The sequence below is a fragment of the Lissotriton helveticus genome, chromosome 2_1 (genome assembly GCF_964261635.1).
Source record: "Lissotriton helveticus chromosome 2_1, aLisHel1.1, whole genome shotgun sequence".
In the NCBI taxonomy this organism is placed as follows: Eukaryota; Metazoa; Chordata; class Amphibia; order Caudata; family Salamandridae; genus Lissotriton; species Lissotriton helveticus.
Window position 1 is genome coordinate 155,624,498 of NC_136059.1, and position 576,716 is coordinate 156,201,213.

The 576,716-nt window shown below is 45.7% G+C and overlaps 2 protein-coding genes across 9 annotated transcripts in view; both read right to left on the reverse strand.

The window, feature by feature from the left end:
• Positions 1–58,519: 58,519 nt before the first annotated feature.
• On the reverse strand, positions 58,520–456,152 carry RUSC2 (RUN and SH3 domain containing 2). Of its 7 annotated transcripts, none has more exons than XM_078674652.1 (12): positions 455,997–456,152; positions 210,892–212,956; positions 170,410–171,219; positions 167,944–168,147; positions 143,868–144,011; positions 141,474–141,550; positions 123,728–123,902; positions 120,445–120,550; positions 119,098–119,144; positions 116,655–117,603; positions 68,726–68,899; positions 58,520–60,591 (listed from the first exon to the last, which is right to left on the reverse strand). In XM_078674652.1, exons 2-12 carry the CDS (start codon positions 212,846–212,848, stop codon positions 60,420–60,422), a joined length of 4,815 nt encoding a protein of 1,604 aa, XP_078530778.1. In that variant the 5' UTR covers positions 212,849–212,956; positions 455,997–456,152; the 3' UTR covers positions 58,520–60,419. The 7 variants fall into 7 exon arrangements, with proteins under 7 accessions (XP_078530778.1, XP_078530777.1, XP_078530780.1 ...); XM_078674651.1 differs by lacking the exon at positions 455,997–456,152 and adding an exon at positions 315,799–315,985; XM_078674654.1 differs by lacking the exon at positions 455,997–456,152 and adding an exon at positions 315,819–315,984.
• Positions 456,153–537,073: 80,921 nt separating this feature from the next.
• The window catches only part of LOC144817820 (phospholipid-transporting ATPase ID-like), an 892,949-nt gene continuing 853,306 nt past the window's right edge, over positions 537,074–576,716 (reverse strand). For both annotated transcript variants that reach the window (XM_078674658.1, XM_078674659.1), the window contains exons 22-28: positions 575,726–575,909; positions 572,262–572,485; positions 555,600–555,683; positions 550,881–551,126; positions 549,473–549,611; positions 545,678–545,808; positions 537,074–538,905 (exon numbers count right to left, since the gene is read on the reverse strand). In XM_078674658.1, coding sequence (XP_078530784.1) covers positions 538,684–538,905; positions 545,678–545,808; positions 549,473–549,611; positions 550,881–551,126; positions 555,600–555,683; positions 572,262–572,485; positions 575,726–575,909 — 1,230 coding nt within the window. In that variant the 3' untranslated portion in view covers positions 537,074–538,683. The remainder of the gene's footprint in view (positions 538,906–545,677; positions 545,809–549,472; positions 549,612–550,880; positions 551,127–555,599; positions 555,684–572,261; positions 572,486–575,725; positions 575,910–576,716) is intronic.

Consider the following 576,716-nt stretch of genomic DNA (forward strand, 5'->3'; position numbering starts at 1 on the left):
CCCCTTCGAATGGGGCGGAGTATCAGGGATGCTGAAAGTGACTGTCCGCGATGATGCCCCCGTGGATTGCCTCCTGGGGAACGATCTCGAAAGCTCTCCCTGGGCAGCAGTCGAACGGAGAGAGCACCTGGGGATGCTGGGCCTCCCCGAATGGGTCTGTGCCACGACCCGGTCCATGACCGCCCGTGCCGTCCCCAGTCCAGAAGAACCCGAGTGGCCGGAGCCTCCTCCCGCGATTGTCCCAGAGGAGGCCACCCCAGAAGCAAGTCCCCCGGCCCAAACCAAAGAAGGACCCGGTCGGCTCCCGGACCTCCCCGACCTGGCCCAGTGGCGTCAAGAGGGGGGTCCCACCCAGGAACAATTCCAACAAGAACAAATAACCTGTCCCTCCCTCGAGGGACTCCGGCAGCAAGCCCTTGCCCAGAGCGCAGGGGACACCTCGGGGGCCCACTGGATCTACTGGGACAATGACCTGCTCTACAGTGAGCAAAGGATTGCAGAACTGGGGGCCAGTCGGGTGCTGGTGGTGCCCCTCCGCTTCAGAGATTTTCTCTTGAACTTAGCCCACGATATACCCCTTGCCGGACACCTGGGACAGGACAAAACGTACGACCGCCTGGTGACCCACTTTTACTGGCCCCGAATGCGAAAAGATGTCACCAACCACTGCAAGGCCTGCCCCACCTGCCAGGCCAGCGGAAAAAGTGGCCGAAAACCAAAGCACCCTTGCAGCCTTTTCCCGTCGTCACCACCCCGTTCAAACGGGTGGGAATAGACATTGTGGGGCCCCTGGACCCCCGAACCGCCCAAGGACACCGGTTCATCCTGGTCCTGGTGGACCACGCCACCCGCTATCCCGAGGCTATCCCTCTTTGAACCGTGACGGCGCCTGTGGTAGGCCGAGCCCTGATGGGGATCTTCTCCCGGGTGGGCTTTCCCCGGGAGGTCGTCAGCGACAGGGGCACGAACTTCATCTCGAAATACATGAAGTCTCTCTGGCAACAGTGCGGGGTCACCTACAAATTCACGACCCCCTATCACCCGCAAGGAAATGGATTGGTCGAGCGGTTTAACCGCACTCTCAAAGGAATGATCATGGGCCTAGAAGAGCCCCTCCATCGCCAGTGGGACGTGCTACTCCCGTGCCTCCTGTTCGCCTACCGAGAGGTCCCTCAAAAATCCCTAGGCTTCAGCCCATTTGAACTCCTGTACGGGCACCCCGTCCGGGGTCCCCTCAGCCTAGTCAAAGAAGGTTGGGAGAGGCCCCCCCAGAAAACTCCCCCGGATGTATACAAATACCTCTTAGCCCTTCGCAACCAGACCCGGCGATTCAGGGAGATCGCCAAAGTCAACCTTGAAGCCAGTCAGGAAGACATGAAGAAATGGTATGATCAGCACGCCTCCTCCCTCGAGTTCGAGCCGGGACAACAGGTCTGGGTGATGTCCCCGGTTGAACCCTGTGCCCTACAGGACAAATGGTCCGGACCCTTCAAGGTGATCGAACGCAAGGGGCCCGTCACCTACTTAATCGACATGGAAACCTCCCGGAACCCCCTACGGGTCCTCCACGCCAACAGACTCAAGCCCCATTTTGTACGCTCAGAACTCAGTCTCCTGATGGCTACCGATAATGGGACGGAAGAAGACTCCGAGCCCCTTCCGGACCTGCTGAGGACCCTCGAGCAGGATGGCTCCGTGGAAGGGGTCAGACTTTCCGAGGCCTTGTCCCCGGAGCAACGCCAAGACTGTCAAGCTCTCCTGACACGATTCGCATCCTTGTTCTCTCTCACCCCTGGGGTCACCCCCTGGTGCCTTCACGATGTGGACACCGGGGACAGCCCCCCTATTCGCCACAGGGCGTACCGCGTACCAGATCGGGTGTGCGCCTGCATCCAGACCGAGGTGTCCAAGATGCTGACACTGGGAGTGATCGAACCCTCGGACAGCCCCTGGGCCAGCCCCGTCGTCCTGGTCCCCAAGGGCGCCGCCCCGGGCGTTGCCCCTGAGCTGTGGACTACCGGGGACTGAATGCCGTTACCAGGACCGACGCTCACCCTATCCCCCGGGCAGATGAGCTAATTGACCGTATGGGGGCCGCCCGCTACCTAAGCATCTTCGATTTAACAGCGGGCTACTGGCAAATCGGCCTCACCCCCAGGGCCCAAGAACGATCCGCCTTCTCTACCCCGGACGGTCACTACCACTTCAGGGTGATGCCATTCGGCATGAAAAACGCTCCGGCAACATTTCAACGACTCGTGAACCAGGTACTGGCGGGCCTCGAAGGATTCAGCGCCGCCTACCTGGACGACATAGCTGGATACAGTCACCACTGGACCGACCACCTCCGCCACCTGCGGGAAGTTCTACACGCCCTCCAGCAGGCCGGGCTCACCCTCAAGGCCAGCAAATGTCAGGTGGGCCAAGGGTCCGTGACCTACCTAGGACACCAAGTGGGAAGCGGTCTGGTGGCCCCCCTCCAGCTCAAGATCGCTGCCATACAGGCCTGGCAACCCCCTACGACCCAAACCGAGGTCCGGGCCTTCCTGGGGCTCACCGGGTACTACCGGCGGTTCGTGAAGGACTATGGCAGCATCGTGGGGCCCCTCACGGAGCTCACATCCAAGAAGAGCCCCAAAATGATCAACTGGACTCCGGACTGCCAATCGGCCTTCGAGAAACTGAAGGCCGCCATGTGCACTGCCCCCGTGCTCCAGGCTCCCGACTACGGCCGGGAATTCATCGTGCAGACGGACGCCTCCGATCATGGCGTGGGGGCCGTCCTCTCCCAACTCAACACCGAGGGAGTCGATCAGCCAGTGGCATTCATCAGCCGACGCCTGCTGGCCCAGGAACAGCGCTGGAGCACCATCGAGAGGGAGGCCTTCGCCGTAGTGTGGGCCCTCAAGAAGCTCCGGCCCTACCTCTTCGGCACCCCCTTTCGGGTGCAGACAGACCACCGACCCCTGCAATGGTTGATGCAGATGCGGGGGGAGAACCCGAAACTGTTGCGCTGGTCCATCTCCTTACAGGGAATGGACTTCACTGTGGAGCATCGTCCAGGCCAGAACGACGCCAACGCAGACGGCCTGTCACGCTTTTTCCGCCTCGGCGAGGAGAGTCCCCAAGAGGATGGCTGACTCTCCCTGCCTTCAGCTGGGGGGGACGCATGTTGGACAGGCCTCGTAGCCGGGCCGTCACCCCCTACGCACAACAGGGCCCGGACCCCGGCTCTCCCTGAATCCCCAGCAAGAGCCACCCCGGCAACCCCCCGAGGTAATCCCCAACACGTCCACACCGGGACTCCAGCTCCTGAACCCTCCCGTACCGGCTGGCCGGGTCCCCGTCAGCCCCATGGCCGGCCCGGCAGCCATCTTTGGACACTCCAACACGAGGCCACGTGGCCTCGACTCGACCCCAACCCGGGGCCTGGCCCGGCCCCGACATCGAGGCACCAACCTCCACACAGGAGGTAAAGAGACCACTTGGCAGGTCAATGAAAGAAGAAGGCGTCAACGGCTCTCCTCCGCCGGGTGTCGATCACCCCCGGCCTCCCTGGGCGCTGGCTCCAACCCCCTGCTGGGTGTCGGGACCCCCTCATTCCGGACCTCCCGACCTCAAGGCGCGAGGGTCCGGACATCAAAGGGAACCAGACCTATAACTGGGAAAGCCCCAGACCAGGAGGGCAGTTGTATCCTGGAGTCGAGAGACACCGAGAAGAACTCATCCTGGGCGAACTGCTGGCGCTGCCGCAACCCTGCTCTGTGACCCCCTCGTCTTGGCCTGCTGGCGCTGCCTCGGCCCTCTGCAACGTGAACCATCATCTTGGCCTGCTGGCGCTGCCGCGGCCCTCTGCAACGTGAACCATCATCTTGGCCTGCTGGCGCTGCCGCGGCCCTCTGCAACGTGAACCATCATCTTGGCCTGCTGGCGCTGCCGCGGCCCTCTGCACCGTGAGCCATCATCTCGGCCTGCTGGCGCTGCCGCGGCCCTCTGCAATGTGAACCATCATCTTGGCCTGCTGGCGCGGCCGCGGCCCTCTGCAACGTGAACCACCATCTCGGCCTGCTGGCGCTGCCGCGGCCCTCTGTAACTTGAACCATCATCTTGGCCTGCCGGCGCTGCCGCGGCCCTACGCCAATTGAACCATCGCCTCGGCCTGCTGGCGCTGCCGCGGCCCGACCCCGCAGACTCCTAAGCTCGAGGATTGTGAGCTTCCCTCCTGCCACCTCCTGTACCGATCCGGTACCAAGACTGTCCCGCTACCCCCTTTTCCTACAGAGACTAGAATTGAGAGGACCCTCGAGTCCTGAATCTCCTGTACCACTAATAACCTTGCCGCAAGAACCCTATATAAAGAGTGTTGATCTCATCCTTGTGTGGTGTCTATCTGTGGGGAGGGAAGTGACTTGTCTGTACGATCGCCGGAGACGGCCCTCATCGGAGGCCTCTCCCCCAGTATTCGGCCGACCCTCTTGGTCCCCGTCTAACAGGAAGCGTACTTTCAAGACCTAGAAATACATAGACACTGGAGCAAACAGGAGGCTCAATTACACATCAACTTATTGGAGCTAAAAATGGTGTTCTTGGGCCTCCAAGACTTTCTCCCCAGGATTCACAATTATCCAGTACTAGTCAAGACAGACAGTTCAACAACGGTGTTTTACCTAATAAAACAGGGGGGAACAAGATCGAAGGCCCTATCAGCGCAAGCTCAAGAAATCTGGAACTGGCTTTTAATGCACAATATCTCTCTGCAAGTTCAACATGTTTCCGGAATACACAACAGTTCACTAAGCAGATCAACAAGTTTTTGTCACGAATGGGAACTGAATCAGGATCAACTCATTTGAATATTTTGCCTATAGGGCATCCCGTTTCTGGACCTGTTTGCTAATCAAAACAACAAAAAGTGCAAACAGTTTGCAAGCAGATTCCCTCAGACAGGATCTTGGGGGGATGCTCTTCAGCTACGCTGGACAGAGATGTTCGGATATGCATCTCCCCATTCCTGCTGATCCCAAAGGTGCTCAGGAAAATGAGATGGGAAAGAGTCACTTAATTCTGATAGACCCGGCATGGCCGAGACAATTCTGGTTCTCAGAGCTTCTTCACTTATCAGTGATTCCCAAAGTGCAGTTTCCTCTAATCCAGGATTTGAATTCCATGAACAGGGGGCAAATTCTTCATCCCCAGTTGGCCTCGCTGAACTTGTTGGCATGGAACCTCATGAGCACGAATTTCAGTCCTTAAAGATTAATGAAGAATGCTGCGATATCCTCTCCCACTCGGGTGCAATTTCCACAAATAAAACCTATGTGGCGAAGAGGAAAAGGTTTTGCCAATGGTGTTTGACACAATCTCTTCTTCCCTTGCACTCTTCTCCGGAGCAGGTTCTTCCTTATCTATTACATCTAGCCAATGCAGGCATTTCTCATGCATCAGTCAAAGTGCATCTTGCTGCCATTTCAAGATATCTCAGGAAACCAAATCATCCATCTCTTTGGTCACAGAGAGTGATAAAGGAATTCTTGAAAGGATTGTTCAGGGTTTTCCCTCCAGTTCGACCTCCATCAGGTCCATGGCAGCTTAACACGGTCTTGGCGCAACTAATGAAACCACCTATTCACAAAGCTGAGTTACAGTTTGTAACTTGGAAAGTAGCTCTTCTCCTGGCCCTGACATCAGTGAGGCTCAGGCTTTCTCCATCACAGAGCCTTTCCTCTCTGTGCGTGTGAAGGTGTGGACATGCATTTGGGTGTTTTTGTATTAGAGCATGTGATTCTATGTGTGCTTGTGTTTGTGCGAGCAGATGTTTCTGTATGTGGGCTTATGTCTGTGCATGTGATGGTGTGTGCATGTACTTGAGTGTCTTTGTATTAGAGCATGGGATTGTATGTGTGCTTGTGCGTGTAGATGTTTCTGTATGCGTGCTTGTATGCGCCTTCTGTTCGCATATGAGAGTATGTGTGCACATTTTTGTGTGCTTGCATGTCTGTGCGTGTGATGGTGTGTGTGTGTGTGCATGTATTTGTGTGCACGTCCTTGGGTATTTTTGTTCTGGAGCATGTGATTGTATGTGGGCCTGTGTTTTTGATAGTTTCTGTATGTGTGCTTGTGTGTGTGTGCATGTCTGCGTGTATGAGAGTGTGAGCGCATTTGTGTGCTTGTGAGTTTGAGTTTGAGTTTAAGGTATTTGTAGAGCGCTCATACACCTAGCGGTTTCTTGGCGCTATATGACTACTGCTACTCAGGGAGCGGGAAAATATGGGGATGTGACAATTTAAGAGGGGAAGGCTTGGGTAAAGAGAAAGGTTTTGAGGCCTTTACGGAACAGGGGGTACTGGGAACAGGTTCTCAAATGGAGTGGGAGAGAATTCCAGAATGCTGGGGCCGTGGTAGAGAATTTGGAGCCTCCCCACTTCTTCCGTTTGAAGCGGGGGACCACCAGAAGATGGTGAGAGGAAGAACGAAGTTCTCTCGATGGAATGTAATCATGGATAACTGTGTTAATGAAAGATGGGGCAGTGCCGGTCCGGGCTTTAAAGATGGTGCAGCCAAGCTTGAATAAGGCGCGCTGCCGGACAGGAAGCCAGTGAAGGGAAGCGAGGAGGGGAGTAACATGGTGTGACTTTGATAGGTTAAAGACCAGCCGGGCGGCTTGGTTTTGGACCAGTTGGAGGCGCCTCATAAGGTATGCCGGCATGCCGTGATAGAGGGCATTGCCATAATCTAGGCGAGATGTTACCATGGCCAGAAGTATTAGTTGAAGCGCAGATGAGGAGAAAAATCGTGAAACTTTACGTATTGTCCTAAGGGAGAGGAAGGCTGAGGATATGACGGCACTGACTTGAGAGTGTAGGGAAAGTTGATTATTGATTTTGAACCCAAGAGTTTTGACGGAAGGGACGGGAGTGGGTGGGGAGCCCAAGGAAGGGGGCCAGAAAGAGGAGGACCAGGGACTGGAGCAACCACCTGTCAACAACAATTCCGTTTTATCGGGATTGAGTCTCAGGTGGTTGAAGTTCATCCAGTCCTGGATAAAAGTCATGATGGACTGAAAATTAGATATTGACTCGGGGGAGGAAGAGAGAAAAGATAAGCTGGAGATCGTCTGCGTAATTGTACACAGAGACCTCCAGCTGCTGTAGAGCGAAAATAAGAGGGGCAATGTAAAGGTTGAATAGGAGAGGAGACAAAGAGGATCCTTGGGGGACCCCGCACTGGATAGGCCGAGAGTCAGCTGAGTACTCACCCAGGCGAACAGCCTGAGTGCGACCACTCAGGAAGGAGGATAGCCATAGCAGGGCTGTCCCTCCGATTCCCGCCGCCTCGACACGTGACAGTAAGATGGTGTGGTCCACCGTGTCGAATGCGGCGGAAAGATCAAGGAGGAGGGGCTGACTAGTATCCATTGCTTCTCGGAGATTGTCCAGGACAGATATAATTACTGCCTCAGTAGAATGAGCGAGGCGGAATCCAGCCTTCCTCGGCGCCAGGACGCTATTTCTCTCCACAAACTCACTCAAGGTTCTGACAACATGACGTTCCAGTACCTTCGACAAAAAAGGCAGAAGAGAGATGGGGCGGTAGTTGGCTGGATCTGAAAGGTCCGCCCCAGGTTTTTTTAATATTGGAACGATCACTGCCGATTTGAGCGTTGGAGTAACAATACCCTGGGACAGCGAGCTGTTAAGAAACGTAAGGGGCGTTGAGGGGCAGTGTGTGTAAATCTGTTTCAAAATATAAGCAGGGCAGGGATCCAACGGGGAGCCGGACTTAACCAACGGGAGGATGGAAGAAAATGAGTCGGTCGTGAGGGAGGGGATCGAATCAAGACGTGCTGTAACTGGAGGATAACGAGGGTCAGTGAAAGCCGGGGAAGGGGGGGGGATCTTGGCTTTGATCGTGCTGATTTTATCGAGAAAAAAGGAATTGAGGGAATCACAAAGTGATTGTGATGGGGAGGGTTTGAGTGAGGCTCTATCGGAATAAGCGAGATCTTGAACGATGTGGAATATTTCTCTTGGCCGGTTCTCCGCATGCTGGATTTTAAATGAAAAATAAGTCTTTTTGGTTTCCAGAATAGATTTCTTGTATTGTGCTAGGAGGGCGGTATAGCGAATTTTAGAAGCAGGACAGTAGTTCCGCCTCCACTGGCGTTCCGCTTGGCGGAGATTAAGTTTTTGGGTCTTCAAATCATCAGAGAACCATCGATTAGCATCTTTGGGGCGTTTGGACGAGATGCGCTTTAAAGGGGCGATGGTGTCGCAGCCCGCCCGCAGCCAGCTGCTAATAGCTTCCGCTTGTCCACAGGAAGGCAGCCCGGAGAGGTCGGGGCTGGATAGGAGGAGTGTAGATGATAAGGCCTCGACGTCAACACTGTTCTATGATCATGCCCAGACGTTTTTCGCGGGAGTAAACTTAGGGCATGAGAGCAGAGATAGAGAAAAAGTGATCAGAGAATGATCTGACCAAAGACAAGGAGAAATAGAAAGTGAGGTGACCGGGCAGTCTCGATGCCAAATTTGGTCAAGGATATGTCCCTGCCTGTGCGTAGGGGCATGGACAACTGAAGTGAAATTGAGCGACTGAAGGGAGTCTGAGAACTCTTTGGAAGTTGCACATTCCGCAGAGTCAGAGGGCCAAAAGTTAAAGTCTCCCAAGACTATGATGGAAGAGTGGTTGACTGCCAGGTTCGCCATTAGGTCTTGGAAGTTAGGGAGAAACGTTTGAGGGGAGGCCGGGGGGCGGTAAATAAGGACGCACGTGAGTGGGGGAGTCAGAGAAAGTGAGCGGGCAACTAAACAGTCTGATGCTCCCAGGGAAGGGAAGACTAGAGGTTGAAACGTGAATTCTTTATGGGCAATCAGGGCAACCCCTCCGCCAGGCCGGCCGGAGGAGCGGTCGGCTCGAATGGCGTAGTAAGATGGGGGAGAATTGCCAACAGGGAGGGGGGAGAGCTGTCTGAGAACCAAGTCTCGGTGAGGAATAGCAGGTCAGGTTTGTGAGATTTGAGTAGGGTGAAGAGGTCGAGCGATGTTTGACTGCCGATCTAGTGTTGAGATACATAGTAGTTACAACTGTGGGGGGGGGCTGGTTAGAGGCAGAGATGGAGGGTGGCTAGTCGAAGGCAAGGAAACCGGATTGGTGTGAAGTGGGTTATGGGAAGTCAATAGGCCAAGACTAGTGATTCGAGCTGTGGTGTCCGAAGGTAATGGCCACTTGCCCTGAAGATCGATCAGTTGCGAGCGGGAATATTGGGTAGGAGAGGCAGAGTGACTGGCCTCTGGCCACGGTCGGCCGCGGACGGGCGCAGACGGGCTTGCCTTAGGCGCGTAAACGGCACGCCCGCTGCGCTCGTCCGCTGCGCTTCCGGGGAGGCACATTTTTAAGGGAGGATGAGTCGGTGGGCGTGGCCTCCAAGGGGGCGTGGCCTAAGGATCGAGCGTGGAGCTGAAACAGCGTCCCACGCCTGCAGGTAGCGAGTGAATTAGCCCGTGAGCAGAGCCAAGTGACTGGGGGTAAGTGAAGTTAAAAGTCAGAGACAACAAAGCAATTTAGACAATTTTTTAAAAGTGTGCAGTCTCCCGGCTTTCCGCCTCAGGAGCAGCGTGTAGGCAAGTGAAGGCGCTCGTATTCAGCGTCTCCCTTAAGCTGATGGTCGGTGGGTGTGGCCTCCAAGGGGGCGTGGCCTAAGGATCGAGCGTGGCGCTGAAACAGCGTCCCACGCCTGCAGGTAGCGAGTGAATTAGCCCGTGAGCAGAGCCAAGTGACTGGGGGTAAGTGAAGTTAAAAGTCAGAGACAACAAAGCAATTTAGACAATTTTTTAAAAGTGTGCAGTCTCCCGGCTTTCCGCCTCAGGAGCAGCGTGTAGGCAAGTGAAGTGAAGTGAAGGCTTGTGCATGTCTGTGCATGTGACGATGTTTGCGTGTGCATGTATTTGGGTGTTTTTGTATTAGTGCATGTGATTTTATGTGTGCTTGTGTTCTTGGATGTTTTCTGTCTATGTGCTTGTGTGTGTGCGTCAGTGCGCATATGAGAGTGTTTGCTCACAGTTGTGTGTGCTTGTGCATGTCTGTGTGTGTGATGGTGTGTGCACGCTGGATTTGTTATTCTATGTCGGCCGCTGTCCTGGATATTGACTTTAGCTGCCATATGCCTGACCTTAGGATGGCCACCAGTGTACCAGTATACAGTACAGTCCCCTGCTTGACCCCATGATGGCTACCATAGTTGGCCCCCTACACGTTTTACTTCACTGGGACAACAATTGGACATTGACCAGACCTTGAACCTATCCCCTAACATCAGGAATTGGAACCTGCGGAACTTACTCCAGACTGTGGAGACCTAGCGATTTGGTTGCTGCCCGGTGGAGCTACAATATAGCTAAAGAGGAGATGGGTTGTGGACTCCCCCCCCTGCCGTCACCTACCCAGCCGGACCTTGGGCAGATTTTCCCCTCGTCTCTACATCCTATCTTCCTCCTACCCCTTTACCCCATCCCCTTACCCTTCCTTGCTCCATTCACTTTGTCCCCTATGTTCTATAAATGCTTTTCTTGATGCTTATGTAACTTTTAACTGATGTAAATTGCAACATTATTGTTCCTCATGTAAGGCACTCTGATTCCTTCGGGTGTAGCCAGCGCTATATAATAACTCATTAATTAAATGTGTTCCCATTTAGTACTCTTTCTCTCTTTGTCTACCTCCCTAGCTCCTATACCCTTTCCCCGGAATCTCTCATCTTGCTTGCAAGTCTGCCTAGCCCCCTGTCCCTTGTGCCCTTTGACTAAGCACTCCTTCTCCCCTTGTTGGGGAAAGATCCAATATTTATACTCTGGAGTCTCAGCGAACCCGCTGAGAGAGTCCACTGCAGCAAGGGAGCTACTCACAGCTGAGGTATGGTATGGCGCCCCTTGCCAAAGCACTCCCTCTCCCCTTTTTGGGGAAGGATCCAGTATGTAGGCCTTGGAGTCTCAGAGACCCCTCTGAGAGAGTCCACTGCGTAGAGGGAGCCTCCCGCAACTGAGATAGGGAAGTGATACCATTTCCCCTGGGATCACAGCTTGCTAGACTTTGGACGTTGCTTTGCCTCATCTTTCGGTTTGTGTCCCCATCGCCCTTCCCCTCCTCTTTCCATGCGGTGTCCTTCACCCTCCCTTCCTCTTTCCTGCCTTCATTACCTGTCTACTTCCCCAGCTCCTTCCTCCTCCCCTGAATCTTTTCCCCTGCCTTTTCCCCTTTTGTATTTGTGCTTATTTTTTATCTCTACCTTACAAGTAACTACGTTGCCATGCTCTAATAACTGTGTATGTAACAACGTAACCTGTAACTATGATCTGTTGCTCATGTAAAGCACTCTGATACCTCCGGGTCTAGCCAGCACATTATAAAACCTTTAAAATAAATAAAATAAATAAATAAAGGTGATATTACGAACAAACTCTAAATTCATTCCGAAAGTCCCTTCGGATTTTCACCTCAATGAGCCTATTTTCCTACCCACTTATTTAAAAGACCCATCGTCTGCAGCAGAAAACTCTTCATACACATTGGATGTCAAAAGGTGTTTAAAATGTTATATTGGTAGGACAGAGTCCTTTAGAAAGACAAGTCAGTTGTTAATAGCGTTTGCTGGTCCCAGGAGTGATTTGGCTTTGTCAAGGACTAGCATATCCAGATGGATAACCTCAGCCATTACTTTGTGTCACAAGAATGCCCGAAGTCCTTTACGCTCGAAGGTTCGAGCTCACTCAACCAGAAAAGGGTGTCTTCAACTGCATTGTTTGCGGGAGTATCGCTTCCGGATATTTGCAGAGCGGCAACGTGGAAGAATGTCCACACTTTTACCAAGCACTACTCTTTGGACAGAGCTTGGAGGGCAGATTCAGCAGTGTCACCTGTTTCATTAAGGTATTTACCTTACAATTTTTCTAAAATAGCTCTTTTTTTCTTGTTAAATATATTTTTCTTAAATGTTACATTGAATAGTTTTCACTATATGTCATTGGTTTTTATGTAATATATTGCTTTAAAATGCATGCTGATCCAGACAATCTGTTCTATCTTCTAGGGCAGTGGTTCCCAAACTTTTGACTCCTGAGGACCCCCAGTGAGTCATCACTGGAAACCGGGGACCCCCAAGCAAATTTCAAATATTAAAACAGTAATTCGAAAAAAATCTCGAATCTAGGGTATATATTTTAATCTCTCAAACAGGAAGCAGAGCCTGAGAAAAAAAGGGTGCTATCCTGGAAACGCTTCCTTGTGAGAGTACTGCTTTCTATTCTGACACAAGAATGTGAATCTCTGAAAGATTCAATACTGGAGAAAAAACAACTTACTTACCTGTACATTATGGTTCTCCAGTAATGATATCTTTCAGAGATTCACATGCGACCCCCCCCCGCCTCCCCGTTTCTCAGTTAGACCTTTTTTTTTTTATCTCTGATTACTTCCTTGGCTCACACTATGGGCTGGAAATCTGAGGTATGATGGCTCTGCTGGGGAGTGTGATCTTGTATTTAGCAGATTTCGCCCTACGTCTATAATAAAGTGTTGCTGCATTCAAAATAGTAAACCACACTGACTTTCCGTCCGAGTTTCACTAATATTATCAGGTCTACCGAGGTCAATATCTTACTCCACAGAGTCCCCTCTGCACCAGGCTACCTTTGCGCACTTAGCAGGCAGCACACATCTGCAGTCTTACATGAGCACAAGTGCACAGCCAATGCTCCTTGCCCTTGATGTGTTGCAGCAGCCTTATCTCAAAAGGAAGACACTCACTAAACATGTGAAGTCCATTTACCTTGTGTGGGTGAGTCACCAGTTGTGAGGCTCACCCACTGTAAAAAGTACAAAACTAGGTGGTCCACAAGCAAATAATCAAGGCGGAGTAAATGGACATAACCAGTTGTATTATCTATATATACAGATATAGATAGATAAATGCATCCTTCTCCTGAGTATAGAGGAAATTATCAGTTATGAAGTAAAAACAAGGTATAGGTTCATAGATCAGTTTTAAAAAAAGCAGCTCTTTCTTTGTGGTTAAGGAAAGAGTAGGTGAGGTAAGGGATAAGGAAGAGATATAACGGGGATCAGAATAGAGAGAAAAGAAACCAGAACCAAAAGACAAAGATATAATAGTACAAAACTAAAGAAACTAAAACCAGCTTTGTCCCCACTAACCGTAACCCTCCCCCTGCCCAATTAGGCACATAGGAGGCAGTGGAGGCATCGCAATGCCGCCAAAGGGAGCCTATTACTTTCATGTTAATATTTATAAAACTAGATTAAATCATATGTGGAGTATCAGCCTAAGTTTGAAATTTATAGGATATATATTTAATACTTAATATTAACCACAACAGCTGAAGATAAACATCTGCTTGAGATCTGGCCCAGAGGCTGCGACTACTGAGACCAAGCACCCACCCATTCTCAGTCTGAAATGCCGCACCTGCCGAAGATGAGCCTCTACAATGCAGGCCTTTCGTGCTAATCCCGGTGAGCTGCTGTTTGCAGAGTGAATCTGTCCCAATAGTCCGGCATTATCAAAGTTGGTGCTGCAAGAAGAGGTTCACAGAATGCGTCCATCAACATCACGAGAGCTACATCTTTACCAAGCATGTAAAACAGGACCTTGCCATGAAAAGACTGATGGGCAGAGGAAATCTGCTGTTAAGAATCATAGAAGTTGCCTCTGTGCACTTGTAGTTGCACAAAATGTTTAACTGATTAACACATTAGCCAGTCAATCAATGATTATGCACATTGTTAATATGAGGGACCGCAGACATTAGGAAAACTCTTAGAGCTGGGAGAGGTTGTAGTCTGGGTGTAGCGCTTGACTGAGGTTCATGGATGTAAAATATTGGATTATTATTTGGGGTACGTGACTAACCACCTCAAAGAATGATCACAACCATCGTCTGGGTGAACCCTCAAAAGTCACTAACAAAAGCTGAGCTTATCCCCCCTGGCAGCCATGGCATAGAGCAGACGGGCTTAACTTAGGGCAATGTGTAAGGTATTTATGTAGCACCAAAACAGTAATAGGATTAAAATGAGGAACATCAAAAGTCCCAACCAACATCAGAAAAATAGTGTAACATTTAATAAACTAAATGGCAAACATCCAATAAGGAAAACTGAAGATATTAACTTTTAAAGTTTTAAGTAGAAATAGTGCCAAAAAACAAAAAAGTGACAATGATAGTCAATGGTCATGGTAGACTGGGACCTAGACAGAATTTGGGGTTAACCGGGATGGGGCTCAGGTTGGTTACACCAACCAGATTCGTCCTGGTCAAAGAATTTGCTTTCTGACTTAGGGCCCTGTTAGAAGGTGGTTCTGACCATCTGAGCCGCCCGGATTGTTTGCTTTTTGAACACCTATTTGTTGAGCTTTTACTGTGGGAGCATCTCATAAGTTGGGACTCACCCACGGTGAACTCATGATGAAAGGGACTGCATGTTAATTTTACAAGAGACCCCTTGGCATGATTAGGCCACTGCGCGGAAGCCAGAGCAAGGGGCACCGGGCTGGTTACATGCAGACACGTGTGTACATGCGTGTGCACAAGTGTGAGGGCTACACAGGGGAGATTCCTAGTGTGCTCAGCCCAGGGGGAACTGCTACAAATTGAATGGTGTGGCAGGACTTATGCAGAACTCGGTGGTGACATAGAATAGGCTTTCTGCAATAGGAAGAAAGATTTGAGGGAAAGTCAGTGTTCTCAACTGTTTTTGCTCCATTATTCTCCTATGAGTATGGGGAGCACATAAGCTATTTTTACTTTCCTAGGGCCTACAAATTCCAGACACGCACCAAAGTCCACTGTAACTTATGTGAGAAGAAGTATTATGCAGAGTCCAAAGTCATAGTTGTATTCCTTTTGGGTCATCCAGAAATGTCATATTTCTCTGAGTCAGTTCAAAACCAGGGCCTGGCTGGGGCTGCCCCTGCAAGGCTGAATTAATGACCTTCCTTCTCAAGATGTAGCATCAGAGGCCCAGCCCTGCCCAACAAGCATTCCAAGGGTGAAGGCCTCCACTCCAAGAAGAGACGATGGGTGGAGCTATAGGTTCATCCATCAGCAGCTAACACCTGGTGCCAGACACCAAGCTGCTCTGGAGAGAAGGCAGCGAGGGGGGAAGGGGCTCTCAGAGACCATGTGGCATGAGACCCAGGAGGACGCCATTTTGAACAAACCCAGAGGCCTGGGCAGGAAAGAGGGAGCAGGGGCAGAAAGGTGATGTGTCGCTGTGTGATAGGGCAAACAGAGACTTCCTGCCACCACCTCCCCATTCTTTAAAAAGAGTCTTCACAGGAAGAGGAGCTCTCTCTGGGGTGTGGTCTGCTGAGGACGACTGGTGCTGGAGCCTGGCACCATGGGCAGCTGGAAGGAAGACCCTCCAGACAGGCCCAGGACCCTGACTTGAGCCACAAGGGAGACCAGGACAAGTGAGCAGAAGCTTGGGCCTCTGCGCAAGGAGAAGAAGGGCGAAGGGGAAGAGCCAGGCGAAAGGCTGGCGCAGGGAGCCATCGAACACAGCTTCCTGCTGAATCCACCCTCTGTGAGACCAAGAGGGCAATATAAAGTGCTCCCAGTGGCTGGGGAGCGCCACCAGGAGCAAGAAGAGGCGAAAATGGTGCTGATCGGTACCCTGGGGGCTGAGATATGCCCCCCAGAAGGTAGGCGACCTATGACCTCTACTGGGACCGACGACGAAGCGCATGGGATTCTGCCGCTGGTTGGAGATGTGCCCCCGGGTCGGGTAAGTTCCCGGGAGCTACCCCCACAAGAAGAAAAGCCGGGGCACGCGAGGGGTGCCGGGAGCCCACCCTGGCCCCCGACGAGAACGGAGACGAGAATGGAGACCGGGGAACGCCGTCGTTCCCCCCCGGGGAATGGAGAGAGGGGCTAAGGATCCACACTCCGGGCCCTGAATCGACGAAGTGATAGGACATCCGTTACGGAGCAGAAAAAATAAAAGCACAGTCCCAACAACTAGGAACAGGACAAGTGTTAAACCTCTAAAAATGCTTCCAAATGCTTCCAAGCATGGAGTGTAAGAATGATGGAAACTCTCAGAAGACCGTCTGGATGGTACTAACCAACCCAGGGTCAATTGTTTTATGTTTAAATTTGTTTTTTACTGTTGTATCAAGAAGCACATAAACCCGATTGTACGTTGTGCCATGACAGTGCCAGAATACATTCCTACAAAGGTCATAACTTAGCGGCCTCCCCTAGAGAGGAACCCCAATGGTAATCACTCGGTTGGAGCAGTCATGCACAGCAATCTCAGGTATCGTGGACAGGTTAGCTCTGTGAATTCATGGGAGCGTGAGAAATGGCTGCCACATCTCCCTGTAAGGGTCCCCTTGTTACGTGAGTAATAAAGTGAGCATCACTATCCCCAAAAGGTGCTACATTCGGTGTTACCAGTTGTGCCGAGACAGCACTCTGTGGGGGATATTCTCAAGAACCTGTGATAATTATTGCAAAATTAGCGTAGAAAATTAGCTTAGCGCAACTCTGCACATCGCAGTCTATCACGGGAAAATAACGCAGTGTTAACTTTGTATTCACAACACAGCGGTACCATGTGATAGTCTCACGATAATTCGTCAAACGTTAACTTCCTTGTCCAGCCCAGGACAGAACCACGCCCAGAGCCCCGGGTTCATAATTCACACCCTTACGCTGGACTGGCATATGCCAGGTCAGCCCACTCCACTTATGCCTACAGGGGGGACAACAACACTACATGTCCCAGGTCTTCCCTGTACTGATCTGCTGAACACAGGTCTACTTGTCAGCATGCCACAGCCACTCCCTCACGGCTGGTTTACACCCACACCACACCCATTCAGCACACGCGTCACAGGACATGTGACCCTGCCAATAAAAAACGCTGGGCGCACTTGCTGGACACAATTTCCACTCTCTATCTGGGTGTATCTGTGTGCTTATTATTTATTTTGTTGTTGTAATACTTTATTCGATAGATTTATCATAAAAGTAGGTACATGTCCTATCTATTACAACAGTAAAATACATAAGCTAAAATGCGACAGCTAAAAACATTAAAAAAGCTTATTTACAATAAAAAATACAAGGTAGTTTTAAGATACATCGATGAATATAAGCAATTCAATTTCAACAGCTTGACCATGCTCAGCTAGCAGATTTATTTTTTAAAATAGTAGAATGTATAGACCATGCCCTACCCAGGAACTTTGCAACCCCACAGATCAGGGGCAGAGATGATGTATCAGATGTGAGAATACGTAGGGCCGTCTTACATTGTCTTACTCCGAGCTCTTTAGAGACTGATTCTAGCCATTTTCTTCTAACATCCCTATATGCTTTACAGGCAAACAGAAAATGAGGTAGGGACTCGCTAGGGCAAGACCAGCCCGGACAGGTAGTTAGCTCTAACCCAGACCTCTTCCATCTCTCTGTAAAATCATTTAATGGGAGTGTCCCATATCTCATTTTTGAAAAGAGAGATCTGTCTTTTGGTGCTTGTGTAAAGTCCAAGAAACGTTCCAACTTCCTGATGGGCTTATGCTCTAAAAATGTATTAGTTGGGGCCCCCACTCAGTACTATGTAATTCCTCTCCCTGGACCCACTCCCAGTAGATTTGTTTTATATTTCCTTTGGGAGGGGGTGTTTGGGCCTGCCAAGCATCTTCCAGACCCAGGTCTATGAGCAGCTTCCTTAGATTATTCAACCACTTGATTTTCTTAGAGCTGTTCAATTTAATTAATTCGTCCAACACTAAAGCATAGTTCGCCAGTTCGGGAGTCCTCCTTAGGCGCACCCAGAACAATAATAGACAAAGATGAACTATGTCCTTAATTGAACATTTTCCCAGATCATGGAAGAGGGGTTTTAAGTGTGTTGAAAGAGGGCGGGACACCAGATCCCTCATAAACTTGTTCTCTGCTTTAACCAATTCCGTGGTATTTTCAAACCCCCACATTTCTGAACCATACACTGCGGAGGCTAAGGCTTTCCCTTCGTATTCCACGAGAGCCGGGGATATAGGTTTGCTAATTGAGATTTGTTGATTTCTCAGAATTGCCCCTGATGCTCTTTTAAGATTAAGGAGCATTTTGGGCACATGAGAGTCCCACTTCATTCGATTATTCACCCTGATACCTAGGTAGTCAAACAACTCCTTACCTCTAGTGGAGATCCATCTAGGGTGATATTAATCCTCCTTGGTTTTCTTGATGTTGACAATACCATCAGCTTGGTTTTAGAGGTATTAATAAGCAAACCCCGGGAATCACAAAAAAGTTTAAAACTATCCAGCAGTTTCTGTAGCCCCATAGGGGTTTTAGCCATCAGCAGGGTATCATCTGTGAAAAGGAGGGTGGTTGTTTTCTCTCCCGCCAGGAACGGGGCATCGGCTGGGCTCTCTCTCAAATGGGCTACCAACCCATTTATAAAAAGCGAGAACAAAGTCGGTGCCATCACACAGCCCTGGTGGACCCCCCTGTTCACAGGAACCCTGCTGGTCAGTTGTCCTTGGCTCCCCCATCTGATTTTTGCAAAATTCTCCTCATGGAGCTTTTTAACAAACTCAAGAAGATGATGTGGGAAACCCATGTCATTTAGAACCTGCCATAGCCTTGCACGGGGCACCAAGTCGAAGGCGGTTTTCAGGTCAATGAAGGCCAGGTATAAACTTCCTTTCTCAATGGTAACAGTTTTCCAGTACACCGCAAAGAATCTGAAAACCTGGTCCAACATACCCACCCTTTCCCTGAAACCCGCCTGGAAGTGTGTCAGAATATTCCCCTCATCTAGCCAAGACCCTATTCTAGAGACAATAACCCTGCCCACTACTTTTTGAACCGGGTCAATCAAACTAATCGGCCTGTAGTTTGCAGGGTCCTCCCTGGCGCCTTTCTTGAATATGGTTACAACCTCAGCTCCCTTCCACGACTCAGGGACCGGGTGTCCCTGTGCAATTAGGTTCATGAGAAGGGTGATGAAGTTGGCCCATAAAGGGGGATCATGTAGAAATAAATCACTGGGGAGGCCGTCCGGCCCTGCTGCCTTTCCCGGGGTTACACTCTTTATGGCCAATTCAACCTCAATGATGGTAAAGGGATCAGATGGCTCAGTGGTATCTTGAGACATCTCTCTCGGTGGCCCTTGACTTTGGTCTTGTTCCATCTCGCCAGAATATAGTTTGGAAAAATGTAAGAACCATTGCTGGTCCGTTATGTGGTTTGGGACGGGTTCTTCTCCCCTTCTGTTGAGTTTGTTTATTAACTCCCAGAATAGGGTAGAATGTTTTAGCTGGACAGCTACTTTAAGCTGTTGCCAGTGGTCCTCCTCCCACTCCCGTTTTGCCAGATACACCGTATTACTATATTCCTTTCTAGCGTTCCTAATTGCCAAGGGATCTTTACTATGCAGTGCGAGGGTTATAGACTTTCTTTTATCCCTACACCTGGCCATGTACCACAAGTTACCACACTTGGGGATATTGTTCTTATTACTTCTAGATACCTTTGTGGTAAAGGAGCCTAGTTTCTCTACCAGATTGCTATATAGGTCTCTTAGGCCAGGTCCCTGCGTAGTATCTTGAGGCAGATTAAGTACGATCAGTTCCCTGCTCATCGCTAATACTAGTTCTTTAATACCAGACAGCGTTTCTACCTGACAAACCACCTTCTGCCATTTTAATCTGCGGTTACAGTTGGAAGGGACAACCTCTTTTGTTTTCAGTATCGGGGGTTTAGATACTTCTCCCGAATTTCCCCACATAATTTTAATGCATAGGGGATTATGATCGCTGTCTTGCGACGGGATCACCTCCATGTCTATTAAGCTCCCCCAAAATGGGGTATTAAGCTGAATGTAATCAATACGTGAGGCACTGCTAGGCCTATTAAAAGACATTGACCCATTGGGATCCGAGGTCGTTCTCCCATTCAATGCTCGCAGATTGTATTCTATGGCTAGAGCATTGATTTGAACCACCCTTGGTGACCATTTCCCAATTAACGGCAAATTTAACGAAGGAATTCCCATTCTTGCATCTTCCTCGCTCCCCCCCATTAGATCATCTTCCATCAGTGGCTCATATATACAATTGAAGTCACCACCCACGATGATATTGGCCAAAGGTGGGACACCTGCTAATGCAGTTTCTAAAGCTGCTATGGTGTCTGAGCTTTGTCCCCCTGGGGTGCCTCTAGCATAAATGTTAAACAGTTCCACCGATATGTTATTGTGAGGACTTCTTACAGATAGGTGCATAATGTCACTTGAACCTGAGTTATGAATAGTGATATCACAATTTAATGACACACTAATCCATATTTGTAAGCCTCCAGATGGTCGCCCTTTCCCCGAGTTAATTGCCGGAATATAGAAAGTGGAGTACCCAGACTTGTGCAATGGTGTCGTGCTCCAAGTCTCCTGAAACATGCAGATCTCATACTGGCTGATGAACTCATTCCATTCCAGGATAGCCAGTTTCTTTTGGAGACCTGCTATGTTCCAGGAGAACAGGGAGACCACACCGCTGTTTCCTTCCTCACCGGCGGGGGAAGCCCGAGGGACCAAGTCCATTAGATTATAGTTGACCGGGCCCGAGGCCACTCTTGAATCGGGGGGCCAATACACAAGCTCACAATGGTCAACACTACCCAATCTAGGGCCTTCCGGGCTCACATTAGTCGGGGTTGCCATAGTAGCTGGGATCAGTTTTTCCGTATTGACAGCAACAAGTGTGGCGACTGCATGTACAGAGGGCATTTCCTTATCTAGTCAGTCTATTTTATTCAGGTCAGAATCATCCTGTATCCGGTCTCTAGAGCACAGCGGGAAATATCTAATTTGGATGTTAGAATGGTTAGGTGAGCAGGATCGATATTCCAGGGCAACTAAGTTATCTGCCATCGCCCCGCTACACAACTTTATTTCAATACAGTCTGTGTGGGAGCTAAACAAGGACAGTCTTTCAACACTGATCATATCCTCCCTGATAATTTATCTGCAGCCCCTCACATGTCGTATCCAGTGAATTGCTTTATTATGTATGGCTTCACTGCTTATTATTTATGCATGAGGGCCTAGGGCACTGCCACTTCACATTCCCCAGTACCGGAGGTGACATGATGGCGTCCGCACCACGAGACTCAAACATAAGGGGTCCATGACTTGCGAAGCACAAACTTGGTGGCACCGGATACACTGCAGCCGGCACAGGCACACCGCCACGGGACGGTGACTTTCGATGCACTGAGGTAGGGGCACCTTAAGTGCTGAGCAGGTGTGCAGCCTGGGATGATGCCCCTCCTGGCGGTCTGGACTGGCGTGGATTAGCGTGAGCCCTGCTGGATCGCAGTGTAGGCCTGAGCCAGCTGACCCCAGAATACATGAAATGATCCAAGAATTATTGGATTATTCTTGCCTACTTCTTTTAACATTGGCAGAGTGGGTAGCGACAGAATAAAGTTACATTCAGCACCCCCTCATCCAATTTTAATTCACATACACTTAGTTTTTCTTTACTACTTTTGCACTACGATATCAGTCCCCCTCCTCTTTTACAACATCATCTCCGTCTGAGACAAGAGACCACGTTAATCTAATTGATCATGAGAGGGTATCTTGTCACCAGACCCCTCCATGTGAAATAGAATAGATAACATCAGTAGTGGTCTCAACAGGAACCCAAATGATGAAGGGCGGTTCCGTGTGGTGACTGATGGGAATCCTCACATGATCACTGAATAGGCTCCCTGTGAGGGTGGCCCTTACATCATTGGTATGTTGATGAAGGTAGTCGTGGTTAGTCCTCTCTAGATATATACATAGCGCTCCCTGTCTTGGTACTTTAGACCCTCTGATATTCTATTCTGTTTAGTGCTGGCCTACCGCCAAATGGCGTGGCCTCGTGGGTCACAGAGTTAGTGGCACCTAAAGGGGTGAGCGGGTGTGCAGCCTGGGATGATGCCGTGTGCAGTGATATGATCTCTGCCATAGCGAAATCAAGACCCAGAATCAAGTGTGTGACCTGGTGGCCAGCGGAGCGGGGCTGCATGATGTGGAGGGTGCCATGTTCGTGGGCCCCAGGCTTAGGGCTTGCATCAGCATGTGGTGGGCCCTGTTGGAGACACACCGGTGGCAGATGGTAAGCAGTGAGGCCTGGGTGCGCAGGGGCAGGCAGTCACTGCTGGGCAGCGGGAGGGGCTGGGGTGCAGCAGTCTGGGTGTGCAGGGGCGGACAAGCAATGATGACATGTGAAATGGTATGTACTCTGCCATTCATTAATCTGGACTTTGTTTCAGATGAGGGACCTGGTGAACTGCAGTGTATACTGGCACGTGGTTGGAGACACACCGGTGCCAGCAGGTGAGCAGTGAGGCCTGGGTGCACAGTGTCGGCAATCTCTCTCCCTATCCCTCTCTTCTTTTCACTGTGTGTCTCTCTCTCTTTCTTTCTCCCTCTTTTTCCGTCTTTCTCTCTTTCTATCTCTCTCTTTCCGTCTTTCTCTCTCTCTTTCTCTCTCTCTCTCTTTCTCTCTCTCTTTCTCTCTCTCTCTTTCGCTCTCTCTGTCCTTTGATGAGCGCATGTCACACCTTCTTATCTGGATTTTTGTCTTTCAGGCTGTGACCTACAAATTGTCCTGAGGAGACTCCCCATGAGTCTTCAAAATTGTTGTTTTGAGTTTGTTGAATAAGATGTTTCTTTTAGTAATTCGAAGATGACTGAGTGATTCTCCTTTTTGTGACAACATACGCATGTTACTTGTTGTAATTGTGCAACATCAGGCGAATTGTTTTGTTCATGATTTCGCGAAGTTGATGTAACATATCTTTGTCTGGGGAGGGGGGCCCTGGGGGTGGTGGCGGAGGGTGTTGTGACCCTCTTGGGGCTCCGAACTGCATGATCAGTAGCTCTATGGCATCTGTTGTTCCTTAGGTGTGGCTCAGGCTGGGCTCCCTTTTCTGGTGCAGGTTGTTGTCCGACTTTACACCAGGTCAGAGCAGGTGTTTATTTCCTGCTGCTAACGTGCCTTATCGCCTGTTTTGGCTTCTTTATCGCCAATCTGGCTGGTCATTGGGAATTTTGTAGAGTGGTGTTTTCGCTGCTTTTTGCATGGGAAAACCTCCTACTCTGCATCTCATTAGCCATAGTTGCTGGGCTCTCTGTGGAGATGTTTTTTGCGGCTGATATCGCAGGTAAACCGGTGATATGGGCTGTTGGCACCAGCATGTGAATGGGGCGATAAATGTATCGCCACTTTGGCTGTGATAAAGTGCTGATAACTCGGCGATAAATCCTTGAGAATATGCCCCTGTCTGTCCCCATAGGGCTAAAAAAGATTGATGTGCGGCCCCCAATGCGAAGGCTATGTGTTGGCCCCTCTTGGATTCATGTGGGTATGAAAGTGGGTTGTAAAGACCCAGCATGACATAAGAGGGGAATCTTGGTAGTTGGGTACTGAAGTGGGTGTCGATGTCAGATAAGATCTCATTCCAGAACCACGTAAGTTTAGGTCATTCCCACAAAATGTGCGCCAGCGTCTCGGGAGAGTCACAATGCCTCCAGCATCTGTCACTATGCGTTGGACTCCCTTTATGCGAATGGACTGGATTTAAATACCAGTATGTGGCAATTTTTGTCGCTGTCTACGCTGGAAACGTTAGAGGCTGTGTGATGTGCTGGAAACTAGACATCCTATCATTCACCGGGGACAGTCGTCTGCCCAGTTCCAGATCCCACCAGAGTTGTGCAGGTGATTTTGACTCAGACTCTCCGTCCGTAGCATCCCATACAATTCGGTAATAAGGCGTGTGTCCGAGTCCTTGCTAACGAGCCACCTCTCAAATTTTGTCTGGGTCGATTGTGCCACCTCCTTCATTGCCGGCTGCATCACCAGTGTCTTATCTGAGATCGCAACCTCAGCACACAAGGCCTCAAATGGGATGGGACCCTCCTCAAGAATAAATGACCTCTAGACCAACATCCCATTCTCTGCCAAACATTGAAAAAAGCACAGTCAAGGCCTGGAGTGAAGTCTCTGTTCTCCACCACTGGGGTGCGGGCAGAGAGAAATGATGTGAAGCCCCTTTGAGTCACCACTGTATCCCAGACCTTCCCAGTGGGGGCAGTGATCATAGACAGGTTGAAATTCGATGGGCGGTAAATGCAGGCCAGAAAGAGAATCTTCCATAAAGCTATTCCGGCTAGAGCTCTGTCCATGAATACCGAAACCTTTTCAGACTCAGGCGGTACCACTCAACCAAATACCTGAGCTGCGAGGCCTTGGAATAATGTACTAGTCATGGGACTGCCAGGCCGCCAACTACGCTTGTGCTTCATCCGGGATCACTTACCTGCCCACACAAAGTGCTGTAAAGCGCCCTATAGGGTCTAAAGCATCCCTAATGGAGGCTGTAGGGGGAGTGTCTGGAATGTGCCCAAAATCTTATGCAGGATCATCCTTTCGAGAGCGGCGATCCTTCCCATCCATGAGAGGGGATACAGCTGCCATTGTGCCAGGTCAGCCTTCACCTTCCCAATCAGGTCTCGGTAGCTAAGAGTTACCACTCCAGAAATAGTCGGGCTAGTGGATACCCAGATAAGAGATGAATCTTGAAGCCCACTGGATCGATTGGGTCTCTAGGATTATCCAGGGAACAAGAACATTGTCTGCATAGAGTGTAATAAGCTGCTACTTTGCCCTGAAGTACACTCCTGTAACCTTCGGTTTGTCCCTTACCCTCTGGGCAAACAACTCCATATGGAGCGCAAATAGCAAGGGGAATAGTGGCCACCCCTGCTGCATGGCCCGTTGGATGGGAAAGTAGTCTGAGCTTCTACCATTAACTCTAACTGAAGCTCTCGGCACCCCCTAGCCACCAAGCACCCATTCTCGGAACCGTTCTCCCAGGTCAAGGTGTATCAACGTCTCGGCCAACGAAGGCCAATGAAAGTGGTCAAACGCTTTCTCTGCGTCGATAGAGAACAGCATAACCTCACGTTGGTAACGGGTAGCTTTGTCTGTAAGGTGCAAATCCATTTGGTGTCCACTAGCCCAGGCATAAGGGTGCGAGGTGGCCTTATGCCTGTGAACAGGTTTTCATCAACATTTAAGAGGGATATGGGTTGATAGAACCCGCATCGTCTCTTGCCTTTGCCAGGTTTCACTAAGACTATCAATTAATCCAATTGGGAAGGAGCGTAAAAGTGATACAATGAGTATACAATAACGTCTATTCGCAATAACACTTCTCCCAAAGCGTCTTGTGTATTTTCCAATGCTCTTTTTATTCTTATTGACTCAAAAATTCTCAAAAGGTCACAGTACAATTCAACAGCCAACGCGTTTCGTCCCGTGTTGGGACGTCCTCAGGGCTGTGAAAGAAAGTACAAACAAAAAATCAGCAACATGTTCTTCTATAAACAAAATACATAAGCCAGCCAATATACATCCATCTTTTGATATGATGAGCACCGTGAGCACACTGTGAAATCACTTCCATAAGAAATGTACACATTGCTAAACATAACCACTTTTAGATGCAACAAAATAACACTGCCTAATGAACATTCTAAGCCTCCAAAGGGCTGGATGTAACCTTCCAGTTACAGTATTCATCTCTATTGTTGGATCCCATTGAGCTTCATATTCTTCATAACTTTTCTCACACTACAAAACCTCAACATTGCACAATGGCTCACCTTAAATAACTTTTGTTCCAATCAATATGTAAACTGGAAAAAATCCTATCCTTTCGTGGTATTCCGAAGGCGACCCAAAAACATGAGCTTTGTTTAAAATCTATAACATAGAAATAGATAACACATCAGTAGAATAAAGTGCTGACCAGGATGTCCCTGCTTCCTCCCGGTCTTATACTTATTAACCAACCCTCATGTCCCACTGGCATAGTAGTCCCCCAGGGTAATTCAGCCTCCCTTGTTGATCATTACCTGTGTTCCACTCAGTAAGTTCTCCTTGCTATTCTCTTCTTATTGATGTCAATTTGCAACCTCAAAGACCGCCTGATGCTCTCTGAATAACGAGCTGTACCAAAAACATACACATGACCATATTATTTTCGTGATCTCCTCCTATGTTACTAAATCTTACTCCTCTACAATGGTCTATGACTTACCTAATATAATCTCCTGATATTCATCTTCATATTTTCCAAATAGTTGCATCAAAGCCATCCATCTGATATTTCTTGAATAAAGCGCTGTTCCTAAACACATAAATGACCATATTGTGTCAATTAACATGTGCCCCCCAAAGTCTGACCTAGCTTTCTCAAATCCCCACAATCCCAAAAAAACAGCTTGCAGGGCTTCTCACCTTCTTTCAAAATATTTTTCTTGAATAGCGGACTCCTTTCTGGTTCCCCTCATAACATAATACTTCGTATGTCTCCTCTTCCTTGATAAGCACTGTACAAAAATCAGACACCAGGACACTAGGTTACTCCACCGGATACCAACAAATCTACATCTCCTAGCTCTGTTCTATCCATATTCGGCTCTCACCTCTCATTTACTTGACCGTCGCCTCTATCATCATCCGTGCACAAACCCGATTCAGTTTGTACTAACACCATGTAGGGCCGTGCTTTTATACCTTGCAACTTCAATCACCAAACACCAATAAACCCCCTTGTTCGTCTCAAATTCCAGACACCTGAGTGCCTATTCGGAGTCCCTCCGTGGTCCGCAACTAATACAACTCATAGTTAACATTCACTCATTTCGCGCCACTGCGTCCTGCCTTCTGATTCGTTAATAACAGAAAACAAGCCCTCCTATTGGTTCTACTTCAGCCAATGCCCACTGTGGTTTGCTAATCGAGGGCAGTGTATATCTCCATTCCCTTCCTACCGAAACCGAGTACTACAATGTATTGTCTCATCAAAACTACCAGTACCAAACATTGTTGTTAGCCGGAGTCATTCTTAACACGCTACCTATGTATTATATTACACAAACAGCGTCTCTCATCATTTCCTCATTCCGAAAATAAACCCAGACTCCGCATGCAAGTATCGAATACAACGCTCATATTGACACCTCTGATTGGCTCACACCCATAATCCGACCATCTCATTTGTTCTTACTCAGCCAATATCAGCGTCCTACGTTACCGATCCAGAACCACATCGCATGCGTGTTCGAAAAGAGTTACAGCACTACGTAAGGGTTAGATCACTCCTATCTTAATGCGTATATTACCAAAGTCTCGTTTATTTATGACATAGCTGATTAGCACACATACCCGAACTCCCAATGCATTCAGGAACGCATATTCCGTTCCTGAATTTTATCCAAACTCTTCTTATAGACTAGTCACCGAAAATAAGCTTTCCCATTGGCCAGGCCTCCTCCAATCCCTGCCATTGTTTATCATGCACGATGCATCAACAACACCGTTCTCTTCATCCATTTACCAAGCTCTCAATTGCCGAACTTGCAAAAAATGAGCCTTCTACGTCACAATAAATATGATATGTCAAAAATACGTCTCTAATGACCCGTCCATAGACAAACATATTTCACTTTAGATCAGTATTTATATACAGCCGAACCACGTCTATAATAACTCCTCTATAGGCAACTAGGCTTCAACTGCCAATAAATACTTCACAATCAACTATTCTCTCCTACCACACTCGTGCTTCATAATCAGCTATTCTCTCCAACCAAGTACGTCAATGCATTGCATACCGACCCGGTCACAGTTCATTCTGATACTCGGGCCATGTCGTACACATCGGATCTTTCTTACCCTTATTTTCTTGATTGGTATCACCCTAAATTTGTCTTGTTAACCCAACATAAGCACTGCCCTCAAAAGGAACCATATTCATTACATCAAGCTTCATGTATATACTGCACAATGCCCTACACAGGGCTAAATTCTAAGATACAAACTATGAAGCTCTATCATGACCCAATGGTCGATATATACTAGAAGAGGTTAATCCAAAAAGTAATGTAATTCTGAATCCTTGTTGAGCCCATGTTTTACCGATCTGCATTTGCTGATCCACCTAGCCTCAATTTATCTGATTTTTTGATCCCAGTCTCCCCCCCTTACATTTTGAGGCACCTTCTGAATTCCATGGAATTTGAAAATTTTTCTCATTTTGTGCTCATTCTCCATATGTACATATAATGGTGCTTCAATGTCTCCATTAATTACCGCACGCCTGTGCTCCTGAATCCTGACTTTTAACGGTCTTTTGGTACTACCAATATATAGTTTAGTACAATCACAAATAATCACGTAAACAACACCTGTACTGTTGCAGTTAATAAACTCATTAATCTGATACTGCTTGTTGCCATTATATACAAAGTTCTTGGTTCTGTTGATGCCTAACCCACACACATTACATGACCCACAAACGTAAAAACCTTCCGGGGGAGGTGGTAACCAATTCCCAGTACATGGGCCCTCAACTTGAATATAATTACTGGATATTTTGTCCTTAATGGTTTTGCATTTTTTAGACGTCACCCTAGGTTTCTCACCTATCAATCCCACCAAACCAGGAACACCCTTCAATAAGTTCCAGTTTTTGTTCAAATCCTTTCTGATCAATTCTCCCTCAGAACAATACGTTGTTATGAAAGATATTTTCCTCTCTTTATCCTTTTGATTTTTCTGCACTAATGTCGATTCTCTGCTGATACTCGATACCCTTTTCCTTGCCTTGGTGAGATGTTTTCTAGGGTAACCTCTCTGGCTCAGCCTCTCCTGTAAATTTTCTAACTCTTCTGTGCAGTCACCGTCCCGACTGCAATATAGTCGCACCCGGACCATTTCACCGTACGGGATCCCTGAGATCACTGAAGCCGGGTGAAAGCTATCTACCCGCAGTATCGAATTGGTGGCTGTTGTTTTTCTAAACAGCTTACTTATTATCCTGTCGCCCTCTACTACTAATGTCACATCAAGAAACTCTATCTGTTTGGCGCTACAACTCACGGTTAATTTCACATTGAAATCATTTGAATTCAAATAATTCAAATATTTGTTAAGTTCCAAAGACGATCCCCTCCAAATTATTAGGATGTCGTCTATGAACCTGGCCCAAAAAAGGACCACGGCTGTCCAATCCGTAGCATTTCGACCCCAGGCATGCTCCCTCTCATACCAACCCATGAAAAGGTTGGCATAAGAGGGAGCAAACCTGGATCCCATCGCCGTCCCTCTTACCTGGTGATACCAGGTGTCCTCAAATAGAAAAAAATTGTTCATCAGAATCAATTCGCTCATGTCAACTAACATCTTGGAGTGGTGTCTTAAACTTGCACTCCTGCTACCTAGAAAATGGAATAGTGCTTCTTGACCCTTGTCGTTATTGATGCACGTATACAACTCCACTACATCCATTGTCACCAATACCATTCCGTCCTCCCATTTGAAGTCCTGTAGTTTATTTAGGACATCAGTAGTATCCCGTATATACGAGGGCAAGTTTACCACTAGTGGTTTTAAAAAACCATCTACGAACTCCGATAAATGTTCTGTGATACTCCCTATACTGGAGACTATAGGTCTGCCAAGGGGATTTGTTTTGCTCTTGTGTATTTTTGGTAATGTGTATAAAACCGGAAAAGTGGGATGAATTACATTTAAATACTTGTATTCCATATTGTCTAACAACCCCTCTTCCTTCCAGGTTTACAGCCTCTCCGAGATGCATCTAGATACTTCTTTCATAGGGTTGGAACTCATTTTGACATAACAGTCTTGATTGCTCAATTGTCCTCTGATTTCCTCAATATAATTCGTTTTATTCATTATGACAATGTTCCCCCCTTTATCGGCCTCCCGAATTACTATAGAAGTATCTCTCCTGAGCTCTTGTATTGCTACCTTTTCCGAGTGGGATAGATTCCTTTTGTTGTATTGAGATTTGCTATAAGCCGTGTCCTCTATCTTATGACATTCATCTAATGTCCTCTGTGCATATATATCTATGGTTGCAAACTGATTTCCCTGAGGGAAGAATTTGGATTTCGACCTTAGTCCACTAGTGCATGTATAATCGGTATCTATGTTACATAAACTGGCTACATCATCAATATCTAAATCAAAGTCACCAGATATCGACATCAATAAATGAATATTTTTCAACATAGCTGTAGTTATCTCTGAATTTTTATTTTGCAATTTCTTTTGTACACTACCATCCAGCATGGAGAAAAAACTCTTCAGTTTTAAATTGCGAGTAAACTTAAATAAATCAATTTACAAATTTATAAAATCACATTCATTGGTAGGACAATATGACAACCCTTTTTTCAGAACGGATAATTCATGCACATTGAGTACCCTGTCCGACAAATGAATCACTTCCAATTCACCCTTTGCAGCCATATCATGATTTATTTCTTGTTCTTGTCCTGACTTCTTGTTCCCATTCTTGTATTTGCGGTTTTTCCTCCCCTTCTATGTCTCCTGGAATCTTTCTCCGACCGTTCCTTATCCTTTTCAACTCCTCGCAAAAAGAAGAACTTTTAATGGGTGCACCCCCTGTTGCCAAAGCTGTCGTTTCCTCAATAGACGATATGCTGGAACTCCTATAGTTCGTGGTGCTACTTAGGTCATCTACTGGTACTATCCCACCCGACTGTTGTATCTTTGGTTTGGGTAATTCATCGTAACCACGGGCAAAAGTAAATATTCTCCCTTGGGCATAATCACGTTCATCCCGTTTTAACTTGCTTAATTTCTTCTCTTTTATAAGGTCTCGCTGCGAAAAGCGAGCGAAAGCGCGCTCTCGCTGAGAGACTATAGCTGTCAGTTCAGTCGACAAAAGCCGACAACGTGTGGAGACAAAAGCTGGCCACGCGCACCACGCCCAGCATTCAAACAGCATGGCAGAGTCGGATTACGACGCGCGCCTTAGGATTTGGTCGCACGCGTGAGCTTCTTAAGTTTCGTTTTCCTTTTCACCTCGGAGACCCGGGGAGTTGGGGACGAGCATTGGCGCCCGCGGAGGAACCAGGACGAGCAGCAACGGAGGCGGCGGAAGCGCTGGAGGAAGGGGTAATGTTTCTTAATCTTATCTGCTCCTGCCCACCCTGGAGCCTGGACGTGTCCTCTGCAGGTTTGAGCCGCTCTCCCCGTGGCCTCTGGCGGCGGGCCAGGGATCGGGGGTGGGGCGGGGGCTGCTGAGAGGAATCAGTGTTTGTCGGCCTAATAGAAGTTAAGCACCGGGACTGAGGTGCGCACTGTGTGAACCGGCATAATAAAAGAAAATCAATAAACATGAGAGCTGCGGAGGGGGGGATGGGGCAGCCCGCCCCTGCCATCACGTGCCACTCGGCGGCCTGGCATGGTGGGAAGAGGCCCGGGCCGGGGTGGGGCGTGCGCACTTGAGACCAGGCGGCCTGGTTAATATGTAAGCGTCTGCCAGACCTATGCTGCATAACGGCTAAAAAGGCTGCTTGTGACGTATTAGGTTTTAGGTTTACCGGAGCAAAGAAAAAAAATGCATTCAAATATTCCATTGTACGTTTGCTTTCCGGACTACACAGGTCTGTGAAAGGAGCACATCTGTCGAAGCCACTACCTGTGTGGTCCCGAAAGCCACCCCACAGCCCCCCTTCTGTTTTATTCCATTAAATGTTTTTATAACCTACAATCTTATGGGTTTATAAAAAAGCCGGCTCGTATCTTGACAAATATAGCCCTTGCAGCCTAAAATTCCTGGCGGGAATGCTCAGCCTTTCATTCTTCCAAGCTGGACAAATTGTATATTGGATGACCACACTGGGTGACTTTATGTGAATAAGAAAAAACGATGGTGTTACTATAGGAAAGATCTTTAGATATTCGAGAGGACCTTTCCTGCATTTTAGCTGAATGCTTTCAAATGTCACGTCCCAGTGCTGCATACACGTCGAGACCAACTGGATTTGTTGACTAACAACTTTAACAACAACAAGCACTGGCATAGTAAATGGGTTTCACAATTGTAGCCCATTGACTTTTCCAAAGCGTTTATGTGATGCTGCCCAGCATCTGTAAAATACAATGCGCTGATGCTATGCAGCAGCTGGCAAAAAAACAGAAAACACATGACAAAACACATGTTAGAACTCTCTCCTGAGGCGGAAGCCAGGAGATCTTATGCTGCAACTTTTAACTGTCATTATTCTGTGTTTTTAAACTTGTTCAGGAAAAAACTCAAAACTTGGTTGTTCTGAACTTAACCTCCCCTTCCCAAACTGAGAGTTCTGCAACTATAGCACCGAGACACCCTTGGGTATTTGCGCGCTCTAAAGATCGCTCAAATAAATAAATAAATAAATGACCCGACAAGTATGCGTTATGACGCATCTGGTGCTGCATCATTCAGTAGGCAGGTGCATGCATGTGACGTGCATGCTTCATCAAATTGGAAAAAGGAGAACCTCGGCAAGGTTAATCACATAAATAACAGGCAACCCAATCACCCTGCGACTAAATAATTTACTTTGACTCATCTCAATATGTTTACAAAATTCGATATTTATTGATCAGTAAACATTTGAATCATCATTTTTCTTTTTTCATTCATCGATATATGATATTTTTATATATAAATCAATCAATATTTAAAATTATTTTTCATTTTTTACATGAGAAAAAAACTTTTTGGGGGGACAAAACATACAGAGAGTGAGCTTTAAGACAAAAACAATCAGTGAGTGAACATATAAGACAATTTTATGAACAGTGAATAACTATTTATACAATCTTAAAAATGCATTGATAGCAATTCGAAGCCATGATCAGGAACTGACCGCGTATTTTTAACCTACGTGTGTTTTTGCATAGCCTTCATCAGGTATCCGTCTCTGTAAGTCACAACTGTGTAAGCAGGTCGATTATTAGATATGGAGGGTATCTCTTAAGACTCTTTTAATAGAGCAGACTGAGTCTAGAACTAAATATTCTCTCTGTGTCCAATACAAATTTGGCTTTTCTTTTAGTAAAAAAAAAATTAAAGTAGTGAGTGCTCTTAGAAAAGAAATATTTGTGGTGCAATGTTAGACTCACACAGATTGTGTATGACCAAAGATCAACAATGACATTTTAAATTATCTGTAATATAGTTGCTGTTTGTTCATCATCACGTTCTTTGTACTCCAGTCTGTCAAGATGAGCCTACCTCAGAGTTAGATGCAATAAATACCAACTCCAAAATTATTGGATGGTTGGCAATCAAATGGCTCGTAATGGAGCCCCTTTATCAAGGAAATAAACCCAGTCCCTCCAATTACGCAGCTTATGTTGTATTATTTCTTTTGCTGGCTGATGTCCTGGGTATGGAAAAAATAACCAGCGAAACTGCCTTTCATCACAGATTATGCGAACAGATAATTAATACTCTGCAGGCAGGCGGCTGCATCTCACTGATAGCAGAGCACACATTTTACCCTGTTGTTTTTTCCTGAGCTGGGGGGGAAATGGTAGCATGATTTAGGCTGCATTACGTCGCAGCATTTGTATTGCGTTCCATACCCCTGGCATATTCTGAGGCGCTTTTGGTGGTTGACCATCTGCCAAAGTTAAGATTGCTGATGTTCTCTGTCCTGAAAGATGGCTGCTCTAATCAAGGTTAAATTAATCTCTCAAAAACCTCATTGTGTTTTCAAAAGTACTAGCGAACTAGCACTTCATTACAGTTCTTTTTCATGCATAGGTTTTTGGAAGAATCAGTGACATCTGTTTTCAATATTTATAGAATTTTACAATAGATCTTTCATACTAAACATCTGAGCAGTTGGGATGTTTCCCTTTGTGTGTGGTCATTGGAGAATAATACGGTTTCTGCAGACCTTTGGCATAAATTAATTATATTCCTTTTTTAAAAAAGCAGGTTCGATGTTCTGGCTATAAGACGCTATAGTAGAACGTTATTAGGTCATCAAAACAAGTTTCAAAAGGGCTACCTGGTGCCTATGCACAGCTAAAGGCTCCTCCCTCATCAGCTACTTCCAGCTCCTGGCACCTTAGTCTTTGTCTTCTTTCTTCTCATCTTGACATTCTTCACAAGGCTTGTAGTTTGTACCATCTGAAACTTCCTTTGGTCCTCCTCCTTGGGTTCGCAAGTTTTTGTTCTTCCATCGTGCTTATGGCATTAGTGGGCAGTTTCAAATGATACCACTTGTATCAGCTGCCATTTTCTGAAATAAACACACTTTGTTTGTGCCTTCTGTGAGTGCAAGCTTAGCAGTGGCGGCTGGTGACATTTGAAAGTGGTAGGGCGTAAAGGAAGGGTCTGAATTTTGTTGTGTCGCAAGCGAGCCTGATTGACTAAAGGGGAACTGCGGGGCCCTCACACCAAGGAAATTTGAAGGACAACCAAAAAAACAAAACATAGCATTGTATAACAAAACAGCATAGCATAACAAAACACAACAAAACATAGCAGAACAAAACATAGCATAACATAACAAAGCATAACATAACATAAAACAAAGCAAAGCATAACAAAACATAGCAAAACACAACAAAACAGCATACATAACAAAACATAGCATTGCAAAGCATAGCAAAACATAGCATAGCATAACAAAACACAACAAAACATAGCATAGCATAACAAAACACAACATAGCATAGCATAACAAAACAAAGCTTAGCATAGAATAACAAAACATAGCATAACAAAGCATAGCATAGCATAACAAAACATAACATAACAAAACATAGCATAGCAAAACAAAGCATAGCATAATAAAGCGCAACAAAACATAGCATAGCATAGCAAAACATAGCATAGCATAACAAAGCATAGCATAGCATAGCAAAACACAACAAAACATAGCATAGCATAACAAAACACAACAAAACATAGCATAGCATAACAAAACAAAGCATAGGATAGCAAATCTAAATATAGCATAGCATAACAAAACAAAGCATAGGACAGCATAACAAAACATAGCATAGCATAACAAAACATAGCATAAAATAACAAAACATAGCATAATAAAACACAACAACACATAGCATAACAAAACAGAGCAAAACAGAACAAAATATAGCATAGCTTAACAAAACACAACAAAACATAGCATAGCAAAACTAAACATATAATAGCATAGCAAAACATAGCATATCAAACACAACAAAACATAGCATACATAGCATAACAATACATAGCATAGCAAAACAAAGCATAGCATAATAAAACACAATAAAACATAGCATAGCATAACAAAACATAGCATAGCATAACAAAGCATAGCATAACAAAACATAGCATAGCATAACAAAACACAGCATAGCATAGTATAACAAATCAAAGCATAGGATGGCAAAACATGGCATAGCATAACAAAATAAAACCTAGGATAGCAAAACAAAACATAGCATAGCATGCAGCATCACTCCGCACCACCACAGCATCACTTAGGGGCACCACAACATCACTAAGCGCTACCACAACATCACTGAACGCCACAGCATCACTCGTTCGCCATCACATCACTCAGCGCCACCACAGCATCAATCTGGGCAACCATTCAACAACACCTGGTTCAAATATGTTCTCTCAATGTTTCAAGCTTTAATACAAATGTAACAAAAAGATGTTAATATTTCACTTCTGTTCTTGGATTTTCGTCACAATAAAATACACTGAACATAATCTTCACAAAAGTTATTTACAAAACTTAAAGCTATTCCCATTATAAATTACAATAACTTTTATTTAAGTATTAATTATTGAAAAAAAATTCAAAGCCATTGTTATTTGTAATATCAATACATGTAAGTCACATAAACACAACACATATTGCATTACAAATGCTATAGGTGTCACATTCGCGAAAGTTATAACTATTGGCATTGTAAATGACAAAGCTATTAATTTAGCTATTTTCAAAAACAAAACATAAATAAAAAATCTGTCATTTACAATACCAATAGTTAAAACTTTCCTAATGCGAGACCTATTGCATTGTAAATGCTTGTTTGTAATTGGTGACGGTTCATTACCTCTTTCAATATCACATTGTTTTTCTCTATTAAATCAGGTAAATTCATATCCTGAATCTCCTTTTCCAAATCCGAAATCTGCTGTCTCAACTGCTCTACTTTCCTATCCGCATTTTTTAAGTATGTTCATCATATTAAATGATGATGCATACAAGTTTTCTTGCCATTCTTTGAGATGGTCATCCTCCAAGTCGTCAAAAGTGGGAAATATCAAAATACGTAGGCCCCTGGGAATCCTCTTTTGGCCCATATAATTAAGACTAGTATGGAGGCCTCTGTCACTGAGGGGGAGCGCACCCGAGCTTGTGATGGAGTTAAAAACCCTGGTGAGGAGAGGGGCCACGGATGAGCAGAAGACTTTATAGAAAGTCACAGGGAAGCCATCCGGGCCAGACGACCTTCAGCTTCGAGATCGCTGAGATGACCTCTTCTATCTTGATCGGGCTATCTAAGCTCGCTGCCTGCTCGGCCGTTAAGCAAGTCACCCTAGCGCATCACAGATAAACTGGGATATTGGGGAGGGATCCTGCGCTGAATAAAGGTCTCTATAAAAGGTTGTCACCCTCGCGCTACCGCTTCTCTCCCTCAACCAGGACCTCCTATTCCATCAACAAGGCGTCAACTGCGGTGGCCTGGGATTGACCCTTGAGTTTGTTTGCTAGCAATCTCTCACATTTCCCCCCCCTCATAGAAGGAATGTTTGAGACGTAGGATCAAATACTCTGCGCTGTCCAGATCTAACTCAGCTAGCTGTTTTCTGGCCTACTCCAGCTGACGCCACACTCTTGGAGCCCCAGTTCGATTATGTATACGCTCAAGCTTCCGTACCTGCTGTTGTAGTTGTGTGCGCTTGTCCCGCCTCAATTTATTATCCGCTGCGGAAATGGAAATTAATTCCCCCCTTATTACCGCTTTCCTTGCATCCCTTACTTTAGAGAATGGTGCATCTGGGTATCATTGACCCAGAATCCAACCTAAGTCCAGCAGAAGAGCCAATTGTTTTTAAAAAGTGTGCTACCCCTGCAGTACTAGACATGTTAAAAATGAGGTGCACAAGCTCCCCAAAATGGCATGGGAAATTAGTGAGGAGTAGCAAATGTGTCTCAGAAGAGGACCTTGCAACTTTAAGATGAACCGTCTTCCTTGAAGATGTTAAGGTCACACCTTTAATCTTCAAGGAAGACAGTTGATGTTAAGGCCACACCTGTCAAGGAGGAACATGGCGGCCGCCAGCTAAACGGCCGCGGTCGCGCTCACCTCTACGATGGTAGAATGATGATCTGAAGACTGACGTGGTGGATTTTTGTTTCTCCCTGATGCGATGTGGCTGATTTCCCTCTTTCTGCTCACGGTTTCATGTCTTTCTAAATTTTTGGAAGATTATGCGGGAGATCGCCAGTGGTTGTGGCGCCAGTAAGGAGCTGGTTTCACCCGGCGAGTGCGGCGAGTGCAGCGACAGGAGATGAGAGGAGGCAGCACGGCTCCAGAGACACTGGGACGCTGCCTGCTTCTGGTTTCAATACGTCGTGGGAACAGGAAGCTCAGGAGCCGTGTACGCCGAGCCTGTTTCTGGGGCAAGTTTGCCGAGACTGAGTAATGTGCTTCAGAGGCAAGTGGTGCCAGAGGTCAGTGTGTCTATTTCGGAGCGGGTGAGCTTGCCGGCGAAGATTTCAGTTACAGGATTCTTCATTGGTGAGGCCCCAAGAGGACCAATCCTCCCTGCATATGGGCGCTGGGAGGCTGGCAACTTTCCTTCCTGCTGTATGGAGGTGGGGGAGGGGAGCCTGAAGAGCAAAGGGTGGTTGAGGAGGTAAAAGGGCGTCTTTCTCCCCCAAAAAGAGGTCGCTACACTCTTAGGGCCAGGGCAGCTTACTCGGTACAGAACTCCGATATTATTCAACCCATAGTGACCCCCAAAAAATCCCCCACATCTTGGAGACCAACATTAGGGGTCAACAGAAGAAGCAGAGCATTACGACTGGGGAAGTGGAGATAAAAGTAAGGGAGGCCCCAAAAAGTAGAGGAAAAGGTAGGGGGAAGAAATGGATTTCTTTAAAAGCTAAAATAACTCCCTCTCTAAAAACCTACCAAAGAGTCATGTCCTCCACAGCAAGCATGAGTAACGCGGCTGAAATAAACACGCAAGAAGAGCGTGAAGAAGGGATCCCTAAATCTAAGATTAAATCTAAATCTAAGACACCAGATGGCAACAGTGAACCCCCTCCTCTTTTGACTCCGTTCCAGCAATGAAAGCAGAGGTGGACTAAACAACCCAGTGTAAATCTATCTTTGACCTCGCCTTAATCCCAACATCACCCTCACCCAGAGGTTACGTTGTCCAAAAGATTCAAGACCTTAGAGGTTCAGGACTCGCATATTCAGCATAACCCCCCTTTTGACTCTCATGGCCCACAAGAAAGGTTGAATGAAACATTAATCTCTGGGGAAACTTCTTCTGGTGGTATAATTATGACCACCGAAACTGGGGAAGCTGAGCCGGAGAACCCCGGAAACACTGGATCAGCGGCACATTCTTTGTCTGACATCCTGATTGCAAAGAAGGGGGAAATGATAAGTGGTTTTAAGGTTTCAGAGATGAATCAGGCAGAACTGGTGAGTAGATTTTCCGTTTCTGAAGCAAACCAGGCGGCAATTAAATCTTCCAGTGAGGTGCTGGCCCAGAAACTGGAGGAGGTGGCAGCAAGAACAAAACAAATTGAGGCAGAGATTCCAATAATCAAGAAGGCAATAAGCACTGCCACAACAGATATGGCAAAGTTGGTAACTCAGAATAAGGCATTAAGAGACGATCTAGAAAGGCTGGAGAATCACTACTGGAAAAACAACTTGAGACTTTTGAACATTTCAGAGAATCTTGAAGGGACGGATCTCAAGGGATTTATTATTCTGTTTTTACAGGGGACAGTCCTTAAAAGTTTTCCGGACATAAATCTGGCACAGGAGATCCAAGGGGCCCACCGAGATCCATTTAGGAAGAAGCCTGGCCAACATAAGCCCAGGAAGATCTTGGTCAATTTTTTCTCCTACGCGGTCAAAGAGCAAATATTGTCGGCAGGCTTTAAGGAAGGCTCAGTCTCCTTTTCACTAACAGGGCAAGAGCCAATTGCCTTTCAGATAAGATCCGATATATCCCACACAACAGCTACCAGGCAATGGGAGCTGGGGAGTAGGTTAGAGGAGTTAAAAAGCTTAGGAGTTAAGTCCAAGCTGAAGTTTCCAGCTCAGTTACGAGCTATGTTTAACAACCAAATTCATCACTTTTGCACAACCGAAGAGGTGGATGAGTTCATGGCAAAAATCAGAGGAGGGAAATCTGGGAAATGATTATGAGAAGGTGTTATTATGAGGGTATGGCAATAGCATATATAGCTTTTCACCACGGAGGCTAAGATCGTTCATTCATCTCTTTCTTATGTAAAATCTTTTTCTATTTTGAAGTGGGCGTGACTAAATAGGCTATTTGAAGGGAGGGTTCCTCATGGGATTGTAGGGGCACAGGAGGGTGGGTCAGTGGGTAGGGGGCACTGGGTGGGGAGCAAAGGGATAAAACAAAAAGACACTCATCTCACTTCAGGAGTTTAACATATGGGCCGACGGCTCTGGGTCAGGGATCTTTAACTGAATGGCAGGAGTAGTAGCTCAGCACAGTAAGAATAGCTTTATCTCCTGGAATGTCAACGGACTGAGATGCCAAAGGAGACAGAGATTGATAATGAAATATCTAGAGCTCTCTGAGGCACAGGTATGCATCTTACAAGAAACACCCTTAACCGCTGAGGAATCTAAAAAATTGTTTTCCAAAATGCCCTGGGTTGAGAGTTTTTGTTCTTCTAGTCAAACAATAAATAATCGTGGAGTTGCAATTTTGATAAAGCGGGGGTTAGCGTGTTCTATAAAATCAACTCAGACAGACCAAACTGTGAGGTGGGTCGTCGCGCTTTTGGACCTAGAGGGCACGGATCTAATCTGCACTTCTTTTTATGGCCCAAATGTGGATGACTCGTCATATATCTCTAAACTTTATTCAAAGCTAATTTTGGAGGATCCTCCAATGATTGTGGGGTGTGGACTTTAATGTCCTCCTAAATCTCCTCAGAGATAGGTCAAAATCAAGGCCATTATATAGGGCACCTCGTATCCGGCGTGCAATGAAGAACCTGATACACGACCTAGACTTGGTAGATGTTTGGAGGGGCACGATGGGAGAGGCAGCTGAGTTTACGTTTTATAGTAAAAGATATCATAATTTTTCCAGGATTGATTATATATTAGTGAGCAGAGAACTCCTGACTAAAACGTCTGCCATTTCTATTCTCCCAAGCCACCTTTCTGACCATGCCCCGTCTTGTTTTCATACAAAAGAATAACAAATCCCACTCAGACTAGATGGACACTCAACAGGGGAAAGTTGATTGACCCCGATATCATTCAGGGCATCAAAGCATCCTCCCTAGAGTTTTTTTTTTTAGATCAACATAGGCTCAACGACTATGGAAGTTGTCTGGGACGCCTTTAAGGCTAATCTTAGGAGTTGGCTACATGGCCTAATATGCTCTAAAAATCAAGCTGAAGGCCGGGAGTTAAAATGGACAGAGGATAAAATCAAGAAGTTAGAAACTGAACTTCTCTTGGTAATAGGAGGGCCACCTGAAAGGATGGGTAAAGTACAGGAGGATCTTGAGCTAGCTAGGCAAGATTTTAGAGGGAAGCTAGACAAGAAATGTAAGGCCCAATGGCTAAATAGGAATATGGAGAAGTATGAGTATGGTGAGAAGTCCAGTGCCTTGCTAGCATGGAAAGCTATAACTGACTGCACTAAAAACAACATTAGCGAGTTAGTTATAAACAACAGTGGTGATAAATCCACGGATATAGAGGACATAAAGAACTGCCTGCTCTCCCTTTTCACAGATCTCTATAAGGAGAACTTGAGCCCCTCAAAACATCAAATACGGACATGGCTGAGCACTAAATCTTTATCTTCCCTAACGCAGGCTGTTAAAGACCTTCTGGACTCTCCGATCTCGTTGGAGGAGATAAAAAATAAGGTTATCTAAAAATAAGAAAGCATCTGGTTTGGATGCCCTCCCAAACGAGTTTTATAAACTTCTGACGAATGAGGTTACCCCAGCATTGGGGACTTTATTTCAGTCAATCTATAACCCAACAGGGCAAATCCCCAGTTCATGGAGAGAAGCAACCATTGTCCTAATAACCAAACCTGGGAAGGACCCTCTGAGAGCAGACTCTTATCGTCCGATCTCCCTGCTGAATTCCGACTATAAAATCTTTATGGGCATATTAGCAGGGAGATTAGCTAAATTGGCCCCACGATTGGTCAATTCTGACAAAAAGGGGTTTATTAATGGACGTTACATCCAGGAACAGACGCAGCTACTCATTGGCAACATAGATCTGGCCACAGTAAGAGCAGAACCCTTGGCGGTCATCGCTCTAGATGCCGCCAAGGCGTTCAATAGGGTCTGCTGGTCCCATCTCTGCGAGGTACTGGAAGTAATGGGCTTCGGCCCCATGTTTATTCACACCTTAAGACAATGCTACCAGGGAGCCTCAGCAAAAATCCTGATTAATGGGTCGTTTGCTTCCAGTTTTGAAATTCAGAGGGGAACCAGGCAGGGGTGCCCTATTTCCCCCCTGTTGTTTGATTTATACATAGAGCCGTTGGCCCAGGCTATAAGGTTAGATGAACTAATCCTGTCCTTCAAATCTCAGCAGTATTCATCAAAAATAGCATTATATGCCGATGATATTATCCTCTATACCAGCGATCCAGTAGTAACAATGCCAAGGGTTGAGAACCTCCAGGGGAAGTTTGGTTCAATTTCTGGGTATCTAGCCAACTCCTCCAAGACGGCGGTAATGTGCTGGAATACGGAGCAGTGGAGGGGGCAGATCAGTACAGAGTTTAAATATCTGTGCATCACCATAGTTAGAGAGCTGGATAACATTGCCCTTTTGAATTTGAAAAAAGTCACTAATGAATTAGACCGTCTGTTTGCAAGGTGGAAGATTCTCCCCCTAACTATATATATGGTAAGGTAAACTTAGTAAAATGACTATCCTCCCCAAGTTGACTTATATCTTCAACGCTGTCCCCCTGATGTCTCCCCAACAGGGTATTTTGAAAAAATAGGGTAAGATCGGGAGTTTTGTATGGGGAGACAAAGAACTGAGGTTGTCATGGAAGAAATTGAGGTGGAGGTTGGTCAAAGGCAGGTTAGCCCTCCCAGATATCAGCTGGTATCTGGTAGCATTTCAATTCAAAATCACCCGGATGCTTTTGACAAACCCTGTGGCTTCAGCGTGGGGGCTACTGCTTAGTGAGCTGGCAAAGAAAGAAGAGGGGGCAGTGCAGAAGGGTTTCTCTATAAATTTGGGTCACCTAAATTTTTTAAAAGAGTGCGCCTGAAGGTCCTGGAAAACGCATTAATAATCTGGTTGAAAGTAAGGAGTAGGTGTGGGATAGGTTACTATTCAGACCACGCCCCTGTCTGGGACTCTCCGGGGACTCCTCTCTGTCTCAAAGACGGATTGGCTGTTCCTATTAGGAGAACTGGGGTCTCTACTTGGTCAGATTTGGGGGATGCAAAATGGTATCCATTTGTGGGAAATATTGAGAGCCAGGATAGGCCCTGGCATATCTAAATTTAGTTTCTACAACTGATATCCTGGCTTGAGCCGGAGAGTGGGGGTATAAGGGGAGATTGGGATACAGAGCTTCTTTTTACATCGGCCCAACTGCTAAAGAAAGAAGTTTTGATTTGGTATAGAAAGCTGGTTGAAGCAGACGATAAGGACATCCCAACACAGGCTTCTGCGTGGAATCAATCCCCCTTTGAATCTGTAATAGGGGATCCTTTAGAACCTTCCTTAAAACTTCTTTATAAATGTACAACATCTGCTAGTTTAAAGAAGAATCATTTTTTTGTGACTAATCGTATTTAATATACCCCAGCTAAAATAGAAAAATTTGCCCCAAAGCCGAGCCAAAATGTCACAGATGTATGGCCCCTAAAGCTAATGACATTCATATTTTCTTTGAGTGCCCAGAGCTGGGATCGTTTTAGAAAGGGATTGGGGACTGTCTGTGAAGGATTTTTGATATGAACAGTGTGGTCAATGGGTCTTTAGTTTTTTTTGCGGATGATTGTTCTTCAACAAATAGAGGATTATTATTATGCCTTATCTTGCTGAGGCGCAGAGAAATATGTGTGAAATGGAAAGACCCAAGCCCCCCAAGAACGGAAGATTGGCTTAAATCATCATTTGCGATGGCTCGCTTTTATTTTTCTGGCTCCAGCAGCTCTTTAACCAGCCTCTGGCAACCCCTATGGGCTGAGATTGTTTGGGTAACTAAGCGCGAAGGTACCCAGTCCTATGATTACACCTTAACTCCAGTGTAAGGAGTTGGTCGGGAGACCTAAGCAAGTGCAGTTGGCCGGAGGGAGCCCAGGTCCATAATAACGGCTGTAACACTCTGCAATATGCTTATAGGTGAGATGAGGACTAAAAAAAAACTTTTTAAAAAAAGGCCACACCTTTCAAGAACAATAAGGCTTTTAGTCTGCTTAAAGCTTCTATGTACACATTTGTAAGCCTTATTGGAGGCCAAAGCATCGCATCCCTAACTATGTGGGCCCATGGAAACAGTGCTTGGGTACAACAGGTCACAACCGCAGAGACTGTTCCCAGAAAGGCAATGCCCGGTTTCATACCACAGCAGCCTTGATCATTCAGCATCAAGTAACTCCCATTTCAGAGTAATCTGAAAGCTGGACGGATCACAGCAGCTGGAGAACCCTTCAAATAACATGGCAAGTTTGCGTTATGTGCATTACATGCACAATGACTTGAAACTTTCCTGCAAACAAAGGACTGTCCCAATGCACTCACAAAGTCACTCCTGCTGAGAAAAATCTCAGTCTTGCTATTCCGACATCGGAATTTGAAAGATAAGATCCAAGACTCATATAAATACCCCTCTCCTCGTGCTTCGTGTCTGCCCACTTGATGATGTTGTAAGCAGTATTGGAAATGAAATTTTGAAATTAGCAGAGAAATAAACCTGTGGATTATCCAATCTGCGAAGGTATTTCTTCAACAGTGAATGGTAATTTCTATATATATAACATGGTGTATGTTCCGTCCTTTTTTTCCATGACATTCTGTTGTTTTAGGGCTGATACCTAAGGGAGAGCAATCACCCCAATAAAAGACGCAAGTTGCGATTAACAAGATGTTTTCACAAGCAGTTGAACGCACAGCGGAGAGAAAAGCCAAAACAGGTTGTGGAAATGTATGTTGACAGGATACTGGTAACAGTTAAAGTGAGCGCTTGGAGACAGTGTGGAGAAGTTGGAGACACCAATCTCTCCAGAGAAAATTAGAGTAGCTTGAGAAGGAATGGAGAGGGGCAAAATGGCAGGAACGGACGCGCTGTCCACAAAATTTTATCTGGCTTACTAGTATTTGCTTGCACCCCACCTGTGAAAATTGTTTGCAGCAGCAAAAAACTCAGGCACACTGTCGCCCTCAACAGGAGAGGCCCTTATTGTCTCCTTGCCAAAGCCATGCCATGCTAGAGAGGGCATCTTAGAGGTCATTGTCCCTCTTAAACACAGGTCATAAAATACATAGAGTGTTGGTGAATAGTCTCCTCCTATCAGTGGACTCCTTGATTCATTTGGCTCCAGCAGGATCATACCAGGTCACATTAATTAAAAAAATATGAGGAGACTGTTAATGGAGGAGGCGTCCTTCAGCATTAGAGCGGGTGCTGTGGTCCTCACTGTCACCCTGAAAAAAGCTTTCAACGCAATAATAATAATAATAATGTCATTTATAAAGCGCCTGGCTACACCCACTGGTGTGTCCTCGCGCTAAGAAGCAGTTACTGCGTGGGTCAAAAGGGAGGACAGGACTATAACTGGTAAAGCCAGGTTTTCAGGCCTCTACGAAAGATGGACTCAGATTACTCTGCACGCAGCAGAGGTGGGGGTGTGTTCCAATTTTCAGCTGCCAGATAGCCAAATGATTGTGCTCCCATCCTTGCCCTTTTAATCTTCGGTATTTTGAGCAGGTGAGCTCCTGTCGATCTTAGCTGCTGAATGGGGTTAAGGGGCCAAGAGATCATGCAGGTAACTGGGACCTTTCCCCTGAATACTCCGGTGACAGAGACACAAGGTTTGAAAAGAATAATTTTTCCAACTAACAGCCAGTGAAGGGAGTCTAGGGCTTTTGTCACTGAGGCACGCCTAGGAAGATTGAGAACTAGGTGTGCCGCCGCATTCTGAATGCATTGAAGGCGTTGCAGGCTACATTTTGATGCTCTAAGTATAAGACATTCCCATTGTCCAGATGCAAGGTCACCAGGGTGTGGACTATAGTTATCTTTGCCGATATGGCAAGAATGACTAAGGTTTTCCTTAGCATTTTGAGGGTGCCAAAGCATCTCCCTGCCACCTTCCTAGTGTGGGAATTGAAGGATAGTTTTGGATCGAGCCACACTTCAATATTTTTTACCTCTGTTTTAGGTGTGGGACAGGCCCCAGCCTCTGGGGCCACCAGGCTGAGCACCAGATGATGGGAGATTTCCCAATAACCATAATCTCTGTCTTACTACCATTCAGCTTTAGCCAGTTATGCGACATCCATGAGGCCAGGTCATTGAGACAGGAGGAAAACAGCATCACTGATTCACTTCATTTGTGCTAGGGTCACTACAAGCTGGGTGTCATCCGCGTATGACACCATGGTGATCTTGTATTCATCCATAAACTGCCAACGGGCCGATATAAAGATTAAAAAGAGTGGGGCTCAAAATAGAGCCCTGCGGAACCCCTTGGAGAAGTGGTAAAGTTCTACATCGGTAAGGGTGTTGTGCAACCTGGAAAATATGGTCCTGAAAGAAGGACCACATCCACTTTAGTGCTACTCCATCCAATCCGCACACCCGGAAACGTTGAAGTAGAGGTTTGTGGGATACCGTGTCGAAGGAGGCACTTAGGCCCAACAGGACCAGGGCAGCCATCTGACCGGCATCTATCCGTCTTCGTAGAGACTCTGTTGCAAAAAGGAGTGCTGACTCAGTTGAAGATGAGGCTCTAAAACCTGATTGTGTAAGGTGTTGAAGATTGTGTAGATTGATGTGAGCTACTAATTGTTTATTCACAACCTTCTCTGTGATTTTAGAGATGTAGGGACGCAGATTTTCCAACAGCCCTGGGTTAGCTGAGGGCTTGTTCTTTAAGGGTAGGACAATCGCATGCTTCCACATCCTAGGGTCCTCCCTACATTTTAAAAGATGAGTTAATTAGTTGCTGCACAAAGGGTAGTATCAATTCTATGCCCTCCCTTATTGTGCTAGGTGCAGCTGGATCAGAAGGGGAGCCACATTTAATACTTAAGGCCACCTCCTTGAGCTCTGTCACGGGGGGGGGGTTGGAATTCCCAAAGATCCCCAGCTCAAAAGGTTCTCATGCTGTGCGGTAGGGCCATTCCGGGCTTCCTCAGAGAAGGTATTGCATAGATTTGATATTTTCAGTAGGAAGAAATCGGCAATCTGATTGCACCGCTCCTCAGAGCCGGTAGGAGGGGTCAGTGTCCTCTCTAGAGATGAGATCTCTTTAAGAGTAACATAGAGTTCCTTAGATGAATTTTCTGCCGTTTCTGTTTTCTCCTTAAGGTACATTGTGTGCCTCTTTTTTAGCAGAGAATGGTACTTTTTTTGTGCTGCCTCACAAGCCTCCTTGGATTCTTTAGAAAAGACGCCCCAGGTGCTAACAGCCTTGTTTAACGATTCTCGGCTCTTCATTATACCAAGGAGCTGATTTAGACCCTCTCTTGGGAATCTTTGTGGTCCAAGGTGCTACCTCACCAAGTGCTTCAAAGATCCACTTCTCTACTGAAGAATTGGCCATGCTAATGTTGTTACTTAGTAGAGGGGGATTTTTCTGAAGTGCACATGAAGAACTCTCACAATGAAACCTGGCCCATTTCCTACGTGGAAAAGCAGAGCAAGATATTTGCGAGGGTTGGGGTTTAATTAGAGGAATATGGAAGACTATGAGATGGGGGTTGGTGGTACAACCAACAGCCCCGGATGATTCGAGAAGATGGGGTCAAGCAAATGGCCCACACAATGTGTCAGCACCAAAGACTTGAGTTCTAATTCTAAGGTAGCCAGCTCTTTGCGTAAGGCTTGAGCCTCGATCTTCAGGTGATCCTCCATATGTAAATTTAAGTCACCCAGAACCATAAAGTTAATAATAAGCTGGAGATTTTTACAGCTGGTTTTAAACACACGGAGGTATTATCCCCATACCATAGTCCGAACTGGTTGGCTGATATCAACCACGTGTAACATCTAGAGAGGGAGGCATAAGGTCTTAGCACTACCCCAGGTTTACGTGATTAAGTAAAACCTTAGGCAGTGTCAAAATCCATGGATATTGCATGGGAAAACACATGGCAACGCCCATGGAATGTCTCCTTGGCACAGAGTAAGGCAACGCAGCTACTTGTGCTGCTTTGTCTTACTCCATATCTATGAGGGATCTCTCTTGGTGTACATCATCAGTTTCACAGATTTTGGTCTCTCGAGGAAGTACAGAATTCCTGGAGGAAACTGAATGCAGTTTTTGGCTCTGTTAGCAGTTGATCACCTGATAGCTAGGAAGGCCGTTTTGGTTTAAACGGATAATATGGGATCAAAGTCCTACATCAACAAGCAAAGGGAACCAAGTTGCATGCATTGAACATGATCACTCAGGACATTTTTCCTTTAGCTCAGACGTCTCTGATCTTTCTTACAGCTGTTTTCATCCAGGGGGTATCCAACATGGAGGCTCATGTTCTCAGAAGGGAGATTCCTTGCATGATACTGCTCGCTGGAGAGCAAAATGGCTAAACAAGAAATGAATAACTTGGAATTATATATTATTGGAATGTGTTTGACCATTTTATGGGACAATCTGTATAGAATTGAACTGCAATGTATGTATGCATGGATCTGTTAGACAAGTAGCGTAACATTATCAACAAAATATTCTAAAAGCGATAAAATAGATTAGAAACAAAGAATGGAAATCACAATTAAATCACCTGCAGAGAAAAGACAAGACCATTGCTCCGAGCCTAGGAAAGGTGGGAATCTGTCTAGTGCTCTAAAGATTAAGCTACGCCTGACCCCTGGAGTGAGAATATGCCCTGATGTGCACTTTGACACTCTACAGTCAAGGGTAGAAATAAGGTTTTAGCCCTCAGATTTCTGTTTTCTTCATCAAAGATCAGATCTATCACCTCTATCAAATGGGAAACATTGTTTACAACGCATCTGAAACATCGCATGCCATTACAACGCAAGTTGTTACAACGACGCATTGTTACATTGCATGCCATTACAAGGCCAGTCATTACGACTTGCTGTAGGGGGCAAAAGTTGCACACACTTAAATTGGAATAGTAAATTTTACTATTCCAAACTCCATTGCCCCCCCTACAGCAAGTCATAGCAACAACTTGCGTTTTAATGGCATGCGATGTAACAACGCTTTGTAGTAACGGCTTGCGTTGTAATGGCATACGTAGAAAATAGATCCGTTGTAGAGTGCTATTCCTATCAAACACTGTAGGAGACTCGACATACATGTGCGTGGATGACAGCCATGTTAAGCACCATGCTGGGATTGTTTCATTAAGTGTGAGGACAGATTGATTTTCAATGTTCGTGTTAATGCACACATGAAAACTCAGACTCTCATTCATTTACTCTTTTTTTTTCTCTAAAAAATATTAAAATTGCAATTTTGTCTTCTGTGCAGCAATAAACTCGCTCTGGGGAAAATGTTGGTGGGGCCAGAGGGTGGGGGGATGACCTAAGTAACATTTGGAGCTAGGTGGCTTTGCCTCATCAGCCTCATGTAATAAAGACAATCACAAATAAGAAATACACACATATATACATACAAAGAGGGGCTTTGGGTCAGCCCTCTTCATTAATTAGTTAAATCAACTGTCATTAAAATTGTGCGTCTACCCACCACAGCAGACAGCTTGGGGCAGTGGGCCAGCCCGCTTTAGTCACTGTGTGGCATATATATAAAGAAGTGACAGAGTGTGGCGTCCGCCACTTTGGAAATGCAGGGCTCCACCGTATTTACACAAATACGGTGCAGCCCTGTGTTTCCCCTAGGCTGGCGCTAAATTTAGCTGCCTTTCACCAACGCAGTCTCCCTTGCACAATTGTGCAAAGGTGCCTGCGTTGTAGGGAATGATGTTCATGTGAAGGAAGGTGTCCCTTCTGGCACATAAACAAACTTAAGTGGTAATTTGTAACTTCTATGTGTGCTGCTTTTTGAGCACACAAAGAAGCTGCAACTCGTCATTTTTAAAATGATTGTTTATGTACAGGAAGTGATACCTTCCTTCATAAAAACAATCATGCATGACATTTTGCTGTGTTTATGTGTGCTGCACCATGCAGCATACATGAAAATGGCAAAAGCCAGGAGAAATAATGCATTTATCCTCGTTGCGTCCGTTTAAGACCAGGTTTTTCCTAGTTTTAATTTTGGCGCTGCCCTATATTTACACCACTCTTGTAAATATAGGGCAGCGTCAAAATCAATGTGTGTTGCAGCAAGACACCCACCGCAACACCCAATGCCCAGCCTTTTCACGCTAAGTAGCGTGAAAGGGTGCCTTTTTTACAAGGCCAAAAACAACCAAATGCCAATACTGAGCCACAATTCACAACTTAGCGCAGTGCATTGAAATAAAACAATGTCACCCTATACCACTTTTTCTGTATGACTTAATCAAAGTTTATTGAATAAAATCACATCTATACTTTAGAAAAACACAATTACACACATTAAAATCTTAGAACACCACCAAAAACTCCCTTTTCCCTCCAGGTCTTTTGGATTTGTCCTTCCTCAGTATTTGGGTACTCAGAAATTGCGCAATCAATTCCCATTCATTCCTATGGGCCTCTAGTCTCATAGAAATGAATGGGAAGCCATTCCTTATTTGCAACTCGTAATTTGCGAGTCGCAAATAAGGAATGCGTAGGATTTGCAATTTTATTTGCGAATCCAACATACATTGCATTTTGCGAGTCCATAATAACGACTAGGTAAAATTCACTATTAGGGACTCACAAAAAACAATGTTAAGACATCTGGCCTTATATTGCCTATTTTAATTATTTTAATGATTTTATTCTTTGTATTTTGTTTCTCCCTTTTAATCGAATTTTGTCTTAGCTACCAGCAGTTCTCACCTGCACGGGAGCCTGCTTCATGGGAATGGGTCTGCTGGACCCAAGTTTGTCTATTTGTTTTCTCCTCCCAGTTTTTCGAACCGGAAGCGTTTCATTGGGCCTCCAAAGCCTGGCCATGCCCCCTTGTTGCCAGCCCTTCCAAAGAACCTTGCAGCGCGTTAGTACACAGCAAAAGCGCAGATGGCGCACCAAAGGCAAGCCCATCTGAACCTGTCCGTCGCCAGACTGCGTCCTATGCCAGGACCCGTGGCTGTTTTTCCATTTCTGAATACTCAGCGGAAGCCCTTCTTGAATTGGGCAGTTACGGTAAGCATGCTTCCTGCAATATCCATGATTTTAATAGTAAACCAGGCAGCTACCAATGTTCGATATGTAACTTTGTTTTTAACAGAGACATTTCTTCCCTGTTAGGACAAAACACCCTTGAGCCTCTTACTGCTGTGTAAGCTGAGCTGAAAGTCACTCCGCAGGTGGTTTCATGTGCACTTTTAAACACCTGGCCCTTAATTGAGAATAAGTATGGATTTGCTGATTTTCTGGAATAGCATGCACTAGACGCTATATTTGTCAAAGTGACTTGGGCTGATACAGCTTCAGTACCTGATCTCAAAATTGCCAACCCTGAGGGCTTTAATATTGAAAGAGTTGACCAACAAGATAGGAGGGGCGGTGGAATTGCGATAGTTTATCGCAAACATATTAAGGCCACTTTACAGCCTATCACCCAGTTTAATTGTGAAGCGCTCATGTTCAAATCCTTTTGATTTATCATCGACCTGGCCCTACTGGCAAATTTATTCAAACTGTGCAGGACTTCATGGACTCTTGTTTTGATCTCCTCAACTTGAACATTATGGGTGATTTTGGTTTTCACTTGTAGCTATTGGTTATATAGATACGGAACATCTTTGGACAACCTCAGAAGCTTTGTTTTTATTCACGCCATAAATTGACCACCCACCAGGCCAATAATATTCTAGATTAAGTCTGGAAGAAGTCCTGCCTCAAGTATGGACAATGTAAGAGCAGGGGAAACCCAATAAACCCTTGGAGGATTGGGCAAATTAGACAGTCACAGGTAAAGATGCCTACAAGGGACTTTGTTTCAGGAAGATTCTGTGATTATTTATTGTAGAATTACTCTGCGGGTGAGTCTAATTAGGACACAGACCCAATTGTCATTCGACAAAAAACAATACATGACTATACAAAGCACAAAACATGGGGATATCTTTTTAAATACAAAAATATTTATATATATGAATCAAGTATAGGGGTCCTTCCTCATATGCAATATCTACTGTCCTGAAGAGGGTCTGACGGACTGACGCCATTTAAGACCGAAACGTCGACTTCATCATCTATTTCCAAAATACTTATGCATTCAAGTGACCATTATTCTCATTAGGAGATATGTCATTGTTGACTTCATTGGAATAGATGTTTTTTCATGAATTGTAGGATAAATTTGTTCATCTGTACTCCTTTTTAACTTGAGTCATATATATAAATATTTTTGTATTTTCAACAAAAGATATCCCCATGTTTTGTGCTTTGTATATTCATTTATTGTTTTTTTTTTATGACAATTGGGTCTGTGTTCTAATTAGACTCACCGGCAGAGTAATTCTAGAATAAATAATCACAGAATCTTCCTGAAACAAAGTTATATCTTTGCCCAATTTTAGTAATGGCAGCACTTGTAATCCCGAATAATCCTTCTGGAACAAATTAGCTGAGTTTTTTCAGGCCAAAGTCATTCTTATCTTTCAGGATTTCACCCTCAAAATTAACACTTCTTCTGTCGATAGGCATATTGTACTGTTAGACCTGGCACCTTGGCGTGGGTCTCCCTTCCACTTATTTTGATACTGTGCCTCATGTGTTTTGATGGTGTTAGCTGCTCAGAGCACTGTGCCACTGCCAATCAGTGCCACAGTGCAAGTGCTACCTGTATAAAATGTATGTATTGATTGGATTCCATGATTGTCTTATTTGGTTTACTGTCAGACCCCAGTAAAGTGCACCAGGAGTGCCCGGGGCTTGTAATCTAAATGCTGCTAGTGGGCCTACAGCACTGGTTGTGCCACCCACAGAAGCAGCCTTGTAAAATATGTCTAAGGTCTGCCATTGCAGAACCTGCGTGCAGTCTGGTACTGGCATGCTGACTGGCAAGTGCACCCACTTGCCAGTCCCCAAACCTTCCCTTTACTTCATGTGAGTCACCTCAAGGGCAGGGTGCAATGTAAGCATAAGGTAGGACAAGCCCTGTGTGTGTGGCATGTCCTAATAGTGAATTACAGCCATTTTCGTTTTTCACTATTGCAAGGCTACCTGTTCTCATAGGCCAGAATGGGCTGTTGGAATTGTTACATCCTATGATCCCAACAGACTCAGGGAACACGGTAGAATGTCAGGTTTAGTATGCCTGAACTCAGAATAATAAAATACATCTTTTAGTAAAGTTTATTTTAATATTTTGTGTTTGCAAACACCACTTTTAGAAAGTTGGTGTTTGCTTGCCTAACCATTTCAGCCCGCCTCTGCGATGATGTGTATCTACTGTCTGGTTTCTGTGAGTGACAGGGCTGGGGAATTCCAGGAGACAGGATGGGCAGCCAGGTGGTGAATAGGAAGATTACATCCAAGATTGGTGGGAGGAGTGCCCCTTGACTCTGAATAGGGCTGTGCTCTGCCACCACTATGCTGGCTCCACCTCCTGTGGAGCATCTGATGTCTCTGCCCTGCACCCTGAAAGAAGAAGTCAGCCTCATGTCAACAAAGTGTTCAAGAACTGGACTGAACTAGGCAAAGGCCCCCTGGCCTCAAAGAACAAAAGAATCATGGTATAAATATTAGGACCCTGCTCCCAAGAAATTAGATCCTGCTGAACCAAGAAGAACCTCTGCCCGACGAGAAGGAACTGGGAAAGCTGCAAGGAGGAGTACTGTCCCTGACCTGGGGGATTGGCCTGCAGTGGTTGCCTTGCTGCGAGAGGAGAGGAAAAGACTGGAAAAGACTTTTATCAAATTGTGCTTCTGAAAGATCTCCAAGGGCTTGTGAGTGAGCTTGCCCCTTGAACGGAGTCAAAGAACTATTGGACTCCTCCTGTCTTCATAGAGCTGCTGGACTTTGCCAAGATTTGCCCTGCCGCTGGAGCCGCGATCTGAGTGTGACTCATAACCCCTGTCCACTGCAAAGCCGTGTCCGTGGCCACACCGCACCATGTGACTCCGCTCTGTACGAGCCGTAGCTCGCACCATCCACAGAAGGGCCGCTCGCACCCCGCTTCATCCTCCCCCCTTTGAGCCGCACTGACTCGCCGCACTCCTGCCGCTGGACTCCGGGATCTGAGCGCCCCGCAAGGCTGAGTATGGCCCATATGCTCGCAGCGTACTGGCCGCCTTGTACCACGTTATTGAGACCCCGCCGGCAGCCCCGCACTTGAAGAGTACGGCCCGTACGTTCACCACATACCATCGCCTTGTGCCGCACTGCTTCACATCGGAAAGGCATCCCCGCTCTGAAGGCACGGCTCGCACGCTGCAACAGGAAGTAAACGCGACCATACCAGGACCGTCCGCCTCGCCCCCGTGGCCCCCGCTCTACGCCTCGCAGAGGACACCGCACCGAGCGGGGCTCGCATCGAGGAGGGGCCAACAACGCTCCTGGCCCGCCTTTTCCTTTCGCCCGCATCGTCCGAGCCGGACTCGACGAACTTAAAGATACTGTGCCAACGACTTGCACCCCAGGGGTGTACGCCTCGGACCGGAGTGTCCGCAGCGCTGTTTCACCCTACCAGACTCTTTTTCCAACGCTGTGCAAGTCGAGCCAAGTGCGTGAAGCTCACAGAACCAAAAGATACGCATTTTTAAAGAACTCTTAAATTGCTAGCAGTATTGTGGCCTAATTTTAAACGTGATTTGGTCTTGTGCTAAGCCTTACATAAAGATACTTATTTTTATACAGAAATTGGTGTAGTGTCCATGTGTGGCGTTGTCACTGAGCTACTGTATGTGTTCACAAATGCTTAACCCATAACGCTCTGAGATAAGCCTGGTCTGCTCGCGCCACACTGCCTAGATGGTGAGCAGGGGTTATTTTAGAGGGTAATCCCCTTATCCTGACTAGAGGAGAGGGTCCCTGCTTGTCACAAGTCCTTACCTGTGCCAACCAGAGACCCCCAAATCTAACATGTACCTTCCACTGTTGCAGAAACTCAGGATCCTAATAATAGTCCTGATCAAAATAGTTTGGACAAATTCACTCTTCTCTCCATGGAGAAAGTGGTTGAACTCAAACTCCTCAAAGTCTGGGCTGCCTCTGACCCTGGTCCTTCCCATGCTTTACACGAGGTCGATGGTACACTCAGTGTCTGTTTATCTTACAGAACTACTAAATCAAATTTTGACTGTAGGACAGTTCCCAGCACTCTGCAAAAAAAAACTCAATACTCCCACTGATAACAAAAGCCCTCGTTAGACCCACAGGATGTGGAAAGTTACCAGCCTACATCCCTTCTCCCTATACCTGCTTAGTTATGCTGCTATGTAATGGGGTTTTTGTAGAGCACACGGCTACTCCAAGGAGTGTCCCGGCGCTATCTTGACCCCTAGTCAGAACATATGAAAGGCTAACAGCAAAACATCTCTTCTGCTGTTTGAAGAGTCAGGTTTTTAAGATTCGCCTAAAGCTAAGGAGGTCTTGTTATTGTCTAAGAGAGAGTGGCAGTCTGTTCCATAGTTTCGCGGCTGCCACCTGAAAGGAGCGTCCTCCCTTGCGTGCACGACAGAACTTTGGCACGATTGTCAGTTGCTGGGTTGATGACCGCAGGGTTCTGGACGGTTTGTAGGGCTGAATTGTATTCCTGATGTAAGGGGCCCCAATGTTATTAAGGGCCTTAAAAGTTAGCACCAGGGCTTTAAAGCTGACCCTTTTTTTCACTGAAAGTCAGTGCAGGGACTTTAGGTGAGGGGTCATATGTGACCTTGGTTCGACCATAGGCACGGCCCTTGCCACCGCATTTTGAACTACCTAGAGGCGGTTCAGTAAGTAATCCGTAAAGCCCAGATACAGTACGTTTACATAGTCCAGCCTTGACGTGATCAATGCCTGGACCACAGTTTTCCTATGTGAGATAGGGAGCAGGGGGAGGAAATTCTTCATCATTTTTAATAACCCAAAACAGGTGCCAGCCACAGATGGGACCTGGGACTTCATCGACATGTCAGAGTCTATTTTCATCCCTAGATTTTTTACAGTGGACACTGGGTTTACTGGGGAGACAAATTTTGTGGCCACCCTTGACGCCGTTCGTCGCCTGGAGTATGTCCGAAGAAAATGATTTCAGACTTGTCTGAATTACATAGTAATTGATTATGCCTGAACCAGGCAAACACTTTAATCAAACATGCGTTGATATCATTTCCTTTGAGTGCCTCATCCTTCTCACAAGTAAAGAACAACTGAGTTATCATCGGCGTAAGATATCCTTTTTGCCCCATGTTGTTCTGCTAGAGGAGCAAGAGGGGCCACGTATATATTAAACAGGGTTGGACTTAAAACAGAACCCATTTAGGTTTTGGGAATGGAATGGAATGGAATGGAATGGAATTGGATTTATAGAGCGCATGGCTGCCCTTGAGCGTCCCAGCGCTAAAAAACAGATTAATAACAGAGCGGATGAGGAAGAAAGTTTAGGGAACTTTGGGAAAAAGGAAAGTTTTAAGTAGTTTTCTGAACTTAATGTATGAAGGTTCTGTTCGTAGGACCCTGGGCAGGGCATTCCACTTTTTCGCTGCATTCAGAGAAAAGCGACGACCTCCCGTGCGGGCCTTCCTTACTCTGGGAGTGACGGCCAGGTTTTCTCCATCGGATCGAAGGGCGCGAGCGGCTTTGTAAGGACAGATCAATCCCCTGAGGGCTGGAGGGCCATTACCTTGGAGGGATTTGTAGGCAATACATAGTGCCTTGAAGGAAATTCGCTCCTGGATTGGGAGCCAATGCAAGGCTCTAAGCAGGGGTTTAGCTGAGACCCATCTAGGGGCTCCCATAAGGAGCCTTGCTGCGGCATTCTGGACCCGCTGTCCCAGGAAGGGCTATGAATGTGGAAATCCTATCTTTTTTAGACTCAAACCATCTTCTTGACTCCGCGCCGTATGGTTTCAGAGCTAAACACTGTACAGAGTCAGCCTTATTGGCAGCTTCGGAGGAAATAAAAAGGGTGGTCGACAAGGGTCAACCACTCACATATTTGTTAACCAGCTCAAGACGATTGTCTTCAGTGATGTAGCACTGATTCTGCTGACCTCGTTTTTGTGTGGTATGGAGCAGGTGGTGGCTCTTGGAGACTTCTTCTTTGATCTTTTTTTCCCAACCGTGTAGGGCGCCTCAGGGGTCCTCGCTTAGCTCTACACTTTTTAATATCTATGTGGTTGATTTGTAAAATATTAAGTGCCAGGGCTCTGACCAGGAGGCAACTGCAGCTTGCACCACCCATCGCCCTTGTCATGCCTTCCAAAACAAATACTAACCATCTCTCTCGCATGTAAATGTGACAGTTCATATTATTCCAGGTCCCCAAAGCTAAAGGAATGGCTGGAGAGGCAGGTATTAGCAATTTTAATGTAGTCCTAAACTACATTAAGTCCTAAACTACCGTTGTTCTGCTCATCTCAAAATTAGATGAGCAGCGCCACCATGTGGTGGGCTGTTCTAAGTCTGGTGTTGACAATTAGGTGCCGGTGCCGAGCACCGGAAACCAAATAAGTGCCTGTGCTGAGCACCGGAAAGCACCGGCTCAAATTAAGCACTTATGTCAACCCCCTAGCCAATCTTATCCGTAGCTATGAGTTTGCAGTATCCGCCTACGCAGACAACATACAAATTGACAAGTGTGGAAGGGAACCTTCCTCTAAACTCTAAATCAGGTCCATTTGAGAGTGAATCTTTTAAGGCTGCCTGTTTTGCATTTTCCCTGTTTTCTACAGATAAATACAGACAATAAACATTTATTTTCCTGTCTGTATTTAAGTGTAGATGAATACAGAAATTATTTGGTTTTGTTAGTGATCCCAAATGCTCTCAGTTATGACTGCCAGGACAATAGCTGTGCAGATTGACAGGTTAGGGGGTTAAAAAAATGCAGCATTGTGGCTTAGACAGCAGTAGACATGCACACGGTTGAAATGAAAATGTGCATATTTTCTTAGAAGTGTGTTGATTTATCATCTGTGGGTGTTCGTATTATTGAAACCTATCAGGCAATCAAATAAGAGTGTACATTTATAGTATAAATAGACGTGGAATTCTTCTAGTTTTAGCTTCATTTTTTTTTAGCAAAAACGACATAAATATAGACAAATACAGATAAAAATAATTTAAAAATTCATACAAATGGAAATGTCAAAAAATAAAGCACCCTAAAACTGGGAGTCCTTCATATAAGTAAATACTGTTGAAAAGAAGAGCATGTGATACAGATGGATGGAATTCAATACAGACGTCTGTACCCAAAAGAGTAAGAAGTAACATTGACATCAGTTCTGTACAGATGTTTAGGATCTTGAATTACAGGCCCAGCTCTCCCGTGCTGCTGCACCGCTCTGCTTCCTCCAATTTTTCGGAGTGCTTTCTCTTGCTTTTCCTTGTTTTTTACTGCTTTTTTCTTCCTTTCCACCTATTTTTCTGAATGCTTTCTCCTAGTTCTCCCTCGTTTTTTACTGCTTTCTCCTTCCTTTCCCCAATTTTTCTGGGTGCTTTCTCCTGCTTCTGCTCATTTTTCACTCCTTTTCCTTCCTTTCTTCCCATCTTTCTCCTGCTTTTGCCTCGTTTCTTTTACTGTTTTATCCTTCCTTTCCGTCATTTGCTTTTGCCTCGTTTTTTCTGCTTTTACTTTCCTTTCCCAAATTTTTCTGAGTGCTTTTTCCTCGTTTTTTTACTGCTTTCTCCTTCCTCTCCCTTGTTTTTCTGAGTACTTTCTCGTGCATTTGCCTAATTTATTACTGCTGAAAAATAAATCCTGACTGATTGAGTACAGTACAGATGAAAAGTGATTTTAGGCTCTGGAGAATAAAACAAATGTTAGGGAAACAAAGGTGACACCAATAACGAGCCTAAAGGCAGAAGGCAACAGGAAACACATGAATATTGATGAGCACCTTTTTTATTAATATGCATAATAAATAGACAAATAAATACTAGCAACACACACAGATAATGGGTAAAGTACAAACTGGATTAGGCGCCGCATCTGTGACAGCGGTATGTACAAGCAGGAGGTATACTTTATAATACTAGAAGTCCCTTTTCAAAGTACGATATTCTGGAGGCTAGGCAGGCAGCATGGGGCGGGAAAAGAATGAGGGTGCGGGAAGGAGAGTAGAAATAGAGAGAGGACTAGGCTGGAGACAGAGGAGCATAGAAATAAACATGTACATAGGAAGGGCAAGGGCACATGAAAGGGTCTACTAGACACTACCGCTCTCCTGTGTCACTAATACTGCCCGTTGGAGTGATGCGCAAATGAGAATGTGAAAGAAGGCACCCAATGACCCTTGATTCACTAAACAGTGCAAAAAAGCAAGAACCTGTCCATTTCATGGTATATTCCATGTCCACGCACCATTGTCTGTCCTGCCCCTCTACGGTACATCTACAAACAGTTTAATTTCAACAGCCTTCCCAATCCATGTGGCTGGTGGCCAACAACACACAGAACATATCGCATCCAGAACAGTCAACAAAATGCTGGGCTCCTGATATATAAGGTCACAAAAATGCATTAAAAATGAATTGCTGATTAGCTTTTTTTATCTAAAAACCACTGTGAATGTCTCTGCTATGCAAAGGATGTCAACTGTGTATCATTGCAAATCAAACATCCACACATCTTTGCTTCTTTCCCTTAAAAAAATATAATAAACAATATCAAAATAAAGTCAATATCACTCAACCTTTCATCGCTGTACTAAAAAAAACTCATCGTATTTGAAAAGAATTGGAAAAAGATTCGGAAAAGGACAAAAGAATTAGGTCCTCAGAATGTGTGCGGCTGTTCTGTGCTGTGAACAACCTTACAAGATACAGACAAGCGCCAAACAAAACTCCTGCATGAGCATTCACCTCCAAGCATTCCTATGCAGAGCTCTTGCACCCAAGTACCTTTGTCAATTTCTGCCACTCACTCCTTCAGAAGGGTGAAATCCATTAACCTAACACAACTGTCGTGTATTCTGGAATACACCACTTCATCTCGACGACTGCCTGCGGCTTGCTGACAGCAATTAAGTGCAATTTGTGATCATTGGACAAAGCCAATCAGAAGGGAGAGGTCATATATGTTTGCCTTTATATCAAAGACCATACACTTGCATCATTGCAAGCTTGTTGCTTCACTCTTTGGACTTTCGAATTGTGGGGCCATGTCCTGCATGTCCGTCTTTGACAGGATAGTGTGGCGGAAAGTGCAAGTGGCCACTTCCGGAACACTGAATGTAGGGAAATGTTGCCTTCTTTCCCATTCCTGAACTGCACCACCTGAGCCACATGCAGATTAGGCTAATGGTTGTTCAAATGACAAGACGTAGTATTCTTAATATCTAGTTGGGGAAAGGTTAGCCACATACATACACTGGTCTACAGTAGTGTAGGTGTGAGGATTCTCTGATCCTGCTACAGTTTGTACGTAAGGTCCATGACATGTGGGTGGCGGTGGCGGTGGTAGCCGAGCTGTACACTTAAAAGCACAGGCAGTCCCCCTGGCACACGGCTGCATGCATGGCGAATTCTGGCAACACAACACCTGTGGATGCACAAAGAGCACGAGGCACGCTTGTTTTTAACTACATGGCCCTTTTTGCAGCAAGGTAAAAATATATAACCAACCACCTAAGGTTATTGGGCTTCTTTCAGTCATGATTGAGGGAGGAAACGGTCGACAGGCGTGTGTTCATTCACTTGCTTGGAGTGTCACTGCCTGCAAGGGTTCCCATAAAGCATCCGAAAGTGCAGTTTGTAGTTAGCGTCCAGTCCTAATCAATTGTCCTAGTCATCGAGGTGGGAGACATACATCCACGGTACTCGTCCACTCTCCGAACCTAAGCCACAGTGCAGCCATTCCGGGTCCACCTTGGAGTACACCTGCAGAACATCCCCCTTCTTGAAGCTTAGTTGTCCTGGTTCAGTAGCAATGTGATGGCAAAGTGCTTTAACAATTCTGCAGAAGGAAGGGAGAAAAAGAAGTGCATGTTAGATCCAGCAACCATAGGGAAGAGTAGAAGCACACTAAGTTAACTTTTACAGCATGACCCTCAGACCTCTGAAAATCACATAGAAACATAGACAATAATATCCCTTTTGTTATTCTTTCTGGCCAGGCACTAGCACCTAGACATAACACAGAAAGGCAGATGTTGTTTATGTGCACACATGTCTTGCCATATAGATGAGCACAGGAGCCAAAAACACACACATAGAACGAATGTTCAGGGACAAGAGCACAGCGTCTGCTGAGATGTAGAACGTCCATCTGTGTATGTTAAGGTACGGGGTCGGACAGTAATCCCAGAGATCTTTTATATATTTTCAATTAGCTTTAGTAGCAAGGGTGTTAAGGCCACTCTGTCCTATAACATGACAGGGCTTTTCATGGTATAGGGTTTATTAACCATGCTAACAGTATTTTTGGTATGCATTTGTTTTCTAATTGTGGCACATTTCAGAGCACAATAGTTTAAATAAATATTCGAAACTTCCTTGTGTCTCCTGGTTATTTCATTGTGAACAAGTATGAGTGAGAGAGTGAAAGGGTGTGTCCTTTTACCACGATCCCTGAGAGGGTCAAGAGTGTTGTGTTCTGGGCTGCAAATTCACTTGTTTCTCTGGAAAGGTTAGGAGGGCAAGTGAGGCACTATAGCTAGTCAGACTCAGACTCATAGATACTGAGGTGGCATGGTGACTCCGTCCCTACATACTGATATTCTATAGTCCCAAGCATAGTTCTGTTCCTGAGTAGAATCCCTGCAGCAAGATATACCATCATTAGGTCAAAAGTGCCTTCTTCTGATAACAGAAAGAAATACCATTAGCATCTTACCATATGCAGAAAGTGGAAAGTCACCCAGACAAAAAAAACTTGCCACAAGCCTTTCGCACATCATGGAGTGCCATCATAACAGCATGATCAAGAGAGATCTTTGAGCTATAGCAAGAGTTTTACTACAGTGTAAAAATACAACTTGTTTGCAACATTCATCACATTTTCCTGATTCTAGAAGATAATTCCAAGTGCCTGTCTATTCTTAGCATACAGGGAGAGCAATAAGGAAAGCTACACATAGTATTTGAATGTACCAACCTCATCTTCTCAAATAAGACATAGCATTTACTTTCCAGAAGACGTTGTGGAGTCAAGTGGCTACAAAATACTGGATATGTCTTCTCTTATTTCAGATTAAACTCATTTTAGTAAGTGATTCAGTGTGACATTATTTATAAAGCACCAACTATGGTCTCAGCCATATCATTTCACTCAATCACCCACTCAGAACAAGAAGAAAACCTATGTCACAGAGGTATTTTAACTAGAGCAAGAGAAAGCTCTTCTTTAAAAATAAACTCCTAAAATATCTTGTGACATTATAGAGTCGGCAGTGAAATTGGTTCCTGCATGCTCTCTGTTTTCACTTCTCTGACTCTGATTTTTGGAGAACGAGTCAGATTTGCATCTGTTGAGGGATAAAACTGTTGCCAGCTAATTTTGGATCTGTGATGTTAGGGGAGTTTGGCAGTGTGTTAGTGAGCAGTGTGACCCAGGAATGGCAAGTTCCTACCATGGCTTGATGAGGGTCTTTGTCTTTGAAGCATGGTCAGTACTTCAGTTAAGGTGATAGATTGAGAAGAGATATAGTTTGTATCCAGAGAGTTTCTGGCTGTACAGGTAGGAATGGTAACCAGCTGTTGAAGGTTCAAAGCTTCAAGGATAGCTAAAAGGTATCACAAATGTGGTATCTGGGTTCACCAAATCTGGTGTGATATGGAACCACACTGTTCTTATGCATACTGTAAGGCAGTGCCTTTTTTTGTATGATCAACCCAGGTTTTTCGACTGATGTTGCAGGTTTTTCGACTATGAGAGTACACTGAGGTCTGCTAACCAGACCTCAGTGCACTGACCCTAAAATGTATGTTTGATTGTCTATACCCAATTGGAGATGGCTAACCTGTGTGTAAGTCCCTTGCAAATTGTACTCTGGTATAACACTTAGGTGTTAGTTAGAGGGGGCAGCCCAGGGCTTGAAGCACTGATTGTGCAACCCTCGAGGTCACCCAAGTAAAACCAGTCCCCCAGTCTGCCACTGCAGACTGTTAGAGCAGTCGTGCACTGCTAGCCCAACTTTGCAATTGAAAGCAATGACAAAGCCACCACTTCCTGTGGACTGGTGCGTAAGTCACCTCTCTGGCAGGCCTACCAAGTCCTAAAGGGAGGGTGCAACATATGACACAGGCTAAAAATGCATTTTACATGTCCTCACAGTAAATCACATGAGATGACCATTTTTACTGTGGATGGACTTGCCCCATTTGCATCTCAAGCCAAGATTAATGTAACTTGTTGCAGTGTGCAGCTTTAGCAAAGCTGACACTTTGTTGCCTTTAAAACTCCTTTGCCTTCCTGATCACACATGGAGCCGACTTCACAAGCCAGCTTTCTGCCCTCCTGGAGAGATGTGCCAACGAATCTAAGGAAGGAGCACAATGAGGGATTGCCAGCCAGGAAGGTATCACCTCCCTCCTGCAGGAAGCCACTTAGGTGAAGCTGTCTTTGAAGAGCAGATGTGGGACACAAGGGGGAGGGTTGCCCCATTGTTGAGGTAGACAGGCTAGCACAGGGAGCAGAGAGGGGAATCCAGTTGCCAAACCGTTTTCCCACAAGACGGGTAGCCCTGAGGAAGCAATACCCCGGGGTGGGATAGTGAGGTCTGTACACCAGTAGACGGGTCTCGCCATCTTGGGAGTGGGCAGCCAGAATGGTGCATCCTGTGATAGCCAGATGCAACACTCTACAGGAATTGGTCGCCAGGTGGGAGGAAATATGTTTGCTCATTGGCTACCAACCGCATCCTGCCCTAAGGGCCCTTTCCGAATATTAAGAGGGCACTCCTGGCACCCAGGCCTCAGATTTCGCCCAACTCAGAAGAAGGACCGAATGGCATAGCCCTGCTGCACCGCGCAACCAGCAAAGAGAAGCTGCACCGATGAGGACTGTACCTGCTGCACCTGGTGGCTAGCAAAGAAAGGGACTGTGCCCAATGTGTCCTGTGCAAGGAGAAGACATCTCCAGAACCCAGTCAAGCCATGAGAATCCAAGGGCCACCTGATGGCCTCCTGTTTGCAGCATAGGGACATAACAGCTAAAGAAGCCTACAAGGGCAAGTTGGTAACCCAAAGTCTTCAAACCGCTACCACCGCCCCTGTGCAGCACGGAGGACCAAAACCTGACGCATAGAGTTGCACCCTAGTTCGTTGAGCCTGGCAGTGCTGTCAGAGAGTTGCTGGGACCCTCCTCAATCAGACCCATACTCTACGATGGTTTAAGGGTGCGGTACAGTCTGTCAGAAACTTTAAGTGAATGAGCCGGAGTCTGTAATTGGGTGACACAGCCGTAGTCTGACAGTAGCAATATAGCCACTGTGCTTCTGTGAATGGGGATTGCAGTCCAGCTCCTGTGCCGAATGAGCCAACGGGGCACATGCCGGTGCCTTTTACTGCATTGTGGCGTACATTTGGTTGACCAATTTCTTGGGGAAGGGGTTCGTTAAGAGGTGTTTCAGTACATGCAGTGTAGGAGGTGGTGCAGGGAATGTATTTTGTACCATGCGGCATGTAGCACAAACTAGATGGTAGAGGAGGGCAATCAGGGCAGAAGGGTTGGGCGCTCATCATCCTCAAAAGAGAGCAGGTATTGATCATCTGGGTAGATGTTTTCCAAGGTAAAGAGACCATGCTGATGGACTCTCCCTCTAGTGCCCTCAAGCATGCTATTGCGTGCAAGCGTTATAGTGGGAGCAAATATACAAGACAACATGGTGCATCGCCACAAGCCATCCCACGCCTAGCGAATGTATGCCACTGTGTCAACCTCTGCGCTTCTGTGATTGTAAGGCTGTGTTGGAAATTGGATTGTTGGTAGGGGCAAATGTAGGTCTGCCACTGGCAATAAGGCTACTAACACAGTATAGGGCTCAGAATAGGTGTTAGAAAATTATTCCTATGCTCAACCCTTGGTAACGTGGCTACGAGCAGACAGGCCTAACTTCAAAGACAGGTATGTAAAGCATTTAAAAACACCAATTCAGTATATAATTAAGACGCAACGTAAAATAAAAATCCAACACCTATTTATAAAAACAGGTAATATTGTCATCTTTTAAATGACACCAAAATGAAAAAAACCATTGTAGGGAACCATAGATATACATTTTCAAAGATTAGTCACTTTCTAGTGCTTAGAAGCCAACAGTGCCCCTTTCAGTCATTTCGTTTTCTCTGACAGGGACACACCTTTAGAAATTGTTCTGGAGAATTTCTCACCACTCCGAATCACCCTTCTCCAGCAGGCTGGTTCCAGTTAGTACTCCTTCCTGAAGTTCTGCTTGTGGGTCCCAAAGTATCCAACACACAATCCAAGGTTCTGGAATCTCCAAGAGGGTCCTTGAAAGTGTGAAACTTCAATTTCACAATCCACTTCAACAAAACCCTTACAAATCCACTGGTACTCTAGGCTGGTAATTCTTTGGGGATGTCCAGGTGAGCTCTGTTAACCTGTAGCTTGCAGGGAATCCACTCTTTGGTTCTTTTACAGCAAAGTAGTCCAAAGGGCGGTAGATTCAGATGGTGGAGTCTTCAGAGGGCAGGCCTTAGAAATTGCACTTCAAAATTATCAGCATGGCAACATCTTGCTTTCTTAAGTTTCAAGCAGCAGATCTGAGAGGCTCTGCCCCTCTCAGATACTTATTCCCAGTTCTCTGGATCACGCAGGAGGCCACTGCTGACCAATGGAAGCAGGCCAATTCCCCAAACATATGACCTCATCCTGCAGAGTGTGGCATTATGTTGTCCCAGAGTGCACCAGATCTTCCAAATTCATAATGGCTGATTTTCCAGCAGAGAGTCAAGAGCTGGCTAAACACACCCTCAAGAATGGCTTATTTCCATAGCTTCCCTAATCCTAGGTCTGGTTGGGGTCAAAAGTGTGGCGTGGAAACTGATACTGTGGCCGTCCCTCTGCCTTTGAAGACCATGGTTTACGACTCCTCCCCCTGCTCTGGTATTCCTGTGTAGCAGCACACTACCCTCCCAGCAGAGCTGGTTAACCCTAGGGGCTCTGTATCACCTCTTCAAGGCAGCCTGGCTGAACCACTTAACTCTGACCAATCAGGGCAGACCACTGGAAGGCTAAATTTGGACTTACAAACAAGAAAGTCTTATAACTTCTTGTATGTACACTTTAGGAGAAATTCAACACTATGATATTGTTGGATTTATTTATACCATTCTGGGAAGTCTTTGAATGGTATTTTTAGCATGTTTCTACCCAAGAGTTATTAGTTACAAACCTCTTGTCATGTTAACCTATGTGGCCTGGGATTTGCAATGGGGAAAATGACTTGGGCTTTTTTTCCAGCACCAGGGCTCATAAAAACATATTTTATAAGTACTTCACGGATTTCTACAGGACCTCCACCCCATGTCCAACTAGGGGAGACTTTAGGGGTTCTGAATCTGTAGAAATATTGCAGATACTCCCTCCACAGTGCTCCTAGCATCAAAGTCGATTTTTAGCAGCACTTTACCACAATGTGGGGAGTGAAATGTGAAATTTCACTTAACCCAGGGCATATAAAACTCACTCATTTTATAAGGGTGTACCATCTGACCCCCATCCCTTGGACACCTAGTGTATATAGGGTGGTCATTCCCACGTAAGTAAACTTTGTAGAAGTGATGCAGTAAAATCTACGAGATATCACTGCGCCACTTCTAGGGTGAAAATGCGTCAATATCTTACGCTTGCCTCACAGCAGGCGTAAGACTGACGCAGGACTTTCACATGGGGCTTGCCCCATGTGAAAGGACACATTGCTGGAGTTGCGTCACTTTTGTGACACACTCCAGCAATGTGTCACTTTTGCGCCTACAGATACGTCATAAATACTGACGTATTTGTAACTCCTTGCGACATGATGAGTCATACAGTAAATATGACGCATCCATCATGTCGCAAGGAGGGCGCACTGAGGAGTGACACATCGCTGCTTTCACGCAGCGGTGCGTCACTTCTCATAAATGAGGCCCTATGTAATTGTCGTGAGCACAGCACAACTGCCAGACAGTTCACTTTACAAAATCCTCTAACTTTTAAGGTCAGAAAAATAAAAGTAAAAGTCACTCTCCAGGATAACTAAGCAGTGATTTGGCAAAAGACACAGCCTCACATTTGACATTGGTCTTTAAACACACAGCAAATGTGACAAAATGAAAACAAGATTTAAAGACACCTTTATTGCTCATTCACTTTATGACTGAGCAGATAACCTGTTATTTACCAGCTCACTATACAAGCTGGCCCTAAAAATAGCTCGACCTGATAAAATGTACCTCGCCATAGCGAGTGAGCGAGTAGATTTATTGAGTCCTGAAGAGGTATGGGAATTTGGGTAGGACCATCATTTTAGCAATGGATATCCTCCTCGCCATGAAAAGGGGTAGCCGGGACAAGACCAGAACTCACTCTTCAAGCCAGGCCTTAGCCCTTCCATAGTTCGTCATCCAGAGTTCATCCATGTCTTGGCAGAGCCAGATACACAGATAGCAAACTGGGGCATTGGCTCACTGAAGGGGGTAGGCAGACTTGAATGGTTGTGTAACGGAAGTGAGTTCACAGCATCTTCAGCATCCTTCATCCCTTGCATCAGGACCGCTCCATAGGAATGCCTTGCAATGAGGATAAAGTGCCTTGATAGGTTGAAGAACAGCTCCTCCTGTGAAGGTAACTGTTCTTGAGGACCTTAGTGGTCTCCTGACTAGCTCCCTGAAGGAGTCGGTCACCCTAAGTACTTCTAACATCTGCAGTGGCACTTACCTAAGTTTTCTTTGAAAAAGTTCATGTCTCCAATCATAGACTTTACCAAGACTTGTTCCCAGTTGAGTAAGAATGCACTAATTTATTATTACTTGTAAAATCTATACCTCCGGAACCCTCCAGTGGATCTTTTTTTTCTGATGTCTAAATTCTTACAAAAATACAACCTATTTTTATAAATTGGTGTCGGATTTCTTGAGTGTTGTATCGATTTCTTCGATTATTGTTGGTGCTGTTAAAATGCTTAATACTTGTTCCACCGTGTAAGCCTTGCTACTTAGTGCCACAGCTAACCAGGATTGTGCTGAGGGTTTGACAAACGAAAACCAAGAGTCCTAAAGGGTAAGTGTATTACACAGTGCAGTTGAACACAACCACACCATAAAATACACCCCATTTCCTCACACATACATGAACTTGTTTGTGGCTAGCATGACATAAATATCTATTGCCTTCTCCAAACTGACAGGGAAAGGACAGAGTTTTAGATTGTTTGTGATGCTGCAGTCTGTAAGCCATAAGAGAAACGTCCTATATCCTCAATACTCAACACAGTATGGGGTAACTCTGTGTTACTCAGAACCCAGGTTATTTATAACCAGTAGGTAAAATGGTGGTTCTTTCGGCAAATTTCTCCCTTATTGCACTTTCCGGGGAGTCCATATCAACAAGTCCTGTTCTTTGCCTAAATGCAATATCTGCCAGGTGTACACACACACACACATGCACACACACACACGGAGACACCCTACGACGCAAAACCAATAGCCATGACTACTCTGTATATATTTATGCCTTTGCAAAATATTTAGTCCAACATGTGAACCTAGGACTCACCTAAACTGATGGGTAATTAGTTAAGGTGTGCGGTCTGATACTGGTTCCAACAGATGCTTGCTTCACGTGCATTTTATTCTCTTATGGCCTTATTGTCTGTGTTTCTAGGTTGATGATAGTAGTTATCGCTGCCCCTCATTTGATCACGTAAAATTCTACACCCACTTCAATTTTTGCAAAATATCCTGATTTTTTGTTTTCAAAATCTGGTCACCCTACCCTAGGGCCCCGGTGCTACATCCCCTGCTACACAAATGATAGCTACGTCCCTGTATTACCATAAAAATAATACATTTTATAGGAGAAAAAACAAATATCTAACCAATCGAAGGGAAAGAACAAACCTTTGAAGGTAGTCGGTGCAGCTTACCGAGGAGGACTCTCGAGGCGCTCGATGCCCTGGGACGATGACTGTTCCGGGAGCAGAAGTTTGCCTCTTTCCTCCACAGCGGAGGCAGTGGTGTCTCTCCATATTCCGGCACCTACAGACTGCGCCATGAACTGGAGCACAGAGCTGTCAATGCTTAGCCAGTTTGAGGGTAACCTGAAAGAAATATGCAAGCGTTCAGGAACTGTCAGCAGTTTTAAGGAAACAAGTTACCTTCAAAACATATGCCTATTTTTAGCATTATTTTTAAGGCTAAATATACCCACAAACTAAACAAGCATTGGCAAAGCCAAAAGTTATGGCTTTATAAAACTGAGGCGATGGTTAAAAGTATTTATATTTGTAATTATTTGCAGAAGGTGAGAAAAAACTATATATATTACCATCTTTATCCATAGGATTGCAACTAATTATTACACTTTTTAATTAACACTTGTATATACAGTTAATACAATACTGTACATCCAACTCAGCAGGCATGTGTACTTAGAACAAGCATTAAACTCCTTTTTAATTTTAAAATGCACAACAGAGGATAATGTTAATTCTCACAGGCACAAATAAAAGGTACAATTGGCTTTGAAAAGCTGTAGCCTGAAGACATTGGTTAGAGACACAAAGATGGCTAAAAAAAACTACTTTTTTTAGTTCGTCATTAATTCACATTCCCTCTGTAAACCTTTCCAAAATGGTAGTTCATTGGGGCACCACATGTAAGCAAGATCGCTCACCTAGCATTCTGGGATACGGTTAGGCTCTTTTAGAACCACAGATCAAATTATGGCGGTCCTGTACAGCACAGTCACGGTATATGATGTCCTACGCCATTTCCACTCTCCACACTGTGTGGGGGAACTTAATATAGCAGCAACATTGGCATGGCTGATGCACTAATTTCACATGGTGTTTTGTGAACTAGGCGAATGGGTTTGGAAACGCCACGCTGACAGGAGTGTCACCCATGTGCAGCCAAACTAAGTGAGTGGGCAATCCACTTTCCATTCTGAACAGGCGTTGTTTAAACTCCTTTATGTTACCGTGTGTTTTTGTTCCTTCTGTTTTGTTGAGTGACACACAGCACAACAAAGTTTCTTTAGGGGACGGCATTTGCTAATTCCCCACATATTACATCACTCATGACATCTTCTATGGCATCACTGATAATATCAGCACAACATTTGCCATAAAATATTACTGAGACAAATGTGCATGGCGATGGTGTGAGTTATAGGTACCTTAGGGCACAAATTATAGGTACTTGAAATAACTAACTACAACTGCTGAATTTCTATGGTCTTGTGCGTATAAAATGTGAACCTAATTATAACAGCCCTGTACAAAAAACAAGAACCATTTAGACACTTATATACCCATTTATTCTTTCATCAACCTTGACATATACATATATAAAACATATTTCATTTTCAGAAAAACACACATTCACTGGATGATGTTATCAGTGATGTCATTTGAGATATCATCAGTGATGTCATGAGTGATGTCACTGACCATGTCATGAGTGATGTGATATGTGACGTCATCAGCAGTGCATTGCGGGTGCGCGAGTTATAGTTAGCTGAACTAATAATAGGGGAATAGTTTTGTACGAGTGAATTGTCCAACTAACTATGACGTCCTTGAAACCTTTGCTTTTTTTAGTGAATTTCTAAGGTTTTTTAAATACTAACTCCTAACTATAACGTGCCTTAAATCTATGGTTTTTTCAGTAAATGTTAATGGTTTTTTAAATGCTAATTTGTTAACTATAACGTGCCTGAAACCTATTTTTTTCAGTTAATTTTTAAGGTGTTTTAAAGGCTAGTTTCTAACTATGCTTACAGAGGTAGGACATTTGAAGAAAGAAGAAAAAACACACAGAAAAAAGAAAAAGAAATGCCGAAAGGAGCAACAGAAGTCCTCAAAGATGAAGAAAAGTGCAGGAAGAAGGAAGACATGCAGAAACAAACAGAGGAGCAGAAAGAGGCCTTGTAGCAAAATCATCCTGTGCCCTCAACTTTTTCTGATGGGTACTGGTGGTAACTGACTCTGACTAACCAGTCCTAGAGCCAGTGCTATGCTAAAAGACACTTAGAATACAGTTAAAATACCTACATACACTAGGGAACACTGTGCGTTGGGGTACCCCTGTTATTAGCATGACCATCTCTGTAAGCTCCTAGTATATAATAGGGCAGGGGGATTAAAACTACCTCTTAAAACCCGCCGCAGGGCGCTTTTGCACACTGGTGAAGGGAGGGGGGGCTGAGCTGACGTGTGCAAACACGCCTTGTGGCCGTTTTAATTGGGTGGATAAAGTCCCCTTGAATCCTGAGTGTCCCTTGGGTACAACTACCCCACCAGGTATCTCCAGTTAGCGCCACAGAGCTGATTGCAGAGGGTTCTCCATAGGGTCAATGGTTAAAATGTTGTTATAGTTAAGACCTTAACTTATGTTAAAAACAACCCCCAAAACTCAAAGAAAAACCCCAATGGTTAAAGTGGATTTATATTCTGTACTGGACGGAAACATAGGGTAATGTTAACTAAAACCAAAAAACCTGATTTAGGCCAGCTGTAGTTTAGTGAACAAACTATAACTTGCGCCCAATCATGTATTGCTTATGAGTTCACATATTACATAACTCATAACATGTTCCTAAGTGTGTCTCGCAGTAAAACACAATTGTTTCACTACTCGCCAAAAGCTATGATCTTCCTGGATTACACAAAGCTAGTCCAGCAACAGCAGAAATCCTACATGAATCTAAGCTAAAGTTGTTCCTCAGTGGTAAAGCACAATTATTTGATATGCAGGAGAATGGGTGGGACTGGGTGGAGGAGAGGCCGGTCCGGGCAGCAGGAACCATAGACAGGAATGTAAATGTAAATGTAGTATACTTGTAAAGCGCACAGCTGCCCCAGCAACGGGGCGTCCCGGCGCTGTATAACTCTGGGGAACCCGTCCTGGCTTTCCCTGTGGGATGGTCCCTTGCTGGGAGTCCCCAAGGTGGAGCCAGGCATCCCCGGAATTGGTGGGGCCGTTGTGGAGATTAGGCAAGCTAATGCCCAGAGTTGCCGAGTGGAACCCCTGATTAGAGTAAGCACCGAAGCGAGAATTATCGAGTCCGCTGACCAAGGTCCACGACCCTGCCGCGTCGGGAATTGAACCCTGGTCCCAGGCTGACTTCTGCTCTCAGGCCTGCCGCCTCTAGCCAGTGAGCCACACTACTCCAGGAAGAACGAAGCAGCACTCCTGCGGGGCCAAAGAAGAATAGAAGTCGCAGAAGGCACTGCCATCTGACTCTGAGGGTGAGAGGGGCACTACAGGCCAAGAACATCCTTCAGCGATGAGCATGTAAATAGCACCAGCAGTTAAAGCTAGGGATTTGTGGCTTACTTGCTTTCCATTCACCCTTTACCCCTTACTGAACAGCCTGGTTCAGCTGTTCTCTTCCTTTCCTTACAATGACTTTGTAGGGCGAAGGCCTCTGTCCCCACTTCACGTTTCACATTATTCTGGCGCCTTTTGTCCTTCTACTTTGACTTGATGCATGGGAGGTGGAGGGTGGGTGCATGGGCCTCCATTCCTAATTAATGGACACTGGAGTTCTAACCAACCAACACCACTAAGCTTCAAATGCAGGCTTACCATGAGCTACTTATGGAAACTGTGCTTGTCTATATTGACTCTTTTAAGTGTTTGCGATAACGTTTGTTTGTTTACTTTACTTTTGTTGGGTTGTACTCACTCCTATCTAGAAGGATGTTCTGCTTGGGTGACACATACTTCTGGGTGATGGTGATGAGGAATTGCTTGGTATGCAAATGTTTTTTCCAATCTTGGGAGAAATATCACAACATCGTAATCTTGGTTTGTTCTGACCAATGTCACACGTAGATTGCTAGGCAGAGCCAAGCACACACACCTGCTCAGTGTCAGGACACCCTCGCAGTTGGCTTAGGAGCTAGGTTGGTCCACCTCGAATTTGGGGAACCGGGTTCGAGTCTCGGCAATGATGTTGAACACTTAATCTCCCTCTGCCTAACAAAAGTGAATGTGTCCTCATGTAAGGCAACTGGTGCTATGTAAAGCGCTCTGATACCCGATACCGGGTCAAGTTTGAGCTATATAAAACTCCGTAAAAAAAAGGTGATAGTGCACGTTACAAACGCACATAACATTGTTCTGATGAGGAATACAGGTACTGCATTTTATCATGACACAGAAATGGCATCGATGAGAGGAGGAGCAGTTTGATAAATGGCATTCCGCAGATGTGCTGTTATTACACAAGAAACACCTTCTAGGTACCAATTGCAGTTTCATGGAGGTCTATGGATACACTCAGGAATTTCACTCTGGATTCACTAAGGGTGTCAAGGGCCTAGTTATTGGAGAGGCCGCCGCACACCCCCGAAGGGGGGGGGGGAGGCTCAGGGGCTGGCGCCATAACCTGCGCCGTGCCCCCCCCCAGTGGGAAACTGGTTCTGGGCGCTTTAAAGCACCCAGAAGACAAGGGGAGATCTGCAATTCGCGCCACCCCGCCAAAAGACGGAGAGTGCCAGTGGCGCCAAAAGGGCAGCCAATGGGCAGGGAGCACTACGTTCAAACCCACCAATCAGGGGATTCCACCGGAGCGCCAAGGTGAGAAGATGGCGAATATACGTCGCCGCTCGCCCAGGTAGCTCTCAACTTCGTCGAGGAGCAGGGAGAGCGGGGCACCTGACGAACTTCTGCAGACCCACACCTAAGGAGCAGCAGTGGCGCAGGGCTGGATGGTGGCAAGGGCATTTGCGGAAATTGGTACAATGGTTGGCTAAGGAAACACACCGGCGGGCGGTGTGTAGGAGGAGGGCCACTCACTTTTGGATGCCGCACGGCAGGGTGAGGTGGCCGCACCAAGGAGGGGAGTAGCAAGAGGAGACGGCACTCGCGGCCCAGACCCGGCCGGACAGCAGGGCGCAAAAGGTAGCGAGCTGGGGGCCTAACTCCAGAGAGAAAAGCTACCCTCCACTACACGCAGAAGGCGTGGGTGACCAACCAATGGTGATCCCGGAAAGAACCAACAAAGAGGACCACCAAGGACTGACAAGAGGAGCTGGTTTGTTGGGATGCCATTTACGAACTGTTGTGTAACACAAAAGTACCGGCCCAGAGTCGGCCCAAGATGTTTTTATGTTTTCTGACATGTATGACTTATGACCAACATTCGGCAGTTCGCAAATGACAAATGCATAACCAGCATGTGTTTATTATTAATAAATCTGCGGCCAACAACGACCACAATATGGACACGCATTGTTGACTATCTTTTACTGTAAGGAGGGTAGGCGGGCGGGGGTGTCAGGGAGATGTTCCCACGGAATGGGAACGGTGCGAGGGTTATTCTACTTTGCAAACCCGTTCCACTTGTGCTGTCCTGGGTGCAGACAGACAGTCTAGGGTAACATGCCCTAGTAACTGTGAGAGGGAGAAAGACTAAACAAAATTACAGTCAGATCTGCAGAGGTTAAAATTCTTTCCCTCAATCAGAATTTTACTAATACACGAAAGGCTGCGTTACTTCATCATTCTGACTCCGACAGTAGTGCTGAATACATGAAACCAATAATAAACCAGGTAACCTGCTTTGCTAGCTGGCTAACCGTGAGGTATCCTCCAAGGTGATCGCCATAACTTGGGAGTCAAAAGCCCTTAAAATCTGCACATCATCTGGCAGTGGCGACATGGGAAATGAACCTGCAGTAACGGGAAGCTGCGCTCCAGGGCTTGGCGGCCGACAGGGTGACGGGCGCCCCAAGACAAGCTGGCGTGGCAGTGACGGGCCTGCTCGGCAGGGGGGAGACGAGCTCTGCAGTGGCGCTAGGCGGTGCCTGTGATCGGCGCATTGGAGGCGGATCACACTGATTGAGAGTGTGACCGGAAAGCAATTGGATTCTGACGGAGGTTGTCCAGACTCCGCCACTGCGATCCTGCAGCGCCCTGCTGCCTGCCTCTTGGTAAGGCCTGTAGAGCGGCCAGGGGGACGTGGCGAGGAGACTCTAGTGAGCACTGCAGGCCCAGACTCTGCATTGCTGCTGCGACCAGGATCGCGGTGAGAGAGTAAGACTCGGCGAGAGGACGGTGTAGTGCCCCCCCTCCCCTTGTGCGTGGTTTGGGCTAAAAACGGGCTCCTATTGGCACCGCTGGCATGAGGACTGCCTGGCCTAGGCAGTAGGGCGTCACCCGCCTGCACACGGAGACAATCTTGTGCGGCTGGCGGCCCGAAGAATAGACTGATCAGACCTGCCCATGCATGTAGCAGGCCACACTGAAGGGGGACACCAGCTTAAGTTATGGAAGGCCTTACATTGACTGTGGTGAAGGGGGCTCTGGGCCCCAGGTTGAGCCAGCCCATAAGGAGACCCATTTGGTTGGTGCGTCTGGAGGAGGGCCTATTCCCCTTTTCCTATCTCATTCCTCCTGGGCATGGGCCACAAGCAGCGACCGAGACAGGTGTGCAGTGATCGTGGGAGGCGGACACACAGTGGGAACTAAGAGCAGACAGCCAGCTCGCCCTGCCCACGAGCAGAGATAGAAGAAGGAGGTGATTACCCGGGGTGCCAGACGACCGATCAAAGGATTAGACCGACTGCGGAAAGGTGTCACAAAGATACCGGGCACCCCCCTTGTACCCGGACTCCCCCCCGGGTCCTGGATCCTGCCATGATGAAGCCAAAGTGGGCTCCAACAGTACAGTCCAATAAACTGGACAAATATGCGATTCCGAGGCAGCTACTGTCGGAGGAGGGGGCGACTGGAGGACAGGAGGAGTCACCTGAACATCTCTTGGGGCAATCATGGCCGCCATTCAGGTTCTGGGGGCGACTTGGATGCCAAAATTGACAAAGTCACGATTGAGATGAATCTCATGCGGGCCGGCATGCATAAGACCTTGGAAAGAGTCACCACAGCCGAGACCAACATCACGAAACTTCAATTCACCACACGTAAACTGGAGGAATGGGTTCAACAACTGGTTCGCCAGCATAAACAGATGGACCTGAAGTTGGAGCACCAAGAAGGGAGGGCCCCCAGGAACAACAATAGGTTGGTGAGGGTTCCGGAGCGGGCGGAAGGCCCAAGTGTGGACCTCTTACTTGAGGATATTATACTAAACCACCTCAAGGCCAAGAGACTGTCTACCTTCTTCACCGTTGAGAGGGCCCACAAAGCCCTGGTCCCCCCGCCGAAGCCTGAGGCGCCTCCCAGAACAAATATTGCCAAGACCCTGGACTATAGGGACCAAGATGCTATTTTTCAAGCAGCCAGGGTGTGTGGAGATCTTCCCTATGAGAATTCGGTCCAGAGATTTTTTCCGGATTTCACTCTGAAAGTGCAACAGGAACTATGTACTTTTGATGGAGTGAAACGCGCCCTCCGAGAGAGAGGAATAAAGTACATGATGCTCTTTCCTGCAAAACTCAGAGTGATCGACAGTGGTAAGTCCTGGTACTTCACAGCTCCATCGAAAGTGCAGGACTGGCTAAAAGAGGGGCACTCCCCGAGACTTCCCTCGTCTTGGGGGTTTTAATGTTCATATGGACAAACAGGATATCCCAGACACTGTCTCTTTGTTGGAATCTATGGTTGCGCTTAACCTTGTCCCATATGTGCTTGCCCCCATGCATGATAAGGGCCACACCCTTGACATAATATTCTCCAAAAGCAAAATTCAGACGGAGGTTCCTCTGCCTCTACTAAGGACAGATCACTACTTGGTAGGCTTTAGGCTACCGAAATTAATGAAGCGCCCGCTGACCCAGACCAAGCGGCCGTCTTTTACATTTAGGTCTTTTCATAGGATTAGCCCGGCAGGCCTCAAATACGAACTAGACCAACACCATCTCACGCCGAGTGGCAATATAGAGTGTGATGCTGAGGCCCTAGAAAGGTGAGTCACGCAAGGTACCTGGGCTCTTGCCCCCCTGATCTCTCGGGCTCCTAAAGTTACTAGATGCTCTGCTCCCTGGTTTAATGATACCTTGCGACAGTGTAAAAGGGATTGTAAACGTCAGGAAAGAGTGTGGAGGAAAGATTTTAATGAGGAAAATAAAAGAAATTATAAAAAAGACCTTAAGAGACTACCACAAAAGGATACAGGAAGTTAAGAAGAGCTTCTTCGCATCGAAAATTGAGTCTGCAGCAGCATCCCAGTTGATTGAACGTTGGCTGAGGTGTGGTCCCGGGACTGGAGAGTGGAGGTGGACTGTGACAGAGCAGACTGGGGGAATGGCGGAGTGGAGGTGGAAGAGGTGGCCTGCTTAGTGCCCCGGAGGGACCGGAAGAGCTTGGTGTGCCAGTGCTGGGTGTGGCGCCCATCGTGAGGAGACCTCGCGGGCCCATCGGTGCCCCTGTCAATATCGGACCATAGAGTGGTGTGAGCGCTGGCGGTCTGTAAGCACTTGAGCTAGCATAGACATGAAGAGTCGGGGTGGTGCGAGTCTGGAATGGAGGGGTAGTGAAGACTCCGGTGGCGGGAGCTCCCAGCGCACCGAGAGTGTGGGGGTGCAGCCCTTGGTGTTAGGTTAGTCGCAAAATTCAAGTTTAGGCTCCTGGGACGCTCAAGCATTAGGAACCACAGCGAGGAGAGTGCGCCAAGTCTACGGGTCAGTCGTATCTGGGACGCGCTATGTCCACCTCCAGGGGACGTAAGGACAAGACCTTGAAAGATCTGTTTACTAAGGCGCAGCCGACTTCGCAGTCCAGCTACATGGCTGCTAACGTTATCCATCCCGCCCCCGACCGAGAGGGTGGGCCGGAACCCATCACCAAATCTTTTTTTGAATCCTTGTTCACCACCCTGCGGGAGGATATCCACGCCCTGAAGCAGGAGTTCGCAGGGGAGATCAAAGAGGTTTGCAGGGATGTAGACAGTATTGGGGAACGAGTGGCGGACCTAGAAGGCAAAAGCGATGGGGAGGACACAGAAATAGCGGCTCTGCAGCAGGAGATTATACGGATCCATGACCAACAAGTCGACCTACAGACGCACCTGTAGGATCTGGAGAACCGCTCCCGACGCAACAACGTGAGGATCCGGGGAGTAAAGCTGTCTGAGTACTCAAAGGACTTGTTTCTTTTTGCTTGGGAACTCTTCAACGATGTTCTAGGGTGACCTCTGGATGCGGAGCTCCGCCTGGACAGGGCGCACCGGGTGGGCCCCCCACGTTCTGCCTCGGCCCCACCCCCAGATATTTTAGTGTGTGTACAGGACTACCGCACCAATGAGGAGATCCTTCAAAAGGCCAGCCAGATGCACCCCCTTTCCTTTAGAGATCAATCCCCAGTTCTGTTTCAGGACTTGTCTGCTCTCACCCGGCAGAAGCGCAGACTCTTTAAGCCGGTCACGTCCTTCCTGCCACAACGCAAAATCTCCTACAGCTGGGGTCACCCGTTCCGCCTTGTGTTCAAGATGGACAATAAGCTCTATCAGCTGCACTCTCTGTCCGAGGCCTGCCGTTTGCTGGGCATCGATCCACCACCCGCAGACAGCGACTCAGCCAGCCAGAATGACAATTCTAGGCCTCAATGGCGCCAGCAGAGGCAACGTCGCCCAGTGAAAAAACCTCTTGCGGCAGGGATTGTGGAGGGCCAGCGTGCCGCAGTGGAAGCGGTCGCATCGGATTTAGCCACGCCCCAGCCTGGCTGACTTTTCAAACTCTTTAAGGCCTACAGTATTCTTGTTCATGGCCTCGGGCTGTTGGCGGGAGGGGGTGCTTTGGAAGTTGACTTTGCACCTGTGTTGTTGTATTACCAATCATCTGAGGATGAAGGACAATATGTTTGAACATGTTCTCTCTTTAGTTTTTTTTTTTTTGGGGGTGGGGCGGGTGGGGGGTGGAAGTGTAAGGTTCTTTGTCCACCGGTTGCCTACGATTCAGTTAGGGGCTAGAGCATGGTACCCAGGAGGGGAAGTCCCATGTAGGGCTCTTAGACCTGCTCCTGATTGCATGCTTCGCTGGATGCTTACATATGATATAGGGTAGATGCCGGTCACAGAGCTTAAAATACTCACACTAAATGTGAGGGGCTTAAATAATCCGGTTAAACGCAGGGCTGTACTACTATGTTTAGAACAATCTCACACTGATATTTGCCTCCTACAGGAGACACATCTCCTGCAACAGGACTGCCACCGCCTCCGGTCTCGGAAGTTTCCCCTTCAGTTTTTTTCTTCTAGCTCCACCAAGACGGCGGGGGTTGCTATACTTGTGTCTCACAGCTTTAAGGGTAAAGTCTTGCACAAAGCAGCAGAAATTAAGGGTAGACTGCTGGCCTACAGGTTCTCTTTAGGCTCTATTACGTTTACTGCTGGCTCCATCTATACACCTAATGAGGGTCAAGAGAGGTTCTTTCACACTGAGCTCACGGAAGTCACTACCACACCAGACCGTCACATTGTGCTGGAGGGGGGACCTGAACTTAGTTTTCAATAACATTTTAGACAGATCGTGTCAACGCACCACCCAAGCTGGAGCCCTCTCTGCGGAGGGCCTATCTCGTTTAAGCGAGTTAGGTTTCAGGGACCTATGGCGCAGTTTTCACCCCAAGAGAGGGAATACTTTTATTATTCTAATGCGCATAAAACGTATGCTTGTCTAGATTACCTGCTTGCGTCCTCGCCTACACATGCATTAGGTACTAAAGTGGAGATTGGAGTTGCCTCTTTTTCTGATCAGGCCCCGGTGACTGCGGTCCTTTCCCTCCCCCCGACTCAGCGCGCGCAGCGGACATGGCGCCTTAGGGAGACGTTACTGCATCGCAGGGAAGTGGTAGCATGAGTTCAGTGCACCATCACAGACTTTCTTTCACACAACAGTAACACAGATACCACACTTGCGACGCAATGGGCAGCATTGAAAGCCGTCGTCAGGAGTGAGTTCAAAGCGATTTCTGCTACAGACAATGCTGAAAGGCAGCGTAAGCGAGACAACCTCGCCCAGCAAGTCAGGGAACTGGAACAAATGCACCAAAGAACGGGGCGCCTAGGGTGTGGAGTCAGCTGAAGGCGATTAGGCAGCAGCTAGCGGCTCTCGACCAAGATAGGGCAGAGTTTGCCGCTTTGCGGTTACGCCAAGCATACTACACCGGAGGGGATAGATGTGGGCGGTTATTGGCACACAAGTTACGGGAAACCAGACTGCAGCAGTCAGTGCGAGATATCTGGTCGGAGGAAGTCATTGCTGCCATCTCTTTCTTTGTTGTCCTTCTTTGCAAAGACAATAGAGAAATATGTTCACTCGGTGATTTGCGGCTTTGTTGAAGCAAACAATCTTCTTCACCCGAGTCAGTCAGGTTTTAGACAGAACCTTAGTACAGAGACGGCTTTACTTGAGGTCTCCAAATCTATCAAAGAGACCCTTGATAAAGGAGGTAAAGCGGTTCTTATTATTTTAGACCTCTCTGCGGCTTTCAACACCGTGCCTCGCGGTCACCTCATGCAGAGATTATGGGAGTGCAGACTTGGAGGCACAGTGTTAAAGTGGTTTTCCTCCTTTTTGGAGGATAGAAAACAAGAGGTCTGGTCGCTCCCGTTTGCAGCCAGTGTTCCGTCTTTGAAGGTTGGTGTGCCACAAGGTTCCATTTTAAGCCCAGTACTCTTTAATCTGTACATGGCTCCCCTGGCCACCTTGGCAGAAGCTGGTGAGGCAAAGATTATATCTTACGCTGACGACACTCAGTTGTTGTTTACATGTAAGAAGGGGAAGGATTTTAATGGGGAGAAGATAAATCAATGGCTTAGAGAAGTCTTTGCCTGGTTCAGACATAACCATCTCAAATGCTACCCAGAAAAGTCTGAAATTACCTTCTTTGGCACCCCTCCTGTGGACGCCTGGAATCAATGGTGTCCAATTGGCATGTCTCCTTCCCAGTCAGCGGTTAAAACTGTTAAAAACCTAGGAGTGAAAATGGATGATGCCCTATCCATGAAATCTCAAGTCCAGTCGGTGGCAGGCACGTGTTTTGGTCTCCTGTAAATTCTCCGAAGATTTCTCTTCCTGTTGCCGACATCTCACAGAAAGACGTCGCTCAAGCCCTTATTACCTCCAGATTGGTCAACGTCCTTTATTTGGGCCTGCCAGAGTTCTTATTGAATAGACTTCAAGTCGTACTAAATGCGGCTGCCAGGGCAGTCTTGAGACTCGGGCCTAGAGACCGGATCTCTCACCATCCTAAGAATCTGCATTGGCTACCTGTCCGATGCAGAATTCTCTTCAAAGCATTAGTCCTGGCTTTCAAGGCTCTGCATGGCATGGGGGCTCATTACATCCGCAGGAGAGTTTCACACTATGTTCCTAGCAGATCCCTCAGATCAGCACACCAGCATCTAATGGTCGTTCCTAATTTTCTAAGAACCCACCGTGGCGGCCACTCCTTTCAAGTGCAAGTGGCTCGAATAAGGAACAAACTGCACTTAGGCAGGCCACGAATTTACTAGTTTTCAGGAAACAACTGCAAACCTGAGTAGCTGTGCGCTTTATAAGCCCTTTTTAACATAACATAACATAACTAGCAACATGAAGGGGGTCGGAGAGGAGATCGCAGCAGACAACAGGGGTCTCCAGGTCAGCGTGAAGGCACGGACAACAGCGACTACCGATCCAGGAGTTTGCGTTAGTTGAGCTCAACTGTCGGCATGAAGGAACAGGGGAAGTAACTTGTTTGGTCTCACAGTTGAATGGGTTGTGGAATTCCCAGATGATGCGTACCATGCCCGAGAAAATGTCAGGGGCGAGAATTATATCACTTGGTAAGGCGGGTGGGATTACATGTTACCACACCACGTTAGACCACTGAACTTGATCGTGCACTGCAATGAACTTTGCTGGACTAGGGCTGAGTCATGGCCTCTTGGGGACTACGAGATGTGACACTCGGCAGCCCCTACACTATTTAACTGTTTATTGGGTGGTAGGCGCTCTGCTAGTTGGGGATAAGGGTAGTTTTAGACCTACGATGCAGGGTAGCAGGGAAGGGGTGTACTGTTAACGGGGTTTTCAATTACAAAGGTTTGCTGTGCTTGCTTCAGAATTTTACTACAACTCCTAACCACCTGGGTCTTAGGACTGAAGGTTCTATCCTGATACATAGGGGCGGGGGTGGCTGGCTGAAGGGGGGGAAGGTAGGGTGGGAACTGGACATGTGTTACTCCCAGATGGCCTCGCAGCACACTAAGAAAATAAAGGTGTTATCATGGAATGTGAACGGTCTGGGAGACAAAATGGACCATGGTGTTACAGTACCTTCGTAGACACTCCCCAGATGTGGTACTCCTGTAGGAGACACATCCGAAAGGCAATAAATATCTAGCACTCAGTTGGTTCGGATACAAACTTGTGACACATGCAGGGTTTACGACTAGTTCTAAGGGGACCGCGATATCACTCAAGAATTCGGTGCCACTGGTGACAGCTCACACATGGTGCGACCACTTGGCACGGTATGTGGCGCTGTCGGGGACATGGGAGGGCCACACCCTAAACATATGCTCAGTGTATATCCCTCCGAGAATGCACGGGGTAACATTCCTAGAGCTCAGCAAGCTACTACTTGACATGCCATTGGGTACTCTCTTGGGTGGGGCGATGTCGCCAGAATTAGACGGAGATACACATTTTCACAGAGCCGGGGGGATCGCAGCCGGTACATGCTTTCGCGAATGCAATGGGGGTGGTAGATTTGTGGAGATTGCACAATCCCGCTGTAAGATACTATCCCCCTTTTTCAGTGGTGCATGGCAGTGGGTCACGCTTAGATTATATTTTCACTCACCCCACCGCGGCTGGGCTTTTTCAGGCTGGATGTCACAGGGCCCAGTGAGGGACTGGGCTCTACCTCCATGTTTAGACCCCTACTTATTCAAAGATCAGGAGTTCAGGGAGCGGTTCGAGGAATGTACTGACCAATATTTTAAAGAAAACTCTGGACTGTGCAGTCTAACTGCATATTATGGGAGGCATATAAGGCGGTGGCCATGGACTTTGTACAAGCGACAGCAGGGGCTAAACTTAAAGAAAAACAAGCGCAATGTGACAGTCTGGAACAGGAGATTGCAGCACTCGAATCAGCCTTGGGACTGGATCAGGGGGATGATGCCGGACGCAAACACACAGTTAGGCTCAAACACAAAGAACTTGGAGATTTAGAGGAAAATGTAGCTCGTAGATATGAAGTAGCAACGCAAAGACGTATCTATGACTTGGGTGATAAGGCAAATAAACCTATTGCATGGTTGGAAAGGAGGGACAGAAGCCGAAAGTATGCAGACAAAATATCGAAATTTAAATATCGATATACACTAATATCGATGTTTAAATATCGAAGGGACATAGTATAGAAGGTAAGTAATATCCATAGATTTTAATATCGATATTAGTAATATCGATGTTTTAAATATCGATGTTAGTAATATCGATGTTAATAATTTCGATCATACTAATATCGATTTTTATATTATTTTTTTGTATATTATTATGTGTTTATTATGTTTTTAATTTATTTTTATGTAATTTAATTAATTTTTGTATTTTAGTACTGTAGCGGGTTGTGGGTTTATAGGGGAATAGGGTGGGAAGTAATTTTATTATATTATATTCATTATTAATTATTAGGAATTATAAATTAATTTTAATTAATTGGTAATTGATAACTATGTTCTGTAGCGGGTTGTGGGTTAATAGGGGAGTAGGGTGGGAAGTAATTTAATTATACTAAAGGAATTATAAATTGATTTTAATTAATTGGTAATTAATTTTAATTAACTGGTAATTAAATTATATTAATTGATTAATTGATAATTATGTTTTGTAGCGGGTTGTGGGTTTATAGGGGAATAGGGTGGGAAGTAATTTAATTATACTAAATTAATTAATAATTAGTAGGAATTATAAATTGATTTTAATTGATTGGTAATTAATTTTAATTAATTAGTAATTAATGTATATTAATTGATTAATTGATAATTATGTTTTGTAGCGAGTTGTGGGTTTATAAGGGAATAGGGTGGGAAGTAATTTAATTATACTAAATAATTATTAATTAGTAGGAATTATAAATTGATTTTAATTAATTGGTAATTAATTTTATTTAATTGGTAATTAATTTTTATTAATTGATAAATATGTTCTGTAGCGGGTTGTGGGTTTATAGGAGAATAGGGTGGGAAGTAATTTAAATGTAATTAAGTGATAATGTTTTTTAATTAATTATTTTGTTAATTATATAATTGTTAATTATTAATTGGTAATTAAATATTATTAAATGGTATTTTTTATTAATTTTTTTAGGTAATTATTTATTGCTAATCATGTTTTTAATAATTATGTATTGGTATTTGTAAATGGTTTATATTTATTTAATTGTAACGTTTTTTATTATTTAAACATTTTTTATTTATTTATAAGTATGTTATTTTTACTTCTACGCTATCCAACACTTTCCCAACTGTTGCACTCTTTGGAGTGGGAATAGTAATTTTTACCCCTACGCTATCCAACACTTTCCCTACTGTTGCACTCTCTGGAGTGGGAATAGTGATTTTTACCCCTACGCTATCCAACACTTTCCCTACTGTATCACTCTCTGGAGTTGGAATAGTAATTTTTACCCCTACGCTATCCAACACTTTCCCTACTGTTGCACTCTCTGGAGTGGGAATAGTAATTGTTACCCCTACGCTATCCAACACTTTCCCTACTGTTGCATTCTCTGGAGTTGGAATAGTAATTGTTACCCTTATGCTATCCAACACTTTCCCTATTGTTGCACTCTCTGGAGTTGGAATAGTAATTGTTATCCCTACGCTATCCAACACTTTCCCTACTGTTGCACTCTCTGGAGTTGGAATAGTAATTGTTACCCCTACGCTATCCAACACTTTCCCTACTGTTGCACTCTCTGGAGTTGGAATAGTAATTGTTACCCCTACGCTATCCAACACCTTCCCTACTGTTGCAGTCTTTGGAGTGGGAATAGTAATTTTTACCCCTACGCTATCCAACATTTACTTACTTTTTTAAATTTGTTTTACATTTTAATTAATTGTTATTTATATTATTTTATGTATATAAATTTATGTGTAATTTATTATATTTTCATTTATTTATAAGTTATTAAAATATTTTTAGAGTTATTATTAATGAAGAATATACTATGTATTATATCTTTATTAGTTGTTTTTATTACAAAATGTATTAATTTTAAATATTATAATATATTTTTAACTATGTTTATTACATTTATAAGTATTATTTTATTAATATTACATATTGTTTTATAAAAAAACGATATTTTTTTTTAAACGATATTTTTGACATCTATATTTTTTTCCGATATTTTTGTACTTACTTTGTTAGAGATAGTATGTCGATATTGTTGTAATCGATATTTTTGTTGCGATATTTTTGTATGTAGATATTTTTGTATTCGATATTTTGTCATAGATTCAAGTGGGTCTCTGAGATATGGACCTCCGAGGGTACGAAGAGAGGGGTGGGCACAGATATTGAGGAGCGTTTGCTAAGTATTATGAAGGGATCTACCAGACACAGACGGACAGATGGGAAGAGGACTGCAAAGAGGTTTTGAAAGATATGGGGCCGATTCTGATCCTGGATTTTTATTTTCCATACAAATAGGATTTGTATTTTTTTCCATACAAATTGTAAAAGTCCCTTCCAACCCGTGTAGTACGATTCGTACGGGAAATATACATACAGATCGGCCCGATCCTTACAAATCGGATCGGGAAAAGCTGTATGACACGGACTTGTAAAAAAGACCATACAATTTGTAAAAAGGCTGTCCAACCCGTCAAGTACGATTCGTACCGGGTTATCAGCATACGATTTGTATGGAAAATGGCCTGTGTATGGGGAATGACTCGTACCAGGCAATGAAGCGAACCCCTATACGTCTCATACCCTGGTATGACTCGTTCTGGGGGTATGACTCATACCGGGGTACGGGTCGTTTAGGGGTATGAGGCGTACAGGGGTCCCCCCACATGCGAGGCGTGTGTATGTGCGTACCCCAACATCGCGCATGTACGCACCGTACGTACGCGATTTTGGGGTACATACGCGATTTTGGGGTACGGTGCGTATGTACGCGATTTTGGGGTACGGTGTGTACGTACGCGATTTTGGGGTACATACGCGATATTGGGGTGCATATGTGATTTTGGGGTCCGGTGCATACGTACGCGATTTTGGGGTACATACGCGATTTTGGGGTACATACGCAATTTTGGGGTACGATGCGTGGGTACGCGATTTTGGGGTACGGTGCGTACGTACGCGATTTTGGGGTACATAGGCGATTTTGGGGTACGTACGCGATTTTGGGGTACGGTGCATACGTACGCGATTTTGGGGAACGGTGCTTTTACGGTGCGTATATGACCAGTACCCCTTCATCGCATATGTACGCACCGTACCCCACATTCCGTGTCATCCATACGCACCGTACATACGCACCGTACCCCTTATTCATGGGGTATACGACACATACATGAGGGGGTCTGTCTCGTACTGTTTTCGGGGCGTACAAGGTTTTTCCGGCACTTTTTGGCTCTTGTAAAAAAAGAGCCGGACGGAGTGCCGTTTGTACAAATCGTACTTGCCGGGTTGTAAACTGCTACCGGGAATACATGGGAACGTTGCGTACAGAGCAATCCGAATCAGAATCACTTGTATATACGAGTTGTATGGTCTTTTTTACAATTTGTATGGAGTGCGTCTATTTGTACGGATTGTACTTCCTAGGTTGTAGGGGCCTCCTTACAAGTACGAGTTGTATGGGGCAAACGCTCCATACCACGATTTGTACAGCGTTTTTCCAGGATCGGAATCGACCCCTATAGTGTTGCCGACACTTAGGGTAGAGGAGCACGAGGCGGCAGATTCAGACTTCCCCATAGAAGAAATTGAAGGAGCCACAAGGGATTTGCAATCGGGGAAGGCAGCAGGTCCAAACGGCTTCCCGGCGGAGTTATACAAAGGTGTGGCAGGGTAACTTGTGCCTCACATGTTTCGTGTGTTCCAAGAGGCAAAGGTAGAGGGCCAACTGCCGCCAGATCTAAAAACAGCTACTATAGTTGTAATTCCCAAAAAAGAAAAACCGCAAGATCTCTGTAGTTCTTATAGATCTATCTCCCTATTAAATTTCAAGGCTAAGGTCTTGGCCAAGAAGATAGCGACTAGATTGTCCCCGATGATACAATCGCTGATACATCCGACCAGTTCGGTTTTATGCCTCACAGAAGCACCAGGCTGAATCTCCGCAGTTTATACGGTGTATTACACATGGAACAGAAACGACCAGACAAACCTGCAGCACTCTTTTCCCTTGATGCCCATATGGCATTCGATAGTTTCGAGTGGCCCTATTTGTTTGCGGTCTTAGCCAAGCTTGGGTTTGTTTCGAGTTTTCGAGCCTGGATTCCCCGATGGCACGTGTCAGGGTTAATGGGACAGTGTTCAGAGTTTTTAAATTGCATAGGGCCATGCGGCAAGGCTGCCCGCTCTCGCCGGTGCTCTTTGCGCTGGCACTTGAGCTGCTGGCCTCATGGGTAAGAGGAGATCCAGTGGTGAGAGGCATTGATGTGGGGGGGCGGGAGAGCGTATCTCCCTCTACGCGGATTATATCCTGCTAAACGCCCACCGGCCTAGACAGGCATTCCATCGGCTCATCCACATACTACAGTCTTTTGGTCAATACTACGGGTATCAAATAAACTGGGATAAGTCCTTGGTATTCACTCTGGCGGGTGAGCTTCCGACTCTGACGTTGGAGTGCAAAGAGCTGGTTCACAGAGAGTGCTTTAAATATCTGGGCATCTGGACTACCAAAATGGAGGAGGAGTTTATGCAGTTAAATGTATATGTGCAGTTGGAACGGCTGAAAGGGGATGTGGCCCATTGGCGACACCTGCCGATCTCTCTCATGGGAAGAGCGGTCTTATTTAAAATGATGGCTCTCCCGCTCCTAATGTACGCAATACAGAATACCCTAATCCAGATCCCAGAAGCTTTCTTCCATGCAGTTAAATCAGAACAGTGAACGTTGATATTATGGGGGAGGCAGTCCAAGAATCGCCCTGAAGAAACTACAGAAGGGGGTATATGAAGGGGGACTGGCGGAGCCTGACATCAGAAAATATTTTTGGGCAGCACAGCTGGTTAACATCAATAGATGGGGGGCGCTAGAGGGCGCACTGCGGGATGGCTGGCGTGTGAGTCAGCTCCGCCGGACGGGTGCGGGAAAAACGACCTTTCTACCCCCAAACCTGATCTAAAAAAGGACGGCGACTAGAAATATGGCAATCGGAAGGTGGAGGCCATAAACTGCAGGAACTACAACTCTGCAAAAGCGACCTAGGAGGATAAAAACTGTGAAAATACAGGTGGAGGCGAGAGGCGATTCAAAATGGCGGCGCCTGATGTACGGAGCCGCCGGTCTTCCAGGCGATGACCACCCTCAACTAAATCACGGACTGCAGGACTGCTGCCCCAGTACAGAGGAGCCACATCGCCAATAAGGTCAGCACTCAGCAGGCTGGGCGCTACTAAAAACTAAGACAGAGCTGCAGAAGAGGTTGCGTTCCAAATCGCGCAAAATGGCGGCGGCGGTGGAACGCAAGGACATCGAAGCCAACACAAGGTACTGCGGGCACTCCGATGTCACGGGGCTGCATCTAGGCGGAAGGTAAAGACACGCGAGCGGGTGCAGAAGCTGGGCTGGAGCAGCGGAGCGTGGAGAGAGACTGGTGGTGGGCTTGACTGCGAGGCGCTTCACTTGGCGGGCGGCTGCGCGCCATTACGGGAGAGGCACCGTACGACTTGCGATGTGGAAGACGTGAGCACAATACTACGGCCATACAGAGAACACAGGGGCGATGGTACTAACGATTATGACTCGGCTGGGGGCCTGAAAGACTGAATGACAGCGCCGAGGAGCGCAAGCAAACAAACGATCCCTCATGCACCATAGACAGCTTGGATCTGGGCTGCCCACCCCTCATAAGCGCTCCATAGCTGAACACTACTAGGAGCTAACAGTCCCAGGATCTGAACCTGACCACATCCTGCTGTCGCACGCCACACAGCGCCTGGCGTGGTATGAGACGGAATGAGTGGGGCAACACTGCGCAAGTTAAAAGAATACCCGAAAAGAGACTGAAAAAGTGCTGGGCAGAAATGTGGGTGCGTGGATGGTCTAATGCATAGCACTACTTCGCAGTGGGCGGCAAGAACACTTCAGCGTCGTAATCGGTCTACTGCGGGTACCACGGTCATCACAAGCCCAGGAACACAACGTAGTAGCCCTTTGACGAGTCCCAGCGTGATGGGGAAACCCGACAAACAACAGACTAAACTGCCCTTCGAAACTAGGAAGCAAGCAAAAAATACCGCGACAACTTCGGAAGTGGAAGGTGAACAAGATTTGGGTGACGGTGCCGGCATGGAATCAGTACTGCGGGCCATCCAACAAAGCTAGCAGGAGACGAACAATAAACTGGATAATGTCATGCTGCGAGTGGACACCATGACAGCGAAACTAGAAAACCACGATGAGCGACTGGTGGAGGCTGAACAAAGGATCTCTACAGTTGAGGATGAGTCTAGGAACACAACGAAAACATGCGGGAACATTGAAAAGACACTGGAGGGCCTACGAGCGAAGGTGGAGGACCAAGAAGCGAGGTCTCGCAGAAATAACGTACGTATTTCGGGCCTGCTGGAGTCAACAAACACAGGCAAGATGGAGACCTACGTAGAGGCAATGCTGAAGGACATATTTGATGCAGGGAGCTTCTCGGAGGTTTTCCTCGTCGAACGTGCGCACCGCTCACTGGCGCCAATCCCGAAACCGGGAGCCGCACCTCGAATGATTATTGCCCGCATGTTAAACTACAGGGACAGAGACACAGTTCTGAGACTTGCTAGGGAGAAGGGTACAGTCGCGTATCAAGGCAACACCCTGGAATTCTATCCGGACCACACCATGGCGGTGCAGATGGCGCGAAAAGAATTCACCACAGTGAAAAAGAAACTCCGGGAGATGGGAATTGAATATGCGATGCTGTACCCTGCAAAACTAAAAATCACTAATGCGGGCAAACCTGTGATTCTCCCGACGGTACAGGCTGTGCAGGACTACATCAAGAAACTTGGAAAGCGCCGCAAGGAACGGGAAAGAGAAGACAGGATGAGTGATAACGACTGAGGAACTCAACGGCTGAGACATACAAGGCTGGCTGGATCTCCGGAAGCCCAGTGGCTTCTGCTACTACACCCCCCTTTTAAAGAGAGTAAGTGACGATACCACGGGAAGCGGATGTCTGCGGATGATGTCGCAGGCAGTGTACAGAAGACTGGACTTCATTGAGGGTAATGAGCGACTAACCGACAGAGCCACGATGAGTGTGAACATTAGTACTGAACAGTGAGTACACTAGCACTCCTCGGTGCTAGGCAAATGTGGTAAACTCTTAGGGAGGTTTCCTCGGGGTACATATGCAGCAATCTAATGGAAATGAGCCTCTAGACTAATGCACTGTGATAGTAAATGCATGGGTGGGCCCCCATGGGAGATCCGTTGTGAACTACATACCAATATCCCAAACATGGCGAAGATGTTAATGTAAGAAAGGTTCTGTTGACATGCATAAGAAGAGATGGGAAGGGGAAGGAAAGGAATTCATGACTACGATGATGAACTGAGCACCCGTCCACATCCACCATGTGGATGGAGACGTGTGCACCTGGCGACACCCCCAAGCGGGTGTACCCCAATTCAAGTTCTGGTACTGATTTGATGTTACTAGGGGGATGGCTTTGGCAAAGTTTGGGCGCTGAAGTGGGAGGAGGGGGGAAAGGGATGTTGGGAAATGTTCAAGTAGATGCACTGTGTCTGAGAGGCATTGCAACCTCTTTCACTACCAGATATGCTGTTGTTCTGATTGCACTCATCACCAGAGAATTTATACGCTCGTGTGCACTTGGGCACAATGCTGGTAAATTAGCTGCTGTGGAAGGTCCCGGCAGAGACAATCAACAACCAGACCTAGCGTCATGACACGACATGATACACTAAACTTCATCACATGGAACATTAGGGGCCTAGGCAACCCAAAGAAGATAAGGCAAATGTTTGCGTTCTTTGACAGGTCACACGTAGATGTTGCCTTCCTACAAGAAACGCACCTGGCACCCACGGGTACGTCAACACTGGGTACTAGATGGGCGGAATCAATCACTAGCTCAAACTACTCGACATACTCAAGAGGGGTTAGCATACTGATAAAGAAAGGGACACACTTCCAGATTTCAGACACACATAAAGATACAGAGGGCAGATACGTTGTGGTGGTAGGTAAAGTACGACAACATCAGGTTACTTTAGTAAACGTATATGGCCCTAACATAGACGACCCTAAGTTCTCTGAGACTCTATGGCACACTCTTGCAGACATACAGGCTGAGAATATAATCTGGGGAGAAGACTTTAATGTCACGTTAACGGAAGGGCTAGACAGAGCACTACACACGATGGAACCCCATATGAAAGCGAGGGCGATGTTACTTGACGCGATGAACAACTTACACCTGGGCGACATGTGGAGGATATTACACCCGGGGGAACAAATGGCGACACACATCAATGCGGCTCATGGCAGTTGGTCCAGGCTGGACTACTGGCTAGGCACACAAGATATAATATCATGGGTTGTAAATATCAAGCACCTCCCCAGGACACTTTCAGATCATAGCCCCGTGCTCTTGGAGATGCGAATCCCTCGCTATGTACCACCACCGTTCACGTGGCGTTTTAATGCACAAGCCTTACGTGACCCATTGTATGTTGATACCATCCAGAAAGCAATATCAGACTATTTTGAACTAAATTCCCCCACGACGGAAGACCCGTGCCTGCTATGGGAAGCTTTCAAAGCCACAATAAGGGGAGTATGCATAAGCACGACCTCAGGCATTTTAAAAAGACATACGCCAACAATTAAAGACACGTGAAGAGGCAATACAAGAGTTGGAAAAGCGATACACACAAACCGGAGACACCGCCTTGTTGGGTGACATACAGGCGCTACTGACAGAACACCGCAAATTTGCAGAGGACGAGCTAAAATATATTTTCAAACGTACAACTGCAAGGAGGTATGGAGAGGGAGGTCGACCGGGAAGGGCCCTGGCTGAAAAGATATGTACAGGCAGAGCACCACAACACGTCACAGCAATTAAAACTAAGGCGGGCACACTCACACACGACATCAAGAGCATAATGGGAGAGTTCATGGGCACATATGGGGCGTTATATGAGGCAAGACCATTAATACCGCAAGAAGAAATGTTGGCCTATATGGCGGATGTGGAGCTGGCGTGGTTGGCGGATGGACATAGGGAATACCTAGCTCGCCCCGTTACAGTTCAGGAAGTTGTCGACACCATTAGACGTCTGCCGAACGAAAAAGCTCCGGGACCAGACGGTTTCGTGATCGAGTTTTATAAAACGTTTGCGGACATGCTTGCTCCACATCTGGTAAAACTGTACGAGATGGCACACGAAGCGCAAACATTGCCGTCTTTGATGAGGGAAGCGCTAATCGTTGCACTATTAAAACCAGGCAAGGATCAGGAACAATGTGATTCCTATCGCCCTCTTTCGCTCATAAATGTAGACACTAAAATAATAGCGAGCATATTAGCTGACAGATTGAAACCTCTAATGCCGCTGGTGATCAGGCCCGACCAACCGGTTTTATATCGGAAAGATCAACCACACATAACACCCGCACAATGTTTGCCCTGGCGCACTACCTGGCACCTGAAGTAAAGGCAGTGGCAGTTTTGTTAGACGCGGCCAAAGCGTTTGATACGATTGACTGGCCTTTTCTACACGCAGTACTTATACGAATGGGTTTTCCGCCACTATTTATTGGGTGGATAACGATGTTATACACGAACTTAACTGCACGCATTAGGATAAATGAACATCTTTCGGACCCAATAGCAATATGTCGTGGTACCAGGCAAGGGTGTCCACTATCACCTATGCTGTTTGCCCTCATACTTGAACCACTGGCTTGCAAAATCAGACAACACCACCACTACTCAGCCATACAACTCCCAACACGACCCATACACATATCATTATACGCAGACGATATGGTGCTGTATGTTAAAAACCCGGAACAACATCTTAACCCATTGTTGCGAGAGTATATTAAATTCGGTCAGTACTCAGGGCTACAAATCAACTGGTCCAAGTCCCTTATTTTGTCCTTAACAGACGGTACTCATCCAACGGCCCTGGAATATCCTCTAGAATGGCAAGATGAGCCGACCAGGTATTTGGGAATATGGTTCCACAGGGACCCGGAATTGGTTATCCGTACTAACTACGGGAGAGCTATATCCTCATTGGAGGACAAGATCAAGCGGTGGATTAAGCTGCCGTTGTCCCTGGCTGATAGACTCGCCATTGTGAAAATGGTACTGCTCCCCAAGTTCCTGTACTTGTTCAACAACATTCCTATCAAGCCCCCAGCAGAGGTGTTCCGTAACATCAAAACCCTCATACTGAACCTAATTTGGGCAGGGAAACAAGCCAGGCTAGACTTACAAACGATGACACTACCATATGCTAGGGGTGGCTTCAAGGTCCCAGATATCTACCTCTATTACCTCTGCGCTCAAGCGCAGTTTGCGCATTACTGGTACCACGAAATACCTTTCCTGACGGATGTAGCGGTGGAAAAGGGAGACGCAGACCCAATCCCGCTGACGAGTATATTGCCACATAAGAGAGTAAGGTTACATGACCATGACATCAACCCGGTTAATACCACAACCGAGGCGTGGAGACTATTGGGCAAGGTAGCGCGAAGCATGCCACTCTACGCTCCTGCACTCCCACTAGCCCATCATCCGGCCCTATCAGTTACACAGGAGCAAGTTGGAATGGACTTACTGAAACACGCTGGCATAGACAGATTGGGCGATTTATATAGGGATGGAACATTTCTAACTCTTGACAAACTCGATTATATCAGAAACCCAACACTGCTGTTTAGTTTCAATTACTATAGGTTGCAAAGGGCGATGAGAGAATACTTTCCCACATTCCCAGACGAACCACAGACGCTAGCCCCTTTACAGCTGGTACTTACCACACCTACGGCCTCTCATTTAGTATCTAGGTTGTACAATAGCGCGCAAACAGACATTGGAGGGAACACTGAGAGGGCAAGGGAAAAATGGAGCAAGGCATTAGATGATACACTTTCGGAAGAGGAATGGGAAATCACCTGACTACTGACGGGTTTACTGACACCTAATGGCAACCTAAGACTTATCCACTATAAATATCTTCACCAAATGTATCACACGCCGCACAGACTACACAGGTATGGATTAAGGGACAACTCCAATTGTATAAGATGTGGACAAGAAAATGCAGACTTTATGCATTTAGCATGGCACTGTAGCCCGGTGGGGCAATACTGGGAACAAGTGATAAAGGCCATTAATGACATACTGGGAGCAACTTTGCAGTGTACGGCCAAGATTTGTTTGCTAGGAATAGTACCGCAGCTACGAGTGCAGAGGCGTAAACTGTGTGTAATAGCACTCTTAATGGCAAAACGGAGAGTACATTGGAGCAGTAAATTGAGGCCCAAGATGAAAAACTGGTTGGAGGATTTAACGTACTGTTGTGATACACTTGCCACATTCGAAGAAGACTTGCCAGCAGGTTCACGCCCCAGAGACTACTGGGCTCCTTTTAGACAATACTTGTTAACAAATACATCAGACCGAGACGTTTCTGAAGAGCTGAGGTGAATCCAGCCGCATGACGATGAGTATAGTTATATGTAGTGTAATGGGGGAGGGAGAATGCTGTGACACAGTGCTTTTTTAGGGGGTTTCTTAATTTGTTTATCTAGTTTACTGTGGTTCCAAATAAAATATATAAAAAAGTAAGAACAAGAACGTAAATGGTCAAGATTGCAGCATTGTCTAGTTTCATACATGTCTGATATTTCACGAAACGCCGCCGGACCTACGGTTGTCGGCTGATGGGCCGTGTATGAAGAACGACAAGCTTAATGATTCAAAACAATGTGTAGCCGGCCTCATAAGGTTGTAGGCGATGAAAATGTACTTTACCTCTGTGACAATGTGAAATAAATATCTTACACCAAAAAAAAAAAAAAAAAAAAAACCATCAATAGATGGGTCTTTTCGCCGACTGAGGAACCAGCATTCCGGGTCGATCGACTCGCCATGGGTAAGGGTAGTTACTTATCTGTCCTTTACCAGAAAAGGAGGGGTGATCCATCCCTCCCGACCCATACACAGACAGTGATTACGGCATGGCGGAAGGTGACTAAAATGACTGGGTGGGGGCCAGGCTTACTGAGCAAACACCACTTTGGGAGGGCGATTTACTCAGTGAGGTAGGGCGCCTGAAGGGCTTCCATAGATGCAGCGACATAGGCATAGATGGGTGCACAGACATAATATCGACTCCAAAATATCGTTTGAACAGAATATCGAGTTTTAAATATCGTTTGGAGAAAATATCGACAGGACAGAATATCGACAGCCAAAATATCGTTTTTAAGGTAAGTGAAGTAATATCGACTGTAAATAATATCGAAAGTAAAAAATATCGTTTTTTATATAATATGTAATTATTTATAGTGTTTTATGTTATAATATGTGTGAAAAGTGTCATTTTATGTTATAATTATTTTTAATTAATGATTTTTTAAAAATTATTGTGTAATTTTATTCTGTAGCGGGTTGTGGGTTTATAGGGGAATAGGGTGGGAAGTAATTTAATTATAATTAATTAAATATGTAAATTTATTAATTGGTAGTAATAATTAATTAATTGGTAATTAAATATTATATGTTAATTATTTAAAATTTAATTGGTAATTAATTTAATTTAATTTATTAATTGCTAATTATGTAAATTAAAATAATGTATTTCCTGTAGCGGGTTGTGGGTTTATAGGGGAATAGGGTGGGAAGTAATTTAATTATTATTTATTAAATATGTAAATGTATTAATTGGTAGTAATATTTAATTAATTGGTAATTAAATAATATTTGTTAATTAATTAAAATGTAATTGGTAATTAATTTAATTTAATTGATTAATTGCTAATTATGTTAAATTAAAGGGGTATTTTTAGGGTTCAGGGTCAGTTTTTAGTTTTTGGGTAAAGGGGTATTTTTAGGGTTCAGGGTCAGTTTTTAGTTTTTGGGTAAAGGGGTATTTTTAGGGTTCAGGGTCAGTTTTTAGTTTTTGGGTAAAGGGGTATTTTAAGGGTTCAGGGTCAGTTTTTAGTTTTTGGGTAAAGGGGTATTTTTAGGGTTCAGGGTCAGTTTTTAGTTTTTGGGTAAAGGGGTATTTTTAGGGTTCAGGGTCAGTTTTTAGTTTTTGGGTAAAGGGGTATTTTTAGGGTTCAGGGTCAGTTTTGGGTTTTTGGGTAAAGGTGTATTTTTAGGGTTCAGGGTCAGTTTTTAGTTTTTGGGTAAAGGGGTATTTTTAGGGTTCAGGGTCAGTTTTTAGTTTTTGGGTAAAGGGGTATTTTTAGGGTTCAGGGTCAGTTTTGGGTTTTTGGGTAAAGGTTTTTTTTAGGGTTCAGGGTCAGTTTTGGGGTACAGGGGTACAGGGGTACAGTGTAAAAATAAAGTAAAATTAAATTTACATTAATTTAATTTAATGAAATTAAATTAAATTAAATATTTAAATAATTTTAAATAATTTAAATTAAAAAAAATTATTATATACTTACCAATACTTACGTTGTAATGGTAGTGCGTTGTAAAAGTTGCGTTGTAACGTCATATATCCACTGTTGCACTCTTTGCAGTGGGAATAGTAATTTTTACTCTTTTGTATTTGTACGTTAATAATATTGACTATTATTTAATTAAATTTTGTTACTATATATATATATGTTTTAAGAAATATGATTAAAAAAATATTATTTTTTTACTTTCATTAATTATTTAATTATTAAAAGTTATTTTAAGTATTGTTAATTATATTTTAGTAATTAATTTTTTATATTAATGTAATTAAACATTGTTTTTATTAAAGTCGATATTTTTTACAACTATATTTTTGTTAACGATATTTTGTACTCGATATTTTTGTACTTACCTGTTTGTACATACAAACTCGATATTTTGGTTGTAGATATTTTTTCGGCGATATTTTGGGTAGTCGATATTTTGGTAGTCGATATTATTTCAGTGATCCGCATAGATGTCTAGGGAGATGTTTGGAAGAGGGGGAAAATGCATGCATTTGATAGCCTACGAACAGAGTTTCCAATGGGAACGACTGAACACTTTAGATACCTACAATTGAGACACGCACTCCATTGCTACTTGAAAGAAGGAGATCCGTTACCGGAATACACACCATTTGAGGAGCTTGGGATCCCTACGGGCGGCCTGGGAATCGGATGTGGGTCTCCTCGAGGATGATGATTGTGGAGAGGCCCTGCAGAGCCCCAGAGAAATAGCTGTGAGAGCAAGATTCAGGCTGATTCAACTCCGCATTTTACACAGGTCGTACACCTCTAGGACCGTACAGTATCGCATGGGCCAATGTGTATCGGTGCAGTGTGCTAGGGGTTGTGGAGAGACCGGAACATTCTTCCATATACTATGTGCCTGCCCCAAAATCCAAAGATTCTGGAAGGGTTTGGTTCGGGTGATGACTATGGTGGTGGGGGACAAGGTCCCGGTAGAGGCGAGATGGCATATCCTTGGGGTGACAGGCAAGATAGTCTGGCCCAAATGGGCCACTACCTGGTCGGCCTTGGCTGGAGTGGTGGCAAAACGAAGCATCGCCCGAGCATGGGGTACCAGTGAAGCCCCAATGGTGGAGTCCTGGAAAAAGGACTTGGACTGGTGCCAACGGGTTGAGCAGGCAGTATATCAGAGCAGGGAATATACACGCAAATGGGAAAAGATATGGGGGGACTGGGCGAAATATAGGAAGGGTTAGTTCAGAGCACGAAAGGGGTTCCAGAGCCTTCATGGAACATATGGAGTGGGTGTATCATACGCTAGATGGGTTGGGAAAGCGGGCCACTGGGAGGCTAAAACTATGGATATGGCTTTGTAACTGTGTATGCCAAACCATGTACTATATATACTGCAGTGTTTTCTCTGAAGCATGTGATTATTGGTTAATAAAAAAAAAAAATTTTAAATGCAATTACCACTGTGTTTGCAGATACCTATGGGTGTCTCTAGGTAGTATTTTGCCAGTGGAGATCAAAGCCTCCAGTACACTACTTTGTAACTACCTGAAAGGTCTCCCTCTTGAACTCGTTAAGAAATTGGCCTCTTTTTATACCTCTTACTTTCTAAAGGTGCTTAGTGCAGCTTTGCAGAAAGCAATCTCCATTGAGTTAACATTTGATTCCCCCAAATCATTCCAGCTCCTACCACACAATCTCTCTCCTTAATATGAAGCAAATAATCTAGCCAAAGTACTGGTGAACAGAGTGGCTGCACGCAGGGTGGCACTGGTTGCAGGAACTGGCCTATGGCCTACTTCCCCCTCCCAAAAATACGGCCCCCCTCCCCAAGTCTAATAAGTCCCTAGAGACCCCATCTTCCGGGGCTGAGTACATAAATTATGGGAGTAGGATGGGAGACCTCCCTCCTGGAGACTAATGAGCCCCGGGGACCCCAGTGTGTGGGTCCGAAATGTATAATAAAAGGGGAGAGGGCCCACCTCCCCAACCCTTAAAAAGGCCCAGGTACCCCCTCTCTAAGGTATGTAACAGTAATTAAAGGGAGGAGGGCCGCATAGACCCCCCTCGATGAGCCTTTAAAGGCCACAGGGACCACATCTCCCAGGGCTGGCACAGTTACTGTATCCTGGGGGGGCTCACCCCGGAGATACAGTGGTTTCATTGCCCGCACATATGCAGGCAGAGAAACATATCTTTTCTCCCGCCTGGAAGGAGCATTTTTAAATCTCCCACCAGATGGAAACAAATGTGTCTTCTCGGCCTACAGCAGTGTGGGCAGGGAAGTCAAGTCTGCTACCAGCCGTTGGGATATTAAAACATGCTCCCACCGTCTGTGAGCAGACTTCTGTTCTATTTCCCTAACTACACTCCTGCAGGCAAGGAAATAGAACAAATATTGCTTCCGTCCCCGAGAAGCAAGCACAAAACACTTGGTCCCTCTGGGTGGAGCAATTCCAGCATCTGTACCATGAGGGGAGCCGGTTGCGGCAGAGGGGACCCTGGGGCTCCCCACGTCGCCCCCAACTTGTGGTTTGTGGGCGCCCTGTGTGGGCAACAGGGCAGCCACTGGTGGTATTGGGGATGGGGTCCCTGGGCTTGAGGAGGGGGACGGCATGTCCCACTCCCTGTATTTAAGCATTTTGGCCACAGAGAATGGGGTCCTGGGACCAAATAAAGCTCGGGGAGGAGGGCTCCTTGTCTAAATAAGATACATCCCGGGGGCCTAATGAGGCTTGGGGGAGTGGCGTTTTGGCCACAGGGCTTAGCTGCAGGCCAGGCCCTGTGACCAATGCACATGACCAAAGGCCCTACATAGGTGGGGTTGGCTGCCTGTGAGGGGGTTGGTTTCAGGCCTGGCCACAGGTCAGGCCCTGAGGTCAACCTCTTGCCATGCATGGCAAAAGGCCATGCACAGCATGGGGTTTGCAACCTGCAGGGGGTTGGAAGCAGAGCTGGGCCACTGCTAATCACCCCACATAATACATCACTCATGACATCTTCTATGACATCATTGATAATATCACTGCAACATTTGCAATCAAATTATTGATGAGAAATCTGTGCCGGGTGAGAGTTATAGTTGGTTTGGGCACGAGTTATACATACTAGAGCTAACTATAACTAGTCATATTTCTGTGTTTTTTTACTTTTAAAACATTACCTTTTTTGGATCTAGAGGCTGGCACCTGCGCGCTATGGTTCTCCCAGGGAACGCCAATGCAGGACTAAAGGGCAAAAGCGCTGTGCAGCTTTGCCCCAAGTTATGATATTTAGCAAAGAAAGAGACCACGAAGAACCCTAAGGGGCTCGTTTTCGGCATGGGGTAAACCATGGGCAAGGGACCAAGGTCACACTGGATACCAGGGAGAGTAGTATGTTTTCTCATTCTTCTTCTTCGCAGGAAAGAGTGTGTGGTCGCTTCAAACATTTCAACCAAGTGTGGGAAACCATTACACAGGATCCATGGGTTTTAAGAAACCATCCAAGGTTTCAGATAAACTTTCTGAGAAACCCCCCTTTTTGAGTACTCTACTCCTAGGGGTTGGTTTTGAATGCATATAAATAAAAAGTAGTACACAAGGAGGAGGAAGAATCTTTTTCAATTTCTGAGGGTGTGGAAATAGCTCAAAGAAGTCTAGAGGGCAAATGTACTGGTAAAAGAAAGCATCTAGAATCCAGTGCTGAAAGAAGAGCAGTCCCAGTTTGCTCGCGGAGAGTGGGTGTTCATAGCAACACCAATGATGGACAGGATATCCCTGCAGATGGTGTACACAATAATGATTTGGATAAGTACATGTTTGATTTGAATTATAAAGATGATTTGGAGGAACATTTTGGAAGTGAGAATAGCTGGAGCAAAGGAGAAAAGATTGTGGTTAATCCGTTTGGTCAAAAGTTGTTTAACCATAAAGAAATACGTCATCCTAGACGATCCGACTTGTAGTGGAATATATTGATATATTGATTGCCACTGGATAAGGAGGCCCATGGAAAAGAATGCAAGTCATGTAAAGAGGGCTAGATGTTCGCACCCTGTGATCGGGGATAAAGATTCGATGATTCTGAATCTGGATCAGGAGTTAATTACATATATGTTTAAGGGAGGAAGACATCCAAAGAAAGGACTAGAACAATCTTTAAAGCAATGTGAGGACAAGCTCCCTGGATACATTAGGCCCCCTTGGAAGAATGTTTGACATGGTAGAAGAGGCATGGATTTGGATAATAATTTGTGCCAGAGAGTACTTTGCTTCTTAGGCAATGGAAATGCGGGGCTGATTGCCAAAGGCGCAAGGCAGTTTTGCTTTGAATAAATCCAAAACGTGGAGATTTTGCGTGTAAAGAGTCTAATGAAGATCCCAAAGGATTGCTTTTTGGTGAAGGGTTAGTCAAGGCCTTGGGGAAGTATATGCATACCTTTAGTGCTTTAGACAAAGCACAGTTTAATATGAGCAAGGTGTTTGGTGGGGCAAGTTATTTTTATGGCAGGGCTGGGAGGAGAGGACAACCTCCCAGCCGTAGCTTCTATAGGACCCAGAGTTTTAACAGCGGATTCTTCAGAGAATCCCAGAGTAAATACAGATTCTAAAACAGGAAGGGGGTGAGACCTAGAGCGGCAAGAGGTTGAGGGCAATCAACTGCACCAGTTTCAGGTGAGTACGGGTATAAGGATCTGTACTGGTTTTATCCGAGGAGAGGTAGATGGAAGGTTGAGACATTTTGTAGAAACATGGAAAGGGATAACAATTGATCCTTGGGTGTTGGAGGATGTTACGTGTTACGTAATAGAGTTCAATTCTATCCCTGTACAAAGACAGGAACCAAGAGAGTTGTGTTTCAACAAAGAGAAACAAAACATGGTGATGGAAGAGTTAGAGGGTATGCTTCAGAAAGAGCTATTATAAAAGTAGAGAAAAATCAGAATGGTTTTGTAAGTATGTTATTTCTAGTAGAGAAGAAAGACAAGGGATGGAGACCTGTGATCAATTTGAGAGATCTAAACTACTATGTAACATACAGAAATGTCAAGATGGAGGGCATGCATCTGTTGACAGATGTTTTACAGGACTCAGATTGATTGGTAAAGTTGGATCTGAAAAATGCATACTTTACAATTCCCATGTCAGAGAGGAGTCAGAGATACCTTCAATTCAGGTGCAAAGGTCATGTATACCAGTTTGTTTGTCTACCATTCGGGTTTCACGAAGGTGATGAGATCGGTTGTTGGGGTTTTCTGATGAATCTGGAAAAATCAGTTTTGGAGCCTTCTCAGTCTTTGGAGTTTTTAGGTCCTTCCTTCCGATGTGTGGTTTAAGGACAGACACATCTAGGTTTGCCATAAGGGACACACATTGACAAAAGTATGACTACAGGGGTCCTTTTGCCTTTCTTCCATGGGGCATAGAAAACCCATCATTAGGGTATTGGAAAGTGAGATCAGTCAAGTAGACACAGGTCACTCTGGTTTGGAGGCAAAGCACATTGTCTCATTAGGATTCTGTATGCCCGTCCTGATGAAAGTCACGGACTCAATTGAGCCACAAGGCTGAAACATGTTGACGGTAACAGTGTTGATGGAGTACTAATTCCCTTATCTCCACAATTAATTTTAATCACCAAGTGTCATGTCTAGCGAATAAACTGTTTTAGGATGCCACATTGGTTTTTAACACACTTATTTATCACAGATCCATTCTTAATTAGAAGTGCCTTCCTCACTCCAGGTGTAGTTCCGCTATCCATCAAACGGAGGTTTTGGAGAGCGAGGATTGTCCTATGATGAAGCATGACACCTAGTGGTGTGTGAAGACAATCCGTTAAATTTTTTTGTATGCCCAACAGTTGTACTGCGAAGCGTTGGGAGTGATACGTCACATATCTCTATAAATTGCTAATTTCTCGGAGAGCTGATTTTGTGTACATGTGTTGTGTTGGGAGGCCAGCTCACCCTTAGAACCCCAGAGACTCTAGTTCCCTACCCGCTGTACCTCCCGGGGGAGTGTGTTTATATGGGGCTATTTGCCAGCTGCTGGGGGATCATGCTCTGGTCGATGCTTGGGCGCAAGGCTCAAACACCCAGATCCGGGTTATACATATTTCTCCCATCTGCAATATGTTCAACTAGACTATTTTTTTTGTTTAATCTCAGCAGCTTTAGTTGGTAATTGAGGTATTAAAAGGACTCCCAAGGGTCTTTGCAGATCATAACCCAATGATTCTAGAGATTGCAGATATAAGGGTAGGTAAGGACACCACAATATTGGACTTTTGATAGGAAACTACTCCAGAATACCATTTATTTGGAACACATGAGGGGAATGATAGCTGAGTTCATAGCAATAAACAGAAACAGTGTTCCTAAGGAGGTAGTGTGGGACTCGTTAAAGGCAGGAATTAGAGGGGAGTCCATTAGTTTTGGATTTCATAACCTGAGACAGCAAGCTAATGAAATCAGTGGACTCTGTCAAGCGCTCTCTGAAATCAAAGTGCAACACATAAGATTGATCACAGAGAAACAGGACAACCATGAACTCCACCAAAAAATTATTGTAGTTAAAGCCAGGATAAATTCCTAAAGTGGCAGGTCTCTCGCTGAAAAATTTCAGACTTAGAACTGAAACTTATGAATATGGGGAGAGTATGGGAAGGCTATTGGCCCTTCACACACAGCAGATGGAATCGAATAGGAATATCGAAGCTGTACTGGAAAGGGAGGTAGCCTGCGTTAGTACACCGGTTGCTATTGCTAAACTATTTAAGGACTGGTATCTAGAACTTTGCCAAAAGGATGCCGCTCCCTCAATAGATCAGATGCAATTCTTTCTTGATGATGGTCTAATATCGAGGCTGGGAACAGAAGATAGTGAATCCCTAGATAGCACTATAACTACTGTTGAAATTAAAACTGCACTATTTTCACAGGCAAAGTGACCGGGCTGGATAAAATCCTCATTGAATTCTACAGAACTTTTTCCTTGGAATTAGCTAAAGATATGACTGAGATCTTTCTGGGAGTGCAGCGGGGTAGGGTTCAACCAGCTTCATGGGGCTACATTATTATTGTGTTCTTCCTGAAGAAGGGAATAACCCCTATGAAAACTAGCTCTTGTAGACCAATTTAGGTAGTTATTGCAACGTCAAGCTATGTTCAAAGATCTTGGCAGCACGCCTGAGCAGGGGCATAGCCAAGTTGGTGCCCCCTTGGCAGCATGAGTTTATTAACGGGCGGGGTGCGACAGACCACATAAGAAGAACCTTTCTCCTGTTGGAAAAATTTTCAGTAGAACCAAAAAGTTGTGAGGAGCACAGCTATGGTGCATTAGGAGCACACATGTTTTGTAAACAGGTACACCCAATAGCTGCATCCAGGCTAAGCAAAAATAGGTTGAAAAGTATAATGGTAGTTACATGCCACTGTCTAAACTGTAAAACAAACGAGCACACTCATTGGATGAGGTCATCAGGCATGTCATCAGGGATGTCATCACAAATTTCATTTGAGATGTTATTAGTGATGTCGTAGGTGTTTTAAACAAAAACTAATCTTTTCATTACACCTAACTATATCGTTACTTTAACATTTATTTATTGAGTTTTTAAAAAATATATATATTTTTGGAGTGTATATATATATATGGTACAATGACTGAAGAATGTATCCTGTCTGTGTACATCATTTAGGTGATAGGTGTCCATAGTAGGGTGTGGAGAGGGACTGGCCTCTGTGCTGAGACCTCTGTCTTGATTGGCAGGTGCCTGTAGTAGGGTGTAGGGCGGGACTTCCCTCTCTGCTGAGAGCTCTGTCACAGATGATGGGTATGCGTAGTAGGGCATGCGGAGGGACTAGACTCTCCACTGAGACACCTCACTTGGATGATATGTGTGCATAGTAGGGTGTGGGGAGGTACGGTCTCTCCCCTGAGACCTCTCTCTCTTGACGGGTATGTGTAGTAGGGTGAGAGCAGATACTAACCTCAGCTGAGACCTCTTTGGGCTGACAGGTGTGCGTAGTAGGGTGTGTGAAGGGACTGGCCTCTCCTTTCAGACCTCTCTCTCAGATGATGGGTGTGTGTCCATAATAGGGTGTGGGAGGGACTTGGCTCTCTTTTCAGACCTTGCTTTCTGATGATGTGTGTGCATAGTAGGGTATGTGGATGGACTGGCCTCTCCTTTCAGATCTCTCTTTCAAACAACATGTAATGTAATGTAAAATAATGTAAAGGTGTTTTTATATAGCGCGGCTATCACTCCAGGGAGCATCTTGGCGCAGAGAAAGCCAGACTGATGAAAGCGCTGGTTCAACTTCTCATCGAGGTGGACCCGACATTTCAGATTAGGCCTTTGCACTGTGTGTCAGGCAGGCTATAAATCCAGGTCTTTAGTGATTTCCTGAATACTGATTCAGAGGTGGTTTGACGAAGAGGCGGGGGAAGGTGATTCCAAGCCTTTGACACTAAGACTGCCAGAGCTTTCCCTCCCTATGTGATCAATCTAAAGGTGGGAATGGTCAGCAGATTTGCGTTTGAGGATCTCAAATTGCAGGATGGAAGATACCGCTTAAAGCTCCTTTGAAGATATTTGGGCCATCGTGAGTGAAAGGCCCTGAAAGTGATCAATAGGACCTTAAACAGCACCCGCTTATGGATCGGTAGCCAGTGGAGGGCGTCCATCGCCGCTGTAGCCGATGATTTCCTGGGCCATCTCAACACCAGTCTGGCAGCTGCATGCTGGACCATCTGCTGCTTATGCATAACTACTTTGTTCGTTCCTGCATATAGACTATTGCAGTAGTCCAGCCGAGATGTTATAAGGGCAACTGCCACCATTCCTGGCTACCCTCCCCCCCGCCAATCCTGGCGGCGGGGGTAGCATTCCACCCTTCTAGAGGGAAAAGACATGTAGCTTACTGCTTTATCCGGTTAAAGTTAAACAGAGCCTCAGCATCACAAAATGGATGCTGCTGCCACAGACACGAGTCTGACCTCCTGCTGCTAGACGAAACTCCGGCAGGGGAGGCCTGGACAATTGGTATCCTGTCCAGGGAGGTGCTGGCACCTCCCCAGACAGGGGTTTTGTGTATTGGGGCAGGGAGGGCGGCATTCACTGAATGCATCTAGAGTCTGCATGGGGCACACAAGGTGCTCATGCATAGCCCGGTTTAAACCCGTTGCTGGGACACTCCAGCCCCAGCTCTGGCGCGAAACTGGACAAAGGGAAAGGGGTGTAACCACCCTCTTCTCAGGTCCACCCAAAGGAGGGACCTAGTCAGGTAATCCAGCCCCCTTTCTTAGTATAAGTATAGTAGCTGTGTCCCTGGGACTTTAGATTATCCTGGACGAATCTTTGAAAGACATATCTCGGACCTTCAACATCCCATTCTGACTAGAAGACATCTCCCTTGTGGACAAGGAGTGACCACCCTGTGCAAACAGGCACCAACAGCAACTTCGCCGGTCTGCAGTTTTAAGGCTTCTGTCAGAACCCGAAGTCTCTGCGACTCAAGAACTGGACTTCCAGACTTCTCTGATCCCGATCCACATCCACAGCAAAGCTGAGACTCGTGGCGGATACGAGAGAGGTGGGACCGGACATCTTGGACATCAGGCATTTTGCTACCTGCACTCCTTTCCTGAAGCCTCAGTAAGTTGTGCATTGGGGTACGAAAAGCCCCAGCCCCGAGCACCATTTGCACCGAAGCCCAGGCCCCCATACTCTGCAAGAGTCCCGTGGGCACCGCCATTGCATTTGAGCTCGACGCATCTTCCCAGTTCCTTGCCCGTTGGCTAGTGAGCCCCCTGAAGACGCCATCTTGAATTTACTTTGTTTTCCTGGTTGCTCCAGACTTGCTCCAGCTTCCCTGAAAAGGAGAGGCGCCACAGACCTTGCTGGTCTGCAACAGAGTCAATCTCGATATCCTGCGTGGGTTGCGGTTGCCAAGGCTTGTTTGGTCCAATCCGGATACCGACACTGCAGTCATCTAGATCCATCGTGGGACAGCTCGAAACCGGCACCTGGTCATTGTCGACGCCTCCTGGACCTCGTGGCTGAAGAGACAAACTCACCTTCAAGCATCCAACATCGCCTGGTTCCTTCCTGGTACCTTCCTGGTCACTGGCTAGTGACCCAGACTCTGTCCCCTCTGCTTTAGGGTTCTTCACATCACCGATCCACCCTTGGATCCACCCAACACTTTTCCTCTGGTCGCCTGCAGCACTTCTTTGCAGCTCTCCATAGAAAATGACGACGAAACCCAACGCGAAAAGACACCTATGCACCCGGCTTCCCTGGGTGAGGTAACACGAGTACTCCGGTGCTCCCGGGGGTCTTGACTCTCGAAGTGTCCTAGTTTAAAAGGGTTCCATCCTAGTCCACCCGGAAGTGTCCTTAAATTGCATAGTTGTAACTCATTTGTTTCCCATAGAAAGTCAATGGTAACCTGCATCTGTGTTTAGACACTGCACGCATCTCCCGTGGGCCTCCTACTTCGTAACCTTTGGTTGTTTAGTGTAGCCCCAGCGATTTCCCAGGCCCCAGGCCTGCTTTCTAACTCTCACGTGGTACTTATACCACTTTCTTAGTATATGGTTTGTGAGGCCCGTAGGGCATGACGTATACTGTGCAACTTATCGTATATTAACTGTGTGACTTGTATTGTATTTTGACCTCTGACCTCATAAAGAGTGCAGAGGGGTTGTGTTTAGATTAAATACATATATATTTGATATATACCTTGTGTGGTGTCCTTTCATTTGGTATTCAAGCGATTATATATGATAAAACAACTTGCTTAACTCCCCTACTGAAGTCTTAGCCTGAAGACTGCTAGTTCAGCACTACCACTAGGATAGCTTTCTATAAGGTTGACTTTACAACCACCATCAATAAGGGTTGATTAGACTGGTGCAAGGTGCCCACTAGAACTTGTGGACATCATATGCTAGGCTAACTTCTGACATTGGTGTGCAGCGGTTGGGATAAGAGCTTTCAATTTGTTTTACCAAATAATCTTGAGATATCATCTGAAAGATCTTATCAAGGTACCTGTAGATACATATAAATCAAGTCTTATATATACATAAGTTCTACTGAACTTAGTAGTTGTATGTGATAAGGGCTTAGCACACCCTGACTACAACTCCTAGAGAGGTTCTCGTAGGAAACAAAATAGTGTAGGTAGGTGCACACACCACACCTCACTAGAAATGTCCTTGGAAGTAGGGTCTAGTGGGCCCCTGCCAGAAGACAACACAAGGTTGCCTTCTAAATATGACACATTTACTTTTCAAGAGCTGAGAAGTTTGTGTTCAGTCAGAAGACTGAGACAAGGACAGAGTCCAACCTTTAACCACCTGGTAGATATCTTAGTGGCTCATAATGTAGAGAATGCATCAGACCCAGGTAACCAAGGTAGTAGAGAGGGGGGCATCCCTCCACAGAAGAGAATACTGGGGAAGATCCAGTGGTCTCTGATGATGAAGTGGATTCTGACCAGGATGAGGATGATGAACCTGACCTGGGCAACACAGGACTATCTGGAGGTGGAGAGGGCCATGGTAGGCCCCCCTCTAACCTTCCCTATAGGCCTAACAGTGGAAACAGAAGGCGCAGATCACTGTCCAGTGGTTCTGATCATTCTGATTCCCCTCAGAGAAAAGAGCATAAAGCTAGGATGAGAGAGGCCAAGCTTAGGATCAAGAGGCAAGAAGTTGCCCTTGCAAAAGAGACCCTAGCTCTTGAGAGAGAGAAGAAATTGTGTGGGCTAGAAACCACTGGTGGCAGCATAATTCCTAGAGATAGAGAAAGGTCTCATGACCATAGAAACCTAAACAAGATTGTCCCTCCCTATCAGATTGGGGATGACATCCACAAATGGATAACTGCTCTGGGAAGGGCCTGCAAAGTACAGAAGGTCCCCAGGGAGCAGCAATCTTGTGGCTCTCCTTTTCAGATAAAGGCAGAGATAAGCTCCTAACAGTTAATGAACAGGATGCTGACAACTACAATGTCCTGAAGAGTGCTCTGACAGATGGGTTTGGCTTAACCCCTGAACAGTATAGGTTGCTGTTCAGAGACACCCAGAAGACACAGACTCAGGACTGGACTGATTTTGTAGATTGTGCTACTAAGGCTCTGGAGGGCTGGTTACTGGGCAGCAAAGTACAATACTATACAAGATTGTATAATTTGATTATGAGGGAGCAGATCCTTAATAATTGTCAAAACCAGCTTCTACATCAGCACCTGGTGGACTCTGATCTGACCTCTCCCCATGAATTGGGAAAGAAGGCAGACAAATGGGTCAGAACCAGGGTGAGGCCTAGAAATCAGGGTGGGGACCAGAAGAAAGATTCTACCAAACCTCAAGAGAAAGGTGGGGATAAATCTAAGGACAAATCCACTACAGGGCCCCAAAAATCCTCTGAGGGGGGTGGGTCCCAAACTCCTTCCTCTAATGTTAAGAAACCTTATTGCCATATATGTAAGCAACCTGGCCACTGGAGAACTGACAGCAGTTGCCCAAAAGCCAACAATAAGGAAAATATTAAAATATTCCTCCAAGTAATACTCCAACACCTCCTGTTACTACTAGTAGTAATCCCCCAGGTGGTGGGAGTGCCCCCAAACATTTCGCTGGGTATACTTGGGGAACTCGGGTGGACTCTGGCCTAACCAGGTCCCCTACCACAGCAACTCTAGTCTGTGATGGTGGCATGGGGGTTTGCCAACTTCACTGCTTGTCCCAATACATTGGGCAAGTACAGACAGGAGCCCCATATCAATGACCAAACAGCTGTGGCTTATAGGGACACGGGGGCTAGTATCACCATGGTGACTGAGGATCTAGTACCCCCAGAACAACTGCTACCTGGGTTTAGCTACCAGGTGGTCAATATTGATGGAGTGAAGACAGATCATGCCATGGCAGTATTCAATCTCAGCTGGGGAGGAGTCACCGGCCCAAAGAGAGTGGCAGTGTCTACACACTTGCCTGTAGATTGCTTCATGGGCAATGATCTAGATATCTCAGCCTGGGCTGAGGTAGAGAAACAGGCCCATTCCAAAATGATAGGCCTTCCTGAAAAGGTTAGTAGGGCTGTGATGGTCAGAGCCCAAACCCAAACAGATGTTTGTGTTGTGAAGCCTGAAACTATGGATCACTCCACACAGACAGAGAGCATTGGGGAGGAAGAAAAGTATCCCTCCCACCAGACTTTAGGTGAAGATCAGCCTCCTCAGGGAACTGACCCTACCCCTTGTGAAGAAACTGCCCCAGAGGTAGTCAGGCCTGGCCAGGCAGAGCCCCTGATGTCAGTGGACCTTCCAAGATGGTACCCAATCTGGAGCAGGTAGCCTGCCCCTTTCTCTCCTGCCTCAACCAGCCCAGGGCTGTCGAGGTCAGGGAGGTCAATGGACCCCAAAGGGCCCCCTGTCCAGAGGAACTCCCCCCCCACCAGCAGATTAGGGGTACCCAGTCTAGTAGCCCTAGCCAAGCGAAAATTCCTCAACACTCTGAGGGATCTTCCTTACCCTTGTGTAAGAACCTCACCCAGATGAACTCTGTTGGACACAGGCAAACCTGGGACTCTGTGGTCCCAACCCTGACCTGTCCCTCCAGTGATCCAACCAAAGGGACCCAACCTCCAGCTATAGGTAGCCAAAGGTTGACCCTGAGAGCACAGTGCAACTCATTCATGGAAAGAAAGGCATACATGGTGGATAGTGATTGGAGGAAGCTGAGCCCAACCTTAGTGGAGCCTCACTTCAGTACTCCATCCCAGCACCAGCTTTTTACTTTGCCAAAACACCCCATAGGAAGTAAATCCTAATGGTGGAGACCCTCTGGTACTCTTAGGGTGAGGGATTGCTTAGTGGACCATAAGACAGGGGGTAACCATGCTAGTGCAGGTACTTCCTTATATGGCCACTTAGTCAATATAGGCTTACCTGGTCAAGGTTAGCCTTATCTCCTTTCGTTTGGGGGGGTGGGGGTTGTGTAGGAACCCCCACTTTTTTCCTGGTGTTTTGCTGGTTTTCGACTTAGTTGGCCTGGGACCCTGCTATTCAGGGCCCCAGTCTATCTGCTTTCCATATAAAATGGACTCTATGTACTTTAGGTACATACCAGAATGGTTACTGGGTCACCCTTGTGAGCCCCTGTATAATGTACCATAGGTACCCAGGGCATAGGTGTATCCCAGGCCTACCAGGGGCTGCAGCATGTATTATGCCACCCTTGGCTGGCCTTCCAAACTGACACCACAGGTCTGTTCACACAGCCTGGGTAAGGTAGTGTAATCACCCCTTACTTATAGTATACCTATATCTACCTTTACATATAGACACATATACACCAATAAGCCACTCCTATGGTAGGCCTCGACAATCCTGGAGGCAGAGTGCTTGGTTTTATGTGAGAGGGTACCCTAGCATGAGCTGAGCTCCTCTGCAGCTTTCGGAACCATCTCCTTATAGCTGTTCTATGATATAGCCATACCATATACTCTTAAGTGCATTATAATGCTCGCGGTTAATGCTAACTTTGGTTTGGTTTTATCAAAACATGTTGTGTAAGGTGTCAAACACTTTGGAATACTACCACCCCGCTAATTCTGGTGGTGGGGGTAGCATTCCACCCTTCTAGAGGGAAAAGACACATAGCTTACTGCTTTATCCGGTTAAAGTTAAACAGAGCCTCAGCATCACAAAATGGATGCTGCTGCCACAGACATGAGTCTGACCTCCTGCTGCTGGATGAAACTCCAGCAGGGGAGGCCTGGACAATGGGTTTCCTGTCCAGGGAGGTGCTGGCACCTCCCCAGACAGGGGTTTTGTGTATTGGGGCAGGGAGGGCTGCATTCAGTGAATGCATCTAGACACTGCCTGGGGCACACAAGGTGCTCCATGCATAGCCCGGTTCAAACCAGTTGCTGGGGCACTCCAGCCCCAGCTCTGGCTCGAAACTGGACAAAGGGAAAGGGGTGTAACCACCCCCTTCTCAGGTCCACCCATAGGAGGGACCTAGTCAGGTAATCCAGACCCCTTTCTTAGTATAAGTATAGGAGCTGTGTCCGTGGGACTTTACATTATCCTGGACGAATCTTTGAAAGAGATATCTTGGACCTTTGACATTCCATTCTGACTGGAAGATGGAAGACATCTCCCTTGTGGTCAAGGAGTGACCACCCTGTGCAAACAGGCACCAACAGTAACTTCGCCGGTCTGCAGTTTCAAGGCACCCGTCGGAACCCGAAGACTCTGTGACTCAAGAACTGGACTTTCAGGCTTCTCTGACTCCGATCCACAGCAAAGCTGAGACCCGTGGCGGACACGAGAGACGTGGGACCGGACATCTTGGACATCCTGCATTTTGCTACCTGCACTCCTTTCCTGAAGCCTCAGTAAGTTGTGCATTGGGGTACGAGAAGCCCCAGCCCGAGCACCATTTGCACCGAAGCCCAGGCCCCGAACACACTGCGAGTGTCCCGTGGGCCCCACCTTTGCATTTGAGCTCGACGCGTCTTCCCGGTTTCTTGCCCGTTGGCTACTGAGCCCCCTGAAGATGCCATCTTGAATTTACTTTGCTTTCCTGGTTGACAAACTCACCTTCTTCACCTTCAAGCACCCGACATTGCCTGGTTCCTTCCTGGTACCTTCCTGGTCACTGGCTAGTGACCCAGACTCTGTCCCCTCTGCTTTCAGGTTCTTCACATCACCGATCCACCCTTGAATCCACCCGGACACTTTTCCTCTGGTCGCCTGCAGCACTTCTTTGCAGCCCTCCATAAGAAACGACGACGAAACCCGACACAAAAAGACACCTATGCACCCGGCTTCCCTGGGTGAGGTGCTCCCGGGGGTCTTGACTCTCGAAGTGTCCTAGTTTAAAAGGGTTCCATCCTAGTCCATCCGGAAGTGTCCCTAAATTGCATGGTTGTAACTGATTTGTTTCCCATAGAAAGCCAATGGTAACCCGCGTCTGTGTTTAGACACTGCACGCGTCTCCCGTGGGCCTCCTACTTCCTAACCTTTGGTTGTTTAGTGTAGCCCCAGCGATTCCCCAGGCCTGCTTTCTAACTCTCACGTGGTACTTATACCACTTTCTTAGTGTATGGTTTGTGAGGCCCCTAGGGCATAACGTATACTGTGTAACTTATCGTATATTAACTGTGTGACTCATATTGTATTTTGACCTCTGACCTCATAAAGAGTGCAGAGGGGTTGTGTTTAGATTAAATGCATATATATTTGATATATACCTTGTGTGGTGTCCTTTCATTTGGTATTCAAGGGATTATATATGGTAAAACAACTTGCTTAACTCGCCTACTGAAGTCTTAGCCTGAAGACTGCTGGTTCATGCTACCACTAGGATAGCTTTCTATAAGGTTGACTTTACAACCACCATCAACAAGGGTCGATTAGACTGGTGCAAGGTGCCCACTAGAACTAGTGGACATCATATGCCAGGCTAACTTCTCATATTTTTAGAGATAAATCTTTAATGCATACTGACATCTTAATGGTTGGCCCTGCTGGAGTACAGCAGTACTGTCTGAGAGTTCTTTTTCCATCTGCCCCTTTGGTACCACAGGATCCATAGCAGTCCTGCAATACTAAGAAATCTAATTGGCTGTCCGCAACATGTAAATGTAAATGTAAATGTAGTTGAGCTTATATAGCGCACAGCTACCCGCAGTGGGTTTCCCGGCGCTTGCTTAGGGAACCCTTCCTGGTATTCCCCTGTGAGATAGCAGGGTATCCACAAGGTGAAAGTCAGGCATCCAGCCGCGAGGGGCCGTTGTGGAGATTAAGCAAGCTATTGCCCAGAGTCGCAGAGTGTGAACCCGTGAGTCGAGGAGGCACCGGGGCGAGAATTATCGAGTCCGTGGAATTTTTAGCCCAAGACCCCGCCGAGGCGGGGAATTGAACCCTGGTCCAGGACCGATCTCAGCTTCCGGGTCTGCTGCCTCTAACCCCTGAGCCACACTTCTCCACATAGCCACACTTCTCCACATCAACAGAAATGTTTCATCTGCCATTTTTGAACACGCGGGCCCAGTTCTTTAATTTAAAAAAAATGAAGTTACAGAGAGGCAGGCCTGTTTCCTCTAACTCTTGTGTGGGGAGGGGAGGCCTGGAGTGGACCCCCTAACCAGTGCTTAATTTGTAAAACAAATAAGTGCCAGGGACCTCGTCAGAAGGCCACTGCTGCCTGCACCACCCACTGTTGACGCCAGTGCAGTCAATGCTAGTACAAACACAACTATTAACTATCATGCTCCTACAAGTGTGACAATTCAGACTATTCCAAGCCCCCAAGGTTATAGGAATGGCTTTGGCTGCATGGATTAGTTGTTTCTAATGTATATTGAGATAATAAACAACTGTTGTTGTGTTCAGCTCCAAATTACACAAACAACGCTGCCATGTGGCAGGTTGTTGTAAGTGCTGGTGTTGACGGTTAAGTGCCAGTATGATCACCGGAAACCACCAGCTCAAATTAAGCACTGCCCTCACCCCCAGGTAAAAAAATTATTCGTTTTCAAGCGGGGAATCACGGTCTAAGCAACTAAGTGTACCACCCATGTGGTCCACCGGGAGTACCATGGGACTGTGCAAGCATTAAAAAGTGAAGCATTGACTATCCTTTGCCACTCTAGAGAGACGGTTATGTGGCAATACCGTGGGAGAACTGTAATCCTGCAAAATAAAAAAAGTAAAATGTGGGATGGGTGTCCTTTGGAGGTTGCGTACCCATGAAGTGTGGACCAGCAACTGGTGTTGGCCATCCGCAGGTAGTTGGGGCAGGGCCCTGCAGTCAGTGTCCCGCCTGGTATGGAAGAGGCCTGCACGGTTGCAAATGGATGCTCATATAGAGTTTGGTGGGACTTTGTCCATTTGCAGATCAGGGTTAGCTACTAACAGGGGTAGCAATCATTCCCTCGCGGGAGGCCACCCCCCACCGTGGATGGCCATCGGCTGTGTGCAGCATGGAATTGGCTGCAGTGCTTGGCCTGCAGCCAGGCCCTGCACCCAACTGCCCATATCCGGCCAACTCACCACAGACACCCACAGTCCCTTTTTAAAAAAAAAAATCCGATCCTGCAAGACTCTTGCGGGAGCCAGCATTTCCCTTGTGCCCCAGTAAGACTCTTTCGGAAGCACAGGGGGTCGGGCTGGATCATGGTACTACCCAAAAATGTTTTTCCTTATTTTAGACCCAGGTTGGGGGACCATTTGGGTCCCCTCCCCACCACAAGGTGATGTGGTTTGGTACTCCTTATCTATCTGTTTTTTTCCATTTGCAGGACACAGGGACTGAGTCACCACATCCTGAAATGGCAGCTGCAATATTTCTGTTCATGCTGCGTCTAGCCAATCAGAATGCGAGCTCCTGTGTGATTTGCAGGAGTTTCTCGCCTCTGGCTAATCAGATTGCTTTATTGTTTCAAATTGCTTGCCCCCCACAACTCTTTGCAAGAGTTCTGCAAACCCAACTGTCAAGATATCTATAAATTTTGAACCTTAATTTCTCAACAAATAGTCAATAGATTTACATTAAATCACAAAAAGCACGCTATGTGGATAAAGATCTAGCTTTCTGATAATTTGGTGTCATTCTGTTCAGGGTTTTGGCTGTAGTGGTGTCTAAAATTTCTTCTGGAATCATGGATCACCCCAAAACTTTCAAGGAAGGAACCAAGGTGGATGAACTTTTTGGGGGGACAGTGTCATGAAGGTTCGTCAAACGGCGCCAAAGTTATTATGTAACCCAAAAAATCAATTTGCTATGGTATCTAGAAGCTATTTGTTCAAGATGTGTCTGAAAGTTAATCCTTTTTTTATCTCCCTATAAAACATAAAGTTACAAATAGAGATGTTGTTTTCTTCTGTCTTGCTATCCGGTGGCAGCTGCCACAATGAGGTGGTGGGCGGGTGGAGGGGGTGGAGGGGAGCGTGGTAGGGGGAGCATGCACAGTGGGGGTTAATAATAAAAAATAAACACTTACCTAAAGCTGCCGACCCCCTCCCACGTTGCGCCTAGTCCTTCCTTGTCCCAGCAAGCACTGGGACAGCATCACGGACTCACTTTGCAATCCCTGTGTTGCTCTCCTACAATAAGAGCTGTGCGGGGATTGGCCTGAGCGGGCTGGAAAGATATTCCGCTTAGGCCAGCTAGTCTGTGGGGGCTTCTTCAGCCCAGCTGTTCAAAGCAGCTGGGCTGGAGAAACCTAAGTGTGCATGTGTGTTTTGGTCGGCCTGAGGCGGCCGGCCAAACACATCTGCACACTTTGGAAGTGCACATAGCACTCCTCCTCCCCATGCCCTGACCCGTCCCTCCCTGCCCAAGGTGGCCAGAGTCGGCAAATGAAAAATAAATGATGCTTGAACATTGTTTTATTTTTTATTTGATGGCTCTGAGCCAGGCAATGAGGCAACGCTCCTCCGCCATTAAGGAGGAGCCGCCGCTGTTGCTATCCTATTCTGCCTCCACCTCCTAAGGAACACAAAGTAGCAACAGAATAGTGGCCCATTTAGAATTCCCATCTACCGCTTTCCATCACGGAATATATATATGGACCTGTGTCTGGAAGGCTTTCTGTAAGTAGGTACTTTATAAATGAACAAGCAAAATCAGCTTTGCTAGGTGCATTTTTAAATGCTTTGTTTTACATGTAAAACATGTCTGGGCAGTAACTGTTTGCTCAACTGTTCAGGAAAAACCCAAGGCAGACATTGCCAAATCCCGTCTTGGAGGTAGAAGTTCCGATTACCAGCTTAAGAACTCATTTATTAGTGGGGGGGTGACACCCCAAACATCCCCATTGAAAATACACCCCTCACTGTAGCCCAGAATCTGACAGCAATCCTATTTCCCACCATTACTGATGATAAATGTGCATGAAAACATCCACAAACTTGAGTATTTTTGCACAGAGTTTACAACACCCTTCTTAGAACACGTACAGTGAGATGTTACCTTTCACCCAGGTTTGTGGTATATAAATCACATACATGTACAAAAACTTTCTCCATGTGTTCGCTCCTACCTGTTCGTCTGCCGAGCTTCTCCCTGCTGTTTTCTGGAGCCAAAGAGCCTGCCCCACTTCATGGCCTGACTCCCTTCAGGCTGTACTGAGTTGTCCTTTGCCTCTTCCACCTCTTGCTTGGGCACAGGTGGTTCTGTTTTCTGCTGCACCATTGTCTCCTTAGCTCCATTCCCATTTATCTCATTCAAAACGGACTCCGGAGGGCTTCCCATCCATGAAGGCCTGGTCTTCCCTTGTGTCTCCTGTTTACTGTCTTTTGAAACCGCTTTAGCAGACTCCACACACACTCCAGGTCTCCCCCTTTCTTCCATGACACCTTCAATTGTGGGACAAGCTTCTGCTCCATCTACAACACCTTCACGAGGAGGGGGCCCTTTCTTGACTTCTGCTTCCTTGGCCACTGCTGCAGCCTTCTTCTTCTTCTCATAGCGCACAAACTTGGGGCCGCTCGCTGAACCTTCTATATACACCTGTGAGCTCTGCATTAGCTGGTACCACCAGCCCGCCTGCTTGTCCTTCTTCACCTCCAGGGTGCTTTCGTTTACCTTCTTCTGCTCCTGTTCCTTTTCGCTCTCACTTATCGAGGCCCCCACTCCCTTCACCCTTTCGTCCATCACCTTTACCATGTCCACACGCCCTGAGATGCTGTCCTCCTGGTCCATCTTCACACTGTCTGCACCGTCGCTGTCCTCCACGCTGCCGCGGGTTCTCATCAGCTGCAGGGTGGAGTGGACCGAGTGCTGCAGGTCCTGCTTCACGCGGAGCATCTCCTTCTTGTGCTGCTGCTCGCGGCCCATCTGGAAGAGGTGGTGCTCAAAGAGGAGGTCCAGGTTGAAGGGCAGAAGTGACAAAGGTTGGAGCAGGAGTAGCACCTCCTCGAAGAAGACCTGGCAGATGCTGTGGGATAAGGACATGAAGCCCACTGGCTGGAAGTGGGCCACAATGATTTCTGTAGGAGAGACAGGGCAGGAAAACACAGAGCTTCAGAACCCTTGGCAACAACACCACAGAAGCATGCTCAGCAGAAGCATTCGATGAAGTATTAGAACATCAAAGTGCAGTTTGTAGGCTTACTTTGGCATTTAGATGATATTTTTCTGCCACTTTTAATATTTTTCAGAATTTGATTCCTTTCCTACTTTTTTTCTTTTGTTTTTTCAAGTCAAAATAAGCAATTAATGGCTTACACATCATATGAATGCTAACAAAACCTCGCGGGCTTGGGGCAATTTCTTAGCCACATGAAACAATAGAAACACTACACTCCATTCTGTGACTATGATCAAAAAAATATCACAAACACAAAAGTAAAACCAGAATCTGTAAATAAAAATGATGATGTATCTTTAGTCGCCAAACAATCTGTCACAAGTGAAGAACTACTACAGAGCAACAGGGAGTGCGCAAGCACTCCGCTGCAGTCCACTGGCAGAGGAAAGGTTAGCCTAGTGTTGGGCGAAGCGAAGGAGCAGAAAAGAGCCCAACACTCTGAGAATTGATGCCTGATGCCAAAGTAGGGACACTGATGAGGTGCAGGGGGGCTGAGCTTCCTCAATCAAGACACATTTCACTTTGTGCAGTCTCTAAATTTAGAAGAAACAGGTTCAGGTGTCCACCACCTAAAGAGGCATTTGCTTCAGACGGCCATTAGATGAACTACTTTGAAGCCTACAGTAAGAGGGCATCAGGGATAATTGAGGAAAAGCATGAGGTGATTGAACATACACAAGAAAGGTCTTAAATAGTATATTTTGTCTCCAAACAAATCACTATAATTCCTCAAAACTGCTTTGTGTGATATCCTGTGTTCTTTAGTACAACTTCTTTTTAAGGAGGATACAAGTTAAATTGTTCTAAAGGTTGATCAAAACCACAGGGCAGTATGGGGCACCCTTTCTGCATCTCTGTAGTTGTGTTGGACAACATTTATGAGGCCTTTCGTGTATGGAGCACCGTTTGAGATTCTTCAAATCATTCTGGGAAAGGGGTACAGACATCTTTATGTTTTATTGTACAGAGCTACTTTGATACATGGTCGAGGAGCTTCAGTGTAGCATGAGATAGCATTTGAGCACTTTTATATCATTAAGTAAGAGCATTTGAGAAGAATCTGTACATTAGCTCACCATCCCAACTGTATCGTGAGCCGCATTTGAGAAGCCTCAATGCATCTTGGAATAGTACTGATGAAGCCACAATGTACTCTGGGCGCCATTTTTGAAAACCTAAGGTATTCTGTGATAGGCTCAGTTGGGGACTATATTTGTTTTAAAATTAGATAAAACAAAAGGTCAGACCCAAGTTAAAGGACATCCTTCCTAGGAGTCTGTGCCCTGTACATTATCAAAGAATCTATGTGGCACTCCTTAGCAATCTGGTTGTGCTGCGTGGATGATGGGCAGTTCTCACATTCAGACATGCGAGGTGTTCTTTGCTTGCTTACCTTCGTGGCTGTATAGGTGGTTGAACCAGAACTCCAGAGAGCGGATACTACAGGAGAAAAAGCAGGAGAGCAGGATTAGCACTGGCAACAAGTCATTATTCACTCTATCTCTTGCCAAGTCATTCACCCTGAGACTCTCTTCTCATTGTACAATTGTTGAGGGAGAAAGCAGCCGCCAGATGTGATCAGAACACTACATACAGACAACTTTGCTTCGTACCACTAACATGCAGTGTGAGTACACTGGAGATTCATCTAACCATGGGAGAACGTCCCTCCACCTTCTAAAAAAATAAGCACACATTCTGGGGTCTCCTGTCTCTAACCCCTTTAGTCATCTGTATCAAGGCCATTCCAGAGCCCTTGGGACCTGCCCAGCACAACGCTTACTTTTGTCTGCATTGGGGGAGTGTGACAGTCCCAGCATTAATGGAGCACTCAGCACTTCTGAAACTCATCTCAGTGCAAAGGTGGTCCTCTGCACATCCCTTGACCTCAGGAGTGCCATTTTCATGTTTCACAGCCAGAGATTGCGCATCAAGCCTTTCAAAATTGCTACTACAATTCCTAAATCCAATTTAAATAAGGTAAGAGGCAGATCTTTCAGAGTTCAGAGGCGAGGTCACTTGCTTTACATTTTGATGAAAATTGATCATCTTTCTCTGGATTGGATCACTTTTCTGGTGCTGTGCTTACCCACTGAAGCCTCCTGGCATTCTTGTTTATAGCGCCAGGATTCCTATCGGATGAAGGACACATCATGATAACATATGAACATAGTGCTGACTACTCTGTAGTATGTAACCAGAAACAATAAATATTGTCTGTTACAATGAGACGATAATTGTATACATATTGTTGAATGAAATTCATTCCACAAGGACATTGACAGAGCAGCCCAGACCCTTTCCATAGCAGAGATTCTATCAGTGAAAAGGTTGTGAATGGACTTAGTATGGAGTTGACGTGGTTTCTTTTTTCCTCTTATAATTTCCCAACACTGACTTTACCACTGTTTTTTAATAGCATGGTTACCCCTAAATATATCAGAGTCCCCCTTCTGTAGAATTGTTTATTATGTCATACATCGATGCCAAGCCTGTCTTCCCATTATACGCCTTTCTTCATTTGTTCACTACAACAACATAGCCTAATAAGCTTGAGATGTACGAAGTGTTGCTGCTACTGTGATATGGCCTGCATTGCACGCTCATCATATATTTATATATCCATCTTGCCAGGCCCCTTGTGAAAAAAGACTATGAAAACAAACTACTACCCATGCCAACAACCAGGTGAAAGATGCAACCCACGGTGGCCCAGAGACCATGAGCAAGAGCCACTTACTTGAGAAGGCCAAAGATGAATGCGTTGAATCGCATGGTGTGATTCGTCAGCTCCGAGTACTGGCTGATCTTGCTGAACAGGCTGTGCAGTACCTTGGTGGAAGGACCTGCGGAAGGAATGCAAACATGAAAAAATCTGTTTTGTTATGGACGTCACAGTCAAGGAGAGCGATATCTACACCAAACTATTGAAGCGCAGACCATCGTGCACTGAGATCTTGTGTACAAAAACAAATTCAACTTCTCAAAATCAAATGATACATTTGAGAGATAGTATTAGGATCATTTACCCATGGCCAGGTCCTCGAATAACTTGATGCTGGTAACATATTGCTCTCTGGCTTCTGGACCATCAAATAACTGCATGGCAGCGCCTCCTACACTATGCGGCCAGACTCAAGGGATTGAAGAATTCTGACCCAAGTGCAACCATTTTGAATGGGGCCATAGGTACTAGTTACAAGTTGCAAAATACTGGTTGCAATGGTAAGACATTTAGGAACCGACCTGGGTACTAATAGTGGGACGGAATCCGACATACCTCACGTATATTTATCTGGGAGATCACAAGGTCCAACAAACTATGATTGGAGGTCGTCGCAAGAGTGGTGGCCTGTTGAGGTCAGCAAACCATCATGTCTGTCATTGCTTTTTCACAAAACCAATCTGTTTTTTTTTTAATGCAGCCTGTGTTCCTTTAAGGAAATGGGACTTTGATTAAAAATAAAAGATTATCACCTGGACTACTGCCGCTTATTAACCAAACAGTTTATTTACCATTCACAATGGAAAAGGAGTCCCCATGGCACCCATTTCCATTTAGTGGACTCCTTTGAGCTGTTGGTAAGAAATCAATGTTTGCGACCGGATTTTTGTTGCAAAATACTTCTACATTAAATACCGATTTCGTATTTGGAAGGGACGCCCACATCAAGCCCTTCTAGATACCAAATCAGTATCTCATTTTATGAGTCGGAAAATCTTTTCCGACTCATAAACTGGAACTAGTAAATATTAAAAAGTATTGTAACTGTGGCAAACACTGAATTGGAGTGTTTGTGACCGTTAAAATGCTTAGTACATCAGGCCCTTGATTCGAAACCTGCTGTGTCACCGACAAGGCAGTTAGCACCACACCATCACTTCATCTGGAGACAAAAAAAAAGGATATCTCTGGTGTCTAACACAGAGTCTAAATATTGTTTACTAAGAAATCTCCCTGTTAGATGGTGTATTTGTCAACATTTGTTTTGCTGCTGTAGTATGATGTCTCCTTGACTCAGGCTTCTGAGAAAATGCACTTGACAAGGCTACAAAACAACTGATCCATCATCTCAGAGGAAGTAATGTAATGTCCTAGTGCAGTGGGGTGCTTTCAATGCACTCTAACTGAGTGGAACATATACAAGGAACTGGCTTCTATGGAGTGTGAATTATTAAGTCTATTTCTTAAAGATAACACAAATGGCTTCTGCCAAATTCCTTTAACTTCCTACTGTGAACGCTATCTTCATTTGCAATCAGTGCACGCTTTCTGTTGCTGCGTGGCACTGGCAGGAATAAGCTAACTGACAAGCTGCGATAATACCAATATGATGGCCTAAATTTCATCTCACAAAAATAAATATAGTTTCTTACATACTGTCTACAATAATATTACCCCATTGGAGTTAATATTTTAAATATACACTCAATGGAGAGATATTTTTACAAACATTTTTAGGCCACAATGTTTATGTCTAATGATATTTTGTTATTGATATTGTAGCACACAGCTGACAATCCATCCAACCTTTGGGCAGTGGTGAAGATTAGGAGGGACAACTCTCTGAAAGGCAGGAGTATTTTCTCGTAAGCATCTCCACATGTGCAAGGCTCAGCTCAGGCATGTACTGGCCCTTCCGCTAGAGAGTGTCTGAATCATACAAGCAGTGCAAAGGGTTTACGTTACGTTAATACACCAAGTCCATCCCACTGATTTTGGAGCGCCAGTAAGGGCCAGTCACTGAAGCTACTCAGATAGATACCCCTCTACAACAAGCCTCTTGGTGCAAAAGCCTGTCTTCCTCAATCAGCAGCACAAACCCAGTAAATAATCTGACCTTGATAGACACTGAGGAGCACACAACAAGCACTGGGTCACAAGGAGAAACGCAAAGTTGGAGCGTGATGGCTAGAGTGTACAAGTGAACTCTCACCTGCCCACATTCACCAAACCTTCCCTTAATGTCACGTTCAACAACTGTGCTGCTGATCTCTAACTAGTTCTGTAATTTCTGGATGATCGTTAGAAGAAGTCTAACAATCGAGGTGTGAGCCTTAGATTATAAGAAGTTAGTGTTACAAAAGAGCACTTGAGCGTAGATGGATAAATCCTATTCTTGTGTACTACCATGTCTCGACTCTCCCTTTCACAGGAAACTGCTATGAATTATTTATGTGGCATGCATCTGTGCATATCCTTGGAAGCCTCTGTGGATTGAGCATCGAAGAAGCTTCCTTGGAAGATTCTTCGATAATCTCTTCTTATCTCCACAGCAACAGACAGCAGTAGAACTGATGACTTGACACCTTTTGTGATGGTCAAAGCGTTACAGCGGTTGGGTTAACTTAAAGCAGTATTCGCCAGCGAAGATGGAAGTCCCACCTGTGCCAATCTTGTGTAGTCACCGTTCGCACCTTTCAAAAAGGGACTCATCTATAGTCATGCAGAGGTGTCTGGGAGGCAATGCAAGCACATTCAATCACGCACAACTGGAAATTACAGCACTTACATTACCCACCTCTATAGCACTCACTTTATCGCAGTAAAAAAGATCAGTGGTTGAATCAAGCAATCGCAATGTGAGTCTATAACCTTTAGTTACACTAACGTGTCTTAATGTATTATTTTTTCTTACCTATGTGAATGGGGGAATCAGTAAGTAAGGTTATAGATTTCTTTGTTTAACATGGCTTAATAATTTACAGGTGGGTAAAAAGTCAAATTCACAGGCACTGCTTGATTGAGATATTAGCTAATAATTCCATTAGCAGATGTAGCATACGGATGTAAACCCTATACCAAGCACCAACCATCTTCGACATCGAAAAGTCAGTAAATCCAACCTAACAGGCTCTAATCAGGCGCCAAGGTCCCTAGACTGGCCCCAATATATAGCATTCTTCCCAAATCCCAAATCTTATCTTGCAGTGTCTACAGAGTTGACTTCCAACGAACAACTGATGATCTCTTTCCTTGCTGCAGAGCCAAAACCACACACGAAAGGCACTTGCGTACATACCTAGCTGCGTGGAAGCTTCGACCACACTCCATGGTGTGTTCCTCCTTTGCCCGATGATCACGTCCAGCACATATGCCTTCAGCCCATCATTCAGGATGTTTCGGATCGCGGGACACAGGTACTTCAGGATCAGGTGTCCCACGTTGGGGCTCACAGAGCTGTTTCCCAGCTTTGACTGCCAAAGGTAATCACACAAAAAACAGGACGTGAAATCCCCTCGTAAGAAACAAATAAGTCACAAAGGCATAAAGAGGCAAACACCACTGGAGCAGTGAATTTAGCAAAATTGTTCAAGATGAAGTATATGAGGATTAACACAAGAAGAAAGGAAATTAAAAAAGAGCTAATGAAGTAATGTGGTGTTAAACAAAAGTTGGGACAGCACCCTCCAAGAGAAGTTACCACGTTTAACAACTTCGCTTCATGAACAAGTCTTTCCTCCCAGAAGTATTTTTTTGCAATAATCTCTCTGGAAAAGGAAGTTCTTTGCAGCACTTTTCTTCTGTAAAACTTAAATGTATCTATTTATTTATCTACTTCTTTTTTCAGATTGATCTATAGCATGGACATGATCCAATAGAAAGTTAGATTGCTGCCCATTACAAGGGATATCTGATACAATCATAGAAATGACAGCAGTCCAGACAGAAGGAAGAGCATGTGTATGACAAAGTAGAGGCAGATTAGGAGTGAAGGGCACTAAAGAGTTTAATTTGCGTATGGCAATGTCTGATGCCCAAGTGTTGTGCTGGTAGATGGATTACAGAGAGTAACCACAAGTATATGGTCATTGTGACTTAATATGATTCAGATCCAAAACTCGGTTTTAGTGAAAGATTTCTCCCCCAATTTTATTTCTCAATTATGAAAGGTAACGTTCACAAAGAACAGACAGCGTAAAAAACAATTCTTGCAAAATTTAAAAAAACATCATATTAATTGCAAGGTAAAACCTTCGCATCTTTGCTCATGCCTTTTGGACTTCATAAAAACTCATGGCTCAAATGGGTTTTAACATAGTCTGCATCCATCCTCTCAGTGACTTTTGCTGTCTGATGAGTATCCTTCCTCACCAGACCCCTCTGCGGAGTGACTAGATGGTAAATTCAATCTCATATTCCATGTATGAACGACATCATCTTTTCTACAGAGTGATACTGAGGACTATTTTACTAGCTCCTTGGGCAGTCGGTAGTTACTGGACAGTACGCATGGTGGACCTGTCATTTACCATGAGCTCCAAGGCTAAGTGCACTGCCAGTGTTCCTCCAGGAGGCGGTACGAGGATATAAGTGCTTGCAAGCGATTGGATCTGGGCTAGAGCCTAAGGTTTGTCGTATGTTGGTACCAAACATCATGGCTCTATATCTTGAGAATGGTTGGTCGCCTTTGGCATTTTCTGATGGCAGAAGCAGACACAGAGCATAGCACACCTGTTCGCTAGTTAGAACTGGCCAACTGGGATTTAGAGTTAGGTTCTCACAGCAACATGAAAATGTGATATTGTCAGAACCCTAAGGGCTGCTGCGGTGGTACAACAGAGGCACAATCAAGGAAACCGGCCTTAGCCAACCTGAGGGCCAGGAAGAGTTGGAAAAACCTTTTGCTTGTGAAGTAGAGGAGTCTTGCTGCTTGTGAAGTAGGTGAGCTTTGCTGCTTGTGAGGTAGGTGAGCTTTGCTGCTAGTGAAGTAGGTGAGCCTTGCTGCTTGTGAAGTGGGTGAGCCTTGCTGCTTGTGAAGTGGGTGAGCCTTGCTGCCTGTGAAGTGGTGAGCCTTGCTGCTTGTGAGGTGGGTGAGCCTTGCTGCTTGTGAAGTGGGTGAGCCTTGCTGCCTGTGAAGTGGTGAGCCTTGCTGCTTGTGAGGTGGGTGAGCCTTGCTGTTTGTGAAGTAGGTGAGCCTTGCTGCTTGTGAAATGGGTGAGCCTTGCTGCTTGTGAGGTGGGTGAGCCTTGCTGCCTGTGAAGTGGTGAGCCTTGCTGCTTGTGAGGTGGGTGAGCCTTTCTGCCTGTGAAGTGCCTGTGAGGTGGGTGAGCCTTGCTGCCTGTGTGGTGGCTGAGCCTTGCTGCTTGTGAGGTGGGTGAGCCTTGCTGCCTGTGAAGTGGTGAGCCTTGCTGCTTGTGAGGTGGGTGAGCCTTTCTGCCTGTGAAGTGCCTGTGAGGTGTAGAACCTTGCTGCCTGTGTGGTGGCTGAGCCTTGCTGCCTGTGAGGTGGGTGAGCCTTGCTGCCTGTGAGGTGGGTGAGCCTTGCTGCCTGTGAAGTGGGTGAGCCTTGCTGCCTGTGAAGTGGGTGAGCCTTGCTGCCTGTGAGGTGGGTGAGCCTTTCTGCCTGTGCAGTGGGTGAGCCTTGCTGCTTGTGAGGTGGGTAAGCCTTGCTGCTTGTGAAGTGGGTGAGCCTTGCTGCTTGTGAAGTGGGTGAGCCTTGCTGCTTGTGAAGTGGGTGAGCCTTGCTGCCACCTTTAACAGTGTTTTTAAAGGGTCAGCACTTTTAAGCGAACCCACCAGCAAGGGACTGCCCAGGTCAAACTGCAATCCCCAGCATTAGGATTGCTGTTGTCAACTGGCCCCGGCAAAGTAAATGTTTCTATTTAAGAGAGTGGAAGAAAGCAGTTGATGATTTGGCCGCCTGACTGAAGTGTGGAATAGCTGCCAGAGTATTACGCCGGGCAGATCCCAATGACTTGACGTGCTGAGAAAGTGAAGGAGAAGCCATTAACACCACTTTCATTAATGTGTTTCTCAAGCATGTTAGAGTGCTTTACAATGTGTCACAGTGATTAATTAACATAATATTTGCCAACCACTAAATCTATCCCATTGCTCATTTTCCATTGTTAGACAGCTGGAAATATTTCAAATAATTCAATACCTACACCATTATCTCCCACTTTTATTGAGCACTATTAAATTAGGGCACAGCTTACTATTATTTTGCGTTTGGGCTGTGTCACTTTTGTGGCGCAGCCCTAGCAAAATGATGTTTGTCATTTACTGAGCCACACAAATCGCCTTTGCTTAGTTTAGTAAATAAAAAGTAACACAACACAACGAATAGCGCTGGCGTGAGTTACTCTACGTTGGGTAGGCGTGACATGAATGGAGCATGGGTGTTCCGGTGTATTGTGACGCAACCCCATATTTACAGACTTGTAAACCTGGACTTGTGCTAAAATAGTGTGCGTAACCGACAGAAGTGTAACGAGGAGACATATCTTTATTGCTCCTTGTTGCTTTCTCTTTCCATGTGTGCTGCATTCTACGGCACAGACAGAAATATGAATATGCCTCAGGGGATTGTTTTTGTGCAGGAAGGTGTTCCTTCCTGCATAAAAACAATTCTGCCCTTAACGCAGGTGGTGCAAGGGTGCCTGCGTTGGCGCTAGGCAGCACACAGTAAGTTTGCCCGCCCAAGGAGAGACCAAAAATGCTCCATATCTTTGTAAATGGGAAACCTTTGTGTCTCTCTTTCATGCACGCAGCACAGCGAGTTCCTTTGTTGCGTGTGATAATGGCAAACGTGCCCGCAGATGTGTATGTAGAGCGTGCTCGGAAGCATCATTACAGCGGCGTGAAGAATAAAACCTGCTAAAAGCGGCGTGAAGCATCGGCGCCTGGCTTGTCTTCATCTCTGCTTTCTTTCATCCATTTTCTGGCCTTCTGCAGCCCGCTGGCAGCCGGTGCCTCATTACTGATGGAAGTGGCCTCTCATCCTTGCGCATGCGCCGAACCTTCCCTTTCCACGAAGCTTATTTATAGAATCCGCGCGCTCCTCTCCAGTGCTCCCTCCCGAGGGTCGACGCGCGAGCCGCGGGTCTGGCTATCACAGCTCGGCAAAGGCAGGCCCGATCCCATCGCTGTCGTAACCCCGACTGAAGTATAAACAATATACACCCACGAGGATTAAAGCTGAGGCCTTTCACTCCACCTCCCTCGCCCTTCCAGCCTCTAACCTTCCCTTTGATAGACACCGCTCACCGAGAGTCTCTTCCAGCGGATTCATTGTATTTTGATGAATTGAGAACATGAAGTTAGATGTTTTGTTCTCATGCTAAATTGGATTTTATCTGAGGGATTCTTTCGAAGGAACTTTTTTGTGTGCAAAAAGCATAACAATACTCCTGGCCCTGCATGGCGTTACAGGACTTCCAAGAAGCAACACTGGCTTTACGCCATGTTTACACCATGAAAATAGGAATATTGCTCAGTGGGACATGGGATGCTGCCAGGCAGGGGTCTCCCTTATAACTACTACTTTATTTGTACTGAACACACTGCATAATGTACTTGCTTCTCGGTGCTCTTCCCAGAAGTGACACATGTGTCAGAATAGTGAGGCCACAGGTTGCACGTAGCTTGTTGCGTCTGACAATCTATCTGGGTTACATGCCTGCATCTTGTCAAGCAGGGCCATTTACAGGTATGTGGTGGCATCGGTTTGTTAAGAGTTGTACAATGAGATCATTAACAGAACACGATGAACTGGGCTCAAATGACAGCCTCGGTGGTTCATGCTGTACATAACATAACGTGTATTTGTAAAGCACACGCTCGCCCAAGGGTAACTTGGTGCTGAATAACAGTTGTTTATTTTTACCCAACTCAATGGTACTCATTTTATCGACCTCAGAAGGATGAAAGGCTGAGTAAACCCACCAGGATTTGAACCTGTCACCCTGAGGTCCAACACAGGCCCCTACAGTGAACACATTAGTCCTCTAAGCCACCAGTCTTGGCTTGGATATGTCCTTGGACAAGCATTGGTGGAGCGCACAATGGTTGGGTTGACAGCCTATTTCAAGGAAAGGATTTAACCAGCTGAGAATTCTACCATCGAGCTGATTAAGGTTTTTAAAGAAATATCTTCCCTAACATCTACTGCAGTGCCTATTGCTGGATCTGAGGAATCCTGCAATCGAGTTGCTGAGTACTTTGCAGTTAAGGTGGAGAAGATGTATTCTTCTTTTCCTGACTCTGCTCGTGATGGCAAGGGAGTGGAGGGGGAATCTGTGAATGTTTTGGAAGTACAGTGTCTTCACGAATTTTTTGTGCCCGCCCCTGACACTCCTAAACAGATAGCCACCAGTATTAAATCATGGTCACCAAGGGACCCTGCTACCCCTAGGGTGCTTAGAGGGAGTATTGACATACTCGAGCCTATTATGAGATATCTTCTGGAGCTGTCTTTTAGCTCAGGAGTGGTCCCTAAAATATGGAAGGAGACAGTGTTGCTCCCTCTACAACAGAAACCTCACATTAGTATTGATCAGCTTGACAACTTGCGCCCCATCTCCCTGCTCCCTTTTTTTGCTACGGTTGCGGAGAAGATTGCGAATACACAACTTACAGCACATATCTGTAAAAACAACCTTCTCCATCCTTCTCAGTCTAGCTTCCGGGCCCCTTCATTCCCACCGAATCTGCCCTGCTGTACTCGACCGAGACCATTCGGAAGTATGTGGACGAAGGGCAGACAGCGACCTTAATTCTTTTAGACTTAAGTGTCGCTTTCGACACTGTTGCCCATCACACCCTGCTGCAGGACCTAGAGAGAGGTGGTGTAGCAGGTGGGGCCTTGAAGTGGATGCAATCCTCTTTATCTGAGCGCAGCTTTCAAGTCATGCAGGGTACTTATTACTCCAGGAACAAAAAGCTGACACAGGGAGTGCCGCAGGGCTCCACCCTGAGCCCGACATTGTTCAAGCTTTATGTCGCCCCCCTGGCTAAAATCTCGGATAAATTTGGGATCAATGCCCTGTCCTACGCTGATGACACCCAGCTGGTGGTCTCCCTCACCCAAGCTCGGGCTGGTGCTGCCTCCAACTTTGTGTCCTGCCTTCAAGAACTGGCTGTGTGGATGGCAAATAATTGCCTGAAGTTGAATGGTAGCAAGACCGAGGAGCTGGTGATAGGGAAGGCCCCATCAGTGTGGTCATCGGCATGGTGGCCCCAGACTATGGGCCCTATTCCTACACCTTGAGAACAAGCTAAGAACCTTGGGCTATGGGTGGACAATAAGCTGTCTTTTGACTACCATACCAGGAGGGTGGCAGGCGCTTGTTTTGGTATCTTACGGGGTTTATGGAAAACCCTAGATGCCCTCCCCACTGCATCAAGGAAGATCATGGTGCACGCTTTGGTGACTTCTCGCCTGGACTACGGCAACCTCCTGTATCTGGGTGCAACTACTAAATGCATGCAGAGATTGCGGTACATCCAGAATGCAGCAGCGAGACTGGTTCTTATGCTTCCTAACAGAGCCTCAGCAACAAGGACTTTGGCCTCCCTACACTGGCTTCCTATTAGGGAGAGAGTAAAGTTTAAAGCCCTGTGAGTTAGTCACCGGATTTTACAAAGGAAGGGGCCCGCATATTTGCATGACTTTCTAACTCCCTATGTACCGATTAGACTGCTAAGATCCAGTGGGAAAGGAAAGGTGTACGTTCCCAACATTAAGAGAGCCAGGATGGGTGGCCGCTCTTTTCGATATCTGGCGGCTCAGCTGTGGAACACACTTCCTCAGAGTCTCCGGCTGGAGGGCTCTGAGTTCATTTTTCAGAAAGGTTTGAAGACCCATTTGTTTCCTGCGGTATAACTTGATCTTGTGCTAGGCCCCTGGTGTCGCTGTTTTTTTAGCTGATACCTCAGCGCAGGTACACACTGATTCTAGTGTAACCAGGCACTTTACAAATGCAATTATTATTATTATTTTGGGACCATTATGAGATTTGCTAGGGCAGACTTTAGCGGGCTGTAGGGCTGACAGATTTAAAAGTTTTCTTGAAGAAGTATGAGAGAAGAGGCTTTTGTGGATTGCGTGTTAAGCTTGTCTGGCCTGGGTGGATGGAGGCATGGGTGTAGCTCGCGGGAGGGGGAGTTGAGGGTGTTACACCCCCCAAAAATGTGTTCTGTATTAAATAGTTGCCCAAAAAAGTGCTTTGAGTTGGGTAAAGTGAAGTGTCTGTCACATTTTACCTAGGATTTGTACATGCCCACACTGACAAAAACACAGACTCTCCCTCGTCTATGCTTTGAAGGCCTTAAAAAATGTTGATTAGTTTGAAAAAGATTGCGTTTTAAGTACACCTAACAATCCCCACTCACACTCTTTTCACTCCCCGCTAAACCCACCTCATGTCCCGCTTCTCATATAATCTGTTTTAAGTTTAACAAGATGTTCCAATGTGATTGTTGTGAAATCTGAAGCTCACCCCCCTCATCAGACTGATGAAGCCACGCCCCTGGATGGAGGTTTCTCAAATGGTTGGTAAGAGAGTTTTAGAATCAATTTGTGCCAACCTCCAGCCTTTTAGGCTATTTGGAATCATGTTAATTTGGTTCATAGGTGGAATGACTGAAAGGATGTTCCAGACTTGATAGGACCAGTTCACACTATTCATCCTATGTGAGTGTTGAGGCTGCAGTCTACATCCCAAATTACTAGTGGACTCCTTTGCAAGTTACCAATAACATTGGCTTTACAGGAAGGAGAACCGGGTTCTGAGGTACGGGGCTCCGGGGGGCCCGTAAGTGTGGTAAGTCCTCGCCCCTTATTCTCTGCACAACACCAGTCGGAGAGGGAACTCAGGCGCAGCTAATCTCCTAGACCTAAACAAGTTCCTGATTTACAGACATTTCAAGATGGAGGGCATCCATCTTCTCAGGGATTTACTACTAGTAAAAGATTGGTTAGTCAAACTAGACCTGAAAGATGCCTACTTTACTATCCCCATGGCCAAGGTCCATCAACCCTTCCTTCAGTTCCTTTGGAAAAATCACTTATACCAATTTCAAGCACTTCCCTTCGGTCTCTCATCCGTTATGAGGGCTGTCCTATCTTATCTAAGATTAAGAGGTGTTCGTCTAATCATTTACCTCAACAACATCCTTATTATGTCTCAAGATCATCATCAACTAGTTCAAGATCTGAACTTCACTATGAATCTTCTGGAAATCTGGGATTCATCATAAACAAAGAAAAGTCTTCTTTGATTCCCACAATGTCCATGGAGTTTTTGGGATTCAGGGTAGACACAAAACGTTGTCTTCTCCTCCTCCCCTCAAAGAAAATTTCAAAAATAAAAAAGGAAATAAGATATGTTTTGAAACATCAAGACCTTTCCCTAAGGGAAATTGCCAGACTCCTAGGTCTTCTATTGTCTTCCATCCAGGCCATTTTTCCTGGACCTCTCAATTATCGGGCTCTTCAGAGAATCAAAGCAAGAGCCCTGAGATCCGGAATGTTGTATGGAGACAGGATTTGTTTGGATCTAGAAACCCCCTCAGAATTGAATTGGTGGCTAAACAATCTAGAAGCGTGGAATGGCAAGGCAATCTTTGGCCCAAAACCAGAGTTTGTTTTGGAACTGATGCGAGCCTTCATGGCTGGGGAGCTTGTTTGCTCAATCAAAACACTGGTGGTTTGTGGTTTCGGGAGGAATCTCTTCACCACATAAACTTCCTAGAATTGACCGCCGGGCTCTATGCTATTATGAGTTTCAAACACTCCCATCAGGAGAGGTCCGTCGTTCTGAAAATGGACAATATGTCAGCCGTGGCTTTTATCAAGCGTCTGGGCGGGACAAAGTTTGAGGATTTATCGAACCTAGCCAAGAAGCTTTGGATGTTTTGTCTGGAGCACAATATATCCCTCAAAGCGGAATATCTTACGGGAGAAGCGAACTACTCTGCGGATTGGAACTCGAGGATCCTCATGGATTACAGCAATTGGAAACTAAATGTTTCCGTATTCAACACCCTGAACGAGATCTGGGTCATCTAGACGTGGATTTGTTCGCAAGCAGATTGATATTCCAAATCGAGACGTACTTCAGCTGGATGCCCGACCCGGATGCTCTGGCAGTCAATGCCTTCCTGCAATCTTGGAAAGAGATCCGGGGATATGCCTTCCCTCCCTTTGCCATGATTCAGCGGGTCGTGCAGAAAGTGAGAAGAACAATTTTGTCTCATTTTGATAACTCCTTTATGGACTTCTCAGGCTTGGTTCCCGACCATTGTAGAACTGACATGCAGTCTCCCCTTCTTAATTCCTTCCCTGGGAGATCTTCTCACCGACTTAGACGGTCTAATTCACCCCCTTATTCTGAACGGGAGTTTATCCCTTCTGGCCTGGAAAGTGTCAGGAGATCTAATGAAATCTCAGGCCTTTCGGAGACGGCTTCAATCCTTCTCAGGGAATCTTGGGCACCTGGCACACACTACAGATACAATAATATCTGGAAAGTATTGGTAATTTGGTCCTTGGAAAGGAACCTTGATTCCTTGGAGGCCCCTATTGTTAACATAGTCAACTTCCTGGTTGAACAATTTGAGAGGGGACTTAGTTATAGATCTATTAATTGCTATAGATCTGCTATTTCTGCCGGTCATACCCTCATCAACGGTAAGACTATTGGTAAAAAATGTATTATCTGTAGAGTCATGAAAAGTATCCACCTGAGGAGACCTCCTAAAGCCAGATATGAGACTCTTTGGGATGTCAAACTTGTTCTTGACCTTTTCAATAATTGGCCTTCTAATTCGCTTCTTAATAGAAAGAACCGTTCTATTAAATTAGCCACTCTTTTGTGCCTAATCTCTTGCAGAAGAGCTTCTGACATCAGAGCTCTAGAAATTTCAAGACGTTCTTACAATATGTTTGGTGTTAAATTTGATATTTTTAAGAGAACTAAAACTATGTCTGACTCATCTTTTATCCTTGTTTCGACCTTTGTCCTAAACTCTGCGTTGTGGAGTGTATGAAGGAATACGATCGGAATGGGGCTCCAAGCAGATAAGTTGACTTTACATTTCTTACAACGCAGCCTTCTGTGTCCTCTCTGCCTACCCAGCATATTGTGAATTTACAGGGCGTAAAAATCAGAGAGGCTGGGAGAGTCTGTGGGGCTTCTAAGACACTAGGAGGCAAAGTGGCAAAAAAGGGCAGGAAGAGAGGGGTAGGGAAAGAGGCTGGTGTGCAAGAGCCTAAAACTCAGGAGAAGGCACATACGGACCAAACCTATCCAACTTTAGGCGCTGAAGGAGATAGGGGTGAGAGCTCCCCATATCGGGAATATAAAGGGAAGGTCTTCAGAAAAATCGAGAAAAAGGGCGTTCCAACAGATGCTAAAATTAGAATAACCCCATCATTGAGATCCTATTTCAAAGTGCTGCCGCAAGTGCTGGAGGTGGGGAAACAGAGGGGGTTGCTGAGGGGGCAGAGATAGGAGTCTGATCCATTAATGTTAACAAAATGTCTGTGCCTTTGGATATGGATCTAAGTCTTTCCCTGCCTTTACTACTATCCCCCTCTTCAGCTTCCGAGTTGGTCCCTGCGGTAGATCTTTCGCTCAGCTCAGATTTTCCTTCAGGGTCTCTCCCAGACCCCTCTGAGCCAGACATGCAGGAAATGGAGTCACAAGAAAAACTGGTTAATTCAGTGAAAGAGGCTGTAATCTTGTGCCATTAGCTGGGAACCTAGAGGAGCCAGTAAAGGTCAGAGTAGAGCCCGACACAGGGGCAGAGAGAACATCAGAGGTCAGTAGTGACACATCGGGGCCTTTGATAGCCTCAAGAGTCTCTGGTCCCTTGGGAGGATCGCTGGAATCTCTCTTCTTTGCCATGGCCACGGATATTACAAAAGGGTTTTCAGTCTCAGAATCAAATCAAGGGGAAATTCGACTATTCTGCGAATCACTGGAGAAAAAATTGGACAGTTCAAGTTCAAGAACGGTGGCCTTAGAAAATGTGGTTGAAGTCCTAAAAGATGGTCTGGGAGAGGTTAGAACAGATATCTCCTTGCTTAAAAAAGAGGAAGCCGCTCTATGAGAAGGAGAGGAATTGTTGGAAAATAATTCCAGGCGCAATAACTTGCGGCTCTTGAACATACCCGAAGGGAAAGAGGGTGAAGACCTTAAATCTTTTATTGTCTCCCTCATTAAAGACACAATACAAATTGAAGCTTCGGAAGAGGAGTTAAGGAGAGATATCCAGAGAATTCATCGGGATCCTTTTAGAAAACATCCAAATCGGACAGAGCCCAGGAAGATCTTGATCAATTTTTTTACTTTCTCCCTCAAAGAGAAGATTTTAACAGCAGCCCTTAACCTGAAATCTCTAAAACCTAGAGACTCTTCTTTTTTCTTTGAAATTAGATCGGACCTCTCACGCACTCCTTTGGATAGACAGTGGGAGTTGGGGAAAAGAATGGACGATTTTAGGAAGCTGGGAGCAACGGTCCAATTGAAATTCCCAGCGCAATTAAAGATCATGTTTAACAATAAAATGTATTTTGCTAAAACAGTGCAGAAAGTGGATGAGCTCATAGAGAACCTAAAAATGTAATTAACCATCCCAGTTTTTTGTACACATACTTTATCAAATAGATTATGCCTTCCTTACTATATAATTTGGCATGTAGTCGGTGGTAGAAGTAGATAGTGATAGCCTTAAAGTAAGTATAATAATTTTTGGAGCAGTTAGGGCTTGCTTGCAGGCAGAATCTGGACAAGTCCAGGTAAATGGGGGTAGGGTTCTCCAGGGAGGGGTGGGAGGGAGTTTGGGCAGGGGGTTGAGAGCACGGATGTGGGAGCAGTGGGGAAAAAATAAAAAATAAAAATTGCCTCTTACTTTAGCTGAAGTTCAAGTTTTAGTGATTTTTGGTTTGGTACCGGCGTACTGTAGGCTGGGGTAAATTGAAATCCCAGTGTTTCTATCCGCCATGAAAACATTGCATTGTCTATGTCCTGGAATGTGAATGGCCTACGAGTTAAAAGCAGGAGGGAGAAAATCCTACAGTATTTACGAGACTCACCCGCACAAGTATTTATTCTACAAGAAACCCACCAGTTGAGAAAAGAAATGAATGATATCTGTGGGAAGCTCAGGTGGGTGGAACATTGTGCCTGCTCATGTCAGACTGCCAATGAAAGAGGTGTAGCTATTTTAGTAAAAAAACAAGCACATGCTACACTACAAGAAGTAAGAACAGATTCAAGTGGCAGATGGGTGATAACTAAGATTTCTGTAGAGAATGTCCCTATTACAATTGTAGGTTACTATAGCCCCAATCAGGATGATCCTTCAACTTTAAAGACCATGTTTTTTAATCTTTTGGAATTCCCTGATTCAACCATCTTGGCAGGGGATTTCAATATAGTTTTAAGTCCACAATTGGATTAAACATCAAAAAGTAGAGCTACAGTTTCTTCTAAATCTAGGAGCTTCTTAAAAGCGATGATGAAACAACATGCTATTTGTGATATATGGAGAGAGCGATCTGGCACACAGTTGGGCGTATCTTTCTATAACAAAAAATACAGACATAAATCACAAATAGACTACATACGAATTAGTAACGATCTAAGGGGTAAAACAAAGAATATTGGATATTTGACCCCCCACTGTCAGACCATGCAGCGGTCTGGATTGACCTCGATTTAGTAGGTTGTGAACAACAGAGGGTGTGGTCTTTTGACCGCTCACTCCTCTTAGACGATACTGTAACTGGTTATTTGATCCAGGAGGTAAAAGCCTTTTTGGAAATTAATATAGGATCAGCAGACATCATGACTGTATACGCCCTGAAATCTTTTATGAGGGAGCTGATTACGAATAAAACTGTTCATAAGAACAGACAATACAGGCAGGAAATTGCATCTGTGGAACATCAAATGAAGGAGCTGGAGGATAGAATTAAGCATTTAACCGATGAAGAGCAAGAATTAAGAGAGGCGCTAGGAGTAGAATTAGATTCAATAAAAGCCTTTTGGGAAAATATATTTCAAACAAGAATCTCTAATAGGTGGGAGTCGAGCAAGCTCGCCCACTTCGAATATGGTGAGCGGGCCGGCAGGCTACTCGCTTGGAAGGCCAAAACGGAGAGAGTCAGGAATCGCATCAAAGAAATAGAGGACGTACATAGTAACTCATTAATAAGTAGGGCGGAGGAGATGGGAGAAATCTTTCATGCTTATTTTGAGGAATTGTATAAGGATAACAGTGATACTGACAGTCTAACCATACAAGACTGGTTACATCCGATCCAGTTACCTTCTCTTACTACAATTCATCAGGAAAACCTGGAGGCAGAAATAACGCATCAAGAAGTCCGGAAGGCTCCTTTAGATTGTAAAAAGGTTAAAGCTGCCGGGCCAGATGGCCTCCCTGTGGAAATTTATAAAAAATTAGATGAAATAATTATTCCCTTCATGGTGATGTTTAACAAACATTTGGAAGAGGGAGCTCAACCACCTGTCACATGGGGGGAAGCAAATATTACCCTAATTTTAAAACCAGGTAAACCCCCTACAAAATGTGGGTTGTATAGACCAATATCTTTGTTGAATTCAGATGATAAGGTTTTCTCCAAGATATTGGCAGACAGACTCGGGGCATGGTTGGCGAGCTTCTGCATACAGATCAAAAGGGCTTTGTAAAGGGTAGGAATCTCTTTGATCTGACTCATGATTTTATTGGTGCGATAGATTTTGTTTCCACTTTTTCTCTTCCAATAGCGGCCATGACATTGGATGCAACTAAAGCATTCGATAGGGTGGATTGGAAATACCTTATAGTGGTTTTGGAGAAGCTGAACCTGGGGCCAAAAGTTTGCCGTACCATCCCCCTTATATACAGAGAGCCCTCAGCTAGGCTGGTGGTAAACGGCAGAACAACTAGACCATTTAAAATCAAAAGGGGAACCAGACAGGGATGCCCCCTCTCCCCTCTCCTCTTCGACCTATATATAGAGCCGTTTGCCCAGTGTCTTAGGGAAGAGCCAACTATTACACCTTTTAAGAGCGGCTCATGGGAAAGGAAGGTAGCCCTGTATGCCCGCGACATTCTTATTCTTTCGTCGGATCTGGAATCCTCTTTTCCTCGGTGATTGAGTTAGCGAGAGATTTTGGCCGGGTTTCTGGCTATGATGTTAATGCGGATAAAACCAAGCTTATGTCATGGAACCTACCGGGATGCCGATACCAAACCAAAAAAGAGCTGTGTTACTTGGGGATTAAAATTTTCCCAGAAATAGATAAAATAGCAAAAGTCAATCTTACCAATATTTTGAAGGACTGTCAAGAACTCATGAAATCCTGGGTTCACCTCCCATTGTCTATCTTGGGTAGAGTAAATCTCATAAAAATGACAATTTTGCCAAAGGTAACTGTTCTATTTAACACCATCCCTTTGAATTTCGAGAAAGCACTGTTAGATAAATTCCAACAATCTAATAATTCTTTTGTTTGGGCTTCCAAAGCTGTTAGAATATCATGGAGGAAGGGAGAAAGGTGGCCTGGCACTCCCTGATATTCAATACTATGCTTGGGCCTTCCAGCTAACACACTCCAGAATGCTGCTAAAATCACCTGACTCTTCAGGGAGAGGTAAAATGTTTTTAGCCACGTTGGAAGAATTGGGGTTCATGAAGGCTTTTTTGTTTGAGTATGGGGACAACACATTTTTCGAAAAAGTCAGACTGAAAGTTCTAAGTGGCACAGCTTAAATATGGGCTAGGATCAAAAAACTAACAGGTCTTGAATATTACTCAAGGCTGGCTCCTATGTGGAACTCCCAGTTGTCTAAAAGATCAGCTGGCAGTTCCTCTCAAAACAGCGGGGCTACTGGTATGGGGGGATCTTGCAGTTTATGGATCTCTCTTACCATGTGCCACGTTAAATGATAAGTTGGAGGGGGGCATATCAAAGTTCAAGTACTTACAGTTATTAGGTTGGTCTCAGAATTTAAAGAGCTCGTTAGGCCGGGGGAATCCCCTCGAAGAACATCTGGTTAACAAGCTTGTAGGGAAGAAAGAGATTTATTTTTTCTATTGGGCTATTGAAGAGGCTATTGATGGCGAGTTCAAGCTAGCCGAGGAGTTATGGGTGGGTGCCATTCCGGAGATAGACTAGGAGGATCTGTGGAAGACCTCTGTGGAAGACCTCTTATAATATTCTCTTCTCAGTCGTGAAGCCAGCCTGGCTGAGGAGGAATCATTATTTCACGACACACAGAGCTTACTTTTCCCCGAAAAGGCTTTCCAAAATTTCTAAAGGCCCACCTGCAAGGTGTAAAAAAATTAATTTGGAAAGTGTCCCGGATGTGCATATGTTCTGGGCTTGCCTGTCTCTTTTGAAATTCTGGAGAGAAGTTGGAGACTGTTTAACTGCTATTTTGGGATTTGTGATACACATTTCCCTTAAACTTATCATTTTTGGCATATCTAGTGACTTCTCTGGCCCGATAGAGATTTTCTATTTTTTGCTATGCTGTTGGCCAGACGGGAAATATGTAACAGATGGGTCGAGACAAAACCTCCAACACAGTCAGAGTGGTTATCCTCGCTATATAAAACCTCTAAAATAGATCTGGCCCGACTGAAGAACTCTAAGAAGCGTGTCATTTGGAACAGCTTGCTAAATTGGACTTCGGTCTGAGTAGGTTTTTTTTTGTTGGCCTATGATTAAGCTTCAGTGGAACTCTCAGACTGTGCTGGAGAGAGCGGTAACCTTTCAGGCTTCGGCTTGTCTAGCCACCGGCTTCAGTCTTAAATCCTGAAGAGAGTGCAACCAACCTCTCCTTAATAACGGGAGGGCAGCAACTGGAGGGAAGTAGTTTTTTTTGCTACTGGTAGGCGTGGGACGAAGGGCGGAAACGATCATCGCACAGCCTACTTCTCTTGTTTGAGTAGCAGTGGCAGCCTTCTGATCTTCTGTTAGCTGAGGTTTTGAGGCGAATGAGGAAAAAAGAATTGAAAAAAACCCCAAAACATTGGCTTTAGAGGGAGCTGTTCTCTGAAGGGTGAAAGGGGAAACTCTTTTACTTGATTGAGTAGGTGGGGCTGTCTCTGGACCTAACTTGTCTTTGAATCTTTTACATGTAAAGCTGTTTTGGCACATACAGGACTCAATGTCTTTGAGGGCTTTTGATCCCACACAGAACTAGGCTTTATTGCTATGACACATAGATACATTCATTTTAATATTTGTTTATGCTGTGGGTGTTGGGAGCATGATTGGGAATGGGTAGGTTTTGTGGTCAGCACACAGGACTTGGGTTGGAGGGAAGGTGTTGTCTTGTCTTTTAAGTCATCTTTGAAGAAAGTTTCGGAACACTGACATTGGACTGGGCTTGTAAGACTGAAGCTATTGACTATGTCCAGGAATTATATGCCCAAGAGAACTGAGTAATCTACTGATCAAAATGTGAAGTATACTGCTGGTATAGCCACTAGGAGGTGGCTAATGGGCACATTTTAGTCAACAAGGTGGGGAAAACATGATCAAGAATGGCATTAACCAGACCAAGGGATGGTTTCATAGGTGTTTCTTGAGAGAAGGTGAGATAAGGGTGTTTTGTGTATCATGTTTACCCCTTGGCTTCACCTCATTTATCTGTTGGGTAGTCCAGGATTCATGCAACATTAAGGCAATACTTAACTGTTGTCTTGGGCACCCCTATCATAGGACTCCAGTTGTAACTGAGGGACTTAAAAATGACTGTGCTGCTTGCGAAGCGGCAAAGCATCGCCATGCCTATACTGGCCTACTTTTCTTTGTCAGAATGTCTGGTTAAGGTTGGCCACAGAAGTTCATTTGTAGGGTATTTTATTGACTCTTCATGAGAAGCTTAGAAGTTAAAATATGAGCATTCATTTTGCTCTGGTTAGAGTGATTTCAGATCTGCAACTTGTGCTTTTTCCCCGCACCATTTTGGCCATGCCAAGCCTGGTTTAAATTGTTTGGTCAAACCCACCACATACCAGGTTTGGGCACCTTGGAATGGGCAGAAACATGTGCATTTAATATTGTATCGTCCAGTGAGAAGTCTAAAGGGCGGAACAGTGTGTTAATACTGCACCTGAAAGATACTGTACCCAGTGGTTACACAATCTGTGGCTGCCGTACAAGTAGAATGGTCTAGTTTCACAGTGAAATCAGGATCTCAAGCACCCTTGGACCTACACCTACCATTAAACAAACTCAGCGCACCGCAATCTATCTGCAGACGTAGGGATGACGGCCCAGCCTTAGATTGTTGCTCTTTTACTAATGCATATTTTTTACTCCCAGGCCTCCTTCACTGGGAAAAGTGATTCTTCCATTTGTTGGGTAACCTGTGCCTCTTTGTCCCTATGTTAACACCATTCATCTCAGTAAAGTAAAGTCCACATTTGTAAAGCGCACAATCACCCGTAAGGGTCTCTAGGCGCTGGGGGCCGTCGGGAAGATTAAGCGAGCTATTGCCCAGAGTCACATGGTGCTGGGCTAACCTGCCGCCGGAGCCGGGGATCGAACCGTGGTCCCCAGATTCCAGCGATAGTCGCCCTGGCCGCGGCGCCACACCTCTTCCCGCTCATAACTGCTTTAGGAGAGAACGGACATACATGGCAACATTTGCACTAGAGAGTTGAGCACCAAAATCTCAGAAAACAATAAAAATGCAGTCCTTTTAAAGTACCTCAGTTGTTCAGGCAGGCTAGAAACAATCACTAGAAGCACAGGGGCTATTTGATGGAGTGTTAATCTTACAGCCTCCAGCAAATACCAGCTATCAGCAAACACCAGTAATCAGCAGCGATGCTGACTGCTCATGTAAAGTATGCATTACCCATAGGAAGCAGAGTGAATTGAAAATATTTCATTACATTGGAGCAAAGAAGCTGCATTCTTTTTTATGTTGCTTGTCTGTCACATAGCACTCAAGAATACACATACAAATGTCATCAATGATCCATCTATGAAGTCCATACATTACCTTCACCCCAGGATCTCGACTCGTTCCGAAGTGTGCGACTATCAGGTCCACAGCGGTGTTAATGGCTTTCACCAGACCTGAAGAATAAACAGACTTTTTAGTATTTCAAAAGAACTGGAACAAATTGTCTCTAAAACATGGCTCTTAACCTGTGGTCTGGGAAACTCCGAGGTCCGCAATGCCTACTCAGGAGCTCCCTGACTTCTTAGAAAATGTAATAATATTAACAGATTAATAAGGTATAAATAATTATTAAAGCAAAGTGTAAAACTGAATATTTTTAAATGTTCTGTAAATCTGAAGAAATTTAAAATTGGAGGTTAAAATTAAGTTGATATCCTCTTATTTGTTCGTGGAACAAGGGGAAATGTCTCAAACAGAATATAGTATGGACAACGATGGGAGGCCTCAATTGAAGTTAGAAAAGTTCCAAACTTCTCATTATAACTAAAGATTTAATTTGTTTTATATTTGTTTGTGAATTAAGTAACATATTTCCACATTTGTGTATTTCTTTGATGAATGATTGCGTCTGTATGTTTGTGTATTGTTTTGCAGTTCAAGAAATCATCGAAATTGCTTAGGACCGGGTCCTCAGATTTTAATAGTGATTCAAAGTGGGTTCCCGGATTCCAATAATGATTCAGGGGGTTTACCGGAGCCCGGTAGTCATTAAGATGGGGGTCCCCAGCAGTCAATACGTAAAAACCACTGCTCTATAACGGATATATGATGGAACCCCGCATGCACTTTACTCCGCAGTCATTTACTCCGACTGCGACGTTACCACGCATTCCTTTACCACACGAGTTGTTACAACGACTTGCCTTGGTGGGGTGCTGGACATTGGGATAGTATACATTTCTATTTCACTCAATTCAGTATATCAGTAGGGAAGGTGTTGAACTTAAAATCCAACACCAGTCCAACAACATGCACTCTAAAGCAAGTTGTTGTAACGACTTGCATGGTAAAGGAACGCAGGTAACGTCGCAGTCGGGTAGTGACTGCAGAGTAAAGGCAGGTTGGGTTCTGCCTACTGGGTGAAGGATATTTCCTCTCTAAAACACATCTTGGGATTCTTTGGTACAGCAGTAGTAAGGGCACTTGGATACATGGTTCCCAGGTGGGGCCGAACCCTCTCTCCCTTCTTTTCAGGGGTTCTGCATGGATATGCACTTAACCCTCTCCAAACCTCCATTTATATTACTCTCTGTCCTTCAACAATAAGCTTGTCACTTTTGTGTTTGTAATTCTCAGATTCTTGCATCTTTCTCTTTCTTGTGTTTCTTCAATGAAGTTATTTCTGTCTGTCTTTGGTTGAAACCCTCACTCTTTTAGTTTTTACCTTAGTACCAGCTACAGCCAAAATCCTCCTCTTTCCTGCTCCTTACTTTCATGCTCTTCCTGCATGGTTCTCTCATTTCCACTCACCGCTCCCTCACTATGTGCCCCCTCTCATCGCAGGAGCCCGTTTTTCCTTCTCTAGCCTGACTACTTACTTTAATCGCACCTGTCAACCCAGCGCTGAGACATTCACAAAGCTTCTCTTTTATTGACACCCAAGCATGCAATATCCTGATCTCCCTGCTCATCCTCAAGCAACCTACTCTACCTTTCTCTTTAAACCCATTACTCAGTATGTAAGGTTTTTTTAATTTATATATTAATAAATGGTATCAAATGGTTGGCGTTGGGAGCATGTGGGTTCTACCACCTCCAATGATAGTTTCTAATATCTTAATCAAATCATAATGTTTCTGATTAACCAAGATTTCTCCGTGAATATGTCACTTATATCTGAATTTTGACCTCACTGAGAAATCTTTATGCATCGATAAAAATCATCAAAACAGAGGGAGAGACAGGGAGAAAGGTCACTCAGTGTTCCACGACCAGCCAGAGGAAATAGCCTCTTGATGGACAAACACAATCACAGATCATAGGTGAAGGAGGGCACTTCTACAGACCCGAAAAAATGCAGCCCCTTAAAATAATCATCCGTTTTGTTTAAAATCTATTATATTGTACATGAATGAATGAGTTTTCTGATTTCAAAGATGTTATCAATAGACGCACACCATCTTCTGGTCTATGAGCTTTATCATAACTCTGTTTACAGGAAGCGTTGAATGATTAGATTGTAAACATCAAATTCTACTTTTAAAGATCATTTAGGCATGCTTCATTATGTGGGTGCATAGTTTATGTATCTTTCAGCATATTAATGCTATATATTTGATTAACTAATGTGCACCTTATACGTGCATTGCTCAATTTCAGTCTAATTTGGTGATCTCAAAGAAACAGTTAGGGAAATGCTGCTGTGTACATCCGACCTTTTTTGGGGTGAGGGGGGTTCATTATTTGAACAGGGTAAACATACAACTTTACCTTTCTTCTGTAACAAGTCGATGGAGACTGATTCTGTGGTGCTGTCGGGCGACAGGCAGAACTCAGCAGGAGGCTTCTCTGCCACTGAGAAGTAATCTGGGAAGAAGTCACTGTAGTTAATCTGGAGTTGTCTCACAGAGTGCCCTGTGGGAGCCAGTAAGAAGCAGACATCAGGAGGGAGCATTATCCTTTCAGGTATCAGGACAGCTTTGCTGAAGATTATCATCAATTGATGTGCATGACACAAAAGGATAATTAATGCAACTGACAACATGTGTGGGTCAATGAATGCAGTGAAACAAAAATGAATTCATTAACAATCATCATGAGACAGTGTGTGCTGTGAGGTTGTAGTTATAAGGCATGGCTTTCACTGATTTGTATTCCATGACAGCTAAAAAAAAAACCTCTAAAATTTCTAAACACTACTCGAAAAATTCTTTGGTCCATCTAATGTTATATAAAATCATCAAACAGAAATATGATTTAATTGCCTTTCGATTACCATTCACAACTGTAAGCAGGGTGTTTTAGAATGGTGTCAGGAATTATGATTTGAGATTGTTATATATAATACCCAACATAGCTTATTCTTCAGTAAGCAGATCAGTCTCATAGGCTGGAAACTATGCATGGATATTTTTTTGCTTGGGATTATGTAAAGAAAGCAGAATTGTGTAGTCCACAGTGGGCAACCTCAAGAGATAACTGTGTTCAATGAAAAATTGCAAAGTATGGTTCCTGGAAAGTATTCCTGGAAATTACAGAAATTAGTCCATTATTGATATGACTAAAATTAGGTGAGGATGGTGATGTCTTGGGCAAATTCATAATGGAGAGAGATAAATGATTTGATCATTGAGTTGTGTAAGGTTAGTTGATCATTATAGATGCCTGGAGTTAATTGATAATGGTGATGGCGAAGGGCAGTTAATAAAGGAGATGGATATGACTAACGTTAGGTGATGACAAAGATAACTAAAACAAATTGATTAAGGAGATGTCTAAGGATAATTGATCACGAAGATAGCTAAAGTTAGGTGAAGGTACAGATGGCTAAATGTAGTTCATTGCGATCATGAAAATGACTAAAGTTAGTTGGCAAAGAAGATGTCTAATGTTAGGTGACTATTAATCGTAAAACCACTAAGGTCATGAAGATAAGTAACCGCAGGCGGCACAATTATACTTGATGCCGGTGTAACCAGCAGCTAGACTATACCAAGGAGTATAAATATCTGAGTATTTTATTTAACGATATAGAAATGATTCTTCCACATATACAAAGGAATTAAGATGGAAAAGTAGTTCTTTACTCACTGCCTTTTAACTCTTAAAAGATCTGTGGTCGGCATAAGTCTTTAACCTTTGTTAAAGGTTATCACTTTCAAATTGTTTCAAACGCTAGCATATGGCAGTGAAGCACTCCGGGGAGGGATGTAGCTTTTCTTGATATAGTCAATTCAAAAATCCATAGGCATCTCTTTCGCTTACCAGTCAACGCCTCCCCAGACCAAATTAGTTTAGAATTTGGGCTGGCAAATCAGTCAATTGGAAGGATGGGGGCTTATCTTAAATCGTGGCACTAACTAAGAGCATCGTCTGATGACACATTAAGCAAAACCTTATGGTTAGAGTTTTCCAGAAATTAAAGTTCTCCTGCTCGGCTTTATCTAGAACCTGCGATTACCACTCTTGGAGTATGAAAACTATAGGATCTTAACATTGCACCTGCAGTCTTTAAATAAAAAAACTATAAATCGCCTAACAAGGAAGTAATCAGCAATTAAGGATAAAGATTTACTATCAAAAGGTCACATGGCTTGATGACTTTAAATGACTATAAAACCCTCAAACTACAGAGCTATTTATCTGAAGTCTGGATCCAGCACTTGAAGAAGAAATGTATGGGGTTCCGTTTTGGTCATCTACCTGCACAGCTGCACACTTTACTCTGGCTTCGGAATGAGGTCACAAATTCCTGCCTTCTATGTGGGACAGGAGTCGAAGGCTTGATCAACCTTTTATGTATTTGCCCTAAACTTTTAATTGAAAGGAGGGGTATCCTAGGAATGCCTTTTAAAATCCAGGACATACGATCATGCAGACTAGCACGTTTAGCCTGCATCAAATCCCTGTGCACACTGTTAAACTGTAAATTTACCACAGTTTATTTATGAAAGTGGGCCTTAAACCTAATGTGAAGGGGGAATCCCCCTTCCCAGGACCTAATAGTTAAGGAAGTACCTCCCTCTGTCTAATGAAATTGCATTTCACTCTGTGGCCAGAATATCAGTCTGACTGTTCAATATACTCATTTATCTTTACAGATATCTTAAAGGCAAAAATCTTTGCTGGTATCTTTTTAGTTTGTAATGTTTTTATAATTTGGAGTCTGAGGAATTGATATATTGTTTAATATTTTACAGATTCTGTCTGACTAATCAATATACTTTTCCATATTTGACAGATATCTGAAAGGAAAAATTTTTTTTTTTTTTTTTTAAATATCTTCATTTGGTTTTTCTCAACAATTACCCACTCCCCAACCCCACCCACTCCCTCCACATATTTGTATATGCTCATGATATCCACATTTCATCATTTTCATAAACAGTTTACAAATTAATGTTCACCTTACCCAAAGGATGCATACAATGAAATAATCTTCCTCATGAATCATAAGAGATTACTTTGGGTTTTACACCAATCCATTAGAGGGGTCCAAATTCTCAACCCCTGTTTGCGCTCTTTCATGCCTTTCCTTTCACTTACCTGAAGGCAGCACTGGGACGCCGCCACCGCTGAGAGTCATTGGGAGCCAAAACAAGAAAGCAGAACCCACGCCGCCACCGGCCGAGAGTCAGCTGTACCATCTTTCGCGCCGCCGCTCCGGGACCACAACTCCCGGCAGGCTTTGCGGCGGCGCGCACCGCTGACGACGCGCCCGCACCAGGAGGTGCACAAAAGCGGCGCAGAGGCCCGCTTCGCGGGACGCCGGGCAAAGGGCGGGCCCTCTACGACCCTCTGAGGCCAGAAGAGGCTGGGCTGGGCCACCCCCCTTACTCCACATTCACAACTGAGCAGGTAAACATTCATTGCTGTACTGCTCTCTTCCAATTCTAAGTGAGTGGGCTCCTGCAAGAACTAAACACAATTATACTCCTTTTCTAGTGCCACGTATACCACCCTGACTCGAGGTAGCATGAGGAAGGGACCAAAAACTGTTAGGATGCCTACCCTTCGATCGAACAACAAACATAAGGAGGCTACCCCTCAACCTGTCCCCACTCTTACAGCAATTGATATCATGCTGCAACAGACTATAGGGGCTGTATCCACTGCTATAGCCAACACAGAAAGGAGGATATCCTTACCTCCCATAACACTTGTGCACGACTCGCAGGATGCAGTAGATGATCCTTTGGTAACAACTCTAGACGTCAACGATGAGTCAGATCTTAGTCTTGGGGTTACTGCCTCCTTTGCCGAGCTCCCGTGTGCTCAGCCCCACACTGAGGTAATAGGGGATTTAGAAAACATCCAGTCAGATTTAAGTCCTGCACGGGTTTGCGGAATGGTGAACTCAAGTAACACAGTCTCTGAAAAAGCTAGTGCACTCAGTGCACACAAGAAGAAGAAAAAGGCCAAACACAACACGTTAAACCACAACTTAGTGGCCCCAATCACTAATTCCTCACCAGGCATACCTTGCTGGGTAGCAAACATGGTAGCTGACCTCAAAGCAGACCTTGAGGACACGATTATTGCCCACATTAAGCCACTCATGTCAAAAATCGACAGACTGACATCCTTAATCAACACCAAAGGGTTGGGTCCCAACAAGCAAGTGGGTAACGAGGGCACACTAACTAAAGCGGGCACACTACCTAAAGGCGGGTCTAAAGAGGGATCAAAAGGAGGAACCACCAGCAATCTACCTAAAGATAATCCAGTACACTCCAACCTGCACCCAGCTGATAAAGCTATGCAACATCCGGCCCAAACTGGGAAGAAAGCTGCTGCAGCCCTGAATGCCAATACTGCTAGTACCACTCTGCAGGCTCATCATAATTCAGGAAATGGAAATCCCCCCAATTTCTGTAGATAAAGACGGCCAAATCACAAAAAAGAGCACAAGCACTGCTACTCCCCTAACAAAAAACCAAGAGGCTAAGGCAAGACCGGCACGTTTTAAGACAATCAACCTGCCGCCTGAAGCCTCGCCCTTTGTGGTCGCACTAACAGGAGTCCCACCTATGAAGGAGGGAAAAAGGGAAACCCAAATTGAGCTAAGAAACAAATGTGCTCAATGGCTACAGCTAAATAGACCCCTACCTCCTAACATCTCTGGGGAAATTCTTGCGGTCAGAAGAGGGGAATGGATAGGCAGAAACATAAAAACTATAGCAGGGGATATCATAACCATCAATTTTAGAGATACAGCGGCAGTGAACTACATATGCAATGCACCCCCTAGTGGAATTAACACACAAATCCACCCTGTCCATCTCTCGTACTTCTATCCGTCCATACCTCAAAGACAAATCCCGAGAAATAGAATACCCATGAGCAGGAACAAGTACCCCAACATAGCTTCCAGCATTGGCGACTACCCTGGCAGGCCTCCCTTGAGTTTGATCCTTTTACTTCTCAGTTTGCACACTGGAATAGGTTCTGCGCTTTGGATGAGGTGGATTGACTCATATTTGAGGAAACTACCCTCCCACCATTGGACACGAGACAGGGGGAGGAAGGGCACATGTCGAAGGAAACTCCAATCTTGCGCCCCTACCTTGCCCCTGTAGTAGAGTCCAGCAAAATCCAGCCAACACCTTCAATTGCTCCCTCGCCGCTAGTACATTGTCTGGGCCCCCAAAATAAAAATAATTATAATGGTCATGACCCCAAGGGCTCACTGAAGATTCTTAGCTGGAACCTAGCAGGTATTCATAGGAAACTGGCCTCACCAGAGTGGAATGACCTAGTGGAGGCGCACAAAATCTGCTTGTTCCTGGAGACCTGGAGCCTAGAATCACTCCATTGAGTTGGTTATGTTACATACTTTGTGCCTGCAATAAAAGCCAAAAACGGGAAGGGTCGCCCCTCGGGGGGCCTGCTCATTTGGGTAAGCATTTCCCTTAACTGCTCTATAACACCCAAGCAGGTTAATAGCCTTGATATTCTAGGAATTTCCTTGAGAGGTTCTTGTAGGGGGATAATCCTTGCTTTGTATAATGTTTATATCAGAGGTACCAATCATGGGTCTTTGTCCCCGATAGTAACCACCCTTGAAGCAGAACTTAGAGAAAATGCTGAGGGTGCTCAAACTTTGGTTGCGGGGGATTTTAATTGTACTTATGAGCCACTCCCTATGGACGATAATATGGACCTAGGTGAGGATGACGCAAGATGGGGTATTCCAGCTTTAACCATCCCCCCGATTAAAAGATGGACCCGTAGTGCAATTCAGTTAAATGCTCTGACATTGGAGTTTGGTTTAAGAGCCACAAATGGCCGCACAATTTCAGATCATTTAGGAGCTGCTACTTTTAACAGAGTCAATCATACTTCAAGGATTGATTATATTCTGTTGGACTTTAAATTATGGGGATTAGTGCAGGATATGGTAGTCTTACCCACTGTGGAAAGCGATCATAATTCGTTCTCTTTATCTCTAATAGACCCCTGGCCCAATAATCCACCGGCAGTACCCTTTAAACAAACTCATAAAATCTCTGTCTCCTCCTGTGGAAGACGCCTGAAGTGGAACAAAATCTCTACTGATGAAACCAAACTTGCTATCATCAACGAATTACTCATGGCCTCACAAGCGGAACTGGATACTAGTAATCCGGCTTCGCTAACTGAAATAGCAACACCCATCTTTGAGGCAACACTCAGGTCCATAGGGGATGTATTCCTGAAAAAGGGCAGTACAGAGAGGAATGTGGTACTTCGGAATCCTAAGGGCAAGCACGATTGGTACACATCCACATGCAGAAAGGCAAAGTCGCTCCTGATCAAGGCTATTAGAGGCAAATCCCAAATGTTGATACAGATAGCCAGGAAAGAGCACAAGCGAACATTGGTATGTGCAAAAAAAGAGTGGGAAGAAGAGTACTGGCGCACTCTAAAAGAGGCGAGCCTAAAAAAAGATCCAAAGTGCTTTTGGGACACAATTAGAGCCAGAAACAGACCGGACAGTGACCTCATTACCTGTAACATCTCCAGCCAAGCGTGGGTTGACCACTTCTCAAAACTATATACTCGCCAACCAGGCCTTAACACTATAGATGAACCCAATGATGATCAGGGATGGGAGACGGCCTTAACTACAATCCAAATGGATTGGGTGACTCATTCAGTAGAGCCTGACTTCACAATAAAAGAAGTGGAGTATGCCATAAGCACCATCATGCCCTAAAAGGCGGCAGGTCCGGATGGCATTCCTGGAGACCTGCTGCGGTCAGACATTCTGAAATGGGGGAAATTCATTCATCACCTGCTTAGTGCCATCTGCAGGGGTGCTTCGATTCCCACATCTTGGAAAGGGGCGGAGGTTGTCCCTGTCTTTAAAAAAGGTGCTAGGGATGACCCGTCCAACTACAGACCCATAAGCCTGTTGGACATCAGCCAAAAAGTAGTTGGCAAGGTCTTATTGGTTAGAATATTGGAGTGGATTAATGATAACAATATTCTCTCTGATTGCCAGGCAGGATTCAGAGCAGGCACTGGCACAATCGAACAAGCCTTTAGATTGATGCTGGTTTACTGGAAGGTGGTGGTCATAGGCAAGGGCAGTCTTTATCTGGCCTTTATCGATTTAAAGACTGCCTTTGACCTAGTACCCAGGGAAACCCTATGGAGAGTTCTTGCGGAGATGGGGATGCCACACTACATTCTTTCGCTACTTATAAGGCTCCACGAAAACAGCTTCGCCCAGATTAGATGGGGCACAGAAGGCCAAAAAACTAGTAGTATCCCGGTCGAGAGAGGGGTCCGCCAGGGATGCGTTTTAGCTCCCACTCTTTTTTCTTTATATATCAACGGAGTGGTTGAGCACCTTCGGAAAGATCCTTCAGATGAACCATCCCTGGCGGGGGAGCGTATACCCACCCTTCTCTTTGCAGATGATACGCTTTTGATATCCAAAACCCCAATGGGCCTTCAAAAACTTCTCAATAACTTTCAGTCCTTCTGCACAGAATGGGGCCTAGTAATCAATACTGACAAAACGAAATACCTTGTTATGAATACCCCCAAAAAATCTGTATGTCCCCCGAAATTGAATGCTGTACCTTTGGGGAGGGTAGAAGTATTTGACTACCTAGGCATCCGCTTGTCGCACAATATGCAGTGGGCCCTTAACCAAGACAAAATGTTGTTAGCTCACAAGAGGGTAACAGGAGCTCTCTTGAAAGAACAGCGCTCCTGTGCATTTAGACCTATAGCTCCTGTCATTGAAATCTATACAGCAAAGGGGGTTAGCTCGGCTCTTTATGGGGCAGAACTATGGGGCTCATGTATTACCAACGAACTGCCAAGATCTGAGAGGAAGTTCTGGAGGGCCATCATGTCACTTCCCCAAGGCACTCCCATGGTTCCACTAATGCTCGATCTAGGATGCCGACCCATTGAAGATCTAGCTAAGTTCCGGCCTCTTCTGCTTTGGGCCCGTCTGTGGCGAGTCCCGGAGCTTGCCAAATATGTGCAAGGGCTTCTAGAAATAATGGCATCACCAGGATGGCATAGAATCAAATGGTTAAGAGATACGAAATCCCTCTTGTTCAACTTGGGTCTAAGCGAAGCCTGGACAAATAGATCTTCCCCCCCAAAGGCAACGCTCAAGAAGCTCTATTGGAACTGGATCCTGGCCCAACGGAGCACCAATTGCTCTCTGGGTAGATTCACGGAGGATTTCTTGAAATTTAAGGACCTACCACTTCGGGAACTCTATTTAGACATCATTGAGAAACCATTTGATAGGGCCCTTTATTTCAAATTTAGAACAGGAACTCTCCCATTGCATGCCTTTACATCCCGGTGGAAATCGCCAGCCCAAACTACAGAGTACTGCCTAGCATGCACATCTAGACCAGAGACAGTGGCGCATTTTCTGCTTGAATGCCGGGAGTATGCCCTACCGAGGAAAAAATGGCTCAAGCATCTGTGCCGCCTGTTGGGGACCAGGCGCCATGAGGAGGCACTACGCATATTAATGTCAGACTGTCGCGCCTTGTACGTTTGCACTCTTTCCAAATTTTTATCATGGGCATGGTCCATCAGAAGCAAAAGGCTAAAATCAACTGTTTAATCTTTTTTTAACTATCTATTTATGAAATGCTTCTCTTAAATGAAATCGAAACTTTTTAATATTGTCTTCAACTAAATTGTTGTATTTTCCTTCCCCTATTTTAATCAAATGAATTTATGTATTTTTATCGTGAAGCTTTTATGATAACTTTTATCGAAATAAAGCCTTTTTGACTTGACTTGAAATAGCAATTTCCAAATTAAAGATTGCTAGTAGTATGAATACTCAAAGAATGAGCTGGGAGTGCTAAGTTTTCTCAAAAAAAGTACAATCGTTTAATCACAATTGACACACAAATAAATCAATAATCAAGCAATGCTACAATAACGGAAACAATGTAATTCTTGTGTTCCAAATGACTTTAATGTAAGGCTAACGATGAACCAGAGTTCATCGAGCATAGAATATTTGGATGTGACATTAATGGCGGATGGGGAGAAAATACAAAGTAAATTGTTTAGAAAAGAGACTGCCACCAACTCTATCTTGAGGGCAGACAGTTTTCACCCAAGAGCTGTTATCACAGGTATACCATATGGAGAAATGGTCCGGGTTAGAAGAATTGTAGTTGTGAGGAAGACTACTCTATGGAATTAAACAAACTACAGGAAAGACTCAGTAGGAGAGGTTATGCCAACAAAGATTTAACACGGGCTAGAGATAAGGCATCAAAAATCAATAGAGAAACCACTTTACTTTCCAAAAGGAAAGAGGTAACTAGACATGGACCATCTTTTGTTACAACATATTGTATACAAAAAGATAAGATTAGACAAGCTTTAAGCAGAAATTGGGCCTTGCTAAAAGGTGTGCCGGGTTTGGCAAGGGAGTTGGATGACAAACCTAGACTAATTTTAAAAAAATGCCCAACAATTAGAGACAGGATTTCCACCAATTATATTCGTCCAATGATTGTACCAACACAAGACTGGCTTCCACCACAGCCTAAAGGCTTTTATGTCTGTGGTGTTTGCATAATATGTGCATAATATGTGCACATGGCATGAGTAAAAATAAAACTTTCAAATACAATGGGAATAGACAATTCCGGATCAATGAATTCATAAATTGCAATAGTATAGGAGTTGTTTATGCCATTGTATGCAGTTGTATGAAAGTATACATAGGGAGTACTAAGAGGCCCCTTAAAACTAGGATACAAGAACACAGGCGGGCGATTATTAATGATGATGTAAAATCCCCACTGTATGTACACATGGATAAGGAACATGGTTCTAATAAAAAAATTTAATTTCATGGAATACAGAAAGTTTCTTAACATGTGAGAGGTGGGGTCTGGGAATTACGAATCCGTCAGACCGAAGCACGATGGATAATCAAATGTAGAACCATGAAACAAGGTTTGAAGATTGATTCTGAGTTACATCACTTTTTGGCATAATCTGATATAATTATTGGAATTATTGGAATAAAATGAATCATATAAACAGCTGAAGTGTATGTAAAATTCAAGAAAATGAACCAGAATATGTATTTTGTTCTGTACACATACTGGGATAAACATTCAGGCAACCTGTTGTATATACTATATATACCAGATTATTTTTTCAAACTAGGTAGTACCTATCTTTTGACCCGCTAATATTTACTGGGCAGGATTACCTATTTATTTTATTAAGATCAATCTATTTGAATACAACTCATTTCATTGGATATAGTGGTACATTAGCGTTTTATTGTTCAACATTCACATGTTCTTCTATACTTTTTTTGGAATCTGGAATTAGCGTTTTATTGTTCAACATTCACATGTTCTTCTATACTTTTTTTGGAATCTGGTATACACAAATGGTAGTAAGACTATGGCCTAATAGATCGTAATATTTGGAAATATTGTTTTTGACTAAACTCTTAGACGGGCCATAATGAAAGCTGGTGCCGGGTCTAGGGGAAAAGTTGTGCGCTGAACGGAAGTTGCCGGTTATCAAACCGGATATTATTCGTGTAATTTCGGCTTGTTGATAAAGCGAACACACGCACGTATACCGGATGGTATTCTTAGGTCGGACCGGATTGGAAGCTGTCATCGGATTATAAGCTGAGTGGTGCGCTGGAACGGAAGTTGCCTTGCATAGACCGGACATAATAGAGGTACCGGACCAAGGTGGAAACTGGTAGTGTTATACAGGTGTGTCTGATTTACATTTTGCCCGGGAAGTTTAGCGGATTGGGATTGGATACTGGGCTCCTTATAGCAAGTGGGAGTCTTCTGATGCTTGCTATCGGGATTTATCGAACCCGGGCGGCGGGAGAGCAACATGAGGCTTCGAATGCGCTGGTAAGTAGATAGAAATAGGAGGAACCCTGTAAGTTAGACAGTTTTTTAGTTAGATGGCACTAATAGTGCGACGTACTTGTCCGTTTTTTCACTTTTGTAGATATTTCTTGGTGAAATGAAGTAATGAGATCGGAATTGAGGAGAAACTAATTATCCATTTTCTAGAAACCTGATTTTGGGTGAGTGATTATCAGGGTCATAATTATCCCATATAGTAGGAGTTCTACAGATGCAAGACTCCTCATGTTTTAATGCACGATGAGTTTAAATCATTGTCTGTTCACTTCATAACAGGTGTGACATTTTTGAGACGGTGATTTGAAGATTCAAAATTTAGAAATAAGGGACAGATCGAGTGGTGATTCCTATTGGCTGAGTGGCCCAAAGGTATTTTTTATCGATGTGGTTATAATATTTGGCAACAACGATGTAATTAACAATTAGAATATAATAGTATGGCACGGTTTACAGCAGCAGATATGGAAACAATGGGTTCAAAATAAAAGACAGCGAGGAATGACTTAAATAAGGGGTTTCATAAATGGAAATCTCCTAGTAATGTTATCATAGTTACTAAGATTGAGGAACATGTTGGATTCTGATTGACTGGTTCCCCCTGTCTATTGTTTAATCTAAGTATGGTATCACATTTGTAGATCATTGAAGGAACGTGACTCATGTTGGGAGTATCCTTGATCCAAGGCATAGAAATATTGCAGATATGGAAGAGTTGTAATAATAATTTTCAAGGTGAGCATGACTATTGTTAATCTTTATTGAACTTAATAAAAAAGGACAGCAGTGAATGTCTTATCAGTTAACATCCAAATTCTCTATCAGTGTTAAATTCCGAACAGGTTGCCCTCTCTATCCCAGTATGTTCAATCTCATGTAAATTAAACAAATGAACAGATGTTTTTATATGTGTAAACAGTTCCTGCGGATTCTCTTAGCAGTATAAGAAAATACTATAAGAAGGTTTTTTTGTCTAAAAATATTATTCCATTGGCACCAGGTTGGAATCAATCAATCAATCAATCACAGCACTTGTATAGCGCGCTACTCACCCGGAAGGGTCTCAAGGCGCTTGGGGGGGGGGGGGGGTCGTCGCTACTGCTCGAACAGCCAGGTCTTGAGTTGTCTCCTGAAGGCGAGGTGGTCCTGGGTCAGCCGGAGGTGGATGGGGAGGGAGTTCCATGTTTTGGCCGCCAGGTAGGAGAAGGATCTGCCTCCGGCGGTGGCTCTTCGGATGTGTGGTACGGCGGCGAGGGCGAGGCTAGCGGAACGTAGCTGGCGGGTGGGCGTGTGGAAGGTCAGGCGGTCGTTGAGGTACTTGGGGCCCAGGTTGTGGAGAGACTTGTGTGCGTGGGTGAGGAGTCTGAATGTGATCCTCTTGTTGACGGGGAGCCAGTGCAGGTTCCTCAGGTGGCTGGAGATGTGGCTGCGTCGAGGGATGTTCAGGATGAGTCGGGCGGAGGCGTTCTGGATTCATTGTAGTCTTTTCTGTAGCTTGGCTGTGGTTCCGGCGTAGAGGGTGTTTCCGTAGTCCAGCCGGCTGGTGACAAGGGCCTGGGTGACCGTCTTCCTGGTTTCGATCGGGATCCATCGGAAGATCTTGCGGAGCATGCGGAGGGTGTGAAAGCATGAGGAGGAGACGGCGTTGACTTGTCTGGTCATCGAGAGGGAGGAGTCCAGGATGAAGCCCAGGTTGCGTGCGTGGTCTGTCGGCTTGAGAGCGGCAATGGGCTGTACTAATAAAATGTAATATAATTACTTGATCTTTTTACAGAAAGAACGTCAAGATTGGTCATTTGACTTATGCATATGTATTTTGTGTTTATATTTGCAGCCCTGATGACGTCCTACCTTTAGGACGAAACGCGTCGGCTGCTGACAATACAAAGAAAGTCATTTGGAACACAAGAATTACATTGTTTCCGTAATTGTAGCATTGCTTGATTATTGATTTATTTGTGTGTCAATTGTGATTAAACGATTGTATTTTTTTTGAGAAAACTTAGCACTCCCAGCTCATTCTTTGAGTATTCATATGGTTAGTTTGGGGTTGGACGATGCCCTAGTAGCTGGTAGACGTGCACCTTAAAAATACTTACTGATAATTACCCTTTTGAGTGCACCCAAGTACACCCCACGTCGTCCCGCTAGTTTTTTGTAAAAAGATTGCTAGTAACCTCGCAAGCCCTTGCTGAAATGATGGAGCAATCGGATCCAACCACGCCGAGGTTATGCAAATCCTTAACACTGCCATAGCAATAAAAATGAATTCATACCCGAATCTTTGAGTGCTAGGATCTGAGGCCCCTAATAGGATAACTTCATTAGACAGGATTATATCTCTATTTAATACGGCGGAAAGGAATTTCTCAATCTCATGTTTTAAAAAGGTTAATCCGTCACAAGTAGAAAAAATATGTCCACAGTCGGCATTGAATATCTTACATCTAGGGCAGCATGTCCCTTTACCACACCCCCATTTGGCAATTTTATCAGGAGTGTAGTATAAGAAAAAGCAAGTTTTGTAAAACTGAGCTTGGAGTTTTGTGGACATAAGACATGTTTGAGACATTGAATAGGCATTGTTAAATTCATCCAAAATTATACCTATTTTCCCCTGCCACTTCTGAGCGGTTTTCTCCAGATCATGTGGAAACATCATATTTACAAGGGAGTATATCCCCCCAATGGTGTTTTTTTTACTTTAAATTAATGTTTCCACTAGTGCAACTTTCTCAGACGGGGCCCCACCCCCACCCTTCGTGACAGATAATCTCGGATTTGGAGGTATTTAAAAAAATCCCGCCTGTCCACCTGGAAGTTTTCCCTTAGTTCTTCAAAAGATTGAAACCCGACGGGGGAGAAGAGACACCCAATATGCGTTATTCCTGCTGCGTCCCATTTATTCATGCAGTTATCTCTAAAAATCTCTGGCAGATCAGGGTTATCCCTTAGGGGGGTGGTATAATATGATACTAGCCCAATACCCAGCATTTTTCTCATAGCTTTCCATGTTTTAAATCCACTGAATAACGTCTTAATCTTCACTTTTTTATGGTAGCTGTCGTGCAGATGTCGCCATAAATATGCGGTGCTTTTACTTCCTAAAATTAGCTGAAAGATGGAAGGCTGACTGCCCCCTGGGATCATGTCATCCCTATTATTCTGTAATAGTTCCCGACTGTAAAGCAGTACAGAAGCCCAATAATATGCTTTAAGATTTGGGAGGGCTAAACCTCCTCTTTCTTTTGTAAGGGTCAGAAATGTATAAGCCCGCTGGGGTTGCGCGTATGTCCAGATGAAACTGGAAAAGGTATGTTCCATAGATTTAAAACATTGATCGGAGAATTCTAAACATATGGCTCTAAATAAGTAAAGAATTTTAGGGAAGAAGTCCATTTTCAGGGCGTTAATCCTACCAATTAAAGAAAGATGTAAATTATCTAGCCGGCAGAGTTCCTTTTGCATAGCATCCAACATTGGCTTCACATTTAGTTTTACCAAACTCTCAAGTTTAGTTTAGATGTAATGCAGATGCCCAGGTAAGTTGCCTTATCTACCACTAGCGGATCGCACATCTCAATTTTCTTATTCAGCACAATCTGTGTTTTCCCCTGGTTGAGTGCATATCCCGATACCATTCCAAATGTTATTGCCTCCCTTGTGATAGCAGTCATAGCTAAATTCGGGTCTGCTGTCACAATTGCTATGTCGTCGGAATAAGCCAAGGTTTTGGTTGTGTGTTCCTGTGACAAAATCGGTTCTATCTCTCTGTTCCTTTCCAGTCTGCGAATAAAAGGATCAAGATATTTCGCAAAGAGTAGGGGGGAGCAAGGGCAACCCTGCCGGTCTCCTCGAGATATAATCAACTCTTTAGTAAGGCTGCCATTTACCATTAGCATAGCCCTGGGGTTAACATATAATTTTTGTAATGCCTGGATAAACCCCATTTGAATACCAACCCTGGACATGGCAGTCCACAAAAATTGCCAGGAGACCCTATCGAAGGCCTTCTCGGCCTCACGGAGAGCCAGCGCCATAGGGTCTCCTGCAACTTCCGAGTGGTCGAATAGGGTAATCACGCTTTGGATACGATTAACCGTTTATCTCCCTGGCACAAAGCTGTGCTGGTATTTGGCTATTACTTTGTGAATGATAGGGGCAATTCGGTTCGCCAGGAGTTTCGAGAAAATTTTGGAATCTGTATTAATGAGAGTGATGGGGCGGTATGAGTCTAGCTGTTCTGGAGGTTTATTTTTTTTAGGGGAAATTACTATCTTTGCCTTGGACTAGGAGTTTGGGGGCTGCCCCCCCCCCTTTGAAAATGTAAATAAATAAATCAAGTAAGATACCTTTAATCTGGTCTAAAAAAACTAAATAGAATTCCGATGGTATATTATCTAAACCGGTTGCTTTTCCTTTCGGTAAATTTTTGTAGTATTAGTATTTGAAATTTGCCATCCACCTATAAGCCCATGTGTATAGCACATGTGTTTTATCGCCTTAAACACTTTGGGTTTCCGGCCATTGTACCGCCAGTCGTCCTTACTGGACCAGTCGCTGGGGAGGTTAATATTAAAGTCCCCGCAAATCAGTAAAGGTAGAGGCCAATGTGAAAGTTCGTTAGAGATATCTTTAAAAACAGACGGGTCATCGCTATTGCTCCCATGTACAGCACAAATCGTTATCTTTTGCCCCTGTCCTTCCTGACACTCTGTGAATGCCCAGCGGCCAAAGTTATCATCTTTGCAGCGGATAAAAGTATATTCTGGGCCCTTGGCTAAAATAGCAACCCCCGGTACCCGAGCCCCTTGTGACGTCGCACAAACCAATTTATAGCCCAATGTTTTTAAAAGGTGTGTTTGAGAACCCTCTATATGGGTTTCCTGTAAACAGACAACATTAGCACCCATAGTACGTAATCCTATTGCAACATTTTGCCACTTCCTGACATCATTTAGGTCACAATTATTTTAAGGGTAACACCCTTGGTGCCCCCATCCTTTAATCTCAAGTTTCCCGAATGTTTGCTCCGGCTTTTGCAAGGACCCTTCGTCGTGCCATCACCTGATATTTTCAGCATACCAGTTTACCATGCTCCTGTTACTCTTACTTTTCCTTTTACTGATGACCAGTCCGACCTTCCACCCTTCCCCCACCCCCCACCATTATTGGAGGTTACCTGGCCGGCACCGGGCCAGGGGAGAGACATCCGTCATGCAATACCCCAGTGAGTCCGCTGAGACACCCCCCTTATGTAGTAACTACTTAAGAAACACCAAAAGAACCCAAACCAAACACCAATAGAAAGCCAGACATCCAGCACCACATAATTCGCAATATTTACACGCTGGCCTCGAAAAATGTTTCTTTTTAATGTTTATTTTGGTAAAGATTTTAATCTAATTGTGTAAAATGTTCAAGTGGATTTTACTTTGAGGAACATTTTTCATAACCATGGGTATCTAGGGCCAGATGTAGGAGCCCAAATACCGGTCGGTAACGTCCGACTTCGGCCGTTACCGACCGGTATTTACGATTTGGGATGTAGGGGCCAATTTTACCGATTCGGTAAATTTACCGATTCGGTAAAATACCGAATCGGTATTTTTACCGATTCGGTAACTTCCAGATGTAGGTGGGACTCTTCTGAGTACCAAAGGCCTTTCAGATTCGGTATTTTACCACCCAATCCAATTGGGAGTTAAAATACCGAATCCAGGTGTGCATGCACATGTGTGCATGCACACCTATGCCATGTAACAGACAGACATGCCCTTAGGGCATGTCTGTGTGCCACATGGCACACATGCCTGTATTTTGGGTGCTAGAGGGTGTCAAAGTGACACCCCCTGCACCCTTGCAGGAATCGGTATTTACCGATTCGGTAATTACCGAATCGGTATTTCCCATTGATTCCTATGGGCTTCACAGCCCATAGGAATCAATAGGAAATACCGATTCGGTATTTACCGAATCGGTAAATACCGAATATTAACGAATCGGTATTTCAATTTCTAAAAATACCTACATCTCCCACCTTCATATTTACCGATTCATAGATACCGAATCGGTAAAATTCGGTATTTATGAATCGGTATATACGAATTACCTACATCTAGCCCCTAATGTTTATGTTCGGGCTGATTCATGTCATTAGAGTTATGAAAATGGGTCATGTGCAATAAGGGAACGGTTCAATAAGGGAACTGTGCAATTTTAATCTTATATTTTGGTGGAAGATGGACTCCAAGGGGAATTATGTATAACAAGGGAAATGATCAAATGGATTTGCATTAGGACTGATCTCCCACATATACTAAAGTACTAAGGACTCTGAGGTTACCTGTTGGACAAATATACAGTCGCAAATGCCATAAGAATGAGTTTCTGAATCAAGTGGGGGAGATGATTTGAAGGTATTTGTTATTATTATATGTAATGATTTTTATTAATCAAACATTAATAAACATTCATTCATTGTGTGGCATTCCCCAAGATGTTTGTCTTCTGTTGCTGAACTTGATTTTGTTGGCAATAAGACTCTGTGCACCAGACCTCTGCTAACTAATGGTAAAGTGCGTGTGCTCTTCTTTTCAAACATGGTAAAATTGGCTTACATCTAATTGGCACATTTAATTTACTTATATGATCCTAGTATATGGTTCTACATTTACACAGGAGCAGTACATTAAATGGTATTAGTGGACTTCAGAACACATTGTGCCACCCTCTCGAGTAGCCCTTTAAAACATGTCTCAGGCCTGCCACTACAGCATAGATGTGCAATTTTAAACTGCCATTTGGACCAGGCAAAATTTTCCCAGCCCAAACCTTCCTTTTTAATACTTATAAATCTCTCCTAAGGTAGCTCTTAAAGACCCATAGGGAAAGGTGCATGGTATTGAAGTTTTATGCCATTTATAATTAATGTTTTACATGTACGGGGAGTGAAAAGCCTTCAAAGTCATTTGCCCCCGTGATAAGGCTGGCGCTCTCATAGGTTAACACTGTTACATTTAATAAGTTCTAAATTCAATTTGGGAATAGCTAGAGAAATTGGTCAAGGACTTGTGTTATTGGTAATTTTAAATCTAACTTGGGGGTAAAGTTGGTTTTATATTTTATGAAGACACTTTTAGAAAGTTGTATTTTTCTGCTAAAAGCAAACAGCCTTTTTGCCAGAGTCCAACTGTCACCTGACTGCTGATTGCTCCCCTGTGGTGAGCTGTGTATTGCTCCCAGACAGTGGGCAAGGGGCTCTAGGTGTCGGGAGGGAGTTTTACTCCTTGACAAGCTGCCCTGCCCAGCCCCTTGCTGAGCTTCAAAAGATGCCTACCCGGAAGCTCACACCTAGACCTGCCTCCCTTTTGTCTATCTAGACAGGCTGCCTCCAGACCTAGTGGGGGAGGGGCGCTACCCAGGACTGGTTTAGAGGTTGGACAAAGTATTGTAGTCTCCCCCACAACCACAGGCTGGCCCTGGTCATAAACGTTGTGTTCCTACAACTCTCTTCGAACCTCTACTGGACTTGTGGAGAATCAGAAGGACTGCTCTGCTTTCTGAAGAACCTGAAGGAAGCCAGGGCCTGCTTGCCTTGAACCCAGGACCCCAAAAGTAACTCACTATATGAGCTACAGGGATAAAACAAGCTTCTCTCTCTACAGCTGACCAGTTTCAACTGGGCCTGCTCTGAACCTTGCTGATGGCCTATGTTGTAGTGAGTACTAAACCCCACGTGGTACGCCCCAGGTACTATAACCTTGGATGGTCTCAGAGTTTACTTCTCCTTTCCTAAACTGCAAGAGCTGGGACTTAAAATCCTTTGCCAACTTTTCCCTAAAGAACTGCTAAGAGACCAGGACAGCCGTTGAATCACTGGTCATATCCAACTTGCCACTTTGCCCCAGTAAAGGAGATGTGGCTTCCAGAAAAACGTTTAAGTCCGAATGTAGAGGGCTTCACCAAAACCAATCTTGAGCTGAAGACAACCAACTACAAGGCCTTCCTAGGAATGGTCTCTGGACTTCCCTCGCTCTGAGCATTTCCACCTTTGTAGACGACTGCACCAGGACTCCGCTCTTCAGCAGCCTGCCTTCATCCAACCCCACTTTGGCTCTAGCTTGTAATGGACGACTCGTTGACAAAGACTTTTCCTCTATAAACGCTTCTAAGCCAGAAGATAAACTTTCCACCAGGACAAACCTGGTCCCTTTATCCTACCTGCAATCAATTGCTGGTGGCCTTAACTTTTGACTTTGACCTGATCTAGCACAGTCCGATACCCGTGCATGGCACATTGTCCTTTTTAGCACTAACTCTAATTAAAAGTTTCAAAATATCATCTCTCCTATTTATTGGATTTTTGTTGTTTTAGTGTAATTTTATTTATTAGATACTTTTGTGTTGTATTTTCACTTTCTTGCTCTTTGAGCACTGCATAAATATGGTACACGTTGCCTCCAAGCTAAACCGGAATGCACAGTGCCAAGCTACCAGAGTCTAAGCACAGGTTAATTTTGTGACTTTTTGTGGTTCAACCTGGCAAGATTGTGGTTGTTGCCCAAGAAGGGCTTCCGCTCCCCTCAACTAATACTCTAATTTGTTGCAGTGTCAGATTTAAAAAGCGTATACAGGTGGAACAAGAATCTTGGAATGACCTATTTTCTACCTGCTTATGGCATATATGTTTTGTTAGCTCTCAACATGCCAGTAGTGTTTTTCTATTACGTTTCAAAAAGCCCTATTTTTCATTAATGAATTTTAATTTATTGCTATTCCATTAAAATTTTAGAGTGTCTGACATCCAATGTAACCAACGAAGGGCCAGTTGTACCAAACATTCTTTCCTTGTTGTTTAGAAAAACGCATCTTTGAGGAAAATGGGGTACATAAAAAAGACTACTTTATTGAAAAACAATCACAGGCATGCTGGTCTGCTGACCCCAGCAGGGTACAATTCCTGGGAATTGCAGTGTTACGTAGTTTTTGACCTACCTCATTAATATGCACGAGGGTGGTCGAATTGTGACCCAGTACGATTCCGTATTTCTCGATCATACCTATGAGCACATAGGTGGGTTTACAAAATACCACTGGATTAACTAAATGTTGGTGTGTAAATTACAATCACTTTTAGCTAACAAAATATTCGTACATCTGGCCCAACGTCCTTAATACTTGAAGAGACTTGGACAGAAACTTTGAAGTATTTTCTAAGAGAGTTGTTATTGATAACTTGTATGTTTTGGTTCTGAATTACTTTCCAATAGGGTTCCCAATTATGAGAGTATCATTTCATTAATGCTTATGTAGAAACTGAGGAAATTTAGCTGTCATGTACCAAGAGTTTGTAATGCCTGAGTGCCATTTGAATTAATTTATAAAATCGTTCCAAAATATATTTCCTATTCATCAGAGCTGCATCAATTAATGTATTCCTGAGTCTGTAGGTAAAATGACACATGGGTTCACTATATGCATCAAAATATTAAAGCGCTAAACCTACCTTAAAGTGTACCTAGAAAGAAATAGGGCTTTAGAGGTAGGCAACTGCAGAGAAACAAGAGGCCATCTGAAGAATGTATTGGCTCATAGAGGTGTGACAGGTGTGCACCAAATTGCCAAAAAAAGCAGCTAGTATAGTTGTTGTTGCAGGTTTCAGTAGTATACTCCCTACATTTCGCAATAAAAGCATTTCAATGTTGACTGCATAAACCTAACTGTACAACACAAAGTTCTGGACTCGTCATAATCGTATGTTAGTAGGACTGTAAGCAAAGAGATAGAGATTGGAAGCAAGGAGCCAAAGTGTGCAAGACAGAGGGTCAAGATATTGAAGTGATAAGCAATTAAGTTAACACCGCACACTTAAAAACTCTCAGTTAGTTGAGGCATGCCAGCAAAGAAGCATGGATCAAATGGCTAGCGAGCAAACAAGACTTATTGTGGGCGGCAGGCTCATGAGCAAGGAAGCAAGTGTTGTTAGCAATGGAGAAGAGATGGCCACGGAAGATAGATGGAAGCAGAAGTCAAGTCATTAGTGCAGAAGGCCAAGCTAATCTGTCTAAGGACTGGGCTAATTAGTGTAAAGACAATGTTCATGTGTGAGACCATTTTTAGTGAGAAGGGTTCTTCACGGTACGATCTACCATATTAAAGACAGGGTTGAACAGGTAATGTGTTAAGTAAGCAACCTCATAGTGTAGAAGACCATCACCTTGAGAAATTTCATCCGTGAGATTTGTCACGGTGGGGAAAGTCAAGTCCATGCCCGAGATGCCTGCACTTACAGAAACTGGGCAACACTCCTCAGTGAGAATGACAATCTTCTCCAAGACGAGGAAACTGTAGTGTGCTGCTCAATGTCATCAGGGTGAGGGCCAAGGTCATTCAATAAAAGATGTAGCTCTTCAGTAAGATGCCTGAACTTAGAAGAGCAAACTCATCAACTAGGTGACCAAGCTTGAGCATTAGAAGAAACAGGTCCTCAGTCATGTGGGTGACATCATTCATTAGAAAACAAATTCATCAGTGCCACAACCTAGCCGGTTCATTTAAGGAAAAAGTGAGATGGCAAGATCAATCACTGAAATAACAATCTCATCAGTGAGCTGACTGATCTCATTCTTTAGAAGAAAAGGAATATCCGTGAGATGTCCAAAATTATTCATTAGAAGCAAAAGCTCATTGGTGGGATCGCAGAGCGCACAAATGGGAGAACATACCTAGAAATTAATTGACCTACTCATTCTTTAAGTCTTAAGTCAGCTATGTTCATTCACCAGGAGAAGAAACAGATCTGTCGAAAACACTCATGGGAGGGATTGCCCGGTTCGGTCATTTGAAAAACATGCTCCTCAGTGAGATGACTTAGCTCAATGTTTAGAAGAATACGTTCAGTTATGCGCAGAGTGCCTCAATCATTTAAAGAAAAGATTGTTCGTGAAATAGCCTAGATCATTCATTAAAAGAGCAAACTGGGTGTGCACAGTTCAGTCATGCTTAGTCAGGGAGAACAACCTCATCAACAAAATGGATTTGTCCATTTATTAGAAACTGAAGATTCTCAGAACTTGCGAATTCAACAGATCAACAAGCGAAGTGGTCAGGTGGCTTATTTCAGTTATCGGCAGACACGTTCATCAGTATAACGACCTCATTCAATCATTAAAGTATCATGGTCATCAATGAGATGCCTAACTCATTACAAGAAGAAACTTGTTAATAGGATGCCTAGCTCATCAATGATGGAATCTCCCCTATTCATAAGCAAAAACACATGATGGAGATCCCAAATCTCAGACTTTAGCAAAGGCCATCCTTATTCATGAGAACAAGCTCCTGTGTGACATGTGATGAAAAGACTTCACCAACATGATGATCTGGAAATATGATCATCGGAGAGAAGGGCAATGGCACCCTGAGGAGGATGGACACTATCTAGAACATTAACACTCTACGTTCCAAGGACACGATTGGCTAATCAAAACCTTTACTTTTGCAATAAAATGCTGATTTGATTTTTATTAATGTTTTCTATATGGTTTCATAACTTATGGTTTAACTTGTACTCTTTAGCATTCACACACATGTTATTTATTTTTGCAAGTACATCCAATGAAAGAAAAATTCCACCAATGATACACTAAATCAGAATCAGCATTTTACGGAAAATAAAGTGCTAAAAAAAAGTTGTGAATCGGTCCCTTATTTCTACCTCGACAATTACGATTAATATGGTTAAAGTCATTTTACTTTCTCTTGGTTTGTAACTTATCAAGCAATAATATGTAGACTTGGCTTTTCTCCGCTGTGAAACATTTAAAGGTGTTAGTAAAATGTAGTTGGCCAAAAATTGTCGACTATTAATTGGGTGCCCCTGGAACTTAAACAATGGCCCACTTGAAAAAATATTTCAAGCCCTGAAACATGCACAAAAATTACGTTAATGCCCAGGATCTCAATATCCAAATCAGCCAAAATTGGACCACTTAGAAACTATCTTAATGCACTATATAAACAGGTGAATATTCATGGTGTTCCACAAATTAATAATACAAAAGACGATTTCCAAGCCCAGGTTCACGTTGAAGATGGGAAAAATAATGGGTGAGCCAATCAAGTAGCTCAAATTGATTGCCCAGAGGTACATTAAGAAAGGCCACCTAATTATGTCCATAATTGAACCAACTCTGCTCATTGAAGAGATGGGGAAGATGAGTAAGAAGACCATCGTCATCGAAGCATGACCCGGATTATCAGTAAGACGAGATATCGCGGGTAAGCTTTAACAAGATTCAATTCATAGTGTTTTGGCAGATTGACTCAGCTAGCCGGGTGCGGTCTGCATTGTCTTTAAGCAGGCAAATATTGTCAGGCAGAAGGTCCAGCCCTTAAATGAAAAGGTAATGCTAATTTATTTGAAGGGTGAGATCATAGTAAGATGCTACACCTTATTAATGAAAGTGATAAATTAATCAGAACCAAAGCTGTGATCATCGTCAGAGACATGACTCACACATGAGTGAAACAGATACATTGCAGTATAGGAAGGCAAGATCACTGAAAAGATGGATAAGTCCATTAAAAGACAAGGTAATCAAGTGGAAAGGTAAGATTAAGAGTGAGCTGGCCAAGCTTACTGGGTGGTGTTATTAGCTAGTCATATTCATCTTCTCAGAGAGTGGTCATGCTGGTTTAGAGGACAGGCAAATTGTTGTAAATATAAGGGGATATGTTCTGCTATTATGGAAGGAGAAATGGAACATGCAGCTTCTGGAACCAAGTTCAACTTTTGTGTCCTCTTAATGGGCGGCCCGTTAATTCTGATGAGCCCATTAACAAGAATTAGCGGCCCAACAAAATTATAAGCAGGCAAGGTCTATGGTTGGCACACCAAGGAAAAACATATGGGAATCAGCACAGCAAATCTGATTCTTGCAGGTTATTTTCCAATTGATTTACTTACTGTTATTTTCCTATATCAAAAAATACCAGGACCATTGGCAATGTGACTTCTATCTGAGGAGATAGGGCTTGTCAATGAGGAGATGGGACTTGTTCATGAGTGGATGGCACTCATTAGGTAAGCGATCTGTTGCCTATGAGACGAGCCTGGCAGAGATGCTAGCAGGCAACATAAATGGGTGGCTTTTAGGCATGCAAATAGTATTTATTAACATAGTCATGGGATGTTATCATTATTGTGCATAGGTACATATTGTTAGCATGAGGTGTAATATCCCTGGCATAAGGTATGTCTTGAAAAATCCCAGAGGGAGCATTAGCAGCCATTTAATAGCACTAGAAGCTAGGGGGAGCACAGGCCCAAGAGCAAGCAGGCATGTAGGAATGCTTGGAAGCAAATGCAGGTTAGAAAGAAGGCAGGGAGCGCACAAGCCAACAGACACGCATAAGTTGTAAGGCAGAAAGTATTTGCCCACCGTTCAGCCGGGAGTGAATGTTAGCGGCTTGGATGCTGCCGGGGAAGTCAAAGATAAGGCTCCTCTTGTTTCCTCTAGGCTCCTGCTGCTGTTTCCTGTCCAGACTGCCCGCCAACCCTGCTAACCCCGAGACACGCTCCAGCCCCAGAGGGTTCCTCCGCCTGTACTCCCGCCATTTTAAGGCCTGCGGTGAAAGGTGGTTGGCTAGCAAATTTCAAGACAGGACAGATATCAGACAGTTGCACATGAAGAGAGGGAACACAGGAAGAGACAGAGAAAGAGAGAGAAAGGATTAATTAATGCTTAGACAGATGCACAGAGTAGAGTTAAACACATTGGAATCATTCCAATTACACCAAGTACTGTGACACTGCTTGAGAAATACTGTTTCTTGGATGCTGTGTTATTATACATATTCCTAGTCCTGTTGTTGGTACCCATTGGTGGATGCCACGGCCGAAGGCAGGGGTAGACATGTCAATGTGTCGCTTTGTGAGTCGACAAAACCACATGTTTGTGAGCTAGCTTTTAAGTACCTGTGGTGCCCCACAGGTGTGTAAAATTAACCATAATGTTGTGCCTTCATCAAACCACATGGGATTTTATTCTCAATTTGTGATCCACGCCAACACTGCCTATTCCAGTTCTTATTTCCCAGCATTCATTGATCCGCAGGATCAAACGTCAGTGGCACAAGCATAAGTCTTCACTACTTCATTCTTTTCTTCACTGTTATATTTCTTATAATCAGTATCTCAAAAGGGCTAAGGAAGGTCACTTTCTTTTATGAAACATAATTCCTTTAACTTTTATCGTGTGTTTTACATGTATGTTTTATACATCAAATGTACTAATCACTCCCACTCCTTTCGGTCCTTCTCTTTCCTATAATGTTACTGCAAAGGACTACTTTTTACGTCTTCTAAAATGACTTGATTATTCTTTCATCTCTGCTATTTATTTCTTCTCTCTCTTCCTCCAATGTTGTCCTCCTTTCCCTGTTGAGTAACTGTCATCAATAAAAAAAATCTGATTTTGCCTCATTCTTTGAATTTGTTATCTCATGGCCTGGGTTAACCCTGATTATTTTTGTCTACTTAAGCTTGTTTTGCTTCTTTTATTACTGCTTTTTTTAATATTTCAATATCTTCGGGTATCTTTTCTACTTTATTCCAATCAGACACTCTTTCCTTTAGTAAAAAACAAAAAAAACGTATTTGGGGCCTCACTTCTCTCTAATTACCAGCCTGTTTCCTTGCTACCCTGTTTATTTATTATTCTGTAAATCTTTGTCTATGTTCATCTAGCTTACTTTCTTTCAGAGTACAACGTACTCCCCCAGTCTTAACCTGGTTTCCACCCAGGCCATTCTACAGTTACAGCATTACTTGCAGTATCTAATTTCATTTTTTAGTCTTGTCATCAGATATTATCTTCTACAAAGCGTCTCTTGGGTCCTTGTGCTGCTTTTGACACAATAGATTATGTTTCTGGCTTTCCTCCTATCTGGCAGCTCCATTTTATGAATCTTAGAAAGGTGAATTTTTGACTATTTTAACTTTCCACAAAAAAAATCTCTGGTCTCTTGTAGACATCATTTTCAATTGTACAATGTGAAGAGAATCCAGTCCTTTCTCAGCTATGAAATGCCGTATTCATAGTTTTCTCTGGTCTCTTTTTAGATGGCTGTTGTTGACTGTGTGGAGGTCTTCCTCAGGATGCTTTGCTTCCCTTACAATTAGTTTACTTCTCCTTTTTTCGTACTGTATTTGGTCGTGGACTTTCTGCTCAGGTTAGTCCCTATTTATTGCAAATGTGCTGGTTACCTTTGGTTTCTTATTTTTAATTTCTTTACTTGGGTATTGTTTTTAACTGTGTTGTGGGTCTTGCTCATTTTTATCTCTGTGATTTACTTCACTATTAGTGCTGCTTCTTGCTTTAGGTCTTCTGTATTGTGGGGACCAAACCTCTGGTACGACTTGCCAGTTTCAGTGAGATTCTTTCTAGGATTGACTGTGTATTAAAAAGATGCATGAAGGGTCATCCCTTTAATCTGGCCTTACCTGGTGGATGGCCCTCTCGAGTAGTTGCTTCCTTGCTTTTATTTCCCAATGTTTCTAATGATGCTCGTTTTGCTTTTAACAGTACTATCGATAAAAGCATTGTGTAAATTCTAATTAAAAATAAATAGGCTCTGGAAGAATCTCTAACCTCGTGCAATGTAAAGTCTTCATCAGTAGCGCTTGCGACTACAGATCACTTTTTGTTATTATGAGCTACATGTGCCTTTTTGTGCTGTCATACCTTTCTAGTAAATAGACTGTGTTGCACTTTATCAATGTGATATCAATATATGCTTTCTTGATTCATCATATCTAGATGAAGAACAATTATCCCCTTACACTCAAAGATATCGAGGCTTGCTACGCGTCAAAATACTGATAAATCTAGTGAGTTCAATCATACCATGTATGTGGCGTGGCACCGTGCTGTTTTCTTCGGCTTTCTTTCCACTATCTACTTCGCTGTCCCTCGCTGGTTCAGGATGGCTGCCCTGTGTGCTCATGGCTCGTCCTACTGTTGACAACACTGGGAGTGGGCTTGAACGGGGGACATACTTTGAGCCTTGTGAGTCCCGCTCTGTTGCCGCATCCCTCTTGTCGGCCACAAGAGGCATTTGTTTTTCACAGGGGCCTTCATCTTTTCTCTGTTGAGTAGTTCGCGCGGCACCAGGAAGGGTGACCCCCCTAGCAGGAGAGGCTCTTGTAGAAAGCAGGTTTGCAGACATAGGGCACGACCGGCTTCTGGGTGGGTGGAAATCTTGTGCTCTGTCAGGTGTCGGAGAGCCAGAGGAGGAGTCCATACTCTCAAAGAACGGGACATTGTTCCGCACAGGAGAGTAGCTACCCAATGGGGATGGCCGTGTGGTTTCCGGAACTGACTTTTTGGTGTTGCACTCGCCAATGGAACTAAGACCATCCGTCGATCGCTTGGACACGGTGCACAGGGTCTGTGCGGGACCTGCTCCCGCTATAGAGTAGCCCGTTGAGGTGGCCGACGTCGATGACTGTGATTCGGAGGAGTTCTGTGTGCTGGCAGCTCGGTGGCTGGAGAGACTGTAGAGCTGGGACAGGCTGGAAGCAAAGTGGCTGTGCAGAGGGTGCACTTTGGGCATCTGCTTGAAGTGGTGCTGGAACACGAAGGGCTGAATGGGCAGCGAGGTTGGACGCTGGTCCTTGGTATAGCGGAAGACGGACTTGTTGTCTGCTACAACTCCTGTGCAAAAGAAAGACAAGAAGGCAGATATGAAAAGTAGGGGTTAAAACAACACAAAACTGTATTGTGTACAGGGAGATTAACAATGCATTGGGAGCATGTCTTACTCCTGAGTGCAAAGTGGTCATGGGTTCCAATAGAGAAAACTGTAGCCTTAAAACTTGTTCATGCCTAGCATCCCATCCACTCATGTAAAATAGTTTGTTTTTGGCGCCCCAAAATCCCGTAACATTTTCTTACAATTATTGTGTATAATTTGTATATATAGCCAGCAAGGTCAAACACTGTACTCTTAGATGAGGGTGTTTCCCTCCAAACAAACAGACAAAAGGTGATATTCATTGAAGATTTTGAGTTCATCACAATAAATATATATCACAGTAGGGAAAATTGCAAGTGTGTCCAGTGCTTCAAATGAGATAGGGCTGTTGGGAGAGGAGTCCAAAACTATATGTTTCATTGATTTTTCATGCAATAATTTGAGTATATCAAAAACAAGCAAATTCTCTACGGCAGGTTGCCAAATGGTCTGAAGAGCTCGGGGAGTCTAACGGTATATATTGTCAACATGATTCTTCCAAACATTCATTGACTCCCTTAATTTCAGCTCACTAACCTAATTAACAGTTTGAAGACCACTGTCTTTAAGCTCTGGGTGTGATCTCTAATCCTGCCTTTGACAAGGAGCGGTTTCCTGTCCCTGATGGGGATCTGAGGAATGCACCATTCAAATATAAACAGGTGAGCTGGGACCAGAAACCTAAGGCAAGAGATTCCCAAAGTCACACCACCAGGGTCATGCAAACCAGACAGCCTCCTGCACTTTATTTTAGAGACAGTAACAAGTTTATTGTACTAAACAATTTGTCATTATAAATGCAAAAAATTACATAAATATAGATACGAATCCCACAATATTTTTCTTTTAAAAACCTGTATAAGAGGTTCCGGGAATTAACTAGATCTAGTATCCTGCTGAACTTAAAGATCTGGAAATGTAATTAATACACTAATAAATATTGGAAATTATGTCGCGAAACAATAGCTTATCACTTCTTTGATTGTCCTTATAGAAAGGGGAGTTTAGATATTGGTCCCATGGGGCTAAAACAATTGATTTTGGCCATGTTTCCTGCTTTGTGACCACATAACTGCACTCTTGCCTTTAAAACTAGGGTTCCACGATCATTCAAATTTGGTGTAGTGGTATATAAAAAACATTAAATCTCAGATATTTCCTTGTCTTGGCTGCCTCCAGCTGTAAGTAAAGTACTATTGCTTGATGTTTAAGGAAGAGTTGTATACGAAATCAGATGTTTTTAGCTGACTAGCCTTTCGAGATCTTTCTCACGACAATTTGAACCCCAAACTCGAAATGGCGGCAAGCGCATTCAGATCCAGGAGGTTATGTTCTCTGATCTTGCCAATGTCTTTTGGGTTAAGGTCCATGTTGTAATATTTCTTTCGTTCTAGTTCTTTGAAAATAAACCCCTTTAATGTCATATGCCCACATTGCCCGACTGCACGACCTCAACTTCATCTCCTACGCCAATGACACCCAGCTGATCCTCTCCCTCACCAAGGATCCCCACACCGCCAAAACCAACCTCCACAAAGGAATGAAGGCCGTCGCCTAATGGATGAGGAACAGCCGACTGAAGTTGAACTCAGAAAAGACGGAGGTCCTCATCCTCGGATCCACCCCCTCGGCATGGGACGACTCCTGGTGGCAGACCACACTGGGAACAGCTCCAACACCCACTGATCACGCACGCAACCTAGGGGTCATCCTCGACTCCACCCTCTCCATGACTAAGCAGGTCAACGCTGTCTCTTCCTCCTGCTTCAACACCCTCCGCATGCACTGCAAGATCTACAAGTGGATCCCCACCGAAACGAGAAGAATGGTCCCCCAGGCCCTCGTCAGCAGCAGATTGAACTACAGAAACACCCTCTATTCAGGAGCCTCGGCCAAACTCCTGAAACGGCTGCAACGCATCCAGAACGCCTCTGCACGCCTGATCTTCGACATCCCTTACTGCAGCCACCTCACACCCCACCTGAGAAACCTGCACTGGATCCCCGTCAATAAGAGGATAACCATCAAGCTCCTCACCCACGTACACAAGGTAGTCCACAAGCCCGGACCAGCGTACCTCAACAGACGACATAGATTCTACGCCTCCACCCGTCAGCTCTGCTCTGCCGACCTCACCCTCGCCACTGTCCCCCGCATCTGAAGAGTGACCGGCGGCAGATCGTTCTCCCACCTCACCGCCAAGACCTGGAACACCCTCTCCATCCACCTACGGCAGACCCAAGACCCAAGTAGCAGCATTCCTTACCCCCAGCACCTTGAGACCCTCACGGGTGAGTAGTGAGCTTTATAAATGCCATGATTGATTGATTTATTGTTGCAGCTACATGGGAGGTAGGGAGGTAGCCAATGTTTTTATGTCCAACTCTTACCTAAGTTTGCTCTGAGTAGCAGTTTAAAAAGTACCTTATATTTTGCACATATGTTTTTCCTAGCTTGGCTATTTTTTGCTGGTAAATACAGGAAATGCGTAGAGCAACAGTGGGACAAGCTTTGTTGTTAATGCTATCACTGATTGACGAACTCCTCTTACTCAGTAGAGGCTCGCAAACCTTCTTACCGACTTTGTTGATCATAGTTGATTTTTTCTTTCTGGTAAGTGGGTGCTCTGACCAACATAACTTTGTCTCCATATTAACTCCCACATATTCATATTGATCTCTGGGTTCTAACGTTTCACTGCTGATTTGCTATACTCATTGCTTGGCTTTTTTATCTAGTGTCTTTACTTTTGTTTTTGAGTTGTTGAGAGATACATTATTCTCTAGATTATATTTATTGATCATAGATAACTGGTATTGTGATCCATTTAGTGTTAATGATAGTATGACCAGATCATCAGCGTAGGCCAGAAGGTTGTGCCTTGTTTTTTTAATTTAGGTGATAAATGTTGTTTGCAATCCAAGTAATCAGGTAAGTCATCAATGTATATCGAGAACAATAAAGGGGCTAATTGGCAGTCTTGTTTTAATCCATTCTAGGATTGCATTTTGACTGATAAAGCGTTTTTATTTGTTAATTTGATTCACAACCAAGTGTCTATATAAGATGTAATAGTGAGTCTACAATTCTCCACGTTGATTGCTTGTTCCAGAGCCATGCACTATATATGTTATCAAAGGCTGTGCTGTATTCGATGAAACACAAATTTTAAAGGACAAGGGAACCAAATGTATTAGAGAGGGACATTGGGTACACGTAACTATAAGAAACAGTGGTCTCTTTCAACTATTTCTACATAAAACAATTCAGCACAGAAATATAATAACGACTGTCGTATACCTTTATAATAAAACTAAATATTTAATTGAACATCATGAAAAACTTAGAGGGAGTGGGGCAGTGTCTACAATATTTAGGAAAAGGGAAAAACTCAGGCATAAGCAAAACAGAAATAGAGTCCCCAAAACATAATCAAATATTTCTGTGCTGAATTGTTTTATGTATAAATTGTTGTATTCGATGAAGCGAGCATAGAGGGTGTTGTTTTTATAGCTTGCCTTAGTAGCTAGAATGATGAGTGCTACAATTTCGTCCACAGTTGAGCATCTGAACCAAATCCTGTTTGGGTGAAGTGCATTGGGTTTTTCTCATCCGGCCAGCGTGTTCATCTATTGAGTACTCTCTCACTTGCCTATATAAACCATCCCCTCAAAGTCTGTAGCAGGGCCGGACAGGCTGTAGCGTCACCGGGCGTTTACCCGGTGGGTCGCCAGGGTGGGGGCCGGTTTTGGTCCCCTGAGGGGCTGTTTTTGCTGTTTTTGTCACTGTGAGCCTTTGATTTTAAATTGCAAATGTCCACAAGGCTATTACCTTGGTTGTCACCCAAATATAAAGAGCTGAACAACTCTCTCCAATTCTACAGCATTTATTTACTCGAATTTTTATTGTCACCAAGTCTTACTAAGTGATAATGTCCCCCCACTGTTTACCTAAACTGCCTTCCAAAAAACTGTACTGTCCTTAACTAACAAATGAGAGAAGCGCGTGATGCTCCCATTTTATCCCATGTTCTACCATAATATCTGATCCCATTTGGTGACATGGATGGCTGCAACCCGAGGAATGGAGAACCTCACTGTAAAGCATCCACAATGTAAGTTCTTGGTCCTTGCCTAGTCTGCACAGCTCAAGATTCTCCTTATAATTGGCCCCTTCAGCCTGTTTCTAAGAAACCATTATAAGTACATGAAAGTCATACTTCGGTGGAACCTCACTTTGAATGGCAAAGACAAGAAACATCCAAGAACATCTAGGATTCAGGAAAGTGACAGAGACTTGGCTCCTCCCCATTATAGGTTTAAAGATGGCGCCCGCCCAGGAAGCAGAACCAACCTACTAACCAGGATAGGGGAAAACAAGCAATATGCACCAATATATTTCACTTCTCTGGGTCATACTCCACACTTAAGGACAGGTGCAGGATCCCAGCTCCAGAATAAGATCACCCTTCTGGTACTCAGTCAGTCACAACACTTTCTTCAACTACATTGCCATTAAAGTATATCACATGCATAATAATAACACAACAGTCAATAAATACACGCAAAATGATCCAATTACATTTTCTACATATAAAAAAATGGTCAACATGACGACATAGAAGTCAAATTGCAGATCCAAAAGATGTTGATCAAACTAATAAAACAATAAACTGAATAACAATAATTAGTCAACCAATTAATCATAAACATCCTCAGGATTAAAACGGACTAAAATACAGACTTAAAACCAGTCTCCTCATCCTGTAGAATAAAGCCTCACATGCAAATTAGCAGTACGAAGACCCCGGGCAACCGCCTATTTAAGAGATACTCCATATCTTTTTCTCACCCTCTTATAAAACCGATCAGATCACTCAACTGCGTACTTCAGGGGAGCCCAACTGCTTTAAGTACAGCATTCTCAACGTATATGGTCTAATATCAACAATCACAGAATCGCAGCTAAAAAACGTAACTGTCAGGCTGTATAAAGTGTGCTAAATAGTAGGAAGTGAGTTGTGCTTTGTGGGGATAGATTAATACATGAGCAATGCGGGAGAAAAGGAAACCAGGCGCCATGCCGTGGAAAAACTATGAGAAAGGGCAATATATCAAGGCATAATTGAATTTAAAATGATCTGTGTTGCTGATGTTCTGTAAAAGTCAAAAGAGCCTCTAATATATGCAAGCCAGGGAATGTTGGCCATATTATCCAAGGCCAGGCAGTCTTTAAGAATTAATTTTGTGATGCCTACCTCCTGGGTCTACAAAATCATAACAGCAAAGGGTCCAGCCGTAGTGTGTCCTCTAAATAGTTCAGCCCAACTTCAGCATGACAGATGTATGTAGCTGTTTTCAGCCTTTTGCAGAATTTCCAAATTAGATTATCCCCAAACGCCTGCCCCAATAAGCCTCACTGGAACACATTTGGACTTATAGAGGAGCAACACCTGTCTGACTGGCTTATGGCCCAACTTTTGGGAAAAACAAGCGCTTCCACAGTTCTGGAACATTTCTTTAATAGTTACTGCAGCTGGCCCTGGTACTCACACTTAGACAAATCTGAAAGATCAGTTAACTTACACTTAAGTTGCAAACTAGAATGTAAACCCCCTGTTGTTCCCGTTATGATTAGCTTGAAAAACATGATTTGAAGAATTGTTTCTTGATTGTTGAGTTATTCTGCATATTCCATGTCTTACTGTTGGTATCCACTGGTGGGTGCCACTGTTGAAGGCATGTGTAGACATGTCAATGTGTCACAGGGTGAGTCAACAAAACCCTGTGTTTGTGAGCTTGGTGCTATGCCTTATCATTAACATCTGCAATTTTACTCTCACTCTGTAAATTACCCAAGCTCTGACTTACTCCATTTTTTATTGCCCTTCATTCATTGTTTCGTAGGACAGAACATCAATGGCTCAAGCGTAAGTCCCAACTATTTCTTCAGCCAGTGCTTCATTTGAGCCAGTGATTTCCGGTGCTCAACACAGGCACTTAATTGTCAACACCAACACTTATGACAGTCTGCCACATGATGGGGCTGTCTGTCTAATGTAGATGTGAGCATAACATCAGTTGTGTATTAAATCAATATGAATTAAATATTACTAAAACTAGTCGTCCAAGACATTCTTATAGCTTTTTGGCATGGAATAGTCTGTCTTGTTAGACTTGTAGGAGTGTGAAAGCTAGTAGTTGTGTTGGTACTGTCATTGGCAGCACTGGCAGTGGTAGTGGGTTGTTCAAGTTGCAGTAGCCTCCTGACAAGGACCAAGGCACTTATTTTACTTCATAAGCACTGTGGTCAGCCTTTGCCTAACTTGCACACCAAGCACAATGCCTGTGACCAAACCGTATTAATTCTAATTCATGACCTTGACATTGGCCCGCACTACTATATCACCTCTGAGCAGGGACCTGATCTCAAAAAGTCCCATGTCAAGGGTCAGCATGTCATCCAGTTCTGTTTTTCTCTGTAACTCGTGTATTTATAATGAAAGATGGAAAAAGCCAAGCATACAACCATGACTGAATAAGTTGATATGGCTTGAGATGTCTCCATACCAATACATTTCAATCAATCAATCAGTCAATTTATAAAGCGCACTACACACCCGCGAGGGTCTCAAGGCGCTGGGGGGGAAGGGTGGCTGCAGCTAGTGGTCGAAGAGCCAGGTCTGGAGTAGTCTCCTGAAGGTCTGAGAGTCTCCTGTCTGTCGTAGGAAGAGAGGGAAGGAGTTCCATGTCTTGGTGGCGCGGTGGGAGAAGGACCTATCCCCGGAGGTGGTCCTGTGGATGTGTGGGACGGCGGCCAGTGAGAGGTCGGCGGAGCGGAGTCTCCTGTTGGGTACGTAGAATGATAGTCGGTTGTGGAGGTATTCTGGGCCGGTGTTGTGGAGTGCCTTGTGTGCGTGGGTCAGGAGTTTGAAGGTGATTCTTCTGTCGACGGGGAGCCAGTGCAGGTCTTTCAGGTGGGAGGTTATGTGGTCTCGGCGGGGGACGTCGAGCATTAGGCGTGCAGAGGAGTTCTGGATTCTTTGAAGTCTGCTAATGAGCTTGGACGGGGCTCCGGCGTAGAGGGCGTTGCCGTAGTCGAGTCTGCTGCTGATGAGGGCGTGGGTGACGGCTTTTCGTGTGTCTGTAAGGATCCATCTGTAGATCTTGCGGAGCATGCGGAGGGTGTAGAAGCAGGTTGAAGAGACTGCGTTGATTTGGTTGGTCATGGTGAGTTTTGAGTCGAGGATGACTCCCAGGTTGCGTGCGTGGTTGGTTGGTGTAGGGGCGGTCCCCAGGGATGTGGGTCACCAGGAGTCGTCCCAGGCTGAGGGGTTGGGTCCGAGGATGAGGATATCCGTCTTGTCCGTGTTAAGTTTGAGACGGCTTTCTTCCATCCAGTCGGCGACTGCCTTTATACCGCGGTTGAGGTTGGCTTTGGCGGTGAGGGGGTGGTTGGTGAGGGAGAAGTCTGGCGATGCTTGCGAGTGGAGCCATGTAGATGTTGAAGAGCGTCGGGCTGATGGATGATCCTTGCGGGACACCGCAAATCGTCTTGGTGATTCCGGAGTGGAACGGGGGAAGGCGGACTCTTTGGGTTCTGTCGGAGAGGAAGGAGGTGATCCAGTCCAGGGCCTTGTCGCGGATCCCTGTGTCATAGAGGCGTGTGCGTAGTGTGTGATGGCAGACGGTGTCAAAGGCGGCAGAGAGGTCCAGGACGATGAGGGCTGCTGTCTCGCCATTGTCGAGTAGGAGTCTGATGTCGTCTGTGGCGGCGATGAGGGCGGTCTCGGTGCTGTGGTTCTTGCGGAAGCCTGACTGGGAGGGGTCGAGGATGTTGTTGTCTTCCAGGTGGCGGGTGAGCTGGGTGTTGACGATCTTTTCGATTACCTTAGCCGGGAACGGAAGTAGGGAGATGGGCCGGAAGTTCTTGAGGTCGCTCGGGCCCGCCTTGGGTTTCTTCAGTAGGGCGTTAATTTCGGCGTGTTTCCAGCTCTCAGGGAAATTTGCGGTCTTAAATGAGTGGTTGATGATGTTACACAGGTGGGGTGCGATGGAGCTGTTGGCCTTGTTGACGTTGTGGTGGGGAAGAGCGTCGGAAGGGGCGCCTGAGTGGATGGTGCTCATGGTTTTGATGGTGTCCTCGGTGGTAACGCTGGTCCATGCGATGAGGCAGCCGTGGTCGCCGAGTATCGGTGGGTCCGGTGTGGTGGGGTTGGCGGGGTTCGTCCGAGGATTGAAGCTGTTGTGGATGTCGGTGATCTTGCGGTGGAGGAAGGCAGCGAGGGCGTCGCACAGGGCTTGTGACGGTGGTATGTCGTTGGTGCAGGAGCTGGGGTTTGAGAGTTCCTTCACAATGTTGAAGAGCTCCTTGCTATTGTGTGCGTTGTTGTCAAGGCGGTCCTTGAAGGAGGCCTTCTTGGTGGTCCTGATCAGGTGGTGGTGGTTGCGGATGGCGTCTTTGAGGGCTGCGTGGCTGTCGGGCATTTTCTCGTCGTGCCAGGTGTTTTCCAGTCTCCGACAGGTGCATTTGGAGGCTAGGAGCTTGGGGTGAACCAGCTGGCTCTCTGACTGGTATCTCTGTGGGTGTGTTGTCTCATTGGGGCTAGGGTGTTGGCGCAATCGTCCATCCAGAGTCTGAGGGTGCGGGCCCCCTCCTCGGGGTCGGTGGGGTTGGTCGGGGGGTTGAGTGCGAGGTGTGTTTGTAGTAGTTCCTTGGTGATTTTGCCCCAGCGACGTCTAGGGGTCTGTGTGGTGCGGTGATGTGAGACGGGTTTCCAGAAGGTGAAGTGGACGCAGTGGTGGTCAATCCAGGTGAGTTTGGAGGCGTGGCTGAAGGCAACGTGGGGACTGGAGGAGAAGATGGCATCAAGCGTGTGGCCGGCGATGTGGGTAGGTTTCAGGACGATCTGTGTCAGTCCGAGGGTGGTGAGGTTGTCGATCAGGGTGGAGGAGTTGCTGTCGTTGTTGTTATCCAGGTGGTAGTTCAGGTCGCCGAGGAGGATGTAATCGGTGGAGATCAGTGCGTGCGTGCTGATGAAGTCGGCGATGGAGTTGCAGAATTGGGGCGGGGTCCTGGTGGTCTGTAGACGAGGGTGCCTCTTAGGGTGGTCTTGGGGTCTGTGTGGATCTGGAAGTGCATGTGTTCGGCAGTGTTGAGGGTGTCGGAGTGTTAGTAGAGATCCTGATGGTGCTCTTGTGGGTGATGACGATTCCTCCGCCGACTCCATTGGTACGGTCTCTGTGGGTGGTCTTGTATACATCGGGGATGGCCACTGCGATGTCTGGGGCGGAGGCTTCTTTCATCCAGGTCTCGGTCAGGAAGGCGATGTCTGGTGATGTGGAGTCGAGCAGGTCCCAGAGCTCGACGGCGCGTTTGCGTGCGGAGCTGGTGTTGAGCAGGATGCATCGGAGCAGGTTGGGTTCCGTCATTGCGGGTGTTTCGGTGTCTTTGCTGCAGGAAAAGCTGCAGTTCCGGCAGGTGAAGGGTCTGTGGGTGCGCTTAGGGGCGGCCTTGTGGCAGCTGGGTGTTCGTCCGTTGTTGAGTGCGATGAGGGAGTTGGCATCGTACCGGATGCGGGCTACCTGGATGGTGCGCGGTCTGGGGGTCGTGGCGCTGGGTGCGGTCCAGGCACCTACGGGCACAGACGGGCTTGCCTTGGGCGCGCCTGCTGCGCGTGGCCTCGCAGCGGCCGCCATAAATGCAGAAGTGGGGAGGAAGGCTCAGCTGGGAGGCGGGAGGGGCTGAGAGGTCGGCGAATGAGCAGCAGGGGGGGCGGAGCCGCAGGGGAGGCAGCGGCGGGAACTCAGGAGGAAGCGCGGGCGCGAGGGAGGGGGGCGGGGTACAGAAACCAAAGGGGGCTGGGGCCACGGGCACAGCAGGCAGAGGGCGGCGAACCCAAGCAGGAAACCAGGAGAAAACAGCACAGGCAAGTCAGGAGGCGAAGTCAGCGGTGGAGCTGCAGCGGGAGGGGAGCGATCTACCCGAGGGTCACGGGTCGCTCTCCTTACCTCGCAGCGGCCGCCTTAAATGCAGGAGTGGGGAGGAAAGCTCAGCTGGGAGGCGGGAGGGGCTGAGAGGTCGGCGAATGAGCAGCAGGGGGAGCGGGCCACAGGGGAGGCAGCGGCGGGAACTCAGGAGGAAGCGCGGGGCGCAAGGGAGGGGGGGCGGGGTACAGAAACGAAAGGGGGCTGGGGCCATGGGCACAGCAGGCAGAGGGCGGCGAACCCAAGCAGGAAACCAGGAGAAAACAGCACAGGCAAGTCAGGAGGCGAAGTCAGCGGTGGAGCTGCAGCGGGAGGGGAGCGACCTACCGGAGGGTTTAAATGCATATATATAACTTCAACTACAAAGTAATCCTAACAACCAACATTAAACTACCCTTGTTAAAACAATCCAACACCACCATATTCATGTCCCTAAATCTACAATGCCTAAAATAGTACCAATGGGAGACAAATATTGCATCATTTGATCAATCCCTTCCTGGCCACTGTTCTTCAATTAATTGTGCTACTGTGCTTTACTAGTTTGTTTCTTGATTTTGAATAAAGATCCATAAAGTATGGATTTCTCTCCTAAATCCCTTGAATTGCATGCGTCAGGTGACCTGTAGCACGCCTACCGAGTCCCCCATCTGATCACAACATTATCTTTTCCTGGCTTGTTGTCCAACGACGCTTAACAATTGCTAATTCCCCAAACAATTTCAATTTGCTGTATTTTATAAACGTAGGCATGCTTTACAATTTACAGTCACATTTTCGGTGTTGGAAGATTTTGAAATACTAATCAGTGTACACCAGGTGGCGCAACATAACCAAGAACCCAATGCACCGGCATTAGGCTTTCTTTTATGAAGCATCGTAATCTGGCGGTGAAATCTAAATAGGGTCAACTGTGTTAATGAAGGCTACAACTACCAGAATGCATCAATCCGTTTAATAATGCATTGTGGAGTTCTTACTTGCTTACCAGCTTGAATGACAGCAAGCATCCGATCAGAGAGACGTCCGTCCATTAAGACTCAGTGTCTCTTACATACAATTTTCAATGCACGAGGATTATTTATCACCCGGTGTGTAACATTCGGTTTTCACTGGCTGGCATGCAGTCCCACCCTGGCAATAGTCTCCACGCCACCTTCATCCTTACGTTCATTCGTAGACTTTTAAAAGCAAACTACAAGTCCCAGAATCCAGGTTGCTGTCGGCTTCCAAATGTGTCTCTGTTTACTCCTGCTGATCCCGCCCACCCGCTTGTCGTCGAAAAAACAGTGCTGCCATTTCCTCCAATCAAATCACTTGAGGGAAGATAAAGAACAGAGCCGACTGTACTAAGGCAATCGCTGATTAGACGGAATGCACGCGCTCATTGGCTGCAAGGCGCGCGACCTCTTGTCCCGCGGGACTTCCGCCAGGGGAAATAGGCTCTTCAAATAGCCGCGCTTTGCAGACAGAGCTCTGACGAAAAAAACATGGAATATCTGACGCTCCTGCTGGCTTAAAGGCCAGAGTGGGATGTCAGGTATGCAAGCAAGGGGTGAGAAGCAGGGGAGGCGCGCCCAGAGCGGGAAATGATGCTAAGGCCTCGGCACAGCTGAGGGACAGGCCGCAGCGTCACACCCTATGGGGGAGAGGGGGCTCTGACACCACCGCGCCTGGAAACCGATACCGGGGGTTTATGGTGTTCACCAGCCGTGCTATTCACGGGCGTCCTCGGACCAAATATAAATAACTGCAATGCTCAGGAGTAAAGCAGTCCCAGCCACGGGGCGTCCAGATTGGCATTTGTGTCTGGTTCCCGCTACCACGCCTTGTAGTGTTGTCGTGTTGTATTTTGTCAGTGCTTCTTGCATGACCACGTACATCATGCCACGAACATTAAGTAACGCGTATGACCAGAAGCCTTCACAACTCGAGGAAATGCATTTTTTACGTGACTTTTTAAATATAAACTGGCAACCGCGTTCCTGCCTCCGACCTAATGACCATGCTATTAGTGAACAAGAAGCAAGCCAGTTGTGTATACCTTAGATGTTGTTGGCTAGATTCTCATTACAGATGGAGTAACATTATAGCATTTGAAATCAAACACAGGGTTTTTTCCAGCGTTCATCGTGACCTCGCGTATTTGGACTGCTCTCATGTGTGATAATGGCCGAAAGCGGCTGGGTAAAAGAAGTATGTACTAAGGATCAAATCATAAGGAATTTAGCCAAGCAAAGAGGCCAGGATTGATCTCAGATTTTTTAGTTCCACACCGCAATTCAGGCATGCATGGCAACCTCTCTCTCATATTGAAGCTTCATGCTCTGTCCTTAATTCATTAAGGTTTAATTCCATCGTGGGTGAGTGTCAGAATCCGTGCCCTATTTTGAACAGTTTTACATAGCGCAAACCTCGCACAGGCATATAAGAGCCCTTCACAGCAGACACAGACTGCTTATATGTTTTAAATCTACGGCATAGGGAGATGTTCCGGTATTCACAGGATACAGAGGCTGGAATCTGAGTGTGGTGATTTGAGGTGAGGGGCGCTAGGCCCTCATGACGCAGCAAGCACACAATGAGGCAGACACGGACACAGTGGTATGAGATGGGTGAATGGGCCCCCAGCACGTGCTCTCAGTCCCTTTTTATTGGCCAGGGTCATCTGACCAATGACGCCTGGTGGTGGGTGGGTGTTAAGTGTGCTGACATCATGATGAGACACTAGACCGTGTCTTACGATAGTACATCCCTCCCAACCTTAGTTAAGAAAATTAAACTAACTAAAGTCCAACCTGTGGGAAAGAATATAGTTAACACAAAACCCATAACTCAATCACGACGACTCCCACGTAGTCTTCTCCACTGTTGGTCACGTCAAATACTGGCAATGGTGTCTCTTCTTGCCTTGACAGACTTGCAGCTTGTGGGTGGGCTGGCAGTCTCTCTCGCTCTGTTTCACGTCCTGTGAACATGTAGATGTAGGAATTGCAGGTCCCGAGTGTGTTGCTTTCCGCTGGACCGTCCTGGTCAAGATGTTTGGTCCAAAACTGGTGTCTGTCCTTGACGGGATCTTCAGCTGCAGGTTATCCCTCTCACGAATACCCCTCTCTCGTGGGTGTCCCCTCTCACTGGACGACCCGGAGGCCCTTTTCTGCCAGGCTTCCACTGGACCGGAGGACATGCCGCCTTGCCGCTCCAATGTGTTGAAGGTCTCAAGCAGCTGGTGTCCACCCCCACCCACCTCGCCGGACACACACTCGACGCCGTCTTCTCATCCAGCAAAGACATCGCCTTCAGCCATGCCACCGGACTCCACTGGACGGACCACAGCTGCGTCCACTTCACCTTCAAAAGAACGACGATCCACCACCACCAGCAACAGGTCGCTCGAAGAAGCTGGAACAAGATCACAGCCGACCAGCTCGCCGCTTCCCTGAGCCAGCACCCTCCCGCCAGCTCAGCGAACCCCAGCCAGGCCGCTGACAACCTCACGAAGTGGATCAGCAACTGTGCGGACGAACTCGCCCCACTTAGGACACCGCCCAGCAGACCCGGCAGCAAGAAGGCCCCATGGTTCACCGACGAACTCAAGAGCTCCAAGAAGAACTGCCGAGCCCTCGAGAAAGCCTGGAGAAGGGAACCAACACCGGACAACATGACCACCCTCAAGCTTGCCACCCGGAAGCACCACCAACTGATCCGCGCCACCAAGAAAACTGCATTCAAGGACCGGCTGGACAACAACGCACACAACTGCAAGGAACTCTTCAACATCGTGAAAGAGCTCTCCAACCCCAACGCCGGAAACAACGACATCACCCCATCGCAAGACCTCTGCAACTCCCTCGCCTCCTACTTCCACAACAAGATCGCGGACATACACAACAGCTTCAGCACTCAACCGACGCACGCCACGACCGAACCACCGCCCCCCACCACCACCCTCCGCGCCTGGACTCCGATCAGCACCGAAGACACCGTCCGCGGGATGAACTCCATCCACTCCGGATCTCCAACCGACCCCTGCCCTCACCACGTCTTCAACAAAGCAGACGCTGTCATCGCACCCTACCTGCGGGACATCATCAACACATCCTTCGACACCGCCACCTTCCCGGAGAGCTGGAAACACGCCGAACTCAGCGCCCTACTCAAGAAACCCACAGCGGACCCCACCGAACTCAAGAATTACCGACCCATCTCGCTCCTCCCGTTTCCAGCCAAAGTCATCGAGAAGACCGTCAACAAACAGCTGGCCGCCTTCCTCGAGACAAATGGATCCCTCGACCCCTCACAGTCTGGCTTCCGAGACAACCACAGCACCGAGACGGCCCTCATCGCTGCCACCGATGACATCCGAGCCCTGATGGACAACAGAGAAACAGCGGCCCTCATCCTCCTAGACCTCTCCGCGGCATTCGACACTGTCTGCCACCGCACCCTAGTGCAGCGCCTCAGCAACGTCGGAATCCAGGAGAAGGCACTGGAATGGATCATCTCCTTCCTCGACGGAAGAGCACAGAGAGTCCGTCTACCACCGTACAAGTCAGAGGCCACCGAAGTCATCTGCGGCGTCCCTCAAGGATCCTCGCTGAGCCCCACCCTCTTCAACATCTACATGAGCCCCCTCGCGGCCATCGCACGCCAACACAACCTCAACATCATCTCCTATGCTGACGACACCCAACTGATCCTCTCCCTGGCCAACGACCCCGCCGCGGCTAGAGCCAACCTTCACGAAGGGATGAAAGACGTAGCCGAGTGGATGACGACCAGCCGCCTGAAACTGAACTCAGACAAGACGGAAGTCCTCATCCTGGGCTCCTCGCCCTCCGCCTGGGACGACTCCTGGTGGCCCCCAGCCCTGGGCACCGCACCCAAACCGACAGACCACGCACGCAACCTGGGCTTCATCCTGGACTCCTCCCTCTCCATGACCAGACAAGTCAACGCCGTCTCCGCGTCCTGTTTTAACATCCTGCGCATGCTACGTAAGATCTTCCGGTGGATCCCCACCGAGACCAGGAAGACGGTCACCCAGGCCCTCGTCATCAGCCGTCTGGACTACGGCAACGCCCTCTACGCCGGAACCACCGCCAAGCTCCAGAAGAGACTCCAGCGGATCCAGAACGCCTCAGCCAGACTCATCCTCGACATCCCCCGACGCAGCCACATCTCCGGACATCTGAGAGACCTGCACTGGCTCCCCGTCAACAAGAGAATCACCTTCCGTCTCCTCACCCACGCACACAAGGCCATACACGACCAAGGCCCGAGCTACCTCAACAACCGCCTCATCTTCTACGCTCCCAAACGCCACCTCCGATCGACCAACCACGCCCTCGCCGCCGTCCCCCGCATCCGAAGAGCGACAACAGGAGGAAGGTCTTTCTCCTACCTGGCCGCCAAGACCTGGAACTCCCTCCCGACCGACCTGCGCCTGACCCAAGACCACCTCTCCTTCAGGAAGAAGCTCAAGACCTGGCTGTTCGAGCAGTAGCAGCACCCCCCCCCCCCCCTAAGCGCCTTGAGACCCTCCGGGTAAGTAGTGCGCTCTACAAATGTCTCTGATTGATTGATTGACATCGCTACGGTCCTCTCTCCATGTCCGAAGCTCCACCTGAAAGGGTGTTGTTGGCACTGGCTCCGTCGTGTGCCACCTTCTGTCTTCCAGGATTTCCAGCGCGAGCTTCAACAGTCCGTCTCTCGTTGTGGGATCCGCTGCCACCGGTGTCCCTGAGGCCTCTGCCCCTGGATTTCCGCGGCCCTTGTGTCCGTTCTATCCCAGAGGTGGTTGTTGCCAACAGACCAGCCTGCTCGCCTCTGTCCTTCCTGGGTGACTGTCGGGTTCGCACGTGGATGCATGCTTCCAGTGGTGTTACGTGTGTCCCGGTCGTGCGTGTGGACTGCCGTGCACCTCTCACGTTCTCCTCGGTGTTTCCCCTTCTTGTGTGTCGTAGTGTCTTGGTCCACACTCCTCCTGGTTCTACTCCATTCTCTTATCTTCCTGTCGTCGTGCTTCTCAGACCTCTTCTCCTTTCCTTCCCTTCAGTGGTGGTGGCAGACGTGCCACTCAGACCTCTTCTCTTCTCCTTTCTTCTTCTTTGGTGGTGGCAGACGTGGCACTCAGACTTTCTCTCCTTCCTTTTCGAAACGCGGTCTGGTCACCTTGCTGTCTTCCTCTTCCTGGCCAGACTTCTCCAGGCAGCGTGCACTCCGCCTGCTTCCATCCAGTCTTGTCCTGGTTCACGGACACTGTTTCTACTCGTCTGTGACTGAACCGGGCGTTGCGATCTTCTCTCTCTCCTTAGACATTGAGTGTTGACTTGTGGTTGGTGAAGTTCGTTAGTCGCTGATTGTGGACTGTGTCTTGGTGTTTGAACTTCTGGGACCTCTGGCCGGTTCACTCTGCCGATGATGGCAGGCTATCTTCTGTCCTCTTGTGGGATACTTGCTGTGTTGCGGTTTGTTGACCCTTGCTTCGGTCATCTCCTTTCGCGACCCCCGGTGAGTCGGCTTTTGGTGCGGCCATCTGGGGTGGTCGGCTTCTCCTTTGCGACCAGACGGAGTGGTCGGCTTTTGGTGCGACCATCTGGGGTGGCCGGCTTCTGGGATGCGTCACATCGTGTGACCGTTTGAATTCTTCGTGCGACCGTCTGAGGGATCGGCTTTGTGGGGCGACCATCGGGGTGGTCTTCTGCGTGAGTCCTCACGCTTTGCTGTCGTCTGTGTGGTCGCGTTTCGTTCCGGTGCTTTAGCGTTGGCGCGTTTTCGTCCGTGCACTTCCTGTGCTTCATTAAGTACAGAAAGATACGTCACCGCTCCGAGCTTCTTCGTGTTCCGGTTTCTTCCGTTACTTCACGGGGTCCTTGCCTTCGTTCTGGGATCCTGGAGCAGTGTCGGCGGTCGTCGCGCTTCCTCACTGTGTCGCACTTGCCTGGTGGGGAGTCTCGTTGTGGTTTTCCTTTCTCTTCCTGCGGTGTAGTGACAACCTGTGGCCATCAGGTGCCGCTCCGCTGTCGTTGGTCGGTCTCCGTTTGGCTTAGTGCGTCCAGTGGTCTGTGCTACTGCTCTGTCGTCCTTCTTCTGGTGCTGGGAGTTTCTTCACTCCTTGCGCCATCCTGCGCACTCTCTTGTCGGCGGCTTGGCATCTCTCTTACTGTGTGGCGTTGGTGCGCCAGTCCTGCGCAGCTGTGTATGTGGCTGGTTGCAAATTACACTAAGCGTGATGGCAAGTAGGTTGTTGCAATTTGCAGTCTCTATCTTGTAGTTAAACCTCAGGGCACTACTTTTCCCCTGAGCACGTTTGTGTGCTGTACAGTTGTCCCTGTTTCTGGGTGCGATTTCACCCTCTGGCCACTAGATGGCAGTGTTTCTTGGAAAACTCCGGTATTGCACTGAGGCAGGTCTCGTGCTCACGGCTCTCCTGGAAGGGCCTTCCCCACGGGCATCTGTCACTTTGTCCTCACTGGTGCGCTGGGGGCCGGCCTCGAAGATGCCAGGTAAGTCTTCTTTATTCTTTTTTTTTTTTTTCTTTTTTCTGGCAAGCTCCTCCCCTCTTTACTCAGTCGCCGGCAGCCTCTTTACACACATGCTGCGCGGGGCGGGGTTGGCGCTGCTGCCGAAGCTTGCATGTCCTGCTCTAGGCAGATGTCTTCTCCCTCCCTGGCAGTCTTCTTTCGCACCCCGGGCTGTGCAGGGGGGGGTGCCAACTGCGGGGCCTCCTCGTGAGCGCGGGTGGGCTCCGATTTCCCTGTGCAGTGCCCGGCAGCTCTTCACACGCTGCGGGCACTCGTTTATGCCACTTTCGCCCCGCCGCCGCAGCTTCCCTAGTGACGCGGTGGGGGCAAGAGTCGGTGCTACAGTGCGGGTGGGCTCCGCTGTTGGTGTTCAGCGCCCGGCAGCACTTCACACGCTGCGGGCGCTGCCTTTTCAGTTCGTTCACCCCGCCGCCATACCTCACACACGCTGCGCGGCAGGGAACACGGGACGCTGAAAGCAGGCCGCGGGTGGGCTCCGCTGGCCTTGCTTCATTATATGTTCATTTTTGGGCCACATCGCGTCCGGCAAGGTGCTATGACAATGCGGGTGGGCTCCGCTTATTACGCCGTCATGAGGGGGGGTCGCTCCTGGCTTGCGCGGCCCTTGCAGGCACCCCGCAGCGTCCGGGCTCACCTCAGGCCCACGAGCCTCTTCAATATCTACATCCGTGGCGGGTGGGCTCCGCTGGCTTTCCTCGGGTCCGGCCACCGGTGCAGCCGGCGCAGGTGGGCACTGCCCGGTCCGCTTCTCCAGCGCTGGGGCTCACTTTCGCCCACGCAGGTGGGCTCTGCGGTGGTCGCCTCTCAGCGCAGCCGACTCGTGTGGGCACCGGTCAGTCTGCTTATCGTCCGGCAGACGTGAGGTGCGGGGTGAGCTCCCGGTCACCTTGTGTGGCATCCAGGCCCGGGGCACGGCACACGCCCCGCGGGCCTCACTGCAGGCCAGCGCCGATCCTGTGGGGGAGGGGAGGGGGCGCGCGACGTCGCCTCTCAGCTCTCTCCTCTTCCCCCACGATGTTTTCCTTTCAGCTGACACGCATGGCATTGCGTTACCGCCTTGTCGCCATTGTGGTGATTTAAGGTGAGGGGCGCTAGGCCCTCATGACGCAGCAAGCACACAATGAGGCAGGCACGGACACAGTGGTATGAGATGGGTGAATGGGCCCCCAGCACGTGCACTCAGTCCCTTTTTATTGGCCAGGGTCATCTGACCAATGACTCCTGGTGGTGGGTGGGTGTTAAGTGTGCTGACATCATGCTGAGACACTAGACCGCGTCTTACGATAGTACAATGAGCACGGTTCCCGCTGACGCATGTCATGCAGCTTGATTGATTTGAAAAGTCAATGGGGTGACCCTGTGTCCCTCAGAACCTGGGTATGTACACAACAAATGGTTCTGTCGGGTAAAACAATTGCTTTTAAACTCGTGTGGTAATCCTAGCAGGGGCAAATCTAATGAATTTATTTTATAGACTTGAGGATGGAACACTGTTGACATGCGGTATTTGACATAAAAGTTCATTTTTACAGCAGCAGCCACTTTGTCACAACACTTCCCTTGAAAGCTCCGCTCGGGCTTGCAGTTCCAAAAGGACCTCGGGATGAGCTACAGTCAGCATCTGGCTCGAGCTTGGCCCCAGTTTCCATTGGCTCGCACCTTGCCCCTCACATGGTGCTGAAGTGCTTCGTCGTCAGGTTACTTGCCACTCCATAGGAGTGCAGTGCATGTTTTATGGCCTTCTGATGCATTTACGTTGGATTCTAGAATGTCCCTTGCATTGATTAGGCTTGTACTCTATACCCAGCCCTGCACTACTAAGAACAGAGGCTACGCACCCTGTGTATTAGTGCAGTGTTTACTTTGACAATAAATAACGAATCCAAATCCTAAATACTAAGACCTATAGACCAAAGCTACTCTTTTCCTTTCTTTGGTTGTTTGGTTCTGTGCACCCACTTCTGCTTCACCAACAAGAAGAATTCTTGAATATTCTTCTCATTTGGAATTTGTGGGTCTGTGGTAAAAACATTTATGGAATCGCCACCTGTGGAAAATCCTGTGTAGACAAATTTATCATTTCCGCCTGTAAATTAGAGGATTTCCTGCTCCACATTAGGCCATAGTGCTCGCTTCGTGAGTCCGAGTTGTCGAGTGGACAGAAAGAGGCCACGGGTGGCCACATGAGAAAATTCCACCCTGCGAGCAGTAAGGCCCATCCACTGTTTTCAGCCTTATGAAAATTTCTAACTGGTGAGAGTGGTTCCTTCTCCACAGAAGATACTATTTTTTTTCTTGGTGGTCATACAGAGGTCTCTACAGTGCCTCACAAATGGTAGCAGTGCAAGAGCAAGCACTTTATTCACTTACTCGTGGGGTTTAGACAGCTGCCTAACTTCTGGATTGTGCATACATATTTTCCTTCCAAGCCTAGGGTTAAATGCAGTAAGGGCACTTGTTTGTCTGTTACCGTGACAGCCAAAGGCTTTAGGGACTAGGTAGCTGTCAGAGGGTGAGTAACACCAGTCCCAGCACAGGAAAACTGATGACTATCGCAAGGCAGTCACCGCCATGTGCACATTATTCCAGTCACTCATCAGACACGCTGTACATGTGATACTCGCACCCCTCCAGCAGCTACAGTGTTCCATGCTCTGCCCTCTCCAGCTGACACGCTTGAACTCAAAGCGCTCCCAGCACCATCGTAGAATTATCAGTACGATATTGTCACGTTACGCACCCTTTGGGTTATAAGGTGTAGTCACTAGTTATTGGTTTCTGTTGAATGAATAGAACTACTTACTCTATTCTACACCAACCCTTAACTCTTTATCCATTTCTCATGTGGAGTGCGCTGCTCCCCACAATATTCATTTATCTTTTATCGTTTCTAGGTTAACAAGTGACTGAAGGACTTCATTTGTATGCGTTTTTTACCTTCTTCTATTTACATATTGAGTTTTCTAGTAAGTACCATGATACTTTCATGTATACTCAGTCTTTTTGTATACATTTTTAAATAAAACAAAATCTTTCGCAGAAAGAACCTGATGGTATTTGTATGCCTCTATCCGTTTGGAATGCCCATAAATGACCGTTGTGGCTTTCTCCATGGAACATTGTTGATACAATGTGTTTTTTTCCAATCACTACTCAAAGGTATCAAATGTATCATTTGACTGAGGATTAAAAGATTTATCTACTGAAAGTTTACATACGTGTCATTCTGCAATAAGGAAATGAATATATCTATGTTCCCTTTATACATAGGTCAAAACATCAATGTATTGAGGTATATAACATGAATCCTTATGAAATGTATGGCACTTAGAAGTTGTTAGGAGTGGCTAGATATTAAATTGTAAAATACTAGGACATGTATATAATGAAGTATTATGAATTTTAAATGTATATACACAAATAAGAATGTGTTTTGGTTAACAAAAAAAGATAAATCAAAATAATGAGATAAATATGTGCCCACTATAGTCTGATTTTCAATTTTCTATTTCTTTGTACGACTGACTGTCATTTATGTTTCATATTATAGTGTCAAAGACGGGTCACCTGATGAAGGCTTCCAAGCCGAAACGCGCGTAGTGCATCTACCGCTTTGCCTGCATCATGTCTCTCTTTCTTTTTTAATGTTTAACTGTGTATGTCTGTATATATTTGAAAAATTCCAAAAATAATACCAATATATCATGTAATGTACTGAAATGTGGTGAAACATTATCTATCTATAAATAAGCCAAAAACTTTATTTTTCAAAATAATAAATCCTAAAAAAATATATATTTGTGTAGTCGTTACCAGTTTTGTACATAGTGGGGTTTTAGACTGAATTGAATCGTATGACTAGTTATAGGCCTTGCCAAACCAGATTTCTCTCCCTATGTATAACTAGCAATTTTTTTATATAGGGGTCCCCTACTTTTCAAACCACGCTTGAACTCTTCGTCCAGAACCCAAGTAACACCACACCTGTGGGAGCGGTGGCAGGAGCACTCAAGGGTAGAGAACACTAACCCGAATGAGGTTTCTAACCCTGAAGATGTCTAACTCTGAAGATGTCTCTAACTCTAAGCAGATGACAAATATGTGAGGTCTCAAACCCAAAGGACGTCCCTAAGTCAAAGGGGATCTCTAACCCAAGTAAGGTCTGAACATCTCTAACCAACAGAGGGTCCCTAACTCTAAGGGGATCACCAATTCATAGGGTGTCTAACGTAAAGATTGTCTCGAAATCGAAGGGGTTGTCCAACACAAATGAGGTCTCAAACCTAAAGGTAATGTCTAACATAAGTCTTTAACCCAAAGGAGGCCTCTAACCCAAGTGAGTTCTTGCACACAAAGGAGGTCTCTAACTCAAAGGAGATCTCTGACTTGGGTATTTAACCCAAAGGAGGTCTCTTACCACAACCCAAAGGAGGTTTCTGACTCAAAGGGGCCCTCTGACTTGGATCTTTAACCCAAAGGAGGTCACTGACTCAAAAAGAATCTCTGACTTGGGTCTTCAAAAATAAAGGAGGTCTGTAATTCAAGCCCAAAGGAGTTCTTGAATACAAATGAGTTCTCTACCCTAAACTAAAATGAGGTCTTGAACACAAAGAGGGTCTCTAGCCGAAAGAGGTTCTCTAACTTAGGTCCTTAACACAAACCCAAAGGAGGTCTGTATCCAAAAGGATGTCTCTAACTCGAATGTCTTAAGCCCACACTGAAAGAAGGTCTCCTCTTGGATCGCAGCGAGGGCCATCTCTAACATTGTGAAACAACAAAATTGTATTAACTTTGATGCGAAGACTAAAAGCATCAGAGATAATCAAGCAACAGAGCCCACGTGTTTGCTAAATCAACGAAAAGCTCGGGGTTGAGAAGAATGACATTTGTCACACTTTGAACTTTGATGTCATCACACGGTTCCCTCTTGTCTCATACTGGTCCCTCTGCAGCCTGCTTTTTGCTTCAGAGGTAAGAGGGGAAACGTACAGAGTGGAGAATATAGAAATACCCCAGCAGACGAGGCACTGAGCCCGGTGGTCGTCTGTAAGGACACTGTTACACTCTCCTTTCAAGGACGGCATGGGTGGGATGATGGCCTCACACTTCAACATCCCACCAAAATCTGCAGGGCATGACAAAATGGCCTTGCACAGTTATCTTTTCGATCCTGCCAACCTACAGTATCAGGCCCTGATGAGTCAACCACTTGTTACATCTTTTGACTGAGATACCACTCTGTGGTCACTTTGTGGCAGCCAGAATCAGAGGTACCAGGGAGGGACTTTGCCCAGTATGCAAGAGGGCTCGGGTAGACCTTTGGAAAGTTAAAGTGGAAAGGTTAAAGCTCAAAGGTGTTCTACCTGAAGGGCTCATTTATTTGTTTTGTTTATTTGTAAAGCGCAGCATTCATCCCTAAGGATATCAAGGCGCCAATGGCGAGAAAGGCCAGGCTGCTGACTGGGTAAGAACAGATGAATGTTAGTCTTTGGGGAACTGATGAGTTTTTAGTTTTTTCCTGAATGATAGGTAGTTGGTTGTGAGGCGTAGATCCAGGGGGAGTTCGTTCCATTTCCTGGACACCAGATATGAGAAGGAGCGCCCTCCTGTCCTCACTTTCTTGATGCGCTTAGTTCTGGCTAATGCTTGATAGAGTGACCGAAGGCTCCTTGTGGGAATATAGAACTCAATTTTCCCCTGCAGTATTCTAGGGCCGTTTTGATGTAGTACTTTATGTGCATGACTGAGTAGTTGGAATGCTGCTCTCTGTCGCATAGGTCATTGCACTGGCTATAGGCAATTTGCCGTAAGGGAGTTAAGGCAGGGGTCTGGGTTTAGACCCTCAACCCAGTCCAAGGTAGGATTGTGGAGCCACGTAGAATTGGGTCGTTGTTTTCTTTATCTTGTACTACATTTCTGATCCGGACTCATTTTCTCTCCCCCCGACCCCTCCCGTGCTACTTAAATATATGCATACCCCCTTCGTATGACGTAATGTGAATCTTCTTTCCTCGCTTGCCTACCATGTTCATGCCTCCTTCCCCTTTCTTTTTTAGCTTTGCTATCTTCCTCTGCAGTCTATTAAAAAAAATCTTTGCCTGGTGTTCAAATATGTTCAGTCTTTGGCTCCTCTTTATTTTTGTACTAATTCTCTCTCTCGTACGATTTGTTTTGCTTTTTTTCTATTCCTGCATGTTTTTAGGCACGAAAGGGATGTGGAACCAGAATATCATATAAAAGAAATATCTTTCCTAAATTTTGTTTTACAAAAATATTAGCTGGTTGGGTGTAGAGTTAGTTTCTGTAATTTCCTCCAATGTGGTGATATTTTTGTAAGCAATATTTTGACATCCCTCATTCGTCTTTCTTGCTCTTAAATCGTGGAATTGGCTTCTCCTCATTAGAGGTACATCCACATTATGTGCATTTATGAAAGTGTTGTAAAAACATATTTTGGTTTCACTCAATTCATTTTGTATTCTGTGATTATGGATTGAAAATCCTTTGTAACTAACTCTGTTATATCACCCAGTGGTAAATTATTCAAATATAAATAACTATTTATATATACACACACTTATATATCTGTACATATATAAATAAGTAGCTTGTTAAATGTCTTGGACGTGTAGCAGCAAATAGGGTAGCTGTTTACCCTTCTCAGTGGACAAGCAAACAGTACTTTGAGAGTACTTTTGACTTCCTGCTTTTGCCTCTATCTATGGCCCCCGGGATTGAGGTAATGCAGGCCATACCAGGAGTACCAAAGCCCAAACCAGGGGTAGCAGCTGTTACACCGGTCTGCTCCTAACTGACGTCAGGGGGAGCCATCCAGTCTTAGGTGCCAGATTAATGCTTGATGGCATAGAAGAGGCTTTCAAAGCATGCCAGGGGCTCACAAGCTGCTGATGAGGGATGGGCAAGCAGCTGGCGCCCACCCTGTCTTCCTGCTTATATCGGAGCTTTAATTTACAACTTCATAGAGAAGGGACTTATAAACTATGCAGAGAAGGATGAGAGAAGCACGGTGTAGGATAAAGTGGGCATCGAGACTGTGAGGGGCAAGCTGGCACCAGCTGGCACTGGAACAGTTAGGCCAATTATTAGCAGAGCATGCTGAGCACAGGAAGGTGGAGACAGGAGAGCATCTTGGAATGGAGTGGAGGTTTTAATTTGCAGATTACCATTTCACTTTGGGCAGATGGTCATCAGGCCCCCTGGGTCTGTGAATATTAAGTGAGGTGCTTCAAACATCAACCAGCAAGTAGGGAGACATACATCGGAGGAACACCTCGCCATGACTAGCCTGTACAGACCAGGGAACTAGACCATCCCTCTTCTATCACAGGGGGAGGAAGAGTAGCTGGGTAGGGTAGAGCCACTCTGGGATACTTAATTCAGATTTTGAAAGAGTACGACTTATTTTTGGGCAATTTGTGGATAATGCACGTGAGTGGAGGTCAACAACACGTGGCATGAACGGGTAGTGACTAGTTCTAAAATGAAGTGCCCTTTTTAGATCCGACCCAGTAGGGTGTCATAATATCAGAGGAAGTTGAACTAATGTGGCTGACGGGAAGAGTGGGCACATCTATCATCCATTGAAACGGATATGTGCAACCCACTTACCCCATTTACCCCATTTACCTTATCCAATTTCGAGACCCCAGGACAACATTTAAAGCACTGTGTGGTCTTGTAAGAGATTCCCCGCCCTTCTCTGCCCCGCTGGATTTTATTTTGCCTGCCCTCCACTTCATATTGTACCTCTTCCTTCACAGTGGGCCCCGTAAGTTTTTCAGTCGACGTTGTTCCACAATCTGACCAAAACATTTCTAATTATATTTGTTTTAAAATGTTATGCAAAAAATAAGTTTCCAAAATGATTCATGAGTTCAGTGAGATATTCAACATTCAAGAAAACCAAGTAACAAATAAAATCTATAATACCCCACATAGGTAAATCATTAATAAACAAAACTGAAACTGTTAGCATATTTGATATACTTATACATTATTCAAAAACTGGCTGTTTAGAAATATAATTAAGACTTTGGGCAAATTTGCATTGTTTACAAGATTAGGTTCTGAGTGACGATGTTAAGGAGTTGAAGCAAAGGGCTTTCTCCTGACTCAAACCTTTCATTTTATTTACAGTTTAATGTAACCTGCTGCCAGAAAATGCTGTCCATAGATATACAGCTAATTGGAAAACAAAGCCATACAGCAAAGTGGAGTACCCAGAGTCGTGCACAGAGGAACTGCAGTGCACTCTAGCAGAGTATCCAATTACAATGAATAACCCAGGTGTGGGAAACTAATGCCCAATAACAGACTAAGAAGCAACAAACTCGAGACTGAAAGAGGACTGAACAAATGGAGCTAGAAAGAAGACTAGCTCTGACCACAGGGTAATCTGGCCTTCAAGAAAAAATGAGGGGGACTTTCTCATACACCTGCCAGGATAAAGAGGTTACAGCATATCACAAAATGCAGAGCTACTGTCCTTGTCCAATGGTGTGGAAAGAGAGCAACTTTAAGAGTGAGCCCTACTGCCATCCTTCATTTTGTTCTCTTTGGTAGCAGCGGATGACGGGTTAGGTACCTAACTGCTGACCTTGATCACCCGTGCAATGATTGGCTTTAAATAGATTATCACGTGTAACTGTACATTAAACAGGAAGTATGCTCGTAGTAGTTCTTTTTTTATTTTTATTTTTATTCACACAAACAGTAAAAAATTATTTTCCATAACCCCACTCCGAAGCGCCTGGATTCCCTAATTGGGATCAACGTCTATGCGGAAGCAGGGAAGAATTGCATTGCTTATTCTTTTATCAGGAATCCTAAAGAAATAAGGAAAACACCAGCATCATTGCGGCATTTGATAAAATGATCCACTGATTGACTCTTCTCCAAATACAGCCTATCCAGAAGTACAGTCGATTCCCTGAACCCATCTTAATGTGCTATCTTCAGTTTATTAAAGGGCATAGCCATGTCAGTTTCAAAGATGTTGATTCCTAAATCAGAATTGCCAATATGCTGTGATAATTCATCAGCACAAGACTTGAAAAATGTCTCGTAGCCTCAACAAATAAAGTTTTCCTTCATTACATTGATGATTAATGTCTCACAGGAACCTTAGCACACAGGATAAGCTACTGGAGTCTACACATCAAGGTCTAGGTCCTGCCCTGATAGCACGAATCAATGAGTTTTTTAGCACTAATTTGAATTAAATTACTTCAAATCTTTAAAACTGCATATTTCTGATTCCACTGATTGGATTTTTGTTGGTTTGGTCTAAAATAGGGTACTAAATTTTACTCTATTTTTCTCAGTTGGAATGAGATTTTTCTTGTGTTGTGTTTTAACCTTATTGCTGTTTGAAATGCTGCATAAATACTTTACAAATTACACAGTGAAGACTGGCTGTTTTTGTGCCAAGCTACCAGAAGGTTAAGCCCAGGTTAATTTGGAGTTGGCTTGTGACTTCATCTGAACAGGAATTGTGGTTGCTGCTTGAGTCGGGTTTCACCCCCTCAACCAGTAACTCACTTTCCTACATGTGGCATTACTTCTTAAAGGGGCTTAGCTATCAACAGTGCAGCAGGTGCAAAAGCCCTGGGACGTTCTGTTGTTTGGCGCCCACTTTATAGGTGTTTTACCATTAAACCTGGTCGCTAGTTTTCTGTCTTGCACAGGGGCTCAATGTTGCCCTTGCTGTGGCGCCAAATTCTTAATTACTGAGTTACAGGGATATCAAAAATAGTATTCCATATTTAAAACGTATAAACACGTACCTTGATGGCAGGTGATTGTATTAATGTGAAAAAGGAGCAGGGATATGTTGGGCAGAGAAAGCATGAGGTATAGTTCTCATTTGAGATTTCTATAACCAGTTTGCAGAGTGAGTATCATGTGTATTCGTTTTTCCAGCCCTACATAGGTTATATGGATTTGGGAGCACTACATTATGGTAGCAGCCCTGTACCTTTTGAGGTATACGTGAACATTACTTTATGCCTTTGGAGGGACGCATATGGGCCCTTGTGTTCAGGCACATTAAGACACAAACCATACGGAAGTGTTGTTTTCTGGCCTATCATTGGTCTCGGGTGTTAGGTCATCTGCAGATGTTAACAAGAAGTAAGGAAAGACAATGTGTTTTCTGTAGAACCACTCGGAAAACATCGTTGGAAATGGGAAGTAAGTGGCACCTGTGATTGGTGCCGACACCCGCAGTGCTATAAAGGTAGAAAGGGTGTCTAATTAATTGGTCATGCAGTTTGAACGTCCGACCAGCTAGGGTACAGAATTTTCTTAAAGCCAAATTGTTAAGCTCCCTCTCGAACATCTTTAGGGGATTTGCCTTCTAAAGACACAAAGACGTTTAAAGACATGGGCAAAGGCGGCAATTGCCCATGGCCTCCTCGTTCCCAAGGGTTTCCTGGTAAAGTGATTGGGACAATTATAATTCCCACTTAAAAATGTTGTTTATGCATGAAAAACAGATTACTTTAAATTTTTAAAAATGAAAAACATAATCTTTCTGTATCATGCCTCTCCTAACTTCACCGCGCCTAACTCACCCCCCCCCCCTTCTTTATATATGTTTCTGTCTATCTCCACATCTCAAACTAGACACAGGTACCACTGAGATGGGCAACAATAAACATGTGTTATCCACACCACGATACCCTTCACGGTGAATGTGCGCTTACAAATACACGTGAATGTGCCCCCTCTCTCTCTCTCTCCCCACCTCTTACATGGCCTCCCACCTCTGTTTGTACCGCTCTGTATGACTGTTTCTGTACCTCTGCTGCCTCTCTCTACCTTCACTCTCTACTGCACCCCTCTCTCTGAACCCATTGTTTTGAAGACGAGGCGGTATTCGCCTCGTCTTCCGCGGGAAACGGCCACTACAACGAGGTCATTTCAATGAAAACCTTAACCACGCATGCATTACAACGAATGCGTGGTTACAACGACAGCCTTTACCATGCATACGTTTACTACGAGGTACGTAGTAAAGGCATGTGTGGTAAAGGGAACAAATAAAAAAAGGGGGGTTGGGGGGGCTTCCCCCCCCCAAAAAAACACTAACCTTTAGACGGGATGAGCAGGCAATCGGCGTCGCAGAGGAAGGAAACGGCCGTTTCTTTTTTCCTACGTATGACGTCACCACGTAAAAATACGTGGAGAAGGATAAGCGTGAAAATAGCATTCTGTAGTAACGCATGCGTGGTAAAGGCATGCGTTACAACGGAGTTTGTTGTAAGAACATACAACCGTCTTCCGCTCTCAAGCTTCCCCTCTGCTTTTTTACTTTCTTCACCAGATCTGTCTTTTTATGCCTCTTCTCGTTTTGTCCTTCTCTTTACCTATCGTTTCTCTCTTTCTTTTTCTCACTACCCGGTACTCACTAGTCCACAGCAGGAACGTAAGTATCAATAGTGCAGCAGGTGCAGTGCCACCGGGCTCAGGGCTGTGAGGGGCCTTCTGTGCCATTATTCTTGCTATATTTGGTTACAATACTCTGGCTAGGGGGGCATGTTCCGTGCTTGCATGGGGGCTAGTGGCACCCTTACCATCGTCCACAGGGGCTTGTGTCCCTCTCACAGGCCCATTCGTCCTGGGTTCTGTAAGGGGTGGTTTGGTGGCGGTCAGTGTAAGCCTGGCAGGAAGGACTCCCTCAGCCACGGAAGGACATGTGTCAGCTATTAAAGTTTGTGATGCCTGGGGTCGGAACCTCAGAGTTTGCACAGGTCAATCAATCCCTTCAGCATTGGTTGCCTGTTCCGGATCCAGAAACAGTTCCTGGTTGAGAAGACAAGCCGCCCCTTAGAATGTGTCCTTTCATCCCAGGCGCGCAACACCCATTGGGCTCACCGGGCTTCAGCCCCACCCGTCGTGTGTGTCTCCGCGGCTGGCGACGTCTAGGCTGGCGACGTCTAATTGCAGCCGCATCCGAGTACTTCACAGGTCTTTAAAAGACCGTTTACTTGTAAGTGATGCTTTTGTTATGTATTCACCCCTTCTTACAGCCACTCTGGTTACGGCTGGAAGAATTAGCCGCCCCCCCCAAAAAAATTCCCCCCCAGCGAAATTTGGCTCTAGTTGCCCGCCTGTTTCATCCCATGTTATGGAGTCAGTGGAGAGGGGTCTCTCTCAGCCTTATCATGGCACGTGTCCAGGTGATGGGCTAACATGCTGTTTCATCAGCCCCGGCCTGGCACTTCACTTGTGTGGCAAAGGCTGCCGAGTGCGGTCCCTTGGCAGCTACCAGGGGGCACCTTCCGGCTGGGCCCTAAAATAGGCTGGTCTCGTAGGCTCACCCACTGCCCTTGAGGTTCCCAGTAGGGCAGGTATAAGGGCCCCAGAAGCCGTCTCCCTGCAGTCATATAATGAACTGACTCTTGAGACCGCACTCAGGCTACTCACCCAATGTAGATCTGGCGCTCCCTCTGATCCTATCCCTGCCAAAATCATGGGTGATCTGGCCCCCTCACTGGCAAGCTCCTTTCTCTCAGTCTGGAATGCCTCCCTCCATCATGGCATCTTCCCAACCATGTGGAAGGAAGCACTGGTTGTCCCCATCTTGAAAAAGCCTGATGCCGACCCTACCCAATTCTCTAACTATCGCCCCATTTCCCTCCTCCCCAAACCCGCTAAAATCTTGGAAAAGGCAGTACAACTGCAACTTACAGAGTTTCTGGAGGACAACTCTCTTTTGCACGATTCTCAGTCCGGATTCAGAGCGGGTTTCAGCACTGAGACGGCCCTATTGGAAGTAGCAGAAACTATTCGCGGGTGTGCAGATAGGGGCGAGGAGGCCATGTTGGTCCTCCTCGACCTATCTGCAGCTTTTGATACGGTCTCCCACAAAATACTCCTGGATCGTCTCAAGCAGGTCGGAATCAGCGGCATCGCTCTTACCTGGATTAAATCCTTCCTCACTGACAGAAGTCAGAGGGTGATACTGAGACCATTCAAATCAGAAGGTAAACCCCTGCTGTGCGGTGTTCCGCAGGGCTCTGCCCTCAGCCCTCTGTTTTTCAACGTCTATCTCGCTCCCTTGGCCGCCGTGGTGGAATCCTGTGGAGTCAGAGTGGTCTCATACGCTGATGATACTCAGCTAATATTCTCCTTCACTGACCACTCTGACTCCACGTTTGCCAACTTCCCCCAATGTCTAGACAACATCAATGTTTGGATGACTAATAATCACTTAAGACTTAACTCTGATAAAACAGAGGTTCTGTTTTTTAACCAGAAAAACCCTATTTCCCCTTCCCTATGGTGGCCTACAGCACTTGACCCCGCACCTATCCCAGTTCATTCTGTACGTAACCTGGGTTACCAGTTCGACGATTCACTTTCATGCAAAGCCCAAGTCAATAAGGTCACCTCTGCCTGCTTCATGAAGCTGCGCATGATTAAAAAGATACTTCCCTACCTCCCCTTGGCCGCCCGCCGTACGGTCACTCAGGCCCTCATCACCTCGCATATGGACTACGCTAACAGCCTGTACGCCGGCGCCCCTCAATATCTGATAGACCGGCTCCAGATCGTTCAGAATGCGGCGGCTAGACTGATTGGAAACATCCCCTACCACCAGTCAGTCGCCGCCTATCGCAAGGAGCTACACTGGCTCCCTATTGCAAGCCGTGTCCAGTTCAAGATCCTCACCCTCTCCTTTCGAGCAATCAACGGCCTGGGTCCTATTTATCTTCAAAAGCGAGTATCAATATCCCACTCTGTTAGATCACTGCGATCTAACCACTTACGCCTCTTGACCGCTCCTCGCTTTCGACGTGCCAGAATGGGCGGCAGAGGGTTCAGCGTAATCTCAGCTAAACTGTGGAACTGCCTCCCAATCGACCTCAGATTCTGTTCGACCGAATCCATCTTCCGTGCCAGATTAAAAACATGGCTGTTCTCCGGACTCTGATCCCTTCTTCTGTCGTCCTTTTCCCCCTTTTTCCCCTCGCGGATCTGGTTCTAGCGCCGGGACACCCCCTCGGGGGTAGCTGTGCGCTTTATAAACTACATAAATAAAATAAATAAATAAATAAATGTGTGTGCTGAAGTGCGGATTAGGACATTTTGTGGCCATCTCTCGTCTCTCTATTGAATACTATGCTTGTAGTGTCAGCGACATGCCCTTTTATCACAGTTCAGACATATGCCTGCCATCTGTTCCTCCAAGACTGGACTAGGCTCGTGTGACACGCAGAAGGTGCCCCTCCCTCCATGTCATCCTATGTGCCGTGTGTCCGTCCAGTCCTGGACTCCCCGCCCACCCATCATTACTGCTAGGTGTGTTGGTCTAGCTAGTGGATCAGAAACAAACTGACTACAGCACCCAGAATGCATTAGGTTTTCATCTAAAAGCCCATTACCAGACACACAGTGCCCATAATGACATGGAGCAAGAGGCCGCAGCAGACAGAGTCTATGCCTCAGCAGATTGAAGGGCAGGGGCTGCTTCAAGGACAGGGTGCGCTGCTGGGTTCTCAGCAGTCCACTACCCCGGAATCAGCCCTTAGCAGCACACACTTCTAGTGTAGGCACATGTAAGATGTGCTCTACAGATAATGTCTCTTATGCTGCCAACCCCTGACATATGTGGTTTTTCCTGTTAAGCTCTCCAGAGCTCCATATGACATATTTTGTACTGCAAAATATACCACGAGGCACTATTTAAAAAGACAACATCCGTGTGGGTAGAACAGGCCGGAGGCCCCACCGGGAGGGAGGGGTGGGCGTACTTGATTGGTGGCCTTTGAGGCCACTGTTGAAACATTGGCTGGGGCTCCCTCCAGCCCTCAGTCCAAGTGTGCGTTCAGGCAGAACGGTTACCATGGTGACGAGGACCCGGTGCCAACTCTTGTCAGCACTTTGGGCCTTTCCATCCTCTGCAGAACCGTCTCCAGGAAATAGAGCCAGTCCGCGTTACAAAGTGCCAGGGTCAGTTGTGCGAGTTGCTTCCATGGCCGAGTTCCCAGTTATTCGTTTCTGTGTGAAATAATCAGGCAGGGCTAGGCCTGCTGTCTTATAAAGATGTTATAACATCATAAGTCATCAGGTGCCTTTCTCGTCATGACCTTTGAACCCAGAGGTCAGAAGGCTGACCCTGGCTGGGCACTTGACCAAAACCGCTGGAGATCCTGAGAACATCGCTGCATCTCCTTGAGATTAGGTTGCACACACCAGACTTTAAAGTAAATTGTGCAGGTTTCTGCCCTACCTCCAGGAGCTGCTGCCCTCCACGTCACATCCTGCCCCCTGGGCTCTGGCCTCGACTCCCACCCATAAACTCTTCTATGCGTGATGGTCCTCTTAGAATAAATAGCTCCACGTTGAGTGCTCCGATTGTCTTTGTAGTTCAGTATGGGCCATAAATAATGAATACAGGATTATATTAAAGTTATTTCTGCAGATCAAGGTCGGCGCGCTTTGCTGGATCAGAACCAGTCTCATTAGAGGTGAGGTGTTCTAGCCAAAAGGTCAAACTGTATTTCATTCCTTGTGCAGAAGGGTCGCCCTGAATCTTTACAGCATGCTGACGAAAATGGACCTTCGAGGCCAGAGAAGGGATTCGATAGACAGCCCTGGTGCATGTCCGATTTTGCACTAACACGTGCCACATTTGGACCAACTAACAGAGACACCTTAAGGATTTTGGGGGCCCTGGGGAAAGGTATTTGGGGCTCCCTGTTCAGAGAATCTTTGAATTTATTATCCAATTTCCGCTCTTTCGTGCCCTCGTGGTCTAGGTCACTCAGTGCAGAGGCACACTAATCAAATTCTAAATGTGTTTACATCTAATATTCAGGGATAGTGATGTGTGTTTTCAATATTATAACACAGTAGCACCTCACTAATATTACTGCACCCTGAGACACCCTCCCATTTCTTATGTGTCAGGCCTGGTTCTGATCTAAAAGAAACGTTTTTTAGGGATGTTGCATGAAACATAAACACAACATTTCTCTGCAAAATGGCTGTAATTCACTGTCACACAACACCCACATTAAAAATAAATTAAAGGAAAACTGTATTTAAGACAGTCTGTTTAAGAATTATTCAAGGTCATCAGGACAAGCCTCCCCTGCAGAACAGAGAGCTATCATGTGGCCCCCTGAAAGCCTTGGGACGTGGGCCAGGGCCAGGGCCAGGGGCCCCTTTACCCATGCCTTTAAACGTCTCTGCCGACTAAGGATACAAATTGAAATGTTTGCAGGAGGTGAAAATATCGATGCACTATTGCAACAGCTTCTGTGCAATGGTGCGTTTCACGACGTTTGTGAAAAATGGCACCCATACAATTTTCTGTAATTTGGCCCCTGGTGAAAACACAAACTCTGCACCTTCGGCTCACAGCTTAGCCCCAAATAGGCGATTCTGCACTGAGCCTGTCAGCACAAGCACACAAAAGGTGACCCACAAACCCCTTCTAATGGCTAATCTTTCATTTCCGTGTAATTTTGTTCTAGATGATGTAGCTAGGCAGAATCAGGCAAGTGCATTGCAGCACAAGAGGTTGCAACCTCAAGGCCAAGAAGGTTGGACCAGAGTCAGTAACATGTCACGCGTTGCCTCTGAAAGTCGAGTTTGTCTGGGCAGAGCCAATGAAATGCAGTGCTTAATGTGTGCTGGAGCTCACAGGTAGCAGGCTCCGGGACTTATTTTTGGGGTCTGGACTTATTTTTACATCAGACTTTGCCCAGAGTGGGAGAGAAGAAGTCAGAAAAGGAAAAAAGTTAGGAAAACATTGCCAGAGGGAAAAAGCAGCGATGAAAAAGAACCTGCTAGAGTGAGGTAAAGAGACAGGAGTTGTCAGAAGGTAGGAAAAAGAGGTGTGAGGTTGAATCACATCTAGGCAGTCTTTGTACTCGGCAGCCTCGACATTCCAAGCAGCGGGCTCCGTTTTAGGTCAGGCAGCGTAGATGTCTGGGTGCAAAAGACCTATTGTCAGGTTACCAGATCTTAAAGTGGGTTATGAGCCCGCCCATTGCCTACCATTGGTTGGAATTATTGTCACTCTTACTTGCTTCTAATTCATTGGCTCGACTAGTCCATCTTGTGCATGCCCCTCTCCTTACCCATACCTTCTTTACTTGTGCTCTTCCATTACTCACTTTTAGGGAACTACTTTTTTTCCTTTTGTTTAAGCACTCTATGAGAGTTCATGTGTTTTCCAGTTGTCACCCTGTATGCTTCGCTGCCTCACACCAGTGCTTGTTTTGCTTTCAATCTCCCTCACGTTGCTCTCTCTTACCCATGTGCTTCTTCCTCCCAGCTGCATGTTGTTTTCTCTTGCCCATGTTCTTTTGTCCCCCTGCACTCCATGCTACTCTCACACCTGCATGCGTCAATTTCCCGCTGCCTTTCCGTGTTGCTTCCTCCGCCATCCGTGTTGCTTCCCCCATTAGCACCCTTTGTATTGCTTCTCCCTACCTGTTTTTGAAAAAAAAAACGTGCACGACTTTTCCTTTTTATTTACTATTATCTACTATATAAAAATGAAAAAAAGGCTCATGTGTCTATTTATACGCCCACACAGGTAGTGGCGCGTGTGCTCGTTTACAAAATGACGCAATCTCATCTTAGCACCTTTATTTTCTCTTTAACCGTGTTAAACAACATCAGGGATGCTATACAGTATCCAGTGGTCAAAGTGGGAGGGATCAGAGGGGCACAACGTGCCCATACGTTTATAATTTAAGGAATACAGTTCCCCTACTTTCTGTGAAAAGATAACCGTCCCGGGACAGTTAATTATGAGAGCTGAAATGTTTCAGCTGCAGTGTTAGGCAGGGAATCTCCTGAGTTGTGAAACCAAAGACGGGAATACAGCTAAACAAGCCTTCTTGCCAGGGTGCTTGCTTGCCTGAACGAAATGTAAATGTGTACAACGGGTCAATCTGCAAATATAGAGGGTGCTTGGAAGCTGGTATTGGCTTTAATTAATTGAATCACTTGACACTTCCTGATGACACAAATGTATTATTTTTGTTTGGTGTTGGAAAAGAGTTACCAGCTGAGCGGTGTAGGGTTTACTTTTTAAGGGGGTAACACATTAGCCCCTAACTATTCTCCCCTGCTCCAACCAGGATTCAGTTCCATGGTGTCTAGTTACTGACACAGACCTCTGCAGTGCATTAACTGAGAGAGGTTTCATAATGTACTATAGTGCATTTTCCACTGATTAACTTAACTTCCATTTGTTCAACATTTAAGCAGTATGTTCTTTTATATGTACAAACCTGAAGGTGAAAGACCGAAAAAAGTTACAGCATATTTTGTTTTTTTAACCACACCTTTGACCCTGCCCCACATTTAAACGCCACGCCCTCATTGTGCAAAGCATCACAGTTAATTTACTATTTTTAATGCACCTCGACCGCTGACAGTATCGCTAAAAACCACTGGATAAGTCGCTAGTTCCCAGAGGCGAGACCTAGTTGCTTTGCCAATGCTTGTTATCTTTGTTTTTTTATCAAGTAAGCACAACATTTACGTGTTAAATGTGTGCTTTTGAAAGTCTGTTAGATGAAACTATGAGGAATCAGTCATGCTTCAGGCTTATGCCACTTAAGGCAGGTAGAGTTGTGACGGAGTCAGTCACATCTTAGGGTTACTCCTCTGAAAGCCCAGGAGGCTGGGCTGAATCATTAACATCTTAAATGATTTCCTATCAAATGTACGTAGGGCTGGGTGGGATCAGTCCATCTCAGGGCCTTGTGAATCCGAAAGGTAGTTTCGGCTGCAACTGGGTAGATCATCTGTCAGGCCTGTACCTTTGAACAGTTGGTGTGGCTTGGCAAAATGTCTCACATTTTTGTTTTGTGCCTCTAAAAAGGCATGTTGGACTGGGCAGAGACAAGGTCATCACAGCTGGGCTAGAGGCAGTCATATTTTAGGCTTGTGTCTCTGAAAAGATGGTTCCGCAAGCAGTCACATTTCAGACTGGCAGGGCTAGAGCTGATGCAGAAGTATGTTAGATATATGTCTCTGGAAGGGTGGTGGGGCTGGGTAGAGCCAGTTACATATCAGGCATGTGTCTTTAAATGGAAAACTGTCCATCATAAGAGTCCTCCTGCGTTAACTTTGATTTTAGGAACAATTTGTGTCCCTGCTTGTCTACCCTGCTCCATTCCCTCTTCCCTGGAAGAGAAGGATCATGGGAGCCTGTGTTAAGTTCAAATTGGCGCTCAGTGAACTGGTCACGCTATCCAGTTGGAAGGCAAGTGTACTGGAAGGTTTGTTACACCAGAACATATCATACAATCTGCCCAGTAACCAATGACTTGGACACAACATGGATAACACGTTAGATTGACTTGTTGGGCATATGCCCGTAAAGGGGCTGGTAGGGATGTGCAGATCCAGTCGCATGTGTGGTGAGTGCCCCCACAGAGGAGGTCTATAAAGGAGTAAAGTAATGTACAGCCAGCTACATGTTGTCACTGGGAGGGCTGGGCAGAGAGCCCTAGAAGCGCAGGCAGCTTCAGTGACAAGTTAGGCATGGGCCTCTGAAAGGCAAAAGGGCAGGGTCAGAAACACTCACAACCCTCAAGTGATCTTTTTACATAATCAGTAGGGCTGGCTAGTAAGTAACATCTCAGGCCTGTGCCTCTGGGAGGCTGGGAGGGCTGGAGAACAGCATTCACCTGCTCAGTTTGGACACCAACGCCTGTGAGTTAGATTCACACCTCTGAAAGCCACCTCAAGATTGTGCCTGTAAAGATAGGTGGGGCTGTGCAGCTGGTGCAGGCCCATGAAAGGCAGGTAGGGCTGGGGAGAGAAACTCAAATCAAATAAAACTTAAGTCATATCTGCGTTTTGTGCCATCAAAGGGCCTGCAATGCGTTTATTTCAGATTTATAATGGTGAGATGAGGCCCTTTCAGCCACATTCCTTTCATGGCTCTTTGTAGAGATTCTGTCAGGCAGAGAATGTGCCGGTGCACTCTATTCTCTGTGTAAGAAAGGGATGTTCAAAGCAGCTGTGAAGCTTGTAGGAAAGTTGAACACTGACCTAGGAAGAAAGAGGTTCTGTACTTGAAAGCTTAAGCATTGAACCATTGTTCCATACAGAATATCCCCCAGGCCTGACTGTAGCTGCTGCGCATACTGAGAGGGGATGAGAGCGTCTGTGCTGGAGAAACACACATGAGGACCACAGAGCTCTGTTCAGCAGAGGAAGGATGGGGCAGGGGCTTCTTATTGGTTAGGTTACAATATTTATATAGAGGATATTTTTGCTCATGATATTCTGACATACAGCCATTACTGCAGCACCAATGCAGCACCAAGATGCCACATTAATGTGATGCCACATTAATGTGATGCAACATCTAAACTCCATTTCTCTTGTTATCACTGTCATGTCACTTTTGATGTCAATGTCTAGCAAATATTTTCACATTCCAAAATCCATTCCCTTGTTCGTGTTGGATCTGGAATGCATTTGTTGTGGTTGGTGCTCAACTACCATGTCAACCCTCAGCAGGAAATTGGTGAATTGTGAAGGGTTTAAAGCTAAAGCATTTGTTAACTAGAAATCAGAAACCTTAATTTCAGAAGCTGGACGGGTGGGGTGGGGAGGCTATACAGCCACAGCATAGTTCAAATGGGCCACTTTGTAATAGGCTTCCTTCAAAGCCATTGATCAATTCAACTATACATGGAGACAGAAAGTAATGTGTGTCTGTTTCTAACCAATCCCTGCAGGTAACTGCGGATGCTTGTAACTGGAGGCCAGCTATAAGAATGAACTAGTGGATGCGGAGCAGGATGCAAGCTCCCACCCAATCAGCAGTGCCTGCCAATCCGCAGTTGTTCATGAGAGGATAACACTTGGTACTGGTCTTCTGCGTTTGTGCTGCCACAAACTGCAGAACATGACCTACAGTGTGGTGCATGTGTCATGGTCCCATTGATATGCTAACGCTTTAGCTTGGAACTTGAACATTGTGCTCAAGAGAGCTGTTTTGAGAGGCAGTTGGTCTCCTATGATGCTGATACAGTAGTAATCTACAGTAAAGTCACCTCGCTCTGTGACTCTACCTGGTGGCTTGCTGAACTCGGACCTACACCCCTACTAGCAACTCATGTAAAGAACCTCAGAATATTAATCTACAACCAACTCACCATGGACAGCAGAGTGAATGCAATCTCCGTCTCCTGCTTCCACACACTCAAGATGCTCAAGAAGATCTTCAAATGGCACCCACCAACACTGGCAGAACTGGCACACAAGCCGTCATCACCTGAAAGGTGGACCATGGCAACCCACTCGGTGCTAGAACCCACGCTCTGCTGACCAGAAGACTCCAGACCATAAAAACTCAGCAGCCAAACTCGCCTTCAGTCTCCTATCTCCGCTCACATTACCTGCTAAAACCTCAAAAAAACTCTAATGGACCCCACTCCACTAACCAGCACTCTTCACACTCCTCACACACACATACGAAGCCTTACACAGCATTGGCCCCCACATACATCAACAACTACATAAACTTCCACAAACATAACAAACACCACACCACCGCTAAGCGCGACATACCCCGTGTATATATAGATCCAGACCCAGAGGTCGTGCCTTCTCCCACCTCACTCCTAAAGCCTGGAATTTCCTGCTTCTGCACGTCAGAGCCACTTCCTTAGTTATTGGATTCCATTTTCATTACAACTGTCAGATTGGTGGATTGACGTGCATGATACTTCTACTTCCGATCTGCAGGTCTTTCCCAGGATACATTTTGCACTTGCCAGTTCATATGTGCACCTCAGCTGTTACACGTTTATACATTTGGATTGGCTTGTGAAGATTTCATTTCGAAGTGCTATGCATGTTACATGCTGGGGTGAACCCACGTGACACTCTCAGGTTCACCTCATCACTCCATAGCAGCTAGCTAGAACAACACTATGCAAGTAACACTTCATACAAGCTTCATAATTTACTCTACTTCAACACCTTCTTAACCCTAAAGCATAAGAATGAATGCTTTGAGATTTACTCAGTGATCTCTCCTTACCGTCTGCTTTCGCTCTGACATCTCGGTGTATATGGCCCAGGCCGGAGCTCCCCGAATCCAGCATCTCAAGATGAAAGATATGATCAGTTCCACCAATCCCAGGGTTAGAGTCATCGCTGGATCCTGACCCATTGCTGGACCCAGTCCGTCGGCGTTCCCCAAAGCTCCCATTTGCATCCCATTCTTCACAGCTGCGGTCCAGGCAATGGATGAAAGGCATGGTGGGGAGACTCCGGCTGTGGTGCTCTCCATCATCAGCAAAGACAGGATGGTCCCTCTGAAATTCTGGGATGGGGGAGAACTCCAGAGAGGAATCCCCACTCATTCTGAGTGGAGGGCTAAAGCTAGTCTTTTTCCTGCTTTTGGCAAGTTCAGCAAATGAAGTCACTCGTCTAGTTGTAGTGCTGTGAGTGGGCACAGCTTGGCTATCGCTCAACTTAACTGGGCAACTCATCATGCGTTCTAGCGATGCCAGTCTGACTGGGGGGCTCCGGTCCAGACTGCGGTCATAGCTTCGAGATCGCTGCCTCCCAGTACCTGAATTAGGGGGTGAAACGTTGACATAGACCTGACCCTCAATTGCGTTCTCCATTTGTCCTTCTTGGGACCTTTCTCTGCAATACTCAGTATTATTTTTCTGGTTCATTTCTGGCCTCCTGAACAGGTAGTACTCAGTTGGCTGAATGGGGCTTCCTTTGGTGTGATCCTCAGAGCAGCTGGTGATGGAGGAACCTGCGGGACTGGGAGACGACTGAGAAGATAGGTCGCATGTAACTAATTTGTAATAGTTCTGTGTGGCCACCACCAGGCGAGCTTGGCTTTGGAAGCAAGATGTGACATCCGAGCTTTCAGAGGAGCATGGCACGGCATCGCACTGAAGGTGGTACGAGTTGCAGTTGGCATCAAACAAAGGCGATGATGGACGGTAGCATCTGCAAGCATTGCCTGAACCTTCTGGGTGATGCAAGTCACTTGACATTTTGGATTCAGTAGGCGAAGAGTGCAGGTCCAAATAAAAAGCCCCAGTGTCTGAATGGCTACAGAAGGACGAGTCGCAGGACAGGTTGCCAGAATTCATGTTTGACCTGGTGTGTCCGTTCATTTTATTGTAAAGTGCGCTGAAGTTCACCAGTACACCGTCTGAGCTATTGCAGGAAGAATCACTGATGTAGCCCATCTGCTGGTCTATTATTTCTGACTGGCTTGATGCACTGTAGCACCTGCAGTGTTGGAGTTCAGAGCTGGAACAGCTGCACGTCCTACTGTGCATAATCTCCTGGTTCCGCATTGACTCGTCCGAGCTGTTGTTCCAATCCTGGTCACCACAATCGAGTGAGAAGATGGAGGATCCATCATGGTGGCAGCTGTACTCATCCATCTCCATTGGGTCATGAGGGATATGGCCCTGGTTAATGTTGTTCCTCTTTAGAAGGCCATCCGCCAAGAAGTTGGCATCCTGGCCATCAACCACTCCAGACCTGCTTGGCATGTTCCAGGGTTTAGCAAGACTGCTGGACTCATGGAGATGGAAGGGTGGCAAGTTGAGGTCACTTGCCTGCAATGATGACCTGCCCACCTTGGCGTTGTGAAGATGAAATGACGTTTGGCCAACACTTTCGTTGCTGTCCCCTTCATCTTCGTCTTCACCGAGGCGGAAGGGGTTGTGTCGCCGATTAGCCACCAGACCTTTACAGTCTCTTGCTTGGTTGATTTCAGCATCTGAGGGCCCAGAGCATGGGTCAAGGGCCTGCACGAGGCTGCTGTACAAGAGTGAGTCTGTCTGCGAGAGGTGACGCTCTGGGAGAGAGGTGGTCCGGGTAATCCCCAAGTCACGCTGGCAGAAGGGGTTGGTTCTCTTGCTGGTGCTGCAGCATTTCCTGTCTGGGACTTGGCAGTGCACCAGGGGAATGTGATGGACAATCAGGGTTTCCCCAGTGAGCTTCGGTGGGCTGTCCATGGTGCCAACCACCTATTACCACATCAGCCAAGCTGGATGCTAAATGTGGTTGGCTCTGTGTGAGCACCAATGGCTGCCAGTACACATCTCATTATGGAATTTAGATATCTGCAAAGAAAAGAAAAATAGGCATTAATTAACCTAATAACCAGTGCAGGACCAAACAAAGAATATTAACAGATCATGTAAAACAACCAAGCAAGGCTAGATAAGACAGATAGTTCCATGTTTAAGGCCCACGTGGTGCTAGGCCAGATGCGAAACACCTCAGCCCAGAGCAGCTCAACCTCAAACACCACACACCGACTACTCTAATACACATACACTAAGATACTAGGAAATGCACGACTCCTACTGTTCATAACAAGGACCACCAAGACCCCAAACCCTGCAGATAACACAGACAAAGCTAGTGTGGGTATGGCAGAGTCTCACTGCATAGCACCCTCATTGACAACCCGCAAGTTACATCACACCAACACAAGCGTGGTCGAAGATTGATCACACACATACAGGAACCATCATGGAGAAAACCCAATGCATCTCATAACACACTTCACAAGCACACTCAGTCAGGGGGATCAGCAGATCCTCCACTTCCCAAAGAGACCTAACTCAGTGCTGTGGTACCACACTGCTTATTCCAGCTATTGTCCCTGAAGAAGTTTCTCCAGTACTCCACCATGAAGCAATTGCAGTAAGAGCAGCAATGAATTCCAGCCTTTGTTATGCCAGTTTTTGTTGTACAGTGTTCTGCCTAATAGGCTGCAGATGGTCCAAAACCCTACAATCAGACTAATCCATCGTCTCGGTAAAAGAAAACATGCAAGCGAGGCCAAAAAAGAGCAGCATTGGCTTCCTACTGATGCTTGAGTAACCTTTAACAAAGTCCACCTTACCCCTGGATGGAGTCTTGCGTCAACCCCAGACTACCTAGTAAGAAGGAGTACTCAACATACCACCTGTGGGTCTTGCGTCAACCTCGGACTACCTAGTAAGAAGGAGTACTCCACATACCACCTGTGGGTCTTGCATCAACCTCGGACTACCTAGTAAGAAGGAGTACTCCACATACCTCCTGTGGGTCTTGCGTCAACCCCGGACTACCTAGTAAGAAGGAGTACTCCACATACCACCTTTGGGTGCTTGTGGAGTCATTCTATAATTACATCTGCACCTCAGATTTGACATTGCCCTCAAAAATGAAACTCCGCTTTTACTTTCAAGCAGGGAATAACATGACCATACTTAAATAGCTGCTCAAGTCTCACCTGTCCGGAAGCAGATCTTCGGCGCTTCGATGCCAGACAAGGCATCAGCGTGCTATAAGTGTCACCGTCACTTTTCAAGTAAAGTCATAGCTGCAGACAATGCACTGCAGCAAAAAGCTCAGAGATGAAAAGTGATTGGTGAATGGACACCATATATAAGACAAAACATAGCACAGCTTTACTAAATCTTTTAGTTCATTCGCATCTGGAGGAAGGATGGTTGTGCTGTGCTAGATTCTGTTATTGATCAACTGAGAGCTTCTCAGTGATTTAACTTTGGCTATGCTAGGATTTGCAACGCTACACGTTGTCAGTAGCTCTTTCTTCTTCCTATATAGATCCTCTCTGACAGAATCATCTAAATGTTCTGCTTCTACCACCTCTTTCTCTTAATATGCCGTTTCTCAATCCCTCCCTCGGTACAGACTCACTTCTGTCTGTTCTGAGACCTTCTTCCTCAGGCTGTAAACTGCTTAACCCCTCCATCTACTAGATCACCTGCTTTCCCTCATCCACTGCTCCCAAAGGTGGTTCCTCATTCGCTTTCTCAGCAGGCTCTGCTTTCGCTTGCCCATTGGCATGTAAATCTTAGGGTTTATTTTAGAGAATACATGAGGCTTTCCTGAATTACCATCGCGAACGTCAGCCCAGACCACTGCCACCTGCAGATTCCGCTGCACCTCCCACTCCACTCTGTCAAGGCCCTTTTATGAGCACTAGTCATCTGCAAGTTGAGCTACTGCAAAGACTCATTCTGTTCCCCTATCAGGGCGTTTTCCAGCACTCAGAAGCAGTTCTCAAATCTTCCATCTCCACCCTGTTCAGTCATCCAAGAGCCACAGCAGTCTACCTCCTACCGACAATAAGCAGACGGTTCAGGGTACCACAGGCCCAGCAAGATGTTCATCCCTGTGGTTCTCTAGCCTTGACTTTGGCCCACGCCGGACCACAATTAAAATCTTCAAACCAACATACTTAGTGGGTTACATACTACGGATCTGCGGTGGCACTCACGTGGTGCATAGTGACACAAAGCAGTGTGCCAATTTACTTGCCATTATATGCCCGCTGGATGGTACAAAAGTGTGCAGTGCCACGTCAGCGGCTGCACAATCCTTAGCAAATATCCCCCTTAATGTGATAAATAGGGAGGTCTCTCGCTGTCTTATCAAGGGGTGTCTTGTCAGATAGAGGGAGGAGTAGCTCTATGGCATGGAAACCCTTGGCAGATTCATGGGAACCAGCAGCAGAGGAAGACAGATTATCAATACAAGCAGCAAAGGTAGCTCTTCTGACATGGGAGGGACACCCTTGATAAGAAATATACTTAGTGGGGCTTGCACAGAGGACCTATTTAAGGAAGTAAAGTCATAGACATTGACTTACTCTCTCACTCAGTACGCTACAATGGACATTTTTAGGGGAGGGGTGTAAAGGTCATTTTAAACCTCTTGCAAACATTTAAACAAAAATAGAAATCCTCCCCCAAAATAGAAATAATTTTCTGATTTCTCTAGGTGGCTGTTGTAAACAAACAACTCGTACTCAACATTGCATATCCATCGTTTATGTCCCTTGGGCCTCTGTGAGAATCAGGTAATTTCTTTCTACCATCAGACTTCTATTGAAACATCTCCGTCCTTCCCTTTGCTGGGCACCACCCGGAACACCTTCAGAACAGCCCTCAAACGCTTTCTCCTCAAAGTGAGGTCTCCAGTCATGTCTACAAGCAAGGGAGTAGCCAGGAAATTAAAACACTCCCCACTTTCAGCGAAAGCTCTTCTGGCACCAAACAAGCGTGGGATGTTTTGGCAACCTTTCCCAAAAGACCTTGCACCCCGATCCATATCCAAGCCTATTCATTAAACATATCCATCCATTCATCCATCCATCATTTCACTCAATCATCCATTCTTTCACTTATCTACCCTTTTTCATCCATCCATCCTTTTGCTCATCCATCCACCCTTTCATTCCATCCATCCATACTTTCACTCCAACTATCCATCCTTTCACTCATCCATCCACGCTCCCAATCAGCTATCCATTCCTTCACTAGTCCATCCGCCCATCGACCCATCCATCCACTCATCCATCCATCCATTTACCCTTTCACTCATCCATCCATCCTTTCACTCACTCATCCATCCACCCTTTCGCCCAGCCGCCCATACATCCACCCTTTCATCCAATTACTTCCTTTTCACTCATACATCCATCAACATATCCAATCATCCATCCTTTCACTTCGTCCATCCATCCAGCCTTTCATATCAATTCATCCAGCCATTTACCATTTCACTCTTCCATCCATTCATCCTTTCACTCACTCATCCATCCATCCTTTCTCTCATCATTCATTCATCCTTTGACTCATCCATCCATTTACCCTTTACCTCATCATCCATCCTTTCTCTCATCATCCATCCATCCATCCATCCATGCATCCACCCATCCATTCATCCTCCCTGTCACTCATCCATCCTTACACTGATTTGTCCATGCACTATCCATCTAGCCTTTCACTCTCTGGCCGGCCTACCCTTTCAGATTAATTATGAGCATTTGTCTGCTTAGTTGCAGACAGAAGAGGCCCATCTAGAAGCCCACCCCTGCTGTAGCTGCTAAAGCGAGCGGGGGGAGGGGGTGCGGGGGTTGTTTACGACGCCCCTGTCTACAAGCCCTCCTTCACTCTTTTGGGTATAACTTGAGTGCATGTTTGATGAGAACTGTGACTGCAACACCTGTACATGATCTAGCAATGATTTGGGGTGTCTGGGAAGGCAGACTTCTGTGTGCTGCTGGTTATATTAAATTAGAAATACTTGTTAGCAGCAATTGATGACTGAGTCAGATGCCTTCAGCCACCCTCCAATACCCAGCAGCTTTTATGAAGATATAGGTACAGACCACTCCGCACTCGTTCCTGAAGGGATGGCGCTTAGCAGATGAAAATACAAACTACCACTAACCGTAGGTGCATACCTTTTTCATGTCAGAACCGCCCGCTTTTGTGTCCTTTCTGGTCTCCAGCTCTACAATCACATGTTGTGCAGTGTCCTTTTCACTTTTATTAACAAGTCATAATCCACCAGCCAAACATTATTTCCAACAAGCCAGAATTTTGCTCCAACCTGTTGGAATTCTGCTACCAAAAGTCACATCTCACAGCCAGACAGACATTGGGATCTTTTGAGTTGAAATCTCCCCATTTGTTTTATCTCCACTAGCCTATTTTTTGCTGACCCGTTTTTGTTGACCAAAGGATTCGGTTATTTTATGTTGTCATGCCTTGCTGTGCTATGTATGTTACCTTATATCAGAGGTATTCAAACTGTGGGGCGCGACCCCCAGGGGGGCCGTGGAGTGATAGGAAGGGGGTTGCGCATTCCCTTCACACTTCTGCCCAGGCCCATAGCTTCAGCCCCCCTCCTCCCCCGTCGTGTGTCTCAGCCAGGGCTGCTGGAGTGCAGCTGGAGCTGCTGGGGGCTCGGCAGGGCAGTGTCTGGAGTCTTATCTCCGGCACACCCCGAGTTTTTCACAGGTCATTAAAGACCATTAGCATATTTACATACCTTTAGTAAACTGGTTACAGACACAGGCTTCGGGTTTTTTCTAGTTCCAGTACCTCCTGGGCCCCCACTCTGCCTATTTCATAAATTTGCATTTTACATTTACTGGAGTAGTGTGAGAATGCATTTCATGAAAAGTAATATAAAGTAGGTTTGCCAAAAGAAAATGCCAGCCCTGTGTTGTTTAAAGAGCCTGCAAAGACGTCCTCTTGACACTAAATAGACTTCTAAATAAAAAAATATGTATTAATTTGTTATGCGACTTTTCTGTCTTTGTTCCCTTTATCAATCATTGAGGCAGCCCTAGAACACAATTAAAAGTGCTTTCTATTTATATTTGGTGTTCTAAGTATGCACCGATAAGTGCTGAAAATACAGTTTTAGGTGACTGCTTATTTTTGAACCATCTGGGACATCAAAATAAGGAGCTGGCAACCCTAATCATAGGACTGGGTGCGGGACAGCAGTGATAGGGGAAGAGAGGGAGTACTGGGGTGGGTGCTGAGCAGTGATTAATTTGTAATAAAACATGCGTCAGGGCCCTCACCAGCAGGCCACTGCAACTTTAACCACCCACCGATTGCCTTGCTTGCCCGGCCAATGACCATACCTATGCAACTACAAACCATAACACTTGTACAAGTGTGACTATTCAGACTATTTCAAGCCTCCAAAGCTATAAGAATGGCATGGGTGTCAGGAGTTTATCATTTTTAATGTACATTGAATATTGAATTAATAAACAGCTGTTCTGCTAATCTCTAAATTACACAGATTAGACAGAGCCACCATGAGGCAGACTCTCATAGTGCCAGTGTGCACAATTAGGTGCCAGTGCCAAGCAATGGAAACCACTGCTCAAATTAGGCACTGGTGCTGAGGTAACAGGGGAGAGGGACGTTGGTTCAAGAAGGTGTGGAAGAAAAAAGGTGTGGAAGGTGAATGGGGGGACTGAACAGGTGTAAGATACAAATAGACAAAAATTTGAATGGAGAGACTTGAGGTGAATGAGTAGTGCTGAGAGGCACGGGAGGTGACGGGGCCAGAGAGGCCATGCGATAAATGCGAGCGACTGTTAGAGATGAGGGCAGTGAAAAGACAGAATGGCAGAAGGTGGTTAAAGGTGAAGTGAGAGGTTGAATGGGGAGAGTTCGGAAATTGTAAAAAGGGGTGATAGAAGTGGACTGCAAATTGAGAGAGGGATCTAGGATTAGGAGAAGACAGTGGGTGATAGGAAAGCGCCATAAGTAAACTGGTTAACTCTGCACAGACTGCCAGGGTTGTAAGGGACACCTGCTGGTTCCGGCCAGGGCCAGGTGAGCTTCTAATGTGGCAGAACGTATTCCTGTGAAGTGGAAGGCCCATCACAAAGGTTAAATAGACATCTTTCTGACGTTAATTGCTGAATTTTGGTTATAAACTAGTACTGATAGGGTGAAATCGTTTCTCAGTGTTACTGTGTGTAAAAATAATGTAGCAATGCTAACCCAAAATACGCAGCATCACATAACATTATTTACATTTTCTTCCCACACATTTTGGTCAAGCCTGTCGTGTAATTTGGTCCTCACCGCCTCATAATTCCAGTAGAATTCCGGGGAGAGGCGTGGCGCCGCGGCCAGGGCGACTGACGCTGAAATCTGGGGACCACGGTTCGATCCCCGGCTCCGGCGGCAGGTCAGCCCAGCACCATGTGACTCTGGGCAATAGTTCGCTTAATCTTCCCGACGGCCCCCAGCGCCTAGAGACCCTTACGGGTGATTGTGCGCTTTACAAATGTGGACTTTACTTTTACTTTAGCCCTGTCTACAGGTTTAGAAATTTTTGTCCGGAGGGGGGTCCTTATGTTTGAAAATGTTGAATGGGGGGTCTCGGCATCCTAAAGTTTGAAGACCTCTGCCTTATATCATCTTATATTATGTTATGTAGATTTGTAGAACGTACTGTAACCCACGAGGGTCTTGGCGCTGAGTAGGTGTGAGTCTAGGAGCTTAAAAAGCCAGATATTCAGCTTCTTGCAGAGTGTAAGAAGTGACAATGAGGCTCTTATGTTAGCATCAGGTCAATCCATGCTTTAGGAGCTATGTAGGAGAAAGCTGGACCTCCAGATCGGGTTTTCCGTATGTGTGGAATTTGTCATATGATGAGCCCAGATGAGTGGAGGTGTCTGGAAAATTTTGAAAGCACATGTGATTGTTGAGTTATACTGGGCCAACATTAAGTAGCGCATTGAAAGTGTGGGTGAGGAATTTGACCTATGCTCATTTGTGAACGGAGAGCCAGTGGTGCTCCTCATGCGTGGTATGATGTGAGTGTGGCATCGGATGTTGAGAGTGACTCTGGCCGCTGAGTGGTCAGCAGCCTTTTGGTGAGTGTTTTGTTGATCATGGCATAGAGGGGTTTCTCGAAGTCCAGCTTGCATGTGTTGAGGGAGTGTGTGAAAGTTTTCCGTGTGCTGATTGGGACCCATTTCAAAATCTTCCTCAGCATCTTCAGAGTATGGAATCATGAGAGAGTGATGGCAATGACTTAAGCGGTCATGTCGAGTTTGCTGCCGTTGATGATCCCGAGGTTCTTGGCGTGGGTGGAGGGGGCTGATATTGGTCCTAGCTCTGTTGGCCACCACATGGAGTACCACAGTGATGTGCTTCTCCCAAAGATCAAGATTTCATCCTTGTGTGTGTCAGCTTTAGACAGCTGGTCTTCAACCAGTGGGCGATTTCAGTCATGCAGGCATTGAACTCAATCTGGGTACTGGGCATCTTGCATGTGAGTGAATGAGTTTTTGTGTATTCCGCATCGCAGAGGGCATTGATATCAAGAGAGTGGATGATGCTGGCTAGAGGGATAATGTATAAATTGAAGTGGGTCGGGCACAGGGAGACCCTTGCATAACTTTGCAGAAGATGTTGCAGGAGTCCGAGGTGTACAATGCCAGTCTGACTGACGGGGTCCTTCCAGTCAGGAAGGAGCAGATCCATCGGACTACTACTCCTTAGATTCTGTTGTGGTGCAGGCGTTGAATGAGGATGAGATGGGAGACTGTGTGCTCTGGACAGGTCCGGGAGGACGAGGACCGCAGTGTCCCCCTGACCGTAGTGAAGCCCTGGCACTGATTATGTTTAGAACCCTGACCGTAGTGAAGCCCTGGCACTGATTATGTTTAGAACCCTGACTGTACTGAAGCCCTGGCACTGATTAGATTGGAGACCCTGACTGTACTGAAGCCCTGGGACTGATTACATTGAAGACGCTGACTGTAACTTGAAGAACTGAAGCCCTGTCAGTGCTTAATTTGTAAAGGAATTAGTGCCAGGGCTGTCGTCAGGAGGCCACCCCAGCATGTACCACCCATAGCTGCTGCCAATGACAGTACATACAGAACTACTAGCCATCGCACTGCTACAAATGTGACACTTCAAACTGTTTGAGGCCCTCCAGTGGCTTGGGGTCAGATATTAGTTGTTTTAATGTCTATTTAATCAAGAACAACTCTTGTTGTGCTCATCTCTAAATTACACACACAATGCCACCATGTGGCAGATGCCATAAGTACCAGGGTTGACAATTAAGTGTTGGTGCCGAGCACTGGAAACCACCGGCTCAAATTAAGCATTGCCTGGCACTGAGTACATTGAAGACTCCGACTGTACCGAAACCCTGGTACTGATTACATTGAAGGCCTGGCCTTAATTGTACTGAACCTGCATTAATGGATAATGGGTCATGAATCCTGTGTATGGACTGACAGCAGCCCTGGTACTGACCGCACTGAAGTCCACCAGGTAAATTTCTCTGTCCAAGCGTTGGTGACACTGAAGCTTGGGTAATGATTGTAGCAACGCGGGGCAGTACTTGCAGTGTAGGCGGTGACTGTACTGAAGGGGAGACACTCAGTGCACTGAAGGCCAAGGTAGGAAGCTCAGATGTTCTCAACTCTCATCTCCAGACTGAGATCCTGAAAATGGGTGCCCAAAAGTGCCCTCGTTAGACTCAGCAGTGCCCTGTGCCAGCATTGGTGGAACAGAACTACAAATCCCAGCATGCAGTGATTAAAAGGGACTGTGTACGCTGCTTATGCTTGGAAGAGCTCTGATGCAGGGTCCTATTCCAGACTCGTGATCATGAGAACGGACGCCCTGCCTGCCATGAGTTTCAGGTCTTTGCACGATGAACTGCTGCAGTCCATGTTTGCGCATTAAAGTCTAGTTTAGCCAATTATCACACCAAGACTACAAGTCCCAGAATGCAAGGACACAGGACCGAAGCAGGTAGTCACACATGGACCTGGGACTCGTGACCGGTATGGAATGGGCCTTTTTATGGCTCCCTATAGGAGGTGACGCCTCCTCCCTCGCGCACTTCGGCTCCTACCCCACCCAGCTCAAGGGTGGGTTCCCAGGTCCTGAAGTGGAAGCCGAGAGTGGCTCACAGGGGAGGGGAGGGGGGGCGGCTGTAACCACCCCTAATAAATGTATTATTTAGTAAATAGTTGAGTACAGGAGCTTTAAGTTCGGTTTGGCAAAGTGTCTATGGATATAAATATTCACTCAGACAAAAAAAACACAAACTCTGGTGTTTTGAAGGTCTTACCAGAAGGGTATTTTATAAAATACTGTGTTCTAAGTACCCCTCACAATCCGCACTCCTTTCCCTTTCCATCGGTCCCCATTCCCCCCTCCCAGCCTTACAGACAGAGGCTGGGCGGCCCCTTGTCACACATTCCTGGGCCGGGACAGAGGGCGCGCCGCGGCGCGGCTGTCCGCGGAAAGAGAGGCCGGCACGGCGCTTCCCTTCCCGGCAGCCTCCCGCGCCCCCGCTTTCACCGGATGGAGGCATGAAAGCGCGGCCTGTGCCCGACCTTGGCACGCAGCGGCCCCCGAGCACGGAGCGCGCAGTGCCCGCTGCAGGCAATGCTTGAGAACAGGACTCCGAGTCCAGAGCGCGCCGGGACAGAGGCTGCATCCGCCAATAATGGAAACATGGGGCTCGACAGAGGAGGAAAGAATCTCTCTTTCCACTCCTAAATATGTAAGGAATGTTTTCATGCATTGAACAAAAGCTCCCCTGGGCACATTAACACTGTAGTGGCGAAATATTCACGCGGCTAGGACCCGCTTAAAACTGAATATAACCGTGGATAGGAGACGCCTGTACCTTTGCAAACCTCCCCACCTCACCCCACGTCTAGCAGCTTCACCCATTGGAGATGAACATGTATGTATGCGCGTGGTGAACTTTCTTAATAATACAGCAGGTGGCGATGTGCACGCGGGTGCAATACATCGGTTATTACGCGTGGCCACAGATCAAAGTGATTCCAGTGGCCCTGCAGAGGCCACTTAGCTGCTAAGGGGCGCCTACCCGGGCACCCTGCAGAATGAGCAGGGCACAGATGGGCGGGGCCGAGCCAGCCAGGGCTTGTATAGGAAAACAAGGTGAGTTCTATCCCCGGTTTCAGCACTGCAGAGAAAACTGAATTTCGCTGATGGAGTGCTCCCTGTGTTCATAAACCGAAAGGTATTTTTCATGGCTTTTCCAGTAGCCCGCTGCTGCCCGACTGTGCCTTTGGGAATCACCAGCTATGCCAGTCCCCTCTGCTCAATCTCTTTCTGGGCTTATTTTGCAAGGGGGTGGGGGGCAATAAACTGGCACAAGACATCACTTTTGGAGTCCTGCACACATGGGAGGCTCCAGCCTGCTGAGGGTTCCACTCACCAGCATATTTGTGTGTGTGTTGGGGGGAGGGGCTCCCTGATGACTAGTTCTTGCATAAAGAGGGAGGGCGGGGAAAGAAGTGTTGTTTTCAACAGAATATGCGCCCGCTGTGCTAAGCACGGGGCACAAACCAGTTATTTTTACGCACCCGCTGTTTTGTAAACTGGGCTTCAGTTTGTGATGCTGCTGAGTTACTGATCTGTCACATACGTAGAAAGTGTCAAAGCCCCCGCCTCTTTTACATTCATAAGAACCAGCAGTCTCTGTGCAACGCCCTGCACGGGCAGTGACGTCAGCTGACAGTCACTGTGCACCACCCTGCACGGGCAGAGACGGCAGCTGGCGAGGGACAGCTGAGCTACGACTCTGCACTAGCATTCCATCCTTGTGCACACTTGTATTTTAAGCAGACTCGTGTATGGAATGGCACCGGGGCCTGCACTGGTCGTCTGGACCACCGCCTGCCCCCAGGAAGGCCACCCTGATCCCAGTGGCAGCTGTCCAGAAGAGACAGCTTCCATTCTGCGGATTGGTTTCCACTCCAAGTCGGGTGAAGGGAACCTTCCAATGGTCACACACCACTGAGACACAGCAGAGTGACTCACAAACAGGGGTGGAACGCCGCATTCATGCCTCCCTCACATCTGCCTCACAAAGCCATTTATCAAAATATTTAAGGGCCAGATGTATTAAAGGGTTTTACCCATTCTGTGTCTATGGGAAAATGTGTTCATACAAATGGCCCAAAGACTTTTCTGACTCGAAAGATGACTCCGATGTATCGAGACTGGTGCTTTTGAAATCACACAGCCGGTGAGTTCGCAAATTGCTTTCTGCGAGATTACATCACTTCTCAGACCAGGCCCGTGATTCTTAGAGGGTGAGTTTGCACATTTGGTGTGGCTCACTGGTTAGAGGTGGCAGACCCGTAAGCAGAGAAGGGCCCGGGACCAGGGTTCAATTCCCGACGCGGCAGGGTCGTGGACCAGGGTCTAAACAGACTCGATAATTCTCGCCTCGGTGCCTACTCTAACCAGGGAACACACTCGGCAACTCTGGGCATTAAGCTTGCCTCATCTCTACAACGGCCCCCCACAGACACCGGGGATACCTGGTCACCTTGGAGATACCCAGAAAGGGACCATCTCACAGGGAAAACCAGGACGGGTTCCCCAGCGGTCTTCAGCGCCAGGATACTCCTTGGAGTCGCAGTGCGCTTTACAAGTACACCCACATTTGCTTCACGAAGCAGAACTTCAAAGCTGAGCTTGTAACATTTGCAGGACAGGACTAGGAAGCAGAAAAAATATAGTAAATGCCACACTTGACTGACAGCAGGACACAATCCAGGTTCACATTTTACACAGGTGCGGAGCACGTGCTTGTAAATTAGTCGGGTGCACCATACAGATACCAGGGATTGTGCGAAGGTGAAGCTGTACACCTGCAGCCTGGCATGGGCATGGTGCCGGTCTGGCTAGGGTTCGAGTCATGACCAGACTGGCGCTCGCCCAACGGGTGCTCGCCCATCCTTGAGAGCCTTCGTGAGGATGAGGAGGGCCTGCTCCAAACCTTGGCCCCTCCAGCCTGGGCGTGGGTGAACTCTGGGCCTTTAAAGATGGAGGCGCTTCTGCCCAGGCTGCTTGGCTTGATTCCTCTTTTACTTGCTTCATCATTTTACTCACTCAACAGCATCGCTGTCTAAAGCATGTACCTTAAGGATCCCTGGGCCTTCTCTGACTTCCAGATTTTATCTACAACTCAATATAAGGTCTTCAATCCTCCACCACACTGCAGGGGGCTGTAGTACGGGGTGGGCTGCGGTTGTCTACAGGAGAGAAACACACATGGCATCAGCCAATGTGGGACAAGAACTGGGCTCCATCACAGTAAGAGGACACTTTATGAGGACAGAGAAGCAGCTCTACATCTTAAACATTACATCAACTTGAATAACCCCGTCCTCACTAATACATGGAATAAACTATCCCCCACCGCCCTTGAGCCTCCCCCCAACATGAAAGAACCCGTCAACCGCAACCATTCACCATTCCGCAGCATCCATTTCTTCTCACTCATAGCCTTCAACCCCTGACCTCAGCTGCCCCCATCCGCCCCCTGTGCCAAGGTCCCCCAGCAACGCCCAAACCCTTTCGGCTCCGAGCCCTGTGCCAGCCTACACCTGTCCCAATAAGCGACAAAGAAATCCAAGCACTGCCCCTAATTCTGGCAAAATATAACACCTAACAAAGCGACCATGAACGCTAAGCATTCCCGAAGTAACAGGGAAGCCCTACACCCCACCCGAATTCAACCATTAAATTCTGGTAAGACACCACTACAGGGGAGGGGCGAGGGAGGGGCACACCCCTTAGCGTGCCTATTGCTACCACACGCTCCTCAAAGGTCGCCTCGGAATGTCCCCAACTCTCACTTACTTTGCCCCACTTCACACGAAGGACAAGGACGGTACACAACCGTTTCTTTACCCCTCAGGAGAACCTGCGCTTCGGAGGCCCGGAGCGCCGCTTCTGCGCGCACCGTGTAAAGGCACGTCCGCCCCGCGCTGGCCTCTTCCCGCCATATTGTTCATGGCCGCCGCCGCCTTGTGCTCCAGCAGCGCCCGGACGTGAGCGGCGTGCAGAGCAGCGCGGAGCCCGGCGGGCGGCCCTCCTTTCATGGAAACCCTGTGTCTGCCTGACCTCCTCGCTGGAGGCCGCGGGAAGCACGCTGCTCCCCACGCACACTTTCCACGCACATGACCAAACATCTGCGCTCCGCACTTTTTCCACCGCTGTTCCTCTTTTCCCAGCCATGACCATGATGGAACAGGAAGGCTGCCTGGAACAGCAGGGCTGGTGTTTCTGAGCTGGGGTTTCTAAAGGGAGACTGGCATGACGAAAACGTTCTTGGAAATGTACCCATCAATGGCGCAGCAGGTGCAGTGGCACCGGGGCCTAGAGGCCGAAGGCTCTATTTTACTACCGAAGATTAGTCAGGGGAGGTCAGGTGGGGGTGGAGGGGGGTCATTTTTCTTGCTGGCACTGGGGTCCATGGCCCCCAGGACGCCAGGGTCCCGTTCCCAACTCGCCACCCTGGATGTGTTTAGATAAACAGTCCTACCCGCCACGCGATAGGACCACGAGGTGTTACTTCTCCACTGAGGGAAGGGGGCGCGGTGGCGTCCTTTCTAGAACCTCATTATTCTCTGTTTCGAGATCCCGATCAGCAAAGGCAAAGCAAAATGAGCAAGTCGGGACAGCAGGCGCTACCGCTGGTAAACGCTTGTTGACGTCAACAATCGTTCGCAGCTCATGGCTCTAGGCTCATGGCGGCCCTGGGCAGGAAGCGTAGGTAGGGGGCACCGGAAGAGGGGGTCTGGGCGGGGCGGAGCATGGAGGTCAGGGAAGAGGGGGGTTCAGGGTGTTAGGAAGTGGAACAGAGCTGGAGCCCACCAAATCCCTGCCAGGGGCCGCCACACAAATATGTATCCATCCTCAGAGTATTATTATATTAAGGAGATATATATTAGTGTGGTGGCCCCTGGGGTTTGGTGGCCCTGTGCAGGTGCACAGCTTGCACATGCCTAAGGCCGCCCCTGCAACATTTTTACTTGGTCTTTGCAACATTTCTGGCATAGACAGCAAAGCTCTGGAACACCCTCCTGGCCGGAAGAAGCAAGGGAGGCACATAACACCTTGAATCCAAAACATCACTGAAGACATGGCTACTCCACGCACTTGACAAACCACAGACATAGCATGGATTTACCAGCTTTGCAGCCACCCATGTGGGGTCAGATCTGAGAAGGAAGACCAGTGTGGGACATGGATAGGGCCTGAAGGAGAAAGTTACGGACCTGGTGGACCCAGCCAATCGGATAACTTCATCAACCTACCTCTTCCCTGCATGGTGAGCATAGATACATGTGAGCCAGGAACACCTCTCAGGGGCTCCTCAATCACAACTCCCAACGCCTCTCAAATAGGTCACCTGACTGTTATACGCTCCGCCAACCATTCTCGCAAGACCCGTTGTGACCCAAAGCAGGTGAGGCTCATAAGTAACCACGGGGGGATGTATGACGTTACAACGCACACTTTTACAACGCATACCTTTACAACGCATTTTTTACACCGCAACATCCATGACAACGCACACCTTTACAACGCATACCATTACAACGAATTCTTAAAAAATACCTTTACAACGCATTCCACTACAACGCATACTACATTTACAACGCATACCATTACAACGCATTACATTACATTGCAAATAAGGTAAGTGTTGGATAGTGTAGGGGTTAAAATTACTATTCTAACTCCAGGGGGTGCAACAGTAGGGAAAATATTGGATAGTGTAGGGGTTAAAATTACTATTCTAACTCCAGGGGGTGCAACAGTAGGGTAAGTATTGGATGGTAAGTTTTGCGTTGTAATGGTATGCGTTGTAATGACTGCGTTGTAATGGTATGCGTTGTAGTGGTGTGCGTTGTAGTGTCATGCGTTGTAATGACTGCGTTGTAAATGTATGCGTTCTAATGGATGTTGCGTTGTAAAAGTTTCGTTGTAATGGTAGTGCGTTGTAAAAGTTGCGTTGTAAACGTTGTATACCACCACGGGGCAATAATACTTAAACAAAGCAGTGACATTTACTGCGATCGACCCAGAATCAATTTTCTACAAATAATATCCTGGCGCCCTATTCAGAAAGGCAACCTTAGATTTAAGTCTGTTTACAACATTTTGGTAATCACAAAGGTAAATTACTACTCGTAACTTTACAATAAGTAACTTTACTACTATTAACTTACTTTTGTGAATACCAAAAATTAGTAAACTCAGATTTAAGTCTAAGTTTACCTTTGTGAATAGGGTCCCTAACTGTTTTGCACCTTTTAAATATGATTTGGGAAGTTTGGGTAATTACCACTCATGAAACCAGATGTCAGTTAATCAAAAGTGGCTGAGAACTGCGCACTGACTTTTTGCAAGCAGACTTTGATTTTGCAAAATTACTTATGTACTAAAATGTTGGTTCGTGAAATCACCAATTGCAAGCAGTTGCAGAACGACCTGCCTAATTAATATTTATTAGGCAAGTCGCAATTCGAGACCCCTTATGATTGTCTACAAACACAGGGATGGTAGCCTGCGATGAATAACAGACCACCGTTTCTATGTTAGTATTTCCATATGGAAAACTAATTTTTGAAAGCTTTCTGTATTCCTTAAAGAATTGATAGGCAAAGTATGATCCGGGAGCTGCATGAGACCCCCTGATCAACAGAAACACTCGGCTGCTGTTTACTGGACTCTGCACTAACAATAAAAAGATGTTAAATAAACAGGCAAGCATTTATTTAAAGGCTAAATAATGTTAAAGAAAGGAAACAACGTGGGAGCCCTGCACCACTTAACTGCAGGAATGCCTTTATTTTTAAAGACATCTTGCAGAAAAAGTGTATAATATAATAAAGCATCTTTAAAATTCAAAAAGCGTATTTAATTAACATACAGAACCATTGCACCGTAGTATATGAGATTATATCTGTGCATCATCGATAAGTATTAAATTAAAAGTGATAGTTTTCAAACATGCATTTAGAAACATTAATTCTTATCCCCACCCTGACTGTGTTATGCACAGTCTTTGGGCGGCCTGGGTTCCGATTTTACTTGAACAACATTATAGTTTATTAAATCCAACACAGGAGAAGGTTTTGTACAGCGCACAGGAAGGAGAATGAAATAAAACAGATGCCAAGGAACACACAATTTGGTAATGTGGGAAAAGAGATGAATCCCAGGTTTTTTGATTTCACATTGTACAATTCAGCCACTAGATGTATATGTTTTGCTCCCACTACTCCCACCTTACTGCTAATCCTCACCAGCGTCCCGGCTGCCACCCCGCTGGCATTAATGCGGTCCTCGGTCACATCACTGACCAAACTTTATAGCCCCTGGGAAAATGTTTGCGAGTAATCATGCCTTAAAGGAAGCAAAAAGATTTTCCATTTGATGAAACATCAGGGGCAGTAGGAAGTGAGGCTGCCACTAAAATTCCAAAAGAGAAGGGCTGTCAAGGGGGCGTCTTCCCCATTGTGAATCAGCTGTCACCTCCTTTGGTTCTGTAACTGTTCATTTTGTAGTTGCAGAACTAGTGATTTGTGGGAATCACAGGGTTTGTGATCACCAAATCTTTTTATTCAACCTGACCCTCAATACATACTGTCTACAAAAAATATATTCTTCAATCAAAAACAATAAAGGGATTTCCTGCTTCCAATTAAATGTATATCACCTGAAAGGTATCTTTTACTACTACTGATTGTGATTCTAAACTAAAGATAGCACTTCTCAGAGCTGGCAGTGCAAGATGTAATGTGCAGTTAGGAGTAGGGGTGGATTACAGGATCTTGCCTAAGTCTCCCTAATCCTAGGTATAGATGACTAGCAACCAAAGTGGAGTTGGGCGAGATCCCTTCTCTCAGGTCTGAGCGGAGGCCTTCCCGCGGTGGGACTCATTGTAAAATATGGGCACCAAATCTCAGCCAGGGTCCACTGCCAGCTCCGGCCCTGGGTGGAATAACATCCGTAGCGCTGCTGCCACACTATTAGTTCAGGACATATTGGTGATGATCCGTAAGTAGGCGTTGAAACAAGTCTTTCACTGCCAGGCAGCGGTGATAGGAGGAACACAAGGGTCAGTAGGCACTTTCAGGAATGGATCTTCCAAGCGGCAAGGTAAGGATGCAGACTTAGGGCTCCACCTAGTGGTGGTACCAGACTACTACAAAAGGCACAAACATTTACACTTTGAGTGTGAGAGGGGCACTTCAACAAGGAAAATGTTCATTTCTCCGGGGTGCTGAAAATTCTTGTAGCTTCCTTGATACCCTTTGTGCTCTGTCATGGTGGTCTTATCTGGTTAAATCAGTCATTTTGGCACTGGTAGATACCAGCAGAGTCCTTTAAGCATAAAAAGCACAGCAGGACATTCCACAAGCCCAGCTCAGGCAGTGAGCCGTGAATTATTTCTCACTGCCAATCGAACGAAGGATCTAGAAGTGTATTGGCAGACCGCATCGCATCACAGCGCCGGGCATGCCCTGACCTACATTCGTTGGCGCCGAGCTGGGATGCAGCAGGGTACAGCTCCACTGGCAGACGCTAGCGGTCCTGTCTGCGCTTGGCTTCTCAATGGCATGACTGAGTCCCTCTAGGCCTCGTCCTGTCAGTGCGGTTCCAGCTCTTCTGCACCTCAGCCAATCAGGAAGCAGTTATCAACTGAGCTGGTTTAACCGAACCACCCAAGAGTAAAATCCAGTCAGGTTTTCAGAATATCCACAATGGACATGCATGAGGCCAATTTACATATAATAAATATCATAGGAGATTATTTACATGTTTATTGATCATTCTGAAACCTCCGCCCCCCCCCCCCCCCCCCCCAGCTCAACCCTACTGCTCAGCCAGCAGATGCCTCCATTTTGTTCCTGCTGGAGGAAAGCGCTGCGATCCTTGTTTAGCACGGTCTCTGCTTTCGACCAACACGTTGCCGACCTGGGGCCAGTTACATTCTTCCCTTAACTTCTTTGTTGCTCATGACGAGACCAGCTCGTCATGAGTCACAATGGAGCTGTGCTCATGACGAGCTGCTCTCGTCATAAGGCTCCGCTCCGCCCACGCGCGATTGATTCCCCGCCTGTGCGGGCGAAATAATCAGTGGGTAGGGTCATCATGAGCACAGCTCCACTGTGACTCATGATGAGCTGGCCTCGTCACGAGCAACGCAGCGCCGCGCTCACCCCCCGTCCCCCGGCACAGTGGGGGAATTACCCCCGCAGGGAAGGGGTTAAGAACTCAGCGACATAGGCCTTGGAAGAAGGGCTAACGGGGTGCTGCAGCATCCCAAAAATAACCATGCTGGAGTTTAGAAAGTGAATGAGCAATAAAGATGTCTTTAAATTACATCTTATCATAGAGGTCAAATGTCAGGCTCTGTCTTCTGACAAACTGCTGATGATTCTTTTTACATGGAGACTGGTGTTTACTTTTCTTTCTCTGACTACAAAGAGAGAGGAATTTGAAATGTGAACTATGTAACAATATTGCTGACTGTGAAAGGACAGGCTGTAGGATGTTAATTGTTTTTCTAACACATAAAAAACTTGAACTGTGCACATATTTCAAAATATAGCAACAGCTAGGAAAGCACAAATGAAAACCTTTCTAATTCTGAAGAGAGATGGAAACAAATATTTTAATAGAATCAAAACAAATCAAAACACTATGCTTGCCGCCAGATTAATCAAACTAAAATCAGCTCGCAAAGGGCCAGATTCTGAGAACCTGGCCCTTTGCGAGCGCTATTTTTGCATTTGGGATTCATCATCCCAAATGCAAAAATCGCAATTCTAGAAATCGCTAAATTGCTAATAATTGCATTTAAGGAATCTCAATTTGAGATTCCTTAAATGCAATTCATGGATCATTTTAAAATTGCGAATTCGCAATCTGGGGCCGCTATTTACCGCGAAGTCTAACTACGTGGTAAATAGCAAAAACGTTGAAAAATGTACTAAAGTGCATTTTTCAGAGTTTCTTTTTGCGCACACATATGCCCTAAGGGCATGTGTGTGCGCAACATATATGCACACATCAATTTCGGGGTGCAACAGGGTGTCCTTTGGACACCCCTGCACCCTTGAAATCGCAATCTCAATTTGCGAATCGCTAATTGCGATTAGCAAATTGAGATTGTCTTCCCATTCATTCCTATGGGCCTCTAGGCCCATAGGAATGAATGGGTAGATATTCCTTAATTGCGACTCGCAATTTGCGAGTCGCAATTAAGGAATTATTAGAAATCGCTATTTTGTAAGCGATTTCTTGATGAATAGCATTTTGCTATTCCTTAATAGCGATTCGGTATTTTTCGCTATTAAGGAATAGCAAAATGTGTTCTTGATGAATCTGGGGGTTGGTGATTAGCAAATGATAAATATTCGCTGAAACCCGATTATTGCTTAGGGGTGTTCTTTATTACTTGGGACCAGCAAGGAAGCATAAAAGTCTGTGCGTAAGTTCTGCTTGGAAGCGTAAATGCCTGTAGATACGTTCTGCTTGGAAGCGTAAAGGCCTGTGCGTAAGTTTTCCTCCCATAGGAAATCATTTAAATGTTATGAATTGTGAAAGGGAAAATGCAAAAGAATAAACAGTGAATCAGAGAAACATCCCTCATGATCATCTGAGACCTCTCATTTCCAGAGTGTGGTGTATTATATGGAAGCAGATTTCATGGGCTGGAAGTGGGCGTTGAAATACTAATGTTTTTGTTGGTGTTCATAGACTTTCCCACAACCCATTCCCGGCCTGAAATTAGTAGGAGCTTTACTCCTGCCAGGTGGCATCAAAGAGTCTGTAACCAGCGTGGGAATGGGCAGGGACACTCCCAAAAGTGGTCCCTAATGCAAAGCACTTCTCAGCAGTTGTTATAGACTACAATGAATTCTGTTGGGTATCGCAATTACTGTGCATGAAATAATGGTGTCCAAAATATCACACCTACATCTAAAGATCAGTGTATGGTCTGAAGGAGTAGAAGGAGTGTGGGCCTATATGTGACCATAATTCAACAAGTGAGAATGTGACACAAAGTGCAAAAGTGCTTGACACAACACAATACAAATTGTTTAAAATAAAATACATGAAAGATTTAAAGAAACATCCGTCCCTTTTGTGTGAAATAGTTCAACAAACACCCTATTTCCTTATTTCGTCATCAGTCTTTTGTAGGATGGTTGACCAAGAACACGGATCAATAAAGTTCTCTTAGACTTTGTGTCACCTTCTCAATAAGTCACGTTGTTTATTATTTCTGTGTTCATTACAGCCACTTATGAAGAAATGTGTTTGCATTATTTGGGAATATGACTTTGAATATACTAAATAATTAATGTCATACCCAAAAGAACGCATTGTAGCCTATATCAATATATACCCAGGTTCTGAGGGACACAGGGCAACCCCATTATTTTTGATGCCCCTTCAGCAGTTGGGCACTACGCACAATTACGTATGCGGAAATTACTTCAAAGGAGCATAAACTGGAATGGCAGGTTTTCCAGGAGTCATCCGGGAACACTGCAACATTCACAGCTTTACCCCTTTAAAAACCCATTAACCAAATCATGTGAGTCACATACTCAACGACTCCATTTTTAGCTAATTTACCCCACTGAGCTGTGTGTTGTGAGACTTATTTTAATCACTGATTTAATAAATAAGGTTGTTGTTACTCTGGAGCGCCTACGTGCCGCATCTCTAGTGCCGGACTGCGGGGTTGGGGGCGGGAGTGGGTTTTGGTCAATGGCCAATAATGTTTAATGAAATGTCTGCATTTGTTTTGAAAATGTGTTCTGGTGAGGATTATTACCTTTTCACTTGTTCATGTTACATCTGCCCTACCATGGGTCAGCAACTGTACAATGCAAAGTCCTGATACACCCCCCCACCCCCACGCACACAGACTGACAGCAAATGCTGTGCATTCCTAGAGGTTCATGCATTCCACTGCACCATCTGCCTGCAGCTGGCAGGGGTCACAGCAGTTCAAAGAGGAGACAAGACAAGATGAAGCAGTTTCCTCTTTAAGTCTATCCTACGACAGCAATTCCTGCCTGTTGCAAGACATGTTGCTATCTTACAGTGGGCTTCGAGCTCACCCATTGCTTACCATTGTTATGTTAACAGAATTTATTAAGCGCGTGTACACCAATCGGTTTCTTGGTGCTAGAGTAAGATGGAGCTGATCACAACACGTTTTTAGGGATTTCATGTTGTTTGGGGTGTTTTATCTCAAGAGGAAAGGAGTTCCAGATGCGGGGGGCAATGACTGAGAACCGGGAGCCACCCATTCTCTTCTTTTTGAACTTAAGTACCATCAGGTAGTTCACGAGAGAGGAACGCAAAGTTCTTTTGGGGATGTAGTTCTAGATTTGAGATGTGATGAAAGCAAGACTTTTGCCGTTAAGAGTTTAAAAAACAAAGCAACCTGTTTTAAAGATAGTCCTTTGTTCCCCAGGCAGCCAGAGGAGATCTTCCAATAGGGTGTAATATGGCGGTGCCTAGGGTGTTAATATTCTGGCTGCCTGCTTCTGAACAATTAGAAGCTTACAAAGGGTATGGTTCAATGAGGCATTTAGGGAGGGCCACATAGTGGGAGGTGGAGTATTATATTCTAAAGAGACCCAGCCATTACAGCTTGAATGAGGGCCTCTGAAGTAAAACACTTCACAATTTTTCTAATTCTGCAGAGCAGTAAGAAGCAGGACTGCCTCGAGTTGGGGCTTCATTGATATAGTTCATTATCAATAAGGACCCCAAGACTTTTTACAGATTTCTGACAGCGAAACTCTCATCTCGGGAGGCCAGAATGATACATTATAGTAGTCGAGCTTACTCTTGGTAATGACAATCTGTGTGTTTGAGATGGTTGCTGTTTATCCACTCATAGATGAAGAGCATCATATTTTGGAAATGTTCCTTTGACTCAAAAGAGTTATTGATACTAAAGAGTAGTTGCATGTCATCTGCATATTTGTAGATTGTTCAGTTCATATTTATGAGGGTGTGAACTAGAAGATGTATGTAAAAGATGAAGGGAGGAGGTGAAAGGGAGCAACCTTGCTCTACTCCACAGTTTAGATAGACTTTGGGTGAATTAAACGGGATCAAGTGGACTGATTGGGATCAATCCTTTAAATAGGAAGTGACCCAGATGAGTGCTGCACCCCGCTGCTTCCACACGATCCACAAGGAGATTATGGTCGACCGTGTCAAAGGCCGATGAATGGTCTAGAACAACCAGCGGCTGGAGGGAGCCCATGTCGCATTCTCTACGCATGTCAACAATCACTGAGAGGATGACTGCTTCTGTGGAATGGGCCGGGCGGAAACCTGCCGGACAAGGATCGAGGAATTTGGACTCCTCCAAAAATGGGCAAAGGCTTTGTGCCACAGGTGCCTCTAGTACCTTTGCCAAGAGAGGTAACAGGGAGATGAGGGTCCACTGCCAGCTCCGGCCCTATGTAGAATAACATTGGTAGCACTGCAGCCGCACTATTAGTTCAGGACATATTGGTGATGATCCGTAAGTAGGCGTTGAAACAAGTCTTTCACTGCCAGGCAGCGGTGATAGGAGGAACACAAGGGTCAGTAGGCACTTTCAGGAATGGCTCTTCCAAGCGGCAAGGTAAGGATGCAGACTTAGGGCTCCACCTAGTGGTGGTACCAGACTACTACAAAAGGCACACAAATGTACACTTTAAGTGTGGGAGGGGCACTTCAACAAGGAAAATGTTCATTTCTCCGGGGTGCTGAACATTCTTGTAGCTTGCTTGGTACCCTTTGTGCTCTGTCATGGTGGTCTTATCTGGTTAAATCAGTTATTTTGGCACTGGTAGATACCAGCAGAGTCCTTCAAGTATGAAAAGCACAGCAGGACATTCCACAAGCCCAGCTCAGGCAGTGAGCCGTGAATTATTTCTCACTGCCAATCGAACGAAGGATCTAGAAGTGTATTGGCAGACCGCATCGCATCACAGCGCCGGGCATGCCCTGACCTACATTCGTTGGCGCCGAGCTGGGCCGCAGCAGTGTATAGCTCCACTGGCAGAAGCTAGCGGTCCTGTCTGCGCTTGGCTTCTCAATGGCATGACTGAGTCCCTCTAGGCCTCCTCCTGTCAGTGCGGTTCCAGCTCTTCCGCACCTCAGCCAATCAGGAAGCAGTTATCAACTGAGCTGGTTTAACCGAGCCACCCAAGAGTAAAATCCAGTCAGGTTTTCAGAATATCCACAATGGATATGCATGAGGCCAATTTACATATAATGAATATCATAGGAGATTATTTGCATGTTTATTGATCATTCTGAACCCCCCCAACACCCCAGCCCAACCCTATTGCTCAGCCAGCAGATGCCTCCATTTTGTTCCTGCTGGAGGAAAGCGCTGCGATCCTTGGATAGCGCTCTCTGTTCTTGGGACCAACGTGTTGCTGAGCTGGGGCCAGTTACATTCTTCCCTTAAGAACTCAGCGACATAGGAGCTGGAAGTAGGGATGTGGGGGTGCTGCAGCATCCCAAAAATAACCATGCTGGAGTTCAAAACGTGAATGAGCAATAAAGATGTCTTTAAATTATATCTTATCATAGAGGTCAATGTCAGGCTCTGTCTTCTGACAAACTGCTGATGATTCTTTTTACATGGAGACTGGTGTTTACCTTTCTTTCTCTGACTACAAAGAGAGAGGAATTTGAAATGTGAACTATGTAACAATCTTGCTGAGTGTGAACGGACAGGCTGTAGGATGTAAATTGTTTTTCTAACACATAAAAAAACTTGAACTGTGCACATATTTCAAAATATAGCAACAGCTAGGAAAGTATAAATGAAACATTTTCTAAATCTGAAGAGAGATGGAAACAAATATTTTAATAGAATCAAAACAACCGAAAACACTATACTTGGTGATTAGCAAATGATAAATATTCGCTGAAACCCGATTATTGCTTAGGGGTGTTCTTTATTACTTGGGACCAGCAAGGAAGCATAAAAGTCTGTGCGTAAGTTCTGCTTGGAAGCGTAAATGCCTGTAGATATGTTCTGCTTGGAAGCGTAAAGGCCTGTGCGTAAGTTTTCCTTCCATAGGAAATCATTTAAATGTTATGAATTGTGAAAGGAAAATGCAAAAGAATAAACAGTGAATCAGAGAAACACCCCTCGTGATCATCTGAGACCTCTCATTTCCAGAGTGTGGTGTATTATCAAGCCCCTTCTAAAGAAGCCTACTCTGGACCCTCAGCTTCCAGCTAGCTACAGACCCATCGCTTGTCTCCCCTTTCCAGCCAAAATTTTCGAAAAGTCTATCAACATCCAGCTTTCCAAATTCATCAATGATAACAATCTTCTTGATGATACCCAGTTTGGTTTTAGAAAGGGTCATGGGACGGAGACTGCACTATTAAAGGCCGCAGACGAAATTAGAGCTACCATGGACATGGGAGGAGCAGCAGTCCTAATACTTTTGGACCTCTCGGCTGCTTTTGACACGGTCGATCATGTCACTCTGATCGACCGTGTCTCAGCTTTTGGAATAAGAGGCAAAGCTAAAGATCTGATCGCCTCATTCCTAGCTAACCGCCCTCAGACCATCAAGATGGGCAATTTCACCTCCCACACTTTCTCCCTCCCTTGCGGTGTTCCCCAGGGCTCCTCGCTAAGCCCGACGCTGTTTAATATCTATGCGTCGGACTTGGCGAGGGTGATAAAATCTTATGGAATTGCCCTCACTACCTACGCCGATGATACCCAACTTGTATTATCGGTGCATAATAATGGAACATCCATAGCAGCCAACTTCCAGGAGGGAATGAAGGCGATAAGCTCCTGGATGTCATCAAATTGCCTCAAGCTTAACTCTGATAAAACGGAGGTGATGACATTCGGGAGCTTGCGCCCAGCATGGTCTCCTCAGTGGTGGCCACCTCAGTTGGGGCCCCCACCCCAGCCGGTGGCAAAGGTCCGCAACTTGGGAGTCCTCTTTGACAACAAGCTGACGTTTCACCACCATGCCAACGCCGCTGTCTCATCTGCTTTCTATAGCCTCAAAAAAATAAAAAAATTGCTTCCTTACCTTCCAAAATCAGCAGGAAAAACTCTCATCAGCACATTAGTGTTCTCGAGAACCGATTACTGCAATTCACTTCTCTTGAATGCGCAGGAAGGAGTTCTCAATAAATTACAAACAGTACAAAATGCTGCAGCCAGAACGCTACTGTCTATCCCTAAATTCTCATCCGTTTCCCCATATATCAGAAAACTCCACTGGCTCCCCATCAGGAGCCGAATCAAATTTAAAGCTATGTGTATAGCTTATAAGACCCTGAACAACACAGGACCACAGTTTTTAAAAGAATCTCTCCGTCCACTTGAACAACATAGGATTCTACGGTCATCTTCAGCCTCTCTGTTGAAAGTCCATCGAACAAGGAGGGTCAACTGGGGAGACAGACGATTCACTATTGCCACGGCCAAACTGTGGAACACTCTACCTCTCCACATCAAAACTGCCCCCACGCTTCTAAAATTTCGTAAAAACCTCAAGACATGGCTATTCTCCTCCTCCTAACCCCCCTGTCTCAGACATCGCTATCCTCCTCCTAACTCCCCTAACACCTCCTAGTGAGTTCTGTGAATTTAGCGCCGAGACACCCTTATGGGTATTTGTTGCGCTTTAAAAATTGCTATAAATAAATAAATAAATAAATAAATATTATATGGAAGCAGATTTCATGGGCTGGAGGTGGGCGTTGAAATACTAATGTTTTTGTTGGTGTTCATAGACTTTTCCACAACCCATTCCCGGCCTGAAATTAGTAGGAGCTTTACTTCTGCCAGGTGGTATCAGTGAATCTGTAATCAGCGTGGAAATGGGCAGGGACACTCCCAAAAGTGGTCCCTAATGCAAAGCCCTTCTCAGCAGTTGTTATAGACCACAATGAATTCTGTTGGGTATCGCAATTACTGTGCATGAAATAATGGTGTCCAAAATATCACACCTATATCTAAAGATCAGTGTATGGTCTGAAGGAGTAGAAGGAGTGTGGGCTATATTTGACCATAATTCAACTAGTGAGAAGGTGACACAAAGTGCAAAAGTGCTTGACCCAACACAATAGAAATTGTTAAAAATAAAATACATGAAACATTTAAAGAAACATCCGTCCCTTTTGTGTGAAATAGTTCAAAAACACCCTATTTCCTTATTTCGTTATCAGTCTTTTGTAGGATGGTTGAGCAAGAACACAGATCAATAAAGTTCTCGTAGACTTTGTGTCACCTTCTCACTAAGTCACTTTGTTAATTATTTCTGTGTTCATTACAGCCACTTATGAAGAAATGTGTTTGCATTATTTGGGAATATGACTTTGAATATACTAAATAATTAATGTCATACCCAAGAGAACGCATTGTAGCCTATATCAATATATACCCAGATACCCCGGTTCTGAGGGACACAGTTGCGCACTACGCATAATTACATATGGCTTCAAAGGAGCATAAACTGGAATGGCAGGTTTTCCAGGAGTCATCCGGGAACACTGCAACATTCACAGCTTTACCCCTTTAAAAAACCCATTAACCAAATCATGTGAGTCACATACTCAACGACTCCATTTTTAGCTAATTTACCCCACTGAGCTGTGTGTTGTGAGACTTATTTCCATCACTGATTTAATAAATAAGGTTGTTGTTACTCTGGAGCCCCTGCGCGCCGCATCTCTAGTGCCGGACTGCGGGGTTGGGGGCGGGAGTGGGTTTTGGTCAATGGCCAATAATGTTTAATGAAATGTCTGCATTTGTTGTGAGAATGTGTTCTGGTGAGGATTATTACCTTTTCACTTGTTCATGTTACATCTGCCCTACCATGGGTCAGTAACTGTACAATGCAAAGTCCTGATACACCCCCCCCCCACGCACAAAGACTGACAGCAAATGCTGTGCATTCCTAGAGGTTCATGCATTCCACTGCACCATCTGCCTGCAGCTGGCAGGGGTCACAGCAGTTCAAAGAGGAGACAAGACAAGATGAAGATGTTTTTAAGTCTAGCCTAAGACAGCATGCCCTGCCTGTTGCAAGACATGTTGCTATCTTACGGTGGGCTTCGAGCTCACCCATTGCTTTCCATTGTTATGTTAAGAGAATTTATTAAGCGCGTGTACACCAATCGATTTCTTGGTGCTAGAGTAAGATGGAGCTGATCACAACACGTTTTTAGGGATTTCATGTTCTTTGGGGTGTTTTATCTCAAGAGGAAAGTAGTTCTAGATGCGGGGGGCAATGACTGAGACCCGGGAGCCGCCCATTCTCTTCTTTTTGAAATTAAGTACCGTCAGGTAGTTCACGAGAGAGGAACGCAAAGTTCTTTTTGGGGATGTAGTTCTAGATTTGAGATGTGATGAAAGCAAGACTTTTGCCGTTAAGAGTTTAAAAAACAAAGCAACCTGTTTTAAAGATAGTCCTTTGTTCCCCAGGCAGCCAGAGGAGATCTTCCAATAGGGTGTAATATGGCGGTGTCTAGGGTGTTAATATTCTGGCTGCCTGCTTCTGAACAATTAGAAGCTTACAAAGGGTATGGTTCAATGAGGCATTTAGGGAGGGCCACATAGTGGGAGGTGGAGTATTATATTCTAAAGAGACCCAGCCATTACAGCTTGAATGAGGGCCTCTGAAGTAAAACACTTCACAATTTTTCTAATTCTGCAGAGCAGTAAGAAGCAGGACTGCCTCGAGTTGGGGCTTCATTGATATAGTTCATTATCAATAAGGACCCCAAGACTTTTTACAGATTTCTGATGGTTGCTGTTTATCCACTCATAGATGAAGAGCATCATATTTTGGAAATGTTCCTTTGACTCAAGAGAGTTGTCGATACTAAAGAGTAGTTGCATGTCATCTGCATAGTTGTAGATTGTACAGTTCATATTTCTGAGGGTGTGAACTAGAAGATGTATGTAAAAGATGAAGGGAGGAGGTGAAAGGGAGCAACCTTGCTCTACTCCACAGTTTAGATAGACTTTGGGTGAATTAAACGGGATCAAGTGGACTGATTGGGATCAATCCTTTAAATAGGAAGTGACCCAGATGAGTGCTGCACCCCGCTGCTTCCACACGATCCACAAGGAGATTATGGTCGACCATGTCAAAGGCCGATGAATGGTCTAGAAGAAACAGTGGCTGGAGGGAGCCCATGTCGCATTCTCTACGTATGTCAACAATCACGGAGAGGATGACTGCTTCTGTGGAATGGGCCGGGCGGAAACCTGCCAGACAGGGATCGAGGAATTTGGACTCCTCCAAAAAAGTGCAAAGGCTTTGTGCCACAGGTGCCTCTAGTACCTTTGCCAAGAAAGGTAACAGGGAGATGAGGTGATCATTTTTCGGTGCGAGTGGGTCCTCGCCCACTTTCTTCTGGAGGTGTACCACTACAGCCTCCTTAAATGTGCTAGGTACCTTACCTTGGCTGAGAGAAAGATTGAGAAGGGACAAGGTTGGGTGAGTAATGTGGGAAAATACTGTGTTTAGTCCTTTCGGGGGGCGAGTGTCATTTGGTGATGTCAATTTTACTTTGATCAGCAGATCCGCGAGGCAATCCTTGCCAATAACGGAAAAGGTGGATACGATAAGGGGGTTCCTATCTTCAAGGGTAATCTTATTAGAGAGTGATCTAGTTGGGATGCTAACTTTAATCATCTTAATTTTATCGACAAAGAAAGTGTTGAGTGTTTCGCAGAAATGATAAGAGGGGGATATAGGATGTGTGACAATCGAGATTAGAGAGTTTGGATATCATTTGGAAAATCTCCTTGGATTTGTTCGTGGGAGAGAGAATTTTATTTGCGAATAATGCGTATTTGGCTTGCAAAGTATGCATTTTATATTCTTTAAGATTTTTTTGAAGATCTCCTTCTTATTGGAGAAGTAGTTGTTCCTCCATTTGTGTTCACAGTGGCATAGTTCAAGCTGGGCTAGTTTTAAATAATCCGTGAACCATTCATGAAACACACCTACTTTTTCTATGCACTATATATAACAGGTGTTAGTATTACCCAACATAATATATTCATGGGCATCAATGCATGTAACCATTTTTTCTATTTTGTTATTTCTTTTGGTGGTGAGCAAATACCTTCCCTACCTCCTCATTGCATATAGAAGTGTTTGGGATTTTCCCCAAGCTTCTAACACTAACCAGTACTCTAACCATAAAACATTTACATGCACCTTCCCTTTCATCACCCATTACAATAAACCTAACCCAACCCCTACACATAAACTATCTTTAATCCCATCCTTCAGCCAAGCCTCACCCCTACTCCAGTCCTAATATTAACCATTTTATTACTCCAACCCTAACCATAGCACATTTCCTTGCATCTTTGTTATATCGTACCTTACTCTAACCATAATACAACGCCTATAGCTAATCTATACCAGTCCCAATCCTTTAGCCCAGTCATAACTCTTATCTGAGTCCTAACCCAAACCCATACACTGTAAATTATATCATCCGTTTTACCATACCTTGGTCTAACCCTACCCCAACTCCTACACTTAAGCTAACCCAAATCTAATACCCTACCCCCAACTCTAACTCTTACCTCTATCCTAACCCTAACCCAAATCCTGACACTAACCATATATTTTGTTACATCATCTGTCATACCATACCTTACTGTAACCCTCACCAAACTCGTATAGTAAACCTAACTCAAATCCAATCCCTTATCCCACCCCTAACTTTTACCTCAATCCTAATCCTCTGCTGATACTAACCATATATTTAAGTTACATCAACTGTCATACCATAACTTACCACAACCCTAACCGAACTCCTGTAGTTTACCTAACCCAAATCCAAGCCCTTACCCTAACCCTAACCCTAACCCATGCACCGAAAGTTTCATAATCTGTCATATTGTACTTTTCTCTAACCTTACCCCAACTTCTAAATTAAGCCAATCCAAACTCCATTCCTTACCCTACCACTAACATTTACCCCACCACTAACATTTACCTTGATGCTAACACTAATCCATACGCAATAAATAACATCATCCATCATACCATTACACTAATCCAGCTCCTAAAGTTAACGTAACCGCATAATCCTTTAACCCACCCCAAACCCTTACCTCAATCCTAAATGTAACCTTTACCCTAAGACTAACCCATACAGCATGTTACACCATCCATCATACCCTCTCTTGCTCTGACCCTAACACAAATACTATCATACCCAAAACCAAGCCCTTGGCCCACCTCGAACTTGCACCTCAATCCTTACCCAATCCCTGATCTATACCCTAACACCAACCTATATACCACAAATTACATCTCTCGTCATGCCCTATGTTACTCTAAACCAAACCCAATTCCGCGCCCTACTACTCTAGCCTCAATACTAACCCATGCTTTATGCAAACAGCAGCCTATACACCGCAAGTGTCATCACCCACCACACTATACTTTACTACATCTATCACCCCAGAACATCAGATTAACTAAACACACTGCTCAACCCAACTCTAACCCTTCTTAACACAACTGTTTTCAACTTTTTGGCCTAATGTACTTTCATGTAATTTATTTACTTTTGTGTAGGCCTGTGTGAAATTTGTATTATGACGGAGTAATCCAAATCATTTTAGTAAATCCACATTATGCAAAGTTACCGAAAATTATGCAAATACAGCTGTTCCTGTAATAATGAGTAATTTGGCACAAACATATTGCCACAGAAATACAGCAACAACAAACAGTGTGAGAAGCTGCTGGTCACTGCTGCTTGTGTTCTGTTGCATTTAGCGCTACTTTCTTAGTGTAAAATGCATCCTCTGATCTATTTTGGACGCGAGGTTGCAGTTAGAACTAAGATAATAGCGGTAAATGCTGGATTACACTCCTTGCGGAATTCCATGTAATCTCGTGTAATTTTTCTGTAATCTCACATAATTAAACTATAGCAAATTACGTGATTTATGCCACCCCTACTTTTATGCCTCGTATTTCTTTTTACTCTGCCATTTTAATTCTACGTTTTTTCCCGCAAACCAAAACATGAATGACAATGCCACTTTTAAAAAAGGAACATGTTTGTAAGGCTGAACATCCTGTGGGTGGATGTTCAACACTACACAAAGTGTTTGGAATGCATACTTGCCAACCATACTGATTCAGGCATTAAGACGCGGTCTTTAAAGCTGTGAGGCAGTATTAGAACCCACGTTTGTATTTGAATCATCCTATTTCTTTTAGAGAATCTGTGGATGTAACCTGTTAACACAAGAATATCAGTCTCAAGGCAGAGGATTACCAACACTCCCTGATATGTGCTCTATGTTTAGCACTCCATGGCTATCAGCTGCTGATGGTGTTTAGATCCCATGACTTTCAGCTGCTGATAATGTTTACAACTGCATGGCTTGCAGCTGCTGATAGTATTTATAACTGCATGGCTTTCAGCTGCTGATGGTTCTTAGAACTCCATGGCTTTCAGCTGCTGATAATGTTTACAACTGCTTGGCTTTCAGCTGCTGATAATGTTTAGACCTCCATGACTTTCAGCTGCTGATGGAGTTTAGACCTCCATGACTTTCAGCTGCTGATGGTGTTTAGAACTGCATGGCTTTCAGATGCTGATGGAGTTTAGACCTCCATGACTTTCAGCTGCTGATGGTGTTTAGAACTGCATGGCTTTGTGGAAAAATACAAACTGGGGGGGCACTACCAACCAGAATATAAGATCCTTAATTATTGCCCGGCGATGTCGCCTCTTGAACCCACAAAGAAGTTAAACTATTGAAGAGGCAGGCGCTGGAGACTGGAAGGCAGGAAACAAGGTTTTTTATTCGCTCCGGAGGAGAACACAACGAAAACGGACAGAAGGTATCGTTCTGAGGTGCTCTCTCTGCATCCCGGAGGCCTGGCCTCTTATACACGAGTTTATCTCTTTATTACATGTAACACATTCTCGTTGATACTTTGATGTACGGAAAGACATCCTCAGAATCCCCCCTTCCCAGCCCGTTCCCATGCAAGGCTACAGTGGAAGTCCCCGCCCCGTTCACAACAGGTGATGATCATTGCGCAGCTGGGTATTCCGCCGATTCACGGAGTGTGCGGGTTTCGATCGGATCTCGTGGGATGGGGGGGCTTTGATCATCTCGGGGGTCCTTTGGGGAGGGAAGCTTCCTATTGTATGGGGAGGGGCAAGAGATTGGTATCGGCAGAGCTAGGTGTCGGCCTGGGAACGGGGAAGACAAAACGGGCACACGGGGAAAAGGGGTTTGCATCAAAAGGGCCGGAGGTCATGACGGGGAAGCAGGGAGGTGTCGCGCTGGGAACAGGAGGAGGGCCTGGGGCAGAGCAGCGCCGAAGAGGGGTTTATGACTCAAGGCAGGTGCAAGCAAGGGGGGGGGTTGCCAGCGAAGTTAGGAGAGAGAGAGAGAGAGAGACGCGCTGGCTCTCGGCGAGAGCCGGGAAGCCATGGTGTCCAAAATGGCGGCTGTTTTACGCGCACAAAAGGTTTAAGGAGAGCAAGAGGGCGCCGATAATGTTGACGGTTTTCAGCCTAACTTTTAACAGTCCTCCCTTTTCAACATATCTAGCCAACTTGCTTACTCAATGTCAATTTTCATCAAATTCCTAACTTCGGTATCATATAATGCCCTCATATGTTCGCTTCCAATGTCCACAGTTTTGGGAAAAATACAACTCGCACATAAAGAACACATAGGTGGCAAACATTGAATTCCTAAGCATAGGCCACATATTACAACTACGGGAATCAGGATAATGGTGAGCAGTCTCCAGCCCCAGCTTTTGACGGTGTCCCAGAACCAACCACCAAGCGACCATTCTTCTTGCTCTTGGTGGACTTCCGAAGAGAGTCTGTGAAGATGTTCGATGGCTTTGTACACTGAGGGTGAGTTGTCCGGTATGTATGTACAACAGCTGGCCCCAATAATGCGGCATGCTCCTCCACGGTCCGCCAGAACTACATCTAGAACGAGGCGGTTCTGAAGAGCCACCAAACGGACCGCTTGGAGCTCGGCAGTGTTGTTGGCAAAGATGCCCGCTGTGATGTTCATGGTTGTCTCGACTGCCTGAGTCAAATGTCGGATGGCACGGCTGTTTGCCATCGGGCCCCAGAGGGGGACGAGTCCTTTCATAGCATCGAGGAACTGTGCTCCTGTTGAGTCGGCTTGCTCAACGTCTTTTGCTCGTTTTTGCCTGTGGTGATTCGCTGGGGCCACATAAGTTGGAGGAAGGACGAAGGAGATGTAGCAAGTGCCCCCCCAGCCTTTGGGGAGCCAGGTGTAGGCCTTCGTGCCACAGATGAAATACATGTTTGGGGATGACACAAAGGAAGGTGGATCCGTGGAGTCCAAAGTTCTGGTAAAGCGGCAAGCGCTGTGACCCACCAGCTGTGTCCCAAGTCCTTCTACACACATGTGGCCTGTGACGTTGATGACCGTCAGGGCTACAGTCAGAGTGGCAGCCGTTCGTTTCCGCAGATAGGAGAAGGTGGGTCTGGTTGGATTGTTGAACACCTGCATTTCGATTCGTTCTTTGGCCGGAATGTCCATTTGGATTGAGTCGCTGGGGGTCAGCGGGCAGAAGTGTGTCTTTGTCTTGTTTCGCCCGGCCCCATGAGAAGAATGTGCTGCAGCTCTGCTGGAGGTGGCATTTTCCGTATAGCTCTCTTGCAGGAGGATCAGCCAGGCAAGGCAGGAGCCGTGGACGGAGAAGGGTGAAGGGATGAATGGTATTGAATGTCCAGTGGCATGGGGTAGCAACCCACAGATCCAGCAGTTGGTGGCGTTGGTGGCAAGATTGTGCTGGTGAAGTAGCTGCACGAAAGAGTTGTTCCAAAACTCCTTTCGCCTCTCTCTTAGTTGAGGAGAGAGCGAAATTAGATAATGTTCCTTCATGGTGGTAGGCTGAGCAGTGGTTAGGAATGTTTCGTGAGCAGGTGTGTGTTCTTCCATAATCCAGAGCGTAGTCATGAGGAGAAAACAGAGGAGGATTACGATGAAGAGTGCAATTGTCTTTGAGCTATGGAGTCTGTCTGTTCTCGGATTTCTGTAGTGGGTATTTCCTGTTGTCTCAGTCGGCTTCTTGTTTGGCGCTTCCATCATCTTCTTATCTGGCGCTTCCATCATCTTCGTCTTCAAGGTGCTCGGTAGTGGGCAGGACCACAGACTCAGTTTTAGCTTCTCTCCAGGTAACCCTTGGTAGTTTGGGTCACCGTTCTGAGATTCTTTAACCTAGTCCGTGGCCTACTTAGCCGAAGCTCCCTCCTTTCGACGCAGGAAATACCCTTCTCGAGATGGCACAGTGGGGTCAGGATGTTTTGAAAGTTCAAGTGTCTCTGTATCAGGGTAGCAGTTCAACGATGGTCGGTCCCGGTTCAGGAGCTCTTCTTGGGTGTTGACGGTGTCTGTCGTGGCCAGGGCTGGAGAGACCTTTTTGCAGTGATGAGCGTGCAGCCAGTGTTTCTTCCCCTCCACTCGAAGTGCGGTCCGAGTGGTGATCAGCACTTGCCAGGGGCCCGTCCACCGGGGTTCCAAACTCTTTGATCGCTGAAAGTTTCGGATCAGCACGAAGTCCCCCGGCTGGATGGCGTGACCCGGACCCCTGGAAGCATCGGGGATGGCCTGCCGCACCTGCTGATGAAGGACAGACAAAGTTTCAGTCAATTTGTACAGATAATCAGACATTAGGACATCCGGAACGTCATGAATGGACGTTGGTTTCGGGGCAGACCAGACGCTCATGGGTCGACCGAAGACAACTTCATAAGGGGTTAAGTGATGTCGGGTGGGGGTAGAGCGCATCGATAGCAATGCCAATGGGAGGGCGTCTGGCCATTTCAGGCCCGTCGTAGCCACTATTTTGGCCAGTTTAAGCTTTAGTGTGGCGTTGTGTCGTTCGACCAGCCCAGCAGATTGAGGGTGGAAGACTGCGTGGAATTTCTGTTTGATACCCAGCCCATTTAGGATGAGCTGGATAACGTTGGCTACAAAGTGGGGGCCATTATCACTCCATAAAACACGACAGAGGCCATAACGGGGGAAAAACTCTTTTAACAGGACCTTTGCAGTGGCCATAGCGGTGTTGTCACGGGTCGGATATGCTTCCACCCATTTGCTAAATGCGCACACCACGACAAGTACATATTTCAGGCCTTGGCATCTGTCTAGCTGGATGTAGTCCATCTGCAGGACTTCAAATGGGTGGTTTGGGACCCCAAATCCCCCCCGGGGTACTACAGTTCCCTTCCCGGGGTTGTGTTGCAGGCATATTAAGCATTGTTGGACCAGGCGTTTGGCGGAATCTGGGATCTTGTCATTGTGCCAAACCCTGGAGACAAGTTCGATCATGGGGGCTGATCCTATGTGGGCTGGGGAGTGTGCCATGGATAATATGGGAATCAAGTATGAATCAGGTAGCAACCATCTGTTCGTGTCTTTTGTCCGCCAGCAGCCTTCATCGTCTTTCAATCCCACCCGTGCCCATTCAGTCAATTCGTGTTGTGTGCTAGCCATTTGTATGTCTCTAATTGTGTCCTTGGCGTCAGTCCAGTTTTCTGCTTGTGACCTGGTCACGTACATACGTGTTGTCGTTCTATTTTCTGCTGTCGTTCGGGCGGTGATGTCGGCTAGTGCATTTCCCTGTCCAATAATGTCTGTCACCTTCTTGTGTGCCTGGCATTTGATAACGGCAAGTTTGTTGGGGAGGAGGACAGCTTCGATTAAGGCGGAGACTAAATCCCCGTGCAGGATGGGTGTGCCGTGTGAGGTCAAGTATCCTCTCTCCCTCCAGAGGAGCCCAAAATGGTGAACCACCCCGAAGGCATACTGGCTGTCGGTGTAAATGTTCGCCGTGGTTCCTGTTGCCAGGATGCAGGCTCTCGTCAAAGCAATCAGTTCCGCTGCCTGGGCAGATCGCTGGGTGATGCGGGCTGTTTCTACTACAGTTCGAGCCGTGGTGACTGCATAGGCAGCGGAAGTGGTACCATCGGAGAGTTTGATGCAAGAACCGTCCACCCACAACTCCCCGTCGGGGTCAGGGAAAGCTGTGTCTCTGAGATCGACCCTACTCCTGGTCTGTTCGTCCGTAAGAGTCACGCAGTCATGTACGGGGTGCACATTGGGGTCGTTCTCTGGCAAGGGTAACAGAGTTGCTGGGTTCAGTGTGGTGCATCTTTTCAGGGTGATATGGGGGGCAAGCAAGGTTAGTTCGTATCCAGTCAGTCGTGCACTCGTCAGATGTTGCGTCTTGGTTTGGTTCAGGAGGGTGTCGACTGCATGGGGTACCAGTACCGTGAGGGAATTCGAGAGTACAATCCCCTCACTCTGTCGGATAGAGACTGCAGCAGCAGCTACAGCTCGAAGGCAGGCAGGCAAGGCTCTGGCGACAGGGTCAAGAGTGGCAGAGAAGTAAGCGCACGGTCGTTGCTTAGGACCGATGGCCTGGGTCAGGACAGATAAAGCGCACCCCTCCCTTTCGTGAGTGTAAAGGGAGAAGGGCTTTCTGTAATCAGGGGTACCCAGGACAGGGGCTGAGCAAAGGGCATCTCGTAGTTCTGTGAAGGAGGTTTGACACTCAGGAGTCCAAGGGAGTGGGAAAGGGACGTCTTTGTTTAGGAGAGAGAGCAGTGGTTTTACAACGAGGCTGAAGTTTGGCAACCATTGTCGGCAGAAGGAGGTGAGGCCTAATAGGGAGCGAACCTGCTTCTGGGTTTTAGGGACAGGGGTGTCTAGAATGGCCTGGATTCGATCAGGGGTGAGTTTCCTTCCATCTTTGGACAGAAGGTGGCCTAGGTAAGTGACCTGGGGTAGGCAGAATTGCAACTTCTTCTTGGAGACCTTGTGGCCATTTTCCGCAAGGAAGTGCAAGAGTTGAATGGTGGCGGTAACCGCTAGAGGGGTGGTGTCGGCTGCCAAAAGGATGTCATCGACATATTGTACCAACACCACCCCGTCGGGTAACCGGACTTGGTCTAGTTGCCTTTTGAGGGCCTGGCTGTAGATGCTAGGGCTCTCCGTGTAGCCTTGAGGGGCTCGGCAAAACCTATATGAGCGGGATTTTAGGGTAAAGCCGAAGAGATATCGGCTGTCTGGGTGGATGGGGATGGAGAAGAAAGCGTTCTTGAGGTCGATGACGGAAAAGGTGGTGGCAGTGGATGGAATCAAGGTCAGGATGGTGGTGATGTCTGAGACCACAGGGTACTGGGGTACCACCACTTTGTTGATCTCTCGGAGGTCGATGATGAAACGGTATGCTTTCTCATCTCCCTCTCCCTGCTTCTTGATAATGGGCAAGATAGGGCTGTTGCAAACGTTGCTAACCACTTCCTCTACCACTCCTGCGTCTATCAGCGACTGGATAATCATTACCAATGCCTTCTCGCCCTCTGGCGATATCCGATATTGTGGGAGTTTTGGGAGTGTTGCGTCTGGTCGGACAGTAATGTGCACTGGGTCAATTAACATACGCCCTACGTCCGAATCCGCTTTGGCCCACAGATACGGAGGCAGGGTGTCAAGCAGGGACGCGTCGACGTCGGTGATGGAAAACATGTGTCGGGGGGAACAATGTTTAAGCAGAACGGGGTTGTCGTAAAGAAACACTCGAACTCCATCTTGAGAACACCTAATCGTCGCTCGGAAGTGTTTCAGTAAGTCAAGTCCCATAATGGCGTCAGGGCTATTGGAGGAAAGCAAGAACGTGGTGTCGGTGGTGTTGTTTTCTACGTCAAAGAGAATCGGGGCAGACAAAGGGTTGGTGGAGGGCGTTCCATCGAAACCTGTCGATGTTATGAGTGAGCCAGACAAGGGTGCCCTTGGAATCAGTCGTTTAGATAACGCACTACGTGTTGCGCCAGTGTCTACCAGAAATGGAGACTTGGTACCCAGGACCTTAGCAGTGACATAAGGGCCCTGCTGGTCAACATAGAGCTCGACTGGATCCCTCCCTCGCCCTTGGCTGTCCTATGCAAAGGTGTGAGTGTCGTCATAGTCAGATTGTTGATATTGGTTCTGTCTGGGTCGATCGAACGTATTCGGTCTGCTTGATCTGTCATTAGTCGCGTCATTTGGGGGCCCTCGTTGTGTTCCCTTAGGTCTCGGTCCGTTTACTACATCCCTGGGGTCTCTGTTCCTGATCATTTCCAGGAGAACTGGGCACTGGGATTTCCAATGGCCAGTCCCTTTGCAGAAAGCGCACTGGTCATCTCTAAGGTCTGTGCGTCCACTGTAGGGAGTCAGAGTGCGGTCCTGGGGAAATGCAGTCTTAGGGACGTTTGTCTGGTAGTTTCCCCGGTATTGGTCTCGTCCTATAGTCACCCCTTGCAGTTTGGCAATCATCACCCTCTCTTTTAAGTCTTTCTTCTTTTTCTCTGTCGCCCTATCGTTTTCATTTTTCTGATGCTCATAATATTGGGCCATTTGAAGAATCGCTGTAGGTTTGGAGGCTGCCCAACTACTCTCGCTGGTCTGTAGTTTCTGGGAGATGTCCAATGATAGGCCCTTAACATAATTCTGGACAAACAGATGGTGTCCGGTTGCAGTGGTCATGTCCTGGCCGCTGTAATCGGAGAACACCGTTTCAAACCGGGAGAAGTATTCCGATACATCCTCCTGGGGTTTTTGGCGACAGGCTGTTACTATCGACCAGTCCACTTTCTTTTCTGGGATCAGGGTTTTTAATTTCTCTACAATTTTATCTGGGAGGTCTAGAATGGATTTCAATGGCTTTTGTCCTGGTCCCCGTTGTTTGTCCAAGTCATCGAGTTGTGGCCAGGTATGTCCGAACAGCTCAAGGTGGTCGACTTTCCGGATTTGCTTCCACACATCAGCTGGTAGACATAACCCGAAGAACAAGTCGATGTCAGCCAGGGTCATGATAGTTGAACCCAGGGCTGTACCCAATTCAGTATAGAAGGCAGTGGGGTTTTTACGTAGGTCGGGTAGAGATTTTCGGAATGTCAGTATCTCTTGCCGGTCCCATGGCTGGTAGACCCAGTTGTATACTACCCTTCCCTTCGCATCTTGGTTGTTTGCATCATCGTGAGTCCCTGTACCCCGAGGAGGAACCCAGTAAGGGGCAGCCTCACGTATCGGCATCATGGTGTTGGATTGCTCGGTTGGTGGTTCGGTCACTACGGGGGCCGCGGATTTAGCTCCCGGCTTTCGTTCAGTGAGGTGGCGGAAAACCTCAAGCGTACGCGTAAGGAGGTCCGACACATCACACTCGCCCTCATCCCCGATATCGACCTTCCGGTACAGAGTCCTTAGGCTCTCGGGACCTTTGTCTCGATATCGGTCCTCGTATGCATTCAAGACATGATAACACAGTCGTACGGTAAAATGTCGTCTGTGACTCCCTGTATACGAGCTGAACATATCTGTGATGTACTCTTCATCATCCTTCCTTTCTACCAGTGTCCTTGCTATTTTGTCGATCCCCGCTCGCTCATCTTTGTCTAGCCTGTTTGTTCTTGCAAGGCCAGCCCCTCGAGTCTCATGCTCGTCTAACGTTGTCGTTGATGCGGGTTTTAATACAAGGAGTTCGGCTGGCACAGAGGCCATTGGGGCCGACGCTGCGGCGGTACCTTCGTTTGTACCTGGGGGTGGCGCGTGCTGCGCCAAGGGCCGAGAAGGGGCGTATGGAGGGGGCATGTAGATGATAGGAGGACCTAACAGCAGGTCCTCATTGGCTTGTCGTTTCGAGGGCAAGTCAGGGTAGAGCATGGAGGGGGTTCTAACCGGACACTGGCTTGGCGTTTCCCTTTCTAGTTTCTGTTTAGCTTTCTCTCTTTCCTCTATCTCCCTTTTTAGTTTCTGAGCAGCTAGGTGGGCTGCTTTTTGCAGCTCTTTTTCCAACCTACTCTCAGTTTTCTTTTTACGCTGTTCAGTTTCTTTTCGCCACATGCCGAAGCTATCAAGCATAGTGGGTGTTGTCTTGTTTTTACCTAGGGCAGTTTCTAGCATTTTTATTTTATCATCATCGAAGGATCCTGTCAGGGGCCATTGACTTTCTTGACCCTGTTTTGTATATTTATGCCATAGTTTACTATAGGCAATAGCGGTCAATCCATGCTTCATGAACATGTCCTTATTAGGGGTGCCTTCCAGTGGGGCTGGATGGTCCATCTCTAATAAGCGGTCCGGGCTAAACAGGCTACCAATCAGTGGGGAGAAGACAGACATGACGGCTCGTAACGAGGGACTAAAAAGTCAGCACTGCCTATCTTATCACTAGGTGCAAAGACTAGACAGAATATTTCTATTCTACGTTGTTTGCAGGCAGTGAATACCTCATGGATCACAATAACCAAAGACCAACAAATAACAATGGGGAGAATGAGTAGGTCCGCAAAGGTCTGCGTTACCTACCTTTTTCACTATCTGCAAAAAGGGTGGTCTCTTCCCTGTTTGCAGACAGGGAATCTCCAGGAAACAATAATTTTGCGAACAACAGTTCAGTTTCAAGCAATTATAGGGTGAGGGAGAAAAAAATAAGCACGGCTGCTACCCTACCTATCCTCCACTGCTTGCAAAGAGAGAGACCTTTGTTTCTCCGTTTGCAGACAGTGAATCCCTCATGGATCAAGATAACAAAAGACCGACAAATAGCAATGGGGAGAGTGAGTAGGTCCGCAAAGATTTGCGTTACCTACCTTTTTCACTATCTGCAAAAAGGGTGGTCTCTTCCCTGTTTGCAGACAGGGAATCTCCAGGAAACAATAGTTTGTGAACAACAGCTCAGTTTCAGGTGACTATTGAGTGGGGGAGAAAAATAAGCACGGTTGTCTGCCCTACCTATCCTCCACTGCTTGCAAAGAGAGAGCCTGTTGTTTCTCCGTTTGCAGACAGTGAATCTCCAATTAAACAAAAAAGAGCAATACTAGTATTTAACAATCAAGCAATTTTTTTTCGCAATTTGTCGTGGTAACACGACCTTACCCGGACCGCATGGACAGTTTCCTGACTTCCGAATCCAGCGCCCGATCGTCCTCTCTTCTTCGTTATCCTCGCGGCACTCCTGATGGTTCCCAGTCAGGACCGTAGATCACTCGAGAGAGGTCTGTTCGGAACCAGTGAAGTTCGGATGATCGGCTGTCAGACGAGGGTCTATCGGACAGACGCGTTCCCGATCGTTGCAGTCGTTCACTTTGTCGTCAGGACCTCTCCCACTGGATCCATGGGTCGCTGATGGGCCCCACGCTTGGGACGCCAATTGTGGAAAAATACAAACTGGGGGGGCACTACCAACCAGAATATAAGATCCTTAATTATTGCCCGGCGATGTCGCCTCTTGAACCCACAAAGAAGTTAAACTATTGAAGAGGCAGGCGCTGGAGACTGGAAGGCAGGAAACAAGGTTTTTTATTCGCTCCGGAGGAGAACACAACGAAAACGGACAGAAGGTATCGTTCTGAGGTGCTCTCTCTGCATCCCGGAGGCCTGGCCTCTTATACACGAGTTTATCTCTTTATTACATGTAACACATTCTCGTTGATACTTTGATGTACGGAAAGACATCCTCAGAATCCCCCCTTCCCAGCCCGTTCCCATGCAAGGCTACAGTGGAAGTCCCCGCCCCGTTCACAACAGGTGATGATCATTGCGCAGCTGGGTATTCCGCCGATTCACGGAATGTGCGGGTTTCGATCGGATCTCGTGGGATGGGGGGGCTTTGATCATCTCGGGGGTCCTTTGGGGAGGGAAGCTTCCTATTGTATGGGGAGGGGCAAGAGATTGGTATCGGCAGAGCTAGGTGTCGGCCTGGGAACGGGGAAGACAAAACGGGCACACGGGGAAAAGGGGTTTGCATCAAAAGGGCCGGAGGTCATGACGGGGAAGCAGGGAGGTGTCGCGCTGGGAACAGGAGGAGGGCCTGGGGCAGAGCAGCGCCGAAGAGGGGTTTATGACTCAAGGCAGGTGCAAGCAAGGGGGGGGGGGTTGACAGCGAAGTTAGGAGAGAGAGAGAGAGAGAGACGCGCTGGCTCTCGGCGAGAGCCGGGAAGCCATGGTGTCCAAAATGGCGGCTGTTTTACGCGCACAAAAGGTTTAAGGAGAGCAAGAGGGCGCCGATAATGTTGACGGTTTTCAGCCTAACTTTTAACAGCTTTCAGATGCTGATGGTGTTTAGACCTCCATGACTTTCAGCTGCTGATGGTGTTTAGAACTCCTTGGCTTTTAGCTGCTGATGGTTCTTAGAACTCCATGGCAAAACAGCAATGGCCTCGGATGGGTGGTGGGAGCCTGCAGCGGTGTTGTGGGAGGGGTGAGGGAGAGGCACAGAGAGACTAAGGTGTATGAAGAAACTAAGCAGTGTTTTGGGAGGGGTAAGGGGTAGGCACTGGAGATAAAGCGATGCCATGCAAATGTTTCACAAGTAAACAGAACAGTTAATGGACCGAAGTTTAACTGCACAAGTAAACAGAACAGTTAACGTGCAAAGAGGCACTAAAAAAAGAGCTCTCTCTAAGTATAAATAGTAAGAACACATGTAAGAGGGGCAGTCCTCATGGGAAGGATACAAAATTCCAAAAGGAGGGACTACTTAGTGTATTCACCAATGAAAAAACAGCATTTCTAAAGGTCAGCAACAGGAACCAATGAAAAAGATGGCCGTTTTTTTCAAGCCCATATCATAGATACAGCATGTCTCAAAGAGTAACTGGTGTCACTTGTGGCCCTTCGCTGCCTTTCTAATCCCTCCAACACATAAAGTAGTTGGCATGCTACCACTCGCCCCACTTCCTCAATCTGCCTCTCCTCCCTTTTAACGTGCCCACGCAGATGTGCTGACGCTGACAGCCCCTTTCGAAACAGTGATTATATCTGCCCGAAAGTGCTAATTTCCAACTCATGGGCTCTCTTCGCTGGGCTGATGCAAGGGTTGCAGCGCCAAAGTGGAACGCGACTGTGTGCAGCTCCCAGCAGCCTCCGGCTCCATCTGTTTCCCAATCCTGCAGTCCCTTCCCTTATGGATAGACACCCAGGAGCCTCAGTTGCATCAGAGTTTGCAAACACTAGCAGTGTCTGAGGCGGGCACACACCTTGAGATCTCACATCCTGTGCTCCCTACAAAGCTCAGGTCATCCATGGGCGGATGAAGAGAGCTTTCCCTATGTGCTGCCATGTCTGCCTTCTGTGCAGGTCTTGGAAACACAAGACTGCATTACTGAGCTCATAGAGACATGCAAGGAATGCAGACCTGCATGGAGCTGTCATGTGCTTGTTTCTAGGGGTATCTGTTGCTGGAACTGGAGAAAGGGGGCAGCAGATTTGGTGTTTGTTTGCAGGTGTTTTCTTTACTCCATTAAAGCCTGTTACGAAGTACCCCAGGGTGTTTACCTGCATGCAGGGTTAGAAGGAGGTCTGTAGCCCTTCATCCTCATGGAAGTGAGTGAATTCTTAGTATAGTGCTTTAAAACAAAGCTGAAGCTCGTTAATCCATACCCAGGCTAATCTGTAGTCTGTACTAAAGCCAGTTTGAAGCAACAGAAAATGACCCTCCACCCCCTGCAGAATGTGATGTGTGGCCCCTGAGTTTCCTATATCTTAGAGCTATTCATTGGCCTTCAGCTGAACATGGGTGAGGGCCCCCCTTGAAGGGTTGGGTGCCCCCTAGAGATCCCCCCAGGGGCCTGAAATATACCTCTGGTTTGAAGGCGGAGGGCAAGGGGTGAATTCCAGTGGAATTCTGCAGCTCCCTCCTAGCAAAGACAAGGAAAATCCAAGACCACCTGGAATTCAGGGAGGCAGAAAAGACCTCGCATTCCCCCAAAAAAGAATTTAGGATCTACCACAGGACTGCCACAGATAATCCAACCTGTCCCACAACGCTGCTCTCCTGCTGGACCCTGTAACACCATAAAAAACATTTCAGCAACCGCAAGAATTTCTGCAACTCATCTCAAGGTGACAAACCCACTTCAACAGCTATCAACCTAAATGAAAAAACAGAACACGTCTCCCACATGGCAGAGCACATAACATGACCCGCCACTTCTCCACATTTTATTGCATTTTCATTTACACAGATTTGTAATATGCATATTGCATAACTGTTAGACCTGAAAGCCTTAGGGAGGCCTTCCCCCAACGTTTTTGCCTGCCTCCCGCCCTCAATCTTATGACCTAGTTTTTGCTGGTTTTAGGAGTCTACACACTTTACCACTGATAACCAGTGCTAAAGTGCATGTGCTCTATACCCTAAACATTGTAACATTGGCTTAACCCCAATGCAATTGGCATATTTAATTTACTTATTAAGTCCCTTGTAAAGTACACTACATGTGCACAGGGCCTGTAAATTAAATGCTACTAGTGGGCCTGCTACACTCATTGTGCCACCTACTTATAAGAAGCCCTCTAACCACGGCTCATGCCTGCCATTGCAGAGCCTGTGTGTGCAGTTTTACAGTGCCACTCTGACCTGGCAAGGTGACCCTCTTGCCAGGCTTAAACCTTCCCTTTTTATACATATGTCACCTGTAAGGTAGGCAATGTCTAACTCACAGGGCAGGGTGCCATGTATTTAAAAGGCTGGATGTACTTTTAAGTTTCACATGTCCAGGTAGCAAAAAACTCCTACATTTAGTTTTTCACTGCTGCAAGGCCTATCTCTCCCATTGAATAGTATTGGGAGTACCTTATTACATCTTTTAAGTGTAATTCACAATTGTGAATAGACTTTTCAAGTTTGATGTCACTGGACTCCTAATTTAAAATCCACATTTATAGCTAAGTTGGATTTTAGATTGCAGTTTAGGAAATGCCACTTTTAGAAAGTTAGCCATTTGCTGCCTGCTGCCTGTCTCTGTTCAGTCTGGGGTGCGTGATAGTTGGGCTTTGTGTATTCCCTCTAGACAGCCCCGCACAAAGAGATCTTAGTTGGGGCTTGATTGGCCTTCCTGGGATATAGGAGAGAGAAGCTAGGGATGGCCTCACACTTACACATGAAATGTCCAGGTCCTGTCTCCACACAAAGGGTTGCATAGCCCCCTGTAGTGAGCCTGGAGCCAGGACAGGAAGGGAGGACCTCTGTGCCCTACAACACTTTCTTTAAAGTCTCCCCACCTCAAAGGCACCACTGGGAATAAGTACTGGACCTCTGACGCCATGACATCACTTCGCTTCTGGATCTGTGATCACTCTGCCAGGAAGAAGAACTGCTGTGCTGTTGAAAGGGCTGCCACACTGTGAGACTACTACTTTGCTGGATTTTTCCTTGCTGTGCTCTTGTTTTGCTGAGCTGCACTGCAGCCTGCTGTCCTCCTGCCTGGGCGAGAAGGACTGAACCTGCATCACTTGTACCCTTGACTCTGAGGGCTTGCTGGATTGCCTCCTGTTCTAAGTCTCAGGGATATCAAAGACTTCAACTACCTGCATGTACATCTGGACTCTACAAGCTGTGAGTATGCCCTGCCAACTGGTGCCACCCCAGAAGGAAGGAGTTGATTAGGTCCATGAGAGGGTTTACATGAATGTTAACGAGGAGAAGTGAAAGAAGTAAGCCCCGGGGAACTCCACAAGCAACTGTAAATGACATGGAGGTCAACTCTCCCAAGAAAACTACTTGGAAGTGGTACTTGAGGCAAGACTTAAACTGGAGTAGAGAATGGTCAGAGACATGGGCTATTGATTGGAGCCTGTGCAGTAGGATGTTTTGGTCCACTGCATGAAGTGGATTCGACAGGTCGAGTGTGAACAACATATGGAGAGATGTCCAGAAATGTCATCCAATACTTACTGGAAGGTTGTTTCTGTCCTGTAGCTGTGGTGGACTGGGGTTGGGCACATTTTGTAACTACATTGAAGAGTTCCTGGGTACATTTGATGGAATGTTGCATGTTCCCGAGCTGAACTCTTGCATATCTTTGGGACTGGCTTCATGGTAAGTGGTCATTGAGCATTTAAGGGCAGTGATGAGTGCTGAGATGGGAGGAATCTGCACCATATGTTTACTGTTAGTAAGATAGTTTTTTGAGGAATGCTGTTGGTAAAGGTCAAGGATAGATGTTTTTCAAGTAAAGTTCTGAATGATTCTGAGGTTGTTTTTTTCTGAACGGTATAAGGAGGTGGGTGAATATATGTCTTTGGGTAATGTGAGGCGTTGGGGTTCTTGACTAAAAAGATGGTATGATGGTCTGACCAGCAGAGTGAGGCGATACACTGAGGTTCCAGATGTGATAGCCATAGTGGACAATGGCATTTAAGCAATGTCCCTTGAAGTGCATGAATGTTTCCCGCCAAGGTTTGGAGTACATCTTTACTAACCTGGAACAGCCCATGAAATCAAAGGCTGGTGATACAGTCACAACAAACATGAAACGTTTGAACGTTACAAAGATGGGACCACATGCCATGACAGCAAACAATCCTCACTATATACCAAGAGCAAACAAAAAAGCAAAATCACTCATTGAAGAATAAGTGGTCTTCACTGTACACAAGGCGAAATGCTAAAAAAGGAACGGGCAGGATTCCAACCAAAAACACAATGCTACCTTAATAGACAATCAAGAGAACAGGAACAATGGATGTTAACATTTCCTAAATGTGAATATGCATGATGCCTTGCCTATGCGAAACCCGGAGCAGCGGTATGAGCAGGCTCGAGTCAAGCAAGTTCAAGAAGAGAAGACTAGACCACAGGCTCACCCAGAATCTGGCTCTCCATGCCAACCTAGATCTGACAAGGTTCTTTCCTCCTCCACTTCTAGAAGTTACAAAAGAGGCATCTCCATGCACATCATGCACATCAAAGAACAGACCACACTGCGGCTTTTGACTTTACAGACAGAAACACTTGTTTCTTGTAAACGCGCTGCACGTTCTTCACCCTCAGCGTACCACCTACCCCTTACTCTCTGTGGTGCTCTGTTGATCAACAGCTTGGTTAGACCTTTAACGCATACATGCCCATGCGTGTATCTACATGTTTGATATTAGTAGATGAGTTCTCTTCCAGCAGAAGTCAGAGGCAAGTGGGAGCAAGTATTGGGGATATACCCGGGGAGCAGATGTGGCCTTTTGGCCGTGTGGCCTGGTGGCTGGAGCTTCCAACGCTGGAACTAGGCAACCAGGTTCAAATAACCAGCCGCGGCGCTATTGCCCAGTGATTCTGGGCAATTCACTTAATTAGCCAATGTCTAAAAAATATGTGTAAGATGTGCTGGTGCTCATGTAAAGCGCTCATAGGATGACTTGGTTAGAGTTGGTTCTAATTAAAGCCTGGGGGTTCCAGGCTTAGGGGCTCTTTTAGCAGGTCACTGGCCCCTCAACTGTGTGACTTGGTCAGCTAGGCATTGTGGATTCCTAGGGTGGAAGGCTACCTATGGAACCAGAAGTTAATATGGCCAATAATATTATTTAAATGTGTATTTGGAGAACTGTTGCATGGATACATTGTTTCCATTCTAACTTCAGTATCCTTTGGAAGTTCACAGCTTTTGAATATCTGCCTTCTTGCCCCTTGTATCTATCATGGGATGTTTAGTACAGAGGATGTTTCTCTTGATGTAAGAGTTTCTGTTGGCCTTGGCACTCATTCCTTCATACCATGAACCTCAGCCAAAACAGGAAGTAGGCGCTGCCTGGGAAAACTTTTCTAAGACGATCCAGTTCAGAGAACGCGTGATCCCAGTAGAAATGTTCATTCGCGTAAACAGTGCATTTAAACACTGCAGAGAAACGCCCTTTTACTGTCGCGGTGAGTGACGGGACTTCCAACCACAGAACAGCCAAGGCAGCCTGAAAAGCGCCACCTCTGCCAGGACACGAGGCCTAACCTACCACCCTACAGGCGTCCCTCTCTAACAGGGGTGAGAAGGGCCAAACTTCATCTGCCAGGTAAACTTCGCATTTTGTAAAGCTTGCAAAGTGTACAAAGAATGTATGTCACAGTAGAGTTTTCACCAAAAATGAAATATAGTAAAATGAAAACATAAGTTGACTGATTGAAAGGGCATTGTATGAATATATATATATATATATATATTTCACAGCTCTCTTCTTCCAAGAGAATAAGTCAGCACTCACAAAAATTCCTTTCCCAATCCTTTTATTCTGTTGTCATAACTCCAGCATTGCAAAGTAAGAACAAACGCGTTTCGCAACCAACTGTCGCTTGTTCACGGTTAATACAACAGTGTTCATGCTCCTCCTATATATATATGTGGGTGTGTGTGTGTGTGTCACAGTGAGCGCGGGACCCACATCTGGGCACACCCCTCACACATAAGGCGTCAAAAGCAGTTATGTGATCTGGAGGCCAGGTAATTTCCCTCTTCTTTTGAATATCTACAGGATGCGGCACTGCTGCCCTGCTCCCAAGCACTGGTGCACCGATAGGCTGCCTAACGCCACACACACATGCTTTCTAGCTTGGGTTTTGCACTGGAGAGGTACACTATTCTCCTTGAAGGGTACCCTTCCAATGCAAAATACTATGGGCAGGTTTATTAATCTTTCACGTAACGCAAGGCAGCAAGTCAACTGGCTGCGCTGCGTGAAACGGAGAGGGAGGAGATGCACCTTATTTACTAATATACTGTGCATTACTGCTCCCTGACTGCACTACCCCAAAATCTGCTGCCTATTGGCAACGCAGGCACCCTTGTGCCATGGTGCAAAGGTGGCTACGTTGCAGGCTACGTTGCAGGCAGGAGTGTCCCTTCCTGCACAAAAACAATCCTCTGAGGCTCTTACCTCTTTCTGAGTGTGCTGCAGAATGCGCCTCCCCTGGGGAGGCGTTGCATTGTGACGCATTCCAAGGTTTACCAGTTTTGGTAATTCTGGGAATGCGCCAAAAATCCATGAGTGGATGCGTAGGATGAAGAGTGGTTGACATGTGGGGGGGCCAACCACAGCCAGTAAATGTGCAAAAGCATGTGCATTACCACCGAGCCTCGAGATCAGTTGTGGGAGGCTGATACGGCACAGTTTAGCTGCCCTGTCACACACGTCACGACTGCGGCATGTTTCATACCGTCCACAAGTCCTACGTAATAAATAGACATAAAAGAAAGCCGTCGCGCCTGAGCCTCCCCCAGCTGACCCGACGCCAGGGTTGCCGCAGTTTCCATGTAAATGTTTGTTTCTGACTCAGGGTGCCGGCTTCTAATAGCTGCTTCTGTCATCAGCCCGGCAGCGCTGCAGTCTGCTCAGGAGGACTGGGCTTTGAGGCACTCAGTGGAAGGAATGCAGCCCTCGGCGCTAGGAAGGGCAGCCCTGAGCTGCAGTCTGCTGTCCAAGGTGCAGCTTCCGACAGAGGAGGCACTGGAAGTGATCATCCTCCTATTGGGGGCCCCGTTTTAACACCAGCACGAACTAGACACCCACAATTCTCTAGATTACCGTGCCCTGGACACTCACAGTTCTCTAAATTACTGTGCCCTAGACACCCACAATTCTCTAGATTACCGTGCCCTGGACACTCACAGTTCTCTAAATGACTGTGCCCTAGACACCCACAATTCTCTATATTACTGTGCCCTGGACACTCACATTTCACTAGTTTACAGTGCCCTGGACACTCACAGTTCTCTAAATTACTGTGCCCTAGACACCCACAATTCTCTATATTACCATGCCCTGGACACTCACATTTCACTAGATTGCTGTGCCCTGGACACTCACATTTGACTAGATTACAGTACCCTGGACACTCCTAGTTCTACAGATTACTGTGCCCTAGACACTCCTAGTTCTCCAGATTACTGTGCCCTGGACACTCACAGTTCTCTAAATTACTGTGCCCTACACACCCACAATTCTCTACATTACTGTGCCCTGGGCACTCACATTTCACAAGATTACAGTGCCCTGGACACTCCTAGTTCTCCAGATTACTGTGACCTGGACACCCAGCTTTCTAGATTATCGTGCCCTGGACACTCACATTTCACTAGATTAGAGTGCCTGGACACTCACAGTTCTCCAGGTTACTTTGCCCTGGACACTCACAGTTCTCCAGATTACTGTGCCTGGACACTCACATTTCTCTAGATTTCCGTGCCCTTGACACCAGGAGTGCTCTAGATTACCATGCCCTGGACACTCTCAGTTCTCTAGATTACAGGCCCTAGACACCCAGAGTTCTCTAAATTACTGTGCCCTGGACACTCACAGTTCTCTAGATTACCGTACCCTTGACACCCAGAGTTCTCTAGATTACTGTGCCCTGGACGCTCAAAGTTCTCTAGATTACTGTGCCTTGGACACCCAGAGTTCTCTAGATTACAGTGCCCTGGACCCTCACAATTCTCTAGATACTGTGCCCTGGACACTCACAGTTCTCTAGATTACCATGCCCCTGACACCCAGAGTTCTCTAGATTAACGTGCCCTTGACACTCAGAGTTCTCTAGATTACTGGACACTCACAGTTCTCTAGATTACTGTGCCCTGGACACTCACAGTTCTCTAAATTGCTGTGCCCTGGACACTAGTTCTCTAGATTACTGTGCCCTGGACCCTCACAATCCTCTAGATTGCTGTGCCCTGGGCACTCACAGTTCTCTACAATGCTGTGCCATGGGCACTCACAGTTTTCTAGATTGCTGTGCCCTGGGCACTCAAAGTTCTCTAGATTACTGTGCCCTGGACCCTCACAGTCCTCTAGATTGCTGTGCCCTGGACACTAGTTCTCTAGATTACTGTGCCCCGGATACCCATAGTTCTCTAGAGTACGGTTCTTTAGACAGCCACAGTTCTCTAGATTACAGTACCTAGACACCCACAATTCTCTTGATTACTGTGCTCAAAACACCCACGGTTTTACGGCTTGGGTCTCTAGATTACATGGAAATTCTCTTCCTTTGCTCTCTAGCTTGAAGCTTTAGATAACTTAAAACAGAACAGTTTCAAATGGACACACACTGTGAAATACCAGCAGTGAAACAGTAAATAAAGGACACTCCAAAAGAAATGTACAACAGCATTGACATGAGACAGGAACTTGTAAAGCTCGGAATGTAGACTGTGCTCACATCTCATATAGTGTCCTGTTGTCACATCAGAGTCTAAACACAAAGGCAACCTCAAAGTAATACATAAAAAAAAACATTGGTACAGAAGGAAACTTGCTTGTGTGTGGATGTGCCCCTTGTGAAAGAGCAAGATGCAGCCACTCAAAGTGAAGTAATCCAGTAGCTGCAGTGGGCTGACCCCTAAATAAGTATATTGTATATATAAATATATATATAAAAAATATATCTATATATATATATATTTTTTTTTTTTAAATAAACAAATCTTGGCTAACGTCAGACCTAAAATTGGCTGCATTTAGAAAAAAACTTTACTTTAACGAAAAGGCAACCAGAGACATGCTGCTCTGCTGACCCCTGTGATGGTTCCAGTTAAGGAGAGTCGCAATTTGCGACTTACCCCATGAATATTAAAGAGGTTAGTCGGGTTGCGACCCATTCCAAATCTGAATTGTCGAACTGCTCTCTTTCTACATGGGTCAGTTTGAAAACACAGAACCTTCCACGACTTTCCAAGATGTTTATCGATGATTGGCTATGGAGTGCTAGCACATTGACAGCAGGAGAGATAATACGGTCAACCAGCCCCAAGTGGGGCGTTAGGTGTCTGCAAGTGATAGAGGGAACTGAAGGACAAATGCTGGGTACCAGGCCTGGGGCTGCAAAGTAGACCCAGGCCATAGACCCGCAGAGCGGGCAGTGCCAACTTACTGAGAGAGTTTTGTGCATGAAATGGCTCCTAAAGTGGACGTTGCAACTTTAAGTACAAACAGCTCCAAACAGTGGGTTCACTGTTTTTCATATAGTAGAAGAGAGCCTTCTTTACAGTGTTTAATTTATAAAAGAAAGAGTGCCGGTGCCCAAAGCTCTGCTCAGAAGCTCTCTGTGCACCGAACACCAAGGCCCATAGTCTTAAAACCACCTCGTGTCTCTTTAATCGACTACTGGACACCCCCTGCCCCTTTGTGTTTCTCCTTCAAGCTCCTGCTTTCTTCCTCTGTGACGGTTTTGGCGGCCTTCTCTTCTTCAGTCTGTCGGATCTGTACGTTTTCTTGCTCTTCCGCTCGCAAATATCTGATGTGAGAAAATAAGTGCCAGTCCCAAAAAATAAGTGCCTGTGCACACCACCGGCAACCACCGGCTGAAATTAAGCACTGGTTCTACAGTGTCATGTCCAGGAGCCCCTGTCTCTTAGAAGGCCGTCGCTGCTCATACAGTAGATGAGAGCGTTCCACAGAGGCATGTCCAGGAGCCCGCTGCTGCTTCCCGTAGACCCGGCGCAGGCCAATCAGTTCTGCCCAAACTGCTCTCACCACATCATTGGGAAAAGTCTTAAAGTGGATAATAAATCACAATTCACTTCCAGCCTGATAATGGCTTCGATCTCTTTCAGGAGTCAACAAAATAAGCTGCAAATTGCACAGGGGAGAGTATGACAAGGCCACGAGGAGAGCCAAAAAGCCATTTCTTAAATAGATTTGTGAGGCATTTATCCAGTCAAAGCAGCTCTCTAACATTTTCAAATGATGATCCATCCCTGACGTCATTAACAATACACCCATAGCAAACGTTCGCGCTATATAAAACTCTCTCAAAAAACCTGCATCATCGCGAGAGCCTACTTTTGTGTAGTCCAAAAATGGTACAAGCCTTGGCAAAGAAAAAAGGGTTTGAGGTAAATGTGCTAAAACATGCCCATTACCACTTTAGAACGAGAGGCGTGGGAGGGAGCCAGCAGGAGCAGAAAGAAATGGATATCATTGTAAAATAGTCCCTCATGCAGTTGGAAGGATACACTCAAACAGCATTAAGTACGAGATGGCTACTCGACCGGGCTGAGCCAAGACATGATTGACAAAGTCACAAGCCAGTGGCTGAAAGAGGCAGGTCGCACACAGGCAATGGTGTAAAGAGGTGGACCCAAAGCCCACTCTATGTATGTTGTTGGCAATAGGTCAGTTTGAGAGCTGCGTCTTCAAAAACCAAGACCTAGAATCATGAATGAGCCAAAGTCCTCTTTGTGTTTTTTATGTGCGATTATTGGCATTTTAGCACAGTTTGTTTGTGGTATGAATTTGTGTCATTGTCAGCTGTTGTTGGTGCTTTTCCATGCTACTCTGAGATATCTATCACAGAACTGAATTTCGAGTCTCCTTGTGGTGATACGCTTCCCTTGTGGTAATACACTACACTTGTGGTGATGAGCTACCCTTGTGGTGCACTACCCTTGTGGTGATACGCTACCCTTGTGGTGATACTCTTCCCTTGTGGTGATAAGCTACCCTTGTGGTGATACACTACCCTTGTGGTGATACACTACCCTTGCGGTGATACACTACCCTTATGGTGATACACTACCCTTGGGGCGATACACTACCCTTGTGGTGATACACTACCCTTGTGGTGATAAGCTACCCTTGTGGTGATACACTATGCTTGTGGTGATACACTACCCTTGTGGTGATAAGCTACCCTTGTGGTGATACACTACCCTTGTGGTGATACACTACCCTTGTGGTGATAAGCTACCCTTGCGGTGATACACTACCCTTGCGGTGATACACTACCCTTGTGGTGATACACTACCCTTGTGGTGATAAGCTACCCTTGTGGTGATACACTACCCTTGTGGTGATACACTACCCTTGTGGTGATAAGCTACCCTTGTGGTGATACACTACCCTTGTGGTGATAAGCTACCCTTGTGGTGATACACTACCCTTGTGGTGATGAGCTAACCTTGTGGTGATACACTACCCTTGTGGTGATAAGCTACCCTTGTGGTGCACTAACCTTGTAGTGATACGCTTCCCTTGTGGTGATACACTTCCCTTGTGGTGATAAGCTACCCTTGTGGTGATACACTACCCTTGTGGTGATACGCTTCCCTTGTGGTGATACACTAACCTTGCGGTGATAAGCTACCCTTGTGGTGATACACTACCCTTGTGGTGATAAGCTACCCTTGTGGTGCACTAACCTTGTAGTGATACGCTTCCCTTGTGGTGATACACTTCCCTTGTGGTGATAAGCTACCCTTGTGGTGATACACTACCCTTGTGGTGATACACTACCCTTGTGGTGATACACTACCCTTGCGGTGATACACTACCCTTGTGGTGATACACTACCCTTGTGGTGATAAGCTACCCTTGCGGTGATACACTACCCTTGTGGTGATACACTACCCTTGTGGTGTTAAGCTACCCTTGCGGTGATACACTACCCTTGTGGTGATACGCTTCCCTTGTGGTGATAAGCTACCCTTGTGGTAATACACTACCCTTGTGGTGATACACTACCCTTGTGCTGATAAGCTACCCTTGTGGCGATACACTACCCTTTTGGTGATAAGCTACCCTTGCGGTGATACACTACCCTTGTGGTGATACGCTTCCCTTGTGGTGATACACTACCCTTGTGGTGATACGCTTCCCTTGTAGTGATACACTACCCTTGTGGTGATACGCTTCCCTTGTGGTGATACGCTTCCCTTGTGGTGCTACGCTTCCCTTGTGGTTAAACACTTCCTTGTCGTGATACACTACCCTTGTGGTGATAGACTACCCTTGTGGTGATACGCTTCCCTTGTGGTGATACGCTTCCCTTGTGGTGATACACTTCCTTGTCGTGATACACTACCCTTGTGGTGATAGACTACCCTTGTGGTGATACACTACCCTTGTGGTGATAAGCTACCCTTGTGGTGATACACTACCCTTGTGGTGATATGCTTCCCTTGTGGTGATACACTACCCTTGTGGTGATACACTACCCTTGCGGTGATACACTACCCTTGTGGTGATACACTACCCCTGTGGTGATAAGCTACACTACCCTTGTGGTGATACACTACCCCCGTGGTGATAAGCTACCCTTGTGGTGATACACTACCCTTGTGGTGATACACTACCCTTGTGGTGATAAGCTACCCTTGTGGTGATAAGCTACCCTTGTGGCGATACACTACCCTTGTGGTGATAAGCTTCCCTTTTGGTGATACACTTCCCTTGTGGTGATACGCTTCCCTTGTGGTGATACACTACCCTTGTGGTGATACACTATCCTTGTGGTGATACGCTTCCCTTGTGGTGATACACTACCCTTGTGGTGATACGCTTCCCATGTGGTGATACACTATCCTTGTGGTGATACGCTCCCCTTGTGGTGATACGCTTCCCTTGTGGTGATACACTACCCTTGTGGTGATACCCTTCCCTTGTGGCGATACGCTTCCATTGTGGTGATGCGCTTCAAATAAGGTGTTGTTTTCATTCGTTGAGTGGTGGGTGTCAGAGAGGTGTCATGAGAAGGCTTTACCCATTGATTATATCTCTCTTAGGTTGAGAATTTGCCAATTTCCCACCAGATGAAGAAAGTCCTCAACCGTGTATTGCAGGTACTCTGACTCACGCAAAGGGCAGTTCTGTTGACATGAACGTGCTGTCATTAAATGTGCATAGGATGTATGGTATAATGTATTTTGATAGGTTTGGTGGCATGTTATTGTGGCTAGAGTAGTGAGGAGGTAGCTGACGATGACCTACATAATGAGTTCCCCATTAACTCTGCAGGGGGTCACCGGGGCCTGAATTAACACTACTTGCCGTTATTGCCCCATAAATTAATGGGGATAGTGTGTTATTTTCCCAGAAATGGGGATTAATATGCAGACTCAGGAATACAGGACCCAATTCCACATGTTTATACTCTTTCTGGTGGAATTAACAGGCTCAGATCTGCACACATTTGCCACTTGCTTGAAGCATGCAGTAAATGTTGTGTGGGCATTTTTAGGTCTCGCCTAGGCAGAGCTTGCGCTGTCTCTTCGAGGCATGCTGTAATCAGGATATGTGGATAAAGCGCCTCCCACTTTCCGCCCATCTTTTTAATTGGCTCTTGTCCCTGTCCTTTTTAAATGGTGACTTTTCATTGGTCAATAGGCTTAGCACTCCCTCCTTAGTACCCCCCTGTCTCTTCTTGTAACCTCCCATGAGGACACAACCTGTTGCATTTGTTGTTACTCTCTAGGTTTTAATTACAGCCTCAGGACACCATTTTGATAAAAGACTTCAGGCAAGGCAAACACTTGGTCCTAAGCTAGGCTAGCAGTGGCTACTTCATTCACTAGAACATCTCACATTTATATGAGACCATCTATAAACGTCCCTTCATCAGCTCCACATAGAGTACAACTTATTCCGAAATTACCGTAATAATTCTTTTGTCACATTTCAAAGCTACTAATTGTATATATGGACATAGCTATTTGAATGTACTCATAGTACTGTTTTGCATCTAATTCATTATGAGTAGGGTAGATTTACCATATCTTCTGCAGGGTACAGTACCATATGTGACCAAAAGAGGTCTGCAGTGCTGGTGCCTTGTTCACTCGGGACCTCTAGGAGCAGTTTGCAGTACTGCACCTAGACATGCAGTGCTGGTGCCTTGCTCACTGGTGACCTCTAGGACCAGCTTGCAGTACTGCACCAAGACATGCAGTGCTGGTGCCTTGCTCACTAGGGACCTCTAGGAGCAGGTTGCAGTACTGCACCAAGACATACAGAGCTGGTGCCTTACTCACTAGGGACCTCTGGGAGCAGCTTGCAGTAATGCACTGAGACATACAATGCTGGTTCCTGGCTCACTACACAAGCATTTGCAATGCACAAGGTCTCGAATTACTGAAAGTATGAGCCATTGGCATTGCATTATTATTTGCAGTGCCAATACCTCAAACTATCAGTAATGCAAGACCTATTTCATTGCAAATTCTTGTTCATTGATCCTGTGGGTTGGGGAAAGTTATAAGGAGACCACGGTGGCAGGGAGGCAGAGTTTATTTTACTTCAGATGTGGGGAACTTTTTCTGCTCCCCCCTGCTAAAATATGAGAGTGGGCAGGAGCTGGGTGTAGCAAGTGCCCACAACACCCCATCTTCTCACAAGTCTCCTGATCCAGTGTCTACTAACCTGGGATTAGAGGTTCCAGAGTTTGAAGAACCAATAATTCGAGGCCTGGAGACACCAGAAAACTTGAAGTTACCCAGAGCAGTATCCCCCCAGGGATACTGAGGGCCCATGTATCATTTCAGTTCAGTCTTTTGATCTATGTGAAATATTTTGTCTTGTGTATTTTCCACCTTAAGTACGTGAGATAATGAGTCTGTTATGGTTTCTGTGTATCAAATTGTGGTAGGTATTGCTACTGTAAGCGAAGCTGTGAACACAGATGTGGTATATCAGTGGTGGTCGGGGGTATATGTGAGGATATGTCTGATGTATTCTGTTGAAAGTTTGTGGTTGTGTGCATTGTTGTAAGTACTGTTCGAAGCTCCATGATGAAGTACTATGAGGCGTATCGTTACTGTTGGAATTATATCTGATGTGTCCTGCTGGTCATTGACTTGGCATCAGGCAATGATGGTGCCTCTTATTTACCTTCACAACAAACAGAAACCAGGTGTGGTCAGTGAAAGGTTCTGTTGGTGGTTTTATAATTGTCTTGAGAAGTTATAAAATAACATAACAACATAGTCCTTAAAAGGCCGGAATACCACGGAGGGAAAACTTCACTAGCTAACTGAGTTGACATCATACAACTCTGACTACTAGTGGAAAACAACACTGAAGCACTCTTTAAGAAAGAGTTCCTCTTAGAGCCCTCCGCGGACCGTAGAACACAGTCACACAGTAGACGAACACAGAGATGAAGCAGGTCAGTAACTAGAGGGTGAAGATTTTCCAAATCGGGAGCTGAGGTAGGTTGGTTGTCATGACTCCTCCAGAAGAGGATACTCCCCCAACAGCACTGCTCACTGACTGCGCCTGGTTTCTATTTGTTGTGAAGACTGACTGCAGAAAGCATAAACCAGGTTGTTTGATTAACCTCCGTTTGCGAGTCCAAGTACACCTAGCCCTCCGCTGAACCTGTGTTTCATTTCGGACCCGGGGAACTGTTTTGTGATAGGACGTTTGATTAAACTCTCATTCCCTCTGGGTCTAAGAATGTCCTGTTATTACCCTGTTCTTCCTCTCTCTCTAACTTGCCCCAGGCCCTTACACCTTCAAACCTATGGACCAGAAGGAATTATTAAGGTAAGTCGAATAACTGAAAGGATTGAACTTTCTGCGCTGTACTGGACAAAGCAATTCCTTCCAACCGTAGCATTTAACATCTCAAACTTGATCAGCGCATTTACTGCAAAAGTCTTGCATATTTTGCTGAAGAACACAATCATCAAAGTCCTTTAAGGAAGCCAATGGTGGACCACGAATGCAGGCAAATTATTGGCCGACCTTCATCCTACTGTATTTCAGAAAATGATGTGATGCGGCTGCCGAAGAAACACCTGATACAAATTTTCTTTTTCTGTGTGCAACAGGGAGGCACCAGTCCCTGATGAAGAACAGAAACCACAATAGCAAAAGTCAGAGCTGAAACCCTCACAGCCTGGATGAAGTGAGACGTCTCACTATCTCAGCAGCATTCAATACTATGGACTAAGTTAATCTGCTGAAAGGGACAAAAGGGCTGACAGGGATGAACAATACTGACTTTTAATGGATCCACTCAGAAAAAAACTGAAAAATGGTGTTTGGATCTGAGGAGTGATCGTCTTGCAAGCTGCCACGCTGAGTGCCACAAGAAATCATAGTGATGAGCAAAGCTACATCTGAATCAATCCTCTTTTACCTGCTCATAGATCTCAGGCTTATGAATGTGCATTTGCTTCCCTGATCAATGCGCTGGAAAAGGGTCTCATTTTTCAGTTATTCATGGGTTGGAAAGTCCTTCTCTTCTTCAAACACAATACTGAGTGGAGCTGACCAGAAGCTTGGAGTGGGCATGCCTAGACTACTGGCACAGTGATGACACAGCGATACCGAAGAACCTCGTTAATACAATGATGATAGCTCAGAACATGGAGCCAAAAAGTGCCTGATCCTCTTAAAACGAGATCAGGTACAATTTGGCATGAAATCACTCCATTAGCTCTCAGTGGAGTCAAGAATTGAATTCAAAATTCCAGGCGCCATTCACAAGACCTATTGGTGCAAAGGCTGTGAAGACTTTTGGAAACTGACGACCATCTAGAGCACCTCCATCATCTAGATCCACCAATGAGGGTTAAAACACCAAACACACAAATGCAGCTCTCTGTGGAATCAGAGGCTGGTGGTCTGGAATTCCCTGCAGCGCCAACCCACCAGAGATGCAGGAAAATCCTGAAAACCGAACAGTTCGGGCTGATTATTGACTAGGAGCCAGTCCCAAAAAGAAGACCAACAGAGAAACATCAGATTGCGCCATCTTCACACCCGGTTGGAGTCTAACTACTGTCCTTCATCTCCATGGCATTCTGTTGTTATCCCAGCATTCTGAAATGATTTTAATGCCATGATGTAGTCTTACACACACAACTGGCCAAACAGATACATAAATACTTATTCCGGCGATGTAGGTGAAAAGGGAGAGTGTTAAAGCACAGAGTCCACTGGACATGGCTGCATTGAGACATTCACAGGAATTTGTTTAAGAGCAAATGCTGAATGGTTTTAGGGAGTGTGAGAGAGGTGAGGCCATTGAGGGATGCTGCATTTACTCAAAGGCCTTCTGAAGACAGAAATGCTACAGGTTTCCATGGGAGCTGGGATAACAGATGCTGAACTCAGAGGAAGTGAGGTGGCCAAGTGGTAAAGGGTTGAGTCCAGGATTACGAGTCCTGCATTATTTATACCCAGTTATATGAGGACAGCTTTATTGCAATTTGTCAGATGAAATAAATAAAGACAACTATGGTTTTCTATGTGAAAATGGGCTATATTATGCAGAATTTGGTGCTTGTCACACAAAGCCCACAAATATTTATTTACTGGGCATTTTTTATCTGGTAAATTTCAGTAGGTCAGATGTGCAAATATTTTTAAATGGGAATATCAGATTTGATCAAGTAACTCAAAATGTTGACACCCATGCACACATGGGGTAGGCCGGTTATTGTACCTCACCTTAATTAAAGCCATATTATTCAGCGATGAAGAATTTACTTAAATCAGGATGAAAATTAGAGTAGAGCTTTAAGGCACTGAAGCTGACCCAACCCTTAATCAAGCATACAGAATCTGATCATGAAGGGTAAGTTGAACATCGAAAGGCGGTTGAAAGTGAAACTGGCCTGTATTTCCGGCTGGATTTCGACAGGCTCAGTAAATCCGTTGGCCGATTAAAGGCCTGCCCATAATCCATATGGACAGTGTTTTTGCCACAGGGATTAGGATGTCAGTTTCTGACAGGCTTTCTATGTCATGCTTTCTGAAATGGAAAGCCAGTCATAAAGCCACATTGGGAGTCCCTAGCAGTGCCCCCTTCACCCTGTGGCCTCCGGTTGGGGGCTGAGGGTGACCTATGGTGCCCCCTGTTAATCCCTGCACCATGTGACAGGCACCCTGAGGTGCCTGCCAAGCGGTGCAGCGTTAAACAGATTCTTCCATTTATGCTATGGCCTGTTTACGGCCGCAGCACAAGCTCCCATAGACAAATGGGAGTCTGCGACCGCACCATGTGCAGTCGCATGATAATTGCGGTGTCGGGCAGATATAAGTCTGCCCGACATCGTAATTAGGGCCTTAATGTACAGCATATCCCTTTGTTTGTGAACATTTAAAATTTGAATAGATGTATGTATCTAAGTACGTGGATTGCTTTGTACTAATATGTATAATAACTAGTTTTTAAAATAAATAGATCTTCTAAAGGTCTGCTTAAGAAATATATATATTACTTATAGTTATATATATATATATATATATATATATCTTTTTTTTCTTTGCTTAACATGTTCATAGGTCACTGCATAATTTTCATACACGTTATTAGATTAGATGCTTATTGGCCCCTGTTTTCACTCATCTATCACAATATGTAAATATTATCATAAATATTTTAACAAGTGCTTTACTACCGAAATATTGTGTAAAGGACCAAATTAAATACATAAATGAGCTTCAAGTACAGCTACGCTTGAAAGTTCGAGTTTGTACAATACAACTTTAAATCTCAATATATTATCTTCCTAAGCATGTATGCCCTTTCTATGTAGTTATGTATCTTTATATATATTACTTTACTCCTACTGTAAAAGAGAAAAAAGAAAACAAAATAATACATATATACCATTTCTATGTAGTTATGTATCTATAAATGTCTTACTCTACTCTTACTTTAGAAGAGAAAACATAGATACATAAATAAAAACCTTGACTCAATGCATTACTGTCTCACCCTATACCTCTCTCAATATATGTTATGTTATGTCCTCTACCTCCACTCTCTGACTCATCCCAAACCTCCTTCTACTACTGTATTCTCCAAAATTAACCTCCTTTGCTCACCGAAAACCCCTATGGAAACTCTAGGTCTAATTCAAAGGGTAACAGGACCTACACACCGGGCCTCACCAATTTGCCCAATATAATCAATGAAGCCCCGCTTCCTATGATCTGGACTGATCATTTTCTTTTAAAATTTAGCCTTCCCAAATCCAATGTGACGACGCTCAGGAACCATAAAACAGTTTCAATTCGACCTTGGCGCAAAATGACCCCTGAGGCTTTCTTAGCTCATTTTAAACCTCTTACAGAGAAAATTAATAATGTTGAACAAATGCTAACTCAGTTAGAAACCTCCATTGTGAAAAACTCTGGATAAGATTATACCCAAAACCAATGTTAATGTAAAATCCATTGCTTCCCCCTGGTTTACCGCCGCCCTGAAAAAAGATAAGCAGACCAGTAGTATAGCAGAACGCCTGTGGAGAAAAACTAATACACCGGATAATCGTGAAAATTATAAACTTGCACACTCTATCTACGTTACAAAAATTAAATCTGCCAAAAAAAATGATCTCACCCAACGGATAAACAAAGCGGCCCACTCTAGCAAAGAGCTTTATAAAATATTAAATGAATTTGTTTCCCCCCCGGTGGAACAATCTGTGTTTATCCCTACTCAGGAATGTGTTGATTCTTTGTCTTCTCATTTTGACAATAAAATTAAATCAATCTATTCCGCCTTTCCGGAAACCAGTCAAGACCTATTGCAGTATGGTAATGATCTATTCCTTAATGCTTCCATCAATGAAGTTACGGAGACACCTTCCCTTACATAATTTGACCCCATTTCCACCATTGAAGTTTTGGAAGGTCTTAGGAAAATTAAATCCGGTTCCCCTCTTGACCTTTTTCCCCTCGCAATTGTACGGAAATAATCCCGCTATTGGCAAGCTCTCTCACTAACATCTTTAACACCTCTTTTGACCAAGCCATTATTCCCAGCAGTTAGAAGCATGCCCTGGTCAAACCCATTTTTAAAAAAGCCTTCTAGTGATCCGACTCTCCCGACAAACTATCGCCCTATCTCCTTACTCCCCTACTTTAGGAAGGTACTGGAATATCTGGTGAATAAGCACCTTACCACCTACATTGAATCACATGGGCTTCTGGACTCCTCCCAGTCGGGGTTTCGTGTCGCTCATGGCACTGAGACTGGAGATTGTTGATAGCATCAGATTAACACTAGACAGAGGTGATTCCGCAATTCTTGTCCTACTAGATCTATCTGCTGCCTTTGATACCATCTCCCACAGCATTTTGAAACATCGGCTGTGGGAGATGGGTATCAGAGGCAAGGCCCTATCCTGGTTTGAAAACTACCTTGCGGATCGCCTCATCTCCATTAAGGTTGATACCCTGGTGTCTAGCAGTCGTCCTCTCACCGTAGGAGTCCCCCAGGGGTCTATTCTCAGTCCCATGTTATTTAATTTGTACCTAACGCCGTTGGCTAATATAATAAGATCCCATGGTTTCACGACAGTGTTGTATGCTGATGACACTCAGGTGCTCATCACCTGCAATTCTGACTTTGCTGAAACCTGCTCCAGGTTTAAAAAATGCACGACGGATATCAGTATCTGGATGTGTAATAGCAAGCTTCAACTGAATTGCAGTAAAACGGAGATCATCCTGTTTGGCAAGGCAAAAGAAGTTTGGTCACATGACTGGGGGCCCCCAGAATTGGGACCATGCCCCGCTCCCAAGGAGGCTGTACGTGACCGAGGAATAACCATAGACTGCTCTCTCTCCATGAAGACCCATATTAATCAAGTATCAGGTGTATGCTATGGGATCATGCATTAACTTTGAAAAATTTTTAAATGGCTACCATTAGAAGCCAGAAAGCCATTGGTTCAGGGTCTAATCATGAGCCACTTGGACTACGGCAATGCACTGTTCGTATCAATTAACGAGAAATTATTCTCTAAGCTGCAAACACTGCAGAATGTCGCAGCGAGACTGGTGCTAGATCTTCCTCCTAGATCAGCATCTGCTCCAAGCCTCAAGAAACTACACTGGCTCCCAATTCGCCAAAGAAGCCATTTTAAAGTGTTAAGTCTGACTAATGTACAGCATATCCCTTTGTTTGTGAACATTTAAAATTTGAATAGATGTATGTATCTAAGTGCGTGGATTGCTTTGTACTAATATGTATAATAACTAGTTTTTAAAATAAATAGATCTTCTAAAGGTCTGCTTAAGAAATATATATATTACTTATAGTTATATATATATATATATATATATCTTTTTTTTCTTTGCTTAACATGTTCATAGGTCACTGCATAATTTTCATACACGTTATTAGATTAGATGCTTATTGGCCCCTGTTTTCACTCATCTATCACAATATGTAAATATTATCATAAATATTTTAACAAGTGCTTTACTACCGAAATATTGTGTAAAGGACCAAATTAAATACATAAATGAGCTTCAAGTACAGCTACGCTTGAAAGTTCGAGTTTGTACAATACAACTTTAAATCTCAATATATTATCTTCCTAAGCATGTATGCCCTTTCTATGTAGTTATGTATCTTTATATATATTACTTTACTCCTACTGTAAAAGAGAAAAAAGAAAACAAAATAATACATATATACCATTTCTATGTAGTTATGTATCTATAAATGTCTTACTCTACTCTTACTTTAGAAGAGAAAACATAGATACATAAATAAAAACCTTGACTCAATGCATTACTGTCTCACCCTATACCTCTCTCAATATATGTTATGTTATGTCCTCTACCTCCACTCTCTGACTCATCCCAAACCTCCTTCTACTACTGTATTCTCCAAAATTAACCTCCTTTGCTCACCGAAAACCCCTATGGAAACTCTAGGTCTAATTCAAAGGGTAACAGGACCTACACACCGGGCCTCACCAATTTGCCCAATATAATCAATGAAGCCCCGCTTCCTATGATCTGGACTGATTATTTTCTTTTAAAATTTAGCCTTCCCAAATCCAATGTGACGACGCTCAGGAACCATAAAACAGTTTCAATTCGACCTTGGCGCAAAATGACCCCTGAGGCTTTCTTAGCTCATTTTAAACCTCTTACAGAGAAAATTAATAATGTTGAACAAATGCTAACTCAGTTAGAAACCTCCATTGTGAAAAACTCTGGATAAGATTATACCCAAAACCAATGTTAATGTAAAATCCATTGCTTCCCCCTGGTTTACCGCCGCCCTGAAAAAAGATAAGCAGACCAGTAGTATAGCAGAACGCCTGTGGAGAAAAACTAATACACCGGATAATCGTGAAAATTATAAACTTGCACACTCTATCTACGTTACAAAAATTAAATCTGCCAAAAAAAATGATCTCACCCAACGGATAAACAAAGCGGCCCACTCTAGCAAAGAGCTTTATAAAATATTAAATGAATTTGTTTCCCCCCCGGTGGAACAATCTGTGTTTATCCCTACTCAGGAATGTGTTGATTCTTTGTCTTCTCATTTTGACAATAAAATTAAATCAATCTATTCCGCCTTTCCGGAAACCAGTCAAGACCTATTGCAGTATGGTAATGATCTATTCCTTAATGCTTCCATCAATGAAGTTACGGAGACACCTTCCCTTACATAATTTGACCCCATTTCCACCATTGAAGTTTTGGAAGGTCTTAGGAAAATTAAATCCGGTTCCCCTCTTGACCTTTTTTCCCCTCGCAATTGTACGGAAATAATCCCGCTATTGGCAAGCTCTCTCACTAACATCTTTAACACCTCTTTTGACCAAGCCATTATTCCCAGCAGTTAGAAGCATGCCCTGGTCAAACCCATTTTTAAAAAAGCCTTCTAGTGATCCGACTCTCCCGACAAACTATCGCCCTATCTCCTTACTCCCCTACTTTAGGAAGGTACTGGAATATCTGGTGAATAAGCACCTTACCACCTACATTGAATCACATGGGCTTCTGGACTCCTCCCAGTCGGGGTTTCGTGTCGCTCATGGCACTGAGACAGCTGTTATGGAGATTGTTGATAGCATCAGATTAACACTAGACAGAGGTGATTCCGCAATTCTTGTCCTACTAGATCTATCTGCTGCCTTTGATACCATCTCCCACAGCATTTTGAAACATCGGCTGTGGGAGATGGGTATCAGAGGCAAGGCCCTATCCTGGTTTGAAAACTACCTTGCGGATCGCCTCATCTCCATTAAGGTTGATACCTTGGTGTCTAGCAGTCGTCCTCTCACCGTAGGAGTCCCCCAGGGGTCGATTCTCAGTCCCATGTTATTTAATTTGTACCTAACGCCGTTGGCTAATATAATAAGATCCCATGGTTTCACGACAGTGTTGTATGCTGATGACACTCAGGTGCTCATCACCTGCAATTCTGACTTTGCTGAAACCTGCTCCAGGTTTAAAAAATGCACGACGGATATCAGTATCTGGATGTGTAATAGCAAGCTTCAACTGAATTGCAGTAAAACGGAGATCATCCTGTTTGGCAAGGCAAAAGAAGTTTGGTCACATGACTGGGGGCCCCCAGAATTGGGACCATGCCCCGCTCCCAAGGAGGCTGTACGTGACCGAGGAATAACCATAGACTGCTCTCTCTCCATGAAGACCCATATTAATCAAGTATCAGGTGTATGCTATGGGATCATGCATTAACTTTGAAAAAATTTTAAATGGCTACCATTAGAAGCCAGAAAGCCATTGGTTCAGGGTCTAATCATGAGCCACTTGGACTACGGCAATGCACTGTTCGTATCAATTAACGAGAAATTATTCTCTAAGCTGCAAACACTGCAGAATGTCGCAGCGAGACTGGTGCTAGATCTTCCTCCTAGATCAGCATCTGCTCCAAGCCTCAAGAAACTACACTGGCTCCCAATTCGCCAAAGAAGCCATTTTAAAGTGTTAAGTCTGACTCACAAACTACTCCATAGTGTCGGTCCCGTATATCTTGCAAATAAATGGATCTAGTATCGACCCATAAGATCATTAAGATCCAGCTCAAAGCTCTCCTTGTTCTGCCACGTGTAAAGACATCACGCAACGGATGTTGGTCCTTCTCCTATGTGGCTCCTCAACTCTGGAATAAATTACCCCCGCATCTATTGTTAATCACCAATCCTTCCGCAAAAACTTAAAAACCTGGCTTTTTCCAAAATAACCAGAGCGATATCAGGTCAATGCCTTCGTCAAGGTTTGTGTGTTCTTCGCTGCTAAGCGCCCTGAGACCTCACGGTGAAATGTGCGCTCTACAAGAGCATCTGACTTATGACTTATCACTTATTTTACTACTATGATCTCCCAAGCAACCCTCACTAAATGTATCCCTCGTGTATCCCAAACCTCATTTTACTCCATCTCTCCTTTTACTCATTCCAGCCCTCATCTTTCTGGTATGATCTCCCAAATAACACTTTCTAGATTCACATGTCCACTGCTCAAATTAACACATATTTCCCTACACTAACCCACCACTAATCTTCTTTGTGTTCCGGAGAAGTGGGCTACTTGCTAAAAAGTGCTTTGACGCCTCTTCAGGCATCTCATTAACATTATCTCACATCTCAAACATTTCAAAGCAATATAGCATGTGTTAAATTATGCTGGAGACTGCGCGCATCTGAAATAGGTTCTATTGATAATTTGTGCTGGCAGGAAATAGAAAAACAAAAACTGATCAACAAAAAGGCTCCTGGGGAACTCATCTAATGCAGGTAATTGAGGAATTGGGCATGCAAGAAGTTTGGATGGCGAGCATAGGAAAAGCAGCTTTTCATCCGGCAATTAAAACCACAGCCGAAAATCTGTCCCATACAACAGACAGGAACACTCACACAAAGACCCCACGCCTGGACAGTGATCAATTCATATAAAACGGGGCAGCCTCAAGAATATCTCTCAGCTCATTTCTCACTGAACATAAAAAGACAGTTCATGCTATTCTGTTCCGGCATGAGGGAAATCAAAGATCTCGCTCCTAATTAGAAATACCAAAATCAAGAATGTCGGTTGTGTAAATATAAGAAAGAAAGTTTTACACATATTCTCCGTGTGTGCCCAAAGTTTGGAACAGAAAGGGAAAAACTATTGAAAACAAAATTTTACAACATTGAAAAATCCGCACCTGCAGGCAAGCGGTAACAAGTTGGTTGGGAGGAATCTCACTCTCACTCGTCTGCAGAGGGATAACATTTTAACACTAAATTTAAAAGAAATAGATCAAATAAAGGACCAATAACATGAAAAGCACATATATAAAGATCAGTTGCATTACACACGGACCAAGAGTTTAGTGAACCGAAACTAAATGATTGATGACTGCACTTTATTAAGAAGAAACTTTGGGTTAAAGGATAATACTAGAATTAGGCATGAACAATGAACTAGGCGGAATAAACTAATCCCATATTATACACAAATCTTGAAAGAAAACAGGTCGTTTTATATCTTTTTCTGATTGTAAAGAAACATCTCTTGCTAATGTTCTGACGCATGAGAGATGTGTGAAGTATACTATGTATTTAAATGAGATATGATTTTTTCTATATTTATATATATTTTTTATAATTTTTGTAAAATAAGTGCACAAAAGGTTTTTATGATAATTGTTTTAGTGTAATGGTTTTGAAAAGACTCAACACTAAAATAAACTTGAACTTGAACTACTATGATCTCCCAAATAACACCTTTTAGACTTTTCCCTCTTCTATCCATTATCCTATTCAATCCAACTAACAGACTCATGTCCACCGCTCAAATTAACATATATTTCCCTATACTAACACGGTACTAATCCTTTTTAGATTCTGGAGTAGCGTGGTATTCGCCAAAAAGCACTTTGACGCCTCTTCAGGGATAGTAAGCGCTATATAAATACAATTACAATAAATTACCCTATTTAATGGCACTTACCCTTTGTTGATTGTCCCCTCATTGAAATTGAAATTTGTACTGGAAGATGCACCTCGCATACAAGTTTCTGACAAGGCACCACTGGGTTGCCTGTGTGCCTAGTGTCCTGAGTGACTTTTTGAGTGCAAGTGCAGAGGATGACATCATCCATGTGCGACCCTTGTTAAATCCGGCACTGTCCCAATGCGTGGACGCAGGCCAGCTGATTGTGATGCAGCCTTGCGGTTAATCTGGGCTGGGAGGTCATTAGTCCTCAGAAAAACAGATATACAATCTATTCAAGTGGTGAGCATGAGCCAGTGGGCAAGGTTTAGGGAGCAGAGGGAATAACACATCACTATGTGGCCTTTTGTAATCAGCGTTAGTGCTGAGGGTTCACCTAAACGAGCTTTAGAGAGCAGAGACCATCAAATGACTCTGACCAAAGACTCTTAATGTATTCACTTGATTAGGGTTTGGCACATCAAGCTTTCAAGCAGCAGCCATTAGATGGTCCCATTCAGAGAACAGGCAGAGTATGGAGCAGTGCAGTTGCTCCCTCATGAGAACACGTCTGTTTCTTTCTGCCTCCTTTCTTCCTTGAGCTGACATTCTCGAATTGCATTCCTTTCTGGGGTCACCGGCATCAGTTTCCTGGCCTCTGCACCAAATGGAATGGTTTGCATAATGTGGCAGGGGTGTGGCCATAAATGCTATGTGCACAAGAAGAACAACTGATGGACAAAATGCTGAACAATGTCAAACATTCGCTTCCAGCCAGAGGTCTGGGCCTAAATCTATTGCTTTTTGCTCACCACTCCACCCCATTTGGAACCAGCCACACCCAAATCAGTCTTGACCCTGCTTCCCATGGGAACAGTCAAGCCTGAACTGCCAGGCCAGGTCCTCCCTGGACCGGAAACAAACATCCTTAGACAAGTTTTGCAGTATCACCCCTCAACAGCCAGGATAGCTTGAACACAGCGGCATGACAAGCACGGGACACACTTCTGAGCATACCCATCCCACTTGGGGTGACAAATGCAAAAAGAACAATTGATGGACAGAATTCTGCACAATAGCAAACATTCACCACCAGTCAGAGATCTTGCCCAAGATCCATTAGGGCAGATTTACAAGGAACGGACACATCTGTATAGATGCATCAGTTTCCTTGTGTCAGCGCCAAATGTCCTTGCACCACCATGGATGCGCTGTATTTAGAAGACAGTGCTCCATGGGGCAAGGATTAACAGATGCTTCAGAAATACTGACACATCTGTTGGCACAAAAGTGACGCATTGCTGGAGTTGCTCATCAAAGTTTCGGAACTCCAGCAATGTGCCACAACAGATAGATGAGTCCCATACAAAAAGCCCTGCGTCATTTCTTATGCCTGGTATGAGCAGGCATAGGAATTTTGATGCAGTGAAGGCGTAGAGTGACGCAGTGAAATGTTGTAAATTTCACTGCGTCAGTTCTACATGGCCTTTTGAGTCGGAATGCCCACCCAGCGTACATTATACATGGCGCAGGTGTAGTGAGACGCATTGCTTTACAACATGACGCATCTCCTTAGATGCATCATGTTGTAAATTGGCTGCATTGTTTGTGACGCCGTTGTGTCAAAAAACGTGACGCAATGGCGGCGCAAGAACGTGCAAGGGACTTGTAAATCTGCCCCCCGCTTTTTTGGCTCACAACCCCACCCCAGTTTGGCCCCAACAATATGCAAATTAGTCTTTCTCCTACTTTTCCCTCATTTTTCACTGCTTTCTCCTTCTTTTCCCATTTTTTCTGAGAGCCTTTCCCTGATTTTGCCTAGTTTTTCACTGCTTTCTCTACAAAGCTAGCAACTCCAGCGCCTCGAGACCCTCACGGATGATTTTCCTAGCTATAAAAATCCTGTTTGATTGATTGATTATAAATATACTAAAGCATCATGTGGTAGCACACTGTCATTTACAGACAGAATTTTTCCATTGGAATGGCCACAGAATTTGCACTGACATGTAGTTTTACTGATAAAACCATACCTCACAGACAATAATATAGCTTCTAAATGATAATGTGTTCAAATGTTCTTGCATTTTGTTGTGTTAGATAGAAACCAATATCTGCAGCCTTTCCTATCCCTCTCCCTGTACCCAAGTAGAATTGTCAGATGGTTCACTTTAAAAAATGCTCTAACTTTGCAGTTAAAGAAAAACAACCAATTACCATGTTAAAAGAATCAGCAGAATTAGTCAGAAGACAAAGCCTGCATTTGATCTCTTTCTTTGAACGCACCATGAATGTGTCAAGCTAAGAAGAAAATGTAAAGGTATAGGTATTTCTCTCCACCTTCTGAATTCCAGCTTAGTTATTCTGGGGTTGTTTCAGCTCCACCTGCACTCCTACTTCCAGTACCTATGTAACGCGGACAGCCTGAGTCAAGGCGCTTTTCTATGAACCATTAACTTAAACTCATCCCTTGTGACCTTTGTGGCATGATATAAAGTGACAGTTGAGTGATCCCTACTGGTGAAAACCCAACATAAACTTTTCAGAGGTCAAAATAAGCCTCTGCTACAGCAGTGTCCGCATGCTCTGTCTCCCTGGGAGTGTGGTTGCTACTGTCTTCCTCTGCCAATAGTAGCCATGTGGTGATCAGACACGTCTTTCTGCCCAGCCAACCAGAGCACTGCTTCTCTGAAGTATCGTAAGGGACCGAAGCTGGAAAACACTTGCTATGTTGCTTCTGAGTGACCACTAAGATAGCGGGCGCTACTTTATATTATTCTTTCTATCATTGTGTTTGGCATATACGTGTACGCCTGGTACATAACTGCTGCCTGTGGACCCTACAATGTACTATGCTGACCTTGGGGACAAAAACACTTCCCAGAGGTCTAGGGGTATCTCAATCTGACCAGTACTCTCAGGATCAAGAAGTCCTAATAATTGTCTTTTGTGGTCTACCTCCTTTTAGGGTAGATGTGAATTCTAAGGAAGAATGCCCTATATGTATCCCAGAGTACAAAAAGCATTAAGAGACCAGCTGCACTACAAGCATAAAAGTTGATTGGAGTCACCAACACATACTCACAGGTGTCCTGAGCTCAACTTACGTGTTTTAGAATAGTGATGCAGGCACAACTCTGTATTAAAATATGCCTACATCAATCCACCTTTAAAGGTCTACAAATGGGGGTGGGGTCGCACACTACTCACACACCGGCGGTATCGCCCCTAAGGACTCTGGTTATTGTAGTTACGTGTTCCGCGATGCATCTTCTTTCGATTCTCTGCTATCTTCGCTGTCTTCGCCATCCCTGGACACGTGTTTCGGGGTATCACCCCTCGTCAGCAGGGATAGGCCGTGTTCTGGGGATGCCGGTGGCTGCCAAATATCTGCCAGGTTTAGTACCACTCAGGCGCGCAGGTGCGGGGTCCCAGGCTTGGCAGCCAACTGCTCTAGGGAGCTTTAACATTACAAATGGGGGTGGGGTCACACACTACTCACACACCGGCGGTATCGCCCCTAAGGACTCTGGTTATTGTAGTTACGTGTTCCGCGATGCATCTTCTTTCGATTCTCTGCTATCTTCGCCATCCCTGGACCCGTGTTTCGGGGTATCACCCCTCGTCAGCAGGGATAGGCAGTGTTCTGGGGTTGCCGGTGGCTGCCAAATATCTGCCAGGTTTAGTACCACTCAGGCGCGCAGGTGCGGGGTCCCAGGCTCGTCAGCCAACTGCTCAAGGGAGCTTTAACATTACAAATGGGGTGGGGTCGCACACTACTCACACACCGGCGGTATCCCCCCTAAGGACTCTGGTTATTGTAGTTACGTGTTCCGCGATGCATCTTCTTTCGATTCTCTGCTATCTTCGCTGTCTTCGCCATCCCTGGACACGTGTTTCGGGGTATCACCCCTCGTCAGCAAGGATAGGCCGTGTTCTGGGGTTGCCGGTGGCTGCCAAATATCTGCCAGGTTTAGTACCACTCAGGCGCGCAGGTGCGGGGTCACATGCTCGTCAGCCAACTGCTCAAGGGAGCTTTAACATTACAAATGGGGGTGGGGTCGCACACTACACACACACCGGCGGTATCGCCACTAAGGACTCTGGTTATTGTAGTTACGTGTTCCGCGATGCATCTTCTTTCGATTCTCTAATATCTTCGCTGTCTTCGCCATCCCTGAACACGTGTTTCGGGGTATCACCCCTCGTCAGCAGGGATAGGCCGTGTTCTGGGGTTGCCGGTGGCTGCCAAATATCTGCCAGGTTTAGTACCACTCAGGCGCGCAGGTGCGGGGTCCCAGGCTCGTCAGCCAACTGCTCAAGGGAGCTTTAACATTACAAATGGGGGTGGGGTCGCACACTACTCACACACCGGGGGTATCACCCCTAAGGACTCTGGTTATTGTAGTTACGTGTTCCGTGATGCATCTTCTTTCGATTCTCTGCTATCTTCGCTGTCTTCACCATCCCTGGACACGTGTTTCGGGGTATCACGCCTCGTCAGCAGGGATAGGCCGTGTTCTGGGGTTGCCGGTGGCTGCCAAATATCTGCCAGGTTTAGTACCACTCAGGCGCGCAGGTGCGGGGTCCCAGGCTCGTCAGCCAACTGCTCATGGGAGCTTTAACATTACACATGGGGGTGGGGTCGCACACTACTCACACACCGGCGGTATCGCCCCTAAGGACTCTGGTTATTGTAGTTACGTGTTCTACGATGCATCTTCTTTCGATTCTCTGCTATCTTCGCTGTCTTCGCCATCCCTGGACACGTGTTTCGGGGTATCACCCCTCGTCAGCAGGGATAGGCCGTGTTCTGGGGTTGCCAGTGGCTGCCAAATATCTGCCAGGTTTAGTACCACTCAGGCGCGCAGGTGCGGGGTCCCAGGCTCGTCAACCAACTGCTCAAGGGAGCTTTAACATTACAAATGGGGGTGGGGTCGCACACTACTCACACACCGGCGGTATCGCCCCTAAGGACTCTGGTTATTGTAGTTATGTGTTCCGCGATACATCTTCTTTCGATTCTCTGCTATCTTCGCTGTCTTCGCCATCCCTGGACACGTGTTTCGGGGTATCACCCCTTGTCAGCAGGGATAGGCCGTGTTCTGGGGTTGCCGGTGGCTGCCAAATATCTGCCAGGTTTAGTACCACTCAGGCGCGCAGGTGCGGGGTCCCAGGCTCGTCAGCCCACATGCTCAAGGGAGCTTTAACATTACAAATGGGGGTGGGGTCGCACACTACTCACACACCGGCGGTATCGCCACTAAGGACTCTGGTTATTGTAGTTACTTGTTCCGCGATGCATCTTCTTTCGATTCTCTAGTATCTTTTCTGTCTTTGCCATCCCTGGACACGTGTTACGGGGTATCACCCCTCGTCAGCAGGGATAGGCCGTGTTCTGGGGTTGCCGGTGGCTGCCAAATATCTGCCATGTTTAGTACCACTCAGGCGCGCAGGTGCGGGGTCCCAGGCTCGTCAGCCAACTGCTCAAGGGAGCTTTAACATTACAAATGGGGGTGGGGTCGCACACTACTCACACACCGGCGGTGTCGCCCCTAAGGACTCTGGTTATTGTAGTTACGTGTTCCGCGATGCATCTTCTTTCGATTCTCTGCTATCTTTGCCATCCCTGGACACATGTTTCGGGGTATCACCCCTCGTCAGCAGGGATAGGCCGTGTTCTGGGGTTGCCGGTGGCTGCCAAATATCTGCAGGGTTTAGTACCACTCAGGCGTGCAGGTGCGGGGTCCCAGGCTCGTCAGCCAACTGCTCAAGGGAGCTTTAACATTACAAATGGGGGTGGGTCGCACACTACTCACACACCGGCGGTATCGCCCCTAAGGACTCTGGTTATTGTAGTTACGTGTTCCGCGATGCATCTTCTTTCGATTCTCTGCTATCTTCGCTGTCTTCGCCATCCTTGGACACGTGTTTCGGGGTATCATCCCTCGTCCGCAGGGATAGGCCGTGTTCTGTGGTTGCCGGTGGCTGCCAAATATCTGCCAGGTTTAGTACCACTCAGGCGCGCAGGTGCGGGGTCCCAGGCTCGTCAGCCAACTGCTCAAGGGAGCTTTAACATTACAAATGGGGGTGGGGTCGCACACTACTCACACACCGGCGGTATCGCCCCTAAGGACTCTGGTTATTGTAGTTACATGTTCCGCGATGCATCTTCTTTCGATTCTCCGCTATCTTCGCTGTCTTCGCCATCCCTGGACACGTGTTTCGGGGTATCACCCCTCGTCAGCAGGGATAGGCCGTGTTCTGGGGTTGCCGGTGGCTGCCAAATATCTGCCAGGTTTAGTACCACTCAGGCGCGCAGGTGCGGGGTCCCAGGCTCGTCAGCCAACTGCTCAAGGGAGCTTTAAACTTACAAATGGGGGTGGGGGTCGCACACTACTCACACACCGGCGGTATCGCCCCTAAGGACTCTGGTTATTGTAGTTACGTGTTCCGCGATGCATCTTCTTTCGATTCTCTGCTATCTTCGCTGTCTTCGCCATCCCTGGACACGTGTTTCGGGGTATCACCCCTCGTCAGCAGGGATAGGCCTCGTTCTGGGGTTGCCGGTGGCTGCCAAATATCTGCCAGGTTTAGTACCACTCAGGCGCGCAGGTGCGGGTCCCAGGCTTGTCAGCCAACTGCTAAAGGGAGCTTTAACATTACAAATGGGGGTGGGGTCGCACACTACTCACACACCGGCGGTATCGCCACTAAGGACTCTGGTTATTGTAGTTACTTGTTCCGCGATGCATCTTCTTTCGATTCTCTAGTATCTTCGCTGTCTTTGCCATCCCTGGACACGTGTTACGGGGTATCACCCCTCGTCAGCAGGGATAGGCCGTGTTCTGGGGTTGCCGGTGGCTGCCAAATATCTGCCATGTTTAGTACCACTCAGGCGCGCAGGTGCGGGGTCCCAGGCTCGTCAGCCAACTGCTCAAGGGAGCTTTAACATTACAAATGGGGGTGGGGTCGCACACTACTCACACACCGGCGGTGTCGCCCCTAAGGACTCTGGTTATTGTAGTTACGTGTTCCGCGATGCATCTTCTTTCGATTCTCTGCTATCTTTGCCATCCCTGGACACATGTTTCGGGGGATCACCCCTCGTCAGCAGGGATAGGCCGTGTTCTGGGGTTGCCGGTGGCTGCCAAATATCTGCCAGGTTTAATACCACTCAGGCGCGCAGGTGCGGGGTCCCAGGCTCGTCAGCCAACTGCTCAAGGGAGCTTTAACATTACAAATGGGGGTGGGTCGCACACTACTCACACACCGGCGGTATCGCCCCTAAGGACTCTGGTTATTATAGTTACGTGTTCCGCGATGCATCTTCTTTCGATTCTCTGCTATCTTCGCTGTCTTCGCCATCCTTGGACACATGTTTCGGGGTATCATCCCTCGTCCGCAGGGATAGGCCGTGTTCTGTGGTTGCCGGTGGCTGCCAAATATCTGCCAGGTTTAGTACCACTCAGGCGCGCAGGTGCGGGGTCCCAGGCTCGTCAGCCAACTGCTCAAGGGAGCTTTAACATTACAAATGGGGGTGGGGTCGCACACTACTCACACACCGGCGGTATCGCCCCTAAGGACTCTGGTTATTGTAGTTACATGTTCCGCGATGCATCTTCTTTCGATTCTCCGCTATCTTCGCTGTCTTCGCCATCCCTGGACACGTGTTTCGGGGTATCACCCCTCGTCAGCAGGGATAGGCCGTGTTCTGGGGTTGCCGGTGGCTGCCAAATATCTGCCAGGTTTAGTACCACTCAGGCGCGCAGGTGCGGGGTCCCAGGCTCGTCAGCCAACTGCTCAAGGGAGCTTTAAACTTACAAATGGGGGTGGGGGTCGCACACTACTCACACACCGGCGGTATCGCCCCTAAGGACTCTGGTTATTGTAGTTACGTGTTCCACGATGCATCTTCTTTCGATTCTTTGCTATCTTCGCTGTCTTCGCCATCCCTGGACACGTGTTTCGGGGTATCACCCCTCGTCAGCAGGGATAGGCCTCGTTCTGGGGTTGCCGGTGGCTGCCAAATATCTGCCAGGTTTAGTACCACTCAGGCGCGCAGGTGCGGGTCCCAGGCTTGTCAGCCAACTGCTAAAGGGAGCTTTAACATTACAAATGGGGGTGGGGTCGCACACTACTCACACACCGGTGGTATCGCCCCTAAGGACTCTGGTTATTGTAGTTACGTGTTCCGCGATGCATCTTCTTTCGATTCTCTGCTATCTTCGCTGTCTTCGCCATCCCTGGACACGTGTTTCGGGGTATCACCCCTCGTCAGCAGGGATAGGCCGTGTTCTGGGGTTGCCGGTGGCTGCCAAATATCTGCCAGGTTTAGTACCACTCAGGCGTGCAGGTGCGGGGTCCCAGGCTCGTCAGCCAACTGCTCAAGGGAGCTTTAACATTACAAATGGGGGTGGGTCGCACACTACTCACACACCGGCGGTATCGCCCCTAAGGACTCTGGTTATTGTAGTTACGTGTTCCGCGATGCATCTTCTTTCGATTCTCTGCTATCTTCGCTGTCTTCGCCATCCTTGGACACGTGTTTCGGGGTATCATCCCTCGTCCGCAGGGATAGGCCGTGTTCTGTGGTTGCCGGTGGCTGCCAAATATCTGACAGGTTTAGTACCACTCAGGCGCGCAGGTGCGGGGTCCCAGGCTCGTCAGCCAACTGCTCAAGGGAGCTTTAACATTACAAATGGGGGTGGGGTCGCACACTACTCACACACCGGCGGTATCGCCCCTAAGGACTCTGGTTATTGTAGTTACATGTTCCGCGATGCATCTTCTTTCGATTCTCCGCTATCTTCGCTGTCTTCGCCATCCCTGGACACGTGTTTCGGGGTATCACCCCTCGTCAGCAGGGATAGGCCGTGTTCTGTGGTTGCCGGTGGCTGCCAAATATCTGCCAGGTTTAGTACCACTCAGGCGCGCAGGTGCGGGGTCCCAGGCTCGTCAGCCAACTGCTCAAGGGAGCTTTAAACTTACAAATGGGGGTGGGGGTCGCACACTACTCACACACCGGCGGTATCGCCCCTAAGGACTCTGGTTATTGTAGTTACGTGTTCCGCGATGCATCTTCTTTCGATTCTCTGCTATCTTCGCTGTCTTCGCCATCCCTGGACACGTGTTTCGGGGTATCATCCCTCGTCAGCAGGGATAGGCCTCGTTCTGGGGTTGCCGGTGGCTGCCAAATATCTGCCAGGTTTAGTACCACTCAGGCGCGCAGGTGCGGGTCCCAGGCTTGTCAGCCAACTGCTAAAGGGAGCTTTAACATTACAAATGGGGGTGGGGTCGCACACTACTCACACACCGGCGGTATCGCCACTAAGGACTCTGGTTATTGTAGTTACTTGTTCCGCGATGCATCTTCTTTCGATTCTCTAGTATCTTCGCTGTCTTTGCCATCCCTGGACACGTGTTACGGGGTATCACCCCTCGTCAGCAGGGATAGGCCGTGTTCTGGGGTTGCCGGTGGCTGCCAAATATCTGCCATGTTTAGTACCACTCAGGCGCGCAGGTGCGGGGTCCCAGGCTCGTCAGCCAACTGCTCAAGGGAGCTTTAACATTACAAATGGGGGTGGGGTCGCACACTACTCACACACCGGCGGTGTCGCCCCTAAGGACTCTGGTTATTGTAGTTACGTGTTCCGCGATGCATCTTCTTTCGATTCTCTGCTATCTTCGCCATCCCTGGACACATGTTTCGGGGTATCACCCCTCGTCAGCAGGGATAGGCCGTGTTCTGGGGTTGCCGGTGGCTGCCAAATATCTGCCAGGTTTAATACCACTCAGGCGCGCAGGTGCGGGGTCCCAGGCTCGTCAGCCAACTGCTCAAGGGAGCTTTAACATTACAAATGGGGGTGGGTCGCACACTACTCACACACCGGCGGTATCGCCCCTAAGGACTCTGGTTATTGTAGTTACGTGTTCCGCGATGCATCTTCTTTCGATTCTCTGCTATCTTCGCTGTCTTCGCCATCCCTGGACACGTGTTTCGGGGTATCACCCCTCGTCAGCAGGGATAGGCCGTGTTCTGGGGTTGCCGGTGGCTGCCAAATATCTGCCAGGTTTAGTACCACTCAGGCGCGCAGGTGCGGGGTCCCAGGCTCGTCAGCCAACTGCTCAAGGGAGCTTTAACATTACAAATGGGGGTGGGGTTGCACACTACTCACACACCGGCGGTATCGCCCCTAAGGACTCTGGTTATTGTAGTTACATGTTCCGCGATGCATCTTCTTTCGATTCTCTGCTATCTTCGCTTTCTTCGCCATCCCTGGACACGTGTTTCGGGGTATCACCCCTCGTCAGCAGGGATAGGCCGTGTTCTGGGGTTGCCGGTGGCTGCCAAATATTTGCCAGGTTTAGTACCACTCAGGCGCGCAGGTGCGGGGTCCCAGGCTCGTCAGCCAACTGCTCAAGGGAGCTTTAACATTACAAATGGGGGTGGGGTCGCATACTACTCACACACCGGCGGTATCGCCCCTAAGGACTCTGGTTATTGTAGTTACGTGTTCCGCGATGCATCTTCTTTCGATTCTCTGCTATCTTCGCTGTCTTCGCCATCCCTGGACACGTGTTTCGAGGTATCACCCCTCGTCAGCAGGGATAGGCCTAATCCCTGCTGAAGAGGGGTAAATACCCCGAAACACGTGTACAGGGATGGCGAAGACTTGAAGATACTCGAGAATTCGAAAGAAGATGCATCGCAGAAAACGGTACTACATTTACCATGGTCCTTAGGGGCGATCCCGCTGGTGTATAAGCGGTGTGCGACCCCATTTTCCTAACCTTTAAAGGTCTATTGGCTTTATTATAAGATTGTCACAGTAAATAAGCCAGGGCTAGTGCTTTTGTTGTGCCATTTCTTAATAAACGGATGAGACCTATGGCAATAAAAATAAATGTTAACAATAAGTCAATAGCCTTTAACATTGGCTTAGCCCAATAAATGTCACACCTTGGGTTATTAATTTGCGAAACGCAATTTCAGGCGAACGAGAAAGTAGTGGAGCACAGACACTCCAAGCGAGTTGTTCCAGTCAATGATTTTACCTTCAGAATTAGGTCCCGATTATGAGTTTGGCAGAGTGGGAATAGAACGGCATGCCACCGCTCCGCTCCCACATTGCCAAACACCACCGCTGACTGTCTGCTGGATTCCAAGTTGTAATCCGGGCGGGCGGTCCCGCGGTGGTTGGCCCACTGTGCTGCCTTGCGATGGTGCATAGGAGAGCCTTAGAAAGGCAGTGCCGTGGGTCAACCACAGCGGGTTCCAGGACGGCATGACATATAAAAGCCATGCCGTGATGGAACTTGGGATGCATACAGACAGGGGGGCACACCATGTGCCCCCTGCATGCACCCTCGTGCAGCGAGGAACGAGGGCCACCTAAGTTTCCTCACCGCTGGTAGTATAATAGAGGCTCACCGCCATGAGACAGCTGGCATGAGGAAATTCGTAATATGCTTGGCAGGGATGGAGAGGCCCGCCAAGCATAATGCGCCTCACAACACAGTGCCACAGCAAGGGATTGCAGATCCCTGGTGGTTACGGTGGTGCAATGGCGGTCCGACGTCCCACCTTGTACTGGAGCAGTGGGGCCACCGCACCACCGTGGCCTGGCAGTCTGTGGACTGCCAGACTCATAATTATTTACAACAAGGGGTGGTGATGGACAGAGTCTCTGAATTAAGCAGAGTACTCTCACCCAGTCAAGAGATCAGGGCTAGATCCAACACCGTTTTTTAGCTCATTGCACCATCCCAGTTTCAGAACCTGGCTGTATGCAAATTAGTCTGTCCCTGGCCCAGTGCATCATGGGAACAGGGCAGACCAGACTACAAAAGCCAATTCTTACACTGGGAAGGAAACAAGCTTCCGGGGACCGGTTTCTGCCATTTCAGGCGTCTTCGGCCCGGCTTGCTTGAATCCTGATGGTGCAATGAGCAAGGGACTCACATCTGAGTATACCCTTCCATGCTTAGGGTGGACAAAATTATTTACAACAAGGGGTGGTGATGGACAGAGTCTCTGAATTAAGCAGAGTACTCTCACCCAGTCAAGAGATCAGGGCTAGATCCAACACCGTTTTTTAGCTCATTGCACCATCCCAGTTTCAGAACCTGGCTGTATGCAAATTAGTCTGTCCCTGGCCCAGTGCATCATGGGAACAGGGCAGACCAGACTACAAAAGCCAATTCTTACACTGGGAAGGAAACAAGCTTCCGGGGACCGGTTTCTGCCATTTCAGGCGTCTTCGGCCCGGCTTGCTTGAATCCTTATGGTGCAATGAGCAAGGGACTCACATCTGAGTATACCCTTCCACGCTTAGGGTGGACAAAATTATTTACAACAAGGGGTGGTGATGGGACAGAGTCTCTGAATTAAGCAGAGTACTCTCACCCAGTCAAGAGATCAGGGCTAGATCCAACACCGTTTTTTAGCTCATTGCACCATCCCAGTTTCAGAACCTGGCTGTATGCAAATTAGTCTGTCCCTGGCCCAGTGCATCATGGGAACAGGGCAGACCAGACTACAAAAGCCAATTCTTACACTGGGAAGGAAACAAGCTTCCGGGGACCGGTTTCTGCCATTTCAGGCGTCTTCGGCCCGGCTTGCTTGAATCCTGATGGTGCAATGAGCAAGGGACTCACATCTGAGTATACCCTTCCACGCTTAGGGTGGACAAAATTATTTACAACAAGGGGTGGTGATGGACAGAGTCTCTGAATTAAGCAGAGTACTCTCACCCAGTCAAGAGATCAGGGCTAGATCCAACACCGTTTTTTAGCTCATTGCACCATCCCAGTTTCAGAACCTGGCTGTATGCAAATTAGTCTGTCCCTGGCCCAGTGCATCATGGGAACAGGGCAGACCAGACTACAAAAGCCAATTCTTACACTGGGAAGGAAACAAGCTTCCGGGGACCGGTTTCTGCCATTTCAGGCGTCTTCGGCCCGGCTTGCTTGAATCCTGATGGTGCAATGAGCAAGGGACTCACATCTGAGTATACCCTTCCACGCTTAGGGTGGACAAAATTATTTACAACAAGGGGTGGTGATAATAGGTGGTCATAATTAGGCCCTTAGTCTCTGAAATAGAAGCAGCAAGATCCTAGGCTGAGGCAGTGACTGCCCATCAATGTCAGATATGTCATTGTCATTCTCCTGCCGAAGCTGTTGGTTTTAGGGCCAATGGCTCCAAACAAGACAAAGCTGGATTTTATGACTGATGAAGGTGCTTCTCTAGTTGAATACATTTGTCATCTCATCTCAATGAAGCTTTTACCTTCAGTCACTTTTTTAGATCCCACATCCTCCAGTGGTGCAAGGCAGGAAGCTGTAGCTGAGCAAGGCTCCACGAAGCCAGACACCTTTACTGCTGAACCCATTTGCAGCAAGGAAAAAAGGCTTGAGAGGGACAAACCAAGGGGCATATCTACTCACATTTCACGTAACGCAGTGCAGCAAGTGAAGTTGCTGTGCTGTATTGCGTGAAAGGGAGAGAGCAGAACTGCTCCATATTTCAAACATATGGAGGAGTTCTGTTCTCTCACTTGCTGCCACACTTTTGGTTGCCTACGGCCAACGCAGGCTCCTTTCTGTCGTATTGCAAGAGTGCCTGCATTGTGGTCAGGATAGTTTTTGTTCAGGCAGGGATACCTTCCTCCACAAGAACCGTCCTTTGAGGATGTTTCCCCTTTGCATGTGTGCTGGAGGATGCAGCACATATCCAAAGAGGAAAAGACTAGTAGAAGTAAAGATAGTTCTCCTTGTTACCCCAGCCTCAAGTAGGCGCACCATTTTGGTGCAAACCCTTCTTAACAAGTCTTTGTAAATATGGATTGCATCAAAATACATAGGTGGATGCTTGGGAATGGTAAACAGACAAAATATCGACTACAAAATATCGAATGGACATAATATCGAGTACAAAATATAGGCTGGGCAAAATATCGAATGGACAGAATATAGTCAGCAAAAATATCGTTTTGAAGGTAAGTAATCTAATATCGAATTTTAAAATATAGATAGTCAAAATATCGAAGTACATAATATAGGTTACTAAAAATATCTAACATTTAATAATATCAAATTTTTTATAGTGTATTTTATGTGTTAAAAGTGTTTATTTATGCTATAATGTAATTTAAGTAATGAATTTAAGGTTATTATTATTATTTTTTTTTTTTTTTTTGGAAAACCTTTATTGACATCAAAGTAAGAGACAAAGAAGGGCCCACAACCAAGCCGGCCGGCCGCTAAGTTCGACAAAATCAAAAACAAGAAGGCAAAAGTTGTAGAGGCAGTCGAAACAAGGCAGCGGCCTTATAATCAGAAAAGGAGAGACATGAATACCAAACCCATGGGGCCGACACACAGGAGTAGAGAAGGCTCAATTTTCTATGCAGGGGGGGGGGGGGAGACCGGAGACAGGCTTTTTGTCAATACAAAGGAATCCAACGTCCCATACCAAATTCGAACAACAATGAGTGGGCACGGGGCTAAATTCGGGGGGACATTACAGTGCATACAAGTAAACAGGATGTAGAGGACACAGTCGGTCCCTGAACAATACCCTTGTATCACGCCCGCCACCCGAAACATCACCCAGCCAGAACAGAGGGACTGGAAAAAGAAGGCATCAGAACCAGCCCGTTATAAAGATCTCCAGGACACGGGAGAGAGAACAGGGGAAGGGGGGGACAAAACGGGAAAGGGGGAAAAGAAGGGAAGGGAGAATGAAGGGAAATTAAGGCAAACTTAACAAAAAAAAGAAAAGGGAAGCACAAAAAACAAACGAAAGAAGGAAGAGACGTCGACACAGGCCCCTCACGGCAATAGGACAGAAAACAAAAAACAAACAAACAGGGAATAATCGCCCACATAGGGGCGTGGCCATCGGGAAAGAAGAAACCCAGTCCACACACATCAGGAGAAGGAACGACACCACATCCCCCACCCAGTGGCACCGTAGGGGTACGGGACAGACGCAACCTCACGAAAAAGAGATACAAAAGAGCCATAGAAACAAAAAACGAACGAAACATATAGAACCCTAACCACCCATCCCACCCTGCACCCCTGCAGAAGGCTACGGCCTACCCTTCGAACAGCGTGCCTGTCGCCCTAAACCAGAACCCGAAATATAGAAGAAAGCGAGGAAGATAGACGAGACGAAAAAACCAACCAAGATAAAAAGAAAGGGGGAAGGGAAGCAGGAGGGAGGAGCAAAGAGACCACATCAAAACGGTCGGCCGCAGCCCCCCGCCCAACCAAATACGTACAATCAAAACAGACCAGGATGACGCCCCATCATGTGCCACAAAGTAAGACGAGAAGGGAACCTCCCACCTTTCCACGAGTAAAAACCGTATTGCCATACAATCGCGTACCGGAAATCAAATCGATATCGTACATTTCACCCCCAGCCCTTTCGAACAACACGTCCCACCCACCACAAGACAATGTCTGAAAACACAGTAAATACAAATTCAGCACACAATCGAGTGGAAAAACGACTAGCATAGCTACGTGGGGGGTAAACAGATCCGAAGGGGAGCAAAAGCCCAAATGAAACGTAAAGTTGCATATACAGTTGCAATACGAGCAAAGAAGTACAGCAGTCAGGAGGCTCCATCGGAGCGGGCGAGATGGGCACAATCATGGACTGAAGCAAAGTCATCGGAGCAGGAACAGGATGCAGTTCAACAAGATATCCCGGCAGCAATGCCGAACAGCGCCGCGGCACCATGCACAAGTCCCCGGGGCCAGAACCCCGAAAAGCCGGGCGCTCCGTAGCCACCGGCACAGTACAAGATCTTCCATCCGTGGCGGAGATGCTCAAGTCAGTCGAGAAGAGCGGAACATCGGAGTCACTGAGACAAGAAGACGACAAAACGAAAGTGCCGCCCAAAATGGCGGCAGGTTGCGGCGGGTTCACCAAGACGCCCCGAGCCAAGGAAGTGTGCAGGGATCTCAGAGCTACCAGGATATCCCTGACCGTCGGCTCCCGATCACCAGATCCGATCCCCACAGAAGTAGGCAATGTGAGCCCGCCGCCACAGGATACCTCTCGGTCCAGAGGGCCGTCCGCCATTTTGTAAATCAGCCCAGTCACCGCTGATCAGGATCCCCAAAAATAGCGGTTCCCAAATGTAGGACTTTACACTCTTCGGGGGACCCAGCACGGGCGGCCACGGTGTCAGAGGGTTGGCCGCCCCAAACGGGTCTCCGCCAGGGCCAGCACCGGCGTCCCCAACAAGCGGAACCCGGGCCCCGAAGACCAGAGCCGCCGGACACAGCAGCGGCGGGGGGAATACCCCTTCACAGGATCAAGTCCCGGGGCATCTCACCCATCTCGGCCGCGCGGCCACCAGGGCAGGCCCGGGTCAGAACCGCCGGGATCCTCGCACAGCGGCACCCAACATTGGTTCACGCTCTCGGCTGGGGCCGAGAGCAACAGGATCTCACCGACCAGGGTCCGGTACAAGTCTCGCAGAGGCCCCGATTTCTCCGAGGACCCAACTCCGGAGCCGATGCACTCCGAGACCCCTGGGAAGGATGGTAAGCACGAGCACACCTTTATATATCCATTTCTCCACAAATGTGTCGTCTCCGGACAGGATTAAAGGCAGGATAGTCAATCAGGGCGGAGGGCTGCGGGAGCCGAGCTAAGAGGCGACCATCACGGCCGCGAGCTAGGCTCCTCCCCGAATTTAAGGTTATTTAAATTTTGCGTAATTTAATTCTGTAGCGGGTTGTGGGTTTATAGGGGAATAGGGTGGGAACTAATTTAATTATAATTAATTAAATATGTAAATTTATGTATTGGTATTTGTTTATAATTAAATGTTAATTAATTTTTATTTGGTAACTAAATTTTAATTGCCAGTTAATTTTATTTAATTGATTAATTGATAATTATGTTAATTTAACTAATTTAATTTCTGTAGCGTGTTGTGGGTTTATAGGGGAATAGGGTGGGAGTAATTTAATTATAACTAATTACATATGTTAATTTTGTTGGGTATTTATCAGATTTTAATTGTTAAGTAACTTTTTAATTACTAATTAATTAATTGTTAATTTGTAATTAATTAGTATTAATAGATAACTAATTGTAACAAATAATTTTAATTATTATTTGTAATTGATTAATTATTATATTATATTAAATTGGTAATTACTTTAAATTATTTTTTTATAGATATTAATATCTAAATTTGTTTAATTAATATATGAAGTATCTACTTTCTCTACTGTTGCACTCACTGGAGTGGGAATAGTAATGTTTACCCCTACGCTATCCAACGCTTTCCCTACTGTGGCACTCACTGGAGTGGGAGTAGTATTTTTTACCCCTACGCTATCCAACGCTTTCCCTACTGTTGCACTCTCTGGAGTGGGAATAGTAATTTTTACCCCTACGCTATCCAACCCTTTCCCTACTGTTGCACTCTTTGGAGTGGGAATAGTAATTTTTACCCCTGCGCTATCCAACGCTTTCTCTACTGTTGCACTCCCTGGAGTGGGAATAGTAATTTTTACCCCTACGCTATCCAACCCTTTCCCTACTGTTGCACTTTCTGGAGTGGGAATAGTAATTTTTACCCCTACGCTATCCAACGCTTTCCCCACTGTTGCACTCTCTGGAGTGGGATTAGTAATTTTTACCCCTACGCTATCCAACGCTTTCCCCACTGTTGCACTCTCTGGAGTGGGAATAGTAATTTTTACCCCTTCGCTATCCAACGCTTTCCCTACTGTTGCACTCACTGGAGTAAGAATAGTAATTTTTACCCCTACGCTATCCAACGCTTTCCCTACTGTTGCACTCTCTGGAGTGGGAATAGTAATTTTTACCCCTACGCTATCCAACGCTTTCCCTACTGTTCCACTCTTTGGAGTGGGAATAGTAATTTGTACCCCTACGCTATCCAATGCTTTCCCTACTGTTGCACTCTTTGGAGTGGGAATTGTAATTTTTACCCCTACGCTATCCAACGCTTTCCCTACTGTTGCACTCTCTGGAGTGGGAATAGTAATTTTTACCCCTACGCTATCCAACGCTTTCCCTACTGTTGCACTCTCTGGAGTGGGAATAGTAATTTTTACTCCTACGCTATCCAACCCTTTCTCTACTGTTGCACTCTCTGGAGTGGGAATAGTAATTTGTACCCCTACGCTATCCAACCCTTTCTCTACTGTTGCACTCTCAGGAGTGGGAATAGTAATTTGTACCCCTACACTTTCCAACCCTTTCCCTACTGTTGCACTCTTTGGAGTGGGAATAGTAATTATTACCCCTACGCTATCCAACGCTTGCCCTACTGTTGCACTCTCTGGAGTGGGAATAGTAATTTTTACCCCTACACTATCCAACCCTTTCTCTACTGTTGCACTCTCTGGAGTGGGAATAGTCATTTTTACCCCTACGCTATCCAACGCTTTCCCCACTGTTGCACTCTCTTGAGTGGGAATAGTAATTTGTACCCCTACGCTATCCAACCCTTTCCCCACTGTTGCACTCTTTGGAGTGGGAATAGTAATTATTACCCCTACGCTATCCAACGCTTGCCCTACTGTTGCACTCTCTGGAGTGGGAATAGTAATTTTTACCCCTACGCTATCCAACCCTTTCTCTACTGTTGCACTTTCTGGAGTGGGAATAGTAATTTTTACCCCTACGCTATCCAACGCTTTCCCTACTGTTGCACTCTTTGGAGTGGGAATAGTAATTTGGACCCCTACCCTATCCAATGCTTTCCCTACTGTTGCACTCTTTGGAGTGGGAATAGTAATTTTTACCCCTACGCTATCCAACGCTTTCCCTACTGTTGCACTCTCTGGAGTGGGAATAGTAATTTTTACCCCTGCGCTATCCAACGCTTTCTCTACTGTTGCACTCCCTGGAGAGGGAATAGTAATTTTTACCCCTACGCTATCCAACCCTTTCCCTACTGTTGCACTTTCTGGAGTGGGAATAGTAATTTTTACCCCTACGCTATCCAACGCTTTCCCCACTGTTGCACTCTCTGGAGTGGGATTAGTAATTTTTACCCCTACGCTATCCAACGCTTTCCCTACTGTTGCACTCTCTGGAGTAAGAATAGTAATTTTTACCCCTACGCTATCCAACGCTTTCCCTACTGTTGCACTCTCTGGAGTGGGAATAGTAATTTTTACCCCTATGCTATCCAACGCTTTCCCTACTGTTGCACTCTCTTGAGTGGGAATAGTAATTTGTACCCCTACGCTATTCAACCCTTTCCCTACTGTTGCACTCTTTGGAGTGGGAATAGTAATTATTACCCCTACGCTATCCAACGCTTTCCCTACTGTTGCACTCTCTGGAGTGGGAATAGTAATTTTTACCCCTAAGCTATCCAACCCTTTCCCTACTGTTGCACTCTCTGGAGTGGGAATAGTAATTTTTACCCCTACGCTATCCAACCCTTTCTCTACTGTTGCACTCTCTGGAGTGGGAATAGTCATTTTTACCCCTACGCTATCCAACGCTTTCCCTACTGTTCCACTCTTTGGAGTGGGAATAGTAATTTGTACCCCTACGCTATCCAACACTTTCCCTACTGTTCCACTCTTTGGAGTGGGAATAGTAATTTGTACCCCTACGCTATCCAATGCTTTCCCTACTGTTGCACTCTTTGGAGTGGGAATTGTAATTTTTACCCCTACGCTATCCAACGCTTTCCCTACTGTTGCACTCTCTGGAGTGGGAATAGTAATTTTTACCCCTACGCTATCCAACGCTTTCCCTACTGTTGCACTCTCTGGAGTGGGAATAGTAATTTTTACCCCTACGCTATCCAACCCTTTCTCTACTGTTGCACTCTCTGGAGTGGGAATAGTAATTTGTACCCCTACGCTATCCAACGCTTTCCCTACTGTTGCACTCTCTGGAGTGGGAATAGTAATTTTTACCCCTAAGCTATCCAACCCTTTCCCTACTGTTGCACTCTCTGGAGTGGGAATAGTAATTTTTACCCCTACGCTATCCAACCCTTTCTCTACTGTTGCACTCTCTGGAGTGGGAATAGTCATTTTTACCCCTACGCTATCCAGCGCTTTCCCTACTGTTCCACTCTTTGGAGTGGGAATAGTAATTTGTACCCCTACGCTATCCAACGCTTTCACTACTGTTCCACTCTTTGGAGTGGGAATAGTAATTTGTACCCCTACGCTATCCAACCCTTTCTCTACTGTTGCACTCTCTGGAGTGGGAATAGTAATTTGTACCCCTACACTATCCAACCCTTTCCCTACTGTTGCACTCTTTGGAGTGGGAATAGTAATTATTACCCCTACGCTATCCAACGCTTGCCCTACTGTTGCACTCTCTGGAGTGGGAATAGTAATTTTTACCCCTACACTATCCAACCCTTTCTCTACTGTTGCACTCTCTGGAGTGGGAATAGTAATTTTTACCCCTACGCTATCCAACGCTTTCCCCACTGTTGCACTCTCTTGAGTGGGAATAGTAATTTGTACCCCTACGCTATCCAACCCTTTCCCCACTGTTGCACTCTTTGGAGTGGGAATAGTAATTATTACCCCTATGCTATCCAACGCTTGCCCTACTGTTGCACTCTCTGGAGTGGGAATAGTAATTTTTACCCCTACGCTATCCAACCCTTTCTAAACTGTTGCACTCTCTGGAGTGGGAATAGTAATTTTTACCCCTACGCTATCCAACGCTTTCCCTACTGTTGCACTCTTTGGAGTGGGAATAGTAATTTGTACCCCTACGCTATCCAATGCTTTCCCTACTGTTGCACTCTCTGGAGTGGGAATAGTAATTTTTACCCCTACGCTATCCAACGCTTTCCCTACTGTTGCACTCTCTGGAGTGGGAATAGTAATTTTTACCCCTACGCTATCCAACCCTTTCCCTACTGTTGCACTCTCTGGAGTGGGAATAGTAATTTGTACCCCTACGCTATCCAACCCTTTCCCTACTGTTGCACTTTCTGGAGTGGGAATAGTAATTTTTACCCCTACGCTATCCAACCCTTTCTCTACTGTTGCACTCTCTGGAGTGGGAATAGTAATTTGTACCCCTACGCTATCCAACCCTTTCCCTACTGTTGCACTCTTTGGAGTGGGAATAGTAATTATTACCCCTACGCTATCCAACGCTTGCCCTACTGTTGCACTCTCTGGAGTGGGAATAGTAATTTTTACCCCTACACTATCCAACCCTTTCTCTACTGTTGCACTCTCTGGAGTGGGAATAGTAATTTTTACCCCTACGCTATCCAACGCTTTCCCCACTGTTGCACTCTCTTGAGTGGGAATAGTAATTTGTACCCCTACGCTATCCAACCCTTTCCCCACTGTTGCACTCTTTGGAGTGGGAATGGTAATTTGTACCCCTACGCTATCCAACCCTTTCCCTACTGTTGCACTCTCTGGAGTGGGAATAGTAATTTTTACCCCTACGCTATCCAACCCTTTCTCTACTGTTGCACTCTCTGGAGTGGGAATAGTAATGTTTACCCCTACGCTATCCAACGCTTTCCCTACTGTTGCACTCTTTGGAGTGGGAATAGTAATTTGTACCCCTACGCTATCCAATGCTTTCCCTACTGTTGCACTCTTAGAGAGTGGGAATAGTAATTTTTAGCCCTACGCTATCCAACGCTTTCCCTACTGTTGCACTCTCTGGAGTGGGAATAGTAATTTTTACCCCTACGCTATCCAACGCTTTCCCTACTGTTGCACTCTCTGGAGTGGGAATAGTAATTTTTACCCCTACGCTATCCAACCCTTTCCCTACTGTTGCATTCTTTGGAGTGGGAATAGTAATTATTACCCGTACGCTATCCAACGCTTTACCTACTGTTGCACTCTCTGGAGTTGGAATAGTAATTTTTACCCCTACGCTATCCAACGCTTTCCCTACTGTTGCATTCTCTGGAGTGGGAATAGTAATTTTTACCCCTACGCTATCCAACCCTTTCCCTACTGTTGCACTTTCTGGAGTGGGAATAGTAATTTTTACCCCTACGCTATCCAACCCTTTCTCTACTGTTGCACTCTCTGGAGTGTGAATAGTAATTTGTACCCCTACGCTATCCAACCCTTTCTCTACTGTTGCACTCTCTGGAGTGGGAATAGTAATTTGTACCCCTACGCTATCCAACGCTTTCCCTACTGTTGCACTCTCTGGAGTGGGAATAGTAATTTTTACCTCTACGCTATCCAACGCCTTATCTACTGTAGCACTCTCTGGAGTGTGAAAAGTAATTTTTACACTTCCGCTATGCTACGGTAATAATATTGTATATTTTTTAATTATATAATGTTACTATATATATATATGTTTTAACAAATATGATTGTAAAAAATTGTTTTTTATAACTTTTATTATTATTTAATTAATATAAGGTAATTTAAGTATTTTAAGTATATTTTAGTAATTAATTTGTAATATTAATTTAATTTAACATTGTTTTTAATAAAGTCAATATTTTTATGAACTTTATTTTTGTAAACAATATTTTTTACTCGATATTTTTGTACTTACCTGTTTGTAGATACAAAGTCGATATTATGTCTGTCGATATTTTGTCGCCGATATTTTTGCTAGTCGATATTATATGTCCCTCGATATTATGTCAGTGATCCCTTGGGAATGCCCATGCATCACTCATGTTATGACTACCTTTTCAAAGGTAATGCAAAGCCGACCGTTGCGCTGCCATGTGTTATTTTTTTTCTTTTTACAAAGCCATGCAAAGCTGGATCTGCGTGGCTTTGTAAATGCCAACATTGCTTTTGCCTCGGGATGCCTCAAAAGAGTGACGCAACCCTGATGCAAAAGCTTAATACATCTGGGCCCTAGTTTTCTAGCCTGCCTTAGGTGCCACCTCTTTCCAGCCTGGTCTCCTGCAGAGTCCAGTCCTCTGTGGTCAGCTGGGCCCACTTGGCAAAAGGAGTCCTTCAGCTACTTGTGTCCCTGAAGAAGGCAAACAGGAGGCCAACCCCTGGACCCTTGGAGCAGAGTTCAAGTTTCAGGAAGCCAGCAGGAGTCAGGAGTGCTTTTGTGAATCCGCTTCTTCCAGCGGAGTCAGGAGTCTTCTTTCTTCCACCAAAGACCCTTTTCTGAAAATGGAGTCTTCCCAGGTCCATGAATGTATTGAGGAGGTGGTGGTGAGGCAGCTCAAAGTTGGATACCTCATTTTCGATCTCCCAGTCTTAGCCTGAGCAATAGCCAGTGACTGAAGAAATTCTGCCACCCAATTTTAACTATTTTCTAGCAGTTCCCGCCTCCTTGTGCAGCATTTCGGCACAATGTGGTACTCCCTTGCCGCATAATTCCAATAGCCTTATGTATAGCCAAACCTTAACCAGAGCACTTCACTACACTCATGGAAACCTGCGGACATCTACCAGTGCATCCTCTTGTGAGTTCAGAACACTTCACCAGTGTAATGCAGAGCAGCTGCTCTCATCTCCCAGGGCACACCATCATGAGTTCACACTCCTCCACTATTCAAATCCAGAGTCTCAGCCACACCCACCAGCACACCCCATTGTGAGCTCAGAACACCTTAATTGTATGATAGAGCCCCCCTTGTACATCCACCACCTCGCCAAATTGTGAGCAAAGAACATTTCACTATTGTATGGTAGAGCCCCATCCACATTTATTAGTGCGCACTATTGTGAGTTCAGAAAAAACATCACTATCGTAAAGAAGGGCGCCCTCTACATCCATCGGTGTGCCCCATTATGAGCTCAGATAATTTCACTATTGTTTGGTAGAGCCCCCACCACATCCACCACCCCGACTCAGTGTGAGGTCAGAACACCTCACTATCGTATGGTACTGTCCCATCCACCACCTCGCCTCAGTGTGAGCTTAGAACACTTCACTACTGTACGGTAGAGTCCCAACCACATCCACTACATTGTCTCAGTGTGAGCACACAACACTTTACTATTGTATGGTAGAGCCCCATCCACATTTATTAGTGTGCACCATTGTGACTTCAGAAAAAACGTACTATCGTAAAAAAGGGCGCCCTCTACATCCATCGGTGTGCCCCATTATGAGCTCAGATAATTTCACTATTGTTTGGTAGAGCCCCCACCACATCCACCACCTCACCCCATTGTGGGTGCACAACACTTTACTTTTGTTCGGTAGAGTCCCCACCACGTCCACCACCTCGTCTCAGTGTGAGATCAGAACACCTCACTATTGTATGATACAGTCCCATCCACCACCTCGTCTCAGTGTGAGATTTCATAACACCTCACTATTGTATGGTACAGTCCCATCTACCACCTCGCCTCAGTGTGAGCTTAGAACACTTCACTATTGTACGGTAGAGTCCCCACCCCATCCACTACCTCGCCCCATTGTGGGTGCACAACACTTTACTTTTGTTCGGTAAAGTCCCCATCACATCCACTACCTCGTCTCAGTGTGAGCTTAGAACACCTCACTATTGTATGGTACAGTCCCATCCACCACCTCGTCTCAGTGTGAGCTTTGAACACTTCACTATTGTACGGTAGAGTCCCCACCCCATCCACCACCTCGTCCCATTGTGGATGCACAACACTTTACTTTTGTTCGGTAGAGTCCCCACTACGTCCACCACCTCGTCTCAGTGTGAGGTCAGTACACCTCACTATTGTATGGTACAGTCCCATCCACCACCTCACCTCAGTGTGAGCTTAGAACACTTCACTATTGTACGGTAGAGTCCCCACCCCATCCACCACCTCGTCCCATTGTGGGTGCACAACACTTTACTTTTGTTCGGTAGAGTCCCCACTACATCCACCACCTCGTCTCAGTGTGAGGTCAGAACACCTCACTATTGTATGATACAGTCCCATTCACCACCTCGCCTCAGTGTGAGCTTAGAACACTTCACAATTGTACGGTAGAGTCCCAACCACATCCACTACATTGTCTCAGTGTGAGCACACAACACTTCACTATTGTACGGTAGAGTCCCTACCACATCCACCAACACTTTACTTTTGTTCGGTAGAGTCTCCACCACATACACCACATCATCTCAGTGTGAGGTCAAAACACCTCAGTAGTGAATGTTACAGATCCACGCATATTTATTAGTGCTGCCAATTGAGAGTTCAGAAAGCTTCACTGTCCTAAGTATAGACCTCTCCACATTCACCAGTGCAGCCCATCCCATTGTGAGTTCAGAACATTTTATTATGTTATGGTAGAGCGCACTCCACTGCCGAGCCCCGCTGTGAGCACAGAATACTTCACTATTGTACAATCAGGCCCTATCCACATTTATTGTTGCACACCTTTGTGAGTTCAGAACACGTTACTATTGTAAAGAAGAGCCCCATCCACTTCCACTGGAGCACTCCATTGTGAGCTCAGAATATTTCATTATTGTATGGAAGAGCCCACGCCACACCCACCACTTCACCCCATTGTGAGCTCAGGACACCTCACTATTGTATGGGACAGGTGCATGCATGTTTATTAGTGCGGCCAATTGTGAGTTCAGAAAACGTCACAATTGTAAAATACAACCCGCTCCACATACTCACGGTCGCCCCATTCTTAGCTCAGATTGTTTCACTTTCTTATGGTAGAGCCCACTCCAGACTCACCTCCTCACCCCATTGTGAGCTCAGAACACCTCACTATTGTGTGGTGGAGCCCCCTCCAATTCCACCAGTGTGTCCCATTGGGACCTCAGAACACTTGACTATTGTGTGGTGGAGCACCATTCACATCCACCAGTGTGCTCGAGTGTGAGCTCAGAAACGCTCCCCCAGTGTGCCCCAGGGGGAGCTCAGAACACCATATTGTTGTACGGTAGAGCCCCTGTCACATCCATCAGTGGGCCCCATTCTGGGCTCAGTACACCTCACTATTGCATCATAGAGTCCTAGACACCTGGGGCCTCATTTATGAAAAGTGACGCATCGCTGCGTGAAAACAGCGATGCGTCACTTTTTACTGCGCACTCCTTGCGACACCAACGATGCGTCATATTTAATGCATGACGCATCATGTCTCAAGGAGTTACAGATACGTCAGTATTTCTGGCGTATCTGTAAGCGCAAAAGTGACGCATTGCTGGAGTGTGTCACAAAAGTGACGCAACTCCAGCAATGCGCCCTTTCACATGGGCAAGCCCCATGTGAAAGGGCCTGCGTCAGTCTTAAGCCTGCTGTGAAGCAGGCGCAAGATTTTGACGCAACGGCGTCCTAAAAGTGACACAGTGAATCACTTCTACGACCCTTCCTTGCGTCAATACGCACCCCTTGCATACATTATACCTGGATGCGTCACTTTGTAAATATGGTGCAACAAGGCACATTATTTACGTGCTGGTGCGTCACAAAAAGTGACGCACCGGCGTCCTAAAAGTGACGCAGTGAAATCTCATAGATTTCACTGCGTCACTTCTACGACCCTTCCTTGCGTCAATACGCACCCCTTGCATACATTAGATCTGGATGCGTCACTTTGTAAATATGGTGCAACAAGGCACATTATTTACGCTGCTGGTGCGTGACAAAAAGTGATGCACCGGTGGCGTAAAAGTGACGCACGGCCTCATAAACGAGGCCCCTAGTCATTAGTGCACCCCAATGTGCGCTCAGAACAGTTCACTATTGTATGGTACAATCCCCCCCCCTATATCTACTAATGCACCCCAATGTGAACACAGAACACCATAATATTATATGGTACAATCCCCCCATATCTACTAATGCACCCCAATGTGAACTCAGAACACCTCAGTGTTGTATGATCGAGCCCTCTCTACATCCGGCATTGCATCCCATTGTGAGCCCAGAACATCTCATTGATGTAAAGTAGTGTACCCCCCTCCCCACCCACCCATCACATATGCAGGCCAGTCACCAATGTGGCATGCCATATATTTGGTATGGTATGTACCAAGCATCTTCACATAGACGCCAGGTACAACATCAACGCGGAGGGCGCCGGAGGTGCTGCACAGAGGCCGGGCCCACTGTGCACAGACACCGCTGGGCTCTGTGACACTTCATGACAACAGAGGATGTCCCTTTTACCCGCTCAGAAACCCTGTTTGAGTTCTAAATAACGGCTAGAGGCCTCATTACATATAGATAAACAATAGATTGTCGTACATTATAAGGATTTTGCAAGTCTCCAAGGAAATCTGTTACTATACAAAGTAACAAAGCCAAAAGGAGAGGTCCTTTATAAGGTCACTGAACTCGAAGGTGAGTTGTAATATCCTCAGGGCTCGAGTCAGGGTACCACGCGGGTGGACGGTGTCCCCCCACTTATTTTACAGGGTGGACGCCGTCCCCCCTGCCAAACAGCTGGATTTCACCTTTTTGGCCTCTCCGGGATGAGATCGGAGTCACCTTTTGTGACGTCACTTCCTGCCGTGACGTCACTTCCGGTGACAGCGTCCCCCACTTCTTTTTTTAGGACTTGTGCCCTGAATATCCTTTTCACATACAGTAGAGTAGAGGGTATTTTATTCCTTATAATACAGGTGTCTGCCATAACCCTTCTCGGAAACAGCTTAAATCTTTGGGGTCTCACCTTTTCATATGAAAGAGATAGAACGATTGAAGACAAGAAGAATAAAAGCTGATTCTTGTGCGACAGTAAACACGTTAAAAAAAGCTCTAGAATCAGTTTAATGTAACTCACATTTAAAAAATGCTGAGACTCAAAATGTGTAGAGAAAGGCACAATTCTATTTTTTGTTGCAATGACTGTATGCATGTAAAAAACAAACATGATGCTTTAAATATCCTTTTTCTGCTCATCACAGTTTCTTTCAGACAAATCAGACCATAAGAATGAAAAGCCAGTTGATTTCTTGTTTACAGGTAACTAGAGAGGTCAGAAGGCCCATGTAATAAGGAAATTAGAGAGAGGCTTTTATAGAGGGAATGAGCGCTCCCAGATCTTATAAATCGATAGTTACATATTGGTGACGTCTGATTCACAGACTGGTGTGCACCGCCACAGCTTTACACAAGCCTGGTGGACCCATTAACTGACCTGCCACTGCACGTTCTGCATCTCCATCAGCCCTGGGCCTGTGGACATGTGAGGGCGCAGCATCCCCCAGGACAGCAGTGACCTCACTAGGACCATTCACATGGCAGAGGCGTCGATGAAAACACAGCATCGACCTCCGAGGGTGGACCCAGGCTCTGACACAGCAAAACAATACCACCGCCGCCACCACAGCCAACCAGAACAGCGGTCTGTGAGCCAACCACAAGCAGACGTGAGCCGTGGACCACACCACAGCCAATCACAAGCAGACGTGAACAGTGGACCACACCACAGCCAACAAAGGGTCTGTGAGCCAACCACAAGCAGACGTGAGCAGTGGACCACACCACAGCCAACAGGGGTCTGTGTGCCAAGCAGGCGTGAGCAGTGGACCACACCACAGCCAACAGGGGTCTGTGAGTCAACCACAGGCAGATGTGAGCAGTGGACCACACCACAGCCAACAGGGGTCTGTGTGCCAACCACAAGCAGGCGTGAGCAGTGGACCACACCACAGCCAACAGGGGTCTGTGAGTTAACCACAGGCAGACGTGAGCAGTGGACCACACCACGGCCAACCGTAACAAGGGTCTGGGAGCCAACCACAGGCAGATGTGAGCAGGGAACCACACCACAGCCAACAGGGGTCTGTGAGCCAACCACAAGCAGGTGTGAGCAGTGGACCACACCACAGCCAATAGGGGTCAGTAAGCCAACCACAGGCAGGCGTAAGCAGTGAACCACGCAACAGCCAACATGGGTCGGGCAGCCTAGCACTGGCAGATGTGAGCAGTGAACCACATCACAGCTAACCGTAACAGAGGACTGTGAACCAACCACAGGCAGATGAGAGCAGTGGACCCCATCACAGCCAACAGAAGTCGGTGAGCCAACCACAAGCAGGCGTGAGCAGTGGGCCACACCACAGCCAACAGGGGTCTGTGAGCCAACCACAGGTAGAAGTGAGAAGAGGACCACACCACAGCCAACCGTAATAGGGGTCTGTTAGCCTAGCACAGGCAGACGTGAGCAGTGAACCACACCACAGCCAACCGTAACAGAGGACTGTGAGCCAACCACAAGCAGGCGTGAGCAGTGGACCACACCACAGCCAACAGGGGTCTGTGAGCCAACCACAAGAAGGCGTGAGCAGTGGACCACACCACAGCCAACCGTAACAGGGGTCTGTGAGCCTAGCACAGGCAGACACGAGCAGTGAACCACACCACAGCCAACCGTAACAGGGGTCTGTAAACCAACCACAAGAAGGCGTGAGCAGGGGACCACACAACAGCCAACAGGGGTCTGTGTGCCTACCACAAGCAGGCATGAACAGTGGACCACACCACCGCCAACAGGGGTCTGTGAGCCAACCACAAGCAGACGTTAGCAGTGAACCACGCAACAGCCAACATGGATCTGGAAGCCTAGCACTGGCAGATGTGAGCAGTGAACCACATCACAGCCAACCGTAACAGAGGACTGTGAACCTACCACAGGCAGATGTGAGCAGTGGACCCCATCACAGCCAACAGGGGTCTGTGAGCCAACTGCAAGCAGGCGAGGGCAGTGGACCACACCACAGCCAACAGGGGTCTGTGAGCCAACCACAAGCAGGCGTGAGCAGTGGACCACACCACAGCAAATTGTAACACTGGGTCTGTGAGCGAAGCACGGGCAAACATGAGCAGTGGACAACACACTACAGGAAACCGTAAGACAGGGTCTGTGAGTCAAGCATAAGCAGACCTGAGCAGGGGACAAAACCCCAGCAACTGTAACAGGGGTCAGTGAGCAAAGCAAGGGCAGACGTGAGCAGTGGACCATACCACAGCAAACCGTAACACGGGGTTTGGAGCCAAGCACGGGCAGACGTGAGCAGTGGACCCTACCACAGCAAACTGCAACAGAGGACTGTGAACCAACCACAAGCAGACGTGATCAGCAAACCATCAAACGGGGTCTGTGAGCAAAGCATGGGCAAACGGGAGCAGTGGACCACTCCACAGGAAACCGTAAGACAGGGTCTGTGAGCCAAGCATGGGCAGACATGAGCGGTGGACCAAACCACAGCCAACCGTAACAGGGGATTGTAAAGCAAGCACGAGCAGACGTAAGCAGTGAACCACACCACAGCCTACAGTAACCGGGGTCTGTGAGCCAAATTCGGGCAGACATGAGCAGTGGACTACACCACAGCCAACTGTAGCAGGGGTATGTGAGCCAACAACATGCAGACGTGAGCAGTGGACCATACCACGGCGTACCATTACAGGGGTCTGTGAGCCAAGCACAGTCAGACGTGAGAAGTGGACCAAGCCACAAGGAACCATAACAGGGGCCTGTGACTCAAGCACTTGCAGACGTGAGCAGTGGACCAAACACCACAAACAACCATAACAGGGCTGCAGTGTACCACACAACAGCCAACTGTTACACAGGATCTGTGAGCCAACCACAGGCAGACGTAAGCAGTGGACCACACCACAACCAACAGTAGCAGGGGTCTGTGAGCCAACCACAGGCAGAAGTGAGCAATGGACCGCACCACAGCGAATCGTAACATGGTATCTATGAGCCAAGCACGGGCAGATATGAGCAGTGGACCATGCCACATCCAACCGTAAAAGGGGTCTGTGAGACTAGCATGGGCAGATGTGAGCACTAAACCACAGGATACCGTAACACGGGGTCTGGAGCCAACCACAGGGAGACCTGAGCAGTGGACCATAACCAACTGTAACAGGGGTTTGTGAGCCAAGCAGGGTCAGACGTGAGCAGTGGACCACACCACAGCAAACTGTAACATGAGGGTCTGTGAACCAACCACAGGCAAATGTGAGCAGTGGACCACACCACAGGAAACCGTAATACGGGGTCTGTGTCTGTGACCCAGCACAGGCAGACGTGGGCAGAGGACCACACCACAGCCAACCGTAACACAGGATCTGTGAGCCAACCACAAGCCAACGTCAACTGTGAGCCAACCGTAACAGGGGTCCTTGACCAAAGCACACACAGACATGAGCAGTGGACCACACACCACACCCAATCATGAAAGGGGCCTTTGTGCCAACCACAAGCAGATATGAGCAGTGGACCACACCACAGCCAATAGGGGTCTGTGAGCCAACCACAAGCAGATGTGAGCAGTGGACCACACCACAGCCAACGGTAACAGGGGTCTGTGAGCCAGCTACAAACAGATGTCAGCAGTGGACCACACCACAACCAACCGTAACAGTGGTCTGCAAGCCAAGCACAGGCAGACGTGAGCAGTGGACCACACCACAGCCAACGGTAACAGGGATCTGTGAGCCAGCTACAAACAGATGTCAGCAGTGGACCACACCACAACCAACAGTAACAGTGGTCTGCAAGCCAAGCACAGGCAGACGTGAGCAGTGGATGAAACCACAGCCAACTGTAACAGGAGTCATCGAGCTAAGCACAATGAGACGTGAGAAGTGGACCACAACACAGCAAACCATAAGACGGGGTCTGTGAGCCAACCAGAGGCACATGTGAGTACTGGACCATATCACAGCAAACCGTAGCATGGGGTCTGGAGCCAATCATTAGCAGACATGAGCAGTGGACCACATCACAGCCAACTGTAACTGGGGTCAAATGTGAGCAGTGGACCACACCACAGCAAACCTAAGACGAGTTTGTGAGCCAACCACAGGAAGATTTGAGCACTGGGCCATACCACAGCAAACCGTAATAAGGGGTCTGGAGCCAAGCATTAGCATTAGTGGACCACACCACAGCCAACTGTAATGGGGGCCCCTGACCCAAGCACAGACAGACGTGAGCAGTGGACCACACCACAGCAAAACGTAACAGAGGACTGTGAGCCAACCACAGGCAAACGTGAGCAGTGGACCACACTGCAGAAAAGAGTAAGATGGGGTCTGTGAGCCAAACACGGGCAGACGTGAGCAGTGGACCACACCACAGCCAACCGTAATAGGGGTCTGTGAGCCAAATCCGGACAGACATAAATGAGCATCAGAGGTAAACACGTGCATGCGCAGACACACACAAATTTACACACACACAGACACACTCTGATATTCATACATACACACTAACGCTTATACACACACACACACACACACATACATGTTTACTTCTCAAATGTCATATTCCACTATACTAATTCACCACGAATCCTTTATGGGTTCCAGAGTAGCTGCTACTCGCCAATAAACTGCTTCAACACTCCATCAGGGTTACAAGTGCTATATAAATGTGAACCTTTTTCCCTTTTCTACCTCTCCCCAACCCTTCACAATCCAAAAAACTGACTAACATATCCACCATTCAAATTACTTTCATATTTCACTATACTAATTCAACACTAATCCTTATGGGTTCCAGAGTAACGTGCTACTCGCCAAAAAAGCTCTTCAAAACCCCATCAGGGATAGCAAGCGCTACATAAATACAAACCTCTTTCCTTCTCTATCCAAATAACTGATAATATCCACCACCAAATGACTTCATATTTCACTATACTAATTTTCAACACTAATCTTTTATGGGTCCCGGAGTAGAATGCTACTCACTGAAAAAGCACTTTGACTCCTCGTCAGGGGTAGTAAGCGCTATATAAATGCAATTACAATACAATACAACAGATACAAAGATTGATACACAGATGCATGTACAGCCACAGAATACACATTCAAACACGGATGGATAGATAGATGCATACACACAAATGCACATACATACAATACTCATTGATACACAGAAACACACATGCACAATGAACCCCCACACGCACTGATGTACCAACAATAATGCTCTCACACATTAGCAATCACAGGCACACATACACCAACTAATACATAATCATCTCACACTATGTACATGCACACAGCAACCACAGACCTGCACAATACAAAAAATATAAATTCTAAACACAAAAACATACCTACTATACAAACATGAAACACAAACACAGTACACACAATGACACACAATATACACACATCATATCACACACACAACACCGACAGAGATGCAGCTTACACACACCAAACACAATGCACACTCTTCACACACTCCACTCACACGGACACCACAAACAAAGATGCACTCAAGCATGCACACTGATGCAACACAGTTCAGCACATATGTACAACACACACAGAATGCACCTTCAAATACTGGTATTCAGACAGATACACGCAGTAATACGTGCATAGCCCATACGTACACACACACTCACTGACACACAGATACACACATACACAAACAATGCCCCGTTACACTCACTGGTGCAGTCCCCCTTACACACACACACTAACGTAACACACACATAGATACAAAAAAACACATTGATACACAACACACTCATTCTCTAAACATGCACAACACAAATACCGTATAAACACGCTAACTGTTCATACTTAAAACATACACATCTACTATACACGTGATATACCAACATCCTTCACACATTATACACTCCCATCATTTACATACTGCACACAGGCACGGATACATACACACACACTGTATACACCAACACACACACGCTACACTCACACAGTATACTAACACGATACAGTCACACGACATTATACACACAACCACATTACAACCGTACAGAAACACGCACTAAAAACAGAATCCCTGGCAACGAGAGCTTGTGGCAGAGGCGCCCTGCTCCGTCAGCAGAAGGGGCGGCCTGGGCCAGAAAAAGAAACCACAAACACATCGGAGCGCATTCCTCCCCCCTCCCGCCCAGAGTCCACCCACCAGAAGTCCTTGGGCGGCAGAGGCGCTACAGAAATAAACCACAGCATAGCCCAATATGGCGTAACGTAACAAAACATGACGTATCATAACATAACCATCTTCGCCAACATTCACCACAGCCCCCACCAACACGACCACTACACCACCGTCCATGTACCCTCCACCGCGCCCTGCGCACCACAGCCATCATCAAGGACTTTGACAGCCGCCGGCCTTGTTATCATCACCCCTCTGCCCAGCCGTCCACCTCTGCCCCACCGCTATTTCCACCTGCCCCATCACTTGCAATATTGTCATCCTCTCACCGTCACGTGCCCGGCTCCCCTCCCACAATCACCTCGCCATCCTTTCTTCCTGCAGGCCTCCTGACGTCTCCCCATCACCGACGCCCCTGGCAGACTCACCCACCCCCGTCACCCTCCGCCCTTCATATCACCCCCCCCCCCAGCCATGCACCGCCAGTGCCCTTCCGCCAATCACGCGCTGTCCCTTCCCAAAATCACCTGCCCGTCCTCACCACCCTCACCTGCCCATCACCTCTCAACGCCGCCCCCTCGCTGGTACCTGTCAGCATCCCCCCTCCCCGCAGCAGCGACCTCCGCCCCACACCTGGCCTGAGCCAGGCCCCTCCCTCCTCACCTTCCTCCGGGGGCTGGTACCTGCCTCCTGGCGCCGGGCGCGGGGTGTCTTGGCACAAACCCCTGGTAAATCACACCAGAGACACGCTCGCCATCACCCCCCGGGGCACGGTCTGCCCTGTTCCTCGCAAGCAGCGCTCCGGCGGCTCTTCTCCTCCCTGGCCCCCCCTGGCAGCAGCAGCAGCAGCAGCATCCCTGGCAATGCAGAGGGGCTGCGCAATCACCGCCCCCACCCGCGCCCCTCCCGCCGCCGCTGCTCTGACGTGACCGCCTCTGAGAGGCAGAGTCTGTGCACAGCCAGTCAGGGCTGCAGCGGGGTCCCGGGGGGAGAGAGAGGGATGGAGGGAGGGAGACAGAAGAGGCAGAGAGAGCCAGTGAGGTACGGAAGCAGAGGAGAGAGAGAGGCTGACACATATATAGACAGACTGCACACTGCCAGTCGGGGCTGCAGAGGGGAGGGGGGGGGGGGAGAGAGGGATAAAGGGAGGGAGATGGAAGAAGCAGAGAGGTACAGAAGCAGAGGAGAGAGGAGAGAGAGAGAGAGAGAGAGACAGACAGACAGAGAGAGGCTGACACATGTAGAGATAGACTGCACACAGCCAGTCAGGGCTGCAGCGGTCGGTGGGGGGGGGGGGAGACTGAGAGGCAGAGGCAGAGAGAGGCTGTGAGGTGCGGAAGCAGAGGAGAGACAGAGGAGAGAGAGACAGAGAGAGGCTGACACATATAGAGACAGACTGCACACAGCCAGTCAGGGCTGCAGCGGGGTCCTTTGGGGGGGGGGGAGAGAGAGATGGAGGGAGGGAGGGAGACGGGAGAGGCAGAGAGAGCCAGTGAGGTACGGAAGCAAAGGAGAGACAGAGGAAAGAGAGAGAGAGAGAGAAGAAAGAGAGAGAGTGTGAGAGAGAGGTGGGTTCCGGGGGTGGGGGAAGAGAGAGGGAGGGATGGAGGCAGAGAGAGCCTGTGAGGTACAGAAGCAAAGGAGAGAAAGAGAGAGACAGACAAGACTCATTACAGAGACAGCCAGTCAGGGCTGCAGCAGGATCTTAGGGCGAGAGAGGGAGGGAGAGATGAAGGAAGGGTAGAGTTAGGGAGAGTCTCTTAGATAGAGAGGCAGCGAGGGACAGAGCAGAGAAAGAAACAGTTAGAGGTTACATGCCGAGGAATGTCTGTGAAAGACAAAGACACAGAGCCTGTGACAACAGAACCTAAGTGGAGAGGGAGACAGTGCACAGAGAGGTATATGCATTGCATTATGTGAGCAAGTTATTGTTTGTGTACCTGTTGTGCGACATATGAATTATGGTGCTAACCATAGCTTGCAATGTATTATATATATATATATAACCTGCTGGAGGTCGCCAATAGGTAGTTAAAGTTAGAACCTAGTTTCCATAGGAAAAGTGTTTTTTGATTTGCTAATAACTTTGGCGTTGTTTGACGATTCTTCGCAAAGTTCTCCCAAAAAATGTTTCATCTAGGTCAGCTCCTATCTTGAAAGTTTGGGGGTGATTCGTCAAGTGGGGGCTGAGAAAAAAGGGGAGTCCCAAAAAGGGTTTTCTCCATGTTAATTTCCGTAGGAAATTTTAGCCAAGGCTACAGCCCGAACTGCTGAACGGAATCACACGAAATTTGGCAAAAAGGTAGCTCTTGGTTAAGAAAGCAACCTTTTTTTAAATGGTGTAAATCCGTTCAGTAAGCTGCTGAGAAATTCAAAAAATAAGAGTCATTAAATCAATTTCCCATAGGAAACTTTAGCCAAGGCTATAGCCCGAACTGCTGAATGGAATTACACCAAATTTGGCAAAAAGAAATCCGTTCAGTAGTTACTGAGAAATTGGAAAAAAACAAATCTCGATATCTAGGGGCGCGGAGGATGCGCAAACCCTCCCGACCACGAGCTTCATTCTAATTGGCTGCCAACACTCCAAACCAAGAAGTGTTGTCAGCCATCTTGTGAATCGGTAGAACCGAGTCACAAGAAAACAGAAAAACAAAGGTGAAAAAAAAGAAAAGGGGGCAGTGTAGAAACACCCTGACCCCTAGGCCTGCTCAGGGGGTCCCACAAGGACCCCCAGGGCCAAAAAAAGCATTAAAAAAAAAAATCTGCCGAATTCGTGCTGGGGTGGCGAATCCGGACGAGAAAATAAAAAACTGAAGAGCGGGCTCCTGCATTTTGTTGTATGGAAACTTCGGGTGGGCCAGGTCCTGGGGGTACTGAAAAAAATGTGTTCCCAAACTGCCCGGGGACCACCACCTCCCTGGAGCAAGATGTATGAGTTGCGGGAGGGCACACAGCCCCCCTCAGCCCCATGGACCGCCACCCCACAGGGCTAATTTTTCAATGTCTGGGGGGCCTTCAAGGGTCCCCCAAACCCTGGGGACTGCCACCCCTGGGGCTTTTATTAATTATTTGCGAGGGGGCCACGGCCCCCCTGCTGCCCGGGAACAGCCCCCCCCCCCCGGGGCTTTTAAAAGTAAATAAATAAACCTGCGTGGGGGACTCAAGCCGCCCCACACTCCACGGGACCGCCACCTCCCCGGGGCACTAAAATACAAATGCCTGGGTCCGTTACGGACCCTCGAGCCCCGGGGACCACCACCTCCCCCGGGGCTGTGCACTTGGTGGTAGGGGGGCTGCGCGGCCCCCCTCCTGGAGCCCTTCATGGCCCTGCGGACCGCCATCCCCCAGGGCCAGCTCCTGTAGTGTCCCGGGGTGCTCACCCCCGGGACACTGCTGTTTGCTATGGCAGGATGGGAGCTGTGCGGCTCCCGCCCTGTCATAGCAAACTCTGGTTTGGATTTTGTAAGCGAGAGCAGCTTTCCTGCTCTTGCTTTCAAAATCCAAACCACATTGCTTTTCCACAAGGGAAGCTGCATGTTAGCAGCTCCCCTTGTGGAAAAGCAATGCCGGCTCCCGCAGGAGGCGGGAAGCCGGCGGGACCGGGGGGGGAATTGGGGACCCCCCGGTCCCCAACGGAAAGGCCAGGCCCCGGAGATGGGGTCCCTGGGGCCATGAGTGGCTTAGGAGGGGGCACACGGCCCTCCTCCATCAATGAATTCAAAAAAGAAAAAGAAAAAAATGAGGCACAGACCCGGGGGATGGGGTCCCTGGGGCCACTTGAAGGCTTAGGAGGGGGGTTAAGCAGCCTCCCTCCTTCAAAAAGAATTAAACAAAAATAATCAAAATATGGCATTGCCCCAGGGGATGGGGTCCCCGGTGCCGAAATTGACCTCAGTAGGTGGCCAGCGAGGCCCCCTTCCTGTTTTAAAAAAATAAATTAAAAGCAGGCCTTGGGAGATGGGATTCCCAGGGCACAAAATAATTTAAAAGGAGGGGGGCCTCACAGCACCCAGCAAACACGCTCATTGGCACGTTGTAGGTGGGGGAATTCATTTCCCTTGTCCATGCCCAGCCCGAAAATATTCACACCTGGCTTGCTGAAGCCCGGGACACCTTTGCTCCCCTGAAAAAACTTAAGAATAAACACCCCCACGATGCTCAGCTATGGTTCTCCAAGGACCTGAAAGATATGAAGCTTGATCTTCGACAAACTGAGCGCAAGTGGAGATTGGATTACTGCTCTCTTAAGAAACTCACTTTTCTTGCTGCTCTGAAAGATTATAAATCAGCCATCCTTGGGGCCAAAACTAAGCATTATTCTGATAAAATTCTTAATTCTTCCAACAAATCGAAAGACATTTTCTCCATAGTCGATGAACTTGCCAAACCTGACCGCATCACCATTATGCCTTCCTCATCTCAGTCTCTTTGCGACTCCCTTAACAATTATTTTGTGGAGAAGATAGTCAAAATTAAAGCTAGCATTCCGAAACCAGACCCGAGTTTTAATCCAGGCTGTATCCTGGCCAATACCTCTTCATTCCTGAATTTCCCTCTGATTACAGAAGAAATGTTTTTTTCACTCCTCAGCAAAGTCCGTTCTGGTTCACCTGCGGACAGCTGTCCCGCTCACATCACTCATAAGATCTTCCTTAATCTCCCTGATGCACCTCTTTTTTTGCTTAACAACTCTCTCTGCTCGGGGGTGGTCCCTAACTCATTCAAATCAGCAGATGTCGCGCCTGTTCTCAAAAAACCTGGGGCGGACCCGGCGGTCCTGAGCAACTTCCGCCCAATATCCTTGCTCCCTTTCCTAGGCAAACTCTTAGAGGCCCATGTTTCCAACTGCCTTGGCTCTTTTGTAGAAAGTTCTCAGTTCCTAGACTCACATCAGGCTGGATTTAGACCCCAGCATTCCACCGAATCTATTGTCGTGGCAGTCCACGACGAACTTAGACAGGGGGCTTACCAAAACATATCTCAGGCCCTGGTGCTCCTGGATTTGTCGGTGGCGTTCGACACCGTCGATCACTCCATCCTTCTTGAACGGGTCGAGAACGCCGGCATCCGGGGCACCCTGCTTATATGGCTAGCTTCATTTCTACAAGATCGTAAGCAAGCGGTTCGTCTTGCTACTTTCATGTCTGAAGCCAAGGACCTCACCTGTGGGGTCCCTCAGGGCTCTTCCCTTTCTCCGCTGCTATTTAATCTTTACATCCTTCCCCTCATCTCCGAACTGCGGAAAATGCCGGTGGTCATCTTCAATTATGCGGATGACTTCCAGCTCATCTTTAATATTGACTCTTCTCCCACCTCCATTGAGAACGTTCAGTCGACCATGACGTACATCAGCAGTTGGATGAACGCTAACCAGCTCAAGCTAAACCCGGATAAGACTGAGCTGGTTCTCACTGGGCCCCCGGGTAACCCCTGGAACTCTTATTTCTGGCCCCACTCGCTGGGTAGTGCTCCTTGCCCGGTTAACTTGGTTAAAAGCCTAGGAGTCACCATCAGTAAGGATCTATCCATGAGACCTCAAGTTAAATCCGTGATGTCGGCATGCTTTTTCCATCTCCGCCGCATCGGAAAAATCAGTAGATTCCTCACCCATGAAGCCCTAGTCCAAGTTACGCGGGGTTTAGTAATTTCTCGAATCGACTACGTAAACTCACTGTATATTGGTATCCCTGCCTACCAATCTCATTAACTCCAACTCATCCAAAATCAAGCTGCCAGACTGATCTTTGGACAACCTAGGTCTAGCTCTGCTAAGCCCCTTCTGAAGAGCCTGCACTGGCTCCCGGTAGTCGAGCGCAGCCTCTTCAAGGTGGGCTGCTTGATTTACCAGGCCCTCTCCCATCAAGGTCCGGCCTTCATTGCTTCTCGCCTTCACCGCTACATCCCCTCCCGAGTCCTCCGCTCCTCAGGCTCTAATCTACTGTCTGCCTGCTCTTTCAAACACAAAAAGTTGGGGGTACTAAGATTTGCCTCGCAAGCTCCTCGTCTTTGGAATGCCCTCCCCTCTGATCTTCGTCTCATCCCCTCCTACCACTCGTTAAGGAGAGCTTTGAAGACTTGGTTATTTGCCCAAGCCTATAATTAACGTCTCTCCCTTGCAGGCCTGTCCCCTGCGTGTCCTGAAAGCGCCAAGAAACCGTTGGTGAACGTGCGCTGTATAAGTTTCTTTATCATATCATATCACTGAGGTCCCCCGGGACCAACTAGCCCACCAGGTACCTCCAGTTTGCGCCAGGGAGCTGCGTTGCAGAGAGGTTCAGAGGCCACGCCCCTTTTTACACCGCTCTGCAATACAGCTCTGTGGCGCTTACTGGAGGTACCTGATAGGCTAGTTGGTCCCCAGGGACCCTCAGGACTCATGGGGAATTAATTCCCCAATTTACAAAGCGCCAGGGGGCGCATATGCACAGTAGTGCAGGGAGGGGGCGGGGCCTGACATACCAAGTGGGCAAATGCACCCCCTGGTACATTGTACATTGGGGGATTAAGTCTCCTTCAATCCTGAAAGTCTCTGCGGGCCAACTAGCCCTCCAGGTACCTTGAGCAAGCGCCAAAGCTGCATTGCAGAGAGGTGTAAAAAGGGGCTTGGCCTCTGAAGACCTCTCTGCAACGCAGCTCCCTGGTGCATACTGGAGGTACCTGGTGGGCTAGTTGGCTCTCAGGGACCCTCAGGATTCAAGGGGACTTAATTCCCTAACTTAAAATGCGCCACAGGGCGCATTTGCACACTTGTCTCATCAGGCCCCCCTCCCTGCACCACTGTGCAAACGCGCCCCGTGGCCCGTTTTAAGTTGGGGGATTAAGTCCCATTGAATCCTGAGGGTCCTGGGGACCAACTAGCCCACCAGGTACCTCTAGTAAGCGCCAGGGAGCTGCCTTGCAGAGAGGTGGTCCAAGGCAACGCCCCCTTTTTACACCACTCTGCAACGCAGCTCTGTGGCGCTTACTGGAGGTAGCTGGTGGGTTAGTTGGCCCCCAGGGACCCTCAGGACTCAAGGGGACTTAATCCCCAATTTACAATGCACCAGGGGGTGCGTTTGCACAGTGGTGCAGGGAGGGGCGTGGCCTGATGTGACAAGTGTGCAAACACGCCCTGTGGCACGTTTTAATTTGGGAAATTAAGTCCCCTTGAATCCTGAGGGTCCCTGGGGCCCAACTAGCCCACCAGGTACGTCCAGTATGCGCCACAGAGTTGTGTTGCAGAGAGGTGTAAAAAAGGGCGTGGCTTCGGACCACCTCTCTGCAACGCTGCTCTGTGGCGCTTACTAGAGGTACATGGTGGGCTAGTTGGTCCACAGGGACGCTCAGGATTCAAGGGGAATTAATCACCCAAATTAAAACCCGATAGGGAGCGCGTTTGCACAGTGTTGAAGGGAGGGAGTGGGGCCTGATATGACTTGTCTGTACTCATGCAATCACTCCACCAAAACCCAAGCACTTATAAATTCACCATGCACTCTCCTTGCAGCACTCTAATCAACCAGTCACTACCCATGTACTCATGCAATGACCCATGCACTAACTCATGCACTGCTACAATACCCTGTGCAGTACCCATGCAGTCCAGCCATTGCCCTGTCACTACCCATGCACTCCTCCAATCACCCAGCGAGCACCATGTACTTATCCAATCACTCCGCCAAAACCCAGGCACTTATAAATTCACCATGCACTCTCCTTGCAGTACTCTAATCTTCCAGTCAGTACCCATGTACTCATGGAGCGACCCAGACACTAACACATGCACTGCTACAGTCCCCTGTGCACTACCCATGCAGACCTCTATCCACCTACACAGTACTGATTCATTCCTCCAATTACCCAGCTTGTACCCATGCACTATAGAAATCCCTCTGTCACTATCCATGAACTCCTCAAATCAGTCATCCAGCATCATGTAGTTATCCAATCACTCCGCCAAAACCCAAGCAGTTATACAATCACCATGCACTGTCCTTACAGCACTCTAAAAATCCAGTCACTACCCATGTACTCATGCAATGACCCAGGCACTAACTCATGGCAAATACAGAGGAGGTCCTGCTTATTACAGGGGTACCCCAACTCATGGTGTTCCCTAGTGTATGTAGGTGTTTTCACTGTATTCTAAGTGGCTTATAGCATAGCACTGGCTCCGGTCCTGGTTATTCAGAGTCAGTTACCACCAGTACCCGTCACTAAAAATGTTGGGGCACCGGAGGACTTTCTGCTCCTCTGTTGGTTCTTTCGGCACATCTCTTGCTTCTTCTTGCACTTTTCTGGACTGTTGCCTCTTTCTGCATTTGTCTTGCTTCATGCTGCGCTTTTCTTCCTCTTTCTTCACATGTCCTAACTTTGTAGGCATAGTTAGAAATTATCATTTAAAAAACCATTGAAATTCACTGAAAAAACCATAGGTTTCAGGCAAGTTACAGTTATAAATTAGCATTTATAAAAGCATTGAAATTCACTGAAAAAACCATAGGTTTCAATCACGTTATAGTTAGAAATTAGCATTTAAAAAACCTTAGAAATTCACTGAAAAAAACATAGGTTTCAGGGACGTTATAGTTAGTTGGACATTTCACTCATACAAAACCATAGAAATTCCCCCGTTATAGTTAGTTCAGCTAACTATAAATCGTGCCTCCGCAATGCACTACTGATAACGTCACATATTACATCATTCATGACATGGTCAGTGACATCACTGATGACATCACTGATGACATCACTGATGACATCTCAAATGAAATCACTGATGTCATCACGGATGACATCATCCACGTCAAAATCTGATGCACCTCCTCACACTCTAATATAATCTGTAAAATAACAGACTACCATTTTCGAAACCATTGACACACCAATACCAGTTACTACATACGCACTCACTGATTCCTAGGTCTACACACACATCCACTCATTCACCCATACAATCACTCATACATACAGTCACTCATCAATACAACACTATCATATGCACTTATATACCTATACAGACACTCACACACTGTCACTCATCCATGGAGTTACTCACACACCTATTCAGTCATGCAAAGAATCAATCACACTCCCATTTCCTCACCTATACAGTTATACACACACCACCTCACATATTCAAACATATACTAACACATACTTACTCTCTTATACAATCACTGATACAAGTACACACTCATCCATACAGCTACTCTCACAGACACTGACTCACGTATAGTCATTTATATATTCCAAGTCTCACATACATTGCCTTTCACATATGTAGTTACTTGGACATGTACCACTGAGACATCCAATCTCTCACCAACACACCCATACGCATGCTCACCCGCCCTAACAGCTGTTTCCCCATGCGCTCTTGAACCCATACACCGAGTGAATCAACCACTCACACATCTATGCACAGAGTCACACACCTCCCACACACCCACACACACACTCAGTCTCCCATACGAATACTCAGGCAACCAATCAATAACCCATGTAGACACTCATGTAGCTACTGGCCAACACATGCAGCAGCTTACACAACAACAGACATACTGATACACACATTCAGACAGTTTAGTCACTAATTCATGCATTCAGTAAGACACATTTAATCACTCGCTTATACAGTCAGTCACACACATACTAATTCCTCCATCCAGACACTTATACACCCACTCATTCTTCAATACACCTTGGCATATATATAAAACATATTTAAACTTTAGAGAAACACACAGTTACTGGATGATGTAATCAGTGATGTCATTTGAGATGTCATCAGTGATGTCACTGACCATGTCATGAATGATGTAATATGTGACGTCATCAGCAGTGCATTGCGGGGGCGCAAGTTATAGTTAGCTGAACTAACTATAACTGGGGAATTTCTATGGTTTTGTACGAGTGAAATGTCCAACTAACTATAACGTCCCCTGAAACCTATGTTTTTTTTCATAGGAAAGGCGAAAGGCGAATGCAAATGCATTAGACCCGGAGTGGAGTGATATCTATATATCTATATATTTGAAAACAGACTTTATTGGTTTTCAAGTTGCAGTAACATAAAAGTAAACATTACACCCTGATGAAGACCCATATCTTCTCGCCCACCCACATGCCCAGTAAATTATGCGGGTGGCACTTCCTCAGCAGGCTCAGTCCCCGAGGTGGAAGACATGCCGTGGAACTCCCACCATTTACCCCATATTTAGTTACATTTCCGTAATCAGCCCATAGCAATATAGACCAGCTCTTCTTGTGTGGCACCACAGTCCAAGCCAGATCTCCCCTTTATCAAGCGAGGCGGCCCTGGTGATGTGTTATCTTGCTATATCTCTCTTGGCCACGAGTGCTGCCAAACCCACCAATGTCCACCAACCTCCAAAATAACACCTAAAAGGGCCAGTTTGGGGGTCAACTTTACGGGTCACTCCAAGATCGGTGACATAGCATTATTTACCCGGGCCAAATAGCGGGCAATCACAGGACACTGCGAGACCATATGGAAGAAGTCTGCTCCAGGGGACAAGCACTGAGAACAGTTAGGCTCGGGGCAAATGCAATAATATGGTGGTTCAAGTAATACATTACATACACCATGAATTTAGATAACAACAAAACACTATAAGAAATACATCACATAAGGTAAATTATACAGAACAACAAAGTAATATTACACAATTATATTACAAAATTATACACCTACACAAACTACAATATATTCAAAATATAATAAAACAATAATATAAAAACAATACAATTAATAGGCAATGGGGCTCTCTCTGTTACACAATCGACAATTTAAAGACAGTTGACAGTGTAAACATTTAGAGTGGCTGAGGAAAAAGTATTATACACAAACTGTTTAGATAAAAGGAAAAAACACAAAATGCAAGGATTACGTCCTCTTCAGTCAAAGCCAGACATAGGCGTCAAAGGCGTTTCGACCAAGCTAAACTTGAATGGTCATCTTCAGGACAGACAGTGCTTATTGGCAGCGCATCCAACAATTAAATCTGAAATAAATATGTGCACAAAGGGGTATCACAAATAATATCAAGGAGTCACTTATTTACGACCAGCACAGCATAAGATCAAAGATCAGTGTCATGCATGTGGACCTTAGTGATAAACAACAAAACCAAATAAGATGGTCCAAAAATACTGAAAAAAAGCCTGTTAAAAGTCAAGAAAGAAGTCCAGGAAAAAAGTCAAGAAAAAAATATCAAACCAAGGGCTCGTGTTAATATATAGTGCGAAAAACAACGAGAAGAAGACACTTGGAAAATAAAAGAAGGGATGAATTTTTGGGAAAACGTTAAGAAAAACTTGAGAGGAGGAGTGATAGTCTAACCCTATTGTATTTAGTAATAAAATGTGACAAAAGAGCCCATGAATTCTAGAACTCAAAAAACAACCTACTTGTTCACTTAATCAATAAGAGTCAAAACTTATTTGGTATTAATTGCTCCTGAGGTCAAAGAAGGAGACATCCAGTCCACATGGTAAGAATCAATTCAAATTACTAAAAAAGAAAAGAAAAAAGAAACAATAGCAAAGCCCAACATAATAGAGGGAGAAGTTAAAGAAAAAATGAAAATGTACTCACAGCCCATATATATGTATTCTTTTGAGGGATATTAAGGAAAATCAAGCCCTTCTCTTATAGGCCAGAGGAGGCGCAATCACCGCTCATGAAAAAATCTTAACTAGAACAAAGGAACGAAGGTGGAACCGTGAGTTCCACTGCGCGGAAATTAAACTCCTAGTATAGAATTTGAATCGGTAAAAGGAGTGAAATCGCACTTACCTGCTCGAAGCAACGAGCAAGCGCTACTTTCAATCGCCGTGCAAACCATGATGGCGTCTCAGGGGAAATGTGGAAGTAACCCTTGCTGTGAGAGCAGAGTATATTTGAACGCTGTTCACACGCCTGGAGAACTAAGAAGGACTATTGATTCTCCATTGTGACCAGCCTGGAGAAAACAGCATATATTTGAATGCTGTTCACATATATAGCGACCGAAAAAAGACTATTGGTTCTCCATTGTATATTAGATCTACCAATATAAATACCAAGAAACCTTATTTTACTGAAGAATAAAAAATTCATGTACAACCAAAGTTTCTTTCAAAAGTCTCTGTCATAGGACTGTCAAGTGCCATAGTATAACAAAATTGATTAATATGGAAGGAGCAGCGTATACTGGAATGCTCCTAGCATATGTCAAAAACCAAAAGAAAAGGGACTAATCGGTTATCCATGTTTCTTCCAAAAGTTTGGGTCATAGAACTGTGAATTGCCATATTTGAACAAAATTGATGTAAAGGTAAAACACAATACCAGTATGAAGAGAGCAGCGTCTACTCAAATGCTCATCACGTGTATGGAAAACCAAAAGAAAAGGGACTAATCGTTCTCCATGAAAAAACAAAACCGTTCAATGAAAGATATTAATGGTGAAAAAAAGAATATCGAACCAGAAAAGTAAAATAAGACAAAACAAATTTACATGCACCAAATGTGAAAGTTTCAAATTAAGGAAACAATTTAGACATTGTGCTATACTAAATGGTATGCCCCCTAAAGACAATTGCGGGAGACCCTAAAGAATACATGATCATGTGTTTAATTCATGACAGAGCACAGTAAATAATTCTTCAGACTTAGTGCTACTGTATCTAAAGAAAATTACTAGGACAAGGGATGTACAAGTAATTAATACAGAATCATCTCATACAATCCAAAATACAGTAAAGTACATAATCAAATCTGCCTAGAAACTCAAGCATCAACCAGATACTAGAGAGTTGCATTCCTCCGATGTATTTAGCTCCTTATTGATGCTATTGCATCTCAACATCCAGGGACATTTTGAATATTACCGCCACATGGCGGTTTCCTTACGAGTTCAATAACCTGCCACTGTATTTCAGCAGGAGAATGATTTAATTCAATGAACTAAGAAACTTTCTTGCGAGTCTGATGTTGGCGATTTTTATTCACAACCAAAACAACAATATTCTGAAAATTATCTTCCGTAGGGCTGCTTTAATAGAAATTCAGGAGTAACATTTTCTGACTACTCTGCAAGCTCAGCAGAAGAGTCAGATACAAGTGAACACCTGGGTAAGGGCCCATCGACCTCTGGATACCCTTCTTTTTTAGGCCAACGTGAGCATGGAAGAGGGTGGGTGAAAACCAGACCTCCCCATCAATAATGGAACTTCCAGGTCGGGGAATGCCAGACTCGCAGGAAATCCTACCAATGGGGCCCACCCCAATAAGGGAGACTTCCACCAATGATTTAGATCTAGCTACTATTCCTATTTTAAATCTTTCCGGACATACCTTGCCTTTTGTCAGAAATCACATTACTGAGCAAAGGGCTAGGTTTTGTACCCACTGAGAAGACTAGACTTTTCGATATCCAAATTGAACTTTTAAAAATTCTTTCGTCAACTACGGCTCAAAGCCTTCTTTTTGGACAAAAAATACACTGAAAACTTTAACCCTTCTAGATTGCGATTACCATCCACACTGTACCCACCCACAAATTAGATGCCTGTTGAATATTTGGCTTTGAATCGATGGTCATGAAATATGTTATTGCCCTAGGAAAAAGCTTCAAATATATTCCATACAATAACTCTCTTATTGAAAGACAAGCGATCCATACTTTAAAGGCCAACCACAAATTAATCATAAAGCCATCCAACAAAAGCGGGAGAATTGTTATCTACCCAATTGAAATATACAAGGCAGAAATAACTAAACAGCTGTCTAATCATAAGCATTATGTAGCACTGAGATCTAATCCTTTGTTGGAAATTAAAAAACGTATTACAGACGTTACAGCTAAGACTAAACTCACTGGCTTTTTAAGTAAAAAGGAATATGCTTTCCTTAAAGTAAAATCACCAAGGACTCCAATCCTGTATACTTTACCTAAAATTCATAAAAAGCTTACCAGCCCGCCAGGTCGACCCATTGTTTCCGACTGTGGCTCGGTACATGAACCGCTGTGTAAATATATAGATGTTTTCATTAAGGACCTGGCTGTTAATACAAAAGGTTATGTTCGGGATAGTGGTGATATTATCACCCAGCTTCAACAAATGGACTTTGATCCAAAAGCTGAATTGTTGGTATGTTTGGACATCGAGTCCTTATATACCAACATTGCTGAGCAGGAGGGGACCCAGGTGATTAGAGCAGCACTGGAAACAAGACCGGGTCCAGTTATTGTCTCTACAGATTTTATTGATCTTTTGACCATCTCTTTAACTCGCAATTATTTTGAATTTAACGGCAAGTTTATCGTACACATAAAGGGGACTTACAGATGGGCTTCTTATGCCCTAAGTTTGTCTTCTTGTATGTTGATAACTTTGAAAGATGTCACATCTATGATCATGAAGTTAACCCATATTTTGTCAATGTACGTCATTAGAGATTGTACATTGATGATATTTTTTCGTCTGGACGTGCAATAAATCCACTCTGTGCCTTTTTCTTAATTGGCTCAATTCCTGCTCTCCTGATCTAAAGTTCAGATCACACTCAAGTAATGAGCAGGTGGATTTTTGGAATCTGACTATCATCCCCTTTGAGGGCAAATTAGCTACAAAACTTTTCACCAAATGAATAGCTCGAAACACTCTGTTACAATACACAAGTCATCAACCCAAAGGCTTGATAGACGGCTTGTCTTTTGGTCAATTTCTGTGTATACGCAGAAATTGTAAATTTTGAGCTGGCTTCTTTTCGGAGGCAGACATTTTAGCCAAAATACTTGAACAATGCGGGTACACCTGAAGGTTAATAAAAAGATCCCTTAGGAGGGCATGGTACAATCAACGCAAGTTTTTATTTTCATCTCAACCCTCTAAAAAGCAGGCAGGACTCCTTGTGTAACAAAATTTAGTACACAGTCATATTAAATGTCAAAATGTTTGACATTGGATGATATCATTCTGTATTGACTGACGGTGCAGGCTCTGATTGGGTCCAGGTTGGACTATGCCAACGTCCTCTACCTGGGCCTGCCGGAGTACCTGTTACAGCGCCTTCAGGTGACGCAGAATGCGGCGGCGAGAGCCATTTATGGCTTAAATAGGCGAGCTAGGGTGTCGGTCCTCCTGCAGGACCTGCACTGGCTGCCTATTCGCAACCGCATTATTTTTAAGACGCTGACTTTGACCTTTAAGGCCTTACACTCTGGAGGTGCGAAGTATCTCCAAAGGAGACTGTCCTTTTATCATCCGGCCCGGGCGCTCAGATCAGAATCACAGTTTCTAGCTGTTGTGCCGCGCGTCCAAAAAGCTCGCATCGGAGGCCGCTCCTTTGGCTTGCGCGCCCCCCAGTTGTGGAACGCCTTGCCGCTGTCACTTCGTGGTGCTACCAGTCTGTTGGCCTTCAGGAAGGGTCTTAAGACTTGGTTGTTCACTTTATAGGTTCCTTTTCTGTTTATTTTATTCCTTGCTGGTTTTATTGTCGTGTTGTGTTACTTTCTGTAGGTCTCGCTGTGAAAGCGCCAGGATACTCTCTTTTGAGTCGCTGTGCGCTATACAAAAAAAATAGTAACATAACATAACATATTAACACCTCATACAACCTTTGTTTTAGTATTTTTCCATGGATACACTCCTTTTACCATGCTCAGTTTTAAATTGAGCACATGATATTGCTTTGGTTATTGTCTCCTGTATCTTTCCTAGGGTGCACTATACCTAGCATAGCATTATGTTTAAACTATTTCTTCTACGTCAAAACTTGTATATGCTTCATTACAGCTTTTACACAAATGGCATCAGTTTCTAGGCAGATTTTGACAGCGGACTTTACTGTTTTTTGCATTGTGTGAGATAATTCTGTAATAATTACTTGTACATCCCTAGTCCTAGTAATCTTCTTTGGATACAATAGCACTATGTCTGAAGAATTCTTTACTGTGCTCTGTCTTGAATTAAACGCAATTGTCTTTAGGGGGCATACCATTTAGCATAGCACAGAGTCTACATTGTTTCCTTAATTTGAGACTTTCACATTTGGTCCATCTACATTTTTTTGCCTTATTTTAATTTTCTGGTTTGATTTTCTGGTTCTTCTTTTTTTCCACCATTAATATCTTTCATTGAATGGTTTTGCTTTTTCATGGAGAACCGATTAGTCCCTTTTTTTTGGTTTTCCAAATATGTGAGGAGCATTCGAGTAGACGCTGCTCTCTCCATACTTGTATTGTGTTTTACCTTTAGATCAATTTTGTTAAAATATGGCAATTCACAGTTCTTTGACCGAAAATTAGTCCCTTTTCTTTTGGTTTTCGACATATGCGAGGAGCATACGAGTAGACGCTGCTCCTTCCATATTAATTCATTTTGTTGTAATAGGGCAATTGGCAGTGACCAAGACTTTTGAAAGAATTAATTTTTTATTCTTCAGCAAAATACGTTTTTTAGGTATTTATATTGATAGATCTAATATACAATGGAGATCCAATAGTCTTTTTTCGGTCTCTATATATGTGAACAGCTTTCAAATATACGCTGTTCTGCCCATGCTGGTCACAATGGAGAATCAATAGCCCTCCTTGTTTCTCCATTCGTGTAAACAGCGTTTAAATATACGCTGCTCTCACCACGTCGGTTACTTCCGCATTTACCCTGAGACGCGGTCATGGTTTGGACGGCAATTGACATATAACATCTTTCTGTTCAACAGTGCTCTGTTTCCTCAGGTGAATGGTACGGCTATGGGATCGTGTTTTGCTCCCAGCTTCACCAACCTTTTTATGAGCAGCTGGGAGGAAAACATCCGGTCAGATCCGGCCCTCCAAAATGATTTCAAACATGTGTCGATGTGGCTGCGCTACATCGATGATTTATTCATTATATGGAAGGGATCAGAGGAAGGAGTTTCAAATTTTATTGAAAAACTTAATGTCAACAATCAGAATATCGTCCTCAGTGGCACCATCAGTAGAACAGAGATCAAATATCTTGATGTCAGGCTGGAGATCAAAGACAATAAGGTACGCAGTTCCCTATATCGCAAAAACACCGCTGGTAACAGCGTCCTTCATGCCCTCAGCTGCCACCCCGATACCCTTAAGTGGAGTATCCCCTATGGGGAACTGCTGAGGGCTAAGAGGAACTGCAATACTGAGGAGGCTACACTCTAGAAAGTTTGATCATCAGTAAAAGATTCAGAGATAGAGGCTACCCTAATTGGGTGATTGAAAAGGCACTTACCAGAGCAGGAAGTGTTGATAGGCTAGAGACCATCTCCGAGAAACCATGTACAGAAGAGAGTGAGGAAAGCACTACAAGAATGATACTGACCTTCAGCTCAGATTCCCAAATCATCAAACGCATTGTTACAAAGAACTGGGGTATTCTCAAAAGTAACTTGGGGCGCCCCAAAGAATCCAACTCTTGAAAGGATCCTACAATGAATAGCCTTAGCAAGTCAGAACACAAGATTAAGATTGATGTACACAACTCCATAGTATCAAACATATTTTACAAAAGATTAAAAACAAGATACAGTATTAAAATTCAACAATTTATTACACATTATTAAAATCAATCAATGAAACATCAATATAGTGCCACACAAAATTTTGTTAAAATAACATCAGTTAAAAGCCATACAGTACAAAAAAGTGCAAATAAGCAGGGTTGTTACAGGTGTCGACGCAGCGTTTCGGTATTATTAATACCACCTTCTTCAGGACAAAACAATTCTATATGGAAAGGAACATACAATTAGAAAACATTTTACAGATACAAAAAGCTTTTGTTTCTTCTTTTTTTAGGCAAGGCACAAACATATTCTTGTTTACTATAGTATACATCGTGTTCACTTTAACATAGTGGTCGGCTAATCAACATGCATAGGGCTATCCATTCAGATCCATTTAAACTAAGACCTAAGGTCTCTTTAGAGGTAGCTAGCAATTAATAGTTCAATATGCATACCTGCAAGTGTACATTCGATTAAGCCTTGTTTCAATTGGTAATGGCTCAAAAGATTGGTAGTATTCAATTTCTACACCTTGTCTTAAACTCCTATTTATAGAGAAAAAAGACATGTATTCATTAATTTGCCCTATCCACTTATTGGTTATGGGAAGGGACTACATGAAATTGATCATGTTACTTATTGTAATTACCTGTGAATATCAGGTACTCAGTAGTGAGGACCACGCCGGAGGGGGGCCACCGTATTTTAAATCAGAGTAGCACTGTGGAAAAACATATAAAAATGATATATGGAAAAAAGTGTCTAGTTGGAAATCTAATTTCATGCATGTAGTATCATATGTGCATGATATTATATAATCCTTAGGGGCTTCATGTTTTAAATAAATTTGACCCCCTACTGAGAAATAGGTTTTATTAGATACGGCCGCTTTATAAATTTCGCAAGGGGCACTGTTGATGTTCCTGTTTAATATGGACCAAGAAACACTCACCCTTAGTTCGAGGCATTGTCGCTCTCAGTGTAGCGTGGCTGGACTCCTTCAATTGTGACCAGCGCGCAGATTTCTTAAATTTGGTCTTTATTCAATTTATTGACCTGTAGAGGATAGTATTCATTGATTTAGTTACTTATCTAAACAGTCCTCCTTATTTATGCTCAGTGAGAATATGCTGATATCGCATTTTATTGGGGTGCTAAATGCTGTATATATTTAAGAATTTCTCCGTTTTTCTTTTTCCTTATACCATCAAAAAGCCGATTAATTTATAGTTGGTACCCCAGCATACAGCAAGGTCATCTACACCGCTGCTTGCCGGTAAAGCATAAGTGTCAGGCTAACCCTCTGTGCTGCACTACCCACATACAGGCACTATTTTAAACGAATTTCATTTATTAATAGTTAGCACAATATCGTTTTAACCGTGCTACTATCCGTTCCAAGTCCTACACCTTAAAAAAGTCTGAAGCGTGGCACACGCACTGCGGTGGTTACCTCAGCGTTTTTGCCATTATTAAAACCCTCGCATTTGAGCTCGGGTTCGTTAAAGACTGGTTACAGCTACCGCCCGTCTGACATTAATCTAGCGGAGCGCGTAGGCTGTTGTATCTAGAGTGCCTCTTACCTTAGTTTCTTTAATCGGCCTCCCTGCACCCCTCACGGCTCCTCGCATTCCTTCGTCAGTGTGTGTATATTTTTACGCGGCTGTTAGGCTTTTATTTACACATTATGGCGCGTTTTCTCAGATCTACGTGATCATACGTGGCCTAGTCGCGCAAGATCTGCGTCATTACCACGCGTCTTTTTTTGCAAAACTACAGATGTAGTTTATTATTCACGACGCGGTGTACGTTAGGAGCGGGGTTCGAGTCCCGACTGATACAGAAACATATTTATTGTTTAATATAGGATATGGCGCACTAGATTAAAGTCATTTGTATCTTTATTATTATCTGACAAATTTAGTGATCCCAACTAATGCAGAAACATATTTATTCTTTAATTTAGGATATGGCGCACTAGATTAAGATCGTTTCTATCATTGTTATTGCATTACAAAATTAGTGATCCTATTATGGTTCTATTTTGGAATGCTTTCTTAGTTGCCTTACAGAATTCGTTCCCAATCCTCCCTAGTGTTCAATCCCTCTCTTACTGAGTTGAACCGGGACATGAAAAATTGTTCTCGTTTTTTCCGTTTGGTATCTGTGTCACCTCCTCTGCTGTTTTTGATCGTTAATTCCAGACCACACCAGCGTAAATCAGAAATAGTGTGACCTGCTGTACCCCAGTGTTCTGCTAAAGGGGCACCTGTTTTATTACAGCGTATGGCTGATCTATGTTCATTCAGCCGTAGTCTTATTTCACGAGATGTTTCGCCTATGTATATAAGGTCGCAAGGACACTTAATCATGTATACCATATTTTTGGATCTACAATTGATAAATGATTTAATTTTATGTTTGGTACCCTTGTGTTCTACACAGTCACCCTTGATTATCCCCTCGCAGTTTTGACAATTACTACATGGGAATGTTCCCGTGGGTAGTGGATTGTTGTCTATACTCGATTGAGTCTTGTTGTTAGTTTCTCTATAAGTATGGACTAGGCTGTTTCTAATAGTCCTATTCCGTCTAAATGCAAAAAGAGGTTTTGGGATTGTTTCTTTATTCTTCTTTGTGACCAAGTTCCAATTGCGATTGATGATATTCTTTATTTTATTGCTCTCACCACTATAGTTGCTCACGAACACTAACCTATTGTTTGTTGATTTCTCTTTTACTTTTTCTTGTAGTAGGTTATCTCTGTTAAAATATCTCGCTCTTTTGAAGGCTTGTCTCACCATCCGTTTTGGGTATCCCCTGTTTATAAGTTTTGTCGTCAGTGTTTCAGAATGTTTTACAAAATCTTTAATCTGGGAGAAATTCCTCTTTAATCTTAAAAATTGGCCAAAAGGGATGTTATTCTTTTGGCATGGCGGGTGGCAGCTTTGATAGTGGAGCATGGTATTTCTATCTGTTTCCTTAGTAAATAATTCTACTTGCAAAAAGCCTGCCTCATGTTTGATGATTAAATCTAGAAATTCGCATTTTTCTCGATTAAAGTGGCTAGTGAATTTCAAATTTTTATCACCCAGGTTTAACCAACAGATGAACTCCTCGAGACTTTGTACCGGGCCCGTCCATATAAAGAAAATGTCATCTATATAGCGGGACCAGGCCGTGATGTTTTCGAAGAAGGGGGCAATAGTATTAAAAATATGTCTGTCTTCAAATTGTGCCACATATAAGCATGCCAGGCTGGGAGCACAGGTGGCTCCCATACTGGTACCCTTCGTTTGTTTATACAACTCCTTATCGAATAAAAAGATGTTATTTTTCAATACTGTAATAATACAGTCAACAATAAAAGATTCATGGGGAGTTGGGTCTTGATCATTTTGGGTCAGTAGAGCTTTAATCATATCTATTGTACTGTCCTGCGGTATATTTGTATATAGCGCTTCTATATCTAATGTGACTAGATATTGTGTGTCTGGGTTGAAGGGAAGATTTTCTACTTTTTTAATTATTGCAGCTGTGTCCTTGATGTAAGCTTTTTGTTTAATAACATGAGTTTGTAAAAAAATATCTGCATATTTGCTAAGAGGCTCAGTAAGGGAGCCTATGCTAGATACAATGGGTCGCATTGGGGGATCATTAAGAATTTTGTGGACCTTTGGCAGTCCATATAGAGCAGGTATTGTAGGTTTCTTATTAAGCAGAAAGCTGTATTCTTCATTACATATTATTTCATCTTCTTTCGCAAAATCTAACATACTTTTGATCTTGCTTTCTAACTCGGACAATTCTATAAATTGAATAAAGACCAAATTTAAGAAATCTGCGCGCTGGTCACAATTGAAGGAGTCCAGCCACGCTACACTGAGAGCGACAATGCCCCGAACTAAGGGTGAGTGTTTCTTGGTCCATATTAAACAGGAACATCAACAGTGCCCCTTGCGAAATTTATAAAGCGGCCGTATCTAATAAAACCTATTTCTCAGTAGGGGGTCAAATTTATTTAAAACATGAAGCCCCTAAGGATTATATAATATCATGCACATATGATACTACATGCATGAAATTAGATTTCCAACTAGACACTTTTTTCCATATATCATTTTTATATGTTTTTCCACAGTGCTACTCTGATTTAAAATACGGTGGCCCCCCTCCGGCGTGGTCCTCACTACTGAGTACCTGATAATCACAGGTAATTACAATAAGTAACATGATCAATTTCATGTAGTCCCTTCCCATAACCAATAAGTGGATAGGGCAAATTAATGAATACATGTCTTTTTTCTCTATAAATAGGAGTTTAAGACAAGGTGTAGAAATTGAATACTACCAATCTTTTGAGCCATTACCAATTGAAACAAGGCTTAATCGAATGTACACTTGCAGGTATGCATATTGAACTATTAATTGCTAGCTACCTCTAAAGAGACCTTAGGTCTTAGTTTAAATGGATCTGAATGGATAGCCCTATGCATGTTGATTAGCCGACCACTATGTTAAAGTGAACACGATGTATACTATAGTAAACAAGAATATGTTTGTGCCTTGCCTAAAAAAAGAAGAAACAAAAGCTTTTTGTATCTGTAAAATGTTTTCTAATTGTATGTTCCTTTCCATATAGAATTGTTTTGTCCTGAAGAAGGTGGTATTAATAATACCGAAACGCTGCGTCGACACCTGTAACAACCCTGCTTATTTGCACTTTTTTGTACTGTATGGCTTTTAACTGATGTTATTTTAACAAAATTTTGTGTGGCACTATATTGATGTTTCATTGATTGATTTTAATAATGTGTAATAAATTGTTGAATTTTAATACTGTATCTTGTTTTTAATCTTTTGTAAAATATGTTTGATACTATGGAGTAGTGTACATCAATCTTAATCTTGTGTTCTGACTTGCTAAGGCTATTCATTGTAGGATCCTTTCAAGAGTTGGATTCTTTGGGGCGCCCCAAGTTTCTTTATCTCTACTCTCCGTGTCCCGAATTGTACACACAAGGAGACCTCCCTTCCCTATTTTACTTAGTATTCTATTACATTACATCTAGTATATTATTTGAGATGTCATCAGTGATGTCACTGACCATGTCATGATTGATGTAATATGTGACATCATCAGCAGTGGATTGTGGGTGCGCTAAATATAGTTAGTACAACTAACTATATAGGAGCAATTTCAATGGTTTTATATGAGTGAAATGTCCAGCTAACTATAACACCCCTAAAACTTATAGTTTTTTGAGTGAATTTTAAAGGTTTTTTAAATGCTAATTCCTAACTATATAAGGCCTGAAACCTATGGTTTTTTCAGTGAATTTCAAAGGTTTTTTAAATGCTAATTCCTAACTATATAAGGCCTTAAACCTATGTTTTTTTCAGTGAATTTCAAAGTTTTTTTTAATGCTAATTCCTAACTATATAAGACCTGAAAGCCCACCAGGAATCTCCAGTATGCGCCAGGGGACTGCATTGCAGAGAGGTGTAATGAAGCCACGCCCCTTTTTACACCTCTCTGCAACGCAGCCCCTGTGCATGTTTGAAGAGGGGGAACTAATTCCCCTTGCATACTGGGGGCCCCTGGAGGCCAACTATCCCACCTTGAACCTCCAGTATGCGCCAGGGGCCTGCATTGCAGAGGTGTAATGAGGCTATGCCCCTTGTTACACCTCTCTGCAACGCAGCCCCCTGGCGCGTTTGCAGAGGGGCAACTAATTCCCTTTGCATACTGGGGGTCCCTGGGGGCCAACTAGCCCACCTGGAACCTCCAGTATGCGCCAGGGGGCTGCATTGAACAGAGGTGTAATGAGGCTATGCCTCTTTTTACACCTCTCTGCAAGGCAGGCCACTGGCGCGTTTGCAGAAGGGGGACTAATTCCCCTTGCATACTGGGGGTCCCTGGGTCATATCTGCCCAAACGCCGAAATTCCGAACGATTGAAAATGACTTTTCTTGAGAGAAACATTTGGATTTGGATTATCATGTCCTATACTTTGGAATTTTTGAAAGACTGACTTTGAGGATGCTATAAATTACTCAAGTCTGCCCGAATTGTGTGGGTAAAATTGATACCTCGTCACTTTGAATAAGAATGTACTTACGTCTCGTCTAACATTTAGAAGAAATATCTAGTTATATGACAACAGGATACCGACATAACTTGAAGGAAATAAGAACGCCCTGAAGAAGTTCTGTTGTACAGAACGAAACGCGTCAGCTGGCTGTGGTACATAAACTTAAGGAAAATAAAAGCATTTGAATATACACCAAGATTCAGCGCTTCAATAAGGACTCTAAGTGATATGATTTGATTGGACTTATTGTGCAAGTGGTGCTGTGCCAAACTTTGGAATATTCTCCACTACTCTCTACTACTTACTCTCTACTACTCCACTACTCTCTAATACTCACTCTCTACTACTCATTCTCTACTACTCTACTACTCTCTACTACTCTCTCTCTATTACTCACTCCCTACTACTCACTATCTACTACTCTCTACTACGCACTCTCTACTACTCTCTACTCTCTACTACTCACTCTCTACTACTCTCTCTCTACTCCTCACTCTTCACTACTCACTATCTACTACTCTCTACTACTCACTCTCTACTTCTCACTCTCTACTACTCTCTACTACTCACTCTCTACTACTCTCTCTCTACTACTCTCTACTATTCACTCTCTACTACTCACTCTCTACTACTCTCTCTCTACTACTCTCTACTACTCACTCTACTACTCACTCTCTACTACTCTCTACTATTCTCTCCCTCTGCTACTCACTCTCTACTACTCTCTACTACTCACTCTTTACTACTCTCTACTACTCACTCTCTACTGCTCTCTGCTACTCACTCTACTACTTACTCTCTACTACTCTCTACTACTCACTCTCTACTACTCACTCTCTACTACTCTCTACTACGCACTCTACTATTCACTCTCCTACTCTCTACTACTCACTCTCTGCTACTCCCTCTACTGCTCTCTACTACTCACTCTCTACTCTATTACTCACTCTCTTCTCTCTACATCTCTACCTCTCTCTACTTCTTTCTCTACTAGTCTCTACCTCTCTACCTCTACCTCTCTACCTCTACCTCTCTAGCTCTACACCTCTACCTCTCTCTACACGCACACATATACACATATATATATGCATATATATGCATATGCATTTATGTATGTGTATATATATATACATACATATATAAACATATATAATCTGCATATCTATATAAATACAAATATAAATGCATGCACACATATACATATATGCATACATATGCATGTTATTTCCATGAAAGTTTTAAAAACACTAATAAAAGCAAAGCTAAAAAGCCAGCTCATTACAAACAGAATGGCTTTAACTTAAACGAGGGCGAGATCTATTGCATGTTCAATGCTTGTTTACTTTGGTTCCATCAAGAAGGCATTCAGATGTGTCACACATTTGCCATAAATTCTGAATGTTAGCACTCTAGTTGCTCATTAGATCACTGTAGTAAAGCTACTGCTCACCAGGGAAGTCTGCTGCTAATCATACTTTCTATGGCAAAATGAACCCCCTCATTTTGTTCCTTTTTAAATTAAATGTTTTCAGACTTACCACTTCATTCCAATCAAGATGGCTTCTGGTGTGCCATACTTTTGTCATAAGTAAGACTGTTAGCGCTCTAGTTGTTCTTTAGAACACTCTGGGACATTCTGTCATTGGGCTATACTTGGGCTACATCTGGGTGATATTTGGGCTACATTTGGGCTCTTTTGTCTCTGGTGGCCATCTTGGGAGACTGCATGTCAGAATTTTTTAATGAAATAGAAGAGGATTTGGGAAGTCACTCAAAATGTGCCCTAATTTTTCTTTCTGCAGCACTAATCATACTTTCTATGGCAAAATATACCCCCTCATGTTGTTCCTTTTTAAATTAAATGTTTTAAGAGTTACCACTTTATTCCAATCAAGATGGCTTCGGGTGTGCCATACCTTTGTAATAAGTAGGACTGTTAGCGCTCTAGTTGTTCTTTAGAACACTCTAGGAGGCTGCAGTAGAACACAAAGGAATCAACTGACAGTCTCTGTCCTTGTTGGATGTACATGTTTTACTGAGAATGTCAGACTTCATTCTCACATGACTGAGAAAGATAATGTGAATTTACAGAAAATATGCTTTCAGTTTAGCTTATAGATCCCCTTCCAAACCACCGTGGGAAAAGCATGAGATAATAGTTTTCTTTCAAACATGATTCATGATATCCCAGCAGAAGGCTTTTTCACATGGTAAAATCACCTTAGAACACACCACAATTCCTAAAATGAGTATGGTACCATCAACAAATGATTTATAATGTAACTAAAGTCCTAAAACCCTCTATTAACTACGATGCTTTTTAATGAGGTGATATCATGTATATTGGTCCCAAGATGGCTGCCAACACTTCTTGGATGAAGTGCTGACAGCCAATCAGCTCTCACGATGAGATGTGCGGTTAGGCTCCGCCCAGATATATATGTGTTTTTGAAGTTAATTTTCATAAGAACCACTGGAGCAATTTTCACCAAATATAGCAAAGGCACTTCTGCGTACCAGTCCCTACAATTTTACCAAGTTTGGTGTAATTCCGTTCAGCGGTTCGGGCTGTAGCCTTGTCAGAACGTCCTATGGAAATTAACATGGGGAAAACACATTTTGGGACCCCCCTTTTTTCTCAGCCCTCACTTCACGAATCTCCCCGGAACTTTCAGGGAAGGGGCGCAGAAGAGCTGGCCAAAATTTTGGAAAATTACACGCAAATTGCTCAACCGGCGCCAAAGTTATTCCCAATAGAATGTTGCGGATTTCCTAAGGTAGCTAGGTCCTAACTACATATACCTACTGGCTATCGCCAGTAGGTAATATATATGTATATATATATATATATATATATATATATATATATATATACATATATATATATATATATATATATATACATATATATATACATATATTACCTACTGGCGGTCGCCAGTAGGTATATATAGTTAGGATTTTTTCTCTATGGGTTTTTTGAAAATTCTATGTCTAATAACTTTGGCGTTTGTGGACGGAATTGGCTGAAATTTTCAGGAAAATGGCACATTTTGTTTCTGAGCAGCCCCTGAAAATTTTGGGGGGGTTCGTCAAGGGGGGGCCGAGAAAAAAGGGGGGTCCCAAAACGCGTTTTTCCCATGTTAATTTCCATAGGGCGGTTGGCCTCACTTTTAGCCCGAACGGCTGAATGGATTTGCACGAAACTTGGCAAAATTGTAGGGACTGGTAGCCCGATGTGCCTTTTGTAGGTCTCAATATATGTGCTGCAGTGGATTTTGAGAAATTAACGTTTAAAAAAAGATATATATCTGTAACAGCGGACTGGGCAGCGGCCCAGGACGCGGACTTTTCGCGCAACGGAGCTTTGTGAAGCGAAGCTGATTGGTTCTCCGGCGTCTGTCAACATTCCAAACAGTCCGTAGCGGCCGCCATCTTGTCTCTCGGTAGGATCGAGAGACAAGAGGAGGTCAAAACAAAGGGGGAAATAACTATAAGGGGGCATAGTAGATCCTCGCTGACCCCCTAGGTTTGATGTGGAGGTTTTAAAAGGGCCCCGCGGGGCAAAAAAAAATAATAATAATAATAATCGAACGGCTGAATGGATTTGCACGAAACTTGGCAAAATATTAGGGACTGGTAGCCCGATGTGCCTTTGCTAGGTCTCAATATATGTGCTCCAGTGGATTTTGAGAAATTAACGTTCAAAAAAAGATATATATCTGTAACAGCGCTCCGCTTCGCGTAACGGAGGTTTGCGAAGCTGATTGGTCATTCTGTCACTGGGCTATAGTTGGGCTACATCTGGCTGATATTTGGGCTACATTTGTTTTTTTGTGTGTCTGGCGGCCATCTTTGGGCTACATTGGGCTACATTGGGCTTCATTGGGCTACATTCGGCTAATTAGCAAATAGCTCATCGCAAACTAGGAATGGTAAAGAATCGCTATTTAGGAAATGCAAAAAACTTTGATGATACATATGGCGGTTCATCTCTAACAAGATAAGAAGCATAGGGATACATTTATGATGACTGGCGCATCACCAGGGATGTGTTAGTCATTCTGTGCCGCTGTTCCGTCACCTATGGTGTGCTGCATTTACAATGCGGCGCATCATGGGGCAAAAACAGCACAGATGCGTGATGTATCTGTGCCGTAAAGGTGGCGCATTGCTGGAGTTGTATCGCAAGTGTGATGAAGCTCCAGCAAGGGTCGGGGGTGCCCCTGTCGCAGGGTTTCTGTTCTCACACAGAACTGTGGACAGAGGATTGGAACCTCGGCGAATGCATTGCTGGAGTTGTATCGCAAGTGTGATGAAGCTCCAGCAAGGGTCGGGGGTGCCCCTGTCGCAGGGTTTCTGTTCTCACACAGAACTGTGGACAGAGGATTGGAACCTCGGCGAATTAGGGTGTCCCAAAACTCACGTTAGTAATCAAAAACTCCTTAGCAAGCTAGGTACAGTGTCACATTGGATCTAACAAACTCTCAATGTTTAGACAATCCAGAATATGAACTTATAGTACCTCAGGATACGTGGAACTCATGAACAGTCGGTCGTTATAGATTTCTTAGAAACCAGAACATGGAGTTAAGAAGAACAGATGTGTATTTGAAATGTTTATTTACTAATGCCGTCTTCTCAGGCGTAGTACCTTAGATAATAAAAGTACACATATTATCAGTAGCAAAATTACCAGCATAGTTACTAGTACATAAAAAGTAAATGGTGATAGTATGTTAACATGCTGTAAATGAATAAGAGTTAGCAACACTTATAAGCAGCCGCGGGCCGTGGAGGGAGTTACGGTGAGGCAGGGAGGCGGGGAGGGGGAGAAGCAGGGTGGAGAATACAAGTACACATATTATCAGTAGCAAAATTACCAGCATAGTTACTAGTACATAAAAAGCGAATGGTGACAGTATGTTAACATGCTGTAAATGAATAAGAGTTAGCAACACTTATAAGCAGCCGCGGGCCGTGGAGGGAGTTACGGTGGGGCAGGGAGGCGGGGAGGGGGAGGGGCAAGGTAGAGAGGGCTCCACCCTGCTTTTCCCCCTCCCCGCCTCCCTGCCCCATCGTAACTCCCTCCACGGCCCGCGGCTGCTTATATCTCACCCTCCCTAATACACATATTATATTATTTGCTAAGAAGGTCTCTTTGTGTTGGTTTAGGGCGTGCCCATACTTTAGTGTCTTAGATTTGAAGGAATCACATCAGCATACACCAGCTCTCTCTTCATGTGAACCGCATCAACTGTTGTGTATGTGTGTTCGGCAAAGCAATATAAAACCCGCCTCATGCCCAGAATTGGCAGAAGTTGCACTTATGTTATGAGTATGAAGTCGTGGAGATCAGACCTCATAACAATTCTGTATCGTGTTGTTCTTGAAACTTTAGCACTCGCTGTACAGATATAGTTTAACAAGTAAAGCAGATAGTAGACCAATAACATATTATTCTCATGTAAACCACGATGAACTACTAGGTGGAAAGCTAAAGCAACAACTAAGTGTCTTGTGCAGAAGTTGCAAAAAAGGAACAAGCATTAGAAATGCAATAGGTCTCGCAGCATTAGAGTTAGTGCTTTTAGAATTGTTAATGGGTTTTTTTGTAAATCTTTAGCATGAGGTTGAGGGTGAGTGAGGGTGAGTGAGGGTGAGGGGTTGAGGGTGAGTGAGGGTGAGGCTGAGGGTGAGGGTGAGTGAGGGTGGGTGAGGGGTTGAGGGTGAGGGGTTGACGGTGAGGGGTTGAGGGTGGGTGAGGGGTTGAGGGTGAGTGAGGGTGAGGGGTTGAGGGTGAGTGAGGGTGAGGGTGAGTGAGGGTGAGAGGTTGAGGGTGAATGAGGGTGAGGGAGGGTGAGGGGTTGAGGGTGAGGGGTTGAGGGTGAGTGGGGGTGAGTGAGGGTGACACAAAAGGTACGAGAAAAAGAACGACGACAGGCTGCTATGGTATTAGGCGCACATACATATAAGACCATGAGCACACAAAACACGCCCATTGTGGGAGAAGACGTGCAGTAACACTTCCAGCCCACATAACTAACAGCATGAAACCATGTGCTGCCTTGCAGCACACTGCTCAATGTCAATCTTTTATGTATGCGTCTACATGCGACTCAGTCATGATACCAAGAACGAAGGAACTTCAAAATTCTGATGTCACGATACTGTTCAAAATAGTATGAAGGCGAAAAGTTTGTTCAAATCTGAAATCATAGAACAGAGCACTCTAAATGTAAAATGCTGTTGCATGTTGTACACAACGCGTTTCTCACTTGCATCTACGTGAAATTTCAGTACACAACTCATCGAAGGTGTAGGGCACAGGCGAATCCCTTTAAAAACGCTGTATGTTCATTCTTAAACCAGTTCCGTAAAAAGACCGTAATACTGTGAGTGTGTCTGCTGTAAGACTTGGTGATATCAACATCTGTTCTCGAATGCGTTTCTCAATTAGAGTTACCAAAAATCGTAAAACAGACTCACCAAAGATGAAAGGTAGCGTGGGGTTCCTTTCAACACGATCTTTATTCATTGAGTAACACGCTCTGTAAAAAGACCGTAAATGCGATAAGTTTACCCGCACTAAAACTTGGAGATGCCTGCCGAGTTCCCAGTCAAGAGTAAGCACTTCTAGAATCCTCTACTCACCAGTCGAAAGCAGCCTGTGGTGTTGTCTCCTGAACACGAAAAACGCGAAAAGCACGGAAACGAAAATCCGCGGGTGACTGAATTTAATTAGCCTGTACCTCCTGAATGCGCTTCCTGCATGCGCATGAAAAGAGGACTAAGCTTATGCGCCATATTGAATGGGTAACTAGACCGTAATCTACGCTAAAAAGCGGTCCATATAAGAAAACTGCATACAGCCGAGACACAATTAAACAACTCAATGCAATGGTCTGAATGTAAAAAGAATCCAGCTAGAGGGTGCCCAGATCTCCACAACAAGGCGAAATGCTTATGAAATTCGGTGGTTTGAGCAGTTTAAAAAGTGCCTGGACTATCCGCTAGATACTGTGATTTAAATTCATAATGAAATGTAAACGTCAGGAACAATATACTCGTTGCTTATTTAAAAAGTTCCTGGAAGTTTGTGTGTTTGAATGCTAATTCATGAAGTGAACGGACGGAGGAGAGGGGAGGGGGGAGGAGAAATGCGACACGGCGGGAAGGGGAGGGCTTTGCATTGGACTTACCGGAGGACTTCGACTGCGAGGAAGACCGCTCACAAGACTGCTCAGCAAGTAGGGATGTGCAACCTTTTCCCCTTTCGACCTTCGTGTAATTTGAACTAATGCGGTTAGCACCCGCAAACTGAAGTTTACGCGCTTTCACGTTAAAAGTAGGAATTTCATGTCCCTCTGAATTTTGGTTTGAGAAAAAGATCACCAATATCGACCCACTTCCAACGTTGCAAGGAAAATGGTTTCAAAGTGTCTTTTAACATGTTTTTATTGGCGGAGCGGGGGTGTGGGAGAAGTGCGGCTGGCTGCCTGATGGAGTGGAGAGCGGGCGGGCAGAGAGAGTGAGGGGGCGGAGCGGGGGTGTGGGAGGATTGCGGGAACAGACGGGAGGGGAGGAGAGTAGGAGGAGGAGTAGGGGAGGCACGGCCTAGCGGCCGTGCAATCAAGAAGTGAGGGGGCGGGAGAGTAGGCAAGGCAGGCGGCTGGGGCCATGTGCACGCGCTTTTAAGCTCAATGCGCATGCGCATTGAGCTTAAAAGTCACGGGCACCTCAAGGAATCGCCACGATTCCTTGCAAGTTAGATAAAGAGTCGATGAGCCCCTATAGTCTCGCTTGCTCGATGCGCATGCGCATCGACAGGCGAGACCTAAAAATGGCGTTTAAACCGGTAATGAGCCCATGCTAACTTAACACGGTGTAAAGATATCCAGGACCTAGATGACACCTCCCCATGATCCGGAAACGAACTGAATAAGATAATAGAAGTGCCATCTCATGAGAGCAGATTGCAAGTTTATATGTGGACGGTCCGCAAGGTAAAGCATTAAAAACTAGGAAAATTTAATGCTAAAGAAAAATAAAACAGCCAAGTACTTTATCGAGTCTTAAGCCAATAGGCAAGGTAAATAATAAAAACTTGACAAATAAGTCAATGAATTGTCAATGAAATGCTAGTACTCAGCATATCAAACATGAAAAAGGTCTATGACATAACTGTGTATGCAAAATAAGCTGCAACAGCCTCCAATAGGAAGTCACCGTCTTCATCCGAAAACAGTTCAGCCATCCAATTTAAAAGCAGAAAAGAACATACGTGCTCTCCCAGCACCGGATCCTCTATCACCATCAGAGGACAGCTCGGTGGGTTTTCAAGAAAGCTCTGTTCCAAGAAAGACTGTGCTGCCGCCAGTAAATTCCAGGGACCAAGTAGTCCATGCATCAATGCCACAGCCATAATCCTTTCGCCAGGACAAACCAACTCGTGAGTAATGATAGGAGTCATCAGCTGATTAAAGTCGACGTCAGGAGAAACCGGTCCGCAGAGACACAAATCAATGGCCCAATCGAAATCACAGGTCAGGCAGTGAAATACAGGCTGGACACAGGTGAAGTAGGAGAATCGAAAAGATAATCCATATGCCGTGCTTAATATCGCCAACGGCATTGTGCCATAATATTCTAGCATGCGATTGCGGAACAGTGTCAGCAGCTGCAGGGTGGGAGGTTGCATAGGAGGGACATCCATATTTAAAAATGTAAAAAAGCACAAGAGCGTCCGCTGGTAATGCAAGTAAAAATGCCAATCCACGAACCAGAGTGGAGAAAATGGAATGAAAGGAAGCAGGGATGACTCCAAAGATTTTCTCAAATGAAGTCACGAGACCACTGGTAACAACTTTAAAAAAGTGCGCCAGGGACTTTGTGGAGGATGCGTTAAAGATAGTCGGAAACATGTTGCTGAAATTGAAAGGCAAATCTTAATTGAAAAGGGTGTGCACCTCTGTACGGGTGTTCGCTATGTGAAGTACGAAAGTTTCACGGGCCGAACTCAAGGCCACCTCTCTCTGAGACAAAAGAGCTCTTATTCTTGCCATGCCGTTGAAACGTGTCCCAAGGTTGGTATTTGTGGCCAGATTGAAAACTCCCTATGTTCATGTGTGGGAGGAAATAGAACATTTCTGCAGCAAATAACCCGTTCACTTACTGTTACGATAAAAGGAATACTTTTAATTAACTCAGAACAATCTTCATTATTGAGCATCAAATAACTACCATTTTCCAACAACTTGAACGTGGGGATGATAGCAGGAACTGGCGTGCCTTGCAACACGCAAGCCATATTTGGTCGGTGTTTGTTGCATGAACCGTGTAACTGTATGTGCCTACACATTAGTGAATGATCTGGCGTCTCAGTGCATTCCTCTCCATTCAGATAAACTTCTTGATCATCTTTGAAACATCTGTATGTGTATGGAAGCGACCAGACCTCATGAAGAAAAGCACTACCTAAAGGTTCATAACGACCTATTGGTATATATTTCATACAATTTGAAAACTTATATAAAGCAAAAGGCAGCGTTATTAAACCGTGGATAAGGCATGTTGCCAAAAAACCCGCAATCCTCTGCTGATGATGTCACTGAGCATGTCATGAATGATGTAATATGTGACATCATCAGCAGTGGATTACGGGTAATAGTATCTCTAGTTTACTCCCCTATAGCTGTCTTTCTTTTAACATAAGTGTCTGTTTCCTTCCCTTATACTTACTGTTTTTGGTTCGCTTCCGGTTCGCGTACCGGCGAGCGAACTGGGAAGCGAACTAAGAGAAATAGAGGGTGGCACAGTTCCAAATATTGTACCAATTTTTTAATAACGGGGAGGTAGTTCTGAAAAGAACTTTTTTTTTTATTTTTCTGAACATTTTTTTACTGTTTTTGAATTTTTCGGAACAGTTTTATATTTTTTGGGGTTTTTCTTGGAGGGGGCAATGAAAACGATTCATTGTAAAGGGCTCAACAGGAGCAACAAAACAAAAAAAAGAAGTATTTATTATTTTGGGCGTTTCGTACAAACTTGCATATGATAGTCAATAGCTCTGTTGATCAGAGTGATGCTTTTTTCTCCGTAGGAAATGAATCCATCGCAAAATACGCAGATGTGTTTTACATCACCAAATCTCATTTGTATATTTGGCACCATCTCCCTGCCCTCTGGTCCCGTTACTTCCGGTACAACAGATCTTCTGGCCATAATAGGGAGATTATCTAGGTCGTTCCGAAACTGTGCAGCACTGTAGTTGTTAGGATGCCACCTAGTCATATGGCGATGCATTGTGTAGTTTCCGAAACTGTATTTTTTGTCGGTCCCTCTGGACAGTCTATCTTGACATATAAGGCAAGTTACGTATCTTGCATTTACTTTTTTCTGACCTTTGGGAATTTTAAAAAATTGCCAAATGAAGTTTTCTTTCCGGTGAGACGTCCTGGGCTGCTCAGGCAAAAACTGCCTCTCTTCGTGCTCGTCCTCCTGTTCCTCTTCTTCTTCTTCTTGTTGAATTATAACTTGAGCAGGTGGTCCACTCTTCCTTGGATGTGGTGGAGGTGGTGGGGAAGCACCAGCTGAAGCTACTAAAGAAGCCATTGCTCAGTGATCACAAAGGGTCTTTCTCTCACAATGATGAAAGTCAGAGTGAGGAAAGAAGGAGGGATTTTCATCATTTGGGAAAAACAAGAGTTCTCAACCAATCAAAAGTGTTCATTTTAGATTATATGACCTAGTCTTACATCATTAGGAAACCAAAAGTGAAATGAACCAATGAAAAGTGTTATTACCAAGTCACATGACTTGCTGTGTTTACGTTAAGCGCTTTGCAGGGCCTCCCGGTTTGCTTCCAGAAACCTGCGCTTTGCGACTCGCTTCGCGTACCAGTTCGCTAACGTAGTACGTCATATGACGTATCACGCGACAACGTGAAACGTCATGCGGACGGGAGGCGTCACGATGTTGTTTTGTAATGCGGCACTTGCGGTAAAGAAACGTTTACCGGCTCGCGGTCTATTTCGCGGCATCAAGGTCAGCTAACGGGAAGCTTCCCGATTTGCGAAGCGGGAACGAAGAAAAAAAAATATTAAAAAAAAAAATTATTCATAAACATATAAAATATATTTTTGGATTTAAAGAAGAATACATTTTACAGCTACAGATATTAGCTGTTAAAAAACCAATGAAATTCACAGAAAAAACCATAGGTTATGGACCATATATAGTTAGGAATTAGCATTTACAAAACCTTGAAAATTCACTGAAAAAACCATAGGTTATAGACCATATATAGTTAGGAATTAGCATTTACAAAACCTTGAAAATTCACTGAAAAAACCATAGGTTATAGACCATATATAGTTAGGAATTAGCATTTAAAAAACCTTATTTTACTCACACAAAACCATTGAAATTCCATATATAGTTAGTTGCACTAACTATATATCGCGCACCCGCAATCCACTGCTGATCATGTCACATATTACATCATTCATGACATGGTCAGTGACATCACTGATGACATCACTGATGACATCTCAAATGACATCACTGATGACATCACTGATGACATCTCAAATGACATCACTGATGACATCACTGATGACATCTCAAATGACATCACTGATGACATCACTGATGACATCTCATTTGACATTACTGATCACATCACTGATGACATCATTCATGTGATAATACGATAAACCTCTTCAGACTCTAATATAACCTTAGATACACTCAGTGTAAACAGACACTCATAGACTGTCACTCATCCATGGAGTTACTCAGACACTTAGTCAGTCATGCAAAGAATCAATCACACCTCCATTTCCTCAACTATACAGTTATACACACCTTACTTATTCAAACATATACTAAAATATATTTACTCACTTATACAATCCTGGATACAAGTTCACAATGATCCATACAGCCACTCACACATTCACTGGCTCTTATGCACAGTTATTTATATATGGTAACTCTCACATGTACTGTGTTTTACATATGTACTTACTTTGACATGTAGCACTGAGATATCCATTCACTCACCAATACACTCATGCACACAGTCAACCGCCCATACAGCTGTTTCCACATGCACTTTTGAACCCATACATCCAGTCAATCAACTGCTCACACATCTATGCAGAGAGTCATACACCTCCCAGCCACCCACACACACACTCAGTCTCCCATACAAATGCTTGGGCAACCAATCAATAACCCATACAGTTAATCATATAGCTAATGATCAACACATGCAGCAGTTTACAGAACAACAGACATAATGATGCACAAATTAAGACAGTTTAGTCACTAACCCATGCACTCAGTGAGACACATTTAATCAGTCACTCATACAGTCAGCCATGCCCCTACTAAATCCTTCATCAAGACACTTATACATCCATTCATTCTTCAATATGTAAGACATATTTTAACTTTACAGAATTATACAGTCACTGGATGACGTCATCAGTGATCTCATCAGTGATGTCATTTGAGATGTCATCAGTGATGTCATCAGTGATGTCACTGACCATGTCATGAATGATGTAATATGTGACATGATCAGCAGTGGATTGCGGGTGCGCGATATATAGTTAGTGCAACTAACTATATATGGAATTTCAATGGTTTTGTGTGAGTAAAATAAGGTTTTTTAAATGCTAATTCCTAACTATATATGGTCTATAACCTATGGTTTTTTCAGTGAATTTTCAAGGTTTTGTAAATGCTAATTCCTAACTATATATGGTCTATAACCTATGGTTTTTTCAGTGAATATATATATATATATATATATATATATATATATATATATATATATATATATATATATATATATATATATATATATATATATATATACATATTCCAGCTCCGAAGTACCCAACGTACAAAGGAGCACCCGGACCTCAGCTGCACACAAGGAGCCTTGAATGGTAAGCACGCCTCCAGCACAACGATATCCTTTAACTGTTCAAACTGCCCTGGATGCCTGACGCGTTTCGAAGTGTCCCCACTTCTCTTCAGAGGCTTTGGCAGTTATGAAGGAGCGCTTGAGGCACCACACCCCTTCCTACTTAGATGCACGCCCTGGATGGGACTTATGGGAGTTGTAGTGCCTCACGTCGCGCTAATGTTCAGTTGGTAACTTTTCAAGCCCACAGATGGGCCTCGCTGTGTGGGATTCGTGCAAAATCCATATGCTGCTGTCCCATGTTCTCGGCCCGTAGTCAAGACCGCATGGCCCCCGGTTCTTTCAGGGTGGTGCTCCTTCCGCGGCATGGGTCGCCGCGTAAATATTCCAGCTCCGAAGTACCCAACGTACAAAGGAGCACCCGGACCTCAGCTGCACACAAGGAGCCTTGAATGGTAAGCACGCCTCCAGCACAACGATATCCTTTAACTGTTCAAACTGCCCTGGATGCCTGACGCGTTTCGAAGTGTCCCCACTTCTCTTCAGAGGCTTTGGCAGTTGTGAAGGAGCGCTTGAGGCACCACACCCCTTCCTGCTTAGATGCACGCCCTGGATGGGACTTATGGGAGTTGTAGTGCCTCACGTCGCGCTAATGTTCAGTTGGTAACTTTTCAAGCCCACAGATGGGCCTCGCTGTGTGGGATTCGTGCAAAATCCATATGCTGCTGTCCCATGTTCTCGGCCCGTAGTCAAGACCGCATGGCCCCCGGTTCTTTCAGGGTGGTGCTCCTTCCGCGGCATGGGTCGCCGCGTAAATATTCCAGCTCCGAAGTACCCAACGTACAAAGGAGCACCCGGACCTCAGCTGCACACAAGGAGCCTTGAATGGTAAGCACGCCTCCAGCACAACGATATCCTTTAACTGTTCAAACTGCCCTGGATGCCTGACGCGTTTCGAAGTGTCCCCACTTCTCTTCAGAGGCTTTGGCAGTTATGAAGGAGCGCTTGAGGCACCACACCCCTTCCTGCTTAGATGCACGCCCTGGATGGGACTTATGGGAGTTGTAGTGCCTCACGTCGCGCTAATGTTCAGTTGGTAACTTTTCAAGCCCACAGATGGGCCTCGCTGTGTGGGATTCGTGCAAAATCCATATGCTGCTGTCCCATGTTCTCGGCCCGTAGTCAAGACCGCATGGCCCCCGGTTCTTTCAGGGTGGTGCTTCTTCCGCGGCATGGGTCGCCGCGTAAATATTCCAGCTCCGAAGTACCCAACGTACAAAGGAGCACCCGGACCTCAGCTGCACACAAGGAGCCTTGAATGGTAAGCACGCCTCCAGCACAACGATATCCTTTAACTGTTCAAACTGCCCTGGATGCCTGACGCGTTTCGAAGTGTCCCCACTTCTCTTCAGAGGCTTTGGCAGTTATGAAGGAGCGCTTGAGGCACCACACCCCTTCCTGCTTAGATGCACGCCCTGGATGGGACTTATGGGAGTTGTAGTGCCTCACGTCGCGCTAATGTTCAGTTGGTAACTTTTCAAGCCCACAGATGGGCCTCGCTGTGTGGGATTCGTGCAAAATCCATATGCTGCTGTCCCATGTTCTCGGCCCGTAGTCAAGACCGCATGGCCCCCGGTTCTTTCAGGGTGGTGCTCCTTCCGCGGCATGGGTCGCCGCGTAAATATTCCAGCTCCGAAGTACCCAACGTACAAAGGAGCACCCGGACCTCAGCTGCGCACAAGGAGCCTTGAATGGTAAGCACGCCTCCAGCACAACGATATCCTTTAACTGTTCAAACTGCCCTGGATGCCTGACGCGTTTCGAAGTGTCCCCACTTCTCTTCAGAGGCTTTGGCAGTTATGAAGGAGCGCTTGAGGCACCACACCCCTTCCTGCTTAGATGCACGCCCTGGATGGGACTTATGGGAGTTGTAGTGCCTCACGTCGCGCTAATGTTCAGTTGGTAACTTTTCAAGCCCACAGATGGGCCTCGCTGTGTGGGATTCGTGCAAAATCCATATGCTGCTGTCCCATGTTCTCGGCCCGTAGTCAAGACCGCATGGCCCCCGGTTCTTTCAGGGTGGTGCTCCTTCCGCGGCATGGGTCGCCGCGTAAATATTCCAGCTCCGAAGTACCCAACGTACAAAGGAGCACCCGGACCTCAGCTGCACACAAGGAGCCTTGAATGGTAAGCACGCCTCCAGCACAACGATATCCTTTAACTGTTCAAACTGCCCTGGATGCCTGACGCGTTTCGAAGTGTCCCCACTTCTCTTCAGAGGCTTTGGCAGTTATGAAGGAGCGCTTGAGGCACCACACCCCTTCCTGCTTAGATGCACGCCCTGGATGGGACTTATGGGAGTTGTAGTGCCTCACGTCGCGCTAATGTTCAGTTGGTAACTTTTCAAGCCCACAGATGGGCCTCGCTGTGTGGGATTCGTGCAAAATCCATATGCTGCTGTCCCATGTTCTCGGCCCGTAGTCAAGACCGCATGGCCCCCGGTTCTTTCAGGGTGGTGCTCCTTCCGCGGCATGGGTCGCCGCGTAAATATTCCAGCTCCGAAGTACCCAACGTACAAAGGAGCACCCGGACCTCAGCTGCACACAAGGAGCCTTGAATGGTAAGCACGCCTCCAGCACAACGATATCCTTTAACTGTTCAAACTGCCCTGGATGCCTGACGCGTTTCGAAGTGTCCCCACTTCTCTTCAGAGGCTTTGGCAGTTATGAAGGAGCGCTTGAGGCACCACACCCCTTCCTGCTTAGATGCACGCCCTGGATGGGACTTATGGGAGTTGTAGTGCCTCACGTCGCGCTAATGTTCAGTTGGTAACTTTTCAAGCCCACAGATGGGCCTCGCTGTGTGGGATTCGTGCAAAATCCATATGCTGCTGTCCCATGTTCTCGGCCCGTAGTCAAGACCGCATGGCCCCCGGTTCTTTCAGGGTGGTGCTCCTTCCGCGGCATGGGTCGCCGCGTAAATATTCCAGCTCCGAAGTACCCAACGTACAAAGGAGCACCCGGACCTCAGCTGCACACAAGGAGCCTTGAATGGTAAGCACGCCTCCAGCACAACGATATCCTTTAACTGTTCAAACTGCCCTGGATGCCTGACGCGTTTCGAAGTGTCCCCACTTCTCTTCAGAGGCTTTGGCAGTTATGAAGGAGCGCTTGAGGCACCACACCCCTTCCTGCTTAGATGCACGCCCTGGATGGGACTTATGGGAGTTGTAGTGCCTCACGTCGCGCTAATGTTCAGTTGGTAACTTTTCAAGCCCACAGATGGGCCTCGCTGTGTGGGATTCGTGCAAAATCCATATGCTGCTGTCCCATGTTCTCGGCCCGTAGTCAAGACCGCATGGCCCCCGGTTCTTTCAGGGTGGTGCTCCTTCCGCGGCATGGGTCGCCGCGTAAATATTCCAGCTCCGAAGTACCCAACGTACAAAGGAGCACCCGGACCTCAGCTGCACACAAGGAGCCTTGAATGGTAAGCACGCCTCCAGCACAACGATATCCTTTAACTGTTCAAACTGCCCTGGATGCCTGACGCGTTTCGAAGTGTCCCCACTTCTCTTCAGAGGCTTTGGCAGTTATGAAGGAGCGCTTGAGGCACCACACCCCTTCCTGCTTAGATGCACGCCCTGGATGGGACTTATGGGAGTTGTAGTGCCTCACGTCGCGCTAATGTTCAGTTGGTAACTTTTCAAGCCCACAGATGGGCCTCGCTGTGTGGGATTCGTGCAAAATCCATATGCTGCTGTCCCATGTTCTCGGCCCGTAGTCAAGACCGCATGGCCCCCGGTTCTTTCAGGGTGGTGCTCCTTCCGCGGCATGGGTCGCCGCGTAAATATTCCAGCTCCGAAGTACCCAACGTACAAAGGAGCACCCAGACCTCAGCTGCACACAAGGAGCCTTGAATGGTAAGCACGCCTCCAGCACAACGATATCCTTTAACTGTTCAAACTGCCCTGGATGCCTGACGCGTTTCGAAGTGTCCCCACTTCTCTTCAGAGGCTTTGGCAGTTATGAAGGAGCGCTTGAGGCACCACACCCCTTCCTGCTTAGATGCACGCCCTGGATGGGACTTATGGGAGTTGTAGTGCCTCACGTCGCGCTAATGTTCAGTTGGTAACTTTTCAAGCCCACAGATGGGCCTCGCTGTGTGGGATTCGTGCAAAATCCATATGCTGCTGTCCCATGTTCTCGGCCCGTAGTCAAGACCGCATGGCCCCCGGTTCTTTCAGGGTGGTGCTCCTTCCGCGGCATGGGTCGCCGCGTAAATATTCCAGCTCCGAAGTACCCAACGTACAAAGGAGCACCCGGACCTCAGCTGCGCACAAGGAGCCTTGAATGGTAAGCACGCCTCCAGCACAACGATATCCTTTAACTGTTCAAACTGCCCTGGATGCCTGACGCGTTTCGAAGTGTCCCCACTTCTCTTCAGAGGCTTTGGCAGTTATGAAGGAGCGCTTGAGGCACCACACCCCTTCCTGCTTAGATGCACGCCCTGGATGGGACTTATGGGAGTTGTAGTGCCTCACGTCGCGCTAATGTTCAGTTGGTAACTTTTCAAGCCCACAGATGGGCCTCGCTGTGTGGGATTCGTGCAAAATCCATATGCTGCTGTCCCATGTTCTCGGCCCGTAGTCAAGACCGCATGGCCCCCGGTTCTTTCAGGGTGGTGCTCCTTCCGCGGCATGGGTCGCCGCGTAAATATTCCAGCTCCGAAGTACCCAACGTACAAAGGAGCACCCGGACCTCAGCTGCACACAAGGAGCCTTGAATGGTAAGCACGCCTCCAGCACAACGATATCCTTTAACTGTTCAAACTGCCCTGGATGCCTGACGCGTTTCGAAGTGTCCCCACTTCTCTTCAGAGGCTTTGGCAGTTATGAAGGAGCGCTTGAGGCACCACACCCCTTCCTGCTTAGATGCACGCCCTGGATGGGACTTATGGGAGTTGTAGTGCCTCACGTCGCGCTAATGTTCAGTTGGTAACTTTTCAAGCCCACAGATGGGCCTCGCTGTGTGGGATTCGTGCAAAATCCATATGCTGCTGTCCCATGTTCTCGGCCCGTAGTCAAGACCGCATGGCCCCCGGTTCTTTCAGGGTGGTGCTCCTTCCGCGGCATGGGTCGCCGCGTAAATATTCCAGCTCCGAAGTACCCAACGTACAAAGGAGCACCCGGACCTCAGCTGCACACAAGGAGCCTTGAATGGTAAGCACGCCTCCAGCACAACGATATCCTTTAACTGTTCAAACTGCCCTGGATGCCTGACGCGTTTCGAAGTGTCCCCACTTCTCTTCAGAGGCTTTGGCAGTTATGAAGGAGCGCTTGAGGCACCACACCCCTTCCTGCTTAGATGCACGCCCTGGATGGGACTTATGGGAGTTGTAGTGCCTCACGTCGCGCTAATGTTCAGTTGGTAACTTTTCAAGCCCACAGATGGGCCTCGCTGTGTGGGATTCGTGCAAAATCCATATGCTGCTGTCCCATGTTCTCGGCCCGTAGTCAAGACCGCATGGCCCCCGGTTCTTTCAGGGTGGTGCTCCTTCCGCGGCATGGGTCGCCGCGTAAATATTCCAGCTCCGAAGTACCCAACGTACAAAGGAGCACCCGGACCTCAGCTGCACACAAGGAGCCTTGAATGGTAAGCACGCCTCCAGCACAACGATATCCTTTAACTGTTCAAACTGCCCTGGATGCCTGACGCGTTTCGAAGTGTCCCCACTTCTCTTCAGAGGCTTTGGCAGTTATGAAGGAGCGCTTGAGGCACCACACCCCTTCCTGCTTAGATGCACGCCCTGGATGGGACTTATGGGAGTTGTAGTGCCTCACGTCGCGCTAATGTTCAGTTGGTAACTTTTCAAGCCCACAGATGGGCCTCGCTGTGTGGGATTCGTGCAAAATCCATATGCTGCTGTCCCATGTTCTCGGCCCGTAGTCAAGACCGCATGGCCCCCGGTTCTTTCAGGGTGGTGCTCCTTCCGCGGCATGGGTCGCCGCGTAAATATTCCAGCTCCGAAGTACCCAACGTACAAAGGAGCACCCGGACCTCAGCTGCACACAAGGAGCCTTGAATGGTAAGCACGCCTCCAGCACAACGATATCCTTTAACTGTTCAAACTGCCCTGGATGCCTGACGCGTTTCGAAGTGTCCCCACTTCTCTTCAGAGGCTTTGGCAGTTATGAAGGAGCGCTTGAGGCACCACACCCCTTCCTGCTTAGATGCACGCCCTGGATGGGACTTATGGGAGTTGTAGTGCCTCACGTCGCGCTAATGTTCAGTTGGTAACTTTTCAAGCCCACAGATGGGCCTCGCTGTGTGGGATTCGTGCAAAATCCATATGCTGCTGTCCCATGTTCTCGGCCCGTAGTCAAGACCGCATGGCCCCCGGTTCTTTCAGGGTGGTGCTCCTTCCGCGGCATGGGTCGCCGCGTAAATATTCCAGCTCCGAAGTACCCAACGTACAAAGGAGCACCCAGACCTCAGCTGCACACAAGGAGCCTTGAATGGTAAGCACGCCTCCAGCACAACGATATCCTTTAACTGTTCAAACTGCCCTGGATGCCTGACGCGTTTCGAAGTGTCCCCACTTCTCTTCAGAGGCTTTGGCAGTTATGAAGGAGCGCTTGAGGCACCACACCCCTTCCTGCTTAGATGCACGCCCTGGATGGGACTTATGGGAGTTGTAGTGCCTCACGTCGCGCTAATGTTCAGTTGGTAACTTTTCAAGCCCACAGATGGGCCTCGCTGTGTGGGATTCGTGCAAAATCCATATGCTGCTGTCCCATGTTCTCGGCCCGTAGTCAAGACCGCATGGCCCCCGGTTCTTTCAGGGTGGTGCTCCTTCCGCGTCATGGGTCGCCGCGTAAATATTCCAGCTCCGAAGTACCCAACGTACAAAGGAGCACCCGGACCTCAGCTGCACACAAGGAGCCTTGAATGGTAAGCACGCCTCCAGCACAACGATATCCTTTAACTGTTCAAACTGCCCTGGATGCCTGACGCGTTTCGAAGTGTCCCCACTTCTCTTCAGAGGCTTTGGCAGTTGTGAAGGAGCGCTTGAGGCACCACACCCCTTCCTGCTTAGATGCACGCCCTGGATGGGACTTATGGGAGTTGTAGTGCCTCACGTCGCGCTAATGTTCAGTTGGTAACTTTTCAAGCCCACAGATGGGCCTCGCTGTGTGGGATTCGTGCAAAATCCATATGCTGCTGTCCCATGTTCTCGGCCCGTAGTCAAGACCGCATGGCCCCCGGTTCTTTCAGGGTGGTGCTCCTTCCGCGGCATGGGTCGCCGCGTAAATATTCCAGCTCCGAAGTACCCAACGTACAAAGGAGCACCCGGACCTCAGCTGCACACAAGGAGCCTTGAATGGTAAGCACGCCTCCAGCACAACGATATCCTTTAACTGTTCAAACTGCCCTGGATGCCTGACGCGTTTCGAAGTGTCCCCACTTCTCTTCAGAGGCTTTGGCAGTTATGAAGGAGCGCTTGAGGCACCACACCCCTTCCTGCTTAGATGCACGCCCTGGATGGGACTTATGGGAGTTGTAGTGCCTCACGTCGCGCTAATGTTCAGTTGGTAACTTTTCAAGCCCACAGATGGGCCTCGCTGTGTGGGATTCGTGCAAAATCCATATGCTGCTGTCCCATGTTCTCGGCCCGTAGTCAAGACCGCATGGCCCCCGGTTCTTTCAGGGTGGTGCTTCTTCCGCGGCATGGGTCGCCGCGTAAATATTCCAGCTCCGAAGTACCCAACGTACAAAGGAGCACCCGGACCTCAGCTGCACACAAGGAGCCTTGAATGGTAAGCACGCCTCCAGCACAACGATATCCTTTAACTGTTCAAACTGCCCTGGATGCCTGACGCGTTTCGAAGTGTCCCCACTTCTCTTCAGAGGCTTTGGCAGTTATGAAGGAGCGCTTGAGGCACCACACCCCTTCCTGCTTAGATGCACGCCCTGGATGGGACTTATGGGAGTTGTAGTGCCTCACGTCGCGCTAATGTTCAGTTGGTAACTTTTCAAGCCCACAGATGGGCCTCGCTGTGTGGGATTCGTGCAAAATCCATATGCTGCTGTCCCATGTTCTCGGCCCGTAGTCAAGACCGCATGGCCCCCGGTTCTTTCAGGGTGGTGCTCCTTCCGCGGCATGGGTCGCCGCGTAAATATTCCAGCTCCGAAGTACCCAACGTACAAAGGAGCACCCGGACCTCAGCTGCGCACAAGGAGCCTTGAATGGTAAGCACGCCTCCAGCACAACGATATCCTTTAACTGTTCAAACTGCCCTGGATGCCTGACGCGTTTCGAAGTGTCCCCACTTCTCTTCAGAGGCTTTGGCAGTTATGAAGGAGCGCTTGAGGCACCACACCCCTTCCTGCTTAGATGCACGCCCTGGATGGGACTTATGGGAGTTGTAGTGCCTCACGTCGCGCTAATGTTCAGTTGGTAACTTTTCAAGCCCACAGATGGGCCTCGCTGTGTGGGATTCGTGCAAAATCCATATGCTGCTGTCCCATGTTCTCGGCCCGTAGTCAAGACCGCATGGCCCCTGGTTCTTTCAGGGTGGTGCTCCTTCCGCGGCATGGGTCGCCGCGTAAATATTCCAGCTCCGAAGTACCCAACGTACAAAGGAGCACCCGGACCTCAGCTGCACACAAGGAGCCTTGAATGGTAAGCACGCCTCCAGCACAACGATATCCTTTAACTGTTCAAACTGCCCTGGATGCCTGACGCGTTTCGAAGTGTCCCCACTTCTCTTCAGAGGCTTTGGCAGTTATGAAGGAGCGCTTGAGGCACCACACCCCTTCCTGCTTAGATGCACGCCCTGGATGGGACTTATGGGAGTTGTAGTGCCTCACGTCGCGCTAATGTTCAGTTGGTAACTTTTCAAGCCCACAGATGGGCCTCGCTGTGTGGGATTCGTGCAAAATCCATATGCTGCTGTCCCATGTTCTCGGCCCGTAGTCAAGACCGCATGGCCCCCGGTTCTTTCAGGGTGGTGCTCCTTCCGCGGCATGGGTCGCCGCGTAAATATTCCAGCTCCGAAGTACCCAACGTACAAAGGAGCACCCGGACCTCAGCTGCACACAAGGAGCCTTGAATGGTAAGCACGCCTCCAGCACAACGATATCCTTTAACTGTTCAAACTGCCCTGGATGCCTGACGCGTTTCGAAGTGTCCCCACTTCTCTTCAGAGGCTTTGGCAGTTATGAAGGAGCGCTTGAGGCACCACACCCCTTCCTGCTTAGATGCACGCCCTGGATGGGACTTATGGGAGTTGTAGTGCCTCACGTCACGCTAATGTTCAGTTGGTAACTTTTCAAGCCCACAGATGGGCCTCGCTGTGTGGGATTCGTGCAAAATCCATATGCTGCTGTCCCATGTTCTCGGCCCGTAGTCAAGACCGCATGGCCCCCGGTTCTTTCAGGGTGGTGCTCCTTCCGCGGCATGGGTCGCCGCGTAAATATTCCAGCTCCGAAGTACCCAACGTACAAAGGAGCACCCGGACCTCAGCTGCACACAAGGAGCCTTGAATGGTAAGCACGCCTCCAGCACAACGATATCCTTTAACTGTTCAAACTGCCCTGGATGCCTGACGCGTTTCGAAGTGTCCCCACTTCTCTTCAGAGGCTTTGGCAGTTATGAAGGAGCGCTTGAGGCACCACACCCCTTCCTGCTTAGATGCACGCCCTGGATGGGACTTATGGGAGTTGTAGTGCCTCACGTCGCGCTAATGTTCAGTTGGTAACTTTTCAAGCCCACAGATGGGCCTCGCTGTGTGGGATTCGTGCAAAATCCATATGCTGCTGTCCCATGTTCTCGGCCCGTAGTCAAGACCGCATGGCCCCCGGTTCTTTCAGGGTGGTGCTCCTTCCGCGGCATGGGTCGCCGCGTAAATATTCCAGCTCCGAAGTACCCAACGTACAAAGGAGCACCCGGACCTCAGCTGCACACAAGGAGCCTTGAATGGTAAGCACGCCTCCAGCACAACGATATCCTTTAACTGTTCAAACTGCCCTGGATGCCTGACGCGTTTCGAAGTGTCCCCACTTCTCTTCAGAGGCTTTGGCAGTTATGAAGGAGCGCTTGAGGCACCACACCCCTTCCTGCTTAGATGCACGCCCTGGATGGGACTTATGGGAGTTGTAGTGCCTCACGTCGCGCTAATGTTCAGTTGGTAACTTTTCAAGCCCACAGATGGGCCTCGCTGTGTGGGATTCGTGCAAAATCCATATGCTGCTGTCCCATGTTCTCGGCCCGTAGTCAAGACCGCATGGCCCCCGGTTCTTTCAGGGTGGTGCTCCTTCCGCGGCATGGGTCGCCGCGTAAATATTCCAGCTCCGAAGTACCCAACGTACAAAGGAGCACCCAGACCTCAGCTGCACACAAGGAGCCTTGAATGGTAAGCACGCCTCCAGCACAACGATATCCTTTAACTGTTCAAACTGCCCTGGATGCCTGACGCGTTTCGAAGTGTCCCCACTTCTCTTCAGAGGCTTTGGCAGTTATGAAGGAGCGCTTGAGGCACCACACCCCTTCCTGCTTAGATGCACGCCCTGGATGGGACTTATGGGAGTTGTAGTGCCTCACGTCGCGCTAATGTTCAGTTGGTAACTTTTCAAGCCCACAGATGGGCCTCGCTGTGTGGGATTCGTGCAAAATCCATATGCTGCTGTCCCATGTTCTCGGCCCGTAGTCAAGACCGCATGGCCCCCGGTTCTTTCAGGGTGGTGCTCCTTCCGCGTCATGGGTCGCCGCGTAAATATTCCAGCTCCGAAGTACCCAACGTACAAAGGAGCACCCGGACCTCAGCTGCACACAAGGAGCCTTGAATGGTAAGCACGCCTCCAGCACAACGATATCCTTTAACTGTTCAAACTGCCCTGGATGCCTGACGCGTTTCGAAGTGTCCCCACTTCTCTTCAGAGGCTTTGGCAGTTATGAAGGAGCGCTTGAGGCACCACACCCCTTCCTGCTTAGATGCACGCCCTGGATGGGACTTATGGGAGTTGTAGTGCCTCACGTCGCGCTAATGTTCAGTTGGTAACTTTTCAAGCCCACAGATGGGCCTCGCTGTGTGGGATTCGTGCAAAATCCATATGCTGCTGTCCCATGTTCTCGGCCCGTAGTCAAGACCGCATGGCCCCCGGTTCTTTCAGGGTGGTGCTCCTTCCGCGGCATGGGTCGCCGCGTAAATATTCCAGCTCCGAAGTACCCAACGTACAAAGGAGCACCCGGACCTCAGCTGCACACAAGGAGCCTTGAATGGTAAGCACGCCTCCAGCACAACGATATCCTTTAACTGTTCAAACTGCCCTGGATGCCTGACGCGTTTTGAAGTGTCCCCACTTCTCTTCAGAGGCTTTGGCAGTTATGAAGGAGCGCTTGAGGCACCACACCCCTTCCTGCTTAGATGCACGCCCTGGATGGGACTTATGGGAGTTGTAGTGCCTCACGTCGCGCTAATGTTCAGTTGGTAACTTTTCAAGCCCACAGATGGGCCTCGCTGTGTGGGATTCGTGCTCCTTCCGCGGCATGGGTCGCCGCGTAAATATTCCAGCTCCACTTCGAAACGCGTCAGGCATCCAGGGCAGTTTGAACAGTTAAAGGATATCATTGTGCTGGAGGCGTGCTTACCATTCAAGGCTCCTTGTGTGCAGCTGAGGTCCGGGTGCTCCTTTGTACGTTGGGTACTTCGGAGCTGGAATATTTACGCGGCGACCCATGCCGCGGAAGGAGCACCACCCTGAAAGAACCGGGGGCCATGCGGTCTTGACTACGGGCCGAGAACATGGGACAGCAGCATATGGATTTTGCACGAATCCCACACAGCGAGGCCCATCTGTGGGCTTGAAAAGTTACCAACTGAACATTAGCGCGACGTGAGGCACTACAACTCCCATAAGTCCCATCCAGGGCGTGCATCTAAGTAGGAAGGGGTGTGGTGCCTCAAGCGCTCCTTCATAACTGCCAAAGCCTCTGAAGAGAAGTGGGGACACTTCAAAACGCGTCAGGCATCCAGGGCAGTTTGAACAGTTAAAGGATATTGTTGTGCTGGAGGCGTGCTTACCATTCAAGGCTCCTTGTGTGCAGCTGAGGTCCGGGTGCTCCTTTGTACGTTGGGTACTTCGGAGCTGGAATATTTACGCGGCGACCCATGCCGCGGAAGGAGCACCACCCTGAAAGAACCGGGGGCCATGCGGTCTTGACTACGGGCCGAGAACATGGGACAGCAGCATATGGATTTTGCACGAATCCCACACAGCGAGGCCCATCTGTGGGCTTGAAAAGTTACCAACTGAACATTAGCGCGACGTGAGGCACTACAACTCCCATAAGTCCCATCCAGGGCGTGCATCTAAGCAGGAAGGGGTGTGGTGCCTCAAGCGCTCCTTCATAACTGCCAAAGCCTCTGAAGAGAAGTGGGGACACTTCGAAACGCGTCAGGCATCCAGGGCAGTTTGAACAGTTAAAGGATATCGTTGTGCTGGAGGCGTGCTTACCATTCAAGGCTCCTTGTGTGCAGCTGAGGTCCGGGTGCTCCTTTGTACGTTGGGTACTTCGGAGCTGGAATATTTACTCGGCGACCCATGCCGCGGAAGGAGCACCACCCTGAAAGAACCGGGGGCCTTGCGGTCTTGACTACGGGCCGAGAACATGGGACAGCAGCATATGGATTTTGCACGAATCCCACACAGCGAGGCCCATCTGTGGGCTTGAAAAGTTACCAACTGAACATTAGCGCGACGTGAGGCACTACAACTCCCATAAGTCCCATCCAGGGCGTGCATCTAAGCAGGAAGGGGTGTGGTGCCTCAAGCGCTCCTTCATAACTGCCAAAGCCTCTGAAGAGAAGTGGGGACACTTCGAAACGCGTCAGGCATCCAGGGCAGTTTGAACAGTTAAAGGATATCGTTGTGCTGGAGGCGTGCTTACCATTCAAGGCTCCTTGTGTGCAGCTGAGGTCCGGGTGCTCCTTTGTACGTTGGGTACTTCGGAGCTGGAATATTTACGCGGCGACCCATGCCGCGGAAGGAGCACCACCCTGAAAGAACCGGGGGCCATGCGGTCTTGACTACGGGCCGAGAACATGGGACAGCAGCATATGGATTTGCACGAATCCCACACAGCGAGGCCCATCTGTGGGCTTGAAAAGTTACCAACTGAACATTAGCGCGACGTGAGGCACTACAACTCCCATAAGTCCCATCCAGGGCGTGCATCTAAGCAGGAAGGGGTGTGGTGCCTCAAGTGCTCCTTCATAACTGCCAAAGCCTCTGAAGAGAAGTGGGGACACTTCGAAACGCGTCAGGCATCCAGGGCAGTTTGAACAGTTAAAGGATATCGTTGTGCTGGAGGCGTGCTTACCATTCAAGGCTCCTTGTGTGCAGCTGAGGTCCGGGTGCTCCTTTGTACGTTGGGTACTTCGGAGCTGGAATATTTACGCGGCGACCCATGCCGCGGAAGGAGCACCACCCTGAAAGAACCGGGGGCCATGCGGTCTTGACTACGGGCCGAGAACATGGGACAGCAGCATATGGATTTTGCACGAATCCCACACAGCGAGGCCCATCTGTGGGCTTGAAAAGTTACCAACTGAACATTAGCGCGACGTGAGGCACTACAACTCCCATAAGTCCCATCCAGGGCGTGCATCTAAGCAGGAAGGGGTGTGGTGCCTCAAGCGCTCCTTCATAACTGCCAAAGCCTCTGAAGAGAAGTGGGGACACTTCGAAACGCGTCAGGCATCCAGGGCAGTTTGAACAGTTAAAGGATATCGTTGTGCTGGAGGCGTGCTTACCATTCAAGGCTCCTTGTGTGCAGCTGAGGTCCGGGTGCTCCTTTGTACGTTGGGTACTTCGGAGCTGGAATATTTACGCGGCGACCCATGCCGCGGAAGGAGCACCACCCTGAAAGAACCGGGGGCCATGCGGTCTTGACTACGGGCCGAGAACATGGGACAGCAGCATATGGATTTTGCACGAATCCCACACAGCGAGGCCCATCTGTGGGCTTGAAAAGTTACCAACTGAACATTAGCGCGACGTGAGGCACTACAACTCCCATAAGTCCCATCCAGGGCGTGCATCTAAGCAGGAAGGGGTGTGGTGCCTCAAGCGCTCCTTCATAACTGCCAAAGCCTCTGAAGAGAAGTGGGGACACTTCGAAACGCGTCAGGCATCCAGGGCAGTTTGAACAGTTAAAGGATATCGTTGTGCTGGAGGCGTGCTTACCATTCAAGGCTCCTTGTGTGCAGCTGAGGTCCGGGTGCTCCTTTGTACGTTGGGTACTTCGGAGCTGGAATATTTACGCGGCGACCCATGCCGCGGAAGGAGCACCACCCTGAAAGAACCGGGGGCCATGCGGTCTTGACTACGGGCCGAGAACATGGGACAGCAGCATATGGATTTTGCACGAATCCCACACAGCGAGGCCCATCTGTGGGCTTGAAAAGTTACCAACTGAACATTAGCGCGACGTGAGGCACTACAACTCCCATAAGTCCCATCCAGGGCGTGCATCTAAGCAGGAAGGGGTGTGGTGCCTCAAGCGCTCCTTCATAACTGCCAAAGCCTCTGAAGAGAAGTGGGGACACTTCGAAACGCGTCAGGCATCCAGGGCAGTTTGAACAGTTAAAGGATATCGTTGTGCTGGAGGCGTGCTTACCATTCAAGGCTCCTTGTGTGCAGCTGAGGTCCGGGTGCTCCTTTGTACGTTGGGTACTTCGGAGCTGGAATGTTCACGCGGCGACCCATGCCGCGGAAGGAGCACCACCCTGAAAGAACCGGGGGCCATGCGGTCTTGACTACGGGCCGAGAACATGGGACAGCAGCATATGGATTTTGCACGAATCCCACACAGCGAGGCCCATCTGTGGGCTTGAAAAGTTACCAACTGAACATTAGCGCGACGTGAGGCACTACAACTCCCATAAGTCCCATCCAGGGCGTGCATCTAAGCAGGAAGGGGTGTGGTGCCTCAAGCGCTCCTTCATAACTGCCAAAGCCTCTGAAGAGAAGTGGGGACACTTCGAAACGCGTCAGGCATCCAGGGCAGTTTGAACAGTTAAAGGATATCGTTGTGCTGGAGGCGTGCTTACCATTCAAGGCTCCTTGTGTGCAGCTGAGGTCCGGGTGCTCCTTTGTACGTTGGGTACTTCGGAGCTGGAATATTTACGCGGCGACCCATGCCACGGAAGGAGCACCACCCTGAAAGAACCGGGGGCCATGCGGTCTTGACTACGGGCCGAGAACATGGGACAGCAGCATATGGATTTTGCACGAATCCCACACAGCGAGGCCCATCTGTGGGCTTGAAAAGTTACCAACTGAACATTAGCGCGACGTGAGGCACTACAACTCCCATAAGTCCCATCCAGGGCGTGCATCTAAGCAGGAAGGGGTGTGGTGCCTCAAGCGCTCCTTCATAACTGCCAAAGCCTCTGAAGAGAAGTGGGGACACTTCGAAACGCGTCAGGCATCCAGGGCAGTTTGAACAGTTAAAGGATATCGTTGTGCTGGAGGCGTGCTTACCATTCAAGGCTCCTTGTGTGCAGCTGAGGTCCGGGTGCTCCTTTGTACGTTGGGTACTTCGGAGCTGGAATATTTACGCGGCGACCCATGCCGCGGAAGGAGCACCACCCTGAAAGAACCGGGGGCCATGCGGTCTTGACTACGGGCCGAGAACATGGGACAGCAGCATATGGATTTTGCACGAATCCCACACAGCGAGGCCCATCTGTGGGCTTGAAAAGTTACCAACTGAACATTAGCGCGGCGTGAGGCACTACAACTCCCATAAGTCCCATCCAGGGCGTGCATCTAAGCAGGAAGGGGTGTGGTGCCTCAAGCGCTCCTTCATAACTGCCAAAGCCTCTGAAGAGAAGTGGGGACACTTCGAAACGCGTCAGGCATCCAGGGCAGTTTGAACAGTTAAAGGATATCGTTGTGCTGGAGGCGTGCTTACCATTCAAGGCTCCTTGTGTGCAGCTGAGGTCCGGGTGCTCCTTTGTACGTTGGGTACTTCGGAGCTGGAATATATATACATATATATATATATATACTAGCAGCCCGTCCCGACCTTGTCCGGGAGCATTCAGGCTTCCCCTACCCCTGCCTCCCCCGACATTGCCCAGTAGCCCGTGCGCCTGCCCACCCCGTCCCCCGCCTGCCCTGACCCCCGCCTGCCTTGTAGTCTGTTGTGTTGTAACTCCCGGTCCCCCGCCTGGCCCGACACCCGCCTGCCCTGACATTAACTCCCCGTCCCCCGCCTGGCCCGACACCCGCCTGCCCCTACATTGTCCCCGGAGCCTTACCTCATCCGCCGCTCCTCAGTTCACCGCTCCTGGCCGCTCTGCTCCTCGCCGCCTGTCCGCCACCGCTCCTCCCCCGCGCCATATCCGCCTCTCCGCTGCTCACACCGCCGCTGGCCTGTCCGCAGCTCCTCACGTCACCGCTCCTCCCCGCGCCATGTCCTCCGCTCCTAGGACGCCGCTCCTCCCCGTGCTCCTGACGTGAGCACGCACATCGCGGCCGGCGCTACTTTGGAGGGCCTACTTTTATTTTTAATATACATTTTTTAAATAACGTTTATTTTTTATATTTATATAGCCTATAACCATCTACACACCCTGACAATTTCAACGGTGTATCGGGTGTGTAGATTGGCGCCGTGGTTCCCGAGTTTACCCGCCTCAAAGCCTGAAAGTTCTTACTTTATTATAGTAGTATAGATATATATGCAGGCTCGCTGTGAGGACTGAGGTGGGTGTAAGGTCAGTTTACCGAGCCTCTAAAGCACCACAAGTACCACACACCCTTGGGAGCTGCAGGCACCGCCCACTTGGGTTAGGACTACCTATTGTGCCACTGCAGCAAACAAAGAACTCGAGCCAATGAGTTTAAAGATCGTCCCTTGATAAGTGGGAGGAGTGTCTCCAGACTCTGGTGAGACGCGATGTGACTTGGGGTGAACAGTGATTTTAAAACAAGCAAAAGCATCTGACGAAGGCACTGAGTGCCGAAATGCATTATGCTGCTTTGTTTTTCTGGAAATAAAGGAGGCTCTGTCTACTCACCTGTGTGGGCTCTCGTCTTCCCTGTTGGAGGAGGTCGTTGGTGTTGATGTGTTGTGCGCAGCCACGCGCACTAAGAGTCCCCACCCTGAAGTGTTCGGCGGATTGTGGCAAATCTGTGGAGTATCTCAAGGCGCTTGGGAAAACGCCGAACCACCGCAACTCACAGCGTTTCAGCCAGGCCAGCAATTGGGGGATGACTGCATCGCCGGACCTGTGCTTACTTAGGCGGCAGGTACGCAGGCTCGCTGTGAGGACTGAGGTGGGTGTAAGGTCAGTTTACCGAGCCTCTAAAGCACCACAAGTACCACACACCCGTGGGAGCTGCAGGCACCGCCCACTTGGGTTAGGACTACCTATTGTGCCACTGCAGCAAACAAAGAACTCGAGCCAATGAGTTTAAAGATCGTCCCTTGATAAGTGGGAGGAGTGTCTCCAGACTCTGGTGAGACGCGATGTGACTTGGGGTGAACAGTGATTTTAAAACGAGCAAAATCATCTGACGAAGGCACTGAGTGCCGAAATGCATTATGCTGCTTTGTTTTTCTGGAAATAAAGGAGGCTCTGTCTACTCACCTGTGTGGGCTCTCGTCTTCCCTGTTGGAGGAGGTCGTGGGTGTTGATGTGTTGTGCGCAGCCACGCGCACTAAGAGTCCCCACCCTGAAGTGTTCGGCGGATTGTGGCAAATCTGTGGAGTATCTCAAGGCGCTTGGGAAAACGCCGAACCACCGCAACTCACAGCGTTTCAGCCAGGCCAGCAATTGGGGGATGACTGCATCGCCGGACCTGTGCTTACTTAGGCGGCAGGTACGCAGGCTCGCTGTGAGGACTGAGGTGGGTGTAAGGTCAGTTTACCGAGCCTCTAAAGCACCACAAGTACCACACACCCTTGGGAGCTGCAGGCACCGCCCACTTGGGTTAGGACTACCTATTGTGCCACTGCAGCAAACAAAGAACTCGAGCCAATGAGTTTAAAGATCGTCCCTTGATAAGTGGGAGGAGTGTCTCCAGACTCTGGTAAGACGCTATGTGACTTGGGGTGAACAGTGATTTTAAAACGAGCAAAAGCATCTGACGAAGGCACTGAGTGCCGAAATGTATTATGCTGCTTTGTTTTTCTGGAAATAAAGGAGGCTCTGTCTACTCACTTGTGTGGGCTCTCGTCTTCCCTGTTGGAGGAGGTCGTGGGTGTTGATATATATATATGTATATATTACCTACTGGCGGTCGCCAGTAGGTAGTTATAGTTAGGATTGTTTTCCATAGGAAATCCGCAACATTCTATTGGGAATAACTTTGGCGCCGAGTGAGGGATCTGCCTGTAATTTTCCTTAACTTTGCCTCACTGCGCTCCGCTCCTTCCCTGAAAGTTTCGGGGGGATCCGTCAAGTGGGGGCCGAGATAAAAGGGGGGTCCCAAAACGTGTTTTCCCCATGTTAATTTCCATAGCGCGGTTGGACTCACTTTTAGCCCGAACGGCTGAATGGATTTCCACGAAACTTGGCAAAATTGTAGGGACTGGTACCCCGATGTGCCTTTGCTATGTCTCAAGATATATGCTCCAGTGGTTTTTACGAAAATTAACTTTGAAAAAATATATATTGGGCTACATTGGGCTATATATATGTTAGAGCCCAAATGTAGCCCAATGTAGCCCAATGTAGCCCAAAGATGGCCACCAGAGACCAAAAAAAACAAATGTAGCCCAAATATCAGCCAGATGTAGCCCAACTATAGCCCAATGACAGAATGTCCCAGAGTGTTCTAAAGAACAACTAGAGCGCTAATAGTCTTACTTATGACAAAAGTATGGCACACCTAAAGTCATCTTGATTGGAATAAAGTGTTAACACTTAAAACATTTAATTTGCAAAGGAACAAAATGAGGGGGTTCATTTTGCCATAGAAATAAAAATTAGGGCACATTTTGAGTGACTTCTCAAATCCTCTTATATTTCATTAAAAAAATTCTGATATGCAGTCTCCCAAGATGGCCACCAGAGACAAAAGAGCCCAAATGTAGCCCAAATATCAGCCAGATGTAGCCCAACTATAGCCCAATGACAGAATGTCCCAGAGTGTTCTAAAGAACAACTAGAACGCTAACAGTCTTACTTATGACAAAAGTATGGCACAACTGAAGTCATCTTGATTGGAATAAAGTGGTAACACTTAATACATTTAATTTGAAAAGGAACAAAACGAGGGGTTTCATTTTGCCATAGAAATTTTATATATATATATATATATATATATATATACATATATATATATATATATATATATATATATATATTCACTGAAAAAAACATAGGTTTCACACCAGTTATAGTTAGGAATTAGCATTTAAAAAACCTATTAAATTCACTGAAAAAATTATAGGTTTCACACCAGTTATAGTTAGGTGGAAATTTTACGCGCATAAAACCATTGAAATTCCCACGTTATAGTTAGTTGGACTCACTCTAACTTGAGCGTGCAATGCACTGCTGATGACGTCACATATTACATCACTCATGACATGGTCAGTGACATCACTCATGACATCACTGATGACATCTCAAATGACATCACTGATGACATCATCCAGTGAATGTGTATCTTTCTGAAAAATAAATATTTTTTATATATGTATATCTAAAGGTTGATGGAAGAATCAATGGGTAAATAAATGTCTAAATTGATGTGGTTTTTTTGTATAAAATTGATTGGTTAACTGACTTATTAAATGTATCTTAGTGAATACATATATTAGCGAGTAATGTTTAAATAAATATCTGTATCTGTGTCTCACTTTGTGTATATATATATTCACTGAAAAAACCATAGGTTATACACCATATATAGCTAGGAATTAGCATTTAAAAAACCTTATTTTACTCACACAAAACCAATGAAATTCCATATATAGTTAGTTGTACTAACTATATATCGCGCACCCGCAATCCACTGCTGATCATGTCACATATTACATCATTCATGACATGGTCAGTGACATCACTGATGACATCACTGATGACATCTCAAATGACATCACTGATGACATCACTGATGACATCTCAAATGACATCACTGATGACATCACTGATGACAACATCCAGTGACTGTATTTTTCTGTAAAGTTAAAATATGTCTTACATATTGAAGAATGAGTGGATGTAGAAGTGTCTGAACGAAGGATTTAGTAGGTGCATGACTGACTGTATGAGTGAGTGATTAAATGTGTCTCACTGAGTGCATGGGTTAGTGACTAAACTGTCTTAATTTGTGCATCATTATGTCTGTTGTTCTGTAAACTGCTGCATGTGTTGATCAGTAGCTATATGATTAACTATATGGGTTATTGATTGGTTGCCCAAGTATTTGTATGGGAGACTGAGAGTGTGTATGGGTGGCTGGGAGGTGTATGACTCTCTGCATAGATGTATGGGTTCAAAAGTGCATGTGTAAACAGCTGTATGGGCGGTTGACTGTGTGCATGACTGTATTGGTGAGTGAATAGATATCTCAGTGCTACATGTCAAAGTAAGTACATATGTAAAATACAGTACATGTGAGAGTTGACATATATAAATAACTGTGCATAAGAGCCAGTGAATGTGTGAGTGGCTGTATGGATCATTGTGAACTTGTATCCAGGATTGTATAAGTGAGTAAATATGTTTTAGTATATGTTTGAATAAGTAAGGTGTGTATAACTGTATAGTTGTGAAAATGGAGGTGTGATTGATTCTTTGCATGACTGACTAGGTGTGTAAGTAACTCCATGGATGAGTGACAGTCTGTGAGTGTCTGTTTACACTGAGTGTATCTAAGGTTATATTAGAGTCTGAAGAGGTTCATCGTATTATCACATGAATGATGTCATCAGTGATGTGATCAGTAATGTCAAATGAGATGTCATCAGTGATGTCATCAGTGATGTCATTTGAGATGTCATCAGTGATGTCATCAGTGATGTCACTGACCATGTCATGAATGATGTAATATGTGACATGATCAGCAGTGGATTGCGGGTGCGCGATATATAGTTAGTACAACTAACTATATATGGAATTTCATTGGTTTTGTGTGAGTAAAATAAGGTTTTTTAAATGCTAATTCCTAACTATATATGGTGTATAACCTATGGTTTTTTCAGTGAATTTTCAAGGTTTTGTAAATGCTAATTCCTAACTATATATGGTCTATAACCTATGGTTTTTTCAGTGAATTTCATTGGTTTTTTAAAAGCTAATATCTATAGCTGTAAAATGTATTCTTCTTTAAATCCAAAAATATATTTTATATGTTTATTAATAATTTTTTTTAAATATTTTTTTTGTTTCGCTCCCGGTCCGCGAACCGGAAAGCTTTCCGTTAGCTCAAATTGATGCCGCGACCCGGTCCGCGAACCGGTAAGAAATCAACATCGTGACGGTATCGCGTTGCCGCGTAATGCGTCTTATGACGTACCGCGTTAGCGCACCCGGAAGTGCCCCGGGGCGCGGACCGAGGCGCGAAACGCAGCTCCCCGGAAGCGATCCGCGGCGCGTCGCGAAAGCGCGACGTATCGCGTTGCCGCGTAATGCTTCTTGTGACGTACCGCGTTAGCACACCCTGAAGTGCCCCGGGGTGCGGACCGAGGCGCGAAGCGCAGCGACCCGGAAGCTAACCGGGGCGCGTTCCGCAGCGCGTAACATGAGCGTGAGAGGTCATGTGACTTGTTAATAAAACTTTTCATTGGTTCATTTCACTTTTGGTTTCATAATGATGTAAGGCTAGGTCAGGTGACCTAAAAATAACACTTTTCATTGGTTGAGAACTATTTTTTTTCCCAAATGATGAAAGCCCCCACCTTTTTTCTCACTCTGACTTTCAACTTTGAGAAAGGAAGACCTGATCATTTGCTCTGATTAAAAAATGGCTTCAATAGTAGCTTCAGCTTCTGCACCCCCACCACCACCACCACCATCTCCTCATAGGAAGAGAGTACCACCTGCACAGTTTATTGGAGACATAGAGGAGGAAGAGGAAGAACAAGACGGAGAGGAAGAAGAGGGACCACGATTTGTCAAAGAGTTACCCCGGGTATCTCATTGCAAAGTTAGCTTTATCTGGCAATTTTTTTCCATTCCACCAGGAGAGAAAAAAGTCAATGCACGCTATGCTACGTGCCTTATCTGCCAAGATAAGTTATCCCGGGGCACTAATAAAAAATACAGTTATGGAAATCACACGATGCACCGACATATGCAGAGAAGGCATCCAATCAACTATAGTCGTGCAGAGATGCGTGAACTACAACAGAACCCCCCAACTTCGGTGACAAGAACATCTACTGATATCTCTCTCACAGTTGGAGAGGCCAACGAAACAGTGCCAAATATTCAAAAAAAATGTGTCCATATGAAGCTGACATGCTTATATTGTGGCACTTTAATTTCATGCGCAAACATGAGTTTGAAATTAATTAATTTGGCTTTCGAGAAACACCGATGCTCCAAACGCAGCAAGTTTTCATTTTTTTTTTTGCTCCTGTTGAGCCTTTTTCAATGCCTCTTTCTGTTCTTTCCCTTTGAAAAAAAACAAAAAAAAACAAATAAGTGTTCAAAAAATACAAAAAAAACAAAAAATGTTCAAAAAATAAAAAAAAAATATAAAACAACAAAAATATTTTTAAAAAAAAGTTCTTTTCAGAACTACCTTCCCTTTCAAAAAAAATTGCTAGAATGTTTAGCACTCTGGCAAGCTCTATTTCTTTTGGTTTGCTTCCCGGTTAGCTTCCCGGTACGCGGACCGGGAGCTAACCAAAAAAATTAAAAAAAAAAAAAAGAGTAAGTATAAGGAAAGTAAACAGAGAGTGATGTTAAAAGAAAGACAGCTATAGGGAGTAAAGAAGAGATACTGTTTAATAGATCTATTTACCGAAGAAAAGACGGAAGAGGGTATAATTGTGAAAAACAAAATAGATAACGAAGTGAAAGAAAAAAAAAGAGAGTATAACATTAACAAAGAAGAGTTTCTTGGAGAATGTGAGTGAATGTTCAAAATAAGATTAAAACATGAGGAATAACAGAGAGAAAAAATAGAAAACAGAAAACAAAAAATAACAGAAAAAGATTAATTGAAACAGCAAAGAAATGTAAGTAACATAGAGCCATATCATCAACATAGGCAATAAAAGTTTTGCAGCTTTTATTGGCAGAAATGTGTCGCTAAAGCTGCTTTTGCGGCAGAAAACTGCAGCTAAAACCACTTTTGCACCAGTTTTCTGCCAATAAAAAGAGCAATAATTTTATTGACTGTGTTCATAATATGCCCCTTAGTGTGCTTCAACTACACAGAGAAAGCATTATGAACAAATAGTGATACAGTGATCAGTCAAAGACACTAAGAGTAATAGAGACGGAGTGAGTGAACAAGAGTGAGGAACTATGAGAAGAGAGGGACTGAGAAAAAGAGTGGAAGGAGTTGAGTAAGTAGGTAATAGAGAAAGGAATGAGGGAAGTAGCAAAGGCAGGAAACTGAGGGTTAAAGAAATGAAGCAGTGGAACTAATAGAAGTTAAATGTGATAGAAATGTAACGAAAAGAGTACAAAACATTTACCTTATAATTGTCGTTAAATTACTCACTTTTTGTTTTTATACTTTCAATCTGTGAAAGAGAGAACAAACATTTGAAAAATATTAAAACATGTATTTAAAAATTACAAAAGACAAGGGAAAAGATTGAAGGACAAACAGTTTTTCAACAACTTTGACACTTACAGAAGCTTCTGCTTCTCCAGGCCCCCTATACAGTCCTAAAGATATACATTTTAAACTAACAGTATCTTGATGCAGATGAAGTGAGGCCTATCTTAAAACATGGTGCATCTTTTGTTTGCTGTTGTCTCAGAAAAGTGTCGCAAGACACTAAAATTTTAAATGATTGCTTCAGGATGCCAATAAGATGTGTCCTATCCAGAGGTTTGTTTGAGGTGAAGCCTACTCAGGGTTGCAGATGAAATTTCGAGTTGTTGAAGAGAATAGAGGACATAATACATGTGAAGGTCTACCAATGAAGTGAGTCATGTCCACTGCACTCTTGAACAAAGTCCAAACCTCCTATGTTTCCCTGGACAGACCTAAACTTGATCTGCACAATGTGATTCGTAATGATAGGAAACACAGGTGATGTAAATGAAATACGTGCAATTTATTTTGCTCATTTCACAATCACATCACTTGTGTTTCCTTTGCTTAGGTATCTCATTGTGCAGATGTAGTCCAGCATATGAAAGAATACGCAGAAGTGCAGCACTGCATGCAACAACTTTGACACTTACAGAAGCCTCACCTTCTCCATGCCTCCTACACAGTTCTACATATACATCATAAATGCAAACAGTACAGAATTAATTATACATGTTAAATGGTTTATTTTTGCTGTTCTCAGAATGTATCAAAATTCACTAAAAACAGTGACTTGAAGGTATTCATCATATAACAGCGGGGAAAAAAAAACACAATCAAAATGATTGTGTTTAAAAAACCCATACAACATAACAAATCAGAATTCAGAACTCCTTAAAGTTAACTTACTTTCCATGACGTCAAAGGATGTCCTATGAACAGCTTACACTCTGTTGTGCTGTTATTACTTTCAGCCCGCCACTTTCTGAAAGAAAATCTCCATCGTTTTTAAAAACATGTTACATGCAATAAATGACTTCTTGCTCTCTACCACAAGTTTCCACAAGGCCAAATCTTGTCAGAGCCATTTATAACTCTTGGATTTCTTGTAAGCCAATCCCGTCATTTGGCATTTCTGCAACTTTCAGAATTAAAATGTTGAAGATCATTTTCACAATCCTGGAATAGTAATATCTTCCCCTTCTTGCTCAGTCATGTTCTACATTTCCTATGACACTGATACTGCTTACTATGAAGCAGACTTACACTACCTCTATGACTAGTACAATTATTTAATTCTCTACATCACTTTTAATCACAAAGCAATGTAAAACAGTAGACAGCATTGCAGACTTACATTCCCTCTACTCTATGTTTTGATTGGCTGCTTCAATTAGCTTATAAAAAGAAATAGTTTTTCTGAACTCATTCAAAGTGCACTTATTTCTCCATGACGTCCAGTCTTATGGTTAGAAGTTATGTCTCTGAACTACACTTATCCTCAAGGCCAAATTGTGTAGGAGCCATTAGAACTTCTTGAAATTCCACAGAGCACATCCCGAGATTATTTCCCTAAAATTTTGGTTTTAAAAACACCAGGTAAGAGTTTTTAAGGTCATACGGCAATTTTTTTTTGAAAATTAAAACAGAATCATTGCAGAATGACCAGCCATTTCTAGACTTTAAATAAGCTGTGTAATGTCCTGATGTTATTGAAGGGCCGTCATGATATATAATTGCTGCAGTTACAAAAGTCCTTCCTGATATTGACAACTGCGAAGCTACAAAATTTTTAATTAAAGTTGTCAATTTTGTTCCATCAGGCCTACATCGTTGGAACATTAAAATGACATACTGGCCATATGTTCGTGTAAATAATGTGGACATCATTTCAGATTTACATTGGCTACACTCCATGTTGTGATCAGCTGCTTTTACTAGCTTATTAAAGGAGACTGATTTACTGTCTGGCAAAGTTAAATATATAAATCTTTCTGAGTCTACACTAGTAGTACTTGATACCATACAGTTCTCGCAGTCATGCTGCCATTGATAAGAAAGCCCAAACAGCTGATCTACATCTACACCTTCAGCATGCAATACATCAAGCATATACATTAAAAACTCCTGACAATCTTGCTGAATATTTTGAGAGAATTGTGTTTGGCCTGAACATCTGTCTAACAGATTTCGAATTTCAGACACACTTTCTATGTTTGTTCTATCAGTGCTACATTTCTCTAACACAGAATTTAACAAACTGCAAAATCTTTGATCAGAATTGACCACAATCTCTTCTTTTACATTTTCTAGAGAAAACAAAACATTAACCACTACATTAGCATAGCAGTTGACACCAGAACTGTTTTCAAATTGAAAACCAACAACATCTTCAACAGAATCCTTTTTGTTTCTGCTTGTAATTTTAGGTTCATCGACTTTTCGTCTTTTTGCTACAACCTCCCCAGTATTGGTCACATTTCTTCGTTTCCGGCCTACCACACGTTTCTCAAACAAAGGATACTGAGGCAAATGTGGCGCATACTCTCTTCTTAACCTATTGTATTCCTTAACACAATCTAGATCCGCACAAATGTTTGTGACATCACACTCAATCAAGTACAATCCCGATAAAGTTCTAACTCGTGACAATGCCACATATGCCATACCCTCCTTGAACACAGAACTGCCAATATTCACCAATGCACAGTCTACACTTAAACCTTGCGATTTATGGATTGTCACCGCATATGCCAAGCAAACAGGAAACTGCTTACGGCGAACATATAAGTCTTTTACAAGCAAAAATCTAGTAGAGCAACGACCAATTAGCGGTACTTCCTCAATGCCATCAAATTTAATTTTTAAAAATTCAATTCCATCTCTATTTCTGTATTTTACAAAATCAACAACATTACCCATTGATCCATTTACCAGACCTCTTTCAACATGTAAATTCCTTCTTAAAATTATACGGCAGTTCAAGCACACATTCAGAGTCTTTTCAAAACCTGCAGTTTTAGATATACTCTTCTCTAATGAATCCAATTTTGTTTTCAGATTCTCAGACAAAATAATTGTTGATCCCATATGCTCTACTCTGTCAATAGCTTCCAGTTTCACAATCTCTTGCTTTTCTAAATGCAACATTTTGTTGTTGAATTTGGCACATTCTGCAAGAGTTGGCATCAAACATATTCCAGATTTCTTATCAGTAATTTTCTGAAAAATATTCTCAGGCACAACATCTTGTTCTGGATATAAATTTGACAGTAATCGTGCATGTAAAGCTTCTTTCCCATGCTCGGTCACTTTTCCAATTCTAACATCTTGTAGAATAGTCTTGTAAACTTCATCCTTCGCCTGACGCATATTTTCATGCAGTTCAGCATAATTGAAGTTTAACCATATATTGACGTTGCCAATGCTCCCTAGGCACTTCCTGGTATCTTCATGCGTGAGCATTTTGAACACAGGTTGCCCTTTCACTGGTGTCAGCTGCAAAAGATCTCCGAAAACAATGATGTGTTTGCCACCAAATAACACATCATACTCTGTTTTGAGAACTTCTTGCATTCTCAAATGCACAAAGGCAAGCATGACATTGGAAACCATGCTTACTTCGTCAATGATAAGAAGTTTCATTTTCCTCAAGATTCTTGAAACTTCAAAACAAGCATCTCCAGATAGCTTGTGATATTGTAATTTGTTGTCATGCTCCACTGGCAGCATCAGTAAACGATGTAAAGTAATCCCTTTAATGTTATGTGCTGCCAGTCCAGTTGGAGCGGTGACAACACAAGACAGCGATGACTCTGTCCTTTCCTGCAAATAGCATGAAATTGCTTTAATGAGGAAACTTTTTCCAGTTCCCGCTTCTCCACTCACGTACAGTCGGACAGGCTTCAACGACGTACATAAGCACTCTTTCTTGTCATGACTTAATCCATGATCAATTTGCATGGTAACTTCGTCATATATTTTCCTCTGCTCAACGTTGAGTTGTCTTTCCAACTCTTCTAAGTTAACCGCATCCTCCTGAGCATGTGCCATGGCTCTTTCCACTTCATTCATAGCAGTGGCAGCTTCATTTTCGATAACAGGTCCTCCTAGTGGATCCTGACTCAATGAAGCAGAACTCTGACTGTCCTGAGAACTGTCTCTGGCAATCTCGGCTGCAATCGTTGCTTCCTGCTCAATTTCCGCATTCAACATTTCTACATATTTGGGAAAAGCAGGACATTCTATGGTCTCCTTGGCAGCATTGAAAGAGTCTTCGTAACAGAGGAAATCTCTAAGCAGTTCCTCTTCTGCACGCCAAGGCTTGAAAAGTTGCAAAAGTGCTAAATAGAAAAACTCCTTTTTTTCAGGAGATTCGCCACTCAATTTTCGATGGTTTACCAAGTGGCATTTTCTTTGCTTGACCAGACATCCCTCACTTCCTATTACAGCATACACTCCTTTCTCAGTATCTTCTTTGATGTTCCTCTTGAATATGTAATTTTGAAGAACCTCATACAGACAAACATTGTCGAGGTGACTGCTTCTATTTGGATAATATGTATCCAACATGTTGGTCTTCAAAATGTCGGTACTGTTTGGCTCCTTTTCCGCCAAATACTCAATTTCCCGCACAGGTTTCAGAACTCGATTACGCGTTGCAGCAAGACCAAGACTCGCCCAAACGATACTCCTGGACTTGGCATAGAGACTTGCTGAAGACAACCGGTCAGAGCATTCGTAAGCTCCAATTTCTCGATGCGACAACATCTTCAGACTGAAACTGTACAACTTCTTGCTGAGGCTCTTTTCATGGGAAATGTCCTCCCACATATCCTTCAATTCTGTCTTCTCTTTTTTGGTGATGTAAGACGTCACATACCGAGCCACAGCCATACAGTTATCAGCCACAAACTGTATATCCATGTTAGCATTCCACATGGACAAAATCACCGGGTTGTAGTCGTTGATGTACTTGGACTCTTCGTTCCTCTTCAAATTGTATGTGTTTTTAGGTGATTTCTTCATCACATTATGTCGCAGCGAAGACATCAAACTGTTTACTCTTCCTTTAGAAATCACCGGTCGTGGAAAGCCGAAACGACATTTGGTGTAGAACTTGTCCTTGTTTCGGAATTTACGACGGCAGTACTTTCCACATCGATGGCTTTGGAAACGCAGAACTTTTTCTCTTAGGCTTTTCTTCTCCTTTGCGTTTGGAACAGCACACGTAGAATACTGTTGGATGAAACTCATCACTGAGTCTTCTGGATCCGTTCCAAATTTAGGTGCATCCTTGATCCACAGCAACATATGTATATGAGGAGCACCTCTTGCTTGGTACTCCTTTCTCCAGAAGAAATCCAACACCTCTCCAAGAGGTGGATTCTTCTTATTCATGATGAAAGACATCATAGCTTCAAATCTATGATTGAAGTACCTACATACATTGACTGGATCCAAAGAGCACAGTTCTCCGGGTGTCTTGAATTCGATGTTATCTACGTTAGCATTTGCCTCTCGTAGAAATTCAAGTAAGTCTTCCCAGCCATACTCGGCACAGCTCAGAGTGAGGAACCATGTGGGAGTACCTAAGTTCCTCAGCATACATTTTAAATCACCATGACGACGGTACCAGTACTCATTAGTACCACGCTGACACGCCATGAGATTAATCAGGTGAGAATCCAAAATACTGTCTTGGACATTGACTTTATCCATAAAGTCACTTGCCGAGATGTTTTGCATGTGTATACCACTTTTCAAGATGTGGTTCACTGCATATGACAGTCCAGACAGATCGCTTTCAAACAGGAGATGAAACAAATAAGGAATGCATTGTCGAAACCTAGCATCTCCTGCATACAATCGCAAAGTCCGGTATTCAGAAGCAGGAATTTGATGAGGTCGCTCATCATATCTTCCTCCCTGACCTGTTGGAAAAAGCTGTGGGAAACACCGAGCTTCCAAACTTTCCTCCCAAACACTAATGGGACTCCCTTTGGCTTGTTTCATTTGAAACAACTCAATAGCATTCCCCATGACTTCCTTGGAATGCAAAGGATGAACACTATAATGTTTATATACTTCTTCACTAGTAGAGGGTTCTACTTTCTCAATTTGACCAGCACACAAATCGCTATCCTCTTCCTCACTTACTTCCTCTTCTGCAACATATACATTCTTATAGAATTTATTTATTTTTTTCAAATACAATGTTGCCTTTTTAACTTTCCTAACATCTACTAAATCTTGCCATATTTTCTTATTCTTTGTCGGAACCCCATTAACTAAGATAACCAGAGGTTCCTCTTCCACTTTTTCTACTCCAATTGTGTTAATGTTTTTCTTCAAATCTAGAGGCAAATAAACAACTCTTCCCTTTAATCCTCTCTGTAAATCTGATGGAGGCAATTTCCCTGTATTTGGCTCCATTCTTACAATAGCCTGAAAGGGATGGATACTTTGAATCAAAATAGATTCATAAGTATTTAAATCCTTCAATTCAGAAGGAATCTCAACCAATTCCAGATTATTATGAACTGCTCTAGCAGGCATCTGGTTTTGATTTAATTTGCAACAACAATAAGTACACACACGTTGATCCAATCCCAAATCAAAACAATTTTCTACCATCAAGTATGTTGCGAAATCCTTCCATTCACTATTATTTTCCCTTACACTTTTTGCATATAAATCCACTAACTTAGTCTGATTCTTATAATAAGTGCGTCGACAACACACACAAGTGAAATTTGGCCTCTCACTTGATTTCACCTCAAACGTCGCAATTTCCCTCTGGAAATTATCTGTACTGGAAACCTGTACACTATCTTCCACATTACTCTCTTCTTCTTGGTCAATTTCAACATTCTCCTCTTTACTTCCAAAGTAACAAAACTCAATTTCTTCACATATATTCTTCACATCTATTTCAGAACCATGCAAAAGAGCAGCGCATAATTGTTTAAGCATAATTGCTGGACTCTTAGCATAATACAACATTCTAACTAATTTCCTCACTTTATTATGATGCACTGCTAGCATCCTGGAATGATGAAAAACACTCTGGCATACTCTCCTGGAAAGACAAGCCAGTGAATGACCATGCAAACCTGTCACTTCTCTCACTCTGCAAGGATCTAATTCTTGCAACAACCTTATTTTCTGCTTCAAACTTTTCTTATTAAATGACCGTACAAAATCACAAACCAAATTGATAGAATCCTGTCGCACACTACAAATACTACTACACTTCCAGGTGTACACAGGACCCTTAGCACGTCTTCCTAAAACCTCATTACCTAACACCTCTTCTGCCTCTGTTGTCACAAGTTTTTCTTTTTCAACTGGACAACCATCTTTCACTTCATAAGCACGACCACTGGTGTCAACTGCATGCACCAAATCATTATCCTGGAAATAACTCTCCTCATTAAAAAATGCCTCACAGCTTGAACTATGCATCCATTCTCCAGAAAAAACTTCACAAAAATTACTACGATTAACTATTCTCTTCCATCTACTATTTCTTTTGAAATCATAAATTGCCTTGTTTAGCTTCCTAATTCTATTGATTATCAAAATAAATAACTTACGTTTAATTTCAAATGCCTGATCAATAACTTTCTCAACTTTTTTTTTTCTCTTATAAAAAACAACTTTATGTTGACCTTTCTTAATATTTTTTAACAAATTGCCAATTATCCTGTTGCGGAACATTCGTTTACGAATGTCCCTAAACTGTTGTTTCCTTCTACTATCATGCACAGAGTTATCTCTTGCTCTAGCAGTAACATTTTTGATTGGCCTTTCCTTTCCATTTGAATTGCTTCTCTTTTTATGGACTGAAACATTTTCTGTAGTAATATTTTTTTTACTACACATATTTCTTATGAATGTTTTTGTACTCTTACCCGGTGCTTTCTTCGTGACTTGACAAATCTTTTTGTTAGAGGACTGCTGCTTCTTTTGATTCACCTGCTGTCTTTGACGTTTTGCAGCCTTTCTCTCTCTTTCTTTCGTTGGCATGGTGAAATGTTGAAATGATCTGCAGTTGAATCTGTGGTAAAATATATTAAAAAATGTTATTAACCACTATTACCAAACAGTAAATCAATAACAGTGATCAAAAACTTAACACACTACTTGACATTTTAAATAGAAGATTTTTTAGTCCTTGGCAAATTTACAATACAGAAATAGCAGAAAAGAAATGGAATTTATATTCATGTTACCTGTGCTATTTTATATGTGAATCTGATCTAATTTTATGAGCATATTTTAATATTTTATTGAAGACACTACACATAACCTGTTTTTGAAGGTGTCTTTATTTTTAAATTAAACGGTTTACACTTTTACTTTTTATTTATTATAACTTTTAAAAATAAATGTTTATAGTTCCATAGGCTCAAGCAGGTCATTTTCCCACCCTATGTCATATAATTCGGACAAATCTGCATCCTCATCACGCTCTTCTTCATCCTCAGGATTTAAATCATCCAAGGGATCAACATCCACTGATGTTTCAATTACAAGTTCAATGATGAGGTCAAAATCAACTGATTGCAGATTGTCGCTCATGTTGATGTTGTCTTTATCTTTAAAGAAAGATAACAACAATGAGATGTTGCAGAGTAAGAGACAAATCTCAGAGATTATAATAGTAAAATTGTTTAACAAGAGTAACATTTTGCAGCTATTATTTAGCCATGTCCAGCGATGCTGAGCAGGTGAAGCCTATGTCTAATTTTTCAGTGAACAGGACTCATCTCTTCTTAACCTTGGATAAGCCTCACCAACTCTGTGTCCCCTGCACATACTTAAATGTAAAGGGGCAGATTTATGTTAAATGGCACATCCCCAGGCATGCACCAGTTAACGTGCACCGCTGCTCTGCCACCCATGGTGTGCCGTATTTACAATCAGATAGGAGAAAGCTGCGTCAAAACCCTGCGCCTGCTTTAAGCAGGCATAGGTCTTGACGCAACATTGTGGAGATGGGGCACCCCTGAGCCTTGCTTGAGCTGCATCGCACTTGCGATACAACTCCAGCAATGCGCCACCTTTACAACACAGATACGTCACGCATCTGTGCCATTTTTGCCCCATGCTACCCCGCATTGTAAATGCAGCACACCATGGGTGGCGGAACAGCGGCGCAGGATGACTGGCACATCCCTGGTGATGCGCCAGTCATCATAAATCTATCCCTAAGCTTCTTATCTTGTTACAGATGAACCGCCATATGTACCATCAAACTATTTTGCATTTCCTAAATAGCGAATTTTAAGGAATAAATAGCAATTCTTTACCATTCCTAATTTGCAATGAGCAAATTGCTAATTGCAAATTACCCATTCATTTCCACGGGCTAGGAGGCTCATAGGAATGAAGGTGCAATTTGCGATTAGCAATTAGCTCATCGCAAATTAGGAATTTTTTCAAGGGTGCAGGGGATCTCAAGAACACCCTGCTGCACCCCTGAAAAAGAAATTTGGGGGCATATGGCGCACATACATGCCCTAAGGACATGTATTGGCGTCATATGGCACCTTTTGTTTTTTGGAAAAAAATGCTTTTTGAAAAGAATTCGCAAATTACCACAAACTAGAAGTTGGTGGTAGTTTCCAAATCCTTAATGTCATTTTTTACATATTTTTTGTTTGATACATTGCATTTAAGGAATCGCAAAATTTGCAAATCCTTCAGTGCAATCGCAAAATAAGGAATAGCAAATATTGCTATTCCTTATTTTGCATCAAACTTGTTTGATACATACCATTTGTCTAATTAGCATTCGCAAAGGCCGAAATTCGCAGAATTTTGATCTTTGCGAATGCTAATTAGCTTGATACATATGGCCCCAAGTGAGGCCTGTCTTGCAACATGGTGCATCTTTTGCATCACTGCTGCATCGGTTTCATGTGGTACGTTTTTTTTACACCATGACATATCTGCCTAAATGCATCAATTTGTAATTTTGTCGCCTCATAGCAAATCTTTTGCACCGCCGCTGCATCACAAAAGTGACGCACAGTGGCGCAAAAGAGGCATACACCTATCATAAATCTGTCCCTAGCATTTTAAATGATTAATCCAGGATGACGATAAGGTGTGGCCTATCCAGAGGTTTGTTTAAGGTGAGGCCTACTCAGGATTGCAGATTAAAGTTACGCTTGATGAAGAATACAGAGGAGATAATACATGTAAAGGCCTACCAATGAAGTAAGTAATGTGCACTTTATTTCGCCAGTCATCATAAATGTATCCCTAAGCTTCTTATCTTGTTACAGATGAACCACCATATGTACCATCAAACTATTTTGCATTTCCTAAATAGCGAATTTTAAGGAATAAATAGCAATTCTTTACCATTCCTAATTTGCAATGAGCAAATTGCTAATTGCAAATTACCCATTCATTTCCATGGGCTAGGAGGCTCATAGGAATGAAGGTGCAATTTGCGATTAGCAATTAGCTCATCACAAATGAGGAATTTTTTCAAGGGTGCAGGGGTATCTCAAGAACACCCTGCTGCACCCCTGAAAAAGAAATTTGGGGACATATGGCGCACATACATGCCCTAAGGACATGTATTGGCGTCATATGGCACCTTTTGTTTTTTGGAAAAAAATGCTTTTTGAAAAGAATTCGCAAATTACCACAAACTAGAAGTTGGTGGTAGTTTCCAAATCCTTAATGTCATTTTTTACATATTTTTTGTTTGATACATTGCATTTAAGGAATCGCAAAATTTGCAAATCCTTCAGTGCAATCGCAAAATAAGGAATAGCAAATTTTGAATTAAGGACATTTTAAGTCATTTCCACATGTGCAGTGTTTTCAAATTATGATTTGAAAATCGTTTTTGGGGAAAAGGAATGGTTTGCAAATTTATGACAAGGACATAATGGTGTATGCTTCTCTATAAGGCATTTCACTGTCTCTGATGTCATTTTTCCCATATTACATTATAAGACCTTTCCCCATGGAGCACATTCCTTGTAAATATGCTCCCACCTGTGCATGGTGAATTTAGATTTTGACTGTTTGAGTCACATAGCCATGTTAAAAGTGACCCCAAAAAATTGCAAACGCTTTAAAAAAACACATTCATGTGTCTTAAGGACATTTTAAGTCATTTCCCCGTGGACAGTGTTTTGTAAGTGGCGCAAAAGAGGCATACACATATCATAAATCTGTCCCTAGCATTTTAAATGATTAATTCATGATGACGATAAGGTGTGGCCTATCCAGAGGTTTGTTTAAGGTGAGGCCTACTCAGGATTGCAGATTAAAGTTACGCTTGATGAAGAATACAGAGGAGATAATACATGTAAAGGCCTACCAATGAAGTAAGTAATGTGCACTTTATTTCGCCAGTCATCATAAATGTATCCCTAAGCTTCTTATCTTGTTACAGATGAACCACCATATGTACCATAAAACTATTTTGCATTTCCTAAATAGCGAATTTTAAGGAATAAATAGCAATTCTTTACCATTCCTAATTTGCAATGAGCAAATTGCTAATTGCAAATTACCCATTCATTTCCATGGGCTAGGAGGCTCATAGGAATGAAGGTGCAATTTGCAATTAGCAATTAGCTCATCGCAAATTAGGAATTTTTTCAAGGGTGCAGGGGTATCTCAAGAACACCCTGCTGCACCCCTGAAAAAGAAATTTGGGGGCATATGGCGCACATACATGCCCTAAGGACATGTATTGGCGTCATATGGCACCTTTTGTTTTTTGGAAAAAAATGCTTTTTGAAAAGAATTCGCAAATTACCACAAACTAGAAGTTGGTGGTAGTTTCCAAATCCTTAATGTAATTTTTTACATATTTTTTGTTTGATACATTGCATTTAAGGAATTGCAAAATTTGCAATTCCTTCAGTGCAATCGCAAAATAAGGAATAGCAAATTTTGAATTAAGGACATTTTAAGTCATTTCCACATGTGCAGTGTTTTCAAATTATGATTTGAAAATCGTTTTTGGGGAAAAGGAATGGTTTGCAAATTTATGACAAGGACATAATGGTGTATGCTTCTCTATAAGGCATTTCACTGTCTCTGATGTCATTTTTCCCATATTACATTATAAGACCTTTCCCCATGGAGCACATTCCTTGTAAATATGCTCCCACCTGTGCATGGTGAATTTAGATTTTGACTGTTTGAGTCACATAGCCATGTTAAAAGTGACCCAAAAAAATTGCAAACGCTTTAAAAAAACACATTCATGTGTCTTAAGGACATTTTAAGTCATTTCCCCGTGGACAGTGTTTTGTAAGTGGCGCAAAAGAGGCATACACCTATCATAAATCTGTCCCTAGCATTTTAAATGATTAATTCAGGATGACGATAAGGTGTGGCCTATCCAGAGGTTTGTTTAAGGTGAGGCCTACTCAGGATTGCAGATTAAAGTTACGCTTGATGAAGAATACAGAGGACATAATACATGTAAAGCTCTACCAATGAAGTAAGTAATGTCCACTTCATTGCGCCAGTCATCATAAATGTATCCCTAAGCTTCTTATCTTGTTAGACATCAACCGCCATATGTATCATATAACTATTTTGCTTTTCCAAAATAGCGAATTTTAAGGAATAAATAGCGATTCTTTACCATTCCAAATTTGCGATGAGCAAATTGCTAATTGCAAATTACCCATTCATTTCCATGGGCCAGGATGCCCATATGAATGAAGGTGCAATTTGCGATTAGCAATTAGCTCATCGCAAATTAGGAATTTTTCCAAAGGTGCAGGGGTGTCTCAAGAACACCCTGCTGCACCCCTGAAAAAGAAATTTGGGGGCATATGGCGCACATAAATTTTAACAACATTCCATTACCTCAAAAACGATTTTCAATTCATAATTTGAAAACACTGCCCACAGGGAAATTACTTAAAATGTCCTTAAGACACATGAAAGTGTTTTTTGAAAGCCTTTGCAAGTTTTTGGGTCACTTTTAACATGGCTATGTAACTCAAACAGTCAAAATCTAAATTTACCATGCACAGGTGGGAGCATATTTACAAGGAATATGCTCCACGGGGAAAGGTCTTTTAATGTAATATGGGAAAAATGACATCAGAGACACTGAAATGCCTTATAAAGAAGCATACACCATTATGTCCTTGTCATAAATTTACAAACCATTCCTTTTCCCCAAAAACGATTTTCAAATCATAATTTGAAAACACTGCACATGAGGAAATGACTTAAAATGTCCTTAAGACACATGAAAGTGTTTTTTGATTGCCTTTCCAGCATGGTTGGGTCACTTTTAACATGGCTATGTAACACAAACATTCAAAATCTAAATTTGCCATGCACAGGTGGGAGCATATTTACAAGCAATTTGCGCCACAGAGAAAGGTCTTACATTAAAATGGGAAAAATAACATCAGGGACAGTCAATTGCCTTATAAAGAAGCATACACCATTATGTCCTTGTCATAAATTTAAAAACAATTCCTTTTCCCCAAAAACGATTTTCAAATCATAATTTCAAAACACTGCACATGGGAAAATTACTTAAAATGTCCTTAAGACACATAAAAGCGTTTTTTGATTGCCTTTGCAGCATGTTTGTATCACTTTTAACATGGCTATGTAACACAAACATTCAAAATCTAAATTTGCCATGCACAGGTGGGAGCATATTTACAAGCAATTTGCGCCACATAATTCATAATTTTCTCCTTAAAGCACACTATTCTCTATCTAAATTAAAAAAATATTTTCTCACCTTAGCAAATACTTTGAGTTTGAAAACAGTCTTAGAAACACACCAATTTGTCTTCAGCAGAGCAAAAGGTATGCACTCCAGAGTCTGCAGCTATCAAAAGCACAGAAATGCTGTAATTCTTCACACATATCTCTCATGTCACCCAATCAAAACTCTTCCCTCACTTTTTTTCAAATGAAAACCCTTCCCCCCTCTGCCATTTCATGCCTTTTCTGCATGGCAACCACCTCTTGGAAGACCTCTGGTGTTTGCAAGTTCACACAACAATGTTGCAATTGAACTCTGAACTCTCAGTGCACCTGCGTATCCACTACAATCTTTCATTTAATGATTTTTTATTGACCATTCAAAATACATCTTTCAAAGAACTCATCCATGCACCCTAACTTTCTGTTTTCAGCAATCAAAATCCACCAATCACTGTTACTGCTTCATTAACACAGAAACTCCACAGTTTTTTTCATTTTAAACTCTCATTTTTTCAACTGCCATTTCATTGCCACACTTCATCTGACTGCAGGAGAACCTTCTCTCACCATGTTTTCTGTCTGGATTGTTGGACATAGTTATATCCACTGGGCTCACAGGTATGCTGAGAACAGAAAATTACCTAACCTCAATTTACAAGATGTGGAAATTAAGTGGTTTGGCCACAGAGGATTAAAATGTCACCAATTGATACCATTGGTGAAAACCTTTATGCATTTGCCCATACCTGACCTGTTAATTGTGCACTGTGGAGGTAATGATTTGGGCACTTTGACTGGGGTAGGTCTGGAAATGCTTTTAAAGGACACCTTTGAGCAATTGATGGCACTTTTTCCTCAGACTGCCTTGGTATATTCAAATATATGCCAAAGACAGAAATGGAGGTGGTCAAACCAATTTTGTCCACAAATTGAGAAGTCGAGGAAGCATGTAAACAAATCTGTTTCAGCTTACATGAGAGACCATGGAATGGGCTCCATGTACAACAATAACTTGCGTTACTACATGCAAGATATCTACAGAGGAGATGGAGTTCACTTCTCAGATGAGGGCAACAGAATTTTCACTCTGAATTTAAGACTGTGCATTGGTACCTACTTATAAGTACCTAAATGTACCATAAACCCAAAAGCTCTTCTCAGAGCTACCCTACATCTGATCACTCACAATTATTATTTTACTCTAACTTTTTTTCACTAATTTTCAACAAAGTACGCTCCCCGGGGCGCTACCCGGTACGCGAACCGGGAGCTAACCTCGCGAAATTTTTTAAAAAAATGTTTTTTTTTCGCACATATAAGCCTCCTCAGCCACCCTCACAAAACCTAGGGGGTCAAGATAAGTCTACCGTGCCCCCTTCTACCCATTCTGAACATTATTTGCCCTCCATTTTGTATCTTAATTCGACCGAAACACAAAATGGTGGACTCCCGTAACGCTTAAGGTTCGCGAACCGGGGCGCTCAACGATTCGCGTACCGGGTCGCTCCCTGGGAAGCGCACCATCAAAAAAGGTGGGAAAGTAGTTTACAGAAAAGCCACTGGAGACAATTTCACCAAATATAGATTAGCTCATACTACATACCAATCCCTACCATTTTCACAAATTTGATTGGAATTCCATTTAGCCATTTAGCCTGTAGACCTCTCTAAATACCCTGAGGTAAATTACTTCTCAAAACACATCTGAAGTGTTGGAATTGACAACCAATTAAAATGTTACTTTCGTTTTCTACTTTTTTTACCTGACATTTGATTGGTTATGTACCTGAATATATATAAAAGAAGAGAATGAAACACAGCCATTTTGACTACTACTTCCTGGTGTACATTTCAATTGGATTTTCACTAATCACTTCAACTTCTTTCTAAAGGTAAGTTGTTATTTTAAAAACTGAACTATATTGTGCACTATCAGTTAATATGGTAAACTTTTTCTGATAGTTATATACTATCCCTCTGTAGTAGTTATAGATTTAGATAGACTTCTCTGTTATAGTTATGGATGGAGTTAGGCTTCTCTTTTATAATTATGAATTTACTTACGTTAAATCACATACACTTTTTTATATTCCTACTTCCACTCTGATACTATACACTGCCCAAATATAAATTCACTGATAAAAAATGCCTATCTAAAATTAATCCCAACAGTGCCCTATCTCTACTAATATATATTTTTTTTATCCAAATTTCAGGCAACATGGAAGGCGAACAGAAAGTTTCATTTCAAATTGTCCTGCAAGAGAGCAGCCAAGAATTAATTGATCCAAATTATATAGAATTTATGGATGAAACTTGGGACCAAGAACTACTGCAATGTGTGCAAGCAGTGGATGACCTCCTTCAAAATGAGGACATTTTACACCCTCATAGATTACAAGCTATGTTCAATGAAAATGACGACATTTCAGACAGTGAAATGTTAGAAATGTTATTAAATTTTGAAACACAATCACAATAATAAATAATTGCTTAAAAAATAAAAAAATTAAAAAATAATCAACAAAACCAACAATCAATTAACATACAGTATTTGAAAAGTCTATCATTCATTTTTCATTGCAGTACGCTGCCCAGAACGCTTCCCGGTTCGCGGACCGGGCGCTACCCACGCAAAAAAACAAAAAAAAAATTATTTTTTTTTTGCCCCGCGGGGCCCTTTTAAAACCTCCACATTAAACCTAGGGGGTCAGGGAGGATCTAGTATGCCCCCTTATGGTTATTTCCCCCTTTGTTTTGGCCTCCTCTTGTCTCTCAATCCTACCGAGAGACAAGATGGCGGCCGCTCCGGACTGTTTAGAATGTTGACAGACACCGGAGAACCAATCAGCTTCGCTACTCGAAGTTCCGGTACGCGTAAGGTCCGCGAACCGGGGCGCTGCCCGGTCCGCTGTTACAGATATATATCTTTTTTTAAACGTTAATTTCTCAAAATCCACTGGAGCACATATATTGAGACCTATAAAAGGCACATCGGGCTACCAGTCCCTACAATTTTGCCAAGTTTCGTGCAAATCCATTCAGCCGTTCGGGCTAAAAGTGAGGCCAACCGCCCTATGGAAAACTCAATGTTAAAAACACGTTTTGGGACCCCCCTTTTTTCTCGACCCCCCCTGGACGAACCCCCCCCCAAATTTCCAGGGGCTGCTCAGAAACAAAATGTTCCATTTTCCAGAAAATTTCAGCCAATTCCGTCCACAAACGCCAAAGTTATTAGACATAGAATTTTCAAAAATCCCATAGAGAAAAAATCCTAACTATATATACCTACTGGCGACCGCCAGTAGGTAATATATATATAATGGCCTTTGAGTACATTTTCATTTTTCCTTTAACTTCTCCTTCTATTATGTTGGGCTTTGCTGTTGTTTTTTTTTTCTTGTATTTTTGTAGAAATTTGAATTGATTCTTACCATATGGACTGAATGACTCCTTCTTTGACCTCAGGAGCGATTAATACCAAATGCGTTTTGACTCTTATTGATTAAGTGAACATGTAGGTCTTTTTTTGAGTTCTAGAATTTACGGCCTTTTTTCATGTTTTATTACTAAATACACTAGGGTTAGACTATCACTCCTTCTCTCAAGTTTTTCTTAACTTTTTCTACAAATTAATCCCTTTTTAGGTCTTGGCTAGCGTAGGCTACGCTTGCGCAGTCTCGCTGCTGAGATTTTATGTTTTCTAGTAGGGAGGTACACGAGCTAGCTCTTCTCCATTGGCTGGCTTCCTAGACGGCGGCCAGCCATTGGAGAAGAGCTTTGTCCGTCACTTTAAGCCCTGTCTTTTTCGGATTGAGGGGCGTGTTATTTGCTGTCCTTTCTCTCTGTGACGTCTTCAGTCACTCAACAAAAAAACACGCCCCCCCAGTCTGCAAAAGACGGGGCTTGTTACTCAGTCCTATCGAACCTTTTTCTCATTGGTCCGGCCGCTGTTCCTTTTCCGCCTTTGCTTTTCCTTCCTGTGTTGTCTTACGTTCAGTGGTTTCCGGTTTTAGTCCTTCGTCAGTTTCACCTAGTTTGCTGCACCAGCTTTCACGCTTGTTTGAGTCTCTGCCGTTGCCTTTTGGGCGGCTTTTCGATCTCGGCCCGAAGATGGCTGACGTACTAGACCTTCACGAGGCGAGTGGCGAGGACTTTGCCATGAACGAGGATGGTGACGGTAAGTGAAGCCCACTAAGGACCTACATAGTATTATCCTCGTTACTGCGTTTCCCGCAACTGCATTCAGGCTGTGCCGGGGTGTCATACCACCTGTGGGCATCAGTTGATTCCCTCGTTGCTGCGCACCCCTGGTCCCTGTCTGCAGGCTGTGCCGAGCGTCACACTGCATGTTTGTTCCAGTGGCTCCCTCCATGCTGCGCACCCGGTACTGCCTGTCTGCTTCAGTGACTCCCTCGTTGCTGCGCACCCCTGGTCCCTTTCTGCAGGCTGTGCCGGGGGTTACACTGCCTGCCTGTTCCAGTGGCTCCCTCAGTGCTGCGCACCCTGGTACTGCCTGTGTGCTCCAGTGACTGCATGTCTCCTCCTGTGACTCCCTCGTTGCCCTTCAGCTGCAGATCCCCTGCACCGGGAGACTGAAGCGGTGTAGAATTAAATGCCATTTGACAGGCCCCATTGGGCATGCGTTTCGGGGATTTGTGCAGGACACAGTACTATTAATTGCAACTCCGGATTCGGCAATGAAGCCGGAGGCTGACGCTGTCCCGATTCCAGCTGGGAGGAAGCATTGGCCACTTGAGGCACTATGACTGCACACTGCCGCCTTAGGACGCATCTCTGTGCCACTCGTGAATGCCGTCTGCAAAGCAGTGCCTTGTGTCTGCTTCGGTGTCTAGTGACACGCTGCTGTCGCTCATGCCCCCTCCCCCTCCGATGGATTAAAATGCATGTTATACCTGGGCTCCCCTGGGTAATGGAGTCACCCAAGGGAGTCTGAACTTTTTATTACAGCAGGGAGTTGCAGATGATTAAACTTCTTGTCTGATGATTTCCCCAGTCTTTGCCCCTATATATTTTAGCTTTGTTCCCACCAGTTTGGCGTTTTGACTCACTAACTTTCTGTACATCTAATCTTCTTGGCTAAATTTACAATCATGAGGTATACATACATTAAAGTACATTTATCAGTGGGTGGACTCATAAAATATATAATTGTTCAAGGAGGCGAGGGCACCCCGTTTGGTGCCAAGCACCGACGTGACAAATGACGGCAGCCATCTCATTATGTCAGAGCACTATTAATCGAACTCATTAATTGTTACAATTCGGTAAGAAGTCGTGGTTTCAGGTTTGGAAAGCACCGCGAGCCTCTGCATACCCAGAAACGTACATGTTTGTAAGGGCACTTGTTTGAGTCTCTGCCGTTGCCTTTCGGGCGGCTTTTCGATCTCGGCCCGAAGATGGCTGACGTACTAGACCTTCACGAGGTGAGTGGCGAGGACTTTGCCATGGACGAGGATGGTGACGGTAAGTGAGGCACACTAAGGAACTACGTAGTAATGTCCGGAAATTAACTTAATTACGCTAGGTATTTCATTTTGTTTGCGTTTTGGAATTAACATTCTCTCTCATCACTCCTCGAGGATCACGTCGATCTCCGTTCATTCTCTTGGAGCGTGTCCTCGCGGCTGCTTTCTTTGTCCAGTCCCTCGCTTTGAAGAGTGTATTTTTCCTTTTCTTTGCTGTTTCACCCTTGGCCTTCAACCTATTCTTTGACTTGTAGACTGGCCATTCATCTGTGAGGGGGACTCCTTCCACTTACTTTTCCCGCAGGGATTAGCTATGTGCAATTAGGGGATGATGGCTTACTCAAAACGGGCTCTCAACTCCTTCCTCCTACTCTGAGTCAGTGACCATCTCCCTGATCTGAGTGTAGAAACGCCTCGCTTCACACTTACCTTCAAGGAATGGAGATCATTTAGATACTGCACTCTCGGGGAAAAGGTATCCTGACCCAATTTAATTAGAGAGGTAAACTGACTGACATACCTCCACCCCACTTATAGAGCGGATCGGCGCCCCCCCGCCCCAAGCTGTTGAGTTAGCCTGTTCCTCACTTTCTGTCCTCGTGGGAGTTAGCAGAAGCCCTCTAATCCCCCCCTCCTCTCTTGTGGGTGACTTTGTTTCCTTGCTCTCATTTCCATCCACATTTCCGTTTACTTTCTGGATGACTTTCCTTTCACAGACCCATCCACAGTGCATACGCTCCTTTACGCGCTCTTCCTTGTGTACTGATGTGCAGTCTGGGGTGAGGTGACCTGCTACCTGATTCAGCCGAGCCGCGACAGCACCATATATCACTACACGCAGAGCACACCATACCTCACCTCATGCAGAGCGCACCATACAGCACCTCATACGCAGGCAGGTCACCAGTCAAATCGCTGCTCATCACCCCCAAAACTCACACACCGAGTATCCACATACCTCGCCACAACAACCACAAATGTGGTGTGTCAGTTCTTGCCTTAATTTCCCCGGGGCAGCAGCGTAGCACTCCTCACAGTGACTGTTGTATATTTAATGGGACAATCAATGCCTGCGCACATTTAATATACCTGCTTCAAAATCCCTGAGCTGAACTGACACATATGTAAATAATTGGCATGATCTGTGTGCGGTATAGCGGTCAGGACCAACATCTGGCAAACACACTAGGGGACAGCACCAACGCTCATCGGCGGAAAAATTAGCAATAGCTGTGATGTTCGACAGGCCTGCACATATTTAGGATGTGCAGGTAACACTCATCAGCAGAGGCAGAGCTGCCAGTTTTTGAATGGGAAGTATTAACATGTACTATGGTAGGCAGCATCAGCATAACTCAGAAGAAGTTCTAGACTTGTGGGGCACTATCAACACTCCTTATCCGAATTGGCTTGTTTATTAGGGGCAATATCCGCGTAGACTGCCTAGTCCTGTTTTTATTTCGCGTTGTATGCTGCGCCCTCCATTGTCGTGCAGTGACGCTCCACACAAGCCCCGCCACAGAATCTAACCAGATCTTTGTTTCCTGAAAAAAAATTTAAACGTGGCTAGATCACTGTTTGAGAGAGCCCTTCCACCAGAAAATGAGAGTGCAACAGTCACCGTCAAAGAACGGTGGTGGCTTGGTGTTGTATGTGTGTGTGTCTGGCTCTGTGTGTGGCTGGCTCTGTGTGTGGCTGGCTCTGTATGTGTGTGTGGCTGTGTGTGGCTGTGTGTGTGGCTCTGTGTGTGGCTGTGTGTGTGGCTCTGTGTGGCTGTGTGTGTGGCTCTGTCTGTGTGTGTGTGGCTCTGTCTGTGTGTGTGGGGCTCTGTCTGTGTGTGTGTGGCTCCGTCTGTGTGTGTGTGTCTCTGTCTGTGTGTGTGGCTCTGTCTGTGTGTATGTGTGTGTGGCTCTGTGTGTATGGATGTGTGGCTCTGTCTGTGTGTGTGTGGCTCTGTGTGCGTGTGTGTGGCTCTGTGTGTGTGTGACTCTGTGTGTGTGTGTGTGGCTCTGTCTGTGTGGGTGCGTGTGGCTCTGTCTGTGTGGGTGCATGTGGCTCTGTGTGTGGGTGCGTGTGGCTCTGTGTGTGGGTGCGTGTGGCTCTGTGTGTTGCTCTGTGTGTGTGTGTGGGTGCAAATGCAATAGGTCTCGCATTTGCGAGAGATTAAGCTATTGGCATTGTATTGGCAATGCCATTTATTCATATGTTTTAAAAACAAAAATAATGTCATGACCAATGCCAATAGCTCTAACTTTAACAAAGAAGAGACCATTGCATTGTAAATGCTTGTTTTATTTGGTTTTGTTCTCTTTTGTTTGGTACTATATGTTAACACGAGCACTTGGTTTGATATTTTTAGATTTTTTTCTTGACTTTTTTCCTGGACTTCTTTCTTGACTTTTTCCTCACTTTTTATCAGTATTTTCGGACCTTCTTATTATTATCTTTATTTGATTTAGTTATTTATCACTAAGGTCCACATGCATGACACTGATCTTTAATATTGTGCTATGCTGGTTTTAAATTAGTGACCCATTGATATTATTTGTGATATCCCTTTGTGTTTCAAAATTTGAGAGAGACCCCCTTACAACCAGGGGAATAGGGTACTTAAACAGTAAAGAAAAATGTTTCTTCCCTTGGTAAACTGATCTTAAATAGGACAACCTAGAGTAGGTGTCTTGGCCAACCTAGTTTTGAGCCCACTGAAATGCTTCCCTAACTAATACACTTAAACAACAGTGATGTGGTTCATTATTTATTATAAAAATATATTCGTACAAATACAGTTGAATCGTTAAAAACCGCTCACAAGGAGCCAAATAAAAACTACACAAACAATTTTGCTAAAATACAATCAACAATACACATGAATTTCAAAAACAATGTAATTAATTAGCATTTGTGAAGCTAAAAGAATAAGAAAGAGAAAAGAGAGACATATACAAGACATAAAACTTGTCAATTGGTGTTGCACGTTTTTAGGATTTTATATGAACACAGTCCTGACAATATATAATCATTGGTCTACAGGCTAGGTCTTTTCTCCCTTGATCGTGCTATTTGAATAAATGTGTATGATTATGATTTGAGGCTGATCAGGATGTTATACAATGACATGAGATATGCCAGGAAAAAAGTGTTGTAAACATCACAGAAATGTTAGGATACCAGCAATGTGAATATCAACAGTGAAAAGTGCTGTAAAAAGTAGAATGCACTGGATGTAAGAATATGTTTGATAAGGAAAAGTAATGCAAGAATTAGAATGAACTACATGTAAGACACTGATGGCAATATGTTTATCTGCAGGAGTCTATACTACGGGCAACCAACCAGTGCCATATAAGTGGGAGAGACTTATTACTATAGTCTTGATAAAGATGGTAACTTATCAATAAGACCATCGAAACGCGTCGACGCCCTACAGCACGATCAAGGGAGAAAAGACCTAGCCTGTAGACCAATGATTATATATTGCCAGGACTGTGTTCATATAAAATCCTAAAAACGTGCAACACCAATTGACAAGTTTTATGTCTTGTATATGTCTCTCTTTTCTCTTTCTTATTCTTTTAGCTTCACAAATGCTAATTAATTACATTGTTTTTGAAATTCATGTGTATTGTTTATTGTATTTTAGCAAAATTGTTTGTGTAGTTTTTATTTGGCTCCTTGTGAGCGGTTTTTAACGATTCAACTGTATTTGTACGAATATATTTTTATAATAAATAATGAACCACATCACTGTTGTTTAAGTGTATTAGTTAGGGAAGCATTTCAGTGGGCTCAAAACTAGGTTGGCCAAGACACCTACTCTAGGTTGTCCTATTTAAGATCAGTTTACCAAGGGAAGAAACATTTTTCTTTACATATCCCTTTGTGCACATATTTATTTCAGATTTAATTGTTGGATGCTCTGCCAATAAGCACTGTCTGTCCTGATGATAACCATTCAAGTTTAGCTTGGTCGGAACGCCATCAACGCCTATGTGTGGCTTTGACTGAAGAGGACGCAATCCTTGCTATTTCGTTTTTTTGTTTTACCTAAACAGTTTGTGTATAATACTTTTTCCTCAGCCACTGTTTATGTTTACACTGTTAACTGTCTTTACGTTGTCCATTGTGTAACCGAGAGAGCGCCATTGTCTATTGATGGTATTCTTTTTATATTATTGTCTTATTAAATTTTGTATATATTGTAATTTGTGTAGGGGTATTATTTTATAATATCATTGTGTAATATTACTTTACTGTTCTGTATAGTTTGTCTTATGTGATGTATTTCTTGTAGTATTTTGTTATTATCTAAATTCACTGTGTATGTAATGTATTACTTGAACCTCTGTTAGGATTCTAGTCTTTACCTTGCCCCTGGTTCAGGTAAAAGGGCTGCCCCTGTTGGTGGATAGTCTTTCTGGTGTCATATAAGTTAAATGGAGGTAGTTTAATTAGATTAATCTTAGTATTGCAGATATTGCAAGTTGAGGGGCCATGAACGCCTTGTGCCATTCCGTCTCCTTGGCACCCTTTATGTCGGAGTGGGTCCAGTGTCTCTGAGGCTTTACAGACTAGGGAGTTATACTGTTGGGAGATGCCCCGTGACCCAGACCACCCATCAACAGTCATGCTTCCAGGGGATAAACTCGGGTCGATCCGTTAAGTGCATGATCCAACTGCAAATATTTGTTGAAATTATGTGCGGGAGAGTGTAAATTGAATCTGGAGGTCTGCGAAGGAGCACATAGAAGACCCGTGCCACACATCATCCAGCACCGTAATCCCGATCAAATCCCAATATCTAAAGCACTCCAGGCAAGCTGTGTTGTCTAGTCAGCATCCCCTCCAGAGATGGGCATGTTTGGTCAGTTGCCCGTCTCAGCTGGTGAACCTATTGGCTGTCCTCCACACCAGGAATATCATTCTGGGGACCTCCGGGATGATGAGGGGAACCGGTCGGCCATAGAGACAGTTCATCACCCCGTCAAAACCAAGGCAAGACAGCTCTAGTCTGTATGTCGGGTCATTCCAGCTACCAGTCAACAAATTGTTGATATCCAAGAGGAGGGATGCCCAGTAATTTAGACAGATGTCAACTGCCATCAGCTCGCAGTCATATACCTAGTGCTGACAGACTGAGCATTGTGCGAAGGATGGCTTTGCCTTAGAAAGGTCTGGTGTACCGCTGCTACTACAATGAACCAGTCTTGGAAAATGACCCTCTCTGAATGGTCAGCCCAAATGTTTTGCCTTCCTCCTCCTCAGATACAAATGGGTGGGTAGCTGGAGGATTTTTCTGACCTCGTTTTTGTTGGCTTTAAGACTCTGAGCACTTTACCACTGCTAACCAGTGCTAAAGTGTTTGTGCTCTATCTTCTAAACATGTTAACATTGGCTCATACCCAATTGGCATATTTAATATCCTTATAAGTCCCTAGTACAGTGCACTACATGTTCCCAGGGCATGCAAATTAAATGCTACTAGGCTAGACGGATTTGCATATGGCTGAGTCTAAACTGGAATGGCGTGGTGTGCAAAAAAACAATGAATTCAACCCAGATCTGTGACTGGGGTGAATGTTCGATTCATTCAGCATTCCGCCCATCATCTATTCTTTTTGCATTTTTTGCCCTAAGCGGGAAGGGTATGCCCAGATGTGGATCCCGTGCTCGTTACACCACCAGATTCAAGCAGTCCTGGTTGAAGAGGGGTGAACCCCCAAAACCAGTCCTGGGATGCTTGTTTCTTGTCCAGGTACTATAGAGTCTGTGTCTGCAGTTTACACTGCCATGGCGAGTTGACATTTAAAAACCCATGCCAAGTCTCAAGCTCCCCTTTTATTACATACTAGCTTACCCGTTGCGCGTTGCTGCGATCTCAGAAGAAAGGAAATTCAAGGAAACTTGCTATGATAACATTCAATTTACATTGTGTCATTTTTATTGAAACGTATTCATTTTAATATGGAAAAGATTTCAAAGTGTCATTTTAATTCAATTTATTTATTTGAGTGCTTGTGGATACATAAATGTAAAAATTCAGTATTCGAAAGATTAGGAGGGCCCCGGGGGGACGATATTTAAAAAAATGTTATGCCAGAAACCTTCGCGGGAGAGTACTCAACAACTTCCCAAAGTCTCATAGCGATCGGATGAATGGTGTAGTAATGCATATGCCAGAAACCTTCGCGGGAGTGTACTCAACAACTTCCAAAAGTTTCATGGCGATCGGATGAATGGTGTAGTAATGCATATGCCAGAAACCTTCGCGGGAGTGTACTTAACAACTTCCCAAAGTTTCATGGCGATCGGATGAATGGTGTAGTAATGCATATGCCAGAAACCTTCGCCGGAGTGTACTCAACAACTTCCCAAAGTTTCATCGCGATCGGATGAATGGTGTAGTAATGCATAAAGGACAAACAGACAGACAGACAGACAGACATACATTCGTTTTTATATATATATATAGATATGCCACACCTAAGGTTGGCCCTACATAGCCCAACTAGGAGCAGGTACACACCTGTCCAGACGAGTACCAACAACAACAGACCTGTAGCAGGGGGGCGTGCTAGCTACCACCTTATTTAATCTATTGCTGGCCAACGTGATGCAGGAACTCAAAATCAGCAATTCCCACGTCCCTTGGGTGTGAAGAAAGACATTAACCAGTTTCCTGTATGCTGACAATGCGGTCCTCGTCTCCTACATCCAGGTGGGCTTACAATGTCCCCTAAACATAATGCAGGATTACGCCACATAAAGCAGCCTGAAGGTCAATTATGAAAAAACACAAACAGTGACTATCAACAAGAGGAAAAGACTACGGATATAGCACCTGAGCAACATACAAATACAGTCTGCAGATGACTATGGTTACATTTGTCATCAATAAAGAAGGCCTCTTTGACTGACAGAAAGTAGTAATCAACAGGAAAGGGCTGGCACTAGCAGTAACGCTAAAAAAACTCAAAACCAAGACAACGGAACAGAAGACCTCCTATATCTACTCTGTACCTGCAAGGAGTTGCTGGTGGAAAGAAGGCAGCTGCTCAAGGGTCCTTTTAACCAAAGAAGGATTCGTTTGTGGAGGCAAGCAGTCCTGGCCTGCTTTCTGCATGAGGACCCACAGCTAAGCTGTAAGCTGGTAACATTTCTTACATTAGTAGAAAAGAACATGCCACCTGCCACTGAAGGGAACAGTATGGACGCACCTGACCCTGCAGATCTGAGCCGCAAAGCATCTGATGCACTGCTCATCGGCCCCGCACTAGGAATGAGAACACTGAGGACAGAGTGCACATTGATAACAATATACTATCTCTCAAGCCATTGGGCCAAGAGTATTACCTGTTTTCTCAAATAACTTCATTGCACAACAGCTTACTCTTAGAAATAATCTAATGAGAAACTGGCTAACATTTCATGTTTCTATTCTCACCTACGTATATGTATGTCTTTTTTGCTTGATTATTATGCACTGATTCTCATTTAACCCTGCACCAGGAATGAGAACACCATGTCCAGAGTGAACATTGATAATAATATATGAACTATGAAATCATCAGGCCAATAGTATTACTGGTTATCTTAAACAACTATATTGCACAGCACTTTGCATTTGGGAAAGGTTTTAATGAAAAGCTGCCTAATATTTATATTTTTTATCTTACTTATGTATATCTATGGTTTTAAAGTTGCTCAATTTTATGCACTGATTTTTATTAACCATGCAATAAACTTAAACCTAAAAAACCATAGTGCAGAGTGCTGTGTAATCAAAAGGTAGGACATGTACTTTTAAATTTAGCATTTCCTGGTAGTGAAAGCACCAAAATTCGTTTTTCACTACTGTGAGACCTACTCCTCTTATAGGATATAATTGGGGACTCCTTATTTTGTTGAATAAGCTATCATTCCTGATTGAGAGTGAGTAGATCTGTCATGTTTAATACTTCTAGAAGTTTAATAACAAATCCTCTTTACTGGTAAAGTCGAAATTTTCATTACATTTTTTAAAATTTGTCTTTTGGAAAAAATTTATTTTTCTGCTTTTAGTCCTGTGTGCCTGCAGACTGTCTCCAATACACGTCTGGGGTGGGTGACAGCTAGACTTTGTGTAGTCCCTTTAGACAGCCACACACAAATGCAGCTTAGGTATTACTTGATGGGCCAACCACATCCTGATGGGCCACCCCAGGTAGTATGGGAGGGAGAAGCTGGGCACAGCCTTACATTTATACCTGAATAGATTGTGTCCTGTCCTCACACAATGGACTGCTTAACCCCCTTTGGTGAATCTAGAGTCAGGGCAGGAGGAGAGGACATCTGTACACTTCCAAGCCTCTCTTTGAAGTCTCCCTCATTTCAAAGGCACCACTGGGTAAAAGGACTGGACTTCTGACACTACCACTTCAGTACATTACTGGACTGTTAACAACTCTGCCAGGAGGAAGGACTGCTATGCTGCTAAAAGGACTGCCACTCTGCTGGACTGCTGCTCTGGAAGAAGTGCTTCTCTGCTGTGCTACCCTGCAGCCTGCTACCCTCTGACCTGACTGAGAAATATTAGTCCCACCTCACTTGAACCTACAGTAACTCCAAGGGCTTGCTGGCTTGCCCCTTGTTCTAAGTATCAGGGACATTAAACACTTGGGGAGAGGATGCAGCCTTGCGGCTGGAGCGGTTGACCTTGGACCTGGGGAACCGGGTTTGAGTCTCGGCAACGACGCTCAACATCCTGTGATTCTGGGCAAATCACTTAATCTCCCCGTGCCTAACAAAAATATTAATGTGTTCATCTGTAACGAAACTGGTGCTCATGTAAAGTGCTCTGATACCCGATGTCTCGGGTCTAGTTTGCGCTATATAAAACTCAAAAAAACAAAATAATAATAATCTTACCCTGCTACAGCACCTGGACCTTGCTTGCTGCTAGTCTAGCTTGGCCTCTTTTTAGGGCTGGGACCATGCAATTCTTTTCATCGCACACCAGACTAACCATATTAGCACCTTGATGCCTTCCGGCATTTATTTGCACTCTACAAATTGCCAAATGAAATTAAATCTGCCAAGTGGTGCCAATCCAGCCCTGGGCCCTTGGAAGGGGGTATGAAGTGATGCTTCAGTAAAAAAACATGCAGCCACTCTGGCCCGTCACATCTCCATCGACGACAACCCATTTCTGCAGCTGCAGGGATCGAGTACATTGCTTTGCTGACTGCATGGCTCATTACCTCCATTCCAGGCACATCTTTGACTTTGTGCAGCTGGAAACCAACGCATCACATCCATCTTAAGGATCGATGATAACACATCGCTTCCTCTGCTCCCTGCATTGTCCTCTATCGACGACGCAACTAAGGTACTTTGCAGTGGGCCAAGGCAGGTCTCTGTATCTGACCAACGCTCCATCGAGTTCAGCCTGAACTTTCACATTTGTCCTGATCTAGCACGACCAGATAGCACCAATTGACACTACAGTTGTATTTATTCCTTAAAAAATTCATACCTCCAGCTCTGCCTATGTGATTTTTGTCATTTTGGTCTTGTTTTGGTCATAAAAATATAACCTATTCCTCTAACTTGATGCGGAGGCTTTATGTGGAGTTTTCACTGTGTTACTGTTTGAAGTGTTGCACAAATATATTACACATTGCTTCTTAAGGTAATCCTGACTGCTTTGTGCTAAGCTACCAGAGGGTGAGCACTGGTTAATTTATGGTGTGTATCTGAATTACCCTAACTAGGACTGTAGTTCCTGCTCAGACTGGATACATACCTCTGCCAACAAGATACCCAATTTCGAACAACCAATGATTAGGAATTTTAAGCGCAAAGTTCTGCAGGGATTCTGCTCCATCTCCAACCCCACATCTGATCATTGCAATGGATTATCAGGGCCTGGGGTTCTATGGCCAGAGTGAAGAGTAGTGGGAAGAGGGGACACCCCTGCTGAGTCCCACTGCAGATTGAAAATTTACAAGAGAGCAAGGACCTGAGCCAAGGGCCGTGAATATAGGAGAGCCACAAGCGTTCGAAAACATGGTCTAAAGCTCAAATGCAGCCACCCGACTCGAGATAGTTCCAAGCAACAGAATCAAAGGCCTTTTGAAAGTCAACTAGTAGTAAGGCTGCCGCCTCCGCAATGTGTCTTATGTGAGCCAGGGTCACCTGTACTTGATGGCAGGGTCGGATTGGAAAGGCAGGCAGTCGGGCATTGGCCGATGGGCCGGCGCCTAAATGCCACCTGTGGGCCATTTTTATTAAGCCGTGTGTGACCTGACCCACAGAGCCTTGCAATCTTTGTATTGTAAGGCAGGTTGACTATCAGAGCAGGGACTTGTGTCACTAGACCTCAGTTTAGCCCCTGGGGGCTGCACACACCCAAAAGCAGTGCTCCTTCTCCCCTGCTGGGCTGTCAAACAGAGGCAGGGAAGGAAGAGTAAAACAGCCTTGCAGGGGGTACGTTGTCAGGTGATAACGGCCGATGGCCCCTCTTCACTTCAGCCCCCATTGCCCCCCCACCTCCAAGCCTGGCCCAGAAGCTTTGTTCTTTGCTTCATTCCACCTCTGCCAGTCCATAGCCCGGAGGCGATAGTGGGCTGGGGAGGATGTGAGTGTGAAGCGGCCAGAGGCCTCCCTGGGGGCCAGTTGTTCTTCTGGCTGTTTTTTCAACTCACCCCCTTAGGTTCCACCCAGCCCAAAATCACTGTCTTTCCCCTGGATGGCCCCTTCCCCACTGGGCCAATACATAACATTGAGGCCTTGGTGGATGGGGAGGGAGAGAGTATTCAGGGGCTTTGCTGTGGGCCAGGTGTTGTCTTCTCAGTATTTCTGTGTTGAGTGCAAGGTGTGTGTGTGTGGAGGGGGATGGGTAGGGGGGTTTGAGGGGGTGTTTGCATGATAATCAAAGACAAATCTTTATGTAGAATAAAAACCTTTTTTTTTAAAATAGCTTTTCTGCTTTTGTTAATTTGACAATCAGTTACAGATCATTAAGGCAGCATTCTTAGAAATCAATATAAAGTGCATTTTTGGCATTTTCGTACAGGCCAGGATTTTAAAACTCAATTCAGAGCAGGTGTTGTGGCCCTGGGACCATTATATTTCAACTTGCCACCTGGCCAAAACTCAGTGCTCCTAGTTTTTACAAATTCCACTGGCTCTTTAAGCTATACAATGTTAAAATTACCAAACATTTCTATAAACATATGCCCAATGAGATTAATCAATTGGTGTTTAATGAAAAGGCACGTTACGGGAATGTGGGCCACTGTTTTGGGAGTGCCCGGGCCGAATTATGATCCCAATCCGACCCTGCTTGATGGATACAATGTCTAGTGCTGCAGTGGGGCATGGATCTGGATGGATCAGAGACTGTAGGATCGGTTGTAGCTTAGTTGTCAGACTTTTAGCCTAGATTTTAAGATCTGTATTGGTCAGGGAGATGGGGCAAAAAGACGTGCATTTTGTCACTGGGTGGTCTGGTTTAGGGATCACTACAATGGTCGCCAGGTCAATCTCTGGCGGATAAGAACCCTGCTTCTCTGTCTCAGAATACAGTCAGAGAAGATGCGGGGTGACAATGTCTCAAAGTTTAGAGTAGTATTCGAGATGGAATCATCTGGGCCTGGGGTCTTACCAGGTTTCTAATCTGGAATGGCCACCTGAATCTTATATCAGTGATAGGGGAGTCTAAAGCTTCCCGTTGGGATTGCGTCAAATAGGAAAGGGGGATATCAGATTAAAATGGCTGGGCTAGCTCAGAGGCGATCCGAGGCTTACGGGTATAGAGTGTCTCATAATAGTCTGCGAATACATTTGCAATGGCCTCTGCACTTGTAACCGAGGACGCAAAAGTATTGTAAACAGACGGAATGAGTCAGGAGCTTACATTTCTGGTAGCCAATCTGTAAAGAAGACTATTGCTTTTGTTCCCATAGTCATATACACGTTAGGTTGAGGCTCGCCAACATTGGCGGGCTTCATGGGAGGCCAGATGGCTTAGTGACACCCTGTCAATATCTAATTGTTGGGTCTGGGATTCAGTCGTATCCGTCGCTGCCACAGTCTCCATCTGGGGTATGTGGGATTCAAGCCCCGTCCTGCGCTAGCGTCTATCTTGGTCTATACGCTTGAGATACGCTTTGGCCAGACCACGGATGATGGGTTTACTCGCCGACCAAAATATGCCCATCCTTTGGAATGTCCCCTCATTGGTCTGAAATAGGATCATAGTTCCTCAGACAGGTGGTCCTTTATCCAGGAGGTACCAGGCGTTCAGACACCACATAGCCTTTAATGCCGCATCTGTACCCCGAAGCCGAGCAGCAGGTGGGAATAATCCAAGATACCGTGAGGGAGCAAATCAACGGCCATAGTGGAGGACACATCTGCGGCAGGGAGTAATATATGGTCTATAGCTTTTGTGGATGTAGAAGTGTGAGTATAAGCCCTCCTCCGTGGGTGTAACACCCGCTAAATGTCACGGGTCCCAAGGTTTAGGATGTCTTAGGATGTAGGAGTGGATGACAAACGGGTGCGGCAAACCACGGCCCTGCGAATTTTAGTTGCTTTACAGTTTTAATTCACAATCATAACTCCACATCAGCTTTTTTTTCACTGAATTGAATTGCTGACATTTTCTTTTAGCTCATGTTAAGGTGTTACAACTAAGCTAACTATAACTTCAATTCAACCTTTTTGGTTTTTTTCAGTGAATCATTGTTATTTTTGATAATCTATATCATCCAGCAGCTTTCCAAATGACCTTGGGTAGCCAACTCCCACTATGCACAACCTTCAGCATGAGTTGCAGGCCAGACCCTAAGCCTAACCCACCACGGGTATCCAAACATGGCTGTGGTTGGCCAAAGGGTGTGGACAGCAGGTTTCGGCCACAGCGCATGCCTTACAATGAACTCCAATCAACATCTACCACTTACTGTGGATAGCTGCATGTACAAACGACATGCCTCATAGTTTATGAAATTACCAGAACCCCATTATGTATCATATATTAAAAAAAGGGGTCACAAAACACGTTTTTTCATATAATTTCTCATAGGAATCATTTAGGAAAAAATGGCTAAACAGAATTGCACCAAATTTGGTGGAAGCTTGATCTTTAATCTGAAAGCATGCTTTTTGTGATTTTATGTAAATCCATTCACCCATTTTTAAGAAATTACACTTCAAACGTTACTGATACATTGACAGTCCTGCGGGAGTCCTGTGGGATGCAGGCAGTACTGCAGATTAAAAAAAATAGAGCTTTCTGATTGGCCAAGAGGGTTTTTTTTCCTGTCAGACTGTTGGGTACCCTGGGACTAGGCCAGTCCAGCAGAACTGAAGAATCTGATTGGCTGACTGCTCCATTGATATATATATTGCAGCCACCATTGCAGGACACAGGGACTCTTAAAATAGGACAGTAAGGGAAGATTAGAGGTACCCTTACCCCCTTACAGTTAAGGGGGGTCCTAAGGGGACCTTCTGCTGTAAAATGGACTCCATCCCTATGGTAGACACCAGACATATCAAAGCGGATGTTGTTGTGGTTCATAGAGCTCATATTAACAATATTCTTCTCTCACTGCTTCAAATGTTCTACTACTCGTACAGTCCATTTGCCATGGATTATAATGGTAGTAAAATCGTCTCTCCTTTGTTATGGACTCGCAGGTGCAGCACGGACCTATAACTTTGGTGTAGTTGGCCAGATTTACAAAGAACTGGTGCAGCACAGTGCAACAAGCTAAGTTGCCTTGCTGCATTGCGTGAACTCAGGAGAGCAAAATTGTGCTATATCTACAAAGAAGTGGCACAGTTGTTTTCTCCCAATGTGCTGCCACACTTTGTTCAGCCTTGAGCTAACACAGGCACCTTTGTGTTATAGTGCAAGGGTGTCTGCGTTCTGGTCAGGGTTGTGTTTGTACAGGAAACCAACGACGAGAGTTCCACGAAGCCAGATACCCCTTTGGGGAAGTACCACTGAACAGGATTTCAGACAAACAGGTTGGTCCCGGAGTCCTCTCGGTTCTCACAGGAATTTATTTAGTCCCAAATTTGGGATTATTCCCATCAGGGTCCATATTTTTAACAAAGTGTCCCTTTTATGCATTCTGGAGGCACTTTGGTGTACAAAAGGGGTCGCAGACACTTGTTCGGTTCCTTCTGTAATACAGTTAACACTGGTGCACAAGTATCGCCAGTGCTATCTCAAGAGGGTGGTACCTCATTTGCATGGGGTATTGCCCAATGCAAATGAGGGAAGTGGGGAAAGGGGTCCTGTGGACCCCCCGACATCCCCTTGGAGGCAAGTGTAGTCACTCACTGCATCTGCTTGCAAAGGGATCTCTAATCCCTCTTTAAAGTACAGGCGGGTTGCTCCCTGCATAGTGCAACAGGGATCCTATTTGCAAATGGATTGGAATTTAACCCCCAGGTTGAAATCAGAAACTAAAATAAAGAAAATTCAATAAGATCCTCTCTCTAGCCTCCCTTTTTAGGCATATCAAAATTGTTTGGGACACCAATCCCTCTGTTCATGCTGGGGATGGGAGTCTTTCATCTGATATGCTTCCTGTTGCAGCGGAAGAGAGGGAGCGAATGGGGAGAGGGAAGATTCAGCTGCAATGAGCCACACCGATTAAAAGAAAAATGTGGCACACCGAAGTCTATTTTTTCAATATTGTAAAATTTTGGTAAGCAATGCAGCACTCTGCCTGTGGCGCGTTGCTTATTAAAAGCTTACAATTCCAAATGCGAGACCCTATCAGATGCCTGTTTTTATAAAGGTGGTACCGTTGACCCCCTGCCACCTCCGACACCAAGCCCCAGACCGGGCTTCTATTTAAACAAAGCAAACTTTGTAGGGGATGTTTTGCTCAATAGAGCCACCCACCTGTGCTCAAGTGATAGAATACAGGTGTAGTGATCCCTCCATATAGGTGGAGTCGGTGAAGAGGTGACAGATGTGTGTACTATTAGGAGTGTAAACTTATCCTGCTGTCCTCCTCAGGTTATGTTATGTTGTTACGTTATGTTATGTCTTATATTTATCATAAGGCACTCATACACAGATGATACTGGGAGCTACTAAACACTAGGGGGCACATTAACAAATATTTCACACAACGAAGGGCAGCAAGAGAAGTTGCTGTGCTGCATTGAGTGAAAGGGAGGGAGCAGAAATGCTCCACATTTACAAAGATATGGAGCATTTCTATGGTCTCCTTCTGCTGGCATACTGTGTGCTCCATGTCTTGCTTATTTCTTGTTCCTGCCTCTGCTTCCATGACTTAAGAAACCAGTGGTAGCAAGGGCAGTGACAGGGACACTGAATGGCAAAGGAGGAGTAGTAACCTCTACTCTGGCAACTCCTAATTAATCCATGATAGCAGTGCTCTGCGTCGTCTTATGAGAATGGGATCAATGACAGGTATCCGTTGGCATCAAGAGTGAGGTCTGATGGGTGCAGGGACAGAGCCTGTCTGGTAATGTGCCTTATATGAGGCTGGCTAGTCAGGTGGATGGATTGACGTGTCGGGCAGTGTCAGAAGGTTCAGTGTCAGTACAGGGAGTTGCTGTGGGCAAGCTGATCTGAGAGTGTGATTGGATGAGAGGCAGTGTGATCCCTCCCGCCTTGTTTAAAAAGCTCCCTTGAGCCAAAAAGCTGATGAGCTAACTGGGATGCACCTGTGTGCCTGTGGAGTGGTACTGTGACCCGTGAAAACTTGGGCAGCATTTCAGCAACCCCAGATGACTTCTCTTTTGCTCTCTGCTACTTCTGCTCTCTTCTGATGAAGGGCTAAACATACAGATAACAGCACTACCTGCCAATACTTTGATGAAAAATTACGCAACATTAAAGCAAGCGAACTGCATTTACCAGAATGCAATGGGGTGAACTGTGCTGGGATGAGAGGTTGTGTGCTCCCTCTCTCCTTGTAAGGGTGTGCCTCTAGGGAGGTGTGTGACCTGCACCCAGTGAGCTGTATACAAGTGGAAGTTCCAGTCTTGGCAGAGCCTGAGGATGGCACAATCTGAGGGGGAATTTCTAAGAGCCAACTGGTAGGCATTCAGTCCTGGTGGATGTAGACTTGCAGTGACATAAAAGTACTGGCCACACAGCACAAACCATCAGTTACAAATAATAGCCCACTCCCGTTTTGCCATCATAGGTTGCAGCAAGGGCACATATCTTGTTATGGACCTGAAACTATGCTCCATTATTTGGCTTTCAGTTCATCAAATGGTACTGAAGGGGACATTTTGAGTACAGGATGTCGAGGGACACTAATATCATAGACAAAATATCGAAAGATAAGTAGGTATAGATTTTCTCTTTCTAACTCTGCATGTGTGTACTTTGACAATATATATATCACAAGGTGAATTGATGGGGAGTTACGAATAGTAAATCTATTCTTCTCTCTGTGCATTTACCTTTTGATATTTTGCCCCTCGATATTCTTTTCACTAAAAACTCAACTCCCTCAAATCAGGTTCCTATGAAGATGATGTCCTACCGTCGTCCACCATCAAAGTTATTTCCGGGGAATCTCTGTCACCCCTACTCACTATTGTCAACCCCTCCTTCACACAAGGCTTCTTCACAGGAACTCCCAAGACACAGGATTGATGGAATTGCACTCTCGTGTTTTGAAGTTTTTTGACAATCCCTTCTCCTTCACTCACAGCATCTTCCAGAAGCTCCCAAGACATGGGATTGATGGGATTGCACTCTTGTTTTTTGCAGTTTTTAGCCAGCCCCCCCTCCATCACTCAAGGCATCTTCACAGAAGCTCACAGACACTGGCTTGGTGGGATTGCACTCTTGGTTTTTTGCAGTTTTTGCCAATAATTCCTTCACTCACTTAGGGCATCTTCACAAAAGCTTCCAAGACATGAGATTGCACTCTTATGTTTTGCATTTGTTTGCAGAACTCAGCTCAAGGGTACTGGAGCACTTTACTTGAGTACCAGATTACATCACATGAGGTCAGACTTGTGCTTTTTTTTAGGCACATGCATTTCATCTGATTTGTCCAGAATCACAGGATGTTAAGCCAACACCAGCATTTGAACCTGGTTCCCCAGTTCCAAGGTCAGTAATACTCTGTCTGTAAATTCACTTCTCCTTTCCTTGCACTTGTCTTCGGGGTGTGTAATAGGTGCATCAGATAGGGGGTGAGGCAATGCATTAGTGTCTCAAAAATCATTCTGCTCCTGGTGGTGCCTTTATTGATGGTGTTGGCATAGTATTTTGTTTGACTGACTAATGAGCTTTCTGCATGTGGTGCAGAGGGACTTAAGTATAAAGAGGTGAACAGGAGTTCTGTTTTTCTTCCATTGTTTTCCTCCTGGTCAGGGAGGTTTTTAGATTACCAGGGTGCAGAGGGGTTTGGCTTGCATCTGTGTGTTTTTGTTGAAGCATGGAAGGTCACATCGTTTTCCAAAGAAGCTTTGAAGTAATTTAGAAGGGTGTTGGTGTTAGACATTGAGCAGGGAGGGTGAGCGATGAGTTCATGCATCATGCTGTTGATGGAGAAGTGTTTGAAGGATATGAAAGTTTGGTCTTCTCTTTTGGGTTTATCTCTTTTGGTAGCAACCTATAACCAGTCAAGGGGTAACCGGCCGAGATGTATGCCACTAACTCTATACCTTGTGTTAGACCTGACATCATTGGCGTGAGTCTACCTTCCATTTTTGACGGATTGCCTCCTCTGTTTTGACATATTTTTGCAGGTTGTATGTTTTGGGCCCTGTGCCACTGCTAATCAGTGCCACAGTGCAAGTGCTCCCTATGTTAAATTGATATACTGATTGGATTCCATGATTGGCTTATTTGATCTACTGTCAGCCCCTAGTACAGTGCACCATGTGTGCCCAGGGCTTGTAGAGCAAATGCTGCTGGTGGGCTTGCAGCACTGGTTGTGCCACCTACCGAAGTAGCTTGTAAAACGTGTCTCAGGCCTGCCATTGCAAGGCCTGTGTGTAGTCTGTGTCTACCATGTCGACCTGGCCGAGTGCACCCACTTGCCAGTCCCTAAACCTTCCCTTTACTTCATATTAGACACCCCAATGGTAGGCCCAATGGGAGGGTGCATTGTAAGTATAAGGTAGGGCATGCTCTGATGTGTGTAGCATGTTCTAGTAGTGAATGACAATCATTTTCGTTTTTCACTATTGAAGGCTACCTGTTCTCATAGACTAGAATGGCAGTGTAGATTGTTACATCCCTACAATCCTAACTGACTCAGGGAACATGGTAGAATTTCGAGTTTAGTATGCCTGAACTCAGAATAATAAAATACATCTTTAAGTAACGTTTATTTTAATATTCTGTGTTTGCAAATACCACTTTTAGAAAGTAGGTATTTTCTTGCCTAACCATTTAAGCCTGCCTCTGCTGACTTGTGTATTCCTTGACTGGGTTTGTGTGTGACAGGGCTGGGGAAATTCCAGGAGACAGTCTGGGACAGCCCAGTGGTGAATAGGGAGATTTACCTCCAGATGGGAGGGGGAGAGTGCACCTGGGACCTGAATAGGGCTGGGCCTTCCCTCCACAATGCTGGCTCCACCCCCTGTGGCTTGTCTGGTGTCTCTGCCCTGTACAGAGAAAGGAGAAGGGGAATCTTGTCAACAGAGTACTCCAGAGCTGCATCTTCCCTCCCCTGTGCTGGCTCCACCTCCTGTGGGGCGTCTGATGCTTCTGCCCTGCACAGTGAAAGGAAGAGAAGAGTCATGTAAACACAGTGCTCAGGAACTGGTTTAAACTAGGCAGAGGCCTCTCTGCCTTCAGAGAACAAAGGTTTTTTTGGTATAAATATTGGGACCCAGTCCCACAGACTTTAGATCACTTCTGGAACAAGAAACCTTTCTGCCAAGGAGAAGAACCAAGGAAGCTGCAGGAGTTTGGACTGCCCCTGTGCCAGTGTGCTGTTTGCTGGGTTGGCCTGCAGTGGTTGCTTCATTGCCAAGGGAAAGGATAAGCAACTTTGTAAGGACTTTCATCTACAGAATATTCTCCAAGGGCTTGAACTGTGCTTGCCTCCTGCTGAAGTCTCAGGGCCAAAAGACTTCACCTCCAGCTCCCTCCTGAATTTCCTTGCTGAGAATTCTGACTCCAGTCATTTGCGTGCCGCTGGGAGCTGGAAGCGCGATGCATCGAGAAGAAGCGTGTCGCCGCCGCAGCAGAAATCATCGCAACGCCGGAGAAGCGAGAGTTCGTCGCATCTCCCTGGAAGCGTGTGTTCATTGAAGCTGTCTGCTGTCGCATCGTCGGAGAAGCGCGACGCATCGAGAGAGCTGTCATCGCCGGAGACGCGCATCGCAGTGCCTGTCGCGGCTCCAAAGTACAGAGTCGTCGCAAGGCTGCCAGAGCGTCATCACATCGTCATTGCATCGCCGCATCAAGGGCGCCATCTTCTCACATCGCAATTGGATCATAGCATCGTCTTCGCATCGCCTCAAGGCACCATCTTGCGCACCGCAACAGGTCGAGAATCTACGCATCACCTCCGCACCGGTAAGGCTCACGACGAGTCCCTTACTCTGCGCAAGCATTGAGGAAGGACGCAAGCGTTCCCCCGGGTCACGGAACCGACGCATCTCCCCTTTTGCGAGCCTTTTGTTCACTTTACGTGCCGCATCCAAGAACTTTGTTGAGAACTTTGTCGCATTTACCATCAACTTGAATTAAGAGACTTTTATCATCTTTTGAGTAACCTTTGGTATAGTATTGTGGATTTTTGTCGTTTGTGGTCTTGTATTTAAGTCTATATAAAGAATACTTATTTTTATAAAAACCTGTGTTGTGTCCATCTGTAGTGTTATCACTGTATTACTGTGTATATTCACAAATGCTTAACACACTGCCTCTGAGATAAGCCTGTCTGCTCGTGCCAAGCTACCAAGGGGGTGAGCAGGGGTTATTAAAGAGAGTAATCCCCTTGCCCTGACTTAGAAGTAAGGGTCCCTATTTGGACAAAGGTGATACCCATTGCCAACTAGAGACCCCCAAATCTAACACCTTGTATTCTCAAAGGTGGGTAGCCCACAAAACAACTCTCGCCTGTTTTGTATGTATACAAAATCTTTAATAAATAAAAACAAAATGAAAGGGAAAAAAAAATGGTGAGAATGATAGAATGACGAGGTGGCCAGTCCAGTCCAGGAGTATGGGTGGTTTGCGATACATTGTTGGTGATGTTGAAAAGGCAAGGTTGTGGGTATGGCCTTGGGAGTGTGTTAGCTGGGTAACGGGTTGTACCACAATGAGTGTGTAGATGAGGTTGAGTAAGGTGTAGCTTGCTTTTTTTAGCTTATGTTTTCTGAGAGGTTGAGGTCTCTCAGGATGGTGGTGTGGGTAGTGCAGAGATCTCATAATTCATCAATGAAGTCCCTGTTCTTCACAGGAGGCCTGCAGAGGAGATGGGAGGTGAGGGCCTTAGTTATAAAGAGGGGGAAGAAACATGTCAGTAGTTGAGTGTAAATCGCTTACCATAGGGTGTAGGACGAGGATGACTTATGGATAACACCATGGCCTCCTCCCTTCTTATGTGCGTGGTTCACATGATGGATGCTGTAACCTTTGGGTGAAGGATGTCTAGGATGTGTGAGGATTTGGGGGTAAATTATGTTTCTCTGATGAGGGCAGCAAGCTTGTTGTATGTGATGAGGTCTGCCACATCTGGTGCATGGAGTAGTGCAGAATATTCTTGTGACAGTGTCACCAACAGAGCAAGATCTGCCTAAGGACAGCAGACAGCAGCAGTCAAAAATGTTTTGTGATTCGGTCCTCAGTGACCAAGAAAACAACCTTTGAATCAGGATTGTGGCTATCAATAGTGGAGTAGGTGCAGTGGTATCGGGGCCCTCTGCACCCGAAAAATTGATGTATTTTGCTACCCAAAGAGCCGGAAAAGCGGTTAATATTCCTAATTTTCCACCAGTGTTAATGGCACCCTTGCTGTGCCAGCACATTAAATGAGCCAAACTTTTATGGGGGAGGGCAGTGCAGCGCAGCAAGTCAGCCTGCTGCGCTGCATCACAAGAATAGGGCAGGAATGCGCTGTATTTATCCAATGCGGCAGATTCATGTCCTTTTCCCTTCCATTGCCACTGTTTTGGCAGCCTAGCGCCAAAGCAGGCACCCATGCATCGTGGTGCATGAATGCATGTGTTGTAGACACAATTGCTTTTGTGTAGGAAGGGGCACAAAAACAATCCTGAGAGGTTGTTTCCTCTTTCTATGCAGCACACATAGAATAGGGTGACCAACCGTCCGTAATTACGGCCGTCTGTCCGTTGTCCGTGAAGCATTCTTTAACGGACGACATTTGTCCGTAATTTTAACCGGGCACAGCTTCCACCCACCTCCCTTCTTGACTCCTATGCTGTTCCAAAGCTAAGATACCCCGCAGCATTGGAGAGGCACAGCGGGATGGCAACCCTCACACCTCCAGCCCTTGATGAGCTGTTAAGAGGTGCTTGAAGGTGACTGAGAGGAGGGGGCTGCAGCTTCAGGCGCATCTATTCAGATGTAAACAGCCCTGAATGCGTCATGTCTCTGCAATTTAGAGGGGCCTCACACATACTAGAACCAGCCCTGATTAAGAGGCAGCACGTAGTTCTCTTCACAAAGCTTACAGTGGTGGCTGGTGGAATTTGAAAGTGGTTGGGCTAAGACCAAGTCAGTTATGCGTAAGAGAGATCGACGTTTCATAGGGTCCTCCCAGAAGGTTTGTAAAAATTGTCATATGTAGATTCAAGTTTCAGCACTATTTCTTTGATAAATTATCCAAAAATATTGTTCTTATATTCATTTTTAAAAGAAAACTCATAGAACGTTGGTTTTTTGCTCGTTGTTTAGCATATTACTCTTGTACAGTGTATGCTTTAAACCGAATCGCCTGCATACCACAATTGAGAGCTAAGCCCCGGAGTTGAGGCTGAGGGCGGTGCCTGTCACTGAGTCAAAAAGGTGTGCAGAATGCATGGTCATCCAATTGTTGGCCTCTCTGCAGAGGCACAGAGCAATGATCACGCATTCTAGTGTGTTTCTGTGACAATGCACATGATTGAAGTATAATGTTGCTAAATTATTAGTACCAATATCGGCCCCTCCTGCGCACCTCCACTTGACCTGCTTATCATTACTATGTGGCCTGGCCTGCAATTTATCACAGACATAGCATTGTTTTCTATTTGACAGATAACCCATACTGGTGCCAGGTTAGTATCATGCATGTTTGCTGCTGTGTCAATTCTTTGCCGCTAAATAACCCTGCAGAGTTGATGTCTTCTCATATAAAAGAACGAGACTGGCCTACATTCACTTCTACTAAGCCATACTGCCTTTTTCGACTCTTTCGCTCCTCCCCTGCCACACCCGATTTTTTCACCTGAGCACCGTGAAACAATGGTACTCTCGCCAGCTGTGCATTAATTAAACAATATCACCATTTCACAAATAACATTAAATTACACAGTGTGACACATAACAGAGCAGGCAACAATCCACCATATCTCTCTAGAGCAATACTTCGCAACGTGGCCAAACTTTAACCGTGAGCACTGCGTTTTATTTTCTATACCTGACATACGCTGGTCTTTTCTTGGCAGGGTGGCAGCTAAAGATGATTCGGGTTAGGCCAGATACAACTCTGACTATCTGTTTTTAATTATGCAGCTATGAACTCTAAATGTGACCTGCATATGGAATCTCAGTCTGGATTTGCTATTATGGGGATTGTGCTTTGCAGTCGCGGCCGGCATTACGGGCGGGTGGGGGGGTGGAAATGGGGTTGCCGCCGCAGAGAGGATGGGGGGGGGTGGGATAAATAACTTACCTTGGCTTTCCGCTTTTCTTAAGTCCCGAGGCTCCAGACTCCCGCCGTCGCTGCATTTGAATTCCTCTGGGCTCGTCGTCATCAGGAAGGCGGCAGGCAGCCTCCCTCCGCTCCACCGCCTCGTTGTTGATTGGTGCGGCCGCTGCCCCACCCGCGTCATTTTCTCTCTATGCGGCGGCATACAGAGAGAACAGGGAGAGTGGGCTGTGTTACTCGAGGGCAGGGGGAGTGACTTGCCCACTGTTGTTAATACTGTCTGTTTGGGCGGCCTCAGGCTGCCCAAACAGACAGTATTAACAACAGTGGGCAAGCCACTCCCCCTGCCCTCGAATAACACCGCCCACCCCCAACCAGGAATATTATGGTAATAACTACCATTTGTTTCTGCCTTCTCGCACGGCGAGAAACCAGGGGGGCGGCGCCCAAACGCCCCCATAGAGGAGCCGCCACTGTGAGCTTAATTACTGTCACTAAATTGTAAACAAACCTCGGTTCTTTAAACAGGCAGTCTATAATGTAATAAAATAAAGAAATGGCATAATCGCACCCACACTGATTAACAAAGTATGGAGGACAATGTTCTCGTTCTCGTGGACTATCTCCTTTAAGTACTATACATCACAGTTGGGGATGGCAAAACTAACATTTTGGAAAGAGAGCCTGTCTTCTCGTTGTCTTGTCCAGGAGGGGGTGAGGAGCCCTACCCCACCCTGGAAGAGACCAAGATGATACTAGAATACTGCATGCCCACCTCTGTGCCCACCCTGGTGGATCCTGTTCCCCCTCCTGTGATGGCTCATGCCCCCCAACCCCCGTGATGGCTCCAGTCACCCCATATGGTGGCTCCTGCCCCCCCCCCCCGCCAGTGATGGCTCCTGTTCCCCCATGTGGTGGCTCCTGCCCCCCTCCTGTGATGGTTGCTGCCCCCCCCCTCCCCAGTGATGGCTCCTGTCCCCCCCTCCCCCAGGCCCGTGAAGGCTCCTGTCCCCACCTGTGGTGGATCCTGTCTCTGCCCTGGGTGGCTTCTGTCCCAGTCCTGTAATGGCTCCTGCAGTGAGGGTGAAGTTTTTGATGGGCCTCTTCTCAAAAAGGCTCAGCTCAAAATTAACATGAAAAGGTGGGTGAGTGAGTAAGTGAAGGGATGTGCGGATGGCTGGATGAATTCGTGAAAGGGTGAATGGATGAATGAACGATTGAATAGATGGATAATGAGAGAGGATGGATGAATTGATGAGTGAGTGGAAGGATGGAAGAGAGAAAAGGTAAATAGCTGGATGTATGGGTGGAAGTGTAGCTGGATGGGTGAAAGGGTGGATCGATGAGTGAAAGGATGGATGAGTGAAAAGGTGGATGGCTTGATGAATTGATAAGTGCAAGGGTGAATGGATGGACCGATGAGTGAAAGGGTGGATGTAAGGATGGATGAGTGAGTCAAAGAGAGGGTAGATGGACAAAAGGATGAATAGATGAGTGAATGAGTGAAAGGATAAATGGATGAGAGAAAGGATGAATAAGTGATAGGGTCAATGGATGGACTCATGAGTGGATGAGTAGATGGATGGGTGGGTGGATGGATGGAAGGAAGGATTGCTAAGTGAAAGGGTCGATGGGGAGAGAGAAAGGGTGGATGGGTGGAAGGATGAGTGACTGGGTGGATAGATGAGTAAGTGAAAGGATGGCTGGATGGGTGAAAGGGTACATGGCTGGATGGATGAGTGAATGGATGGATGGGTAGAAGAGTGGATGGATGAGTGTACAGATGTATAGGGTGAAAGGGTGGATGGATGGATAATGGATGGATGAGTGAAAGGATGAATGAAGGGATGGATGAGTGAAATGATAGATGGAAGGATACATGATGGATAGGTTTGCAAATGGTTGAATATGTTTGGATATGGCTGGGCTTACTTAAATACTATTGCGCGACCTCTGATGTGTCAGTAAAACGTATCCAATTGTCCTGAATTTTGACCCTGTGTCCTGAATTTTTACACTCACCGTCCTGAATTTGCACCAATGCCAGTTGGTCACCCTAACATAGAAAGAGGAAAAAAACTAGGAGAAATTAAGATATTTCTTCCTCGTTACGCCTCACCTGGGGAGCGGTTTCCTTTTGGTGCTTTCCGAACTTTACTAGGTTTAGTAAATCTGGGAATGAGTCAAAAACCATGGAAATAGCGTTGGAGCTCCCACACAACGCCGGGTCATGAATATGGCCCTAGTTTCCTACGTTCAGAGAATTCAATTGTCTGTTTACTTGCAAACAATATGCTGTGTTTTATGTTGAAAAAAAAGTCTGGTCATCGTTTTTTCCAGTGTTTTTCTCTATAAACATGAACCTATTCAGAAAACGCATTGCATATCTAAATGTGTTTTCATCACAGAAACTTAGTAAGGCTCTAAGAGCACCGTTTTGGCAGTGATCTGGCAAAGGTCCTTTATTGAAACGCCCGGACCCATAGATGAAGCCCTTGCCTTGCTGGTCAGTGTCCCCGGAGGCGCCACAGAGGGCCCTCTGTCCAGCTCAAACACACGATCTGTGCTGGGGTAGGAGAGAGGGGAGCAGAGAAAGGCCTGGACTGCAGCCACCGCAAACACCAGTGAGAGAAGCTGGGCACACTGGGGGGTGCCAGCGGCTGGCACAAGGCCGCTCACACTGAAAGAAGCCTTTCAGCCACTGGGCGCACTCTGTGAGGGCTCGCGAGATTCACAGGGCCCAGGTCCAGAGGGACAGACAGACAGGCCTCCTCATCAGTGGCATAAGGAAACTTGGGGGGGCCCTGGCAACACCCACACCCTCGAGCTAACAATGTGAGGCTCCACCAGCCTTTGTGCATAAAAGACTAGGCGCCCTCCCCCCGCATCGCCCCTGCGAACAGCCAGCGCCTCGTTAGAGAATGTATACTTTCCGCCTGCCAAGCGCTTCCTGTCTGTTCTTTGGGTAGAAGCTGGGGGTCGGGAGCTGGGCCAGGGCTCAAAAACTCCTCGGCACCAACAGGATTCAACTGGGTCTCGCCAAGCTGTTCTGTCGATGTCGAGTGCAAGGGTCAAAGAGAAGAGAGACATAACGTCACACTCACACATTGTTTTTGAGTCTGTTTTGCATCCAGTTTTAGAACTTTTTGTGCTATGGCCAATTGCCAGCTCAAAGCATGTTACAAAACAGATTGCAACATATGAGCGCAGAGCGCTGTTTGCGCTGCAGTCATCCGCCCCAGGGGTCTCTATGACGCCCTTAGTGCCTGTCCCAGGCAGTGAGGGGCGTAGGAGGATGCTACTCTTCTAATTTGGTACACACAGTTCTTTAAATGGGCCGGTACTGTCCGGTACGGAGTACCGGCACTTTTTTATTTTGAGGAGAGTACTGGCACTTCTCACGACAAATGCAGTACATTTAATTGGAGAGTACCGACACTTCTCAGAAACAAGCAGGTACTCTGCTACAGAGTACCTGCACTTTTATTTTTCCACTTCAAGCACTGGGTACACATGTAGCAGCTCATCGGCTGCTATCCATATGCAGTTATTCAGCAAAGGTGATATTGCGCCAAGAAGTACTGACGATACCCCGGGTATCGGCACTTTTTTTTTCAATATATCCATACTAATATTATAAAGAGAGAGCCCAAACCTTTGAGGTGGGTAATCTCAGGAACCACAGCACCAATCACAACACCCAATACAGCATTGGAAAGGGCAGTAGCAGCAGAAGGACATAGGCTATGCAGACGGCCACCATATACATTTAAAAGGTAAAAGAACCGTGCCAGAAAAGTAGTCCCTTGTGGGGGTGTCTGCGTTGTGCTGTGGGCGTGGGCTGGGGGCGTGACTAACGCTGGGGGCGTGTGGTACGGCCATCATATCGTGGGCTGTGGGCATGTGCTGGGGGCGTGACAAATGCTGGGAACGTGACAAACGCTGGGGGCCTGTGTCCGCCCTTCATGCCATGTGAGTCGTACATACAGGCGCCAATTACGTTGCTGCACAGCATCAAGGGGCACGCTGGGGGCATGTGTCCGGCCTTCATGCCATGTGAACGCAATTGCGCCGCATCAAGGGGCACGCTGGGGGCATGAGAAACGCTGGGGGCGTGTGCTACGTTCCGCCCTTCATGCCATATGGGTCGTACATTAATCAGAAGATCGTCTGCTGTGGCCGTGTGCTGGGGGCGTGACAAACGCTTTCAGCTGGAGGCGTGGTAGGTAATGTTACTGCAGCCTCTCCTGCGCGCTGTTACTGAACTCTCTCATTCAACGAAATTACACACGCCTGCTACCATCAACCAGGGCTTTAGCCAGGCTCAGGCGGCAGATCAGTACACTAATTACACGCGCCTGATAACATCAACCAGAGCTGCAGCTGGGTCTCAAGCAGGGGAACACGCGCCTGCTAACATCAAACAGGCCTGCATTTGGGCCTCAAGCGGAGGAACACGCAAATGAGAGTGTCTGCGGGGACAATTACTGCAGCCTCTCCTACTCGCTGTCACTTAACTCTCTCATTAAACGGATTTACCCGCGGCTGATAACTCTCTCATTCAACGACATTACACGCGCCTGCTAACATCAACCAGGGCTGTAGCCGGGCTCAGGCGGCGGGTCACTACACCAATTACACGCGCCTGCTAACATCAACCAGGGCTGCAGCTGGGCCTTCTCAGTACCGATTCTAATGAAACAAAAAATGTTGTCTACCGCGAGATTTTAAAATAAATTGCCCTTGCCAAATACACACATTACACACATTCTATTTCATGCCCGGACAACGTCGGGACGGGCTACTAGTAGTTTTATAAAGCGGGAACTCTACCCCAACCTATTGGAGCGCTCTTACCAAGCACCAGTTACATTATAAGACTGCACATACTTTTTTGTTTTACGCACAGGTAAATGAAGGCGCTTATTTACAAGCCCCTTGTGCAGCCGGTGTGTCACTTTTTATACGGGAAGTGACGTATCGGCCGCGCAAGGAGCTCGTAAATAAGGCCCTGATTGATTTGTCCAGAATAATAGAATGTTGAGCTGACACCAGGACTCAAACCTAGGGGTAGTAGATTTACAAAACTATCACCCAGTGCATCACAGCAACTCAGCTTGCTGCACGGCGTAACATGGAAAGGGCAAGAACGCGCCCCATTTAAGTCAATACTGCGCATTCCTGCCTTTTCCCCTGCGCTGTAAACCTTTTGGCAGCCTAGCTCCAATGCAGGTACCCTTGCACAATGGTGCAAAGGTGCCTCCATTGCATGCAGGATTGTTTTCACACACAGAAACACAAAAGCAATCCTGAGAGGCATATTCCTCTTTCTATGTGGGGAGGATGTGGTCTAATGACTAGGGCGGTCGACCTCAAATCTGGGGAACCGGGTTTGAGTCTCAGTGACAATGCTCAACATCCTGCTCAACATCCTGTGATTCTGGGCAAATAACTTAATCTCCGTATGCCTAACAAAAAATTAATGTGTCCTTATATAACGTAACTGGTGCTCATGTAAAGCGCTCTGATATCTTTGGGTCAAGTTCTTGCTATGTAAAACTTCGGCAACAAAAAATAGTGTCCTGTAGAATGCAGCACACATAGAAAGAGGAAGCAATGAGGAGAAATAAAGATATTTTTCCTTGTTACGCCTCTCCTGGAAACATCCTTTTGCCACATTCCGACGTTTACCAATTCTGATACATCCGAGAATGCGGCAAAATCCATGGGAGTTGCGCCGGAACGCCCACAAACCGCCCATGGAAAGCTTCCCAGGGCCGAGTAAGATAGTGTTTTGCTCTGAGTTGCTTTAATTCATATTTATGGAGCCAAACTGGACTTCCGTGGCCTCATTAATCTCTCTTATGGTTTGCTTTGGGCAGAAGTTGTAGGCTTCCACAAAAAAAGTGCTTGCCCTCCACACAATTGTGATTATTGTATATATCCAGCTGCATGAGCTTGAACTGTCAGGGGCAAAGGCATGGCCCGGTAATGCTATTAGAGTATCTCAGATAACAGATCATTTAAGGTGTTTTTCGCTGGCAGCCACACCTATGGTAGGAGGGAAGTCCTTAGCTAACATGGATGTTTAGGTCTGTCGTGCCAGTAAGAAATTCAAAGGTACAATGTAGAAATAGAAAAGGCAGTTGAAATACAAATCTCATTTAAATGCATAAAATCATTACTATGAAGGCTCTCCGTAACAGGAACAAGGCAGAATGATATGAAAAATTAGGAAATAGACTATGGGGCCACATTTACTAAATTCTCACGGAACGCAGCACAGCAGCCAAAACTGCTGCGCTGTGCTGCATGACACATCATGTCGCAAGGAGTTACAGATATGTCAGTTTTTGACGAATCTGTAGGCGCAAAAGTGACACATTGCTTGAGTGTGTCACAAAAGTGACGCAACTCCAGCAATGTGTCCTTTCACATGGGTCAAGTCTCATGTGAAAGGGCCAGCGTCAGATATTGACACATTTGCACCCTAGAAGTGGCGCAGTGAAATCTGGTCAATTTCACTGCGTCACTTCTACAAGGCTTGCTTACGTGGGAATGCCCACCCTGCATACATTATACCTGACGCAGGTATAATGTAGCGTAGGGGTTTACAAAGTGACGCATCTGCTTAGATGCGTCACTTTGTAAATAGGGCGCAACAGGAGGCATGTGTTACACTGCCAATGCTTCACAAAAAGTGATGCAACTGAAGTGCAAAACTGTCGCAAGGCCTCATAAATAAGGCACTATGGGCCAGATGTAGGTGGCCTATTACCGGTCGGTAACGGCCGATTTCGGCCGTTACCGACCAGTATATTGGATTCGGCATGTAGGGGGCATCTGATTTACAGAATCCGTAAATTTACCGATTCGGTAAATATACAGAATCGGTAAAATACAGAATCGGTAAATTTACCGATTCTGTAAATCAAGATGTAGGTGGCACGTCACAGAGTGCCACAGGCCCTTCAGGAGTCGGTATTTACCACCCAATCCTATTGGGTGGTAAAATACCGATTTCAGGTGTGCATGCACATCTGTGCATGTATACCTATGCCATGTGACACACAGACATGCCCTTAGGGCATGTATGTGTGCCACATGGAACACAAGCCTGCACTTGGGTTGCACAGGGTGTTAAAGTGACACCCCGTTCCCCCTGCCAGGATTCGGTATTTACCGATTCTGTAAATACCGAATCGGTATTTCCCATTGATTCCTATGGGCTTCAAAGCCCATAGGAATCAATGGGAAATACCGATTCGGTATTTACCGAATCGGTAAATACCGAATCTTATAGATTCGGTAATTGTGTTTTAAAAATTACCTACATCTGCCTCCTTCTAATTTACCGATTCATAAATACCGAATCGGTAAAATTCGGTATTTATGAGTCTGTAAATTAGATTTACCTACATCTGGGCCTAAGTATGCATCGTCCGCTCCTCCTCCCTGAGCCACCAGCCCCGCCCCAACCCAGCCCAGCTGCAACCAAACATAAAATTATAATTAAATTCAGTTATTGTCATGTTATTTTTCCCTCTTTCACTGCTCTAAACGCAGTTGGGCACGCCTCCGCCTTAGTGGAGGAGCCGCCACTGCTTGCGGGGGCTGTAATCTCACCCCAACCCCCACAGCTGGAGTTAAGACTTCCGTAAAGGGATTTTACAAAGCTGCCACACCTTTCAGAAGCTTTTCAGGAAAGTACGAAAGGTCTGGCGTATTCCCTCTTTAATGCATAAAATAAATATAAAAACAGGAGGGCTGACTTCCTTAAGCCTTGCATCAAATAAGATTTTTGCTTCATTTTTAGTTTGAAGCCTTTGATTTTGGTAGTAGCTGTTTTCACAAGAAGGAATGATGATTTATATTCTGCAGGCTGGTAGGGGCCTATTTATTAAAAGTGACACAGCACAGCAAGTCACCTTATTGTTCTATGTTAAAAAAAAAGGGCAGGAATGAGCCGTATTTAACACAATACGGCTCATACCCAGCGCTGGCGCATAATGGGCTGCCCAGCACCAACTCAGGCAGTCTTGCACCATGGTGTAAGGGTGTCTGCGTTGCATTAAGGATTGTTTTTGTATAGGAAGGGGCACCTTCCAGCACAAAACAATGCCCCCTAGGCATATCTCTCTACAGTACATATAGAAAGAGGAAGTAATGCATTTTGGTGCATCCCCAGGTCTAACAATAATGGTAAATCTGGGAATGTGTCAAAACTATGGGAGTTGCCTGGAAACACCTACGCAACGCCCATGGAACGCCTCCTTGGGGCAGTGTAATGCAATGCAGCGATTTGTGCTGCGTTGTATTTCTCCAGATTTATCAAGTCACTCAGGGCCACGCAAAGCGGGCTTGCATGGTTTGATAAATCGCATTTTAGGGTTTGCATCGCGCATGCACCAAAATGCATGGTGCAAATGGTGCAAATGCGACAAAAACCCTTGATAAATATGCCCCGTAGTTTTTAATCCAGACACTCTCTGTCCCTTTTTCTCGCACTTGTAGCTTCCTGTTTTCTCTCTTTGTTGTCTCCTCCCCCGTCCTTTTGATCTGCTTGTTTTTTCCTCTTTCGCACTTGATAAACATATGATGCGAAAATATATGTGTCATCCCCAAGAATAAGTGCCAGTGGCAACCACCGACTCATATTAAGCACTGTACCCCCATTCCCTGTAATCAGAGCAGGTATGTGGGATGCTGGTAGAGCTGGGACGCCCTATTGCTGGGGCAGCCATGCGCTCTATAAATGACCATAACATAACATGATGTCATAGAATGTCGGTGTGCGGTGTGGATTAGACACCAGGAGAAGGGGACAGTCGAAGGAAGGAGAAGCCCTTTCAGGCCCTTCCTGCTGTTGCTGTAACCTAAGGGCTTAACATGAAATAAAGAATTTACCATCACCTGAGTGGCTTCAGATGCTTGTATGAAGAATCCTGCCCTATGACTTTACAGAATTCTATATGCAAAACATTTCATCAGGGTAGGGGCACAGAGATGCTTGACAAGGTTCGAAAAATGGCTTCTCACCAAACAAACAGATAAAACCTTATCGTGGATTTGTACAAAGCTTCTCCCTGCTGCACCAGGGCCGTAGGCTCCGCTGGGAAGCAGAGCTGGGTAGACAGTTGCCCCATAAGGAGTAGGGTGACCAACCGTCCGTAAATTTCACGGACTGTCCGTAATTTGGACCTCACGTCCATTGTCCGTGAGGAACCTTTTAACGGATGCCTTTTGTCCGTAATTATGGCCACTGCAGAGAGCGGCGCTGCTCCCCTGAGAGAAGCCGTAGCCCCCTAAGGGGGCGCCTCTCACTCCTTTGAGCCCATCACAGCCCCACCAGCCTAATGTCATTCTACCTGCGGCTGATTGCCACATACAGAATGACAATGGGGCAGTCTGGGCTGCAAAACATGTGGTGGCCTCCTCCTGCCGCAGTGTACAGCAGGGCATTCTGTCAGATGGATAAAAGATACAGCGCCCGTGCTGAAAGGTGAGAATACTGTTTAGATAAAGATGCCTGTGAAACAAGTAAAAAAGAACATGTTATAGTTCTTTCACTGTCTCATCATTTTAGAACTGACGCATTTTCACAATTATATTCAACAAAGCCATGATTGCTGCGTTTTTGTTTTAAGCAACTACCAACCATTGACAAAGCCAATGTTGGTGTAATGATACTTGCTGTATTATATATCTGGATGCAATGACAGAAACAACATAATACCAGTCGGAATGAACATTATATTAAGTACAGATTTTTAGCCTAGGTGTTTTAAGTCACGCCCCAAATTACATCGAACACCCCCTTTGTAGAGACCCCCTCAGTTTTTTTACCGTCTCTGGAAACAACACCATGTCACAGTCACCTCATGGCCTGGCACTGTGCATCATTCATGACTTCTAAGTTTTCAGATAGCCTATGTGCAGAATCCTAGTGAACCCTCCCCCACCCCACCCCTTGCTTTAGGAACTAAAGGGAGGTGAAGTTCTTGATGGGCCTCTTCTGTCTGCAACTCTGCGGACAAAGGCTCAGCTCATACTGTGAAAAGGTGGGTGAGTAAATAAGTGAAGGAATGTGTGAATGGCTGGATGGATTCGTGAAAGGATGAATGGATGACTGAACGGGTGAATGGATAGATAATAAAAGAAAGGATGGATGGATTAGTGAGTGGAAGGATGGTTGAGAGGAAAGGTAAGTAAATGGATGTATGGGTGGAAGGGTAGATAGATGGGTAAAAGGGTGGAAGGGTGAGTGAAAGGATGGATGATTGAAAGAGTAGATGATGGGCGAGTGAATTGGTGGATGGATGAGTGAAATGATGGATTGATGAATTGATAAGTGAAAGGGTGAATGGATGGATGAGTGAAAGGGTGGATGTAAGGATTGATGAGTGAGTGAAAGGGGGAGATGGTCAAAAAGACGGATAGTTAAGTGAAGAAGTGAAAGGGTGCATTGATGAGAGAACGGATGGATGAGTGAAAGGATGGATGAGTAATAGGGTAAATGGATGGATTCATGAATGGATGAGTAAATGGGTGGCTGGGTGGGTGGAAGGATGGATGGATAATTGAAAGGGGATGTAGAGAGAAAGGGAGGATGAATGACTGAAAGGGTGAATGGGTCAAAGGATATTTGACTGGGTGGATGGATGAGTAAGTGGAAGAATGGCTGGATGGGTGAGTGAATAGATGGATGGGTGGGATGGATGGGTGAGTGAATAGACGGATGGGTGGGATGGGTGTAAGAGTGGATGGATGAGTGTACGAATGGATGGAGTGAAAGGGTGGATGGACAAATAATGGATGGATGAGTTGTGATGTATTCCTATAGGTTCTGTATCGATCCCCCTATTCCTGACCCTATTCTGGTTAACAAGTTAACTAGCAGCCAGCCCATGATGCTGAAAACCCCCATGATGCAGGAACCGTTATCTGATAAAACCACACTGCGGCACAGGAACGTGTTATCTGATTAGGTCATAACGCTTGCCATCTAATTAGACAAGCGATATTCCTCCAGCCCCTGATAAGGCATACGGAGTTCTCAAAACAAATCAAACCTATGACAACCTGGGTAAAACCCTGCGGCCATTGTTTTGATTTCATCGAGAACTTCAGCAAAAGAATGTGCTAACGACCAAGTCGTATGACATCCTTATTGACGTATCTATGTCCATCCTTACGTCAATCTCGGCACCTTAAAGGTATAAATATTACCGATATTGCCCTATGCAAACACACGCGGTGGTGACGAGATCGGAGCAGCCAGACTTGCCGAAGCCCAGAGCAGAGCAGACCCCGCTGGCGCAGCCCCGCCTTCCTGACGCGCTGAGAACGACACGCTGCTTTTCTCCTGCCGAGAAATCCAGCTCCGGCGCTTCCGGGTAGCCCTCGCAGGCAGCCTGGAATATCGAGACCAGAGACGAGAGATACCATCCCTCATTCATCCTAGATTCCAGGTACAGAACTGAATAACCCCTCACAGAGAATTCTTTAGTCAGTCACTTGGCAAAACAAACTTAACTTAAACTGTAACTTTCTATTCCCGCCCACGTATTAGGCTTAGGTCAGGTACACGGGGTAGACGTAGTTAGAAACACCAGTTGAGTACGATTAGTCAAATGTATATATGTATGTATCTATTTTATTCATTTTAAACCTTCATATGGCTTAGAAACCATATCAATGTTTTTACAGTATTATTTTATACTTCTGCTTTTAATGTATGCACTTTACTTAACCATAAGTATTGCAATAATATCGATCCATTTCTCTTGTACGAGAAAAGAGACTGATCAATAAATACCATCTTTTTATTGAACACGCCCGTCTCTTCCTTTTCTCTACAATCTGGTGAGACTAAGAATGCACGTACTGACTGAGTAAAATAAGTCGTCTTTTGTTTTCACACGACTCTAGAGATACACTCTTGATTAGGGGAGAGCAAAGTTGTCATGTTCTATGGTTGTCAGAAACTAAATCCCTTCTTGTCTATCCAGGGAGGTTCAACTCCTCCTTGCCTATTCGAGAAAGTTTCTAGTGAACTCTGAGCTAGCTGGCAAACCCAAAACTTTAAGTCTAATATCGACAGTAGTAGACCTAGTTAACGTCTGGTCTAGGCCTATACTATTGAAGGTATTATTCCAATGCGCAGAGCCTATTGGGATAATAGGAACTACACTACATGGCGCCCAACTCATTTGGATAAGGCGATAAAACTAACGTAAGACATTTAGAGTAACTCAGTCGTGCTTTTTCACTCAGACCCCTTTTCCCCATAATACTCCAAAGACGTCTGGAGTGGGCGAAAGGTCATATCCGCCAGACCTCGCAGGAGGGAACTCCTATGTATGGTTCTTGGTTTAGTCAACGTTGAAGGATACACTGTTCCAAAATATTGTGCATCTAATCTTTGTTTCCATAAGAAACCTGATCTGCAAGCAAAAGTAATAACCTTCCTGTCGGTAAAATGGTAGACAGTGATGATGAAAGAGAGACAGTTAGAATAGCAACTGAACTCGCAGCAGCTGATACTGCTATACAAGAAGCAGACCCGGATATAATACTCATCCCGGTCATCAAAAGGAAATCTATAACTTTAAAACTTATAGAAAATGGACTGACACCTAGAGGTGGCACAGTCATATTCGTAATTGAGGCACATGAATATCGGCAGACAGAGGTATTCTACACATGGATAAACTTTCCAGCAGCAAATGCTGTAACAAAGTACTTCCACTATTACAAAACAGAGGAACCTCCTGAGGATTACACTCCTTTCGAGGAGGTGGAAGTACCACTTAAATTTCAAGAGCATCTGCTCTTATTTAATGGCGCCCTAAAACATAACAATCACATCACCAGGCTCGGTCCCTTAGGTAGACCAGGAGCAACGTGGCCAGTCCTAGCCGGATACACACCACATCCAGACAACGAAAGAATGCCTGGACCAGAACTTTTAACACAGCTAAAACAATTAATAAAAGTACATAGACAATTAGTCCAATATGTGATGCGGACTTCAACAATACAACCAGCAATTAAAATTCCACAGCTGACCCCTCACCAGGGGAACACAAATAAAATTACACCACAGAACATACAGTCCTGCCTAGGTAAAGTACCGGCTAAACGGGAACAAATACCATTCTGGCTAGCACAAAAAATCACCCAAATAGAGGCGGTGTTTCCAGACACCACCCCGTTAGAAAAACACAGGATTCTGACTATCTGTCTTCCAATGGGAATCGCACCACACGTGGAGGACTGTGACACTTGGGGTACAGTCTTTGCTTCCATCTACACAAAAACGCACGGTGTTCCATCCATCTCGGTAATACCAGATGTGCTAAAACAAATTCAAGATGAATACGGTCCAGAACCCGCTTTAACTCTTGGTATGAAATTACTAAAAGACTTCAAGCAGGTCTCGGCTATATTATTAGCCAACATAAAGGGAGAAGCAGCAAACGTGGCGATCCGCCAGAGGTTAAAAGAGACAGATATAGCAGACCAACCAGCTGAAATTGCCAGAATCATAGAAAAATCCTATGAGGAACTAGGTAGAGATAGTTTAGGTGGAATACCAGTAAAACCACAACTGATTGAAAGTCCCGAAAAAATATTTTTTAATAATAATTCAACATCACAAAAAAAGAGCTGGGATGGAAACAAACAATCCAATCCTAAAGAAAAGAAATTCCAGTCCAGAGGAAGGTCACGTCGGCGGAGAGAAAAATCTCCTAACCAAAGACACAGGTCACCCCAAAGTGACCCCTCTGGGAAAAGATATAACCTTAGAAATAGGGATAATATAAAGAAGCCTGATAGATATCAAGACATTGATACACGTCCCTCTCAATCTTTTCAGACTTCCTCGCAGAAATCGGAAAGAAGAGGACGATCAGAACAAAGAGAAGAGCACGCCAAGTCCAAAGACAAGGAACCTGCTCATCTGAAAAAGAAATTACAATTTCCAAAAAAGAAGGTAGCCAGCATTAAAATAGTTAACAATGCCGAGAATACTGAGGACACAACTGAAAAATGGAGAATGGGCTCAGACAGTGCTAGACAGCGCAGCAGAAGTGAGCATAGCTCGCAAAGTCCTTATGAATCATCTGGAGACAGTGGACACGAATGAATATCTTCAAGTGGAAACTGCAGACACCAGAGTTAGCAAGCCTCACAAAATATATGAAATAACTTTACGTATAGAAGGGGATAAGACTAGAAAAATAAGGGGACTATTTTGGGATAATCTCTCCAAGGGCTATGACATCCTTCTAGCTGAAAAAGACTGGCCACCAGAGTTTGTCAGGGATTGCCCTCATGGCGAAGAAATAATTATTCCTGCCTTCTCAAATCATATCCCAATTCATAAAAAATACACACTTGCCAGAAAGTGGGCAGTAGCTCAAGCTCCTGCTTTATATAAAAATCACGTAGGATGGGATGAGGACTCTCCTCCTCACAAAATCCAGTTAAAATCACAACCTACTGCACAAAGGCAGTACCCAATTAAGCAAGAAGCTAAAAAACAGGTAAAAGAAATCCTAGATCAGCTAGAATACCAGGGGGTGATTGAAACTTGCACCTCACAAATGAACAACCCTTTGTTTCCGGTCTCCAAACCAGACAATTCATACCGTCTAGTTTTGGATTACCGACACCTTAACTCATGTTGCAAAACTTTTGCAGTGCAAAACTCGCATAGTGCTGCACTAATGAATAACATAGTGCGCAAAAAATACAAAACAACATTAGACATCTCTAATGGATTCTTTTGTCAAAACATAGCACCAGAGAGCAGATATTTGTCTGCGTTCTCAATAAATGGCACTCAAAAACAATTCTGTCGGTTAGCCCAGGGGTACAAGAACAGCCCGGGAGTATTCTCAGCGAGAGTAACAGAATTACTACAAACATATGATGACGAAGCATTATCTTATGTCGATGACATTTATTTAACAGATGATGACTTGGATACTCACTTGAAAAGAGTGAACACCATAATACTTGGGTTCGCAGCAGAGGGTTACAAATTCAACTTTAAAAAATCCAGAATTGCCCATCTGACAGTCCTGTTCTTAGGATATGAATTATCAAGTGAAGGCAAAAGCCTGGCTGACAATTTCCTAGAGAAATGTGCCGTACTCCAAGCACCTAGAACACTAAGAAACCTACAGTCAATTCTAGGCTTCCTAAATTTCGGAAGAACATACATTGCAAATTACGCAGAAAGGGTCAAACCCCTTTATGATCTAATAAAACCAGATTTTAAAAGAACCAATTGGACTCAAATACACACAGAAATTCTGAGATCCTTACAAACAGACATGTTAATTAAAACAAAATTAGAAACACGTGACAACACACGCAATCTTGTGATTCGAGTCATCCCAGGAAGATGCGGATTCACATACTTGACCTCTAATGAGGGAGAAAAGGTACCAATTGCATTCAAAACACACTTGTACACTAAGGCTGAAATAAAATTTAGCCCAACGGAAAAAATTCTAACTGCAACACAGACAGCTATAGCAAAAGAACGAGCCCTGGCACAAGGTAAACGAATAATAATCGTGACACCGATACCAGCCCTAGAGTCTGTAACAAAAGCAAGCATTCCGAATGCTAAAGCGCTCCATCCGAGATGGATACAATGGGCTAATTCTCTTGCTGCAACAGACGTGGCATATGAATTTGATCCTAACTTAAAAACACAAGAATTTCTCCAATATGAATTCGAATGTCCTCCGCCGACCGAAATTCTGCCTCTAGAACATTACGGGTGTATAATATATACAGACGGATCAGCACAACCCGCAGTGGGGGGTAAACAAGCTTACAGTGCTGCGTGCGCGATTGTTAAAGGTCGCTGGCACGAAGGGAAATTTAAACCAGCCGTCACTAAAACACAATCTCTAGGAGATTGTACAGCTCAGCGAGCTGAACTACTGGCATTTAAGATGGCGCTTGAAAATACCGATCGAGAATTCCCCACACTCATAGTGTGCGATTCGTATTATTGCATTCAGTCTTACAATGAATACTTGCAGATCTGGCTTCAGAATGGTTTTAAGGATGCAAAAGGAGGCACAATCAAGCATAAAATGCTCTGGGAACAAGTAGTTCAATTACAAAAAGAACTACCAAAGACTCACGTGATACATGGTGTAGCACGGTTACAACGAATTTTTTACAACGCACTACCATTACATCGCAACTTTTACCACGCAAACCATTACAACGCAATGCGCTGGGGGGCGCTCTAGGATAGGGAATGTATTTAATATACTATCCAACACCTTCCCTGCTATCCACGGGGACTGGAGTTGGAATACTAAATTAAATAATTCACTATCCAGCGCCTAAAAGCATTATGCGTTGTAATGGACTGCGTGGTAAAAACCGCGTTGTAAAGGCATGCGTGGTAAAAGCATGCGTTGTAGTGACACCAATCCGTGATACATACACTGAGTCATCAGCGTGATGGCGTTCACGTTGCAGGGAATTCATTGGCTGATGAAGCCGCGAAGGCAGCTGTGCAAACGGCTTCCGTAGCTGCCATCACACGGTCAAAAACAAAAATAGACAGCGAAATATTACAGGCTGTCAGCGCTACAGAAAAGGATTCGATAGAGACACTCCCGAAAGGCTTTCCAGTAAAATACTCATACATAACTGATGCAAACTCCGTCCCTTTTGCTCGAATCCCTGGAGTGGGGGATAGAGTAATTCCAAACATGGACAGGAGAACCTTGTTAATTGCAGACGCACATATGGGCGAGGGTCTCAGACACCTCAAACTAAAAGATTCTCTGGAAGAACTACAGTCAGTGTACTGGTGGCCAGGCATGAGCCTGCAGCATGACATTTTTGTAAAAAAATGCCCGGACTGCAACAGAGATCGCAGTGGCGAGAGAAACGGTATACTACCTTGGCGTTTCACTCCAGAAAAAATCAACAGTAAAAAGCAAAGCGTCCGATTAACATATACAGGCTAGTTTCCACTTATAATGTAGATCCTCAGCACTCGGCTGACGTCTGGACTGTTATACAAAGATTAGCGAGTCTAAATGGCATATACGCTAGGAGCATGCTACGTTTGACCAATGTTTTCACTTTAGCCCTCAAGCTTGTGGGAAAGCTCGGCCAAATGAGCATAGCATAGCGGGATTCTTCTCACTTCCTTCCTGAGGGATACGGGATGGTGTAAAGAAAAAACCAAGGCAGAAAGCAATCTATAACGGAAAGGATATTAGGTTCGGGAGCTGGGTGGGTCAAACATCTAATAAGTGTCCAACGTAGTCTAAATAACCTGCCAAGAAATTCTCTGAAGGGATTCAGTCTGTACGAATTATTATTTGGAACTAGGATGTTAGTCTTAGACCTCGACAGTCAAACTTCAGTGGTGAAGGAAAAAAGCTTTGATATCAAAGATCGTTTGGCTATTTTACAGGACTTAAACGAAACAAGAAAAGACCTGAGCAACATAAAGTTGAAGCAACAGCCAACAACCACTGAAGAACCACCACCTGTCCCAGCAAGACCTGTCTGGATTCCAAAAGTCGGGGATCTAGTCAGAGAAAAGATCGCGGTAAAGAAGGAATTTGGGCCTTCTTACAGAAAAGCAGTTCCTGTCTTGTCTATCAACGAGACAAGATCAGTTGTACTACCGCCGCTTGCTGGTAAAAAGGAGAACCGAGTTGTGTCAATCGACCTGGTAAAACCACAATCATGTGGCCGATAACAAATAGTAGGCCAAGTGGACTCCCAATAAGTAGCAGAACGCCAAGGTTTGATACCAATACAGAGGTCCTAACTAAGAGGCTAATCACATTCGAAACGCCTACACAAGAACAACAAGGACTATGCAACAATGCAATGGAACTTAAACCTCTGAAAACCCAAATAAAAACATTTAGCAGAGACACACCAACCTACAATGAAGTAACAGACGAATATGCAAGAAACAGTAATCCTGAAGCAATTGGAACAATTGACAGAACTGCATCCGGCTACTTCATAAACTTCGATGATTCCTCTGAAGGGTTCAATGAATCAAAAACACAGCCATCAACAAAAACCTTTAAAGATAAAGCTAAAGAACTTTTGAAACAACTGAAAGAAACATATCTAATTTCTCCATGGATCGAATTTTGGGTGGGTTTTGGTGCATTTATCCTCATACTTTGGCTCATCATGGTACTAACTTTGGGACGCTTCATTGAGGGAAAATATGCCAAAATAGACACAGCAAGTCAGAAAATCAACTTGATCCTCAAACCACACACATCTTCACACGTCGAGAAAAGAGAACTTTCTTCAGTCAACTTCACAGCCAATCCTATACCGGGTGGGGTAGCATGGGACAACACTGACTACGAAATCTATGGTCCGGTTGAAATCCTGAAATATCCACACCAAATTAAGATCTCATTGAGTGACTTTGTAAAACCAAGCTCATTTGCTGATGATTGGGACTTTGAAAGTATAAATAATATGATGTCTGACCTAGTGATGTCTTTTAAATTTACCAAACATGATTATTTGCAGGGTTCTACAAATTATGATAGTATGTACTGTTACAACCACTATAGTAACCATTTTCTACATAGATCTGCACAACCTAGAAATCTTTTAAATTATAATCAATGGGAACATTGTGCAACCCCTCCAAAAGGAAGCTCAAGAACCTTTTATGACAAATATCCATATTTTTCAGGTTTTAACACAAGTAATGCTGAAACATTTTATTTCAAATTGTCAAATAAGACAGGGACAAAGACCATGATAACAAACACGAAATTGATATATTCAGACTCATTCTTTGAACAAATGAATACTTTTGGTTTTGATTATTGGGACAAAAATGTTGAAGTAAAAAGTGTTTGGGGTACGAAAGAATGGCAAGTACAAGGTAAAGAATCTTTGTTTAGAGCCTGCATGATCCCAGAACAAATTATATTTTTAAATGACACTGTTCAACAAACCACCTGTCTTGGCCTAGCCAAAATCAAAGACTTAAATAAACCGTCTATTCCAAAACCAACAATGTACAGCAATAACTCTACAGATGAGGAAATAGACGTAAACTATGTATTAAACCAAAACAGAACACATCCAGATTGGAAACAGTGGTTGATCTGGCCCACAGATACTAATAACTGTCAAGACAGATTCCTGAACAAAACACAGGGGTTCACATTGACCAGGCCAGACCCTAGATATCCCCAAAGACAACACCCAGGGATAATAACCACCTACAGTGTGGGCAAATTATGCCTTCAATGGTTACAAACTTCCACACTGACAGAAATTAAGCAACACCTAACTTTACTTACTGATGGTGCTGACTTGCGTGATTTCATTATGGGACCACGCAAACAGCGTCAACAACGCTTCATAGCAGCCTCTGTATATGCAGCATACAACGAGGCCTGGAAGGTTACTCAAATTGAGACAGCAGAAAGAATACGGGAAATTGACCGTATTAATTTGGAAAAATCACTTTCTGTAGTGGACAATGGGTTAATGACTCTGTCCTCCAGAATTTTTTCTTTGGACAGCATTGTGTCTTCAGGAATCGACATAATATCGCAAGACTTACTGTTGTTACAACACGGTCAGTCTCAATTGCGTTCTATTGTACAGCTTGGCTGGACGTTACAAAATCTGCGTTCTGGCTATGTGCCTTGGCGTTTAATCAACACAACGTCACTTTTCAATATCTTTAACCTTACTGATAAACAAATCAGTATGGCACAAAAGGGAGCTGATTATACAATCCTGAGCATTGAGAAACTCGAAAGATTACCAGTGACAATGTCAGAACGACCTGTCAGTGAATGGATAATACATGGGATAATTAATATTCCAATATCTACCTTCAGGTTTCAATACTGCCAAAAATATATACAGGCTGGCATGTACGAAAAATTAGGAAAAGGGTACATTAAAACAACATGGAACTTGCCCTATTCACATGAATGTGTCAGTAATAAAGGACAGAAAGTGTTTCTTAGTGGCAATAATTGTGCAATGTAACTAAGCGGTACACTTCTGTGTAATGGAATTAGTTTGCACGGAGCCTGTGAAGGGAACTCAAATAACCTTTCATGTCACCAGCAAGGCGCACCTGCAACAGAGATAGAACCATTCTTTCAAAGACTCTACAATGGGAGTTACATTCTAATTGTAGATCGCAGATGTTGTAGTCTTATGCCCGGGACTCCTTATCTCGTAACTACGACTGCGAAGGTCAAGTGCTGTGGACACTCGTTGTTCCCCAGCTCCTTTCCAGACAGGGAGGCAAGGGCATGGCCCAACTTGAAAATTACTTCTATTCGAATAGATACTTTAAGCAGAATGAAAACAGTGCTTCTTCAGACGCCGACCAGGCTCACGTCATCAAAAGAAACGTATGATCTCCTAGTCGCAAGGACGACTGCAGAGATTCACTCATTGTTATCAACTAATTCCCCCATACATTTCGCAGAAATCCTGAATGAAATCTTAAATATTTCTGATACCAGTGGAGTCTCAAAAGTATTTAAGACAGTATTTTCGATGGCATTAACACCATTCAAAGCCATACTGGGTATTTTTCCAGATTTCGTCCATTCGATTTTTGGCGGACTTCCCCTCATTTTGGGACTAATTGCAGGAATCCTATTCTTGGTCCTAATATTTCGTTATGGCAAACCATGTCACAGACAAAACACCTGCGACAAGGGAAGAAACAATCCGAGCCATTGGATACCGGGACCGGATATCAAAAATCCTGGGACTATCCCGGCTTAGAGACCTGAACATGACTTGGTTTCTTTCATTTCGACCAATGTGGCATCGATGTGTTTTACCTGTATTAAGGTGCCTGCTATGCGGAGAATAATGCGTGTTAGACACCTGTCTGACGCTACAATCGGATGCGCCAATGAATGCAGAAACATTGTTGAGTCCAATAAAGGCTCATGCTTTGTGCTGCCCTCAACGGCTACCAATCCTGATGACGGCATTCGTGGAAGCTTCACCATCACGATTAAGGGGTAGTGAAGTTCAAGATGAAAGCAGCATCGATCAGGTACGACCTTCTGTCAGCAATCCAAATCAAAACGTCAATGGAGACAATCATGCGAACGAATGCATGGTTACCCCTTTTTCCGAGTTAGTGGAACTCTCCCAGGAAGCTGTTGACAGCTTTTTCGACAGTCTAAATGATATGATGTTCTCACCAGAGCAGAAATAGAGACTTTTGAGCAAGCTCGCACACGGCGTTCCCTGAATTTGGCCTTCAACTTTAATAACAGAATACCATGAACAATTTTCCCTCCAGTTCACGGACAGCAATTTTTTCAGCAGCCCCAAAATATTTTTGCATATTTTTCGGGACACTTATCTTCTGCTTAAAGTAAGAACTATTCTTAGAGAACTAAAATTTCTATTTTTAGATACTTTATAGACATTAGCTGCCCGCTGGTATGTTCATAATTATTTTATTCTGTGATGAAATGGTCTCAAGCCTTTTTTCTGTATTAAGAGCCATTTCATGTGTAAATTCTCATATACCAATTAGCAATATTGTATACAAATGCGTGATTACTTTAGCATTATTCTACAGCTTGAGTGCATATAATACATGTGACTTTTTCCGTATATTTGATAATTTCAAAATGCATTTATGTATTTTGGGGTGGTAAGGTATACACTATACTCTACAGTATGTTTTACTATGCCTAGATTAGTAAATATGTGCATAGTTAGCGTGGAGTGGGTGTGATGTATTCCTATAGGTTCTGTATCGATCCCCCTATTCCTGACCCTATTCTGGTTAACAAGTTAACTAGCAGCCAGCCCATGATGCTGAAAACCCCCATGATGCAGGAACCGTTATCTGATAAAACCACACTGCGGCACAGGAACGTGTTATCTGATTAGGTCATAACGCTTGCCATCTAATTAGACAAGCGATATTCCTCCAGCCCCTGATAAGGCATACGGAGTTCTCAAAACAAATCAAACCTATGACAACCTGGGTAAAACCCTGCGGCCATTGTTTTGATTTCATCGAGAACTTCAGCAAAAGAATGTGCTAACGACCAAGTCGTATGACATCCTTATTGACGTATCTATGTCCATCCTTACGTCAATCTCGGCACCTTAAAGGTATAAATATTACCGATATTGCCCTATGCAAACACACGCGGTGGTGACGAGATCGGAGCAGCCAGACTTGCCGAAGCCCAGAGCAGAGCAGACCCCGCTGGCGCAGCCCCGCCTTCCTGACGCGCTGAGAACGACACGCTGCTTTTCTCCTGCCGAGAAATCCAGCTCCGGCGCTTCCGGGTAGCCCTCGCAGGCAGCCTGGAATATCGAGACCAGAGACGAGAGATACCATCCCTCATTCATCCTAGATTCCAGGTACAGAACTGAATAACCCCTCACAGAGAATTCTTTAGTCAGTCACTTGGCAAAACAAACTTAACTTAAACTGTAACTTTCTATTCCCGCCCACGTATTAGGCTTAGGTCAGGTACACGGGGTAGACGTAGTTAGAAACACCAGTTGAGTACGATTAGTCAAATGTATATATGTATGTATCTATTTTATTCATTTTAAACCTTCATATGGCTTAGAAACCATATCAATGTTTTTACAGTATTATTTTATACTTCTGCTTCGGGAGCGAGCACCGGGAGACACCCGGTGTGAGCCACCATTGAGACGCCTGGCAACAATCAGCAGCATAAGACGCCTGGCGGTGCGGGACCCCCGTGCTCTCCTGGCACAGCAGACACTGGTTGCCAGACCGGGGAGGCTGGGCGTCCCCCCCCCCCCATGATCTTGCTTGTGGTTAGGGGGTGCACTCGAGGGCATGCTGGCAACCGGGGATCATGTACCCAAGGACAGGAAGGATTAAGAGCCCATATCACCACCAGTTTATCCACAACATAAGCAAGCTACAGCAAGAAGCAGAACAGACCTCAACTTGCCACTAACAGCAGCTGTGCACACTTATGGCCGGATCATCGACAACTGCAACACTCTGCTGGCAAACTCAACATGCTGTGTGAACAGTATACTCATAAGGTATTTATTTCCCCTTCACTCCACTCGCTGGCCCTCATTCTTAAATCACGTCCTTTTTAAACCACATCCATTGTTCAAAATGGCTGGGGCCATAAAACTGTAGCTATAAATCCCCCCTGGTACTGCTGCTGACCACGAGGCTCCTTAACTTAACTCCTCCACACAAGCCCTCCAGGAATAGAGATAAGACTCTCGCTCAGCAAGCTGGGGGCGGGGATTGCTCAAACAGAAAAGGGAATGCATCTCCCCTGTTCCCTAAGTAATAACAACAGACAGAGGACTAATGTCTCTATCTCCCCTCTCTGATCGGCCATATTAGAATTGGCTCTTCGGCGACCATCTTGGACTAGTCATTTTTTTTGCACCATATGTACTAAGAACTGGACTCCTTAGGCTATCTCTAATCGTATTTGGCACTTTCTCCGTAACTGGTACTCATGTCACCTCTCCTTCACCTGTGATGCAACGATCGCTACCTCATATCTAGCTAGGATCTGGGCTTGCTCAAACGGAACCTGGAACTTCTCTTCCTTGCTCTCAAGCAATAACAACAAAAAAAGGACTAACGTCTCCAGACCCCCTATCTGGCGGCCATTTTAGACTGACCTCTCTCTCTACTCAGCGGCCATCATGGACTAGTCATTGCCTTTTACTGCAGTTTCTATTTTTATTTTATTTTATTTTATTATTATTACTGGCTTCCTACATTGTATGCATTGCTATCACATTGCTATCGTATATTCTAGTGGTATATTTGTTATTGCTGCAATTTGTATGCACATATATGGGATTCAGTAACTTATTAGTAGTTTAGCCCTATTTTAGCCTGTATTTTATATGCGGCAAGCTGCACATATCTCACCTCTATCCCCATCATTCACTTTCCGCTACCGCATTTATTTATTTATCTGTTGGTTTTTCGTTGTAAGCTACGTCACGATATTGCACTGATTATTACTACCTCATTCACTTCGCTCTGTCATGTAAGGTGCACCCAGCCACTTTCTACGCCTAGACTACACTGCTGTTACCTCGTACATTCTAATAGGTAACTTGGCTCCCACCTAATTGGTCCTACCCCTCATAGTTGGTTACACGGTGTAAGCTGACTGCTACCTCGTATATAGGATACATTTGGTAAGCTGCACCTACGCACTGTCTGTTCGGGGATCACACTGACTTCTACCTCTTATACTTCTGATCACTCACTAGTGTCTTCCTTGGCCCTGTAACTAGCGGCTGACAGTTTGCACTATCGTCCTATTTCCTACACCTAACACCACAGCCTCTCTAAAATGGAGCTCAACGGCAAGCACACTTTTAGAATTAACTACCCCTCCACTCCTCTCTCCAAAAATGCCACTAAACGTTTTAAACACAACTTCTTGAGGTCGCACCCTGAAACACCCTTTGCCGACACTTACTTCTCACCGGGCAATGGAGCCCTGAATACTGATATCATCTTCCACACCTCACGCAGAGCCCAATGGAGAAAAACTTTCCTATCCCTACTCACAGTCTCCACCACCAGGAAAACAACTCATGGCCTAATTCTCACCATCACACCTTCCCATCTCTTCCCTGGCAGGTCTACCATTACTATCTACAATAACGGGATTGTCCTAATCCAATCCACGGACAAGAACCTGGAATTACTAGACAACCTGTTCCCCAAGTTCAAAGAGCACCTCTCCAAGCTGCGGACCCCCACCCAGAACTCCGCCAGCACTATCACCCCTGACGTCGCAGCCACCACCTACTACACTTCTACCCCCAGCACCCCAGTAAATGGCCCACCTGCTGTTAACGCCCCCCACTCCTACCTACCAAGGACAGTCACAAATATCCCCACTGCACATACTAGCAGCCCCTCTAACATGACCCTTCCTATCCCCACCCATACCCCCTCCATCCCTCTCCCCCCGGACAGAACATCCCCCACCCACAACACACCACCATCTGAACAAGCCACCGCCCAAAGTTTATTCACCCCCCCCTCCCAGCCCCTCCACGACAGACACCTCTCCCTCCCCATCTCCCTCCCCACTCCCACCCACGAGTCTCTCACACCTGACACAACAACTCCCACCCACAACACGCCTACATCTGCACACACCATCACTCGGAGTTTATCCACCCATCCCCCCCACGGCAGACACCTCTCCCTTCCCTGCTCCCTCCCCACTCCCACTCACAACTCTATCTCCCTCCCAACAAAAGATACAGAACATACCTCCTCCCTTACATTAGCATCCCCCTCTCTCCCACCTCCTATTCTCAGCCCTCACTACCCTCCTGTCTCCCCCACTGTCTTCAGCCTTCACTCACTCTTCTACTCACCGGCACCGTCTCCCACTGAAGTCACTACCTATGCTTCCCACCCACCCCCTGTCGCACCTACATCACCCACACCCCTCGCCCACAAACACCTCCACACCTTGAATACCATCCCTCTCATTAGCACCGCGGAACCCCTCAACAACGCTAGTATACCCCCCCCCGATACCCTGCCTGCTCTCCAGCTCACTACTCAATCACTCACCAACGGCTCTCTCCACCAACACCTTCCCCAATGACCCTCCTGACCTGACTTTATCCACCCTCCAACAAGTCAAAGAGGAAATCTTACAAATCAAAAAAGACGTCCACGCAATCAAAGACCTTCTCTCCTCACAGCCCAGTGTACCTCCCACCATCCCACTACCCTACAAACGACGCACCCTCCCTACATACCCTCGCCCCAGACGACACCAGCAATGGCCTACTATCCCCGTTCGCAATAATTCCCACCGCCCCCGTCGTGTTCTCAACCCCTTGTCGGACCGCGACCTATGCTCTCTCCTACGCTCTTATGGCCCAGGTCCGGTAAAAGACTTTTCCAACTCACACATCCCCATACCCACAATTCTTACAAACCCTCTGAGGCTCCCAACACTCAACAACAGAGGCTCCGTCCCTAACAACCTCAGAAAAGTTCCCCTCACACTAGGAAGCTCGACCACCCTTCTCTCTCCCAAACTCAAATGCATCCTACTAAACTGCAGATCGGCCCAGAGACATTCCTCCGACATCGCGGATTTCGTCTCAGATAGGGATCTGGACCTAGCCATTCTAACCGAAACGTGGCTCACTGAAGCCTCTACCCCGATTATGGACATACTAGTCCCCCCCAATTATCACATCATTAGGCTGGACAGGTCTCCTGGCAAGACGGGCGGGGGAATTGCATGCATTTTTAGGAGCAACTTCTCTGTTACTCAAGTCACCTCCCCCTCCCTTTCCTCCTGTGAACTCCTCTGCCTCGACATCACCAGTGAGGGCAAACAAGTCTGTGCTTTACATCTCATCTATCACCCGCCTGGTGACAATCTCATATTCACCCAACAATTCATGGACCTGATCACTTCCAATGCCGGTCGGCAGACCACTCAAGTCTACCTGGGTGACTTCAATCTCCATTGGAACGATCAGAAAGACACCGTGGTGAACAGTCTCAAAACTTTCCTCAATGCGCTTGACCTCACCCAATGATGCGATAAACCAACACACGACAAAGGCGCGATACTCGATCTCATCATTGCCAAAGAGAACGCTATTCAACTGGAGGCGATTCTACCCTGCGATTGGTCAGACCACCACATTATCACCTTCTTTATCAACGAAAAAGTTAAACCTAACCCTACTCAACCAATCAAATCCAAAACATGGAAAAGGGATTTGAAGAATCTTAATCCCTCTACCCTACCTCCACACATCGGCAACCTCCTCCTTCCCCCTTCAGGTGCCTCAGATGTTCAATCACTGACTGACCACTACCATGACTCTATGAATACAATAGTCAATGAAGTCGCCCCTCTGCAACTGAAGAGAGTCTCCACCAAAATTTCTAACCCCTGGTATGATGACAGACTCAATGACGAAAGGCGTAATATGCGAATGGCAGAGCGCACCTGGAGATCGGACCCCTCAGCACTGCATCTCAAAAAGCTTAAGAACAAGAGAAATGCCTACTTTAGGAAAATAAAGCGCACAAAGTCGGACTTCTTCAGCCGTCAGTTGGACCAAGCGAAGAACAGGCCAAGAAAGCTGTTCGAGCTAATCAAGACCCAAACAAAGGCACAACCCACACAATCAAACAGCACAACAAATGACACCCCACACTGTGAAGCCTTCTCTGCTTTCTTTAAACTAAAGACTGACAACATAAGAAATGACCTCATCATGGATGTAAGCCGATACCCCAACCACACCAGAATGGCAGACACTCAACCTAAAAACAAGGCATCCTGGCAGTACTTCGATACCTATTCGGAAGAAGCAATACACAAACTGCTCTGCACCTTGAAGCCCTCTAATCACCTCACAGACCCTCTACCTGCTAATGCTGTAAAAGACTTTATCCCCTTGCTCCTCCCTCTCTGGACCAAGATCATCAACAGCTCTTTGCAACAAGGCCACATTCCAGACTCCCTTAAGGTGGGGCAAGTCACGCCTATACTCAAGAAACCTACAGCTGATCCGTCTGACCTAAACAACTATCGGCCCATCACCAATATCCCCACCCTGGCCAAACTGCTGGATAAATGTGTCCAACTCCAACTAACAAAACACATTGATCAATTTGACCTCCTCAACCCTCATCAATCAGGCTTCAGAGCGAAACATAGCACGGAAACAGCTATGACACACATAATTGATGACGCCCTCCAAATTCTGGATCGCAATGAGTCCTGCCTCCTCATCCTTCTTGACCTCTCGTCAGCATTTGACACGGTCAAACATGAGAACTTGCTGGAGCTGCTAAGTACTAGAATGGGGCTATCGGGAACCGTTCTCAAGTGGTTTTCGTCCTTCCTTCACAACCGGTCTCAGAGGTTCAAGATCGACAATGTGCTATCTACACCTGTGCCTGCAGATCTAGGTGTTCCTCAAGGATCCACCCTCTCCCCTACACTGTTCAACCTCGTTATGGAACCGCTCGCCACCTTGCTTCAAGCATCCAATGTTCAATTCCATATGTACGCCGATGACACACAACTCTATCTAAAGTTACAATCCCCGGAAGATATCAAACATCTGAATTCCACGCTTATTAACACCCAATCTTGGCTGGCCGATAATCACCTCAAACTAAATGCTCTGAAAACCGAGTTCCTACTTATCTCACCCCCGGCGAAAATCTCCACCACCCAAACCTGGCTCAACAACCTAACAGCACTCAATGTCCAACCTACCATCGTGGACTCGGCGAAATCCCTAGGCATCACACTCGACGCCAAGCTCAACATGCAGCAGCACGTCAGCAAAGCCACAAAAGCAGCTAATTTCCAAATTAACACGCTGAGGAAAATTAAACCCTTCCTCCCGGCCAAAGACTTCCAAACTGCTGTACAAGCTTTAGTCATCCCTCGAATAGACTACGGAATTGCGGCCCTCAGCGGTCTCCCGCTATCCACAACAGCACCCTTAAGAGCCTCCCTGAACGCTGCCGCGAGACTCATTACTGGCTCTAGAAAGCATTCGCACATATCCCCAGACTTAAAGTCCCTAAAATGGCTGCCTTTTGAAGCCAGAATACAGCTAAAAATTGCAGTTATGACACACGCGGCCGTGCACCACAAGGCACCCAACTACCTCGCTCAAAAGCTGTCTATATCAGGAGGTTCAAGATCCAATAGGAGTACAAAAAATCTACTCCTGAAACCTCGTAGATTCCGTAAAGTGAAAACTTACAAGCGCTCCTTCTCAGGAATGGCACCCAGGATCTGGAATGCGCTCCCTCCTGAAACCAGGCTGATCTCCTCCACGGCACTCTTCAAGAAAGAGGTGAAAACCATCCTTCTGGCCAAGATCTCCTGATCGTTATAGATGTTGGTTCAGAGACTCTGCATTGCCTTGTATCACTGCTCACCCTATCCCTTGGCACTATTCTCTACTTGTTGGGGGCACTACTACGCTACTCTCTTACTACCGACCAAGATATGATACACGTTGGTTTACTGATCCACCTGAACACCTCTGTAGTGGGATCAATGACTTGTGCTGTCCTATATTACTTCCTTACTTGATTGTATATGGATTGGTTTTATGTATGTTTTTATTATCCATGTTATTACCATGTTATTGACTTTTATACTGTTCCCATTATCTCTGTTGACTCCTACTGCCCCTACCCTGTCTTGGTGAAGCGCTCTGATATCTGTAAGGATCCTGTTCGCGCTATATAAAACTTTGAATAAATAAATAAATAAATAAATGTATGCACTTTACTTAACCATAAGTATTGCAATAATATCGATCCATTTCTCTTGTACGAGAAAAGAGACTGAACAATAAATACCATCTTTTTATTGAACACGCCCGTCTCTTCCTTTTCTCTACAATCTGGTGAGACTAAGAATGCACGTACTGACTGAGTAAAATAAGTCGTCTTTTGTTTTCACACGACTCTAGAGATACACTCTTGATTAGGGGAGAGCAAAGTTGTCATGTTCTATGGTTGTCAGAAACTAAATCCCTTCTTGTCTATCCAGGGAGGTTCAACTCCTCCTTGCCTATTCGAGAAAGTTTCTAGTGAACTCTGAGCTAGCTGGCAAACCCAAAACTTTAAGTCTAATATCGACAGTAGTAGACCTAGTTAACGTCTGGTCTAGGCCTATACTATTGAAGGTATTATTCCAATGCGCAGAGCCTATTGGGATAATAGGAACTACACTACAGAGTAAAAGGGTGGATGGAGGGATGGATGGAAGGATACATGGTGGATAGGTTTGCAAATGGTTGAATATGTTTGGATATAGATGGGCGCACAGATGGGAGGACAGGATGAATGGTGAAAGACTGAATGATGGATAAAAAAACGATTACACCTTGTATCACCCATTACCTTAAGTAACATTTCCTATACATTGACCTTCACGTGTATACGGGTTATTGTCTCTATATGATGTGTGTGTGATGTAACTCACTCCGACACCCTGGTCTACATACTTGGGATGAGTAACACTATAAGAGAAATTAAATACACATGACAGACCATCTATGTAAAGATGAGGGGCACCATTGGAGGGTGATAGCAAGGCTGGACTGGCTGGACTGGGCACCGGGTGTTTCCCTGGGAGGCTGGAAGGGGGGGGGCGGTTTTGTTACTGGGGGCTGGCACTGCAAAGTTCATTGTATATCCAGTAGTTTTCAATCAACAATAAAAGTGGTCCCACTTGAATTCAGGCGTGGTTCACCATTGTCTGGTGTCTAATACCTGCTGGAGTGAGATGTGAGTTTTGAATTGTCTAAGGTAGCACGCTGTGGGCATACTGAAATACCGTGCAGTGCACGATTGTCTCAAACTAATATAAACTTATTTTGACTTGTACTTAAGTGGTTTGTCTATTTACTTACTTTTATACTATAGTGTGACCTCCTCTGACCTGTCTGTAAACCTTACCTTTTGTCCCGAATTTCTGTCCTGAATTTTGACCTCCTGTCCTGAATTTTTGTCCTGAATTTTGACCCTTTGTCCTGATTTTTTACACTCACCGTCCTGAATTTGCACCCATGCCAGTTGGTCACCCTAATAAGGAGAGGCAAGATATATACTACAGAGCGCATCATTCAGCACGTAATTGATCAAGCATAGAGACGCCCACAAAAAGAGTAACCTATTGGTACTTGACCCCGCTAGGTTCCATAGGGGTAACCTGAACCGCAGTCATGACTGCTGGCGACGCTGCAGGCCAAGTGCACTCTGATCCAAATCCTGTGGGACTGCCCCACGCTAGCTCGTTTCTGGGAAGACCTTTTAACTGATATTGATACGCATTTCCAGACTCAAATTCACAGCTTTCCAGCCTATGCCATTCTGGGACTCCCCAACGTCCTTACATGTCCACTCACTCCGCGCAGGCCGCAGGGGCGTCACATTAGCTTGGCACTCGGGCGGCGCACCAAACAACACTGGCACACTGGGGGGCGGAGAGACCACCGGCACATTTAGAATGGCTCCATCGCATTTGGCATGTGCTGGGGACGGAGGAATCGACACTAACTCTGGCGGCTCAGGGGGATTTATTTAGAGATTTGTGGCAACCTTATATAAGCCTCCTTTCCCAGGAATTTAGAGAGCTAACCTGTCCCCCTTACCTGAGATTGCTCCGCGTGTCCATCCGCCAGGGAGAGAGAACCCAGCCCCGTCGTTCATTCCAATTCCAATTCCAAAAATTCTTTATTTCGGCCACATAGGCCATAAAAGATACAATAAAATACAATACAAATATTTAAAAAACAATACAATATTTACATATAAAAGATCTACTGGACCTGCATGGGGTGAGGAATACAAGGTAGTACAAGTTCAAGAAGACATTTTTTCCTTATTATCCATGCTGCCATCAAAAATGTTGACACCGCAAAGACAATGTGACCCAGAGTGTTGTCTTCATGACCCTGTAAGCCTGTAGGTACTTCCTGAAGCCTAGGTTCCGACACAACGGTGCTATCCAACGCCTCCTCGCGCTTTGGTAAGCGCGGCAGCCAAACATTATGTGTAAATCATCTTCATCATGGGTTTTACAGCATGGGCAGAGTTTGTCACCCCCTGTGGACCATTTGTAAATGAATACTTTGGTGGGGAGTGTACCAAACCTCCATTGCAGGAACAGTTTCCTCGCCAAGAGAGGAAAAATAAAATCCATAAAAGGTTCAAACACATAAGAATTTTTGGATTCCATAAAACGTCCCGTCAAGGTGCCACTATTATGAACATTATCCACGTCAACAAGGTTTTTGTTTTTGTACAGCTGGGCAAGAGTTTTACGCGTAATCCTTTGACAGCCCTGAGCTGGGTCATCCCATAGGTCTTGCAAATTCAGGGTGAGCAGTTCCGACTTGATAAAGGCCAACCAGGGAATTTTGCAGTTGGCATCCAGCCTCATAACATGAATGAGGTCCTGTCTATAAGGTGCAGTTCCTCGGTGGTCCATATCCGGTGCCAAAACTTCACGGGTTTTGACAGGAGATCCTCAGCAATAGAGGGAAGGCCCAAGTCTAGTCTTAGGGGAAGGAGTGGCGTACCTTGTGGGAGAGCAAGTAGGCGTCTCAAAAAGCTATTTTCCACACCTGCCAGAACCTTCCCTGCTTTATGTCCCCACAACTCACTACCATACATGGCAGCTGCCTTCGCTTGGGACCTGTATGTTTCCAGGGCCGGGCTAACGGGCTTAAAGGTGGACTTGTTAGCCACCTTCAAGAGTGCGCCCGATAGCTGGGAAAGTTTCAGCCTAGATCTCGCTATTTGGCAGTCCCATGATAAGTTTTCTTGAAGTGTTACCCCCAAGTAAATAAAGGTCGAGACCCTCTCAAGGCTAATTTCCCCCAGTTTAGGATTGGGTCTGGTTTTGGTAGGAGGGTCGTTCATTCCTCTTCTGTTCTTGCTGTTGTATTCAGATATGGCTGTCAGTACCCGGGAATGGTGTGAGGGAGGGGTGGGAGGGGCTTTGTTGGACCGGTTTATTATAGTTGCACTATTAAACTTTGAAAATCATCATAATTGACATGTGGATTACACCGTGTACCTTGTGTATGTGTTTTGTTGCAACAATAAAAACTAATTTGAACATAAAACATTTCGCCTCAGATTAGGTGTGGCCATATATGGTTGACAACAATATGTCCTGATGCCCTGAAAAGTTACTTCCAGCATCCTCCTTCCAAACAAACCACCTTCAGAGGGGTACTCAGCCGAGGAGACAAACAGGCCTGCCATGACTGTACTCCCTTCTTCTTCACCTAGACGGTGACTTTTCAGAACGTTTGTAGCACACGCAGAGCTGCTGGAGAGGACACAATACAGAACACAGTGTTATGATGTTTTGTTTTGTGTGAGTACTTCAGATTCTGGTGCCACTTGTAACCATTAGTGGTAAACCTGGGAATGAGTCAAAAGGCAGCCCCTCCCCAGGGGGAACATCCTTTACAACACAACTTTTACAACGCACTACCATTACGACGCAACTTTTACAACGCAAGTTATTACAACGCATTGCGCTGGGGGGCGCTCTAGGATAGGGAATAGTTTAATTTACTATCCAACACCTTCCCTACTATCCTCAGGGACTGGAGTTGGAATAGTAAATTAAACTATTCACTATCCAGTGCCCCCCAACGCAAGTCGTTGTAACGACTTGTGTTGTAAAGCCTGCGTTGTAAAGGCATGCGTGGTAAAAGCATGCGTTGTAACGACATCCATCCCTCCCCAGCATTCTGCAGCACACATAGAAAGAGGAAAATGCCTCTATGGAGTGGTTTTGTGCAGAAAGACGCCCCTTCCTGCACAAAAGAATTCTGCTTACAATGCAGCCACCCTTGCACCATGGTGCAAGGGTGGCTGCATTGGCGCTAGTCAGCACATTGTGCGCAGGTTCTGGGAAAGGGCAGGAATGTGCCGTATATTGTAAGTACGCCGCATTGTTGCTCTTTCCCTATCACGCAGCGCAGCATGATGACTTGAGGCGCTGCGTGATATTTTATTAACTATGGCCCTCAGCACTTCTAGCACGTTAACCTCCTCAAATACGAAATGATTCATCATCTCCCCAAAAAGTGCCCAATCAAATGGCATCGCATCTTTCCAGGAGGCAGCCAGGAGCTGCCCCAGTGCATCAGCTCCACCTGTGCGCTCTGGAAGCACTGGAGTGCAAGCTGAGGGGAAGCAGCGGGAGACACCCTCATACTTCAGCCAAGTGAGAGGAAGGAAGGATGGGGAGGGGTGGAGCAAAGGGAGAGGCCAGAGCAGATGGCCATGAACAATCCGCTTGAAGCACATTATGAGATGGCATCAGAGGGCTTCCAGAGCTGACCAATGTTTGAAGGAATATTCAAGAATCAGGGGCATGGATAGCAGCGCTGCAGCTGATGTATGTCAGTACAACGCGATCTTTTAGATCGCGGTACTTAACAACGCGGTTATTACAACGCAAGTCGTTACAACGACTTGCGTTGGAGGGCGCGGATTGAGGAATATTATAATTTTATATTCCAACACCAGTCCACGTAACAGTAGGGAAGGTGTTGGAATATAAAATTACAATATTCCTTAACCAACAGCGCCATCCAGCGCAAGTCGTAGTAATGACTTGCGTTGTAATGGCAGCGTGGTAAAGGTTGTGCGGTGTAAACACTGCGTTGTAAACAACGTTTACCGCTGCAGCAGGTGCAGGGGCCGACTGAACCCCAGTTCTGGCAGTATCGTACTACCCATGCAATGGGCCCTTTGCACCCTTGAGGCCTCACTGTCAACAATCTATGCGACAAAAAAGACATGTTTTGCGTTTAACTTGCATGTTCGCCCGAAAGCTTTCTTGGCGGTATATAACATATTTTTTTGTCTAGCTCAATCGCATGCATTGTGTTGTCTTCTGGAGGATGAAAGGCTGAGTGGGGTCCAGAGAGGTTCAAACCTGTGACTGTGGGGACAAACAGAATTCATTCCCTGCAGCAGGTGCATTATTCCACCGCGCTATCCATGGTGTAGATGACAAACACTGTGACGAACTACATGGTACAGGTTTAGGCATCTATACGACTGGGCCAGAGGCTACAGTCGGTGGCGTAACGCAACTTGAGAGGGCATGGGGGGAGCTGCGAAGTACATGTCAAAAGCTCCCAGGCCAGAAACCCCTGCACGGCGCCAGCCAGTGTGTGGTGCGTGACTTATGCTGCTGAAATGTTGCAAATGGTTTTAAGTAATTGTGCAATACATTTTTCATTCTTTATGCAGCTGAGGTTGCCCCCTAGAGCTCGGGGCACTCCGCACTGAGGGGACTATTGATGGCTGCAGCTAGACTAGCACGGCTGAGCTCATTCCGGTGGCATTCCCCGGGGCCAGAGCAGCAGGTTTTTAGGTGAAAGTACTACCTGTGGTGCTGCAGGACGTGCACTCCTCACCTGGGCTGAAAGTGGCAGCTTGCAGACCACATCGCAGAGTTATACTCAGGGGCATAGCTACCACTGGTGCAGCAGGTGCAGTGCACCAGGGCCCGGAGCCCCAATGAGCCCATTGAACTCTGATAATCATTATATTTTACCACCCCAACAGCAGTAAAAGGGCCATTTCCCTTTCTTGCATTAGGGCCCCTAGGCATCCTTGCTACGCTAGTACTGGGGGGCACAGGTGCACAAAGATGGCCGCCTTCACTGTGAGGTGGTGGGGAGCGTACTGTCCCGAGACCAGCCTTTTGTAGGCCCCTACGCTTTGTTCGCCCTATGTTGGCAGGGTATGCTCAGACGTGAGTCCCTTGCTCACTTTGCCACTGGATTCAAGATAGCCTGGCTGAAGAGGGTTAGGAACCCGAAACCGGTCCCAGGATGCTTGTTTCCGGTCCAAGAAAAACATGGTTTGGCAGTTCGGCGCTGGACTGTTCCCATGAGGCACAGGGTCAGACTGATTTGCATATGGCCATGTCTGAACTGGGGTGGCGGAGTGAGCTAAAGAATGGTGATGGATTAAACCCAGATCTCTTGACTGGGGGTGAGTGTTTGATTTGCTCAAACGCTCCTTCCATCATCCCCTTTTGTACCGCTTTGTAGGCCCCTGCCAGGTGTTTATATGAACTCCCACAGTCAGCCTAGCTTCAGGTTGTTACTAACAGTGGAACCTAAGCATACACAGCACGAGGTGTATTTGGCAGGACCCAGGGTCCATTCTAAAATCAATGGTTCCCCGTCTCAAAAAAAGGTACTGGGAGTATATGGACTCACAAAGTCTAGAATATACTGCACATGGCACTTTAACTGCGAGTTTCCTAAATGTTAAAGAAGGTTTTAGCTTTGATATATTTCTGGATGACATCGAAGCCCCCAGGCAAGAGCCTTGTATATCCAACTCAGATACGAAGCTCTCCCCTTCAATGCTAGAAGAAGCAACTAGGAAACTGCGTCTGTGACGCCACTGTGTCCTACATGTCACACTGTTTCTGAGACTCTTGAGCACTTTCTTTTTTGTTGTCCCTCCTATGTTGATCTTAGAAAAACTTGGATAACTCCAGTCTGTCGCTTATTATGTTTTACTCGGCCCAGTGATGCGTTACGTATTCTTAGGTCGGACTCTACAAGGTGGCTCGTATTTGCAATTTCTAGATATCTGCTCCTTGCCTGGTGGCAGAGGTCAAAACTGATTAAAACTGCTTCAGAGAATTTAATTTGTTAACACACCCAAACCTGGCCCCAGACTTATGTATTTTACATTCATTCTGGAAGATGTGAAAGCCAGTTTTTACATGAACTATTTAATGACATTTTGTATTGTAATTTTAACTGTTTTTATGCTCATGAATTGTTTTTATAGTGTACATGATCATACTTTTGATCGAATAAAGAATATATATATATATACATGGGTAGGGTGATCAACCGTCCGTAAATTTCACGGACAGTCTGTAATTTTGGCCGTCTGTCCGTTGTCCGTGAAGGATTCTTTAACGGACGCCATTTGTCCGTAATTTTAACCACCCACCTCCCTTCTTGACTCCCGTGCTGTTGAGACTCCGATGCAGGACCAAAGCTCAGATACCCCGCAGCATTGGAGCGACACAGCGGGATGGAAACCTTCACACCTCCAGCCCTTGATGAGCTGTTAGCAGGTGCTCGAAGGTGACTGAGAGAGAGGGGGGGTGCAGCTTTAGGAGCAGGGGCATCTATTCAGATGCAAACAGCCCTGAATGCGTCATGTCTCTGCAATTTAGAGGGGGCCTCACACATTCCTTTTCTGCCCAGGGCCCAAAACATCCTAGAACCGGCCCTGATCACACCGAGGCAGCACGTGGTTCAAACAAACCTAGGTTCTTCAAACATGCAGTCTAAAATGTACTAAAATAAAAAATGGCACAATCACACCCACATGTATTAACAAAGTATGGAGGGCAATCCGTTAAATCAATTCTCTCAGAGTATCTCCTTTAGGTACTGTACATCACAGTGGGGGGAGGGGGCAAAACTAACATTTTGGAAAGAGAGCCTGTCTTCTCGTTGTCTTGGCAAGGAGGGGTGAGGAGCCCTACCCCACCCTGGAAGAGACCAGGATTATCCTAGAATACTGCATGCCCACCCCTGTGCCCACCCCGGTGGATCCTGTTCCCCCTCCTGTGATGGCTCCTGTTCTCCCATGTGTTGGCTCCTCTCCCCTTCCCCCCACCCCTCCAGTGATGGCTCCTGTCCCCCCCATGTGGTGGCTCCTGTCCCCCCCACCCCCGCCTGTGTTGGATCCTGTCTCTGTCCTGGGTGGCTTCTGTCCCAGTCCTGGAATGGCTCCTGCAGCGAGGGTGAAGTTCTTGATGGGCCTCTTCTCGAAAAGGCTCAGCTCAAAATGAATATGAAAAGGTGGGCGAGTGAGTAAGTGAAGGGATGGATGGATGAATGAAAGATTGAATAGATGGATAATGAGAGAGGATGGACAAAAGGGTGGATGGATGAGTGAAAGGATGGATGAGTGAAAAGGTGGATGATGAGTGAGTGGGTGGATGGATGAGTGAAATGATGGATGGATGGATTGATGAATTGATAAGTGCAAGGGTGAATGGATGAACGGATGAGCGAAAGGGTGGATGTAAAGATGGATGAGTGAGTGAAAGGGAGGGTAGATGGACAAAGGGATGAATAGATGAGTGAAGGAGTGAAAGGATAAATGGATGAGAGAAAGGATGGATGAGTGATAGGGTCAATGGATGGATTCATGAATAGATGAGTAGATGGTTGGGTGGGTGGATGGATGGGTGGATAGAAGGAAGGATTGCTAAGTGAAAGGGAAGATGAATGGATGACAAAGGGTGGAAGGATGAGTGACTGGGTGGATGGATGAGTAAGTGAAAGGATGGCTGGATGGGTGAAAGGGTAAATGGCTGCATGGATGAGTAAATGGATGGATGGGTAGAATAGTGGATGGATGAGTGTACAGATGGATAGGGTGAAAGGGTGGATGGATGGATAATGGATGGATGAATGAAGGGATGGATGAGTGAAATGATAGATGGAAGGATACATGATAGATAGGTTTGCGACTGGTTGAATATGTTTGGATATGGCTGGGCTTACTTATATATTATTGCGCGACCTCTGATGTGTCTGTTAAACTTATCCAATTGTCCTGAATTTTGACCTCCTGTCCTGAATTTGTGTCCTGAATTTTGACCCTTTGTCCTGAATTTTTACACTCACCGTCCTGAATTTGCGCCAATGCCAGTTGGTCACCCTATACATGGGACGACCCTTCCCACCCGCGCACAGCGCATTGACTAACCACACCCAGGCCAGAGGCGCCCAGAAGCCCCCTGCAGGCAGCATGCATGGAGTGCCTGCACCCGATCCAAGCGCTGCGCCTGACACACTCTCTTGTGCAGTCACTTACCAGCCTGGCCTCATCGCAGCAGTCCGCAGCAGCTCAGGGTTGCCGGGTACAATGTGATGCCATACAGGGCTTCACCTTCCAAAGGTACAGGATGCGGATATCAAAACCGCAGGCGCGTGTTTGCATTCTGTGATTTAAAGTATAGTGCTTCGAGGCGCCTTGAGACGGAAGCACGCTAAATGGGAACATATGTTTTAATTATATGTTCCAGCTAGTCAAATGGCGGCTTCCAAAATCAGTGCAAAACCTCACACAGCAGCCTCCTCACGAGAAGGTGTCGGAGCGGTTCTCCATGCCCAGCGGCCAGTCTCACTTGGTATAGCTCCTCCCAGTTTTCGGAGACCCAAAGGGGTCACTCTGTCCCCGGACAGCGCCCCTGCACGCAGCCCTGCTCGTCCAAGTGGCTGTTCCGCCGTGCTTGCTCCTGGCTGCCTGGAGAAGTGGGCGAGCTCACAAGTGGATTGGAATCCAGGCCCCGGGAAGGGGGCGGAGGCACGTGGACACGCACAGGTGCCTGCGCGGAGGGGCGCAGACCCCCAGAATGACCGGCGCCTAGATCAGATGGCGGCGCGTTATTTAAAGACCACAGGCCTGTGTATCAGGTTCAAGCACTGCTGGAAAAGCCTCAGGCTAAAATCTCAGCTGCTGCAGTTAACCCTTTATTGGCTCCTGTCAGACAGCCCACCCCACCCGCATTCGCCTCTTCCGTCTCTCCAGAGACCAGCAGATCTGAGAGTTATCAATAATGCCCCCCACATGGAAACAAACACCTTATGCATCAGAGTGGAGCAGAGATCTCCAACCTTTCCTACAGTGAGAGCAACTTCTGATCACTGAAAACCGTCACGAGCTACTGGCTAATACAAGGGCACAAATGTACACAGAGGCCGAATAACTTAAACAATGTCCCTAGAGTATCTCACTCCGACTACAGGGACGGTTTGCATTTAGGGAGATCGAGGATTAGTGTTGTCCCTTTGCTCTAGTTGAGACAGGAAAAGAGGGTGAGAGAGAAATAAGGTGAGAGGAAAAGAGACAGAAAGGAAATAACGACAGAATGACGAAAAAGGGCAAGAGAAAGAAAGAAAAATAAGAAATAATGAAAGAAGGAACAGAATAAAGAAGAGAAAGAATGATGGAAATATAAATAAAATAAACAGACAAAAGAGTAAAATAAAGGAGATGTAGGAAAAAGAAAATACGTAGAAAATGGAAGAGGAAGATGAAGATAAAGTAATAGTGAAAGGAATGAACGAACGAAAGGAGAAGAAGAAAGAATGGCTGAGGAAGAAGTTGAAAAAGAAAGAAGGAAGTATGTGACAGCAAGAAAACAGAATACACGATAAAGAAAGACAAGAAAAGAATGGAAATTAAGGGAAGAAAAAATGAGATAAATTATGGGCTAGAGAGTAGGCAAAAAGAAAATAAGAAATAAACATAAAGAGAGCAACTGAGATAAGGACAGAACTGGAGGAAAAAAAGGAGAAAAAAGTACAATAAGAATACAAAAGAAAGACAGAAAAGAATAGAGGATGAAGACAGACAGAAGATAACACTGAAAGAAAGGATGGAACGAAGGAAAGAAAAGAAAAAAGAAAAGGAAAAAGAGGTAAGACAAAAGAAATGAAGGGGGAAATCTAGAAAGAGGGGAGGAAGGGCAAACAAATGGAGAAAGAAAAAAGAATGAAAGAACAAAGCAAATATGAAAGTAGAGAAAAAAAACTGAAGACATTTACAGAAGGAAAAAGAAAAAAAGGAAAATTCGAGAGAATGTGTGAGAAGAAAGACAACACAAGAAAGAAACATAATGACAAAATGGAGGGAAAATAGTAATCGAAATAAGAAAAAGAAAAAGTATAGAAAAATAGAAAGAATAAATTAAAAACAGGAATAAAGAGAAAGGCATTGAAAATAATGCACAATAAAGAAAGAAATAGGTAAAGAAAGTAGTGTAAAAAGATAAGAAATTTAAACAATTAGAAAGAAACAGTGAAAGCAAGAAAAGGAATAAAAGAAATCGAGACAGAAAAGAAATAAGCAAGAAAGGAGAGGCATGAAAAATTAAGAAAAGAAGTAAATGAAGATTTTTTCACAATAGGGTAGGCTGCATCATTCTTCACCTCAGAAAAATGGAGGACTTATTTCCAAGTGGGTCAGAATTGTAAATTTCACGGTATTTAAGGCATTTGCTAATTATCGGATGTGTTAAATACCTGAACCTTCGTAAAATTCTGGCAAGTCAAACCTGCTGAAATTTAACAGGGGAAAACAATACAGTATTTACTGTATCATGCTTATTTTGATGCTTTAAACATCATAATCTGCATGTTAATCCCTACAAACTCGTATTGGGTGCTATTTATCGCACACGATAAGTAACGTACCTCATGGTATCTTTATTTATCAGGTGCGATAGATAGCACCTATACTCGTAATTAGCCCTATGAATGTTTTAAATGGCTGTCTTATCAGGTGGGCAGCAGTATATTCTCAAGCCTGCTGACAGGAAATTATCATGTGCCAGCTACTCAGTGGCAGCCCATGAGCTACTGATCCCTTGCAATCGACTTGTCGGAGACCCCTGAAGTAGATGATCCCGTTAGGTTTCTCGCTGCCAATTTGTGGCCACCGACCTTGAAACACAGACAAGTGACTTAGTGTCAGTCAGTGCAGGAATAACACAGTCACTTTGAGTGTCATTTTTGGTGATTTTTTTTACCTCAGTCACAGTTCACTTGTGACTGTGACCCTAGTCATTAGAGAGGCTTATTTACAAGCCCACTGCTCTGCTAGTGCATCACTTTTTATGTGGGGAAAAGTGATGCACTGGCGACGCACGGGGCTTGTAAATAAGCCCCAGAGTTTCTCCAGACATTTCATAAACTCAATAAGGTCAGGTTGGTAAGAACACAGCTCCTGACCTCTACATTAACATCAGCTTTCCTCTTCACAGGGCTATTACCAAGAGATTGTGTAGGAGAGTAGGGACTGCTTCCTATGTTTACCCCCACTTTTTGGTGTGATTCTCTGTTTTTTTCGACTTTAGTGTGGATGTGAGCCTGCCAATCAGACCCACAGCCCAGCTGTTCTCTCTCTAAATTGATACCATGTACTTTAGGTACATACCAGATTGGTTACTGGGTCACCCTTGTGAGCCCCTGTATAGTGTACCATAGGTACCCAGGACATAGGTGCACCTTAGGCCTACCAAGGGCTGCAGCATGTATTGTGTCACCCCTGGTTTACCTTCCAAACTGACACCACAGGTCTGTTCACACAGCCTGGGTAAGGTGGTGTAATCACCCCTTATTTAGGTATAATATACTTATATCTATATATACATATAGACACATATACACCTCTAAGTCACTCCTATGGCAGGCCTTAACAATCCTGGAGGCAGAGTGCTTGGTTTTATGGACAAGCTACCTTAGCTCCTCAGAGCACTTCAGGATTTTCGCGCTTCTAGCGCTGTGTTGTATGTGCACTTTGCATTTTTCATTACCCGTTTTGTATTTAGGTTATTTATTTTACTTTTGTATCCCCTGATTTTATGGGCATTCTCCCACTCACTCACACTATAATTGTTGATCACCGCTGCTTCAGCGGGTCTGGTCCTGGGGCTTCCGATTTTCCCGAGAATCGGCCGACATCTTGAGAGTAGAGAGGACGTTTTTTGGGCACCATTTTGAGCGCTCTAGTGCTCCTGGTAGCCACGCGGTCAGCCTATTTAAGGCGGAATATATCTGGGGTCAGCCTGGACAAGCTACCTTAGCTCCTCAGAGCACTTCAGGATTCTCGCGCTTCTAGCGCTGTGTTGTAGGTGCACTTTGCATTTTTAATTACCCGTTTTGTATTTAGGTTATTTATTTTACTTTTGTATCCCCTGATTTTATGGGCATTCTCCCACTCACCCGCACTATAATTGTTGATCACCGCTGCTTCAGCGGGTCCGGTCCTGGGGCTTCCGATTTTGCAGAGAATCGGCCGACATCTTGAGAGTAGAGGGGACGTTTTTTGGGCGCCATTTTGAGCGCTCTAGTGCTCCTGGTAGCCAGGCGGTCAGCCTATTTAAACCTGTCTATCTAGCGCGCAGCGGTAGCGCGCAGCGGTAGCGCGCAGCGGGCGCGCCTTTCTCGCGCCTGAGTCGAGCCAGAGTCCTGCCCGTCTGCGCCCGTCAGCGCTAAGGAAGCGCTGGGCGCCGGTGACTCTGTGCCTTTTCGTTGACTGTAGGTATGTACTCTAGGGCGGAGCTCCTTAGGTTACGGAGCCTCTCAATACCTTGTATACATGTGCCCCTCGACCCACTCTATGGCCCTTTCAAGTGCCCCTGTGGTAAGCTGTCACTTCCTCACTGTACTTCCATCTCAATTCATACGGGGCACCCTTCTTTGGGCGATGCCCCGGCTGCTGCTCCTCCTATAATCTCTCAGTCCCCCTGTGATTTAAAAATTTGGCATCTTAATGTCAGATCTTTGGTCAAGCATCATCAGGCCATCTTTGACTTGCTATCCGATGAGACTCCTGATATTTTCTTTATGACCGAGACATGGTTGCATGATGAGGTCATGGCTGTGCCAAATCTAGCACTCCCCTCGGAATACTCTATTTTTACGCACAATCGAAACTCAAGGGGAGTAGGGATTGCTATGGCAATTAAATCATGCTACCCCTGTACTTGGAAAATTCTGGACATAGCTGGCTGTGAAAGTGCACATTTTTGCATCACGATAAGCCACCATTTCACTATGTCTGGTTTGTTGATCTATAGACCACCAGGCAGTGATGTGTCCTTTAGGAAAGCTCTCCCAGATTCTACAAGTTCCCTTGCACTGGGGTCGGCTAATTTTAGCATTATCGGGGACTTAAATCTTCATTTTGATACGCCCCACACCCCAGTGATCAGCAGCTTTCTCGCGGACCTGGAGGCACTTCAGCTTCCTCAGTTGGTCACCCACCCTACTCACGGGGGAGGGCATATTTTGGACCCGATATTCACAAACTTGACTATGGTTAAGGTCTCCCTGCCAAGACCTATAGTCTGGACTGATCATCATCTGATAGAGCTTCATGTTACGATCAAGGATCGTCCTTTTAAAATATCAGATAGAGTCATCTTCAGACGTCCCTGGAAAAAACTTAAATTAGCTGACTTTCATCATCTTCTCAGTGGTCTCCCGGTAGGCTCCTTTGAGGGTGTCGAGTCCGGCTACGATCTTTTTTGTGAATGGGTCACTAAAGCCCTTGACTCCTTGATTCCTGCAGCTTGGAGCAAGTGTCGCCTGTTAGAACCTAGCCCTTGGTACAACGACTCTCTTCGGCTTCTAAAGACATTATGTAAGCAAGCATAAAGAGTCTGGCGTAAGTCTTATGAGGCTGGGAAAAAAGCTTATTATTTAGCAAAAGTTAAGAGCTATCATAGAGCTATTTGTAGGACACGGGCAGCCTACTATTCTCATGAATTTAATATTAGCTCCAATCCCACGAAGCTGATCTTCAAAGTGTTAAAAGATCTTACAGCCAACAGAATACCTGTAGCTGAGATCTGCGCTCTCTCACATTGTGAAGATCTTGCGGTCTTCTTCGTGAAAAAAGTGTCTAAAATATATCGCTCTTTTCCTAGTACTAGTCTGACTATGGAAGATCAGAGCTCCAGTCCTAGTACTAACCTGGCCCTATCCACACTCCCTGACCTATCGGAGGAGGAGTTTTATAAGCTGGTCGTCAAAGTTAAATCTGGGTCACCTGCTGATCCTCTTAGACTAGCACAATTTAAAGAACTAGCCTCACTATGCCTACCTCCTATACGCCAACTCATAAACCTATCTTTTTCCTTGGGCATAATTCCTCCCAAATGGAAACAAGCGTATGTCACTCCCATCCTGATAAAACCTGCACTGGACCCTCTAAAACTGGAGAACTATTGACCCATCTCCCTTCTCCCTTGGATTGCGAAGGTAGCAAAAGCCCATGTGAATGGCATTGTATCTAACCATCTTCAGTCTGCTAACATCTTGGACCCTTCGCAGAAGGGTTTTCGTTCTGGTCACAGTACCGAGACCGCACTTCTCTCCATGACAGAACACCTGCGTTTTGTGTTGGACTCGGGTCAAACTGCGGCACTGATATTACTCGATCTCAGTGCCGCGTTTGACACTGTATCGCACGCAATACTTCTGCAGCGTCTGAGAGAAGCAGGTGTCAATGATGTGGCACTTGGTTGGTTCCGGTCGTTTCTCACCGACCGCACCTTTAGGGTCACTACTCCACCATTCGAGTCAAAACCCTATTCCATCGAGCAGGGAGTCCCGCAGGGGTCGGCATTAAGCCCCACGCTGTTTAATCTTTATGTGCAGCCGCTGGCTGCTGTCGCCAAGCGTTGGGACCTGACTTTGGTCTCTTACGCTGATGACAAGCAGCTGGTGGTTGCACTTAGTGGGGATTCGGATCTTGAAGCTACCAGATTTCGTGAGGGTCTTAGTGCTGTGGCCGGATGGATGACGGCCAATTGCCTACAGCTTAACGCTAAAAAGACCGAGGTCTTGATTGTGGGCAAGCAGAGCAATCTATGGGGTGACAAATGGTGGCCGTCAAAACTGGGCAATATCCACACACCGGCAGTTGAGGTGAAAAATTTGGGGGTTTGGTTTGATTCCTCCCTCAGCTTCTCCATCCACACAAAAAAAGTAGCGGCCTCCTGCTTTGGGATTTTACGCGGTCTACGGCCGATTCTGAAATTCTTCGACGCCCCTACCCGACAGCTGATAATTCAGGCTGCCATACTATCCAGACTCGACTATGCGAGCTCACTTTTGCTCGGAGCTAACCTGACGGAAACTACTAGATTGCAGCGCGTTCAGAACGCGGCCGCCAGGGCTCTGGTTTGCCTTCCTAGATTTTGCTCGGCCAAAGAAACTATCCGTAAGCTCCACTGGCTACCCCTGATTCAGAGGATTGAATTCAAGACTTTATGTCTATCTTTCAAAATTCTGAAACAATCTTCGCCTCAGATATTGGAGCACCTTATTACTCCTTGTGTTCCTTTTCGGCAGCTGAGGTCATTTGGGCAAAATGTAGCCGTCGTTCCACGTTTCAAGAGAAGCAGAGCAGGTGGCCGCTCTTTTGGAGTGTTGGCACCCAAGCTGTGGAACTCTCTTCCTGCCCATATTCGCGCCATCGATGAGTTATTGGCATTTAGGAGACCCGTTAAGACTTTTATCTGTCTCATTGGTTCTTAGGGTTCCTCCGTTTGGTTTCTTTTCTCGCTCTGACTGAGTTATGTTCCTTCTCCAGTCCAACTCCACCCCAACCATCGCGGAAAACGACGACCCCAACACCGCAGCCCGAACCCTGCATCGATGGATCTCGGACAGCACCAACACCATAGCCCACCTCAAGAAAAACAACAATACCCGTGCCAAGAAAGCCAGATGGTTTACCACCGAACTTCGAGAGTCCAGGCGCACATGCCGCCGCCTCGAAAAGGCCTGGAGAAACACCAAATCCACAGAAGCCCACAACAACTTCAGAGCCGCCACCAACGCCCACCATCAACTCATCAGAGAAACGAGGAAAAAAGCGATTGAAGACAGAATCTCCACCCACGCACACAACAGCAAGGAACTCTTCAGCATCATCAAGGAGTTCGCCCAACCCACCAGCGAGTCTACCGACATCCCTCCCTCACAAGACCTCTGCGACAAACTCAGCATCTTTTTCCACCACAAAATCAAGAGCATCTACGACAACTTCGACGAAGACAACCAACACACTGAACCCTCACCAACCACCCCCGACACCCGGAAACCAGCGATTGATGACTGGACAGCCCTCACCACCGAAGACACACTGAAGACAATGAAGTCAATCCACTCAGGGGCCCCCACGGACCCCTGCCCCACCACATCTTCAACAGAGCCGCCAACACCATCGCACCCATGCTCCGCCAAACCATCAACCGCTCCCTGGCGACCGCCTCATTCCCCGACGACTGGAAACACGCCGAGGTCAACCCCCTCCTAAAGAAACCCTCAGCGGACCCCACCGACCTCAAAAACTACAGACCCATCTCCCTGCTCCCGTTCCCAGCGAAAGTCATCGAGAAAGCCATCAACAGCCAACTCGCCACATTCATTGAAGAACACAACATCCTCGACTCCTCCCAATCCGGCTTCAGAAAAAAACACAGTACGGAAACCGCTCTCCTCGCCGCAACAGACGACATCCGCACCTTACTGGACAAAGGAGAAACAGTAGCCCTCATCCTCCTCGACCTATCAGCGGCGTTCGACACAGTCTCCCACCGCACCCTAATACGCAGACTCTACGATGCAGGAATCCAGGACAAGGCCCTCGACTGGATCTGCTCCTTCCTCTCCAGCAGGACGCAGCGGGTCAGACTCCCCCCTTTCCTCTCGGACCCCACACCTATCACCTGCGGAGTCCCCCAGGGCTCCTCCCTCAGCCCGACGCTCTTCAACGTCTACATGGCTCCACTTGCCCCCATCGTCAGAACCTACGGACTCAACATCGTGTCATATGCAGACGACACCCAGCTCATCCTCTCCCTATCCAACGAGCCCAACACCGCCAGACGCAACTTTCGAGAAGGCATGGAAGCCGTCGCCAAATGGATGAAAAACAGCTGCCTACAACTAAACACCAACAAAACAGAAGTACTCATCATGGGCCCAAACCCCGACGCCTGGAGTGACACCTGGTGGCCCACCGCCCTCGGAAACCCGCCAACCCCCACAGACCACGCACGCAACCTGGGAATCATCCTGGACTCCGAGCTCAAAATGGACCGCCAGATCAACTCTGTCTCATCTTCCTGCTTCCACACCCTCCGCCTCCTTCGTAAGACCTTCAAATGGATCCCCCTCGAACACCGAAAGACAGTCACTCACGCCCTGGTCACCAGCAGACTCGACTACGGCAACGCACTCTACGCCGGAATAAACAAAAACCTCATCCGCAAGCTACAGAACATCCAGAACGCCGCCGCAAGACTGGTCCTCAACCTGCCAAAACACTGCCACATCTCCCAGCACCTGCGCACACTCCACTGGCTCCCTGTCGAGGCGAGAATCACCTTTAAGATGCTCACCCACGCACACAAGGCCCTCCACGGCACCGGACCAGCATACCTGAACAGCCGACTCAAATTCCACGCACCCCAAAGGACCCTACGATCAGCCCAGCTTTCCTACGCTGTGGTCCCCCGCACCAGAAAGACCAGATCGGGAGGCCGCTCCTTCTCCTTCCTCGCGGCCAAAGCATGGAACGCCCTTCCGCTCCACCTCAGACAGACAACATCGCTCCCCATCTTCGCAAGAAACCTCAAAACCTGGCTCTTCGACAGACCCCCTCCTTGATGGAATGGAACCTGCACCCCCCCAATCCCCTCCCACCCCTAGCGCCTTGAGACCCTTACGGGTGAGTAGTCGCGCTTTAACAAACTCCTGATTGATTGATTGATTGATTTCCAGATACAGCGCCGGGACGCCCCTTTGCTGGGGCAGCTGCGCACTATAAAAATGGAAATAACATAACATAACAAAACATAACATATGAGAGGGTGCCCTAGCATGAGCTGAGCCCCTCTGCAGCTTTCTGAACCATCTCCTTATAGCTGTTCTATGATATAGCCATACCATATACTCTTAAGTGCATTATAATCCTTGAGGTTAATGCTGACTTTGGTTTGGCTTTATCAAAACATGTCGTGTAAGGTGTGAAACACTTTGGAATACTACCCCCCCCCCGCCAGTCCTGGAGGCGGGGGTAGCATTCCACCCTTCTAGAGGGAGAAGACATGTAGTTACTGGTTTACCCGGTTAAAATTAAACAGAGCCTCAGCATCACAAAATGGATGCTGCTACCACAGACACAAGTCTGATCTCCTGTTGCTGGATGAAACTCCGGCAAGGGAGGCCTGGACAATAGGTTTCCTGTCCAGGGAGGTGCCAGCACCTCCCCAGACAGGCTTTTGTGTATTGGGGCAGGGAGGGCTGCATTCAGTGAATGCTTTCCAGACACTGCTTGGGGCACAAAAGGTGATCTATGCATTTCCCAGTTCAAACCGGTTGCTGGGGCACTCTGCCCCAGCTCTGGCGCGAAACTGGGCAAAGGGAAAGGGGTGAAACCACCCCCTTCCCAGGTCCACCCATAGAAGGGACCTTAAGGGTAGTCCAGCCCCTAAACTCAGTATAAGTATAGGAGCTGTGTCCCTAGGACTTTAGATTACCCTGGACAAAACTTTGATACAGAAATTCTGGACCTTCGACATTCCGTTTCGACTGGAAGACGCAAGACATTTCCCTTGTGGTCAAGGAGTGACCACCCTGTTCAAACAGGCACCAACAGCAACTTTGCCGGTCTGCATTTTTTGAGGCTCCAGCCGGATCCCAAAGAATCTGCGACACAGGACATGGGCTTCCAGACATTTCTGACCCCGACCTTCAATCCCAGCAAAGCTGAGACCCGTGGCGGACACTAGAGATGTGGGACCGAAATTCCTGGACATCCTGCATTTTGCTAACTGCATCGACTCCCAAGGTATCTCGCAGTTGTGCATTGGGGTACAAGAAGCCCGAGACCCGAGCACCATTTGCACCACAGCTCAGTCCTCCACACTCCACGAGTGTCCCGTGGGGCCCGCTCTTGCATTTCAGCTCAACGCGTCTTCCCGGTTCCTAGTCCGTTGGCTAGTGAGCCCTCTGAAGCCCTCTGAGGGCCAAGCTGCTTGCCTGGCCCTCTTGCTGCCGCCTCTCCTTAGGGCCCCTGCTCTCCAGGCTTGCCCTTGCTCTCCAGGCTTGCCCAGGCTTGCCCTCGCTCTCCAGGCTTGCCCTCGCTCTCCCCGCTCCGCTTTCCCGCTCTTTCCAACCCCCCCTCTGCTCCCTGCCGCTGCTCTCCTGCGGCCCCGCCCCTTCTCCTGTCTCCCACTCCCCATTCGCCGCCCCGCTCCCGCCTCCCTGCTGCTCCTCCCTCCCACTTCGCCATAAATGGCGGGGACCGCGCATACATGCAGCGGCCACGCGCAACGGGCGCGCCGATTGCGCGCCAAGCGCGCGCCAATGGTAAGCCCGTCTATGCCTGGACCGCGCCCAGCACCAGAACCCCTGGACCCCGCCAGAGCCAGCCAGCCCGACTGAGCTACGACGCCGCCACCTTCCACGCACTCAACACCGGCCGACATCCAGCCTGCTACCAAGCCACCCCGAAACGCACCCACGGAGCCTTCACCTGCCACGCCTGCTACTTCACCTGCACTCGGTCCTGCACCGCGCCAGCCAAAACAGCCGCCAACAACAACCACCTCAAGTGCATCCTGCTCAACACCCGCTCCATCCACAGGCACGTCGTCGAACTATGGGACGTCCTGGACAAAACGGCACCAGACGTCGCCTTCTTCACGGAAACCTGGATGAATGCCTCCTCAGCCCCCGACATCGCCATTGCCATCCCAGACGGCTACAAGATTATCCGGAGGGACCGCGTCAACCAGACTGGAGGAGGCATCGCCATCGTCCACAGAAACACTATCCACATCACGACCAACACCCACGACACCCTTTCCACCGCAGAGCACCTGCCCTTCCAGATTCACACCGACCCCAAGACCACCCTCAGAGGAACCCTCATCTACAGACCCCAGGGACCACGCTCACACTTCAGCGAGGCCATCGCAGACTTCATCAGCCCACTCGCCCTCGCCTCCTCCGACTACATCCTCCTAGGAGACCTCAACTTCCACCTGGAGAACGACCAGGACAACAACACCACCGCCCTACTAGACAACCTCGCCAACCTCGGATTCAAGCAACTGGTCAACACCCCAACCCATTACGCCGGCCACACGCTCGACCCCGTCTTCTCCTCCAGCAACCACATCTCCTTCAGCCACACCACCGAGCTCCACTGGACCGACCACAGCTGCGTACACTTCAACTTCAGGAAAACAACGACCCACCACCGCCCTCAACTAACCCCCCGAAGATGCTGGAGCAAGATCACCACCGACTGACTCACCACCTCCTTGAGCCTTAACCCTCCCACAACACCACGGACCCCAACGAAGGAGCCCGCAACCTCACACAGTGGATCACGACTGCGCCGACACCCTTGCTCCACAGAAAAACCCTCATAGCAACCTCAACAGCAAGAAAGCGGCCTGGTTCACCAACGATATCAAAGACTCCAAGAAATCTTGCCGTGACCTCGAGAAAGCCTGGCGCCACAGCCAGTCAACGGATAACATGACAGCCCTCAAGAACGCCACCCGCAAACACCACCAGCTGATCCGCACCACCAAAAGGTCATCCTTCAGAGAACGACTGGACAACCACACCCACAACAGCAAGGAACTCACCAACGTCGTGAGGGTGCTCTCCAACCCAACGCCAGCAACAACGACATCACGCCTTCTCAAAACCTCTGCAACTCTCTGGCCACCTTTTTTCACCATAAGATCGTCGACATACACAACAGCTTCGGCGCTCAGAACTCGTACCCCACCACCGAACCTACACCCCCCACCACCACCCTGTGCGCCTGGACTCAGGTCAGCACGGAAGATATCACCCACACGATGAACACCATCCACTCGGGCTCCCCAGCCGATCCCTGCCCACACCACATCTTCAACAAAGCCGACTCCAGCATCGCACCCAAACTTCGGGACATCATCAACAACTCCTTCATATCCGCCACCTTCCCGGAGAGCTGGAAGCAAGCACAGATCAGCGCCCTCCTGAAGAAACCCACCGCAGACCCCTCAGACATCAAGAACTTCCGCCCCATCTCGCTCCTCCCCTTCCCTACAAAAGTCATTGAGAAAACCGTCAACAAACAGCTGACAGCCTTCCTGGAGATGAACGGCTCCCTCGAACCATCGCAGTTCGGATTCCGAGCAAACCACAGCACCGAGACCGCCCTCATCGTGGCCACCGACGACATCCGGACCCTGCTGGACAACGGAGAAACTGCCGCCCTCATCCTGCTCGACCTTTTGGCTGCGTTCGACACGGTCTGCCACCGCACCCTGACAACCCGCCTCCGCCACCCCGGGATCCAAGGAAAGGCCCTGGAATGGATCACCTCCTTCCTCTCCGACAGAACCCAAAGAGTCCGTCTTCCGCCCTTCCTCGCAGAAGCCATCAAGATCATCTGCGGCGTACCTCAAGGCTCCTCACTCAGCCCCACCCTCTTCAACGTCTACATGAGCTCCCTCGCAGCCATCGCACGCAAGCACAACCTCAACATCATCTCCTACGCCGATGATACCCAACTGATCCTCTCCCTCACCAACAACCCCACCTCCTCCAGAGCCAGCTTCCAGGACGGAATGAAAGACATCACAAACTGGATGAAGCTCAGACGGCTGAAACTGAACTCAGACAAGACCGAAGTCCTCATCCTCGGCCCATCCATCTCCGCCTGGGACGACTCCTGGTGGCCCCCTGCTCTGGGCCCCCCACCCAAGCCCACGGACCATACATGCAACCTGGGCTTCATCCTTGACTCCTCCCTCATGATGGCTAGGCAAGTTAACGCCGTTACCTCCTCCTGCTTGGATGTAAAACGGTACAACGCGTGGTATTACCACGCGTACCGTTACAACGCGTTTTTTACAATGCAAGTCGTTACCACGACTTGAGCTGTAGGGGTGCTGGACTTAGAATAGTTACATTTACTATTCCAACACCAGCCTACGTACAGTAGGGAAGGTGTTGGAATAGTAAATCTACTACTCCTTGTCCTTGAGCGCCCTCCAGGGCAAGTCGTGGTTACGACTTGCGTTGTAAAAGACGTGTCGTAACAGTACTGCGTGGTAACATCCGCGTTGTAAAGGATGTTCCCCCTCCTGCTTCAACACACTCCGCATGCTCCGTAAGATCTTCCGCTGGATCCCCACTGGAACCAGGAAAACGGTCACCCAGGCCCTCGTCACCAGCCGTCTGGACTACGGGAACGCCCTCTACGCTGGGACCACCGCCAAACTACAGAAAAGACTCCAGCGCATCCACAACGCCTCAGCACGACTCGTGTTGGACATCCCCCGACACAGCCACATCTCCGCCCACCTGAGGGACCTGCACTGGCTCCCCGTCAGCAAGAGGATCAAGTTCAGACTCCTCACCCACGCACACAAGGCTCTCCACGACTTCTGCCCCGAATACCTCAACAACCGCCTCACGTTCTACACGCCAATCCGCCAGCTCCGCTCCGCCAGCCTCGCCCTCGCCACCGTCCCACGGATCCGCAGAACCACCACTGGAGGAAGATCCTTCACCTACCTGGCAGCCAAGACCTGGAAGACCCTCCGCACCCACCTACGACTCACCCAGGACCATCTTTCCTTCAGGAAGCAACTCAAGACCTGGCTTTTCGAGCAGTAGCAGCCCCCCTAGCGCCTTGAGACCCTAGCGGGTGAGTAGCATGCTTTACAAATACTCTTGATTGATTGATTGATCTTTTACATCTAACTTGCGTTTCTGGTTGCTCCACCAGGTTTGCTCCAACTTCCCTTCAAAGGAGAAGTATCTCAAACCTTGCTGGTCTGCACTGAAGCCATTCTCGACATCCTGCGTGGGTTGCGTTTGCCAAGCCTTTTCGGGTCCAGTCTGGACACCGACACCGCAGTCAACTAGATTTTTTGTGGGGCAGCTCAAATCCAGCTCCTGGTCGTCGTTGACGCCTCCTGGTCCTGATGGCTGAAGAGACAAACTTCACATCTTCACCTGAAATCATCGACATCTGGTGGCATCTTCCTATCGCCGCCCTGGTCACTGGCAAGTGACCCAGACTCTGTCCCTTCTGCTTTCAGGTTCTACAGATCTTCGATCCACCCTTGGATCCACCCGGACACTTTGTCTCTGGTCGCCTGCAGCACTTCTTTGCAGCTCTCCATTGAAAACGACGACGAAACCCGACACGAAAAGACACCTATGCACCGGCTTCCCTGGGTGAGGTAACACGAGTACTCCAGTGCTCCCGTGGGTCTTGACTCTCGAAGTCTCCTAGTTTAAAAGGGTTCCATCGTAGTCCAGCTGGATGAAGAACCGGGATAACCCACTTACTGGGTCTAGGCGACGGGGGAACCGCCCAAGTCTTCCATACCTTCCATACTTAGTAAAAGGAGACACACGAGCCTTCATCTGCAGGAGGAACCCAGATTTATTTCAATAGTTCGGGCTATGGAACAGAGTCCAAAGCTAGTCAGAGACAAGACAGAGGAGGCTGCTACTTCACTCTGTAGCTTACAAGCCTTTTATACATTTTTCATCTCTGTCTTTTAGTTATAAGTCCATTGTTCAATGAGGGCAGTGTTTGCAGTTGATAACCAGATCCAGACGATGTTTGTAGTTCGTGACCTGGTCAAGGCTTTGTACACAGATCATTGTTCACTCGGCTTGATCAAAGCGGTCTTTCAAGTCATTGTTTAATCACCCTGATCAGGGCCCAACAGTCAGATCATTGTCCAGATAACCTGATCACGGTGTTAAGGATGTTTACCAGGCTGGGAGCAGGAGATGGAAAACAAGCTTGTTTACACAGAGCGTGGGTGTTTCATGGCTTTCTGTTGAACTGCAAAGTGTGGGTGTGCGACTTTTCCTGGGCAGAAATGCAGGCTGCAAGATGGTCTCTGTCGCGTCAGTTTAGATTTTCCTCAGGCATCAGCAGAAACGACCAGGTGGGTCGTGTGGAAGTGTTTGACACAAGATGGCAATGAAAAATCAATGGAGTCCCGGTACAAATGATGCAGATCAGAAAAACACTTTTCCTCAGACCCTCCTTCTGCCATTGAGTGGCAAATACTTTAAGAAATGTCAATGTTCATAAGACCATCTGTTTCTTGTTGGAGCATCATCATCATATTGGAATTGTGAATGTTAGAAGGTGGAGGCTTGATGGTGTGGACACACATTGTACAGAGCACTGGCAGGCACTGAAAGCACAAACAGCAGGAGACCAGGACAGCTACTCCCAAGGCAAGGAAGATGAGGACCCTCCAACCCCACTGGGAAAGAAGACCCCAGATCCAGCCTGTGAGGAGCCAGTTGCCTTAATCCAGATGAATTTCAGAAGAAAGGCGATGCAGACTTTGGATGGCATCGTACACTGTAGGTGTGTTGTCTGGGATTTACATGCAGCAGCTGGAGCCGATCAATTTACACACACCACCATGATCAGCAAGAATGACGTCGAGGACCATGCGGTTTTGGAGCATTATAAGGTGGTCCGCCTGTAGCTCTGCAGTGATGTTGGAGAGGGCACCAGCTGTTACTGTGATGGTGGCCTCAAGGACCCTGGTCAGTCCTCGTACAGCTCGACTGTTTGCCATGGGGCCCCAGAATGGAAGGAAGCCTTTAAAGAAGTCCCCAGCTTCCTGGACCGCTGTATCCTCGGCTGATATGACGCCCCTACGTGAGCGGCGCAGGGCGCCGTTCATTGACAGGTGGTAGTCTCCATGGGTGGAATATGTTGGTGGAAGGAGGAAGGCCAGATAGCAGGTACCAGACCAGTTAATGGGCGGAGCCAAGTGTAGGCGGCAGTGCCACAGATAAAATAGGTGTTGGGGGATGCCACCAGCTTCTGAGGAGATGTCGATTTTAAGGCTTTAGTGATATCACACGTACTGGTACCAGCTTTCTTAGTCCCTAGGCCATCGATGCAGACACGGCCTTGCACATTTATGACATTCAGAGTGTTTCGTTCATCAGGCAGTATCCTTCTGGTGCAGAATCTAGAAAATGTTTGTCGTGTGGTTAAGTTGAAAACTACCATCTCACCAAGTTCCTCTGGTGGTAGTAGCAATGTGGAAGAGCTGGTCGGGCAAAAAGGAGCATTGGCATTGCCAGATCTGTTCCGCCAGAAGTCATTGCGGAATGTCCCAAGGACAGAATTGCCAGTACCGTTGGCAGTGTAGGCCTCCTGCATCAACATCCACCATGCAAGACAAGACCCAGAGATGGAAAATGGGTAAGGAAAGAAGGGGACAGGGTGTATCATGGAATGCGGCATCAGTCCACACACCTAGCAGTTGGAAGTGTTCATGATCAGCTGGTGATGATGCAACATTTGGATGAAGGTGTTGTTGAAGAATTCTGCACGGCGGGGTAATTTGTGAGCTTGTAGCATGTAATATTGGTGGTCTGCAGGAGTCAGTGAGGTAACAGGATGGTAGATTAGTAACAGCCAACCAAGGATAGACAGGATGAGGGAGACAAACAGCGTCACCACGGTGGCCATGAAGCATTTACTATGTCGGAGACTGACATCTGGTTTCTGGATTCGGGCGTTTTGGACGGCTGCCATTGTGCTAAGCCAGGGACCTCTAGAGGCTGTCACTGATTGGTGGTTGTTTCACTGGGCGCAGGTGCCAAGGAGCCCTATGGCATACCTTAGTCTGACACACCAGCACTACTCTCATCTGGGAAGATCAAAGCCCTACAGCCTATCGGCACTTGGCGAAGTCAAGGGCAAGCCTTCCCTCGGGGGTGCAAGTTATATCGGTCGGAAGTAGGAACAGTATGGTCGGGAAACAATTGTTCTTGGTGTTGAGCAGAGTTAAGGGAGTGTTTCACCCTTCCTTTCAGTATGCTGTCACTCTCTGCTTCTGTAGATGTAGAATGCAGTCTGGCATCGCTGAACGGGACAAACGTCGGGACTGTTTCTGTTTCTGCGTCTCCTTGTCCTTCCCTTACCCACTGATCATAGGGGAGGGGCACAGCCACACGCCTGCAATGCGACGCATGCACCCAATTCTTCCTACCTTCTACTTTCACGGCGGTGCGGGTGGTCAGCAACACCTGACGGGGCTGTGTCCAGCGGGGCTCGAGGCTCTTGGTCCGTTGAAAATTCCTTATTAGGACATATTCTCCAGGTTGGATAACGTGTCCTGGGCCCTCACTTTTGTCAGGTATGGCCTCGTGCACCTGGTTATAAAGAGTACGAAAGGCATTAGTTAGACTGTACAGATGATCAGTTAGTACAGGGTATTCAACATCAGACAGTTTCTTAGGCCGTGGGGCACCCCATATATCGGCAGGCCTCCCGAACACGATCTCGTGGGGGGATAGCCCTATCCTGGTGTGAGCCGTTGTTCTTGTCGACAGTAGGGCTAAGGGCAGATCATCAACCCAAGAGACACCTGTCTCGGCTACTATTTTGGCCATTTTAGTTTTTAGGATGCCATTGTACACCTCCACTAGACCTGCTGACTAGCTGCATGAAGTGTCTGTTTTTACCCAATGCTGTACAGACATATTCCATAATTTGGGCCGTAAAGTGGGACCCGTTGTCACTCCAGACCAAGCGTGGCAAACCGAATTGTGGGAGGTATTATTTTAATAGCACTCTGGCGGTAGTGATAGCGGTGCAGTCTTTGACGGGCTAGGCCTCCACCCATCGGCTGAAAATACAGACCACCACCAGGACATATTTAAGATTGTTACATCTGTCCATCTGGATGTCATCCATTTGGAGGACTTCATAAGGGAAGGTAGGAGGAGAGAATCCTCCCTTAGGAGTAACTGTGCCTTTTCCTGGGTTATACATTGGGCAAATCTTGCATGTTTTAACCAGCTTTTCAGCATATGCTCGTATCTTAGAGTTGTACCATGTAGGTTCCAACAGTTTACATATCCCTTTTGCACTAATGTGAGCAGGACCATGGGCCATCGTACCTACTGGTGGCACGTGACTATCAGGTAACATCCATTGTTTTTCCATAGTCGTACGGACCCAACAACCATCAATTCCCTCCTTTGCTAATTGCTCCTTCCACACCCTTAGTTCCTCAGGAATAGTATGGGACTGAATATCAATCACACTCTGTACTGTGTTTTCAACCATGCCCTCGTCTGCCACCCACCTAGCAGGATCTCCTACATACATTCCTTCCCTTTTCCTAAGAGCTGTTTGTCTGGCCGTCTGGTCAGCCAGAGCATTGCCTTTCCCAACATCATCTGTCACTTTCTTATGGGCCTTACAATTTATAATGGCCACCTTTCTGGGGAGGGTCAGGGAGTCTAACAGTCGGTGAATAAGGGGGCCATGTTGAATCTTGGTCTCATGGGAAGTAAGGAAATTCCTTTCTTTCCACAACCTCCCGAAGTTGTGGGCCACCCCAAAGACATACTGACTGCCAGTATAGATATTTACTGTTATTCCCTTGCTTATCTCACAGGCTCTAGTGAGGGCCACTAATTCTGCTGCCTGAGCAGAGCACTGCGGAATCTGAGCTGTTTCTACTACTTGCCCCAATGTCGTGAGGGCGTAGGAGGCTGAGGTGTTTTTATCTGGCCCTCTGAGACGTGATCCGTCCACATACAGTGTACCTTCTGGTTCTGCTATCGGGGTACCCTGTAAGTCAACCCGTCCCTTCATCTCCTCCTCTGTCCTTAATATGCAGTCATGTGGGTCTAAACGGGCATCCTGAGTATCCAGTGGGAGTAATGTGGCAGGGTTTAGTGCAGTGCATCTTTTGATGTTAATGTGGCTGGCAAAGAGTGTCAGTTCATATCCTGTAAGTCGTGTGCTAGTGAGGTACTGTGTCTTGGTGTTATTAAGGAGGGTATCTACAGAATGGGGGACCATCAGAGTCAGGGGGGAGTTCATGACAATTCCCGCACTCTGACGGACCATGAGGGCGGCCGCAGCTGTCACCCGTAGGCATCCTGGGAGAGCCCTTGCAACAGGATTTAAGGTGGCTGAAAAATAGGCACATGGCCGTTGGTGACCTCCAAACATCTGGGTCAGGACAGCGCATGCACAGCCGTCTGTCTCATGTACAAAAAGAAAAAAATGTTTGCTATAGTCAGGAGTACCGAGGACTGGAGCAGTACACAGGTCCCTCTTCAAATCTTGGAAGGCCTGCGCATGCTCTGTAGTCCATGGAAAGGAACTGTCTGATATGTCTTTAGTGGTGAGGGCAAGAAGAGGTTTGACCATGGCCGAAAAATTGGAAATCCACTGTCTACAGTATGAGGTTAGGCCTATGAAGGCTATGAAGGCTTGCACCTGCTTTTGTGTTCGTGGGGCCGTCATAGCATTGATAATGGCTACACGATCAGCGGTGAGCTGCCTTCCCTCCTTCGAGAGGAGATGACCTAAGTAGGACACCTTCTCTTGACAAAACTGAAGCTTTTTCAAAGAGACTTTGTGGTTATGGAAGGCAAGGTGGCGTAACAGACAGAGAGTAGCTTCTTTACATGTTGGGCCAGAATAGACCCAAGAGCATAAGCTCTGTTTTGTCTCCGTTGAGCTTGAGACATGACAGGTCATCCAGTTTTTCACTTTCTCTAAGCAACCTGCCAAATCCACCTCTGCTGGTGAACCGTCTCCCTGCGCCAGGGAGACCACCAGCAGAGTATCGTCCGCATAGGTAATGATCTTAATACCATATGGATGGACGAGCTCAGCCAGTGGTCTCATATAGACGTTAAACAACGTCGGGCTCAGGGATGAGCCCTGAGGGACTCCGCAGCCCAGGGGTTTGCTAGAGGAGATGGTATCTTCTTCATAAACTTGAAAGGTTCTGTCACTCAGGAAAGATTTAAACCACGCTAGAACTCTGCCTGTGATTCCTACATTAAGGATGCGCTGCAATAAAATGTTATGATTAACCGTATCAAATGCAGCGCTTAGATCGAGGAGGATGACTGCCACCGATCCCCCTCGAACCAAGATCTCCCTAGTTTCCTCCATCACTGCAAGCAGGGCGGTTTCTGTCCCATGCTTAGGGCGAAAGCCCATCTGAGTGGGGTCAAGCAGATGGTTGCTCTCGAGAAAAGGTGTTAAAAGGCCATTTATATATTTCTCGAGGATTTTGCTGATCCAGGGGAGCAGTGAAATGGGGAGGTAGTTGTTAAAGTTGTTAGTATCCAAGTTTTTTTTTTTTAAGAGCGCCCGCACCATGGCCTGTTTCCACATGGGTGGGACGGTGCTTGTGGCGATGGAGGCATTAAGTACATCCAGCATAGTGGGAGTGATGGTATGAGTGACGGAGGCCAGTATGCGAGGAGGGGCAGGATCACAGGGGGAACCTGATTTCACTTGCATCATTAGAGGGGCAAGTGATTCTGAGTTTAACAAGGGGAACTCATATAGTGTGGGTGGAGAGTGAGAAGTAGTTTCCTGAGAAGGATTACGCATAGATGTTCAAATCCACATCCGAGAAAGACGAGTAGATTAAGTAAATATTTTGAAAGAAAAACCCCGCCAGACCATCACAACGAGATTGCAGATTGTAGTTGGTTAAAGAAGGTTGAGGGAGCCTGGTGAGGCTTTTCACAATTTGATATATCTCTTTGGAGTTGGAGCTGGCTGCGGAGATTTTTCTAGTATAATATGTGGATTGGGCAGTCTTTATCTCCTGTTTATAGCCTCTCATCGTCCGATGCGGCCTACCCTAGTCGCCATTTTCTTTCCAGTCTTTTACACTGGCATTTCTTCTCCCTGAGCTCTGCCGAGTACCAGGGAGCAGTGTTCCTAGATCTTTTCAGGGTGGTTTTCTGAATAGGAAGTGTGGAGTTGAGAGAATTCAATATCCAGTTGTTAAAATTGCCATTGGCTACCGAAGGTTCCTGACTGGTTGGCGGTTTTGACATTTCTAGGTCTAGAGCCCATTGATCTAGCGACAGTTTGGACCAATTTCGTGCTTCCCTTAGTCCAGGTGTCAGGGCAGGGAGTGTATGGATGTCCCAAATAAGGGGAATCAGCGAATGATCCGTTGAGGGGAGAAAGATAGGGGAGTCCACCTTTAAGTTGGGGCAGTTACTGAACACTGTATCTAACAAATGGCCTTTAGTCTGCGTAGAAGATGGGACAAGCTGGTCCATCTGAAGTGCGGAGAGACCAGCTGTCAACTCTAAGGCAATGTGGTCGGATGTACTATCAAAATGGATGTTAAAATCACCCAGCAGTGTAAAGTTAGAGGGGATAGAAGCTAGCTCATCAACAGCGGGGGGTAGGGACGAATTAAACTGTTTTATAGGCCCCGGGGGGCGATAGATAAGCGCCCCAGAAAAGCTGATATTCGGGGAGAACTCTAAAGAGAAAGACATGCTTTCGCAGTCTAAGATGGGATCGGGAGTGCAGCGGCAGGTATAGCGGTCTCTAAAAATAACTGCCAGACCGCCTCTCTTCCCATGGGGCGATCTTTCCTTACAATTTGATAACCCTGTGGGAGAGCCTGTACTAAATCAGGTTCTGAGAACGGGGTTAACCAGGTTTCGGTGAGAAAAATGGCATCCGGTTTAAATTCATCCAACAATAATGCAATTTCTGTGCGGTGTTTAGGTAGGGACCTGCAATTAAGAAGATACATTTTAAGTGACTGCTGCTTTGCAACAAGGGGCGCGGTATTGAGCTTAGCGTAGCATTACGAGCAGTGCATAGGCAGATCTAAGGGGTGATAGAGATGGTGGCATGTCGATTTGACTTGTCTTTTTAAGCTATGCAGTGAGTTTGAGCTATAGCGTCTGATATTCCCAGGAAAAGATACAGGGGTTGTGGCCCCTTGCCCCGGCCGGTCGCGGACGGGCGCAGACGGGCTTGTCTTAGGCGCGCCTTCTGTGCGCCGTCGGCCCGCCCGCTGCGCCATCGGGGAAAGGTGAACATTTATACGAACGGAGGAGGGTGGGAGGCAGCCAACAACTAGACCGCTACCCCTGCCGTCCACCCAAGATGGCGTCCACCCCTCTCTCGCACCAGCACCTAATCGGCTGTGCAGGGAGCAGGGTTCCAAGAAGCGGCGTGGGCGAGGTAGGAAGTGACTAAAGTGAAATTTATTTTAATTAAACCCACAATGACAAACACAGTTTTAAAAAGTAAATCAGCCGTATATTTGCGCAATTTTAAAAAAAGATATCCTACGAGCATCAAAGTCCCCAGCTTCCGCCTCAGGGGTAGTTAGCACACTGAATCACCTTGGGGACTACATGATATGGTCGCATACAGAGCTTTCAGTAAATCCATGCCTAACAAGTTTTCACTGCAACCTGTGATAAGGTCCAAGGGAGCGTCAACATGTGCAGGGCCAATATCGAAAGGGAGGGGTTCAGAGACAGGGCTGGTTACAGGTGTTCCTGCAAAACCCACAGAGACATTCATATTGCCAGAAAGGGGTGCCTCCGAGACTGACAGACGTGCAATAGTAGACCTGGTAGCCCCAGTATCCAAAAGAAAATTCTTATCGTTCCCCACAACTGACATTTGAACATACGTGCCCCTTTGATCCACTGGAATTTGCACTCTGGTAATACCCCTTTCCTGGCTGTCCTATGCTTGGTAGGATCCTGTCTCATCAACTCCGTCATAATCATCATTGAAATAAGTGCGTGTTGCTTCGTACCCATCAAACCTATTGGCTGGGCGTGGCCGGATGGGAGCGTCATCCCTGGGCCTACGTTCTTTATCCTGTGGATGGGGCGGGCCATGGTCCCTAGTCGGCCTCGCTTCCCTAGGAGCGCGAAGCCGAGTCTTCCCTGTTCTTATGTTTTCAGCTAACACGGGACACTCATCTATCCAATGGCTGTACCCCTTATAATAAGCACACTGATCTGTTTGGAGGGCTCCCGTGCGTTGAGGGCTGGAGGGGGTAGACTGGGGAGCCCTCGAAAGTCGTTGGAGTTGAGGTCTAAAATTCCCGCCGGCATCGGGACCTCAGGGAGGGTAAGCCTGCTGCAGAAGTGCCTTAGTCTTAAGATCCCTAACCTTCTTACTTTCCCTGTCTCTATCTTCATTCTCCCTATTCTCGTGATATTGTGCCATAGCCAAGATACCAGTCATAGTTTGGGCAGACCACGTACTTTCAACTTTCTTAAGCCTGGCGGAGATCTCAGGAAGCAAGTTGCTGACAAACTTATCAACAAATACTGGGCCAGAACCTGGGGTCCGGGGATCCAAACCACTGTGTCCCTTGTATTCTGTCTCAAAACAGGTAAAGAAGTCAACCACATTCTCATCTTTTCGCTGCCTACGGGCGTTTATTTGATCCCAGTTAATTACATTTTCCGGCAAAAGTGTTTTCATAAACGTCATTATTTTACCGGGCAAAGTCATGATGGCAGCTTCTGGTTTAGTCCCTCCTACCCTTGCTTCTTCCATAGCCTCTAGGTCAGCCCATTTACCTCCCAATGCCACTTCATGGTCAGTATGTCGAATCATGTCCCAAATTTCAGTGGGGACAACCGTACCAAAAAGTAAATCTATATCCTCGAGAGTACCTGCAGATATAATCTGACCTAACACGGGCACGTGTACTTGCAGGAAGTGGAAAAATATAGATCAGGGGAGGTTTAATAAGGAGCTGTTGGAAGGGGGCCCTCCAGGGGGGACGGATAGTGACACTGCCTGCTTGAATCTAGAGACACGCATTAGTAAAGCGTTTGATATGGTGGCGCCGCTTCTCCAGTGTAAGAAGGGGAACAGGAAACGTAAAACTGCTCCCTGGTTTACCCAGCCGTTGCATGTCATTAAAACCGAATGCAAACGCCTGGAGAGGAAGTGGAGTAAAGGTTTCCTAAGCCCGGATAAATTGGAGTATAAGACCCATCATCGTAAATATCAGAAATTACTGAGACAGTCTAAAGCCACCTACTTCAAAAATAGAGTTGACCTGGCCGAGAATGCCTCAAAGGAATTATTCAAAATATACAAAGAAATTTCGTCAGTGGCCCAGTCGAACAATACCAATATTGGGGATGTGGAGGAGTGTGATCGTATCGCCACCTACTTTGGTGAGAAGGTGGAAGCGATCTACTCGTCTTTCTCAGGCACCATACAAGCTGGGGTAGAGTCTGAAGTTCAGATGACAGAGTCGGTAGTAGATCATAAACTGAACCATTTCACGGTTCCCTCCCCGGAGATGTTAAAGAGGATCTGTCTAGGTATTAAGTCTGGTTCGCCTAATGACCCAGCCCCGGCTAAAGTAATGACAGATAGCCTGGATGTACTGGAACCGTATATTAGACATCTAATGGAGGTTTCTTTTAGCTCCTACACACTGCCAGAAAGCTGGAAACGTGCCATTGTCCTTCCAGTGAGGAAGAAGCCTAGCCTAAGCATGAGTAGACTTGACAACCTCAGACCTATTTCTCTTTTACCCTTTTTTGCGAAAGTGGCGGAGAAATTGGTAAATCAACAACTAATGGCATATCTGGAAAAATTTAGCCTTCTGCATCCTGCCCAATCGGGATTCCGCGTAGGACATTCTACGGAAACCGCTCTTTTACGGGCCACTGAAACTATCAGGAAGGGAGCAGATGCGGGGCATACCATGGCTTTAATCATGTTAGACCTGAGCTCAGCCTTTGACACTGTAGCACACTCCACCTTGCTACAGTGTCTCAGCAAAGGTGGCGTATCGGGGTCTGCCTTAAAATGGATAAAATCCTTTCTAACAGCGCGGAGCTTCCAGGTTAGGCTGGGCATGCATCATTCCAGAGATATGGTTTTGCAGCAAGGGGTGCCTCAGGGCTCTGCCCTGAGCCCCACGCTGTTTAATATATATATGGCCCCTTTAGCAGAGATAGTGCAGGGGCATGGAGTTGGGGTCGTCTCTTACGCAGACGACACCCAGCTGCTGATCTCCCTATCTCAAGCTCCGGAGTGTGCTGCATCCAACTTTAAAATCTGTATGCAGGATCTTGCCACTTGGATGAATGAGCACTGCCTCAAATTGAACGGTAGTAAAACTGAGGTTTTGGTGGTAGGGGGAAGTAGCAACAGCTGGTCGGCGGAGTGGTGGCCGTCGAGTCTTGGCCCCACCCCCATTCCTTGTAAGGAGGCCAAAAATCTGGGGGTATGGGTGGATCCAGCACTTTCCTATGAAGGGCACATAGGTAAGGTGGCCGGCAAATGTTTCGGAGTGTTAAAGTCCCTGCGTAAGACCCTGGACTTGCTCCCGTTAGAGGCTCGCAAGACCATGGTTCATGCGCTTGTAACGTCGCGCCTCGATTACGCTAATATTCTGTACTTAGGGGCCACGGAACATAGTCTTAGTCGATTACAGGTTCTGCAAAACTCGGCGGCGCGGCTTGTGCGGAATCAACCTAGGAGGGTGGCTTCTAAGAAAGCCCTCACCTCCCTGCACTGGCTACCCGTCAGACAAGGATTATTTTTAAGTCTCTTTGAACTTGCCATCGCATTCTTAACAACGCTAGCCCGGCCTACTTAAGTGACTTGGTCACCAGATATGTGCCCCAAAGGTTGTTACGGTCCGTCGGAACTGGAATGGTGGTCATTCCCAAGGTCAAGAAAGCCCGGATGGGTGGTCGCTCATTTAGATTCCGGGCTGCGCAACATTGGAATAAGCTCCCTTTGAATCTCAGGCTGGAGGGCTCTGAACGGAATTTTAGAAGGTTGCTGAAAACTCACCTGTTCTCGTGCAGCAGGTAGTGGCGTAAGGAGAAGTTCTGTCTACAGTCAACTCACCCAGCACGGGGACACGCCGAGATGGTGGAACCATTGCGCTTTATAAATGCTTTGTTATTATTATATTATAATTCTCTGTAAAAGACAGCCGTATTCTTCCGGGGATCTGGTAATTGTCCTTTTAACTGCATTACTTCTGACCTTTTCCAAGGAACATGAACCCAAAGCCTGCACCAGTGTGCTTCAACAGCCACTCGCCCATTATTTTGGGCATCGGTAAGTGCGTTAACAAAGACAGGGGCCGCCTCTCATTGGTATAGCTGTTTCCAGAGGGGTGTTGAGAAAAGCTGTCATATAACGGTAAGCCATTACAGCAGACATAGCGCCAAACATCCCCTCTCCCTGAACATCGCCTCTTTTTATTTGTGACCTAAGGTCCATTAATCCGGTGGGTACCTGTTTAAGCGCATTCTCAAATCTTTGCATGACCAAAGTACACATATATTCGGCCCAGGTGGTCTGTTCCATAATCGTCCACTGAGAAAAGGTGGACCATATTTCTTTAAAGGTATAAATATTCCCGTTATTTATCCAACATTCACACTGTTGCCTCTGTAGGTCATTTACTTGAAGGGACGAAAAGCTGACTGCAGAGCGCAGGGAGGACAGTCGGGGGGAATTAAACAATTTATATAAATCCTGCTTAACTGTAGACCACGGGGAAGTAGGAAAAGGGCGGGTATTGGTAAGGCCACAGGGGTTGGGCAGATGGAGACTTGTTGTCATTCCCGCAGCGAGGACAAGGTTAACGGGCGTGGTTCGTGTCATAGGAAAAGTCGGGAGGGTCGGTGTGACAGGGAGAACAGTAGGAGGGGCAAGGGGGGCAGGAGTGGATGGTGGCGGGGGGACATGCGGGGTGTGAGGCGTCAAGGCAGGGTACATTAGGGCATATGCAGAAGGGCTTTCTAGCATGGCATCAAGCGAGGAATCACCTTCTTCTCCCCCTTCCATGTGGCCCTTTCCTTTCTCCTCACGAGCTGGATAACATTTTTGTACCCGTGCCCCATGCTCCCTATCGGCTATTTCTACTGATTTTGTCATTTGATTTTGTAAATTTTCTCTGGCGTGGTCGGCCATTGACATACGTTCCTGTTTTCTTTCTTGAGCCTTCTGTTTTCTAGCTCTCTGCTCTATCTTTTTCCTCTAAAATCGGACAGATTCAAACATAGACGGGCGCGTTTTTCTTTTCTTTAATTGTTCCTCTAAGTTGGCGAGAACTTGGGAATTAAAAGAGCCATAAAGTGGCCACTGTAATTCCGCGTTAGTTTTTTTGTTTATTTTACCCAGAATGAGGATAACATTATGGCAGAAGAGCCATGTTTAACATACATCGTATGGCCAGGGGTCCCGTCTGGAGGAAGTGGACAGGCCGCCTCCAGCTGGGAGTCCTGCGTACACATACAACAACATAATCTTTTGAACTTACTACTGACTGGCATGCTTAAAAACAGATAACAGACACCAGCAGGTTTTTTAAAACTCACCTCGCTTGCTTGGCTTTTGCAAAAGTCAATAACAGCAGAGTCATACAGAACAGACACCAGCAGGTTTTTAAAACTTCACCTCACTTGCTTGGCTTTGGCAAAAGTCAATAACAACTTGGCTTTTGCGAAAGTCAATAACAGAATCATACAGACTTGGTGGATGATCAGTCCACCCTTACCTTACAGGGGTAGTTCTCTTCTGCAGACGTAGGGCTGTGTCCTGCTCCAGAAATTATTTGCTAGGGGACTCCAGCGAGAACGCGGTCATGTGGCCCAGACCAGGTGTGGAGGGACAGCGGGCGAGTCATTCGGTCTATCGGAATACAAGAATCCCTCGGGTAGGGCGCCTCTGTCGGAGTCTCTCCGTGCACCTCCTCACATCCACCGGGCCTGATCTTCGTGCTCGTGGAGTCCCTGTTCAAGTGCCATTTGAAAAACTGGGATAACCCACTTACTGGGTCTTGTCGGCGGGGGAACCGCCCAAATCTACCATACCTTCTATACTTAGTTAAAGGAGACACAGGAGCCTTCGTCTGCAGGAGGAACCCAGAATTATTTCAATAGCCCGGGCTATGGAACAGAGTCCCAAGCTAGTCAGAGACAAGCCAGAGGAGGCTGCTACTTCACTCTGTAGCTTACAAGCCTTTCATAAATTTTTCATCCCAGTCTTTTGGTTGTTAGTCCATTGTTCAATCAGGGCAGTGTTTGCAGTTGATAACCGGATCCAGACGATGTTTGTAGTTGGTGACCTGGTCAAGGCTTGGTACACAGATCATTATTCACTCGGCTTGATCAAAGCCCGTCTTTCAAGTCATTGTTTAATCACCCTGATCAGGGTCCAACAGTCAGACCATTGTCCAGATAACCTGATCACGGTGTTGTCGTGTATTTCTATAGGTTCTGAATCGATCCCCCTATTCCTGACCCTATTCTGGTTAAACTACCTAGCTAGTTAACTAACAGTCAGCCCATGAGGCAAGAAATTCCCCATGATGCAGATACCGTTATCTGACGCAGTCACACTACGGCACAGGAACGTGTTATCTGATTAGGTCATAACGCTTGAGATCTAATTAGACAAGCGATATTCCTCCAGCCCCTGATAAGGCATACGACGTTCTCATAACAAATCAAACCTATGACAACCTGGATAATCCGTGCGGCCATTGTTTTGATTTCACAGAGAACTTTAGTAAAGAATGTGCTAACGAGCAAGTCGTATGACATCTTTATTGACGTACCTATGTCCATCCTTACGTCAATCCCGGCACCTTTAAGGTATAAATATTGCCGATCTTGCCCTATGCAAAACACACGCGTGGTGACAAGACGGAGCAGCCACACTTGCCGAAGCCGAGAGCAGAAGCAGACCCCGCTGGCAGCAGCCCCGCCTTCCTGACGCGCTGAGAGACGCGCTGCTATCTCAAGCCGAGAGACCCAGCACCGGCGCTTCCGGGTAGCCCTCGCAGGCAGCCTGGAATATCGAGAGCAGAGAAAGAGATACCATTCCTCATTCATCCTAAATTCCAGGTACAGAACTGAATAACCCCTCCTAGAGAATTCTTTAGTTATTCACTTGGCAAAAACAAACTTAACTTAAACTGTAACTTTCTATTCCCGCCCACGCATTAGACTTAGGTCAGGTACACGGGGTAGGCGTATTTAGAAACACCAGTTGAGTACGTTTAGTCAAATGTATATGTGTATGTAAATATATTTTAATCATTTTAAACATCATATGGCTCAGAAACCATATCAATGTTTTTACAGTATTATTTTATACTATTGCTTCTAATGTATGCACTTTACTTAACTATAAGTATCGCAATAATATCGATCCATTTCTCTTGTACGAGAAAAGAGACTGATCAATAAATAACATCTTTTTATTGAACACGCCCGTCTCTTCCTTTTCTCTACATTCTGATGAGACTAAGAATGCACGTACTGACTGAGTAAAATAATTGCCTTGTGCTCACACGACTATTGAGATTGACTCTTGATTAGGGGAGAGCAAAGTTGTCATGTTCTATGGTTGTCAGAAACTAAATCCCTTCTTGTCTAATCAGGGGAGTTAATCCTTCCTTGAACATTCGAGAAAGTTTCTAGCGAACTCTGAGCTTAGCTGGCAAACCCAAAAATTAAGTCTAGTATCTACAGTAGTAGACCTAGTTAACGTCTGGCCTAGGCCTTTACTGCTGTAGGTACTATTCCAATGCGCAGAGCCTATTGGGAAAATAGGAACTACACTACATGGCGCCCAACGCGTTTGGAAAGGGCGATAAAACTAACGTAAGACATTTAGAGTAACTCAGTCGTGCTTTCTCACTCAGACCCCTTTTCCCAAATACTCCAAAGACGTCTGGAGTGGGTGAAAGGTTATATCCTCCAAAACCTCGCAGGGGGGAACTCCTATGTATGGTTTTTGGTCAAGTCAACGTTGAAGGATAAAACAGTTCCAAAATATAGTGCTCCTAATCTCTGTTTCCATAAAGAAACCTGATCTGCAAATAAACATAATACCATCCTGTCAGCAAAATGGACAGCGATGAAGAACGAGAGGTTACTAGATTAGCTACTGAAATAGCAGATGCTGATGCTACCATGCAAACAGCAGACCCGGATATAATACTCATCCAGGTCGCCAAAAGGAGATCTATAACCTTAAAACTTATAGAAAATGGACTGACACCTAGAGGTGGCACAGTCATATTCGTAATCGAGGCACACGAATATCGGCAGACAGAGGTATACTATACATGGATACATTTTCCAGCAGCAAATGCTGTAACAAAGTACTTCCACTATTACAAAGTAGAGGAACCTCCTGAAACATACACTCCTTTCGAGGAGGTGGAAGTACCACTCAAATTCCAAGAGCATTTGCTCTTATTTGATGGCGCCCTAAAACACAATAATCACATTACAAGGCTCGGTCCTTTAGGAAGACCAGGAGCAACGTGGCCGGTCCTAGCCGGATACACACCACATCCAGACATCGACGAGATGCCTGCACCAGAGCTATTAATACAGCTAAAACAACTACTAAAAATTCACAGACAATTAGTTCAGTATGTAATGCGGACTTCAACAATTCAGCCAGCGATTAAACTTCCACAGCTGACCCCTCACCAGGGGAACACAAATAAAATTACACCACAGAACATCCAATCCTGCCTAGGTAAGGTTCCAGCTAAACGGGAACAGATACCATTCTGGTTGGCACAGAAAATCACCCAAATAGAGGCGGTGTTTCCTGACACCACCCCGCTGGAAAAACACAGGATTCTGACTATATGTCTCCCAATGGGAATCGCACCACACATTGAGGACTGTGACACTTGGGGTACAGTCTTTGCTTCCATCTACACAAAAACGCACGGTGTCCCATCCATTTCGGTGATACCAGATGTGCTAAAACAAATTCAAGATGAATACGGTCCAGAACCTGCTTTAACTCTTGGTATGAAATTACTGAAAGACTTCAAGCAGGTCTCGGCTATATTACTAGCCAACATAAAAGGTGAAGCAGCAAACGTGGCGATCCGCCAGAGGTTAAAAGAGACAGATATAGCAGACCAACCAGCTGAAATTGCCAGAATCATAGAAAAATCCTATGAAGAACTAGGCAGAGATAGTCTAGGTGGAATACCGGTAAAACCGCAACTGACTACAAGTCCAGAAAAAATATTTTTTAATAATAATAATTCACCAAAAAAGAACTGGGATGGAAACAAACAATCCAATCCAAAAGAAAAGAAATTCCAGTCCAGAGGAAGGTCTCCTAGGCGAAGAGAGAAATCTCCAAACCCGAGACAAAGGTCACCTCAGAGTGAACCCTCTGGGAATAGATATAACCTTAGAAATAGGGATAATATTAAAAAACCTGATAGATATCAAGACATCGATACACGTCCCTCTCAATCTTTTCAGAATTCCTCGCAGAAATCGGAAAGAAGAGGACGATCAGAAGAGCACGCCAAGTCCAAAGACAAGGAACCTGCTCAACTGAAAAAGAAATTACAATTTCCAAAAAAGAAGGTAGCCAGTATCAAGGTAGTTAACAATGCCGAGAATACTGAGGACACAATTGAAAAACGGAGAGTGGGCTCAGACAATGCTAGACAGCGCAGCAGAGGTGAGCATAGCTCGCAAAGTCCTTATGAATCATCTGGAGACAGTGGACACGAATGAATACCTTCAAGTGGAAACTGCAGATACCAGAGTTAGCAAGCCCCACAAAATATACGAGATAACATTACGTATAGAGGGAGATAAGACTAGGAAAATAAGGGGACTATTTTGGGATAACCTATCCAAAGGCTATGACATCCTTCTAGCTGAAAAAGACTGGCCACCGGAGTTTGTCAGGGAGTGCCCTCATGGCGAAGAAGTAATTATGCCTGCCTTCTCGAATCAAATACCGATTCATAAAAAATACACACTTGCTAGAAAGTGGGCAGTGGCCTTAGCACCTGCTTTATATAAAAATCATGTAGGATGGGATGAGGATTCTCCTCCTCACAAAGTCCAGTTAAAATCACAACCAACTGCACAAAGGCAGTACCCAATTAAGCAAGAAGCTAAAAAACAAGTAAATGAAATACTAGATCAGCTAGAATACCAAGGGGTGATTGAAACTTGCACCTCACAAATGAACAATCCTTTGTTTCCGGTCTCCAAACCAGACAATTCGTACAGTCTAGTTTTGGATTACCGACACCTTAACACATGTTGCAAAACTTTTGCAGTGCAAAACTCACACAGTGCTGCACTAATGAATAACATAGTGCGCAAAAAATACAAAACAACCTTGGACATCTCCAACGGATTCTTTTGTCAAAACATAGCACCAGAGAGCAGATATTTAACTGCATTCTCAGTAAATGGCACTCAAAAACAATTCTGTCGGTTAGCCCAGGGGTACAAGAATAGCCCGGGGGTATTCTCAGCGAGAGTAACAGAATTACTACAACAATATGATGATGAAGCATTATCTTATGTCGATGACATTTACTTAACAGATGATGACTTGGAAACTCACTTGAAAAGAGTGAACACCATAATACTTGGTTTCGCTGCAGAGGGTTACAAATTCAACTTCAAAAAGTCCAGAATTGCCCATCTGACGGTCCTATTCTTAGGATATGAGTTATCAAGTGAAGGCAAAAGCCTGGCAGACAATTTCCTAGAGAAATGTGCCGTAATCCAAGCTCCTAAAACACTAAAAAACCTACAGTCAATTCTAGGCTTCCTAAATTTCGGAAGAACTTACATTGCTAATTACGCAGAAAGGGTCAAGCCCCTTTACGATCTAATTAAACCAGACTTTAAAAGATCCAGTTGGACTCAAACACACACAGAAATTTTGAGATCCTTACAAACAGACATGCTAATTAAAACAAAATTAGAAACCCGTGATAATACACGCAACCTTGTGATCCGAGTCATCCCAGGGAAATGCGGATACACATACCTGACCTCTAATGAGGGAGAAAAGGTACCAATTGCATTCAAATCACATTTGTACACAAAAGCTGAACAGAGATTCAGCAACAAAGGAAAAATGGTTCAAGCAGTTCAAACCGCAATAGCTAGAGAAAAAGACATAGCTGATGGTAGACATATCACAGTCAGAACAGCTGAATCAGCCTTCGAGGCATTAACAACACCGTGTAATTTACCAACAACAACATTGGATCCAGATTGGTTACAATGGGTAAATTCAATCACAACGGACAAAGTATACTACTTCTTTGATCCAGAACTAGAAGAATTAAAAAATCTAAAATATGAAAAAACGTATCCTCTGCCAATCGACATTCTGCCTCTAAGACATTACGCCTGTGTAATCTATACAGACGGACATGCTCAACCCTCCGTTTGGGGAGAACATGCATACAATCCCACATGTGAGATTACAAAAGAAGTGTGGCACGGAGGTAAACTAAGACCTCTATTAACAAAATCACACTCAGTAGAAACTAATTCAGAACTACAAACTGAAATATTAGCTTTGAAAATGGCGCTAGATAATGCGGATCGCGAATTCCCGACACTTATAGTGTCAGATTCATATTTCTGCGTCAAAGCATATAACAAGGATTTGCAGACATGGATTCAGAACGGTTACAAAGATGACACAGATGCACCAATAAAGCAGAGACTTCTCTGGGAACAAGTAGCTCTTTTAAAGAAAGAACTACCAAAGACTCACGTGACTCACTCACTGAGTCATCAACGTGATGGCGTTCACGTTGTGGGGAATTCATTGGCTGAGACAGCCGCAGCGGCAGCCACTAAATCGGCTCCCGTAGATCGAAAAAAGCGTACATTAAAATACATTGACGGCGAAACATTGCTGGCGGTGAAAACTTCATCAAAAGGCGACTGCTCAGCGTTACCGATCAACTATCCACTCAATTATACATACATAATCGATGCAAACTCCGTCCCTTTTGCTCGAATCCCTGGAGTGGGGGATAGAGTGATTCCAAACATGGACAGGAGAAACTTGTTAATCGCAGACGCACACATGGGCGAGGGTCACAGACACCTTAAATTAAAAGATTCTCTGGAAGAATTACAATCACGGTACTGGTGGCCAGGCATGAGCCTGCACTACACCATGTTTGTAAAAAACTGCCCAAACTGTAACAGAGATCGCAGTGGGGAGAGAAGCAGTTTAATACCTCGTCGTATCAAGGCAGATAATATTACCAGCAAAAAGAATGGCTTGCGATTAACATACACAGGCTAGTTCCACTTATAATGTAGATCCACAGCACTCGGCTGACGTCCGGACTGTTATACAAGATTTGCGAGTCTAAATGGCATATACGCTAAGAGCATGCTACGTTCGACCAATTTTTCTTTTTCTCAGGCAATCCAGCCTGGGGGGGGAAGGAATGGCCAAATGAGCACAGCCCAGCGGGAATCTTCTCACTTCCTTCCTGAGGGTATGGGATGGTGTAAAGAAAAAACCAAGACAGAAAGCAATCTATAATAGAAAGGATATTAGGTTCGGGAGCTGGGTGGGTCAAACATCTAATAAGTGTCCAACGTAGTCTAAATAACTTGCCAAGAAATTCTCTGAAGGGATTCAGTCCGTACGAATTATTATTCGGAACTAGGATGTTGATCTCTGACCTTGATAGTCAGACTTCAGTGGTAACAGAAAAAACCTTTGATGTCAAAGACCGTTTGGCTATTTTGCAGGACTTAAACAAAACAAGAAAAGACCTGAGCAACATACAGTTGAAACAACAGCCAACAACCACTGAAGATTCACCACCTGTCCCAGCAAGACCTGTCTGGATTCCAAAAGTCGGGGATCTAGTCAGGGAAAAGATCGCGGTAAAGAAGGAATTTGGGCCTTCTTACAGAAAAGCAGTTCCTGTCTTGTCTGTCAACGGGACAAGATCAGTTGTACTACCGCCACTTGCTGGAAAAAAGGAGAACCGAGTTGTATCCATCGACCTGGTAAAACCACAACATGTGGCCGATAACAAACAGTAGGCCAAGTGGACTCCCAATAAGTAGCAGAACACCAAGGTTTGCTACCAGTACAGAGGTCCTAACAAAGAGGCTCATCACATTCGAAACGCCTACAGAAGAACAACAAGGACTATGCAACAATGCAATAGAACTTAGACCTCTGAAAACCCAAATAAAGACATTTAGTAGAGACACACCAATCTATACAGAAGTACCAAGTGAAAATGCAAGAAACAAAAATCCTGAACCAATTGGAACAATTGACAGAACTGCATCCGGTTACTTCATCAACTTCGATGATTCCTCTGAAGGCTTCAGCGAACAAAAGACACAGCCATCATCAAAATCCTTTAAAGACAAAGCAAAGGAGCTTTTGAAACAACTAAAAGAAACATATCTGATTTCTCCATGGATTGAATTTTGGGTGGGTTTTGGTGCATTTATCCTCATACTTTGGCTCATCATGGTATTTACCTTGGGACGCTTCATTGAGGGAAAATATGCTAAAATGGACACAGCAAGTCAGAACATCAACTTGGTCCTCAAACCACACACATCTTCACACGTCGAGAAACGAGAACTTTCTTCAGAACTTTCTTCAGCCAACTTCACAGCAATTCCAATACCTGGTGGGGTAGCCTGGGACAACACTGACTATGAAATTTATGGTCCGGTCGAGATCCTGAAATATCCACACCAAATCAAGATCTCTTTGAGTGACTTTGCAAAACCAAACTCATTTGCTGATGATTGGGACTTTGAAAGTATTAACAATATGATGTCTGACTTAGTAATGTCTGCTAAATTTACAAAACATGATTATTTGCAGGGTTCTACAAATTATGATAGTATGTATTGCTATAACCACTATGGTAACCATTTCTTGCATAAATCTGCACAACCTAGAAATGTTTTAAGTTATAATCAATGGGAACATTGTGCTACACCTCCAAAAGGGAGCTCTAGAACCGTATATGACAAATATTCATATTTTTCAGGTTTTAACATAACTAATGCTGAAACATTTTATTACAAATTGTCAAACAAGATAGGGATGAAAACCATGATAACCAACACAAAATTGATATATTCAGATTCTTTCTTTGAAAAAATGAATACTTTTGGATTTGATTATTGGGACAAACATGTTGATTTGAAAAGTGTTTGGGGTACAAAAGAATGGCAAGTACATGGTTTAGAAGCTTTGTTTAGAGCCTGCATGATCCCAGAACAAATGATATTTTTAAATGACACCGTCCAACAAACCACCTGTCTTGGCCTAGCAAAAACCAAAGATTTAAATAACCTGTCTATTCCAAAGCCAACAATGTTTAGCAATAACTCTGATATAGACATAAACCATATACTTAACCAAAACAGAAAACATCCTGATTGGAAACAATGGTTGATCTGGCCCACAGATACAAATAACTGTCAAGATAGATTCCTGAATAAAACACAGGGTTTCAAAATGAACAGGCCAGACCCTAGATATCCTCAAAGACATCACCCAGGGATAATAACAACCTACAGTGTGGGCAAATTATGCCTCCAATGGCTACAGTCTTCCACACTGCCTGAAATTAAGCAACACCTAACTTTACTTACTGATGGTGCTGACTTGCGTGATTTCATACTGGGACCACGCAAACAGCGTCATAAGCGTTTCATAGCAGCCTCTGTATATGCAGCATACAATGAGGCCTGGAAGGTTACTCAAATTGAGACAGCAGAAAGAATACGGGATATTGACCGTATTAATTTGGAAAAATCACTTTCTGTAGTGGACAATGGGTTAATGACTCTGTCCTCCAGAATTTTTTCATTGGACAGCATTGTGTCTTCAGCAATCGATATATTATCGCAAGACTTACTGTTATTACAACATGGTCAGTCACAATTGCGTTCTATTGTACAGCTTGGCTGGACGTTACAAAATCTGCGTTCAGGCTATGTGCCTTGGCGTTTAATCAACACAACGTCACTATTCCAAATCTTTAACCTTACTGATAGACAAATCGGTATGGCCCAGAAGGGTGCTGATTATACAATCTTGAGCATTGAAAAACTAGAAAGATTACCAATGACAATGTCAGAACGACCTGTCAGTGAATGGATAATACACGGAATCATAAATATTCCAATCTCAACCTTCAGGTTTCAATACTGCCAAAAATATATACAGGCTGGCATGTACGAGAAATTGGGAAAAGGGTACCTTAAAACAACTTGGAACCTGCCCTATTCACATGCATGTGTCAGTAACAAAGGACAGAAAGTGTTTCTTAGTGGCAACAATTGTGCTATGTCACTGAGCGGCACGCTTCTGTGTAACGGTATTAGTTTGCACGGAGCCTGTGAAGGGAATTCATACAACCTTTCATGTCACCAGCAAGGCGCACCTGCAACTGAAATAGAACCATTCTTTCAAAGACTCTATAATGGGAGTTACATTCTTATTGTAGACCGCAGATGCTGTAGTCTTATGCCCGGGACTCCTTATCTCGTCACTACGACGGCGAAGGTCAAGTGCTGTGGACGTTCTTTGTTCCCCAGCTCCTTCCCAGACAGGGAGGCAAGGGCATGGCCCGGTCTGAAAATTACTTCTATTCGAATAGACACTTTAAGCAGAATGAAAACAGTGCTTCTTCAGACGCCTACAAGGCTCACGTCATCTAAAGAAACGTATGATCTACAAGTCGCAAGGACGACTGCAGAGATACATACATTATTATCAACCAATTCCCCCGTACATTTCGCGGAAATCCTGAGCGAAATCTTAAATATTTCTGATACCACAGGGGTCTCAAAGGTATTTAAGACAGTATTTTCGATGGCATTAACACCATTCAAAGCCATACTGGGTATTTTTCCAGACTTCGTCCATTCGATTTTTGGCGGACTTCCCCTGATCCTAGGACTAATTGCAGGAATCCTATTCCTGGTCCTTATTTTTCGTTATGGCAACCCATGTCACAGAACAAAATCTCACGACAATGGAAGATACGATCCTAGCCATTGGATACCGGGACCGGATATCAAAAATCCTGGGACTCTCCCGGCTTAGAGACCTAAACATGACTTGGTTTCTATCATTTCGACCAATGTGGCAAAGGTGTGTTTTACCTGTACTAAGGTGTCTGCTATGCGGAGAAGAATGCGTGTTAGACACCTGTCTGACGCTACAATCGGATGCGCCAGTGGATGCAGATACACTGTTGGTTCCTACCAAGGTTCACGCACTGTGCTGCCCTCAAAGGCTGCCAATTCTGATGACGGCATTCCTGGAATCTTCACCACTGCGATTGAAGAGTAGTGAAGTTCAAGATGAAAGCAGCATCGAACAGGTACGACCTTCTGTCAGCAATGCAAATCAGAATGTCAATGGAGACAATCATGCGCACGAATGCATGGTTACCCCTATTTCCGACTTAGTGGAACTTTCCCATGAAGCTGTTGACAGTTTTTTCGAAAGCCTGAATGATATGATGTTCTCTCCGGAACAGAAATAGAGACTTTTGAGTAAACTCGCACGCGGCGTTCCCTGAATTCGGCCTTCAACTTTAAAAATAAAGTCACATGAACAATTACAATCCAGTTTACGGACAGCAACTTTTTTCAGCAAGCCCCTAAAATATTTTTCTATATATTTTTTCCCGGGACACTGATCTTCTGCTTAAAGTAAGAAACTATTCCTAGAGAACTAAGATTTCTATTTTTTTAGATTCTTTATAGACTTTATATAGACTTTAGCTGCCCACTGGTATGTTCACAATATATTTTATGTGATGAAATGGTTTCGACTTTTTTTCTGTATAGCCATATTAAGAGCCATTTCATGTGTATTTCTCATATACCAACAAACAATAATGCATAACAATGCGTGTTTACTTTTGCATTTGATTCATAGCTTAAGTGCATACGAAATATATGACTGCAATTTTTCAGTATATTTGAAAATTTCAAAATGCATTTATGTATTTTGGGGTGGTAAGGTATACACTATACTCTATAGTATGTTGTACTATGTTATACTATGCATAGATTAGTAGATATGACCATAGTTAGCGTGGAGTGGGTGTCGTGTATTTCTATAGGTTCTGAATCGATCCCCCTATTCCTGACCCTATTCTGGTTAAACTACCTAGCTAGTTAACTAACAGTCAGCCCATGAGGCAAGAAATTCCCCATGATGCAGATACCGTTATCTGACGCAGTCACACTACGGCACAGGAACGTGTTATCTGATTAGGTCATAACGCTTGAGATCTAATTAGACAAGCGATATTCCTCCAGCCCCTGATAAGGCATACGACGTTCTCATAACAAATCAAACCTATGACAACCTGGATAATCCGTGCGGCCATTGTTTTGATTTCACAGAGAACTTTAGTAAAGAATGTGCTAACGAGCAAGTCGTATGACATCTTTATTGACGTACCTATGTCCATCCTTACGTCAATCCCGGCACCTTTAAGGTATAAATATTGCCGATCTTGCCCTATGCAAAACACACGCGTGGTGACAAGACGGAGCAGCCACACTTGCCGAAGCCGAGAGCAGAAGCAGACCCCGCTGGCAGCAGCCCCGCCTTCCTGACGCGCTGAGAGACGCGCTGCTATCTCAAGCCGAGAGACCCAGCACCGGCGCTTCCGGGTAGCCCTCGCAGGCAGCCTGGAATATCGAGAGCAGAGAAAGAGATACCATTCCTCATTCATCCTAAATTCCAGGTACAGAACTGAATAACCCCTCCTAGAGAATTCTTTAGTTATTCACTTGGCAAAAACAAACTTAACTTAAACTGTAACTTTCTATTCCCGCCCACGCATTAGACTTAGGTCAGGTACACGGGGTAGGCGTATTTAGAAACACCAGTTGAGTACGTTTAGTCAAATGTATATGTGTATGTAAATATATTTTAATCATTTTAAACATCATATGGCTCAGAAACCATATCAATGTTTTTACAGTATTATTTTATACTATTGCTTCTAATGTATGCACTTTACTTAACTATAAGTATCGCAATAATATCGATCCATTTCTCTTGTACGAGAAAAGAGACTGATCAATAAATAACATCTTTTTATTGAACACGCCCGTCTCTTCCTTTTCTCTACATTCTGATGAGACTAAGAATGCACGTACTGACTGAGTAAAATAATTGCCTTGTGCTCACACGACTCTTGAGATTGACTCTTGATTAGGGGAGAGCAAAGTTGTCATGTTCTATGGTTGTCAGAAACTAAATCCCTTCTTGTCTAATCAGGGGAGTTAATCCTTCCTTGAACATTCGAGAAAGTTTCTAGCGAACTCTGAGCTTAGCTGGCAAACCCAAAAATTAAGTCTAGTATCGACAGTAGTAGACCTAGTTAACGTCTGGCCTAGGCCTTTACTGCTGTAGGTACTATTCCAATGCGCAGAGCCTATTGGGAAAATAGGAACTACACTACAGTGTCAAGGATGTTTACCAGGCTGGGAGCAGGAGATGGAAAACAAGCTTGTTTACACAGGGCGTGGGTGTCTCATGGCTTTCTGTTGAACTGCAAAGAACAGGGGGTTGGGTGTGCGACAGTTCTTGGGCAGAAATGCAGGCTGCAAGATGGTCTCTGTCGTGTCAGTTTAGATTTTCCTCAGGCATCAGCAGAAACGACCAGGTGGGTCGTGTGGAAGTGTTTGACACAAGATGGCAATGAAAAAACAATGGAGTCCCGGTACAAATGATGTCGATCAGAAAAACACTTTTCCTCATGGAAGTGTCCTTAAATTGTATATTTGTAACTTCTACGTTTCCCATAGGAAGTCAATGGTAACCCGCGTCTGTGTTTAGACACTGCACGCGTCGCCCATGGGCCTCCTACTTCCTAACCTTTGGTTGTTTAGAGTAGCCCCAGCGATTCCACAGGCCCCAGGCCTGCTTTCTAATTCTCTTGTGCTACTTATACCACTATTTTAGTATATGGTTTGTGAGGCCCCTAGGGCATAACGTATACTGTGCAACTTATCGTATGTTAACTCAGTGACTTGTATTGTATTTTTACCTCTGACCTCATAAAGAGTGCAGAGGGGTTGTGTTTAGAATAAATACATATATATTTGATATATACCTTGTGTGGTGTCCTTTCATTTGGTACTCAAGGGATTATAATTGGTAAAACAACTTGCTTAATACGCTCTCTGAAGTCTTAGCCTGATGACTGCTGGTCCATGCTACCACTAGGATAGCTTTCTATAAGGTTGACTTTACAACCACCATCAATAATGGTCGATTAGACTGGTGCAAGGTGCCCACTAGAACTAGTGGACATCATATGCCAGGCTAACTTCTCACATTGGTGTGCAGCGGATGGGATAAGAGCTTGCATTGTTTTACGAAATAATCTTGAGAATATCATTTGAAAGATCATATCAAGGTACCTGTAGGTACTTATGAATCAAGTCTTATATACATAAGTTCTACTGAACTTAGCAGTTGCAGGTGGTAAGGGCTTAGCACACTCTGACTACAACTCCTAGAGAGGTTCTAGTAGGAAACAAGCAGTGTAGGTAGGTGCACACACCACACCACACTAGCCATGTCCTTGGAAGCAGGGCCTAGTGGACCTCTGCCAGAAGACAACCCAAGGTTGCCTTCTAAGTATGACACAGTCTCTTTTCAAGAATTGAGAAGCTTGAGTGTGGTCAGAAAGTTTAGAAAAGGACAGAGTCCAACCTTTAACCACCTGGTAGATATCGTGGTGGAACATGATGTAGAAAATACATCAGACCCAAGTAGCCAAGGTAGTAGGGAGGGGGGCCATCCCTCATCAGAAGAGAATCCTAATGGGAATGCCCCACTGGTCTCTGAAGATGATGAGGATGTAGATCAGGATGAGGTTGATGAACCTAACCTGGGAAACACAGGACTAACTGGAGGTGGAGAAGGCTTAGGAAGGCCTCCCTCTAACCTTCCAGCTAGGCCTAATGGTGGGAATAGAAGGCCCAGATCCCTTTCCAGTGGATCTGAGCATTCTGACTCATCAATAGGGTCCAATGCCTCTGTGCAGAGGAGGATGACTTCCCCTCAGAGAAGAGAGCATAAAGCTAGGATGAGTGAAGTCAAGGTTAGGATCAAGAGGCAAGAAGTTGCCCTTGCAAAAGAGACCCTGGATCTTGAAAGAGAGAATAAATTGTGTGGGCTAGAGCCCACTGGTGGCAGCAAGAACCCTAGTGGTAGGGAAAGGTCTCATGACCATAGAAACCTGAACAACATTGTCCCTCCCTATCAGATTGGGGATGACATCCACAAGAGGATAACTGCTTTGGAGAGGGCTTGCAAAGTACAGCAGGTACCCCAAAGTCAGCGGGCAGCAATCTTGTGGCTCTCCTTTGCAGACAAAGGAAGAGACAAGCTCCTCACTGTTAGAGAAGAGGATGCTGAGAACTACAATGTCCTGAAGAGTGCTCTGATAGATGGGTTTGGCCTAACCACTGAGCAGTACAGGTTGCTGTTCAGAGACACCCAAAAGATACAGACTCAGGACTGGACTGATTTTGTAGATTGTGCTGCTAAGGCTCTGGAAGGCTGGTTACTGGGCAGTAAATTAAGTGACTATACAGGATTGTATAGCCTTATTATGAGAGAACAGAATCTTAATAACTGTCAAAAACAGCTATTGCATCAACACCTGGTTGACTCTGATTTGACCACTCCCCAAGATTTGGGTAAGAAGGCAGACAAATGGGTCAGAACCAGGGTGAAGCAGAAGGTACAGAACCAAGGTGGTGATCAGAAGAAGCAAGACCAAAAGGGTGGGGAGAAAGCAAAAGACCAGAAGTCTTCTCAAGGTCCCCAAAAAGCTTCAAATGGTGGGGGTTGCCAACAATCTAAAAAGAAAGAAGGCCCAAAGAAACCATGGTGCAAAGTTTGTAAAGTAAATACTCACTGGACCAGTGATTGCACCAAGAAGGAGGCAGCTCCAGCCACCATTGCCCCAAAGGCAACTGTTCCCCCTAGTTCAGCTCAAAGTGGTGGTTCTCAACAGAAGGGTATAGTAGGGTTAACCCAGGGAACTGAGATGGAATCTGGCCTAGTCAGAATACCAACTCAAGCTGTTTTGATCTGTGACGGGGACATAATTATGTCCTCTTCTGTGAGTCCCAATAACTTGGGCAAGTACAGACAAACTCCTTTAATTAATGACAAAGTGGCTCAGGCCTACAGGGACCCATGTGCCAGTGTCACTATGGTGACACACAGCTTTGTGGACCCTGGACAAATCATACTAGGTGAAAATTACATAGTGACCAATGCTAGCAATGCCACTACCACTCACAGTATGGCAATTGTTAATTTCTCCTGGGGAGGGGTAACTGGCCTCAAGAAGGTTGTGGTTAGCTCAGACCTTCCTGTAGAATGTTTGCTTGGCAATGACCTGGAAACTTCAGCCTGGTCTGAAGTGGAGTATAGGACCCATGCAGAAATGTTAGGAATCTCAGCACATGTCCTTGCTGTGACTAAGTCACAGGTCAGAAATTGCAACACTAAACAAGCACTGGATTCTGGAATAATGGACCAGTTGCCTACCAGGAGGAGAAGCAGTAGGGTAAAGGCAGTGCCTTCCCCCCTGCCTCAGGATGAGGATCAGCCTTCTGAGGAAGCTGATTGTGAGACCCAGGAAGGAACTGTCCTAGAGGAGCTTGAGCCTGATCGGGTTGAGTTTTTTGGGACAGGGGGACCTTCCAGGACAGATCTGAGGCAGGCGCAGTTGGACTGCCCTTCTCTTTGAACCCCTCAGACAGCAAGCTGCTGCTGAGGCTGCAGGGAATGCTAGTGGGACCCATAAGACTTATTGGGATAAAGGGCTCCTGTATTCAGAGGCTAGAGACCCCAAGCCTGGAGCTACCAGGAGGTTGGTCATACCTTTGGCATTCAGGGGCTTCCTTTTAACACTAGCCCATGATATTCCCCTTGCAGGACATCTTGGCCAGAACAGGACTTGGGAAAGGCTTGTCCCTCACTTTGACTGGCCTCACATGTCAGAAGATACCAAGGAGTTTTGGCGCTCCTGTGTCACCTGCCAAGCCAGTAGCAAATCAGATGGAACCACAAAGGCCCCCCTTATACCACTACCTGTGGTGGGGGTTCCCTTTGAATGTGTAGGGATTGACATTGTTGGACCAATGGATCCCCAAACAGCCTCTGGGCACAGATTTATTCTGTTGGTTGTGGATCATGCCACTAGATACCCAAAAGCTATTCCACTTGGGACCACAACAGCACCTGTTGTGGTAAGAGCCCTCCTGGGAGTTTTCTCAAGAGTGGGTTTTCCTAAGGAAAGAGAAAAAGTCAGACAGAGGTGCAAACTTCATGTCTGGATACCGGACTGCAATGTGGAAGGATTGTGGAGTGAACTGCAAGTTCACCACACCCTATCACCCACAATGCAATGGTCTAGTTGAGAGATTCAACAAAACCTTAAAGGGCAGGATTAAGGGTCTCCCTGAAAAGCTCAGGCGAAGATGAGACATCCTGCTGCCCTGCCCTTTGTTTGCTTATAGAGAAGTCCCACAGAAGGGGGTTGGCTACAGCCCTTTTGAACTCTTGTTTGGACATCCTGTACGGGGACCCCTTTGTCCGGTTAAGGAGAGATGGGAGTTACCTCTGAAACCTCCCAAGCAAGGCCTTTTGGTCTATGTACTTGGTCTCTGCTCCCGGATGGCTGAGTACATGAAAAAGGCATCCAAAAACCTTGAGGCTAGTCAGGAATTGCAAAAGGCCTGTCATGACCAAAAGGCTGTGCTGACTGTTTACGAGCCAGGACAGAAAGTGAGTGTTGGAGCCTGTGGCCCCAGCAGCTCTCCAAGACAAGTGGAGTGGACCCCACACTATTGTTGAGCAAAAGGGAGAAGTCACCTACTTGGTTGACCTTGGAACTCCCATGAGCCCCAACAGGGTGCTTCATGTCAACAGACTGAAACCAGATGTTGACAGGGGAGACATGGGCTTGCTCATGGCTACTGATGAAGGACAGGAGGAAGAGAGTGACCCTCTCACAGACCTGCTCTCTCAGAACCCTGATGATGGTTCAGTTGATGGTGTAGCCTTGGCAGGCAGCCTCACTGACCAACAACAGAAGGACTGCAGACAGGTTCTGCAGGCCTACAGACATATGTTTTCACTGGCTCCAAGTCTGACTACCTGGTGCACTCATGAAGTGGACACTGGGGACAGTCTGCCTGTTAAAAGTTAGATTTACAGGCAACATGATCATGTCAGGGACTGTATCAGGATAGAGGTCCAAAAGATGTTGGAATTGGGAGTCATTGAGCCCTCAGAGAGCCCTTGGGCCAGTCCAGTAGTCCTTGTACCTAAACCTCACACCCAAGATGGTAAGAGAGAGATGAGGTTTTGCGTGGATTACAGAGGTCTCAATGCGGTCACTAGGGCAGATGCCCATCCAATACCCAGGGCAGATGAGCTCATTGACAGATTGGCATCTGCCTAGTTTTTGAGCACATTTGACCTGACAGCTGGCTACTTGCAGATCAGACTAGCTGATGATGCAAAGCCAAAGACAGCATTTTCAACCCCTGGTGGACATTATCAGTTTGTGGTAATGCCCTTTGGTCTGAAAAATGCACCTGCCACATTTCAAAGGTTGGTGAACCAAGTCCTCACAGGCCTGGATGACTATTGTGCAGCTTATCTAGATGATATTGCTGTCTTTAGCTCCACCTGGGAAGATCACCTGATCCACCTGAAAAAGGTTTTGGAGGCCCTGCAAAAGGCAGGCCTAACTATCAAGGCTACCAAGTGCCAGATAGGGCAGAGTCAGGTTGTATACCTGGGCCACCTTGTAGGTGGAGGCCAGGTTCAACCATTGCAGAGCAAGATCCAGACGATAATGGACTGGACTGTTCCAACCACCCAGACTCAGGTCAGAGCTTTCTTGGGCCTGACTGGATATTACAGGATATTTGTCAAGGGGTATGGTTCCATAGTGACACCCCTTAATGACTTAACTTCCAAGAAAATGCCTAAAAAAGTTCAGTGGACAGTCAGCTGTCAAAAGGCATTTGATGACCTGAAGCAGGCCATGTGCACTGCACCAATTCTGCAAAGTCCAGACTACTTCAAAGAATTCATTGTTCAAACAGATGCTTCTGAGTTGGGGGTAGGGGATGTGCTTTCATAACTGAATAAAGATGGTCAAGACCAGCCAGTAGCTTTTATTATTAGAAGGCTGACCCCTAGAGAGAAACGTTGGTCAGCTATTGAGAGGGAGGCCTTTGCTGTGGTTTGGGCACTGAAGAAGCTGAGGCCATACTTGTTCGGTACTCACTTCAAGGTACAGACAGACCATAAGCCCCTCTTGTGGCTAAAACAGATGAAGGGTGAAAATCCCAAATTGCTCAGGTGGTCCATTTCCCTACAGGGTATGGACTTTACAGTGGAACATAGACATGGGAGTAACCATGCCAATGCAGATCGACACTCCAGATATTTCCACTTAGAACATGAAGACTCAACTGGTCCATGCTACCACTAGGATAGCTTTCTATAAGGTTGACTTTACAACCACCATCAATAAGTGTCGATTAGACTGGTGCAAGGTGCCCACTAGAACTAGTGGACATCATATGCCAGGCTAACTTCTCCCATCCTTCCTCTCTTAACCTCTTCGAGGCTCATGATGAGCTGAGCTCATCATGAGCCAAGGCGCTCCGGTGCTCATGACGAGCTCAGCTCGTCATGAGCCGTGGAACGCTCGCATGCGGGGATAATTCCCCTGCTGTGCTGAGCGTTCCACGGCAGGTAATGCACCTGTGACGAGCTGAGCTCGTCATGAGCACAGGAGCGCCGTGCCTCTTGACGAGTTCAGCTCGTCATGAGCATGCGGGCGCAGTGCGCGCCCCCCCACCCCCAGCACAGCGGGGGATTAACCCCCACAGTAAAAGGGTTAAAAATGCAATAGCTACTTCTAATCTTGCATTTGAATCTTGCTATATACTGGGTGACAAAGACAACCATGGGTACAGAGTAACCATAATCCTTTATTTAACTCACCCTGGTTAAAAGATAAACAGAGACATCGTATCATATGGATGTATGACGTTACAACGCATGCATTCACAACGCATGCCATCACAACACAACTTTTACAACGCAGATGCCATTACAATGCATGGCATTACAACGCAGGTGCTATTACAACGCAAGCCATTACAACGTAAGTATAGGTAAGTATTTAATTTTATTAATATATTTAAATTTTAATTTAATTAAAAAAAATTAATAAAATATTTTATTTATTTTTTAATTATTCTAACTCCAGGGGGGTGTAATTGTAAGGTAAGTGTTGGATGAGGTAGGGGTTAAAATTACTATTCTAACTCCAGGGGGGTGTAATAGTAGGGTAAGTGTTGGATAGTGTAGGGGTTAAAATTACTATTCTAACTCCAGGGGGGTGTAATAGTAGGGTAAGTGTTGGATAGTGTAGGGGTTAAATATACTATTCTAACTCCAGGGGGGTGTAATAGTAGGCTAAGTGTTGGATAGTGTAGGGGTTAAAATTACTATTCTAACTCCAGGGGGGTGTAATAGCAGGGTAAGTGTTGGATAGTGTAGGGGTTAAATGTACTATTCTAACTCCAGGGGGGTGTAATAGTAGGGTAAGTGTTGGATAGTGTAGGGGTTAAATTTACTATTCTAACTCCAGGGGGGTGTAATAGTAGGGTAAGTGTTGGATAGTGTAGGGGTGAAATTTACTATTCTAACTCCAGGGGGGTGTAATAGTAGGGTAAGTGTTAGATAGTGTAGGGGTTAAAATTACTATTCTAAAATAAATGTAATTAAAAAAAAAGTATTTAAATAAATTAAAATATTATTACAAAAGTATAATTTAGTAATTAAAATGTTATAATTATATTAAACAAATTAATGAAAAAAAGAATTATATATATAATATACGAAGTAAAAAAAAAAAATTAATATTAACTAAATGAAATACTTACCTATACTTACGTTGTAATGGCATGCGTTGTAATAGCACCTGCGTTGTAATGTCATGCGTTGTAATGCCATGCGTTGTAATGGCACCTTCGTTGTAAAAGTTGCGTTGTAATGGTACTGCGTCGTAAAAGTTCCGTTGTGATGGTTGTTTCCCTATCATATATTCAGCTTTGACTCAAAAGTGATTGTTTTAAAAAGAACCCTGGATCCAAAACATAATTCAGATTCCTTAGCAGGGTACAGCTAGTGAATACAAAGTAGAATGAGTAGCCCAGGTGGCAGGCCTGCAGATGTATTGAATAGGAACTCCAGTCCATTCCTCTCAGGAAGCGGTCATATCCCTAGTGGAACGCGCTGTCAGCTGTGCTTCAGTACTTGCGCAGGAGCAGAGATGCCTTTTCCCAATGCCCCGCCTAGGAGTTCCCCTGGTACTATTTATCAATTCCCAGGGGCTTCTCCCAGGAGGGGAAGGGGGAGTGGATATAATAATAAAGAAGACAAAGAGACTGCCTCAGGTTGTCCGCTTCCGATCCTTTACTTCTCAGGTGATTTTCCTGGCTAAAGATTCTGGAAACTATAAATAAGAATGCTTAACATTCATTTACATGCTATATACATACTATTGTGGTCCCATACTATTCTACATACCAGAATAACCTAGGACATTTGCTTCTCTTCTACTGTCTTCAAATGTTTTTTCAGCAATTCCAAGTATTAATCTGCTCTTCCTTGTATAGTGTAGTTTCTGTGACAAATAAGACATAACAATCTAATACCTCCTGTATCTTTCTTACTTGTTATTATATTTTCTATTATCTGCAATACATACCCTGTTTACTAATTATAGCTTTCTCTTGTTATTTCAAATTCTAATATTAACTCAGTTGTTATCTTGGTAAGTATTCTCTTGTCCTTTTTTCTTATTCTTTCTCTGTAATTTAATCTATATTCATAATAACAGTCTATGCATAGCACTTAGCTTATTGTTGTCTTCAAGAAGCTTGTAGAGATTTTGTGACGTTCTTTTTATGTTCATACTCTCAGGCAACTCAGTAGTTTCAATGACCTTGGGTGTCCTCTGGAGAGGTTTTCTATTACCGCTCCACTCGATAATCCAAGACTCTAGTATTCCAGCTGTCCGACGCTGAAACACTACAAGGCAGCGTCTCAGTATTGCGCAATGGCGGTAGGAAGCGTCTGTGTATTGTGCAGTGGCGGACTTCTTCAGAAATTCACTGCGCATGCACCACTGGTTAAACACCGCTCCGACGGAGGGAAGCCAGAGCGCAGCGCAACACTTGAACAGCTCTCCTCTGAATAGGGAACACGAACGGGAAGGAAACACGACGGAACCAACAACGGAAATTCCCTAACTACTCTAGCTATCCGACAGGAAATACAAGATGAAGTAAGCCTCTGGAGAATTCTCAAGTGAAGTGCGCCGAGGTTCAAAGGTGAGCACTTGTTATGGAATTCAGCGCGTGCACGGGGAAAGACTAGAACAGTGACTTGCATGCATGATCGGCCATCTTGGGGCGATATAATCTCCAAGCTTGTCTCCAAGTAATGGCCTTTACCTTCGATCTCACAGGGGTTGCTGAAATTAGTTTTTGGTAAGTTAGGCAGATTGAAGGGTTTAGGTTTTCTGGGATCCTGACAGTACCCCCTCGCAAGGGAGGCTCTTCCGGTTTGGGTTTTCTTTGAAATTTTTGATGGAAGGCCTTCACAAGACGAGGAGCATGCACATCTGAACTTAATTCCCAGGATCATTCCTCTCAACCATAACCCTTCCAGTCTATCAAATAGTAGATTTTCCCTTTTCATTTAGCTGAAACTAGTATTCGTTTGATCTTGAATTCTTCTTCAGAATCTACTTGTACAGTTTAAGGAGGAAGTGTTACTCTTAAACCAGGTGACGTTTTCTTTAACAAAGAGACATGGGGGGGGGGAGCCTAGCTCGAGAGCGTAATGGCCGCCTTTTAGCTCGGCTCCGTCGGCCCTCCGGCCAACCTCGAATATCCTGCAATATATCCTGTACTGCGACGATACTTCACTACAGATTTTGGAATTTAACGACCCACTCTTACTCACCGTCTGGTCCGGAGGCTCCTGCGTGCTGTGGGTCCGCAGTTGTGCCCTCGGTGGGATTGGGGCCTCCGGGCGCTCGAGACCGGGACCTCGCCTGTGGGACCCGACCGGCGGTGCTGAGATTGCCGGCCCCGGCCGCGAGAGTGATCCATTGGTGGGAGCTGTTGTGTGTATGCCCCGGCGATCCTGAACCGGCCCCGATTTGTGGACCGTGCGGCTGGAGGGGGACGAGATGTGTCGGGGGCTGACTGTGTGAAGGGGTCCCTTCGCCTTTGTTTTGTCCGGCAGCCCTGGACCCCGCGCCTGGCTCTCGCTTGTGGGGCCCGCCACTGTTCGGAGGGGGCCCCCCCATTGAGCGCCTGCCCGTTCTGTGCCGGTGACGCCATTGTTGGGAACCTCCGGAGGTCTGTAAAGTCCTACATTTGGGAACTGTTTGGGGGCCCACGGTGGAGTGCGGGGCGGCGAAACTCACAAAATGGCTACCAACAACGTGGGGGGTGATCCGCTCTGCACCGACGAACCTTGCTGGCCGGATTGCGCGGAGGCCTGGGCGTGTGCTCGAGCGCCCACGCTCGGAGATGTCCTGGACGCCTTGATGTCCTTGTACGCTGTCTTGGCCCCCGGTGCTTCTACCGACCCCATGCGGCCCGCCGCCATTTTGGGTCGTCGCTCTTTCATGCACCCCTATCGTCCTGATGCCTCCATTGCTTTGCCCCCTTCGGCTGCGCCAGGAGTTGCTGCCGCTGTTCTTCGGCCGCTTGATGGGCCGGTGGCTTTTGAACCTCCGCTTTCTCACCGCCCGGACTTTGAGGACTTGCACACGACGCGGAGATCTGCTCCTTCCCGGACAATTGGGAACTATGGTGGACCGCTGTTTGCTCCCGCTTCGATGGATTTGAGCTTTTGTCCTGGTGGGGTACCTTTGCATTGTCGAACTGCGAAACTGGACTCCGGCTTGCTTTTGCTTGCCCTGTCGTTGCTGCTACAATTGACTTGCTTCATTGACTTTTTGTATTCCATTAGTATGGTGGCTCTCCCTAATCTACATCACTGCCGTAACCCTGGTCAACATTACGATTATTCTGTGCTGGGTGGTCCGCTCCATGTTATCCTTTATTGGGTTGGTTTCGTGATTAGGAAGGGCTGGGGGTAAGTTGCACGACACTGATAGACTGCTGGTTTACCTGTCCGTTGCACTGATGCTTGTACTCTCGATATTGTGAAAAGTTAAAATTTCCCCCTCCCCCCCCCTGCGGGTTTTTGCTGTATGTGAAGGTGTAGCACTGATTTGATAATTATTCATTTGCTGGCCGGGGGAGGGTCGTAGCCGAGTGTGTTTGTTCATATCCTCTGGCTCCTCCCTCACATCCTATTTTTGTTTCATATTCCCTTTCCTCCTTCTTTTTGTCTCCTTATTCTACTTTCTTTCTTTACTATATTTCGGGTTTCGGATTAGGGCGACAGGCACGCTGTTTGGAGGGTAGGCCGTAGCCTTCTGCAGGGGTGCGGGGTGGGACGGGTGGGCGGGGTCTTTCAGATGTTTTTTTTTTGTTGGTTCTATGGCCCTTTTCTATCCCTTTATAGCGGTGCCGCTTCTGTCCTCGCTTCTCTGGCATGAGTGGGTTGGGGTCTGTCGCTATGCCACTTTTATCTGTTTCGATGCTCCGTCGCGACTGCCATACCCTTCTTCTCGCCAGCTCTCTACTTTCTTCTGAATTATTAGCCGCGGGATGCCTGGCCCGGGGTGGCGCCCATCTTGCACAATTGTGTTTTTCCTTTTATATTTCTTTTTCTTTGTTCCTCCTTCTTCCCCTTTCCCTGTTCTTGCCCTTACTGGTTTCCTCCCCTCTGTTTCCCCCCTATTTTTCCCCCTTTCCCTCCCCCCTTCCCTTCCCTCCCCCCCCCCTTTTTTTCCCCAGGCTCGTATGGCGAGTAGGTTTCGATCGTGCAGTTTATCTGCTCCCCTTGCCTTCGTTAGCGTGTTATTGGGTGGGGGGCATGAGATGCTGGTAGTACTCGTATGCTTATCTACTATATTTTGCGTTTGTTTTGTGCTACGACCGACTCGTGTCCCCCCTCCCTTCCCCCTCCTCTTCCCATTTTGGCGTGGGTGTATTTCTGTTTATTGTTTTTTCCGTATTTTATGAATCTGCCATGAGCCTTGTCCCCTATTATAAAATGGACCTCATTGATCCTGATATTGGGCCGTTAATGTCGCTTGTCCTTTCCTTACCATTGTTTTAAATATGTTTGCCTGCCTGTCAGCTGGCCTTGTGTTGCTTATTTTGACTTTTGATCATTTTTTGAATTGTGGCCGGCCGGATTGGTTGTGGGCCCACGCATGTCTATCCTGTTGATGCAAATAAAGGTTTAAAAAAAAAACAAAAAAAAAACAAAGAGACATGGAAGACTGGGTGGATCTTCATCCCTTTGGGTAATCTCAAACGATAAGTCACTGGGTTTATTATTTTTTCGATTTGATAAGGACCTATAAATCTAGGTTGGAATTTATGAACTCCTTTCAACTTAAGGTTTTTTGCATTTAACCATACCTTATCACCAATTTGTAAGATTGGACCTTCTTTCCTCTTTTTATCTGCATATCTCTTGTAATTTTCCTTAGCCTTAATTAGATTCTATGTAGCTTTCTGGTGAAGGTCTTTTAATCTTTTTATTAAATCTTGAGCTGCTGGGGCTGAAATTTCACTTTCACTCACAGAAGAATTTGGGTGTCTTCCATAATTTAAGTAAAATGGAGAGAACCCTGTTGAGACATTTTTTGCATAAAGGTACTCTGGCCAAACCCCGTTTTGATCTAGTAGGTACAATCTCAAATACTGTTCTAGCTCTTGGTTCACCCTTTCTGTTTGCCCGTCTGTTTCTGGATGAAAACTAGTGGAGTACCTAGTTTCTACACCTAACCCTTCCATAAATATTTCCAGAAATGAGATAGAAATTGGGAACCCCTATCTGAGACTATCACCCTGGGAATTCCATGTGTGTGTTGACAAGAATGGCTAATTCCTTAGTGGATGGGGTTTTCTTTAGGGCAATAAAATGGGCCATCTTGGTGAAGGCATCTACGAACACTAGTATTGTGTTGTAGCCTTGGTCTGAGGCTAAGTCTACAATTAGGTCCTACTTTCAACAGAGTTGGTCACTCCACAAGGATCGACTATATTCTGCTGGACCAGGGACTCTGGAGTTTGGTTATCGATATGGTTGTTATTTCCACCGTAGAGAGCGACCACAACTCACTTTCTCTAACTTTAACAAACTTTTGGTCCACTGGAGCGCCGTCAGTACCACTGAGTTGCCCACAGGAGATTATTGTTTCCTCTTGTGGAAGGCGCCTTAAGTGGAATAAGATCATGTGTAACATTGATAAATTATCCGAGGTGGTTAAAGGCACACAAGACGAAATTGGCTCCATAGACTTAACTAAGGCAGCAGACAAGGTTACTACTATTTTTGAAGTAGCCATAAAAACTATAGGAGACCTTTTTTGGTCACAAGGGTCTATAGGGAAATCCAAACCCTTATCTAAACCCAAAGGCAGGCATGACTGGTATTCTGCATCATGCAGAAAGGCCAAGTCACGTTTAATTGAGGCAGTTAAAGGGAAGTCCCCCCCCATCAATTCAAATAGCCAGAAGAGAACATAAAAAGGCCTTGTGGCTAGCTAAAAGGGAGTGGGAAGATGCCTACTGGTTAACCCTTAAAGAAGCAAGCATGAAAAAAGATTCCAAATGTTTTTGGGACACTATAAGGGCACGTAATAGACCAGATAGTGATCTCATAACTTGTAGCATTCCGAGTCAGGCGTGGGAGGTTCACTTCTCCAAACTTTACTCCTGTCATAACGGACCTAATGGGAGAGGGTTTGTTATATCCTCTCCTTATATTAACTATATGCCTTGCCCCAGCGACTCTGATTTTACACTTAAGGAGGTGGAATATGCAATAAGCTCTATTATTCCACAAAAAGCGGCTGGACCAGATGGTATTCCCGGGGATCTGTTAAAATCCGATAGTGCTAATTGGGGTAAATTGATTCACTCCCTCCTTGTTGCCATCTGCAGGGGTGCCCCCATTCCCTCATCATGGAAGGGGGCGGAGGTGGTCCCCATTCACAAGAAAGGTTCAAGGGATGACCCATCTAACTATAGGCCGATTAGTCTGCTAGATATCAGTCAGAAAGTTGTCGGTAAAGTTCTCTTACTCAGAATCCTTAACTGGGTAGAAGAAAACAAAATCCTTACCGACTTCCAGGCTGGTTTCAGAGTAGGCACTGGAACGATTGAGCAAGCATTCAGGCTCATGATGGTTTATTGGAAGGTTGTGGTGATAGGCAAGGGCAGTCTTTATCTCGCATTTATCGATTTAAAGACTGCCTTTGACCTTGTTCCTAGGGACCTATTATGGAAAGTACTGGCTGATATGGGGTTGCCACATTATCTACTATCCCTATTAGTCAGACTACACCAGGATAGCTTTGCCCAAGTCAGGTGGGGCCCTGGAGGGGAGAAAACGGGCAGCATTCCGGTAGAGAGAGGGGTCCGCCAGGGATGTGTTCTGGCTCCCACCCTTTTTTCTCTTTATATCAATGGGGTGGTTGAGCATCTTCTCAAACATCCATCTGACAAGCCATCCCTGGCTGGCGAACGCATACCGACCCTCCTCTTCGCGGATGATACACTTTTAATCTCTAAATCCCCAATGGGACTCCAGAGACTCTTGGACAATTTCCAATCATTTTGTACTGATCGAGGCCTGGTAATAAATACCAACAAAACGAAGTACCTTGTCCTCAATCCTCCGAAACAGCATGTGCGTTCCCCTACCCTAAACACTGAGCTCCTGGAAAGGGTAAAAGTTTTTGTTTACCTCGGGATACGCCTTTCAGACAAAATGGACTGGACACCACACCTAGACAAAATGCTCCTTAGCCACAAAAGGATTACAGGCGCCCTTTTGAGAGAGCAACGTTCCAGTTCAACAAAGCCAATAGAAACAGTCGTTGATATCTACACAGCTAAAGGCATCAGCTCTGCCCTCTATGGAGCAGAACTTTGGGGTTTTTCGTCTACTGACGCTCTGCAAAGATCTGAGAACAAATTTTGCAGACAAATAATGTCCCTTCCACAAGGCACCCCAACACTTCCTTTATTTATGGACCTTGGCTGTACCCAGATTGGCGAAATTGCGAAATTTCGCCCGCTATTATTATGGGCCCGTATTTGGCGGGTAGAAGAACTCAGTGGATATGCCAGAGGCCTTAAAGAAATTATGTCATCACCGAGCTGGAATAAAATCAAATGGCTAAAAGACATGAAAACTCTATTGACCAAGTTGGGCCTACTTGAATCATGGCTAAGTAGAACCTCACCTCCAAAGCAAACACTTAAAAAGCTTTATCGGGACTGGATTTGCTCTCAAAGACATTCTAGTGCGTCTCTTGGCAGACTAACAGTGGACTTCCTGATGTTCAAAGACTGTCCCAGGCGGGAACCCTATTTGGACACAATTGGAAAACCCTTTGCTCGGGCCTTGTATTTTAGATTTAGAACGGGTACTTTACCACTGAACACCTTTACTAAAAGATGGAAATCCTGCATAGGCAAATCTGATTTATGTCCATCCTGCCTTGTTAAACCAGAGACATTAGCACATTTTTTGTTTGTCTGTGACGAATATGCTAATCCAAGGAGGGTTTGGCTGAAAAACCTATGCCGACAGCTGGGAACTAGGAGTCATGATGTGGCAATTAGGATACTTATTTCGGACAGTTATGTACCCTATGCTTGTGCCCTAGCCAAATTTCTATCTTGGGCCTGGGCTATTCGAGCCAAAAAGCTAAAACAATCTGTTTAATTCTTTTTTTAGGTAAATACTCTGCTAACCGGAAATGTTGTTTTAATTGATCACCTTTTTTTTAAAAACTAACTGGTTATACTGAGTAAATATTTTCTGAAACTATTGTTTGGAGTAGAGATACATAATTTCTCTTTTTAAAAAAAAAAAGTTTACTCAAATTGTATGTTTATATATGTGGTTCTGCTTTTATGATAATGACTTTTTATCGAAATAAAGCTTTTTGACTTTGACTTTGACTTTGACAATTAGGTCCATTGTGATTGTATGCCATGGATGTGGGGGAATGGGCAGCAGTTGTAGCAAACTCTTAGGGGATTGTCTCTCCGATTTTCCCCGAGCACAGACCTCACATGTCCTCACATAGGATTCTATATCTTTAGACATTTGTGGCCACCAAAATTCTCTTTTCACCAAATCCTCAGTTTTCAAAATTCCCTTAGACCCGCCAGCTTGCTGTCATGTTTCTCTTCTAGGATCAATTGTCGTAGTTCCTGATTAGACAAGTACCTTTTTCCAGTATGGAATGGCAAGCCCTGTCGAATTTCTCGTTCCGGAGCTTGTTTCACCCATTCTTCCATTTTTTCATGTGACATGGCCTTCCTGATTTTCTCTTCGATTGACTCTTGATTTACTACCGCTACTATTCTGTCTTCTGGAATGATCGTTTGTGGCTCTTGCTGTTTTTCCTCTCGATCAGTATCCAGTCTGGACAGGACGTCAGCCTTTCCATTTTTTGTCCCGGGTCTGTAGGTGATCACGAAATCATAGTCCGCAAAATACAGCGATCACCTGAGCTGACGTGGAGTAAGGGTCTTAGCTGATGTCAAAAATTTCAAGTTTCGATGGTCTGTGAACACCGTTACAGTATGTCTGGCTCCCATTAAATAGTGTCACCACTCCTTGAACGCATCCTTGATGGCTAACAATTCTTTTTCTGTAATGGTATAATTAATTTCAGCCGGAGTCAATTTTCTGGATCGATAAGCCACAGGATGAAGTTGTCCAGTTCTTTTGTTTCTTTGAGAGAGGACCCCACCAATAGCTAAATCTGAAGCGTCTGTTTCCAGATAGAAAGGTTCTGTGGAGTCGGCATGTAATAAAACAGGTGCGGATGTAAACTCTTGTTTCAATTGTCGAAAGTCCTTTTCAGCTTCTTCAGTCCAATCAAATTAAATCCCCTTTTTTAGGAGCCTAGTGAGAGGTATTATTTTGTGCGAGAATTCATTCATGAATCTTCTATAGAAATTAGCAAAGCCTATGAAGCTTTGTAACTCCTTTACATTCCTCGGGGATTTCCAGTCCAAAACTGCCTCTACTTTTTTTTTGTCCATCGTTATTCCTGAAGGCGTAAGAACGAACCCGAGAAACTCTACTTCCTTTGCATTAAACTGACATTTTTCCAGTTTAACATACAGACGGTTTTCTCTTAATCTTTGTAATACTTTTCTCACCTGATCTGGATGTTCTTCTTCTGATTTTGAATAAATCAAAATGTCATTGATATAGACTATGACGGACTGGTCTATGCACTCCCTCAAAACACTGTTGATGAAGTGCTGAAAGGCAGCTGGTGCATTACATAAGTCGTAAGGCATTACTTGGTATCCATACAATCCCATGCTAGTCCTGAAGGTCGTATTCCGCTCGTCCCCCTTCTTGACTCTGATCAGGTGGTAAGCACCCCGAAGGTCCAATTTAGTATAGATTTGTGCATCCTTCACCTGATCCAAGAGTACCGAGATGAGTGGTAGAGGGTATCTGTTCTTGATGGTCACCTTGTTTATTGCTCGATAGTCGATGCACGTTCTAAGTTCGCCTTCCTTCTTAGGAACGAAAAACAACGGTGATGAGACTGGGGATTTTTTGTAAGAGCATACACTCTGCTACATGGTAGATTTGTTCCGGGCTCCAACTCAATTTGACAATCGAAAGATCGATGTGGCGGTAGTCTTTCTGCTTCGACTTCATCAAATACATCCTCAAATTCCTTGTATTCAGGTGGAATTTCACTTGTGTGAATCACAAAAACTGATAGATCTTGTTGACTCAAAAGTGAGGCTGGACCAGGTTCTCTTGATCTAGTTGTAGAATCACAAACATTTTCCTTGCAGAAATCTCAATCCATCTTCACTGTTCTGGTTTCCCAATTGATACTTGGGTTATGCTCTGTGAGCCATGGTAATCCTAATATGATCTGGAATTGGGGGGCGTCTATGAGATTAAATTGTATAATCTCTCTATGGTTTTCTTTAAAGGTCATTTCGATTTGTTCTGTGTGGCTGGTGATGGGTCCTGAAGAAAGATTGGTTCCATCCACCGTTCTCACCGGTTCACTCTTAGACTTTTGGATCGCTTTCAAACCAATTTTCATGGCGTATTTCAAGTCACAAAAGTTCCCGGTTGCCCCTGAATCTAGCATAACCGAAACTTCTGTCAAGGTTACATTTCTGAATTTCAATGTCATAGATATCACTAGATGGGGAGACGATGACTGTAAGATATTGTCCAAGAAATGCTCCTCTGGAGTTGATTTTTTCTTTGTAGCCACCAGTCCAACTCCATTTACTGGTGGTGCTTGAAGTTTTCATCCCTCCTTAGAGATTATATTTGGCTTCTTTGGACACATTCTCACGAAATGTCCGCTACATGCACAAATTATTCTGTTGTCTTTCATCCTTTTCTTCTTTAGTTAAGGGACCACGACGACTCCAATTTGCATTGGCTCCACCCCTGACTGACTTTCACTTACTTTTGTCGAATCTATTCTGGCTCTATCGTATCATGGCGGGTTGAACTTAAATTCTTTTTTCTCCTTTTCTCTCAGTTTGTCTAAAATCAATGTCCAAAACTAAATCGATTAGGGCCGAAATATCTGTAGGGCGATTTGGAATTTGGGCTAGAACATCCTTGAGTTCATCCTTGAGTCCTCGGTAAAAGACGGCAGCTCTTATGCTTTCTGGCCAATCCGTTTCTACCACCAGTTTGTTAAATTGGGCCAAGTACGCCACAGATCCTTGTTGCCCTGTCTCAGTTCAAGGAGTTCATTATCTGTGGCCTGCGATATTTTCCGCCGATCAAAAATACGAAGAAATTCTTTTTTTAAATCCTCAAGATTATATACTAGAGCGTCATCCTTGGAAACTAATGGCATTGACCAGTTGGCAGCATCGCCACTGAGGTAAGACAAGATGAAGGCCATGCGGGACTGTGCATCTGGAAAAATCGTAGGACGACACAAAGTGCAATGAACATTGCGTCAAAAACATTTGGGCCTTCTGGGGATCGCCACTAAATCGTTCTGGTGGTGCTAAAGGAATCACAGGGGACAGTGAATGTACTACGTGTGTTGCTAATCTGGATGTAGAGCCCAAGGTCTCCCCTGCTGTTTCCGAAAATCTCTGACTTGAGGTTTGAGTTATGTCAGTTATTCTAGCTGCCAGTTCAACTGTTTCTCTCCTAGCCTCCATAACTTCCTGCCTCAACCCTCTGTTTTCTTCTCTGACCGCAGTTAATTCCTTTTGAATCAGACCTAAAATTTCTCCTACATTTTTTCATTCTAAGCCTTCTGCCATTTCTGCTCAGGTGCAAGTTTTAATACTTGGGCACTTCACTATGTCAGCTGTGCTTCAGTACTTGCACAGAAGCAGAGATGCCTTTTCCCAATGCCCCGCCCAGGAGTTCCCCTGGTACTATTTATCAATACCTAGGGGCTTCTCCCAGGAGGGGAAGGGGGAGTAGATAAAATAATAAAGAAGACAAACAAACTGCCTCACGTTGTCCGCTTCCGATCCTCTACTTCTCAGGTGATTTTCCTGGCTGAAGATTCTGGAAACTATAAACAACAATGCTTAACATTCATTTACATGCTATCTAAATACTATTGTGGTTCTATTCTATTCTACATACCAGAATAACCTAGGACATTTGCTTCTCTTCTACTGTCTTCAAATGTTTTTTCAGCAATTCCAAGTATTAATCTGCTCTTCCTTGTATGGTGTAGTTTATGTGACGATTAAGAGATAACAATCTAATACCTCCTGTATTTTTCTCACTTGTTATTATATTTTCTATTATCTGCAATACATACCCTGTCTACTGATTATTGCTTTTCTCTTGTTATTTCAAATTCTAATATTAACTCGGTTGTTATCTTGGTAATTATTCTCTTGTCCTTTTTTCTTATTCTTTCTCTGTAATTTAATATATATTCATAATAACAGTCTATGCATAGTACTTAGCTTATTGTTCTCTTCAAGAAGCTCGTAGAGATTTCCTGACGTTCTTTTTATGTTCGTTCTCTCCGGCAACTCAGTAGTTTCAATGACCTTGGGTGTCCTCTAGAGAGGTTTTCTATTACAGCTCCACTCGATAATCCAAGACTCTAGTATTCCAGCTGTCCGACGCTGAAACACTACGAGGCAGCGTCTCAGTATTGCGCAGTGGCGGTAGGAAGTATCGCTGTATTGCGCAATGGCGGACTTCTTCAGAAATTCACTACGCATGCACCACTGGTTAAACACCGCTCCAACGGAGGGAAGCCAGAGCGCAGCGCAACACTTGAACAGCTCTCCTCTGAATAGGGAACACGAACGGGAAGGAAACAGGACGGAACCAACAATGGAAATTCCATAACTACACTAGCTATCCGACAGGAAATACAAGATGAAGTAAGCCTCTGGAGAATTCTCAGGTGAAGTGCGCCGAGGTTCCAAGGCGAGCGCTTTTTATGGAATTCAGCGTGCGCACGGGGAAAGACTAGAACAGTGACTTGCATGCATGATCGGCCATCTTGGAGAGATATAATCTCCAAGCTTGTCTCCAAGTAATGCCCTTTACCTTCGATCTCACAGGACTTGCTGAAGTTTGTTTTTGGTAAGTTAGGCAGATTGAAGGGTTTAGATTTTCTGGGATCCTGACACGCGCCTATACTGAACCAGGAGGACCCTTACCTGAAAGCAAGGCATGGCCTTTTAAGTCCATCTACTCACTGTGGACTACAACGAGTTACAGCCGCTCTTAGATATCCTAAAAATTGATGAGCTTTCAGGCTGCCTGAAACAACCACACTCTGTGGTTCAATAATCACCTCCCCACCTACAGTGCCACAAGTCACTGCAGGGATCATATGAAAACTAATGTGCTAAAAGGCATACTCCTACCATACCAGGCACTTGAGGGATCATGTAAAAACTGGTTCGCTGAAAGGCATTCCTGCCCACCTGCCCACCTGCCGAATCTGTCAATGGAGAGATCATAATAAAATTGGTGCGCTGAAAGGCCTGACACCTACCATACCAGGCACTGAAGGGATGGTATGAAAACTGGTGATCTGAAAGGCCTGCCTCCTAACATACAAGGCACTGGAGGGATACATGAAAATTGGTCATCAGAAAGTCCTGCTCACTCACCTACTTTACCATCAGTCAACAGAGTTGTTAGACCTGTCAGCCTTAGGTAGTATTCCCCCAAACTTTTTGCCTTCCTCCTCCATTCTTGCTGATCTCGTTTTTGCTGGCCTTAGGACTAACCAGTGCTAAAGTGTGTGTGCTCACTCCCTTAAACATGGTAATATTGGCTTGTTCCTAAATGGCATATTTAAATTGCTCATAATTCCGTAGTAAAATAGTACTACATGTGCACAGAGCATGTAAATTAAATGCTACTAGTGGGCCTGCAGCTCCTATTGTGCCACCCACTTAAGTCACACTTTAAATATGTCTAAGGCCTGCCATTGCAGCCTGTGTGTGTAGTGCTAAACTGACATTTCAACCTGGCAAAACAGACCTTTTGCCAGGCACACCACTAGGGTCTGGGGACTTTGTGGACTAATTTGTTGTTGGAGCTGACACTTTCTGGTTGGCTAAGGTGATGCCGCAGCCAGGCAGGACCGACCACTCCGGACAGGGGCGTTTGATTGCACACACCGTATAACCTGTGCTCAACCTTGTGTAGCTTGGCACTGAGTAGTCAGGCTTACCACAGAGGCAATGTGCACCCACCATGGGTATATGGTTTACCTTTTTACATGGCACTCACAGGAATGACAACTAACCCACTCAAGTAAGCATCCTATCCTGACATGTGCAGAAAGGGCACGCACACTTTCCCGCTGCAGCACAGTGGGAAAGTGTCCAGAGTTCTAAGGTCGGGACAAGAGAGTTGGCAAAAACCAGGAGGACAAAAAGTGAAAAGGTTTAAAAAAATCCTCGTAGGAAGGGCCATGTCCAACATGCGTCCACATTAGGGGCCTGTACCTGACCTCATGGTCACAGGTTCACATTCCGGCGGGCCCACTCAACCTTTCATCCTTGTGAGGTGGATAAAATGAGTACATTTGGGTAACAATAAACATCTGCTATTCAGCGCCAAGATACCCTTCTAGGTGAACATGCGCTTTACAAGTACACCTGTTATGTTAGGGTAGGCCATGAACAGCCCATAGGGCAGGGTGCAGTGTATTTAAAAAGATGGACATTTACCTTTAGCGTTACATGTCCTGGTAGTGAAAAACTTCTACATGCGTTTTTGCACTACTGCAAGGCCTACCTCTCCCATAAGATAACATTGGAGTTACCTTATTACATTTAATAAGCTGCAACCAGTTCCTGTTTGTTGTTGTTGGAACTATAATGAAAATTCCTCACTTATGATAATGTCGGAATTTAACTTACACTTTTGAAAATGCCACTTTCAGAAAGTTGTTATTTTTTTGCCTTAACCATTCAGTGCCTGCCGCCTGTCTTTGTGTATTCTTCATAGACAGCCACACACACACATTGGAGAGCTTAGGTGTGCCTGGATGGGTCATCAGTGGCAGAAAGGGAGGCCGGAGCTGGGTACAGCCCTACGTACACTTGAATAACATACCGCTTATAGTTAGTATGGAGCCAGAGAAAGCAGGAAACCTGTGCACTTCAAAGGGAACCCATCTAGAAGCTTTTCCCACTTCAAAAGAAGCACTAGGTATAAATATTGAACCTCATACATCAACTCTCAGTAAACTACTGGACTTGTGGAAGACTCTGCCAGTAAGAAGGATTGATGTGCTTCTGAAAGGACTTCCACTCTGCTCGACTGCTGCCCTGAAGGACTGATGCCTGCTGTACTGACCTGGTGCCTGCTTCCCTCTTGCCTGGGTGTGAAGGACTGGACCTGTAACCTGAACCCAGCACCACCAGAGTGTCTCCAGGGACTATTCTATTGTAACCATCACCTGGACTCTGCAGCTGTGAGTCCTGCTCTACCAAGTAGTGCCATCCCAGTCCAGGACTCTTTGAAGTAGGCCTAAAGGTGCTCTGTAAGCCCTTCTGTGGAACCAGCATAACTGTCACATTACTTCTGCTGCATGGTGCAAGACTGAACAGAACTGACTCATCACCTCTGCTTAGAGGATTCTTCCAGCACAATGACTCCATTTTAACTGTGCAGCCACATCGGAACCACTGATGCATGATGCATCCCCAATGCAGACCTTCGCATTCCAAAACCTCTTGCTGATGGCAGACTCGAAGATGATGCAGGACTTTATTTCACAAACCCCACAGTCTCTTCAGGATCAACCGGTGAGCTATGTATCGTCGACGCAGTACTTGGCATCACCAGCTTGCCTTGTTGCTGGTCTTTTGAACGACAACAGAGGACCTTACATTTCAGCCTCGCAGCTCCTTGTAATCGACGCTTCTTCTCGGCAGTGCAACGCATTCTCGATGTGGTTTCTCGCCATGTTCCACAACTAGGATTTAAGGTACTCTCGTTCATTGGGCTTTACTGGGTCCCTGTAGCTGGTCTACACTCCATTGGGATCAGGCTGAACTTGTGACATTATCCCGGTCCAGCACAGCCAGATATCCACAATTGGCGCTTTGTACCACTATTTCACTTAAATATTTCAAACTTGGGTACCTTTGGTTCTACTGATTGGATTTTTGTAATTTTCGTCTTGTTTTATATATTAAACTTGAATCTATTTTTAGGTCTCTCGTAGACAGCGTTTGTGCTTTCTCTTCGAGACATGCAGTGCTCTGGATATGGAATTTAAGCTCCGCCCATTGTACGCCCATGTTTCCAATCGGCATCTAGTTACTGTCTTTTTTAAATGCTTTTTTTCCTTGGGTTAGTTTGCTTAGTAGTCCCTCCTTTTCTACTCTTGTAACCTCCCATAAGAACTGATCCTTTTACATGTGAGTTTCATTTACAATTGCAGGGCACAACTTTCATAATAAGCTGTTGTTGCAGGCATGAAGTTACCACTTCCCGACCGCACTTCCCCAACCCTAATGGTATTTTTAATGTATTTTGTTTCTTTTGGTGCAGCGCAGCATGCTATGCTTTATCTTGAAGTATGGCGGGCACGCCTTTCTTTTGGTTTGAATGGTGCGGCTCGTCCACCTCCATTTCTTAAATAACTTCAAAAAGACTTTCACTCTAAGGTGGCTCCCTTCCACGAGCACCATGCTTTATCTTTTACTTGCATCTTTGGTGCTGCATCTCCCTGTGCAGTACCCTCCTTCCCTCCTCCAAACAAAGCCCTGCCTATTCCACACTCCTCCTGCCCGCTACCTCCTTATGGAGACAGCGCTTTAACTTCAGGTTGCTGCTCTGGTTGGACCAGATGCTCAGCGGACGCCTTTTTTTACTTTTGTTACAGCATAGCATGTTTGCAGAAATGTGTGAAATAGTATTTTTTAATTAGGTACTTGCTATTGTTGCAGTGCGGCATGCTGGTATTATTCTATAAATGCAGATTCTGTCGCTGAGCACAATCCCTCACAGGGTGCAGTTCCTTATGTCGCCAAAAGAAGTCCCAAGAGATACCTAGGTGTAACCTGTGGTACTGCACCCTTTCACTGCTGTGTGCAAAGTAAAAGAGTAAATGCTGCTTTACCCACAATAATATGCTGGATAGCCCAAGGCAGGACCTATTGCATTGCAAATGCTTGTTCTGGTGTAGGATTATTTGTGTGCTATGTTTTAACTTTGTTACTGTTTGAAGTATTGCACAAATACTTTACACATTCTCTCTGAGTTAAGCCTGAATGGTCTATGCCAACCTACCCGAGGATGAGCACAGGTTAATTTAGAGTTTGCTTGTGACTTCACCTTGACAACAATTGTGGTTACTAATTCAGTAGGGTTTCACCCCTCCTCCCCCCCCTCCCTGCAACCAGTAACCCATTTTGGTCTGTAACCAATTTCTTACAGACAGGAGGCATGATATGAAAACTGGTGGGCTGAAAGGCCTGCCCACCTACTATACCACCAAGCACTACAGGGATCACATGACAACAGGTGCGCTAATAGGCCTTTCCCCTACCATAGATCCAGTCACTGGAGGAATCATATAAACTGGTGGGCTGAAAGGCATGCCCGGCTACCATACCAAGCACTGGAGGTATCATATTAGTAAAGTCAGCCTTTACCAGTGCTTTAAAACAAATGAAATGCATGTGAGAGAGAGTCTATTGAGAGATGAAGTGCACTATTGCTGGGTGGTAGTGAGGTAATATGAGGAGGAGATCATTGGGTGGGCGCCAAAATAGACTGTTGCACAGGCGCCACCAGCACTAAAGCCGGCCCTGCCCAGGAATGCCTACACCCTCCCATGCCACTAAATTTATAGTTCTGGAAGTTTGCCATAGAGGCGAAACTTCTGCATTTGTAATTTGCTCTTACTCGTGCAAATTTCCGTCTATCCCATTTCTGCAAACCAGGGGGATATGTACAATAGAAGTGGCGGAGTAGGAAGTGAGCCGTCATGGCTAATTGCCTCACTCCGACACTTCTGAAACGCATGGCTGCACCATATTTACAACAATATGGTGCAGACTTGCATTTCTCCCAGCGATGGTGCTACACTTAGCAGCGTAGCGCCAACGCAAGCACCCTTGCACCATAGTGCAAGGGTGTCTGTGTGCAGGGTGTCTGTGTGCAGGGGAGGATTGTTTATGTGTAGGAAGATGTCCCTTCCTGCACATAGACAATCCTGAAATGCCATTTTGTCGTTTTCATGTGTGCTGCTTAATGCAGCAGACATGAAAGTCACAAAATGGCATTTAAAAAAAAATAATGTTTCTGTACAGGAAGCGGGCCTTTCTGTACATAAACAATCCATGGCATTTAGCTTTTTCCATGCGTGCTGCACACATAGAAAATTCAAAAACGGGGAGAAATAATGCATTTCTCCTCGTTTCGTCAAATTAAGACCAGGTTTTACGCTGCTCTTGTACATAGGCGGCAGCATCAAAATCAATGGGTGTTGCGGTGGAACGCCCACCGCAATGCCCACTGCTCACCTGTTTCACGCTAAGCATATCATGAAAGGGGCCTGATTTAGAAGGCATCGTTCTTAAGACTGCCCGTAAATAAGGCTAAGCCCCTATTGCCACCAGAACGTCGATAAAAGTGATGTTGTGGTGGCGATAGGGGCTTTTACTTATGCCCATAGGTTTTTGAATTTCTGGAAAGAATGCACATTAAAAAAAGACATAGATTGAATCCACTTGTGCAAAATACTTTGTGGATCAGATCATTATTAACTAAAATTGAAGACACTTTTGACCTTGCTTGTAGGTAGCAGATTACGTTTTGGAGAACATATGGAATGCTGGTAGTGTCCTGACAGGACATGGGAGTTGGTTTTGCACTTGTATTCCCTGTTTATTGAGTCAGTCTTCCCACTGTATCATTCAATGTGTGTACTGAAGGCTTTTTCTGGAGTTGTTTCCCTTAATACTGAACATTCTCCTGGATTTTAAGGTACCACACTTGCCCGCCGGTCTGAATACCTTATCTGACTGGTTACCTCATTGGATACAAGTCATGGGAGGAGGCTGCATCAGAAGCTCCTCCATGCTAACTCTGCCATCATCAGTGTGCAGACTGCATCAATTTGTGGCAAATTTGGATCCCTGGGTCTGTCTAGGAAACCAAGATAACCCCTCACTGAGACCTGCAAGCATGCCAGCGTATTTGATCAGCACCCCGCCTACAAGACCATGATATCCGGACAAACAAATGAAAGATGAGATAGATTGAAAGCATCACCTTCCTGGACATCTGTCACTTAACCAAAGCACATCAAGCATCCAACTTATGGAGAACTCCACAATTTCAATATCAGGAACAGATCACGGGGCTTCTGTGAATATCATCAGTTGCAACCATCACCGTTTGTCAATTTATAGCCTTGCATGGGGTAAGGTTTGGAGACACCCCTAAATTGTAGAACCTGGATTCCAATGTGGAGCGTTAGAAAATAACACAAATAATCTAGGTTGGATTCACAGATTGTGGAGTCCACTTGGCGGAAATACAAGTTAATTTAGAAAACGGTTAAACGACAGTCTAACACAGGTTTTTATTGTCATTGCAAAAAGTCTGTCCCAAAAGCACAAATCCCCAGATCAAAGGCACCGGGCCTGCTCCTGTCTAGGAAATTCCTGGTCCAGGAGTCCACAGGTCTGTCATGCCTTAGTGTATATTACAGCTTATGTTATTTATACCCTACGTTATTTCTGGAGACATGACTAATCACATTGCCCAGCAAGTGGTGGTGGGGGGACATTTCTGTACTTCTTCTGCCCAGGACCACCATAGTTAACAAGGAGAACCCGGACAGCAAGGACGTCAATAGCAGCAGGGCAAAGCTACCATTGGTGCAGCAGGTGCAATGGAACCAGAGCTCATCGAACTCTGATAATTACTGAATTAACTATGAGAACAGCCATCAAGGCGCCATTTTCCCTGCTTGCACCAGGGTCAATGGCGGCCTTGCTTTGGCAGGAACAGGTTTTAACCGGTACTGTAGACAGGGCAGCCTCTCTGACGTCAGTCTCCTTGGAATCTGATCTGCCACAAGGGTTTTCTCAATGACCGCAGTGGCAATAGCTCGGTCTTAGAAAAAAGCATTGGTAAATGCATTAGGTTTCACCTATATGATTAATAATAAGCTGTTTTTTTGTTGTAAGTTGTGGCTTGCTAAGTAGTTATACAATATAAGTTACAGAAAGTCTGTTAAAGTGTTATGACTTGTTTATGCACAAAAAGGCAATATATTGTGCTGTTACTAGTAGTATATTGTGGATAAGTAATAGCAACATTTTGAAAAATCAAAGAGGGATGGAATTAATTGATGTTATAGAAATATTGTGTGTTTCGAGGAGTTCTGACAACTTGTTGGCCTGGTGCCACTGCATCTGCTGGATCATTGAAATCATACCCCTAGTGCCTGAAAGAAAACTGCAATCATGAATGCCTGTTTAGTAGTAAAAATAGCAATGTTAGGTGTTTAGAGGAGTTATGACAACTTTTTGCCCCAGTGACACTGCACCTGCTGCACCATTCAAATCATGACCCTTTTAAGGTAACTGCACTTGTGACTGCCTGTGTAACGGTAAAATATTGCAATATTTGGTGTTTAGATGGGTTCCTACAGCTTTGGGCCCGGGTGTCACTGCACCTGCTGCACCATTGAAATCATGACCCGAGTGTGATGCATCAAAGAGAAATGGCAGGAATGCGCTGAATTTAACATTATTAGGTGCATTCCTGTCCTCTCCTTGCACTGGTGCACAAACTACTGCCTAACACCAACGCAGGTACCATCGCACCATGGTGCAAGGGTGCCTGAGTTGCAGACAGAATTGCTTTTGTGCAGGAACGGGAGACTTCCTGCCCAAAAGCAATCCTTGAGGAGGCGTAGCATTTTCACACATTCCCAGGTCTACCAGTGTTAGTAAATCTGAGAATGCGCCAAAATCCATGGGTGGATGAGTGGGAACACCCACACTCCACCCATGGAACGCCCCCTGGGGCAGAATGTCGCTACGCAGCCATTTGCACTGCATTGTGTTACTCTAGATTCAGCAAGCGAAGCAGGGCCGCGAAAGGTGGCCTTGCGTAGCTTGATAAATCTAACTTAGTAGTTGTGTCACCTTTGCGCACCATTGCGTGGAGCAAGGACGACGCAGGTATTTGATAAATAAGCCATAAGTTCATAAACAATACGTGAACAATGCAAGAGGTGACTAATCCAGCTCAGCTTTAGCTGTTCTTGGACCACCCCCAGTAGACTGGCAGCTGTGAAAAGAAGGTTTTAATATTTGGTTTGGTGACAAATTGCAAGAGAAAACAATTGTATCTTTGTTAAAACATTGTTTGGGGCTTGAAGGATCAATGCTACTGAAGCATATTCCAAGAATAGAAGAAAAAATGAGAGAAGAAGAGGTAGGTGCACTTAAAGTAAATGAAGATGCAACCATAACTGGCATGCTAGACAAAGGATACGACCTGAAAAAAGAATGTGGCAGTGGAGAGATAGTCTTCCAGTGAGTTGAACTATCAGGGAAACGAGTGCAGGACTAAGTGAGGATGTTGAGGTGAGATTGATAGCTGATGCAGGATCGTGATGCACCTTCAGTTGGTGAAGAAGGGTTAAAAAAAACAAAGATATTATCTTGTCTAAATCTATTTGTGAATGTTCACATATGGTAAAAAGTTGTTTCAAATGGATTGAGAGTTTGTAGGAAGATTTGAGTTCAAGGAAAATTGTGCAGGGGCTACATTTATGTTGCTAAATATTGATCATAATTGTTGGGGTGAGGAAAAGAAGAATATAATCATACTCTTGGACTTGAACCATCCAGACTAGGTTATATGCTTAACTAAAATCAGATATGCGTCAGATGATAAGTGGTGGTGGAAGTTTTCTGATGTTTGCTCAGGGAAATTGGGGATGTTTTACTAACAAAATAAGGTTGAAGAAAGTTTTCATTCTGTGCATGCACAGAATGCTCAGGGCGTGACTGTTTGCATGAGAATTTGGAAAATGAATTGAGGAAACTGTGCATAAGGAAATGATTTTAAAAAGTGCAGAACAGTTATCTCATATGGTCTTAGCACACTAGTTGAATGATGAGTTAAGAATGTGTGTCAACTTTTGTTTCTTAAACAAATGTATATGGGTACATTGCCACCTACTTCCCAACATTATGGAAGAGTTGACACCATTCAAGAGGACAAACATTTTTCCACATTGGATATATCATCTTCTTGTAATTGAGTGGAGTTGCACTCAGAGTCACATCATTTAACCTCTTTAGTGACTCCACACGGCATTTTCTGTTATAAAAGAATGCTCCGTCGGCAAGTATTAGCTTTCATGATTTTTCGAACAGCTATGCACATCCTGTTCCATGATGTTGAAGGAGTAACCTACTTTCAAGATGATATACTGATTTTTGGACTGGATGTAGAAGCAGGTACATAGCAAACTAGTAGACATGGTGTTGTTCAATTTGAAAATGAATGGCGTGATCTTTAAGAGAGAAAAACATTTAGAATTGAGGTGTATTCAGTGGATTTGTTGGGGAACCGAGTATCAGGTTCTGGTGTTGAACCAAAAGAAGTTTGCAAAACGCAATTAGTGGGACTTTTAGTACAGTTTGTAAGGGCTAATTTCAAACTTTCTTGGGTCTAGCTGAATTCTACGCTCAGTTTATGCCCCACTTTGACGGTGTCATTGCACCCACACGACAAATACTCAAAAAGAATACGGATTTTTCATGGAGGATAGAGTATGATAAAATGTTCAAGCTGGTAAAAGAGAAATCCTGTAGCATTACTTCCAATATTCACATATGCTCTTCTGATTTGGCACCATAAAGTGTTGTAACATTCACATTAAAAAATGTGCAATCATCCATAAACAAACCAGGTGATATCACTTTAGAATTAGTATTTCTGAAAACGTGGTTATTGTATTTAGAACTTTAATATTCAGGTGTATATAAATTAATATTTTAAATTTCCATTGTAATGAAATAGAAAGAATGTCAATAAAATGAATTGAACAAGGCATTGTAGGTCATCTAAACTTGCTAAACAGCGCTGTTAAAGGTTAGACTGAAAATGTCAACATTATCGGCACCATCTTGCTCTCCTTGGACCCATTCGTGCGCGTAAGCGGCAGCCATTTTGTGCACCATGGCCTCCCTGCCCCTCGCCGATAGCCAGCGTCTCTCTCTCTCTCTCTCTCGACCTCGCAGGCAACCCCCCGCGCGCTGACAACCCCCCCTCCGCTCTCACATGTCTTGGGTCATAAACCCCTCTTCCGCGCGGCTCTGCCTCGGAACCCCATCCTGTTCCCAGCGCGACACTTCCCTTCATTCCTTTCATGGTCCTAGGCCCTTTGATGCAAAACCCCCTTTTCCTGTGTGCCCGTTTGTCTTCCTCGTTCCCAGGCCACCACCTAAGCTCTGCGGATACTGTTTATTGCCCCCCCCCGTACAGTAGGAAGCTTCCCTCATTAAAGGGCCCTCGAGTTGATCAAAGCCCCCACCCTATGAGATCCGATCAAACCCCCCACATTCCGTGAATCGGCGGAATGTCCAGCTGCGCGATAATCATCACCTGTTGTGACCGGGGTGGGGACTTCTACTGTATATGTGTGTGGGAACGGGCTTGGAGCGGAGATTCCGAGAATGTCTTTCCGTACATCAAAGCATTGCCAAGAATGTGTTGTATGTAATAAAGCAATAAACCTGTGTATAAGAGGCCAGGCCTCAGAGATGCGGTTAGAGCACCTCATGACGATACTTGCTGTCCGAACTGATGTGTTCTCCTCCGGAGAGAATAAAAACCCTTGTTTCCTGCCTTCCAGTCTCCAGCGCCTGCCTCTTCATTGGTTAATATCTTGTGGGTTTAAGAGGCGACACCGCCGGGCAATACTTAAGGATCTTTTAATCTGGTTGGTAGCCTGACCTTTAACAATTGGCGTCCCAAACGTGGGGCCCATCAGTGACTCGTGGATCCAGTGGGAGAGGTCCTGACGACAGAGTGAACGACTGCAACGATCGGGAGCGCGCCTGTCCGATAGACCCTCGTCTGACAGCCGATCATCCGAACTTCACTGGTTCCGAACAGACCTCTCTCGAGTGATCTACGGTCCTGACTGGGAACCATCAGGAGTGCCGCGAGGATTACGAGGAAAAGAGGACGATCGGGCGCTGGATTCGGAAGACAAGAAACTGTCCATGCGGTCCGGGTAAGGTCGTGTAAACACGACGAATTGCGAAATGGTTATTTGAATTGTCTAGAAAATACTAGTATTACTCTTTGTTAATTTATTTGGAGATCCTCTGTCTGCAAACGGAGAAACAACAGGCTCTCCCTTTGCAAACAGTGGAGGATAGGTAATGCAACTGTCGTGTCTATCTTTCTCCCCCACTGATTAATTACTTGAAACTGAACTATTGTTCGCAGACTGTTTTCTGGAGATTCTCTGTCTGCAAACAGGAAAGAGCCCCTCTCTCCCCCCTTTTTACAGATAGTGAAAGGGTAGGTAACGCAGACCTTTGCGAGCCTACTTATTCTCCCCACTGAATTGTTTTTTTATTTTGATATTGGTTCATGAGGTATTCGCTGCCTGCAAACAACGCAGAATAGAAATATTCTGTCCAGTCTTTGCACGCAGTGATAAGATAGGCAGTGCTGACTTTTTGTCCCTCGTTGCGAGCCGTCATGTCTGTCTTCTCCCCACTGATCGGTAGCCTGTTTAGCCCGGACCGCTTATTAGAGATGAACCATCCGGCTCCACCGGAAGGCACCCCTAATAAGGACATGTTCATGAAGCATGGATTGATCGCTATAGCCTATAACAAACTGTGGCATAAATATACGAAAAAGAATGGAGAAAGTCAGTGGCCACTGATAGGATCCTTCGATGATGACAAAATAAACGCGCTAGAAACAGCCCTAGGTAAAAATAAGACAACGCCCACTATGCTTGATAGTTTCGGCATGTGGCGCAAAGAAACTGAACAACGTAAAAAGAAAATTGAGAGTAGGTTGGAAAAAGAGCTGCGAAAAGCAGCCCACCTAGCTGCTCAGAAACTAGAAGGAGAGATAAAGGAAAGAGAGAAAGCCAAACAGAAACTAGAAATGGAAACATCAAGCCAGTGCCCGGTTAGAACGCCCCCCATGCTCTACCCTGATTTATCCTCGAGACAAAAACGAGCGAACAATGATCTGCTGTTAGGCCCTCCGACCATCTACATGCCCCCTCCATATGCCCCTTCCCAACCCTTAGCACAACACCCACCACCCCCAGGTGCAAACGAGGGTAGTGCCACAGCTTCGGCCCCCATGGTCTCTGTGCCGGCCGAACCCCTTGTACCAAATACTCCGCAAACGACAACGTTAAGCGACCCTGAGACCCGAGGGGCTGGTTCCGCAAGAATAAACAGACTAAGCAAAGATGAGCGAACAGGGATCGACAAGATAGTAAGAACACTGGTAGAAAGGAAGGAAGGTGAAGAGTACATCACGGATATGTTTAAATCGTATACAGGGAGTCACAGACGACACTTTACTGTACGACTGTGTTACCATGTCTTGAACGCATACGAGGACCGATATCGAGACAAAGGTCCCGAGAGCCTAACGACTCTGTACCGGAAGGTCGATATCGGGGATGAGGGCGAGTGTGATGTGACGGACCTCCTTACGCGTACGCTTGAGGTTTTCCGCCACCTCACTGAACGAGAATCGGGAACTAAACCCACGACATCCGTGGCGACCGAACCACAAACTGAGCAATCTAACACCATGATGCTGATACGAGAGGCTGCCCCTTACTGGGTTCCTCCGCGAGGTACAGGGACTAACGATGACGCGAACCACCAAGATGCAAAAGGAAGGGTAGTGTACAACTGGGTCTACCAGCCATGGGATCGGCAAGAGATTCTGACATTCCGGAAATCTCTGCCTGATCTACGCAAAAACCCCACTGCCTTCTATACTGAATTAGGTACAGCCCTAGGTTCAACGATTATGACCCTGGCTGACATCGACTTGTTTTTCGGGTTATGCCTACCAGCTGATGTGTGGAAGCAAATCCGGTAAGGTCGACCACCTTGAGCTGTTCGGAAATACCTGGTCACAACTCGATAACATTGACAAACAACGAGGACCTGGACAAAAGCCTTTGAAATCCATTTTAGACCTTCCAGATAAAATCGTACAGAAATTAAAAACCCTGATTCCAGAAAAGAAAGTGGACTGGTCGATAGTAATGGCCTGTCGCCAGAAACCCCAGGAGGATGTATCGGAATACTTCTCCCGGTTCGAAACGGTGTTCTCCGATTACAGCGGCCAGGACATGACCACTGCAACCGGACACCATCTGTTTGTCCAGAATTATGTTAAGGGTCTGTCATCCGAGGTCTTCCAGAAACTGCAGGCTAGCGAGAGTAGTTGGGCAGCCTCCAAACCTACGGCTATCCTCCAGATGGCCCAATATTATGAACATCAGAAAAATGAAAACGATAGGGCAACAGAGAGAAAGAAGAAGGACTTGAAAGAGAGGGTGATGATGGCCCAGCTGCAAGGGGTGACTATAGGACGAGACCAATACCGGGGAAACTATCAGACGAACGCCCCTAAGTCCCAGGACCGTACTTCGACTCCCCACAGTGGACGTACAGACCTTAGAGAGGACCAGTGCGCTTTCTGTAAAGGAACTGGCCATTGGAAATCCCAGTGCCCAGTTCTTCTGGACATAATCAGAAACAAAGACCCCAAGGACATAGCAAATGGGCCGAGAAATAAGGGACAACAGCGAGGGCCCCCAAATGACACGACTAACGACAGATCAGGCAGACCAAATACGCCCTCCCACTGGCATTGCTATCGATGCGTTCCACCCCCACCAGACATCACTTAACCCCTTACGAAGTTGTTTTCGGCCGGCCCATGAGTATCTGGTCTGCACCGAAGCCAACTTCCATTCATGACGTCCCGGACGTCCTAATGTCTGATTATCTGTATAAATTGACTGAAACTCTGTCTGTCATTCATCAGCAGGTGCAGCAGGCCATCCCCGATGCTTCCAGGGGTCCGGGTCACGCCATCCAACCTGGGGAGTTCGTGCTGATCCGGAATTTTCAGCGGACGAAGAGTTTGGAACCCCGGTGGACGGGCCCCTGGCAAGTGTTGATCACCACCCGGACGGCTCTTCGTGTGGAGGGGAAAAGGCATTGGCTGCACGCACACCACTGTAAGAAGGTCTCCCCGACCCTGGCCACGACAGAAAACATCGACGACCAAGAAGAACTCCTGAACAAAGACCGACCGTCGCTAAACTGCTATCCTGACACCGAGGCACTTGAACTTTCAAAATTCTCTGATCCCACTGTGCCATCCAGAGAAGGGTATTTCCTGCGTCGAAAGGAGGGAGCTTCGGCTAAGCAGACCACGAACTAAGTCGAATCTCAGAACGGTGACCCAAAGTAATCAAGGGTTGCCTGGAGAGAAGCTAAACTAAGTCTGTGGTTCTGCCCACTACCGAGCACCTTGAAGATGAAGATGATGGAAGCGCCAGATAAGAAGATGATGGAAGCGCCAAATAAGAAGATGATGGAGACAACAGGAAATACCCACTACAGAAACCCAAGAACAGACAGACTCCACAGCTCAAAGACAATTGCACTCTTCATCACACTCCTTTTTTGCTTTCTCCTCATGACCACACTCTGGATTGTGGAAGAGAACGCACCTGCTCACGAAACATTCCTGACCACTGCTCAGCCTACCACGATGAAGGAACATTATCTGATTTCGCTCTCTCCTCAACTCAGAGAGAGGCGAAAGGAGTTTTGGAATAACTCTTTCGTACAGTTCCTTCACCAGCACAATCTCGCCACCAATGCCACCAACTGTTGGATCTGTGGGTTGCTACCCCACGCCACTGGACACTCGATACCATTCATCCCCTCACCCTTCTCGGTTCATGGCTCCTGCCTTGCTTGGCTGATCCTCCTGCAAGAAAGCTATAAGGACAATGCCACCTCCAGCAAAACCGTAACGCATTTCTCCCACGGGGTCCGGCGAAACAAAACAAAGACACACTTCTGCCCGCAGACCTCCAACGACTCCATCCACATGGACATCCCTGCCAAAGAACGAATTGAAATGCAGGTGTTCAACAATCCAACCAGACCCACCTTCTCCTACCTGCGGAAACGAACGGCTGCCACCCTGACTGTGGCCCTGTCAGTCATCAACGTCACAGGCCACATGTGCATAGAAGGACATGGGACACAGCTGGTGGGCCGCAGTGCTTGTCGTTTCACTAGAACTTTGGACTCCACGGATCCACCTTCCTTTGTGTCGTCCCCAAACATGTATTTCATCTGCGGCACCAAAGCCTACACCTGGCTCCCCAAAGGCTGGGGGGGCACTTGTTTCATCTCCTTCATCCTTCCTCCGACTTATGTGGCCCCAGCGAATCATCATAGACAAAAACGAGCCAAGGACATCGAGCAAGCCGACTCAACAGGAGCGCAGTTCCTCGATGCTATGAAGGGACTTGTTCCTCTTTGGGGCCCGATGGCAAACAGCCGGGCCATCCGACATTTGACTCAGGCAGTTGAGACAACAATGAACATCACAGCTGGTATCTTTGCCAACAACACCGCCGAACTCCAAGCGGTCCGCTTGGTGGCCCTACAGAACCGCCTTGTCCTAGATGTGGTTCTTGCGGACCGTGGTGGAGCATGCCGCATTATTGGGTCCAGCTGCTGTACATACATACCGGACAACTCACCCTCAGTGTACAAAGCCATCGAACATCTTCACAGACTCTCTTCAGAAGTCCACCAGGATCAGGAAGAATGGTCGCTTGGTGGTTGGTTCTGGAACACCGTTAAGAACTGGGGCTGGAGACTGTTCACCATTATCCTGATTCCTGTAGTAGTAATATGTGGCCTATGCTTAGGAATTCAATGTTTGCCACCCCTGTGTTCATTATGTGCAAACTGTATTTGCCCTAAGGCCGTGGACTTTGGAAACGAACGCATGGGAGCATTATATGATGCCGAGGTTGGGAATTTGATGAAGGTTGACATTGAGTAGGCAAGTTGGCTAGATATGTTGAAAAGGGAGGACTGTTAAAGGTTAGACTGAAAATGTCAACATTATCGGCACCATCTTGCTCTCCTTGGACCCATTCGTGCGCGTAAGCGGCAGCCATTTTGTGCACCATGGCCTCCCTGCCCCTCGCCGATAGCCAGCGTCTCTCTCTCTCTCTCTCTCGACCTCGCAGGCAACCCCCCGCGCGCTGACAACCCCCCCCTCCGCTCTCACATGTCTTGGGTCATAAACCCCTCTTCCGCGCGGCTCTGCCTCGGAACCCCATCCTGTTCCCAGTGCGACACTTCCCTTCATTCCTTTCATGGTCCCAGGCCCTTTGATGCAAAACCCCCTTTTCCTGTGTGCCCGTTTGTCTTCCTCGTTCCCAGGCCACCACCTAAGCTCTGCGGATACTGTTTATTGCCCCCTCCCCCGTACAGTAGGAAGCTTCCCTCATTAAAGGGCCCTCGAGTTGATCAAAGCCCCCACCCTATGAGATCCGATCAAACCCCCCACATTCCGTGAATCGGCGGAATGTCCAGCTGCGCGATAATCATCACCTGTTGTGACCGGGGTGGGGACTTCTACTGTATATGTGTGTGGGAACGGGCTTGGAGCGGGGATTCCGAGAATGTCTTTCCGTACATCAAAGCATTGCCAAGAATGTGTTGTATGTAATAAAGCAATAAACCTGTGTATAAGAGGCCAGGCCTCAGAGATGCGGTTAGAGCACCTCGTGACGATACTTGCTGTCCGAACTGATGTGTTCTCCTCCGGAGAGAATAAAAACCCTTGTTTCCTGCCTTCCAGTCTCCAGCGCCTGCCTCTTCATTGGTTAATATCTTGTGGGTTTAAGAGGCGACACCGCCGGGCAATACTTAAGGATCTTTTAATCTGGTTGGTAGCCTGACCTTTAACAGCGCCTAGAGGAAATGTTAAATAAAACTGAACATATGTCTGTGTCTGTCTTTTCTGTATAAAAGGGATTTTACTGACAAATAAGTGTTGTGTTACAAATGGTGCAGAATTATTTGTCCTGAGCATGTGGACTGGAGAAAAAAATGAATGTGTGTAGTTTTCTGTTATTTGTTCTCTGCAGTCTGGTGGAAAAATCAGTATATACAGTAAAGGTTGCTATATAATTTATTCAAATAATATAATCACATAATTTACAAAGTGTGACAAGTGAGGGAGCCACTGATAAGTTATTAAAAGCAGACATGTAGTCAGTGAGGATGGTAGTAGTTTGTCACCAGCCTGGAGAAGCTCATTACTTATGAATGGCAGTGAACTGATCATCAGACCAGAAGATACACACTGTTGAGGTATTATAAGATTTATTAGTAATTTGCTGTGGTTATATTTAAGGAGAAGTCCTCATCCTGGGCTCAACCCCTCTGCCTGGGACGACTCCTGGTGGCCTTCACATCTTGAAACCCCCCCCACACCCACAGACCACGTACAAAATCTCAGCATCATCTTGGACTCCTCACTCACCATGAACCCGCCAGATCAACGCTGTCTCATCATCCTGATTCCACAAGCTACACCTGTCTTGAAAAATCTTCAAGTGGATAAGGACTGAGTCCAGAAAGACGGTCACCCACGCACTCATCAGCAACAGACTCAACTACAGCAGCGCACTCTATGCAAGCATCACCCAGAAACTCCTCAAGAAATTGCAAAGCATCCAGAATGCTTTGGCCAGACTCATCCTCAATATCACCCGCCACAGCCACATCACCAGCCACCTGTGAGACCTTCACTGGCTCCCAGTAGACAAAAGAATCCCCTTTAAACTCCTCACACATGCCTACAAAGCCCTACAAGACGCGGGACCTGCATACCTCACCCACCGCTTAGCATTCCACGCACCCACAAGAGACCTCCGCTCCGCCCAGCTGGCCTTGGCCGCCATCTCACTCATCCGCAAGACCGCAACCAGGGGAAGATCCTTCTCCTACCTCGTCGCAAAGACCTACAACACCCTACCTCTCCACATAAGGCAATCACCGTCACTGCCCCAATTCATGAAGGACCTCAAGACCTGGCTCTTCGACTGAACCACAGTGCCTGCGACAAATCAGCAGTCCCCATCTCCCTCCCCCTTATTCCCCCAGCGCCTTGAGACCCTTACAGGTGAGTAGTTGAACTTTACAAGTCACTTGATTGATTGTAGGAAGAAGGGGTGGCTCAGAAGTACTATCATGGTATAAGGTATGAAGATATGGCTGGTCTGGTTTTCTGGTTTTTCATTTAACAAATCAAGAAACTTTTTTTCATTAGAGAGTAATGCTTCCTCCAGAACTCACACAAAACAAGTGTCCATTACACACTTGGGACATTTAAAATGTTTTTTTGTTATGGACAGCCATGGTTTCAAGAATGCGGTGGCACCGCATACCCAATTTCCATCTGTGCATGTCTGTCCTCTAGACGTGCTAGACAAAATGTGAAGTAATCTCTTTTATGAAAAATAGGAAATTGAATTTTTTTTTCTATTACCAAAGGCATAGATTTACACATGATAAACCTCTTTCACTTAATAAATATAGATATATTCCTCATCCTTGGGGGTTGAAGAAATACAAAAAGGGATGGGAAAGTCCGTGCCATGGAGTAGAGAGGCACAGACTCCAGCCAAAACTAGAATACTGAAACCCTCCTCCAAATTTCCATATGCTTTACTATTTTCCTCATGACAAACATATGTTTTCTCGGTGACATTTTATTATATTAGCATTCTTTGTTCTGGCATGACAAGCTGGCCGGTCGGATTCCAGTTTTGGTGGTGGACCCCTCCGCTTTTAGAGTAAATGTGCTCACATACATAGAGAAGTGTCTTTGTCTTTCTCTAATGAAAGTACACAGTTCTCATCACACAGTTTGCTTGGCTTTCAAATATAACTTTATACTCATTGGCCCAAGTATCACAATTACATTGTGGGGTTTTAGTGATCAATAACAGGCGATATAGTCTACAAAAGGAGAGGAGCCCTCCAAGGGGGATCCATGCCAGATAACAACTGACGATATGTAAACGACTAATTTTCATATACATTATAACATATGTAAACGTGTACATTGTGTAAATTTATCTCTAGTAGATATATGGCTATACATTAAAATGTGGCACGAATCTGGGGAAAAGTAGAACACCCACGGCACAGAATTTTAACACACTGTGAATTTTCAGCTATTCCACATTTGGCATGACTATGTTTACGTGTACAATGGGTGTAATTATAATGGTCTTCAAAAATATTTCAGCTTCAATTACTGAGTTTTTGGGATTCAACTATTTGGAACATATTGTTCGACTACAGACCTCTTGATTCTTTGTGACAGCCTCTTGGTCTTTCATTTGTTTACAGCTTTTTTTCCATTTGTCAGTATAACACTAAAGTGTTCTACATTGGTTCGTGTGGCTGCACACAAACCACATTTTCATGATAACCACATCGGATAAGTTCACATAAAAGTGTTCTGAATTGGGATCATTTATGTAGTAGATATCCTGAAAATCTTTAACGGTTCGGAGTTCTGACTCCCCGGGATAAATTCTGGACGCTCTTGTACCAAAGAAAATGAATTCGAGAATTATGGCACTCTACGTGGAGTTACATTTGCAATAATTTAGTAGAGGTTAAAGTACCTTGACGAATAAGGAGGATTACAAGGGGTTTATAAATCAGAATATCACAGTGTGGTCAAGGAGATATTAGCTGGATGCTAATTTTTAGTTCACCTAGGCATTACTTTTAAGAACAAGTCAATACATCAAATCTAGTTATTTTGCATTTATTGCACAGTTTGCAAATATAAAAATTAAAGTAATTGATACTATCGAAGGATTTTATTAACATTTATTTGAAAATAGATCAATTTTGTTTCTACTACACTAATGCCCAGCCATAAGCTCTAAAACTTCCATCAGCTTCATAAAGTACCAAAGAAAGGGTCCTCTTGATCGCCGGCATAGCATAGCGTATGTATCGCCTTTTCGACTGACTACAGAACAATCTATGCAGTGTAGGCTTTGAGCCAATGGAACGAGCCGGTGATACCTGACATCACCTTTTACAAGAGCATATGTAGTACTTGCTAGTCTTGTTCTTAGTCTAAAGGGTTTTATACAGTACACCTGACTTCAACAAAGCGGGTTCATTCCCAGAGCTGCTCTCTGTTAGCACAAGATGATGGAGTCAAAGTACTGAGGGTGCACTAGTTTGCTATTCAACGATACCATCTTCATCGTACATCTCGTTCCACCAAATCTTGTATCACAAACAGAAGCACATTACGAAACATTCCAATACAACAGTTGCATTCGTAGGACGGGCATGACAATCTTTTAGAGGACTTTACAGTGCAATAAAATATTAAAGCTTTAATACAATCATGGTCCTTAACTTGTGATGTAGACTTTAGTTGCTCTGTTAATAATTCATTTTTTTGGCAGTGGACCCAAAGCAGAGTCGAACATTCTCAGTTGGTCTTTTCCTGTTGAATTTTTCCACGCTGAAGAAGGTAGAGCTTTTGGTGTTGGGCGGATTGAGAGTATATCTATGGCTCAAACATTCTCACATTATTGAATACCGCATCCTCATAAGTGGTCACTTAAAGGGCCAAGTGTAGTGCATTAAATTAATCTTCACACCATCATCCTCTGCCCTGATGATAGACAGCAGTCACCCTTCACTCGCTTCCAGAAGAGATAACCATGGCCCTCAGTGGCAAATCCCAGGGTTCTTCCTCATGCACAGCCTGTCACAAGGCTGTAGATTAACCCGTTACGTGGACGGGTTACGGAGAGCATAAGTACCTTTTGGAGGTTGCCAAGATACAGATCATCGTAAACAGAAGGGAGAAGCATGGTACAGACCACTGTAGGGGGAGGAGACAGAAATTAAAGGAGTGGATAAAACCTGTAAACGTCAACACAATTTCTTTGGTGGCATTTTCAATGCTGCAAGGCACACATTAGGTTATACATGCTCCTTTATAAACAAGGCTAATAATTTGAGCAGTAAATTAGCAGATTTTCAATTTAGTCTTGAAGTATAAAAAGCAAGTGGTGACTAGCATAGGCTCAGGCTGATTGCCTGCTGGCCCTGCCGGTCAACGTTTGCACCCAGTGATTTGTATGTCAGAGTCTGCGCTGCTCATTGTCCTTCTACTGGCCATAGCATACAAACTCAAGAATGTGGCGAGTATAGAATATCATGTAGTACACTGGACGTCATTTGGAAGAGGGGCTGTTTTTCGAGTGAAGTTCAGCCTTGGCACCTGTGAAACCTCAGAACAAAGCCTGTGTCCTTGCAGGTCCATGTGCAGGCAGCTCACAGAGAACATTGCCATACTTGACCCACTCTTTCTGGGGCCTCCCCAAATTCTATTCCACTCTCGGATGCCTGCTTCTCTCATTTGGTGAAAATTTGCCTGTTGTCGCGAACGGGGAACGTGGGTGAAAGCTTCTTCCAGACATGATGAGGTCCCCGTATCCCTGCTGATGTGAGAAGGCATAGCCAGAGCGGCGGGAGCTTGTACGGCGGAGACGAACCCTGCGCGGAGGAGGTGGTGGCCTTTTCTTCTCTTCCCGGATCTTCTTCTGGACCTGAAAGGAAATATAACAGAGGTTACCAGCAGAACATTGACAAACAATTCAGGTCAGTCCTGTGTTCAGTTTATCAAGAGAGTCTCAGGAGTAGAGTTCCCCCATGTGCCAACTTGTATTCCACAATGCATTAGCAAGTAGTAACTAGATTGGCCTTTTCATAGAAGAATCTTCTCCTAACGCAAGGATAGAAGAAGAGTCCGTTCTCAAATAACATCTAACTACAATTTTTTTTAACCATTTTTATTGCATTTGAACATAATGCAAAATTAGAAAAAAGTGTTTTTGTGTATGAAGTGAATACGATTTGTACTATTAGCACAACACGTGTTGTGGCCGGGTTGTGTCACTTTTTTGGATGACTTTGCGTGGCTTTGTTAAAAAAACAAAAAAACAAATGTAACACTTCCAGGTTCTTGGATTTCACATCCTCTTGCAGGTTGGCAGGTCAGGAAGAAAATAGCACGTACAATTTGGTGTACACCTGTGCCAAATACAAGATGCAGGTTGATTAATTGACCCCCAGCAGCTGAGTGGCTACTGTACATTCCATTATAACATCTGGATTTGGGGGAATGAAAAAGGTCTGAAACTTGCTATGGAACAGCCTTTGATTTTGTAATGATTAGTGTGGTATAGTCTGACTACAGCACAGTTTTTAACAGCGCTTAAGTCAATGAAGCATTTAGGACTTGGCACATCATATTAGTGCACAGAGTATGACAAGCAATACATGAAAGCTAGCTTCAGGGAAGCAACCGGAGCATACATTGTATTATTGTTACAGTGCAGTGTACTATTATAATAAATTGGCACTAGTTTTAATCTTATTATTTGTATTCTTAGCATGAGTGTATATATTGTAAACTAAATTATATAGTATTAGTGTGTATTGTTCTATTCTCCAAACTGTGTTTTTGTAAATACACAGCAAAGGCTGTAGTGGCTAGAGGTGTGTCTGAAAAGGCAGTGTAAAGATGTCTTATTTCAATGTACATGAATGGTATATGGATATTCATATTTCCAGGAAAAATAGTACTTTGACTAAAGGGGTGGTTTCCATACTTTGATGAATGAGAAAAACTAAAAACCTAAGTGTCATGCTTCAATTAATCTCAGCCACTGCTCACTGTGCCTCTACACTGAGGGGCCAACAATATGCAAATCAGTCATGCTCCAATGGGAACTGTCCAGCATGAACTTCTATACCAATGCACCTCAGAAGAAAACTCAAGTAGTCCCAGATTGGTTTCAGTCTCATTGGGCCTCATCAGTGAAACAATCATTAGCAAAAACAAATTCACCTATTTGCTTTGCCAATGCTTTTTGCTATACTGCGTTAGCCTTAAAAAAAGATCAAAGAAAAAAGCACACATATGCAGCCACTACTGGCGCCTGCATCAATGCTTAGGTGTGTACATGCATGATGACGTAAGCATGCGCATGTGTCAACATGTATGGTGGGCCTAAGGAAAGGAGCAGATGTCGTTTTTTCATTTATTTTATCATCAAAAATGATGGACATCATTTGGATTAGTAAATAAAAAAATACAATTTTAGTTTTGTTGAAGTGATTTTTGTACCGCAGAGCAGGCCAGCAGCAAATGGCTCCTGCCGGGCACACCCCAAAAAAGATCAATTAAAAAAGTGTATGTATATGCAAAGGACTGTTAGGGCTTCTGGAAGCATCGGAGGAGCGAGTGGGGGGAGTAGGAGCAATGGAGACGCTTGAGGCTGGATTTGGGGGAGCCCCAACAAAAACACATTGTAAAAATAAAAGTCGGGGAGGTATGAGGAAAGCAATGGACGAGTTTCGGCGAAGGAATGAGGAAGTAACAAGAAGCACGAGGGCGCAGATGTTTGAGGGGAAGTAGCAGATGATGGAGAGAGCTAGGCAACATGTGCACTCCAATGGAGTGCTGAAAGAAAGACAAAAGTAGTTCTCTGAATGTCAGCTGTGGGAGAATACAAGTCATCCAATGAAACAGATGGTAAAGAGGCTATGCTCCAGGGGAGGGACAAACACAAGAAGAAAAAGGCGGGCCTGTGAAAAAGAACCAACAAACGAGCACAACAATAAATCCAACCAATGCTATGCAGTGGGTGAGTTGTAAGCCCAGTTTTGCAAACAGGCAGCTAAAAGCTGAATGGTAGGTGAGACCTAAAAATTTCTTTTTTCTGTAACTTGAAACCTCCACTTAATGGCGCCCTTCAAAGTGTTGTGGAACCATCAGTCCTGAAAGCCCAGGTTCGTTCCACTGCAGAATCGGCTTTAAAAATATACTTTCTGATGGAATATCCTCATGTGTTGCTTGGATTTGTACTCGAGAGCAAGAAATGAGAGAGTCATACAGTGATTTGCGATTACTTAATGTCTGCTTTGCCTTCACCCCCTTTCGTTGGTAGTTAAACTCTTTATGTGAGCATAAGAGTCAAACATTCTGCAGACATAACAAGCTGTTTTAGACTGTTTTAGTGTCTTTAAATGTTCGCATTTCTCCCTGTACTTCAATACCACTGGCACGTCTATTTATTTCAAATAGTGGACTTTTACTTCTAGATTCTGATATTTAAAGAACTGTTGTGGAGATTCCTTATCTAATGCTTTTTTCTTTGATATAAAAGGGGGAGGTGATGGACGGAGCATCTGAACCAATCAAACACTCACACCCAGTCAACAGATCTGGGTTTAATCCATCACCGTTCTTTAGCCCACTCTGCCACTCCAGTTCAGACATGGCCATATGCAAATCAGTCTGACCCTGTGCCTCATGGGAACAATCCAGCCCGAACTGCCAGGCCATGCCTTCCCTGGACCGGAAACAAGCTTCCTAGGATCGGTTTCTGGCATTGCAGCCGTCTTCAGCCAGGCTTGCTTGAATCCAGTGGCAAAGTGAGCAAGGGACTCACGTCTGAGCATACCCTGCAAACTTATGGCGTACAAAGCGGTACAAAAGGGGGTGGTGATGGACGGAGCATCTGAACCAATCAAACACTCACACCCAGTCAACAGATCTGGGTTTAATCCATCACAATTCTCTAGCCCACTCTGCCACCCCAGTTCAGACATGGCCATATGCAAATCAGTCTGACCCTGTGCCTCATGGGAACAGTCCAGCCCGAACTGCCATGGCCATCCAGGCCGATGAGGGCTGAAAGCCCGAAACCGGTCCTCGGATGCTGGTTTCCAGTCCAGGGAGGACCTGGCTTGGCAGTTCGGGCTGGACTGTTCCCATGGGGCACAGCGTCAAGACTGATTTGCATATGGCTGGGTCCAAACTGGAAGGGCATGGTGAGCAAAAAAACGATGGATTTAGGCCCAGATCTCTGTACTGGGTTGAATGTATGACATTGTTCTGCATTCTGTCCGTCACCTGTAGTTTTTGCATTTGTCACCCCGAGTGGGACGGGTATGCTCAGACGTGAGTCCCATGTTCTCCCACTGGAATCAAGCTATCCAGGCTGATGAGGGCTGAAAGCCCGAATCCGGTCCTTGGATGCTTGTTTCCAGTCCAGGGAGGACCTGGCTTGGCAGTTCGGGCTGGACTGTTCCCATGGGGCACAGGGTCAAGACTGATTTGCATATGGCTGGGTCCAAACTGGAAGGGCATGGTGAGCAAAAAAACGATGGATTTAGGCTCAGATCTCTGTACTGGGTTGAATGTATGACATTGTTCTGCATTCTGTCCATCACCTGTTGTTTTTGCATTGGTCACCCCGAGTCTGACGGGTATGCTCAGACGTGAGTCCCGTGCTCTCCATGCCACTGGAATCAAGCTATCCAGGCTGATGAGGGCTGAAAGCCCGAAACCGGTCCTTGGATGCTTGTTTCCAGTCCAGGGAGATCCTGGCTTGGCAGTTCGGGCTGGACTGTTCCCATGGGGCACAGGGTCAAGACTGATTTGCATATGGCTGGGTCCAAACTGGAAGGGCATGGTGAGCAAAAGAAACGATGGATTTAGGCCCAGATCTCTGTACTGGGTTGAATGTATGACATTGTTCTGCCTTCTGTCCATCACCTGTTTTTGCATTTGTCACCCCAAGTGGGACGCGTATGTTCAGACGTGAGTCCCGTGCTCTCCATGCCACTGGAATCAAGCTATCCAGGCTGATGAGGGCTGAACGCCCGAAACCGGTCCTTGGATGCTTGTTTTCAGTCCAGGGAGGACCTGGATTGGCAGTTCGGGCTGGACTGTTCCCATGGGACACAGGGTCAAAACTGATTTGCATATGTCTGGCTCCAACCTGGAAGGGCATGGTGAGCCAAAAAACGATGGATTTAGGCCCAGATCTCTGTACTGGGTTGAATGTATGACATTGTTCTGCATTCTGTCCATCACCTGTTGTTTTTGCATTTGTCACCCCAAGTGGGACGCGTATGTTCAGACGTGAGTCCCGTGCTCTCCATGCCACTGGAATCAAGCTATCCAGGCTGATGAGGGCTGAACGCCCGAAACCGGTCCTTGGATGCTTGTTTCCAGTCCAGGGAGGAGCTGGCTTGGAAGTTCGGGCTGGACTGTTCCCATGGGGCACAGGGTCAAAACTGATTTGCATATAGCTGGCTCCAACCTGGAAGGGCATGGTGAGCCAAAAAACGATGGATTTAGGCCCAGATCTCTGTACTGGGTTGAATGTATGACATTGTTCTGCATTCTGTCCATCACCTGTTGTTTTTGCATTTTTGTTTGATATAGCATGGTCCAGTCTTGGTTAGCCGATGAGCGCTCTAGACCTAGTCGATGAAACCAGAACCTGGATTGATCCATTAACAGTTGAAGGTGAAAACCAGATAGCTGTCGTGCAGTTTGAGTTAAAATAGAAAGACAGTGGCAGGGCCAGACCCAGGGAGGATGAGGAATACACAAAGGACCGATGGGAGGCCACTGATGCTGCCTGAGATACTGGCAGAAGAGTCTCGAGTTATTTCCTGTCAGCCAACACTGAGGGTTGGCTCAGAAACATTACTGATGACACTGCCATCTTGTTGTCAATGTGTCACCAAGAGTGGAAGACTGTCTGGTTCTGGATTTACAACCCTAAATGTGGGATGCTTCTCAGATCATCTGTTCTTCTAGAGAGTTAATAGTTAGGGTTAAGGTGGATCGCTGTTCAAACCCTTTTTATTTTTGTTGTGGTCGCGTGTGCATTAGAGTTTTTAAGATACGTGTCATGCGCTCTTGTTTTTACGCTCCAGATATGAGAGTGTGTCCGCTAGCATTTAATTTAGAGATAAACCTTCTCAAAACCATGAATGATTATAAGTATAGAGGACGCTTTTAGGGTCAATATTTATCAATAGGTCTTCTGATTAGATCTGAGTGATAAATTAATTTTTCAAGGTCGCTCTGAGGTGGGTGTGCATAATTCCTGAGTCTGCAGTCGCAGGAAGATGAAAGAATTGCAAAATGATTTGTCTGGCTATGATAGATGGGGGTGGGGGAAGGGAGTGTGGTCTACATTTCATATGGACTGAATAGACCTTGGCGGTGTGGTCTGGCTGCAAATCATCCAGGATAGTGAGATGGCTACAAACCATGGTCCATAAGCAGTTCTTTACCTATTGCTATGTGAAGTGCATTCACTTATATTCACTAACTGTATTATTTGGGGTGTATGTTTTGGGAAGTGTCACTCAAACACATACAGTATAGATTGAGCATTTGCTGCATTAAGGTACAGGTGTGACAATGTGATGCCAAGGTACACTAGAGAAAGCAAGACAAAGTAACTTGCACACCATTATACGTATGTTAAAAACATCTACTGGCTAGAAGTGAACTCGCTCTTAGAACTGCAGCTAGGTTACCACTTCTGACACAAAAGTAGCAATTTTACAAAACAAAGAAATCAAGTTACACACATGTATCCCTATATGCTCTATTCTTCACAAGAATCTCTCTCTGACATGAACAATACCATGCTTTTTCTTCAGAGACAGCAGTAGATTCTAGGTATCAACTTTGTCATCGGGACTGAACCATACAAGGGGCCTTATTTATGGGCTTTTGCCATAGGGCAGCGCAGCATGCCACCCTGTTACGCTGGCTTACGGCAAAAGGAAAGGGCAGGAATTTGCTTTATTTATATGCTAAGCCGCATTCCTGTCATTTTCCCCTGCCCGGTGCACAATGGGCTGCGTGCGGCGCCAATGGAGCCACCCTTGCACCATAGTGCAAGGGTACCTGCGTTGCAGGGATGATTGTTTTTGTGCAGGAAGAGCCCCTTCCTGCACAAAATCAATCCATTCAGACGCCTTCCTTGTTCTATGTGTGCTGCAGAATGCAGCACACAGAAAATTGAAAGCACGAGGAGAAATGTTTTCATTTCTATTTGTTGCGCCTCCCTAATGCCGTCAGGTTCTGATGCATTCTGCACCCATGGGACCCCCCCTTTTTACGTGGCCTTATAAATATGCGGTGACACATTTTGCCTCCAGAACCTCAAAACAGACGTTCCGGGGGCGCAAATGTTTTTAGGGTTTCCACATTCAATGGTTATTAATTGAATTACTTGTTCAATCTGTGTTCGTCCTGAAAATGTGGCACATACCTGCCTTCAAAAGCCAACATTCATAGTGCCTTCTGCAACATGTCAGTAACATGTCTCCACCCATAAAATACCTTCATCCTCTCAATGTACTCTTGACATTAACTGTTACGTATCAGGAGAATGTTCACATCTTGACTAGCCTAATAATCCCGAGTAGTAGGTGTGCTTTTTTTGCAGCTAGTACCACACCAAAACCCTGAAGTGAATAAAAACACCTCCTTACCTTGTCACTGAAGGTCGGCTTAAGTAGAATTTTAAGAAACCGAAAGCCTAGCACCGGCAGGACACAAAGGATGGTGGTGAGGAAAATCGTGAACCAGACGCTCGGCTGACTTAAAGTATTACGAGCAGTGCCTGAAAAAGAAGAGGTCAATAACTAACAAGATATTCCTTTGCTATGATGTGATTTTATGACAGCCTACTAGGACACACTTTTACATTAATATCTGGGTGGTGGCCTGACAGGATGCACATGTCATGATTTCATTGAAGTAGAAAGCACCTTTGACTTAATATGATTGGATGGTGGACTAGTAGAACGCACCCCAAGCCTTGATATGATTGGATGGTGGACTAGTAGAAAGCACCTATGCCTTGATATGATTGGATGGTGGACTAGTAGAAAGCACCTATGCCTTGATATGATTGGATGGTGGACTAGTAGAAAGCACCTATGCCTTGATATGATCGGATGGTGGACTAGTATAAAACACCTATGCCTTGATATCATTGGATGGTGGCCCAGTAGGAATTACTTTTGACTTGATATAATTGCATGGTGGTCTAGTAGGAAGCACCTCACCTTTGGCATCACTGGACTGTGGCCTTGTAGAACATGCTTTATATTTTAATATGATTGGGCTCTGGTCTGATTAGATGGACTTCTGCTTTGACCTCTTCAGCCATTATGGACCTTTGTTTTGACATCAGTGACTGTAGCCTGGGGATTAAGTCACTGAAGGAAGTTAGGCCCACAAGATCTCTTCATATAGATGGATATCATCTTTGGCCCGATCCTCACATTTCTGTAAGTGGAACCTACCACAATGTAAGTTAGTTTTACTCAAGGAATGCTTCCCCGAGACCGCCCAGTGAATAACAGTCCAAACTAGAGCGTAGATCATTATTGTCCCACTGCTTTGATAAGTAATCACGCTAAAAGAATATGGATAATATAAATCTGATATGTAAACAATGCATAACGCAATAAGTCAAAATTATCACCAGCCTTTGGAACACATATTTATGTGCAAATAACACATTCTATATATAGACATGTTCATATATTTACCACTCTGAACCACACAGAACAGGAAAACCCCAAAATAACTGTATTTCCTTCCTTCTAAGCAGCGTAAAAAAAAAATGAGCTAGTGTTGCATGCTATTGGTGTAAGATATACATTACAATTCCACTTGATATTACTTCATTTCCATAATCAAATAATTAGTCTAATGTGTCTTGTGTGAATCCTGCAAAATTTTCTGCAGAATTCTTGAAGAATATTGAGTCACTCCAATGAACTGGGATCTCACCACATGCACTGACGATCCTTGGCAAAGCCAAATCTTAGATGGAAAGGGGGATAGTGATCTCAGATGTATATCACTTAATGGAGAGTTAGATAACATGATACATTTACCTACATGCACATTTGTGAATGTGACTGTTGAAGAATCAGTATGTTCTTTTGAGAAGAGCTCAATAATATTTGAATCAATATTCAAGATTAAACAAATCTGTGCAATAAACATTTCTCTGATCAAGACAACAGATGCCTACGAAAAATGGCTGCACTATTATGCTAGGTTTTAAATAAAAGCAATCTCATCTTTGTGTCTGTGACTCTATTATTCAGAGTACTAATGAGGTTGGCTACTAATTGATGACATTCCTTAGTAACGGGAAGATCCACCTCTTTACCATAGCGAACGAGCAACTATTTAAATATTTATTTGTCGCATGCCATTGAATGACGCTTAAGTTTAATTTCAAATCTCTCCCTACTAGTTTCAATTTTGTTCCTTCTAAATTGAGGCTGAAAATGTCCACATATTAGTCTCTTCTGGAATCCAAGTAGAGAAACGTCACACATGGCCACAGTGCCAAACACAGCATGACCAGAAACATCACCCAAAGCAAGAGGAAACCCTTGAAATGTAATACTTAGCCAAACCTCTGTCGTAAGAGCTCCACGAACAATCCAATCTACTGGCTGTCAGAAGGCACATCAAGTCTGAACTGTTTTCGCAAGACCACAATACCTATGCATAAGTCTCTAATGACAAAGTGCAAGGCTTACCTGTGGGGATTTTGCACTATACAAATGCACACAATATGCCACAACATTCTAAACAATAATATACCAAGCAAAGCTTTTTTTTATATACCATTCCATACTATATCATATTATGCCATGCTAAATATACTGCAAGTGGCACCACACTGTTCCATAGTATACAGTATGATATCAGTTTAGCAACCTTTTTCTGACAAAAAATGAATGCTTGAGTAGGTGTGTTTTGCCCGTGAGCCATTGTGGGGTGCCTTGAGTTGGTGTGCCCGAGGAGGGAAGTGCTGTGACATAGTAACTGACAAGGGGCAGCCATGGGACAGGCTCCGACTAGGTGTTATTGACCATGTACGCGGGAGAGCTATTGCTTGAGTACCTGCGGGGGAATTGATATTCAAGCACATGCAAGGGAATAAGCGAGTACGTCATGTGTTCTGAAGTAGATTATGGAGTAGAGTATGTGATCTTGTCTATGAGGACCTGCCAAACAGGACTATCCTGCTGTTTGTTGCTCCGGCCCTGTGCATCAAAGGGTAAGGGGCCACAGGCTTTGAACTTTTTTGCTGGAGGTCCATGGAGCAGGTAGGTCTTCTCTGTGATCTAGAACACTCACTGGATTTGCATTTGGGTGTTGGGCTGAAAATTCACAGGATCCATTGAAATGGATTCTGAAGATACCAAGCAAGGCAGCAACTAGGGGATGCATGATGTGCATCACTGTCGAGCTACCAAACAGAGACTGGGGTACCCCAAAGCCCAGGGCATGGGAACTACCTTAGACCTTCCGTACGGTTAGCGTATATTCTTGACTTCCCACCGGGCAGTGTAGTATTCAAATGAACCTGCAAGGGCTGAAGAAGGTGAGTACTCCCACACTGGCTTGCTAGATCCGGTTTCCCTCATTTGCTTGCTTGGAGGGTAAATGTGTCCTTTCCTTGTGCAAGCGTGAATGAGAAATATACAGCTGCTAGAGTCAGGACAGATGTAGAGCTGGGTATTAGATTTCTGGGTGAATGGCATTTCTATTTCGGAGACTGGAGTCTCCAGATTGCGAATGAAACAGCCTGATGAATAAGGCACTATGCATAATAACAAACAGAGAATGCCACCATCAATCTGGCTATAAGTTGTTACTCATTTGTAAAATGAATTCCTGGTGCCAAAGAGTAAGATGTAGGCGTGCTACAAGACTAATTGAAGGAAAGCTTGGTGGCTTTTCATGCGCACTCACACAGTCACTCAACTGTGGCTGAGGTGGTTGATGAGTGTTTGCCTCAACTATCCAGGTCAGTGCTAAGATATGACTTATCTTCCCCACTCACTTCAGTGGATGGTGAGAGTCACAATCAAAGGGCAGGTCCAAACACCATCATTCATGGCCCACACAAAAAGAGACCTGTCATCGAGCCTCAAAAGGAGGATGTCCTCCAGACTCACTAACAAGTCCAGTGGTAGAGTCCGAATTAAGGAATGCGCACCATAAATAAAGAGCTTAGTGATCCCTAGTGGGATAGGGGAATCCTTCCAAGATAAATTCAATAGAAGAATGCATTGGACGGAAGATGTTGGTTTTCAAAGATGGTCGTGGGCAGAAAAATGACCTAATCAGGGAATGAGTGTGAAGATCATGGCTTCCCTTTAGGCACCCCCTCCATGCATGCCATAGCTTCCAAGACCCAGTGGCGATACAGAAGTTAACAATAAGAGCATCTGTTGGATACTAACCGAGGAAGGGGAACGATGAGGTGAAGATGAGGTACATGCCATCGCTGTACATCGTGAAGGTGATTGCGAAGTAAACAGCGAGGCTGCCCCAGATGAAGAACTGGTTCACAGCCGTCCAATATGAGGTGTCCAAACCGATCTACAGGAAGAGAAGAGCAGATAGGAAATTGAGCTGCATGTAACCATCAACCACCCACAAAACAGAAATCTCATTGAGGAGAAGCAAGTAAGAGGTGTGGAGTATTCAACACTCACCTTGGCCACAGTGGCAAACACAGCATGACCAGAAACATCACCCAAAGCAAGAGGAAACCCTTGAATTGTAATACTTAGCCAAACCTCTGTCGTAAGAGCTCTACAAACAATCCAATCTACTGGCTGTCAGAAGGCACATCAAGTCTGAACTGTTTTCGCAAGACCACAATACCAAGGCATAAGTCTCTAATGATAAAATGCAAGGCTTACCTGTGGGGATTTTGTACTATACAAATGCACACAATATGCCACAACATTCTAAACAATAATATACCAAGCAAAGCTTTTTTATATACCATTCCATACTATATCATATTATGCCATGCTAAATATACTGCATGTGGCACCACACTGTTCCATATTATACCGTATGAGTTTATATGTGCCAGTTAGTGACATAACATCATCTAATTAGTGATGTGTGCAGTATTTTGACTGGCATTACAAAACTACCACAAATGAAGGCTATGTTTCCAATTGTTGGGGACAGATTTACTAAGGATCTACGCAATGCCGTGCATCAGGGCAAGCTGCTGTGCCTTGTTCAGTGAATGGGAGGCAGCTGCAAGGAGGCTTGCATTGCGGAGATGATTGATTTTGTGCAGGAAAGGATACCATCCTGAGCAAATACAATTCAAAGAGGTTTTGTCCTCTTTTTTGTGCATGAAGCGGAATGCAGCACACATAGAAAGAGGAAATAACGAGGAGAAATAAAAATATTTCTCCTTGCTCTGCCTCGCTATGGTAGGTGTACTGATTTCACACAATTCCAGGTTTGCAAACCGTAGTAAATCTGAAATTGTGTGAAATCCATGGGTGGATGCACAGGAATGCCTATGCTCCACCTCTGGAACACTTACCACTAAGAAATGTAATGCAGCGTTGCACAAATCCCTGCGTTGCATTACATTTCTTCACAAAACCATGCAAGGCCACGCAAATCAAATCAAGCCTTGGTTGGCTTTGTAAATCCCAAATAAGCCTGTACATTGTCCTGTGTCACCTTGTACAATGCAAGGGTGACGCAAAAGCTTAGTAAATATGGGCCCTGATATTTTTTTGTCTTCACACAAACCAGAGACCACTTGTTCTTGCTGAGTTGCGGTGCAGGCAGACCTGCACTTGTGTGATAATCAGACAAGCCATACAGTACCTGAACAGACACCACCAGCAGCAAGCACGTCTGAGCCACCAAGGCGAAGGATTGGTAGTCCGAGATGGCCTTTCCATCGTCCCGCACAGTGTTGTACATGGCGCCGAAAGGGATGAAGAAGAGGATGAGGGAGTTGTAGATCCCAAGGAACATGCACTTGACAAACTCTGTTTTGTTGAAGTAAATATTCTTCTGCCCGGGTTCGTAAAGCTGTGGGTACTCCATGCTCCAGCGGTCATCCACATCCTGGGGGTCATGATAACAGAGGATGAGAGTCAAGAAGGGGTCGGCATGGGAGGAGAGGGGGTACACTTGCTGTCCACGCGATGACCTCAAGCCATAGCATGCAGTAGTGTGCACTATAGAAACTAGAAACATAGGTTTTCCAAGTATCTACAGCCAAACAATACCAGACAAAACAAAACTTCTTTAAAGGGACACTGTCTGCTCTTTTGGTCATCAAGTTTCATCTCAGATGGTATCTTTAGAAGGCTGCCATGCCTCGTGCAAGCTGTTTATGCTCAGTGAGGTCCTGCACTTGCGTTAAATCACAGGATGAGTCCTAGCTTGATGAATCAGTCTGTCATCCTTCTGGGGTGGATGGTGTGCACCACTGAGTTAGGTCATGATTACACCAAGGGGTAGTGTGCGCCATTGTGAGTGCTACATACATCCATGATAACATGCAGAGGCCTTGCTCGTTGACCGAGGTTCTGTCCTCGTAACAGTAATGGGGTGTCATCACACAAGGCTTAATATCTAGATTCTTGCTACATCAGCCCACCAGGGAAGGTGCAAACTAGAACTTTACAACAACCACTAACCATGTAAATCTTTCCCTTTTAAAGGCTTTGTATATCCCATGAGGATATCCCATGAGGATATTTCCAAGATCTGGCAGACGGCCCTACTTTATGGACCAAAGTTGGAGGCCCCTGGATAGTAAGAGTAGATGATCTATCGACTAGTACAACATGATATATTTTAGGGGAAGAGATATTTTTGAGTGGTTTGTGCCTCTGTGTTAATTGCTAAACAAGTGCCCCCTCACCCCCATGACAGAAGCATCACAAGGCAAGTGCAGGAAATATCTATCAGAGAGAAGCAGGATGTTTCTAAAAATGTAAAGGGAAACCAAACTTGACCATTATGTGACCTTATGCTAAGGCCAGGTTTTAAGGTCATGTCCTGATAGCAGCTTAGTTAAGGCATTATTTGCAGTAATTGCCCATCAGGTGGCCACCGGCTTAAGGTACATACTCAAGAAACAACCTCATCCAGGAAGGGACCCAAGGTCTGCTGCTGCATACACAACTTGCATCTGGCAAGACTGCCCTTGTGTGGTAGCAACCACCATGTCACTGTATCGGTGAGTTATTGTGGCCGATTCTAAGCATTGTCTAGAACTGGCTCCTTTCGTATGATACAGAAAACAGCAAGTTCCCTTCTCTCAAATCTGGGGCACTTTCTTTGCTCTGAACAGATAAAGATATTTCCTATCACCCGTTTACTGATCTATCTTTCAAAGAATTGTGAGTCATGCTGCTACGTCACGGAGGCTGTTATTGTCTAGGAGGTATATTTGGGGATTAGCGAGGATCAATTACTAACATGTTACTTATTTTCTCTTACGTAAATCTTGGGGATGATATCCCAAAATTCAATACCCAAGGAAAAATGTTATCAAAACGATCTTAAATAAGAAAACCTGAAATCACAAGATAATAATAGCTGTTATACAGCCTCTATATCACATCGACTATATTCCATGGCAATAATATCACATCCACTACATTGACCTAAACTCAACACTGCAAGTAAGTCCAGCTCAGAAGCTGTGGAAGTCATAAAAACAATGATATACTTGATGTAGTGGTAGACAATGCGGTGGATGAGATATTATTGTAGGTCAATATTATCCACCTCCATTTAGTGGCATAGAATGAGTATTTATAAGGCAGCCACAGGTGGAGGGCAGCATACAAGTGTTACATCTGACAGCATCCAAGGATGTTCCTCTTGGGCTCTCTGGTGGTCCAGCTACTTTTGCAAAATGAACTGCCTGCCTAGGCTTTATAAAGGAATCTTATGAACCAGCTTTGGACATTATTATCTTGGATGCTTGGTGAAAGTATCAGACAGCTGCTTTTGAATGGGCACCTTGCCTCTGGCTGATGTTGAGGGATATTATATTTGATGCACATATGATTTTCATAACATGCGGGCAGAAGCAGTATCTGAATATGAATGATTTGACTGTGAAACAAATGTTTTTAAATGAGTAAAAGGGAGTCACAGTGTCTCTTTAAGTACTTTAAGTCTCTTTAAGTACCAAACATGCATTCCACACACCCACTTTCCATGCAATAAGATTCAGCATCCTGGCTAAAGCTATCACAAGGTGACCCATGTTACTTACTGGGAGAGCTTCGGGTTCATCTCCGCTGGTCGTATTAGTGAACAAAGGATAGAAACAAACATGGATCGTCATAGTATATCCCACATATTCTGTATTGTACATGGTACTGTCACACCGAGGATTGGAGTCAACAGATTTAAAAGTTACTTTACAAAGACTACGATAAGTCTCAATGACAAACCACACCCATTTCAGTAGCGGAGCAGTGCAGTGTCCTCTCTTGGTGTCTGCGTAAAGGTTGATGTGGGGGGCTGCGATGCTGTAGAGAGTCTAGTCTATTAAATTAGGGTTTGAACAGATTGTCCAGTAGACCCCCTCTTTCTTTCACCTCGCCTCTTTTGATTTTCAATTGCTTGGTGGTATCACATCTGGACTCCTCTGTTTCAGCCCTTACTGCTTCATTCCCTTTCCTGACCCACACATTTACACACTTCCATTTTCACAGACTTCATATAAATCTACTGCACAGCTCCATTCACTTCTTCGCTTCTCATCACTCCCTGACTCGCCTCTGTCCCTCTCCACACCTTACTAGTACTGGGCACCTTTTCTTCATCACCCTGCTTGTATTACAGTTTCGTGTTTGTCTTATCAAGTAAGCCCTATCCTGCAATGACGAAATCAGCACATAGTTCTGCTAGAGCATCACTGTGAAATGGTGTGTGAGCGAGTGCTCCTTATACACCGAAGCAACGGTTGGAGGTGGGCGCTGGAGGTGGGGCTGGCAGCGAGGAATCCTTGTGCACTGAAGCAACGGTTGGAGGTGGACGCAGGAGGTGGGGCTGGCAAGAGGGCGCCTTGTGCACTGAAGCAACGGTTGGAGGTGGGCGCTGGAGGTGGGGCTTGCTAACACATGCTGGGACGTGGTATACCACCAGACTTTACTGTAACTTTAAAATAGGAGATATATATATGTACTACTCCAAGAAGGCCCCATTATCAACCTTGTATGCAAGCACAGGAGGTCAGTAGTAGCAGCCACTGTGGCTGGCTTGCCATTTGTTGCACTTTGCACTCCCCCTGCAACCTCTGGTCTCAGCACCATGAACGCAGAGGCATGAAATCATGGACCTACATGACAAGTTTACCATTCCTTGCCAAAATCTAGCCCCTCAGTAGGAAACAAAAGGCCGCTGATGAGACACGGGTGGGGTATGGACTCCACACTGATGGAGTCAGGGATCAAATGGTGTGCTATTTTAGGGAACCACAGCAATGAATAGCGCATCCATGTGGAGTGAGATTTTAAATTATGCTCTGCTGCTTATTCATTGATGCAAATACACAGTCAGGTTCATGCTCTCGACCGAATCCTGAAATCAAATCTAGAAAGATATGACGCTGCAACAAAAGCCCTAGGGTGGCCAATTCCAACACCCATCTCCTTCAGCCTACTGCACATTCACAGTAAAGGCAGAGGAGGAGGGAATGATGTCAACCCCGCGTCTTCACCCCCAGACTCCCACGCCCCCAGCCCCACCAACCCAACCTTTGCTGCTCACTACTACAGTGAGAGCAGCCTGTGGCACCTGCGACTAAGCATTCCTGGGCATGCGCTGAATAAATCCACACGCTGTTGTTTAACACTGGGTCCTGGGCTCTGCCGAGGGTGGGGGGGGGGGTTGTTGGGCGGGGGGATTAATATGGAGTAGAAGTGGACCACAGTTTCACTGCACCTGGGCTGGAAAACTCCTTACACCAGCCCTGTCTGAGGTACCACTGGATACTGTCATCAGACATGTGGATTTGGAGTTAGCGATGGAGGATGTTATCAGAAACAGAGTGGTGGCAACATTTAGACAAATGACGGAATGTACTACCTGTTGTACTGTTTCAAATACGGATAACAAAGGCCCCTCATTTGGAACTAGTACAGAATACTGTTTACACCTAGCAATATAGTCCTAGTAACATAGGGTGGAGTCACCACGAACATTTAAAAATATTCTTAAAACGTTGAAAAGAGAGAGAAGCCTAAAACCATACAACATGAGCTAAGAGTGTGGCGGTCGCCTGTGTCACAAAGCGAGTCTTGTTCAACAATTTGTTTTCAAATCTAAAAAAGATCTTATTTTACAAAACCTTCAAAAAATAAAAAGTCTCTTGTATCATTTGTCAAAGATTATTGTTTTCCTACTTCTGCAAGGTGTCTCAGAAAACTAGGATATTTGCTGTGATTTTGATCTGTCACTTAGCCCCTCTTTTATTTCCAGCATTAAAGCACCTGAGACACAACTGACTGCACAGCAAAATCTTAGGAAGAAACTCAGAAGGGTGAGACCCTGAAAAGACTCACTTACCTGGTCAAAGAGACTCATCCCCAGCACTGGCAGTGAGGTGTACACCAGATTGTATAGGGTTATGAACCATTCATCGTACACAGTCTGCAGAGAGAACACAAAGAGGAAACCAGTTAGCAAACCAGAGTCACGATCAATGGACCTTGGTGAGGATTTCAAGTATAGCGAGCGTCTGTCAGGCCTCCATGTGGGAAGAGGCCATCGCCTCCATCTTTCCGGACAAAGTCCACCCTCCATACTTCGAAAGGTTGATCTTGTCCATTGAATTATGAATTGGGTGCAAGGCAGTAGTTTAGGGTCTAGAACACAGATCTGTTCATCTGTTCCTAGTTGCGTCGCTCATTCATTCCCAAAACTTCATGGTGCATGAGCCAAATAAATATTAATGTGGGCCTGAAGCACACATGAACAAGCCAGAAAAGGGGTTTTCTACTCTGCGGCAGCTGAGGATCAGTTCTGCAAGCACCTTACAGGATCTAGAGAGATATAATAGTGGTAGCTTCTGTGTGCTTCTTCAAATTGGAATGAAGGTGCTGTTTAATGTCCTGTGTAACAAATACAGGACCTGTGGGTGAGACAGCCCCTCCTCACTGAATAGACCACCGTGTATGGAAAATTAAAAAATATATGTATGTATGCATATGGCATTTCTATCACCTGAACCTAGACTTATCCACTGCTGCTGCCCATGTTACATCAGGTTGTGTGAGTGTGTGAGACAATTGCACTGCTTCAGCCAGAGCTGCACTTGTTCTGCGTGTAGGGAACAGTTTCAACGCTTCTCCTTTTCCTTGTGATAGAATCGGTAATGTTGAGAAGCACTACCACGTTGACTACAGCTCTGCCACACTGGCACATTGAGCATAGATCTTTCACACTGAGCATAAAGCTGGCACACTGACAAACTCAGCATAGCCCTGGCATACTGAGCATAGCCTTGGCACACTGTGCATAGCCCTGGCACACTATCGCACTGAGCATATCCCTGGTACACCAGCACACAGAGTTTAGCCCTAGCACACTGAGTATAGCCTGGCACACTGACACACTGAACATCACATTTTTAAACAAGCATCCCAAGAATATTTGACAGGCAGTCGGGTGTACGGGCAGTCAGGTGTTCGGGCAGTCAGGTGTTCAGGCAGTCAGTTGTTCAGGCATGCAGATGTACGGGCACTCAGATGTTTAGGCATTCAAGTGTGGGTCAGGATCGAATTCTCTAACACGAGAGATGGACATTGACAAAAAGAAACAGCAATTCTGCTGGCATTGTTTTCTGGAGTAAGAAGGTTTATGGGATGTTATCTGACATAGTAAAATGATGGACATAATCTTTGCTGGCAGAGCAGTATTGTGCTGTGTTGAACAGTGTTGCAATTTCTACTGTCATAGATTCCTGACTGGCCTTTTTTCTGGTGGAAGGGTTGCCAAGTTACATCAAAATGTGTTTGGTTTTTTCAACTGCAGCCCTTCCACATGAAACCATAACTTACTGCCTGTAAGGAAACCCTCAGCTGGGCTATGGCGAAGAAATTGCACAGTGCCTAAACAGAAGCATCACACCGGTAGACTTATTGCAGAGAACAATCTAAATGTCTACACAATGTTCTAGTAATCAATATATATATACTAAATATGTGCAAAAATGAGGAAATGGAAAGAAATAGTGCAAATAGAGATAGATTTCCTATTGTAATAAGGGCCAAATTATGCAGTAAGGTTGACTAAATTATATGGCAAGAAAAAGCAAATTATGCCGCATAATGCAACACATTTTGTATCTGCATCGCACAGCAACACATGTTGTTGCATTTTTTGTAACGTTTGAAGCGTTTGAGATAGAAATAACATGTTTTTGTCAAAATCAGAAGATTATGCTGCAAATTATAGATTATGTGGCAAATGCAACACATGTATAATTATATGAAAAATGCAGCAGACGCACAATTGCATAATTCCAGTGGCCCTGATTTTGTTGCATGGTGGTTTCAAGCATAGATTGACAGTAGGCAAAGTGTATACAGCTGAACGTGGATCTAACCGATTGGGGTGGGAAGACCAGAAATACCGAGACCACAAACCAGAAAAACGTGTGCTATTAATTTATTTATTTATTTATTTATTTATGAAGCTTATAGAGCGCGCAGCTACCTCCGATGGAGGTGTCCCGGCGCTAAAATTACATGACTGTCCCCATGAGGAGTAACCAAGATCATATCTTACAGAGAAAAAGGGGAACGGTGAGGAGTAGGAAGTTCCAAGTCCTACCGCCTAGTGAACAGCCAGGTCTTGAGTTTGCGGCGGAAGGCTGGCTCAGATTCGCAGAACCTGAGGTCAAGGGGGAGGCTATTCCAGAGCTTGGCGGCAGTGACGGTGAAAGATCTGCCGCCAGTCCGAGAAAGCCTGAATCTAGGAACCAACAGAAGACGGAGGTTATTGGATCTAAGATGTCTGGCTGAAACAGAGATCTTGAGACGCTTTTTCAGATAAAGTGGGCCAGTACCATGGATAGCCCGAAATGTCAGGGTCATGATTTTAAAGTCTATACGTCGTAAAATGGGAAGCCAATGGAGTTCTTCTCGGTAGGCTCTAACTGAAGTACGGGCAGGGATGTTCCCGATGAGCCGGGCTGCCGCATTTTGGACCATTTGCAGGCGGTCAATAAGATAGTGCGGGGCACCTGCATATAGACTATTAGCATAGTCCAGATGGGTGATGATAAGGGCCTGGACTACGGTTTTGCGTGAGGATAGTGGGAGGAAGGGGAAGATTTTCTAATCATGCGGAGTTTAGAGAAACAGGCCCCTACCACTTTGTTAACTTGGGCATTTCCGGACAAAGAGTTGTCAAAAATAAAGCCCAGGTTACGAGCTGCCTTCACGGGAGAGGGTGGGGGATTCAGAATGGTAGGCCACCAGAGGGTTGCAGGGGGGGGGGATTTTTTACTAAAAAAGAGAACCTCGGTTTTGTCGGTGTTAAGGGCAAGGTGATTGGCTGACATCCAGGAGCATATGTTACCAAGGCAGTTTCTAAAGTTGGAGAAGAGGGAGTCAGAATGGTCTCGAAAGGAAAAGATAAGCTGAGTATCGTCAGCGTAGGAGACCACCCTGACGCCCCAGGATTCAACTACCTTGGCCAGAGGAGCCACATAAGCATTAAACAGTAGAGGGCTCAGGGCAGAGCCCTGGGGCACTCCACACAGGAGGGGTTTGTCTTCAGATTCAAAAGGGTGCATCGTAACCCTTTGGGAACGGCTAGACAGGAAAGAAATAATCCAGGCCAGCACTGTCCCACCGACCCCTAGCTGCTGTAGGCGGGAGGTAAGTATTTTGTGGGAGACAGTATCAAAAGCAGCGGATAGGTCGAGGAGGACCAACATGGCCTCCTCGCCCCTATCCACTGATTCCCTAATAGTATCAGAAACTTCAAGCAGCGCAGTCTCGGTGCTGTAGCCGGATCTAAAACCGGACTGAGTGTCGTGTAGCAGCTGATTTGACTCTAAGTACAGCGCCACTTGTTTCTGAACCACCTTCTCCAGTATCTTGGCGGGTTTAGGCAAGAGAGAAATAGGTCGATAGTTGCTAAAAAGCATAGGGTCTGCACCAGGTTTTTTCAGTATGGGGACCAACCTGGCCTGTTTCCAAACTGAGGGGAATAGACCTTGCGTCAAAGAGGCATTCCAGATGGAAAGGAAAGGGTTCACAAGGATAGGGGCGAGATTACCCATGATTTTGGCAGGAACAAGGTCCAGGGGGGAACCAGACTTAACGTTGCGTAATAAAGCTAACGCGAGATCAGGAGTTAGCTCGCTAAAAGAGTTGAGAGAACAAGAGGGGAGGCCAAGGCAATCATCAGAGAAATCCGGAGCCAATGCTGCAAAGGAGGAAGAGAGTTTAACTATCTTCTCTTGAAAAAAATCAGACAATCCATTGCAGAGATCTTGAGTGGGAGTAAAGAGGGATTTCAAAGCAGGGGGATTTACGAAGTCATTCACTATGGAAAAAAGAGTTTTGGAGGAATTCTGCGCCTGTTGAATTAAATTGGAAAAGTAAGCTCTCATGGACGAGCGTGTTAGTTTGCGGAACTTACTCAGGGCAGATTTGTAGGCCAATTTGGCTACAGGATGATAGTTCAATCTCCATTTACAGTCCAACTGCTTACACTTGCTCTTCTCCTCACGCAACAGAGGGGAGAACCAAGGGGCAGAAGGACGGGATCTGGAAGAAGTGACGGGGACCAGAGGGGAAACCGAGTCAAGTGCATTCAAGAGGACCGAATTGAATCTCAATGTTTCTGAATTGAGGTTATTTAGCTGGTTAAAATGAAAATGTAAATGAGCTTCCAGGGAGTTACATGTAACTTTGGTCCATTTACGACCTTTAACTCGATTAAGGGGGATAGGGGGAGGAGGGGAAAGGGCCGTGAAAGAAAAAGGGATAAGATAATGATCGGTCCAAGTCAAAGGAGTGGGGGGAAGAGTGGAGAGGGAAGGAAGATTGGAAAAAATGAGGTCAAGAGTATGGCCTGCTATATGAGTAGGACCTGTCACTAGTTGAGGCAAGGTGAGTCCTTGTAAGGTTTCTAACAGAGAGGAGGCAAGTGTACAGGAGGGATTATCAATATGAATATTAAAATCTCCTAAAACAGTAAAATGGGAGTGTTTGAGAGAAAAATCGGCGATGGAGTGAATCAGAGTGATAAGGGAGGAAGAGGTGACGGCCGGGGGATTATAGACCAGTATGCCTGCACAGATGGAACAAGCTGGGTCCAAAATTGAAAAGTGAGCGGCTTCGATGATGCCAAGGTTGGGAATTTTCGTGAGGTTTAATTTGAGATGGGATTTAGCAATGATCGCAATTGACAGATGTATTGGTGGTGATGATATATGCAAGGAGTTTCCCAATGTTTTCACAAATCATTGGGCCTCTTCAAAAACTTCAAACATAAAACCGTGCTTAAAGATCATGCTGTCCCGATACTTCGTAAAGTATGCTTTATGCACCTACTCATGAAGGGACCACTTGACTGTCTTCAAAAGAGATCTCAACATTCCAATGTTTTAATATAGCCTTATAACCCGCTGCAGAGGGCTATACTTGTTGTTAAAGGCCCTGAACATGAGTAACAAGGGTGAGGGCCTTCAGCAACCAGAATAGCCCGAGGTAGAAGGAGTGCTCAACATTCCAGTGTTCTAATTATCATTCGTATCTCTGCCCCTCTCCTACTGACTTTCTTCAGGAATACTTCTGAGTCAACCAGCGCGGAGACACCACAGCAAGGCCATTATCATAAGAAAATGAGATCCTCTTCAGTCTGGAATATTTATATAGTCTTGTAAAATCACCATGACTAGACCATATATAAATAGCCTATTTTCCATATTTAAAACTATGTATGAAAACTGATGGCAGTGGCTGCCACCATTCTCTGACTGAGTACTGAGAGCTCAGATATACTTTTACTGATGCGTAAGAAGCCACAGCGAGGCTGCAGCACTGAGCATGGCTATACAGAAAAGAGAGACACATGCTCAGTACTGGGGCGATAAGCAACCTTGCGCCGCATAACTAAGCACATGTCTAACGAGCAGTAGCGGCCGGCATGGTTCGCTGGTGTGGTAGTCAAGGGGGGTGGATGTCACGCGGGAGAGGGGGGGTCATAATTATTATAAAAAAATAATTATCAAAACCTACTTTTCTGCCGGGTCACACGTCTTCTCTCCTCCTGCTCTCCTGTCTCCGATAGGAACAGGAAGAAGGCAGCCAGGCTCCCTTCCCTAAGCCAATCACAACACTGTAATGCAGCCTTCTGATTGGTCGGGACGGCGCCCATCTAGGGGATATTGGGGTGGGCATATTCTCCATGCAGTTTGTAATGCAACCTGCATGGAGAAGGGCAGAGTGCGCAGGACTGGTTTGGCCAGCCCAGGAGGGCAAACCACTCCTCCCCCGCCTAGCTCGGAGACCAGCGCAGCCCAGCTCATGTGTCCGCCCACAAAGCAAGCGTAAAATGCTAATAACTTAAAGTTATTACCATTTTATGTTTTGGCTTCTAGCGCCGAGAGAAAGCAGTGGGGGGATGCTCCTCCGCCATAGCGGAGTAGCCGACCCTGCTAACGAGGCAGTACAGTCCATCACCCTAGATGTACAATGTACCTCCTCAGCATCAGAGTGGCAGACTGACTCCATGCCGGACAAGTTCTGCGTATCTGGGGTGAGCAATGAAAATTAAGGGAACCCTAAACAGAGGTTAAGATTGCCGAGGTGAGCTCATCAGGCCACAGCTGACTTCAAACCAAGGGACCAAGAAGAAAAAGAAACTGGTGAAACTCCACTGGCAGAGGGAACCTGTCACACGGCCCAACCAGGCCTCCTCACTGTGGGCGTGTGCCAGAGCAGATGCCGCTCAGGTACATTTATTGATTATGATGTGCAGACAGTGTCTAGTCACCAACCAAAATACACTTAACAGCATACAATATTACAAGAATAATTAAAACACAGTGATATAAAATATTAAAACTCAAAACACGGGAGCACCCCAGCTTCCTGTCACACGGTAATCAATCAACTTGGACCCAGCTTAGTAATATTAGTGAGTGAAAAATGTTTTAGACCCACTTCTTTCAGTCTGTTTTCTTTCCTCCTGTACATTTTTTGTTCACTACGGGTCAAAGCTGTGCCAAAGTTCCTCAGCTCACAAACCTAGACTTGCTATTTCAGCCATTTGTATACGCCTGCATGCCTACTGCTTGCATTAAAGGGGTGTGTGGTTCAGTGGACAGGGCAGCTAACTTCAAAGCACATGGTTCAATCCCCAGCTCAGCTCAGCACCATGTGACCCTGGGCAATAGCTCACTTAATTTCCACGACGTAAGGGTGAGTAGTTTGCGCTTTACAAATATGGATGTATTTCATTTAAACTTCTATCAAGATTGTCTTATAGTATGAAGTACTTCACGACTGGACCACTAGATGGTAGTATTTACTGAGTTGAGAATGTGAAGCCTGCACAGTAGAGATCTGGTGTCCTCATGTTAACCTGAAAAGCTTGGAAATTCACAATGCAATAAAAGGTTTGTTGTTAATTTTTCAACAAGATGGATAGCTGAAGAATCATTGTCTGCATGAGAAAAAACTACTTGTTACAAATGCATTCTGCAGCAAACCTCATCCTAAATAAGACAACAGTCATTGACAATGTCTCCGTAAGGCGCTATTTGAAACCACCAGGAATATGACATGGCACAGTGATGAGACAACAAGGTGCTGTGACAAAAAGGAGGCGAGCATTGCCAACCAGGTGAAACCCGCAGCTTGTTTAATTTAAGGGCTGATAAGACCACATGATTGATTGATTGATTGAATAGGGATTCGTAATGCGCAACTTTGCCCGGAGGCATCAAGGCGCAATTGATGGTAAATAGCCAGGTACATGTAAAGGAATATAAGATATAGAGGCCTAGGAGTAGGCTTCAGTAAAAAGCAGAGTTTTAAGGCCCTTTCGGAAGAGGAGAAGAGATTCTTGGACCCTGAGTTCCAGGGGGAGCTCATTCCAGAGTCTGGGAGCGAGAGAGGCGAAAGCCTTGCCTCCCCATCTCGCCTTGGCGACTCGGGGGACGGTCAGGAAACTCTGACTGGCAGAGCGCAAGGCCCTACCGGGGACATAAGTTGACACTAGGGACCTGATGCCCTCAGCACCAGCACCATGGAGAGCCAGGTGAGTGATGGTCAGAATTTTAAATTTTATCCTAGCATGTACAGGGAGCCAGTGAAGATTCTTCCTGATCAAGGTACCTGAAGAGCATCTGGGGGCATTAACGACAAACCTCGCTACAGCGTTCTGGACGACTTGCAAGCGATGGAGTAATTTATTGCTCATGCCAAGATATAAGGCATTGCAGTAGTCCAGTCGCGAGGATAGGAGAGCAACCGCAACCAATTTCCGGGCGTCAGGAGAGAGGTAATGGGTAAGTTTTCTTAACACCCTTAGAACCCCGCAGCAGGTTGAGACCGTTCTATTTACTTGCTTATCAAAAGCAAGTGAGGTGTCAAATATGACTCCCAGGTTGCGGGCGACGGAAGAAGGCTGGGGACAAGTTCCCAGTGTCTGTGGCCACCAATCGGCTGACCAAACCTCCTTATTTCCACCAAAAACCAGAATCTCCGTCTTTTCCCCCATTTAATTTGAGGACGTTCGAGGCCATGCCACTGCTTCCATACAATTTCTATTCTACAGTGATTAACCCGGTTAGGCTGACTCATGTTTGAGATCTCTAGCTTGAAGGATCCATGGATATCTACTTCAGTGAAGACATGTGATGTAGCGTGCCCTCTGGACCCGCAGATATATGTGGTAGTGATGCAAGGGTCACTGCATCGGCTGTCCATAGACAGAGCAGTGCCAGAGCAGCAGAGCGTGGCTCAATGGTTAGAGCGGCAGACCCTGATGCAGAGGTCTGGCTCGGGACCAGGGTTCAATTCCAGCCTTGGCGGCTCTTGGACTCAATCTCCCCAGACCTGATCATTCTCGCCTCTGTGCCTAGTCTAATCATGGGTCCCACTCTGTGACTCTGGGCAATAGCTTGCTTAATCTCCACAACGGCCCCAGCAGCGCTTGGATGCCTGGCTTCACCTTGGGGGGTGCCCAGGAGTGGACATTTCACAGGAAAGCCAGGAAGGGTTCCACAGCGGTATGAATGGAGCGCTACGAGACCTCTGGGTAGAAGGCGCTATAAAAATACAAACACATTTTTACTTACGAAGCTTTCAATGGTCCACGGTAGGGTGACCAACCGTCCGTAAATTTCACGGACCGTCCGTTATTTTAGTATGATGTCTGTAAGGCGTCCGTAATTTGTGGTCCCCAAATTACAGACACCTTACAGACATCATACTAAAATCAAATTGGGGAATTTCAGGAAGGTATGCTGTTCACTTGCGAGAGAACCCTTGAGTTAAAAAAAATTCCACTCGGGGTCTCTCGCACTTATCTTTTAATCTGTAGACTGTAGACTGAGCCCCTCCCGGACCTCGCAAAGACTGTGAACTGGCCCATTCTTATTCTGAGACTGCAGACGATTATCACAGATCGGATGACAATGGATCCTAACAAAGTGACAGCATGTGGTGTGCCTTCTCGTACACAAATCTTGATTGCAGAAAGAGCATAGCTGCACGCATACTGAAAAACTGTGAAGTGTACAATTGTCTCAACCTTATATAAACCTATTTTGGTTGTCTATTTACTTACATACTATTGTGCGACCTTATCTGATATGCCTGTAAAACGTATGTTTTGTTCCTAATTTCTGTCCGGACTTTTTACCTTCTGTCCTGACTTTTTGTCCAGAATTTTGACCCTTTGTCCTGAATTTTTACACTGACCGCCCTGAATTTGCACCGATGCCAGTTGGTCACCCTAGTCCACAAACGTGATCGCAGGAATGTTCTCCACTTGTAGAAACAAGTATTGAGGATATATGTAACACTTACTACTTATGATGCGGTGTTATAAACATACGTCCTACATTCATCCTGCCTACTACCCCAACTAGGTGTTATAAACAAACATACGTCCTTTGTTCTACGTTCTAGCACTCAATACCCCTGAAGCAGTGTTCTAAATATGTCCTATGTAATAGCACTCATTACCTTTTTTAAGGTGTTCTAGGCACTATATCACAATGCATTAACCCTCCACAACCCATTCCTCTCCTACCACTCATTTACATGATGCTTGTCTTTGTCCATGTACAGTGTGGGGCTGCCTTTTGTCTCAGTTTGGCTATGGAAATACCACATACATGCATATGTCTACCCGTGCAATAACTAAAAGTCAATGAATCACTCACAGACTAGAGGCTAGAGGTCACCAATGCCACATGACCATATTCTAAGGAAAATGTGTAAATCTATGCACATACCCGTACACCTTCATCAGGAGAAGTTACACGTTTGAGGAATTCTGAAAAAATATAATTAGTATTCTTTTGGAAATGCGACAGTCATAGGTTTCCATGCGTCCTCATATGGGTAATCATTTAAACATGCATACGAGTTCATGGTATTTATTTACACATGTGCTTAGCAAAAGTCCATGTGTACAAGGACAACATGTTTCTATGTGGAGAAACCCCTTCCCTCCTACTCCCACCATGTGTTCCCCTCCACATTCCTGTCCTGGATAGGCATTTGCAACTTCTCTTGGCACAAGTACGTTTCTGACGGTATCCAGTGATCCGTGAACACGTTAGTGTTAGTGAACTCCTACAACTCACAAGTCTGCCTGTATTCCCAACTTTGTGTGACGTCTGTCTCGTGCGCACTACGTCGACTGTGCGCGCGCGCCGGAGCGGCCAGTCTCGGCTCGCGCCGCTGCTCGTAGGCAACGCTCTCCGCTCGCGCAGCTGCTCGAAACAGACCAACGGTCCCCGCTCGCGCCGCCCGCCCTGCCCGCCCTGCCAGGCGCCATTCTGCCACAGTGATTGAGAGGGGACGGGCGCTGCGGCTGGGGCTCCCTACCCCAAGCAATATCGTTGGTCTCCCTAACGCAGCGTAGCAGTGGCCTCCGGGGTCACGTTTCGCACCAATTATATAATATAGCTGTTTGTAAACTAGTAGTTTCGGGGAGCCCATGGCATCCCTGCTGCGCCACTGCTTAGAGGTATACCACTCTAGGGGCCGCTGTGGAGTGTGGTTAACAGGCACGAAGGGCTTCGTTAATACGTGCTCTAGATAGCGCCTCCCGCAGGCTCAATCCCCTCTGAGCACTTCAGGAATACATCATATAAAGCAAATAACCCGCATACACGTCAACGGGTTTTGCCGAGGGTCGACCGGTTTAATGTAGTGGGAAAGATGTGACCAGGAACGCTGGCATGATGCGGCAGGGTTGGGCAAATAATGCGGCAGGGTTGACTAAATTGTGTCGCCAGAAAAGGCTAATTAGGCAGCACATTTAGGGATAGTAATAATTATATATTTTTTCGCTTGGTAATATTGGGCAAAAATTCACCTAATTCCTAAATTTTTAGCAATAACAATAAGCACCTAGTTCAACTGATTCCACGCTAGCTGTTTGGATTTCAGCGCCTGGATGCCCTACAAATTCCGTTTGATTGATGGACACTGGAATGAGCCTATTCCTCACCCCTGACAGATTTACTCCAATGGAATAGCACATCAAACAAGTGTAATATGTGAGTCAGTAAATTATTTCATGACTCTAAATTCCCCTTTTTATGAGTTGCAAATGAGCTAAACCTTGGGCGCGCACATGGCTTTCTAAATCAGAACCACGAATACTTCTGCAGTAACATTTCACAGCGAAGAACTGTACACACTGGTTTCCCGTGTTCTTTGGGATCCAGATACCTTGAAACCGATTTTCTGGACAGTGATGTCCGAATTTTACAGAGTCCTATGCAGCCGTGGCAGGCTTCAGCTCACAACTGATGGGGTAATTGATTCTAAACCAATTGCAAGCTTAACGTTAATGCGAATTAAAATATTTTTTCTACACTTAATAGCACCAACTTGCGTAGGCCAGAGCTGTGACTTTTTTTTGTTGCACCTGGATGGGCACTTGGAAATATGGTGAATGGCTGTTATTTTAGTACGAATTACATTTAGCTGTGGTGTCCTAGACACCAAGAGGGATGATGTCCCCCAAATTAGAGAGAAACGTATTCAGTGAAATGTCTCCAGCTCAGTTAGCAGTGATGCAAGATGGGGTAGCATACAGTACAATAAACGAGACAAAATATGTTCTAGTGCGTAGTTTTTAATGGGCCACTAGATGGCAGCATTGTCTCATCATCGACGCGTGGCGATTGCAGGTGCGAGCTAGCGGTTGTTATTCAACACTTCTACACACTTGGCGTAAATCTTCCTGGCTGTTCTCATTGAATTAGTTTCGAATTTGTTTTCAGTATATTTTCAACACAGATCTTGCTAATACTGTGCGTCCTCGGTATAAAACTGGTTAAGAGAAGGTGGATACTGGTGGTGGAAAAAAACTAAAACTCGAACTATTCTATTCCATGTGACTTCCACCAGGTACACTTGTTGCATTATGGTTGTCATCTAACACTACGTGTTGTATTCACAAAGGTAAACTTCCACATTATGAAATCTACACGTGCAAGTTTACTCTTGATTACCTTTACTACTCTTGGCTGTTCACCATTTATTAGTGTAGTTATTCAAAAGTGTAGACTTACGAGTCTCTGCAATATGAGTCAGTAAAAAAGTCCTAGTGACTTTATGACCTTGTTTGACATTCCACACACTTGCTGAAGAGTGGGGAAGGCAGCTCCCTAAAGTAAAGTGTATAGAAATGTATAAAAGTTTATTAAAGTTTTAAAAATGGTTTCGTTTATTATGCTATTGGTTATTAATCTTATATATTTATTTTAAAAGGACAAACTAAAAAAATGCTACAGCACTATTAACTTAATTTTGAATTTAATATTAACATATATTAAATTAAATTCTTCTTTTAAAAAAGAATTGCTTAAAAAGGTACAGTCATTTTTTATTTATTTATTATGTTTTAAAAGTTACTAAAAGTTCAAATTATTACAATTAACCAAAATAATTAATTTTAATTAATGTAATTATTTTTTTAAGTCAACTTTACGTTTATATTTTAATTAATTAAAAAGAAGTCATTGAAATATGTTTAAAATAAAAAAAATACATAATTTATATTACATTTCTACATTACCCAAATGTATAGATATTTTTTAAAAAGGTAAAATAAATTCTTCGCACATAAAAGAAAGGAGAGGCGTGGAACTTCGGCCGTGGGTTAGTATATAGCATTTTGTAATATATTATTAGTATTATTGTAGAACTATTTAGTGTACTGCGAAATCCAGTTTATGAATAGGCCCCTTTATTTTGAGTGAACATCAGCAGTTTTGTTGTTTTCAGCCAACAGCACTAAGCAAGTTGGAACTCACGGGCTAACCCGTATAATCGAATACAACTCTCCTACAAGCTTTGTCTTATTGGTCACAAAGCCAGGACTCGCTGAAATTTTCCTCCCAAAATATGCTTTGGGATTCCTTATTTGTTTTAATTTGATCCCGTCCTCACTGCTTTTCCAGACTCCAGAAACTGTACTCTGTGTGTCTGCTTCTCCTAGGGTGACCAGATTATAAACACTAAAAACTAAGGCCTTCCACAAAACAAAGAAGTAGGAATTCAATATTGCATCGACCGAGTTACTCTGTTAACTTAACTGATAGCCCTCACCAACACAGACAAGCACTAAGCGTAATTTTATGCAACATTTGTACACAGTAACAAGTGGTAATTCAATTACCTTCTGCTAAGGGATGCGAACTAATTCTGCACTGTAACTCAATAAAATGTGCCTCTCTGTATGTTACGTTGACCCTCTCTCAAAATGTGTTAAATGTACCAAAATGTGCCTGGACTGTAAGGCAAATCTGGAACACCTGGTCACCCTAACTATTGCCCCAAATTTGGGGGATCTTCCAAAACACATTTGAAGCACACACAGCAAGAATTTAGGCCAACACTTCAAGGCACAGTACTTGTTTAAGTGCCACATAGTAGCTTTCTCGACATCGATGTCATTTTCAACCCTAATACGTAACAACTTAATCTTCACGGACTTTGTGAAGATTTTTAGCATTGCAGGCACAGTAAAGAACTTAACAGCTAGAGGTTCTCTTTAGTTTAAAGTAGGCCATTTTTTGGCCTTATCCAGTTATTTTGTACCACTCATAGTCTGCGCCCCAAGGCTGCTTTCTTACCGTGCCTTAGAAATCGAAAGTTTTGTTCATTTTTAATTCACCGAAGGGGATGGGTAGGCATGATAACTTTGTCACAGAACAACCATCTACTTTCTTTCATCCATTGACTGACTTTGTTTCAGTTTATAAACTTTATTTCGGTTTATAAAAAAACCCATAAAAGTTAGACAACACATAAAATTAGGCAGGTGACAATAACACATTATAAAAACAGAGACTTGATATGCTTTGAGAGCCCTGGTAACAACAATTAGTTCACTATTAAAATGAGAAAGGATCGTTATTTTAAAAACACTAAAAACAGTCCATAAATAAAATCTTGATATATACTGGCTACATGATTTTAGGGAGAAAATAAGAAGATTAGATCGCCTAGAAGATACATTTACAGATGTGATAAAAGATTTTTGCATATTAAGAGAAGATCTAAAAGATGAGTGGTTACATAGATCTCACGTTGTTCCATCTTGTCACCCACACCCATCCCAAGAATTTGGCAGTTCCAACCACTGTCGGGCCTTCTACAGAAGATTTAAAAATTCTGAATGCCTCACGGCTGGATCTAGTACCCATATTAACACAAATGGGTTTAAGCCATATACGTTTGGGTGTGGTACATGCATGACAGACAAAAAAGACATGAGTCACTGTCTCATTAACATCAGGACAAAAGGGACAAACACTAGACTTTGCTGTACACCATTTAGAGGTGAAAGAATGTAACGGCAGGGAGCCTACCCTAAACTGGTGGAATAATTTCCTGTCCCGAGTAGACGTAATAAGTCCCAGTAACCCTCCAGCATAGTTTCGGGTTTTATTTCTATAAAGGCCTTTGTCAAAGATCCATGCGAACATGATGAAAACCGCTTCATGCTGACCTGATTGCAATAAGCTGCCTTCATCTCTGTCTTGCTGGGAAAAACACTACCCATTGGAGTAACCCACAAATGTTCTGAACCTATTTCCAGTAACAGGCTTTTTAGGGCACCAAACAACGGAATTTTGTAATTAGTGTCGAGGTCCCTCACTTCTAGGACTGCCTGGGCATAATGGGCAAGTTCCCGGGTAACCCAGATCCCCCTCCAATAGGCTAAGAGCCTGTATCTGGCCACATCCCTGATCGATTGACAACCCAGGTCCAGAAGAAGAGGAACTGTGGGAGTGGATTGGGGAGACCAATAAGGGACCTCAGGAATTTGTTCTGGCCCAACACTAGATTTTCCATATTGGCATAGCCCCACAGCTCAACCCCATATAAAATTGATGTGCCTATTTTGATGTTATATAACTGGAGAACTGAGGCTATTGGTTTAGTATGTGAGCGTTTGTGTTCCCGGAGCAAAACTCCTGAGAGTTGGGCATGTTTTGCTGAAAGACAATCTAATTGGGCTTTCCAAATTAGTTTCCTGTCAATAAGAACCCCCAAGTATGAAAATGGTTCAGTTTGTTCAAGTGACCCATCTCTTATTTTAACTTCTCCGATGACTTTTTTTGTGTTGTGCAGAACCATGTACTTGGTTTTATCAACATTTACAGTTAGATCGTGGTCTGCACAAAATTCTTCGAATCTAGTAAGGGCACGTTGAAGACCTTGCCTAGTTTTCGACAGTATGAGAGTGTCGTTAGCGAACATTAAAAGGAGGGTCTTATTTCCAGCTAAACATGGGGCATCTGTGGGATAATCTTTATAATAGTTTACAACCCCATTAGTGTAGATGGAGAAGAGAGTTGGTGCGAGGACGCATCCCTGACGCACTCCCTTCTCCACCGGGAACTTCCCAGTCGTCCGACCTGCCGGGTCCCACCTAACCTGGGCATAGTTACCAGTGTGTAGTTTAACCACAAGAGCCAAAAGCTCTAGCGGTAAGCCCAGTTTCAAAAGTGTAGACCACAGCTTTGGGCGCGGAACCAAATCGAACGCTGACTTTAAGTCAACGAAGGCAGCATAAATGGTCCCTTTCCCCAAAGTGACTGTTCGCCAATATATTAAAATACATTTTAAAACCTGGTCAACAGTACTTATTGATTGTCGGAACCCTGCTTGAAGGTTAGAGAGGATATTTGAGTCCTCCATCCATTCCTGGATTCTGCCTAATACCACCCTGGCAACAACTTTCTGGATACAATCAATCAGGCTTATAGGCCTGTAGTTGCCAGGGTTTGAACGATCACCTTTTTTGAAGATGGGTATGATAACCGCTCCTGCCCAGGTACTAGGCAGGGATGCACCTTGAGCAATGCAATTTAATAACAATTGAATGTATTGAGCCCAAGAAGCAACATCATGCAAAAAAGCATCAGCTGGAATACAATCAAACCCCGGGGCTCTACCTCTTAGGACCTTTAGAAGAGCAGTTTCCACTTCCTTTTTGGTGAATGATATTGCAGGGACAGAGGTAGGCATCTCAAAAATCTCTGTCACTGCTGGACTGGCTGCAAACTGGGACCCAAAGTGATCTATCCATAAATCGGGCGCCATGTTATTGTTGGGAATGATGCACAGGTCCCCGTTACCCCACTTCACTAGGTGCCAGAATGCAGTCATGTCTCTATCTGTACAGGATTTTAGCAAATCCCTCCAGTGAGCTGCGTCCCAGTCCCTCTTGGCCTGAGATTGAGCGAGCTTATAAGCCTTCCCTAATGGTCAAACCCACAACAGATGATAGCTCCAAGAGTGTTCCCCAAATAGCGCAAAGAGGCCATGTGATTGTCAAACAATATGCTGTCCAAAAAACGTGCAACGCACCATCACAATGACAATCCTGCCTACATATTGCTGTGCACATGTTAGGCCTTTACCCACACATTTTACAGACATGCATTATTGTGATGTGTGTTTTCACAATCAGGGACTGCTTGGATGGTACTCTCACCTGTGCTGAGAAGCCGCAGAAGAAGCCATACCAGAAGTGGACCAGCGTGAAGGCGAAGTTCTTGTAGAAGAAGTATCGGAGGAACTTGCACATGCGGATGTAGGACCAGCGTCCGTGGACGAGTAACAAGCGCTGGAGGTATCGAAACTGAGCAAAGGAGAAGTCACTGGAGAGGACAGCCTGCATCCCTTCCTGTCCACTGATCCCAACCCCAATGTGTGCAGCTGCAAAAAAGACAACAAACCATGGAGCATGTACAACACAAATGCGCAGAATATCGCTGGTGTTTGAAGCATTAACATATGCATGGGACTTGCTGTACAACACAAGCACAATATGAGTGCAACAGTTACAGTTCATCACATCCTTCCTTACACTTGGGTTCCACCATACAGCAAATCTCAATAAACACCGAAATCCGATCTAAGTTACAAACACAAGAGATGCAAAGAATTCAGTATACAGCGAAATGTGTCACCTTTTGTTAACCACAGTGTTATATGTCATAGTTATTTCTAGAGCCCATGTATACTGCCTTTCTGTGGCTTTCCAGCACTCATTTACTTATCAATGGAACCTTGCACTGTATCTAAGAGTGGGAACACCTAGAATGACAAAGTAAGCCCTCGCCCGATTGAGCAATGCCACACATCCTAATTTATTATATCAAAGGCTGCTGAAAGATCCAGCATGACCAAGCTAGAAGGGGGATGATCATAAATTGATGCCAGATGCTCTTCAGTCATCGCCCTCTAGACAGTCTTTGTCCCAGGACAGGGCTGTCATGGTGAATTCAGGATCGGGAATCCCTTGTTTGATAGAGAATTCCATGCGGGGGCAAGACTAGCCGCTCCCAAGCCTGCCAAGAAATCTGCTAGGAAATTACATACCTGAAATAATGGGATAAAGAACCCTGGATCGAACATGATTTTGAAGGGCCTCCAGAGTGACACATTGAGAGGCATCAGTTGTCTCACACATCTTCCATAGGATGGCCAAAGGATATGTAGTTACATTTATCACATAGGATATCATCAAAGTATCACTGGTTGAAAGCATTCCACCCTGCGATGCTAGAGATGGCCTCAGAGTTCAGACTGTCAATGAACTTATCAAGGTTGAGAGCAACATTATCATCAAAGAGGACAGCTACGTGGTGGGAAAGTATTGATGCATCAATATGCCCATCTTAAAAACTTTAGTCCATACTCACCGGCACTCTCGTTTAACTATTCCTTATGTTTTCATATTCAATTTCTGAACCAGATGCAATGCCCATCACTATCAATGTAAGGCTACAGCCTGTGATTGCGTTAACAGCACCCTGCCAGCCTGTCTTCCTGAGGCCATGTTGAGATGGTGGGATCTCAATTCTGACAAGACTCAAAGCATTTTCCTGTCTTAGCCATTTTGTACCTGCAGCCTGTCTCTGGGTCAGATGACTGAATGTAGTTGACAGTTGCGCTTTATGTATACCTCCTAGACCGCCACACACAATAGTGAGCTTAGGTGTGCCTGGGAAGGCCATCACAGGATAATAGGGTGGAGCGGGTCACAGCCCTACTTACACTTGAATAGGCTGTGTCCTGCTTCTACACAAAGGGCTGCATACCACCTGTAGTTAGTCTGGAGCCAGAACACGGAAGGCAGGATGCTTGGGGACTTCAAAGGGGATTTCTAGATGTTTTTCCGACCTTCCAGAGGAAGGGCACCAGGTATAAATTTGAACCCCAGACATCAACTCTTTAGTACACTTCTGGATCTGTGCATAGTCTGCCAGGAAGAAGGACTGCAGTGCTGCTGAAAGGACTGCCACTCTTTTGAACTGTTGCTATGAAAGAACTGCTGGCCTGCTACCTGCTGTCCTCGTGCCTGGGTGAGGACTGCTCAAGCATCTGTTGAACTCAGGACCCCAAAGTGACCCGAGGGCTTGATGGCTGGCTTCCTGACTTCAACTTCAGGGACAGAAGGCTCCAGCAACCTCGACCCCAGCACTTGGACTCTGCCATCTGTGAGTCTACCCTGCCAAGTGGTGCCACCCAATCCTGGACACTTGAAAGTGGGTCTAAGGTGCTCTGCCACCCTCTGTGGATCCAGAGGAACAGACCAATTCTGCTCTGCTCGGCTGTGCCCTCAAGCAGAAACGACTGAGGAAGTTCCATCAGAAAGACCTGCTTCACATTGCAGCCCGCTTCCTCATTGGAACTACCTTTATGTGACACTTCTTCAGTGTAGGCCCTTGCACTCCTTGACGACTGCAGCCTCGACTACAGATTCTGCATCGCAGCCTTGCAGCTCCTCGGAACAAATGTCTTGCCTCAACTGCGCAACACATCCTCAACGCCAGGCTACGTATCGGAAGCCCTCGTAGAAGGGAATCTTGACGATGACACAGAACCTCGCATCACAGCCTCGCTGCATCTCAGAACTGACGCATTGCTTTGGCTGCTCAACGCATCTTTGTCGCAGACCCTCACAACGCTCCGCAAAACCATAATTTAAGGTACTTTGTTCAGCTGGCCTGACTGGGTCCTTATAGCCAGCTCGTGCGCCAGTGTGGTCGGCCTTAACTTGTGGCTTTGTCCCGTTCCAGGGTGACCATATATCTACAGTTGGCACTATGTGCTCTTTGGAGCTAATTTCACAGTCTTTAAAATTGCATCTCTCCTGTTCTACTGATTGGATTTTTGTTGTTTGGGTGGTATCCATTAGGGGGAACATCCTTTACAACGCAACTTTTACAACGCACTACTATTACGACGCAACTTTTACAACGCAAGTTATTACAACGCATTGCGCTGGGGGGCGCTCTAGGATAGGCAATAGTTTAATTACTATCCAACACCTTCCCTACTATCCACGGGGACTGGAGTTGGAATAGTAAATTAAACTATTCACTATCCAGCGCCCCCCAACGCAAGACGTTGTAACGACTTGCGTTGTAAAACCTGCGTCGTAATGGCATGCGTTGTAAAAGCATGCGTTGAAACGTCATACATCCATTCATTAGTAATCACTCTAGTCTTGGTGTGGGATCCTTTTTGTGTGGTGCTGCTTTTCACTATTACTGTTTGAAGAGTTGCACAAATAATTTACACATAGCCTCTAAATTAAGCTTGATTACTCTGTTCCAAGCAACCAGAGGGTTGAGCACAGGTTAATTTAGGGTTGGCTTGTTCCTCACCATGCAAAGATTGTGGTTGCTGCTTGACCAGTGCTCACACCCCAGTCAACCAACAACACCATTTCTTACACACACCTTTGTTGTAAAATGGGCTTAGAAAATAGCACATCCTGATTAGTTAAGGCAGAAGTTCCAACAAATGTCAGAGGTCATTTGTTTTTTCGGACTCAACCTAAAGACTTTGTGCAAAGTTTCAATGCTTTTGTATGACCCGCTATCCTCCAATCCCAAGCTGGGCATAGTTACTGTTCAACTGTATCTGAGGAAGTTCTTTCCTTACCTTTAATCATGCTTACGTCGTTAGCCCCATCGCCGATGGCCAGAGTAACCGCCTTCTTGTACTTCTTCACTAGCTGCACCACCTGGGCCTTCTGGAGGGGTGTCACGCGGCAGCAGATAACAGCTCGACACATGCATGCTGTCCTGAGCAGCTCCTGCTCCATGTTCTCATCCAACGCGTAGGCCTGTGGGAGAGGTAAAGAGCTCAAAGCATGAAGCTTTCAACAGCATAAAGGGGCCTGGATTGAGGGGAGGCAACCTACTGTTCTGTCCGGGGGCATTGTGTGATGTGCGAACTCACTTCAGGGAGCATGCTTCAGTAAGGGAACAGCCTACAGCTGTGACATCACTGGCCACTTGCTTCAGCAGAGCATTTACTCATTCAGGGTTACCTGCATGCCAAGTCCCTCCCTTTTTTATGGTTGTGTTGGGAAGGTGGTGTGTGTGTGTGTTTGAGGGCAGGATGACATTGAGAAACTGTGAGAGGTGTTTACATAACACTATTGAAAGAGACAGGCAAAAATGTGCTGAGGGCCAGCAGTGAGAAAAGATAATGAGGTCCAGGAATCTACGGAGACCAGCTGGTTCAGAAAAATGAGGAAATGTTATTAAGGAATTAGAGATATTATGAGGGGATCAGTAAGATTTCCTCAACTAGGTGCAGGCAATCTCGCTGAGGAGCTACAGGTCCAGGCTGAGAAATGACTGGCGGTATATATTAAGAAGAGGAATGCAGGGCCTGTAATAGCACTGCCAGAAAAACATGTGGAAAGGCCTAGAAGACAGTGAATACCGTAAAGGTGTGGGTGCAACAGAGCCAAAAGAGGTGTTTATGGAAGGCAGCTGTACGGTTCAAACACAGTCTGTGGAAGTTTACTCTCTTTTCAGTTAAGTTTGTTCACAGTGTGGTTTAGCTTTCACCCCAAAGCAACACTGGGTAGAAGGAAACAATATTTATGTGAGCCAAATGAATACTGGGCCATTCGTAAGTT

What these genes read in the sequence shown, in the direction of transcription:
- RUSC2 (XM_078674652.1), bottom strand. Translation starts at nt 212,848, where the DNA reads ATGGACAGCCCACCGAAGCTCACTGGGGAAACCCTGATTGTCCATCAC. An exon ending in GTCGAGATCCTGGGGTGAAG is followed by an intron (nt 123,903 to 141,473) that starts GTAATGTATGGA and finishes TACCTTTGGCAG; the next exon opens with TCAAAGCTGGGAAACAGCTC. An exon ending in TTCATCTTTGGCCTTCTCAA is followed by an intron (nt 119,145 to 120,444) that starts GTAAGTGGCTCT and finishes TTTCTCCTGTAG; the next exon opens with TATCCGCTCTCTGGAGTTCT.